The sequence below is a fragment of the Hypanus sabinus genome, chromosome 9 (assembly GCF_030144855.1).
Source record: "Hypanus sabinus isolate sHypSab1 chromosome 9, sHypSab1.hap1, whole genome shotgun sequence".
NCBI lineage: Eukaryota > Metazoa > Chordata > Chondrichthyes > Myliobatiformes > Dasyatidae > Hypanus > Hypanus sabinus.
This window is the reverse complement of record NC_082714.1, coordinates 14853465-15354222: the sequence shown is the minus strand read 5'-3', so window position 1 is coordinate 15354222 and position 500758 is coordinate 14853465. Positions and strand designations below refer to the sequence as shown.

Below are 500758 nucleotides of genomic sequence, written 5' to 3'. Positions count from 1 at the left end.
TATAAAAATCTACTGTTATGGAGGGGGGGTCAATAAAATGCACAGAACTCAACTAATTTACCAAGGTCAACATTGCAGGCACCTGGTTCACAGTGGGAGGCCACTCAAGAGATTTGCTTTGCAAACTGGCAAGGCAGTTCTTTGGGCAATTTCTGAGAACCAGTATTTTCTGTGGTTTGGCAACACCCCAAAGGTGTCTGACTGAAGAGTTACAACCTGAACCCATTTTTCAAGCTATTACATGGCTCTTGACATTCCACCTCTAAGCAACCTGTAGGAAAGGGCCAGAGAAATGAGTGAGATTAGAGTGGCTCATCACACTTTACCTCCACCTAGATGCAACAAAGATTATTCGATAAACATCTGCACAGAATAATAAAATGTGGTTGGAAAGAAAATACTTGCATTCCATTCAGGAACATTACAAGCAATGAAATACTTATAAAGAAATGCTGGAAAGGTGCCTGTCAGTACTAATATGGCCAGATCGTGCAAGTAGCAGTGAGATAAATGTGTGTTAGTTTTAATGGATGATGGGAAGGTAAATAAAGGCATAAAAATAGGAGCAGAATTAGGCTATTTGACCCATCAAGAATGCTCTACCATTCCATTGTGGCTGATTATACCGCTTAACACCATTCTTCTGCCTTCTCACCATAACCTTTGATTCCCTTGCTAATCAAGAACCTATCTACCTCCACTTTAAGTATACCAAATGACTTTGTCTCTACAGCCACCCATGGCAATGAATCTACATATTCAACATTCTGGCTAAAGAAATTCCTCTTTATCTCTATACAAAAGGGACATCCTTGTAATCTGAGGATGCACCCTCTGGTCCTTTCATCCACTCTAAATAAAGCAGAAATCAGCCAGGACATAATGTGAGCTGTGGGATTTTTTAAGTGATCACTTCATATAAAAAAAAACTTGCATTTAATTTTTCACCTGACAGAATGCTCCACACCATCAGGAGATTTCACCTACTCCAAAAAGAAACCACTATTCATATAAATAAATTCAGATCCCATATTATTACGTTCAAGGAAATAAATTAAGCCCTTAACCGGTGAAGATAACAAGTGACAATTGGCTATGATGCATGCCAGGAGGAGATTCCAGTAAGAATAGTGCTGGTTGAAATGTAAGACATAGGCTTTAATCCCTTGCAGCTGATCTATTTTTGGGTACAACATGGATCACACCAACTGGTTCTGTCCCATCTCCAATCAAAATGTGCTTTGAAAAGTCTCTCACCTCACACCACGTAGTCTTCATAAAGTATTAAACACAAGAGATTCTGTAGATGCTGGACATTCAGAGTATCACACACAAAATGCTGGAGGACTTACCAGGTCAGGCAGCATCTATGGAGAGGAATAAAGAGTTGATGTTGTAGGCCAAGATTCTTCATCAGCACTAGAAAGGAAGGGGGAAGGTGTACAGGCTAGAAGGTGATAGATGAAGCCAGGTGGGTGAGTAAGATGAAGAAGTGGGGAGGTGATAGGGGGGAAAGGTAAAGAACTGAAGAAAGAGGAATCTGATTGGAGAATGGGCCATGGCAGAAAGGGAGAGGCACCAACTTGAAGAATGATTTTGGTCCTAACGTCAAACTTTCATTCTTCGTCCTACTCACTGACGTTTTGATGACAAACTGCCATCTTCATCAAGGATGATGCCTGGGATTTATACCCCTACATCCATCCCTCCTGAGTGGTTAGTCCTCATCCAATCAGGTTTCAGCTATCCCAACTTGCTTTGTTAAAATTCTTTTCCTCTACTTTGAGGTACTGCATGATGCTGTCTCCAAACAAGAAACAGTCCAACCAAGCACATTTCAAACCATAGTCCGGAACTTCAAACAGGTTTCTTTGAAGAAAACCCTGCCCAATTACCATCAGCATATAACCCGTAGCACCAGAGATCCCAACACACTAGACCATTGTTATACTAAGATAAGGAATGCCTACTGTTCCATGCCCAGACCTCATTTTGGTAAATCTGATCACTTGGCTGTCCTCCCATGTGCACACAGGCAGAGGCTAAAGAACAAAGCTTCAGAGATTACGACAACAGAAGTGGTCACAGGAGGTGGAGGAGTGGCTATGGGATTGTTTTGAGTCGGTGGACTGGGCCGTGTTCAAGGACTCTGAATGAGTACACCATGATTATCACAGACTTCAGTTGTAGATGAGCGTGTCCCCAGAAAATCACTTTGATTGTTTGTCTGCCTCTGTTTCTGTGTAATTTTTCATTGATTTTATTGTATTTCTTCATTCTATTGTGAATGCCTGCAAGAAAAAATGATTTCATGGTAGTTTACAGTGAAATGTAAATACTGTGATAATAAATTTACTTCGAGCTTTGAGCAAGAGGGGTTTTGGTTCTGTGAGAAAGAAGTTGTTCTTAGGTCTGGTCATGCATTCTTTCAACACCTGTATTGTCTCTCAGAAAGTAGAGGAATGAAAAAGGAATGGTCAGTGCAGCGGTCATCCTTAATGATACCATTAGCTTCCACAAAAAAGCAAAGCATTGGGAAGATGGACCAGAAGGAAGGAGGTGACAAGGCAGTATATATGTACCAATCCCAAGCAGAACCTAGTTCTGAAGCCCCTGATTTATCCTGCAGCCATGGTCCTTTCCAATCATGGAACTAGCCCAGCCCCCCCCCCCCCCCAATGATGCTGCATTTCTCCATCGATTTGAAGGCCACTATAGAAATGGATCCCCACTGCAGGTTCTTGAGGAGTTGTAAGACACGTTACCTGCTATTTAAATTTGGTAAATATTTGAAAAACAGAATATGCAGTATTTCTGTTAATCAAGCTAACTGTTCTTTTGCCATCCAAAAAAAAAGCCAATTAAAGGAATATATTACACTGGGGACCTGTTGTGCATCCTGCAGCCCTGTCTCAGTTGGTAACATTTATACCTTTGTGTCATACAGTTGTGGGTTCTCTAGCCCTGTGGAAGAGAACCGAGCACCAAAATTTCAGTTCACTGTCTTGGGGAATACTGACATTGTGCCACATTGTTGGAGCTACCGCCTTTCAAATGAGGCATTAAACCAAGCTCTGCTCTTCCAGGTGAACATAAATGCCAATGGTGCAATTTCAACAATAGAACATAATGTTATTACTGCCAACTTGGCCAATATTCATCCCTCAATCAAAGCTCATTTCACATAATAATATGATTGAGCAGAGTTAAACTTGAATTTACAAAAGATTCATAAAACAGGATTCTGAAGGTGCCAGACATCGAGAGCAGCACACACAAAATGCTGAGAGAACTCAGCAGGTCAGGCAACATCTCTGGAGGGGAATAAGCAGTCAACATTTTGGGTCGAGGCCCTTCCTCATTTGCTGACAGAGTTCTTTAAAGTAAGTTTGGTTGATGAAGTGGGACTCGTGATCTATTTGGAAACAAGAGCTCATCTGCAGATGCTGGAAATTCCTGGCAACACACACAAAATTCTGGAGGAATTCAGCAGGCCAGGCAGTACTTATGGAAAAGAGTACAGTCAACGTTCTGGGCCAGGACCTTTCGGCAGGACTGGAGAAAAAAAGATGAGGAGTAGAGTTAAAAGGTTGGGGTTGAGGAAAGAGAAACACAAGGTGATAGGTGAAACCAGGAGGGGAAGGGGTGCAGTAAAGAGCTGGGAAGTTGATTGATGAAAGGGATACAGGGCTGGAGAAAGGGGAATCTGATAGGAGAGGACAGAAGGCCATGGAAGAAAGGTAAGGGAGAGCACCAGAAGGGAGGTGATGGGCAGACATGGAGATAAAGTGAGAAAAGGAAAAGGGGAGGGGGAATGGTGAAGGTGGGGGAGAGGGGGGCATTACTGGAAGTTCGAAAAATCGATGTTCATGCCATCAGGTTGGAGGCCACCCAGACGGAATATAAAGTGTTGTTCCTCCAACCTGCATAGGTGCTACACCTCCTCCCTCACTACCATTCAGGGCCCCAAACAGCCTTTCCAGGTGAGGCGACACTTCACCTGTGAATCTGTTGTGGTCATATAATGTATCCAGTGCTCCCGGTGTGGCCTCCTGTATATCGGTGAGACCCAAAGTCGATTGGGAGACCGCTTCGCCAAGCACCACTGCTACGTCTGCCAGAAAAAGCGGGATCTCCCAGAGGCCACCCATTTTAATTTCACTCCCACTCCCATTCCGATATATCAATCCATGGTGTCCTCTACTGCCGTGATGAGGCCACACTCAGGTTGAAGGAACAACACTGGGTAGCCTTCAACCTGATGGCATGAGCGTCGATTTCTCGAACTTCCGCTAATGGCACCCCCTCTTCACCATTCCCTGTCCCCTTTTCCCTCTCTCACCTTAGCTCTTTGCCTGCCCATTGCCTCCCTCTGGTGCTCCTTCCCCCCTTTTCTTTCTTCCATCACCTTCTGTCCTCTCCTGTTAGATTCCCCCTTCTCCAGCCCTGTATCTCTTTCACAAATCATCCTCCCAGCTCTTTAGTTCACTCCTCCCCCTCCGAGTTTCACCTATCACCTTGTGTTATCCCTCCCCTCCCCCCCTTTAACTCTACTCCTCATCTTTATTCTCTCCTGTCCTGCCAAAGGGTCTCAGCCTGAAACGTCAACTGTACTCTTTTTCATAGATGCTGCCTGGCCTGTTGAGTTCCTCTAGTGCTTTGTATTTGATATATTTGGATTTCCAGAATGGTTTAGGTAAAGTCCCAATTGAGGTTTGAGTGCATGGAATTGGTGTTAATGGTCTAACACAGACTGAGAGTTGGATATTAGGTCACAAACAGAGATTGGGTCTGGCACACTGTGATTACTGGGTTACCAAAGGGATCTGTGCTCATGGCCGAGTTGTACACAATCTACACCAATCTGGCCAAGGAGATTAACTAACATTTCTGCGCTTGCTGCTGATATAAAAGTAAGTGGGAAGGTGAGTGGTGACAAAGATGCAAAGACGATTTTAAAATATTCATCATATTAAGCAAGTGGACAACTGTATAGTAGATGGAGTTGAATGTGGAAAAAATGAGAGGTTTTCCACGTTGGTAGTATAAACGTAAATACTGAGCAACACAAAATGCTGGTGGAATTCAGCAGGCGTTACGAGGAAGCAGGTTCATGGGTTTGGTATGTGAGGCAGAAACCGATTACAGGTAAGCACATTAGCCACTTACTTACAAATAGTAAAACATTCAATCAAAAAATCTAAACCACCCTAGGTTATAAAAACTACAATACTAAGCACTTAGTAACACTTCAAACTCATCAGGTTATACAACCACAAAACTAAACAGATTCTTAGCTAAGAGTGTGCGTAGGCCCTCCTGTATCTGCAGCATACTTTCCCAATGGTTCTTCGGCACTGGTCAGAACCTCAGCCTGAAGAAGAGTGTCCCAAAGACAAAGGAAGGTGTCTGAAACTGGACACCAGTGCTGTGGCACACAAGACAACCAACGGAAAAGAGTTGCTGTAACCTTCAAACGGGCCAATCGATGACCGGCACGATGGAAGCAGCTTTCGACTGACAACTAAACTAGTCCTTCTCATTACAGCAGGTAAGATAGCATCTATGGAGAGGAATAAACTGCCAGCATTTCAGGTGAGATTCTTTCTCAGGACAGGAAGAGAAGGGGGAAGAAGCCAGAATAAAAAGAAGTACAAATTGGCAGAAGATAGGTGGGACCAGGTAGAGGGAAAAGGTAGTTGGGTGGGGGAGGGTCATGAACTTTGAAGATGGAATGAGATAGGTAGAAGAGGTAAAGAATGAAGAAGAAAAAAAATCATAAATACTGAGCTTCTTTCAAATGGTGAGAAGTTGGGATATGTTGATCTTCAAAGAGATTTCTACATCTCTGCACAAAAGTCATTAAGTCACACAGCAGAGAAACAAACCCTTCTTTCCATCATGACTATCCTCACCATTAAATGTTCATCTCTACTAATTCAATTTAACAGCACTTGGTTCATATCTACTATGTCTTGGCTATTCGAGTTCTCATCCAGGTATCCTTAAATGTTATATGAATATCTTCTCCAACTTCTCAGGCACTGTGTTCCAGATTGCAAACATCTTCTACCAGATCCCCTCTCTTTTAGTCCTCCCTTCAAAACCTATGTCCTTTGATCGTAGACATCTCTGACATGGAGAAAATGTTCTTGCCTTTCATAATGTTGTTTAGCTTCCACTGATTCACAGAAAACTAGCCCAGTCTATCTCCCCTCATTACTGCGACATTCTATCCTTGTCTCCTCCATATACATTTGTATCAAGTCCTCCCTGAAGTTATATTCTGAGCCCCAGCTAATAGAGACAAGCATCCCATTGCCTTCTCTGCTGCCCTATGTATCAGTACTGACACCCTCAGGTTTCTTTGGATTTGGCCAGAGTAACAGACACAGCAGGTCAGGCAGCATCTACGGGGGAGGAATGTAGAATCGCCATATCGGGCCAAGACCCTTCGTCAAGACTGGAAAGAAAGAGGGAAGAAGCCAAAATAAGAAGATGGGGGTGGGGGAGTATAAGCTAGAAGGTGGTAGGTGGAAAAGGCAAAGTGCTGAAGAAAAGGGGAGAGGAGGAGAAGGATAGGAGAGGAGGGTGAACCGTGAGAGAAAGGGAAGAAGGGAGTTACCAGAGGGAGCTGATAGGCAGGTGAGCAGCAGAGAAGAGGTGAGAGGGGTATTTGGATTTATCCATCAAGTTTCATTGTTTCTTATTGGTCACTAGTGTGCAACCAGTCAGGATATAAACTCAAAACTAATCAGTGAATTCCAAGACCTGGGCCTCAATAACCCCTTGTGCAATTGGATCCTGGACTTGTAGACCCCAGTCAGTTCGAATTGGCAAAAACATATCCTCCACAATCTCCATCAGCACAGAAGCACCAGAAGGATGTGTACTTAGCCCCTGCTCTACTCGCTTTACACCTGTGACTGTGTGGCTAAGTACAGCTCCAACACCATGTACAAGTTTGCTGATGACTCCACTGCTGTGGGCCATATCAAAGGTGGTGATGGATCAGCATACAGGAGGGAAATTGAAAACTTGGCCGAGTGGTATCATAACAACAACCTCTCACTCAATATCAATAAGACCAAAGAATTGACTGTGGATTTCAGGAGAGGGAAACCAGAGGTCTATGTGCCAGTTATCATCAGATGATCCGGGGTGGAGAGGGTCACTAAATGTAAATTCCTGGGTGTCTCTATCTCAGAGGACCTGTCCTGGACCCATCATATAAATATAATTGCAAAGAAAATATGACAAAAGCTCTACTTCCTCAGGATTCTGCAGAGATTCGACCTGCCATCAAAAACCTTGGCAAACTTCTATAGATGTGTGGTGGAAAGTGTGTTGACTGGCTGGGTATGGGAACACCAATGCCTTTGAGTGGAAAATCTTACAAAAGATAATGGATTCAGCTCAGTAAATCACGGTAAAACCCTCTCAATCATTGAGCACATCTACATGGAACGTTGCTGTAGGAAAGCAGCATCCATCATTAAAGATCCTCACCACCAAGGCCATGCTCTTTTCTCACTGCTGCCATCAGGTGGAAGATACAGGAGTCTCAGGACTCACACCACCAGGTTCAAGAACAGTTGCTACTCCTCAATCATCAAGTTCTCGAACAAGAGGGATAATTACACTCATTTAAGGACTGTTATCTTATTCCATGTTATTTATTGCTGTTTTTTAAATCTGTATTTGCACAGTTTGTTGTCCATTGATCCTGTTTACAGTTACTGTTCTGTAGATTTGTTAAGTGTGCCTGCAGAAAATGAATCTCAGGGTTGTATGTCCTCTGATAATAAATTATAATTTGACTTCGATTTTACCAGTTCTACCCTTATTTGCTTCCTTTCCTCACCAACAACACCCTTTCCATAAATGCATCAGGATTTTGATCTTCTTTTCCAAGGATATGTTTGCTATACAGGGAGAAGTTGAGTAGATTGGGTCTTGAATGATAAAGGCTTACCTCATTTGAAACAAATAAATCCTTTGAGGGCTTGACAGAACAGATGCATAGAGTGCTTCCTCTGACTAATGTTAAGGTAAGGAGAAGGCCACTTGGGACTGAAATAGGGATTCATGTCTTCATTCGGTGGAAGGTGAATCCTTGGAATTTTCTTCTCCCAGTGAGACATTTAAGGATAATTGGAGCAGGATCTGGTGCAAGTGTGGAATGGGCTACAAGCAGAAGTGGTAAATGTGGGTTCAGTGCAACAGTTAGTTAAGAGAAGTTTGAATAGTTATATGGATGAGGGAGGTAGGAAGTGCTGAGGTCCAGGTGCAGATATTTGGAACCAGGCTGACATGGGCTGAAGGGCCTGTCGCTGAACAGTAGTGTTCAATGACTCTATGAATCTATTAGGGTGGAGACTGCACTCAAAGCAGAGGTCATTAGTTCCCTGGGTATTAAAGTTATCAAGAGATCTGGAGATAAGGCAGAAAACTAATGCTGTAGCAAAAGATTAGCTATGAACTTGTTAGATGACGAAGCAGACTTGAGAAGTCAGGGGGCGCATACCGGCTTTTATTTCTTACGTTCGCAAAATATTTATATTTTGTGCAAAAATGTTTCCTACCTTGATGCAATGACTGTACTTCAAAAACTACTTGCTAAGATGTTAAGGATCATATAAAAGTACATAAATGCAAAATCTTTATTTTCTTAACTGACACACTGCACTTAAACCTTATTTGATACATCGAAAAGATTTTGAATCAACTTTTGAGAAAAGTTATTGAGTGCTGTCTGGAGGGGTGATTGGGCTTCTCCTCGCCCACCGCCTTGTAGTTAATGTAGGTGGTTGGATGAGGTGTAGGATGTGATAGACATTACATATGGGGCTTGTTCTTCAGCCAGAAGTGCAATTGACGTTTTAGTCACAGCACTGAAAAGATGGGATATGACGAGAGTGCGCAGGGTGAGTCACTTCTGTTCCACGCGCATGCCCATAGCTCAATCAATAAATATATACTCTGGGAGTTACGTCGGGCATTACTCAGTCGAAAGAAATTGAATGTTATATTTTTTTGTAGCGCAGGCGCGGTGGCCAAGTGGTAAGGCGTCGGTCTCGTAAACCGAAGATCGCGGGTTCGAACCCCGTCCGTGCCTCAGGGATTCAAAAGCAATTATTTTGAAACCCGGCGAAGCCAACCAGTTTCTCAGAACATTAATTCCCAGGCCTCAGCGTACAGACGTCCATCCATTTATTAATTGACTGTAAGATTACTTGGATCTATTGAAAGTTTGCATTAATTTCTGCGGCGTGTCCACTCTGTGGGATAAAATTGATTTTAGACATTTCATCATATCCCGAAGCAATTTATAACTTGCATCCGTTGCTAAGTTGTAATAGTCCCCCTTTTTTTATTTCCACAAGTTTATAAATCAAATCAACTATTTCTCTTTTGGCAATTAGTGTCCAAAGCCAATTAGACAGGATAAAAACTTCTATAAATTAATTCTGCCAAGAAAAAAATTTCCGAAGAATCTGAAACGTTCTAAATTTCGTAATCATATTTCAATTTAACTTTGAAATGTTTTAAATTTCCTGTTCATATTACTATTGCAAATTCAAATAATTTAAAGTAATAATTAATTATTTTAAAGAGTAGAAAATATTATTGATTGCTTCACATTGTCCGTGACCGGATAGCCACGATATATGTAAATACTTGTCAAAAAAATGAACCATCAAAATTTAGTCGCGTTCAACACCCTACTGAATCAAGTCCGATATCGTGCTGATTTAATTAGCAAGCCTTCAAGTGAACTTTTCAAATCTACACAAATATAGGTTCAGAATTTGCTGTTACTTATTACCGCTGTAGGGTACATTAATCAAAATCTCTATAACTAGGCACGATTTTTGTCTGCAGAGTCTGGTTTACCACTTCAAGAAACGTTATATTCCATAACAAATTGCAAATTTCCCTCTGCAAATCGCATATTAGGATGACACTTTATAAAGACAGATAATAGAAGAATAATCAGAAAAGATTGTGCTGATGCTGGAAATCCAAAGTAACACACTCAAAATGCAAGCACGAGGAAATTCAAGCGACACCCACAAAACGCTGGTGAAACGCAGCAGGACACTCTCAAAATGCTGGAGGTTTGAAACAGCCTCACTTCAAGCTCACTTTTCTAAACATGCTTTTTGCACTTTGTGGTATACAATCGCGCAATTCGCTTAAACATTTGATGCTGTTTTAAGTAAAATACAAATATATTAATTTTGGCCACAACGAACAGTTATATCCGCTCTTTATAAAAATGTAGCCTGTTGGCTATCATCAATAGATGTTCGGATGTGTACCAGCAGAGGGCACAAACACCGCGAACTAGCCCGAGCGAAGGGCTGGCATTGATCCGAGTCCTTCCAGTAAACGGAACTTAGAGAAACCGGGCTCCCCGAACTCCTGGAGCCTTGCAGGTTCGCTGACATACTCGATACAGAGTGTTTTGCTATCTTCTAAAAAATAAAATATGTAAGAGTAGAACTTGGTTCTTAAATTTGAAGTGCGTGGTTAAACTTGTTATAGAGAGTTTAATGAAACATTTTGCATCAGTCCTACCGTCCAGAGAAGTTGGCGTAACCTTCACTGATCTTTTATTGATTTTAGAGGATAGAAAAATCACCCCTTTTTATAGGATACAAAATCCGCCAATCCAGTTTATTAAATTAAATTCTAGACTAGCCGTCTCCGTTTTTATTTTTGTTCTCTAGTATTCGGTTTTAATGTTATCCAATGTTTACCAGTAGCATACAAGCCCATCGGCCCATCCTGTTATACTGACCATGAACCTGGACCTTTAGCATGACCTCGGTGGCTGGAAAGATGTTGGAGTCGATTGTTCAGGACGAGGTTTCGGGGTACTTGCAGGCACGTGATAAAATAGGCCTAAGTCAGCGTGGTTGCTTTTAGAGAAAATCTTGCCTGACAAATCCGCTGGAAACCTTTGAGGAAAGTGGTCAGGTCCCTGGCACCGAATCTGGCTCTATGACTCAGAAGGGAAGGGGGGTGGGGAGAGGCGAGCTGTGGTAGTAGGCGAGCATAACATACAAAATGCTGGAGGAACTCAGCAGGCCAGGCAGCATCTATGGAAAGGAGTACACTGTCTACGTTTCAGGCCGAGACCCTTCATCAGGGCTGGGAAAAAAGATTAAAAGTTAGAGCAGGAAGGCGGGGGAGGGGGGAGCTGGTATTTGTGGTGATAGGGGATTCGTAGTTAGGGAACAGACAGGAGGTTCTGTGGGCAAGAGCGAGATTCCCGGAAGGTTTGCTGCCTCCCGGGTGCCAGCGGGTCCGGGATATCTCGGATCGAGACCTCGGCGTTCTTAAGCGGGAGGGCGAACAGGTCGTGGTCCATGTAGATACCAATGACATGGGTAGGATGAGTGACGAGGTTCTGCATAGGGAGTTGGGTGCAGGGCAGGACCTCCTGTGTTGTGATCTCAGGATTGCTACCCGTGCCATACGCTAGTGAGGCCACAACTAGGGAGATTATACAGTTTTAACACGCGGCTGAGGTGTTGGTGGAGGAGCGAGGGAGGACAAGATCTTTGGATCGTGGGTTCTCTTCCTGGTAAGGTGGGACCTGTTCAGAACAGATGGTTTGCACCCGAACCGGAGGGGGGGGGGGGGAGCCTAATATCCTGTCGGGAAGGTTTGCTAATGTTGCACGGGAGGGGTGAAGTAACTAGTGTTGCGGGGGAGTGGGAACCCAAAACAGTGGTGAGCTTGAGGAGACTTGTTAAGAGCTCAGACAAAGTTAGAAATCGAAAGGCAGGGCATAGTGAGACTAGTGTCCTGAGTTGCATTTAAATGCAAGAAGTATGGTAGGAAAGGCGGGCATGGATCAGGACATGGAAATCCGATATTGTAGCCGTTAGTGAGGCTTGGTTGCGGGGGGGCAGGCAGCTCAATGTTCCAGGGCTCATTGTTTTAGAGGGAATGGAGCGGGAAGGATTAAAGGGACGGAGGGAGTCAGGGCTCAGTCAGGGCCGACAGGAGAGCTCGTTTAGTGAGGCTTTATGGGTGGAACCGAGTAATGAGCAATGTTAGTGGGGCTATGTTATAGAACACCCAACAGTCCGCCGGATTTAGAGGAACAAATTTGTAGAGAGATCGCAGACCGATGCGAGAACATTGTTGTTAGTGGTGATTTTAACCTTCCAAGTATCGATTGGGACTCCCATATTGTAAAAGGAGTGGATGGGACAGAGTTTGTCCGATGTGTTCAGGTAAGTTTCCTCAATCAGTAGGTAGAAGTCCCAACAAGAGAGCGTGTGATACTTGATCTGCTGTCAGGGAATGAGACAGAGCAGCTGACTGAAGCTTGTGTGGGGGAACCCTTTGTGCCCAGTGATAATATTGCCATTAGTTTCAAAGTAAATATGGAAAAAAAAATATAGGGTCTGGATGAGATCCTAAATTGGAAAAAAGCCCATGCTGGTGATATCCAAAATGATCTGGCAAATATGGATGGGGGCAGGCTGTTTCCTGCCAAAGTTGTACTGGGTAAGTGGGAGGCCTTCAGAGTGAGAGTACAAAGCTTACATGTGGCTGTCGGAATAGAAGGTAAAGGCAAGGGGTTTAGGGAACCATGGTTTTTGAGAGATACTGAGGTCCTGGTTAAGAAAATAAAAAGTGCATAGCAGATACAGGCAGGTGGCAACACACGAGGTACTTGGGGAGCATAAGAAAAGTGAAGAAAGGGTTAAAAGAAGACATGAGGTTGCCCTAGCAGATGAGGTGAAGGAGAATCCTAAGGGATTCTACAGATAGGCTAATAACAAAAAGATTGCAAGGGGACAAAAAATTGTCCTCTGCAAGATCAGAATGTTTATCTACGTGTGGAGCCAAAAGGGTTGGAGGAGATCCGAAATGGTTTTTTTTTCCATCTGTATTTACTCAGGAGATGGACAGAGTCTGTGGAGGTGAGGTAAAGCAGCAGTGAGGTCATGATCCCTCTGCAGATTACAGAGGAGGTGTTTGTTCTCTTGGTGCAAATTAGGGTGGCTAAATCCCTAGGACCCTGTGGAGGGGAAGTGAAGAGATTGCACGGGCCCTAGCAGAGATATTTAAATCACCTTTAGTGACAGGTGAGGTACCAGAGGATCAGAGGATAGCCAATGTTGTTCCATTGATTAAGAAATGGTTTAAAAATAAACCAGGAAATTATAGGCTGGTGAGCCTGATATCAGTAGTGATAAAGTTATTGGAAGGTCTTCTAAAGGACTTGATATGAGTATTTGCATAAACGTGGACTGATTAAGGATAGTCAGCATGACCTTGTGCATGGTAGGTTGCGCCTACCTTATAGAGCTTTTCGAGGAAGTTATTAGGAAGGTTGATGAAGGCACGGCAGTGGATATTGTCTACCTGGACTTTAGCAAGGCATTTGAGAAGGTCCTGCATGGGAGGATGGTAAAGAAGATTAAGTTGCTCGGCATTCAAAATGAAGTATTAAACAGGATTAGACATTGGCCTTGTGGGAGAAGCTGGAGAGTGGTGGTGGTAGATGGTTGCCTCTCTGACTGGAGGCCTGTGACTAGTAGAGTGCTGCAGGGTCTGTTGTTGTTTGTCGTCTACGTCATTGAACTAGATTTTAATGTGGTTAACTGGATCAGCAAATTTGTGGTGACATCAAGATTGGGGTGTAGTGGACAGTGAGGAAGACTAACAGAGCTTCCGGCAGGATCTGGACCGGCTGGAAAAATAGTAAATGGAATTTAGTGCAGACAAGTGTGAGGTGTTGCACTTTGATAGGACCAACAAGGGTCTGTTACACAGTGAACATTAGGACACTGAGGAGTGTGGTAGAACAAAGGGATCTGGGAATACAGGTCCATAATTCATTGAAAGTGACAGGACAGTTAGGTAAGTTGAAAAGAAAGTTTTTTTTGCATATTGGCCTTCGTAAATCAAAGATTTTGTACAGGAGATGAAATGTTATGCTGAAGTTGTATAAGATGTTGGTGAGGCCTAATTTGAAGTATTGTGTGCAATCTTGGTCACCTACAGTTGAAAGATTACAGAGAAAATCTACAAGGATGTTGCTGGGATTGGAGAACTTGAATTATAAGGAAAAATTGATTAGGTTAAGAATTTATTCTTGGGACATAGAAGATTGAGGGGAGATATGATAAAAGTATTCAAAATTGTGAGGGGTATAGAGTAAATGGAACTAGGCTTTCTCCATTGAGGTTGGGATGGCCTACAACTAGAGGACATGGATTAAGGGTGAAAGGTGAAAAGTTTAAGGGGAATAAGTGGGGAAACTTCTTCACTCAGACGGTCGTGAGAGTGTGGAATGAGCTGCCAGCAAGTGGTGTTCTAGAGAAAGCTAGCATTCTATTCACCTTTTTATCGCCCTATCTACTTGTGTTGCCAGGGAATTTTGGATATACACCAAACTTCAGTTCTTCAACAATCCCTGTCACTGTGTATGTCCTACCCTTATCTGACATCTCAAAATGCATCACCTTGCACTTAACAAGATTAAATCTCGTCTGCCATGGCTCTGCCCATTTCACTAGCTGATCGATATCTTTCTGCAGCCTCAGGCTCCTCACTGTCTGCAACACTGCCGGTTGTTGTGTCACCTGCAAACTTGCTCAGCATCCAAGTCCCAGTACCAATCTCTTCAGTACACCGCTTACAATTAGTCGACTTCCAACCAACTCTAACCTACCATCTCCCGTCACCTAATAACAATTTTTAAAAAAAATTTTTGGCAATACAGCACGGAGTAGGTCTTTGCCAGACCCTCGAGCCACTTTGTAACCCCACAGCCCTGATTAACCCTAACTTAATCACAGGACAACTTACAATGACCGATTAACCTACCAGGTACCAGTGTGAGAGCACACTGGGGAGAAACCCGCACATTCCACAGACAGGATATGAAGAGACCCCTTATAGGACAGTGCTGGAATTGAACTCCAAACTTCAGAACACCCTGAGCTGTAATAGTGTCATGCTAACCACTAAGCTAACATCGCTCCCCATATTTATTTAATGGTTACTTTGGACATCCTCCACGGTTCGGTTTTTGGTCTAAGGGCCTAGTATAAACATTAAAACGTACAAAGCTTTTATAGACTGTATATATAAATCAGCTTGCCTGAGTTTAAAAACAAATCAAAATAAACTCTTTGATTTATTAAAATACTCAAGAAAAATTGTAACCGATATAAATAGAGGAAATAGTATTTTGTTATCCAGTCTCCTAATGTATTTAGCTTTACTTATTTTATCTTCTTAACTTTGTAGCTCTGTGTGGTTCCTAAGGTTGTTATAACTGGGGAATATAGTGGAGGTAAGCTCCCACTATCTATTAAATGCTCCCAATGGCGTGTGTCTCAAGTAGCCTCAGACAACCAAATCCAGCTCCTGGCTTTCACATGTGGCTTAGCTAATAAGCCTGGCAGAACTGTTTCTACTGACAGGAAAAGAGGTAAAGAGGGGTTACTGCACCCCAAAGTCGCATCAGGCAGATTGGGCTCATTAGCCAAGGTTGGCAGCTCACCAGCACTTTACAGGCCCTATATAACTGCAACATTACCTCTCAGCTCCTAAAATCAATCCCACAATTGATGAAGGCCAATGCACCGTATGCCTTCTTAACCACACAGTCAACATGTGCAGCAGCTTTGAGTGTCCTATGGACTCGGACCCCAAGATCCCTCTGATCCTCCACACTGCCAAGAGCCTTACCGTTAATACTATATTCTGCCAGCATATTGGACCTACCAAAGTTAACCATCTCACACTTATCTGGGTTGAACGCCATCTGCCACTTCTCAGCCCAGTTTTAAATTTTATCAGTGTCCTGCTGTGACCTCTGACAGCCCTCCACACTATCCACAACACCCCCTAAAAAAATGCTGATCTCAAATCTCGGCTGTACTGCAGCTATACACGCTCATGGGGAAGGCATCAGGAGTAAACCCAGAGGGAAAAGTCCGGAGCGGGAGTCCCTAAGGCAGTCCTACATTGAGATCAACACTGACCGGCAACTCCTGCGATGCTGCTGGTGCCAAACTGTATCTGTCTCTGCCGTTCCTTTGGGTTCATCAGATGGGTGGAGATGGGGAACTTGCTTCAAGGGCAGCAGCTTGCTCTCCATATTGTACCAGGCTTGCATATCTCAACAGCTAGGATGTAACATCCATGGTTGAAGCTGACCATCAGAGGCTTCAATAACTCTGAGGGTGAAGGGACCTGAGCATTCCGAATTAGTTTCCTCTGTTTATATTTTGATATAGCACAGTATAACCAGTCTTTCATACTGGATTTAAAAACTCACTGAATGCAGAGGTAAGTAATGAAAATTTAGAATCATATTCAAACTTTTTGCATAGCAGATACCATTCAGTGGGCTGTATTGTTCTGACTCTTTATATATAAGAGCAGTCAAGCATTATATTCCATTGCTTTAATTGTAATCCATCTGGGAAGGGAAATGAATGGATAACTGAGGGGACAGTCACCAAATTTTCAAGGACAGTGGTATTTCGCTAAGTGAAAAAGCAATTTGGGTCATCTCCCCTCAATGATCTTTGCTAAATGGCTCATATGCCAGAGAGAATAACTTTTCAATATCAAGACTGCAGTGTAAGAGTTCTTATTTTCATTGCAAAGAGAGTAAGGAATGTAGTGAATTAAAGATTCAAAGTGCATTTATTCTCAACGAATGTATAAAGATTGAAATTTGTTTGCTTAACAGGCAGTCACAAAAAAGGAACCCCAAAGAACCCAATTTTTAAAAAAAGTCCAACCCCCAATGCCCACAGAGAAAAGAAAAAAAAACACAAATCATGCAAACAACAGAAGCGAGCAAAAACAACGGCATTCCAAACCAATCTGGGTCCTTGGATATAAATCTCGGGAGCAGCTCGGAGTAGGCCCAAAGCCTCAGTATTCAGTTCATCACATTAGTGGGGCAAATCATCACAAAGTTCGCAGACACAAAGCACAACAGTCAGGGGCAGTTTTACAGCCTTAGCCTCATGGAGAGAGGAGCCCTCAGACTATCTGGGCCAGCATTTAAATTACTAAGTGTCACATATTACTTGACTTGCTTAATCCACTCACTCCAGTTACCCTGTACATATGTCAGCCGTATGTCACACACTTACATGCACTGCACCATTTCTCCCTTTTTGTAAAGGAATTATTCATACCATTATTTACAGATTTAACCTTTTTTAAGGCTTTTAAGGTGCCAATAACTCACCTTTGCCCTTTCTCCTGTCAGTAGAGATGGTTCCACTGGGCTTAGTAGCTAAGCCACATGTGAAGACCAGGAGCTGGACTTTGTTGTCAGAGGCTATTTGAGGCGCATGCCTTTGGGAGAATTTAATAGATAATGGGAGCTCCCCCAGCTATAACAACCTTAAAGAACCATATCTAAAGCTTTATACATTTTAATGTTTATACTGAAGCCTCAGACCAAAGTCTGACCTGTGGGGGAAGTCCAAAGTAACTGTCAATTAAAAAAAAGCTTGTAGCAGGAGTTGGGGTGATAGTGGAGAGTTGATCAGAGGTGGTGTACCATAGAGACTGGTACTGGGACTTCGATGCAGATGACACAAAGATTGGTGGTTGCAGTAGTGAGGAGGGTAGCCTTAGGCCGCAGAAAGGTATCGATCAGCCAGTAAAGTGGGCAAAGGTTTGGCAGGACCATTGGGACCAGAGACGTGGGTTGGACCAGTTCGGCTCACTGCTCCGCGACATTTACTTCTTCTCTTCGCGGCAGTGAGGCTGAGGCCTGATCTGGCTGCTCCGGACTCCGTGATGTTTACACCGCTAGGCCCTGAATTCAGGCTGCGGGCCTGGTCCGGCTGCTCCAGACTCCGTGACGTTTACACCACTAGGCCCTGAATTCAGGCTGCAGACCTATGGTGAACTATGTGTCTACCTGTCTGGACATGCCCCTCTGCTGACTGCTCCTGTGGCTCCTCCCACAGACCCCGGTATAAAGGCGATTGGAGGCACTGCTCCTTCCTCAGTCTCCAAGATGTTGTGGTCACTCTTGCTGCTAAAGCCTATCGTTCACCTCCTGTCTCCGAGAGTTATTGATGGTGCATCAGGGCCTGATCCAGCTGCTTCGGACTCCGTAACGTTTACTCCACTAGGCCCTGAATTCAAGCTGCGGGCCTGCTCCAGCTGCTTTTGGGTTTCATGCCTGAGGACTCACTTTGGTTCTAAATGCTATTTGCTTACTCCTATCGTTTGCATGCTTTGGTTTTTTCCCTCCTCTACCTGCACATTCGGTTGATTGTTGGTCTTTTTTAAATGTTTTGTTTGGTTTTATGGCTGCCTGTAAGGAAACAAACCGCATGGTTGTATAAGGTAAATGATAATAAATGTTCTTTGAACTTTGAGGAGGGTTTCCATCTCCTTGACTCTCTTCAGTACAATCTTGTATTTTTGAATTTACAATCTCCTTTAGTTCAGCTATGGAATATACACGAAATCAGTTTTCAATATTGTGTATATCTCTTACAAGATTTAGTCATTTACATGCACATATTTAAATCTCTCATATTTTCTCAACATATCTCTTTATTCTGTTTCACCTTTCACTCCATTTCCAAAGGTTAATTTTTTTAGATGAAGTTAGCACATAAACTCAATCGTGTTATTTAACATGTCGCTTTCCTTGGCCTGAATTGTAATTTCAATTCTGCCTCATCTGCTTCTCTTCCACACATCCCACAAGACTTGGCTGAACTGAACTCAGTCGTGTTTTGAATCTTCGATGTGTTGGTAACTTACCTGCTGTGGAATGTGCTGCTGTTCTGCACTTGGGCAAGAGATCTTCTAATTAATGTCTCATTATTAAACTTGAGTACCCTCTCAAACCTGTTTCTTTAATGTGTCTTTAATAATCTTCCCTCATCTCTGCACTGTTTGACATTAAATGAGATCACAGAATAATCATGTACTTAATGTTACCTTGTAGCGCCTCATTTCCTAGCGTATCCGAACCGACTCACAATTAGATGGCCTACGGGGGTTTGCGAGCACAGAGCTTTGGAGCCTCTTCGCCATGGGGGGCCGGTTGACAGAGGCTTAAAAGTGAGGCTGAAGTTTTCGAATAAAGTTTTTCCTTCGACTGCAGTTACCGACTCCATGTCGTAATTTTAGCGCTGCTTGTAGCACACCGCTACAATTGGTGACCCCGACGGTCCAAACGATTTTTGGACCAGAAATGACCGACGCCGCCTCTGTTCATGCGGTTTCGTTGAAACTGCCGGGTTTCTGGACACAGCGCCCGGACCTATGGTTCCAGCAAGCCGAAGCCCAATTCCACGTTCGCCGGATCACCTCAGAAGACACCCGCTACTACTACGTGGTGGGCTCCCTCGACCAGGACACAGCTGCCCAGGTCGCGGAGTTCGTACAGTTGCCCCCGGCAGACGGCAAGTACACGGAATTCAAAGCCCTGCTCCTCAGGACTTTCGGACTCTCACGGCGCGAGCGGGCTGCCCGTTTACTGCACCTGGATGGCTTGGGCGACAGACCTCCATCGGCTTTAATGAATGAGATGTTGTCTCTGGCCGAGGGACACACAGGCCTCATGTTTGAGCAGGCATTCCTGGAGCAGCTGCCCGAGGACATACGCCTGCTGCTGTCCGACGCGGATTTCAGTGACCCCCGGAAGGTGGCAGCCCGGGCGGACTTGCTGTGGAATGCCAAAAAGGTCCATCGCACAGATCTCCCAGCAGCAAACCAGTCCAGGCCCGGCCGCAGAGCCCACTAACCCCCGGCCCAATGACCACTGGTGCTTCTACCACCAGCGGTGGGGCGCAGAAGCCCGCCGTTGCCGCCCGCCCTGCAAGTTCCCGGGAAACGCCAGGGCCAGCCGCCGCTGATGGCTACGGCGGCTGGCCATCGGGATAGCCTCCTGTATGTGTGGGATAGAAGGTCGGGACGCCGGTTTTTGGTCGATACTGGGGCTGAGATCAGCGTTTTACCTCCGACGAGTTACGACACCCGCAGCAGGGCACCGGGTCCCCCCCTGAGGGCCGTGAATGGCAGCACAGTAAGGACCTATGGCACCCGTCAGGTGCAGCTACTGTTCGGCCCCAGCCAGTTCACGTGGGACTTCACACTGGCCGCCGTAGCCCAACCGCTTCTGGGTGCGGATTTTTTGCGAGCTCACAGCCTGCTGGTTGACCTGCCCAGGAAGAGACTGGTACACGCCGAGACCTTTCAGACGTTCTCCCTGGGCGCAGCCCAGTTGCCAGCCCCTCACCTCGGCTCCATCACGCTGTCCGACAACGATTTCACCAGGGTCCTGGCGGAGTTCCCATCGGTTCTGGCACCGCAGTTCACAGCAGCCATGCCCAGGCACGGCGTACAGCACCACATCCCGACACAGGGACCACCCCTCCATGCCCGTGCTCGGCGGCTTCCCCCGGACAAGCTCCGACTGGCGAAGGAGGAGTTCCAGAGAATGGAGGAATTGGGGATCATCCGGCGGTCCGACAGCCCCTGGGCTTCCCCCCTGCACATGGTGCCCAAAGCGACGGGGGGCTAGAGACCGTGCGGCGACTACCGCAGGCTGAACGAGGCTACCACACCGGACCGCTACCCTGTGCCGCACATTCAGGACTTTGCGGCAAACCTGCACGGCGTCCGGATCTTCTCCAAGGTCGACCTTGTCCGAGGGTACCATCAAATCCCGATGCATCCTGACGACGTCCCCAAAACGGCTCTCATCACCCCGTTTGGCCTCTTCGAGTTCCTCCGCATGCCGTTCGGCCTGAAGAATGCCGCACAGACGTTCCAGCGGTTAATGGACGCGGTGGGACGGGACCTGGACTTCGCGTTCATCTATTTGGATGACATCCTCATAGCCAGCGGCAGTCGTCAGGAGCATCTGTCCCACCTCCGTCAACTCTGCGCCCGACTGAGTGAGTACGGTCTTACAATCAACCCTGCCAAATGCCAGTTCGGACTTGATACCATTGACTTCCTGGGCCACAGGATTACTAAAGACGGGGCAACCCCTCTGCCCGCTAAGGTAGATGCGGTCCGCCACTTCCCCCGACCCACCACGATCAAAGGCCTTCAGGAATTCGTAGGTATGGTCAATTTCTACCGCCGCTTCCTCCCTTCAGCTGCCCGGATCATGCGCCCCCTGTTCGCCCTGATGTCGGGTCCGAGCAAGAACATTACCTGGGACGAGGAGTCCGCCGCCGCTTTCGTTCAAACGAAGGAAGCTTTGGCTGACGCCGCAATGCTAGTACATCCCAGAATGGACACCCCTACCGCCCTCACAGTGGACGCATCAAACACGGCAGTCGGTGGGGTGCTGGAGCAGCTCATCGCAGGTCGCTGGCAACCCCTGGCGTTTTTCAGCAAACACCTGCGGCCACCCGAGCTCAAGTACAGTGCTTTTGACCGGGAACTGTTGGCGCTCTACCTGGCAATCCGGCATTTCAGGTACTTCCTAGAAGGTCGGCCCTTCACCGCGTTCGCGGACCACAAACCGCTTACCTTTGCGTTTACGAAAGCATCCGACCCCTGGTCATCCCGCCAGCAACGCCACCTGTCCTACATCTCTGAATACACAACGGATGTCCGGCACGTCTCGGGTAAGGACAATGTCGTGGCGGATGCGCTCTCTCGCCCTACCGTTCATGCCCTTTCCCAAGGGGTAGACTTTGAGGCACTGGCAGAGGCACAGCAGGTAGATGAGGAGATTCCGAGTTACAGGACTGCAGTCTCTGGTTTGCAGCTCCAGGACTTCCCCGTGGGCCCAGGTGAGAGGACCCTACTCTGTGACGTCGCCACCGGCCAGCCCCGTCCGGTCGTCCCCGCAGCCTGGCGGCGACGTGTTTTCGACTCCATTCATAACTTGGCGCATCCCTCCATCCGGACAACTGTCCGGCTGGTTTCCAGCAGGTTCGTTTGGCACGGTCTCCGCAAACAGGTCAGTGAATGGGCCAGAACGTGCATGCACTGCCAGACGGCCAAGGTTCAGCGGCACACCAAAGCCCCACCGCAGCAGTTCCATCCCGCCCACCGGCGTTTCGACCACATTCATGTGGATATCGTGGGCCCCCTGCCAGTGTCACGCGGAGCGCGTTACCTCCTGACTATCGTGGACCGGTTCACAAGATGGCCAGAGGCGGTCCCGCTCACCGACACCACCTCCGAATCTTGCGCCCGAGCCCTGCTCGCCACCTGGATATCCCGCTTTGGTGTACCAGCCCACATTACCTCCGACAGAGGCGCCCAGTTCACCTCCAGCCTGTGGTCAGCTATGGCCAGCCTTTTGGGGACTCAGCTGCACCACACCACTGCCTACCACCCACAGTCGAACGGGCTAGTGGAGCGTTTCCACCGTCACCTGAAGTCGGCCCTCATGGCCCGCCTGCGAGGAGCCAACTGGGCGGACGAGCTTCACTGGGTCCTTCTCGGCATCCGCACAGCGCCCAAGGACGACCTGCACGCCTCGTCGGCCGAGTTGGTATACGGCGCGCCCCTGGCCGTCCCCGGGGAGTTCCTACCAGCCCCAAGGGGGCAAGAGGAAGAACCCGCTGCAGTCCTGGGCAGACTTCGCGAGAAGCTCGGTAACCTGGCCCCCATACCCACTTCACAGCATGGGCGGCACCCGACCTGCGTACCCAAAGACCTACGGAACTGTAAGTTTGTGTTTGTACGAAGGGGCGGGCATCGGCCACCGCTGCAGCGGCCATACGAGGGGCCGTTTACGGTGCTCCGGAACAACGGGTCCACGTTCGTGCTGGACGTTGGGGGGAAGGAGGAGGTTTTCACGGTGGACCGCCTCAAGCCGGCCCATGTGGACCTGGCGCAACTGGCCGAGTTTCCGGCGCCTCGGCGCAGAGGCCGACCTCCCAAGCAGGTTCTGGCCCAGGCTGTGGACATTGGGGGGTGTATCGCCGGTTCTGGGGGGGGGGGTTATGTAGCGCCTCATTTCCTAGCGTATCCGAACCGACTCACAATTAGATGGCCTACGGGGGTTTGCGAGCACAGAGCTTTGGAGCCTCTTCGCCATGGGGGTCCGGTTGACAGAGGCTTAAAAGTGAGGCTGAAGTTTTCGAATAAAGTTTTTCCTTCGACTGCAGTTACCGACTCCGTGTCGTAATTTTAGCGCTGCTTGTAGCACACCGCTACAACCTCATTATTGGTTTCTGAATCCCCTTTGCCATGAGATTTCTCATGAAACTCGTGAACACCACCTCATTTTGGCTCCTGTTTGCAATATTTATTTATTTATTTACTAATTTATATTTCTTATTGTAATTTATAGTTAAAATAAGAATAGATTTCTCCCTCCCTTCCTCTTTTCCCTATTCTGCCCTTTTACTTCTTCTCACCTGCCTATAACATCCCTTGGGTCGTCTCCCCCTTCGCTTTCTCTGATGGTCCACTCTCCTTTCCTGTCAGATTCTTTCTTCTCCAGCCCATAACCTTCCCCACCCACCTGACCTATCACCTTCCCTCCCTCCAACCCCCACCTTTTTGTTCTGGCATCTTCCCCCTTCCTTCTCAGACCTGAAGAAGGGCCTCGGCTCGAAATGTCTTCTTGTTTATTCATTTCCATGGATGCTGCCTGACCTGTTGAGTTCCTCCAGCATTTTTATGTGTGTGGCTTTGTTTAAATTGACACCTCCATCATTCTCTCCAAGTAAAACAGTTAATATAGGCAATCTCACAAATCTTTGAGCATTTCCAGCAATTGACAAGCCTGCAACACCCCAGCATTTCATGTGTGTAACTTATATTCATTTTTTAATGCATTGCTCTGTAGTGCTGCCACAAACCAACAAATTTCACAACATATATCAGTGATAATGATTCTGATTCTGGGAATTTAGTAAAAGATTCTGGCATCTCTCTCATTAGGCGAACTGAACCAAATCCTCATCTCGTTTCTTAGTGGTGTAGTCACTTCGATTATCCATGAGTAGAAAGAGTTATTGACCCCTTTCTTCCAAAAATCATTGGTTTCTCAATGGAAAAATCCTCTTAGTCATTTCCAAGTGGGTAAATGTTTTCTGCCTGTTGGATGAGTTCACTTATCTACAACTTTTGAAGATCGTCATCCAGCACAGGTCAATGAGTGAGATGTCTGGTAATCACCTTCATGCTCACAAGGCCAGAACATACACTCAGAATCGCTTCTAAAATATGGTATCTCAACTCACTTGATGTGTGGCCTTTCATTGATTCTATTATGGTTATTATTTACTAAGGATTTATTGAGTACTGTATGCCCACAAGAAAATGAATCTCAGGGTTGTATATGTTGACGTATATAGTATGTACTTTGATAATAAATTTAGTTAGATCTCTGAAGGACCCCCACCACCCACGGCCATGATCTCTTCTAGCAGCTGCCGTTGGGAAGGAAGTATTGGAGCCTTGGGTTTCACAACATCAGTTCCAGGAATAGTTATTACCCTTTAAACTTCAGGCTCCTGAGCTAAGTTCATTCACCTCAACACTGTAATTCCACAACCTATGGGACTAATTTTAAGGACTCTACAAATCGTTCTCAATATTATTATCTATTTATTCATTATTATGATGATTATTTGTGATTGATTCTGCTGAATTTCTTTGTATCTACTGTGAATGCCTGCAGGAAAATAAATCTCAGGTTAGTAAATGGTGATATGCCTGTATATGCATTTGATAATAAATTTGCTTTGAACGTTGTGATCACTCCATGTCCCTATTTAATACAAACCTTGCTTGTTTGACAACTTATTTTGTCAACTATGGTACTGTCTCATCTCTTAATCCAGACATCTGCCTGCATCTGTCCATTCCTTACACGTTTTCTTATATGCTCATCCTTTTTACTTAGAGATGCAGCACAGTAACAGGCCCTTCTGCCCAATAATTACACCCACGTACTAACCCATCAGTCTTTGGAATGAGGGAGGAAATGGAGATGGAAATGTGACACTGTCACAGGGAGAATGTACAAACTCCTTACAGAAGCGGTGGGAAATGACCTGGGTTGCTAGCGCTGTGACACCATTACACTAACCGCTAGGCCATTGTGCCAGCCAATAACTCTCCATGTCTTTCCAACTACAGTAGGGAACACGGTATGGGCCCTTTGGCCTATAATGGTGTGCCTGTAGCGATAGGTCAAGGCTTCCTTGGCTTTAACAAAAGCGGCCGCGGCCTCCTCGTCCCAAGTAATGTCCTTGCCTTTACCCGACATCAGGGTGTACAAAGAGCGCATGATACGGGCTGCTGAGGGGAGGAAATGGTGGGAGAAGTTCACCATACCAACGAACTCCTGCAGGCCTTTGACCGTGTTGGGCCGGGCAAAGTGGCGGATCGCGTCTACCTTGGCGGGCAGAGGTGTTGCCCCATCTTTGGTAATCCTGTGGCCCAGGAAGTCGATGGTATCGAGACTGAACTGGCATTTGGCCGGGTTGATCGTGAGGCCGAAATCACTCAGGTGGGAGTAGAGCTGGCGGAGGTGGGACAGATGCTCCTGACGACTACTGCTGGCTATAAGGATGTCATCCAAATAGATGAACGCAAAGTCCAGGTCGCGTCCCACCACATCCATTAGACGCTGGAACGTCTGTGCGGCATTCTCCAGGTCGAATGGCACTCAGAGGAACTCGAACAGGCCGAACGGGATGAAAAGTGCTGTTTTGGGGATGTCTTCAGGGTGTACCGGAATTTGATGGTATCCCTGGACGAGGTCTACTTTGGAAAATATTCTTGCCCCGTGCAGGTTTGCTGCAAAGTCCTGTATGTGCGGCACGGGGTAGCAGTCTGGAGTTGTAGCCTCGTTCAGTCTGCGGTAGTCGCCGCATGGTCTCCAATCCCTGGCTGCTTTGGGCACCATGTGCAGGGGGGAGGCCCATGGGCTGTCGGACCTCCGTACGATCCCCAATTCCTCCATCCCCTTGAACTCCTCCTTCGCCAGGCGGAGCTTTTCCAGGGGGAGCCTTCGTGCACAGGCGTGGAGAGGTGGTCCCTGGGTTGGAATGTGGTGCTGTACCCCGTGTCCGGGCATGGCTGCCGTGAACTGCGGTGCCAGAATCGATGGAAAGTCTGCCAGGATTCTGGTGAATTTGTTGTCCAACAGCGTGATGGAGTCCAGGTGTGGGGCAGGCAACTTGGCTTCACCCAGGGAGAACGTCTGAAAAGTCTCAGCATGTACCAGTCTTTTCCCTTGCAAGTTGACCAGCAGGCTGTGAGCTCGCAAGAAGTCCGCCCCCAGGAGCGGTTGGGCCACGGCAGCCAGTGTGAAGACCCACGTGAACCGGCTGGCGCCAAACTGCACTGTGTGGGTGCCGTAGGTCCGTATCGTGCTGCCGTTTGCGGCCCTCAGGGTGGGTCCTGGCTTCCTGTTGCGGGTGTCATACCCTGTCGGGGCAAGACGCTGATCTCCGCTCCAGTGTCGACCAAGAAATGGCGTCCCGACTGTTGGTCCCAGATGTACAAGAGGCTGTCCTGGTGGCCAGCCGCCATAGTCATTAGCAGCACCTGGCCCTGGCCCTTGCAGGGCAGGCGACAGCGGCGGGCTTTTGTGCCCCACCGCTGGTGGTAGAAACACCACTGTTTACTGTCCTCCTCACTCCTGCCTCTGTGTTGTGTGCGCTCCCTTGCCAGGCCTGGTCTGGTCTGCTGGCCTGGTAATCTGACCGATGGACGCCACGCTCTCCCTCTTGGCTTTCCACAGCACGTCTGCCAGGCTGCCACCTTCCGGGGGTTGCTGAAATCTGCGTCGGCCAGCAGCAGATGTATGTCCCCGGGCAGTTGCTCCAGGAACGCTTGCTCGAACATGAGGCAGGGCTTGTGTCCATCAGCCAGGGCCAGCATCTCGTCATCAATGCTGATGGCAGTCTGTCTCCCAAACCGTCCAGGTGAAGCAGGTGGGCACCCCACTCACACCATGAGAGGTCAAAGGTCCCAATGAGCAGTGCTTTGAATGCTTCATATTTGCCTTCTTCCAGGGGTGACTGCATGAAATTCGCAACCTGGGCGGCCGTCTGCTGGTCAAGGGCGCTCACCACATGGTAGTAATGCATGGAATCAGAGGATATCTGCCGAATCTGGAACTGGGCTTCTGCTTGGCTAAACCACACGCCTGGTCGCAGCGTCCAGAAAGTCGGCAGTTTGAGCAAAACTGCGTGAACAGATGAAGAGTCGGTCATCTTTGGTCCAAATCCCGTTTGGACCGTTGGGGTCACCAATGTAGCAATGTGCTACACACAGCACTGAAATAACGACACGCAGTCAGTAAGTCGTTTCGAGACTAGTTTATTCAAACTTCGCGGTGCTGGTATTTAATCCCCTAGCACCTGCCCTCCCTGGGCGGAAATGATGTCGGAGGGGCATTACCAAAGTCTCTCCCCGCGTGCTGGCTATTTGTGAGCCGGTTCGCCTGCACAGAAAGTGGGTCGCCACATGCCATTCTTTTAAGAGTCAGATTTACTTATCGTGTGTACGTCGAACTTACGGTGCACTGCATCATTTCCATTAACAACTGACACCCAAAAGTGTGCTGAGGGGCAACTCCAAGTATCATCACACATTCCAGCACCAACATAGTACACCTGCCCATTCTTGCCTCCATTCAGGGCCCCAAACAGTCCTTCCAGCTGAAGCAACACTTCACTTGTGCATCAGCTGAGGTTGTCTACTGCATCCTCCTCTAAGTTGGTGTGACCCATCATAAATTGGGGAACTGCTTCGTTAAGCACCTCCACAAGGAACTTCCCAATGGCCAAACATTTTAATTCCCATTCCCATTTCGACATGTTGGTCCATGGCCTCCTCTTGTGCCACAATGAGGCAACCTCAGGGTTGAGGAGTAACAACTTAGATTCATAGAACATATAATAGTACAGCACAGTACAGGCCCTTTGGCCCACAATGTTGTGCCAACCCTTAGACCCTGCTTCCCATATAATCCCCACCTTAAATTCCTCCATATACCTGTCTAGTAGTCTCTTAAATTTCACTAGTGTATCTGCCTCCATCACTGACTCAGGCAGTGCACTCCACGCACCAAACACTCTCTGAGTAAAAAAACCTTCCTCTAATATCCTCCTTGAACTTCCCACCTTTTACCTTAAAGCCATGTCCTCTTGTATTGAGCAGTGGTGCCCTGGGGAAGAGGCGCAGGCTGTCCACTGTATCTATGCCTCTTAATATCTTGTATACCTCTATCATGTCTCCTCTCATCCTCCTTCTCTCCAAAGAGTGAAGCCCTAGCTCCCTTAATCTCTGATCATAATGCATACTCTCTAAACCAGGCAGCATCCTGGTAAATCTCCTCTGTGCCCTTTCCAATGCTTCCACATCCTTCCTATACTGAGGCGACCAGAACTGGACACAGTACTCCAAGTGTGGCCTAACCAGAGTTTTATAGAGCTGGATTATTACCCCGCGACTCTTAAACTCTACCCCTCGACTTATGAAAGCTAACACCCCATAAGCCTTCTTAACTACCCTATCTACCTGTAAGGCAACTTTCAGGGATCTATGGACATGTATCTCCTGGATTCCATCTGGGTAGCCTTCAACCTGCTGGCATGAATATTGATTTATCTTCCCCTCTTCTATTTCCCACCCTGGCCTTTTACCTCTTCTCACCTGCCTATCATCTCCCCCCCCGCCCCCCCCCCCCCCGGCTCCCGTCTTCCTTCCCTTTCTCCTACAGTCCATTCTCCTCTCTTATCAGATTTTTTCCTCTCCAGCCCTTTTCTTTTCCTACTAACCTGGTTCCTCCAGCAGCTTTTGCGTTCAGTCAACAGAGCGTGACTACAGTGTTCAACACAACAACACGAACAGCAGCAACAGCAGACCAGAGCAACACACACAAAGTGCAGAGGAACTCAGCAGGTCGGGTAGCATCTATGGAAATGAATCAACAGTCAACATTTCAGGCCAAGGCTCTTCTTCAGAACTGTCAAGGAAGGGGGTAGGCGTCAAAGTAAAAAGGTGAGAGGGAGGAGATGGAGGATAGCTGGAAGGTGAAAGGTGAAGCCAGGTGGGTGGGAAAGGTCAAGGGCTAGGGAGGGAGGAATCGGATAGGAGAGGAGAGGAGATCATAGGGGAAAGGGAAGGAGGAGGGGCACCAGGGGGAGGTGGTAGACAGGTGAGAAAAGATAAGAGGTCAGAGTAGGGAATACAAGAAGAGGAGAGGGAGAGGGAAATTTTTTTACCGGAAGGAGAAGTCAGTATTTATACCATCAGGTTGGAGGCTACCCAGACGGAATATAAGGTGTTGCTCCTCCACCCTGAGGCTGGCCTCATCTTGGAACAAGAGGAGACACATCGGAACGGGGATGGACATCAGATTAAAATGTCTGGCCACCGGGTAGCCCTGCTTTTGTTGGATGGAGAGGAGGTGCTCGACAAAGCGGTCCCCCGATTTACGATGGGACTCAATGAGTCAATGACTTACCAGTGGCACTTGATATTTGTCAGAGTGTGTGTCCCTGGATGGGCAGCTGGTCACCGTGTGCTGGTTTGGGCCGGATGGCTGGCATGGCATGGCATGGGACCGCAAAACTTACATTCAGTCATTTCTGCTCACATTGCTGTCCATATTTTCTGGCATCCATTGGTCCCAGCACCTGACATTAAAATTGGAAATTGGTCTAGAGTTAATCCCTTTCATTTGTTTGTTATGTGCCATATTGTATGACATGGGTGATCACAATGATCATAATTACCATGATCATAATTACCGTTGGTAAATTTTTCTACAGAAGTGGTTTGCCATTGCCTTCTTCTGGGCAGAGTCTTTACAAGACTGGGAACCCCAACCATCATCAATACTCTTTAGGAATTGTCTGCCTGGCGTCAGTGGTCACATAACCAGGATTTGTGATATACACCAGTTGCTCAGTTGGCCGTCCACCACCAGCTCCCATGGCTTCACATTACCCCAATCGAGGAGCTAATCAGGTGTTGAACCTTGCCCAAGGGTAACCTGTAGACTAGCAGAGGGAAAGAGTGCCTTACACCTCCTTTGCTAGAGACATATCTCCACCCTGCTAATCCCCAAGAAGGCTGCACACCTTTTAAAAGTGCAATTAAAGCAAGAAAAGTTTTTTTTAAATAAGTAATCTTTAAGGAGATTGTATTGAAATTAAATGTGAAATGAGAGAGGACATACTTTTAGGATTAGAGGAGAACGTTTATAGGTGATGAGAGAAGAAAGTTATTTTTTATGCAGAGAGCAATACGTGCCTAGAATGGGCTACCAGGTGTAGTAGTGGAAACAGGCAGTTTGGTAGAGTTTAAGAGACTTTTTAGCTAGATACTCGAATATGAGGGGGTTGGAGGAATATGGGTAAATAACAGGAAGATGTCATTTAGTGTACATTGGTATCAAGACTGGCACAACATCATGGGCAGGATAGCCTGTCCGATATTGTACAAGTTTGTGTCCTCTGAAATTGTAGATTGGGAGAAAAAAAAACTGTCCATAAGTTACTTAGAACTGTAATATTCTTTCAGTTCTAAGTTCTTGGTATAGATAGTGGCCAGTTCCTGATCATTATCTGTGATTATACAGAACTCCAGGGGCCTGGTACCAGCTGAAAGTTGACTTTGACTTGGCAGCTGGGATTATTTTTTTGTTTTAGATGATTTTAGCAATTTAAATACCTAGAATGGGAGTATTTCAAAAGTTACTCAAAATCTTAGAATTAGCTTCAGAAGTGTCACTTTGGCATTGTAGACAAGGATACTATGGAACTAAGTATGGATACAATAAATCTGATTAATGTTACATCGTGTTTTCAGGATTTTGCAATGTTCTGGGAGAATCATTTCTATTTCAATCCATTTTTTTTTCCAGGAGTGATTGTTAACATATGTCCTTGAATCTTTTTGCAGAAGAAACCAGTGTAAAACAGATACTGTAACACCATGGAAGTAAAGCTTCCATTTTAGGAACTTGTAACTCTACTCACTAAGGTTATTGGGGTTTGAATAGATTTCCGAGGCAAACCAAAATATGGGTAGTGCTGTGCTCTGTCCAGTGGCACCACCAACAGTGACCATCTAACACCAGTTGTGCAGTGCCCCTGCCCGAGATACCAGCTGAAATGCCTCAATTAATTCAAGGAGTAAGGATTATAAAGATTAAAGATGAGCTTTATTTGTCACATGTACATCAAAACATACAATGAAATGTGTCATTTGCGTCGATGGCTGAGATGTGCTGGAGGCAGCCCGTTATTGTCACCACGCTTCTGGAATGCCCGCAACTCACAAACCCTAACTCTAACTGTTGGAACCTGGAGGAAACTCACACCATCACAGGGAGAACGTACAAACGCCTTAGAGACAGTGGCAAGAATTGAACCCTGATCTGTGATTGCTGGCAATGTAAAGCACCAGGCTAACAACTACGCTACCGTGCTACTCCTATTTTGTAAGTCTTTTGTGAAGGGTCTCAGCACGAAACATCGACTCTCCATTTTGCTCCATAGATGCTGCCTGACCTGCTGAGTTCCTCTGGCATTTTGTGTGTGTTGCTCTGGATTTCCAGCATCTGCAGAATCTCTGGTGTCTCACAGGACCAAAGGAAATTCTCAAAGGACTCTCTCAAAGTAAACGTTAAGGAGTGTGATTTTGACACTGGCAACTGGAGGTATTAGCCAAGGCAAGACTGTCTGGCATCATAGAGGTTTAGAGCACTACAGCACAGAAACAGGCCCTTTGGCCCATCTACAGTGGCATGCAAAAGTTTGGGCACTCCTGGTTAAAATTTCTGTTACTATGAATAGTTAAGTGAGTAGAAGATGAACTGATCTCCAAAAGTCATAAAGTTAAAGATGAAACATTCTTTTCAACATTTTAAGCAAGATTAGTGTATTATTTTTGTTTTGTACAATTTTAGAATGAATATAAGGAAAGGAGCACGAAGCAAAAGTTTGGGCACCCCAAGAGATTTGAGCTCTCAGACAACTTTTTCCAAGGTCTCAGACCTTAATTGGCTTGTTAGGGTTAGGGCTATGGCTTGTTCACAGTCATCATTAGGAAAGGCCAGGTGATGCAAATTTCAAAGCTTTATAATACCCTGACTCCTCAAACCTTGTCCCAATAATCAGCAGCCATGGGCTCCTCTAAGCAGCTGCCTAGCACTCTGAAAATTAAAATAAATGATGCCCACAAAGCAGGAGAAGGCTATAAGAAGATAGCAAAGTGTTTTCAGGTAGCTGTTTCCTCAGTTTGTAATGTAATTAAGAAGTGGCAGTTAACAGGAACTGTGGAGGTCAAGTTGAGGTCTGGAAGACCAAGAAAACTTTTGGAGAGAACTGCTCATAGGATTGCTAGAAAGGCAAATCAAAACCCCCATTTGACTGCAAATGACCTTCAGGAAGATTTAGCAGACTCTGGAGTGGTGCTGCACTGTTCTACTGTGCAGCAACACCTACACAAATATGACCTTCATGGAAGAGTCATCAGAAGAAAACCTTTCCTGTGTCCTCACTACAAATTTCAGCATCAGAAGTTTGCAAAGGACCATCTAAACAAACCTGAGGCATTTTGGAAACAAGTCCTTTAGACCGATGAAGTTAAAATAGAACTTTTTGGCCGCAAAGAGCAAAGGTATGTTTGGAGAAAAAAAGGATGCAGAACTTCATGAAAAGAACACCTCTCCAACTGTTAAGCATGGGGAAGGATCGATCATGTTTTGGACTTGTGTTGCAGTCAGTGCCACAGGGTAGAGGGAAGAATGAATTCAGTTAAATACTAGCAAATTCTGGAAGCAAACATCACACCGTCTATAAAAAAGCTGAAGATGAAAAGACAATGGCTTCTACAACAGGATAATGATCCTGTGGATAGACCTCAAGAGAGCAGTACATGCAAGCCGGCCAAAGAATCTCACATAACTAGAAGCCTTTTGCAAGGAAGAATGAGTGAAAATCCCCCAAACAAACATTGAAAGACTCCTAGCTGGCTACAGGAAGTGTTTACAGGCTGTGATACTTGCCAAAGGGGGTGTTACTAAGTACTGACCATGCATGGTGCCCAAACTTTTGCTTTGGGCCCTTTTCCTTTTTTGTTTTTTTGAAACTGTAAGAGATGGAAATAAAAAAAGTAATCTTGCTTAAGATATTAAAGAAATGTGTCATCTTTAACTTTATGCCTTTTGGAAATCAGGTCATTTTTTACTCGCTTAGCTATTCACAGTAACAGAAATTTTGACCGGGGTGCCCAAACTTTTGCATGTCATTGTACATGCTGAACTGTTATTCTTTGTAGTCCCATTGACCCGCACCTGGACTATAGTCTTCCACACCCCTCCCATCCATTTACTTATCCAAACTTCTCTTGAATATTGAAATCAAACCCACATTCACCAGTTCCTCTGTTAGCTTGTTCTGCAGTCTCACCACCCTTTAAGTGAAGAGGTTCCCCTCTCAGGTTCCCATTAAATATTTCACCTTTTACCTTTAACTTATGACCTCCAGTTCCAGTTTCACACAAATTCAGTAGAAAAAGCCTGCTTGCTTTAACCCTATCTGTACCCCTGGTAATTTTGAATACATCTATCAAATCTCCCCTCATTCTCCTGTGCTCCAGGGAATAAACCTATTCAACTTTTCCCGGTTAAACTCCTTTCAACATCCCTGTAAACTTTCTGTGAATTTCTTCATCTTATTGACATTTTTCCTGTAGGCAGATTACCAGAAATGCACACAATACTCCAAATTTGGTTTCACCAATGTCTTATAAAACTTCAACATAACATCCCCTCTCCTGTACTCGGCTCTTTGTATTATGAAGTCCAATGTGGCCAAAAGCTTTCTTTAGACCCTATCTACCTGTCTATCTACCCTATCTATTTTCAAGGAATTGTGCATCTGTACTCTCAGATCATTCAGTCCCAGTGTTCTACCATTCTCTGTGTCAGTCCTCCCAAAGTGTAGCACCTCACTCTTGTTTGCGTTAAATTCCATCTGCCATTTTCAGCCCATTTTTCCAGCTGGTCCATTCTCTGCTGCAAGTGTTGATAATCTTCCTCACAGCTTACTATGCCCCCAATCTTGATATCATCCACAAATTTGCTGATCCAGTTTACCACATTGTCATCCAGATCACTGATATACAGTTGAAGTCAGAAGTTTACATACACCTTCGCCAAATACATTTAAACTCAGTTTTTCACAATTCCTGACATTTAATCCTAGAAAACATTCCATGTCGTAGGTCAGTTAGGTTCACTACTTTATTTTAGGAATGTGAAATGTCAGAATAGTAGTAGAGAGAATTATTTATTTCAGCTTTTATTTCTTTTATCACATTCTGAGTTCTAACTAACAAGTTTATACACACTTTCTTAGTATTTGGTAGCATTGCCTTTAAATTGTTTAACTTGGGTCAAATGTTTTGGGTAGCCTTCCACAAGCTTCTCACAATAAGTTGCTGGAATTCTGTTCCATTCTGGAGGAATTGGTGTAACTGAGTCAGGTTTGTAGGCCTCCGTGCTCACACACACTTTTTCAGTTCCGCCCACAGATTTTCTATCGGATTGAGGTCAAGGTTTTGTGATGGCCACTCCAGTACCTTGACTTTGTTGTCCTTAAGCATTTTTGCCACAACTTTGGAGGTATGCTTGGGGTCACTGTCCATTTGGAAGACCCATTTGCGACTGAGCTTTAACTTCCTGGCTGATGTCTTGAGATGTTGCTTCAATATATCCACATAATTTTCTTTCATCATGATGCCATCTATTTTATGAAGTGCATCAGTCCCTCCTGCAGCAAAGCACCCCCACAACATGATGCTGCCACCCCCCTGTATCACGGTTGGGATGGTGTTCTTCGGCTTGCAAGCCTCACCCTTTTTCCTCCAAACATAACGATGGTCATTATGGCCAAACAGTTCAATTTTTGTTTCATCAGACCAGAGGACATTTCTCCAAAAAGTAAGATCTTTGTCCCATTGTGCACTAGCAAACTGTAGCCTGGCTTTTTTTTATGGCAGTTTTGGAGCAGTGGCTTCTTCCTTGCTGAGCAGCCTTTCAGGTTATGTCGATATAGGACTCATTTTACTGTGGACATAGATACTTGTCTACCTGTTTCCTCCAGCATCTTCACAAGGTCCTTTGATGTTGTTCTGAGATTGATTTGCATTTTTCACGCCGAAGTACGTTCATCTCTAGGAGACAGAATGCGTCTCCTTCCGGAGCGGTATGACAGCTGCGTGGTCCCATGGTGTTTATACTTGCATTCTGTTGTTTGTACAGATGAACGTGATGCCTTCAGGTGTTTGGAAATTGCTCCCAAGGATGAACCAGACTTGTGGAGGTCCACCATTTTTTTTTTCTGAGGTCTTGGCTGATTTCTTTTGATTTTGTTTGTAAACTTCTGACCCACTGGAATTGTGATATAGTCAATTAAAAGTGAAATAATCTGTAAACAATTGTTGGAAAAATTACTCATGTCATGCACAAAGTAGATGTCCTCAATGCTTTGCCAAAACTATAGGTTGCTAATATGAAATCTGTGGAGTGGTTAAACAATGAGTTTTAATTACTTCAACCTAAGTGTATGTAAACTTCTGACTTCAACTGTATATGACACCATATACAATACTATGCAAAAATCTTAAGCACATCTATATAGCTGCGGTTCCTAAGACATTTGCACAGTGCTGTAGTAAATGTATGTTTTGCTCCGTACTGCTGCAAAAAAAAAACACAATTCATGACATATGTAGTGATGATAACCTGATTCTGATATGGGTCTCTATTGTGGACTGAGAGTGGGAAGGGGGAAGGGAGAGGGAAGCACCAGAGCGACTTTCTGTAATGATCAATAAGCCAATTGTTTTGGAATGCCTGCTTTTTCGTGGCTGCGTTTAACTGTACCCAAGCCACAGCCCCACCCATGGGACTTCTTCTCTGCTCCTGTCCCATACCCCTCCCATGGCACTCCACCTCCGCCATTCCCAACATCTTTTGCTCCCACCAGTACAGTGCAAAAGTCTTAGGCACCCTAGCTAAATATATGCCTAAGACTTTTATATGCCATGCCTAAGACTTCTAGTACTATATACATCTTCAAAAGATGATGCTTTAAAAAGACAGCATCCATCATTAAGGACCCCCATTGCCCAGGACATGCCCTCTTCTCATTGCTACCATCAAGGAGCCTAAAGACACACACTCAACTTACAGGAATAACTTTCTCCCCTCCACCATCAGACTTCTGAATGGATAATAAACCCATTAATACTACTTCAGTATTTCCCCTCTCTTTTTGCTGTCTTTTTTCATTTAATTTTTTTAATATATATTATACTTTTTATTATTATGTATCGCAATGTACTGCTGCTGCATAACAACAAACTTCATGACATAAGCCGGTGGTATTAAACCCGATTCTGATTCTGATACTACCTGAGATTCATTTTCTTGCAGGCATTCACAGCAGAATAAAGAAATACAATAGAATCATTGAAGAACTACACACAAAGACTGAGAAACTCCAACGGAGTATGCAGTGTTCATGCTGTTGGGCTGTGGAGACTCCCCTGGAGGAATATGAGGTGTGTATTTAATATTTCAGTAATGTTTGAGTAATATTGTTTGATTAAGCATTCTTTGTTGTTTACATAATTCATTATGGTTATATGTGAAAATACATATACATCATGGCACTACCACATGATATGTATGTGCCTTGCTTAAAGTAAACACTAATTAAGACTTGCATCTCTTGGCTCTCTTCCTTTGAATTAGTTTAATGTTTTGAAGTTATGAAACATACCAAGGTGCTGCTCCTCCAGGCAATATGCACAAAATGCTGGAGGAACTCAGCAGGTCAGGCAGCGTCTACGGAAAAAAGTAAACAGTTCTTCCTGTTTGGCTTTAGCCTCACCCTGGCAGTGGATGAGCCTCAGGAAAGATTATCCATGGTTTTGGTTGGTTCTTCCCGCATTTTGTTTGTTGATCCAGATTCCAGCATTTCTCATCTCTTGTTTCTGTAGAGCTGCTCACTTCCTTGGCCAGTAGCCCCTAAGTGAGAAGGGTAGGGGAGAGATGGGTCAAATGTGGGCAGATGGGACAGACTTCAATGGGCATCTTGGTTGGCCTGGACAAGTTGGGTTGGAAGGGCCTGCTTCTGTTCTGTGTTAGTCTGTGAGTCTACAGTGCGAGGAACACAGAGACGTTCCCTGTGGAGCTCGGAATGGCAGAGTCTTTCCCTGTGGAGCTAGGAATGGCAGAGTCTTTCCCTACCTGGGTACTTGGGCTGATCTGTCTAATTTATCTGTTATTTCAGAGCTGCTTTGTTCAGACAGTTTTGAAGATTGCTAGGCCATTCCAGATTGCAACAAGAAGCAATCATGAGTTATTGTGGTGTGTAAAAGGACCCTTCCTCCTATTAATATAAGGGCATGTAATGGTTCCACTAAGAAAGGAAATACAGTCCTGTGCGAAAGTCTTAGGCACCCTAGATTTCTTACTTGGTTTCAGATGGTGTGGCCTCCACAGAGCGCTGATCCCAACATCATCGAGGCTACCTGGGATTACCTGCAGAGACAGAATCAAGCAAAGCAGCAGAAGTCAGCAGAAGAGCTGTGGCAGGTTCTCCAAGATGTTTGGAACAGCCTACCAGCTGATTTTCTTATAAAACTGCACGTCAGTGTACCTACGAGAATTGATGCATTTTTAAAGTCAAGGGGTGGTCACACCAAATATCGATTTGATTTAGTTTTATACCGTTCATGCTCTTTACAGTAAATGTTTTGATATTTAGAAACTTTTTATTTCATTATTTTTGAAAGCAACTTCGCTTTTCTTATTTTTTTATATGCACCTTAAACTTTTGCACAGCACTATAAGTAACTTGAGTCATTAATAAGTCTATTCACCATATCCATTAATCTTTTCCTATCTTTAGGTTAATATCGAACTCACATGGACATGTTGAACAACTAACATATTGAAAGCTAGCAGAAGAATTATTTTCCAAACTCGGTTCAATAAAGAACTCTTGGCATTATATTAGTTTCAAAGTGATTTCCCTGCGTGTTCACAAAGGGAAAACCTGACACAAGCACTCAGTGGCCATTTTAGAAGGCACCTCCTGTACCTAACAAAGTGGCCGCTGAGTGTATGTTCATTGCCTTCTGCTGCTGTAGCCCATCCACTTCAAGGTTCGATATGTTGTGCATTCAGAGATGCTCTTCTGCACACCACTGTTGTAACACGTAGTTATTTGAGTTACTGTCACCTTCCTATCAGCTTGAACCAGTCTGGCCCTTCTCCTCTGACTTCTCTCATTAACAAAGCATTCTTGCCCATAGAACCACTGCTCACTGGATTCTTTTTGGTTTTTCACACCATTCTCTGTAAACTCTATAGCGGGGGGTTCCCAACCTGCGATCCACAGACCCCTCAGTTAATGGTATTGGTCCACGGCATAAAAGAAGTTGGGAATCCCTGTATTAGAAACCATTGTAGGTGAAAATCCCAGGAGATCAGCAGTTTCTGAGATACTCAAGCCACCCCGTCTGGCACCAAACAATCATTCCATGGTCAAAGTCACTTGGATCACATTTCCTCCCCATTCTGATGGTTTGATCTGAACAACAACTGGACCTCTTGACCATGTCTGCATGCTCTTATGCATTGCGTTGCATGGTTGGCTGATTAGATATTTGCATTAATGAGCAGGTTTACCTAATAAAGAGTGCGTAGTTCTTGGAGAAGTCGAGACCCAAGTCCTCAAGTGTGTCTTCTAATTAAACATCAGAATTTGTGCCTGTGTTTCATTTATAAACCTCTCTGTAGCCCTAAGAGTGACTGCATTTCAATAACCCACTTAAATTCTTCAAAACTGTTTTAATCCTATGTGCGTCTTCAATTTATTTATTATTTAAGTGACATGTGGAGGCAGCTTTACTTCAAGGGGCACTCAGAAGGAAGAAATGATCCACATAAGGGTATTGCCACAGGACAGCAAGATTGTATAAATAAGCATTGCTGGCACACACTGAGTGGTATTTTTGTCCAGGAAATACTCATAATCTATATTCACATTGCATCACTTCACAGAAATATGTTGTTTAATCTTAACTCAGCAGCTGCCAATAAGATCAGGAGTTAACATTAACCCTTGGCTGTTGAACCGAACGCCACACTCTCTAGTACAATAACGGCTGAAATTAGATCTTCACTAAAATGCTGCTTGTCAGTTGATAATTAATTACCTGCCTTGCAACATTGTAAGCCACTCAAAGGGTCAAATGATGTCACACATCATAAGGGCAAACTTGGAAAGTGTATACAGTCTCCTGAAAACTAAGGGATGAAATTACACGATTTGGATGCGTTGCATGTTCTGCAGATAAATTCTGAAAGCTTTAAATAAACTTGCATTGAAGAGCTTGTTTCGATGCACCGCATACTCGGCACATGATGTGGGATCATGTGGTCCTTGGTTCTGAGAAGATGACTCCTGGCTCTACAGAGCGTCTCTGAGTGAATCAGTGGCAAATTGCTCAGTAGGAGGAGATTAAAAACTGCATGGCCAGCAAATGTCAGAAGGCCAGTTATGGGTCCACTGCTGAGAGGGTGAGAGAATAGACTGTGGGGTAAAGATGCAGTTACGGGTATTGCGAACGGGCTTTTTTGCTTAGAGTAAGCAGTCCTCGATTAATTCCAGGAAAGGCCAAGCTAAAATATTCAGCTACCAAATCACTATCCCAGCCAAGGACAAGAATAGCCACATGTTGGGTTGGAATTTTTCCCCTGCCCGGACTGACATCAGCCCTGGTCGTGTTGATGAGAAGGGTTTGAACTTGCCACAAACATTAACAAATGTTCTAATAATACGATCACTCGAGTCGAGCGTGGTGTTTTCCAAAGGGGTTATTCCCTTACCGGAGAACGCCTGTGAGTGGCTGTTTAACGTGGGGAAGCTGGTGTATGGGCAGCCACTACATGGTCCTGGACAGATGGGGGTCACGGTCCAACGGCATGGAACGCAGCCGAGGACCCTTCTCTGCTGCAGTCTTCCTCCGCCTTCGCTGCCCTTGCGTCATCATCTCCTGCCAGCTCCACCGGTGAGGTCTTGGTCTGGAACCTCTTCCTTGACCTTACCACCATGGGTGACCCTATCAGGAGCTGAGCTCCAGATGGCATCGCACTGGGGATCTCAGGAACACACAAGACTCTCCAGCCCAACAAGGTGAGAATCCTCGGAGAAGATTTGTCAACAAATGTACTTGTCCATACTCACTCCAACAATCCTCTCCCCACCACCCACTCCATCAGGAATAGGATGTTACAGCCACAACCTGGGAGAAGCTGGTTTGCATCCAAGTGATGGTACTTGGACAGCCCACTTTATGTTATTTCTTCTCAGCAATAACACCAAAAGCTTGCATTCATATAACACAGCAGCATATCCCAAGACATTTCACAGGACTGTTATCTAAAACAAAGATGCTGAACCAGAAAGGCAAATGACCAAAACCTGGTCTAGAAGCAGCTAAGGAGGGAAGGCAGAGAGGAGAGGAGGCTTTAGGGATGTCCCTTTAGAACAGAGATGAAGAGGAATTTCCTTAGCCAGAGAGTGGTGAATCTGTAAAATTCATTGCCACACTTGGCTGTGGAGACCATTTCATTGAGTATATTTAAAGAGGAGGTTGTTAGGTTGATGACTAGTAAGGGTGTCAAAAGTTACAGGGAGAAGGCAGGAGAATGGGGTTGAGAGTGATAATAAATCAGCTGTGATGGAATGTTGGAGCAGAGATGAATGGCCTAATTCTCTCCTATGTCTTACAGTTTTATAGAAATCTGAACTTGTAACCTTGGCTGTGTGGTTAAGAGCATAAGACCATAAGATATAGGAGCAGAAATAGGCCATTAGCTTGCATGCTCTACCATTCAATCATTGGCTGATCCAATTCTTTCAGTCATCCCTACCCCCCTGCTTTCTCCCATTACCCTTTGATGCCCTGGCTAATCAAGAACCTATCTATCTCTGCCTCAAATACACTCAAGGATTTGGCCTCCACAGCCACTTGTGGCAACAAATTCCACAGATTTACGACCTTCTGACTAAAGTAATTTCTCTGCATCTCAGTTCTAAAAGGACATCCTTCAATCCTGAAGTCGTGCGCCCTTATCCTAGAATCCCCTACCATGAGAAATAACTTTCCCAGTTCTAATCTGTTCAGGTCTTTTAACATTCAGAATTTTCCTATGAGATCCCCCTTCATTCTCCTGAACTCCAGGGAATACAGCCCAAGAGCCGCCAGACGTTCCTCATACAGTAACCTTTTCATAACCCGGAAGAGGGGATTAAATCTGCAAATGATCGAGTGAAGGGAATTAGAGGTGTATCAATATTTGGGAAAAAAACTCAGGGAGAAAGTAGCTCTAAGCTACAACATTATTTTGACTAAAGTTATTTCTTTGAATTAAAACTCACCAAACAGGATGGGAAAGGTGAGCAGATTTTAATGTGAAAGTATGTAATGGACCCTCTGGAAGAGGGGATGAGTGCACTTGTTCAGTCTCAGCTGAACTCAATGGCCTTGACACAGCCAGAATGAGACCAGGCACATAAACAACCTTCCTCACAAATAAACTCTTCTCAGGCTTCCAGCTGGGTACAGGTATTGATTATAACTGACGTTTCAATGACATACTCTGCCATCTTCATCAGGGTTGACGCCTGGGCATGTCTAGTCCGGTGGTATTTATACCCCTGTATTCCATCCCTTCTGAGAGTTTCCTGCTCTCCCATCTTGTTTCCAATCAAATTCCAGTAAGCTCTAAGTAAGAACTGGAGTTCAATTGTTAACAAGGTGGGAGAGCAGAAACCTGATTGGATGAGGACTAACCTATCAGGAGGGATGGACTATGGGGGTATAACTACCGGCAGACTAGACATCCACAGGCTTCACCCCTGAAGAAGATGGCAGAGTTTGCCATTGTTGGTTAAAATTGATACCTGTAACAGGCTGGAAGCCCGAGAAGAGTTCATTTGTCATATACGCCGGGAAAAAACTAGATTCTCTTTTGATCTTCCTCACAGTTATGCATGGAGGCAGTGTCGTTCAACAAAGTGTATCTCTAGGAACCTGAAATAAGAATCAAAATCAGGTTTATTATCACTGACTTGTACGCACCATCAGATTTCTGAGCAGACAATGAATGAATTATTCCCACTGTAATAATTTTATGTATTGCACAGTACTGCTCCCACAAAAAAAAACAAATTTTCTGACATGTGAGTGATGACAAACCTTGCTCTGATATTCTGTTGTGGACTGAGAGTGGGAAGGGAGCAGGAAGAGGGGAATCATGGTTGGGAAAAGGGGAAGGGAGAGGGGAGGCATTGAGTAGCACCAGAGAGACATTCTGTTACGATCAATAAACCAATTGCTCGAATCAAATTACTTTGCCCGGTGCCTCAGAGCTGGGTGTGTCCGCTGCACCTGCACCACCCACTCCTGCACCTGGCACTCCTACTCTGCCACCTATCCTACAACCCCTCCCGTCACACTCCACCCTCGGCATTCCCAATACACTCTGCTCCTGCCAAACTTACAAACTCATTCTCCACTCCCCGTTGACAAATACAGTACTGTGCAAAAGTCTTTGGCACCCTGGCTATATTTATGTGCCTAAGATCTTAGTACAGTACTATACATCATGAAATTTGTCATTTTGTAGCAGCAGTACAATGCAAAACATAAAAAGAAACTATAAATGACAAAATAAATACTGTAAAAACCAAGAACTAAAGAGATACTATCCATGGATTGATCTGACATCTGATGGATGAGTGAAAGAATTGTTTTGGAATCACTGCAGATGGGTCTTCAGGCTCATATGATGGGGGTGGGGAGTAGCTGGTGGGTTAAACTAACCAAGTACTTTATTCAACAAAAAATACTTACAAGGCAAAGAGATCAATGATTTAAAAGCTACGCAAACAGTAACTCTAGACTCAAATTCTAGGTAGTGCGCGAGCATCAGGTTCACAACTTCTCATCAGAACGGGAAAGTGATTGATCTAAGTGAAGAAAAATACAGCTTTTAAAATTTGCATTTTCCTCCTAAATATATTGTGGAAAAGCAGAGCATGCTGGAGCATAGCGGTTCCTTGAGTCGAATTTAACTGGTGTGAATGGGCTGTGGGAGGGTGAGGCACACTGCTCACGTTCAGAATCCGACTGAGCACACGGGAATGCAGCTCATTAAATATGAGATTCCAAACCCTTGCTTTTGGTGGAGTCCTTCTTGCTTAATGCGTGCTATTTTATTTAGAGATTCAGCGCGGAACAGGCCCTTCTGGCCCGAAGAGGCCTCACCGCCCATCAACCCACCTATTTGCCTCTAGCCTAATCACAGGACAAATTACAATGAGCAATTAAGCTACCAACTGGCCCATCTTTGAACTGTGGGAGGAAACTGGAGCGCCCACACAGTCATGGGGAGAACGTACAAACTCTTTACAGATGGCGCTGGAATTGAACTCCGAACTCCAGAATGCTCCAAACTACAATGGCTTTACACTAATCGCTACACTACCATGGCACCCTAATACACTGGTAATTGTACAGTGAATTTGCTTCTGGGAATACTTTGAAATGCGGATATCAGTGTTATGCTAAACTCTCAGGATGTCAGAATAAACCAACAGATTCCCCATTTAGCATTCTTCTCTCTAGAGTCCAATAGATAATGAGAACAGGACATGCCTTCCTCTGAAACTGTCAAAGAATGTGTTGAAGGGAGCACATGACTGACAGAACTGTCCCAAAATGTTCCCAGAAGTGGTGGCACTCATTTCCTGAAGATGGAAATAAATAAATGCAATATCCTTGAATAGCAGAGCTTCATTTTGCTTGAAAAATGCACCATATGGGGGGAAATAAGTCATTTTTGTTAAAATACATAGTTGCCAACAGCTTTCATTCTGAAATGTAGATTTACTTTCAACAGATATAATTTTTTTTCTCTCTAGATGTAACAGCTCAAAGTTCAAAGTGGATTTATTATCAAGGTCATACACGTCACCAAATACAACTCGGAGATTCATTTTTTTGCAGGCATTCACAGTAGGACAAAGAAATCCAATAGAATCAATGAAGAACTACACACAAGGACTGACAAGCAACCAGTGTGCAAAAGACAAACTATACAAACACCAAAAAAGCAAATAAACAAAAAATGGATAAATCGATCTATATATATATATATATATATACCTACTGAGAACATGAGTTGCAGCATCCTTGAAAATAAGTGTATAGGTTGTGAGATCAGAGTTGCGGTGAGTGAAGTTATCCCCTCTGAGGGGTAATAACTGTTACTGAACTTGGTGGTCAGAGTTCTGAGCCTCCTGTACCTCCTTCCCAGTAGCAGCAGTAGTAGGGATCATGGCCTGGTTGGTGGGGGTCCTTGATGATGGATGCTGCTTTCTTGCTGTGGCACTGTGTGTGTGCGTGTGTGAAAGTAACTGTGAGTGTTTGTACGTGGTGGTGTGATGTCAGCAGCAATATCCTAGCACAATGATACAAATAGAAGTCAAGTGTATCTGAGATCCATTGAGACAGTGGAGGAGTTATGAGGATCTGTGAAAACCACTTTCCTTTCTGATGGATATTGATTTATAATTTGGACATTATGCTTGTTAGAGAAATCATATTTGATTATATGTTTTATTTTGGAAATGCAGGGGAAAGATCCTTCGTTAGGATTAAACTGGTTATTAGGCACAGGATACAGGGTGCTTAGCTCCACCAAGTCAGTTTTAGTGTTGTCCTCTATTAGACCCTGTTCCCTTCCCGCCACCTCCGGGCATAGCGCTGTGCTCTATTAGACCCTGTTCCCTTCCCGCCACCTCCGGGCATAGCGGTGTCCTCTATTAGACCCTGTTCCCTTCCCGCCACCTCCGGGCTTAGCGGTGTCCTCTATTAGACCCTGTTCCCTTCCCGCCACCTCCGGGCATAGCGGTGTCCTCTATTAGACCCTGTTCCCTTCCCGCCACCTCCGGGCATAGCGTTGTGCTCTATTAGACCCTGTTCCCTTCCCGCCACCTCCGGGCATAGCGTTGTGCTCTATTAGACCCTGTTCCCTTCCCGCCACCTCCGGGCATAGCGGTGTCCTCTATTAGACCCTGTTCCCTTCCCGCCACCTCCGGGCATAGCGGTGTCCTCTATTAGACCCTGTTCCCTTCCCGCCACCTCCGGGCTTGTCCAACCTGGTTTCATTATCTATACTCTTTGTCCAAGCATCCAGTGTGGCAGCCAGCTCCACGTTCCCACCGCTCAGTTTTCTCTGAATTCCCTGTTGAATTTATTAACAACTACTTTATATTAACATAGAATATTTTAACACAGGATGGGCCCTTTGGCCTACAGTGGTGTGCAGCCTTTTAACCTACCCTGAGATCAATCTGACCCTTCCCTCCTTCCCTTTTTGTTTTAGCCGTGTGCCTATGTAAGAGCCTCTTAAATGTCCCCAATGTATCTGCCTCTATCACTGGCAATACATTCAACATATCCACCTCTCTGTGTTAAAAAGCCACCTCTGAATTCCACCCCCCATTACCTTAAAATTACTCCCCCCTCCAGATTAGCCATATTATTATTACATTCTTGATGGTGTTAGTGACTATTGATGATATCCCTTCCCATGTGTGGAAGCATTCCTCCTACATCCATTCTGTCAACACCATTTACTACTTTAACGGTTCCGAGCACAGCCCTCGCCTGCCTTTTTTCAGGATAAAAGAGACCCTGTGTAATGAGCTCTTTGGGTCTGTGTGGGGCATTGTGTCCTGAGGTTTTTGGAGCACCTGAATTGGTTAATTGTTGTTTAACGAGTCAATAATCATTAAGAATTCCTTGTGTTTTTCTCAAGTGAGTTGAAATTTGTAATGCTTTTTGTTCCTGGTACTTTCTGCTTAAGCTTGTTAAGTTTATTTTGTTAGGCTCAGGGATTGCAGTGTTGCTTGTAATACGTAAGGGGATGTTTGATTAATGCTAATCGTGGGATCCTAGTCTTGAGAATGTTACTTCTTGCACTGTCACTCGACCGAGCCACCGATGTCCTGTTGGAATAATTATGGATAAACTCTCGTCGCCGTCTCTACATTGGAGTCTGTCTTTCCTCCGCACTTGGGTTCTGATATTGCCAATGCACACTGTGACACCCTGCCAGTTCAATCTTTCCTGATACGTGTAACCTGATTTCCTCTCGGCCTTGTAAATATTTGTTGTGCCTCTGAATCCTTTTCTAATAATGCAACAAGCAGGTCTGCACATAATGCTCTAAGTGAGACCTAACTAAGCTAAACAAACTGCTGGAGAAACTCAGTGGGTCAGGCAGCATCTGTGGAGGTAAATGGACAGTCAACATTTTGAGTTTGAGTCTCGTCACCTGGACTGTGCATACTTAGTATGTTTGTTTTTCATGTGTTTCCTAACCTACAGCACAACTCCTCGTGATTTTCAAAGTCAAGTTTATTGACATATGCACAAGTATGTGCGTAGGAGCAATGAAAAATTTGCTTGCAGCAGCTCAGCTGATTAGGGTTGGTGCTGGTTGTTTCAAGAACTGAATGGCTGAAGGGAAGTAACTGTTCTTGAACCTGCTGAGGAACTTCAGGCTTCTGGAGCCCTGGCTCAATGGTAGCTGTGAGAAAATGGCCTGGCCTGGAAGGTGGGTATCTTTGATGATGAACGCTGACTTCTTGAGGCAGCACCACCTGAAGATACTACTGACGGTTGTGAGGGACGTACCCTTGATATATTGGGCAGAGTCCACTACTCTCCTCAGTTTCTTATGCATATCGATGTAATCACAAAGAAGACACGGCAGTGGCTATATTTCATTAAGCATTTGAGGAGATTTGGTATATCACCAAATACACTTGTAAATTTCCACAGATGTACCGTGGAGAGCATTCTAACTGGTGGCATCAACGTCTGGTCTGGAGGGGCCACTGCACAGGATCAGAAACAGCTGCAGAAAGTTGTAAACTCCGCCAGCTCCATCATGAACACTCGCCTCCCCAGCATCCAGGACACCCTCAAAAGGACGATGCCTCAAAAAGGCTGCATCGATCATTAAGGACCCGCATCACCCAGGACATCCCCTCTTCTTATTGTTACCGTCAAGCAGAAGCCACATGCTCGATGTCTCAGAGACAGCCTCTTCGTCTCCACCATCGGATTGCCAACTGGGCAATGAACCCATGAACACAACCTCTCTTTTGCACTACTTACTAAATTCAACTTTCTTTTTTATATATACGTACTGTAATTTATAGCTTTCATTATTATGTATTGTAATGTACTGCCGCCACATAACAACAAATTTCATGACATCTGCCAGTGATATTAAACCTGATTCCTGTGCATTTGAACTTCCGTATCAGACTATAATTCAACTCCATCAAGAGACTCTCAACTGTATATCCGTAACAGTTTGCTGGAGTGTTCACTGACAAGCCAAATATCCTTAATCTCCTTAGAAAGTAAAGTCACTAGTTTTACTTTGTGATTCCTTGTGGTTGCATCTATCTGCATGGCCCACGGCAAGTCACCTGATACGCTAACGCCCAGGAAATTAAAGCTACTGACTTTCCACAGTTGATCCCCCGCTGTATCGTGGCACGTGTTTGCCCTCCTTCCTCCTGAAATCAACAATCAGCTCTTTGGTTTCACTGAAATTGAGCAAGAGGTTGCTGCTGAGGAACTCATTGTTTTCACAACATTTGTAACATATGCTCAATGCATTAGGAACTTAGAAACATAGAAAACCTACAGCACAATACAGGCCCTTCGGCCCATAATGCTGTGCCAATCATGTACTAACTTGAGAAGTTACGTAGGGTTACCCATAGCCCACTAGTTTTCTAAGCCCCATGTACTCCAGGAGTCTCTTAAAAGATCCTCTTGTATCCATCTCCATCACTGTCGCCAACAGCCCATTTCACGCACTCAGCACTCTCTGCATAAAAAAAACATACCCCTGACAACTCCTCTGTACCTACTCCCCAGCTCCTTAAAACTGTGCCCTCTCGTGTTAGCCATTTCGGCCCTGGGAAAAGCCTCTGACTATCCACACAGTCAATGCCTCTCATCATCTTGTACACCTCTATCAGGTCACCTCTCATCCTCCGTCGCTCCAAGGAGAAAAGGCCGAGTTCACTCAACCTACCCTCATAAAGCATGCTCCCCAATCCAGGCAACATCCCTGTCAATCTCCTCTGCACCTTTTCAATAGTTTCCACATCCTTCCTGTAGTGAGACGACCAGAACTGAGCACAGTACTCCAAGTGGGGTTTGATCAGGGTCCTGTATAGCTGCAACATTACCTCTCGGCCTTTAAACTTAATCCCATAATTGATGAAGGCCAATACACCGTATCTCTTCTTAACCACAGAGACAACCTGTGCAGCAGCTTTGAGTGTCCTATGGATTCGGACCCCAAGATCCCTCTGATCCTCCACACTGCCAAGTGTCTTATCATTAATATTATATTTTGCCATCATATTTGACCTACCAAAATGAACCACTTCACACTTATATGGGTTGAACCCCATCTGCCACTTCTCAGCCCTTTTTTTTATCCTATCAATGTCCCACTGTAACCTCTGACATCCCTCCACACTATCTACAACACCTGCAACCTTTGTGTCATCAGCAAATTTACTAACCCATCCCTCCACTTCTTCACCCAGGTCAATTATAAAAATTACGAAGAGTAGAGGTCCCAGAACAGATCTCTGAGACCGACCTCCATGCAGAATATGACCCATCTACAACCACTCTTTGCCTTCTGTGGGCAAGCCAGTTCTGGATCCACAAAGCAATGTCCCCTTGGATCTCATGCCTCCTTACTTTCTCAATAAGCCTTGTATGGGGTACCTTATCAGATGCTTTGCTGAAATCCATATACACTACATCTACTGCTCTACCTTCATCAATGTGTTTAGCCACATCCTCAAAAAATTCAATCAGGCTCGTAAAGCACGAATTAACTTTGACAAAGCCATGCTGACTATTCTTAATCACATTATGCCTCTCCAAATGTTCATAAATCCTGCCTCTTAGGATCTTCTCCATCAACTTATCAATCACTGAAGTAAGACTCACTGATCTTTAATTTCCTGGGCTATCTCTACTCCCTTTCTTGAATAAGGGAACAAAATCTGCAACCCTCCAATCCAGAATCTCTCCCATCCCCATTGATGATGCAAAGATCATCGCCAGAGGCTCAGCAATCTCCTCTCTCACGTCCCACAGTAGACCAGGGTAGATCTAGTCCAGTCCCGGTGTCTTACCCAACTTGATGCTTTCCAAAAGCTCCAGCACATCCTCTTTCTTAATGTCTATACGCTCAAGCTTCAGTCCACTGTAAGTCATCCTTACAAACACCAAGGTCCTTTTCCGTGGTGAATACTGAAGCAAAGTATTCGTTAAGTACCTCCACTACCTCCTTCACTTTTCCACTGTCGCACTTGATTGGTCCTATTCTCTCACATTTTATCCTCGTGCTCTTCACATACTTGTAGAATGCCTTGGGGTTTTCCTTAATCCTGCTCGACAAGGCCTTCTCATGGTCTCTTCTGGCTCTCCTAATTCTGATAGGAAGAACGTGAACGTGAACGTCCCATATCACTTGGAAGGTGTGAATCTAGAAGAGTGGCAGAACTAGTGGAGAGTTTGAAGAACTAATACAAAAATAGGTCACTTGGGTGAATGGGTTCAGAAGTTTGAAATACATTGTAAATTTATTATCAAACTGCATATCAAACACTTGTGTTTTTCATCAATGGTACAGTTGGCCCTCCTTATCTGCGGGGAATTGGTTCCAGGATGTGCCCCCCCCACCCCTGTGGATACCAAAAAACGCCTTATATAAAATGGCGTAGTATTTGCATATAACCTACGCACATCCTCCTGTATACTTTAAATCATCTCTGGATTATTTATAATACCTAATACAATGTAAATGCTAAGTAACTGGTTGTTATACTGTATTGTTTGGGGAATAATGACAAGAAAAAAAGTCTGTACATGTTCAGTAGACGCAACCATCGTAGCTCTTCCGGGAACACTGATGCTGCCTCGGCATCAGCCGATGCCGACTCTCCCGTGATCTTTAAGTTCTTGAGGCTGTAGCACTTTACATAGCTGGCCAGCCATCCCTTACTAGCCTTAAATTCCTTCCTCTCACTCACAACACAAGTAGCAAACGAACGAGACGCGAAGCGAACAATGCTTAAACAATGAGTGCTGGAGAGAAGACTTCCGCGCTTTCCTGATCCGTGGTTGGTTGAATCTGCGCATGTGGAACCCGCGGATAAGGAGGGCCGACTGTATTGTATTTATTTGTTCTACATTGAATGCCTGCAAGAAAATGAATCTGAAAGTAGCATATAGCGACATACAGTCTTCTGTATGCCACAGTACCCGTGACCGCCAGGCTGAGCTCTCTTCGCTTGCGGTTACTGACAGAATCCTTGTTTTTTCCCCACTTAGTAATATGCTTAAATTCAGTGGGTTATCCTGTTTGATCTGAGGTCGTAGATAGAAGAGAAGGTGGGCACTGAGGCTGGGCATGGCTGCTGGCATGCAGGTAAGAAGGGGGACCAGCCCGGTGGCACAAGCTGTATGTACTTTGATAATAAATGCACTGTCTCACATGTATCTGCACTGAACATATATTTCAAATAATTTTCATTCTGTGGTTTTATTAATGTCCACATGTAATATTTTGACATCCTCAACACTGGCTGTCCCTCTCCCCTCCTCAGGTTAGAAATTATGTCATTGATCCTAAAATCTAAACATAAATTGTGGGCAGCAGCAGTTCTAGGGCATCCTTGTCGAACATAGCAACCCGATTTCTTCACTGACGACATTTACACTTTATTAAAGGTGACACCTCAAGATGGCGGCATCTATCATGAAGGAACCTCAGCATTACGGACGTGCCCCCTACCATCATTGAGGAGGGACAGGAGCCGAAAGATGCTGTTTTATTCTTCCCTCCACCATCAGATTTCTGAATAGTCCATGATTTTATGAATATCACATCACTATTTTGCTCTCTTTTTGCACTATATTTTTAATATATTTATTATTGTAACTTATAGTTATTTTTAATGAAATGCACTGTACTGTTGATGCAAAACAATAATGTGCCGGTGATAATGTCCGACTCTAATTATGATCCATTCCCACCCTTTCCTACATTAACAGTCAATTTGATTGAAGTCCTTTGATCATTATTTGCCGATGAGTTCATTTCCAGGAATGCCAAACCTGAAAAAGTTCTCCTCCAACCTCTGGAAGGAACTCCTCACTCCTTTGCCTTGTTTACCCTCTGTGGTTTCTGCTCCTTTTTCAGCCCACCCTGCTCATGGACTGTCTACCCACTCCCACCAGGGAGGAGGCTACGTAGCATCCGCTCCAGGACCACCAGACTCAAAAACAGATACTTTCCACAAGCAGTGAGGCTGATCAACACCTCCACCCACTAACCCGTCCCTCCACACTCCCAACCATCACTACTTTATCACTTACCGTCATGTACAGACACTATTGTGCCTAGAATAACTTCATAGACATAAAATCAATCACTGTATAAGTTACCTTATGTATTTATATTTATTCTGTTTTATTATGGTTGTGTTCTTTTTGTGCCATGTCAGATCTGGAGCAACAATTATTTTGTTCTCCTTTACATTTGTGAACTGTTCTCATGGTATCCTGAGATCCATCCTTAAAGATGTGGTGAAAACGAACCACCTCCCTCCAACTTAAAACTAACTTGCTTTCTCTTTACCACTTACCACTTCTGACTATCACTAACATAAGAGATTCTGCAGATGCTGGAAGTCCAGAGGAACACACCACAAAATGCCGGAGCAAGTCAACAGATCAGGTAGCATCCTGATAAAGAGCCGGTGGTTCGGAGTGAGAGAACCTTCATCAGGAGGAGTGCTGATGAAGGGTCTCCATAGATGCTGACTGACCTGCTGAGTTCTTTGGGCATTTTGTGTGGTATTTTGACGAGAGAGGGAGAGGGAGAGAGAGAGAGAGAGGGAGAGGGAGGGGGAGCGGAGAGGAGGGGGAGGGGGAGGAGAGAGAGCGCGCACCAGCTCGCCCTTAACTCCTGGTGGAGTCGTGGGGGTGCTGTCATGACAAGATTTTTGCACTGATCATTTTGGTGATACCTCATCGTATGGTGTCTTGGGCATCCAAAGTCTGGCACTAATGCCACGACGACACCAGCCAGCCTATCATTACACTATCAAAGACAATTTGGCATTACGGGTAGATTACAGCTATTGCATTATCATTGTTGACTCTCTCTCTCTCTCTTACTTCCTGGTAAAAATGAAGATGTGGGAATGAATATTCTGCACAACATTCCATGATGGACACAATAGACCTTGAGCCAAGTAAAATAAAGTTGATTCCTCTTGCCCTAGTGATGATGCACCCAGAAATGAGGCAGAACTTTTCACTCAATCAGAATGAAGAGTGACCACTCTGATCCATTTGTCATTGGAATTCTGAGCAAGAACGCCAGGAACTGGTAATTAACCAGGAATGTCAGATATTTTCATAATGTACGCCCACAACCACAGACAGCTGCCTTGGATCTCCCCTTTCCTAATGGAAACATTTTCCCACTTTTCCCCTAAGCCCAGATCTTTAGCTTCTTTCTCCCTAGATGGTGTTTGATTTGCAGATTTTTTTTTCCTCTTTGCAACACGTTAATAGTTCGACGAGTCACCGAGTTACACAGCACAGAAATAGGGCCTTCCATAAGATGTAGGAGCAGAATTAGACCATTCAGCCCATCGAGTCTGGTCTGCTGTTCCATCAAGGCTGATTTATTTTCCCTCTCAAGCCCGCTTTCCTGCCTTCACCTTTGATGCCCTCACTAATCAAGAACCTGTCAACCTCCTGGGTGGTGAGATGGAGATACATCTGTACCAAAGGAGGCATAAGTTGCGCGTTCACTCTACTGGCCTGCAGGTCACCCTTGGGAAAGGTGTAGTACCTGCTTAGCACCCCACCCCCCAAAATCTGGGTCACATGAAGCCATGGGAGCAGGTGATGCATTTCACAAATCCTGGTTATGTGACCACTGATGCCAGACAGACAATCTCTGAGGATAGTGGCTGGGGTCACCCGTCTTGTAAAGGCACTGCCCAGAAGTCAATGGCAAACCACTTTTCCAAGAACAATCATGGTCATAGACCGTGATCGCCCACGTCATACAACACAGCACATGATAATGATGACGATGGTGATGAACCTTGTATTGAGAGTATCCTGAACTGCCGCATCACTGCCTGGTTCAGAAATTACACCATCCTGGATCGCAAGACCCTGCAGCGGATAGTGAGGTCAGATGAGAAGATCATCGAGGTCTCTCTTTCCGCCATTACGGACATTTACACTACACACTGCATCCGCAATGCAACCAGCATTATGCAGGAATCCACGCACCCCTCATACAAACTCTTCTCCCTCCTGCCGTCTGGGAAAAGGCACCGAAGCATTCGGGCTCTCACGACCAGATTATGTAACAGTTTCTTCCCCCAAGCCATCAGACTCCTCAATACCCAGAGCATGGACTGACACCTTACTGCCCTATTGTCTTATTATTTATTGTAATGCCTGCACTGTTTTGTGCACTTTATGCAGTCCTGGGTAGGTCTGTAGTCTAGTGTAGTTTTTTTTCTGTGTTGTTGTTTTTTACGTAGTTCAGTCTAGTTTTTTGTACTTGATGCACCATCAATAACTCACTCTGAGATGTAAGGTGAGATATCGGCTTTTATTGACTGGAAGAAGGAACAAGCAGTGAGTGACCACCATACTACATCCTGGAGACTGAGAGGCCGGGCTCAGGACTCAATCGCCTTTATACAGGGGTCTGTGGGAGGAGCCACAGGAGCAGTCAGCAGGGGGAGTGTCCAGACAGGTATATGTAGTTCACCAGAGTACTGTCATGTAACACCATGGTCCTGAAAAAACGTTGTCTCCTTTTTACTATGTACCGTACCAGCAGTTATGGTCAAAATGACAATAAGAAGTGACTTGACTTGAACGTCCACTGTCAGTGGAAATGAATTCCACAGATTCACCACCTTCTGGTTAAAGAAATTCCTCCTCATCTTTGTTCTAAATGGGAGTCTTACTGTGGGGCTATACACACTGGTCATAGACTCCCCCCAAACCAACCCCGTGATTGTTTTAATATAACAGGGGAGTACTGTATAGTTACACAGTACAAAACAACTCTAACAGTAAAAAAGACAGACAATGCTGGAAACACTGTGAGGGAGAAATGGAATAAACTCTTTATGTTGAGAATTTCTCATTAATTTGAGAAAAATTAAAAACTGAACTCGTTAAGATTGCAGGAAGATAGCAGGGAGAGGAACAGAGAACAAAGTTTGCACAGTGAGAGAAATCAAGAGAGAATTGGAATTAGGTTTACTATCACTGACATAACCTCAGTGGCCACTTTATAAAGCACACGTGCCCTTTAATTCAAATATCTAATCAGCCAATCATGTGGCAGCAACACAATACATAAAAGCATGCAGACATGGTCAAGAGGTTCAGTTGTTCAGACTACATTTCAAAATGAGGAAGAAATGTCATCCGAGTGGCTTTGACCATGGAATGATTGTCTGTGCCATATAAGGTGGATTGAATATCGCAGAAACTCCTAACCTCCTGGGGTTTTCACGCACAACTCATCTAAAGTTTACAAAGAATGGTGCCAAAAATTTAAAAAAAAATCCAGTGAGTGGCAGTTCTCTGGGCAAAAATACCTTGTTAATAAAAGAGGTCAGAAGGGAATGGCCAGACTGGTCCAAGCTGACAGGAAGGAGACAGTAACTCAAATAACCACACATTACAACAGTGGTGTGCAGAAGAGCATCTCTGAATGCACGACACATCGAACCTTGAAGTGGATGGGCTGAAGCAGATGTTGCTGTCTCTAATAGGTAGTGTTGAATAAAGTGGCCACTGAGTGTATGTAGATATACAAAGATCTCTCTGAACAACAATACCTTTCAGTACTTCAACACTTCAAGAATGCTCAGCAGTTCCATTCTTCAAATTGTAATTTTCTGCATGATGTTCTGCCTTCCATGTCCCGACGACAGGATAGAAGGAACAGAGCAAAGTGGACGTTCCTGGAAGTGACGGGAATCAGTCACAAATTTCAAAGGAAAACTATTTCTTTCTTTATCAATTTTTTAATTGAGTTTCAAGTAAATAAACATAACAATGATAATGATACAAAGAGATCAGGATTACTTTAATAACGGTTAACGTGCACAGAAACAGACTCCGAGTAACGCGTGTAATCTAAGCCTCCCAATCTCTTAGTAACAAAAACATGAGAAAGATTCAAAGAAAAAAGATTTTTACAAGAAAAAAGTATCCCCCTAAACTAACAAAAAAAAAACAAAATTAAAACAAAACAATAGCTGGGCTGCCATGTTTCATCGGTTAAAATCATTATTTGTCATCAACTCTGCTCTTCTATACACAAACAAAAAGTTATTGAGAAGGATTCGGAAAAGGACAGCTTACATCATATGAAAATGTTGAATAAATGGTCTCCAAGTTTCTTCAAATTTAACCGAAGGGTCGATAGTACCACTCCTAATTTTTCCCAAATTTAAATATGTTATAGTTTGGGAAAACCATTGAAATGTAGTAGGGGGGGTTAGAATCTTTCCATTTAAATAAAATGGATCTTCTGGCTATTAATGTAACAAATGGAAAACAATTTAGATGCTGTAATTTGAAATAAAAACAAGATCAAGGATCAACTTTATTCATCATAGACATTGGCATGTATTAGGAAATTGCTGTGGTGTGTTGCTGTTACATCCAATAAAAATCAATGACATTTAACAATTATGCAGAATGAAGAATTATATAAAATTAAAGTTAGAAGTACAGATATGGAATAAAATGTGCCGAAATACCAGAAGGTATTTACAATGTAAGCAGCATTATAAAAAGTGGTGCAGTGTAGTGACAGGGTTAGACAATAGACAATAGACAATAGGTGCAGAAGTAGACCATTCGGCCCCTCGAGTCTGCACCACCATTCTGAGATCATGGCTGATCATTCACTATCAATACCCAGTCCCTGCCTTGTCCCCATATCCCTTGATTCCCCTATCCATCAGATATCTATCTAGCTCCTTCTTGAAAGCATCCAGAGAATTGGCCTCCACCGTCTTCCGAAGCAGTGCATTCCACACCTCCACAACTCTCTGGGAGAAGAAGTATTTCCTCAACTCTGTTTTAAATAACTGACCTCTTATTCTCAATCCATGCCCTCTGGTACTGGACTCTACTAACATCTGGAACATATTTCCTGCCTCAATCCTATCAAATCCTTTAATTATCTTAAACGTTTCAATCAGATCCCCTCTCAATCTCCTCAATTCCAGTGTGTACAAGCCCAACCTCTCCAATCTCTCTGCGTAAGACAGCCCTGCCATCCCAGGAATCAACCTAGTGAATCTACGCTGCACTTACTCAATTGCCAGAATGTCCTTCCTTAAACCTGGAGACCAAAACTGTACACAATATTCCAGGTGTGGTCTCACCAGGGCCTTGTACAAATGCAAAAGGACATCCTTGCTCTTGTACTCAATTCCCCTTGTAATAAAGGCCAACATTCCATTTGCCCTCTTCACTGCCTGTTGCACTTGCTCATTCACCTTCATTGACTGATGAACTAGGACTCCAAGGTCTCTTTGCATTTCTGCCTTACCTAACTCTACACCGTTCAGACAATACTCTGCCCTCTTGTTCCTGCTTCCAAAGTGGATAACTTCACATTTATTCACATTGAATGACATCTGCCAAGTATCTGCCCACTCACCCAGCCTATCCAAGTCTCCCTGTATTCTCCTAACATCCTCTTCGCATGTCACACTGCCACCCAGTTTAGTATTGTCAGCAAACTTGCTGATATAGTTTTCAATGCCCTCATCTAAATCGTTGACATAAATCGTAAAGAGCTGTGGTCCCAATACAGAGCCCTGTGGTACCCCACTAGTCACCTCCAGCCAGTCCAAGAATCGCCCATTCACTGCTACCCTTTGCTTTCTATCTGCCAACCAGTTTTCTATCCATGTTGAAACCCTTCCCCCCATGCCATGAGCTCTGATTTTACTCACCAATCTCCTATGTGGCACCTTATCGAATGCCTTCTGAAAATCTAGGTACACTACACCCACTGGCTTACCCTCGTCTAACATCCTTGTTACACCCTCAAAAAACTCCAACAGATTAGTCATGCATGATTTGCCCTTGGTAAATACATGCTGGCTCGGCCTAATCCTATTACTGCCATCAAGATATGCCACTATTTCGTCCTTAATAATGGACTCAAGCATCTTCCCCACGACTGACGTTAGGCTAACAGGGCGATAGTTCTCCGTTTTCTCCTTCCCTCCCTTCTTGGAAAGTGCGATAACATTAGCCACTCTCCAATCTTCAGGAACTGATCCTGAATCTAAGGAACATTGGAAAATGATTACCAATGCATCCGCAATTTCCTGAGCCACCTCTTTTAGAACCCTCGGATGCAGACCATCTGGACCCGGGGATTTATTAGCCTTCAGTCCTATCAGTCTGCTCATCACAGTTTCTTTCCTAATGTCAATCTGTTTCAATTCCTCTGATATCTTATGACCCTGGCCCATCCATACCTCTGGGAGATTGCTTGTGTCCTCCCTGGTGAAGACAGATCTAAAGTATGCATTAAATTCTGTTGCCATTTCCCTGTTTCCCATAACAATTTCTCCCAATTCATTCTTCAAGGGGCCAACATTGTTCTTAACTATCTTCTTTCTCTTCACATAGCTAAAAAATGCTTTTGCTATCCCCTTTTATATTCCTGGCTAGACTGAGCTCATACCTGATTTTTTCTCTCCGTATTGCTTTTTTAGTTAAGGTCTGCTGTTCCTTAAAACTTTCCCAATCATTTGTATTCCCACTCATCTTAGCCCTGTCATACTTCTTTTTCTTTAATGCTATACAATCTCTGACTTCCTTTGTCAACCACTGTGGCCCCTTCCCCCTCTTTGAATCCTTCCTTCTCATTGGAATGAACTGCTTTTGCATCCTTTGTATTATCCCCAAGAATATCTGCCACTGCTGATCCACTGTCTTTCCTGCCAGGGCATCCGCCCATTTAACTTTGGCCAGCTCTTCCCTCATGGCTCCGTAGTCTCCTTTATTTAATTGCAACACTGACACCTCTGATCTGCCCTTATCCCTCTCAAATTGTAGATAAAAACTTATCATGTTATGATCACTACTTTCTAATGGCTCCTTTACTTCAAGATCACTTATCAATTCCTGTTCATTACACATCACCAAGTCCAAAATAGCCTCGTTCCTGGTTGGCTCAAGCACAAGCTGTTCCAAAAATACATCCCTTAGACACTCCACAAACTCCCTATCCTGGGGTCCAGCACCTACCTGATTCTCCCAGTTCACCTGCATGTTGAAATCTCCCATAACGACTGCATTACCTTTAGCACATGCCAATGTTAACTCCCTAATCAACTTGTACCCAATATCCACGCTACTGTTTGGGGGCCTGTACACAACACCCATTAGGGTCTTTTTACCCTTACTGTTCCTCAGCTCAATCCACACAGACTCTACTTCCCCTGTTCCTAAGTCACCCCTTGCTAAGGACTGAATCTCATTCCTCACCAACAGGGCCACTCCACCCCCTCTTCCCATATTTCTGTCTCTACAATAGCACGTATACCCTGGTACACTCAATTCCCAGGCCTGATCCCCTTGCAGCCATGTCTCCGTTATCCCAACAATATCGTTAACAGATAGAGGGGGTGGGGTAGGCTAAATAGTATGGTTGATCAGATTAACTGCCTGGGGGAAGACACTTTTAAAGCAGCATGAAACTTTTGTTTTAATAGCCCTCTCATACTTTACAGAAGGGAGTTTTTGGACAAGGCAGTTTGCTGGGTGGGTAGTGCCCACAATGTTGGCTCAAAGTAAGATGGAGCAGTCTGGGCTTTGTGGCAATATATGGAAAGCTTGGTGGTCATTTGTCCCAGTAATTCTGGGTCAGCTGAGAACAGTCTTTAGGCTTAACCAACACCACCCCACTCACTTCTTCCCATCTCTTGGTCCGTCACCTTGAAGGTCACAGGCCTTTAAGGCCACATCCAGGCTCTTCTTAAAAACAATGAGGGAAAACGATTTTTTTTCCTATAGTCTTACAAGTTAATTTTGATCTATGGGTTCACAACAGTATGATCACTTTGCACTACAATGGGCTAATTTTAGTACTAATTCAGAAAATTCAGAATCAGAATCAGAATCAAGTTAAATATCATTGGCACATGTCATGAAAATTGGAGTTCTGCGACAGCAGTATAGTACATAAAAAATACTATAAATTACAAACATAAATATACAGTGGATTCTGGTTAATTGATACATGTTGATTGGGGCAACTCCTAAAGAACAAAAACTGATCAGGAAAATAGCCAGGATTCCCTTCATTTATTTGGGACACTCTGCCGTTTAATTGGGACAGGACACTGTTGCCAAACAGTTTCTAATTAGTGTCAGTTGCGTACCCTCATGTGGCTGTGAGATCCTACACGGTGCCTAGAGCAAACAGTTTTTAAATTGTGTCACTTGCATGTATTTCTGTTCAAAAAAAACAGAGATTATTGTCACTAACTGTTGGTAAGAAGTAGACAGTAAGACAATTCAGAACTGTTTTTCTCACTACGGTTTCAAGTCGGAAACGGCTGGGAATGAAAGTGAAATAATGTCACTATTTCAACAAGTTAGGAACAACAAAGGATTTGAAGGTGTCGACAGTCATCATGAATGTTACAATGAAAATGGAGGATGCAATCATCGAAAACATTGTATGAAGGCAGTCCATTATCTGCATGAGGTGTCTGCGCTGATTTTATTCATTTACAGTCAATCAAAGGAACAGGGCAGTGTACAATGGATGAATTCAGCCATCAAAAACCATTTGGGACTAATACATAGTTTTATAGTACTATAGTAGTATTGATAGCATTCTAATTTGTTTTTTTGTGTGGAATGTTGTATATCTCATGTTTTTTGCCGGTGATGCTGCTGCAAACATTAGTTTGATGGCACCTGTGCCTACATGCATTGTGTGCATAAACAATAAACTCGACTTTGACTATCCCACAGAGAGGACTGATCTTCTCATTGAGTCAATGGCCACCATGTCCATGCCAAGGACCAAGCACCCATCAACACTGATCCCACTCATGCCCTTGCATTTTGTTATAAGTATAACCTGGAAATACTTGTCACACACTTGTCAGTGTTCTTTTCTCAGAAGGACGTGAAAGTACTGAGGTTGTCTGTTGGTCGAGGTCAACGGTGGATGTTGCATCTTCGTGATACGTGAGCCAGGGGTGTACGATATGGAGAGCAAGCTGTTACACTTGCAGCATGCGTTCCCTCTCCCTGCAGCTGATGAATCCAAAGGAATGGCAAAGACCAATATAGCAGTGTCACAGGAGTTGCCAGAGGTGTTGAACTCAACGTAGGACTGCCTTAGGGTCTCCAGCTCCAGGTTTTCCCTCTGTGTTTATTCCTGAAGCCTTCCCCATGAGTGGGTATATCCGCAAGGCAGCGGAGGTTTGGGATCACAGTTTTCCTTCTCCTAGATGAGCCGCCCTCCACGGCTGATGGGCCCCATCTGCCTGAAGCGACTGGTTTTAAGGCACCTGTAACCAGCCTTTGCCCCTTCTCCTGTCGGTAGAAATGGTCCTTGCATTCATTCATACGTCATCATACAGTAAAGGTACTGGCTGAGATTATAAACAATGGAGTGTAAATGTTAGTCGTTTAAGTTTGTATTTTAAAAATTCAGTGGTGGCCCTGGCTTGTTGCAATCAAAAGGAAAACAGGTAGTTCTGATGAAAGGTCTTTGATTTGAAACATTAACTCTATTTCTCTTCCCAGTATGGCCTGACCAGCTGAGTATTTCCAGCATTTTGGAAAAACATTGCCCACTGGCCTACAGATTATTCCTTTACACCTTTAAACATGAGACAGGTTTTTAACTTTCTGTTATTCTACAAATTCCTTCCATCCACTCCATCTTCATTAGTAAGGTTCACAATTCAAACACTCAGAGTACACTTATTATCAAAGTACGTATGCAGTATGCAATCCTGAGATTTGTCTTCCCATAAACGGCCAAGAAACAAAGAAAACCACGGAACCCATTGAAAGAAAATCATCACCCCCCACCCGCACAAAAAAAGCAAATTGCACAAACGGCAAAAAAAATGAGTGAATAAACACAGAAAGCAAAACACAAAAATGAAAGGGGCCAGGCATAGTCAGTTTAGTACAATCTAGTGCTATTGTTCATTATCTGCAGTAATGTCAAGGATGCCTGCCCCCTGGTCATTCCCTTTTCTAACTCTTCTGGGAGAAGATACAGGAAGTTGGAAACTCAGATGTCTAGACCCAAAAATTGCTTTATCCTCCACTGCTTTCAGACTGCTGAACCAGTCACCTCTTTCATGTCCCCTTCCCGGTGAAGCTGCCATGTCCCGTTTCTTATTTCTACCTCTCTTGCTTATTCTGTCATTGTCACTTTAGCATTTCAAAGTAATAGAGTCATAGAGACCACAGCAGAGAAACAGACCTTTTGACCAATCTAGTCAGAGGGCCAAAGGAAATTCTCAAAGGACTCTCTCAAAGTAAATGTTAAGGAGTGTGATGTTGACACCGGCTACTGGAGATATTAGCCAAAACAAGGCAGTAGGCAGCATAAGAGTCGTAGAGCACTACAGCACAGAAACAGGCCTTTCAGCCCATCCAGTCTGTGTTGAACTATTATTCTACCTAGTCCCATCGAACTGTACCTGGACCGTAGCCCTCCCTACCTCTCCCATCCATGTACTTATCTAAACTTCTCTTAAATGTTGAAATCATACCTGCACCCATCACTTCCACTGGCAGCTCCTCCCACACTCTCACCATCCTCAAATTCCCTTTAAATATTTTACCTTTCACCCTCAACCTATGACTCCTAGCTGTAGTCTCACCCAGTCTCAGGGGGAAAAAAGGCTTGCATTTACCCTTTCTATAGCCCTCATAATTTTTTTTTTTATTCTACAATCTTTTCACTATTCTGCTGTTTTGCACTCATTTAAATATTTGTCATTGTATTTACTATTATTACATTTAATCTGTGAGCTTCACGTGAGCAAGGAATTTTATTGCTCTCTGTGGTATATGACAATAAACTGATCTGAATCTGACACAGTTTGAATGTTTTTCTAATATTCATTTTCCTTCAGACCTCTAAATCTGCTTTATTCTAACGTTCTAATGTTTTCTGTCATTCATTGGTTTTTTTTTCCCTGTTTCGTGGATGTCTGTGAAGAGTAAGAATTTCAGGTTGTGTGCTTTATACATTCTCTGATATTAAGTTGAACCATTATTTTTAGCATTCTCTGGATGGGGTGATGGATGGAGATTTATCACTGACATAGATTATGTGAAATTTGTTGTTCTCTGGTGGCGGTAAAGTGCAAAGTCATAACTATCACTATAAATGACAAAAATTAATTTTAAAAAAGAGGAATAATAAGGTCGTATTCATGGACTGTTCATAAACCTGATGATGGAGGAGGGAAGCTTTTTCTTAAGCATTGAGTGAGGGTTTTCCAGCTTCCGTACCTCTTCCCTGATGGTAGTAAGAAGAGGTCATGCCGCCATCTTAAAGATTTGCTTGAAATTGCGGAGGGATGTGCAGGAGTTGATGGCTGAGTCTGCAGCCTGTTTGGATGTGCATTGGAGCCTCTATACCAAGCTGTGATGCAACAACTCCGAATGTTTTAAAATGGAGTTTAGAAGAATGAGGGTGTAAAATCTCACTGAAACCTATCAAATATTGAAAGGCCTGGACAGAGTGGACATTGAGAAGATGTTTCCTATAGTGGGAGAGTCTCAGACCAGAGCGAACAGCTTCAGAATGAAAAGACAATCCTTTGGAACAGAGATGAGGAGGAATTTCTTTAGCCAGAGGGTGGTGAATCTGTGAAATTCAATACCATGACAAATGTGGCTGTGGAAGTCAAGTCAATTGGTACATTTAAAGCAGAGATCGATTGGTTCTTGATTAGTAAGGGCATCAAACGTTATGGTGAGAATACTGGAGAATGGGATAATAAATCAGCTAAGATGGAATAGCAGAGTAGACTCGATGGGCTGAATGGCCCAATTCTGCTCCTGTGTTTATAGTATATACACAGTACCTCTTCAAAAATTTGTACGAGCCTTTGGTGGTATCATCTCCTCAGATCCTTCTTCATGGTTGTATCAGTGTGTTGGACCCTGGATAGATTCTGTTCGGCATTGGCGCCCAACTTGAAACTGCTCACCCTATCCACCTCTGGCCCCTCAATGAGGCCTGACTTCCCCTCCCTGAAGTCCACAACCAATTCCTGACGTTGAGTGCGAAGTGGTTATGGGGGCACCCCTCTACCGACCGATTTACCTCACGCCTCCTTACCGCCGTCCGAGATTCTTCAAACCAGAGTGGTGTCACTGGCGCGTTTAGACACAATTCGGAACTTGTTTCCTTTCAGACTTTTATATGTCTTTTTTAAGCAATCCATGAACGAGGTGATGGGCGCACTAGTTATATCTGGAGTTAATTCTGAGGGGCGGTTAGCTAGGCAGACGATAATTGGGGGGAAAGTCTGTGCGAGAGAGGCTGCTGTGGAACCGAAGATAGGGTTGGCCTGCAGAGGGCCTCGGTAGCTGCGAAGCGTACAGCCAGTTTCTACCACTGTCTGACGTCTCCTAATTTCTAGGAATGCCCCTTCCGCGTTACTATATTTGGAGGTGATTTCTAGAAAAAAAACATTCTAATACGATCCGGACTTTAAGGCACCTCCGTGTATTTTGCAAAATTTCCTCTTTTTTTGCGACAATAATGAGCCTTACGCCGCTGAGCCTCAGGAGGAGAACAGAGAGGGCTGGAGATTTGCAAAGGACGAGCCCTTCAGATCCTGGGGAATGTTATCCCAGCAACGGCTTTAAGTTTTTTTTTGTTTTTTTTTAAATTTCCACCCCCCCCCCACCCCTTCCCCTTGTTTGGCTTCAGTCATTAAAAGAGCTGGCGCAACCACGAAGAAATAACCAGGAGTTTTTAAAGCAGCGTGGTCTTATGACTCAGGACCTGCCGAACGAGAGAAACACTCGTGTGCTGCGTGCAGGGCGATAGTCCTTCGGCGCAAGGTCGCAAACTTCTCAAGTGAGTATCAAGATTTTTTTCCCAGTTTTTTTTTTGCCCCATTCTGCCTTTAATGATAACCAGACGAATCCTACAGCCCCAGGGGCGCGTGGAGTTACACCTCAGACATCTGCACCTTTAGCGACGCGGGCAGGTGTGGTGGTGTCGGCAGATTGAAGCGTTTGTTAAAACTAGACAGGCGAAAGTGGATCCATTACTGTGAGGAGGAGAAGGGGGCTTCGGGAGAGCAGACGGGAACACTGACGTGACTGTAATGCAAATCCTGTGACAATTCGAACACCACGGACCATCTCCTCGAGGTCCTTTGGCCGTGGGTCAAGGATTCTACAGGTAACGTCGTAGTATATGCGTGTGCGCATTTTAAATCGGGCTGACCCATTATTCCAGTGCGTTGCTCAATTCCTATCTTCTGGAAGTTACGAAAACAGATCTGTGGTAGAGCACCATTCTTAACCGTCTGTACAGGCATTCCGGTAAATACAGATCTATTGCCAAATCTGTTAATTATTGAGTAACTTTGATCCAAACCTTAATCGCTGGCCCAAGAAACAACGGGGAGTAAAATTGTGCCATTGGAATTTACACGTGAAATTAACATGTGCGAATCAACATGTGACATTAACATGTGAAATTACTTCGCAGCCGCACTCTTCAGTTACTGGTCTGAATCCCGTGATAATTCCAGAATCGAGATCCGGTCAGGTCCGTTGTTTTTTCTTAAATATATATTTGGGAAGGGAGGGGTTGAAATTATCGGTGCGCTGATTAAATATTTCCAGAGATCAGCGATACTTTGTCAGGTTTAAGAGTAACCCAGGGCAAATAATCGGTGCGTGCAAGCGAGTTCATGCTATCGTATTCGAAGGCTCCGGTGGCTTGATCTGTATTTCTGCTGTCTACGTGCGATATTGCAGTTGTATCCAAGCATAGCCAGAAAAAAATAATCCAATATAATCTGCATTTGTTAATAATTGCCAATAGCCCAATACGTTAGAGAAATAGAATCTCCCCGCCCCGGGCTTGAAAGGTTTGGGTGTTAACGTTTTGGCGTGCATGCGAGATTGTTTTAAAAATAATGTCGGACTCCTTTAAGTTGCGAAGGTTCTGCCGCTAACTAGAACCGCGGGCGAGGAAGATGTCAGATGCCAGATGGAGACGTGAAGGAAAAGATTGGCTGTGGGTCTAGGAGCGGGGTTTTGTGGGCGAGATGAGACTGGTGAACGTAACCAACTGGCCCGCAAAGTCCCGCTTTGAAACCTCACGCATTCGGCTGTCAGTTCGGTCTGGTGCCGGGCGTGCGAGCAGACCAGTGTGCTCCGCGGATGGCCAAGAGTTATAAAATGGCATTCGGGCCGCAAATCGTGAGTCGTAAGTTTCCAAAATCCGAAGGGAGCAATTCGTAAGCGTGAGCCTTCTAAAGTAGGGTTTAGTGTCAGCTGTGTGGCATTTTTCAGTTTTAGGGATGGCCACGCTGTTAAACGTCAATCAGATATAATTTCCGTCGCTCTGCGTTGTGTCGAAGGCCCCCTTCTCCAATTATGCTAATTGATAGATTGGGAAATGACAAATTAGATGACTTGACCATTAACTAGCTATCTGCCAAACTTGCATCAGCTTCTTCGTGCGTTGCTATAAGCTGTTAAGGTCTGAGTAAAATGTCTCTGTCCCTAATCTGTGGTCAACACAGTGTCAACGCGAGCAAGCGTTCACGCACAGTGTCAGCGGCCGTAGCCTTGGTAACAAGTGGTGGATCAATAAATCAGACTCGGGAGGTTATTAAGGAGCCCAATTCCGCAGGGAAAGTCAGGGACTTTTGGGGGCAGTTGTGTTTTCAGCCGCACAATCATAATGCCCCTAAAAATCCTTATTGTTCCTGCAGTAATCAGCTGTGCCCGAAAAGTGGACGTCACAACGCGAACTTGTCGCTTGCGTTGCGGTGTGATCCGTGAGGCTGTAAGTTTCAGAAGCTGCGACAGCCCTACACATACAGTACTGGCACTTTTAAACCGGATTCACGGCGGTGGGAATTGTATATTTCAATTGGACAGTTACTTCTACTGAAAGAGGGGGGAGGAAATGAAACCATCGTTAACACTTCTGAAATGCAAAAATGTAGTTAGCTGCAGTCATTCAAGGTAAAATGAATAGCAGATTAGTACGGTATTAATCAGAATCAGGTTTATTATTACTGAAATTTGTGTCGTGAAATTTGTTAACTTAGCAGCATCAGTTCAATGCAATACATAGTATAGAAGAAGGAAAATAACTTACAGTATGTGCATATTGAATATATTAAAAATCGTGCAAAAACAGAAATGATATATACTTAAAAAGTGAGGTAGTGTTCACAGGTTCAAAGTCCATTCGTGAATCGGATGGCAGAGGGGAAGAAGCTGTTCCTGAATCGCTGAGTGTGTGCCTTCAGGCTACTGTACCTCCTCCCTGATGGTAACAGTGAGAAAAGGGCATCCCCTGGGTGCTGGAGGTCCTTAATAATGGACGCTGCCTTTCTGAGACACCACTCCCTAAAGATGTCCTGGGTACTTTGTAGGCTAGTGCCCAAGATGGAGCTGACTAGATTTACAACCTTCTGCAGCCTCTTTTGGTCCTGTGCAGTAGACCTTCCATTCCAGACGGTGATGCAGCCTGTCAGAATGCTCTCCACAGTACAACTATAGAAGTTTTTGAGTGTTTGACGCAAAAGAGACTGCCAAAAAGTGATCATGTCTAAAATTAGTCCAGAATCAGAGGAATTCAAAAATAAAGAGCGTCTGTAAAATGAAGCCCTCCCTAATGAAAAGCCCACTATTGAAGGGGACGTCGCAGACACAAGGAAGCAGCATCCATCACATTACAGGCCATGCTCTTTGTTTTCCATCATGCAGAGATACAGGAGCCTCAGGTGGCAAATCACCAGGTCCAGGAATACTTAGTACCCCTCAACCATCAGGCTCCCGAGCCCGTGCGGATGGCTTCCCTCACCTCAATGCTGAACTGATTCCACAACCTATGGACTCACTTCAAAGGGCTCGACAGCACAAGTTTGCAGTATTATTTATTTACTTATTAATATTTTTGTTTTTGCACAGTGTGTTTTGCACAACGGCTGCTCGGTCTTTTCCCCTGTAGTTTTTTCCCACTGATTCTATTGTGTTTCTTTATTTTACTGTTAATGACTGCAAGAAAATGAATCTCAGGGTATATGTGGTGACATGTATGCACTTTGATAATAAATTTGCTTTGAACTTTGAAGTGTATTGTAAAATCCTGATTAATGAAAGTATTGTTGAGTATATACCATAGAAAATAAAGGAACGTCTTTGCTTTGAAAAGGCTTTTGCAAAGGGACTAAATTAAGTCACTGAATTTTGTTCTTTATTTGATTAGCTCTCATGTAATGTCACAGCAGAGCATACGTGATGGGCCAAACGGTCTAACTCTGCTCCTACGTCTTGTGTCTTCTGGTAATGCAAAACTAAAGCCTTGGGGTGGTTATGCTGCGTCAGGTTGTTTGTGTGGCTGCTGAAAGGGCTGGGTCACAGTTTGCTGCCACCACCCTGATAGATTATCAATAGTTGTCAGAGGAGGGCTATCGCTAAACAGAAATGAAATGTTGCTAGTAAATTCTGTGGAAAATGTGTTACTTTTGATAGCAGTTGCTGATGACTTATTCATATCAATGAAATATCACTGTCCCCAGTGCTATAATTTAAAGCTTAAAATTGCATCCCTCGCCCATAAGCTCCTGAACCAGAGTCGATAGCTTCACTCATCCCTACACTGAACTCATTCCACAGCCTGGGGACTCCACTTCCAAGCACTCTATAGCTGATGGATCAATACTATTTATTACTTATTATTTTGTTTTCTTTTATATATTTGCACAATTTGTCTTTTTGCACATCGGTTGTTCGACTTTGTGTGTAATTTTTCATTGATTCTATTGTTTCTTTGTATTTACTGTGAATGCCCACAAGAAATGAGTCCCAGTAGTATAGGGCGACATGTATGTACTTTGATATCAGATCTACTCTGAAAACTAAACAGGATCCATTAGAAACCAGACATTTAATGCTTATTAGGTTTCTGGCTTTGCTTTTAACTTTAGGCCAACGTCCCTGCCACTTTTTATAAAACTTTGTAAATAGTACGCTCAGCTTGAGATAAGTCTCGCAATGTTGTTATCCTTTTACCATTTGAGATTCTACATATTATAAATTTAAATATTTGAAACAAATTGGCAGAAAACTTGTTTGAATCAGGAAGATAATTTCTAATTCAGCTTTTTTTGGATGCTATGACTATTAAATCAGAATGTTTTTACCAGTGTACAAATGTGCTGTTACCCTGTTGTCCGTTTATAAAATTTAATTATTTTTATTTGGCGAGACGGCATGAAACAGACCCTTACGGCCCAATGAGTGGCACCTCCCGGCAACCCACCTGTTTAACTCTAGCTTAATCACAGGATAACTTGCAATGACCAATTAACCAACTAACTAGTACATCTTCGGACAGTGGGAGGAAACCAGAGAAAACCCACACGGCTCGCGTGTAGAATGTATAAACTCCTTACAGAGGGTGCCAGCATTGAACTCCAAACTCCAGACTGCCCTCAGCTGTAATAGCGTGGCCAAAAAGTGGGTTATGTCCAGGGGAGAGACTGCATTTGGGGGGGGGGGGAGAGAAGAAAAATTATGTATAAAACCTCACTGTGATCAGTCTCAGGTACAAGCTTAAACGCTGAGCACTAGAATTAATGGTATACTATTAATAACATTATTTATAATAAATATATAATACAATAGTTATAAAATTATGTAGTCATGCTTAATAGCAGAATAGCAGACATAAATATAACATTTCTATCATAGGGTTAATAAAAAAAAAGTGTTTTTTAAAAAAAAAAAGGTTCACAAATTATACCTTTTGGTAACTCTGGCAGGGTTTGAAACATGGTTGCATTTACCAAAGTAATAATTAGACCTTGTCTCTTTTTAACATCTACAAGCAGAGATGAAAGCATAATTTCCAGTCAAGAGTTCCCAGACGCTCTCTGCAAACGATGCTGGTTTAATTTGAAGTGAGTGACCTTTGCACTTGGCAATCGATTTAAATTGTCAGTAGAGAGGATTGATGGGCACAGCGAACTGATACTGGTTTCAGCTGCCCGGACTCCGACTGGGTCTGAGCAGGTTGTTGCTGGCCTCTGTCTCCTGTTGTTTTTAATCCACTGAACAATTTATTTCAAAATGTCTTCTCTGTTCGGTTGCATTGGCAGTGATTTTATTGCGTGATAAGGAGCTGTTTGCCTGACATAGAACAGTGCAACACAGGAACAGACCCTTCAGCCCACAATGTTCTGCTGAACCAGCCAAATTAATAATTAAATGGCCAACTAAACAAATCTACTCTCCCTACATGATGTCCATATCCTTCCATGTTCCTCACATTTGTGTGCCCAGCTAGACATGTCTTAAAAAGTTACTGTCTGCTTCTACCACCACCCCAGGCACTCACGACACTCTGTGTATATATTTTCTGTTTTTAAAAAAAACAAAAAAACTTGCCCCTCACATCTCCTTTGAAATTACACCCCTCGCCTTCTGGTATTAGACATTTCACCCCACAGGGTTATTGTCTGTTTATTCTATCGAGGCCTCTAGTAAACCTCTGTCAGATCTCCCCTCAGCCTCTGTCACTCCAGGGAATATAACCCCTTTGACATGCCCTCTAATCCAAGCAACGCCCTGGTTAAGCACCTTCTGCACCCTCTCCAAAGCCAGCTCACCCTGCCTATAACGGGGCGACCACAACTGTATGCAGTACCCCAGATGCAGCCTAACTGACGTTCTATTAAGCTGCAATGCAACTCCCTGACTTTTGAACTCAGTGCCTCGACTAATAAAGCGAAACCTGCTTTCTGCCGCCTTAACCACCCAATCAATCAATGAAGCCATAGGCTAGCACTGATGTAATAGGAGGGAGCGTGGACAATCACAGGCTGCAAATGGTTAACGGATTGAAAGCATGTTCATCATGCCCAGATGAAGACATCTGAGTGGCCAAGTGCAGCTGTTCTTTCTTTTACTTAATTGCAACTATATCTTTAGTTAATTGAGATTAATTGTTTTAACACATTTCTCTCAAGCCAGTAACCAGTTTAGTAGTCAGTCCAATTAGCCTCCTGCTTGAATCTGTTGAAAATTAAAACTGATCCATGCAATGTTCGTTAAGTCCTCTTCCCTTCAATCCAGTGTCAGTGTGATTAAGTACTTGCTTTTAACAGCCTCTTAAATAAAGACAACAGTTGTTCAAAGGACTCTGCAAGAGAGGTCTCTGGTTTCTGCCCTGCAGGTTGTGTTAAGCTTCTATCATTTTAATTAGAAGGGATCAATTTGGTTTTTTTTTTAACGAGCATTTTCCTTTGAGGATGAGAGTGTTGTTTCCAGGGGTCATGCTCTTCATGTTGTTCATTCATGCTGCGTTTACTACCGAGTGATATTTGCAGCTACAGAATTCAAAGTAAATTTATTATTAGAGTACTGTATTTGGAATGGGAGTAAGCAGCAAAATTCTGTGTTTAAAACCTTGTCTGTAAATCCCCAAAGCCCTCAGTTCTGGCCTCTTAACAATACTTCCAACCACCTTCAAATTTCCTTCCCTCCACCAGTTGTGGGTATTCAAAGTTTAAAGTTAATTTATTATCATAATACTTTATTTGGTTTAGGCATAATCAGCAAATTCATGTGTTCAAAACCTTGTCTGTAAATCTCTGAACCAGGAGTTCCCAACCTGCAGTCCACAGACCCCTTAATGGTGTTGGTCCATGACCTAAAAAAAAGGTTAGGGACCCATGCCTTAAAGCCTCTGGTTCTGGTCTCTTACCCTCTTTCTCCCCATTATCTCTAAGTTTTTTTTCTCTCTCCACCAGTTGTTGCTAAAGTTCAAAATGAATTGATTATCAAAATGTGTCACCATATAGTACCTTGCAATTCATTTTCTTGTGGGTATTTGCAAAGACAGAGAGACAGACATACTTTATTGATCCCAAGGGAAACTGGGTTTCATTACAGTTGCACCAACCAAGAATAGTGTAGAGATATAGTGATATAAAACCATAAATAATAATAAGTAAATTATGCCAAGTGGAAATAAGTCCAGGACCAGCCTACTGGCTCAGGGTGTCTGACACTCCGAGGGAGGAGTTGTAAAGTTTGATGGCCACAGGCAGGAATGACTTCCTATGACGCTCAATGTTGCATCTCGGTGGAATGAGTCTCTGGCTGAATGTACTCCTGTGCCTAACCAGTACATTATGGAGTGGATGAGAGACATTGTCCAAGATGGCATGCAACTTAAAATAAAATAAAACTTAAAAAGAATTAAAATAGAATCAATGGAAAAACTACACAGAAGCCGACTGACAAACAGCCAGCGTGCAAAAGAAGTTAAGCTGTGCAGATATAAAGAATACTGAGAGCATGAGTTGTAGAGTCTTTGAAAGTGAGTCCATAGGTTGTGGAATCAGTTCAGTGTTGAGGTGAGTGAAGTTGTCCATGCAGGTTCAGGAGCCTGATGGTTGAGGGGTAATAACTGCTCTTGAACCTAGTGGTGTGGTCTCCAGCTCTGTGCTACTTCCTGGTGGGAGCAGTGAGAAGAGAACATGGCGTCTCTTACCATAATCGTAAATGCTCTGACCTTTTTAAAAAAAAGAAATGAATTCCCAAGCTACTAACTGACCAGTGGTGTTCCTCTGATACTTTGAAGTTTGAATGAAGAGGATGTTTGAGAACTTCGGAGAACCCCCAAAGGAATGAGGGCAGAGACTGAGCAGATGATGTGACCTGGAGTCTCTTCCCCCCCCCCCCCCCCAGTCTGATGCAGTGGAGAATGGTGTGCCTCAGGAATGCTTCTTTCCAGCTGGTCCCTGAAATGGTTAATGAGGAAAATGCAACTCAGTAAAATATAAAAGCAACAAAATTTCTGCAGTGTTGGACCAGCCTGTATAAAAGGGGGCATCATAAAAAAATAATTTTCTTGTTAATGGGAGCAGAATATACCTCCCTCCTTTTCTTTCTCCCATGCTCTACTCACCTCTCCTATTAGACTCCTTAAGCCCTTTACCTTTTCCACCTATCACCTCCCATCTTCTCACTTAATTCCCCCCCCCCTCACCTGGATTCACCTATCGCCTGCCAGCTTTTACTTTCTGTTCTCTCTTCAACCACCCCCCCCCCCCCAAACTTATTCTGGCTCCTAACCCCTCCCTTTGCAGTCCTGATGAAGGCCCAAAAACATCGGCTGTTTATTCCCCTCCATAGATGCTTCCTGACTTGCTGAGCTCCTCCAGCAATTTGTGTTTTTGTGTTGTTCTGGATTTCCAGCACGCAGAGTCTCATTTTTTTTTTAACTCATTATTTCTATGTTGCATAGCAGAAGCACAGTACAAATATGGGATTAAAATCTTCCAAACCTGAAGTGTGAAGGAGCTCTCATGAAACTGAATACTCAAAAAACACTATAAGATAATAATTAAATTTGGAGTTGTCATAACCATTCCCAGTGCTAAAGAATGGAAGTAACAAGGTGCCTCTCTAAATCAAAGTAACCAAAAACTCTTGTGCATTTCCGTAAGTGTGTATTTGTACTTAAGCTCATCCCCCCTACTGGGGCATAGTCTACCAGAGTCCTCTGTCCTGGGGCAGTCTTTCAAGTTGTCAAGATCCTTCCTCTCCCAGGGATGAGGTCTTTAGAACATCTCTTGGTGTTTCTGTAGCTCTGAGTTTTTTTTACAGGATGGGGTTGCTAGTTCCCGTGCTCAGTCCTACTCCTTCTGCAGCCAGGCTTGGGACTGTCCGTTTGTGTGATCATGGGAGCAAAATGATACTGCATGCAGCAATAAACAGCTTCTTGTGGAAGTTGGTGAGCTAAGGTTGCTTGTACATTTTTGATGGTGCTCCATCAAATACCTAGGCATGACATCTAGGATTCTGTTATGCTCTATAATTGATCTACTGGAGAGAATGCAGAGGAGATTCACAAGGATGGCACCTGCCTTGAAGGATGTTAATTAAGACCAAATACAGTTTCCAGGTGAGACTATGGGACAATTAGACCGTGTTAGGCAAGCTTGGTTCATTTTGTATCTATGTAAAGTAAGGTCACTTATTATGACAGGATCCAGTCTGGTGACCGCTTGAATTAATTTGATACGCATAATTTAAGTGGACTGTGCTCATCTTTATTTTTCCAGAGGAGGAAAAACCTGTTTTAATCAGAAGTTGTTCTAGTTTCTGTCATTATTCTGTTTCCTCTTCTATCCAAATGGACTTGCATAGAAATTGATCTTGGATCAATATTCCTAATAAAACACTATGATGATACATCTATATATTGTACTGAGCCTGAAGTTCGATCCATTCCAACCAGAGTAGGTCTTACACGGTGAGTCAAGCACTGAGGAGTGTAGTGGAACCAAGGTCCGTAATGCATTGAAAGTGACATCACAGGTAGATAGGGCCATAATGAAAGGTTCTGGCACATTGCACTTCATAGATTACAGTGAGTACAGAATGTTATGATTTTGGTGAAGCCTAGTTTGGTGTATTATGAGCACAGTTTTGGTCACCAACCTACAGGAAAGACGTAAATAAGGTTGAAAGAGTGCAGAAAAACTTTACAAGAATGTTGCCAAGTTATCAGGAAAGATTGAATAGGTTAGAACTTTATTCCCTAGAATGTAGAAGATTGGGAGATTTGATACAGGTATGCAAAATTTTGAGGGGTATAGATAGGGTAGAGGCAAGCAGGCTTTTTCCCCACAGAGGTTGAGGGAGACTATAGCTAGAGGTTAAAGGAACATGAGGGGGAATTTCACTCAGGGTGGTGAGAGTGTGGAACGAGCTGTCAGTGTAAGTGGCGCATGTGATTTCAGTTTCAACGTTTGAGAAGTTTGGATAGGTATATGGATGGGTGGGTGGGCAATGGTCCGGGTGCAGGGTGATGGAACTAGGCTGTTTAAATGGGTTGGCATGGACTAAATGGGCCTGAAGGTCCTGTTTCTGTGCTGTCCTTTTCTATGACTTCAAGGCAATGAATACAGAGACTGGACACAAGTTTGTATGTGGGTTGAAGTAACAGCAGAAAAATCTGGGGGTAAAAATGCCAGTCAGTATCTGTGGAAAGAGGAAAAGGATTCGTTTTCCAAGATGGCCACCAGGTTTCCATGGCCTGCAGAGTTATATTGGATTTTTATATGATAGGTTTAGTATTTTGACCAGGCAATGGTTTTCTGCCTAAGTTGACCTTGGTGTACTATTAGCCTGGGCGTACATCCAACTGCAAAGGCATTTCAACTTTTAGTTATCTTGGATCCTTTAGCATGACACGATTACAGCACCAGGGACCCAGGTTCAACACCCGCCACTGTCTATGAGGAGTTTGCACATCCTCGCAGTGACGGTGTAGGTTTCCTCCAGTGTTCCAGTTTCCCACATGATAGGTTAATTGGTCACTTGGGTGTAATTGCGGAACGCTGGCTCATTGGGCTGGAAGGGCCTGTTACTATGCTAAATAAAATAAATACTTGTCTGATTCGCTGTTCTCAATAGATACTGATGCACAGCACATTTTAGGATTCTGTGGTATAACCGTATGAAGAAAGAACTGCAGACTAAGCTGGAATTGGTGAATCCAGGGTGTTATGATGTCAACTCTGGGGGAGGGTTAGAATTGTGGTGTGGTGAGTTCACAGAAGCAGATGCCGTTGGAATTTTTAAAAGAACTGGTACGTGAATTGTTCAAAGTGAGAAAGATTTGTTTGTGCATGGGAAGTACAGAGCAGCAGACTAGTTGAAAAGTATTTGCTCGTACTTCAGTCCATGTACTTAGGAATAGAAAAAACAAAATATTCCTGCTCCTCCTTCCTTTCCATCCTGATGATGGATCTCTGTCTGAAACATTAACTGTTTATTTCCCTCTAGATGCTGTCTGACTTCGTTATTTCCTCTAGCATTTACTCTTCAAATGTACCGTCTGTCATGTTGTACTCTCGCAATTACTGTCGCTATTGATCTTTAATTCCCAGTGGTGACTTTAGTATATACAGATGTTCTGATTAAGGGAGTTTTATTTGGTTTTGCTCTTGTCCACCATCTATCCGTTGGCATTGACGATAGTTGGTATACTTCTCAGAATCCGGTTTTATATCATTGACGTATGTTGCGAAATTCATCATTTTACGGCAGCAGAATTACAATAAGGAAAAAATATAGATAAGTAGTACCAATATCAGAAATAGTGAGGTAGCGTTAATGAGTTCATTATCTACTCAGAAGTCTGATTGAAACTGTTCCTGAATCACTGAGTGTGTGTCTTCAGTCTCTTGTACCACCTCCCCGATGGTAGGAATGAGAAGAGGCCATGTCCTGGGTGAGGGGAGTCCTTGCTGATGGATGCCCCCCTTTGAGGCAACAGCTTTTGAAGTGGTGTGGGTAAATGTGAGGCATGAAGGCTTTCCTGATACAAAGTTATTTTCAGAAACTTCCATAGACCACAGCGCCCGCTACCTATGGGGAAGGAAGCGTTATTATTTGACAATAAAATCGAAAGGCGCAATATGAATGCAGTGTTATTTTTAACCTGAGTAGTGCAGCAGAGTGGTTTAGTTGGTAGAGCTTCTGCCTGTCGGGCACCAGAGTCCAAACCTTGGACGCTGCCTGTGTGGAGTTTGCAAGCTTCTTCCAGGTGCTGCAGTTTCCTCCCATATCTCGAAAGACTCGGGTGGGTAGGTTGCTCAACCTCAATAAATTGCCTCTACTTTGTAGGTGAGTGGTAGAATCCAGGCGGAGTTCCCAAATTGGGATGGCAATTCCTGCTACTGTCTGTAAGAAGTTTGCACATTGTTTCCCCGTGACAATGTAGGTTTCCTCCAGTCTCTTCCTATGTCCCAAAGACTGAATAGGTTAGTAGATTATTTGCTTAAATGGGTGTAATTGATTGGCATGAAGGATCTGTTACTATATCTCTAAACAATTTAAAAATAAGGTGTCAGTGTAGAATTGGTGTAACTGGGTGGTCGAAGGACAGAGTGAATTTGTTTCTGTGATGCATCTCTGAGAGCATCCCAAAATATTTCGCTGCCTGAGAAGTAATCTCCTGTCATGCGGTCTGTGTAGTGCAAACTCCCACAAGCAGCCGTGAGATGAAGGTAATGTGCTTCAGTGGTATTGGCTGAAGGACAAACCCCAACAGCTTAACAGGGAAACTTCCCGCTCTTGTTCTGATAGAGCCATGCTATCTTTAGTGGCATCTGAGAGGACATGAGTCATCTAAATGTAATATCGCATCCAAAAGTTTGTTGTTCAGACCATGCTGCATCCCACCCCACCCCACCTTCAGTTCAGCACCAGGGGCAGCCAAGATTGTGCGCTCAGGATTTTGGAAAGAGAGTTGAAGTCACTGCTTTCTGACCCCGGGACGTTGTTCATCACACATACACAGTGAAATCCGTTGTTTGCGTTAACAACCAAGGCAGCCTAAGGATGTGCTGGGGGCAGCCTGCAAGTGTTGTCACATATTCTGGCACCGGTATACCATGCCCAAGATCTTCAGCAGAAGAACTCGAGCAACACATTACAAAATGAGCCTCTTTCCTTCCTTCCTACACACTACAGACGGGCCTCCAACACCAGGGTGCGGCCTCCAGCCTTAGGCCCCGGACTCAGGCTCACATATATCTCCATATCCAGTCTCTGGCCTAGACTCTCTGACATTTGTCTCTGGCCTCCAGATAAGCCATCCCAGGGGCTTCAACCTTTGGGCCTGTACCTCCGGAGTCGCTGAGCTCTGGACTTCAGCCTTTGGGCCTGTACCTCTGGAGTCGCTGAGCTCTGGACTTCAACCTTTGGGCCTGTACCTCCAGAGTCGCTGAGCTCTGGACTTCAACCTTTGGGCCTGTACCTCCGGAGTCGCTGAGCTCTGGACTTCAACCTTTGGCTTTGCTTCGGATGTTGACCACAGGATCAGTGGTTTGACTTGCAGGCCTTGACCTCTGGACTCGCTCAGCCCTCTGAACCCGGTGACCTGGGTGGCCACTAGCCCTCATTGGCTGCTGTCCATACGGACCAACAATCCAGGGTAAAGCAACTTGGGGATCACTCGTCTGCTCGGCACCTGCTGACTCGACCTTTGGGATCACTGACCTAAGACCATCACAGTCACAATAGTCTGTTCGAAAAGTTCAAAGCATGTCCATTATCAAAGTACATGTATGTCATCATGTACAACCTTGAGGTTCATTGCCTTGTGGGAATACTCAATAAATCTGTAGAACAGGGATTCCAACCTGAAGTCCACAGGCCTCTCAGTTGATGGTAGGGGTCCATGGTATAAAAAAGGTTGGGAATTCCTACTATAGAATAATAACCATAAAAGAATCAATGAAAGACTGCCCATCTTGGATATTAAACCAGAGTGCAGAAGACAATGAACTATGCAAATACCAAAAGAAAGAAATATTAATAATAAATATTGAGCACATGAAATGAAGAGTCTTTGAATGTGAGTCCATTGGGAACATTTAACTAATTGTTTTAAACTAATATGGCAGGGGGATGGGAGCCAGTATGATAGAGCTGAGGATGAGCCAGCAGGTTTACAAGTAGATGATGGGTGTCACATGAATGTAAGGAAGGATAAGCCAGTGATTGGGTACAAAAGCAGATAGTGCAAAGAGTTTAAATTGTACCACAGAGGCAAAATTCAAAAGGGCAAAGAATGCAGGACTGAAGGTGCTGTACTTAAATGTGCTTAGCAATTGGAATAAGGTGGACGAAATTGTGTAGTTAGAGATTGGTTAGTGTGACGTTGTGGGTGTCATGAGTTGTGGCTGAAAGAAGGCCATAGTTGGGAGTTTAACATCAAAGGATATATTTTGTATCAAAAGGACAGGCAGCAAGGCATAGGTAGTGGTGTAGCTCTCTTGGTAAGAGATGGAATTACATCTTCAGAAAGAGGTTATATAGGGTCAGAGAATGTTGAATCTTTGTGGGTGGAGCTAAGAAATTGGAAGGGTAGAAAAAAGTTATGGGAATCGTATATAGGCCTCCGTGTTGGCTCATGGCCTGGTGGATGAGGCATTGGTCTAGTGATCTGAAGGTCACTGGTTCGAGCCTCAGCTGAGGCAGCGCATTGTGTCCTTGAGCAAGACACTTAACAACACACTGCTCTGCAATGACACCGGTGCCAAGCTGCTTGGGTCCTAGTGCCCTTCCCTTGGACATCATCTGTGGCGTGGAGAGGGGAAGGCCTGCAGCTTGGGCAACTGCCGGTCTCCCATACAACCCTGCCCAGGCCTGCGCCCTGGAAAAACCTTCCAAGGCGCAAGTCCATGGTCTCACAAGACTAACAGGTGCCTGTATAGGCCTCCAAATAGTAGCCAAGATAGCGGGGTTGAGATTGCAAAGGGAGCTGGAAAAAGTATGTAATAAGGGTAATGATATGATTATAATGGGGGACTTCAATATACAAGGGGATTGGGAAAATCAGGTTGGTGTTGAGGGAATTTGTTGAAAGGCTTTTTATGAGATGGCTTTTTAGAACAACTTGTGCTTGAGCCTACTCTTGGATCGGCTATCTTAGATTGGGTGTTATTTAATAACCCAGATCTTATTAGGGAGCATAGCATTGATATCACAGTGGAATAAAGGGAATTACAGAGGCATGAGTGAGGAGCTTGCCCAGGTGGATTGGAGAAGGATGCTGGCGGAGAAGACTGCGGAGCAGAGATAATTGAAGTTTCTGTGAATAGTTCCCACAGAGGAAGACATTCTCAAATGGCAGGGGTGGGCAACCGTGGCTGACAAAGGAAGTTAAGGACCACATCAAAGCCAAGGAAAGGGCATATAAGGTAGCAAAAGTGAGTGGGGAAATTAAGTGGTTGGGAAGCTTTTAATACTCAACAAAAGGCAACTAAAAAAGCAATAAGAAGGGAAAAGATGAAATATGAGGGCAAGTTAGCCAATAATATAAAGCAGGATACCAACATTTTTTTTTTCAGTTATATAAAGAGTAAAAGGGGGGGGGGGTGAGAGTTGCTATTGGACCATTGGAAAATAATGTGGCAAGGTAGTAATTGGGATCAAAGAAATTGCAGATGAACCTAATGGATATTTTGCATCAGTCTTCACTGTGGAAGACACCAGCAGTGTGCCAGAGGTCTGTGAGTGTCAGGGAGCAGGACTGAGTGCCTTTGCTATTACAAAGGAAAAAGTGCCAGGCAAAACCAAAGGTCTTAAGGTGGATAAGTCATGTGGACCAGATGGACTACATCCCAGAGTCCTGAGAGAGGTTGCTGAAGAAATAATGATTATAAGAAATGAAGAAATAATGAAGTGATTATTTCAAGAATCACTTGATTCTGGCATGGTCCCAGAGGACTGGAAAATTGCAAATGTCACTCCACTTTTTAAGAAGGGAGGAAGGCAAAAGAAAGGAAATTAGAGGCCAATTAGCCTAATCTCAGTAGTTGGGAAAGTGTTGCAGTCTATCATTAAGAATAAGGTTTGGAGGTACTTGGAGACTAATGATAAAATGAGTCAAAATCAGTATGGTTTCTGTAAAGGGAAATATTGCCTGACAAACCTCTTAAGAGTTCTTCACAAAAGACAAAGGAGAGGCAGTGGTGGTTGTTTGCTTGGATTTTCAGAAGGCATTTGTTCGGTGCCACACGTGAGGCTGCTTAACAAGATAAAATAGAAGACAAACACGAAGAAATCTGCATATGCTGGAAATTCAAGCAACACACCGAAAGTACTGGTGGAATGCAGCAGGTGCCTTATCTGCTCTCAGAATGAGGCTTTTCATTCCAGGATGAAGGAGATGTCTTTTTTTAAAGAAAGGGGCTTACCTTCCTCCACCATAAACTCTGCTCTCAAACGCATTTCTCCCATTTCCCACACATCCATCCTCACCCCATCCGCTCACCACCCCACTCGGGATAGGGTTCCCCTTGTCCTCACCTACCACCCCCGAGCCTCCGGGTTCAATATCTAATTCACCGTAACTTACGCCACCACCAATGGGATCCCGCTACCAAGCACATCTTTCCCTCCCCTCCCTTCTGCTTTCTGCAGGGATCACTCCCTACGCGACTCCCTTGTCCATTCATTTCCCCCCTCCCCCCCATCCCTTCTCACTGATCTCCCTCCTGGCACTTATCCTTGTAAGCGGAACAAGTGCTACACCTGCCCTTACACTTCCTCCCTCACCACCATTCAGGGCCCCTGACAGTCCTTCCAGGTGAGGCGACACTTCACCTGTGAGTCGGCTGGTGTGGTATACTGCGTCCAGTGCTCCCGGTGTGGCCTTTTATATATTAGTGAGACCCAACACAGACTGGGAGACCGTTTCGCTGAACACCTACGCTCTGTCCGCCAGAGAAAGCAGGACCTCCCAGTGGCCACATATTTTAATTCCACGTTCCATTCCCATTCTGATATGTCTATCCATGGCTTCCTCTACTGTCGAGATGAATGCACACTGAGGTTGCAGGAGCAACAGCTTGTATACCGGCTGGGTAGCCTCCAACCTGCTGGCATGAACACTGATTTATCTAATTTCTGTTAATGCCCCTCCTCCCCTTCTTACCCTATCCCTTATTTATTATTCTCCCTTTTTTCTATTTTTTTCCTCTCTGCCTCTCTCATAATCACTCCTTGCCTGTTCTCCATCTCCCTCTGATGCTCCCTTCCCCCTTTCTTTCTCCCGAGGCCTCCTGTCCCATGATCCTTTCCCTTTTCCAGCTCTGTATCCCTTTTGCCAATCACCTTTCCAGCTCTTAGCTTCATCCCTCCCCTTCCTGTCTTCCTGTCTTCTCCTATCATTTTGGATTGTCCCCGCCCCCCCCCCACTTTCAAATCTCTTACTATCTTTTCTTTCAGTTAGTCCTGATGAAGGGTCTCGGCAATACTTCTTCCTATAGATGCTGCCTGGCCTGCTGCGTTCCACCAGCATTTTGTGTGTGTGGCATGGATAGCAAAATGGCTGACAGACAGGAGTCAGTGAGTGGGAATAAAGGGGCCTTTTCTGGTTGGCTGCTGGTGACTAGTGGTGTTCCTCAGGGGTCAATATTGGAGCCACTACTTTTCACATTGTTTGTCAGTGATTTAGATAATGGAATCGATGGCTTTGGCAAAATTTGTGGGTGATACGCACATGGAGTGGTAAGTAGTGCTGAAAAAACAATGTGATTGCAGCAGGACTTGGACAAATTGGAAGAATGGGCAAAAGGGTGGCAGATGGAATTCAGTGTTGGGAAATGTATGATGATGCATTTCGGTAAAAGGAACAAAAGTGTGCACCATTATCTAAATGGGGAGAAGGTTCAAACATCAGAGGTGCAGAGGGGACTTCGGAGACTCCCAGAAGGTTAATTTACAGGTTGAGCCCGTGGTGAAGAAGGCAAATGCAATGTTGCATTTATTTCAAGGGGAATAGAATATAAGAGCAAGGACGTAATGCTGAAGCTTTTTAAGACTCTAGTCAGGCTGCATTTGGAGTATTGCCAGCAGTTTTGGGCCCCATATCTCAGAATGGATGTGTTGTCATTGGAAACAGTCCAGAGAAGATTCACGGGGATGATTCAGGGAATGAAGTGGTTAACATGACAAGTGCTTGGCATCTTTGGCTCTGTACTCGCTGGAATTTAGAAGAATGTGGAGGGGGTCTCATTGAAACCTACCGGATGTTTGAAGGACTTAGATAGGGTGGATGTGGAGAAGATGTTGCCTGTGGTGGGGGTATCCAGAACTAGAGGGCACAGCCTCAAAATTGAGGCAAGGAGGAATGTTTTTAGCTAGTGTGTAGCAAACCTGTGAAATGCTCTGCCACAGACTGCGGTGAAGGCCAAGTCTGTGGGTACATTTAAGGTGGAAGTTGATAGTTTCCTGATTGGACAGGACATCAAAGGATATGGCGAGAAGGCAGGTTTATGGGGTTGAGTGAGATCTGGGATCAGCCATGATGGAATGGCAGAGCAGACTCAATCGGATGAGTGGCATAATTCTGCTCCTATGTCTTATGGTCTTGTTTCAATGATGGGGCGAGTGAAGTTATCTGTTTTTTTTTGGTTCAAGAGCTTGAGGGTTGAGGGGTAGTAACTGCTATGGAGCCTCAGACACGAATCCTAGCCTCGGTGCTCGAGTGTGATGTCTGGTAGAGAGCTCCAGTAGTTTGACACAGTGACAAGTATGCAGGAGCTGCGTTTTATTCTGCTCATGCATGCTGAGGAAAGAAAAGTGATATTGGATTGATACCAAATCTGCAGCATTTGAGCATAGAGCATAATAAAGTCCATGTGAGCAGAGTTTCTCTTCCAAAAATCAGTAATTGGTCAGAGGTGCCTCGTGTTCATTGAATGGAGAATGAGATGGAAGAGAATAAGCCCTAATTTAAAAAAAATATTTACATAACAATTAAATCAAGTACTTAATTTCAGCATCATCCTCTAATTAGTTTGGATTACATCCTTGTCAAACAGTAAAATATATAACTGTAAATATTTGCAGGGCAAATGATTGCACAAATTGGGTAATGATTGTTAGTGGATCAAAGCTGAGTAGTATTGATTGCATGTGGAATTCTGTTTTACTCCATGCCCTTGTGTATACACAAAATGGCATTTATTAAATAAACAGGCAAAGAGCTGGAGGATTTTAGGTCACACAGGGGTTGTCTCCTTCTTTTCAAAGAAGACGGGAGGGGAAAGTTTTTATTTACACTGAGTGGCAGGTGCCTGGAATGTACTGCCTGTGGTGGTGATAGAGGCAGATACATTAGGGACTTCTTATGTCCATTACCCCTACTGGGGCAGCTTGCCAGAGGTCCTGATTTGGAACATTGATCAGCCCTGGTACTTCCGCTTTGCCACACGATTTTGTTTGTCTTCTAAGCAAAGATCCTTCCTCTCCCAGGATTGAGGTCTTCAGAGCTGCTGCTGGTGTTCCTGTAGTTTCACCATATTATGGGATGGGATTGTGAACTCTGTGCCCAGCTCTCCTCCATTCATAGGGACCAATCATAGTGAGTTAGCCAGCGTCTACGGAGAGGAATATACAGTCGGCGTGAAGGCCCATGAGTGCTCTCGTTCCTACACCACTGCTGATGGTCACCATGACCAGCTTGTTCCCAACTAGCCATGTGTTACTCCGTTCTGCACCAAATTTTGCAACAGGAGACTTTTTTTTTAAAAAAAAACAAGCAAAGAAAACCTCATGAAAATAAACAAAAGCAAACACTGGAAATCATGTGAATGACTGACGTGTTAAATAAAATCTGCAGGTAGCTTTCAGAACAGTGATCTGCGCAATTAATTAATTTTTGCAGATTTGGTGTTTGTCGGTCTTTGTTATGTGTGGTCTTTCCTGGATACTTCTGTACTCTGTACACCTGTGGACACCTGCAAGAAAATGAATCTTAAGGTTGTATATGGTATAAATACTTTGAATGCACAGCTCTTGGATGAACTGGAGTTGGTTTATCAGGTCTCAACCTGAAACATCAACTTTTTATTCCTCTCCGTAGATGCTGCCTGACCTGTTGAGTTCATCCAGCACTTTGTGCATGTTCCTCAAGATTTCCAGTGACTGCAGAATCTTGTTTATTAAATAAAACCGTTTGCTCTTGTAGAAAGAACTTGCATCTGTACAGCTTCAGTAAAATGTTATGTTTTACAGTATCTGCTCAGTGAAGTATGTTCTGAAGAGTATCACTGTTGAAGGAAAGAAATGTATACTTTCAGTTTCCGGCCTGAAGCAAAGTATTGTAGCAGTATTTGAATGTGCTAGTTAAACATGCTCTGTATTGATAAGAATAATACAAGCTTGAATGCACTATGATGTAATGATCACATTTGTTATTTTGGGTGAAAAATAAAAGACTAGAAGACATAGGGACAGAATTAGGCCATTTGTCCCACTTGAGTGAGCCATTCCATCGTGGCTGATTTATTTTCCCTCTCAACCCCATTCTCCTGCCTTCTCCCCATATCCTTTGACACCCTTACTAATGAAGAACCTATCAACTTTGCTTTGGATACATACAATGAATTGGTTTCCACAGCCATCTGTGGTCATGAACTCCACAGATTCCTCATCCTCTGGCCAAAGCAGGGTTCCCCAACCTTTTGTTATATCTTGGACCCCTGCTGTAAACCGAGGGATGCATGGACCCCAGGATGGGAACCCCGAGCTAAAGGACATTTCTCCTTATCTCTGTTCCAAAGAGACCTCCTTGTATTATTCTGAGGCTGTGCCCTCTGGTCCTTGATTTCTCCCCCTCTGTTCTTCCCCCACTCATTGGGCATGGAGAAGATGTTTCCACTCTATCCAGGCCTTCCAATATATTTCAGTGACATTCCCCTTCCCCCTAAGCTCCAGGGAGTATAGACCCAAAGCCAGCAAACACTAAATTAACCCTTTCATTATTGGAGCTATTTTTGTGAACCTCCTCTGGGTCTTCTCCAATGTCTGTCATTCAGTCAGAAAGATTGGTTGCAATCAGCATTGGAGTTGCTGAGCAGATGTCATGATTAGGACCAAAATTAGAATAAATTTCAGCTAGATTAACAAATGAAACATGAACAAATTTGAATATCCCACCAGGTGTTAATGGATTTCCAGCTTTATTTCTAGACCTGTACAGTTCATCCTTAGAATTTAGTTCAGGCTTGTTGCCCTTAAGCCTGTGAGAGAATATTGTCAGGAAGTTATACTGGCTTCACTATTTACCACTGCTTTCCTTGCTGGGGTTTTAAACTCATGACTAAAAAGCAAGTTTCTTGCCCAAATTCCACTAGGAATAACATCTGCCTGGAAGCAAGGCTTTTTCCTGTAGGGAGTAATTAAAGGAATATAATTCCGTGGAGGAGAAAAAGTTAAAGGATTGAGCTGTGTTGCTAGGATAAGACTGTAACAGATGCTGATTATTCAGTTCATTGCTGGGGTTTGCAAATTGGCTGCTGGATTTCGTACAACAGGGGTACTTTAAAAGATCATTCAGACTTTTATGGTTGCTCTCGGGTGATTTTTTAAAAAAAATTATTGAAATACAGTGCAGAATAAGTACTTCTGGCCCTTGAGCCGTGACACCCAGTAAACCACCTATTTAATCATAGCCTGATCACAGGACAATTTACATGACCAATTATTCTATTGACCAGTAGGTCTTTGGACAGTGGGAGGAAACCCATGTGGTCACGGTGAAAATGAACAAACTTTTTGAGATAGCAGCAGAAATTGAAGCCAGGTTGCTGGTACTGTAGTGGGTAACACAATGCTTTACGCTAGTGTAGAAAGACGACAAAATGTGTCTAGATTTGTATGTAAGTGGCTTTAGGTGTAGAACTGTGACATGACATCCTTTTAACGGTGTTTCCTTTCCAAAATGTCACTAACTGGACAGAGATGCTCTTTTGAATGGAGCAGAATGCAGGAGAAACTCAAACAGGCACAATGTAAGATCAATTGGATCACTTCAAAAGGTCATACGACAGGTTGTTTTGTTAGGAGTTTCTTGTTTTAAATGATTTTGAGCATCCTGTAGAAGTTTGTCACTTTTGTTAAACAACAAAATTAGATCCAAGGTAAATTGAAAGTGAAGTGCATTGGACTGAAATCAAGTGAGGACTCTTCCTTACCATCGCACTGTAAGGATCACTCAGGCCCATCACCTCTCTCTGGTGCCCCTCCATCTCTTTCACCCATGGTCCTCTCGTCTTTCCTATCGGATTCCTCCTTCAGCCCCTACCTTCACCATTTGACTCATAGCTTGTACCCCTTCCATTCCCCCCCACCTTCTTATTCCGGCTTCTGCCCCCTTTCTTTCCAGTTCTGACGAGTGCTCTCAGACTGAAATGTCAGCTCTTGATTCCTTTCCCTAGAAGCTGCCTGACTTGCTGAGTTTCTCCAGCATTTTGTGTGCATTACTCAGTAGTAAAAAAAAAATCATTTTATGAGCTGTTACAAATTATGTGATTAAAATGTGATCGATCCAGGAGAATCTCATAATTATGATACATCAAGGCTGATGCATTTTGGCCCAATTAAGCAGTTGGCCCCATTAGCTGAAGCTTCAAGGATAATAGTTAAAAAGGTATTTTTTAAAAAAGAGACAAACTGTAGAAATTATATATTTAAATGAAATGTAGAATAAATTAAAGCACTACCAATACTACTACGGTGCAGTACTATAAAACTGTGTTGGTTTGTAATCAATGGAGGAATTAATCCACATGTTCTTTTGATTGTAAATGAACAAAATCGCCCTAGGCACCTAGTGTAGATAATGGTCTGCCTTCATACAATGCTTACGACAGTTGCATCCTCCAAACCTTCATTTGAATTGTAGCATTCAAGATGATCGTCAATACCTTAATTCTTTGCCGTTCCTAATCTGTTGAAGTAGTGAAATTGTTTCATTTTCACTCCGGTTGTCATCTCCAAGCCTGAATGCTTGAAACCACAGTGAGCAAAACTGTTCTGAATTGTCTTGCTGCTAACTTATCGCCAACCGTCAGTGACAAAAATCACTGCCTTTTGAACACAAACACACATAACTGACATTATTTTAAAACCATATGCTCGAAGCATGGTACAGTGTGTAATGGTCATTCGAGCGCATGCGACGGATGCTAGTTGGAAACTGGCGACAGTCTCCTGTCCCAATTAAGAGGCATAGTGTCCCAAATAAAAGAAGGGATTCCAAGCCATTTTCTCGATTTGGTTTCAGTTCTTTAGAAGTTTCCCCAAATAAGCGCCTGCCCCGATTAACTCATAGCCCAATTAACCAGGATCCTCTGTATACCTTGTTTGCGTGATAGAATAGTTTGGTAATGAGTTCCACATTGATTTTTGCTGGTTCCAGTTAGACTCTTGTTAGTAGTTTTAATGTGTGGAATTGTAGCCACATTATAGCGCAATACTCTGTTTCCTGCTCTTGTTGTAACTTTTCACCCCCTGAGGTTGTAAGCTGCTTTGCCTCTTTGAGGGAAGGAGGCATCTTGAATCATTTACAGCTGTCTCAGTTGCATTGATTATTGGCTGCTCTCCTGGTGTTTGCTTACTTTGAGGCAGAAAGTCATGAGTTCAAGTCCAATTCTCTTTATGAATGTTATCCAGCCTGATGCTCCCGAGTGTAATTGGAACCAGTAATAGTTCAAAAGTTCTTGTGGGCATTCACAGTAAATACAAATAAACACAATAGAGTCAATGAAAGACCACGCTCAACAGGACGGACAAACAGCCAATGTACAAAGGACAACAAACCGTGCTAATACAAAAAGAAAAATAATAATAATAAATAAGCAAAGAATATCAAGAGCATGAGATGGAGAGCCCTTGAAAGTGAGTTCATAGGTTGTGGGGACAGTTCAGTGATGGGGCGAGTGAAGTTATCCTTTGTGGTACAGGAGCCTGAAGGTTGATGAGTAATAACTTATTGAACCTGTCTCGCCTCCCTGCTGGCGGCAGTGAGAAGAAAGCGTGGCCTGGATGGCGGGTGTCCTTCACAATGGAAGCTGCTTTCCTGCAACAGCACTCCATGTAGATGTTCTCAATGGTCACCTCAATAGCTGGGATCAACCAGCTACACCTAACAAAAATCTGAGTCTTGTGGGGAAATGGGACTAACTCAAGTAGAGAAGTAATCTTCTGGAAGAACTGAGCGAGTTGAGTAGCAGCTGTAGGAGGAAAGGAATTGCTAACGTTTCAGGTCAAACCCCTGCATCAGCTCCTTTCCCCACAGATGCTGCTTAACCTGCTGAGTTCTTTCAGCAGATTTCAGGGCAGTTGAAACATCTGCAATCACTTCTCTTGAGTGGAGAACCTGGTCGGCATGGGCAAGTCTCCAAATATTAGAAGGCCTAGATAGAGTGGGTGTGCGGAGGAAGTATCCAGTAGTGGGGAGTCTATGATCAGAGGGCACAGCCTCAGAATAGGAAGATATCCCTTTAGAACCGATGAGGAATTTATTTAATGAAATGGTGTTGAATCTGTGGAATTTGTTTCGACAGATTGCTGTAGAGCCCAAGTCATTGGGTATATTTAAAGAAGAGGTTAATACTTATTTAGTAAAAGTGCCAAAGGTTATGGGGAGAAGGCAAGAGAGTGGGGTTGAGAAGGGAAAATAAATTGGCCACGATTGAGTAGTGGAGCAGACTCTGGGCCTAATTCAGCTCCTATGCCTTATGATCCACTGAAGCTGGACCAAGAGGCCGTTTCCATTCAAAGTGCAAGAGTTCGGTGGGGAAGGACCACAGTGGATCTTGCACCACTGGACAGGGAGGGTCTGTGTTGGGTGATGAAGTCCCTCAATTATCGTGGTAACATGTCACCCCATGGGGCAACATGAGTGGCAACAGCCCTACTGGTTTTAAAGAACACCACTCAGAGCATTGCCTGTGAGTGTAAGAATGAAAAGTTATTGCACAGTTTATTCTTGTAAATAATTTTTTTATTATGAATTAAACTTTGATATAAATAAACTCTTCAGAAACCAGAGCTGATAATCAGGTATCACCCAGCACTGATTGCTGAGCTTAACATGATATGACAGGGATTGATCTGTAAACACTACAAATGAGCCCACATTCAGTCTGACATCTACAGACAACACAAAAACCCCTCAGCCATTCCATGCTTTCCAGCCAACAAATAAAATGCCTCTTATTTAAAATAAATCAGCATGACTTGTGTTTCTACCTCCCTTACCGCATGTCCAGTTTCGCCATAAATGAATCAGTATTGTTCACCCAAATCACTTCCAACACATGAAACTTCCACAGTCACAGCATTTCTTACTGATTCTCGCTTTGACTTTTTTGATGACTGTCTTGTAACAACAGTCCCTGTTATAATTTTAAAGACTGCCATCTTTTGGAAGAAGACAACTCGGTCTCTTCATTCTTTTAGAGAAATTTTACAGCAATGTTGCCATGACTTGAGGTCCTGAGTTAGAGGGAAAGGTTGACTAGGTCAGGACTTTATTCCTTGGAGTGAATGAGAATGAGGGGAGATGTGCAAAATTATGAAGGTTATGGATAGGGTTAATGCAAGCAGGCTTTTTCCAGAGGTTAGGTGAAACCAGGACTGGAGGTCATAGGTTAAGCGTGAAAGGTGAAATATTTAAGCGAGACCTGAGGGAGAACTACTGCTTTGTGTTGTGCAAGTGTGGAATGAGCTGCCAGTAGAAGTGATGAATATGGGTTCAAAATCAGCATTTAAGAGAAGTTTGCATAAGTATATTAACAGGAAGATAATAGAGGGGTATGGTCTGCATGCGAGTTGATGGTACTTGGCAGAATGACAATTTGACATGGACTAGATGGATGGAAGGGTTTGTTTTTGTGCTGTAATGCTCTCTCTCTGACTAGGTGCTTGGTGTGTGTGATTTTACAGGTGTGTTGACCTGTGGCTCAACTTAAGGCAATTGGTATATTTGTTCTCAGAGATCTCTTTGTTCCTCTATGCCACCTAGGTCTGTGCCTTCCCAAGATACCTCCCTGCTCTTGTGGTTGAATGAGGAGCTCTGCGTGTATTTGTGTTGAATTTCCTTTGCCAATTATTCTCTAAGACCTCCTGCACTCTCAATCATAGACCATTGTACCCCTTGCTTTCCCCTCCAGGGGAAAAAAATGGGTTTTTCTTCAGCTTGGGATTAACTTCTTTAATTCCAAAGTCTGCATTGTTACTGTAGATTGTGAATGGCAGCATTCCAACAGGCATCTTTGTAGAACACCATTATCCCACCTGCCCTATCTACAGCTGCCCTTTAGTCTGTTTTCTGTGCAAAAGGAACTGGCAATGAACTTTACCTGCTCTTGACACTGCATCCTCTGACCTTGGGCATTGGCCTGTTATGGGGCCTTATTTGAAAATCTAAATAAACTACGTCTCCTACATTAATGTAGTTTGCTGACTCTTCAGAAAGTTTCAGTGAGGTTGATTAAGCAAGATTTTACCATTTGACATCCAAAAGTTGTTTCTACGTCTTGTTCTCTGATTTAGCAAGGTTCCACTACTTATCCTAGAGCATCATGGCACAGAAACAGGTCCTTTAGCCCATCCAGTCTGCACCAAACTGTTTCTTCCGCATTCCTTGCCAGTTCTAATGAATGGTCTCGGCCCAAAAAGTTAACTGTTTATTAGTTGCTTCCTGACCTGCTGAGTTCCTCCAGGATTTTGTGTGTGTGTTGCTCTGGATTTCCAGTATCTGCAAAAACTTTTGTGTTTGTTATTCTGCCTAGGTACTGGGCCATAGCCCTCCATAACCATGTATTTACCCAAACTTCTCTTAAGTGTTACGATCAATCTCTGACCCATCTCTTCAGCTGACTGACCATGTGGTACTGTTTCTGTTAAATATGAACACACTGGCCAATTTAGGTCCAGGAGTGGAACCTGGTGTGGTCTTCTGCTGCTGTAGCCTGTCCACTTCAAGGATTGATGTGTTGTGCATTCAAAGATGCTCTCATTACAACAGTGATGAGAAGAGGTTATTTGCACTGCCTTCCTGTCAGCTCGAACCAGTCTCGCCATTCTCCTCTGACCCCTCTCATTAACAAGGTGTTTCCCCCCACAGAACTACCACTCACTGGACATTTTTTGCTGTTGTTTGCACCATTTTTGCACCATTTTCTGTAAATACTAGGTCCGCACAGACTGTGGTCTTCCCCCAACCATCATCAATACTCTTCAGAGATTGTCTGCCTGGCGTCACTGGTCGCATAACCAAGATTTGTGATATGTACCAGCTGCTCATGTGACCATCCACCACCTGCTCCCATGGCTTCATGTTACTCTGATCAGTGGGGGGCTGAGAGAGTGCTACATCTTGTCCATGCAGAGTATTATACATTGGTTAAAGTAGGAAGGTAGTTGAGAAACAGAAATAAGAGTACTTAATTAACTCAGTAGTATTAAGTATTATTTGGTAACTGAAAAGATGTAATATACAGTATTGTGCAAAGGTCTTCAGTATTCGCGCTATATGTAGGAAGATGAACTCTGTAAATATAAAAAAAAGAGCAAATAAATAAATAAATAATACTGAGAAGATAAGTCCTTCAAAGTAAGTTCAAGGGTTGTGGAATCAGTTCATTGTTGGGTGAGTGAAGCTATCCACACTGGTTCAGGACCCTGATGGTTGAAAAGTAATAGCTGTTCCTGAACGTGGTGGTGTGGGACCTCGGGCTCATTCTTTTAAACTCCTGTGAGTACAGGCCAAGAGCCGTCAAATACTTTTCAGATAGTGTCAATCAGATCATTGCCGAATATGGTAAAATAGTAAAAGAAACAGAATAAAGTGTAAAAAGCTATCTGGCCTCTTTACTATCTCACGTTCCAGAGATGAGTGTAGGGACAGGGAGATGATGTCCATTAGAGAACTGCTTTGGCAGTAGGCAGACTGGAATGGCTTGAAGTTGGCTGGGAGGCTCATGTTGATGCTTGACATGGCCGGTCTCTCAAAGCCTTCATGATAGTAGATATTAGAGGTAATGGGTGATAGTCATTAGGGCATGTTATCTTGTTTTTTTTCCCCCCTACGTATTGGGATGATAGTGGTTTTAAAGTTAATTCTCTGGGGTTTTTCTTTTTTGTGGATGTCTGTGAAGAGTAAGAATTTCAGGTTGGAACCATTACACTGCTGAACTGTTAAAGCAGGAGGGAAACAGCCTAAAGCAGCGAGAAGTTAAAAATGTTTGCAAGTAACCCTGCCAATTAATCCATGCAGGATCGATGGCCATGTACACCGTCTGGGCCTGATGCTTTCCCGTAGGGGTGTGGCAGTAGCAAAGCGGTTAGCGCAATGCTATTAACAGCTCAGAGTTCCAGCATGCTCTGTAAGAAAGTTTGTTTGTTCTTTCTGTGAGTTTGTGGGGCTCCTCTGTGGTTTCCTCCCACAGTCCAAAGATGTTCCAGTCAGTGAGTTAATTGGTCATTGTAAATTGTGCTGTGATTATGTAGGGTTAAATAGGTGTGTTGCTGAGTAGTGGGTGGGAAAAGCCTGTTCCACGCAATATGTCTAAATAAATTAACCTCTGTCGACAAAAATCGATGTGAGTGTAATTACTTTTAACGTACACTTTATTCCAACCAGAAACAATTGGCCTGCCCCCCAGAACGTAATAACGTACAACATAACATGTAACGTGCATGAATGTGACCTTTAACAGTCTGGGTGAATTCTGACTAATGAAATTTAAGGAGTCCCTACACCCCTGATCACCAGTCAGGGTTCAATTCCCAACACTGTCAGGAGTTTCAACTTGCTTCCTGTGATTGTGTAGGCTTCTTCCAGGTTCTCTAGTTCCTCCCACCGCCCCCCACAACCTATATTCTGAAGAAGAATGGGTTAGGATTAGTGATTTCTGCTACGTCAGTGCTGGAAGTGTGGCGTGGCAATAACCACATAATCCTCAGACTGCGTTGGTCATTGTTGCAAAACAATGCATTCCACTGTATATTTCAATGTACGTGTGACCACAAGACGCAAGAGCTGATATCCCATCATGACAAATCATGTCAAATCGTATCTTGTGTGCAAGTATTGGGTACATATTTTAGAATGTATAACGTCATTGGTAATGGACATACAACTCCTAACTAAACCAAGAATAATGAGTTTGTCTCTGTGGTCTACTGGTTATAGATAATTAAACATGCAAATTTGTCAGTCATTTCCTTTGTTTGGAACATTTAACTTCTGTATTTAAAATTGATCAGGGTAATGGCCGTTTCCTTTTTGTCTCCCATCATTGCTGTTTCTTTTTCTTCCTCCAGCTTTTATAGTTTTCCATTGTGTCCCAGTTTTCTATTGATCCACTGAGGAAACACCGTCTCTGAGATTCAACTCTGTCCCACTCTCAAAACTTGGGTCACGTACTTCTATTTCGCGTCGATAGTGGAAAATGTGTATCAGACTCGAGTGTTAAAGGGAGGTTTCAGAGAGAGTGGGGGGTGGGTCCAGGAGAAGAGTTGATTGGCAGATGGATCCAGGTGAGGGGGAGAGGAAATAGTGAGTGAGGCTGGGAGGTGATGGGTGGATCTGGGTGAGGGAGGAATTGAAGTAGTGTGCAACTATTGCCTATTGCCACAATGGGTCAACGGCAGACGCAAACTCAGTGGCTCTCCATATGGCTTTAGACCACCTGGACAACTCAAACACCTGTGTCAGGATGCCATTCACCAATTATAGCTCAGCTTTTAATACCATCATTCCCACAATCCTGATTGAGAAGTTGTGGAACCTGGGCCTCTGTACCTCCCTCTGCAATTGGATCCTTGACTTCCTAACCGGAAGACCACAGTCTGTGCGGATTGGTGATAACATATCCTCCTCGCTGACAATCAACACTCGCGCTCCTCGGGTGTGTGCTTAGCCCACTGCTCTACTCTGTATACACATGACTGTGTGGCTAGGCATAGCTCAAATACCATCTATAAACTTGCTGACAATACAACCATTGTTGGTAGAATCTCAGGTGGTGACAAGAGGGCATACAGGAGTGAGATATGCCAACTAGTGAAGTGGTGCCACTGCAACATCCTGGCACTCAATGTCAGTAAGACAAAAGAGCTGATTGGGGACTTCAGGAAGGGTAAGATGAAGGAACACATACCAATCCTCGTAGAGGGATCAGAAGTGGAGAGAGTGAGCAGTTTCAAGTTTCTGGGTGTCAGGATCTCTGAGGAGCTAACCTGGTCCCAAAATATCAATGTAGTCATAAAGAAGGCAAAACAGTGGCTGTATTTCATTAGGAGTTTGAAGAGATTTGGCATGTTAACAAATACACTCAAAAACTTCTACAGTAGTACTGTGGAGAGCATTCTGACAGGCTGCATCACTGGTATGGAGGGGCTACTGCACACTTCTGAAAGAAGCTGCAGCGGGTCATAAATTTGGTCATCTTTGGTACCAGCCTACAAAGTACCCAGAACATCTTTAAGGAGTGGTGTCTCAGAAAGGCAGAGTCCATTATCAAGGGCTTCCAGCACCCAGGGCATGCCCTTTTCTCACTGTTACCATCAGGTAGGAGGTACAGAAGCCTGAAGGCACACACTCAGTGGTTCAAGAACAGCTTCTTCCCCTCTGCCATCTGATTCCTAAATGGACATTGAATCTTTGGACACTACCTCACCTTTTTTTTTTAACCATACAGAATTTCTGTTTTATGTGTTTTTTAATCTATTCAATGTATGTAATTGATTTACTTGTTTATTATTATTTTTAAATGTTTTTTTTCTCTTCTAGATTATGTATTGAATTGAACTGCTGCTGCTAAGTTAACAAATTTCACGTCACATGCCTCTAACAGGAACAACCCCTTCCTGTACTCTATGCAACTGATCTTGAAATATCTGCACAGGTCTAATATGGAATTGCCTGATAATAAAACTATTCCCAATTAACTCTTCTTAGTTTCTGCAAAATGTCGTAGTAATTTTCCTTGTACAATTGAAGATATTCCCACACGGATCATGCCCATCTTTATCGATAGCAATATGAAAGTTACTGAGTTTTAGTCAGTGCTATCTAACTGATGACCCTCTGAAAGGTCAAACAACTGGACCGGCTCTTTGCTCAATACCAGCCCCGGTACAACCTCTCTCATTGGGCAGTCTATATACTGGCGTAATAAACCCTCCTAGATGCACTTAACTGGATTCTGAGGCTGGGAGGTGACGGGTGGATCAAGGTGGGGAGGAGTGGGTGTAGTGAGAGGGGCTGGGAGGTGACGGGTGGATCGAGGTAGGGAGGAGTGGGTGTAGTGAGAGGGGCTGGGAGGTGACGGGTGGATCGAGGTAGGGAGGAGTGGGTGTAGTGAGAGGGGCTGGGAGGTGACGGGTGGATCGAGGTAGGGAGGAGTGGGTGTAGTGAGAGGGGCTGGGAGGTGACGGGTGGATCGAGGTAGGGAGGAGTGGGTGTAGTGAGAGGGGCTGGGAGGTGATGGGTGGATCCAGTGGGGAGGAGTGGGTGTAGTGAGAGGGGCTGGAAGGTGACTGGTGGATCGAGGTAGGGAGGAGTGGGTGTAGTGAGAGGGGCTGGGAGGTGACGGGTGGATCGAGGTAGGGAGGAGTGGGTGTAGTGAGGGGCTGGGAGGTGACGGGTGGATCGAGGTAGGGAGGAGTGGGTGTAGTGAGGGGCTGGGAGGTGACGGTGGATCGAGGTGGGGAGGAGTGGGTGTAGTGAGAGGGGCTGGGAGGTGACGGTGGATCGAGGTGGGGAGGAGTGGGTGTAGTGAGAGGGGCTGGAAGGTGACTGGTGGATTGAGATGGGAAGGAGTGGGCGTAGCGAGAGGGGCTGGGAGGTGATGGGTGGATCAAGTTGGGGAGGAGTGGGTGCAGTGAGAGGGGCTGGAAGGCGACTGGTGGATTGAGGTGGGAAGGAGTGGGCGTAGTGAGAGGGGCTGGGAGGTGACTGGTGGAGGCAACAAAATGCTGAAGATGATAGAATCTGATCGGAGAGGAAGGTGGAGCCTGGAACCAAATAAATGAGATGGTGTAGGCAGATGGAAACAGTTGGACCCAGTGGAAGGGGAATGTTGGTGACAGGCAGATTCCAGTTGTTGTTATTGAAAAGGTTTGCATTTCTATAATGACTTCACTAGCCTTTATAGGACATGATGAAACACTTAACAGCTAGTGGAATGTGAGGAGAATGACAACCTATTTGCAAACTCCCATAAACAACATTGCAAAAGTGTTCAATTTGTTCATTCTATCAAGTGGTGACATGTTTGAGTTAAACATTGTTCTTGAGACCAAAGAGCTGTGTTCGAAGTAGACTTTAAGTAGAGGCCCTGAGAGAGGATCTGGTGTGTGAGGAGACCGAGAGACCAGATTAGGGAGCTGTTTGGTTCTGAGAGTGTTAATCACCAGGAGGAAGAAGTCTTTGTGAAATCATTTGAACCAAAAGGAGTGTGTGGCAGTTTGCATAACACTATTACAGCACCAGTGACTTGGATTCAATTCCCACTGCTCTCTGTAAGCAGTTTGTACGTTCTCCCTGTGACTGTGGAGTTCCTCTGAATGCTCTGGTTTCCTCCTACATTCCGAAGACGTATGGATTAATTGGTCACATGAATGTAATTGGAAGCACAGAATTATTGGGCAGGTGCTGTATTATCATTTTTTTTAATGTAATAAATTTGCAATGGGTCCTAATCAGAGAGGGAAAACTGATGATTCACACCAACCCCGTTTCACACGGCTTCTAAAGTTCACCTCCTCTGTCTCTGAGCCAGGCTGTTTCCTCACTCTGGGTAAGGAATCCGAATCCTGTTTACCTAAGTTGGTGAGGGGCTGTCACAAATACCTGTGGGGCCCAGGACCGCCGTTGACTTCAGCCACCCAACCCTAGAGGATCGGCAGTTCCTCGTGGCCTTTACCCTCCCTAGGTCTCTCTTTTTTTTAAAGTGACTTTCAGGAGTTCCTCACTCAGACTTCCCAGAAACAGTCAGAATCAACCAAGAAAATTGGAGAAGAAGTCATTTGAAATCAAGTTTGTTAAACAGAAGCCCGGGCCTTTGCTGGAAGTTCAGGCTCTCTCCTTGGGATTGAGGATGACTCACTTATGTCAGTCTTATAGGATTTGAGAAACTCTTCCACAGGCAGGACGGTCGATGCCCAAGGAAGATCGGCTTATGAGGCAGCTTGCTCTTTCCATCATTTGCCCAGGGTCTGTGTGTGCTCCTGACACACTTCCTCCAGATTATCAATAGCTTAATGTCATAGAGCACTACAACAGCCCTTTGTGCCAGGGTGGTCTTCTGCACTGTTCCCTCTGACTCGTAGGGGTGCGCGGCTACGCAGAGCTGCAGTACTCCAGTGCATGTAGCCTTTGCTGCCACACAGCTGGAATTTTCTTTTAAGTTCAAGTTTAATTGTCATCCATGCATACGTTGAAAACCCATTAATACACTAAACGATGCTACATTCCTCTGGGGACAAGGTGTACCAACTGTCACACACAGCACAAGGTATGTATAGTCCATATAAAATATCAGTAAAATACCTTCACACAAAAAATATAGTCCAAGGCCCTGAGTCCATAATATTAATATAATTTTGAAATCTGTTAATATAATTGTGAAATGCCCTGTAATTACTTGTATTAATGAATATAATCCATACATTTTCTAAATAATAAATGTACCACAAACTTTACAATGAAACATATTGGAGCATCAAAGTCTTAGACACACATAGCTAGGGTGCCTAAGACTTTGGCACAGGACTGTAGGAATTTTGTGTATTGTGTTGTACTGTTATCACAAAAAAGGACAAATTTCATGACATATGCGAGTGATGATAAACCTGATTCTGATAGGGGTCTGTATGGTGGATTGAGAGTGGGAAGGGGGCAGGGAGAGGGGAATCACGGTTGGAAAAGGGGGAGGGAGCAGGAAGCACCAAAGGCATTCTGTAATGATCAATAAGCGAATTGTTTGGAAGCAAATGACTTTGCTGGTGTCTTAGAGCTGGGTGTGTCTGCATCTTTGCCACCCACCCCCCCCCCCCCACTTGCTCCTGGCACTCCTCTGCCACCTGTCCCACACCTCTCCTGCAGTGTTCCACCTCTGCCATTCCAAACCCCCTTTGCTGCTGCCAGATTTACAAACTCACTCTCTGCTCCATGTTTATTATATATTATTGTTAATAAACTGGTCTACTAAATGTTGGCACTGTAATATGTACATTAAAAAAATTAAAGTTTTGTGCAGTTTTCAGGTCCTGTAAAATAAATTAGAGGAGAGGCTGGTCTTCTGCCTAGTCCTATCTACCTGAAATTGGTTTAAAGCCCTCCATAGCCCTTCCATCCATGTACTTTTCAAAACTTCTGTTAAATGTTACAATCAAACCTGCATCCATCACTTCCCTTGGCAGCTCATTCCTCAATTCCATCACCCTCTGAATGAAGAAGTTCCCCCTCAAGTATTTAACCTTTCACCCTAAACCTATGACCCCCCCCCCCCAGTTCTGGTCTCACTCAATCTGAGGGGAAAAAGCCTGCATGCATTTACCCTATCTATACCCCTCAATTTTATATACCTGTAAGATCACCCCTCATTCTCCTATGCTCCAGGGAATAAAGTCCTAAACAGCCTACTTGGCAGGGTTCCAATGGCTGATACTGGAGGGCAACCTTTTAAAGTGAAGGATGGAAAGTTTAGGGCAGAAGACAAAGGTACGTTTTTTTTTACAGTGGTGGGTGACTGGAACACATTGCCAATGGTGGAGAAGTCTAAGAGAGTTTTTGACACATAGATATTATAATAACGAAGAGTTCTGAGCTATGTGGGAGGGATGGGTTAGATTGATCTTGGAGTGGGCTGAAAGGATGGTACAACATCATGTACAATGTTCTATTCAATCTTTCCCTATAACTCCGGTCCTCAAATTCCTGCAACGTCCTTGTAACAGCATCTTTAACACTATTGCCTGTACAAGCCCGATCATGGCAGATACTTTGGCCCACCCTTTTGTTTCGAAAGCTGACCTGTAAAGTTTCTTTTTCTGTTGACTTTTAACAATTGTACCACCGCTTACTCACATTGTAGGGGCCGGTTATTAACCAATGCCAAGCCAGCCGCAAAGTTTTACGCAAAACCTTCTCCAGCGAGTAGAGCACACACAAAATGCTGGTGGAACGCAGCAGGCCAGGCAGCATCTATAGGAAAAAGTACAGTGGACGTTTCGGGCCGAGACCCTTCGTCAGGACTAACTGAAAGAAGAGATAGTAAGAGATTTGAAAGTGGGAGGGGGAGATCTGAAATGATAGAAGACAGGAGGGGGAGGGATAAAGCCAAGAGCTCAAAAGTTGATTGGCAAAAGGGATGCACAGCTGGAGAAGGGAAAGGATCATGGATCATTGGAGAAATTGTCTACTTTTTATTGAGAATTGTAGTTGGTATGCTCCACTTCTCCAGGCTTTTTGAACAGCAAAGAAAATCAGTACACTGAGAAATCAGACCCTCAGCATTGAGCCCTGCATTTTGCCCTGCCTTTCATCTCCTAGTTGATGCAATCTCTGCCCCCCTGCAGGTCAGCCCAACCCCTCTCAGTGCCAAGATAGCAAGAACAAATGCCTCCCTTTTTACTTGGCGACTACATTCAACTTGTTTAATGGAGTGATGTACATTTTCCTTGCAGAAACAATCCACACTCTCTCCATCATTGGGATTTACTGCAGGTGTCCCAGCCCACTCCCCCTTTCCCAATCACAACTGGGAGTTTACCCTTTTTTCCTCAGCCCATCATCCCTACTGGGACATAGACTGCTGACAGCAACTGGCCAGAGTCCTCTGTCCTGGGCCACTCTTCCAGTCTGTCGCTGATCCTTCCTCTCCCGGGGATGAGGTTTTTGGAGCTTCTGTTGGTGTCTGTGCTGTGCTGGGTTTTTACTGGGTGGGATTGCTGGCCCCATGCCCAACCCTCCTCCTCCTTTTGTGGCCGGGCTTGAGAGCACCCATGGCAGAGTTCAAAGTTTACCCTGGCAGATCGACAGATCTACAGATCGACTATCTGAAGTTCCCAGACACATTTGAGATTTTAAAGATTTATTTGTCACATGTACATCGAAACAACAAACAGTGAAATGCGACATTTGGACGAGTGACCAGCACCAAGGATTCAAAGTTTTATTTATTATCAAATAACATTCATCTTCACAGACAGCCACAAAACAAAAACCATGGACCCATTCAAAGAAAACTGCAAACAACCGCCCCATGCACAAAAAAAAACAAATTTTGTAACCGGCAACAAAAAACGAGTGAAAAACACAATATAAAACACAAAATTAGGAAGAGTCCAGACATATTCAGTTCAGCTCAGTGTTCATTACCTGCAGGCTGCTCCAATTCAAAACCGCCTAAAATAGCAACGAAAAAGGAGCATTCAGAAATGAGATACACATCATAACATGAACTACAGAGTCCAATTCATGATCAAACCTTGTGCAAGACCCAAATTCTCTGTCAGCATTGAGGGTGAGGGAGAGAGACCAACCGGATGGAGGGACCTTCCTCCGGGAGCAGTGAGTGAAAGAGAGCCTCACGCGCAGAAACCTTTCTCTGGCAGCAGCAAGTGAGATGCTGGTAAACAGCACCGAACACCGCTCGCCTCAATGATTTCTATCTTCCTCAGCACTTGTCAAGAAATGGAGTCGACCTTGGCCTCAAGGCCGCATCCCTCACGGATCACCCTTGGAGGGGCCTCAAAAATGGTTCAATGTTTCTGGTTCTGACGTAGTACGCCCACAACTTACAAACCCTAGCCTGTACATCTTTGGAATGTGAGAAGAAACCCACACAGAGGACAAACAAACTCATTAAAGACCATAGCAGGAATTGAACTCCGTTTGGTAATCGCTGGCGCTGTGCTAACCACTACAATACCGTGGGCAACTGCCTCGGTATGTACAGTGGAGGCGACTGCTCCTCACTCACTGGATGTGCTTCAGAAGAACCTTCTTCCTGAGCTGGGTTGCCTTGGGTTACGGTCATGGAATACAGTCCCGGCCAACCGTCAAGCAGCCATTTACAGTAAGCAAAACACAAACTGCTGCAGGAAATGGGCAGTTTGTTAGGATCTGTGCACGCAAGGAGATGGCTGACATTTTGGGTCAGGACTCTATTTAATAAGTCACAATTTATATTTGTCTTGTAGAAGTTCCATTTCAAGGTGTTCAAGATTGTTTAATGTCAACCCCTGTACACAAGTGTAAAGGAGAACAAAATAATTATTACCCTAGGCCCGATGCAGCACAAAAAAACACTAAGATAAAATGCAGTAATTTTTTATAGAAACACAATAAATATAAATATCCATGGACACAAGAAAGTCTGCAGATGCAGGAAATTCAAAGCATCAGACACAAATGGTAGAGGAACTCAGCAGGCCAAGCAGCATCATTAGGAAAGAGCAAACAGTTGATGTTTTGGGCTAAAACCCTTCATCAGGACTTGGTGAAGGATTTTGGCCCAAAGCATCAACTGCTCTTTTCCATAGATGCTGCCCGGCCTGCTGAGTTTCTCCAGCATTTTGTGTGAATACCCATGGACTCATTTTCAAGGACTCTTCATCCGAAGTTCTCAATATTTATTGCTTATTTGTTATTATTATTATTTCTTTCTGTATTTGTACAGTTGTCTTTTGTAAACTGATTGAACACCCAAGTTGCTGTGGTCTTTCATTAATTCCAGTAGGATTATTATTCTATTATGGATTTATTGAACATGCCTACAAGAAAATGTATCTCTGGGCTGTATATGGTGACATATATGTACTTTGAAAATAAATTTACTTTGAATTTTGAAATACATAAGATAACTTGTATATTTTATGCACTTAACCATTTCCTGACATCTCTGTTCATTGTCACAAGATTCTACCCAGAGCATGGGACAATTTACCCGAGCTAAATAACCTACCAAAATGCACTTTATTTTAGGAAAGCAAAGCGCCAGGAGAAATCCCCACACAGAAATGTGGAGCGCACACAAACTCCACCCGAGGTTGGAATTGAACCCGGATCACCACAGTATGAGGCAAGGTCTCTACCAGCTCTATGTACAAATCCCTCTGTGGATAAACTGGTTTCTATTACAAAAATGACAACTCTTCAGAAGCCCCTGAAACACTTTTTTTCAACATTCAGGTAAAATTATAAGAGCCATGTAATTGCAAGTCATCTTCTCTTCGGCTGCATGTCCTCCAGTTAGGTAATGTGATAGTTCCTGACCTCTGTGCGTGGTTAGTCAACATTGCTATTATGTTGAGGAGCAAGCATATCTTCTGCAGTGCATTTTTCTGGATAGATATCAGAACCAGATAATTGGAGATTAGATAAAGTGAATAGAGAGGAGATCTTCAAAGTAACAGATGATTCAAGCACAACACCACCCAGCTTTAAAGCAAAAGACAAAAAAAAAATGAAAGGGACGATTCTTTTATTTATTGCAGGGAGTAGCAGTATTCTGAAACCGTTATCGCCCCTCAGCTATCAGGCTTCTGAACCAGCATGGGTAACATCACTCACCTCAGCACTGAACTGATTTCACAACGATAAACTTGCTTTCAGAGACCCTCATGGTTTCAATATTATTTATTTACTTGCATTTTTATTTTATTTTTGTATTTGCACGGCTTGTCTTTTTTTTGCACGTTGTTTGTCAAAATTTGAAGTAAATTTATTATCGAAGTACATATATGCTTGCATATACAACCCAGGGGGTCTACTCAGTAGACTGAAGAGCCTTCATTGAATCAATGAAAGACCACATCCAACAGGGCAGAGAAACAACCAATGTACAAACAAAAACTGCAAATTCAAAAGAGAAAATAATAATAAATATTGAGAACATGAGACGAAGAGTCCTTGAAAGTATGCACATAGGTTGTGGGAACAGATCAGTGATAATGAAAGTGAAGTTGAATGGTTACCCCACTAGTTTCTTCTACTGTGAATGCCTGCAAGAAAATGAATCTCGTGGTTGTATGTGAAGATATATATGTACTTTGATAATAAACACAAGCGATTCTACAGATGCTGGAAATCCAGAGTAACACACACACAATGCTGAAGTAACTCAGCAGGTCAGGCAGCATCTATGGTGAGGAATAAACAGTCGACGTTTCGTTGCTGAAGGAGGGTCTCGGCCTGAAACATTGATTGTTTATTCCTCTCCACAGATGCTGCCTGACCTGCTGAGTTCCTCCAGCATTTTGTGTGTGTGTTTCTTTGTTAATAAATTTATTTTGAACTTTGTGTGCACTGGCGTCGGAGATGCTGGGAGCTGGGTTGGTGCAGACTTTCAGAAGGGAACTGGGTGGGAATGGGGTAAATAATTTGCAGGACTTTGGGGAGTTGAGCAGTGGAATGGGGTGGACTGGATTGCTGTACGGAGCACCGACGTGGATTAGGGAAGGGCCTGTTTTGAGCGATAGTGATATTTGGGTGGTATAATGGTGCAGTTGCCTCGTGGTACCGGGGAGCCGAGTTCAATCCCGACCTCAGGCACTATCTGTATGGAATGTCTACTTCATCCCTGGGACTGCATGGGTTTGCTCCCAAATCCCAAAGAATTTCAGGTTGCTATGTTAATCTTGCACTGTAAGTTACCTTTATAGGTGAGTCTTCCAAGAGGAACACAACTTTGTCATGGTTTGGAGGCATCCATGCCTTAATGACCCGGAGAGCTCTGCTGGCTGGAGTCAGGGCTTTAAGCTTTGGCTCTTGGTAGGGTCACCGATGCCAAACAGGTCAAAAGGTAGAGGACAGACTAAGAGAGGTCCACCAGTCTTCCAGGATCGGGGGTTCAGCTCAGGGCTAACAACGCTGACTGGACTGGTCAAAGAACACTGAGGCTGTCTACAAGAAGGGTCAGAGCCGTCTCTACTTCCTGAGGAGACTGAGGTCCTTTAACATCTGCCGGACGATGCTGAGGATGTTCTATGAGTCTGTGGTGGCCAGTGCTATCATGTTTGCTGTTGTGTGCTGGGGCAGCAGGCTGAGGGTAGCAGACACCAACAGAATCAACAAACTCATTCGTAAGGCCAGTGATGTTGTGGGGGTGGAACTGGACTCTCGGACAGTGGTGTCTGAAAAGAGGATGCTGTCCAAGTTGCATGCCATCTTGGACAATGTCTCCCATCCACTCCATAATGTACTGGTTAGGCACAGGATTACATTCAGCCAGAGACTCATTCCACCGAGATGTAACACTGAGCGTCATAGGAAGTCATTCCTGCCTTTGGCCATCAAACTTTACAACTCCTCCCTCGGAGTGTCAGACACCCTGAGCCAATAGGCTGGTCCTGGACCTATTTCCACTTGGAATAATTTACTTATTATTTAATTATTTATGGTTCTATATTTCTACACTATTCTTGGTTGGTGTGACTGTAACGAAACCCTGTTTCCCTCGGGATCAATAAAGTACGTCTGTAAAATTGTTACCAAAACAGCAATGAAGAATCCTTCTGTATACAAGTGTGATGGTATTCCTGAGTCTCTACGCAGGCCTTGCACGACTGGCAGTAGTGAAAACTGAGAGGAAGCTACTGGCACGATGAAGGAAGCCTGAACACCACTAGAGATGGAGGACATTCATTGCTCCCTAAATGCCAGCAATGTAACAGGCAGCAAGTCAGTATAGGTTGAGTGGTGGAATCTGGATTACAAAAGATTGGGTTTCAATTTCACCACGATCTGTGAGCAGTTTGTACCTTCTCCCCCTTGCTCTTGTGCCTCTGGTTTCCACAGATGTGGGTGTGCTGGATATATGGTCCAGTACACGCTCTGTATGTGATCATTGACACAAATGATGCATTACACTCTGTTTTGATGTACATGTGACAAATAAAGCTAATCTAAATCTATTGAATCTCACAAATCCTCTGCATCAGCAAGTTGTGGAAACTAGATAATTGGAAGTACATAAAGTTCTTCGGCATCCACATCACTGAGGACCTCACGTGGTCTGTACACGCCAGCTATGTGGTGAAAAAGGCACAACAGCACCTCTTTCACCTCAGACGGTTGAGGAAATTTGGCATAGGCCCCCAAATCCTAAGAACTTTCTACAGGGACACAATTGAGAGCATCCTGACTGGCTGCTTCACTGCCTGGTATGGGAACTGTACCTCCCTTAATCGCAGGACTCTGCAGAGAGTGGTGCGGACAGCCCAGTGCATCTGCTGTTGTGAACTTAGCATGATTCAGGACATTTTTCACACCTGTCTTTGTAAAACGACCCAAAGGATCATTGGAGACCCGAGTCACCCAAACCACAATCTATTCCAGCTGCTACTACTTAGGAAGCAGTACCGCAGCATAAAAGCCAGGACCAACAGGCTCCGGGACAGCTGCTTCCACCAGGCCATCAGACTGATGGAACTCACACTGATCTGAGTGTATTTCTATGTTACATTGACTGCTGTGTTTATTATAAATTACTATGATTGCACATTTAGACAGATATAACTTAAAGATTTTTACTCCTCATGTATGTGAAGGATGTAAGAAATAAAGTCCATTCAATTCAAGTGGAGGTAGATACCTTTTTGAAAGATTGGGAATTTGAGGATTGTGGGCATCCTGGTTCAAGGTAACTGAACGGATGATGGAATGTCTTGGGATAGCTCAACCATGATATTATTGAAAGAGGGAATGGATTTGAGGGGCTGAATGGCCTACTATTTTGCTTGTGTTTCTATGCCCAGGCACCATTAACCTCACTTCTGCACAACTTGTAGCATCTATGCAGATGAGCACCAGTTGTCATCAGGATTTCCTCGAGGCCAATGTGATAAGCAAGTAGGGTTAGTGATTCCTTTTTGAGTTTGCATTCCCCTTTGAGCTGATGAACATGTGAGGATGACAGATATTTAAGCGAATTGTTCATCTATCACAAAACTGATAGCTTGAACCAACAAAAGAGTTTTTCCTATTGATTTTAATCTTCAGCCAAGTTACTTCATGTGGAGTGCAACTTGGACTCTCAAGAGTTAGGTATCATGATAAGCAGAATCAATCATCTGTTCTTGTGATTGTAACCCATTCAAATCCTATCTAGTATAGTTTGCACTCAGTTACCACATAAGGGTGTCTTGTCTCTTGGTCAATAGTACATCTTAGTGAAAAGAATAATGTATTTTTTTAAAAAAACTGTGCAGGGTCAGTGTTGGGACTGCTTCTTTTCAAGCTTTCTGTCAATCATTTGGATGGTGGAATTGAAGACTTCATGGCCAAGTTTGCAGATGGCGGGCAGGTAGTGTTCAGGAAGCAGGGAGTCTACAGAAGGTCTTGGACAGATTAAGAGAATGGGCAAAGTGGCAGATGGAATACAGTATAGGGAAATGAATGGCCATGTACTTTAGTAGAAGGAAATGAATCTCAATGTGGTTATATGGTGACAAAGACATACTTCAATAATAAGTTTACTTTGAACTTCAGGAGTCTATCCAACAGATTGAATGAAGGAAATGAATAGATAAATTAGTCTCCACCACCACCTTTGGCGTTCCAATGCAAAACCATCCCTATGCATCTTTGATCTCGATGGATTCAATTTTTTTTTAAATCCATTGATTTCAATGAAGGTTGATCTCCTGGAGTTTGGCAGAACCAAAACAAATTGGGAAATTTAAGACGCTGCTTGTCCAAGTGGCAGTTAGTCTGTACGTCTGATCAACAGCATCTCGATAGCTAAAATGGTTCCAGACTTCATTGTGTAATGGGCAAAATGCTGGAGGAACTCAGTAGCTCTGGCAGCATCTACGGAGAGAAATAAACGATGGCCATTTCAGGCCAAAACCCTTCATTAGGACACTCCGTGGCTTTTAGCTCTCAACGTAATGTCAAAACTTCCTCATGTTAGATATTACGAAGGCAGAGCTGCACGCTACAATTTGCAGCCAAGATGACCACGATCACCATCACCAAAAGACATCAGGCTGTTTGGCAGGTTTGACTTCACTACTTTTAAAATGTATTTTGTGTAGTAATCCCTTTTAATTCTGCAGGTGCATATTGGCTTTTAAATAATTCCTGAAAGCGAGTTCTTCATCTTAAGGCCATCACCCCTACTGGGGTATAGGCCAGCAGCTTGGGAGAGTTCTCTGCCCTGGGCCAATCTTTCAAATTGCCCCTAGGTATAGCCTATCTTCTTGGTGTATCCTTCCTCTCCCAAGAATGACGTCTTTGGAGCTGCTGTTGGTGTTTCTGTGGCACTGGATATTTACAGGATGGAAGTGCTAGTCCTGTGCGCTACCCTCCACATTCCCAGCAGCAGCCAAGCTTGGGGCCACCGATGGCAAAGTTAAAAGTGATATAATCCTGGGAAATGTTGCAGAATGTTTAAACTGTGTTTTGATTCGAATCTTAATACGTCAAAGCTCACATTCCCTCCTGGAGTAAGAAATCATTATTAAAGCTATTACTTGAAGCTCTGAAGAGACTTGATATGTTTTGTTCTTGAAGCTGCCTTCAAACAATGAAATTTGCAAAACAGCATGATTTACTGCACGGATATGAATCAGCTAATTAAAAAGCAGACTTGGCTTGTGGTACGGGAAGGTTGTTGACCTTGTCTCAGATGTAAAAACATACGGTGGCCACTTTATTAGGTACCCGCTGTACCCAAATAAAGTGGCCACTGAGCCGGTGTTTGTGGTCTTCTGCTTCTGTAGCCTAAACACTTCAAGGTACCGTGTGCTGTCCATTCAGAGATGCTGTTCCGCACACCACCATGGTAGTGTGGTTATTTGAATTACTTTCACCTCCTTGTCAGCTTGAACCAGTCTGGCCATTCTCCCCTGACCTCTCTCATTAACCACACAGCTGCCTTTCACTGGATTATTTTTTTTTTGTTATTTTGCATTATTCTCTGTAAACTTTAGGAGATCTGCAGTTTAAGTTACTCAAGTCACCGGATCTGGCACCAACAACTATCCCATGGTGAAAGTCACTTAGGTCACATTTCTTCCCCTAATTCTGATATTTGATCTGAACAATAACTGAACCTCTTGACCATGTCTGCATGCTTTGTGCATTGAGTTGCTGCCACATGATTGGCTGATTTAGATATATTTGACTTAACGAGCAGGTGTAGCTCAAGAGGCCACTGAACGTATGCGTATTTATATAAAAGACTCCATCTTCAATGGAGCAGAGATCCCCGGCAGGTTCTGCCCCTCCTCTGACTTATCAGCCTGAAACTTGACTGTTTACTCCTCTCCATGGTTGCTGACTTACTATAGGACACAAACAGAATTAAGCCATTCAGCCCATCGAGCTCTGCCATTCTTTCATAGTGGATTTATTATCTCCTGCCTTCTTCCTTAGAGGTTGATGCCCTGACTACGAAACTCCTCATTAGACATATAGATACCCAATGACTTGGCCTCTACAGCTGTCTGTGATAAAGTTTAAAGTAAATTTTATTATCAGAGTACCTATAGTATATGTCACCACATACAACCCTGAGATTCATTTTCCTGCGGGCATTTTCAGCGAGTCTATAGAACAGTAACTATAAAAGGATCAATGAAAGATCAACCAGAGTGCAGAAGACAACAAACTGTTCAAATGTAAATACAAAACAATAAATGAATGAGAACATGAAATAATAGCATAAAGTGCTTGAAGTGAGATCATCGGTTGTGGGAACATGCCAATGGATGGGCAAGTGAATGTAGTTATCCACTTTTTTGTTCAATAGTCTGATGGTTGAGGGGTAGTAACTGTTCCCTGAACCTGGTGGTGCTAGGCCTGAGGCTCTTGTATTGTCTACCTGATGGCAGCAGTGAGAAAAGAACATGGCCTGGATGGTAAGAATTCTACAGATTAAGCAACTCCTGGCTAAATAAATCCCTCCTCGACTCTGTTCTAAATGCTGAGGTTGTGTCCTCTGGGACTAGACTCTCCTACTGGAGGAAGCATTCTCTCCACGTTGATTTTTGTGCGCGCGTTTACTCACAGTATTCCATATGTGCTCTAATCAATGCCTTAACAAAGCTGCTGACTAGTTGCGCATAAGTGAAGGGTGTGGAATTTCAGCAAGGGAGAAGAAAGCCTTAATCCATTGTGCATGAGTTCGGGATGCAGTGTAGAGAGGGTGACAGACCATAATTTAAAACATGTTGTGGGAGCTGAAGCAAAGCTCGCTGTCTGTTAGTGGCCTTACAAAAATCATTTTGCAAGAGCTTGTGACATTTTCTTTATTTAAGAAGTTGAAACATTTGGCAAGAAAGCGTAAACCTCGGCAACAGTTCTTTGGATGGAGTTTCTGTCATAGTTTGCAACTTCATGTCTAATGGTTGCCTGAGTTACCGATGCACACGCACACACTTGAGCACTGTGTATTATGCATCAGTCGAGGGTTGCGGGCTTCGGCCAAGAAAATGAAACCAGAGAGCTTTTTTTTACTGCTCCTCTGATGTGTAATGATAGACGCTATTAGCCGCTGACTCACTCCGCCCGACCGCCAGCCAACATACCCGTGCTCCCTTTCGAGCGGGTGAATTCAGGACACGGCAAAGTAAATAAAGCAGCGGAGCGAGCTGCAGCAGATCGGATCTGCTTTCACCAAGAACGCTTGAGTTGCGGCTCCTGCCTCTTTGAAATGATCTAACACTTTAAAAAAGCACCTTTTTAAAGAATGTCACAATATACTGCCACCGTCTCCCATTTCCTCCCCGTGTCAAGCGTTACCTTCCCCAAGCAAGAAGGCTTTTCAATTCGTCCACCCACTAACCCGGCCTTCCGAACCCCCAACCACCACTACTTTATCCTTTCCTGTCAGAGTCACCTTATGTACAGACACCCCTGCACCTAGTCTCACTTTATGTACTGTATATGCAATCGATGTATGTATTTAAGCTACTTTATTTGCTGTTTTCAATATTGTTATTATTTATTTTATGTTGTATTGGATCCAGAATAATAATTATTTCATTCTCCTTGACACTGGTGTACTGGGAATGACTTTAAAGAATCTTGATTCTTGAATTTTTGGAACGAATGATTAGTTTTCCACTAGTTTAATGAATATTTAAATAGTGTTCCAAAGAGGAGAGGCAAGGGTGAATTGCCCAGGACCTACACTTTGAGAATAATTTCGGAGGCATTTGAAGTCTGTCCAGGAGTTTAAGATAGGAAGGCACATCCTCAGGATAGAAGGGCGACCCTTTAAAATGGGGATGAGGGTGGTGAACCTGTGGGGTTCAATGCCGCAGATGGCTGTGGAGGCCAAGTCATTGGGCATATTTAAAGCTGAGATTGATAGGTTCTCGATTGGTTAGAGTGTCAAGGGTTGTGGGGAAAATTCAGGAGAATGGGGTCATGAGGAATAATAAATCAGCTCTGGTTTCTGCTTTAAATACGCCCTGGGACTTGACCTGCAGTGCTGTGGACTCCACAGGTTTACCACTTTATGGCTAAAGAAATTCCCTCTCATCTCTTTTAGCCCTTGTATTCTGTGCCCTCTGGTCCTAGACTCCTCCACTATCTACGTCAACTCTCTCTAGGCCTTTCAGTATTCGTCCCAATGGCTGGAATTCAAGGTTCTCAGTGTCACCCAGAATGCTACTTCTCCACGTTTGGGTAATCATGGGCCAGGGATTCCAAAAATTAAAAGGGTGTTGCACTTTTTCAAGGGAACTTGGAGCACATCCCTGAATATTTTCCTCAATCTGGTGGTCATACCTATCCTGACAAATCAATGCACAACTTCCCTGTTCAACTGTGATAACAAATAAATAGGTGTTGAAAAGAAATTAATGAACAAGCAACACCCCTATGTATAGCCTATTTGCAATCCCATTAAAGATGATGGGTCTTTCAGGTGTGAAAACATTTACATTCTTTTGACACGGACGAGAAATTCTGTAGATGCTGGAAGTGCAAAGCAACACACACAAAATGCTGGAGGAACTAAGAGTCAGTGTTTCAGCCTACCTCCTTCATCAGGAGGACTTGCCGGTTGAGTTGATTGTGGTCAGATGTTATTACTGTACCTGGCCAGACCAGAAAGTGAACCAATTAGGGAACCAAGTTGAGAGAAGGTAAAAACAAATGATCTTTGCATTTTGTTGCTCAACACTTTAACAAAAACTTAAAATCTGAAGAATTAAGATTCTACACTTGCATCAACAAGGCCTGGAAAATTAAGTGATGAAAACTGAATATAATGCTTAAAGCAGCACACAAAAATGCTGGAAGAACTCAGCAGGTCAGGCAGCATCTATTACATAGAAACATAGAACATAGGTGCAGAAGTAGGCCCTTCGGCCCTTCGAGCCTGCACCACCATTCAGTATGATCACGGCTGATCATCCAACTCAAAACCCTGTACCTGCTTTCTCTCCATACCCCCGATCCCTTTGGCCACAAGGGCCATATCTAACTTCCTCTTAAATATAGCCAATCAACCAGCCTCAACTGATTCCTGTGGCAGAGAATTCCACAGATTCACCACTCTCTGTGTGAAGAAGTTTTACCTCATCTTGGTCCTAAAAGGCTTCCCCTTTATCCTTAAACTGTGACCCCTCGTCCTGGACTTCCCCAACATCGGAAACAATCTTCCTGCATCTAGCCTGTCCAATCCCTTTAGAATTTTATACGTTTCAATAAGATCCCCCCTCAATCTTCTAAATTCCAGTGAGTATAAGCCTAGTCGATCCAGTCTTTCTTCATATGAAAGTCCTGCCATCCCAGGAATCAATCTGGTGAACCTTCTCTGTACTCTCTCTATGGCAAGAGTGTCTTTTCTCAGATTAGGGGACCAAAACTGCACACAATATTCTAGGTGCGGTCTCACCAAGGCCTTGTACAACTGCAGTAGAACCTCCCTGCTCCTGTACTCATATCCTTTTGCTATGAATGCCAACATACCATTTGGCTTTTTCACCACCTGCTGTACCTACATGCCCACCTTCAATGACTGGTGTACAATGACACCCAGGTCTCGTTGCATCTCCCCTTTTCCGAATCGGCCGCTGTTCAGATAATAATCTGTTTTCCTGTTCTTGCAACCAAAGTGGATAACCTCACATTTATCCACATTAAATTGCACCTGCCATGAATTTGCCCATTCACCTAACCTATCCAAGTCACCCTGCATCCTCTTAGCATCCTCCTCACAGCTAACACCGCCGCCCAGCTTCATGTCATCCGCAAACTTGGAGATGCTGCATTTAATTCCCTGGTCTAAATCATTAATATATATTGTAAACAACTGGGGTCCCAGCACTGAGCCTTGCGGTACCCCACTAGTCACTGCCTGCCATTCTGAAAAGGTCCCGTTTACTCCCACTCTTTGCTTCCTGTCTGCCAACCAATTCTCCATCCACATCAATGCCATACCCCCAATACCATGTGCTTTCAGTTTGCACACTAATCTCCTGTGTGGGACCTTGTCAAAAGCCTTTTGAAAATCTAAATATACTACATCCACTGGCTCTCCCCTATCCACTCTACTAGTTACATCTTCAAAAAATTCTATAAGGTTCATCAGACATGATTTTCCTTTCACAAATCCATGCTGCCTTTGTCCAATGATTTCACCTCTTTCCAAATGTGCTGTTATCACATCTTTGATAACTGACTCTAGCATTTTCCCCACCACCGATGTCAGACTAACCAGTCTATAATTCCCCGGTTTCTCTCTCCTTCCTTTTTTAAAAAGTGGGGTTACATTAAGCCACCCTCCAATCCTCAGGAACTAATCCAGAATCTAAGGAGTTTTGAAAAATGATCACTAATGCATCCACTATTTCTTGGGCTATGTCCTTAAGTACTCTGGGATGCAGACCATCTGGCCCTGGGGATTTATCTGCCTTTAATCCCTTCAAATTACCTAACACCACTTCCCTACTAACATGTATTTCTCTCAGTTCCTCCATCTCACTAGACCTTCAGTCCCTTACTATTTTCAGAAGATTATTTATGTCCTCCTTCGTGAAGACAGAACCAAAGTAGTTATTTAATTGGTCTGCCATGTCTTTGTTCCCTATGATCAATTCACCTGTTTCTGACTGTAAAGGACCTACATTTGTCTTGACCAATCTTTTTCTTTTCATGTATCTATAAAAGCTTTTACAGTCAGTTTTTATGTTCCCTGCCAGCTTTCTCTCATAATCTTTTTTCCCTTTCCAAATTAAGCCCTTTGTCCTCCTCTGCTGGTCTCTGAATTTCTCCCAGTCCTCAGGTGTGCCACTTTTTTTTGCTAATTTATATGTTTCTTCTTTGGACTTGATACTTTCCCTAATTTCCCTTGTCAGCCACGGGTGCACTACCTTCCCTGGTTTATTCTTTTGCCAAACTGGGATGAACAATTGTTGTAGTTCATCCATGCGATCTTTAAATGCTTGCTATTGCATATCCACCGTCAACCCTTTAAGTATCATTTGCCAGTCCATCTTAGCTAATTCACGTCTCATACCTTCAAAGTTACCCTTCTTTAAGTTCAGAACCTTTGTTTCTGAATTAACTATGTCACTCTCCATCTTAATGAAGAATTCCACCACATTATGGTCACTCTTACGCAAGGGGCCTCGCACGACAAGATTGCTAACTAACCCTTCCTCGTTGCTCAATACCCAAACTAGAATGGCCTGCTCTCTAGTTGGTTCCTCAACATGTTGGTTCAGAAAACCATCCTGCATACATTCCAAGAAATCCTCTTCCTCAGCACCCTTACCAATTTGGTTCACCCAATCTATATGTAGATTGAAGTCACCCATTATAACTACTGTTCCTTTATTGCACGCATTTCTAATTTCCTGTGTAATGCCATCCCCAACCTCACTACTACTGTTAGGTGGCCTGTACACAACTCCCACCAGCATTTTCTGCCCCTTAGTGTAATGCAGCTCTACCCATATCAATTCCACATCCTCCAGGCTAATGTCCTTCCTTTCTATTGCATTAATCTCCTCTCTAACAGGCAATGCCACCCCACTTCCTTTTTGTTCCTGTCTATCCCTCCTGAATATTGAATATCCCTGGATGTTGAGCTCCCATCCTTGGTCACCCTGGAGCCGTGTCTCTGTGATCCCAACTATTACATACTGCTTGTTCTGCTGCTGTTGCTTAGGGCAGCAATGAAGGGTCCTCCATCTCTCTCTGTAGAAGAATTCTTCATTGCTGTTTCTGTAACAAATTTATTTTTGACCAGTCAGGGTTGTTAGCCCTGAGCTGAACCCCCGGACCCGGAGGATCAATTGATGACTCTTTGTCTGGCCTCTACCCTTTGACCTGTTTGACATGGCTGACCCTACCAAGAGTCAAAGCACAAGGCCCTGACTGCATCCAACATAGCTCTCTCTGGGTCATTGAGGCACACAAGCCTCCAAACCCTACATCAAGATTGTGCTCCTCTTGGAGGAGGCAGCATCTATGAAGAGAAATAAAGAGTCAACGTTTCATTAGGTTTGGAAAGGGAGCAGAAGCCAGACTAAAGCTGTCACACTCTATGATTCTGACTCTTTTGGGTGGGGTTGGAAGGGAAAAGAGTACTGTTTATTCCTCTCCATAGATGCTGCCCTCTTCCTTTCCAGTCCTGATGAAGGATCTCAGCCTGACTGTTTTTTCTCCACCGTAGATGCTGCCTGACAAGCTGGGTTCTTCCAGCATTTTGAATGTTTTGCTCAAGATTTCCAGCATTTGCGGAGTCCCTTGTGAACAACCTTTAAAAACTGCTGAGTTATTAATAAAGATGTAGCTTTCTGCGGTGGGTTAGTTTCTGTCTGTGGAACTACACCAATATGAGGTTGTTTAATACGCTGCAGACGCCAGAAAGACAATGAGACCTTTTTCCATGAAGCAAATGGCACAGCACTGCATCTCGAGAACAATTTGTGCAGTATCTGCACATTAGCCCCACAGCTGGCTTTGTCTTGTGGCCATAAGTTATGTTGACCATCAGTAGCTTCAGTATTTAAACAGCAAAATCTGAGGCAGCATTATGTTGAAGATAGTGAGCATCATGGAATGCAAACAGCCGGTCATGATTTTGCATAAATGTATCTACAAATAATTATTTATTCTGGAATATTTATAGATTTATTGATCGATTGTGATACAGCATGGAGTAGGCCCTCTGGCCCTTCGAGCCAAACAACACAGCAACCCACTGTTTTAACCCTGGCCTAATCACAGAACAATTTACAATGACCAATTAACCTTCCAACTGGTACATAGCACGGTGTAAAACTGGGATGAATGTAGATTGTGAAATTCTCTGCTAAGGTCTGGATCTTCCCTGGAGCTTGTGTGCTCATTCATTAGCAATCTAGTTTCTAAAAGACCCAGGCAGTGGTGTAGGTTGAACCATTACTGACCTTTTAAGCTATTAATCCAACACTCCTCAAACCGCTAAATAGGAAGTACAGCATGCTTTCTGCAGATCCTCACGAATCTAGTTATCACTTCAGGAGATATTGGGGAGGGTGGGGGGTTAGTAGGTTAGGGCATTGAGAGTCATGATTTACACAATCTCAGCATCACTCTTGACTTCCGGGAGTGAAGTTGCTTTTGTTGTCCACAGAGAGAAGAGCATTGAACTTGGAAGGCATCTCACTGACAACATAGGCCTGTTCTAACTAATTCCACTTAAGTGCGGAAACTCAGGGCAGGGGCAAAATAAAAATCTGCACTGCTGTCCCATTTGAATTTTATTTGTTAAAAGAGCACAAATTAAGTATATTCAGTGTTTCGGCAGTGTTTAATTAATCTGCAGAGGCAGCCACAACGGAGCTATCTTCTTGCATTGAAATCAAATTTCAACGTAAGTTTGTACAGTTTGGTGCTATAAATGAATTCCTCAAACCAGGGTGGTGAAATCCACTTTTGGGAATAATGTGACTGGACTGATAGACCTTTATTACCATCAAAATGGTTGCCCTGGTCTTCATAGAGGACCACTTCAGTAGCATATCATATTATTGATGGGGACCTGTTTGTATTCCTTCAGTTTCACATAATATGAATAACCTGTCCTTATCTTACTGGGAGTTCATTCCCTGGAATGTGAGAGATTGGGGGTCTGTAAGGTCAGGATCTAAAACAACCTGTTGTCATTTGAACTACTGTGCACCATCAGGCCGCAAAGAGTCTATTTGTGCTTCACACCAGAATAGCAGAATCTGGTTCATTATCACTGACTTAGATGATGAGAAATTTGCTGTTTTGCATCATTAGTACCTTACAAAGCCACAAAGTTACAATAAGTTACAGAAATAATGCAAAAGAAATCAATAATGTGGTTATGTTAATGTACAAAGCTCGGTTAGCAAATTTGCAGATGATACTAAAGTTATAGATAATGTAGAAGGTTATGGAAAAATTACAGGGGGATCTTGTCACAGGAAAGCAGGTCACCCACAACCCAGGTCTTTTTGCTGCTGCTATCAGAAAATAAGGTAGAGGAGCCTCAGGATCCACAGCACCAGGCTCAGGGACAATTATTACCCTCAACAATCAGGTTCTTGAACCAAGCACCATTCAACTTCACTTGCTCGATCATTGAAATGTTCCCACAAGCTACGGATTCACTTTCAAGGACTCTTCATTGCATGTTCTCAATATTTATTGCTTACTTATTATTTCTTTCTTTTTGTATTTGCAAACTCTGTTGTCTTTTGCACGCTGGTTGAACACCTAAGTTGGTTTTTTAAAGATTCTACATAAGAACATAAGAAATAGGAGCAGGAGTAGGCCATTCGACCCATCGAGCCTGCTCTGCCATTCAATAAGATCATGGCTGATCTGTCCATAAACTCAGCTCCATCTACCTGCCTTTTCCCCGTAACCCTTAATTCCCTTACTATGTAAAAACCTGTCTAACTGTATCTTAAATATATTTAGTGAAGAAGCCTCTGTTATGGATTTATTGAGTATGTTCTCAAGAAATTGAACCTCAGGTTGTATTTGGTGACATATATGTACATTGGTAATAAATTTACTTGTAACTTTGATCAGCTAGATGTGCAGGCTGAGGATTAGCTAATGGCTTTCAATTCAAATAACTCCGAGGTTTTGCATTTTGGAACATCGAACCGAAATAAGACATACGGTGAATGGTCGGCTCCCGGGTGGTGTTATGGAAAGAAGGGGTGTGGCAGTATAATTTCCCCAGCATAGTTGGCTGGAAGTGACGTCATGGGTAGATAGGGTGATGAGGAAAGTGTTTTATAGTGGTCTTCATCATCAGGGTGTTGCCCATAGGGGATGGGAAGATATATTACAGATATGGAAGACACTTGTGAAGCCATGCTTGGAGTATTGTGAAGAGTTTGGTTATCCTGCCTTATGAAGGATATTATTGAACTAGAAAGAGTACAGAAAAGATTTACTAGGAAGTGGACTGAACTTGAAGGCTTGAGTTACAAGGAAAGTTTGTGTAGACCGGGACTTTATTCCTTGGAACATAGGAATATAAGGTAGTGTTGTTCTATTGTTCAAGAAGGGTAGCAAGGACAGGCCAGGGAAATAAGACCAGTGAACTGGACTGAAGTTGCAGAGAAATTACTGTGGAGAATTCTGATCGACAATTAGATCCATTATTTGGATACTCAAGGCTTAATCAAGAAAAGCAAAGGTTTGATCAGAAATAGAATTCTGAGTGACAGTTGGATCTATCATTTGGATAGTCAAGGCTTGATCAAGAATAGAATTCAAGGTTTGATTGGGAATAGATCAGGAATAGTCAAGGCTTGATCAAGGATAGTCAGCTAGGTTTGTGTGTGGGAAGTCATGTCTGATGTATCTCTGGGGAGTTTTTTCGAAGAGTTAAATAAGGAGATGGATGAAAGTAGGGCAAGAGATGTTGTCTATACCTGACAAGGTTCCTTATGGCATGCTGCTCTGGAACATTAGGTTACTTGGGATTTGGGGGGAGCTAGCAAGGTGGTTCGGTAAGAGAAAATAGATGGTGATGGAATGAAAGATGACCATTTTTGTTTTTTCCCTGTTTTTGGTGGCCCTCTCACCCCTCCCTAACACTCCCTTGCCCTCATGATTTGCCACACTGGTTCTCTACCTCCTTCCCTTTACCCCACAGTCTACTGTCCTCTCCAATCAGAATCCTCCCTCTTCAACTCTTCATCACTTCCTTTTTCACATCAACCAGCTATTCCACCCCCCCCCCCCACCTGGTCCCACCTAGTTCCTTCTAGCATGTACTCCTATCCCTCCCCCCAGTTTCTTCCGCCTTCCTCTCTGGTCCTGATGAAGGGTCTCAGCCCAAAATGTCAATTATTTGTTCTCCTCCAAAGAAGCCTCCGACCAGCTGAGCCCCTCTTGCATTTTGTGTATGTGTCTGTGTTTGAACTTTCATTAAAACAGCTTTAACTGTATAATCTATTTTTGACCACAGGCAGCAAATAACCTTCAACAGAAGGAATTCGGGAACAAGAACTGGAGTGAGGTTACTTAAGGTACTGGCATCACTGGCATCAGCCAGTAATGTGAATGTCAGGTTTAAAGGATCGCCTGAGCACACTGCAGCCACTCTGGGCTGAGATTAAACAGTTACGGTTGTACCACACTAGGGCTTTCCACTGTCTTCTTAGAGAGAACAATTGTTAAAATGTATTGTTCCACTGCCAATGTAAATCAGAGGCTCCTTAAAGTTGCAAACTATAAACATAGTTAAGTAAACAGTCCTGAGGAAGGGTCTCAGCCCGAAACGTCGACAGTGCTTCTCCTTATAGATGCTGCCTGGCCTGCTGTGTTCCACCAGCATTTTGTGTGTGTTGTTTGAATTTCCAGCATCTGCAGATTTCCTGGTGTTTGCTAAGTAAACAGTGGATGAGGTTGAAGGTTAATTGCACCCAGTTCTTCTGTTCAAAAACCTGGCTTTCTTTTCAGTAATCCTGTGAGATTGGAGAGTCCTCTCAGATACTGGGGTACCTGTCCTAGTTAAAGTAATTTCAATTTGAGAAACTTTACATAAGTTTCTAACTGACAGCTTGTATCAGTTTGGGCTTTTAAAAAATACAACAGATAAGAATGCTGCTTATCATTATCACAACTTGGGGCATTGGAGTTTGGAGTTCAATTCCGACGCCCCCTCTAAGGAGTCTGGATGTTCTCCCCGTGGAGCACAATGCTTTTCCCAGCTGCTCCTGTTTCCTCTCACAGTCCAAAAACATACCGGGTAGGTTAAGCGGTCATTGTAAGCTGTCCCATGATTAGATTAGGGTTAATTTGGCATTGATGGGGTTTGAGGGGCAGTGTGGTTCAGAAGGCCAGAAGGTATCACCAAATAAAATAAAATAAAATCATGCTGACTGGGATTTATCTTTCAAGAGGAATAATTCCTTTAGCCAGAGGATGGTGCATCTGTTGGAATCATTGCCACAGACGGCTGCGGAGGCCAACTCATTGGGCATATTTAAAGTGGGGGTTGATGGGCTCTTTAATAGTCAGGGCATCAAAGGTTATTGTGAGAAGGCAGGAGAATGGGGTTGAGAGGGATAATAAATCAGAATGGAGTAGACTCGGTGGCTGAATAGCCAAGTTCTACTCCTATGTTTTATGGTCTTAACATGTTGCTTTGAAATCTTCAGTCCATTAAAAAACATGGGAACGAAGGGGAGCTACAGAACAGCCCAGCTTTTCTCTGTGTTTGAATATTTGAGAAGTGACATTGCACATAAATGATTTAACCATTGTAGCAGTGGTTACCGATGGTAATGATAACTTTTCTAGTATGGAGATATCTAAAGTATTTTGTGTCACTCTAAGTTCAACTTTATTGTCATTCAAACATGTGCATGTATTATGCCAAATGAAACATCGTTCCTCTGGACCAAGGTGCACAACACAGTATATATAACACACACATACACACACGCATGCACACACACACACAAAGTGACATGACCACAAATAACGAATAATGAAAGGTGCATTTACGACACAGGTTTAAAAAGTAAACAGTATAATACCAGGGGTAATGATGTGCAGAGGCAGCCCACAAGTGTTACTACAGTTCTGCGCAATAAAGACCTACTGTGCCTAGGAGCTTCGTTCAGTGCTGTAGTAATTTTATATTGCACTGTACTGCTGCCAGTGGAAAAGGTAATAAATTTCATGACGTATGAGAGTGATGATAAACCTGATTCTGATATGGGTCTCTGTTGTGGACTGAGAGTGGGAAGGGGACAGGGAGAGGGGAATCATGTTTGGGGAAGGGAGTGGGAAGCACCAGACAGACATTCTGTAATGATCAATAAACCAATTGTTTGGAATCAAATGACCTTGCCTGGTGTCTCAGGGCTGGGTGTGTCTGTCCCCACCCCAGTCACTCCTTCTGTACCATCGGTCCCATACCCTTCTCGTTGCGTTCCACCCCCACCACTCCCAACTTCCTTTGCTCCCGCCAGATTTACAAACTCGCCTTCCTCTCCATATTGATGACCTCCTCTCACCCACCCACACGGACAGTCCTCCAGTTTCGGCCGTTGAGCAATGCTTTCCGAACTTCCGATTGACCCTCGGCCTCCGATTTTCACTATTGACATCTGGGCTAATTGATGATCGGTTGCCGTGGCTCAAAGTCGGGGGCTGACAATGGGATATATTTTGTTCAGAGTGAATATATCCCACCCATTCATAAGATAAAAATCTGAAACTCTGCATTTTAATTCTACATCGGTTGCCATGGGGCCACAGCTATATACTGGAGTGCACTTCAGAATAATAATCAGGTTTATTATCACTGGCATATGCCATGAAAGTTGTTTTGCGACAGCAGTACAGTGCCATACACTAATGTCTGTAAGTTACAAAAAGGAAATTAAAATCAGTAGCAAAACAAAAGCACAAAGTGTTAATGATCCATTCAGAACTCTTGTGGCAGAAGGGAATAATCTATCCCTAAAATGTTGAGTGTGTGTCTTCAGGCTTCTGTACCACCTCCCTGATGGTAGAAGAGGACATGACCTGGATTGTGAGGGTCCTTAATGATGAATGTCACCTTAAGGCAATGCCTTTTGAACATGTTCTCAGGTCTAATGCCCATGATGGAGCTGGCTGATGGAACTTCCAAAAAATAGTCATGGAGAAATATAGAAACAGGCTCTTTGGCCCATCTAATTCATACTGAACTGTATATTATCCACTTTCACATCCTCAGGGCCCCCTTAAGTTCCTTCATTGTTGTCAAACTGCCGTGCAGGATTAATCAATGTGGAAAATATTCAGAGCAGGCTCTATAAATGATGTTGGTTAAAAGTAATGTTGCTTGAAGGATAACTGTTAGGTACGACACTGGAGAATTTCCTTCCCTTCAAAATCCTTCAAAATTAGTGGCAGGAGAAATAAACACAAACTTTTTAAATTAAAGAAAAGTATTTTCTGAAAATGGTCTGTATAACTGTCACTCAGGCTGTGTGTGTGTGTGTGTGTGTTTCAGCATTCAAAATTCAGCAGTCTAGGTTGTATGGTACGTTCTTATCAGTGATTAGAAATAACCAGCCATAAACTGAGTGTCAAACCTGAGCCAGTTCTGATGTTATCACAACACCACCCACAAAGAGGAATGCAATTATTAACACTAGCTTTCCAATGCAAACCAGTTACTTGAAAACAGGAATTTTTTAAGTAGCCTACTTAAGTCTGTCAGTCAGAAATGAGCTCCATGTAATAAAGTTTACTTTAAACTTTGAGTTGCGGCGAGTTGGTTCAGGAACCTAATGATAGTGCAGTAATCCATTTCCCAGCGGGATTGCTGCATTGGTCAGCAAGACAACAAGGGCAGTACTGATAGAGGCTGAGACATGCCTGAAGTTCTGGTTTGGAGAGTGGGGGCATGCGTGAGGCAGAATCCAACACACAAGATTAGACATAAGAATTGGTATCAGAATGATAGCTCTCTATAAACTGCAAAATATGATTCTTCTTTAACAAAGAATTCTGAGATTATAGAATATAGGCTGTCAACTAGTCAGCAAGGCTTTGTCAAGGCTTACAAGCCTGATTGAATTTTTTGAGGATGTGACTAAACACATTGATGAAGGAAAAGCAATAGATGTAGTGTATATGGATTTCAGCAAGGCATTTAATAAGCCCTTTTCAAAGAACATTTGGAAGATGTTCTTCCAAGTGCAAGGCTTATTGAGAAAGTAAGGAAGCATGGGATCCAAGGGGACATTGCTTTGTGGATCCAGAACTGGCTTGCTCACAGAAGGCAAAGAGTGGTTGTAGACAGGGTCATATTCTGCATGGAGGTTGGTGACCAGTGGTGTGCCTCAGGGATCTGTTCTGGGACCCTTACTCTTCGTGATTTTTATAAATGACCTGGATGAGGAAGTGGAGGGATGGGTTAGTAAATTTGCTGATGACACAAAGGTTGGGGGTGTTGTGGATAGTGTGGAGGGCTGTCAGAGGTTGCAGTGGGACACTGATAGGATGCAAAACTGGGCTGAGAAGTGGCAAATGGAGTTCAACACAGGTAAGTGTGAAGTGGTTCATTTTGGTAGGTCAAATATGATGGCAGAATATAGTATTAATGGTAAGACTTTTGGCAATGTGGAGGATCAGTGGGATCTTGGGGTCTGAGGGCTGAAATGGTTGCCACAAGAGGACACAGGTTTAAGGTGCTGGGGAGTAGGTACAGAGGAGATGTCAGGGGTAGGGTTTTTACTCAGAGAGTGGTGAGTGCGTGGAATGGGCTGCTGGCTACAGTGGTGGAGGCGGATACGATAGGGTCTTTTAAGAGACTTTTGGATAGGTACAAGGAGCTTAGAAAAATAGAGGGCTATGGGTAAGCCTAGTAATTTCTAAGGTGGGGACATGTTCGGCACAACTTTGTGGGCTGAAGGACCTGTATTGTGCTGTAGGTTGTCTATGTTTCTATGTTTAACTTTAAGTGATAGACATTTCCATGTGAGAACTCACCACATAGTTTTTTGTCCTCATCTCTCCTTGATCAAAGTTCAAAGTGAATTTATTATCAAAGGACATAAACTGAATTCACCATATACTACTCTGAGATTCATTTCCTTGTGGACAATCACAATACAACAAAGAAATATAATAGAATCAATGAAAAAACACACACAAAGATTAACAACCAATGTGAAAAAGACAAACTGTGCAAATACAAAAAAGATAAAAAAAGATTACTAATAAATAATAATCAGTAATCTGTTATATCAAGTCTGAACTTCCTATCTTCCAAATGTTCTTTGTAAAAGGGTAGTACAAAATTATGGGCAGAAGGGCTGTAAAGTTCTGTGTTAAAATGGGCATGGATTAATTGTCTCAGATTGTGATGCTCAACCTTTATCTCTGTACTTTCAACCATAGCTGAGAAAATGCTTGGTCTTCTGTGATATTTCTTTTCTAATACTCCTGTTAATGATCAGTAGAACGTTGTGGGTATGGTATGTTGATGCCGGAAAGTGTGTTGGCACTTGTGGGCTGCACCCAACACATTCTTAGGTCTGTGCAAAGTGTATGCTCGTGCACTTTGGTAAAAGAAATAAATTCATAGATTATTTCCTAAACTTGGAGAAAATTCAGATATCGGAGGTACAAAGAGACTTGGGAGTCCTAGTGCGGGATTCTTTAATGGTTAACTTGCCGCTTGAGTAAGGAAGGCAAGTGCTATGTGAGGATTCATTTTGAGAGAACCAGAGCACAAAAGCGAGGATGTAATGCTGAGGTTTTGTAAGGCATTGGTCAAGACAGCCTTCAGTGTTGTGAGCAATCTTGGGCCCCTTATCTATCAGAAGGTGTGCCTGTGCTGCAGAGGGTCTGGAGGAGGTGCACGAGAATGATTCTGGGAGTGAAAGGGTTAATGTTTGAGAAGCTTTTAATAGCTGCGGGCCTGTACTTGCTGGAAATTAGAAGAATGGGGGGTGGGGGTCTCATAGAATATAAAAGGCCTGGATAGAGTGGGTGTGGAGAGGATATTTTCAATAGTGGGAGAATCTAGGACCAGAGGGCACAGCCTCAGAGTGCAAGGACATCTCTTTACAACAGAGATGAGGAATTTCTTTAGCCAGAGGGTGATGAATCTGTGGAATTCATTGGAAGCCAAGTCACTGGATATATTTAAAGTGGAGTATTGGGACTCTTGCTGGATAAGAGCATTAAAAGTTATGGGGAGAAGGCAGGAGAATGGGACTGAGAGGGATAGAATATCAGCCCCGATTATATGGTGGAGCAGACTGGATAGGCCAAGTTCCCTAAATCTTCTCCAATGCCTTATGGTTAGTGCAAATGATGCATTTCGTTGTAAGTTTCAATGCCCATGTGATAAATAAATCTATACCTAGTGTTCTCTTGAGGTACTTAATAGTGGCCTAAGAAGTAATCATCACTTTTTGGAGGTTCTAGAATAATCCCAGATTTTAGGAAATCCCTAAATTTTAGGAGAGCTGGAGTTTTGGTTAAATTCCTGCTGGGATCATTTGAATGTAAGCAGAGATATAAATCATTTGATGTTTGTGTGCACTGGGATGCATGAAGGAAGGAATAAAAGCAAAAGTGATTTAAGAACAGCACATTTATATTGTGTGATTGCTTGACAGGAAAACCGAAGTAGCGGCTGAGTACCAAAGGTGTTGGGAATGTCAAGTGAGTGGATAAAGATTTAGCTAATAGAGTATAATGTGGGAAAATGTGAAATAATCCATTTAGATGGGGGGAGGGGATCCAAATGGCAAAAGGTTGCAGAGGTCTAAGATGCAGGGGGTCCTGGGTGACTCTGTGGCATGATTTGTAGAAGTGAGTGAGTGAGGAGGTTAAATAAGATGTATTGCCAGAGGGATAGAGTGAAAAGTGGGGGATTTGTCACATGGACTTGAAACTGAAAATGTGTCATTTGCATCAACAACCAACACAGTCTGGATGTTTGCTGGGGCCAGCCCCCAAGTGTCACTATGCTTCTGCCACTAACATAGCAAGCGCACAATTTACTAACCCTGATCTGTACACCTTTGGAATGTGGGAGGAAACCAGAGCATTGTGAGGAAACTTGCATGGTGATGGGGAGAACATACAGACTTCTTGAAGAGAGGGGCAGGAATTGAATGCCGGTTTGCTGATTGTTGGCACTCTGATAGTGTTATGCTAACTGCCATACTACTGAACTGCCATTTTACACTTCAGTTACATGGTCATTGCTGAGGTAACAGTTGGAGGACTACGTTTAGTACTAATTTCCTTATTGAAGGATCTTAATGCTTTGAAAGTAGTTCAAAGGTTTACCAGACTAATAGCTGGAAGGAGTGGATTGTCTTATAGAGAGAGAGGTTAGAAAACCGGGTTTGTAGTTACTGGTGCTCAGCAGGGTAGCAGATAATTGAAACAAGGTCTTGATAAGTTTGACGTGCAAAGGAAGTTTCTTCTTTTGGAAAACTCTAGAACCAGTTTTAAAGCCACTGTTTAAAAATAATGTCTCACCCATTTTAGATTTCAGATTTATTTATCACATTTATAGTTTTGCACAGTTTGTTGTATTTTACAAACTGGTTGAACACCCAAGTTGGTGTGGTCTTTCATGATTCTATTATGGTTATTATACTATTATGGATTTATTGGGTACGCCCGCAAGAAAATGAATCTCATGGTTGTATATGGTGACATGTGTGCACTTTGTTAATAAACTTATGTTGAACTTTGAAATTTAAACATACAATGAAATGTTTTTTTCTGTTACCAGCCAAAACCTAAGGATGTGCTGTGGGTAACCCACAAGTGCCACCACACATTTCTGAGCTGACAATAGTAGCATGCCCACAATGTTCAGCTGAACAACGCAACAACAACAGAACAAGCCAGTTTCCTCCCTCATTCCCTCCCCACCCACTCACTATCTCACACACCCACCAGCCTCAGGCTGCCTCTGGGCATCCAGCCTCCAGTCCCTGAAACACAGCTATCAGTTCCAGACACACCAACCCAGTGCCCTCGACCATCACGTCTCAAGTCTGGGCTCAGCGACTTCAGTCTTCATCCTTTGGTATCCAGGCTTCGAACTCTGGATTTGCACAGACATCCAACCCCAGGACTCACCAACATGGTGGTAGGGAGGGGGCTGTTTTTCCTCTGAGGGTCGTTTGTCTTTGGAACTTCCTTAAAAGGGCGGTGGAAGCAGGGTCTTAGAATACTTTAAAGGCATGGGGCGATAGATAGTTGATAACCAAGAGATTGAAAGGTTAGTGCAGACAGATTGGTATGAAGTTAATTATGGTCACAATCAGAACAGCCTTGATCTTATTAAATGTTGGAACTGAGGCTTTGAATCCTCTTTATAAGGATGGTTATCATACCATATGTGGACTAATCGCAAGTAAAACTAAGAGCTGCTTGACAACTAACTTTTTTCATATAATTGTTTTACTGCAGAGGAATTGGACCAATATACTTTGATAGTTAAAAAATTCACGAATAGTTGCTCAAAAAGAAGAATTCTACAACTACTGGATGAAGTATATATAATTAAAGACCAGTAAATGTGGGAAATACTCAGCAGGCCAGACCATAAGATATAGGAGCAGAATTAGGCCATTCAGCCCATTAAGTCTCTGCTTTTCCATCATTAAGTCACTTGACAGCGAAAGAGATGCAAGTTGTATGTGCTCAGTGTCTGATTATGTTAGCAGCAAAGTGATATAGAAAGGTTGGCACACAAACACAAGAAAATCTGCAGATGGTGGAAATCCAAGCAACACACACAAAATGCTGGAGGAACTCAGCAAGCCGGGCAGCATCTATGGAAAAGAGTGAACATGTGACATTTCGGACCAAGACTCCTGAAGAAGGGTCCTGGCCCAAAACGTCGACTACTTATTCTTTTCCATGGGCACTGCCTCGCCTGCTGAGTTACTCCAGCATTCCATGTGTGCTGCTTAAAAAGGTTGAAATGGACAGCTTTGCAGTGTTGGAATATCCAGCCGCTGACCCTGTTAATTGTAATCATGGTGATGTGGTCGGACCAGTTAAAGTTTTTGATCAGTGGTGAGCGTGAAGGTTGCTAATATCATTAAAAAGGTGAGAGTAATTGGCTAACCCCTCTGTTGTAGATGGCTACTGTAACACTTTATACCAAAATGGAGAGCGCCTGCATGGATCTTTGACAGATCGGGGTCAGGGTCCAGTGACATGGACTGCAAGACACTGGAGACGCTCCACCGCAGTTGTGATGTGTCATCATCTTCTGCCAGCCCCTCCATTGAGGCTTCGGTTGGATCACTCTTTGTCTGGAACCGTACTGCTGTGGGTGACCTTACCTGAAACTAAACTCTCGGGATCTCACTAACTCATAAGCCTCTCTGCCACAACAAATTGAAGATCCTTGGGAAAGGGGTCTTGCTGTGTGTAGGCATGGGCTGCTTGCTTTTGACTAGGAGTAACAAATAGAACAGCCGCAGTCGGTCCAGCACTGCCTAGGAGTTCCCCACCAATGGCCGGCATGAGTGAAAGGAATAAAAGAAAAAATGCTGGAAGCATGAAGCTTAAATAACTTTTTGAGTGATGGTTCAATGCAGGAAAAGAAACCATTAGTGGAGGTACCTTGGATCCTTTGATAATAAGTTTACTTTGAACTTTCAGTCGGTGTGAAAGCATTGCGAGGGTGCAGTGATGAAGAACCAGGTTTATTAGATCATAAGACATGGGAGCAGAATTAGAACATTTGACCCATTGAATCTGCTCCACCATTCCATCACAGCTCATTTATTATCCCACACTCAAACCCATTGTCCTGCCTTCTCCCCGAAACCTTTGACGCCCTGACTAATCAAGAACCCGTCAACCTCTGCTTTAAATATAAATTGTTAAATAATTATCAGTTTTATGACATGAAATTTGTTACATAATAAAAGAATGGGCGATAAGACATAGGAGCAGAATTAGGCCATTTGGCCCATTGAGTCTGCTCTGCCATTTCATCATGGCTGATCTATTTCCCTCTTAGCCCCAGTCTCCTGCCTTTACCCCATATCACTTCATGCCCTGACTAATCAAGATTCTATCAATCTCTGCCTTAAAGATATGTACAGATAGTGTTTACGGACCATTTCATAAATCTGATGGTGGAGGGGAAGAAGCTGTTCCCGAATAGTTTACTGCTGTTAGGGAAGAGTTATACTAATGAGAAAAGGCCATGTCCCCAATGATGAGGGTCTTCAGTGACGGATGCTGCTCTTCAACTCATGGAGTGGCAGGAGCGGTAAGGCAAAATGATGCATCGAGAGAGATTTTTTGACTAGGATCAGTTTGTGCCTGTGAGAACGCTGTACGGCAGATTAGACGGACATTAGGAAGCCTGAGATGATGTCTTGCAGGTTGGGAAAAGCGGAGCAGAAGCAGAAATTGTGAGGCTCTTGAGCCCTGACTGAGGGTGTAACAGAACAGTATTGAAATGGAGGACAAAAAGAACAGAATCGAGATAAATACTTGAGTTGTGATATCTCTGGCATGCAGTCCTGGAGCTGATGCCACTATAGGCAGTCTCGATGCAGTTGTGGAATGGCAAGTTTCAGTGAGTTAAAATGCCCTGTGTGGATGACAGAGGAAAACAGCCAATCAGCAGAGAGCATAATTGTTGCAATATTCTGCAACGCCTTTCCTTGATTTGATGTCTTTATTAACCTGTTCTTCCCCACAACTGTAATTTGTTCAAACCTAATGAAAGGTAATGAACAAAGTACTGATTTAAAATGTCAGACTATTCCAGGCTCAGAACTAGCACCTCCTTATGGTAGGTGAAACCAGAACTGTTTTAAATCTATTACCAATTCTATTTGAGGCTGCATTTCACTGCACCTAGACCACTAATTCAGCAAGCAACTTGTAGGCAACTTTGAGGGGTCAGTTTAGGTGTGACAACAGGCCAAAGCTGCAAAATCTGTGTAAAATTTAAGTAATAAACTTTGAACTCATTCCACTGCAATGGACTCATTTTTAAGAACTGAATACTGAGAATGAGTTATAATTTATCTTTTTATTGTTTGTCTTCTTTTGCACATTGGTTGTCAGTTTGTGTGTAGCTTTCCATTCATTATTTCTTTCTACTGTAAATGCCTGTAAGAAAATGAACTTCAAGTATAGGGTGACAAGTATGTACTTTGATAACAAATTTACTTTGAGCGTGATGGGCAAGATTCTTAAATGAAAACTTAAATTTCAAGTAGAAGCAGAATAAAAGCTGTAAATGTCTTGAAGGCAGGGCTTTTGAGCAGGAAGTGGGACGCTGCAGTGTTATCTGTTTCATTCCAAACCCTGTGCTTAGTCATGTGGTTTAGTAATGATTTCCTGCCACATATTACTGTTAGCCACACATCAACCATGAATGGCTCCCAACAGCCAAATTCAGAGCCTTCAGTTTGTGACAAATGTTCACAGAGTTTGTGGTACCCAGAGGCTCAAGGAATCTGCACTCAGTGGCTATTTATCAGGTACACCTGTACATTAATATAAATATCTAATCAGCCAATCATGTGGCAGCAACTCATTGCATAAAAGCATGCAGCCGTGGCCAAGAGGTTCAGTTGTTGTTCAGACCAAACATCAGAAAGAGGAAGAAATGTGATCTAAGTGACTTTTACTATGGAATGACTGTTGGTGCCAGATGGAGTGGTTTGAGTAACTGAGAAGCTGCCAATCTCCTGGTATTTTCATGCACAACAGTCCCGAGTGTATAGAGAACGGTGCAAAACAAAAACAAACAAAATCTAGTTACAAACATTTCCGTGGGCAAAGAACACCTTGTTAATGAGTGAGGTCAGAGGAGACTGCCCAGACTGGTTCAAGCTGACAATAACTCAAACAATCACACATTACATTAGTGGTATGCAGAAGAGCATCTCTGAATGCACAACATGTTGAACCTTGAAGTGAATGGGCACAGCAGCAGCAGACTATATTGGCTTCCAAGATGTAGCTACCAAAGCAGACACAGCATATATTTTAACGTGTGAAAATATCAAATGTGTCAGAAAGCTACTAATACCAAGCACTACCTGATGAATGCTGTAAGAAATGATTCTGGAGGGGATGTGACCACTGGGTTAAAGGGACCAAAAACAGTTTTAATTCTTCTGCAATTTATTATGACAAGAAGAACAATTTAAGTGTTTAAAAGCTACTTACGAACACTTGATGGAATGGGAAATTTTTTTTTCCATCTGATCAACTTCCTTAAGATGTCTTCCTCATCCAAGGTTCAATTGTTTGAAAGACAAATTTATGCAAAGACGGTTAAATTTAGAAATAATATGTAAAATGTTCTGGATAACTTACCCAGATGAAATCCCAATACTGAATATTGTGTTTTGCCAGCACTTGGGGAAAATCTACATAACCATGATAAATACTTGATTAAGAGTGGATTATCATGGCAGACCATATTTCAAAGATGTAGCTTGTGAAATACCGGACGCAAGAATGTTTAAAGATTTGCTCAAGGCACAAGTAACATAAATATTTCCACTTTATGGGGATACTTATAGTCACAGGAAGAGGCCTTTGAAAGTCTACCTTCATCAGATGCTGAATTTTATAATTCAGCTTTGCATGTAAAATGTTTTTTTCCTTCTGCAGATGTATGAGGAAAGAAAATAGATTCACACCGAATGTGTCAATGCAATTCAGTATAGATCACAACTGTTAATTAGGAGCCCATGTTTGGGATACAGTCCAATTAGCTATTTACATTCAGCAAATTCTTTCAGGATTGAATCCAGTGCATCAGGTAAAGTGGTTTTCTGGTATCTGAAAGTGATCAAAATGCTTCCTTAATTTCACTAAATATCAGGAGCATTTTAAGAGTTATTTTGACCTTTTGATTCATTCCTTAACACCAATATTATCACTTTCCCTCAAAGTCTACTGAGGTTCCTTAAGGTTGTTGTAGCGTGGGGGGGGGGGGGGGCGGCGGCTGATAATGGGGATAAGCTCCCACTACTTAATAAATGCTCCCAAGGGCATGCATCTCAAATAACCTCTGACAACCAAGTCCAACTTAGCTACAAAACCTGATGGAACTATTTCTACTTACAGAAGTGGCAAAGGTGGGGTGCATCAGTCATGGTTGGCAGCTCATCTGGGAGAAGAAAAACTCTGAACTCAAACCTCCCCTTCCTTGCGGCCGTACCCACTCAAGGGAAAGGCTTTGGGACTAAACCCCAAGGGAAAATCCAGAGCTGGAGTCCCTAAGGCAGTCCTATGTTGAGTTCAATGCTGACTGGCAACTCCTGCAACTCTACTGGTGTCAACCTGTCAGTCTCTGCCATTCCTTTGGATCTGCAAGGAGGGGGAGCCTGCTACGTGAGCAACAGCTTACTCTCCAAATCATACTACCCTAGTTTGTGTATCACGTAGAGACATCCACGGTCGTCCCTGACAAACAGGGGCTTCATAAATCTGAACTGAAGGATTCTACACATGCTGGAAATCCAGAGTAACACACTGAACTGAGGGGCTTCTCTGCACATAGACAGAACGAAATATAAATTTCAAACTGTACTTCATGTTTTCTTCATTTACAGGTGCAGCTTAAGACTGTACAAGCTGAACTTGAGGTCTACCTCCTTATATTTGGATTGTACAACAGGATAGCCTGTAGCCCCTTCCCCAGATTTCCCTTTAACTCGTCTCGTCCAGGGGTGATAGTTTCCTTCTCTGCAACAAAAATCGGCTGAGCTGAAGGCTGAATAGGCAAGGACTGGTAACCTGTGCAGCACCAAGTGACAAATTCAACACAGGTCAGATGTGTTAAGAGTGACAGTGAATGCTGGATGAAGAAAACAACAGTAAATTTTAAGGTATTTTTTTCCGATTTATGTAAACCTATAGAACAAATTAAAACAGACTACTCCACCTCCTAGTCATTTCTTTTTTATATCCAACTTCTGCAGACAGTTCCATTTTCAAACATACAGTGTACAAAAAGGTTTCTCCTGAATTTCTCTTTTAAATTATGTATACAGGCTTTGATTTTTGGCTTCTAATTTACATTGTGGCTTCAGGCAGAATGATCTGTACACAGAGATATTAAACTCGGGTTTGAAACCAGATGGACAAGAAATACAGTTGTTTTTGACTAATGAACACATTGCACATAGAGCACATGATTTATAGTAAGAAAATTGTCTTTAATTTTCCTTCATGAAATTTTAATTTTCTTCATGATACAAAAACCTTTAAATATGATACAAAACTCACAACTGGCCCCAGGAAGGTTTTCTCTTACGCGCGCACACGTATACATACACACACACATGCGTATACACACATACCGCTTACAGAAGTCTGGTGTACAGTGCAGTTTCTGACATACAAGGCTGGAAGCTCAGTGCAGTCCACACCAGTTAACACAAAGAAAAGGATCAACATAACATGGTCGCCATCCTTAATGCAAGGAAGATGACAATATTTTGAGCATCCTTTTTTAAAAAAAAGAAAAACCCAAATATGGTAGTCAGGCCATATTATTGATAAGTCATTGGATTCACTGACAATACAACTGATGTACACATATATAATAAAAATTACAGCATTGAACAGTGATTACATTGTTTTTCAAACAAACATCCCAGTGGATGGCACAAGGCAACTTCCAAGGTTGGTTGCTATTTCAAATTATCAGAAGCATATGACTGGCCTTAAATGCAGGTTGTTAAGCTAATGACTAATAGAATATTCAAAATGCAATCAAATCCTACCTGTTTCTCAAAAAAAAAGAGGAAAAAACCCTAAAATATTTAATGTAATGTCAGGTCATATTCATATAGTTAAAATTTCATTTTTATTTTAAAGACTTTTTAAAGTTGTCTTGTACCACATTTAGATTGGAGCTGACGGTTCAATAAGGTTTGCAAATCGGATGTCCTTGTATTCGCTGGGAGATATCACTTTGTAATTCCATGTGCTTCATGTCACCATGTGTCTGGGACTTCAAACAATGCCATGTGGGCATTTATACTGCTGCCTATTTAACAGGAAAAGAAAACATAATGAAGTTTGCATGCAGTCCCCAATTTACACGAGGAATCTTGCACATTACTAAAATATCATACTAAACATCATATACAAGAGCAAGGATGTACTGCTGAGGTTTTATAAGCATTGGTCAGACTGCATTTAGAATACTGTCGGCAGTTTTGGGCTCCTTATCTAAGAAAGGATGTACTGATATCAGAAAGGGTCCAGAGGAGGATCATGAGAATGATCCCAGGAATGAAAGGGATAATGCATGAGTGTTTGACGGCTCTGAACCTGTACTCACTGGAGTTTAGAAGAATGGCTGCGGATCTCCTTGAAACCTATTGAATATTGGAGGACATTTCCTATATTCCTATAGAATCTAGCACCAGAGAGCACAGCCTCTGAATTGGATGTCCCTTCGGAACAGATATGAGAGGGAATTTCTTTAGCCAGAAGTCGGTGAATCTGTAGAATTCATTGCCATGGGTGGCAGTGGAAGCCAAGTCAGTGGTTATATTTAAGGCACAGGTTGATAGGTTTTTGGTTAGTAAGGGCATCAGGGGTTATGGGGAGAAGGCAGGAGAATAGGGCTGAAACGGATAACAAATCAGTCTAGATGGAATGGTGGAGCAGACGTGATGAGCTGAATGACCTAATTCTTATGACAGGTACTGTTATTGTCTCAGATCACATCACCTTTACAATACACTTCAGTAACTTTTTAAGATTACAGCTCTTTTACAAGATAAATTTTCCAGATAATAGAATACAATTGACTAGTAACAGATTTTTGCTCCTTATTTCAGGCTGTCACAAAGCTGCATTACCACTGAAATTTCTTTTAACAGCTCACCCTCGTGTAAATTTTGCTAAATACCAAATTGTTTTCATGCAAACGAGGCAGAAAGAGTTTTCCCTTGGTTAAACTCACTCACCTATGTCTAATTCCCCCACCAAATCCCCCCTCTGATCTCCAAACCTAATTCATGGCAAAGCACCCTTCCATAAAACAAAAGCTCTCTAGCCCTGGCCAAAATGGCCATTTTGCAAACATGGGTCTATAGGCAATGTTGGTATCCTTGGAACCCTCCTTTTAGTCAACTACCAGAAAAAAAACAGGGAAATATTCAAACACGAGGAAATCTGCAGGTGCTGGAAATTCAAGCAACACACACAAAACACTGGTGGAATGCAGCAGGCCAGGCAGCATCTATAGGGAGAAGTACAGTTGACGTTTCGGGCTGAGACCCTTCGTCAGGACTAACTGAAAGAAGAGATAGTAAGAGATTTGGAAGTGGGAGGGGGAGGGGGAATCTGAAATGATAGGAGAAGACAGGAGAGGGAGGGATGAAGCTAAGAGCTGGAAAGGGATACACAGCTGGAGAAGGGAAAGGATCATGGGACAGGAAGCCTAAGGAGAAAGAAAGGGGGAGGGGAGCACCAGAGGGAGTTGGAGAACAGGCAAGGAGTGATTGTGAGAGGGACAGAGAAAAGAAAAAAAAAATCCCTTTTTTTCCCCTTTTCTCACAATCACTTATTGGCTGCTCTCCATCTCCCTCTGGTGCTCCCCTCCTCCTTTCTTTCTCCCTAGGCCTCCCATCCTATGATCCTCTCCCTTCTCCAGCTGTGTATCCCTTTCCAGCTCTTAGCTTCACCCCTCCCCCTCATGTCTTCTCCTATCATTTAAGATTCCCACCGCCCCCCCCCCCCCCAACTTTCAAATCTCCTACTACCTCTTCTTTCAGTTAGCCCTGAAGAAGGGTCTCGGCCCAAAACGTCGACTGCACTTCTTCCTATAGATGCTGCCTGGCCTGCTGTGTTCCACCAGCATTTTATGTGTTAGGGAAACATTCAAAAATGCTGGAGAAACTCAGCACATCAGTCAGCATCTACGGAAAGAGTCAGCATCTGTGACCCGAGTTCAGTACACTCACACATGAGAGAAAAGTCCTAGGTTCATGGCCATATGACCGGGGCTAATCTCCAGGGCAGTATCAAGGGAGTGTCAAACCTAAAAACATTCTCTTTAGGAGAGGGCATCAGTCTCAAAAGAGATTATAAAAAGGTACAGGCATCTGTGGAATTCTCTGCCCAATGAAGCAGTGAAAGCTACCTCAACGAATATATTTAAGATGAGGTTGGATAGATTTTTGTGTAATAGGGGAATTAAGGGTTATGTGGAAAAGGGCAGGTAGGTGGAGATGAGTCCATGGTCAGATCAGCCATGATCCTTATTGAATAGTGGAAGAGACTCAACGGGCCAGATGGCTGACTCCTGCTCTTAATTCTTATGTTCCTGTGTTCTTATAGAATTTAAATCACATGCCATTATTTTGAAGAGCAAGGGAACCTCCTGATCAGTGCCCATCTTCCAACCAAAACTGCAAACAAACTTGATACTACCTTACAGCCACTGAGATGTGATAGAACTTGCTGTCAGATTTTCTAATTACAAGTGACTACATATAAAAATACTTCATTACTTGATCATTTATAATGGGTGGACAATTGCACATCTTTTCCACCAAATGACTCAGCAGTACTAATAAAAAGATTACACAATCACTGAATCATCAAGGCAAAACTTTCTGAAGTTCTAAATCATTCAGATTGACAACAAAATTAAAAAGCTTGGGAAATAAAATTAACAAAATATTGGGAAAACTGAATATTAAAAAGAGTGAAGTATCAATAGCATTACTCATAACAGAAAAAAAGTAACTCAAAATATAATCTTCAATTATAGTAATATAATTATGAAATGTATCCATGAAGAATAAAGGTGGTCACTATCACTGAGAACTATTTAACATTAATTCAAGGCTAACAAAAAACAATTTTAGCACAATTGGCTGAAGCTTTTATTTTTTCCTCCAAAGCATCAACCCATTCACAAACCCAGTACAAGGTCACTAGATCTTAATCTGTGATGACCAACTTTACAGCTACTGCTATAGTGGCCAAAAGAAACAACTATGTCAACTCAAGTTGTGCCAATTATTTCATTCTGCATAGTAAAATGACATTTCTATAGATAGGTGCCTTTTGCACGATATCTAAAGGAGACATCCAAAGGTAGAGTAGTGCAGCTATTTATTTTACCAAGAAATGAATAACTTACAATTGTGATTATCTGCCTCTAGTGCAAACGTGAACCACAGCACTAGTGTGCACATCTGTATGCTGCATTTCAGGTGGGCACATGCACAAAGATTTCAGGACAAGATGATGTACTTTAGATTTTTATACAAAGTTCAATCTTTTTGGAGAATCCCAGGCTTAGTTACAAATGACAGCAACTCTAATGTTTTGCTCTTTTAACAATAGAATTTCAATCTGCAAAATCAGTTAAGTCTAAAACAGTTCCACGTAATGAGATGTTTTCTATACTGTGACTGCAAAGATGACAGGCAGGCTCTTAACAGGATCCCAGTCCACAGAAGTTGTTGCCTAGCTTTGGGAAAGATATCTCCCTGCTGAAAAAAAAATCCACTGGGTCTCATTGAGCCAAACAATAATTTGGGATTCAGTTGGAAGGGGGGGGGGGGGGGGTTGGGAAATGGGAATTCTCACCAGCACTGTAGCAATGAGTCAGTGGTTAAGTATACTGTTAAGAGTCTTGTCAAAAATTATCCCCCTCCAGCACATTATTTCATCAGTTTTAATCTTACCACTGGCTAAATGGTTCTCCTATTGTTATTTATAATAGTCATAACAAAATATCACATTGAGCATAATACACTTAAGGGCCTTTTCAAGGCTTATCTTTTTTCCCCAAAATAAACTCAAAATGGACTAGAAACCAAGAAAAACAAATCCCCAAGAGGATAGGCATGTCATATTTTTAGAAAGGCTATATTGGGGCTATATAGTGGTTAGTGCAATGCTATTACAGCACGGGGCATGGGAGTTTGGAGTTCAGTGATGAAATAATGTGCCGGAGGGAGAAAATCTTTGACAAGACTCCGAACAGTTTACTTAACCAACTCATTGCTACACAGTGCTGGTGAGAATTCCTGGTTCCCACCCTCTTTTCCAACCCAGCATCCCAAATTATTGTTTGCCTCGATGAGACCCAATGGATTCACCCCCCACCCCCTAGTAGGAATACAGTGTGGTAGATCCCTTTCCCAAAGCTGGGCTACGACTTCTGTGGATTTGGCTCCTGTAAGAGCCTGCCTGCCATCTTTGTAGTCACAGAATAGGAAACATTTCATTAAACAGAACTGTTTTAGACTTAACTGATTTTGTGTAAAGAGCTTGTATGATACTACCAGCGGTTTTCTCCCGGTGCTCCGGTTTCCTCCCACATTCCAAAAGACATACGGGTTAGTAGGTTAATTGGTTGTAAATTGTCCTGTGATTAGGGTTGCTGGGTAGTGCCAGAAGGGTCTGTTCCATGCTGTATCTCTAAGAATATTCATTTGAGATGAGAGGAATGAGAAGTGTATCTCACTGAAGCATACAAAATTCTGACAGTGCTTAATAAGTCGATTTAGGAATGAAGTTTACACTTAGCTCTGGTGTGAACTGGAGATTCTCAAAATAAAGCAGGACTGAGATATAAAGATGTTTCTTCAGCCTGCAAGCAATTAATCTTTGGAATTATTAACCCTGCGGGACTCTGAAAGTTTGTGGAGAGATAATCTATCCATTTTTATATAATAGGAAACAAGGTAAATGGACTTCATAAGTAAGGATCAGTTAAAACTTCATTGCATTGAAAAGCAGACACAATGGCTTCTATTTCTTATGGCATCTCCTCAGCAGATAACCTAACCACTGATTTGAATGCAGCCTGGTATTTCAGCTTCACTACAAAACCACATCTAAGCACAGAGCTTCTTTTCAACACTTTATTTAGTAGTTTTACATTGCCAGTGAGTCAGCCGTCATGGGCATTTATTAAGAGTGTTAAATAATTTCATTAAAGTGCACGCAAGAAGAACCATAGCAGTTAATTCTCAGTTCGCCAGATACACTAAATACACTGTTATGGACTTAGCGGTTAGGTTACCAAACAGGCTCTATGCTGGTGTTAAGGTGATCTACTGAAATAAGGATCAACTACACTTGCAAATTTTGGGCAAGAAGAGTTCTTTACAAACTAACATTATTACATTTGTTTTATGTAAAAGTTGAGTATAATTTATGTTTGTATTTTTCTTGTGAATGCTGGTTATCTGATGCTCTGTGCTGGTGATGCTGCTGCAAGCAAGTTTTTCACTGCAGCCACGGGAGGCTGGATAAACTTGGGCTGTTTCCTCTGGAGTGGTGGAGGAGGAGGGGAGATCAGATCGAGGATTATAAGAGACACACATAGAATAGACAGGAAGCATCTTTTCCCCAGGGTAGAAGTATCTAATACCAGAGGGCATGCATTGAAGGTGAAAGAGGGTAGGCTCAAGGCAGATGTAGGCGGTTAAGTTTTTTTTACTCGGAGAGTTGTAGATGCACTGCCTGATATGGAGGTAGAGGCAAATACATTAGAGGCTTTTAAGAGACTTTTGGATAGGCACATGGATCTAAAGAAGATAGAGGGATATGGACATAAGATTCGGGGGAGTAGCTTTAGGACAGAGATGAGGAGGAACTGCTTTTCCCACAGGGTGGTGAATCTATGGAATTTTCTGCCCAATGAAGCCATGGAGGCTACTTCAGTAAATATATTTAAGACAAGGTTGGATAGATTCTTGCATGATAGAGGATTTAAGGGTTATAGGGAAAAGGCAGGTAGGTGGAGATGAGTCCATGGCCAGATCAGCCATGATCTTATTGAACGGCAGAGCAGGCTTGATGGGCAGGATGGCCTCCTTCTGCTCCTATTTCTTATGTCCTGGTGACGTGGTGTAGGAAAGATGGATTAGTGTTTGGGTGTTTTTGATTTGCTTTTTACCTGGTTCAGCACAACACTGTGGGCCGAATGGTCTGTTCCTGTGCTGTACTGTTCCATGTTTTAAACACCTGTGTGCACATGTACTTTATGCATATGACAATAAACTCGTCTTTGACTTAACCTGGCTATGAGAATATACATTAAATAAAGTGATTACCTCTAATAAAACTGATAATGATGATCTATGAATTCAAAGCATTACATACACTAAGATAATTGATGGGTAAAGGTTACAACTGCATTGGCAAGTGATATAGTTAACTTTCACCAAATTCTCAGTTGGTAGTTGGGAAAAGAGAGGCTTGATAGAGCATTGATTTACCACCACCTCCATTTGAAAAGGATGGGGTCAGCCAAATACCCAAACTTCTTGACTAGTTGAAATTGGAGGTGTAACAAATGAGCTAAGTTGAGTCCTAATGAAGGTTCTCAGCCCATAACATCAACTGTTTATCCTCCTCCACAGGTGCTGCCTGACTTGCTGAGTTCCTCCAGAATTTTGTATTTGTATTGCTCACAATTTCCAGCAGATGCACAATCACTTGTGTTTAAAATGAACTGAGATAAGCTTTTCAAAAGCATTCAGCATAAAAGCATGCATTACATGAGTGCCATTAATAAGCATAGGCAGCCCCTAACATTTTTAAAATAGGGATCAAGAAATTATTTAAAACCATTCTGAGATCAATGCATCTTAGTGAAATTGGAGCATAGGGGTTCGAGGTAACATACAATGCAAAACCTCATAGGAGGAAAAGCTGCTTTCTGGATGAGTCCATTGGATCCTTATTAAAATAACCTCAAATGCATAAGAATATGCAAAGCAAGTTATTTTATAGTTTCATTACTGAACAAGACTGTTCCAATAGTAATTTCTATACAAAGCAATGTAGATAGGTAAACAAGGAACTGTACACAATACAAGAGATCCTGCAGATGCTGGAAATCCAGAGCAACACCCATAAAGTACTGGAGGAACTCAGCAGGTCAGGCAGCATCTATGGAGAGGCATAAAGAGTAGACATTTCAGACCGAGACCCTTCTTCAGGACTGCTGATGATCTGAACAAAAGCAGTGTTTTTCTTTCACACAAAAATACAAAGCTTGTTAAAAGAAAACCATGTATCGAGAAGAAAGACCCTACCAACAGGTAGATGATATTTCACTGTCACACAAGTGGGGCTTTTTGATTTGCTCAGAATATCTGCATCTAGGACCAACCTGCCAAAGTTCAATACCTTAGCTGAAGTATACGCCAACAGCAACACTTGTCACAAGGAGAGACACTGCTGCAAGTGACAGTCTCAAAAAGACTGCCATGGCTCTCGTCAAATTGGCAATGTCAGGAGATCCCTTACCTACAAGATAGCAACAGTGCAAGAGAAGTTTAAAAGTAGTTCAGTACGGAGTACGCCCCATATCCTGGCCAGTGGCAGTTTTCACTGAAACAAAGCTGCATCGGCTGATTCAAATGCAGTGAATGGCACTGATTAAACTCAAAAGGATAATTATCTCTGGAACATCAAACCAAGAAGCTTTGGTGGTGGAGATTGGGGGAGGGGGAGGAAGAGGCCACATAATACAGGATAGATTACTTTCCAAATATGGAATCTGGGATATCCTGTAGCCCATCTATAAAAGAAAACATAACGGAAGTGCATGTGGAATCTTTCCCTGTGGATTCTCACTGCATCAGACGTGGGCTTCCAACATCATTTCAGGCTCCCCAGCAGTCATCTAAAACAGGGACTTGGATCCTTGTGCAAGGATGTCACCCATTTCAAGCCTTCCTTAGAAAACAAGATAAGAAACTCTAAGTGCCAATAAAGTGAGAACTGTATGAAAATTAGGAAATACGAAGCCCAGGTCCAGAGGGAGATTACTACCCAGCCCCTCATCCCCATCTCCTTCCTCTGCCTAAAAGATCCTTTCCTGCACCCAGAAAACACCCACAGTTCAATTTACATTTGCAGTCCAGAATTCAGGGTAATCCAAAACAACAAATTCTTATTTCAGCAATTCAATGCAGCCCTTGATTCTTGATCGTTTCACAGTCCTCTGAAATCACTAAGTCAATAAAAGTACTCGTTTAAGGAATTTTTTTTTGAGTTCAATTTATCTCTTGGTCAATCTCCTACTAATCAAAAGTTAGTAGAAGTTATGCCAAGGCACTGGCAATTGAAGACATGGATGTCTAGCTATTCACACACCTACTTATACACTCCAATTACATTCTCCCTACCACGAACAATGAAGGTATGCCAGCCTGACATAAAGCTTCTCATAACTTAATTCCAAATTTTTTGACTAATACAATTATAATAAAATTGATACACTAGCTACATTAATGAATCCCATTTATTCTTCTCACATTCACATAAACTCCTCTGGGTTTATTGCTATCTCTCACTTATACACCGGTGGCAATTTACAGTACCCAATTGGTCTATCAATGAGCACATCATTGGGATATGGGAGGAAATTGGAACACCCGGAGGAAACCCACAAAGGTAAAAGGTAATATGCATACTCTGCATAAAACAGCACCAGAGGTCCGAGTGAACCCAGGTTGGTGAAGCTGCAAAGTGGGAGGTCTGTCTGCCGCACCATTAGGACTAGACTTTTTTTAACATGAAAAATCATACAATACAGTATGTCTTGATTTTGAGAATTTAAACTAATTACTATAGACCGGGGGGGGGGGGGGCTCTCAATTGATGGTAGGGGTAAATGGCATTAAAAAAAGGATGGGAGCCCTGCTATAGATTAATCATCACCATGAAAGTTCATTTTCTGATGGCCAATTTTACAAGAAAGGTTTGCTTCATTGGCCTCTTTTTTTTTTAGCAAAACACCAAGTTCTAGGGATGGGCAGATCCTTTGTGATTCAAGTCCCTACAAGGTGACAACCATTTTCCAACACGTGGTCCGCTGTTGCTTGGGTGCACGTTATTGCACACTGGCTTGCCCACAGAAGGCGAAGAGTAGTTGTAGACAGGTCATATTCTGCATGGAGGTCGGTCACCAGTGGTGTGCCTCAAGGATCTGTTCTGGAACCCCTACTCTTCATAATTTTAAAAAATGACCTGAACGAGGAAGTGGAGGGATGGGTTAGTAATTTGCTGGTGACACAAAAGTTGGGGTGTTGTGGATAGTGTGGAGGGCCGTCAGAGGTTACAGCAGGACACTGATAAAATGCAAAACTGGGCTGAGAAGGGGCAGATGAAGTTCAACCCAGATAAGTGTGAGGTGGTTCATTTTGATAGGTCAAATACGATGGCAGAATATAGTATCAATGGTAAGATTCTTGGCAGTGTGGAGGACCAGAGGGATCTTGGGATCCGAGTCCATAGGACACTCAAAACTGTTGTGCAAGTTAACTCTGTGGTTAAGGCAGCATATGGTGCATTGGCCTTCATCAATCGTGGGTCTGAGTTTAAGAGCTGAGAGGTAATGTTGCAGCTATATAGGACCCTGGTCAGACCCCACTTGCAGTACTGTGCTCAATTCTGGTCACCTCACTACAGGAAGGATGTGGACACCATAGAAAGGGTGCAGAGGAGATTGACAAGGATGTTGCCTGGATTGGGCAGCATGCCTTATGAGAATAGGGTGAGTGAACTTGGCCTTTTCTCCTTGGAGTGACGGAGAATGAGAGGTGACCTGATAGAGGTGTACAAGATAATGAGAGGCTTTGGTTGTGTGGATAGTCAGGGGCATTTTCCCAGGGCTGAAATGGCTAGCACGAGATGGCATAGTTTTAGGGTGCTTGGAAGTAGGTAGAGAGGAGATGTCAGGGGTAATTTTTTTTTTATGCAGAGAGTGGTGAGTGCATGGAACGGGCTGCCAGTGGCGGCTGTGGAAGCAGAAACGGAAACGATAGGGTCTTATAAGAGACTCCTGGATCGGTACATAGAGCTTAGAAAAATAGAGGGCTATGGGTAAAGCCTAGGTAGTTCTAAGGTAAGGACATGTTTGGCACAGCTTTGTGGGCCGAAGGGCCTGCATTGTGCTGTAGGTTTTCTATGTTTCTATTTGTTCATTCCTCCCTATACGCCTATAATACTGAAACCAAGCTGTTCCAACCCAGGAAGGTTTACCTCCTTGACAAATGAGTGGTTGGCAGTAAAATTATGCTCTTTGAGATGCTGTCATCAATTATATTGGACTTAATAATGGCTTTTCTGAAGTGAGACCATTAGCCGTTGGAGTCACATTCAGCACAACTTGTCAAAGCTTAATAATGTCTGAGAGTTTTCAGCCAGAATCATCAACTCAATTTCTTCTTCCACAGGTATTACCTGACTTGCTGCGTGATTTTCTCATTTTATTTCAGTTTGTACCTTCTGGCAGTTGTTTTTTTTAAATGGTCAAGTTTTCTCAGCACTTCTAGCCAATTTCACATAATCTTATACAGACCCCCAGTATTCCTAATGTCCCCAACAGTACCCAGCACATCCACTCAAGATGAACTCGTCATAAACCTAGACTAATTTTTTGGATACGGGAATTTGAGTCTTTTCAGAGAATTAGGGGAAATTGAAATTCAATTAACTAAATAAAATTGAATTAAGAGACCAATCTCAGTAACAATGACCAATAAACCACCAGTTTGTTCTAAAAATCAGTTTCGCCAATGATCTGGAAAGAACAAAATCTTGATTGCAACTCCACCAAAGCAATATGGTCAACTCTGAAATAGTCTTTCCAGAGCAGCCATGTTGCCAGTGAGGGGAGCACACAGGGGAATCGTTGCTTGCTGCCACTTACGCACAGGAGGGAGGGGAGCTGAGGGGGTACTTTGGGGCTCTAAAGTTTAATTGTCACTTATTTTTTGAGACACTCCTGTTTATGTGGATCATTGCAAAGAAAAAACATTTCAGGATGTACAATGGCATGCAAAAGTTTGGGCACCCCTGGTCAAAATTTCTGTTACTGTGAATAGCTGAGAAAAAGATTACCTGATTTCCAAAAGGCATAAAGTTAAAGATGACACATTTCTTTAATATTTTAAGCAAGATTACTTTTTTATTTTCATCTTTTACAGTTTCAAAATAACAAAAAAGGAAAAGGGCCCAAAGCAAAAGTTTGGGCACCATGCATGGTCAGTACTTAGTAACACCCCCTTTGGCAAGTATCACAGCTTGTAAATGCTTTCTGTAGCCAGCTAAGAGTCTTTCAATTCTTGTTTGGGGGATTTTTGCCCATTTTTCCTTGCAAGAGGCTTCTAGTTCTGTGAAATTCTTGGGTGGTCTTGCATGCATCGCTCTTTTGAGGTCTATCCACAGATTTTCGATGATGTTTAGGTCGGGGGACTGTGAGGGCCATGGCAAAACCTGCAGCTTGCGCCTCTTGAGGTAGTCCATTGTGGATTTTGAGGTGTGTTTAGGATCATTATCCTATTGTAGAAGCCATCCTCTTTTCATCTTCAGCTTTTTTTTTCACAGATGGTATGATGTTTGCTTCCAGAATTTGCTGGTATTGTAACTGAATTCATTCTACCCTCTACCAGTGAAATGTTCCCCGTGCCACTGGCTGCAACACAAGCCCATAGCATGATCGATCCACCCCCGTGCTTAACAGTTGGAGAGGAGTTCTTTTCATGAAATTCTGCAGCTTTTTTCTCTAAATATACCTTTGCTCATTGAGGCCAAAAAGTTCTATTTTAACTTCATCAGTCCACAGGACTTGTTTCCGAAATGCATCAGGCTTGTTTAGATGTTCCTTTGCAAACTCCTGACGCTGAATTTTGTGGTGAGGACACAGGAAAGGTTTTCTTCTGATGACTCTTCATATTTGTGCAGGTGTCACTGCACAATAGAACAGTGCACCACCACTCCAGAGTCTGCTAAATCTTCCTGAAGGTCCTTTGCAGTCAAATAGGGGTTTTGATTTGCCCTTCTAGCAATCCTATGAGCAGTTCTCTCAGGAAGTTTACTTGGTCTTCCAGACCTCAACTTGACCTCCACTGATCCGATTAACTGCCATTTCTTAATTACATTACAAACTGAGAAAACAGCTACCTGAAAACACTTTGCTATCTTCTTTGTGGGCATCATTTATTTTAATTTTCAGAGTGCTAGGCAGTTGCTTAGAGGAGCCCATGGCTGCTGATTGTTGGGACAAGGTTTGAGGAGTCAGGGTATTTATAAAGCTTTGAAATTTGCATCACCTGGCCTTTCCTAACAATGACTGTGAACAAGCCATAGCCCTAACAAGCTAATTAAGGTCTGAGACCTTGGAAAAAGTTATCTGAGAGCTCAAATCTCTTGGGGTGCCCGAGCTTTTGCATTGTGCTCCTTTCCTTTTTTCACTCTAAAACTGTACAAACCAAAAATTTTACTCTAATCTTGCTTAAAATGTTGAAAAGAATGTTTCATCTTTAATTTTATGACTTTTGGAGATCAGTTCATCTCTACTCACTTAACTATTCACAGTAACAGAAATTTTGACCAGAGGAGTCCAAACTTTTGCATGCCACTGTATATTGTATACATTTCTCTGACATTAAATATACCTTTGAAACCTGTGAATGTAGAGTCATAAAATACTGTAGCACAGAAACAGGCCCTTCGGTCCAACTAGTCCGTGCTGAAGTTTTAATCTGCCTAGTCCCACTGACCTGCACTCAGACCTTAGCCTCCATAGCCCTCTGATCCAAGTACCTGTCTAGATTACTCTTAACTGTTGAAATTGACCCTGCATCCACCACTTCCACTGGCATCTTGTTCCATTTGGAGTCTCATCTAACCTCCAGCATTTTCAGAATCTCTTGTGTTTATGACCTCTAGATGCAGTCTCATCCAACCTCAGTGCAAAAAGCCTGCTTGCATCTTCCTTATCTAAATCCTTGGTATACCTCTACTAAATCTCCCCTCTTTCTCCTACACTTTAGGGAATAAAGTCCCAGCTTAGTTAACCTTTCCCTATAACTCAGGTCCTCCAGTCCTGGCAACATCTTTGTAAATTTTCTTTGCACTCTTTCAACCTTATTTACATCTCTCCAAACTGTACACAATACTCCAAATTATGCCTCATCAACATTGTTACAATTTCAACAAAACATACCAACTTAATACATTGATTTACGAAGGCCAATGTGCTAAAAGCTTTCTTTACAACTCTATCACTTTCGAGGAATTATGTATCTCTATTCCCAGATCCCTCTGTTCTAACACACTCCTCTTTGCCCTACCACTCACTGTGCAAGACCAACCCAGGTTGCTCCTCACAAAGTGCAGCACCTCGCACTTATCGGCCTTAAATTCCATCTGCCATTTTTCCAACTGGTCCAGACCCCAATGGAATCCAGGATAGCCTTCCTTGCTGTCCGCTACACCCCCTGTCCAGGTATCATCCACAAATTTGCTGATCCAGTCAACTACATTATCATCCAGATCATTCATATAGATGACAAACAAAAGCAGACTCCTGGGGCACTCCACTAATTACAGGCATCCATTCAGAGAGGCAACCATCTACTATCTTTCTCTGGCTTCTCCCATGAAGCCAATCTCTAACCCAATTTACTACCTCATCTTGAATGCTAAGCGACTGAACCTTCTTGACCAACCTCCCAGATGGGACCCTATCTAAGGATTTGCTAAAGTCCACATAGATAACATTCACTGCCTCGCCTTCTTCAACTTTCCTGGTAACTTCCTCAAAAATCTCTATACAAGATTGGTTGACATGACCTACCATTTACAAAGCCGGTCTGACTATCCCCCGTCAGTTGCTGTCTATCTAATTTATTAAAATACTTTCCAATAACTTTCCCTCTACTGATGTCAGGCTCACCAGCTTCTAATTTGCTGGCTTATTCTCAGAGCCCTTCTTAAACAACAGAACAACTTTAGATATTTTCCAATTCTTCGACACCTCACCTGTGGCTATGGACGTTTGATATATCCTTATCAATAACATTGCCATCAACTTTGACCTGGAAAAAGAGCAACTCTGCTGCATCCAAATTCATAGCTGAAGGATCTGGAAGGAATAGTGTTTAAACTGAGAATGCTGGACTATGGACTGGCTGGATAGGGATATACTGTAAGACTAAACACCTTGCAGCCAACATCATCCATGAACACCCCTGGGTATATTCTGACCCAGCAAAGTGGTGGAGGTGCAGAAATAATCAAATTTGGACAGAGCTAAGCAACCCTGCAAACAATACCTCAGCTGAAAGATCAGCTACCTTATCACATTCAGTTGTGAATGGTGATCGTAAACTACATGAGAAAAGACTCCAAAGAAATTCTCATTTACACTGCAGTGAAACACAGTACACAAGTGCTAAAGCCTAAAGCATCTGCAATCAAACCTAGCCAGATGTGTCAGTTGTATAGGCCATATTGGCTGGCTCTTACAATGTTTGTTATTAGGGCTGCACCAAAGATGTGTTACGAAAACAGAAATGTCCCAAGTCATGTTCTTCCACTACATTTATCATGCAATGTGAAAACTTGCCCAGGTGATGTCTGTCCACAAATTGTAAGACAAATCCATACGGCGAATCACCATCTCCACCTATTTATTCTCAATCATCAAAGTGCCGGATTATGCTGGCAACAACGTTATCATGCAATCCTTATGCTCGTCAATGCTTACTTTGTGGTTTACATGACACTGTAGCCCTTGGTCTAAACACAGACAAAATAGTTACATTCCAAAGCTGTGAGTCTTCAAGCTTGATGTCAAAGCAACATGAGATGGAATGTGGAATAAAGGAGACCCACTAAACCCAATGAAGGGGATAACTGAACAATGCTAGGGTAATACCTCATATAATAGAAGGATGGCTTAATAGTTAGAGGTCAAAAATTACAGGCCCAGGAGTCACTACAGGTAGGTGTTCTAGGACTATTTTCAACTACTTCAATGATCAAATGGACAGAATGTCTGCACATTATTGAATACAATTCAACAGAAGGTAAAGCAGTACAACCTGATTACACAAACCCTAGATAACATTCAGACACAGACAGGTAAGAGCCAAGTAACATTTTTCCACACAAGTATCAAGGAAGGATATCTCTATGGAATGGAATTCATCCATTCAATGGTCTTTTCATTAACATGCTGATCCAAAGATTTTTATGGATATTAAGCAAATTTATTATCAATTAGAAAAACTTCATGATTTATGTGGCCTACATAGCAAAAACAAAAGTTATCCATTCAGTGGACAGCTTATTTAAGAAAAGTTATAGGCAGAGCATGATGTCCACCTGCTCATGGTTTAAATTTTCACTTTTTTTAAATATAGATTATGCAAGGGTTAATTGTGCAAATGTTACCTACCACATTTTGCCATTGTTTTGTAACTAGCAAGTAAAAACACCCACAGGTACCACTTATCTTACTTTTATAAGAGTAACTTGAAAAGATTTTAAATACAACAACCAGATTAATGCTTCCATTGATATATTTGACTAGACAGTATTACTGATAATTCTCTCTCCTTTCCCTAGTTTTTCCACATTTCCAGGATGTAAATCAATTTACCAGTCTCTTCTTGCTGCTGCTCCTTTCTCTGCCGTTGTTTCTTGATTTTCCTGGTTTCTGTTATTGAAGAATCTATCCAGGCACTGCCTGAATTATCACTCTCATCGTCTTTACTAGCAACCGCATTATCCTCGGTCTCCTCAGATACCGCCTCTTCCTCAATAGGACTCATACTTCGCTTGCTCACCACAGGGTTTGCTCTGAAGTGAAAAAGGAGGGGAAAAGGAGGGGAAATGTGATCAACCATGAAAAACAATAACAACTCCATCCAACACCACACACAAAACAACTACCAGGAGTGCTGTCACAGGAAAGCATCACCCACTATTACGGACCTCCACCATTCAGGCCATGTTCTCTTCTCGCTGCTGCTATCATGAAAGAGGAACAGAAGCCTTAGGTCCCACACCATCGGGTTTAGGAACATTTATTACCCCTCAACCATTTGGGCTCCTGAACCAGAGACAATAACTTCACATATCCCAACAATGAACTGATTCCACAACCTATGGATTCACTTTCAAGGACTCTACAACTCACATTCTCAGTATTAATTTATTTCTTTCTTTTTGTATTTGTACAATTTGTTGTCTTTGGCAGACTGGTTGTTTTTGTGTATAATTTTCCATTGTTTCTATTGTGTTTCTTTGTATCTACTGCGAATGCCTGCAAGAAAATGAACCCCAGGGTAGTATATAGTGACACACACACACACACACACACACACACACACACACACACACACACACACACACACACACATATAATAAATTTATATTTCAGACCATATCTGTTATAGTCAGAGCTATACAGCAGAGAAACAGGCCTTTTGGCTCAAGTTGTCCATGCTTAGCTGCCAATCCAAGTTAGTCCCATACTTAAACCATAAGACAGAGGAACAGAAATAGGTCATTCGGTCTATTGAGTATTCACCATTTGATCATGGCCAATTTGCCCATGGTTGGCCCATATCCCTCTAAAAGCTTTCTATCAATGTAGCTGCCCAAATGTCTTTTAAATGTTGTTATTGTACCTGTCTCAACTATCTCTTCTGGTAGCTCATTCTATATATATATCACCCTCTGTCAAAACGTTGCCCTTCAGGTTCCTATTAGATCTTTCCCTTCTCACTTTTAACCATCTCTTGATAGCCCCAACCATAGGAAAAAGATGAGTATATTAACCCTATCTACACTCGGGGGCCACATTATTAGGTACACCTGCTTGTTAATGCATATATCCAATCAGCCAATCATGTGGCAGCAACTCAATGCATAACAGCATGTAGACATGGTCAAGAAGGTCAGTTGTTGTTCAGACCAAACAGTACACTGGGGAAAAAAGTCATCTATGTGACTTTAACCCCGTGGTATGATTGTCAGTGCCAGACAGGGTGGTTTGACTATTTCAGAACCTGCTGATCTCCTGGGATTTTCACACAAAACTGTTTCTGGAGTTTACAGAGGTATAGGAAGTACGTAACAACAAAGTGGCCACTGAGAATACATCCTTCGTGATTTCACAAACCTCCAGAAGATCACCCTTCAGTTTCTTGAACTGCAAAGAAATGTCCTAGCCTTTTCCTGTTACCCAATCGCTGGTTTCCAGGCAACATCCTTGTAGAACTTTTCTGCACTCTTTCAAGTTGATATAATAGCTTCCATCAACAAGTTCTTGAAAGAACAATATCTGCACAATGATTTTATCTGCAATCAACTGGCTTATTGGAAAGAACGTTCACAAGTTCAGTGATCCAGCAAGGCAGTCCACCTCCACAGTTTGAAGAGCCACGGCGAATGGGAAATAATTACCACTGATGCTATCATCTCATAAAAGAACAACCTGGATTAATATATTTATCCATTAATTCATGACATAGACAAACACCAACTCTCCACAGGCTTAAGCAGAAACAAGGGCAACAGTCAAGGTCACCAGAAATCAACACTCAAAATGGACAACTGTTAAGATTTTTTTTGGCACAATATTCAATTCTTGGGTAAATGTTCGGCACTAAATAAAGATTTGATTTTGCGAGTACCTTTTTCCCACCAATTATATTTTAGATTGCTGCCACATGAAATCTGAATGAGTGGTGTGAGTAACACACACAAAATGCTGGAGGAACTCAGCAGGCCAGACAGCATCTAGGAAAAGAGGACAGTCAACATTTCAGGCAGAAACCCTTCGGCTGTGTGTGTTGCTTGGATTTCCAGCATCTGCAGATTTTCTCATGTTTGAGCTGTGTGACACACTGGTTCCAAGAAGAACGTAGTAATAAAATTAGATAGAAAGTTACACCTGAATAAGTTGTAACGGCTTACAGAAAAATAACATACCTTTGTTTTACTTAATTTTGGAAAAGGTACATACATGTCTCAGGATAGTAGGGTAATGAAAGGATTAAATCTTGTAGAATTAAAAGGTATTTTCATTAACCAAACTATTAAGACACAAGTTCCATACAAAATCACTAATATCAAAGAACCTTCATCTGGATTAAACCATTAGCACATGTTCTAAAAGCGATTATCTAACACTCAATGATACAAAAAAAAATCAAGCTTTTTGTGACTAGAAGATAAACACAAGAGATTCTGCAGATGCTGGAAATCCAGAGTAACACACACACACGCAAAATGCTGAAGGAACTTAGCAGGTCAGGCAGCATGTGTGGAGAGGAATAAACAGCTGATGTTTCAAGCTGAGACCCTTCATAAGGACATGTGACCACGTCCCGAGAAGGATCTCAACCCAAAATATCAACTGTTTATTCTGCTCCATAGATGCTGCCTGACCTGTTGAGTTCCTGCAGCAGTTTGTACACAACCAAAAGAAAAGCATTGACATAGTATCCTCTTTCTCTCCAACAATTCTGATGACAGAATTTAATTAGAAGGGAACATACACACAATGTGTTGTTCTGAATACTCTAGGGAAAATTTGGAGGCTTTTCTCAATCATTTTGTATGAAGCAATCTTCCTGACACGGAGAATCTTAATTATTTTCTTCAATCCTGCAAAATGTTTTGCCTAATTTTGAAGGCAGGGAAGTCAGTTTCCCGAACAGTTTGCAGTATGCCGCATTTTCAAACTGCTTGAATACCATATGCCTTTAAAATGGACAAGTGATGTGATGTGAAAATGGCATATCGATCTGGGAATGTCTCTGGCACTTACAAAGCATGACAGATGTATTTCAGAACTCAATACGTTCGTCTAGGAGCTGCTCTGGATACCCTAAAATGATGATTGTTTTATTGTGTAATGGTCTCATCAACATTCTTGTATCCGATGCCACAAAAACATGGTCTAAGATCAGTCACACAATTCACAAGCTGCACCAGTTGGCAGGCAAAGCTTCTGGCTGTAGATCAGCAGCCAAGTACAAAACACCATATCTTGCATTATTCCCGAGGACTGTTGGAGTCACACTTAAACTGGATGGATAATTCACATCTTTATATGGCTGTTTCATTTGAGTGGCAGGCAAAATGGCAGCACACACAGAAAAACTCAGCAGGTAGGGCAGCATCTATAGAGGGGAATAAACAGTCAACGTTTTGGACTGCGAACCTTCATCAGGACCGGAAAGGGGAAGAGGCCAGTATAAGAAAGTTGGGAGCGCTGGCAGGCGATAGGTGAAGCCAGGTGAGGTAGGTGGTGGAGGAAGGGATGAAGTGAGAAGCTCGAAAGTGATAGGTGGAAGAGGTAAAGGACGGAAGAAGGAATCTGATAGGAGAGTGGACCATGAGGGAGGAGGAAGGGTGCCAGAGGGAGATGGTAGGCAGGTGAGCAAAAGAGAAGGTGTAAGAGGGGAACAGTATGGGGAATGGAAAGAAAGGGGGAGAAATTACCAGAAGTAAGAGGAAGTGATGGTCGTGTCATCAGATTGGAGGCTATCTACATGGAATATGAGGTGTTGCTCCTCCAACCTGAGTGACCTCATCGTGGCAGTAGACGAGGCCATGGGCTGATATGTTGGAATGGGAATGGTGAATGGTAAATGTTCTCAACTCAGAGATAAACAAACTTAAAAATATGACCTGGTAAACTTTTTCCCCTTAGGATCCAAAAGTTGGTATTTGTGCCCAACTCTGTGTTAGTCCCCACTCAGCGCACAACAGCAATCTGAAAATCTCCACTGCCTTCAATAAGATTGAACTTATTCTGCAGTCCTGAACTGATCTGTTCCAACAAGAATATGAGAAAAAAACTTTAGTAAAAATGTGTATAATATAAATTCTGCAGTTAGTCTTGTGTTTACTTGCAATCTCTTGGCTGAGGTGAACCTCCCTGCAACTTGGAGGAGCTGATTCACCTATGAATTTAATTAATTCCATGGAAGACTTAAGAGGAGTGTTTGAAGCTCAACATTTGTACTCTGATGAGTTTAAAAGGATGAGGAGGGATCTCATTTGAACCTATGGAATATATCGAAAGGCCTAGATAGAGTGGAAGTGGAAAGGATGCTTCCTACAGTGGGGGAAGTGTAGGGTCAGAGGACACAGCCTCAGAGTACATGAATGTCACTTTAGAACAGAGATGAGGAGGAGCTTCTTTAGCCAGAGGGTTGTGAATATATGGAATTCATCTGTGAAGGCCTAGTCACAGTGGAGGTTGTTAGGTTCTTGAAACAGGGAGAAGGCAGAAGATTGAGGCCAAGAGAAAAATTGGAAGAATCATAATGAAATAGCAGAGCAGACTTGATGAGCCAAATGGCCTAATTCTGCTCCTATATTTTATGGTCTTATGGACTAGTATGAGTGTCAAAAGTTACAGGGACAAGGCAGGAGATTGGGGTTAAGAGGGATTACAAATCAGCCATGATGGAATGACAGAACAGACACAATGGGCCAAATGGCCTAATTCTGCTCCTTTGTCTTGTTGTCTAAAACAGTTATACACCTGTAGTATTTTGTTCAATGGGTGCCTTTGGTCACCATTCCAATGGCCATCAACACAGTTAATTTAATGTGCCATCTTAATATCAGATTATATCATTTCATTAGAATCTTAAATGGTCGCATTTAGTAATTAATTTATTAACAGGCATCCTGCAATCAATTTTGTTTTATTGCTTTAGTAAATTAGAACCTAATTGTCCGGGCACATAAGGACTTTTTTTTGAGCACTATACTTGCAATAAAATATCAAGAACACTTGTGAAATCTGTTCATTGCCATAACTGATTCAATGCTGTTAAGATAGGTAATGCTCCACAAAGCAACAACAAAATGAATAACAGATCATTCTGTTTTTAGATGATGCTTCTTGAATGAAGAATGTTGGCTAAAGCGCCAGGCCACGTCCGCCTTCCTCTTTTCAAATAGTGTCATGGGATAACGGTAGCAATCTGAACTGAGCAGCAGATGAGAACACATCTTAATATCTTACCAACAAGGGCTGCACTCTGCGAGTGCAATACTTCCTCCCTTGTGTGTTAGCCTGCTCAAGCCATGTTGGAGTGTGACCAACTACATCCTTGAACAGTTAAACAGACGTATCTACTTGACACCTACAAGGCTAAATTTAAGGCAGAAACGAGGCTATGAAGCCTTATGAATTTAATCAAAAGAAATGTGTCCCTTGCTGCTTACAGGAGACAATGTGTTAAAATATGCTGCAGTAATGTAGCAAGTCTCAATCAACAGAATGTGTTAAACCAGACACCAGGACTTTTTTTTTGAAAGATGTAGCACTCACTTAAGTTTTGCAGAAATACTTAACCCATTATTACCTCAGTTGATCATATCTGTTGTATTTTTTCTCCTCGGAATATTACACTGCTAGTCAAGAATATTTTTCAGATGACTGCTGTGGCTCAGTCAAACATGCAAATTAGGTGCAGTGATAAGGCACTTGGACCTTTAAGCATGCTGTGCCATTCAAAAATTCATGTTGATCTGTTACAACCTCATCACCACAGCCTATCCCTGAAAACCTTTATCTCCTTACTTATCAAAAATTGCCCGTGCCTTAGTACCATTGAAAGACTGTGCTGCCAATACTTTATAAGAGTTAAATGAACAATTATTTTAAACACAGCCCACCTCTCAAATTCCTCCTGCCACATCTATCTTTTCACAATCGCTTAGGAGATTATGTTTCAGTCAAGATATCTCACACTATTCAAACGTCCAACAGATACAAATCTAACATGTCCAACCTTTCAAAGTTCAAAGTAAATTTATTATCAAAGTACATACATGTCACCATATAAAACCTTGATATTCATTTTCTTGCTGGCATATTCAATAAATTGATAATGGATTCAATGAAAGACCATACCAACTTGGACGTTCAACTGGTGTGCAAATACAAAAAGAAGGAAATAATAAATAAACAAATATTGAGAACATGAGATGAAGACACCTTGAAAGTGAGTCTGTAGGTTGTGGGAACAGTTCAATGAAAGGGTAAATGAAAAATTACCCCTTTGGTTCAAGAGCCTGATGGTTGAGGGATAATAACTGTTCCTGAACCTGGTGGTGGGAGTCATGGGGCTCCTATACCACATTCTTCATGGCAGCAGCAACCTTTTCACACAAGACAACTACCAATTTCAGATATCAGCCTAGTGAACCTTTCCTGAGCTACATAATGAGCTGATGCATTAACACCCTTCCTTAAATAATGGCAACTGGAATGGACAGAACACAAGAAGCTGCTGAAAGCAGTGGCCTCAGCCTAACACTCCATGGCAGAACCATCCACACTATTGGTAGTGTCTACAGGAGGCACTGCCTCAAGGCAACACAGTCAACAATCCTTTCCATATGGGCCACACCATCTTCTCACAGCTACCATCAAGCAAGAGGAGCAGAAATCTGAAACCACAGGCTCAAGAACAGCTACTTCCCTTCAACTAATGTGACCACTTTGCATTAAACTGAATTTATTTTTGTTTGTCATTGTGTACTTTCTTCTAAAGATTGTGTATAATTTATGACTGTGAATGCCGCTTTTATGATGTTATGTTCCTGTGATGCTGCTGCAAGTTTTTCATGGGACCTGTACATGTACTTGTGCAGAAGGCAATAAACTAGACCTTGACTTAATACTGTACACAGTATTCCAGATGTCATCTCATTAGTGCTCAACAGAACTGAAGCATGAGAGGATTTTCTTTATTAATCAATTCCCCTCACTTTCACCTTTTGTATCTCACCTGTTGTATCTCTGTAGTGAGATGTCTGCAGCAAGCAAGTTTAATGAACAGTGAATGAACAATTGACTGCAGTTCCTAAACAAGTTATTGAGGGGGTTCCACATGAGTGCTGAACTTTTTAAAACAGACTGTAATTCTTAAGCAGTTTATTTTTAATTTTTTAATATATAAATACAGCACGGTTAACAGGCCCTTCTGGCCCACCCAGTCACATCCATGTCACCAATTAATTTACTACTTGTATGTCTTTGGGACATGGAGGAAACTGGAGGAAACGCATGTGGTCATGGGGAGAACATGCACACTCCTTACAGACAGCAGCAGGAATTGAACCCAGGCCACTAGCACTGTCACAGTGTGAACATAACCGCTATGGTAGTATGCCGCCCTACTCATTTGTGAAAACACACACTTTTCTTCTGGGCCTGCTATGTGACAATGTCACCAAAGTAAAAAGTCATCACATAGATAAGACAAGTCTAGTGTATCAAGCTCTGTCCTCAAAAACCATTTGTTAAATAGTCGATGAAGAAGTCTTCAGCGTCCTGCCCCAATGACTACCGTCCCATTGCACTCACATCCATCATCATGAAGTGCTTCGAGAGGCTCGTCATGAGGCATAGCAAGACCCTGCTGCCCCCCTCACTGGACTCCCTGCAGTTTGTGTACCGTCCCAACCGCTCAACAGATGACACCATTGCCATCACCCTCCACCTGGACAAAAAAGACATATGTTCGGATGCTGTTCATAGACTTCAGTTCAGCATTCAAAACAATCATCCCTCAGAAACTGTTTGGAAAGCTGAGCCAACTGGGCCTGAACACCTCTGCAACTGGATCTTAAGACTTCCTGACTGGGAGATCTCAGTCAGTCCAGATCGGGAGCAGCATCTCCAATACCATCACACTGAGCACGGGGGCCCCCAGGGCTGTGTGCTCAGTCCACTGCTGTTCACTCTGCTGACCCACGACTGTGCTGCAACACACAGCTCGAACCATATCATCAAGTTCGCTGATGGGTCTCATCAGCAAGAGCAAAGAGTCAACTTACAGTGAGGAGGTGCAGTGGCTAACGGACTGGTGCAGAGCCAACAACCTGTCTCTTAATGTGAACAAAACAAAAAAGATGGTTGTTGACTTCAGGAGGGCATGGAGCGACCACTCCCCGCTGAACATCAACGGCTCCTCTGCAGAGATCGTTAAGAGCATCAAATTTCTTGGTGTTCACCTGGCAGAGAATCTCACCTGGTCCCTCAACACCAGCTCCACAGCAAAGAAAGCCCAGCAGCGTCTCTACTTTTTGCGAAGGCTGAAGATAGTCCATCTCCCACCCCCCATTCTCATCACATTCTACAGGGGTTGTATTGAGAGCATCCTGAGCAGCTGCATCACTGCCTGGTTCAGAAATTGCACCATCTCAGATTGCAAGACCCTGCAGCAGATAGTGAGGTCAGCTGAGAAGATCATCAGGGTCTCTCTTCCTGCCATCACAGATATTTACACTACACGCTGCATCCACAAAGCAAACAGCATTATGAAGGACCCCATGCACCCCTCATACAAACTCTTCTCCCTCTTGCCCCCTGGGAAAAGACACCGAAGCATTCGGGCTCTCACGACCAGACTACGTAACAGTTTCTTCCCCCAAGCCATCAGTCTCCTCAATACCCAGAGCCTGGACTGACACCTTGCCCTATTTTCCTGTTTATTATTTATTGTAATGCCTGCACTGTTTTGTGCACTTTACGCAGTCCTGTGTAGGTCTGTAGTCCAGTGTAGTTTTATCTGTGTTGTTTTTTATGTAGTTCAGTCTAGTTTTTGTACTGTGTAATGTAACACCATGGTCCTGAAAAACATAGTCTCATTTTCACTATGTACTGTTCCAGCAGTTATGGTCGAAATGACAATAAAAGTGACTTGACTTGATTTGTTAAGAGTACACATCAGGGAAAATATTCATTGATGAGCTTTAGATTGCTAACTACAAACTTTCCACTTTCAAAGCATTTTCAGCACGCAATCATTGGGTATAAAATATTCTTGGACCAGAGGAGCAGAATGGAGATGAAACAATCAAAATGGAGGGTTGCACAAGTCAAATTGTCTCAGCCCAGTTCAGAGGTAAAGCCCTCCTCACTACTGAATACGTCTACAAAGAGTGATGTTGCAGGAAAGCAGGAAAATCCCCCAACCATCCCAGCCATGCTCTCTTCTCACCACTGCCACCGAGAAGGTGGTGCAGGAGCACTCAGTGCCAAACCACTAAGTTCAGGAACAGTCATTATCCTTCAATTATCAGGCTCCGGAACCAGTGTGGATAACTTCACTCAACACTGAACTGATTCCACAACTTATGGAGTCACTTTCAAAGACTTGGTAACTCATGTTCTCGGTATTGTTTATTCACTTATTTCTTTTTTTTGTATTTGCAATGTGTCTTTTCCAAATGTGAAACAAATGAATCTCAGGGTAGAATATGATGACATTTAGATACTTCAAAAACAAATTCACTTTGAACTTGGAAGCTGTCCAACTGCTACTCCATAAAGCTGTACAGAATGCAAAGGTCCTACTTTAGCACAAGCTCAGGAAATTATAGACCAGTGAGTCTGACTTCAGTGGTTGGTAAGTTGATGGAGAATATCCTGAGAGGCAAGATTTATGAACATTTAGTGAGGTATAATATGATTAGGAATAGTCAGCATGGCTTTGTCAAGGGCAGGTCGTGCTTTACCAGCTTGATTGAATTTTTTGAGGATGTGACTAAACACATTGATGAAGGAACAGCAATAGATGTAGTGTATATAAGACCATAAGGCAAAGGAGAAGTCGGCCATTCGGCCCATTGAGTCTGCTCTGCCATTTCATCATGAGCTGATCCAATCTCCCCTTTAGTCCCATTCCCCTGCCTTCTCACCATAACCTTTGATGCCCTGGCTACTCAGATACCTATCAATCTCTGCCTTAAATACATCCAATGACTTGGCCTCCACTGCCACCTGTGGCAACAAATTCCATAGATTCACCACCCTCTGGCTAAAAAAATGTTTTCACATCTCTGTTCTGAATGGGCGCCCTGCAATCCTCAAGTCATGTCCTCTTGTTCTAGACTCCCCCACCACCTTTGCCACATCCACTCTGTCCATGCCTTTCAACATTTGAAATGTTTCTATGAGGTTCCCCCCTCATTCTTCTAAAGAATATGGATTTCAGCAAAACATTTGATAAGGTACCCCATGCAAGGCTTATTGAGAAACTAAGGAGACATGAGATCCAAGGGGACATTGCATTGTGGATCCAGAACTGGATTGCCCACAGAAGGCAAAGAGTGGTTGTATTAACATGTACAAACAAGCTGGATGAATTCAGCAGGTCGGGCAGCATCCGTTGAAAGGAGGATCAGTCAACGTTTCGGGCTGAAACCCTTCATCAGGAACATGCTGAATGGGGTGGGAAATGGACTTTCCTTAGCCTTCGCAGAAAGTAGAGACGCTGCTGGGCTTTCTTTGCTGTGGAGCTGGTGTTGAGGGACCAGGTGAGATTCTCTGCCAGGTGAACACCAAGGAATTTGGTGCTCTTAATGATCTCTACCAAGGAACCGTCGATGTTCAGCATCTGCAGTGTACTTTGTGATTAAAGAGTGGTTGTGGACAGGTCATATTCTGCATGGAGGTTGGTGACCAGCGGTGTGCCTTAGGGATCTGTTCTGGGACCCTTACTGTTTGTGATTTTTATAAATGACCTGGATGAGGAAGTGGAGGGATGGGTTAGTAAATTTGCTGACGACATAAAGGTTGGGGGTGTTGTGGATAGTGTGGAGGGTTGTCAAAGGTTACAATGGGACATTGATAGGATGCAAAACTGGGTTGAGAAGTGGCAGATGGAGTTTAACGCAGATAAGTGTGAAGTGGTTCATTTTGGTAGGTCAAATATGATGGCAGAATATAGTATTAATAGTAAGACTCTTGGCAGTGTGGAGGATCAGAGGGATCTTGGATTCCGAGTCCATAGGACGCTCAAAGCAGCTGCGCAGGTTGACCGTGTGGTTAAGAAGGCATACGATGTATTGGCCTTCATTAATTGTGGAATTGAATTTAGAGGCTGAAAGGTATGCAGCTATATAGGACCCTGGTCAGACCCCACTTGGAGTACTTCCCTCAGTTTTGGTCACCTCACTACAGGAAGGATGTGGAAGCCATAGAAAGGGTGCAGAGGAGATCTACATGGATGTTCCTGAGTTTGGGAGCATGTCTTATGAAAACAGGTTGAGTGTACTCGGCCTTTTCTCCTCGGAGCAATGGAGGATAGAGGTGACATGATTGAGGTGTATAAGATGATGAGAGGCATTGATCGTGTGGATAGTCAGAGGCTTTTTCCCAGGGCTGAAATGGTTGCCACAAGAGTACACAGGTTTAAGGTGCTGGAGAGTAGGTACAGAGGCAATGTCAGGGGTAAGTTTTTTACTCAGAGAGTGGTGAGTGCGTGGAATGTGCTGCCGGCAATAGTGGTGGTGGTGGATACCATAGGGTCTTTTAAGTGACTTTTGAATAGGTACACGGAGCTTAGAAAAATAGAGGGCTATGGGGCAGTCTCGTAATTTCTAAGGTCGGGACATGTTCGACACAACTTTGTGGGCTGAAGGACCTGTATTGTGCTGTAGGCTATGTTTCTATCTGTAATATTTTAGACAATACTTTTGGTTATTTCCTGAAACATATTACTTCATCTTATTTGTTGCTTTTATTCATATTATTGTACTCCTTGTATTATGTTGGATTTTAATAATTTTTTTCTAAGAACTCAGAATTATGCTGCTCTGTGAGCTCCAGACTGATGATTTTTTCTTTCATCAGGAATGGTTAAGACAGAACTCACGTTTCTTGTCTCCTACCCGATTATTTTGATTTTTTTCCTAGTAACCTGCATAATAATGACAAGTTTTGCCAACATATTCATTTTTTCTGTCTTCCTCCCTTTCTGAATTACATTTTGCGGAATTACATTCTGTGTTACATTTGTTATTTACCAAGCTAATTGAAGCTTCCTCTAATCCAGAGAATTTTAGATAATTAAGCCGAAGAATGTATCTTAATAATCACAACAACCACCATGCGCTCATCATCAGTAAGACTAGTGAATTGACTGAGGACTTTAAGGAGGGGAAGTCAAGGAAATGTAAAGCAGTTCTTATAAAGGGGACAGCAATGGAGCAGGTTTAAGTTCCAAGGTGTCAATATCTCTGAAGATCCATCCTGGTCATAGCATACTACTCAAAGTACAAAGATCAACATAAATTTATTATTAAAGTAAATGTTGTCATCATATACTACCCTGAGATTCATTTCTTGCAGGTGTTCTCCATAAATACAAAAGAAACAATAGAATAAATGAAAAACTGCATACAAAAGCAGACAACCAACATGCAAAAGAACAAATGTACATTGTGCAAATACAAAACACAAAATAATAATAATAAATAATGAGAACATCAGTTATAGAGTCTTGAAAGTGAGTACACAGATGATGAAATTAGTTCAGTGTTGGGGTGAATGAAGTTATCCACTCTGGTTCAGAAGCCTGATGGTCGAGGGGTAATATCTGTTACTAAACTCGGCAGCGTGAGTTTTGAGGCTCTCACATCTTCTTCCTGTTGGCAGCAGTGAGAAGAGATAGTGGGGTTCCTTGATGACATTGCTCAACGTGTAGATATGCTCACAGGGCTTTACCTGTGATGGACTGGGCTGTACCCACTACTTTTAACAGACCTCTCCATTCATGGGCACTGATGTTCCCATACTGTGATGGAACCAGTCAATATACCCTATACCACTCATGTACAGAAGTTTGTTGAAGTTTTAGATGTCATGTTGAATCTTCACAAACCTCTGAGAAAGAATGTACTGGACCCAGGGTACATCCTTAGAAATGACAACAGAGGAACTTAAAGCTGCTGAGTCTCTCCACCTCTGTTTTCCTGATTAGGAACTAGCTCATGGACCTCTTGGTTTCCTTCTCCTGCAGTCAATAATCAGCTCCTTGTTCTTGCTGCTATTGAATGAGAGGTTCTTGTTATGACACTACTTAGCCTGATCCTCAATCTTCCTCTTATTTGCTGATTTACCACCACCTTTGATTCGGCCTATGACAGTGGTGTCATCAACAAACTTCAATATGGCATTGGAGCTGTGATCAGCCTCGCATTCAGAAGAATAAAGCAAGCAGAGCACCGGCTAAGCACACAGCCTTATGGTGCACCTATGCTGATGGAGATCATGGAGAAGTTGTTGCCAATACAAACTGACTGGGGTCTGCGAATGAGGAAGCTGAGACTCCAATTGCACAAGGAGGCATGGAGGCCAAAGTCTTGGAGCTTATTGATTAGTTTTGAGTGGATGATAATGTTGAACTGTAGTCAATGAAGAGGATCCTGATGCAACCATCTTCACTGTCCAAACGTTTCATGCTTAGTTGAAGAGCCAATGAAATGGCATCTGCTGTTGACCTGTTGTGACGATAGGGAAAATGCAGGCTGCTCTTCATGAAGAAGTTAATATATTTCATCAACAGCCTCTCAAAAGACTTCACCATAGTGAATGCAAGTGCTACTGGATGAATGACATTGAGGCAGGTTACCAGGTTCTTCTTGGGCATCAGTTAATTTAAGCCTGTAGGTTCCTCAGACTGCTGAAGCAAGAGGTTAAAAAAAATCACTGAATACTCCAGCCAGCTGATTAGCACAGGTCTTTAATACTCCGCCAGTACCCCATCTGGGCCAGATACTTCTAGTGTCTTCACCCTTCTGAAGGATGCTGTTATGTCAGCTTCAGAGACCAAAATCAAAGGGACATTGCTGGCTGTGGGAGTTCATGAAGGTTCCTCCATAATTCATTGGTCAAAGTGAGCATAGCAGGCATTGAACTCATCTGGGAGTGAAACCTTAGCAGTTGTTTGGTTTTACTGATAATATTCAAGCATTGTCAGAGCTATCAAGCATCCTTCTGTGATTTAAGTTTGGTCTGGAATTGCTATTTCACATTTGAGAAGCTTTTCTGGTGGCTGCAACTGAACTTCTTGTATTTTACTTAGTTGCCAGATCTGAACACCTGGCCCTCAGCTGATTGCGGATCCCTTGGTTCATCCAGGGCTTGTGGTTGGGAATGATTTGGAATCATTTTGTGGGGACAGACTCACTACAAGTGATTTGATACAGTCTGCGACAATCATTGTTTGTTCAGATCTTCTGATGAGTCCTTGAACATAACACATTTGATTGACTCCCACAACCACTGCTTTGTTGATGTTACTTTTGATGAAATTATGAAGAAGGTAAACTAGCAGCTACGTTTAATTAAGAGTTTGAGGAGATCTTGTGCATCACCAAAACTTGAGAAAGTTTCTACAGATGGACTGCGGACAGCATTCTAACTGGTTGCATAACTGCCTGGTATGGAGAGGCCACTGCACAGGATTGGAAAGAGCTGCAATCAATGAGTTGTAAACTGAGCCAGCTCCATCATAGAGTCTAGCCTCCTTACTATCGAGGACATCTTCACAAAATGGCAACTCAAAAAGGCAGCATCCATCATTAAGCACCGCCCAAAACCCAGGACACACCTTTCCGTTACTCCCATCAGAGAGGTGGCACTGGAATCCGAAGACACACTCAACATTTCAGAAATAGTTTCTTTCCCTCTGCTAACAGATTTCTGAACAAACAATAAACCCAGTCAAAATACCTCATTATTTTTGCCGTTTTTGCACTTACTTATATTTTGTAATAGGTTTCTTATTTATAGTACATTTTATAGTATATATAAAATTATATATTTTATGTACTGCACTGTTGCCACAAAACAAATTTCACAACATATGTCTATGATAATAATTCGGATTCTATAATCTGAGCTGGAAGATTATAGCCCAAAGTTCTAAACTTAAAAGTGGAAATGTCTCTACACAATACTGTGCAAAAGTCCTAGCCACATACTCATTCTGAGGTAGTGCCCTGTAGTTCTAGACTCCTCCACTACTGGAACATCCATTCTACGTAGGCCTCTCGGGTCCTCTCTCTACAGACCTTGATCTAAATTCAGATTCAGATTCAGTTTATTGCCATTTAGAAACCACAAATGCAATGCAGTTAAAAAATGAGACAACGTTCCTCCAGAATGATATCACAAAAACATATGACAAAACAGACTACACCAGAAAATCCACATAACGTTTGGCAATCCCCAATCCAGAGTAGAGTCCGGAGAGGCTGCTGCGTATTAATATTGAGCTACTGTCTTAGCGCATTCCCCGGAAAGGAGCTCCAAATCCACCAAACAAGACAAAAACTAAAGCTACAAGACCTGCACAAAACCACATAGTTACAACATATAGTTACAACAGTGCAAACAATAGCAGAATTGATAAAAAAAAAAGACCATGGGCACAGTAAAGATAGTCCAAAGATGTTAAAGGACCATAAGTTCAAAAGAAATCACCACACAGTTTCCACAAGTCCCCAGGGTCCCGACAGACTCGCCATCCCACGCCGGTGGCAGAAGGGAATACCCCCGCTATGGACTTACACGGCGCCGCCTGACTCAGCCTCGCAGACGCAGCACACAATGAAAGCGACCTGACCACAGCAGACTCCGAGTCCGTCGAACCTCTGAGCCGACGACCATCCCCTCCAGCACAGCTTCTCCGAGCACCATCCTCTGCCAAGCGTATTAAGACAGCCCCGCCAAAGGCCATCGGCAATGCGACCCCGAGGACTGGGGGTCTGTTCTTCCCAGCAGAGTCCTGGACCTCACAGCAGCAGCAGCAATGAAGAAGGTCTTCCTGGAGATTTCCCAATGTTCCTCCGTGCTCCCACGTCCATTATCAATCGATTATGATTGCGCACGGCACCCCACTTCACAAATAACAGATAATCAGCTCCGGAGTGGCCGTTGCAAGCTGTGTCGCGCCTAGGTTGTGCCACACCCACTCTTTACTTTGGGCTGTTTCAGGAGAAAAAAAGTTTATCTCCATTTCTTCCAAGGCCTTTAATTATATTAAACACTTATTAGACCACCGTTACACTTTTGTGTTCAAGGGACTAGAAGCTGACACAGTGCACAAACTGTCCTCGTTACTCGATGAACATGGACGAGAGTCACGATTAGTGACAAGTCACCGACCCAAGATGTAATTTTCCATCTTCTCTGCAGATGTTGCTTGACCTGCTAGAAGCTTTTGGCAGTTTATTTTTGTTTTAAAAGAGAAGGACTGTGCTGCTGGCAAGTTAATGATTTGCAGACAGTGGGGATTTCAGAGGACAAACAACCTGTTTAAAAGTTAAAGAATGGTAGAAAGAGCAATATCAGCAAAACTGAAGAGCTGATTATTGACTACAGGAGGAAGAAGCCAGGGGCGCATGAGCCAGTCCTCATTAAGGGAACGGAGATGGAGAAGGTCAGTAGTTTTAAGTTCCTTGGCATTGACACGTCAGAAGATCTGTTCTGGGCCCAGCACGCAAGTGTCATCACAAAAGGAGGCATGATAATGCCTCTACATTCTAGAAGTTGGCATACACCATCATATTACCAAAAACTTTGACATCTATAGTGAAGAGTATCCTAACTGGCAGCATCAAGGCCTGGTTTGGAAACATCAACACCAGGCATGAGAAAGGCTACAGAAAGTGGTAGACACAACCCAGTCCATCACTGGCAAAGCCTTCCCAAACTGTGCACATTTACATGGAACATTGCCGAAAGAAACCATCTATCATAAAAGACCTCATCACCCAGGCCAAGCTCTCCACTTGTTATTACCATCAGGTAGGAGGTGGAGCAGCATTAGGGCCCACACCATCAGGTTCAGGAGTAAGTATTACCCTACAATCATTAGGCTCCTGAACCGATGTGGACAACTTCAACCACCGCGAATCTGAACTGATTCTACGACAGACAGACCTTCAAGGACTCTTTAAAACTCATGTTCTCAGTATTTTTTCTATTTGCACAATTCATCTTTTACTCATTGCTTGGTTATTAGTCTTTGTTCATTTAACTTTTCATAAAATTCTATTGCATTTTTTCCTGTAAATACCTGCAAGAAAATAAATCTCAAGGTAGCATATGGTAACATATACATACATTGATTAAAGATTTATTTTGAACTTTGAGAGAGCAAAGATACTTACCAAAGTAAAAGACATAGTTTTAAGCAGTGTGGTAATAATACAGATAGTATAGTAGCATCATACTTTACAGCATCAGCGATCAGGGTTTAATTCCTGTTGCTATCTGTAAGGAGTTTGTAAGTTCACCCCATGAATGCATGGATTTCCTCCGAGTTTCATCCCACATCGCAAAGATGTAAGAGTTAGGGCTAGTAAGTTGTGGATACGCTATGTTGGTGCAGGAAGCGTGGTGACACTTGTGAGATGGGCCCCCCACCCCCCAGAACATTTTCTGACTGTGGTTGGTCTTTGGCACAAACAACTCATTTCACTGTACGCTCCAATGTACATGTGACAAATAAAGTTAAATTTAAAAGATCGTTAATCTTAAACTAGGAATCAGAAGAGTGTGCAGCATCTATGGATTGGAAGTACAAGAAGGTTAAAGAGGGAAACTTGAAAAGTGACAGAAAATAAACAAACTTGGGACAGATTCAAGAGCAAAAGCTTTGGATTCAGATGTTGCTGCTGCCATCAGGAAGGTGTTACAGGAGCCTCAGGACTCACACCACCAAGTTAAGAAACAGTTACTACCCTTCAACCATCAGGCTCTTGAATAATTTCACTCAACTTCACTTGCCCCATCATTGAAATGTTCCCGCAACCAATGGACTTATTTTTGAGGACTCTTCATCTTATGTTCTCGATATTTATTGCTTATTATTATTATTATTATTTCATTCTTTTCATATTTGCACAGTTTGTCGTCTTTTGCACTCTGGTTGATTGTCCAAGTTGGTATGTTGATTTTGAAATAATTGTTATTCTATAGATTTATTGAATAAGCCCATTAGAAAACAAATCTCAGGATGATATATTGTGACATACATGTACTTTGATAATAAATTTACTTTTACTTTCAAAAAGCAAAAATACATCTATTCAGTTCACTCGGTGTTTATTTAGTGATGCAGTGCGTAGTAGGCCCTTTGAGTCACGCTGCCCCGATTAACCCTAACCTAACCATGGGCGTGGAGGAAACCGGAGCTCCTGGGAAAAACCACGCGTTACACGCATTCCATGCAAGTTAAAATAATTTGCTTGCTGGAATGTTACTTTTATTTAGTTTACATGCTTAAATAAAGAGTGAGCAAGAATCAGCCTCTGCCTTAAACATACATAAGGACTTGGCGTCAACAGCTGCCTCCGACAAAGAATTCCACAGGTTCATCACTCTCTGGCTAAAGAAATTCTTCCTCATCTCCATTCTAAAAGGATGCCTCTCTACTCTGATTCTAGACGATCCCACCATAGGAAACATCCTCTCCACATCCACTCTATCAAGGCCTTTCATTTTTCAATAGGTTTCAATTGAGTTCACCCCTCATTCTTCTGAATTCTGGTAAATACGGGCCCACAGCCATCAAATGCTCTTTATATGACAAGCTGTTCAATCCTGGGATCATTTTTGTGAACCTCCTTTGAACCCTCTCCAGTGTCAGCACATCCTTTCTTAGACAAGGGTTCCAAAACTGCTCACAACGTTCCAAATGAGGCCTCACCAGTGTTTTATAAAGTCTTAATATTGCATCCTTGCTTTCATATTCTAATCTTCTTGAAATGAATGCTAACATTGCATTTGTGTTCTTCACCATAGACTCACACTACAAACGGACCTTTAGGAAAGCCTGCACAAGGGCTCCCAAGACTCTTTGTGCCCTGGGTTTTGAATTTTCTCTTCATTTAGAAAATAGTCTACCCTTTTATTTTTTCCATATTTCAACGTAGATGTGATAAATGAATCTAAATCTGAATCCACCGTTTAATAAGATCATCACTGACTCAGTTCCTCAAATACTCTTTCCTGCTACCTTACAGCAAATTTGGAATTTGGAAATCTGCATTAAATCTTCTTAAAAAAAAGAGAGAACCTTGATGCTCAAAACAATTCAATTTAGAATTCTGGACCCTACAACTTAGCCAACATGTCAACTTCCAATAGACAAAGGCAATGGCTTAGATAGACCACTATTTTCATACCTTACTGCTACCTGCATCATTACATCACATATACAGAAGATACTAACATGCTACTTAGTTATTTTTTAATTGCCACTTGAATGGGAGGAACTGAAGATAGAACTAGAGGTTTTTACAGACCCAGATGACTTCATAGAAACATAGAAAACCTACAGCACAATATAGACCCTTTGGCCAACAAAGCTGTGCCGAACATGTCCTTACCTTAGAAATTACCACAGGTTACCCATAGCCTTCTATTTTTCTGAGCTCCATGTACCTATCCAGGAGTCTCTTAAAAGACCCTATTGACCCTTATTGACCCTTAAAAGACCACCACCGTCGCCAGCAGCCCATTCCACACACTCACCACTCTGCGTAAAAAACTTACCCGACATAATCTCTGTACCTACTTCCAAGCAGCTTAAAACCATGCCCTCTTGTGCTAGCCATTTCAGCCCTGGGCAAAAGCCTCTAACTATCCACACGATCAATGCCTCTCATCATCTTATACACCTCTATGAGGTCACCTCTCATCCTCCATCGCCCCAAGGAGCAAAGGCCGAGTTCACCCAACCTATTCTCATAAAGCATGCTTCCTAATCCAGGCAACATCCTTGTAAATCTCCTCTGCACCCTTTCTATGGTTTCCACATTTTTCCTGTAGTGAGGCGACCAGAACTGAGCCCAGTACTCCAAGTGGGGTCTGAGCAGGGTCCTATATAGCTGCAACATTACCTCTTGGCTTCTAAACTCAATCCCACGATTGATGAAGGCCAATGCACCGTCGCTTTCTTAACCACAGAGTCACCCTGCACAGCAGCTTTGAGTGGCCTGTGGAATCCGACCCCAAGATTCCTCTGATCCTTCACACTGCTAAGAGTCTTACCATTAATACTATATTCTGCCATCATAATTGATCTACCAAATTGAACCACCTCACACTTATCTGGGTTGAAGTCCATCTGCCACTTCTCAGCCCAGTTTTGTATCCTATCAGTGTCCCACTGCAACCTCTGACAGCCCTCCACACTGTCCACAACACCTCCAACCTTTGTGTCATCAGCAAACTTATTAACCCATCCCTCCACTTCCTCATCCAGGTCATTTATAAAAATCACGAAGAGTAAGGGTCCCAGAACAGATCCCTGAGGCACACCACTGGTCACCGACCTACATGCAGAATATGACCCGGTCTACAACCATTCTTTGCCTTCTGTGGGCAAGCCAGTTCTGGATCCACAAAGCAATGTCCCCTTGGATCCCATGTCTCCTTACTTTGTCAATAAGCCTTGCATGGTGCACCTTATCAACTGCCTTGCTGAAATCCATATACACTACACCTACTGCTCTACCCTCATCAATCCTCAAAAAGTTCAAAATCAGGCTCGTAAGGCATGACCTACCTTTGACAAAATCATACTGACTATTCCTAATCATATTATGCCTCTCCAAACATTCATAAATCCTGCCTCTCTATTAATTTACCAACCACTGAGGTAAGACTCATAGGCCTATAATTTCCTGGGCTATCTCTACTCCCTTTCTTGAATAAGGGAACAACATCTGCAACCCTCCAATCCTTTGGTGCCTCTCCTGCCCCCATTGATGATACAAAGATCATCGCCAGAGGCTCAGCAATCTCCTCCCCCGCCTCCCACAGTAGCCTGTGACTTATCCAACTTAATGCTTTCCAAAAGCTCCAGCACATCTTCTTCCTTAATATCTACACGCTCAAGACTTATTCCAGTTCATCCAGGAAACAGTTTATTCTTCCTTTTCATTCTCTCTAATTTTCAAAGTGGCTGGGGTCCTGTCAGAGTCTGTGAACTTCAGCTGCCACTCAAACCACGGTTCTCCACAGGTGGCAGGTTCTCATTTCTGCACTCGCCATGCGGCCTGGCATTTTGTTATCTCCAGGTGTGGTTTGGAAGACGTGTGCCTTCGGGGTGCGGCCCGGAGTATGAAGGCTCCTCACCGATATCGGTGACTGAAGCATCATGGGAGATTGAAACACTGGGACAGCAGGTGGTGTGCGCTGTTGTTTGAAGGGCCCTGCTGTTGAGTGATCTCTGTGTCTCTCTCTCTCTCTCTCTCTCTCTCTCACACACAATGGTGAGTGAGATTCTGTTGGTCAAGTCAGGGAAGTCAGACAAGCGATGCAGCAGATTGCAACACTGAAAGAGCGAGCTGATGGTCTCCCCTCTCGTTGTGGTAGGAGCCACATCTCCTTGTCTCTCTTGTGAGTCAGAGAGAGCCTGTCTGAGATGGCGAAGTGTTGGGATGGACAGTAGTTTTTGGTTGACTCTATATTAGTGGTCGTCAACCCGTTGATCACGATCGACTGGTCAATCTTTGAGACCTTCCCAGCAGATCCCGAGAAAAAAGAAAAATAAATACACAAATACTGTTGAGATTGTTTCCGGGTTGCGGGGTTTTAGTTCCGTTCTTTCTGCCCAGTGTGCATGCATGTAGCTCCCCCACACTGCACAGTGTAATTCAGTGGTCCCCAACCACCAGGCCTCGAGGAAATGATGAGTCAGCTGCACCTTTCCTCATTCCCTGTCACGCCCACTGCTGAACTTGAATGCACGTGAGGTCATTACGATACCCTCACGCCAGCAGTCACTGGTTGGCCTCGCACGGCCCACAGGAAGTGCAGTTGCTACTGGCCCCGAGTGTGGAAGGATGGGCGCCTCCTCTAAACCTGTTTAGCACACCAAATATTAGTGGGGAACCCGGTGCTGACGACCTAATTCGGGCTGAGGGTTTCATAAGTAGCAGAGCAGCTACTGCGCTGCGATCTACTGAAACAAACTTTTGTTGGCCAATAGATCCTACAAGAGAGGCGGGTGCACGTCCTGTTGTTCTCACCGCTTGGTCAGTCGCCCTCTCCGGACTGTGACCGCCGCGGCCCTGGCACAGGGACCTCCGGCCCTTACCTTGTCCTCTTACCCCGCCCACGACCAGCCGCACCTGACCAAGGCGGCTGGTGGCGGGAAGCTTGAATTCGGGCTGGGAGGCTGTCTAATGAGGCAATGAAGCCCTCAAAACTGCTCCGGTACCTGAGTCTAAGCACCCTGCACTTAATGACAAACCCACTGAGTTTTTTCAGTGGAAAAACGTGAGCAAGCGGGACAGAAGCTAACTGCCGAGAGCTGCAAAAACTAAATTGCGGAATAGACTGGACTTAAGGAACCTGCTTTGAGTATTGCTGTACTCTGGTCATGATTAACACCTCTCCCCTGTCAGCCAGTCCGGAAAAATATTGTCAACATTAAACTGGTCCGTGGTGCAAAAAGGGGGGGGGGGGGTACCCCTGATGATCATACATTATTTCTACTTCTGGGTTGCGGGGTTTTACTTCCGTTTTTTTTCTGCCCCGGTGCGCATGCATGTAACTAATCGCTCTGGGGTCGATCTTGCCTTGTTGCCTTTCACTAAGGCCGAGGTAGGGGATCTTGGGCTTAAAAAGATTGGTGACCACTACTCTATATCATGGTCTTTTTGGGGCTTTACTATTGCTTGCATAGTGGGTGGTGGGGGGGCTGAGCTTTTTGCTGGAGCAAGTGGAGGGAGGGGAATGGAGGATTGCTTATGTGTGGGAGAGGGGAGGGGTCTGAGGGTTTTAATATTTTTTGTCATTCTTTCTTTGGGTTTTTTCCCCGCCTGTGAAGAGCAAGAATTTCAGGTTGTATATTGTATGCATTTTCCAATGTTAGATTGAATCATGGAACCATTGAATGAATGCTGGACCCTAATTATTTAAGAAACCGTGGCTTTGATGAAGCCACGGTGGAAATTGAATCCTGCAGGCAACTATACATCATTCAATCGCCAGTTACTATCTCACACTAGGTCACTCACATTATTACATTATGTGATGGCTTGTGAATTAAAACCAAAACTTATTGAAAACTACAGCTTGTACTTATAAGCAAAAGCCCCTAGTTGTACATTGCAAATATGCTAATTTTCCTCACCTAACCTGTTAAATTCATACTGACAACTTAAGGATTGTTTACAAAAGAATTCACTTGATAAAATGAGACATAAAATGTCTCATTTGCAAACTGCTGTTTCAAATTATAGCACTGGTTAACTTAGGGCATTTCTTTAAAAATCATAAGCTACTTAATCAGATTCAGCCCCTGACCATTTCAGTGAAGTCCCAATTTCTCCAATACAGCTGCTGACAAGTTAACATTTTCCAGACTGAATGTTTAATTAAAAAGCAAGAATGTGTCATAGGAGCCACGTTAATCTACATCAGATTTTCCCTTGCTCTTTTCTCTTGGTGGCTTTTCATTCTAGAATTTCGAAATACCACGACCACTAAACTACTTGCAATGCTTGGGAATGTTCAGAGAAAAGAAGTTAATTTTGAAATGTGTGTTTGAGTCTAATGATTCAAATTAGAATATTAAAACCTTTGATGTTGCAATTTTAATTTACAAATACAAGAGCTGTAATGGAAGGTGTTCATCTTAATTTACAGAAATAGAAAAATTTTTCATGATTCCAGATAATTTATTTACAAGGTGAGGGTGTTGAAAGCTTATGGCAGTTACCCACATTAAAAAGGTGTACAGCTACTTTCTTAAGCTGCTTCAGTTGGTGCACTGAAGGCCTGGAAGAATAGTAGGTAATCTCATTGGAATCTATGGACTTTTAAAAAAAAAGATTGACACAGTAGATGCAAAGGGGAATTTTCCCAAGGGTGGTATATGTTTAAAACAAAGGATCACAGATCAAAATGAGCAATTCAAAACTGAGATGACTATTTCTCTAGCCAGATGGTGGTAAATCTTTGGAATTCTCCAACTCAGCCCCTCACCAGAATCAAGTTTATTGTTACTGATGTAAGTTGTGACACTTGTTTTGTGACAGTAGTACCGTGCAACACCTAAAATAAAATTGCTACGTTATAATAAAGAGTATAAAATAATAAATAAATAGGGCAAAAAGAGCAAAATAGAAAGGCAACGTTCATGAGACCATTAAGAAATGTGATGGTAGACAGGAAGAAGCTTTTCTTAAAATGTTAAGTATGTAATATGTTGTGCTCCAATTTGCCAATCATTACAATAGGTCAGCAACTGATGGCCAGTTCATTGTCTCTTCAATGAACTCTGGATCATCTGGACAGTTATCAGGATGCTCTTCAAGTACTACAGTTCAGCATTCAATACTATCATCCCCTCAAAACTAATCAATAAGCTTCCAGACCTCCTTGTGCAGCTGGATCCTCGAATTCCTCACTTGCAGACCAAAGTTAGTTCAGATTGGCAAAAACGTCTCCTCTAATCACCATCAGCACAGGTGTAGCAACAAGTTGTATGCTTATCCCCCTACTCTACTTGATTTATACTTATAACTGTGAGGCTAAGCACAGCTCCAATGCCATCTTTAAGTCTGCAGTCATATGCCAAATCAAAGGTGGTGACACATCAACTTGTAGGGGGGAGATTGAAAAATTGGCTGAGTGTGCCTCAACAACCTCTCACTCAATGTCAGCAAGACCAAAGAGCTGATTATTGACTTCAGGAGGAGCAAAGCAGAGGACCACAAGTCAGCCCTCATCAGGGGAACAAAGGTGGAATGGATCAGCAAATTTAAATTCCTTGGCGTTATAACTTCAGAGGATCTGTCATGGGTCCCACACATAAGTCCCATTTGAAGAAACAGGCACAAAAAAAGCCCACCTAACAAGTATCAAGGCAAGAGAGTGCATGCAAAAAAGTCAACTAGCTTCAAATACTAAATTCAGGAAGGAGGCATAAGAGCTTCAAGACCCACACCACCAGGTTCAGGAACAGTTATCACCCCTGAACCATCACACTCTTGATGTCACTCAACTTCACTCACTGTTCCCTCAACCCATGGACTCACTTTCAAGCACTCTTCACCTCATGTTCTTACTGCTTATCTATTATCACTATTACTTTTTTATTTTTGGATTCACACATTGGTTGTTCATCCATCCTGTTGGACATAATCTTTCATTGATACTAATGTGCTTCTTTATACTTACTGTGAATGCCCACAAGAAAATGAATCTCTGGATTGTTTAAGGTGACATGTATGTACTTTGATAATAAATTTACTTTGAACTCCAAGCTTTCTGATTATATTCAGAGATAGCAGAGACTAAAGGATAGCAAAGGAATTCAGGGGGTTTTGGTAGATCAGCTATAATTTTATTGAATACCGGAGTGAGTTGACTGGTTCAAGTAGCCTTCTCCTGCTTCTATTTAGTCCTCATTTCTTCCCAAAGTGCTGTTGTTACATTTTAACTTAATTATCTATTGCAAAGAACAGAAGATAGAGTCTACCATTGTTTATGATGCTGTGAACTTCCTTTCAAATATAATCTGGAAACACTCACCTGTTAAAATCAAACATCTGGCTAAGGTAAGGTTGTGGAGTGTACTGGATTTTTAGCCTCTTTCTTTCCACTTCCCGCCAGCTCTCCTCTGTCCACTTCCGCTTGGTTTGCTTCTCCTCTTGTTTCTTTTCTATGTACTCTGCATATGTCTGGATTCGGTAACTCTCCGCATACCTGCTGGTGTTTACAGCTGCAATGAAGCATAGTGGGAGAATTTGAAGAAACAGGCACCAAATGACTAGCAGACAAGTGTGTGCAAAAAGTCAATTAGCTTTGACCACTGAATTCATGACAGGATGTCAGAATAATTCACAGGACCTGGTTTTACTACTTAAACACATTCTTTTTGCCAGTGCGGAAATGAGATTTGATGCCACAGAACAAACCTTCTTGATTTCTTGTACTTTTATTAATAAAAGTACAAGAAATCTGAATCTGAATCTGTATCTGAAGTTGCATGCATTTTGCATTTGCACCTATTGATATAATTTCTATCCCATTTCTATTGGTGTTGGTTGACTATTGTCACATATACCAAGATAGTGAAAAGCTTGCCTTGCGTACGGTTTATACAGATCAAATTATTACCCAGTGCGTCGAGCTAGAACAAGGTAAAACAATAACAATGCAGAACAATGTGTAAAAGCTACTGAAAAAGTGCGGTAGATTGCAAAGCCAAGAATTCACCTCATCACACCGGAGGTCCATTCAAAAATCTGATGACAGTGGGATAAAGCTGTCCTTGAGCCTGGTGGTATCTGCTTTCAGGTTTTTGTACGTTCTGCCCGATGGGAGAGGGGAGATGAGTGAATATCTGGGGTGGATGGGGTCTTGATTTTGCTGGCTGCTTTATTGAGGCAGCAAGTACAGACAATTGTCCATGGAGGGGAGGCTGGGTGTTGTGATGTGCTGAGCTGTGTCCACTACTTTGCAGTTCTCATGGGATTAGGCAGAGCAGTTCCTATTATTGAGTCCTTCTCCTTTTGCTGCTTCTCTCCCAAATACTTCACTGCCAGAAAATTTGTACGTTAACCCTCCACCATTCTCTTGCTATCATTCAAGTTTCTAATTCTTTGAGTTAACTTGTTGCTTTCCTTTGGGCCCAGCTGATCCTTTTCCTTCCAGAGAGCTCACTGGGACAACTCGGCCCAGCAAGAGAAAGCCATCAACTATCTCATTCTCTGAGCTTCACAGCTCAGCTCATCTGCTGGAGACGATCTATGGTGCTGGCAAGTTCACTTCTCCCACTGTTGACAACAGAGATACTGAAGGTGGTTCAACAATCATTACCTCTTTGGCGTCTGCTTCCAGAATATCTACGGACTTGACCCAAAGCATCAACTCCATTGAACTGCCCAGCCTGAGCAACTCTAATCATTAACCTGCTGTAAATGATTGCAGACTCACCGTAAACTTGGCCCAGTCATACATCAGGGGTGATCCCCTACTTCCCTGAAAACTTGCTGCTTTGTTTATTCCATTACCCAACTCACTGGAATTGCTGAAGTGGCCATCACTCCCTTTCAACTGACTCTCCCCCTTCCCGAACAGCTATTTTCCTTTTAGTTAGAACCTTACACCACTGACTTACTCCCCACCTTACCTCTAATTTCAAAATCTCTTTTCTCACTTCCCCCCCCCCCCCCGAAAAACCCATGTCTCATCAAGATACAACTGATGTTATGCTGAAGTTGTACGAGACATTGACCTAAATGAAGGTTTGAATAAGATTGAAAGCGAACAGAAAAAATTGCTGGGACATGAGGACCTGAGCTACAGGGAAAGGTTGAATAAGTTAGGACTTTGTTTACCAGAGTGTAGGAGAACGAGGGAAGATTTGATAGAGACATATAAAATTATGGAGGCACAGATAGGGCAAATGCAAGCAGGCTTTTCCTACCGAGGTTGGGTGGGACTGCAACTAGAGGTAATAAATGAGAGCGATTCAGAAAATCCAGAGTAACACACACACAGAATGCTGGAGGTGTTACGAAGGTGGAGCAAATCTGATGGGCAAAAGGGTCCCGAATCGCCAATGCCCGCCTCCCTCCTTTTTGAGAATCGCAATATCGCTATTATTTCGGGTCTGAGACCCAGGAAATGAGAGAGAGACACACAGAATACACAACCAGGTGGAACGTCTCCTGACATAAGCGGAACGGAACCACTGATGACTGCCATTGTCTCTTGGAAAAGGAATTGTGTATTGAGTACTGTACTATTCATTGAAGCCCCTCAGGGGACAACCAGAGTGGTCTGGTTGAGGGATTGCATCATCCCAACCTGATTGACATCTGCGACCCCCTGAGTAAGGATAAAAGAGGGGTCTGGGGAACAACCCCTTTAGACGCACCAGGAGAAATGCTAGAAATCCAGTGACAGCGTGTTATAGTGAAGCCGGTGGGAGTTCGTGTGTGTCCTCCCTTGCCTGGGTGGCGGGCTCATCACGGAAGAATGGTTTAGCTAAAGGAGAGGTCACACTTGAACGGCCACGACAATGAGACACCTGACGGATTGAAATCATAAAGGAAGGTTGGCAAAACCCGTAGCAGTAAATGTTCCCATTCTCCTATTTTTCTCTCTCTCCAACAATTGCAGCACAGTGACAAATGGCGGCAGCTTGTTTGAACTGCAGTGAACTTTATATTTCCATCGGACAATTCATTATCCCCTAGACAACAATAGAGCTTTTTTCTTATTGATTATTATTATACCCACACTTTTAGGTTTAGTATTGACGACGTATATTATCTGTATATTTGCACTGATATTATTTTTGTGTATTTTTACTAATACTGTTAAAAATAGTATCATCGGACTTCAACGGACGCCTCTACCTTTGCTGGTAAGTAACCCAGTTATGGGGTTCGTAACAGGGGAAACTCAGCAGGGCAGACAGCATCCACAGAATTACATTCTTTAGCCGGAAGGTGGTGAATTTGTGGAATTCGTTGCCACATGCAGCTGTGGGGGCCAGGTCATTGGGCCAAATGGCCCAATTCTGCTCCTACGTTTTATGGAGAGGAACAGAGTCAGCGTTTTAGGCCGAAACCCTTTATCAGGACTCAGGGTTGTGAGTTAAGGGTGAAAGGCAAAATGTCTAAGGGGAATGTGACGGGGAACTTCTTCACTCAGAGGGTGTTAAGAGTGTGAACAAGCCGCCAATGGAAGTGGTGGATAAGGGTTTAATTTCAATATTTAAGGGAAGTTTGGATAACTAAACGGATGGGAGGAGTAGGGAGGGCAATGGATCCAGGTCGGTGGAACTAGGCTGGATAATGATTTGGCATAAACCAGGTGGGCACCTGTTCCTGTGCTATCTTGCTCTATGACTATTTGCTCTCTTTTCCTTCTACAGCATCTGCAAACACAAATGCTCGGAGCTTAGGAAAGACTTTACAGTGGTGTTGTACCATTGAGGTGATTTCAGCAATCATCTCAACATAGTTTAGCCTTTCAAGTGTTAAATACCCTAGTCCAGTCTCTTCAGAGCGGATAGTAAAAGACCTCCCTCCCCGAGTCACAATGGTCTTATACTTCCGCCAAACTAAATGATAATTGCTGCAAAGACTACTATTGCCAGAAGGAACAAGTTCCAAGACATTTCTTTCCTCTTGGCATTTTCAGACAACATGATATGAGATCAGGAAATCAGCATGACTGCATTAGCACGGTTTCACCATGCAGCATCCTAGACAAGAAAATTCCAAGCATTGGTTCTTTGGACAGATGCCAAATAATGCTCACGTAAGGGAGGAGAGAAACAGAAACATAGAAGTGGACATTGCTCAAGACGCAACACAGCAACAGGTCCTTCAGCACAACTTTGTCCATGCTGACCAAATTGTCTGGCTAGTCTCAAATCTATTTGGAGCTCTGTTTTTTCCCTTAATACATAAAAGAAACTGCAGAAGAGCGATAAAAGACCCCCCTCTCAAAAATATTATACAGCCTTCAAAGATGGAATTACCTTTCAGTGTTCAGAATTCTAAATGCACAATTTTACCCATATGCTTTGACAAACCAGTAGGATTTCAAGAGGCTAACAGCTGTCAAATCACCGAGGTAAAATCAGTGGGGCACTAAAGGCTGGTGAAGATGTAAAATAAGCTCATACTGGGTCCTGGAGACATAGAGGTGGAAAGCTGTAATCAAAGCAGCTTTAGCTATAGTCTACCACTTTAAATTATAATGTCTCTATATAACTGTTGTTCACAAAATTCAAATTGATAAAATCCTGAACAAATTTCAGGATGTACAGAATTCTAAATTATACATACTTCTACCGGTTAAGACCAACTCAATTCCTACTATAGACTTGGTAAAAATTCTTTATAATGAACCTGGATCAATAGAATAATCAACGAGAGTCACTTCATGTCAAAGCTAGTTTTCAGCACATTGTCTTTGATGTATATGCCGAGACACGGTTTGATTGCCAACACTTCAGAAGATGAATAGGCTCATTAGTATATCTTGCCCCATTGTGGCTCAGATGGTTGAGAACACAATATTCCACTTTGGTAGCATTGTGGTCAGCATCACTTACAGCACCAACAATCCATGATCGGGATTCAATTCTACTGCTGTCTGTACATTCTCACGTGGGTTTCCTCTGGGTGCTCTGCTTTCCTCCCACATTCCAAAGACATACAAGTTAGGGTTAGTAAGTTGAGAGCATGCTCCCGCTGGCCCCAGAAGCATGGTGACTCTTCCAGGCTGCCCCAACGCATCCCCAGAATGGATCGGTCATTGATGCAAACAACACATTTCACTGTATGTTTCAATGTACATGTGACAAATAAAATTTATCTTTAAATGCAAGAAACATTTCTCCCTCTGCATGACAAAGCTGCTGAATTTAGACAAGAAAATTATCAAAACAAAACTTATCCGAAGTCACAAAATGTACAAAAGTGAATCTTTAACCAAAAAGCTGCACTATTTCTTAACTGTGGAGGTAATGGATCATTTGAAACTACTGCCCGAAGGAGAGAAAATATAGTATGTAGAAACAGAAGTTTGTAATAATAGGTATGTGCACCACTTACGAACAGTTTCAATGTATTATAATAGTCCAGTGTTGTACAGACGCAATATTAAGTTTTTATTAAAATTTAAAATAAAGAATTACTAATTGAGGCATTAATTCCAGTGCTGTCCCACACTACCAGGTTCAGGAACAGTTATTACACCTCAACCATCAGGCTCCTGAACCAGGTTTGATAACTTCAATCACCACAACACTGAACTGATTCCACAACCTATGTACTCACTTCCAAGGACTCGACAACTCATGTTCTCAATATTATTTATTATAATTATTATCTGTATATTTGCACAATTTGTCATCTTTTGCACATTGGCTGTTTGCCCGTCTTTGCAGTTTTCATTGATTCTATAGATTTTTTTTTGCATCTACTGTGAATGCCTGCAAGAAAATGAATCCCAGGGTTGTATATGGCAACATGTACGCACTTTGATAATTAATTTACCTTGAACTTTGACGTTAACTTTGCATTGTACAAGTTTTGGGAATAATAGCACATCTGTAGATAACTGCAAAGGCAAGGCAGAAAACGTGCTACCTCTGGACAAACTGAAATCCCACAAGCCGTTTACCACAAACCAGTTGTCAATAGTAACTCTACCAAAGCACCATATTTCTACTCGAGATGAGCAGCAAAATAATTTTGCACTTGATCAAAAGAAACATTTACTTCTCTAACTATTTCAAGTACAAACAGAATAAAAAAAATCTTACATTCCCCTAGAGCCACCAAAAATATGTAGAACAGATGTTCAATAACTTCAGGGTAGCAGTGACAATGCTATCTGGATTTGCTCCTACAGAGTTATTATTACATAACAGTTCGTCTCCAACTATGATTTCCCCCATGTTCCTGTAGCTGGTCAATGATTTGTGCATTCATACTTTACCAATTAGGAATATTTCTGGAATGACGACAAGACTGTTCTAACCACACAGAATAAGAGTAGCACATAAATCCAGCTAACCATCAGAATGCTTGTCTTTAGACCCAAAGATCCAACAGCCACATGGAGAGAACAAACGTAATATACCAAATCCAATGTGGAGACTGCCCCAAACCCTATGTAGGACAGATGGGGAGAAAACTTTGTGTGAGACTACATGAATATCAGCTGGCTGTAAGGATCCACGATCCTGTCACTCATCTCAGTACATGAAGACAAAGAAGGGTGCAAGTTCACCTGAAATACTACTAAGATCTTGGCTGAAGCACAAAACAAGAAATCGAAAGAATTCTTAGAAGTTTGGTTCTCAATGGAAGACTCTATTAACAAGCACATTGAACCAGATGCAATTTATGAACTTATGCGCCTGTGGGATTGGGGCCGAGGTGTGAGCCATGGACACCTGAGGAACCAGCGCTCACAACAGCCAATAACCAAGGACATGGGCTGGCGGAGATCACTCAGCTAGTTGTTGGCCGGGACCCAGCAGAGACTAATGGCCAGCACGACAGCCAATCAATCAGAACAATGAGCCAGACCTATATTAATGACAGCACTTGGCAGAAACAACACAATTGTGCACTGATGTCACCTCAACTAGTGATGAAATGTCTGAGACCTAACCTTCAGGCTTGGCAAGCAATCCTAGATAGATTAGCTTTATTTGACGCATGTACATTAAAATATATATAGTGAAATGTGTCATTTGTGTCAACAACTAACACAGTCTGAGGATGCACTGGGAATAGCACCCAAGTGTTGTCATGCCCACAACTTACTAAGCCTAAATCCATATCTCTTTAACGTGTGGGAGAAGACCAGAGCACCAGAGGAAACTCACATGGTCATGGGGAGAAAGTACAAATTCCCTACAGAGAATGGCAAGAATTGAAGCCTGATTGCTGGCACTTAACATTACGCAAACCGCTACACCTTAGTGAGAAATTAAGCTGACCAACTCAACTGTGAAAGGGGAGTTAAAGAGCTCCCAATTTATCTTTGTAACAAACGTGTTAAAAAAAAAGCACAAAGAGCACCAACTTCTTTGACATATTTTGCCATTCTTGCAACAGTATCTTCTCGAGAAATTAAGAAGAAATTTGCAAATGGTGAAAGATTGCTTCTTTGTGTTGGAGAATCCATGAATGATCATCAATCCAAGAATCACACTACGAGAATGCAAGGAGAAAGGCTAGAGGTTGTTCTAAGGTGGCCATTGGAAACTGGAAGATCTTGTGTTTACATATTTCTTAAGAAAAAATATAGACAAAACAATGGAAGATTAAAAAGCAACGCAACAGGAATCAGAACAAAACAGCTGGACTACTCACACAAAATGCAGCACAGACATTGTGAAATGAATAGTCACTTGCCAAGTTACAAGCCTTAAATGGTTTAATCTGCTTTTTCAAATAATAGAGGTCAGGCACCACACAGAATGGGACAGCAGCATGCTTATAGATCGTGTGGGCTACTGTGCTCTTTATACTTAAAAATGTGTACTTTTCATTTATTACCTCTACATTAGAAGTGCAGAGCAGTGCAAACTTGTGATGCCCTCCAGAGTCTCACTCTCCCGAGGTTTTCTTACAAATGTTAAAGATATCTAAAACAAAAATTTCAATTTCTGCTGGATAGGTGCATGGAGATTTTCAGTTTTGTGGAATTCACCCCACAATATATAAGTTAGGCTTTCATTGCAGAATGCCAAGGGTCACAAAGTACGGAATTATGAGGTAACTTTGTAATGGTAATGATTAACAACAATTTTTAAAACAGTGCCTGCTTAAATGAATCAAAATGGAGAAGCCAAAGGTAGGCATCAAAGATAAGAGTTAGGCTGGCACAGCTCAGGGTGGCAGAGTTGAGAGTTCAACTCTAACACTATCTGCAAGAAGTTTGTACATTCTCTCCGTGGCTATGTGAGTTTCCTTCAGATGCTCTGGTTCCCTCCTATAGTTCAAACACATAATGGTTAGTAGGCTAACTGGGCATTGTAAAATTGTCCTGTGATTAGACTAGGGTTAAATAGGTGGGTTGTTGCGTGGTGCGGTTCTTTGAGCCGGAAGGGTCTGTTCCTTGCTGCATCTCTGAAACGAATAAAAGGATGGAGAAGCAGAAGCAACAGTAATTAGGTTCCACAATCTGAAGTATGTTACTTCAAGAAGTTCAACGCCAAATTCAGTGATCACTTTTAAGCCATTATGGGAGCCTCTTCTTCAAGAATCATCACTTTGTCATCATGGAGAGGCTTGTGAGTTCCTGAGATTCTGATAACAATGCCAAATGGGGCTTACTTCCTGGTAAGGTCATCCATGGTGGCACAAGGTCAAGGAGGAGGTGCCAAACAAAGTGATCCAACCAAGACCTCAACAGTGAAGCCGGCAGAAGATGAAACATCACAGTGAAGGCAGAGGAAAGCTGTAGCAGTGAAGGGTCCCCAGCTGTCTTGCATGCCACGCCACTGGAACCTGACCCCAATCTGTCAAGGACCGTGTGGTAACCTCCCGTGCATCAGCCTCTGAAGGTTATATAATGCACAAGCATTTTTTATTAAGGGAATCCACTCTAACATCCCAGATATGTGGATCCTGGATTGGGCTCTACATCCATCTGAGTTGCCAGCAATAGACAACTCCTTAGAAGAACATCATAATCGACTCGAGTGATCGCACATCTATAATGGGTGCCAACAGAATAGTACAAGTAACCAACTTTGAAGAAATCAGACAAGGTTGGAGGGAGATTGAAAATCTGGCTGAATGGTGCCACAACAACTCACTCAATGATGTCAGCAGGACCAAGGAGATGATTACTGACTTCAGGAGGAGGAAATTGGTGGACCATAAACCAGTCCTCATTGGGGGATCAGAAGTGGAGTAGGTCAGCAACTTTAAATTTCTCGGGTGTTATTATTTTAGAGGTCCTGACTTGGGTCCAGCACAGAAGTGCCATTACAAAGAAAGCACAGAGAGCCTCTACTTTCTTAGAAGTTTGTAAAGATTTGGTATGTCATTTAAAATGTTGCCAAAGTTCTATAGATGTGTAGTGGAACATACTGATCGGTTGCATCATAGCCTTGGATGGAAACACCAATGCTCTTGACCAGAAAAGCTACAAAAAGTAGTCCAGACCATCATGGGTAAAACCCTCCCTACCACTGAGCACATCTACACAGAGCATGCTGCAGGAAAGCAGCATCCACCAACAAGGACCTCCACAATCCAAGTCATGCTCTCTTCGCATGCTGCCGTCAGGAAAGTGGTACAAAAGCCGCAGGACTTTTACCTCCAGGGTCAGGAATATGTATTACCCCTCAACCATCAGGCTTCTGAACTAGAGGGGATAACTTCACTTGCCCCTTCACTGAATTGCTCCCACAACCTACAGACTCACTTTCAAAGACTCCATCTCATGTTCTTGATATTTATTGCTTCTTGCATTTGCACATTGACTTTTGCCCAACCTTTTGGGTGTCATCTTTCATTAATTGTGTCGAGTTTCTTGTAGATCCTGTGATTGCGCATAAGAAATTGAATCTCAGGAGTGCATTTGGTGACATATGTATTTAGATAACAAATCAACTTTGAACTTTGAGATAACAGACAAAAACCCTACAAGTAATTGCACTTAAAAGCATGACTCAGTGATGTGCACATGACTCCAAGAAGCCTCAAGAATATCTTTTCAACACACCACACACCAGAACTCCTGCAAAGCAAAAAAAAACCTTTTCCCTCACTGTTACTGCTTATGAGTTAGTAGAAAGGAATGTATGAAGGACTGTTCAGTATCTGACTCAACCACACTTTCAAACACAAATACAAACTCCTGAAGGAAACACTTCTATGATCCTGTCTGAAGCATGTCACGATCACTCCCAGTCTATAAGCAAACAGATGCATTTTGACAATAATTATACTTTCTAATCTGCATTGCAATCTCCTTGATAAAAATAAAAAAGCACTGCAAACTTCTTCAACTCTGCCACGAATGGTCCCAAGCCTGGCTGGGCAGGAGGCTAAAAACCCCATCCTGTTACAATCCCATGCTATAGGAACGCCAAGCAAAGCTCCAAGGACCTCATCCCCGGGAGAGGAAGGATATGTTGAAGACAGGCTACTGCTGGGGTCAACTTGAAAGACCTGCACAGGACAGAGGGCTCTGGTTGATGGCCTATGCCCAGCAGGGGTGATGGGCTTAGTAAGTAAACTTCTTGCTTCAGTTATGACTACCCACTTAAGACTCCTGCCAAACATTTCCTGGCAGATTTAGGAAAAATGATTCCAATCAACCTCATAATGACTTCCAAATGAAAAATATAAGTCAAGCTCAGAACCAACACACCAATAAATATGCCTTAATATCATGAGAGTGAGTAAAAAACAAATTTGATGACTTAGTAAAATGAATCTGATTTCTTCATATTTTCAACCCGTTTTCAACTTCTATGTGTTTACATGTTGAAAACAGATCAATCTATAATCTGTTAATATTTATAGCCTGTTAATAAGAAAACTATCACTTATTTAAAGCTTTTAATTCTTATACCAATGTGCATGTAGTAATTGCACATTGTTAAAAATTTTTTAAGCATTTTAAGTAATTTCTTTCATATTAACACCAACAAACTGCTGGAAGAAACTAGCAGTCAGACAGTGTCAATGGAAGGAAATAAACATTTGACGTTTTGGACTGAGACCCGTTATCAGGACTGGACGGGAATGGGAAAGAAGCCAGAAAAAGGTGGTGGGGGGGGAGGGGATGGAGTACAAGCCGGAAGGTGATAGGTCAAGCTAGTGGAAGGTAGGTAGGGTGGGGGTGAGAGGATGAAGAGAGAAGCTAGGACATCACTTTGTGCCAGGTACACCATTGTATGCAGCTCAAAACAAAACTAAAGTACTGGTAGCAAATTTTCACAAATACAACAGGAACTTCAACTATTTCACAAGTTGAACCGTTTTCTTCTTTATAATCCTAATATTCAACTTACGTTTCCACTTGAATTTGTAAGTGAAGATATACATAAAACTTTTTTACAGCTCGTGATGTAAAGCTTTACAATACTTCAACTGTGAGCAAAATTATATTTAAATCAAAAGAGACAATCCACTCAGTGATTCGGCTACCTAAACACAGATTGACTGCCCAGATGAAAAGATGGCAAAACTACCATTACGGATACAAATCCAAATCACAGCAATCGTCTAATAGTCATTCTGCACTTGAATAGAACACTGTTAAAGAGGACAGATGCATGCTGTGTGGCAGATGATGACTCAGCTCTTGTGGCAAGAAACTCTCAGAACAATGTCTGCAGCCCAAGGCAGACTCCCCAATAGCTACATTATCACACCTGTCCAGCCATCTGTTTAGGCCGGAGTGATTCATTGATCCCTGGGGTATGTTCAAGTCAGAATTGAAGCCTCTCCTTGCTGATTAAACCTAGCAATTGCATACAGACATTCTGAGCTTCAGTAGCTCTCCGGCAACTCAGTTATAGGGCTCAACTGTTTTTGGAGTTGGTTCTGCACATTTGCCGTTTAACTACCAGCGAAACCACTGTTAACTCTGCCGTGGATGGTTGGAGGCCCAGTTGTGAAAAGAAGAGGATTGGGCATGGAGCTGGCAACCCCATCATGTAAAAAAAAGCACTACTTGAGAAATGCAACAGAAGCTGCCTGGGAGAGGAAGGGTCTTCAAAGATGGGCCACACCTGGGGGCAACTTGAAAGATTGTCCCAGGACAGAGGACACTGGCCAGTAGGGACAACGGGCTTAAGAAGAAATCACTGTTGATATTGAAGTATTTAAAGAGGAAAGTAAGTGGTGGATAAACAAATGGCCTCCAACCCACCAAGTTCAAGTTTGTCATTCAATCATTTACATATATACAGCTGAACACCTCTGGGGCCAAGGTGCAAAACAAACCACATACAGTCAAGCACACACGTAGTTACAAAATAACATAAACAAAAATCCCAAAGTTCTGAAGATTGACAGGTTGACAAAGTGTGAGGATCTTCTCACAACATTAAGTTCCAGAATGCTTACCAACATGGTGGCTTAACCCCCTGAACAAGTTAAAATGCACACAATTGGCCCAATCACACAGGCACTCCAAGGTCATTTAACCTTGCCGTTTAGAAACACAGAAAAACTACAGCACAATGCAGGCCCTTTGGCCCACAATGCTGTGTTGAACATGTACTTCCTTTAGAAATTACCTAAGGTTACCCATAGCCCTCTATTTTTCCAAGCTCCATGTACCTACCCAGGAGTTTCTTAAAAGACCCTATTGTATCCGCCTCCACCACTCACCGGGAGCCCATTCCACACACTCACCACTCTCTGCGTAAAAAACATACCCCTGACAACTCCTCTGTACCTACTTCCAAGCACCTTAAAACTGTGCCCTCTTGTGTTAACCACTTTAGCTCCGGGAAAAAGCCTCTGACTCTCCACAGTCAATGCCTCTCATCACCTTATACACCTCTATCAGGTCACCCCCTCATCCTCCATCTCTCCAAGAAGAAAAGGCCGAGTTCACTCAACCTATCCTCATAAGGCATGCTCCCCAATCCAGGCAACATCCTTGTAAATCTCCTCTGCACACTTTCTATAGTTTCCACATCCTTCCTGTAGTGAGGTGACCAGAACTGAGCACAGTACTCCAAGTGGTGTCTGACCAGGGTCCTACATAGCTATAACATTTTTTTTAAAGAGTACAGTGGACTCCAGTTTATTGGGCTGTCAGTTAATCAAAGCAGTTTATTTGGGCAACTCTTAAAGAACAAAAAGTAATTGGGAGAATTAGTTTACTATTACTGTTACTATTGATGGTGAGACATGGATGTGGTAAGGACCTACAAGTACCTAAGTGTGATCCTGGATAACAAACTTGAGTGGAGGACCAACACAGGGACCACGTACAAGGGCCAAAGTTGCCTCTGCTTCCGGAGGAGACTGAGGTCCTTTGGAGTATGCAGGCCTCTCTTTCACAAGTTCTACCAGTTTGTGGTCACCAGTACAATCTTCTATACGGGTGATGCCATCAGGCTCAACAAACTGATTAGAAAGACTGGCTCTGTTACGGGAGTCTACTGGACACATTGGAGGTGGTGGTAGAACAAAGGACCCTACGGAAAATCCTGACAATTCTGGACAATGTTTCTCACTCTCTGCATGCCACCTTGGCTGAACAGAGGAGCACTTTCAGTAATAGACCAAGTCAACTGCGCTGCTCCAAAGAGTGCTATATGAGGTCATTCTTACCCTAGGCCATTAGGCTCTAAAATGAGTCAACCTATAGCAATGGGAGTGATGATCCCCTCCTATTAGACTGTTTGAGGTAACTTTTTAAAACTTCTTTCTTACTTTTCTAATATTTGTGTATCTGTGAACTTGTAATTACCTTTGGGATCAATAAAGCATCAATCTATCTAATTGAGAAAATAGTTGGGAATTCCCCTTGTTTATTTGGGACACAACGCTACTTCATTGCAACAGGAGACTGTTACTAAACTGGTGTCAGTCATGTGCACTTGTGTGGCCATCAAACACTACACCAAGCCTAGAGCAAACTGTTCTTAAATAGTGTCAGTTGTGCATGTGTGTATTCAAAAAGCAAAGATTTTTGTCACTAATAGTTACTGAGAAATAAGCAGCAAGACAATTTGGAATTATTTTGCTCACCGTGGTTTTAAGCATTCAGGCTTAGAAGTGCCAGAAAAGGTCAGAAGTGAAAATGAAATGACTGCTACTTCAACTTAGGAACGGTGAAGCATTCACAATTATCCTGAATGTTACAATAAAAGTGAAGATTTGGAGGATGTGATAACTGAAAGTATTGTAGTAAGGCAGCCCATTACCTGCACTAGGTGCCTGACTGTAAATGAACAAAATCAGCAATCAAAAGGACATTGGATGAATTCCTCCGTCGATAAGTATTAGGAAATAACAGCGTTGCGATACCGTAGTAGTATTGGCAGTGTTCCATTTCATTCTGTATTTCATTTAAATACATAATTTGTCACTCAGCTTGTCTTTTTTACACATTTTTAACAATTTCCATGAAACGTCAGCTAATTGGGTTAGCTGCTTCAATTGGGCCAAAATGTACTGGTCCCAATGTGTCCCAATCCACTGTATATACACAATGATGCCACAACACTAAATTATAGACTTACTGACTTTGAAAGGTCAGTCCAGCAGTGGGTTTCCTTGGCTGCCTTTTACTTTGAGATAGCTTTTCAACTGCTGCTAATGGTAGTAGAATAAATGCAAAGTTTCTTGTAGTAAAGTGCTTTTACTTGCAGATCTTAAAAAAGGAATGAAAAGTGCACATAGTCTTTTTCTAAAATAAGTATTATAAACATGTTATTAGAAAGAAAAAGTACAGCAGATTCCACAGATTTTTAAAAAATATGTAAATCATTTGGATATTTATACTTCTCTCAACACACTATCCCAGTAGTTATGCAAACACAACAGGAGTTCAATTTCATACACAAGATTCTGGAGGTCAGGCAACATCTACAGAAAGGCATAAACAGTCAACATTGATGGGTTTTGACCAGACGTGTAGACTCTTTATTCCTCTTGGTAGATGCTGTCTGACCTGCCGAGTTCCTGCAGCATTTTGTGTGTGTTGCTTTGGATTTCCAGCATCTGTGGAAACTGTTTTATAAATCTACTGACTCCAACTGCTATCTTGACCTTACCTCTTCCTACTCTGTTTCCTGTAAGAATGCTATTCCTTTTCTCAGTGCCTTCATCTCTGCTGCGTCAGTTTCTAGGATGAGGCTTTCCTTTTCAGGTCCTCTTTTTTCAAAGATGGGGTTTCCCTTCCTCCACCATTGGTGCTGCCCTCACCCACTTCATCTCCATTTTCCAGACATCTGTGCTCAACCATTTTCCTGCCTCCTTAATAGGAGTAAAGTTGTTCTTGTTCTCTCCTACCACCCCTTAAGCCTCCACATTTAACACATCAATTACTATGGCTACCACCATCTGCAAAGGGAACCGACCACCAAGCACATCTTTACTCCCGCCACCCTCTGCTTTCTGCAGGGATCACTGCTTCTGTGGTTCTCGTCCAATCATCCCTCCCCACCAATCTCCATTACAGATTTCGGACAACGGCTGTTGTAGGAAGCGTAGGAACCAATTTGAACTCAGCAAACTCCAGCTACGGCATAATAACGAGCAAATAATATTTTTAGTGATAATGGCTGAAGAGCATATATCAGCCAGCTCAAATAATGTTTAGGCATCTACGTCGGAACATCAGTCATTGGAATGGGGCTTGAACCCATAACCCTGACTCAGAGTTGGGTGAGATTACAATGAACAGACTTGAACAAATGGTCCTTTTAACTGAGCAACATCTGACACTTAATTCCAGAGCCAGGACAATGACTCAGAGAAGAACTCAAGAACAGAATGGAATTTTGTAGTATAATTTAGAAAACCACAAGCACCATCAAACAACAATATTTAGAATCTGATGCAGAGAGTAGTACCCCACTAGCTGAGCTTCTGGAAACCTGGTCATCAGCAGAAAATAGCTGCCACTGGACAACTAGCCAGAATTTATGATGATTTATTTAATGGATAGTCTCATTACTACTATCAGAACATACACACTCAAATTTCAAAGTTCAAAGTATATTTACTTTCATTATACAACCTTGAGATTCATCTCCGAACAGGCAGTCATGAAACAAAGAAACCCAAAAGAACTAATGTTTAAAAAAAACACCTAATGCCCATAAAAAAACATTAAAAAAATAAAAGAACCCATTAAACAAAGACCAAACACCCAATGTACAGAGTGAAACTAAACAGAACATGCAGACAGTAAACCGCAAGCAAGTAGAATTCTGAACTGAAGTCCACAAAGAGAACCCCATAGTTCGGTGCAGAGCCAAGCCATGGAGCAGCAAGCTGAAGTGGCCAGTCTCTTGGCCCAGAACCCGACACTCTGACCTTCTCAATCTGGCCCGGTGCCTAAATCGACACCCAAACATTGAGTTCAGTTGTCTGGGGCCAGGACCCCACTGCCTTGGTTCAGACTGTAACTGACCTTTCCTTTATGACCCTGCGCTCAAGTCTTGGTCAATGTTTTAGGAACAGCTTTTTCCCCTCCACCAGATTTTTCTGAACGGACCATGAACACTACCTCTCATTTTGCACTACTTATTTACTTTATTGTAACTTACAGTAACATTGCCACATATTGCACTGTACTGTTGCTGCAAAACAGCAAATTTTGTGATATACATCAGTAATAATAAACCTGATTCTGATTCAACGGAAAAGACTTGTCTCGACATTCTGGTGCCTTCGGTGTAATTCATTGAACAATGAAACGCTCTTAACATCCAAGCAATGGAACACAAGTTCCAACTGAAAGACATGCAGGGTCAAACAGAGGGGACTAATGTGCTGTGACAAATTGTGATGCTTAGTAATTTCACAACCAAAGAGGAAGCACTATACTAAGCCTTCATTGTACCACGGCTTGGATCAGAACCTCACTTAACTGCTACGGAAATATTTAGAACACTACTAAATATTGCACTGTCAACCATACCACCAAATTTCCAAGCATCTAAAGACTTATTAATCCAACCATTTACTTACACTCTGGAGTCACTGAATTAAGGGTCCGAGCACCAATCCCTGTGAAACACCACGGTTCACAGGTTCCCAATCACAAAAGAAATCCTCAGTCATCACCCTTCATCTCCTTTTACCAAGCAACTTGGTACTTCAGCTCCATTTTTGTATCTGACCATAGATAAATATCACCAATACAAATGTACTACTAGAGGTTTTCTATTTGGACTTCTAAATATATGAAGATTCTTCCTGTGAAATCACTCATCTTTCCAGAAAGAATAAAGACCATGTAAGCCTCAAGGCAGAATTTAGTGGCCAATGCAGGAATTTAACTGTCAACAGAAGTGCAGAAATGGCTTGGAAGAAATGAAGATTGACTTGGGAGGTGTCGTATCAGAGGCTACAAATAATAAAAATGCCACTAGAAGATGAGTGACAGGCAAAAAACCTGACGTGAAACAGCAGTGGACTCAGCATCTGCGTAGCCAACATTTATTAAGCAACATCATTGTAAGTCAGGTAATATCGTAGCTGTCGACTAACCAAACATTTTATAATGTTGTACAATGACCTTAGTGCTTTATATTCCATCCCCCAGTTAATGAAGGCCAACATTCTTCATGCCTTCTTATTTACCTGTGCTGCCATCTTCAGTGATCTATAGACTTGTATACCATGGGCCCTCTGTTGCTTAATACTCCCTTAGGTTCTATTGGGTACACATGACGTACTAACTACCCTTAACAAACGTCCCAAAATACACCACCTTGCACTTACCAGCATGAAATTTAATCTGCTCTGCCCCATTTACCAGATGCATTAGCAAATATAATTGAGAACTTCATCGAAACATTATGAATTCTGTTGTTTATTTACTTGTATTCATTGTTTTACTATTAATAAAATTATAACAGAGACAGATTGAAATAAATAAAGCATTTCAGTAACCTTGTTAAAAATATTAATATGGAAAAATAACATTTCTAAACAGTATTGCTATTATTGCCATTATTATCAAAATACTGATGTGTACACCAGGTCTGCGAAGATTTCAAAACACATCATTCAACAGCACGTTTTCTTGCAATCATCTAATTGGCGCTAGGCTGGCGTGAGATGTTTTCTGTGTAAACGTTTTGCTACTCTCAGGTTGTAAAGAAATGCTGCTTTGGTAGTAAAGATGATAATTATCTGTCCTTGTAGTATGTTTACTGTGTGCCAATATAACTTTTGCACATGCCACCTTGGGTTCACCTCCTCTGAGGCTGACACTTCCATGGAAAGAAGTCACTGATTAAAGATTGCTCACAGGCACATTGAAACATACAGTGAAATGCTTTGGTTTGTGTCAAGGAGCAACACAAATCCAAGAACGTGTTGTGGGCAGCCTATATGTGTTGCTATGCTTCCAGTGCCAATAAAGCATGCCCATTACTTTTTGTATCAAGAGGAAAGCCATGTGGCCACAGGGAGAACATACAAACTCCAATGGCGGGAATTGAACCTCGATCACTGGCACTGTAAATTGTTATGCTACCGTGCTACCCTTGAGACTAAAATGAGGCCTCATCAATGTTTACGTGGATTTAAAGGATTCTATGAGATGACTGACAGCAGGGAAAGTGTCAAATAGTCAATGAAAACTTTAACTAAACAGCATTCTGCATTGCCAAAATACATTAAATGGCCACTTTATTATGTACACCTGCTCAATACTGCAAATATCTAATCAGCCAATCATGAAGCAGCAACTCAATGCATAAAAGCATGCAGACAAAGTCAAGAGGGTCAGTTATTGCTCAGACCAAACATCAGAATGGGGAAGAATTGAGATCTAAGTGACTTTGATCGTGGTATGATTGTTGGTGCCAGATGGGGTGGTTTGAGATCTCAGAAACTGCTGATTTCCTGGGGTTTTCACTCATGACAGTCTCTAGAGTGTACAGAGAAACCGAATAACATCCACTGATCAGCAGTTTTGTGGGCAAAAATGTCTTGTTAATGAGAGAGGTTAGAGGAGAATGGACAGACTGGTCCGGGCTGACAGGAAGATGACAGTAATCCAAGAAACCACACGTTATAACAATGGTGTCCAGAAGAACATCTCTGAATGCACAACATGTCGAGCTTTGAAATGGATGGGCTACTGCAGCAGAAGACTACGAACATACACTGAGTGGTCATTTTATTAGCATCAAGTGTAATTGTCATTCAACCATACACGAATACAGCCAAATGAAAAAGTGTTACTCTGGGCCAAGGTGCAAAACACAGCACCAACAGTCACTCACAGCACAAGGCACACGAAGGGCACAAGACAGAATAAAATAGTTACACAAAAAAAATATAGTCCAAGTCCCTGAGTCCATAAATGTTGCAGCAGTCTGCAGTCAAACACAATACATTTTGTCTTCTACAGAGTGAACGCTGGAGGGGAAGCATCGACTCTGAAGTCCCTCTCCTGGGCAGCTGCAAATAGGAAACAATCCGGTTTGAAGATAAGTCTTAGCTATGACCAAGGCCACATAACTCCCCTACCGTTCTCCAATAAAATAATGAATCCTATTTGCAGTATCCCACATTACCAATGTCCAACAGGGTCTTGTGATCACAAGAAAAGTGACTAAGACAATCACTCACGGTTAGACTGCACGTAGCCTTTGCACACTGATGGCTCTGTAATGCAGACAGCAGCAGAATCTACAGGATGCCCAGCTCCTTCAGTTTCTCTGCCAACAAGCAAACTTGCTCAAAGGGTAGATCTGCAGTACTTTAAGTTCTTAATGACCAGAATAGTCTTGCAATCATAATAAATAGGTTTAAAAAAGGCACCACCACCTTTGGTTGGCCCCGTAGAAACCACTGCACTCAGGTGCACTGCCATCTTACCGGAAGCAGAATCAATTTGCCCTCTAGCCCATTAATACTTTGGACCTGTGCGCTAATTCCCACATTTTCTATAAGGGCATCTATTTTTTCTTTAAAAAGAGTACTTCAGAAGTTGCACTTCGAAATACCCTGAAGGGGACTTTATAAATTCAAATCTTTCTGCTTTGCTTTAAAGCCTATCGTTCACAGTGCAAAAAGAGTGAATATAATTTTTTGCAGCTCAACCTTAACATTGCAATTATAGATCAAGTGCTCACGGACACAAGCTATGCATTCCTTCCAGGACAACTTTTACTCACCTGCAGATAACTCAACTGAAAGGCTACCATTCCAAAGCCAATAACATATACATAGCAGGAGGTACAGGAGCCTGAAGACACAGTCAACATTTTAGGAACAGCTTCTTCCCCCTGCCATCAGATTTCTGAATGGACAATGAACCCATGTACACTACCTCACTGTGTTTCTCTTTGTTTGCTCTCTTCTTGCACAACTTATTTATTTTCTATATTTCTTATTGTAATTTAAACTTCCTTACATTTATGTATTGCAATGTACTACTGTCACAAAACAACAAATTTCATGATATATGCCAGTGATATTAAACCTGAATCTGATATTCAGCTGTCTGATGTAACCCTGGAAATAGTTTTGTATTCTCTAGGGTCCAAACTAGGGAGACTCATCCATGAAGAACAGGATTATGCAGTATTACACAGTGGATCTTAACAGTGGCACTTGGCTTTCCATAGATAAGAAAGATTTATTTCCTGCACCATTCTTGTCTACGATTTGTTAGCACATGATTCACTCCATTTGTTCCTCAACTTCCGCGGAACAAGCAAGCGCTGTACAATTGCATTTCATTGCCAGTTGTGTGCACACTTTGTTGTCCTGCAAAACTAGCTGCATACTTTGTTTGGTCAGAGTAAACAGAAAGCAGTAATTCTCAAAACAAGTCTTTTTAAAAACAACGCAGCACTTCCCTTACTCTTATCGTGGTCATTATTTGTGACGCTGGCCACTGAAGAATGTGAGGCAGATCTGATGTTACCACAAGCTTTTGCTGATTCAGCACAGAGCTGAATCATCAGTGGTTCAGTCTGTCTTTTTTTTAAAAAAAAGTCTATACAGTCTCCGGTTAGGGCAAGTGAACTGTCAGGCAAAATAATTTAGAGTGCAGGCAGCAAACATGTTTGAAATAAAAAGAGCACTAGGTTTTGGTACATCTTCAGTATCAGTCAATGTGTATGATCAGCTGGCCATTCAGCTCATCTGAGCTGTCAGCATTTATGCTACACTTGAACCTCCTCACAAGCTCTTTTTGTTAAAAGTTGCCACACCCTGCAATAAATGACTTGATAGAGGTGTACAAGATGCACAGTTCGAGTGGATAGCCAGAGAATTGTTCCTCAGGGCAGAAACAGCTAATTCGAGGGGATATAAAAGGCAGCAGGGCAGCACAGTGGTTAGCACAACGCTTAACAGTACAGGTGACACTGGTTCAATTCCTGCCACTGTCTCTAAGGAGTTTACAGGCTCTCCCTGTGACTGCGTGGGTTTCCTCACACAGTCCAAAGACATACCGGTTGGTAGGTTAACTGATCATTGTAAGCTGCTCTGTGATTAGGCTAGGATTAAATCGGGGGATTGCTGGGTGGCTTGGCTTGATAGGCCTAAGGGGGCCTATTCTATGCTGGAGCTCAGAAATAAATAAAATATTACACACAGAATCTGGTGGCTGCTTGGAACACCCTGCCCGGCTGGGGTTGGGTTGGGGTGGGGAGGGAGAAGGAGTCAGATACATTAGGGACACTTACTGTGGAGAGCATTCTAACTGCTTGCATCAACATCCGCTATAGTTCAGAATTGGAAAAAGCTACAGAGAGTTGCAAACTCAGCCAGCTGAATCATGGGCACTAGCCCCCTCAACACTGAAGACATCTTCAAAAAGCAGCAACCATCATTAAGGACCCTCATCAGTCAGGATATGCTCTCTTATTGCTACCATCTAAGAGGTGGTACAGGAGCTTGAAGAGACACTCAACATTTGAAGAACAGCTTCTTCCCCTCCACCATTAGATTTCTGAATTCTCAATGAACCTACCCATGAACACTATCTTACTACTTTTGCTTTCTTTTCACACTAATTTATTTTTTTATATTTCCTATTGTATGTTAATAGTATTTTTATGTATTGCCTTGTACTGTGGCCACAAAGGCAATAAATTTCACGATGTATGTCAGGGTTATTAAATCTGATCCTGGTTCTAATTTTGGGTGTCTGAAATTTCCGTTCATAGAATTTTTGACCAACCACCAGCAAGTGAATATTCAGCTTCTGCTAGCTGAAACCCTAATGTTCCCATCAGAAATACGTACTGTAATTCCACAACATTGCCTGTCTACATTCAAAAAATGTTGAAGTGAATTGAAAGTAGTTAATCGTTTATTTAAGCCTTTGTGCTTAAAAAGTACAAAACATTGTGTTTGAGAGAACTAGATTCTCTTCTGACGATCTGCTGTGTTGAATAAAGATTTTATATTTCCCAGTTCCAGCTTCCACATTGCTCAGTTTTGTAGTCATAACAGTGTCCATGCACAAATAAACTTTCAATCTATTTCAGAAATACATGAGATTCTGAAGCTGCTGAAAATCCAGAGCAGCACACACAGAATGCTGGAGGAACTCTGCAATCAGGCAGCATCATTGGAGAAGAATAAACAGTTGACATTTCAGGCCAAGACCCTACATTGGGCCTATTTCAGATTCTCAGAAACTATTTCATCAGCAACCTATATTCACTCAGAGGCACTCACTTGTTCCAATGCAGTTAAGTGCTATGAAACAATTGAAGACCTTTCACAAAATTGTCTGCTGACTCATTGTAGCAATGACCTTCACAAGTACTGTAACAAGGGGAAGCTTAACAGAGTACTGTTAAGGAAGCAGAATAATTCTCAGAATGAATTATGAGCTCAAAGCCCTATATGGAAACACCAATGCCCAAGAATGAAAAAGCCTACAAAAAGTGAACTTAGCCCAGTCCATCACAGGAACAGACCTTCCCATCATCGTCTACATTGAGTGGTGGCACAAGAAAGCAGCATCCATCATCAAGGACCTTCCAAAGCCATGCTCTCTTTTGACTGCTACCATTAAGGAGATCATACAGGAGCCTTAGTTAGCACACCACCAGATTCAAGAACATTTGTTACCTTACAATCACCAGAATCCTGAACCAGCTTGGGCAACTTCACTCACCTCAACTCTGAACAGATTCCAACACTTAAGAAGTCACTTTCAAACACTCTGCAACTCATGCTCTCAATATTATTAAGTTACTTATTTATTTGTTATTTTTTGTATTTGCACAGTTTTTTGCACATTAGTTGTTTGTCATTCTGTGTAGTTGTATATGGATTCTATTGTATTTCTTTGTCCTGTGAATGCCTGCAAGGAAATGAATAGTAAGAAAATGAATAGTAACAGGGTAGTAATCAGAATCAGGTTTATTATCACTAGCATGTGACATGATATTTGTTCACGTAAGTGATGACATATCAATATTTTAATAGTAGTTATCTTGAAATTCAAATGCCAATAATTTGTGGAGGGAAGGGAACTTGGAGGCACTAGGGAGAAAGATTTTAAGAGGCCAGAACTGAAGGTTGCAGGAGTTTAGACACAAGGTTTTAAACACATGAATATCCTGCTTATTCCTAATCTGAATCACAATTGATCACAGAAGCAGCATGGTATTAAGATTATCATGAAAACCATTACAGGCTGAGCACAAAGCTAAAATAAAATGAAATAAACCAAGATAAGGGTCCAATGTAGTAGGAAAGTTAGATTCTGGTGAATGGACCCAGAGTCAATATTAAGTAGCCTACAATTCAGTTCACTGCTCAGTTTGTATTTCCCAACTAGTGCACTTTCAATGTTAACCCTATTCAACAATATTTAATGAGTCATTTGCTAATTAAGTGACACAGTGAAAAATATATATTGCTGTCTGCCAACCATATTGACGTCTTCTCCCACGGCCATTTTATTTCTGCAGCAAAGGCACATTGCCGAGCACAACAAATATTACAGAGATGTCAACTTTAGATTAAATGTATACTATGCTACAAACAGTTCAAGTTATCTAATGGCAGAATATGTTTGATCTAGACAAGCAAGGGGATAAAGGAGACAAATAAAACGCATGCATTACTCAGTGCCCTCATTCCGATATTATGGGTCATCTTTGGTCCATTTGTCCCCCTTCAATGACTTCAAGCCTACTTATGAATTCGTTAGTCCACTGTTTAACCCTCGTGGTGACTCATTCACCAATCGGAAACGGAGGCATTCTAGCCATAAGAAAATTCAGAACATATCTCTGTATACACTTCAAAAAGATTATCAAAGTGCAGTGAGAAAATCACATCAGAAAGACTCAAAGGAAGTAGTGCATGTATCCATTGGTAACTTTCACAGTGATTTGCTGACCAAATTTGAAATCTTCCAAGTAATAAAAATGTTTTGTGTGCATTTTTTTTTAAGTGGGAAGAGTTGCAGGAAGAGAAAGAGAACACATAAAAGTTACTTTGTGGAAAATGATGCTAGTATAAAGCTGGTGTAAAACGTATGGGGGAAGTGAAATGTCAGTGCCGGGATGTGATCAATTCAAATTATTCACATTTTTGAGCATGAATCTCACAGAAGATAAAAGCTTATTCTATTGCACTTTTCTTTTTAAAAAGTTGCTCAAAATAAATCACTACACTCCATTTCAATAGCAGGGATACTGGAAATGGCTGGTAATGGAGATTAGAACAGAAAAAGATCCTCATTGCTAATGAAAACCAGCAGTTCAGATTTCAAGTTGGTTGGGCAATATACAGCTTCAACTCCTTCATTCTCTGATGATTAATTTTTCGGCAAGCTGTATTATCACAAGGTTTACAGTAGAGAAGAGTCAACAGTTAGTCTCCCCTTTCGCTGTGAAATGAGTGACATCGCTCGACAGAGAGACAGAAACATGTCAAACTGTCAGGTAAACAATAGTTTTTACCGACTGCAGATCATGGTCTCTCTTCGGGGGCTTTGCTGTTATTTGGTGGGTGCTAACGCTTTTTGCTGAAATGGGTGGGGGAAGGGGCAATTGATGCTTTGCTGCTGCTTGTGCATGGGGGGGGAGAGGGTTCTAACTTTTTTGGTCGTTCATTCTTTTAGGGTTCTTCTGTGTCTCGTTTATATCTGCAAAGATAAGTATTTCAGGCTGTACATTGCATACATTCTCTGATGATAAACGGAACCATTTGCTATGTAAAAGGAATCAAATATTAAAAAGATGGCCAAATGAAGACAAAAGAAAGCACATTATTTGGATTCAGTAACTGCCTCAGTGGGAGCACACTGTATGATGGTGCACTGTCAAGTCAAGTCACTTTTATTGTCATTTCGACAATAACTGCTGGTACAGTACATAGTAAAAATGAGACAACATTTTTCAGGACCATAGTGTTACATGACACAGTGCAAAAACTAGACTGAACTACGTAAAAAACAACACAGATAAAACTACACTAGACTACAGACCTACACAGGACTGCGTAAAGTGCACAAAACAGTGCAGGCATTACAATAAATAATAAACAGGAAAATAGGACAAGGTGTCAGTCCAGGCGCTGGATATTGAGGAGTCTGATAGCTTGGGGGAAGAAACTGTTACATAGTCTGGTCGTGAGAGCCTGAATGCTTCGGTGTCTTTTCTCAGACGGCAGGAAGGAGAAGAGGGGTGCATGGGGTCCTTCATAATGTTGTTTGCTTTGCGGATGCAGCATGTAGTGTAAATGTCAGTGATGGCGGGAAGAGAAACCCCAATGATCTTCTCAGCTGACCTCACTATCCGCTGCAGGGTCTTGCAATCCAAGATGGTGCAATTTCTGAACCAGGCAGTGATGCAGCTGCTCAGGATGCTCTCAATACAACCCCTGTAGAATGTAATGAGGGTAGGGGGGGGGGGGGGTGGGAGATGGACTTTCCTCAGCCTTCGCAGAAAGTAAAGATGCTGCTGGGCTTTCTTTGCTGTGGAGCTGGTGTTGAGGGACCAGGTGAGATTCTCCGTCAGGTGAACACCAAGAAATTTGGTGCTCTTAATGATCTCTACTGAGGAGCTGCCGATGTTCAGTGGGGAGTGGTCATTCCGTGCCCTCCTGAAGTCAACAACCATCTTTTTTGTTTTCTTCACATTCAGAGACAGGTTGTTGGCTCTGCACCAGTCTGTTAGCCGCCACACCTCCTCTCTGTAAGCTGACTCATTGTTCTTGCTGATGAGACCCATCACAGTCGTGTCATCAGCGAACTTGATGATATGGTTCGAGCTGGGTGTTGCAGTACAGTCGTGGGTCAGCAGAGTGAACAGCAGTGGACTGAGCACACAGCCCTGGGGGGCCCCGTGCTCAGTGTGATGGTGTTGGAGACGCTGCTCCCAATCCAGACTGACTGAGGTCTCCCAGTCAGTAAGTCTAGGATCCAGTTGCAGAGGGTGGTGTTCAGGACCAGTCAGCTCAGCTTTCCAAACTGAAAACTTTTCAGCTTTCTGAGGGATGATTGTGTTGAATGCTGAACTGAAGTCTATGAACAGCATCCGAACATATGTGTCTTTTTTGTCCAGGTGGGTTAGGGCCAGGTGGAGGGTGATGGCAATGGTGTTGTCTGTTGAGTGGTTGGGACGGTACGCAAACTACAGGGAGTCCAGTGAGGGGGGCAGCAGGGTCTTGATATGCCTCATGAGGAGCCTCTTGAAACACTTCATGATAATGGATGTGAGTGCAACGAGATGGTGGTCATTTAGGCAGGACACTGAAGACTTTTTCAGCACGGGGACGATGGTGGTGGCCTTGAAGCACGTTGGAACGGTGGCGCTGCTCAGGGAGATGTTGAAGATGGCAGTGAGAACATCTGCTAGCTGGTCTGCACATCCTCTGAGCACTCTACCGGGAATGTTGTCTGGTCCAGCAGCCTTCTGTAGGTTCTTCTCACATCGGCCACGGTGAGACACAGCACCTGGTCATTTGTAGGAGGGGTGGACTTCCTCGCCACCACGTCATTTTCCGCCTCAAAACTGGCGTAGAAGTTATTCAGTGCATCTGGAAGGGAGGCATCACCTGCACAGTCAGATGATGTTGTCCTGTAATTGGTGATGTCCCGGATGCCCTTCCACATGTGCCACTCTCCTGGGTTGCAGATTCGCGCTAATTTGAGAGGATCAGCAACCACAAGAACATGGGACTTTCAAGGGTGATTAGATTACATTAGCTTTATTTGTCAAATGTGCACTGAAACATCCAGAAAAATGTGTCATTTGTGTCAACAACCAACATAGTCCAAGGACGGACCAGGGACTGCCCACAAGTATTCCCACGTGTCTGGAACCAACATAGCAGCTAATAATTTACTAACACCAACCCATATGTCTTTGGAATGTGGAAAGAAACTGAAACACTTGGAGAAAAATCATGCGGTCGTGGGGGAGAAGATATAAACTTTTTACAGACAGCTGAGGGAAGTGAACTGCTGGCTCCGTAAAGCATTATGCTATCTATTACGCTACCATGCCACTCATTACCTCATTGAGATAACACATGTTTGCCACGTATTTAAAACACTCATTTGCTAAATAATTCATTGGTCCACTAGATCAAACTAACAGTAACTCACAAAGTTAAATAAAGTTGCAACACTTGGGATTAAGGCAAGACTTAGAGAAAAGTGCTGAAGTACCTCCAAAAGGTGGCAATCAACCACTAACTGTGCTCAAACTTACTACTGCTTGACCCCATTCTCTCACACTCTTAGTAATTATTGTCCTTCAAATGGTTCAATTTAATATCAGAGTATACCGGAAATTCTTACTCTTTGCAGACAAAACGTTATAGAATGAATGATAGAAACATTAGAACGCTGACACCCCTGCCCCTATCAGACAGGCAGCAGCAGAATTATCGACCCTCTCCCCAATTGCACCACACCAGCAGAAGCCACACCCCACCCCCCCAACCAGCCCCTGCTCATCATGCAAGCAACAGCAAAAGCCTCTAAAGAGATCTTGATCTGGAGTCCATCAATAACTACAGTACTTCAGCATTTCAGACAGGTTTTCTCCCTCTCCCCCCAACCAGGGGAGAGACAGGCCGCTCCTACAACAAGAATGAAGACCAGCAACTCGCTGCTCTGATATTACAGTCTTATAAGCTTGAACTTCAGATAGGAATGCAGGAAAGACACAAACTTAGTACTTCTTACCAGTGTCACAGGATTGCTCAAATGCAGTGGAAAGTGGTGGCAGCGAAGGATGTATAGTGCAAAAATAATCCCAAAATGTAAGCATTGCATTATTCAGCACAACTGGACTATATAATCTATTCAAAATGTGCCCTTAGTTTACGTATCCTTTGCAAAGTTTAATATTTAATAATAAGGAATCCCAAGTTGCATAACTCCATTACAAGAGCAGAGAAAAAAACCATATCTTGTGAGATCTCTCCTGCAGTAAGAAGTGAACGTGGTACATTACTTCTTTAAAAGTTACAAAAAATACTGGTTAGGTACTGTAGATGGACAGAATGTCCTTTGGAATACAGCTTGGAAACAGAACTTGGTGTTTCTCATCCTTCTTCAGTAGCTTCAGTGTGTTTCAACATGCCTTTTCTTAAAATTCTGGCTAAACACCTGTGTGCAAAGTGTACTTACTAAAAGCTATTACCTTGCCAAATAACTAATTAGGAAGTTTGCACATCAGTTGCCCCAAAGACAAAAGAAAAATCCTCTGACAGGCCTAAACTGTCTACATTGTGAAGTATTAATGCAAAAATCCAGAAGGAACTGTAGCAAGTATGTAATGCTGATGCTTTATATGACATTGCTCAGACCACACTTGGAGTACTGTGCAACACATGCAAAATGCTGGAGGAACTCAGCAGGCCAGGCAGCATCTTTGGAAAAGATTTTCTCTTGTTTGTGCTGTTGGAGTACTGTGAGCAGTTTTGGGCCCCTGATCTAAGAAAGGATGTGCTGACATTGGAGAGGGTTCAGAGGAGATTCACAAAAAATGACTCCGGTAACTAAACGGTTAACATATGAGGAGCATCTGATGGCTCTGGGCCTGTACTCGCTGGAGTTTAAATGAATGAGGGAGGATCTCATTGAAACCTATAGAATATGAAAAGATCTAGGTACAGTGGATATGGAGAGGATGTTTCCTACAGCGGTGGGGGGGGGGGGGGGGGCGGGGGAGTCTAGGACCAGAGGGCACAGCCACAGAGTACAAGCATGTCCCTTTAGAACAGAGATGAGGAGGAATTCATTTAGCCAGAGGGCAGTGAATCAATGAAAGTCATTACCACAGACAGCTGTGGAGGCCAAGCCATTGGGTGTATTTAAAATGAAGGTTGATAGGTTCTTGATTAGTAAGGGTGTCAAAGGTTATGGGGAGAAGGCAGAGGAATGGGGTTGAGGGGAATTATAAATCAGCATTATCGAATAGCAGAACAGACTCAATGAGCTGAATGCCCTTATTCTGCTCCTGTGTTTAAGGTCCAACTTAAACCACAGCAAAGGGCACATTCACATTTCAATTTGGAATAAATGTTTAACAGAATTCTGGCATGAATTCTGGCATGGCAAATTGCTTGAGCAAAAGATGAAAGTAAAATTTCTACTGTAAAACTGAAGATTGAAGAATGAAAATACAAGAATAGTGGACAAAGAACTGCAGTGAATAAGCCAGTGCTGATGACCAATCCTTCAAGTATTTAATGCAGAATGCAGTTTTATTGTTTTTAATACTTAAGAGACTACTGAGCAACATTTCCAATCACCATGCAAAAGAATGAGTCAAAACTCAGCAGCAAATTTATTTCATACGGAATCCACTTCAAACTACTCATTCGCTCATTTAAAAGAAGGCTCAACTTATTAGCAACTGTGCTGACAATGTGGTTTTGGACTTTTCCAGTAAGTAGGCTCACAAAAGATTCTCTGACCATGGGACCACTTTCATTACACACACCTACATGGTGGGAAGTGACCTCAGCAAAAACCCCGAGAGAGGCACAACAAATGACACCAGTACGATTGCAGGGAGGTCTGAGGGTACAAATGTGAGCAAAACTGGAAAAAAAAGCAAAAGCTGACATACTGTAACTCAACTGATTTAGTTAACAATGGTCTTCTTGTTCAGTTAAGAGATTGAGCATGAAGACCACTGCAGGACTGTTGTACTAACAGAAGAAATTTCTCACAGTCCACTGTTAAAATAAGGGAATAACTATATTATATATATATATTTTATTCCCCTCAATACCTTTTGATATTGGTGAAAATCATAGATATCTATATTGTCAGATATTTATATATGACCTCTGAGATCAGCGAGGGAATTTACAAAGTGAGCAGAGGCTGAGGACGAGCTTCACTCCAGGTGAGGTAAGGCCGGGTAAGCTCCTTTAATTAATCTAATTAGCTTAGGAGTAGGTAATGGAGGCAGCAGTTAAGGCAGTTGAGTGCTCCGTTTGCAGTATGTGGGAAGTCAAGGTGAGCACAATTGTCCCTGATAACTACACCTGCAAAAGGTGCGTCCAGCTGCAGCTCCTGACAAACCATGCTAGGGAGCTGGAGCTGGAGCTGGATGAACTTCGGACCATTCGGGAGGCAGAGGCAGAAATAGACAGGAGTTTCAGGGAGATAGTCACTCCGAGGAGTCAGAAGACAAGTAGTTGAGTGACTGTCAGGAGAGGGAAAGGGAATTGACAGTAAGAGCTGAGCACCCCTGTGGCCGTTCCCATCAACAATAAGTATATGATTTTGGATACTGACCTACCAGGGACAAGTTGCAGTGGTTGCATCTCTGGCACTGAGTCTCTGGACCCTCAGCTCAGAAGGGAAGGAGGGAAAAGAGGAGAGCAGTAGTGGTAGGGGATTCGATAGTTAGGGGGACAGATAGGAGGTTCTGTGGAAGAGATTGAGAATCTCGGATGGTCTGTTGCCTCCCTGGTGCCAGCGATATCTCGGATTGAGTTCTCAGTATTCTCAAGAGGGAGGATGAGCAGCCAGATGTCGTGGTCCATGTAGGGACCAATGACATGGGTAGGAAGAGTGAGGAGGTCCTGAAAGGTGAGTTTAGGGAGCCAGGTGCCAAGTTAAAGGACAGGACCTCCAGGATAGCAATCTCAGGATTGCTACCAGTGCCACATGCAGGTGGGTTTAGAAATAGTAAGGTAGTGCAGATCAACACGTGGCTTAAGACATGGTGCAGGAGGGAGGGCTTCAGATTTATAGATAATTGTGCAGTTTTCCAGGGAAGGTGGGACCTGTTCCGGCAGGACGGTTTACATCTGAACTGGAGGGGGACAAATATTCTTGCAGATGGGTTTGCTAGAGAGGCTCCAGTGGATTTAAACTAGATACAAGGAGGGAGGGGAACCACAGGGTAGGAACAGATGTATGGGAGAAGGAAGAAAAAGAAAACAGTAAAGTTCTTTGTACTGATAAACAGAGAGGAGGAGGTGGAGAATTTCTTAAATGCATTTTAATGCTAGGAGCATTGTAAGAAAGGTGAATGAGCTTAGAGCATGGATTGATACCTGGAAATATGATGTAGCTATTAGTGAAACATGGTTGCAGGAGGGGTGTGATAGAATTGGAGGGACAAGAGGGGGAGGTGTTGCATTGCTTGACAGAGAAAATATTACAGTGGTGCTCTGGCAGGATAGATTAGAGGGCTCGTCTAGGGAGGCTATTTGGGTGGAATTGAGGAATGGTAAAGGTGTAGTAATACTTATAGGGGTGTATTATAGACCACCTAATGGGGAGCGAGAATTGGAGGAGCAAATTTGAAAGGAGATAGCAGATATTTGTAGTAAGCACAGGGTTGTGATTGTGGGAGATTTTAATTTTCCACACATAGACTGGGAAGCCCATACTGTAAAAGGGGTGGATGGTTTGGAGTTTGTAAAATGTGTGCAGGATAGTTTTTTGCAGCAATACATAGAAGTACCGACTAGAGAAGGGGCAGTGTTGGATCTCCTGTTAGGTAATGAAATAGGTCAGGTGACTGACGTATGTGTTAGGGAACAGTTCGGGTCTAGTGATCACAATACCATTAGTTTCAATATAATCATGGAGAAGGATAGGACTGGACCCAGGGTTGAGATTTTTGATTGGAGAAAGGCTAACTTTGAGGAGATGCAAAAGGATTTAGAAGGAGTGGACTGGGGCAATTTGTTTTATGGGGAGGATGTAATAGAGAAATGGAGGTCATTTAAAGGTGAAATTTTGAGGGTACAGAATCTTTATGTTCCTGTTAGGTTGAAAGGAAAGATTAAAAGTTTGAGAGAGCAAAGGTTTTCAAGGGATAATGGAAACTTGGTTCGGAAAAAGAGAGAGATCTACAATAAATATAGACAGCATGGAGTAAATAAGGTGCTCGAGGAATATAAAGAATTTAAAAAGAATCTTAAGAAAGAAATTAGAAAAGCTAAAAGATACAAGGTTGCTTTGGCAAGTAAGGTGAAAGTAAATCCAAAGGGTTTCTACAGCTGTATTGATAGGAAAAGGATAGTGAGGGATACAATTGGTCTCTTAGAGAATCAGAGTGGACAGCTATGTGTGGAGCCAAAAGAGATGGGGGAGATTTTGAACAATTTCTTTTCTTCTGTATTCACTAAGGATATTGAATTGTATAAAGTATGGGAAACAAGTAGGGTAGTTATGGAAATTATGATGATTAAAGAGGAGGAAGTGCTGGAGCTTTTAAGGAATATAAAAGTGGATAATCTCCATGTCCTGACAGGATATTCCCTAGGAACTTGAGGGAAGCTAGTGTAGAAATAGCAGGGGCTCTGACAGAAATATTTCAAACGTCATTAGAAATGGGGATGGTGCCGGAGGATTGGTGTATTGCTCATGTGGTTCCATTGTTTGAAAAGGGTTCTAAGAGTAAACCTAGCAATTATAGGCCTGTAAGTTTGATGTCAGTGGTGGGTAAATTGATGGAAAGTATTTTTAGAGATGATACATATAATTATCTGGATAGACAGAGTCTGATTAGGAACAGCCAACATGGATTTGTGTGTGGAAGGTCATGTTTGACAAACCTTATTGAATTTTTTGAAGAGGTTACTAGGAAAGTTGATGAGGGTAAAGCAGTGGATGTTGTTTATATGGACCTCAGTAAGGCCTTAGACAAGGTTCTGCATAGAAGGTTAGTTAGTTAGTTAGTTCAATCTTTAGATGTTAATATTGAAGTAGTAAAATGGATTCAACAATGGCTGGATGGGAGATGTCAGAGAGTAGTGGTGGATAACTGTTTGTCAGGTTGGAGGCCGGTGACTAGTGGTGTGCCTCAGGGATCTGTACTGGGTCCAATGTTGTTTGTCCAATGTCCAATGGGTTAGAAGAGTGCACTGAACGATGGCAGATGGAGTTTAATGCTGATAAGTGTGAGGTACTACATTTTGGTAGGAATAATCCAAGTAGGACATAAATGGTAAATGGTAGGGCATTGAAGAATGCAGTAGAACAGAGTGATCTAGGAATAATGGTGCACAGTTCCCTGAAGGTGGAATCTCATATGGATAGGGTGGTGAAGGAAGCTTTTGGTATGCTGGCCTTTATAAATCAGAGCATCGAGTATAGAAGTTGGGATGTAATCTTAAAATTGTACAAGGCACTGGTAAGGCCAAATTTGGAGTATTGTGTACATTTCTGGTCATTGAATTATAGGAAAGATGTCAACAAAATAGAAAGAGTACAGAGAAGATTTACTAGAATGTTACCTGGGTTTCAGCACCTAAGTTACAGGGAAAGGTTGAACAAGTTAGGTCTTTATTCTTTGGAGCGTAGAAGGTTGAGAGGGGACTTGATAGAGGTATTTAAAATTATGAGGAGGATAGATAGAATTGACATGGATAGGCTTTTTCCCATTGAGAGTAGGGGAGATTCAAACAAGAGGACATGAGTTGAGAGTTAGGGGGCAAAAGTTCAAGGGTAACACGAGGGGGAATTTCTTTACTCAGAGAATGGTAGCTGTGTGGAACGAGCTTCCAGTAGAAGTGGCAGAGGCAGATTCGGTATTGTCATTTAAAGTAAAATTGGGTAGGTATATGGACAGGAAAGGAATGGATGATTATGGGCTGAGTGCGGGCCAGTGGGACTAGGTGAGAGTAAGCGTTCGGCACGGACTAGAACGGCCGAGATGGCCTGTTTCCGTGCTGTAATTGGTATATGGTTATATGTGTATATATAGTGAGATTTAAAAAAATACACACCCACATACACTTTTTAAAAATTTCTCTCTATATATCTATATAGATATATGATCTTTACCAATATCAAAAGTTATGGAGGGGAATAAACAGTTTGAAATTTTGGACAGAGACCCATATTGCCTGACTTGCTGAGTTCCTCCAGCATTTTGTGGGTATTGCTCAAGATTTCTATTATCTGCAGAATCACATGCGTTTAAACATTCACATCATTACTGCTTGAGACTGCGTAGAAGATATGGTTCAAACAACCATCGCCACCTGGACTCTCAAGGAATAGCCACCGTGGTTACATGATGTTGACAACTGGATGCAAAATGGAACCATAGCTGTGAAAACAAGTGAAAAACAGAATCTGCCCACACATGCACTTCAGGCAAAGGGCACCTCCACCAAGCTACACTGTTGATTGCACTCACCTATGTCATGCTTTTCAATGGAAAAACTGCCTCCTATTTGAACTGAAAGTGTCAAACTTTGAGTCATCAGTCCAGAGCACTTGCTGCCATTGCTCAGCGCCCCAGTCCCTGGGTTTTATGCATAGGCGAGTCTCTTGGCTTTGTTTCCACTTTGAGGGAATGGCTTTTTGCCATGCTTCCTTCATGATTACACTTGTGTGCTGGACCCAGGCCAGATCCTCAGAAATGATAACACCAAGGAATTTAAATTTGCTGAGCCTCTCCACCGCTGACCCTCCGATGAGGACCCGTTCATGGAGAAGTTAATAATCTTGGTCTAGTCTTGCTGAAATTGAGTCATAGGTTGTTGCTATGGTACCACTCAACTAGATTTTGAGCCTCCCTCCTATATGCTGATCAGTCACCATCTTTGATTTGGCCAGTGAGAGTGCTGTCATCAGCAAACTTAAATATGTCACTGGGGCTGTGCTCAGCCTCACAGTCTAAGTATATAGCATGTAGAGCAGAGGGCTAAGGACAGAGCCTTGTGGTGTACCTGTGCTGATGGAGATTGGGGAGGAGATTTTGCTGCCAATCTAAATTGACTAGGGTACGCAAGTGAGGAAATAGAGGATCCAACTGCACAGAGGTATTAAGGCCAAGGTCTTGAAGCTTATTGGTTAGTTCTGAGTGGCTGACAGTGTTGAATGCTGAGCTGTAGCTTCCTGATGGATACATTTTTGCTATCCAGATGTTCTACGATTGAGTCAATGAAATGGCAGCTGTTGTGATGGTAGGCAAATTGGAACAGATCCTAGTTGTTTTGCAGACAAGAGTTGAAATATTTCATCACTAACGTCTCAAAACACTATCATTGTGGATGCAGTTTCTACTGGATGATAATCATCGAGGCAAGTTACCACATTCTTCTTGGGCACCGGTACAATTGAGGCCTGCTTGAAGCAAATTGGCCCTTCAAACTGCTGAAGCGAGCATGTTAAAGATATCGGTGAATACTCCAGTCAGCTGATTAGCATAATTCTTCTGTACTCAGCCAGGTACCCCATGTGGGCCAGGTATTTTCTGTGGGTTCACCCTCCTAAAGGATGCTCTCAGATCTCTTCATCCTTTTCCAGGGGTTCATACACATTTCAAATATTTTGACATTTTTGGCTAGAGTCTTTTTTTCTCCAGGTGGAATTGTCAAATACTAGAGACCATAAACTAAGATGAGAAGAAGATTAATATGTTTTTTTTTAAACCTAGGGAATAGTAGGTGCCTGGAATCACTGTCAGGTAAGGTGTGGAAGCAGATATGTTGGCAACATTTAAGAGGAATTTAGACAAGCACATGAGCAGGCAGGGAATAGGAGGGTGACGAGAGGCCACACTGAAGCAAGATATACCAGCTGGTTGAGTGCCGACATAGCAACAACCTTGCACAACATCACCAAAGAGCTGATTGTGGACTTCAGCAAGGACAAGATGAGGGAACACAAACTAATCCCCCATAGAGTGAAAAGAGTGAACAAATTCAGGTTGCTGGATGTCAGTATCTGAGGATCTAACTGGTCCCAAAACACCGATTCAGCTATAAAGACAACAAGACAGTGGCCATATTTTTATCAGGAGTTTGAGAAGATTTGATTTGTCACCCAAAACACTTGAAAACTACAGATGTACTGCTGAGAATTTTCTGACTGGCTGCATCACTGTCTGGTATGGGGGGGGGCAGGGGGGGAGTCTACTGCACAGGATCGAAGTAAGCTGCAGACAGTTATAAAATCAGTCAAGCTCCATCACGGATACTAACCTCCGTAGTATCCAAGACATTTTCAAGGAGCGGTGCCTCAGAAAAGCGACTGAGGACCCCCACTACTCAGGACATTTGCTCTTCTCATTGTTACCGTCAGGAAAGAGATACAGCAGCCCAACAGCACACACTCAGCAACTCAGAAACAGCTTCTTCCCCTCTGCCATCCAAGCTCTGAATGGATAATGAACCTATGAACTCTACCTTACTACGTTTTTTTCTGATTTGTTTTTGCGCTATTCATCTTAATTTAACTTACTGTAATTCAGTTTTTTCCTAATTTAACATGTATTGCATTGTAAAGTTAACAAATTTCATGACATGTTGGTGATATTAAACTTGATTCTTTTTTCATAAGACAAGGAAAATTCTTCACATAAACTACTTGAATCTGAAGAACACTAGCATAGCACATTAATGCACAGTAGCGGGAGACCACAGCAGATGGAGATCAGTAATGGACACCAATTTATTTAATAAAAACAGTCAAATATATTATAGAGTCTTTTTGCAAGACTGTTAAATACCGCACAGGAATCAATTACATGGATCACAATGCTGTTCTAAGGAGAATATTTCCAACTTCTCCAAGCTTTGAGCACCGCTATACACTCTCAACCCTGGTAACATTCTGGTAATTGAGTCCTGAAATCTGTACCTATCGTGAGATTTAATTTCAAATGAAAACCAGTTCAAACTTCGTGATCACATGCAAGCTATGAAAAAAAATCAGAGAGACGATTGAAAAATCTGTGTAAAGCAAGACATTTTTTTTAAGAAAAGCTGAACTTGAGACATTTTAAAATGAAGTGATAGGATTGAATTTCTCTTTCCATAATTATAACACATATGACAGAGCAGGGCAAGAACAGGCCCTTCAGCTTCTGTGGCTACAATGCTACCAATTAATCTAATCTCATTTACCTGCACATGGTCTATATCCCTCCATTTCCTGTCTGTCTATGTGTTTATCCGAATGGTTCTAAAACTTAGCTGCTGTGTTTGTTTCCATCACTTCCCTTCACAGCACACCCAGAGAACCATTACTCTGTAAAATAAAACCAGACTTGCAAATCTTCTTTAAACTTACTCCTTTTCACCTTAAAGCTGTGCCCTCTAGTATTTGCCACCTTGGGAAAAAGACTACGACTATCCACCTTGTTGATGTGTCACATAATTTTTATGTGCTTCTGTCAGGTCGCCCCTCAGTCTCCAGTGCGCCTGAGAAATTAGTCCAGGTTTGTCCAGCCTCTGCTTTTTGCCAAGACCTTCTCTAATTCAGATAAACCCCTTCTACACACTCTCCTAAGCCTCTGCATGCTTCCTAAAAATGCAGTAACCAGAAATGCACGCAGTTCAGGTCATTCTCAAGTTATGGTAGAGTCTATTCCTGTCAACTGTTTGCAACCTGAACAGTTGCTGTGAACCGAGTTTCTAGGTGACAGAATATGCGCGTCAGCTTTTCTCTGAACCACTTCTTCATTTTAACAGTCAGTACGCAGAACATACATCCAAGGCGGCCATAACTTTAAGACAGGAGGACACAGCGTCAGAGCAGAGAATGGAGATGAGGAGGAATTTCTTTAGCCAGAGAGTGGTGAATCTGTGGAATTTGTTGCCATAGGCAGCTGTAGAGGCCAACTTATCATGTATATTTAAGGCAGACGTTCTTGATTGGTCAGGTAATGAAGGGAGACAGGGGGAAAGACAGGCAGGAGATTGGGGCTGAGGAAAAATGAATGAGCCATGATGAAATGGCAGAACAGATTCAATGGACTAAATGGCCTAATTCTGCACCTATACCTTATGGTCTTGTCATGGCTTGGAGGCTTGCGTGCCTCAATCACTCCAGAGAGCTATCTTGGTTGGAGTCGGGGCCCTTGTGCTTTGGCTTTCAGTAGGGTCATCCATGACAAACAGGTCAAAGGGTAGAGGCCAGACTAAGAGTGGACCACCAGTCCTCCAGGCTTGAGGGTTCAGCTCAGGGCTAACACCCTGACTGCTCAAAGAGAAATTGTTATGGACACAGCAATGAAGAATCCTCTACACAGACAGAGATGGAAGATCTTCACTGCTGCCCTGAACACCAGCAGCAAAACAGGCAATAAGTAGCATAGAGCATTTCGGCACAGTGCAGGCACTTCGGCCAACAACGTTGTACTGATCTTTCAACCTAATCCAAAACCAATCTAACCCTTACTCCCACATAGTGCTCTATTTTTGTTCATCCATGTGCTCAAGTATCTGTTAAATCTCCCTAAGGTATCTCTCTCTAGAACCACCCCTGGCAGTGCATTTACCACTCTGAAAAACCCAACTCTGACATCTGCCCTGTATTCTCCTCCAAACACCTTAAAATTACACCCTCTCAAATTAGCCATTGCTGCTCCAAGAAAAAGGCACAGGCTGTCAACTTTGTCTGTCATATGGGGGGGGGGGGGGGGAAAGAGAGGAATTATTGAAAGGGATGTCGTGGAGACAAAGAAACAACTGGGAGATCAGAATTCAGGAGCAAGTTCAAAAACAAAGATGCCTTAGAGAAATTGCTCAAATCTAGTGATTTCCCAGAATTTATGACAAATTAACTCTCCTTGGGCTTCTAGCCAAGTACAGGTCTTGATTATAACCGATGTTTCGATAGCAAACTCTGCCATCTTCATCAGGCAGAGCCTGTCATCCAAACACAAGTTATAATTGATACCTGTTCCTGGCTGGAAGCCAGAAAAGAGTTTATTTGTGCTTAACTCTAGTTTGCCAGAGTAACAAGTATTTGACAATACTTGTTTTAAATAACTGGGTCAGAATTTAAGATTTTTTTGTACAAGTTACTTTGCTAGAATTACAATAGCTCATGTCAGGACTATTAACTTCATATTATTTCTAAAGTGCAATTGACTGCATATATACCATTATTATTTCCAGGCCGAGTAACATACCTTAGGAATTGTTTGAAACAGTCTACAAGGACCACTTGACCTTGTAAAGATTCTCTGAGGAATTATGCTACCTCCCACTCCGTAACCTTCACTATGTCCCACATAGTTATTCACTTCACTTGTCAAATGGGTTCAGACAACTGAAGGATGAGCAAGGACACCACTGTAATTTACTGGAGTTAGGCAAAAAGAAGTAGGACATTGTCCACTTAACAGCTTTGATAATTCATACAAGAGGAAACTCTTGCAAAACCACCAAGCCTTTCAGACTCCGACCCAAAGGGGGGAAAAAATGGGCAGACGTTTTGTCTAAGCTTTTCATTTGTAAACAATGTTCCCAAACTAGTGAATTTCAGACACTACCAACTAAAAAATGAATATTAGAGTTAAAACTACATTTAGCTCAGGGTATTAAACAGTTGTGGAACTGTTTATGGGAAAGATCTACCAGACATTGCTCAACTTCAGCTGGAATTATATTATTCTAGCAGAGCATACAAAGACCCACACATTCTTGCCACAGAGCACAATTCAACATTTCTATCACCTGGGAGCAGAGAGAGAATTAGCCAAGCACAAGGATGAGACATTTCCTTGGAGCATGCCACTCCTTTCCTCTGCAACTTCTAGTTTGGCTCTTTTCTAATTTTTCCTAGCTTTGCTGAAAGATCAACCCTAAATGCCAGAGAGGTCTCTCTCTCTCTAGAGATGCAGGCTAATCTGCACGGCATTTCCAACATTTTTGGATTTATCACCAGCAACACAGAATTGCTCAAATCAGATGATTATAACTTAGGACTTTATTGGGTGGAGCACAGCAAAATGAGTGGAGATCCTATCAAGGTATACAAACTGAGAGATATAGATAGGGCGAATGCGTGCAGGCTTTTTACCTCATGTTGGACGAAACTAGAAGCCACAGGTTAAGGGTAAAGGGTGAGATATTTAAGTGGTAGATAAAGAGAATCTTCTTCATACAAAGTGGTGTGAATGTGGAATGAGCTGTCAGCAGAAATGGCGGACGCAGGTACAATTGGATATGGAAGAGACATTTGGACTAGATGGGCTGAAGGGCCTGTTTCTCAGCTTTAATGCTCTACGACTCGAAGCAACGTACAGCATAAACCAAGAGTTCAGTTCCAGAGTAATAGCATGTTTATATGTGCTTGCATGACCCTGTAGGGTAAGCGGATGGGTATATGCTTGGTAAAGGTATCCAAGTCCAAAATACAAGAGTCAGACAAAGATGAAAACAATTTGGTGCTAATCCTGCAAATGAGTGTCTACGCAGTGCAATGGCTTGTTCTTATAAAAATTATTTTCTTTATAGAAGCACAGAGCCAAACCTCCACTTACTTGCAAACATAAATAACATCAATTAGATAAAATCAAAGTGTCAACCAAGGCAAGAAAGCAAAAACCAGTGTATGCTGGATATTCAAAAAGTGGAAAACACTGGCGATATCATCTGAGCAGGTCACATCCAAGAAAAGGAAATGAAACGGAGAATACTTCTACTGGATACAAATACTTTCTTCTGTAGAATCACATACCACAAGACAATGGAGACCATATCCTGAAGTATCAACTCTATTGGTTAAATTAGTACATCCATGAGTGTGCATTGAAGTTTAAACTGTCCTACTCCCTGATTTCAACATTCATGCAGATTTAATGTTATTAGGAGGACAATCGAGGAGCTCATGAAACAAATTTTCACTCAAATGTTGGAGGTCTGGAACTTGTTGTCAGAAATATAAAAGCCCTCCAGGTTCAGGGGTTCAGCTCAGGGGAAACATCCCAACAGCTCATGACAGGCCCTTCAGCCCACAATGTTGTGCCGACCATGTAATCTACTCTAGAAACTGCCCAGAGTTTCCCTACCGCATAGCCCTCTATTTTTCTAAGCTCTATGTACCTACCTAAGAGGCTCTTAAAAGACCCTATTGTATCCGCTTCCACTACCGCCACCGGCTGTGCATTCCACACACCCACCACTGTGTGAAAAACTTACCCCTTACATCCCCTTAGTACCCATTTCCAAACACCTTAAAAACTATGCCCTTTCGTGTTAGCTAATTCAGCCCTGGGAAAAAGTCTCTGGCTATCCACACAATCAATGTCGCTCATCATCTTACATACCTCTATCAGGTCACCTCTCACCCTCTGTCACTCCAAGGAGAAAAGGCCAAGCTCACTCAACCTATTCTCATAAGGTATGCCTTCTAATCCAGGCAACATTCGTGTAAATCTACTCTGCACTCTCTCTATAGTATCCACATCCTCCAAGTGGGATCTTACTAAGGTCTTATATAGCTGTAACATTACATCACGGCTTTTGAACTCAATCCCACGGTCGATGAATGCCAACCATATGCCTTCTTAACAACACTGTCAACCTGCACAGCAGCTTTGAGTGTCCTGATGTAACCTCTGACAACCCTCCAGACTATCCATATCACTGCCAGCCTTTGTATCATCAGCAAACCTACTAACCCACCCTTCCACTTCTTCATCCAGGTCAATATAAAATAATATAATATATATATATATATTTTTTATAAATCGCAAAGAAGAAGGGTCTCAGAACAGATCCCTACAGAACACCACTGGCCACTGACTTCCATGCAGAATATGAAGAATCTACAATCGCCCTTTGCCTTTTGTGGGCAAGTCAATTCTGGATCCACAAAGCAAGGTCTCCTTGGATCCCATTCCTCTTTACTTTCTGAAGGAGCCTGGCATGGGGAACCTTATCAAATGCCCTACTGAAATCCATATATACTACATCCACTACTCAAAAAAATGTTTCAGAAACAGCAATGAAGAATCCTTCTATTTCTCAGTGTGCGACTGTATATAGCCAAGTACAGACAGAAACGGAGGACCTTCATTTCTGCCCTAAACCCCAGTGATACAATCGGCAGTAACCATTGCAATTAAAAGTTACTTGGATGAGTACTTGATCGAAGATATCTACCATGAGGGCCATGCCACCTTTTTGCAGTTACTATCAGGGAAAAGGTACAAAAGCCTGTAAGTCCGATACCCACCAGGATCACGAACAACAGCAGGTTAGCTGCCAGGGGCTGCGTGGCTGGAGAGCTGCGTCTTTTTGGTACCGACTCTCTGGGCTCAGAGCTTGGAAAAAAGTGACGAAACAGACTTAACATCGTAAAATCAATGAGTTGTTTGTTAGGTCTGCCTCTCGCTGTGAAACAGGGACACCTCTTTTTCCCTTATTAGGGAGGGGGGAGGGGAGAGAGGGGAAGGAGGGAGGAGAGGGGGAGAGGCTGTGGTATGTCAAATTACTGGGTGAACAAGTGGTTTTTGGGGTACTGCAAGTCTGTGTCTTCATTGACGTTTTGCTGCACGCTTGAGCACTCGTGGAGGGTGCTGATGATTCTTTGCTGGTGGGGGTGGGGGGGGACTTTGCCTTACTGCTGCTTGTGCATGGGAAGTGGGAGGGGCTTTGGGGTTCTAATGTTTTAACTGTCATTCATTCTTTGGGACACTCCTCTCTTTTTGTGGACGTCTGCAAAGAAAAAGAATTTCAGGATGTATATTGCATACATTTCACTGGCATTAAATGTACCTGTTGATGATGTTGATAACTGTTATATGATGTTAAGTAGAGGAGCTTTTCTTTAGAACAGAGATGAGGAGGAATTTCATTAGCTAGAGTGTGGTGAATCTGTGGAATTCATAGCTGCAGATGGCTGTGGAGGACAAGTCTTTACGTATATTAAAGCAGTGGTTAATAGGTTCTTGATTGGTCAGGGCATGAAGGGATATGGGGAGAAGGCAGGAGACTGGGGTTGAGGGGGAAATGGATCAGCCATGATGAAATGGCAGAGCAGACTCAATGGGCAAAATGGCCTAATTTAGCTCCTATATGCCTATGATGCTGCCCCAAGAAATTTTTTCAATACACCTAAGCATACCTGTACTTGCAAATAAGGCAATAAACTCAACTTTGATGTGGTCTGTTCTAAAACAGACGGAAAACCGGAACCCTCTGAAAGGTTGAATTGCATTGGCTATTGTCAGATAATCCAAAAGGGAACTGTTGGCATAATGCTGGGAATAAACTTCTCTATTCAACACCAGCCTTACAAGCTACAAAATCAGAGACACCATTGATTTGATAAGAATTACTGACGGGGAGAAAAATATATCTTTTTAGGGTGGATGCTTAGTTCACACAAGTACAATATAAATAGTTGTATTGCATTCAGTCTCTCATACCTGCTTTGCCACTGAATAAGATCATGGCCTTGTCTTTTATCTCAGTGCCACTTTCTGGCACTAATCCCATAACCTTCTTTAAATTTAATAATTTATCCACCCTGAATATACCCAATGATTCACTACCCGAGTGAAGGATTTTTTTCTCATCTCTGTCTCCAATGGCTGACTTCTAATTTTGAGACTTTCACCCTGAATCATGACAGCAGCAACTCTGCCCCTACCATTCTACCCCAGAATTTTCTGTTTCAGTGAGATCACCTTTCATTCTTCTGAACTAAAGAAGTTAAAAGGTCCCAATGAAGGATCTTTGCCCAAAATGTCAACTGTTTACTCTTTTCCACAGATGGCGCCTGGCCTGCTGAGTTCCTCCAGCATTTTGTATATGTTACTTGGATTTCCAGCCTCTGCAGATTTCCTCATGTTTTTAAAAAGGTCCAGTCTGCTTAAGTTCATCTCACATGCTAACCCTAACATCTCAGGATTTGCATGAAACTTCACTGCTCTTTTTCTATTCAAAGCACAGTGGATTCTGGTTAATTGGGACACATCAGGACCAGTGCATTTTGGCTTAATTAAGCGGCTGTCTTAATTAGCCGAAGTTTCATTCTTATAAAGTATAAAAAAGATGAACTACTGCTTAAATGAGTAACAAATTATGTATTTAAATAAAATATAGCAATTAGAACATTATCAATACTATTACATAAGATCATAAGACATGGAGCAGAATGAGGCCATTTGGCTCAGCCAGTTTGCAACCCCATTCACTTTATAAGCTTTGATGCCCTGACAAATCAAACTATCAACCTGCACTTTAAGTATACCCAATGACCTGGCCTCCACAGCTGCCTATGGCGATGAACTCCACAGAAAGCCACAGTGCTATAAAACTGTGCATTGGCTCCTAATAGTTATTGACGGAGGAATTCAGAGTGTACACTGCGATTTTCATTTGACTGTAAATGAACAAAATCAATGCAGTCACCGAGTGTAAATAATTGACTGCCTTCATACAATGCTTTTGATAAGCACAACCTCCAATTCTTCATTTTCATTGTAACGTTCAAGGTGATTGTCAATACCTTCAAATTCTTCATTACATTTTTGTTCACGGCAGTTTCTGGCATGTCCAAACCTAAATGCTTGAAAATGCAGTGAGCAATACAGTTCTCCCTCTCTCTTCCTGCTTATTTCTCACCAACTATCAGAGACAAAAATCACTGCTTTTTGAGCACAAACACATGCAAATGATACAAATTAAAAACTGTTCACTCTAAGCACGGTGAAGTGTTTTACAACCATCCAAATGCCCGCGCCTGATGCTAGTTAGAACCTGTTCGGCAAGTCTACTGCTCCAATTAAGTGGTGCGATGTCCCAAATAAGCAGTTGGCCTGATTTACCGACTGCCCAATTAACCTGAATCCACTGCATATTGTTCCTTGGGTAGGGCAACCAGAAACAATGCACTAAATTGCAGCTGTACTCTCACTAGGACTCTACACGCCAAGCAGGAATTCTTGCTTCTTGGAGGCAAACTCTCCAGCAGTTAAAAGGAATACAGTCTGCAGTCTTGTTGTACTTTCATTCCCTCTTCCCCCCCCCCCCCCACCTACCTCCCTTCTCCCTCATTTGGCTTCACCTATCACCTTCTATATTGTAACTCCTCCCCCTCCCCACCACCCAAGTTCTTATTCTGGCCTCTTACCCCACCTCCTTTCCAGTCTTAAAGCAGGGTCTTGGCCCAAAATGTCGACTGCTCATTCCTCTCCATAGATGCCCTCTGATCTGATGAGTTCCTCTAGCATTTTGTGTCCCCAACTCTGGATTTGAAGTATCTGTGGAATCTCTTGCACTGTTGCATTTGCATGACAACTTCCTAATTGAACACCTTTGAATTTCACCATTTTGCAAAGGTAATTCTGACTTTCTACATGAACTTACATTTGTTCCACATGGTATACCATCTGCTATATCACTGCCCTTTCAGTTAAGCTAACTCTATCCCTGCAGATGTCTTCATCTTCCTCACAGCTCAGTCACATAGCTTTCTGCCAGAAGCAAAACTTGGATATACAAACACGTTTCCCTCATGCAAACAGCTGAGGTACCCATCATTAATTCTATTAATTACAAGCGTTAATTACATGGGTACCTCAAATAACAATCCAAAAATAGCATTAATTCCTACTGTCTGATAACCCAATCTTTAATCTACAACCCTTGCTCTACTGAATAACATTATACAACTGAAAAAAATAATGAAGACTTTTATGAAAGGTTTTCATATTAATTATAAAATTGGAAAAGAATCAAAATGGCAACAGTAGGCTTGAGGATGAGTTCATGGAATGTATCTTCGATGATTTCTTGGAGAAATAGATTGAGGAACCAAGCACCGAGTAGACTATTTTAGACATGGTATTGTGTAATGAAACATTTTTAATGAATAATCTTAGAGTATAGAGTCCTTTAGGAAAGAATGTTTGCAACATGATAGTTTTTCCAATTCAGTTCGAGATTTAGAAACTTGGCTGAAACTAGTGTTCAAAAATTAACTAAGGAGGATTTAGAATGTGGTGGCAAACTGGCAAATAATTTTTAAAAATTTGGCAAGAACTTCAGAAAGAGCATAAAAACTGATGTAAATATTGATCCCTTAGAGGGCAATACTGAGGAGAAGCAGGAAGAAAAGTGGCAGAGATCTTAAAAAATTATCGTATTGGGGAAGACACTATAAGCGCATCCCTACAATATTAAAAAATCAAAGGTCTTAAAAGACAGAGGATCTTTAAACATTCTTCATTGCTAGAGAAAAAAATTAGTAAGCAAACTAATACGGTGATAGGACAGAAAGTGCCTGGGCCAGATGGCCAGCATCCAAGGAACTTAAAGGAAATGACTAGACAGTGGATGAATTGGTTTCAATCTGCCAAACCTTCCTACGTTCTGGGAATGTCCTAGATAATTAGAAAGGCACAAATGTCATTAACACCATAAAAGGAAAGAAGGAACAGAAAATATAAGCAGGAAACAACTGGCTAAATAACAGAGCAATATACACAAAATGCAGAAGAACTCAGCAGATCAAGCACCATCAATCAGTCCTGATGGAGGGTCTTGGCCTGAAACATCGACTCTTTATTCTTTTTTTGTTTATGGCCAGATGATGACGCCTGTCACAAAGAAAATGCTGAAATCCATTATTGAGGTGGCAATGGAAGGACCTTTATTGTCTTACAAATTTTTCCCCAATTAAAGTGAACTTGATTTCATTTTGCATTTAAGTTTTCTAGAATTCTAAGAGGAAGTAAGAAACACAACGAAACTGGAAGTAGAAGTACTACATTTGGATTTCCAGGTGGCTTTCAAAAGGTACCATGTGAACACCACTCTCTCCTCAGATGCTGCCTGACCTGCTTAGTATTCCAGCATTTTTTTTTCTTTTAAGATCTATTATTTCACTTCCTCATTTTCTGAGTTAACATCTAGTCTTGGTCTGTTATTGTCACCTGTACCAAGATACAATGAAAAGCTTTCTTTTGCATGCCATTCTGACAGATCATTCCATACCCAAAGACATCAAGGTACTAAAAAGGAAAAGGAAAGCAGAATGCAGAATACAGTGCTGCTATTATAGAGAAAATGCAGTGCTCTCTCTACTGCCTTTATTCAATTTTTAATAGAATAAATCATTCAACTTTTAAAAGTAGACACAATGAAAAAGTGTTTTCTCACCTTTTTCATTTTGTCTATTCCTTTTAAAAGTTGAATGACTTTTAAAAAATTCAAACAATGCCTTAAACCCCATGATCAAACGGTGTGACTGAATAATTACTTGAAGCCATTTTAAATCTTTTAAAATGAATCAGATTTAATATCACCTGCACAAGCCATTAAATTTATTAACTTTGTGGCAGCCGAACAACGTAATGCGACAGCAAGAGAGTATTTTGGATAAATTAAATGAGTAGTGCAAGAAAATAGTGAGGTCCTGTCATGGGTTCAATGTCCACTCAGAAACTGATGACGGGGAAAGAAGCTGTTCATGAATCATTGTGTGCTTTCAGGCCTCTGTACCTTCTTCCTGATGGCAGCAATAAGAAGAGGGCACGGTCTCGGTGATGCAGGTCCTTAATGATGGACAACACCTTCTTAGGCACTGTTCCATGAAGATGACCTGGGTACTACAGAAGCTAGAGCCCAGGATGGAGTAGACTGACTTCACAATGTTCTGCAGCTTATTTCAATCCTGTGCAGCAGCCCCTTCCCCCCCTATACCAGACAATGATGCTACCCATTAGAATGCTCTCCACAGTATATCTGTAGAAATTTGCAAGTGTTTTTGCTGACATACCAATTTTCCTTGAACTCCTAAAGTAGTATACCTGCCATCTTGCCGTCTTTATAGTTGCATTGTTATGTGGGGTCCAGGTGAGGTCCTCAAAGAATTGACACTCAGGAACTTGAAATTGCTCAATCTTTCCACTTCCGATCCCTCTGTGAGGACTGGTGTGTTTTCCCTCGTCTTGCCCTTTCTGAAATCCACAATTAGTTTTTTTGGTCCTACTGATGTTGAGTGCAAGGTTGTTGCTGCGACACCTCTCAACTAGCTGGTATATCTTGCTCCTGTACACCCTCTCATCACCATCTGAGATTCTACCAACAATGGTTGTATTGTTAGTAAATTTACAGATGCTGTTTGAGCTGTGTCTTGCCACACAATCATGGGTGTAGAGAGAGGAGAGATGAAGGGGTGTAGAGAAATGGCTCAGATATTCAAAGAAACTTAAAAAGCCTCCCAACTTTGACAGGCAGGCGAGTGATTGAGTTTTAGCTCCTAGCAAAGGATACAAGAATGTACTGGGAAATGGCAAAGTCCTTCTTGCCAATGAGACCTTCCTAAAAGCTTGCCAGCTGATTCCTGGAAGGTGAAGAGTCAGCTCATTTGGACCTTGGCATCTGATCTAGGTAACAAAACGATGAGCACCTCATGACCTAATAGCTTTTGGCAAGCGTGGAATCCATGACTCTTTGAACAAACTGAGTGAGTCGCTTTATACTGCAGACCCTGACAAGATTAGGCATTTTCCTCTGAAAATTTGCATTTTATGGAGCCATGCAAAATGCCACTGACAGATTACTCACTTAATGCAAATCAAGAGCTCAAGGAACCCATTAACTTGGAGAATAAACAACAGCTAGCTTTGTTGCAATGACCTGCCATTCAAATCAATAAGTTATACAGGAAATAGTCAATTTAACCAACAACCACCTGGAACAGAAACAATCTGAATAAATTTTAGGAGGAAGGGCATAGGCAACAATGCAGAAAAGATGTGCTTATTCCAAAACTATATATCTATTCAAATGAATCAATTCAGAGGGAACAGAACAGATGAAAAACTTTGAATGTTGCAATGGTTCCTTAAAAAAACACAAACATTAACTTAGATATCACATTCAAAAGTAACAGTCCAAACATGGAAAAAAATTCATATTTGAAAAGTATATTAAGAGTTTTGCCTGACAAAAACCTTGTGGCCATATCTGACCACCCATCTCAGTAATACAAATCTCATCTATAAAAGAATGCAATACTGGCAAGATTCAGGAAGTTAGTTCTTTTGCAAAATATCCCAAGTTTTACAATTAGCAATGTACCTTACAAGAGTAGGTACTGTAATTAAGGTGATCAATTATTTGTAAATGAAGCTCCTAATCAATGTGATAAATCTAGATAATCCATTCTTTGATCTGATTTTGCAATCCACCTCATCATGGCCCTTGCACCTTATTGTCTACCTGCACTGAAATTCACTGAAGCCATAACATTATATACTGTGTTCTGTTATTAATTTTCCCTTTGTACTACCTCAATGTACTTACGTTTGGAATGATCTGTACCAATGGCATGCACATCAAGGTTTCTCCACTATCTTGGTGCATGTGACAATAAATAAGCTAATTTCCAAAATGTTGATCAAAGGACAAATGTGTGAAAAGACCAGAGAAAGTATCCCTGCGCTTTTTGGAAAGGTGCCATAGATTTCGTTTTGTACACACATGAGAAGGTTTAATGCTTTTTTAAATGTAGCAGTGCACACAAAATTCTAGAGGATCTCAGCAAGTCAGGCAGCATCAATGGAAGGGAATGAGCAGTCAGTGTTTCAGGCCAAAACCCTGGGCCGACATGGTACCTTCAATTCCCGCCACTGTGGCTAAGGAGTTTACATGTTCTCCGCATGGGCTTCCTCCAATATCCCAAAGATGTACAATTAGGGTGAGTGAGCGAGCTGTGACCATTCTATGCTGGCGCTGGAAGTGTGATGACACTCGCTGATTTGATTTGATGGAAACCACACATCTCACTGTTCGTTTCAATGCACAATAAAGCTAATCTTTCATCTCCCTCCGGAAGTTACTGAAACGTCATCCAAGATACTAATTATTTTTCCTTTGAAGCTAGAGCCTTTTAACTCAATGTAAGAGTACAATCAACTGAACCACAGTTAACATCATTTTGAGGATTTTCTAAAACTGCTATTGTTCTATGGACTGGCAAGAACTGACAAATGGTCCATTGAACAACAGTAGCTTTAAAAAAAATCCTCAAGAGCTAATTATTGACCTCAGGAGGAGGAGACCAGGAGTCCATGAGCCAGTGCTCATCGGACGATCAGAAGTGGAGGGGGTCAGCAACTTTAAATTCCTCAGTGTTACGATTTCAGAGTGCCTGCCCTGGGCCCAGCACGCAAGTGGAATAACAAAGAAAGCATGGCAGCGCCTCTACATCCCTTGGAGCTTGTGAAGATTTGGCATGACCTCTAAAACTTTGACAAACTTCTGTAGATGTGTGATGGAGAGTATATTAACTAGCTGCATCACAGCCTGATATGGAAACAGCAAAGCCCTTGAACAGAAAGGTCTACAAAAAGTAGTGGGTATTGCTCAGTTCATCACAGGTAAAGTACATCTGCCCAGCACTGGCTACATCTAATTGTCGCATGAAAGCAGCATTCATCATCCGGGACCCCCACCACCCAGATCATGCTCTCTTCTCACTGCTGCCATCAGGAAAAAGGTACAGGAGCCTCAGGATTCACACCACCAAATTCAGGAACAGTTATTACCGCTCAACCATTAGGGTCTTGAATGAAAAGGCTTCACTTGCCCCAGCACCGAAATGTTCTCACACCTATGAACTCACTTTCAAGAATTCTTCATCTCATCTCATGTTCTCGGTATTCATTTCTTATTTATTATTATTTCTTTCTTTCTGCATTTGCACAATTGCTGTCTTTTGCATATTGGTTAAACATCCATTTGGCGGCGTCTTGCATCGATTCTATAATGGTTATGCTGTTATGGATTTGTTGACTAAGCCTGCAAGAAGATGAATCACAGTGTTGCATATAGTGACATATATGTACTTTGATAATAAATTTACTTTGAACTTTGAACGAGGAAAGATAGAAGGAAACACTCTACTGCAGCAAACAACAATCGATCTTGGTGCAGTATCAGAGGACTGGAGGATGGTAGATGCTGTTCTGTGCAACAAAGGCAACAGTGATAATTTCGGGAGTTATAAACCAGTGAGTCTTCTGTCAGTAGTGGGAAAGCTCATGATGAGGATTCTTCCAGAGAGGATTTACATCCACCTGGAGAAGCATATTCTGATTAGGGATAGTCTATCTTTTCGGCTTTGTGAGGGGTAGATCATGCCTTGAAGGTGGAGTACAATGTTAATGGCAGGATTCTTAGCAATGTGGAGGATGAGAGGGGTCAAAATCCATAGATCCCTTAAAGCTGCCATGCAAGTTGATAGGGTGGTTAAGAAGGTAGATGCTGTGTTGACCTCCATTACTTTGGGGATTGGCATCTTTCTACCACTTCCCTCTGCTGCCACCATCAAGGCAATTTTGATCCAATTAGCCAGCTCACTCCTTGAATTGAACTTTTTTCAAGTACTGACTATATCAGTGGTTAAGTTGTGCTGCTCTTCACACTTTCACACTGAATTTGGCCCAGAGAATTAAAATGAAGAACTGCGAAGAGATAGACAGAAATACCTTAAGTCTCATAGCTTATTTAGCAGTAGCACTGGTGATCACTTGAATGCATCGTTTTCAGATGGTAAAATTGCTGATCTACCAAGACTGATATGACAAGTAATATTAAAAATATTTTTTCAAAAATTAGCCAAGTCTTGGCGCCTGCAAAGGGAAATGGAAAAACATCACCCTTGTGCTTATACTTGTGTATTTATTCTGAGTTGAGATTGCTGAATGACTGTCACAAGTGCAAGTAGCCGATGAATCAAAAGAACTGTGTGACTATCACATGTGCTCTATGGGCATTTGTCCAGATTTCTTAACAGCAAAACATTCTACTTCCCAGAGATTCTGCTTCTATTTTGTTACCCCAAGTTAAACTACACAGATGATTGACCAATATAGTCTTTAGTCACTGACTCACACATCTCAAGATGTCAAGTTCAGTGTTCCTGCTATCATCAAACCAGAAAGTGCTGGAAATATTCAACAGGTCAGGTCACATCTATGAGAATTAATGCTTTTGGGTCCAAGATCCTTCATCACAACCACAAACATTAACCGTTTCTGTTGCCATTGATGAGGTCTGACCTGCTGAGTATTTAAATCATTGTTTCTCTTTTAATTTTTAGATTCGCAACATCCAGCTTCGACCCCTTCCCCTCCCTCCCCCACTTTCATCTGTTCAAAAGTTCAAAGTAAATTTATGATCAAAGTATGTCACCATATACTACTCTGAGATTTGATTTCTTGCAGGCATTCACAGTAGAACAAAATACAACAGAATCAATGAAAAGCCACACGCAAAAAGACAATCATTGTGCAAAAGAGAAACTGTGCGAGTACAAAAATTAACAAATAAAGATAATAATGAAGTAAATAAATATTACTGAGAACAAGAGTTACACAGTCTCTTGAAAGTGAGTCCATAGGTTGTGGAATCAATTCAGTGTTGAGTGAAGTTGTCCACTGTGGTTCAAGAGCCTGATGGTTGAAGGGTAATAACCGTTCCTGAAACTGGTGTTGGGGGATCTAAGACTGCTGTACCTCCTTCCCAATGGCAACAGCGAGCTCTGCTGGTTTCTGCTGTTCAGCTGACTGTGAACAACAGAGCAAGACAGGGAGGAATAGCTGGAACAAATCAGGGTGTCACAAGAAGAAAACTGGCCATATCACCCCTTCCTAATCACTTCCTACCATTTCACGACATATGCCACTGATATTAAATCTGATTCTGATTCTGGCTCTGGGAGGTTTATGTTGAAGTTAGGCAACGGTCACACCCACCTGCGAATCTCCTGCAAAGGAGCCTGCCAAAAATCAGTCAAGACAGGAATGAATAATAGTTGGAGTACAGTCAGTAAGCACACATGGATCTTTAAACTGGGAAAAAAAATTATAACAGGGGTGGGGGAGAAAACTGACAAAGGAGGAACATGATTACACAAGCCTTTGTGCAGAAACAGTTGACTCTGCAAAAATTTGCAACTGCACTCACCGATCTGTACCTGCTCCCGTTGGCTCAGTGCAACAAATGCTGAAGTATCATCTATCCAAGACACCTGGATGTTACCTAGTATTAGAACAAAATCACAGTCACATACAAATATTTAATAAACTTGTACTTCAAAATGTCACCTGATAGGAAGAGCATGATTTGAAGCCTTTGTTAAATCAAAATAAACTGTTAGCATTTTACTAAACCCAAGTCATATTTTTTGATATCTGATTACAATGCATGCCATGCAGTCATCAAAAGCACTTTGTTACTTTCAGACATAAAGGAGATAAAACTCTTCTTTTAAAAAAGTACCATGTTCCTAATTTGGTGCAGGAATAAGCTTATTTCAGGGAAGTCCAAAGTTCATTCATTTAATTCATGAAGTCAGTTAAGCCCAAATTCTAGTTCAGTAACATCTTAAAAGTCATCTTTAAGTACTTTTTTCTCCCAGGCAGTTAATGTGATTACCCATTCTAGTCATCAGCACACCCCTCTCTCTGTTGCACCTATTTGCTGCATTGCACTTCAAACACTTAAAGCCATTTTTAAAAATATAACTGTTAACATCACATATACATGCTGGTATTTATCTATTAATGCACATTTTATTCCATATCCATACTTCAACATCTAACTTTATATTATATAATTCTTTATAATTGTTCAATGTTATTTTTTGTTGTACGTCACACCAACACACACCCAGTGACTCAGGAACAGCTTCTTCCCTTCTGCCATCCAATTCCTAAATGGACATTGAATCCTTGGACACTACCTCACTTTTTTAATATATATCATTTGTTTTCTTGCATGATTTTTGATCTATTCAATATACATATACTGCAATTGATTTAGTTTTCATTATTAGTGTTTTTTTCCCTTCTATACTATGTATTGCATTGAACTGATGCTGCTAAGTTAACAAATTTCACGACACGTGCTGGTGATAATAAACCTGATTCTGACATTGTGAATAAAGTTGATTCATCGCAACTTAATCTTTTTCACCATCTGTAGGCTTACAACACTAATTTGAGACCTCCTCTAATTAGCTGTTTTCTACTGGACAATGTAATCACATTGTTTGAACTATTCTTTGATCTATTAACGCACGGCAATAAACTACTGAGGAAGGGTAAGCAACATACACAAACTGCTGGAGGAACTCGGCAGGTCAGGCAACATCTACGGAAATGAATAAACAGTCAATGTTTCGGGCCAAGACCCTTCATCAGGACTGAAAGGAAGAGGGAAGATGCCACAATAAAAAGGTGATGGGAGGGGGAGGCAGCTAGTTGGAAGGTGACAGGTGAAGCCAGGTGGGTGGGAAAGGTAAAGGGCTGCAGAGTAAGGAATCTGATAGGAGAGCAGAGTTGACCTTAGGAGAAAGGGAAAGAGGAGCAGACGCTGGGGAAGGTGCTGGGCAGATGAGAAGAGGTAAAGGGCCAGAGTGGGGAGTGGGGACTATAAGAAGGGGGAGGGGACAGAAATTTTTTTTAAAAAACAGAAAGGAGAAATCAATATTCATACCATCATGCTGGAGGCTATCCAGGCAGAATATAAAGGTACAGCTCCTCCACCCTGAGGGTGGTCTCAAGTTGGCACAAGAGGAGGCCATGGACCGACATGTTGGAATACGAATTGGAATTAAAATGTTTTGCCACTGTGAAGTTCCATTTTTGGAGGGCGGAATGGAGGTGCTCAATGAAGCAGTCCCCCGAATTACAATGGGTCTCATCAATGTAGAGGAAGTCGCATTGGGAGCACTGGATACAAAAGATGACCCCAGCAGATTTGCAGTGAAGTGTTGCTTCACCTGGAAGGACACTTTGGGGCACTGAATGGAGGTGATGGAGGAGGTGAATGGGCAGGTGTAGAACTTTGGCCACATGCAGGGATAAGTGTGAAGAGAGAGTTTAGTGGGGAAGGATGAATGGACAAGAGAATCATGGAGTGAGTGATCCCTGCAGAAACTGCAGGAGACAGCAGCGTGGAGTTAAAGATATGTTAGATGGCACAGTCCCTTTTGAGATGGCGATAGTTGCAGAGAATGATGTGTTGGATGTTGAGGCTCAAGGGGAGGAAGAGTAACATATGGAAAAATAAAGTTACAATCCTCAACAGAAATGTATTTTGGCAATTGGCTTCCAAGTTTGATAACCCAGGCCTCTTTCAAATTCTTCTACAGAACAACTTTTGACATCTTGTCAAGTTGACAAGAGTCCATGATATTCCTTAAGTTAACTGCAATTTCTTGACAAGGAGATTATGAGAAAGTAATTTATGTCATCCAGAGATCAAATTAATGATTTAAGATCTGCAGGCATTTCTCACTTACGGTGAATTGACAAAGCTAATTCTGTATTTTTATCAAAAGTAGGTGATTCTGCTCTATTTAAGCACATGACAGTGGGATTAGTGCATCTGTAGTGATACTGGAGGAATACTCAGCTTGGCGTTTTCCTTCTGCCCTGTCAACACAGAGTTGGCCACGTAGCCATCATATTTACATTCCATAAAACTTCTAAAACAAATAATAATAAATATTGAAAATGCTCATTGGGCCAAACCACTCAATCCATTTTCACTTCAGCTCCACTAACTTTCATCAGAAAGGTTTCAACCATCCTTCAGAATGATCAGCTGCCTGTACCTTGACACTGTTCCTATCTAAAGGTGTCACCTGACCCATTGAACATTATCAAATAATTTAAAAATTTACTTTGGAACACAAGTTCTTATTGTCGGCCTGTCTGCTTTCTCAAAAATATGAGAATCTCAAATCTCACTGAAGCCTCTGTGCATCTTCTTCCCAGTTCTCACTACCACCCAGTTTTGTGCTACCTGTAAGTTTGCAGCCATTACATTTAGTTCTCTCATCTCAATCATTATATTCACCATAAGTAGCTAGGGCCCAAGCTCTGAATCTTGTTGTGCATCACTAGTCACAGCCTGCCATCACAAAAAGGATCGGTTTATTCCAAGTGCTTCCTGTATTACAAATGTTACATGTCAGTAAACCTACGTGCATTAATCTACAAATCTCATTTCCAGAAAAGTTAGGATATTTTCCAAAATGCAATAAAAACAAAAATCTGTGATATGTTAATTCACGTGAACCTTTATTTAACTGACAAAAGTACAAAGAGAAGATTTTCAATAGCTTTACTGACCAACTTAATTGTATTTTGCAAATATACACAAATTTAGAATTTGATGGCTGCAACACACTCAACAAAAGTTGGGACAGAGGCATGTTTACCATTGTGTTACATCACCTTTCCTTTTAATAACACTTTTTAATCGTTTTGGAACTGAGGATACTAATTGTAGTAGATTTGCAATTGGAAATTTTGTCCAGTCTTGCTTTACTTAAGACTTCAGCTGCTCAACAGTCCGTGGTCTCCGTTGCCTGATTCTCCTCTTCATGATGCACCATACATTTTCAATAGGAGATAGATCTGGACTGGCAGCAGGCCAGGCAAGCACACACACTCTGTGTCTACAAAGCCACGCTGTTGTAGCTTGTGTAGAATGTGGTCTGGCATTGTCCTGCTGAAATAAGCATGGACGTCCCGGGAAGAGACGTCGCCTTGATGGCAACATATGTCTCTCTAAGATCTTAATATACGCCTCAGAGTCAATGGTACCTTCACATACATGCAACTCACCCATGCCGTGGGCACTGATGCACCCCCATACCATCACAGGTACTGGCTTTTGCACCTTTCACTGATAACAATCAGGATGGTCGTTTTCATCTTTGGCACAGAGAACTGGACGCCTGTTTTTTCCGAAAACTAGCTGAAATGCGGACTCATCTGACCACAGCACACGGTTCTACAGTCTTTCGGTCCTACTGAGATGAGCTCGGGCCCAGAGAACTCGCCAGCGTTTCTGCATAGAGTTGATGTATCGCTTCCTCCTTGCGTAATACAGTTTCAAGTTGCATTTCTGGATGCAGCGACAGACTGTGTTAAGTGACAATGGCTTTCCGAAGTACTCCCGAACCCAGGTGGCTATAATTGTCACAGTAGCTTGACGGTTTCTTAGGCAGTGCCGCCTGAGGGCTTGAAGATCACGCGCATTCAGTGGTTCCGACCTTGCCCTTTACGCACTGAGATGTCTCTGAATTCTCTGAATCTTTTCACAATTATTATGTACTGTAGATGTTGAAAGACCTAAATTCTCTGCAATCTAGCGTTGGGAAATGTTCCTTTTGAACTGACTAACAATTCTCTCGTGAATTTTGGTACAAAGGGGTGAGACACGACCCATCCTTGCTTGCAAAGACTGAGCCTTTGATGGACGCTACTTTTATACCCAGTCATGATACCTCACCTGCTACCAATTAGCCTGCTTAATGTGGAGTCTTCCAAACCGGTGTTACTTGAATATTCTGTACACTTTTCAATCTTATTTTAACTCTGTCCCAACTTTTGTTGAGTGTGTTGCAGCCATCAAATTCTAAATTTGTGTATATTTACAAAATACAATTAAGTTGGTCAGTAAAACTATTGAAAATCTTTTCTTTGTACTTTTGTCTGTTAAATAAAGGTTCACGTGAATTAACATATTGTAGCGGTGTGCTACACGCAGCGCTAAAATTACGACACGGAGTTGGTAACTGCAGTCGAAGGAAAAACTTTATTCGAAATCCTCAGCCTCACTTTTAAGCCTCCCTCAACCTGCCCCCCCGTGGCGCAGAGGCTCCAAAGCTCTGTGCTCGCAAACCCCCGTAGGCTATCTAATTGTGAGCCGGTTCGGATGTGCCAGGAAATGGGTTGCCACATAACCCCCCCCAGAACCAGCGATACACCCCCCAAAGTCCACAGTCTGGGCCAGAACCTGCTTGGGAGGTCCGCCTCTGCGCCGAGGTGCCGGAAACTCGGCCGGTTGTGCCAGGTCCACATGGGCCGGTTTGAGGCGGTCCACTGTGAAAACCTCCTCTTTCCCCCCAACGTCCAGCACGAACGTGGACCCGTTGTTCCGGAGCACCATAAACGGCCCCTCGTATGGCCGCTGCAGCGGTGGCCGATGCCCGTCCCTTCGTACAAACACAAACTTACAGTTCTGCAGGTCTTTGGGTACGCAGGTCGGGTTCCGCCTGTGCTGTGAAGTGGGTATGGGGGCCAGGTTACCGAGCTTCTCGCGTAGTCTGCCCAGGACTGCTGCGGGATCTTCCTCTTGCCCCCGTGGGGCTGGTAGGAACTCCCCAGGGATGACCAGGGGCGCGCTGTACACCAACTCGGCCGACGAGGCGTGCAGATCGTCCTTGGGCGCCGTGCGGATGCCGAGTAGGACCCAGGGAAGCTCGTCAGCCCAGTTGGCTCCTCGCAGGCGGGCCATGAGGGCCAACTTCAGGTGACGGTGGAAACGCTCCACTAGCCCGTTCGACTGTGGGTGGTAGGCAGTTGTGTGGTGCAGCTGAGTCCCCAAAAGGCTGGCCATAGCTGACCACAGGCTGGAGGTGAACTGGGCACCTCTGTCGGAGGAAATGTGGGCCGGTACACCAAAGCGAGATATCCGGGTGGTGATCAGGGCTCGGGCGCAAGATTCGGAGGTGGTGTCGGTGAGCGGGATAGTCAGGAGGTGCCGCGCGGCTGACAGGGGGCTCACGATATCCACATGAATGTGGTCGAAACGCTGGTGGGCGGGATGGAACTGCTGCGGTGGGGCTTTGGTGTGCCACTGCACCTTGGCCGTCTGGCAGTGCATGCACGTTTTGGCCCATTCACTGACCTGTTTGCGGAGTCCGTGCCAAACGAACCTGCTGGAAACCATCTGGACAGTTGTCCGGATGGAGGGATGCGCCAAGTTATGAATGGAGTCGAAAACACGGCGCCGCCAGGCTGTCGGGACGATGGGATGGGGCTGGCCGGTGGCGACGTCACAGAGTAGGGTCCTCTCACCTGGGCCTACGGGGAGGTCCTGGAGCTGCAAACCGGAGACTGCGGTTCTGTAACTCGGAATCTCCTCATCCGCCTGCTGCACCTCTGCCAGTGCCTCAAAGTCTACCCCTTGGGAAAGGGCATGAACGGTAGGGCAAGAGAGCGCATCCGCCACGACATTGTCCTTACCCGAGACGTGCCGGACATCCGTCGTGTATTCAGAGATGTAGGACAGGTGGCGTTGCTGGCGGGCGACCAGGGTTCAGACGCTTTTGTAAACGCAAAGGTAAGCGGTTTGTGGTCCGTGAACGCGGTGAAGTGCTGACCTTCTAGGAAGTACCTGAAATGCCGGATTACCAGGTAGAGCGCCAACAGTTCCCGGTCGAAAGCACTGTACTTGAGCTCGGGTGGCCACAGGTGTTTGCTGAAAAACGCCAGGGGTTGCCAGAAACCTGCGATGAGTGGCTCCAGCACCCCACCGACTGCCGTGTTAGATGCGTCCACTGTGAGGGCGGTAGGGGCGTCCATTCTGGGATGTACTAGCATTGCGGCGTTCGCCAAAGCTTCCTTCGTTTGAACGAAAGCGACGGCGGACTCCTCGTCCCAGATAATGTCCTTGCTCGGACCCGACATCAGGGCGAACAGGGGGCACATGATCCGGGCAACTGAAGGGAGGAAGCGGTGGTAGAAACTGACCATACCTACGAATTCCTGAAGGCCTTTGATTGTGGTGGGTTGGGGGAAGTGGCGGACCGCATCTACCTTAGCGGGCAGAGGGGTTGCCCCGTCTTTAGTAATCCTGTGGCCCAGGAAGTCAATGGTATCGAGTCCGAACTGGCATTTGGCAGGGATGATTGTAAGACCGTACTCACTCAGTCGGGCGCAGAGTTGACGGAGGTGGGACAGATGCTCCTGACGACTGCTGCTGGCTATGAGGATGTCGTCCAAATAGATGAACGCGAAGTCCAGGTCCCGTCCCACCACGTCCATTAACCGCTGGAAAGTCTGTGCGGCATTCTTCAGGCCGAACGGCATGCGGAGGAACTCGAAAAGGCCAAACGGGGTGATGAGAGCCATTTTGGGGACGTCGTCAGGATGCATCGGGATTTGATGGTACCCTCGGACGAGGTCTACCTTGGAGAAGATCCGTGCGCCGTGCAGGTTTGCTGCAAAGTCCTGAATGTGCGGCACAGGGTAGCGGTCCGGTGTGGTAGCCTCGTTCAGCCTGCGGTAGTCGCCGCACGGTCTCCAGCCTCCCGTCGCTTTGGGCACCATGTGCAGGGGGGAGGCCCATGGGCTGTCGGACCGCCGGATGATCCCCAATTCCTCCATCCTCTGGAACTCCTCCTTCGTCAGTTGGAGCTTGTCCGGGGGAAGCCGCCGAGCACGGGCGTGGAGGGGTGGTCCCTGGGTCGGGATGTGGTGCTGTACGCCGTGTCGGGGCATGGCCGCTGTGAACTGCGGTGCCAGAACCGATGGGAAATCCGCCAGGACCCTGGTGAAGTCGTTGTCGGACAGCGTGATGGAGCCGAGGTGAGGGGCTGGCAACTGGGCTGCACCCAGGGAGAACGTCTGAAAGGTCTCAGCGTGTACCAGTCTCTTCCTGGGCAGGTCGACCAGTAGGCTGTGAGCCTGCAAAAAATCCGCACCCAGAAGCGGTTGGGCTACGACAGCCAATGTAAAGTCCCACGTGAACTGGCTGGAGCCGAACTGTAGCTGCACCTGACGGGTGCCATAGGTCCTTACTGTGCTGCCGTTCATGGTGCTCAGGGGGGGACCCGGTGCCCTGCTGCGGGTGTCGTAACTCGTCTGAGGTAAAACGCTGATCTCGGCACCAGTATCGACCAAAAGCCGGCGTCCCGACCTTCTATCCCACACATACAGGAGGCTATCCCGATGGCCAGCCGCCGTAGCCATCAGCAGCGGCTGGCCCTGGCGTTTCCCGGGAACTTGCAGGGCGGGCAACAACGGCAGGCTTCTGAGCCCCACCGCTGGTGGTAGAAGCACCAGTGTTCATTGGGCCGGGGGTTGGCGGGCTCTGTGGCCGGGCCTGGACTGGTTTGCTGCTGGGAGCGTGACTGGGAGATCTGTGCGATGGACGCCCCGCTCACCTTTATGGCATTCCACAGCAAGTCCGCCCGGGCTGCCACCTTCCGGGGGTCACTGAAATCCGCGTCGGACAGCAGCAGGCGTATATCCTCGGGCAGCTGCTCCAGGAATGCCTGCTCAAACATGAGGCAGGGTGTGTGTCCGTCAGCTAGAGACAACATCTCATTCATTAAAGCCGATGGAGGTCTGTCGCCCAAGCCATCCAGGTGCAGTAAACGGGCAGCCCGCTCGCGCCGTAAGAGTCCGAAAGTCCTGAGGAGCAGGGCTTTGAATTCCATGTACTTGCCGTCTGCCGGGGGCGACTGTACGAACTCCGCGACCTGGGCCGCTGTGTCCTGGTCGAGGGAGCTCACCACGTAGTAGTAGCGGGTGTCTTCTGAGGTGATCTGGCGAACGTGGAATTGGGCTTCGGCTTGCTGGAACCATAGGTTCGGTTGCTGTGTCCAGAAACCCGGCAGTTTCAACGAAACCGCATGAACAGAGGCGGTGTCGGTCATTTCTGGTCCAAAAATCGTTTGGACCGTCGGGGTCACCAATTGTAGCGGTGTGCTACACGCAGCGCTAAAATTACGACACGGAGTCGGTAACTGCAGTCGAAGGAAAAACTTTATTCGAAATCCTCAGCCTCACTTTTAAGTCTCCCTCAACCTGCCCCCCGTGGCGCAGAGGCTCCAAAGCTCAGTGCTCGCAAACCCCCGTAGGCTATCTAATTGTGAGCCGTTTTGGATGTGCCAGGAAATGGGTCGCCACAATATCACAGATTTTTGTTTTTTATTGCATTTTGGAAAATATCCCAACTTTTCTGGAAATGGGGTTTGTATATGGAGCCCTGTCAAACTTCATATTCATAAAACACAGAACACTACAGCTCAATCAGTGCCCTTCAGCCCATGATGTACCAACATTTCAACCCTTTTATTTCTTTTCCCAATGTGCATGACCATATACTTCCCAACACTATTCCATCTGCCACTTCCTTGCCCATTCTTCTAATCTGTCTAAGTCCTGCTGTAGCCTCTCTACTTCTTCAAAACCGCTTGCTCCCAACCTATCTTCATATCAGCCACAAACTTTACAATAAAGCAATCAATTCTGTCATCCAAGCCATTGACTATAACGTAAAAAGAAGCAGTCCCAACACAGACTCCTGGAGAATACCACTAATCACCGACAGCCAACTATGCCCATTAATTCTAGTCTTATTCACCAGCAGAAACAGATTTCCTGCCTCTATCTTATCTATTCCTTTCATAAGTTTCCATAAGATCTTTCTCTTTTTCTTTCTTTCTTCGTTTCATGGCTGTCTGTGGGAAAATGAAACTCAGGGTTGTATACTGTATACATACATACTTTGCAAATAAATGTACTTTGAATCATTAAAGATCTGCTCTCATTCTTCTGTATTTCAGTGAATATAGTCTAAAGTGACAATTGCTCCTCATAGGTTAACTCTTCATCACCACAATCAACCTGGTGAACCTCCTCTGCACCACCTCCAAAGCCAATAAATCTTTCCTCAGATTAAAAGGCCAGGACTGCACTCAGTACTCCAGGTGTGGCCTCACCAGTACCCTGTGCAGATGCAGCACAACCTCCCTGCTCATTCACTGGAAAATCCTGATTATAACCACATGACTCATCAGGGGAAACTTAATCTTGTATACTTCATTTACAAAGTTTGCTCCAAGTGACAATGGACACAGGCATCATAAATAATAAATTGAAATTGGCAAACTTTTGAAAAATCTATAAAATTAGTCATTTTTGGAAGGAGATATATCAGTAAGTATATTTTGAAGAACCTTTATAAAAGGTTGAGATGCAGCATTAAATCCTTCATTTTTAAAATGGAAACAGCGTTGACCACATTGCTAGACTTTTATGAAATGAAACTTAAAAGTACTTTGCAAGAAGACAAAGGGAAGGATCCTACCAAAGGCACTGAAAAGTTGGTAGAGGTCACTGGTCTTCCATTCCTTGGGAAAACGAACATGGAGAACATGGTCTCTTTTTGGTTGCACTGAAAGAGAAAAGCAAACACTGGTGAGGTTGATGATAAAGCTTTGGTGCTTCAGGGATTCAAAACTTGGCGGATGAAAAAAATAAGTACAATTTGTTCTCTCAACACATGAATCAGTTAAAAATAGATGCATATGCAAGTAAGTGCCTGCCAATAAACAGTCATGGTTTAATCCTTGAACAACTGATGGCCTTCATTCTTACAAAAAGCTTTTCATTACTTCCACTGAACTGTTGTATAGATTCTTCCTTTTCCCTTGAGCTGGTCTAACATTCTTTTCCAAAGGAAATGCTAACACACTTCAGAGAAACAGAAACACATGACCACCATGAATACTGAGCCTGAGTTTTCTCTTTACGAGAATTCTCCATAATTGTGTCAGTGCCTATTTAACTGTAAATTTATTTATATTTATTTACTTGGAGATACAGCATGGAACAGGCCCTTCCGGCCCAATGAACTGTGCAACCCAGCAACCAACTGATTTAACCACAGTTCAATTACAGGACAATTTACAATGACCAATTAACCTACTAACCGGTGCGTCTTGGACTATGGGAGGAAACCGGACCACCCAGAGAAAACCCACATGGACATGGGGAGAATGTACAAACTTCTTACAGACAGCCTGGAATTAAACTCCAAAGACCGAAGCCCCAGGCTTCAATAGTGTTGCACTAATCACTGTGCGACTGTGGCACCCCTTCTTGACGAAAAAATTCTTGGAGGACAGGTCTCCCTTCAAAAGTGCAAACTATCAACGTGTCTGCCCTTGTTTCTGTGGGTCTTATAGGTTTCATTTTGTAGCATTGTAGCAGTTTCAGCAAAGTTCTAACCTTATTCCTCTATTTCTATAGCATGATCATATTTATTACCATAAACCACTGACAACTAGCCTGTTTAGAGAACATAGAAATCTATAGCACATTACAGGCCCTTTGGCCCACAATGTTGTGCCGACCATGTAATCTACTCTAGAAACTGCCTAGAATTTCCCTAGCGCATAGCCCTCTGTTCAGTTTATGAAATAAGCACACTTTCCATTCCAATCACATATCAAAGTTGTCTTAAAAGTGGAAATAAAGTACAAGTTAAAATAAACAGATTATAACACACAAAATTATTTGAATTTAATTTTGGATTTTCAAAGCCCTTAAGGAAATTAACAAGTAGTACAAAGTTGCTCTATGGGACATACAAACTGCTGCACATTTATGTACAGTTAAAATAATGTACTTACAATCTGGTCCACTGAGGTTCAGGTAGGGAATATCAATAACTCTCATTAGAAACAGTCTGAAAACAAAATAGAAACAACTCTATGAAGATTGTTAATGAGAAGTAAAGCACAATTAGATAGTTCTCTGGAAATCATCACCTGTTATCATGTTGGAGAGCTGAACTGGCTAAAGAATGCAATGGTTAGAATTCTTGTTATCTGCTACAATTTACATTGTTTAAAAACTAACATAGAGATGAACGCACAATCACCCAGAGAGGTGGGAATAGGTTAACTAAAAAACAGTAGACTAACAAAAAAGAATTAACAAACATACCACTGCACATCGATAATGTGCAATCAGTTGCATAAACTGCCCCAAGTAAGCAACTTGCCCAACATATTTTGCATTGTTATTGGCGCCTATGCTTTGAGTTGGGAAGTGCTACTTGCTACTTATTCTGACCAGCTGGATGACTGTCACCAATGTTTATAAAATATAGGGGAAAAAAAGGCACACCAATAGGTTTAGATCACCCAGAAACCCAATGTCTTAATCTTCCACATATATTACTAAGTCCTCTCCATTAGAGTCATAGCAAACAGCAGAAACAGGCCCTTCAACCCATCTGGCCTCTGTCAAACCATTTAGAATGCCTAACCCCATTGACCTGCACCCGGACCATAGTCCTCCATACCCCTCCCATCCATGTACCTATCCAAACTTCTCTGAAAAGTCGACGTCTATATCGTAGGCACCACTTGCGCTGGCAGCTTGTCCCACACCCTCACCACCCTGAGTGAAGAAGTTTCCTCTCATGTTCCCCTTAAACATTTCACCTTTCACTCTTAACCCATGACCTCAGTCTCACCCAAACTTAGTGGGGAAAAGCCTGTTTGATTTATCCTGTCTATATCCCTCATTTTTTTTAAACCTCTAACAAATCACCTCTCAATCTCTTGTGTTGTAGGGAATAATGTTATAACCTATTAAATCTTTCCAAGTAACTTAGGACCACCAGCATTAGGATGAAAATAAAATCAATTGTCAAATTCAAAATTGCAATCAGACTTTCAAAGTTACTGAGTAACTGTAAAACACTTGCATGCAAAATTATTAGGATACTTTGTTCTACTGCAAACTATAGCAGATAGATGTTTACAACATAACAAAAGGCCCTTTGGCCCATGATGGCCATTATACCAAATTAAGTCAAACCTATCTGTCAGCACATGATACATATCTCTTCATTCCTGCATGTTTGTTTGCCTGTCTAAACATTTGTTAACCAAACCTGCTTTCAGCACTCCCCAGCAAAGAGCTACTGGCAAGCAATACCCTTCTGTAAAAAAAATCCTGCTCATCTTTAAAGTTTGTTCCCTCACCTTAAATGCACATTCTTTAATAGTAGTCTAGACATTTCCACCATGGGAAAAGATGAGAGATATACCTTATCTATATATCTTAATGTTATAAACCTCCATCAGCTTCTCCTAAATCTCTGACACAATGAGCAGTCTAAATCAGTCCAACTTCTACTTATAACGAATACTCTCTAATCCAGGCAGCATCCTGGTGAACTACTTCTACAAGCTCTCCAAATTCGCCACATCCTTCCTGTAACTGGACAACTAGAACTGCACATAACTGATTTCATTACCTTTGAAGGGCAAGTTCATACTGCTTTGGTAAAATATCTTAAATGCATCAAACTTATTATATAGACCTCTGGATGAACCAGGGTTCAACAGCCAATGAAGAGTAGTCATTATTATGATGGAGGGGAAAGGTTTCAGTATAGAACCTCCATCCATGGACCAAAATGAATTGAAATCTAGGTTAATGAAAGAAGCAGCCAATTATATGCAGCTTAACCTTGCCAAGAGACTATGTAAGTTTGACAAAAAACAAATAAATACAACAAGAGTAAGAGGAAAATGAGGGATGAAAGAGGCAGGCAACACAGAGTCATCACACAAACTGAATGCAGATATTCCTTAAATCACCTAATCTGTGTTCAGTTACTTCGTCATAACTGAATAGAGAAAGAGCACCATGGAATCCCCTCCTTTTGTATGGGAAAATGATGCAAAAGCAGTGGTCACCAGAGATGGAAAAGTAAAGTTGTGAATGAAATACACCCTTCAGAATGCTGAAATATAGAATAGAGGACTACATAGAATAGGGGACTATACAGAATAGGGGACTTTTGAACCTGGAAGAAATTTTTAATGATGATTTATTGAATGCGAAGTTTGAAAGGCAAGGACAAAGAAACTCTGTCAAAGGGTCTGTTTACAGATTCTGTGCTTGCTTGCTGCAATATGGAGTGAGCTCAGTAAGTGCTAGAAACACAAGTTCCAGTCAAGTGCTCTATCAACTATGGTAAGGGGAGTCATGTCCTCCTTCTTGAAACAGCTCAGTGATCAAGATGGGAAATCAAAAGCTTGGTGCAATAGATCTTGTAAAGCTTCTAGAAGAGTTAAGAGATTTAGGGAGAGGATTCCACAATATAGATCAAAACAACAGAGGACTTGGCTGTCAATGGTAAAAATATGGTCAAAGATCTCAAAAGCCTGCAGGGCTGCAGAGAATATTTGAAATAAATGGAAAACAATAAAACCAAATCCTGTAGACACTAAAAAAGCAAAAAAAAAAGTCCTAAAAATAATCAGTAAATTCGGCAGTGCTTTCTACAGAAACTATCCACTTGCACCAGTTTAACCTTCTGCATCCAAACACAGGAATCTGCTCTGAGGAGATCATGACTCTTCAAAGTACAAGAATTTAAGTCAACTTTAAATTTACATATTGTATTAATTATCTGATTAACATAATAGCCAGGAGCAAAACACCTTTCATGCCATGAGTGTTAATTGTGAAACATGTTTTTTCTTGAACAAGGTAACTTCTTCCAACACAGTCAAAAGTTGCAGGTAACGTTTCAGTTTGATTCCAAGTAGTAGTAAAACACTGCAGTGTTTGAGCTATCAAGCAGACTTGACCAAAAGTGGATTTCCATCACTCCAACCCAAGTGATTATCTGAAAATAGATAGATCCCCTTAACTAGGTGTTAAAAGCTCAACACCATCAACAGTTAAATTTTCAATTGAGTAGATAAAATTTGTAACATTAGAGGCTATCACTATATCTTGGATTTCTTGAACTCCAGTAGCTGGAATAAAATTAAAGATCAAATACTGAAATAAGCTATTAAGAATCTTTTAAAAAAAAATCTCACTTAACACTGATTCAAACAAGATTAAGATCACATGCTCTGGGATGATCCAGCTCTTGCTTAGCCTTGGGTGGCTGTTATCAATTAACAGGATCTGATTTGAGAAGCACATTTAACTGCAGAGCTTGGTGAAGTCAGCTGTCATTTCTTGGACCCTTTGAAAAGTACCAAAAAGAGAACTGCTCCCCAACCTGCTCCTCCGTTCCTCATTAATTCTAGCAGCAAGGACTGGGGATTGGACCGGAAAATTCTTCCTGACTTATTGCCATTATAAACATCAGATAATTTATTAGAATGATGTTGCTTATGGATAAATATCAGTCAGTGCCACACAAAGAATTCCAGATATTCTATGAATAATGCCTTGGGATCTGTTACATCTGTCAAAGAGCGGGCAGGATCGTGGTTTCAAAATAGTACCTCAAACACTGCAGCTTTCTTTGCAACACTCTACTAGAATTTTAACTTAAATTTTTACTGGTAGGTTTCTGTGGTAAAATCCAAACAATTTCTAACTCAAACAGCCTTGGTAAAATCTGGGTTTAGTCAACCTCGAATCACAGGCACAAACTTTCACAAGTTGACATATTAAAATACCCTACAATGGACAGATCAGCCTGTCAGAGGAATCAGGCTTTCATCTACCGGCAGGTACTGGAGAAATTTTCTCCGCCTTGGTTTCCCACCACCCTTGCCGCCTTTTTCTTCTGTGGAGAGCACTTTGACTGGTTGCATCAACACTTGGGATGGAGGAGCCACTGCACAGGATCGGAAAAAGCTGCAGGGGGCTGCAAACTCAGCTCGCTCCATCATGGGCACTAGCCTCCCCAACATGGCGGACATGACTCAGAAAGGCAGCATCGCTCATTGAGGACCCCCATCAGCCAGGACATGCTCTCTTCCCAACGCTACCATTGAGGAGTAGGTGCAGGAAGCTGAAGACACATGTGACACACTCCACCATCAGATTTCTTAATAGACAATAAACCCATGGACACTACCTCATTAAGTTTGAGTCTTATTTTGCACTACTTATTGTAATTTATAGTTTATGTATTGTATTGTACTACTGCTGCTGCAAAACAACAAAATTGATGACATTTGTCAGTAATATTAAACTTGATTCTGACATCCACAAGGCCTTGCTGTCCAGTTAAGCAGACAGGGAGGCCTTTGCTGAAAATCTCTACCTCCTCCTCGCCTTGACTGCTACTTTAGTGGTAACAAAACAACAAAAGCTGGGGTGTCTACTATTACATACACTCTTCTAAAATCAACATAGTAGAAATTATGCCTTCATTGTTGTGTCTTTATATGTCTTAGGTAACAAGCCGACTGTGAGAGAAAGAGGGGCAGACATGGAGCACACGAAGGTTTGGGGACCATACCTCAGTGATGCCCCCTTTAGGAATTAAGGATTTATTTCTGAAGAAAACTTACGATGAACAAGTTTGCCTACCTAATGGTGTAAATGAAGGATGAATATGTACTGTTAATTGCAAGAGAAAAGAAAACAACAGCCACACTTTCCTGATATTCGGGGCATATTTTTTTACACCCTGCAGCAAGGTAATATACAGTAGATTTGTGTGCATAATGTATATTAGGATTTTTCATAAGAATTTTCAGTGGTCATCTTGAGGAATTTATAGGGAGTGTGGGAGAAGGGGAACGTGATCCGAAGAAGATATTAAAATGCAAGCTACTTTAGGTTGATCACCTCCGCCATAAGCAGGACTTCCTAGTGGCCAAGCATTTTAATTCTAATTCCGCATGTCAATCCGTGGCCTCCTCTTGTGCCAAGATGAGACTATCCTCAGTGTGGTGGAGCAACAACTTATATTCCGTCTAGGTACCCTCCAACCTGGTGGCAAAACATTGTTTTCTCCTTGTGGTAAATAAATTGCCTCCCTCCAACCTCCTCCCCCACCTATTCCTCTATTCTCCACTCTGACCTTTTACTTCTTCTCACCTGCTTGTTACTTCCCCCTGGATCCCCTCCATCTCTATTTCCGATGCTCCATTCCGGTCAGATTGCTTCCTCTCCAACCCTTGACCCTTCCCCGTCTACCTGGCTTTACCCATCACCTTCCAGCCAGCCTCCTTCCCATCTTTTCATTCTGACATCCTCCCCTTTCCTCCTCAATCCTGAAGAAGTGTCTCAACCCAAAATGTCAACTGCTTACTCTTTTCCATAGATGCTGTCTTACGCAATGAGTTCCTCCAGCATTTTGAGTGTGTTGTTTTGGATTTCCAGCGTCTGCAGACTTTTTTGTGTTTTCAATATTGAATTTGAAGTTCCATTTTCTGGATTTAAAAAAGTCTTCTTCCAGATGTTTAAGGAATTTATAGATTTACTTTAGTTTCCCAAGGTGTTTTTTTCTTTGCTTTTAAAAAAATCTCTGAATCACAACATGTTGGGAAAACTAGCAAGAATTGGAATGATTAATTTACATCTCCAGAGGTATATAATTAATATCGACGCCGTGTCCTGCTGAAATTTGTACATTTTAAACCACCCGATTACAATCCTGTTACTCGGGAAGAAATAGTTTTGGCCAATACTATGCTGAAGTTTGACTTGACAAACTTTCAGCAGCTTGTTCCAATTACTGGGGAAGCTTTAATACAAAAGAAGATAATTTTGGGCTCGGAAATGAGCAGTTCTTTAGCTAGTCGACAAATAACATGACACAATGGAGGGAAATCCCCAGAAACATGAAACTGATTTCTCCCCCCATAAATGCTTTAGCTCTGATCACAATTGCAAAGAAGTTTTCGTTCTTTAAGAATTCTCCCAATTAAGTGGCTGCCCCAATAAACTAAAGGACCAATTAAGTGAAATATACTGTATTATACAAATGAACATACACAAAATGCTGGAGCAACTCAGCAGACCAGGCAGCATCTCTGGAAAAGAATAAATTGCAATGTTTTGGGCCTAGACTCAGGACTGGTCTGAAACATTGACTATTTACTCTTTTCCATATATGTTTCCTGGCCTGCTGCAATCCTCCAGCATTTTGTATGCACCGCTTTGAATTTCCAGCATCTGCAGATTTTCTCTTGTTTGTGGTATTATACAAATGTTCCATTTTTCAAAACAACATTTTTCTCATCTTCATGAACAAGTCATTCTTTATCTAAAAAGACCACAAATTACATTTTCTTCTGCGTGGTGATTCTGAACAAGCAGAATGCATTTCCCAATATGAAAATGTACACCCAATTTTTTTAAAGTGCAGAAAATATACTTTTATAGCATTTATAGTGTGCAATTTTCACAAACTATTTTTCTTTAAAAAAATAAGTAAGCAAATTAATATAATAGAGAAGCTGAGAAGGTTTGGTCCCCTTTGTCACCATCTTGACTTTAATTGAATGTAAAGCAGTTCTTATTTTGCTTTACGGATGGACATTGACACGTGATTTTTTTGAAGGGGGGGGAAGAATTCCCATTCCTGATATTTTGGATTAAACCTTGCATTTTTGATTCTTCTCCACTTATTGTATTATAATTTTTTTTTAAATTCTAAAGTGCACTGGCCACTCATTTCAGATGATTTTCCCTCTCAAATAAGCAATGATCAAACTTGTACTAAGAATGGCTGAATTTGGGAAAATACATCGCCTGGTAATGAGTTCTGTTCACATTTAACGTATGCTTCCCTAGTGCAGGCCTCTACACATTTCTAAAATAAACAAAATGAACTGAAAGACACTAATGGGTACAAGTGATAGTAGGATCCACACAATTTAGCCTGTAATGAAGATATACAATGACAACAAGAGGCCAGATTGGGATTTGGCAATGCCAAACTGAGCTGGAATTAATATTTTCCTTCTGTTTAATTTTGGAAATGGAAGAGAAACATTCACATAATTCACAACTTTAATTTACTTGATTCAGCAAAAGGTTTTAAGATAACTTACAAAGTGAAACAGATTTGCCAAAAATTTGAATACATTGAGTGTGACTGGATCAAAGGTGAATTTTGATGTAACAAATACAAACTATATCTACTTGTACTACATTCTGGCAGCTTTTTCTCATGCAGGTATTAACGGTGCTGTAGAGATAGCTGACTGTTATCATAAGAACGCACTAATCATTAATATATGAATGCCTGCTCTTAAGTGAAAGCCCAGCGAAACTAGTTGACCAGGTTTCAAGTTATTTAAAAAAAATTTCCTTCACGGGATGCTGACATTACAGGCAATTTTGACATTTATTGTTTCCAAACCAAACACACCCTACTGAATCAAATAGGTTTTTAATGACAAAACAATATTAACATATTGTAGGCATTTAGTTACTTTACCTTAATATTTCTTGACTTCCCATATTGCAATTTGAACTTGTGTCTCTTGTTTAATGGTCAAAGCCCTTTATGCTAGCCCAATTACTTTATGATTTCTATTATAACATCACTTCCATTTGCAAATTCCCTTTAATTAGATTGTTGAAAAATTACCTCAATGTTTTGATTTTTCAGAATATTACATTATTCAATATGATTACAAGTGTTCGCAAGTGTTTACGTCTTTCCTGATTTGGTTTTGTTATTTTATTTCTAATTATTAGATCTCACTGCTTACTTGTATGTTCACAGCTGTAGTTGATTACTTATTATTGTGCTGTTAAGCAATTAGCCTTCATCATCAGTTTAGCCATTTTTATGTCCTTGTACAATTCATTTATTTTCTATTAGTTAGAAGCACTTCATTAGAAGTCGAAGGAATTTTAATCAATATTTGAATACATCTTTCATGAGAAGTACTGTCTTTTTATTCAGCTCCTTGCTTACTGTAATGTGTTGGTGAACAAGAAAACTGTCTTTAGACTATAACTCCACCAGGACTAGAGTTTATCCATCCACCTAGCTTGAGAAATGGGGGATCCTTTACAGTGAGGGCAGAATAGCAAGCTTCATACTTGTGCAAGTAGTCTTTTCTCAAGTGCAGTTCAGTAACAGCCAACTGATAGAGGAAAAAAAATAACTGAGTGATAAAAACGAAGGAATAGGGAATTTAGGACTGAATAAAATGAGGAGATTAGCAGTGGTAGTTGAGAAGTCCTCACACTTCTAGGTTTTCTTATTATTCTTGCTTAATCTTCAAAGTGAATTATTGCAAGAGTACATTTTTTAAAAAAATTAAATGTATAAAGGTGCATTTCACACTCTCTGCTGTCAATAGCAGATTGTTACTTGTATCTGATGGTGTATTATTTCTACCTGCATGATAAATCAGCATTCTACTCCTGTCATATTGTTTTCCAAGACGACCATCCTCAGAGCTCCTTGAACATAATAGAAATTTTAAAATTTTTTATCTGCATCAAGATGATTTATTTCAAACTTTTCCTTTCTAATTGTGTCTCTACTAATTCTCATATTTACTGCTGAAGATGTAATATTGGTTTTTGGATACCACTTACTAAGCATTTTCTATGTGGATTGTCTCAAGATAGTGACTGCAGCCTATTTAAATAAACAAATCATGTTCCAACAAGCCTTTTACATTGGGAACTGCTAAAGAGCCACATAGAGCAGAACAGTAATTAGAGTTTAATTTTCATACCCTCTTGATCTTATTCTGGCATTTCCAGGGGAAGAAAGGCTAGTTATAACTTGGATTTAGAGTTGGTTCCTCTGGTTTGAATAATTCAGTCAATAGCCCATACATTTCCTAATTTTGAGACTGTCCAGTTTTGTGCTCCTGATGCCCATCAAATCATCTGCTGTATGGGGTCTAATCATACAAACATTAAACTGGGCCAACTGTTTGACACTGCCTTCTACGAACTTGGCCTGCAAGTTGCTTGTTTACAGCAGAGTTATAGAGTACAGATAGGGAATGTGGTGTTATCATATTAAAGCACACTGTAGGCATGACACTGTGATGAAACATTAAAAGGCCCTTTTGTAGCTTGTCAAACGAAGATAAACTTTAGCCCGACCCTAACCTAGAATTCCTTCTGTATGAATAGTCAACTGACATTATCAGTTTCTTCACTGGAACTACAGACATGTGGTTTAATGATTTCAGTGACTGCAATAGTATTAAAGCAGTTTCACCTTTTCATGCTCTCTGCTGCCATTTAAAACTAACAGCATCCCTTACTGTTATGGACTTTCTTTTTAGAAAGTATGATGCACATATAAAGTGAAGGAGCACTGTGATGTTGTTCATTCCTGTCGGTCACTCTTGGGCTTTGTGGCATCTCTCAGTTTTGAAAATGAACTGCCCCCAAAACCCAGAGTCTCCTAAAAAAACTTCTAAATTAAACACGAGTAACACACACAATATACTGGAAGAACTCAGCAGGTCAGGTAGCATTTATGGAAAGAAATAGAGTCAACATTTTGGCCCGAGAACCTTCATTTGATCAAGCATCTCGGCCCAAGTATTGCAGTGAAATGAGTGACGAGGAAATTCAAATGGTCCAGTTTGACGGATGGGTGCAGGCCCCAGGGAGAACACTTTATTCAACTGACAGGGCAGATAAGAAATTTGTTCAGTGTCTCAGTCATGTAAACAGTGGCAAACTGCTTGACCAACAGCCCACAAGTGGCTAAAGTGACTGAGAAGCAAGAAGGTTTGTAAAGTATTGTAGATTTAAAGCTCCAAGGAGATCCAGTTAATGTCTTTTCAGTAGGGTTTCCCTGCTTTTTTTGGAACCATTTTCATAGAGTTAGAGTAATACAGCACACAAAACTGGCCCTTTGGCCCAACTGGCCCATGCTGACCACAGCATCCCCCTGCTCATCTCAGTTGCCCATAACCTTCCAAACACTTATCCAAATGCCTATTAAATACTACAATGGTACATTCCTCAACCATTTCCAATAGCAGTTCATCCCAAGTGCTATTGTTTGTGTGAAGAAGTTACCTCAGTTCTCTTTTAACTTTCTCACCTCACATCTTGTATCTGTGCCCTTCTAGTTTTGGACTGACCAACCCTGGGGAAAAGACTATGACTGTCAAACTTATCCAAACCTGTGATCATTCTCCAATGCTCCAAGGAATAAAGATTCAGCTATAAAGATCCCCTCCCTATAAATGAGGCCCTCCACCATTGCTCAACCATGTTAAATTACTCCTGGTCTTATCCTTCTATTTTTGTGCATCGGAATCTAGAATGCACTGCCAGAGAGCACTGTGGAAAAAAATGTCATTGGCAACATTTAGCAAGTGTCCAGAAGTGGACACTTAAACCAAATGCTGAAAAGGGGGATAAATAAGGAAGGGGCCCACTGGTCAGCATGGACCAGTGGGCCAAATTGTGTTTCTTTGTATTGTGGCTGCCTGCAAGAAGATGAATCTCAAGTATGTGTATGGTATACATACTTTGATCATAAGTTTATTTGGAAATGGACCACTTCCATGATATATGTCAATGATTGATGCTTCAATACGCAAATCTCCAACCTCCAAAACCTTCCTCCTACCAAGAAGTATGCTGCTTAAAGAGCAAAACATCAGAAATGACACTGCAAGAAACCATTCTTCCTTCCCAGGTTCTGAAATATTATGAGCTGTGCCAATCGGGGTCAAATCCACAGGCAACAGTTATTAATGTCATCCTAACCCTTGTAATGGTGTCACCAACTGACACTAGAGCCACAGGCAACCAACCCAAGAGCAACTCCTGAACAGAGAAAGTTAGACCATGCTGCCAAAGCCTAGAAAATCTCCTGGGAATTGAAATTGGTTTATTATTGTCACGTGTACTGAGGTACAGTGAAAAGCATACTGCTCACATGGTACTAGGTAAGAATTTCAGAATGCAGAATAAAGTGCAGTGCAGGTAGACCATAAGCAGCTCCTTGCAATTTTAATCATTATTCCACTATAACTGATAGACAGCCGTATCTTTCTTGTTCTTCTTTATATATGATTACTTTGCATCCACCATGTTCCCCTAACTATACCCTCCATGGAAAAGCCAAGTTCTAATTCCACAAAATTAACAATTCCAACCATACATCTCATAATTGATAACTGCATGTTTTAAAATAGAAGACTCTGATTTACAAAGCACCTTGTGTAAGCCCTCTCCAGACATCCAACAATGCTTCACAAGGAACACAGTACTTCCATGCAGAAATTACTGTATCACTGTGCAATTTTAACCACATCATGGCTCATGCCAAATTAAAAAAAAAGTTCCTGGCTTTTATTGCTTGTAATCACCCAGCCTCATTCACTCTCAGACAAATGAAGAAACTGTTGTATACCCTCAATATCAATTTTCATCAGACTGAGAACTCAAGGGATACATGCCTGAAAAATGACCAGTGATCATCCACTGTCAACAGCCATTCTGTGTGCTATTTTGATTAAGAGCCACAGACTGAGGCAAGACCTAACTTATTAAGTATCTGCTCATTTTAGGTCACAGATTTTCCACACCAATAAATACACAAACAGGTCTTGAAACAGGTCCAGAAACCATCAATCATCAACTTGTCAGCTATTTGCAAATGAGAACTAAAAGTAACAATTGATTATGTAACTAAACAGGAGAGAAAATATGTATAAAAGGCATACAACTGCATAGTGAAAGTGATGAAACATCAGACATCAGCCATCATTTCAAATCAGGTAAGAACATTTCCTTCATTCTCATCGTGCCATGTCGTATGACGTGGTCTTAGACCATGATTGTTCTTAGCAATGCTTTCTACAGAAGTGGTTTGCCATTGCCTTCTGGGCAGTGTCTTTACAAGACAGGTGACCACAGCCATTACCAATTCCCTTCAGACATTGTCTGCATGACGTTAATGGTCACATAACCAGGACTTGTGATGTGCACCAGTTGCTCATACGACCACCCACCACCTGCTCCCATGGCTTCATGTGACCATGATTGGGGGACTAAGCAAGTGCTACACTCTGCCCAAGGTGAGCTGCAGGCCAGAGGAGGGCAGGAGTGCCTTATCCCATCACCCACTCTTTCAGTCTATCAAGACAAACTATTGAATTACATTGAATTGATTACTTACATCTTTCATATACACGAGTAAAAATATTCATGTTACGTCTCTACTTAAATGTGCAATTTATAGTAATTTATAATAAATAGTATGAAAAACAAGACAGTCAATATAACATAGAAATACAACTGTATCAGCATGAATTAATCAGTCTGATGGCCTGGTGGAAGAAGCTGTCCCGGAGACTGTCGGTCCTGGCTTTTATAGTGTATTTATTAAATGCTGGGCAAGTTCCAAGGGATGTAGTTCAACTGATCTCAAACTGACAAATAAATGAATTACAAATAAAACACAAATTTTTGGATAGGCAAAAGAACATAACTATGCTCCCCTCCATAGACGCTACCTGTTCCTCTAACATTTTTGTCTGTGTCGCTCAAGATTTCTAACAACTGCAGAATCCCTTGTAGTTAGCTCAGATTTTAAAAATATACTTATTAAAAATATTTGGACTGTCGTTTTGAAAGTTCCTCTTTCAAAGATCTAAGAACACTCAGATGAAGAGGAAGTGACAGATGCCATTTAGTAACAGGACGTTGCTTCTCATGAAGCATCCAGGTTTAAGTGGGACTGTTGACTGATGCATCAAAAGCAGTGATGATCAATATCACAGAGAAAGTGGATACTGATCATTCACCATTCACACCAAAACAAATGCAATGGGACCATGTTAATTCTCTCTCTCAGGCCCTGGTTCCTGAGCAATGTTCCCTCTAAGATGTGTGCATGCACACATCTTTTGCTACGAGAATACAAAAAAATTTAAATGGTGCAAAAAAAAAGATTGTCACCCTCTCTCTTTGTTGGCATGTTAAGTATATCTCATGATCATATACAATCACATTTCCTTTTCCGGGTTCTGATGCGGACGGTGTTGACAATGTGGAGTTTGTGATGATTTGCCTGCAGATTTTAGAACTGGCTTATTTATACTGATTTTATTGAAGAAATTGTTGATTTACTACATTGAAGTCCAAAGAAGCAAAGGGCGTGAAATGCAAAAGAACTTAGTTCATTTAAAGGGAATAGTTCATTATCCTTAGAATAGCTTCAGGTTTACTTACACTTAAAAATTCAAGTGTGCACATGTTGTTGTCACTGGGCAAAAAAAATTGCACACAGTGGTCATTACAAATTGTTCCTAAGCTACCTTCCCTCTAAGCTGTGCATGTGTGCGCGCGAACATGTTTTTCAACCAGTGCACAAAGGAAATTAATGTGCACACAAAAGGTTAGTTACCTACAATAATGTAGTAATTAATAATAATACTTATTGAAAATAATCTTTTAGCTAAATGTTTCTGTTAACTAGTTAGTCAGTTTTTCAAATACCGCAATGCACATCACTAATTTACGTCACCTCACCTTTCCTGTTCCGGTTTGTACAGCTACGTCACGGCGGTAGCCAACTTTGGCTGACAGTGCTCATATCGTAAAGTTTACAAAAATCTGTTTCAAATCCTGTTGATAGCTTACTAAGTTTTTATTGAAAAAAATATTGATTCACTATGTCAAATTCAAAAATAAGCGAAGGGTATGAAGCGCAGAAGAACTGCAACTTTTTTAAAAAGTTGAATGGTTTAACAAAATAGTAGAAACATCACAGTAGATACAAGTTCACTGTTGACTTTTATCGTCTTTCTGTTCACTTAGAAAGGTTTCCTGAAGATGAGGTACAAGAATGGTCAGTTTTGATTTCTCCGCAATTGCAGATTGTGACTTTACATTTGGCGATGAACTAGTTAATGCCTTATGTCTAAAATATCATGATTTTCTAGCTAAAAAATCTGTAATAGTTAAGACAGTTTAATGATTTCGGATTTTCCGTGCAAGAAAAAATTAAATCCAAACTGATTTCAAACATTGCTCAAATGGTGACATTTGTACTTCATAATGAACAGTTTTGCAAGCTTGCACAGTTGATGGACATTGGGGGAACCTTTCTTGCATCTGGTGCAGACTGTGAGCGAAATTTTAGCGTAATGAATCAACTCAGAAACAGGCTGAGAAACCTTGGAAGTGTTAATGAGAATCAAAAGCTATCAATTGGATGGAAGTTCTATTAGTCTAGATAGAGTTTACAAAGAACGAGTAAATGCCAAAGACAGGAGAGAGGAAAAAAAAACTGAGTGACTTAAATAAGTGTGTTATTTTGTTGTTATTCTGTGCAGTTTTAGGTCAAATATTTTGTAAACCTACATAAACCGTGCCATGTGTGCATTCAGTGTGCACATACTTTCGTCACAGGAAAAAAATTTGCACAACATAAGATTTTTGCGCACACTGACTACTAAAAATTAGAGGGAACATTGTTCCTAAGTTCATTCATGCTCTTGAATCCACCACCAATCTTTCTTATTCCAAGCCATCTAAAGTCATTCCAACAATTTGCTTACCTTCAAGATATGTTTCACTATTTTCCCACCATTGATATATCAATGACACAGGAGTTGTTTTGTGAAAGATCCAGCTGCATCCTGAATGAAGTACAGGTAGTCCCCGAGTTACGAATGTCCAACTTACGGACAACTCATACTTACGAACCAAGGAAGGAGAACACCATCCGCCATTTTAAGTCATTGCCGTTGACACTGTGTTGAGTGTTTAAATTTGTATTTGGCTTAAATTTTTCTTAGTAAGATTCACCCTGACCCCGCCCCCCCCCCCCCCCCCATTCTGTACGGCTGCTGGCGCAGTCAGATCAGCACCGGGCTAGAGAACGGAGGTTCCCCAGTTTGACTTAGTGACAGACCGCTCCCGCGTTGGATTGATGTCGAGCTCACAACTCGACATTGTAAAAAAAAAACCACTGCCAACTTCAGTTTAAGTCCAATGTGGAATATTGTGGAGGATCAAATACCCAAAGCCAGCACAGTCCCCACCTGTCCCATTTAACCTGTCTCAGGGCAGTGCAGTTTAGGACCCAGAAAATTCAGTGCGGTGGTCCTTAGGACTCAGCGGATCTCCAGACCCACCGCCCGCAGTGTTTCTGTTCCATTGATGGGAAGCGGTCACAATTGAAAATAAAGTGGAAATAATAAAATGTTTAGAAAGAGGTGAAATGCCATCAGTCATTGGAAAAGTGTTAGTCAAGATCAAGATCGTCGGTCAAGATCGGAACAATTTTAAAGGATAACAGATAAAGTAAGAATAATGGAGCATGTGAAAGGCCTTGCCCCGATGAAAGCTACAATTATTACTAAGCAACCAAGTGGTTTAATTATTGGAATACATATGTTTCTTGAGTGTTTTATATGCATAGAAAGGTAAAATATATACTATATACTAAGACAAACATTTGACTAACTGACGCTAAATAATACCAGATGTACTTGTTCCGACTTAAAGACGGACTCAGGAACTGAACTCGTACATAACCTGGGGACTGCCTGTACCAACAAAGTCCCAAACAAATTTGTTGCATGGTCCACAGGTGATTCAGATTTATTTAATCATATGTACATCGAATCATACGGTAAAACGTGTTGCTTGCTCAGACAACCCAAGGGTGTGCTGCGTGGAGGTGGGGCAACCTGCAAGTGTCAGCACACATTCTGGTGCCAACATTGCATGGCCGCCATGCTCATCAGGAGAACACAGAATACAAGAAAACAGAACAGAACAAGTGACAAAGCAACAACAGCAAAACAATTGCAATCCCCCCCCCCCCCCCACACACATACACAATCCTCTAAGCTCAGGACAGGCTCCAGCAAACTTGTGGAGCTAGCTGTTAAGTGAATACACTAAGTGCTGAAATAAGTATAGATTGATAACAAGGATACTCACTTGTTAATAAAAGGTTCAACCAGTTTAGATTTTGCCGGAACAAAAACTTTAGGAGGGCTGAGAAATGAACCTAGTGAAATGGAATAAAAATGTCTTTAAAAAGTACAACCACTGAATTGCATCACAATACTGATCCACATTAAACATATTAAATCTGCAAGTTAAGGGAACTAAAATCACCAATGTAAATAAATGGATTACTGAGTCACAGGCAGCTTCATGACTAACATTAATTTCCTCTCGGTTGAGGCTGCTCCAATGAAACAATTTAAAGTAAAATTGAAAAATTGACAATGACAAATCTGTTAATGGGCAAGTTCTGGTAACATGGTACAATTCTTCCCCATATACTCACTTCCTTTTTAAGTTTGATGAGGCTGCAGAGGTCAGAGATTGTAGGAAATTAGCTCAACTGATAACTCAACTGTTTAGGGTTCTAATACTCTCAGAAGTATTTGCATGTGTATTCTAACCAAGAATTACATCAGAGCCCAGTGCTTACTGTGTATTTGCTCTTCACACGCTTGTTTTTTAAAAAAATTTACAACTAAATTTACTTTGTACGGGTTTATATTAATTTAAAACAGAGCATACGAATAAAGATGACCATAAGAGTAGAATTAGGCCATTCAGCCTATCAAGTCTGCCCGACTGATTCATTATCTTTCTCATTTTCCTGTCTTCTTCCCATCACCTTTGACACGCTTACTAAAAAGAATCTATCAACATCCGCTTTAAATATACTCAAAAAATGGCTTCCACAACCGTCCACAATGAATTCCACAGATCAAAGAATAACATTGATTTACTGTAACAATGCCTTCTGGATGTAGTCAATTGCAACTTTACTGCAGTGGTATTTCAAGTGGAATCTGAATGTATTATCACAATTAGTCAAGGAGATTAACTGCTAAACAGCATTATTGTAAAATGGAAGTTTAAATTAGTGAGTTAACCATAGATATCACCACATCAACACTCAGCACAATAAGATTCAACTCCACTTCTTATGATGGAGAGGTTCAAAGTACAAAGTAAACGTATTATCGAAGTACAGTACTGTGCAGAAGTTTCTCACACACACACACCCACCCACCCCTCTAAGGTGCCCAAGACTTTGCACAGTACTGCGGAAATTTTATGTATTGCACTGTACTACTGTTGCAAAATGGAAACAAATGTCATGACATGATGATAAACCTGATTCTGATATGGGTCTGTACTGTGGACTGAGAGTGTGAAGGGAGCAAGGAGAGGAGAATCATGGTTGGGAAAAGGGGAAGGGAGAGGAGAAGGAGCGGAAAGCACCAGAGAGACATCCTGTAATGATCATTAAGCCAATTGTTTGGAATCAAATAACCTTGTCTGGTGCCTTCGGACTGGGTGTGCCTGCACCCGCGTCACCCCTGCCCCAGTATTCCTTCTCTGCCACCTGTCCCACAACTCTCCCGCGGTGCTCCACTCACCATTCCCAACACGCTTTGCTCCTGCCAGATTTGCAAACTTTCTCCACCTTGCTGTACCATAAAATCATTGAAGAGTTCATTTTCAAATCACTTTCACTTAACAAATCAAAAACTTGAAAAAAAAATCTGCAAAAAAAAAATGCTCTGGAACTTAAATTTTCAATAAGCTATTTTCAATAATCATGCTTAGCCTGCCCATATCCATACCTAAGTGATTGGCCATGGAGATGAAACACAAGCCAGTTATATATGCATCGTAACCTGCTTCGTGCAGTTGTTCTGAGGCCGTGTTATAGCTTGGAAATCCCTCCACGCTTTCTGCAAGGAAAAAAAGAATCAACCATGGTCAACATGATCTGGAAAACAGTTTCTGAAAATAAGACTTTGCAAATGAAATGCTAATTTGTTCTATATGTAGATTTTGAATTAGAAACTTTTACTCAACATTGCCTATGCAGACAGAACCAACTTTTTTTTTTAAATTCAGTGAAAGAATGTGCACATTACTGGTTGGACCAGTATTTGTTGCCCATCCTTAATTTTTCAAGAATGGAGTGAGTTGCCAACTTCAGGAGACAAGTTTCGAGTTAGTTAGATTGTCATGGGTCAGGAAATGAACAAAGTGAAAATGGGTAAGCATTGCACAACTCCGTCTCCCAAATGTAAGAGTCAAGCTTTGCTTTTTGAACAGCAGTGACATGATTGCACAATTCTGTCTGCACTTCTTGTTGCCTCAGTATATCAGACAGCATTAACAAAAGCTCCACCCACCCCAGGTGTTCTATCTTCTCCCCTCTCCCACTGGGCAGAAGATACAGAACCCTCAAAAAGCACGTACCACCAGGTTCAAGAACAGCTTCTATCTCAATGTTAATCAGACTTTTGAATGAACCTCTTGTTTGATAAAATTGACTTTTGACCTTACAATCTACCTCATCATAACTTATTTACTGCCCTTTACGCCACAGGAATTTTGAGCAGCAATGAAGGTCTTCCATCTCTGTCTGTCCTTGGTCAATCAGATATAGCAGGATTCTTTACTGCTGTTTCCATAACAGTTTTGTTTTACCAGTCAAGTTAGAGTTGTTATCCCTGAGCTGAACCCATGACTGGTAGACCAGCCTTAGTCTAGCCTCTGTCCTTTGACCTGTTTGGCATGGGTGACCTAACAAGAGCCAAAGCATAAAGCCCTGACTCCAGTCAACATACATCTCTGGGTCATTGAGGCCTGTGAGCCTCTAAACTACAGCAAGATTTTGGTCCTCTTGGAGGACCTCAAGAAGAAAACTACATTTTTTATCCCCCAAAACAAAGACTATATTCTGTAAGACCACAAGACACAGGAGCAAAATTTGGCCATTCCGCCTGTCGGTCTGTCCTGCTATTCCACATTGCCTGATTTTTCACTTTCTCAATTCCATTCTCCTGCATTCTCCCAGTGACCTTTAACACCCTTAGGAAGGATTGAGAGGGATGATAAATTAACAATGATGGAATGACAGGGCAGACTCGATGGACTGAAGGAAGGTTTTGGCCTGAAATATTAACTGTTTATTCCTCTCTGTAAATGTTGCCAGGTCTGTTGAGATTCTCCAGCATTTTGTGTGTTGCACTATATTCCAGTTCCTTAACGTATTAAGATCTTTTGTTTAAAGAACTGGTCTAGAATCAGAAGGGTAACTTTGTGAATACCAAAGAGAGTACACTAACCAACTTTTGGAGGTCGAAAGGGTGCGTCTTTTAACCGTTTTTCCAATTCTGCAAGAGGTGTATTCATGATCAGTTCCTACAAGAAGTAAAAATGCACCTTAATAAAGAACAAAAACCTAGAAATATAAAATAAGATACTGAGTACACTCAGCCAGTTAATGGATGTGAAGGGAAGCAGAGTCAACATCTAAAGTTGATGAAAAGTCATCAAGCTGAAACGTCGATTTCTCTCGCTACAGATCCTGCTCGAGCAGGAGAGTAATTTTATAGTTTTACTCGAAAACGTACCTTAATCTTGAAAATAAATAAGTTCTCTCAAATTATAACCACTTCCTTTTGGTTCTTTGCCTGATCTTTATCGCTACAGGAAAAATTCTTAATTTCTATTGTACTAGAGCAGGCGTTGCTAACCTTTTTTTAATGCCACGGACCCTTACTGTTAACCGCAAGGTCCATGGACCCCAGGTTAGGAGCCCCAGTACTGGAGCAAAGACAATCAAGTTCTATTCTGTTCTACTTGTTCCCTGCAGGAGGGGGCGCATGGAGAACATGCATTAGATTAACCCTCAGTACATGTGGCCTCAACCTCAGTAATGTTGATAGACCAAGTAATGGCAGAAGCAAAGACAAACACCTATAGGTTGGAGACACTTCCACTGCACCTATTTAGTCGACATATTTGGCTGATGAATTATTCAACTCTAGGTTCCTGGAATGACAAGGACTCACTTGCATCACATAAAAGCTGTGCCTGCGCACACACAACTAGGATCAGCTGTTCAAAAGACAAAGCGAATCTCAAGTGCAAGGACACAGACCAGTTCAGAGTATTGAAGAGCAAGCAGCATTCATGGAAGCGAGGCAGGTTTAACTATTGTTCACCTTTCATCTCAACTGGGAAAATTAATTCCCAAGTAAATAAATTTAGTTCAAAGTAAGTGTATTATCAAGATACATGTATGTCACAATATATTACTGAGATTCATTTCCTTGCAGGCATTCACAGTAGAAACACAACAGAATCAATGAAAACTACACACAAAGACGGAGGACCAATATACAAAAGACAACAAATCATACAAATACAAAAAGAAAAAACAAAATAGTAAGAAATAATATTGAGAATATGAGTTGTAGAGCCCTCAGTAAAGCAGCCAGCAAAACCAAAGACCTCACCCATCCCTGACATTCACTCTTCTCCCATCGGGCAAAAGTTACAAAAACTTGAAAGTATGTATCACGAGGCTCAAGAACAAATTCTATCCCACCGCTGTAAAACTGTTCCCGAGTACAATAAGAGAGACCTCACATTCTACCTCGTTAAGACCTTGCAATTTATTGTTCACCTACACCGCATTTTCTGTTTACCTGCACTGGACAGGCAGGGCAGGCTTGATGGCCGAATGCCCCAATCCTGCCCCTTTGTAGCTGATACCCTTCATCTGCATTCTGCTATTGTTTTGCCTTGTACAACCTCAATGCAATTGTCTGTAATTGTCGAACAATATGCAAGATTAGCTTTTGACTGATTCCCTAAAGGTTAATGTGCAAGTTGAATCAGTGGTCAGGAAAGCGAATGCAATGTTCATTTCGAGAGGGCTAGATACAAAAGCAAGGATGTAATGTTGAGGCTTCATAAGGCATTAGTCTGACCACACTTGGAGCACTGTGAGCAGTTTTGGGCCTCTTACCTAAGAAAAGATGTGCTGACATTGGAGAGGGTCCAGAGGAGGTTCACAGGAATGAAAGGATTAACATCTGAGGAACATTTGAGGGTTCTGGGCCTGTACTCGCCAGAGTTCAAAGGAATGAGGGTTGATCTCATTGAAACCTATCAAATATTAAACAAGCTAGATAGAGCGGACGTGAAGAGGATGTTTCCCACTGTGGGGGAGTCTACTACCAGAGGGCACAGTTTCAGGAAAAAGGGACATACACTGAGAACAGAGATGAGGAAAAAAATTCTTTTGAGAGGGTGAACCTATGGAATTCATTGCCACAGAGAGCTGAGCAGGCCAAGTCATTGGGTATTTTTATGGCAGGGATGGATAGGTTCTTGATTCATCAGAATGTCTGAGGTTATGGGGAGAAGGCAGGAAAACGGGGTTGAGAGGGATAATAGATCAGCCATGATGGAATAGCTGAGCAGACTCAAAAGGCCAAACAACCCAACTTTGCTCATATGTCTTATGGTTTTATGTATCGTGGTACATGTGATAATAATAAACTAATTCTATTTCCAAATATATTGGATAAAACGATATGTTCTGGTGATAGTCTTTGGAACCTCCAAGTGTTTCTGCTTTAAGTTACATTTGTAACAAACCTACATTTAGAAGCTTAAAACAGTGGTCACATTCTTGAGGTGATACACGATTCCTCCACCCCCAAATAGGAAATCTGTACTGCTCACTACACACAAGGCAAGATAGTGCAAAATGTTGTTGCCTTTCCCAATGTCAAAACTCCATCTAGTGACTAAACTGAGAAATAAGTATAAAAAAATGAAATTAAGTTCAGAACAGATGCAAGTGGGTGTTCAGCAAAACCATTACACCACACAACAGTGAAGCACTGGCATGATAAACTATTTTCCTAAACACATTTTGTTGTATAGTAAAACCACAAAATGCTAATTTCTGAAGCAAATTTATAAATGAAGAGGTAATTTGAAGTTCAAAGTAAATTTATTATTTAAGTAGGTACACCATCTACAACTCTGAGATTTATCTTTTTTCAGACACCCACCAAAGAAACCACAAAAAAAATACAAAGACAGATAAACATCCAATGTGCAAAAGATAATAAATTACTCAAATATGTTTAAAAAATTAAATGAATAATACATAGAACTTGAACAGCAGAGTGGGTTTACAGGCTGTGGAGTCACGTCAGCGATGAGACATTGATCTTCACATTCACATGGCGTTGAGATTACAAGATACTTGCATGCCAAATATCAAACTTCTTTGAAATTAAATTTTAAAAAGCAAACATTACTATTTCAAAGATTAAATGCAAAATGTGATTTTTTAAGTTTAGCGCATCTCTGCTGACAGTCCGAACTAAAGATAACAACGAGGACGTGATGTGACAGAATGCTTATTGCATCAATTTACTTGCTCACTTCAACGTAACCCTGGAAACACGGCCCAACTGCATATCTGGTTTGGCCCAGTTCCAGGCTGGCAGACACACAAGAGTAATTCAATAGCACTGACCACATGGGCTTACGTTAGTGGTAGGATGACTAACACCAATAAAAATGGTCTCAAAGTACTTCACCTTTGTCGTTTAAAGAATGGAAGGTATACTTAATAAAATATAACCAATTTACCTTAAAAGGATGTGTGCTTGCCATGAGTTTTGTATCCAGAAGCCTTGGTGCAAAAAGACACATTACAATGTCAAAAATCAAAGCAAGAAATATCTTACAACCAACAATTACAATGATAATTTCATTCGCAAAAAATATAACTTTTCAGCTCTGGACAATCCACATTTCCTCAAATCACCCAACTGCCTCAATATCACAATTCCCTCCACAGAAGGATGAAACGCACCTGGGAAATACACTTGTTGTTACTTCTTTAAATTCATTTAGCTCCTAAATTGGGAAAAACAGAACCATGTAAGTCAAAATAATTGCAGCTTTAGCTGTTTCTCTCATTTATATTCTGAAAAGTTCATCAATGTGTATGGCATATTGTGTGCTAGACAATACAGCTTCTTTGCAGATAAACTTGTGCTCTGTCTCTTAGATGTTTTCCATAGTGAGGGAGTTTAAGACCAGTGGGCACATCCTCAGAATAGGAAATCACTTTAGGACAGAGACCAGGTGGAATTCCTTTAGCCAGAGAGTTGGGAATCTGTGGAGTTCATTCCCATAAACAGCAGTGAAGGCCAAGTTATCAGATATAGTTAAAGCAGAGGTTCATAGGCTCTTGATTAGTAAGAGTGTCAAAAGTTACAGGAAGAAAGGAAAAGAATGAGGTTGAAAGGGATAATAAGTCAGCTATGATGGAATGGCGGAGCAGACTCAATGGGTTGAACGGCCTAATTCTGCAGCTATGTCTTATGGTCTTGCCATAAAGAGCTGCTGTAATCCTGAGAAGGTCTCTTGGTGGGGAAGGGATTGAGAGATTACCAAGGCCACAGAATTACTCTGCAAGGTTTTCTCCTTAGCAACAGTCTTGAGCAACACAGATCATCTTCCTGAAGAGACGGCAGGCAGCTGTTCACATTTATCAAAGAGAAAGAATTCATAGCACTGAACTAATTATGAATATTCTTATGACCACCACTCAAAATATTACACAAATAATAATTAAGAGCCATTACAAAATGAAAGGCCACTTTAAAAAGGATCAATACTTACATCGGGCAATGGGCAGAAGAATTGGTGAATTGTATGCATGACATCCAGTAGCATGTTATGTCCTACGACCAATTTTCCCTAGAAAAAAAATACAACTACTTTGAAACATTTTCTTACCTTCATCTTCTCCATAAACAATAGTCATAACTGCAATCCATACAATATCTCCCATCTACTAGGCGCTTCCCACAGCACATTAAGCCACCTCTGAAGAAGATAACACTTAGTCAGTTAAAGAAGAGTTTGCAGCAGCTACTAAAATTATTGTGCAAAGGGCCTCAGAGTTCACTTCTTTATTAGAAATGCTGTTTGCACAGTATAGCTGCACCAATGCTCTGAATCAAGAAGTTTCTCCTACTTTTGCCAACACACCTGCACTCTTAAAAAGACCTTTCCATCCTTACAACTGACCTTCTGCCGTCTGGAGGTATCACAGCACAAGAACCAGAACTGTCAGGGTCGATAACAGCTACTCCCCCCAGGCTGTTTGACTTAACACTCTGCTGTCACCCAGCACACATGTACACCCTGTCTGAATCCATCACCCCTTCCCCAACTCTGACACACTCTCATCCTGCACTGGTCACTTCTCATCTTTTATTGTTGCTGTTTCACACATTTATACCACTGCTTGTTTTATTACAATAGAGCCAGTGACATTATACAGTCCTACATAAACATGCACCTCCTCACTTTATTTCAACCCGTCAATCTTCAGGCCTTGTCACTCAGAGACTGGTGCTAATTTTACTTTGTGACTGTAAATGTGTTTTGCACAGTTGGCCGCAGAGAAACAATGTTTCTCTGTATGCAAGTATGGTTGACTGACTATAAACTTGAACTTGGACCTGAAAAGCTCATTGACATGAGCCTTTATGAGGTAGGGGTGAAGTCCCGCAAATGGAATTGCTGAGAACAACTGCCAACTAACTCAAAAATTACTGATCAACAGCAATGAGTAAAAACTACTTGGATCCTCAGGGATAAAACAAATAAAATTATGGAGGAACAGCACCTTATATTCCATCTGGGTAACCTCCAACCTAATGGCATGAATATTGATTTCATTCTGGTAAACGATTTCCACCCCAGCCCCCATTCCCTACTCTGACCTTTAACTTCTTCTCACCTGCCAGTTACTTCCCCTCCTCCATCACTTTCTCCTACGGTCCTCATTCCTCTATTAGATTCCTTCTTCTCCAGCCACTGACCTTTCTCACTCACCTGGCTTTATCTATCACTTTCCTCTCCTCTCCCCCCACCTTTTTATTCTGGCATCTCCCCCCTTCCTTTTCAATCCTGGAGAAGGGTATCTGCCCAAAATGCCGACTGTTTCCTCTCTACCAGAGATGCTGCCTGATCTGCTGAGTTCCTCCAGCAATTTGTGTGTTGCTTGGGATTTGGCATTTTTGTTTCAGGATTTAACACCAGTAAATGATTTACCCTTCCACAGCCTCCACCCTCTGAAATGCCCCAGAATAAAAATCGTTCATCTCATGGTTCTTCAAAGATTTTCTATTTTAGTTTTAAACCCACTACTATGAACAAATTAGTTGGCACTAGACGTGTTCATTCCTTCCTTCGCACTCTGAGAACAGCAAACAGAAGGCTAACAACTGAAAACAACTGATTAGCCCCCAATCCTTGCCTGTAGGAAAACCCAGTGGAGGTAACTGAACAAGAGATATTTCTAGAACAGGCATGGGCAAACTACGGCCTGCGGGCCATATGTGGCCCGTTAAGCTTTTTAATCCGGCCCGCAGAACTTGATGAAATTATATTAATAAACCTTGTTAACGTTTTTTCCCCGCAATTCTGGCTTTTTCCCAATAGATGACGCACTCTATATACATTGACCTTTGTTGAGGTGCAGCGTATTACTCCACATTTGCGCATTACTTTGTGACCTTGTGGCGACCCATTTCCTGGCACATCCGAACCGGCTCACAATTAGCCAGCGTTCCGGCTAAGGGAGATAGCCTGCGGGGATTTGCAAGCACAGAGCTCCACATATTGGCGCGCTCTCACTGTTCTGTCATTGTGCGGGTCGTTGTTGAGTTTTGGCACAGGGGACAATTGAATAAGAAGGAGCAGGACAAGTAGACCTGCATCTCCTACCGTTTTTGAAATAAAGACAGTCAGGAGGAGAGTGATGATGATAATATCTTGAAGGATAACAGAATTTTCAGTGCTTTAAAATAATAACTGTTACTATTAAAAAAAAGCTGTATTTTATTCATTTAATTTTCAGTATTTTAAAAGACATTTCAATAAATAGCTCAATACCATGGGACTTCAAAGACAGATATTTTGTTGTAATGCATTTGTTCATTTTCAATTGAAATTAAAGCACATGTTTTCTACATATCCCATGTTATTTTATTTTCTCTTATGAGGTGTATTACCAAAACACTCCGTCCATCTGCTCCTGGTCCGGCCCCCCGTCAAATTTTAGAACCCTTTGTGGCCCTCAAGTCAAAAAGTTTGCCCACCCCTGTATAACATCGAGTTTTATTCACTTATCCTCGATAGTTCTCCGTGCTGGCCTCCATGTTACAAAAGCAATTAAAAATCTGAGTGAGATTCAAGAATGTTTAATTATAACGTCCCAATTCCTCTATTAGGATTGATCACTACAGGCTCTACTAAACAGAATGCAAAGAGTTGAGCTTTTAAGATAAAGAGAGGAATTTAAACACAAAACAATCTTTTAAAGTCCAAGGTCCCACGTGCAAAATAGGGTAAACAGTAAAAATGCCCAAACTTCAAAACAAAGGAAAACCAGAGAGCTTTCCAATTCTAGACACCCTCTCCTCTCCCCCACCCCCAAGAATTAATGGAAAGAAGCATTAGAAATAGTCGAAAGAGCCAAGAGAAAACTCATGACAGATATCAAGCATTCAACCTGCAGGAAAGGAGTTGAGATAAATTGAAAAAAGAAAGTTATAGATCAAGTAATTACAGGCCAGTTTGACAACAGCAGCAGACAAACTATTGGGAAAAAAATTGAGGAACAGTACAAATTAGTATTGAGGAAGGCAGACTTTTCAATAGTAAAAGAAGGGACTGACCAAGTAACTCAAATTATTATTTTTGAGGAGGATACTGCATTCACTGTAGTGAGTGTGAATTTGACGAAGTCCTTCAAGGCAGATGAGCATTTGAGTGACCAAAGGTAAAATATAGCAAACTTCAATCTGGAATAGTGAAATAAAATAGCCCTCAGGAGTAACTTTGGTGGGCCAGAGCTGGCATTGTACAGAGGGAAGTTTAAATGCCAGCAAAAGGGTGCAGAGGTGGTATCAAAGGTGGTATTACATGGTGAGATTTCTTCCCCAGACCAGAGCACATAAAAAGGTAAAAAAAACAAAGGTAATCAAAATTATTAAGGCTTTTGGAGGCCCTTTCAGTAACAAAAGTTTTAGGTCTGAACTAGAAATTATTTAATATATGGCAATCTTAAACATACTACCCAGAGGCAGAGGTATATGGTATAGAAACCTGGTAGAGTGCAACAGACAGTTTGCACAGGAACTTTTAAGAGGTCACCAAGAAAGTTGCTGGTGAGAATTAATTAGCATTATTAAAATAACACAGACAAAATGCTAAGGAGCATCTATGGAAAGAAATAGAGTTGTCATTTCAGGCCAGACCTTTCCCCAGGACTGGAAAAGGAGGGGAAAGAAGCAGGATTTAGAAGGTGAGGGGAGAGGAGTATAAGGTAGAACGCCAAGTGGTTGGGGGAGGGCTTTGAAGTTAAAAGCTGGGAGATCCAACAGGAGAGGAGAGGGGACTGTGGCAGAATGAGAAGGGGTGGGGGCACCAGAGGGAGGTGATAGGCAGATGAGAAGAGAGAATAAGGGAGAGAATAAGCCAAGAAGGGAGCCAGAATAAGGAACGGAAAAAGAGAAAAGGGGGAAAGGGTGAGAAATTACCAGAAGTTAGAAAATAGATGTTCATGCAGATTAAAGCGGAAATTAGAGACTGAATGGTCATTCCATGGCCAATAACCTTTGAGATAAATGTTCTCAGGCACAAGCAAGGCCAAGAGACAAATGATGAGTACTTATCGACTTTGCCTGCACCCAAAATGGAGAATTACAAATTAGAGGAGGAAAAAAGATTGAAAAAAGCAGCTGATTTTTTCTAACAATCTGATAATCCATCCTCAAAATCCAAAATCAGAAATATTAGATGTTCTCTCTAAATTAAACTGACAATAAAACTGTGCATCAGAATGTGCAGATAGTAAACTGATATGGTATAACAGTTGGCAGCTCAAGGGACCAACATACAACGACCATTGTGGGAGAATTCACTGGCAGCAGTTGGACAGGATTTGGGTTTGAGCCACGGATGTTAAACTAAGCTCAATGCTGCTGAACAACTAATCTCAGTCCTGTACCAAATGTCTATTGGAACAAGACATTAATTAAGAACATTTTGAATCAGAAATCGCTCCGTGGCATTTTCCAACAGAAGTTAGCTTTCCATGTCAAATATGGGTCATTCGATGACTTACCTTGCTTGCCCTTCCACTATAACTAATGCAAGAACTATGCAGAAGAAACATCACTAACCACTGTAGCAATGAAACTATGAACAGGAATCTATAAATTGGATCCCAGTCAACAGTACTGACTCTGGCAAATTTCTACAGATGTACTGGGGAGAGCATTCTAACTGGATATATCACTGTCTGTTATGGGGGGGGGGGGCACTGCACAGGATAGGAAAAAGTTGAAGAGGGTTGCAAAGTCAGCCAGCTCCAACATGGGCACTAGCCTCCCTAGCATCAAAGACATCTTTAAAAGACAATGCCTCAAAAAGGTGACATCCATTATAAAGGAACCCCGTCACCCAGGACAAAGCCTCTTCTCATTAATACCAGAGAGGAGGTACTTGTGTAGCCGTTAGACACTATACCATGCTTGGAGTGAACAATTTTTAAATAGCATCATTTGCATGTGTCTAAAATGCAGTGATTTTTGTCACTGATAGCAAGAAATAAGTAATGAGACAACTTAGAACTGTTTTGCTCACCACAGTTTTAAGTATTAGGAGATACCAGAAACGGTTGGGAGTGAAAATTGAAATGATTTCACTACTTCATTAATTTTTGAACTGTGAAGAATTTGAAGGTATCAACAATAACCCCGAATGCTACAAAGAAAATGAATTGGAGGATTCAATTGTCAAAAGCATTGTATGAAGGCAGTCCATTATCTGCACAAAGTGTGTGTGCTGATATTGTTCATTTATAGTCGAACAAAAGAACACAGCAGTGTAAAACAAATTAATTTTTGCATCGTTAATTAGGAACTAATACAATTTATAATACTATAGTAACACTGATGACATTCTAATGTCTTCTGTACTTCATTTAAATACACAATTTGCTCTCAGTTTGTCTTATTTTTAGTATCTTTTTAAACTATTTTCATGAAACTACTTCATGGGGCCAAAATGTACCTGTCCCAATGATAACTGGAATCCGCTTTACTTATGTTGAAATTTATAAATTTACGTATTACACTGTACTGCTGCCTCAAAACAACAAACTTCACGACATATGCCAGAGATATTAAACCTGATTCTGAGTATTTCTTTCCGAGAGCACAAATTCTAGATGCTGCTGCTTTGCCATCTGTTTCATAGATGTCTTGTGCTCAGACTATGCTGAAAACCTGGCAAGAAACATTGCAATGCCACTTACATATACCGCAAACAAACCTCCTAAATACTCCCAATCCTGCAATAATTTTTCAGCCACTGCGTCAATAGCATCTGTCCAAAACCAGAAGTGTCCCTATTTCAACTTTTACGAAGCACATCTTGCCTAATCACTCTCAAAACTAGATATCTTGATAAAAGTGACTGCAACAATGCAGTAAGAGTGCAAAACCGAAGCATGTGCAAAAGAAAAAGAACAGCATCAAGTCAAACACCACAATGCTATTTACAAGAAAGCACATGCACATACACTCAGTAGCCACTTTGTTAGGTACGTCTGCACATTAATGCAAATATCTAATCAGTCAATCATGTAGCAGCAACTCAATGTATAAAAGCACGCCGACATGGTTAAGAGGTTCAAGTTGCTGTTCAGACTAAAGATCAGAATGGAAAAGGAATGTGATCTAAGTGACTTGGATTATGGAATAATGGTAGTTCCAGGTGGGAGGAACGAGTATCTCAGAAACTCCTGACCTCCTGGGATTTTCCACGTACAGCACTCTCTACAGTAGGGTTCTCAAGCTGGGGTGGAAATTCCTGCTCTGGAGTTTACAGAGAATGGTGCAAAAAAACAAAAAACAAAAAAATCATAGTGAATAGCAATCTCTGGGCAAAAACATCCTGTTAATGAGAGAGATCAAAGGAGAATGGTCAGAGTGGTTCAACCTAACATGAAGGCAACAGTAACTCAAATAACCACATGTTACAACAGTGGTGTGCAGAAAAGCATCTCTAAATGGACAACACAGCAAACCTTGAAGTGGAAGAGCTACAGCAGCAGAAAATCACACCGGGTTCCACTCCTGTACCTAACATAGTGACCAGTGAGTGTACACAAAACTCGAAGTGGAATACCAGCTTTCTTACAAGTGCGGAGAAAAGCACAGGAACACAGTGAAATAAAGCAGGATCTCGAGTCCAGATTGTTATTCTATTTCATATTGTAGACTTTCTTTCCCAGCTCCACTTCTGAGATCACCTCACTTCTCAACTTCACTGAATATAGGCCCACCCTACTCAATATCCTTCCACAGAATAACTACTTACCACAAGAGTTAATCCAATTACTCCGAATTGGACCTCCAAGCTGAGGAGATCCTTCCCAAGTTTCATCAAAACCTATGCAACTTCTTACCAGTGTACTCCAAAGTACTTAAAATAAAGGTGTCTTCCATACACATCTCAATATTAATATGCTTACTGTGTATCTAGAATCATCATGAATTAAAAGTACAGTAGACCCAAAGGAAAAGATAAGTTACCATTTTAAAGAAACAAATCATGGGAAAGTTTGAAAATGAGATGGATCATAAAATACTCAGTAAATTACCTTTCAATTGTTTTAGAAAAGACTCACCGATTTTGAAATGGCATATATTACTTTGGAAAATCCCACCGCATCATTCATTTCTTCCTGCAAATAAGACAACTGGTTACTATATAGCCATTCCAGTAATAATCAGCACCATTACAGCCATTTAGTTTTCAATTACACTTTCTAGAGAGCTCTGTGTAGCTTAATTTCTCTACATGTATTAGTCATCTATCTGTATTACCAGCTCACCTTATTTCTTCCCCCAAGCCCCCACCTGCTTTTCTTTCTGGGAATGGAGCAAATGCCCAGCCTGACTTGCTGGGCCAGTCCTCCTACTCTGCATTTCACATCTCCTGCATTCTTTTGTCTATAGTTTACCTTCTAACTGCCCTCGTTCACTCACTGATCAGATAGCCTTCTTTCATCTTATCTCCACCCATTAGACCTCTCCCTCCCCATAACTTTACATGTTTCTTTCGTCCCCTCCTCAGTTCTGTTGAGGGTTCTCCAACCTGAAACAACTGTTTCTTTTTCCAGAGATGCTGCCCAACCTGCTGGGTATTTCTAGTACTTTCTGTTTTAGTTGTACCTCACAAGATCTCGCATAACATGAGTGCTGTAAATGTTCCCTGGTATCATTAGTAAAACGTAAAAAGTCGAATCAACAGGCAAGCTTTGGAACAGAGAGATCCTTGAAATGTAAATTAGTTCACTAAGTTATAACCATAAAATCTGCAATTTTAGTGCTTAAAGTAATAAAACTACTCCAAAAATGTAGATCTAATAAAATGAAGCTAACTTTGCTATTGCATATATGAGATTTGAAATCCAATAGCTGAAATATTCAGCACGATTCCTGTCCCCTACAGCATTTTTGGAAACCAGAATCAGATGTTCTTTCATTCCTTCTTTTAATTAAAAAGTGACTTAAATTAAATTCGTATCCAAAGCACCAAAGACAAGCAGAACATTTTCCAATACCTGCATGACAGCCACAGCTCTTCAAACAAGTTCAGCATTTCCAAATTTAGCATCCAATTTTAAGAGAAAGTATGCCAAATCATTAGAAAGTGATGAACAAAAACACACACCTGCTCTTTTGCTCTTTTCTGTTCTTCTCTCTTTCTTCGTTCCTCCTCATCCAGCTTACTGACCACAATATATCTCTCTTTCTGCAAGTCAAGTGTTTAAAACATTAAATTTAATTGCTTATTGATGCATATTTCTCCTTAAAATTACAATGAAACACACCTACTTTCCCAGACCATCTGAACATGGGGTGGGGGGGGGGGGAAACTCCTGGATCACACTGATACCTATCAAATACTGAAAGGCCTAAACAGACTGGATGTGGAGAGGATGTCAAGTCAAGTCAAGTCACTTTTTAACTGTCACTTCAACCATAACTGCTGGTAAAAACGAGACAACGTTTTTCAGGACCATGGTGCTACATGAAACAGCACAAAAACTACACTAGATTACAGACCTACCCAGGACTGCATAAAGTGCACAAAACAGTGAAGGCATCACAATAAATAATAAACAAGACAATAGGAACAGTAGAGGGCGGTAAGGTGTCAGTACAGACTCTGGGTATTGAGGAGCCTGATAGCTTGGGGGAACAAACTGTTACATAGTCTGGTCGTGAGAGCTCGAATGCTTTGATGCCTTTTCCCAGATGGCAGGAGGGAGAAGAGTTTGTATGAGGGGTGCATGGGGTCCTTCACAATGCTGTTTCCTTTGCAGATGCAGCGTGTAGTGTAAATGTCTGTAATGGCGGGAAGAGAGACCGCAATGATCTTCTCATCTGACTTCACTATCCGCTGCAGGGTCTTGCGATCTGAGATGGTGCAATTTCCGAACCAGGCACTGATGCAGCTGCTCAGGATGCTCTCAATACAACCCCTGTAGAATGTGATGAGGATGGGGGGTGGGAGGTGGACTATCTTCAGCCTTTGCAGAAAGTAGAGGCGCTGCTGGGCTTTCTTTGCTATGGAGCTGGTGTTGAGGGACCAGGTGAGATTCTTCGCCAGATGAACACCAAGAAATTTGGTGCTCTTAACGATCTGTACTGAGGAGCAGTTGATGTTCAGCGGAGGAGAGTGGTCACTCCATGCCCTCTCTTCTGTTTTCTTCACATTCAGAGACAGGTTGTTGGCTCTGCACCAGTCCATTAGCCGCTGCACCTCCTCACTGTAAGCTGACTCGTGTGATCTTGCTGATGAGACCCACCACGGTCGTGTCATCAGCGAACTTGATGATGTGGTTCGAGCTGTGTGTTGCAACACAGTCGTGGGTCAGCAGAGTGAACAGCAGTGGACTGAGCACACAGCCCTGGGGGTGGGGGGGGGGGCGCCCATGCTCAGTGTGATGGTGTTGGAGATGCTGCCTCCGATCCGGATGTTTCCTATAATGGGAGTCTGGGACAGAAGGGCACAGCCTCAGAATAGCGACGCCCATTCAGAACAGGGATGAGTTAATAGGTTACATGTAGAAGACAGAATGGGGTGAGAGGTTTAATAAATCAACAATGATGAAATGGTAGAGCAGACTGGATGGGCTGAATATCCTAATTCTGCTATGTCTTGTGGTAGAGAAACAACATTCAGTTTTAGGGAAATGAAAAGGAGATAAGATTTTGAATGTTCTGCTGGAAATTTTGCTGGAACAGATTTAACCATATATTAACTCTACTCTCGTAGTTCTTGCTTCAAAATAAGGCACACATCGAATATTGAATATTAAAGGCCCAGACAGAGTGGATGTGGAGAGGATGTTTCCTATAGTGGGGGAGCCTAGGTCCAGAGGGCACAGCTTCAGAATAGAAGGATGTTCCTTTAGAACAGAGATGAAAAGTAATTTCTTTAGCCAGAGGGTGGTCAATCTGTGGAATTCATTGTCACAGATGGCTGTGGAGGCCAAATCATGGGATATATTTAAAGTGAAGGTTGACTAGTAAGCACGGCTAAGGTTACAGGACGAAGGTAGGAGAATGGGGTTGAGAGTAATAAAAAAACCCAGCCGTAATGGAAAGGCAGTATAGACACAATGGGCCAAATGCCCTAATTTGCTCCTATGTCTTTATGGTCTTGTGTTGTGGATGCATTATTGATCAACTCATTCGGTACCTTCAGAGACTTATAGACCCATTCTCTACATTTTCTCTATTATTTCTTAGTATTTTGTCATTTAGACATGTTCAGTTTGGTGGGAGGTCTTTTTAACAAATCTGGGAAGATTTTTCCGCTTGTACATTGAGCAGATAACTGCCTGAATGGCCTTGACACATCTTCCTGCTAACAAAGCGTTGAGTGGCCATACCTCTTCTGAAATGATATCTTAGTAAGGTGTTGTTCAAGGAGGACAAAGAGCATAAAGCTGTTGATAAATATATCTCAGTGCTTGAGAGTGTAATTCAAAACAAGGGGAAATTATTAGAAAATTTACAGTTAATAAATGTCTCCTACAGCAATGATATATCAATATTTACTATCCATTAAAATTCTAACAAAAATCTCATCATTCAGGTATTTTTCTTCAGGCAACATTAACATTCCAGCTGTTTTTACTTGAGATTTAATTCATTACCTTTTCATTCTCCAAAGTTTCAACATGAGCCCCTTTTGGAAACCTAACGCAAGAGAGAAAAGGAAAAAAAATTGTTTGAGGGGATTCCAACAAACCGCTGAAAACTTCACATTGTTGCTACTCCAAAGTGTGCTGCAAAGATTCTAAAATCTAAATAAGCTTCCTATTATCTTCCAAATAATTAAAAGATATTCTGAAATCTTACAAGTTCTGCTTAATTACTGCACCTCCATTTAGAGTGCTCTAATTCATGATCATTTATAAAGTAATTTCAAAAATATAATATTTACTCAGTGAAATGACTATAACCCAAAGTATAGTTTTCTCTTATTTCAGTCATTGAATAGGAGTGTCACATTTATTTTCATCCGGATGGAATACCTAGCCATGTGCTCAGAGTCTGTGCAGGGCAGTTGACCAGGGTCATCACAGACATTTTCAATCTGTCCCTGGCCCAGGCAGTTGTCCCCACAAGCTTCAAGATTGCCACCATCGTGCCAGTGCCAAAGCATTCCACTGCCGCGGGCCTGAATGACTTCTGCCCAGTTGCACTCACCCCCATCATTGCAAAGTGCTTTGAGAGACTGATTCAATCACATCCGAAATCCCATATGCCCACTACCCTGGACCCCCATCAATTTGCCCATCGGACCAACAGGTCAACAGAGGACGCCATCTCCACGCCACTTCACTCTGCCCTGACCTACCTGAACAGCCCCAACTCTTAAGTCAGAATGCTGTTCATTGACTTTAATTCAGCATTCAATACTGTCATCCCCTCCAAGCTGATTGCCAAACTTCACCAGCTTGGTATCAGCTCATCCCTCTGTAACTGGACCTTGGAATTTCTGACTAACAGACCCCAATCTGTTAAGTTAGACAACCTCTCCTCCTCCACTCTCGCCCTGAACACCAGTGTGCCTCAAGGCTGTGTGCTGAGCCCTCTTCTGTACTCCCTTTTCACCTATGACTGCATTCCTGTACATGGTTCTAACTCTATAATCAAGTTTGCATTCCACACCACGGTGGTTGGTCTGATCAAAGGGGATGACGAGACGGCCTACAGGGAGGAGGTCCAGCACCTGGCGGCGTGGTGTGCTGACAACATCCTGGCCCTTAACACCCAGAAGACCAAGGAGATCATTGTGGACTTCAGGCATGCTAGGTTGTAGTGGAGCTGTAGTGGAGCGTGTATCAAGCTTCAGATTCCTTGGTGTCCACATTTCCAAGGATCTCACCTGGTCCCTAAATTCCTCCATCCTGATCAAAAAGGTGCAAAAGCAACTTTATTTCCTGTGGAGCATCAAGAAAGCTCACCTCTGTCCCAGGACACTGACGGACTTTTACCACTGTACCATTGAGAGCATACACACCAACTGCATCTCACTGTGGTATGGTAATTGTCCCATATCAGACCGCAAAGCGCTCCAGGGTGTGGTGAGAACTACCCAGCAGATTATCGGCACCCAATTGCCCACCACTGAGAACGTCTACCATAAACACTGCCTAGGCAGAGTGAAAAGCATTATCAAGGATTCATCTCACCCTAACCATGGACTTTTTACTCTCCCTCCATCTGGTAGGCACTACAGGAGCCTCCACTCCTGCACCAGCAGGCACAGGAAGAGCTTCTTCCCTGTGACCCTACTGAACCTCAAATCACAGCACTAAGCAATATAGCACCCATATTGTATTGTCTCAGTACTTTTATATTTGTGTGCTGTAGCACTTACTTTTTATTCACAGTTATTTTGTAAATAACACTATTCTTTGCATTTCTGGTTCGATGCTAACTGCATTTCATTTGGCTTTGTATCTGTACTTGGCACAATGACAATAAAGTTGAATCTAATCTAATCTAATCTCAACATACTCTCAAGAAAATGCTGGTATGCTTCAGCTGAAAATGGACGTCAGGGCAGAAGAGAGGGAATTTTAGTTATAGGAAGGAAATAATGGTCCACTTGATTCCTTTAGATACAGATCACACACACTTCAGCCTTGTGTTTTGTCATTCTTGTGTGCTGGCCTCCTTGCTTGAGGATGGCGATGTTTAAAGTCCTTCACTTGCCATGAGCTGCTCAAATGCACACAGTTGTGGATTTTTTTCTTTTTATTTAGAGAAACAGTATAGAACAGGCTCAGCTAACTGTGCCGCTCAGCAACCCACCTATTTAACACTAGCCTAATCACAGGACAATTTACAATGACCAATTAACCTACTATCTAGTATACCTTTGGACTGTGGGAGAAAACTAGAGCACCTAGAGTAAATCTACATGGTCACGGGGAGAACATACAAACTCCTTACAGACTGCACTGAACCCTGATGCCCTGGGATGTAATAGCATTGCACTAACCACTACACAACCGTGGCTCAGTATTGATCTGATCCATTGGTATTGGACCACTCATCTTTGGCCAAGTGTGTTGCTTCTTATGTACACACCTACACCTGTGCTAGAACTTCAACAATTTGGCACCCAATTTTATTTTTGGTATAACTGGTGATACATCTCATTAATTCTTTTAAGCTCCTCATTCAAACAGCCTTAGTCTCCACATTGCTAACAATATTAAAGTGAGGGTTATGCCAAGACAGAGTGTTTAAATCAGAGTAACCATGAGATTTTGTGGACTATCAGAAAAATAACAGTATCCCACTATAATCTGTGACCTTGTATCCTCAATGTATCTCTACAGTATTTTTCCATCAATATGCCAAGATATTTTGAAGAATGGCAGCAATTAAAATTGGGAAATTGGTCGAACTGTGATAGGCATCTACTGGACTAAACAATGGAATATATATTCCAAATTTTCACATGTCATCGGATGTTATTAGGGATATTTTGCAAAATCAGCTGATTTACAAGTCTTTACAATGCCTGAGTTGCATGTCTAGGTTGGCTATGTAATCTATTGCAACTAAATGGTAAAAAAAATTTAATGCAGGCAAGTGCTACACCAGGCAATTTCAGACAGATGCTGAGAGTCAATCACATTGTACAGGCCAGGTTTTATGCACATGCCAAGTTTGATAAGGCCATTTGATTTCCTTCTATAAATGACATCAGTGAACCACATGGGCTTCACAACAGTATGATCATTGTTTGATTATCATTTTTATAATTTTTATTTCTGATATTCTTAATTAAATTTACATTTCCAGCTATCAGTTTTACCATAGGTTACTCATTTTATCAGGTACACCTGTACACCTGCTTGTTAATGCAAATATCTAAATTGCCAATCTTGCAGCAGCAGCTCAGTGCATAAAAACATGCAGACATGGTCAAGAGGTTTAGTTGCTGTTCAGACCAAACATCAGAATGGGGAAGAAATGTGATCCAAGTAACTTTGACCATGAAATGATTTTTGTGGTAGATGGGGTGGTTTGAGCATCTCAAAAACTGCTGATCTTTGGGATTTTCACATACAACAGTCTCCAAGGTTTATAGAAAATGATGCAAAAAACAAAAAAAAACTCTGGTTAGAGGCTGCTCTGTGGGTGAAAAGGCCCTATTAATGAATGGGCTGGAGGAGAATAATTAGATTGGTTCCAACTGACAGGAAGACAACAGACAAATAACAATGTGTTACAACACTGGTGTGCAGAAGAGCATCTCTAAAAGCACAACACATTGAACCTTGAAGAGGATGGGTTATAGCAGAAGGCAGCCACACTGGGCTCCATTCCTGTAACTGATAAAGTGACTATTGTTGAGTGTATATTGTTGTAACTAAAAAATTCTTAGTACAACCATTACAGGACAAATTGGTGAAGAATCTTTACCAAGCAAGATTTATTAAACAAAAGATTTAAACTCTATGAATGCCTTAAGCAACTTTTAATAATTCTGAATAAAAACTTGTTCACTTATTATTTCACTATTCAGTCAAGATAATGGGAAAATAAATCAGATTTTATTACTTCCACATTTCAACATTATATATTCAATAAGTCCTATTAAAAAAAAACAAAAATTCAGGCACAACAGTTCTGTACCCTGTACCTTGATACCAGGACTTACTTCCAGTTCAAAGTCTGATAAATGAGCTTTCTCTGGAACCTTTGAAAAGAAAATACCTTTTTTTTAAAATTTAACAGTAAACTAAAGTTCAAAGTAGTATTTATTATCAGAGCACATACATGTCACCACATACAACCCTGAGATTCTTTTTCAGCAGGTAGACTTTGCCAATCTATAGAACAGTAACTGTAAATACCAAGAACTATAAATGGCAAACAAATGCTGCAAACGTAGATCTAAATAAATAGCAATAAACAATGAGCATGAAATAACAATATAACAGAGTCCTTAAATGAGTGTAGTTATCCATTTTTGTTCAAGACCATGATGCTTATGGGGTAGTAACGGTATTTGAATCTAGTGGTGCAAGTCCTAAGGCACTTGTATCTGCTACCTGATGCCAACAGCAAGAAGAATACACACTTAACACAGATACAGATGGCAAAACAAACTGTTTTGTTGTAAAGCACAGTTAGAACATGATATCTTATGGAAGTAAGGATTAAATCTACAGCGGAATCACACAAGTAACAAACGAAAGTACATTAATATTAAATATTGTAAGGTACGTAACAGGTTAACCAGTGACACTTTGAATACAATGTGGCAGGGAGTTTAGAAGCCTAATGGCCTGGGGGAAGAAACTGTTTCCCATACTAACCATTTTTTTTTTATGCATCACAGTCACCTTGACGATGGTAGAAAGTCAAAGAGGATACTGGATAGATGGGTGGCATCCTTAATAATAATACTAATAATCCTGAGTATGCAGCGCTCCTGATAAATATCCCCAACAGATGGTAGGGAGAAAAAGTGCATTAAGCAAAATCTCTGACCCAGGCATAGTTATACAGTCCATGCCTCTGCCTGTTCTTTGAAAGGATTATCCAAATAATTCTATTTTTCTCTTTGCCCATTATTACCCTTAGATTTTAGCCAATTCCCCTTTGAAATTGACCACTGAAATTCCCTTCTTTCATTGGCCTGCCTTCTAGATCTCCGTCTCACTGCTGCCAACAGAAGGTGTAGGAGTTGTGGGTCCCATCACGTCGGCAACTCGTGGCTGTGGTTTAATGTTTAAAGCCCTCAGAGCTGAACGTGCTTTATTACTTGCGTGACTTGATCAAGGTATTTCAACATGGAACTGGATCTGCGGCTGTGGCCCGCAGGCAATGACACGGTGCTGAACTGACTGACTCAGTGGTTGTAGCCACAACCACCAGCTCCTGGACTGGCTTCACTCGCCTTAGTGGCCTGCAGCTGTGGAGTCATTTTTGGATATTCCATGGTTTGATTATTAATGTTTTGTATTATTCATTCACTTTTTATTGTTTGCAGACCTTTTGTCGTGCATTTGACAGTCTTGTTTTCTGGGCTTTCTCTTCTTTCAACTGGTTCTTTGTTTTGAGGCTGCCTTCAAAAAGAATCTCAAGGTTGAATATTGTATACTTAACATACTTTGAATTTAGATCATAACAGCCCTGTAATCAAAAACATTATGAGCTATGGTAGTTTAGACAGTTTTTTAAAAAAAAACTGTGGATTAGAGACCAGATTTTAATCTGGACCAAAATGGATGTACGACACATGGTCTCCAAGCCATTTCAGAAAAATTGGGTGAGGGAAATGTTTGCAAATCCGTGAACCTACTGGGGAAATCGGAGGTCCATGTCTGAGTCCCTGAGTCCACTGGAGACTGGAGTCCCAGGGGCAGCCTGGCCTGGGGTTGGAGGACTGTTGGTGTGTGAGTGGGAGGGAAGAAAGGGTTTACATTTCTGTTATTATTTTGTCGCTGCTGTTGCCCGTTGATCAATTACATACAACCAATGTATATAAACTATATATTTACAATATATTGTTTTTACTATTGTGTTCTTTATCATATTGTGCTATTTTTTGTGCTGCAGCGGATCCAGAGTAACAATTATTTAATTCTCCTTTACTCATGTAGACTGGAAATTACATTAAACAAACTTGAATCATGTGTTATTCTGCTGAAATTGTGGGTATGCCGTTTTGGCAGCAGAAAGTATGTCCACACTTACAGGCTGCTCCAGCACATCCCTTGTGTGTGCTGGTTGTGAATGCAAACAGCATATGTTTCAATGCACATATACATGATAAATAAACGAATCAGATCCCTACAACAACAGAGTTACCCATTCGGACATGCATTTAAATGTATAGATGAGGGTGAGCTCTGATTCCTCCTCACATACACAGGCTTATGGATGACTGCATATCAGTAAACACCATGGTGAATTAAACCACAACTCTTAACAATAAATGTAAATGATATAAAGCTTTATACCAGACTCCAAAAGCCCATTTTTGTAAACAGTTAAATGTATTTCTACTTACCCAGTGCACGGTTCCAACTCTATACTACCTTTGTCATCTTTCAATAGGTCTTCAACTTTCTCCCTGAAAACAATGACATTGCTCAGTTTTGCTAAGTTTCGATTCAGCAGAGCAAAGTGCTTGACTAAGTGTCTCAATGTCAAATAAACATACCACATTGTTGCAAAGAAACATTTTCCAACACATTTTCAAATGTTTTTCAAAAACAAACTTTTTCCTTAGCAAGAGGACAACATAGAAACAAATTATGCTCTGTGATTGGCAACTTGGATAGGAGAAAATTTAATATTCTAACACATAAGCTGCTTGAACATTTTCAGCTTTTGGTTTCTTTTTTTAAAATTGCCAACATCACCACTGTCTTATTTTATCACTAAAAATCTGTAAGTTGGGTTCCAAACTGTCACACAATTTGACCAAAATTTTCCCTAAACGAAAATTCAAACCTCAAATTGGCAATAGGAACATTTTCAGTTTCTTTCACATCTAGGATTTATATTCCAATTCTGTTTGCCTAAGGTGCATTGAAGATTGCACAGTACTGGTACACCACAAGATGCTAATATTGATTAATGATTCCCAAATTTCCAACGAACATTTTGGTGCTGGAATTTTACCCAACTTTTACTTTAAGAAAATCCTAATCAGGAACTATTTAGGGAAGAAAACATCCATTGTTCAATATTAACAGCACTCTAAATCCCCACTAGGAATACTACAGAAGGTCATAGAGAATTACATTAAAGTCAGGTGGAAACATGAAACATCTGTGTAATTCAAATAAAATTAAAGATGTATGTTAGACATACAAAATGTAAAGAACATTAATTTCTTCCAAGGAATCTGCAAATCATTAAATGATTACTAAACTAAACCTGGATTCTTAACCAGAATTTTAACTCTGAATAATAATTAATTTAAAAGACAAACTTTTAATACAAGTCAGATCTTGGCTTCAGTGACGAACAAATAGCTCATTCCTTGCCCGTGCCCACAGATGTCATAAAACAGTGAATCCTCTCCTGGGATTAACGAATATACAAACTCCTCAAAAATCATTAGTAGAGCATTTTCCAACATTGCATCTTCAATAAAAATACATCACTAAGTATAATCATACCACTTAGATACATAGAAAACCATCTTCCTTGATTCAAATTTTGTTGGAATGCTCAGATCACTGATAAAGTGTCAATATTGAAGAGCCCCAGGGAACGATGTACTCCTCCCACATGTAAAAAGGGGATTGTGTTACATTACAGCTCTGGTCTCCCCTGGAGCAGAAAGTGACTATTCAGGGGCTGTGCCTGCATTGGCAGCCCAGGCTCAGTAACATTACTTTATGCTGTGGACTACACTTCAGGCATACATTATTACAAAGGCAATGAATAATAGACATATACCTGACCCAAACTAGGAGTTAAAGTCCTCAGAGAAGAATGAAATGGATGAAAACTGCTGGCTGATCTTAAAATATGTATAATTATTTTATGCTCCCTAGAAGGCTTATAAGTTTTGATTAAAATTCAATTGCTCATTTACCTTTTCTGTTGTCTGGCCTATGCTTCAACTGTCTCTCTCTTACAAAAAATACTCTGCACAACCCAACTCCAATAGATTTACTTGAAACCTCCTGGCCAAGTTTTGACCCTGGAAGGTACTTCCAACATTGGTACCTCAAAAAGGATTTAAACATGAACATCCTTTATCAGGATCTTCCACCTCATACCACAGAAATTCGTCATTCTACGATTGACATTTTTCCAGAATGGCGTATGGCAGATGCCAGGCACTGACTTTTTGTTCATAGACAACAACTCAGAGGTAAAGCCAGATTCAGTAGATAATTGGACAGGCTGCAGTTTAGTCAGGTGGAGAATCTCATGTCATATTAAAACTCACTTACACAATTTTCTCAATAAAACTTCGATGTTCTTCTGGAACGACAACTGGCCCTTTAGTGGAGTTTGGCGACATGAACGACGGTGTCCCTGTGCCATTAGATTGATGGTGTTTTTCTTCCAACTGCTCTCGAAGCTGCCTTTCCTCTTCTCGGTTTAAGTATGGGATCCCTGCAAATTTGAATTCCAGCAGACAACTGCTAAGAAAGATCAAAATTTTACCATGCCCTGCACAAATTCTCCAAGTAATTGACCAGTATTAAAACACGTAAACTCAGTGCTTCTGAAGCCAACACATGAAAATATACTGGGATATATATAAAACAGGATAATAGAGAAAAATTCTAAACACAAAAGTCTAACTTAAAATATAAACTTACTAACTATAGCAACCTGAAGTAACACTACTAGCAGAAAAATCCCTGCCTCTCTAATCTCCCAGATGGGAGGAAATTCCTCTCATTTACCACATAATGCAAGCTTTGTGATTTTCTTCAAAAATGATCACTCACCATCTCGGAACACTTTATTGAAGTCAAATCCTTGATTTGCTAGAAAATCAATGCTTGAACTCTAAAAGATAAAAAAAAAAGCACAAGGGCTGTGGTTTGCTGACACAGAACAGTTGATGCAAGATCTGATAAAGTATTATTCATTTTGTTTCAATCACTATCTACTCCACAACCAAGATCCTCAAAAAAAAGCTGTTCATTATCTTATTGCAGGTTAAGAGACCTACACGTGCAAACTGGTTTCCATGGTTCCTACACTACAGTCATGACTACGTTCCAAGTCAAGTTTATTGTCATTTAACTGCATACTTGTATACTATCAAACGAAACAACATTTCACCAAAACAGGGTGTAAAGCATAGTAGTACACAATACACACTATAATTTATGAAAGTAAGGATAAAATCTACAGATAAATAAACCAAAGTGTATATATTAACTATTGTAAAGGTGCAGAATAGATTAACCAGTGACACTTCGAAGGCGATGAGGCAGGAAGTTCAAAATCCTAATGGCCTGAGGGAACAAACTGTTTCCCACCATGACCATTCTTGTTTTTAATGCATTGGTGTCTCCTGTCTGATGGCAGAAAGATGCTGGATGGATGGGTGGGATCTTTAATGATACTAAGGGCCCTGCATACTGATAAATGTCCCCTGAAGTTCTTCATACATTTTAAAGCCATTTGGAACATTCAGAGGAGGCAAAAATATTAAAAGTTTTCAAGCACTTTTAGTAAGTATACACATTCCACAAAGATAATGAAATAATAAAACCAGATACCAGAAGCCTTTTTCCTATTAAACAAATAATTGGAAGATTGATGACCATGGAAAGAAAGAGGAAAAGTGAAGTGAAATGGGATGAGGACAAGGTTAACTTCATTGCAACATACAAAGTGACAAGTGAAAATACGGTTAGGGAGTCCAAGTGTTATACTCAGGATTAAAGACAGATACACAGAAACATGTTAATTTAAAAGGCATTGAATGCTTTGTTCCAGAAGATTGGACTTAATAGCCACATATTAATAAGTACAAACTGGACTTGAATGGAGTACAGCTTGAATTTACCAAAATGATACCAAGTTCCCAACAATTCAATCATGAGGGTTTAAACAAGCTCTTCTGGTGCCCTTAGAATGTTAGGAGTTTAATGCTACTTCCACACTACACCGGATAAGTCTGTAACCAAAGCTTTTTCTCTCTGTTTGTACCCTCCGTCCACACTAAAACGGCGTTTTCATCCCTCGAAACTGGAGATTTTCAGAAATGCTCTCCAGGTTGTGTAATTTTGAAAACTCTAGATTGGCCAGAGCAGTGTGAATGGGGTAGCTGGAGAAATCTAAAAACGCTGTCATGACTTGCTGGAACAGATTGCGACAGCAGCGCGCCATTTCATAGTTTTCTTGAACCCAACCTAACAACTTCAGAACAGACGGCAACGAGACTGAAGCCAGAAGAGTTAGAAACGTACTCACCAAATACTTTGACCCATAACTTACTGAATAAATAAGTATACTCACTTTGCTCACTTTTCTGTCCTTGCTCAATTGAAGGTGGTTTACCTATTTATGCAAGTACTTCTCTGACAATAGATGTGTAACAGCCTAATGTAACTTTATATGGAAATACAAGATTACACTGACGCAGACATGTTTTATACATTTAACAAGGGGCTTTACTAATGCAACAGAGTTTGTCAGTTTTTCGATGTTTGTCATCAGCCAGGTCATACTGTCCATGAACTCCCTGTCGGTTGCCTCAATACACTCCAGTATTTGTTTTTTTTACTTTTAAGTCGTCCTGCACGACAGCAGCTGTCCGTCATTAAGTTTTTCTAGTCTGTAACTGAACAAATGTGCAGCAAGTCTTTCACGGCGAGATTCGACACCAAACATGTCGCTTATTTTCAGTAGATGTGTCCTGCGCATGCACATTAGGAGCAGATTCGCTGAAATATCCACTTTAATGTAGACGGAGAAATTTTTTAAAACACATAGTGCGGACGCCTATCGTTCTTACATGAAACTAGCATTTTCAATATTATCTGGTCTAGTGTGGACGTAGCCTAACTTCCAGTAAGATGGCAGCGTGCTCAGTCGCAGCAGCCTCTCTGGGTCCAAACAAAGTTCCAGGTAAATTTATTATCAAAGTACACAGATGTCATGATAAACAGCCCTGAATTCATTTTCTTGCAGGCATACTCAATACATCCAATAACCAATTAAAGACTGCACCAACGGGGTGGACAACCAGCATGCAAAAGCCAAAACAAACAAACAAGGAAGGAAGGAAGGAAGGAAAGAAAGAAAGAAAGAAAGAAATGAGCAATGAATCATGAGATGAAGAGTCCTTGAAAGCGAGTCAAGGAACAGCGCAGGTGAAGTTAAAGTGAAGTTATCCCCTCTGGTTCAAGAGCCCAAAGATCAAGGGGTAATAACTGTTCCTGAATCTAGTGGAATGAGTCCTGAGGCTCCTGTACCATCTTCCTGATGACAGGAGAAAGCATGATCTGAGAGGTGGGGGGGGGGGGGTGGGGGGGGGGGCTCCTAATGATGGATGCAGCTTTCCTGCAACAAAGCTCCACGTAGATGTGTTCAATGGTGGGGAGGTCTTTACCCACGAAAGACTGGTCCATATCCACTACTTATAGCAGGATTTTATGCTCAAGATGTTAATTGTTTGACCTTTACACTTCATTTTGAAAAAAATCACAAGACGCTGCTGGGTATTAAGAACATCAAGTACCGCAGGTCTTCCCCACTATGGAGTTGCTCAATAGCAGTGCAGCTGGACTTAATACTTATTGTGTTGCCAATTGCTACAGACGCCCAAAGAGAAAGCACCAAATGCAGTGCACTGTCCAACTATTGGTGCAAATGATTGTCTTGAAAGTGTTTCTTGTGATCGCTAGACCCTGGAGCTCATTGGTAACGTAGAATACTGCAAGCCTGGTTCACCGGTTCACTGGCAAGACTGATGGAGGGTGAGCTGCGTGGCCTTGGTCATTGCGCGAACCAAGACTACCCGCCGTGGGGCTGCCTATCGTAGCTGCCCAGTGGAGGAGACACGGGAGACAGTGTAGCAGAGAGCAGAGGTTCAACGTGTGCGCTGGAAGTCTGTGCTGGCCCTGCCCATTGGTGCTGCCCTCTAGTGCTCACTTGCTGGAAGACAAGCTGGACTGCGTTCTTCTGCAGCTGATGAGGACCGCAGAGCGCTTGTTCTTGCAGAAACGTAGCTCCAGGATGACATCCTATTAATCTCAGGAACTTAAGGTATATTAGCTTTTTTGTGATTGTATGTTTTTCTGCTATCTTAATTATATGCACTCTATGTGCCTTGTACTGAGTGTGACTGTTGGTACTGTAGTTTTATACCACAACCCCAGAGGAACGCTGTTTCATTTGGCCATATTCATATGCATAGCTGAATGGCAGTTCAACTTGAGCTTGACCAAAGTTTCCAAATTATAGTTCAGGCATGATATTCCCTATAACGTATTATATATGCATGACAGAGATCAACAGATATGTTGGGTATTAAAGGACAAGATCAGTAGTAGAGGCAAAGCTGGAATCAATGAAGGAAGTGGTAAGAGAGCATTTGGAAATAAAATGTAGGACTGGGCAAGGTCAACATGGAATTAGTGCTCTGTGACTGCATGTACTGTGTTTTACACCTTAACCCCGGAGGAATGATATTTCATTTAGCTATATACATGCGTACGGTTGAATGACAACAAACTTAAACTGAACTATATAACAAAATATATAAAAGGTTTATCAGGGAAATCAAGGAAAAATAATTATTCTACCCACAGAGCAGTAGGCCACAGAATTCAGTGCCTGAAAGGGTGTTTGAAGCAGCTGTCTTTAAAAAGTACTGGGAAGAACATTTATGGGTCTCAGTCTACACTGCCACGAACTGAGAGCTGGAACACTAAATTCTTTCACAAACAAGAAAAAAAATCTGCAAATGCTGGAAATCCAAAATGCTGGAGGAACTCAGCAGCCCAGGAATCTATGAAGAAGAGTGAACAGTCAATGTCTTGGGTCAGCTCTGATGAAAAAGAGGACATCTCTCTCAGTCTGGAATGGAAAGCCTCATCCTGAGAGCAATTGCAGTGGAAACGGAGGAACCGAGAGAAAGGGGATGGCGTTTTCACAAATAACAGGGTGGGAAGAAGTATTGTCCAAGGAGCTGCAAGAGTCTGTGGGTTTGTAATAGATATCAGTAGATAAGCTGAATCCAGAGATAGAGGCAGAGAGATTGAGAAAGGCGATCCTGCCACACCCACATTGGAGGAACAACGCCTTGCATTCCGTCTGGGTAGCCTTCCAACCTGATGGCATGAACACTGACTTCTCCATCTTCTAGTAATGCCCCCCTCTTCTTTGCTCCTTTTCTGTCTCTCATCTCATCTCCTTGCCTGCCCATCACCTCCCTCTGCTGCTCCTTCTCCCTTTTCTTTCTTCCATGACCTTCTGTCCTCTACAATTAGGTTCCCCCTTCTCCAGCCCTGTATCGTTCACCAATCAACTTCACAGCTCTTTACTTCACTCCTCCCTCCTCCTGGTTTCACCCATCACCTTGTGTTTCTCCCTTCCCATCCCTCACCTGTTGAATCTACTCATCTTTTTTCTCCGGTCCTGCCCAAGGGTTTCAGCCCGAAACATCAACTGTACTCCTTTCCACAGATGCTGCCTGGCCTGCTGAGTTCCTCCAGCATTTGCTGTGTATCACTTATCCTGTTCATAACCCTTTTCAGTTAGCAGAGATGCAGTGGGCTGAGTTGTTACAAATAATGTGAAACTTTATAACTCCACAACACTGCACTGCTGCTGCCACGATAATTTCACGAATAATGTCAGTGGTCCTCCCAGAAGACCATGACCAGGTCGTGGTTGGGAGGCTTGAGTGCCTCAATGACACACAAGCTGTTGACTGGAGTCAAGGCATTGGTAGGGTCCCCATGCCAGACAAGCCAAAGGGTAAAGGCCAAACCAAGAGTGGTCCACCAGTTCTCCAGTTTCAGCTCAGGGCTAACAATCCTGTCTAGTAAAACAGAACTGTTATGAAAACAGCAATGAAGGATCTTTCTACACGAGTGCAATGGTATTCCTGAGTTCCCATCAAGAAATTGCATTACTGACAGTGAAAATTGCAAGGAAGCTACTGGTATGATGAAGGAAGCCTTGAACACCACCAGAGATGTGGGACCTTTGCTGCCCTAAACTCCAGCAGCGTAACAAGCAGTAACACTCAGCGTCAATGATAATAAACCCGCTGCTGATTCTGATATAAGTGCAGTACCTTTAAATTAACAAATATGAGTGCAGGTAATTGCAACTTAAATACCAGCTCAGATTACTGATGTTGAATATTCTGCTTCACATTGGATCCAGGTGAGACATTCTAAAACCAATGAATTAAATCTACACATACACCTATCCTATAAAATCCACTCAACCATGAAGTGGACAGGAAAGATGGCAGCTCACTTGGTCGCAGTGGTTTCTCTGGGTTCAAATAATGGTGCAATTGTTCGTCCTTTACATCTTCCTTATGATCACACAACAGTGCTGGTTATTAAGAAGACTGAGTACTGCAGGTCTACCTCACTAGCGAGTTCCACAGCACGGGATTGTTGCAAACCATGTCATTACCCGCGACAGCCATCCAGGGAAGAATGTGTTGAAATGATGCGTAGAAACGGTGTATACTGCAGTCCATGCTTCCTTGGGGGCTGGCCCCTCCTCTTGGTGCTGCTCTCCAGTGTTCACTTGGTGGAAAACGTTTTTTAGTTGAGCTGGATTGCCTTTGTCTGTGGCTGCAGTACTGTGTGGAGGAACTACTGCATACTTGTTCTTGCAGAAACATGGCTCCAAGACAAAATCCCATGCACCATCCATCTTCAAGCCAAGCCAATCAGGAACTTGTGCTAATATCTCTTGTGACTGCATGTGGCGTTGTAACCCTATGTGCTCTGTGTGACTGTATTTATTGTGCTTTGCACCTTGACCCCAGAGGAACAGTTTTGCTTAACACACACAATGCGCTGCTGGAGCTCAGCAGGTCAGACTACATCTATGGATGGGAATAAACAGTTGACACTTCGATCCAAGACTTTTCATTAGGACTAGGAGATCCTTCATCATCACCCAGTCCTGATGAAAGGTCTTGACCCAAAATGTCCACTGTTTATTTCCATCCATAGATGTGGCCTGACCTGCTGAGCTCCTTCAGCACACTGTGCATATTGCTCTAGATTTCCAGCATCTGCAGAACCTCGTGTCTCCTGTTTCACTTAATCTGTACACATGTGTATGTCTGAATGACTGTTACCACCCAGAAACTGCCATTTCCCAAAGCTCCCTTCTGGAAAGCACTATTAATACAAAAGTTCATGCCCTTTTAAAAATTTCTTCCCCCAGGCAATTAATCTGTTCAACCATTTAGTTAGCCACCCCACCCCACTTAGTCACTGCACTAGTAACATTTTAAATCACTTTTTAAGAATGATGTTTACATTGTAAATATATGCTGGTATTACTGTATTTATGCACATTTTATTCCATATCTATACTTCTAGCTTTATTTTTATATAGCTCTTTACTCTGTATAATTGTTGCTTTTTTGTTGCATGTCACACCAACACACCACAGTAATTTCTGAGTACATGTAAAGGTATATGGTGAATAAAGTCGATCTTTGATCATTCACAGTACATTGCTGTTATTAGCATGCTACTTTATCCAATCGTCAAGCACCTACGCTCCGTCCGTCACAATAGACAGGACTTCCTGGTTGCCACCCACTTCAACTCTGCCTCTCATTCCCATCTAGATATGTCCATACATGGCCTCCTCTACTGCCATGATAAGGCCAAACTCAGGGTGGAGGAGCAACACCCCACCTACCATCTGGGTAGCCTCCAGCCTGGTGGTATGAACAGTGAATTCTCCAATTTCTGGTAATTCTCTCCCCCTCCCCCTATCTCTGGTCCCTCTCTGCCTCTCTCCCCTTTCAACTATCTGCTTCTTTATCTCTACAGTTCTTTCATGCTTATCCCCTCCCCTCCCCCCTTTATCTTTCCTCTGATTGGTTTTCCACCTGGCGCCTCTAGGCCCTACCCCCTCCCCATCTCTATTACTGGGCTTCGGCCCTCTCTTCCCCCCCATTCCTGATGAAGGGTCTCGGCCCGAAACCAATCTTTTCTCACGGATGCTGCCTGACCTGCTGCGTTCTTCCAGCGTTGTGTACGTATTCTTTGATCAAGACAGCATCTGCAGTTGTATTTTTTGTGTTTTACTTTATCCAATGTCAATTCCATTCAAGATAAACAGTAGCAATTTTATTTCTTTGGAATAGTCTCAAATTTCTATTAAAAGGATTTGATAATGACTTTTTTTCTAAAAAGATGCTTGTTCCATTGAATATTTAGAGATGAAGGGTAGAACTGTTAATGAATAAAGAAGAAAACCAAAACATCCCATCACTCATAGCTTGATACATTTAAGTTACGGATAGTTTGGCCCACAATCACCCAAAGCTTTGGCAAGTAAACCACCTCAACGAGCCTTCAAGTACAACAAACTTCATCTTAGTAACATTAACATTTCATGAAATGATTTTGTTTTACCTGGCAAACAAACTTAACATCAGGTGAATTTCTAGAAAGTGGCTTTGGAAACACGTAGAAATTAAATGTCTTCATTATATGCCTGTCAATCAAAAAAGATAGGAATAAAAATATTATGTTTAGAACTTCAAAAATTAACCTTAAAGGTTAAAATTACTGGTACTACTGAATTCTTATTACAGCCCTGTGGCAATTTGAAGGAATGCAAAAGAATATAAGTAAGCTTAACATGACCGGCCCTCATAATTCAACTTCTTAGGCCTCCAGCAATCTTCAAATGAACCTGCACTGTGCAACCATTCTTTCTTTTGATGAGAAGTCTTCAAGTGAATTCAAAACTCCATACATTGCCTGATAAAGACACAAAACCCAGCCCATAAAACCATAAGAAGCAGAATTAGGCCATTTGGACCATCAGGTATTCTCCACAATTCTATTATGGCTTATTTATTTTCCTTCACAACCCCATTCCCTTGCCTTCTCGCTGTAACCTTCAATGCACTTACTAATTATGAACGTATCAATCTGCACTTTAAATACACTCAATGACTTGACCTTCACAGTTGTTTGGGGTAATGATTCACTACCATCTGGCTACAGAAGTCTCACACTTGTTTCCCCAAATTACAATTCACAGAGCAATTTTGTAACCCTTCAAACTGTGCCCCTATTTAAATATTCAAATGTCCTTCCTGCAATCTTTCGGTCACTTTGTTATTTGTACTATCAGAATGAAGAATAATTTGTTTTTACACCTGTTCCTTTTAATCCACTAATCACTTAAACTCCAGTGACAATGAATTCATGCACTCACTTAAATGGTGGTGGCATCCGTCGGTCTCCTGGGCAGGGTCGTATGGGGGACCGGCAGTTGCCCAAGCTGCAGGCCTTCCCCTCTCCACGCCACCGATGTTGTCCAAGGGAAGGGCACTAGGACCCAAGCAGCTTGGCACCGGTGACGTCGCAGAGCAATGTGTTGTTAAGTGCCTTGCTCAAGGATACAAACACGCTGCCTCAGCTGAGTCTCGAACCAGTGACTACTAGTCTGATGCCTTGCCCACTAGGCCACGTGCCAACACTCTACTCACTTAAAACAGTAAAAGATATCCCAAAAGCTCAGAAGCGGAAATTAATTTCAACCACTCTCAGTTAAAAATATGAACATTAGGACCCTTTAATGTGCAGAAAAAAAAATCTAATAGCATATCATGTCAAACTCTGACAACAACAAATAAATGGCAGAGTAGAAAAAAAATTACTGCTTACAACAGCGAAAGAATTATGAACTTCTTCAGCCAGAGGACTTGGGTTTGATGAATAGTTTAAGGCCAAGCAAGCAGGAGATCGACTGGCATAGGAATCACACCTGAAACACCAACCAGTCCTGTTCAGAACTCCTGTGGCTATTCCCCTCAGCAACAAATATACTCCTTTGAATACTCCTGGTATAGCAGCAGGGGCCAGGCTGGTAGTGCCAAAACCAACTCTGAGGCTGAGCAGGTAAGGAAGAAGTCAGGCACTGCTGTAGGAGCCTCAATAGTTAGGGGTCAAACATGAGATTCTGCGACCGCAAAAGTGACAAGGTGGTGTGTTGCTTCCCGATTACAAGGACGTCTTGTAGGGGCTGCAGAACATTCTCAAGGGTGAGGGCAAGCAGCCAAAGATCAGAGTGGATGTTGGTACCAATGACATTGGTATAATGGAGGAGGATGTCTTGTGTAGTGAATTTAGGGAGTCAGGACAGAATCTAAACAGTCAGACCTCATTGGTAGTAATCTCCAGATTATTCCCAGTGTCACATGCCAGTGAGGATAGAAATAAAATGGCTCTGGTGAACATGCAGCTAAGGAACGGAAGCAGGGATTGAAGTGCTTCGGTCACCGGGAACTCTTTGGGGGTAGGGTTGACCTGTACAAGAGACAGGCTACACCTGAACTGGAGGAGAACAAATAATTTGGCCAGAGATACTCAGGAGGGTTTAGAGCAGCTGGATATGGGTGAGGCGGAGATTTAGTTATCATGAGAGACAGAAGCACAGTAGAGTAAAGACTATTGTTTCATCTCAATGTAAAAGACGTAACAGGCCAGGCAGTTGAACTCAGGGCATTGATTGGCTCTGAGGACTAGGATATCATAACCTTATCAGCAAGGTGGCTGAGCGAAGGGCAGGACTGGCAGCTCAATGCTTCAGGACACAGAAGCTACAAGTGCAACACAGAGAGGAAGGGGAGTGGCCTACTTGATGAAAGGCAACAGGAGGATATTCTTGGGAGATTCCCAGTACTCAGCAGGAATTGGAGGAGCAAAAATAAGTGGTATTGTGTTGAACCTTCTACACAAAAGCCATCCCCCACCAAATCAAAGTGGTCATTTCAACAGTACCTGCTAAATTAACTTTTATGATGTGCCTACAAATATGAAAACTCAAATCTACCCAGCTTCTCCCTATGACTTAATCTTTGGCTTACTACTTTTGTTGACCTCCTTTGTCGGAGCTTCCATGAATGTTGTGGACTAGATGTCAAAGTCAATACGCAAGCCAGGGCAGTATGATATGGAGAGGAAGCTGTTGCCCATGCAGCAGGCTCCCCCTCTTCATGCAGCTGATGAATCCAAAGGAATGGCAGAGACAAAGACTGTTTGGCATTAGCAGCGCCACAGGAACCACTGAACTCAACGCAAGACTGCCTTAAGGACTCCTGCCCCAGATTTTTCCCTTTACCTCAGTCTCCTCCATGAAAGGGTACAGTCGCAAGGCAGCAGAGGTTTGGAATCAGGAGTTTTCCTTCTCCTTGATGAGCCCTGTCTGCCCGGACTGTCTTACTTGCAATACTGGCATCTTTTTGCTCATTTAGTAACTGCCTGTTATAATCTCACACGAACCTTAAGTTGTTGCACATTTCCCTCGGCTGCTTTCCATATACTTATATAATTGTCTTTGAATTTTAGCAGCCATTGTGCATTTTCCTCCTCCATATGGCTTTCTTGAACTTCTTATTTTGTATCCCCTGGCCTCCTATGGTTTTCCTTATCGAATGAGCTGCCATTTCCTTTTTAGCCTGACACACTTATTCAACATTTTCTGACAATGGCTTTTAAGCACAAGCAGGCATTGGCACAGTAGGTGTTTATGCTGTAATTGTAATTATCAGGTGTAGAAAAAGAATTCATGAGACACATCCTCCATGTCAAAATATCATTGTTAGAATCACACGAAAAACATACAAATGAATAATTATCCTTGTTAGAGATCTTGAGAACTTAAGAAGCCCATAAGCTGTACGCCAACATTACAATGCAATTCGAGATGGGCAAGATTATTGACAGAAAGTTAATTTTCATTAGAATTGAAGATGTATGTGAAATAAACAAACCTGCTCTCTGCAGAGTCATACTTAAATGTGCAAAGGCCAAACTGAAACAGCAGGAAGTCCATGGAATGCTGTAGAAAGATAAGCAGAGAAAAGTAGCAGTGCATGTTATAGGGACAATTTTTAGGATAACAAATTGAAGTTTGCCAATTTAGGTATTAGGGTTAATACCCTAATTTCTTCCACACCACCCCCTACATTTACATCTTCCACTCAGATCCTCAACAACCTGCTATCAACAGAGTCCTCTGTTTCATTCTCCAAGGCCCATCTCAATAAAGTCCTCAGCAAACATAACTCTGAGCTCTTCTTCAGCAACACACATTTTAAAAATGACTTGTGTGTTCACTTATGCACTGTAGCGTTGTAATTAGAACAACACTTTACAGTACCAGCAGCCCTGGTATAATTACCGCCACTGCCTGCAAGGAGTTTGCATGTTCTCTCTGTGATCGTGTGGGCTTCCTCCAGGTGCTCCGGTTTCCCCTCACAGTCCAAAACGTAGTAGTTGGTCAACTAATTGGTCATTATAAATTGTTCTATGATTGGGCTAGGATTCATTCTGTGGATTGCAGGGTGGCATGACTCAAAGAGCAGCACTGTATGTCAATAAATAAACAAATAGCTTGTAGAATTTGCAGTTTAGGTTCCAAAGCAAAATTAGAGTGACACACAAAAGCCTGGAGGACCTCAGCAAGCCACACGGCATCAGACAAACAGACAGACAGATAGACATCACCGGGTGGAATGAACAGTCAACATTTTGGACTCAGACCCTTCAACAGAATTTGTTGAAAGATCAGGTCTGGTGAAGGCCTGGGCCCAGAACATTGACTGCCTTGCAGAGTTTCTCTGGCGTTTTGTGTTCGTTGCTCAGGTTTCCAGCATCAGTAGAATCACTTGAGTTTATCATGCGAATTAGGCTACGCAGACATATACAAGTGTCAAAGAGCCTCCTTCAGTATAATTTATAGACATTACGAATCATCTCAGTGTCCTGACCAATAACTTAATCAACAGTACCAGAAATAGTTTAGTACTTCATTATCACGTTGCTGAATGTGGGAAGTTTTAAATGCAAATTGACCATCACATTTCCTACAAATTGGCTATGCTTTAGGAGCTCATAATGTACTTCTGAAGTTATCTGCCAAGATTAGATGAGGCAGTGGATGCATCTTGAATGTAAAGTTTGACTCAAACAACTCTTAATAGGTGAACTGCAAAAAGGGGAGGAAGACGAGAGGGAGCAAGATGGTTCCCTATTCACCTTTTTCAGCTTTTGGTATCTTTCTTCGGGTGTATCCAAGCCATTTGTTAGGGTGCTGACTGAAGGTCCGTCACTTATCCCTACACACAAAAGACACAGCAGTTTTCAATAACTACTACAATAGCCATCATTGTACATGCATGTACGTGTACTTTAAAAAATCCCATGATCTTTCCACTTCATAAAGTCATGTTCTACATTGGGATACATGCTAAAATACAGCAATGATTTGTACAAAAACTAAACCAGAATTCGACACATGATCCTGAGCAGACAACTGAAACCTTTTTGTGATTGTTCACAACCCAGTTTACTGGCCCTTGACTGCAGATATTACCAAAGTGTCCAGAATTTCTTCTCGGCATTTACATTTAACGCAGTTCTACCCCTATCCCACTCCTCTGACCCGTGACCCAGATGAATCCCAGATTCATTTTCTAAGCTTAAGCATGTAACAGCGGTGTATTGCGTAGCCGGTGCACACTGTAACCAGGGAGAACCAGTGGTGGAAGTAACGTACGAGTAGCAAGTCAGATGTAGGGCTAAGTCAAGAAAACAAAGCAAGAGCTCTACGACAAGGTCTTACCTAGACAACTGAGTGGGTGACTGAGGAAACACAGGATGATGAGTTAAGTTTGTCTTCAAATACAGTGGGGAAACAGGCTACACAGATCTCACAACAGTCAAATCAAAGAGTTACAAAAGGCATGGGTGACCATATCAGCAAATGAAATGAGGGGCAGCAAAAGTAGTCTTGTTTGTGTGAAGAGTCTAGTTTTTCCATGATTCTAATGTATTTCTTTGTCTGCTACTGTCTGTATGGAGTTTGTACATTCTTCCTGTGACCGTGGGGGTTTCCTCCCACTGTCCAAAGGCGTACTAGGTTTCTAGGTTAATTGGTCATTGTAAATTTTCTGGTGGCTATGGTCAAATTGAGGGTTGTTGGGCAGCAAAACTCAAAGAGCCAGAAGGACCTGTATCACAACAAATACAATAAAATAAACACTGCAAATGGGTTCAGGAAAATTAACCTCAGGGAAGTGTATAGTGTCATATTCATACTTTGATATAAATTTACTTTGGACTTTGAATGCTTCTGAGGTGAAAAAAGCAAGAGGGAATATATAGTCAGCAGCTGATTCAGAGTCAGATGTGACAGCAAAGTTGTCAGATGAGTTTGTGGCAGGAGTTGAAATAAATGGTTTTGGTCTTCCAGTTTCATCTGGAAGAAATGTTTTGCTCATCCTGTACTCGCTGTCAAATAAGGATAAAGATGGTGAAGGGTAAGAGGCGATGGTGAAGTGGAGCTGGATATCACTTGGGTACATTTGGAAAATTACATTAGGTTTTCAAATGATGACAAATGACAGACGAAATGGGGGCTCGGGCAAGGTTAAACCTTGGTGAACAAAGCAATGGTGTAACATTGGGAAGAAAGTAGGAAGAGTGCTCCATACCTTTCCTCCAATCTTTACCCCCTTGTAAGCGGCTGTTGGCTACAAGTACATAACGAGGAATGATAGTTTCCTGATGACTCAGCGGCAATGGAATGAAATGGCAAGAAGGCAGGTTTATGGGATTGAGTGGGATCCAGGATCATCCACGATGAAATAGCAGGGCAAACTCGATGGGCTGAATGGCCTAATTCTGCTCCGATGTCTTATGGTCTTAGAACAGAAATTGGACTTTTTGTTACAGGCACCCAAAGTGCCCATCTACCCAATAATCCTATTTTCCAACCTTAAGCCCGTAGCCCTCAATGCCTTTCCTGTTCAAGCATATTGACGGCTTCAATTTGACATCAGAAAAATGATGTGAACAAGTACCTGAAAATTCCCCGTCAATTGCCAGGAAATCCGCTTCTTCAATGGCTTCATATATTAGGCTTAGGCTCTCTTTAAAATCTAGCAAAAATATTGACAAATGAATAGCATTACATTGTACTTGCAGGATAGAAGCCAGATAACCTATCTAGTCAGACACCTTTTCATTACAACTTCAGTGTCAACTACCCTCAATTCCTTTTCCAGATGCAAAACCACTTTAAAAACTATCTACTCAGATACATTTTCACATTTAGAGTTAACAGATCCTCAATTTATTTTTCAGATGCAATGCACTATTCTGTAATAATCAAGATGACAGAACACCCAAGAAGAGTTTTTATAAATTCTATCCCATATTTTACTTGAACATATGAAGAGTGAAAAACGATCCAAAAGCCATTGTTTTTATTCTTCAAAGTACAATTAACAACACTGCTGGTACTATTTTCAAAGTCATCAGTATTTATTATGTTAGAATTATGTACAAATCTTAATAGCTTAATCAGAATTTAGACCATAAGATATAGGAGCAGAAGTAGGCCATTTGGCCCATCAAGTCTGCTTCACTATATCATGGGTGATTCATTACACTTTCAGCCCGTCTCCTGTTTTCTCTCCATATCCCTTCATGCCCTGACTGATCAAGAATGTATTAACGCCTACCATAAATATACCCAATGACTTGGCCTCCAAAGCCACCTGTGGCCACACTGTGGCTAAAAAAAAAAAATTCCTCATCTCTATTCTAAATGTTCATCCCTCTATTCTGAGGCTATGTTCTCTGGTCTCATACTCCCTCATCACAGGAACTATCCTCTCCACATCCACTATCAAGGCCTTTCAACATTCCAATGTTTCAATGAGATCCCCCCTCATCCTTCTGAATTCCAGTGAGAACAGGTCTAGAGCTTCATACGATAACTTTTTCATTCCCGGAAACATTCTTGAGACCTTCCTCTGAACCCTCTCCAATGTCAACATGTTCTTTCTTAGACAAGGGGCACAAAACCACTTACATATTCCAAGCAAGGCCTTACCAGTGCCTTAAAAAGCCTCAATATTACATCCTTTCTTTTATATTCTAGTCCTCTTGAAATGAACATCAACATCGCATTTGCCCTCCTCATTGTTGACTCAATCTGCAAATTAACTTTTAGGAAATCCTGCATGAGGATTCTCAAGTCCTTCTGCATTTAAGATTTTGAATGTTTCACCATTTAGAAAACAGTCAATGCTTTTATTCCTTCTACCAATGTGCATGACCATTCACTTCACAACACTGTATTCCATCTGCCCACTCTCCGAAGACTCTCCTGCCCTTCTGCCCATCTTCATACCATTCGCAAACTTGGCTACAAGGTCATCAATTCCTTAATCCAAATCATTGGTCTATAACCTAAAAAAACTAGTCCCAACACAGACCCCTGTGGAACATCACTAGTCACTGGCAGCCAACCAGAAAGGGCTCCCTTTGACATATGCGCCTGATGCACTACCTTGAACTGTATCAAGGAATGACAGGCACAAATAGATGAAGTATTTACCAAACGAAAAATTTTACTCTACTGATCATCTGAAAGTAACTCTTGAAATTCCAATTCCCAAGCACTTTTAATTTTATCGTTAGATATCATTCATAAATTCAATAACCATTTATAAATTGTAGCTATCAGTCCTTTTTGAAGTGGTTTAACCTGAAAAAGGGTATCTATCCTATTAGGTGGATAAGCAGAGGGGTAATTTGGAAGCAAAATATGTAAAAAATTCTTAATTTGTACATATCCAAAAAAGTGTGCATTAGATAAATCATATTTATCCAATAACTGAGTGAAAGACATATGTCACATATGTCAAAGGATAAATTAGCCCGCATTTTTCCCCAATGTCAATCCTATTTACAATAGATGTAATATTGAGGAGGCCACTTTAACTCACATGTTTCGGTGTGCGTAAAGATGGACAATTTTTGGAAAGATGTCTTTAAAACTTTTTCAAAAGTCTTGGATCTGGACTTACAACCAAATTTACTCACAGCAATTTTTGTCATTATTCCATCGGAAGCAGGGTATATTCTCGTTTCTGCTCAGTGGATGATAGCCTTTTCAGCTTTATTGGCTAGGAGAGCCATTTTACTTAAATGGAAGGACTCTAACCCACCTACTGTATTTTACTGGCTTTCCTCCATCATGTCCTGTTTAAGCTTAGAAAAAATAAGAAGTCAGACATTTGATACATCCTTTAAATTTGAAGAAATCTGGCGACCTTTTATTCAATATTTTCATATGGTTTGATTTATTGATTTTTGTACTGACTCTCTTCCAGTTATTTTTTCGAAGTTTTGGATTTGATCAGAAAGTCTTTCTTTTCTTGGTTTTACTCTCAGGCTGGACTGCCCGGTCCTTTTTTCCTCTTTTTGTTTGTAGAGAATAGTGGGGGGTTCATATAAAAAATTCAGAAAGTCTTTTTTTCTTTTTATGAATTGATAAGAGGAGAATTAATTATCTTTTTCCTTATTATACAATCTATATCACATTAATACTATGTATGATTTTGATAACGTTTATTTCACCTTCTGTATGTATTGTTATTTATATATATGAGATAATTCTCCTCTTGCTTGAATATATGCTTTTTAAATCAATAAAAAGATTAATAAAGAAAGAAAAGGCTCTCTTTATTTCCACTCTTTGCCTTCAGCCGATTAGCTTTATCCATGCTAGTATCTTTCCTGGAATGCCATCGAGTCTTAACTTGTTAAGCAGCACCTACAGTTAATTTAAATCAGAAAGAACAAGAAAACTACTAAAGCAGGGCAGAAAGAATATTATAAGTATGGATGATAATAAATGCCAAATTAATTTTCTGTCATCTTGATTTTAACAATTTAAATAAAGCAGAGCCCTGAAAACTAATTTATTTTTATTAAATGGCAAGAATTAGATATTGCTGTTTTTTAAGACATGCTGAGGATAACTAACCTTGAAACATCCATGTATATCCCACTTGCCCATTTTTACCATAATGTTATCTTTCAGGAAGTTAGGACATTAGGAAGTTTTTGACAAGAACAGACCATTCAGCCCAAAAAAGCTTGCCAAATTCCTATTCACATAGTGTGTTGAAATAACTATTGAGCTTAGATTTGAAAGTCTGAAAGGTACTACTCTCAACTACACAACTAGGTAGTTTGTTCCATGTGTCCACAACTCACTGAGCATCCTGCCTGTTCTCTCATGCAGGGCCTGATGCTATTTACTTCTATCTTGCACCTAGTTTTATTTCTTCTTGCTTAAAAGTTTCTTTGCAAATATGAATCTGAACATAGGATAACCACAGTGAAGGAGAAACAAAATCTATTCATAAAACCTAGCTGCACCAGCTTAGGCTGTAATAAAACAAAAACAATCCTGTTAAATCACCCAAAATATTTTAGTTATGATTACTGAATGAATAAAACTCACTTCAGTAAGATTAAGATTTCAGGGAAGCACAATTCCAGTGAAATTCTGGGTAAGAGTGCTAGCCAAAAGCTCAGTTAATTATCACATGCACAATTATACTTAAATATCGATGCAATAAAAAATGTAGCGACGTCACAGGTACACAATATTCACACTACATAAACAGCACACAAGAAAGAGCACAATTAAAACAAAAATGTCCACTGCAGTGCAATGTGTACAGTATTGCTTTACTTAGGCAACAGTATATTACACTTTAATATTTCAAAAAGCAATGACTGAAACAGCTCATTGGTGAAGCACATTATGAAGGGAGGGGACGGTTGACCAGATCACCAGTTAGAGGGAGGAAGCTTTAAATCTGGAATAACAAACTAACTGCAGGAGGAACGCAGTGGGTCGAGCAGCATCGGTGGGGTGGGGTGGGGTGGGGAGAGAAGAAAACTGTGGACAGATCGGGCCGAACCCCCGCATCAGGAGTCGTGCTGAGACACGATGGAGACCTCATAAAGTGGAAATGTGAATAGCGGCTGAGTTCGTTCAGCATTTTGTGTTGTGTTACTCGGAACTCGTGCTTGAAACCTGCTTTAAGACAGCGGGAGTCTCGTGTATCGGGAAAGCTTCAGTGCAACCTGAAGGGACCCATGATGGTGGTGACATTTAACGAAGGAATGCCATGCTCTTGCACAACGTGGTGCCAAGAAGGTTTGCCCGGGGAACAAGAGGGGTGTGTTACTGGTGCCCGAGGAGAGGGGACGACCAGTACCAGGAGGGTTTGACCAGTGCACTGGAAGGGGGAGATAACTGGGTCCTCTGAGGGTTTTACTGGTACCCGAGGACGGGGGAGGGGAGCGACCGATGCCATGAAGGTTTTACAGGTGCCCGAGGAATGGGGTGAGGGGGCAAGACCGGTACCCCAGGAGAAGGAAGAGGGAAGGTGGGAGTGACCGGTGCCCGAGGATAGAGAGGGTCCAATGGCCGGGGTACCGCAGGGTTTCGGTTCCCCTGGGCGCCGAGGCCTGCGGATGGGTTCCGTGATCTTCTCCATTCCCACCGCCGGTCTCGCCGTCACCCCAGGGCCTCAGCGCCGGCACTCTCTCGCACTTACTCTGCCGGGTGATCTCCATGGCCGCGGTAGAAAATAAAACCGCCCCGGTAGCCCAAGCACAGGAACAGCGCCAGCCACCTTCGCACCTTGCCCTTTCACCTTCCTCTGTCGTCGCTTCCGGCGAACACAACAACCACGTGGTCGCTGTCACTTTGATGAAACCACTCTGGTTCTTTGCACCCCTTCAAATGCTGTTGGTCTGCTAAACGTTTGCAGCAATTTTAAACTTATAAACTTTTGTGTCAGAGCTGATAATACCGACAGCTGGATCAAGTTCAAGTTTAATTGTCATTCAACCATACTCAGGAATACAGCTAGACAAAACAGTGTCTCCTTGGGGCCAAGGTTCAGTGCACAGTACAATAGCACATAAAATTCAGAAAACATACATACACATTTTCAGAAGGCCTTTGACAAGGTGCCACACATGAGGCTGCTAAACAAGGTAAGAGCCTATGGAATTACGGGAAAGTTACATATGTGAAGCATTGGTTGATTGGCAGGAAACAGAGAGTGGGAATAAAGAGATCCCATTCTGGTTGGCTGCCGGTTATCAGCGGTGTTCCACAGGGGTCTGTGTTGGGGCCGCTTCTTTTTACGTTGTATATCAATGATTGGGATTATGGAATAGTTGGCTTTGTGGCTAAGTTTGCTGATGATACGAAGTTAAGTGGAGGGGCCGGTAGTGTTGAGAAAACAGAGTCTGCAGAGAGACTTGGATAGATTGGGGGAATGGGCAAAGAAGTGGCAAATGAATTACAATGTAGGAAAGTGTATGGTCATGCACTTTGGTAGAAGAAATAAATGGGCAGCCTATTATTTAAATGGGGAGAGAATTCAAAGTTCTGAGATGCAACAGGACTTGGCAGTCCTTGTGCAGGATACCTTGAAGGTTAACTTCCAGGTTGAGTCGTGGTGAAGAAGGCAAATGCAATGTTGGCATTCATTTCTAGAGGAATAGAGTATAGGAGCAGGGATGTGACGTTGAGGCTCTATAAGGCACTGGTAAGACCTCACTTGGAATACTGTGTGCAGTTTTGGGCTCCTTATTTAAGAAAGGATGTACTGACATTGGAGAGGGTTCAGAGAAGGTTCACTGGAATGATTCTGGGAATGAGAGGGTTAACATATGAGGAACGTTTGACCGTTCTTGGACTGTACTCCTTGGAGTTTAGAAGAATGAGGGGGGAACCACATAGAAACATTTCGAATGTTGAAAGGCATGGACAGAGTGGATGTGCCAAAGTTGTTTCCCATGGTGAGGGAGTCTAGTATGAGAGGACATGACTAGAGGATTGCAGGGCGCCCATTCAGAACAGAGATGAGAAAATTTTTTTTAGCCAGAGGGTGGTGAATCTGTGGAATTTGTTGCCATGGGTGGCAGTGGAGGCTAAGTTATTGGGTGTACTTTAGGCAGATATTGATAGGTATCTGAGTAGTCAGGGCATCAAAGGTTATGGTGAAAAGGCGGGGGAATGGGACTATAGGGGAGATTAGATCAGCTCATGATGAAACGGCGGAGCAGAATCGATGGGCCAAATGGCCGGCTTCTGCTCCTTTGTCTTATGGTCTTATATACAAAAATATTTTTTTTAAATATTTAGCACAAGTCCCTAAGTGTCATGACCTACAGATCTATGGTGCATGGACTTTATACATTGCATTGTGCTGCTGCCCCAAAACAACAAATTTCATGATACATGCCAGTGATATTAAACTTGATTCTGATTCCGCTTCCCTCTAACCACTTCTCTTCTGGCTCAGCCTCCCAAGTCCAGGCAACATTCTGTTAAATCTTTTTACTAACCTCTCTAAATTAATGAGATCTTTCCTATAACAGGGTCACCAAACTGTACACAACATATTCTGAAAATATGTTGGAGATTTCTCAGCAACTTGATGCAGCCAAATGATGTCCTTGATGAATGTGGCCTTGACTTGATTCTATAGTCGCCTTTTAGCCCAGCCTTGCTGTCATTTCTGACTGACAAGACATAGTTCTTAAACAAGATAAAATATGCTGGAAAGACATAGTTCTTACTGTGTGTCAACTTCAAGAGCAATGAACAAAATACACTCGGTGGCCACTGTATTAGGTGCATCTGTATACGTACTTGCTCTTTAATGTAAATATCTAATCAGCCAATCATGTGACAGCAACTCAATGCATAAAAGCATGCAGACATGGTCAAGAGATTCAGTTGTTGTTCAGACCAAACATCAGAATGGGGAAGAAATATGATCTAAGTGACTTTGACCATGGAATGATTGTTGGTGACAGATGGGGTGCTTTCAGTATCTCAGAAAATGTTGATCTCCTGGGATTTTCATGCACAGTGGTCTCTAGAATAGTGCAAAGTAATAAAAGAAAACAGTGGCAGTTTTGTGGGCAAGAGATATCAGAGGAGAATGGCTAGCCTGACACAAGCTGACTGGAAGGCAACAGTAACTCAAATAGCCATGTGGTACTACAGTGGTGTGCAGAAGAACATCTCTGAACACACAAGATATCAAACCTCGAAGTGGATGGGCTACAACAGCGGAAGGCCATACACATGCATCTAGTGGCCATTTTATTAGGTACAGGAGGTAACTAATAAAGTGACCACTGAATGTATACATAAATATCCTTTTACAACTTTGCTAAAGCTCTTGACTCTGTTAACTGGAACACACTCCTCAAATTCAGCTAACTACAGAAGTAAACATCCATCCTCGGATTATTCATGATAGCATGCAAGACATGGACCAGGACCATAACAGAGTCAATCTCAGTGTAGCTGAGGGTTTAACATTTTCAATCCATTTCCCCACAATGCTGCACTTCACATCTGACTCCCTCAGCATGCAATTTCATATTTAAGTCTTTGGAAGGGCATCTTCGGAAAGAGCTGCAGAAAGTTGGAAATTACCAGTTCCATCATGGGCCCCAGCCTCCCCAGCATCCAGGACATCTTCAAAAGGTGGCATCCGTTATTAATGACCTCTATCATGCCCTCTTCTCATTACTGCCATCAAAGAGTAGGTACAGGAGCCTGAAGACACACACTCAACATCCAAGAGTCTCCTAAATGCCTCTATTGCAGTGATTACCAATGGAAGTGGTTACCTGTGCTAAGGGGGGTACTCAAGATTCTTTGGGGGTGCAGTAAACAGCATCCTAACGAGGCACGAGACCTGACCAACCATTAGTAGAGCAGACACTTACAAAAATAAGGATAAGGCACTGGAACACAGGAAGAACCACAGCTCTGCAAGCGGTGAGCACTTGTCGTCACAACGCATCTGAAACTCGGCAATCTCATCCGACTTTACCAACCAAACAGACATTATTGAGGATGCATAAATTAGCAACCAGGGTGTCCAACAGTTTCCCTTGACTCGCGGCACAGAATGAGTTCATGTAAGTCAAATACACCCTCTCAATTTTCTCTACAGATATACGGGAAACTGGTTACGCCATAATACAGCACTGACCAGAACCAAATGGTGAAATGGATCCAATTAGTGAGCCCGCTGACCCCAATGATTCCTCTTGAGGTGTTCAAAGTGACCTCGGCTTCATATGTGCGGTCAAGAATTGGTCAATGATGCTAACTGGAATAGTGTAAAGGTTAACACAAAGTACACTGCAGATGATGTGGTCAAATCAAGACGTACAACCAAGCTGGATGAACTCAGCAGGTCCTGTCAGGACGCATTCCTGATGAAGGGTCTCGGCCCGAAACGTTGACTGCTCATTTCAACGGATGCAGCCCGACCTGCTGAGTTCATCCAGCTTGTTTGTACGTCTTGATAGTGTAAAGGTTGCTTGCTGAACACCAGCTCTATCCCGACTAACATTCAGATTCCAATCTGAATCCTTGTTAATGTAATTTTCGCTGTTGTGATCATCTTCATCTTCGCCTTGCCGTTCCTTTGCATGCTGCTACCAACATTCCATCCGTGTCAATTCGACTCGCTGCCGTCGTCAACATCCGATAGGCATTCCCAGTTTGTGTCAATTTTTTATTTTAATTTAGCCCCGTTAATGATGGATAAATAAATACTGCATGATCTCTTTGTGCCTGATGGTGGTGAACCCTTGAATTCTAATCCTGCGAAGAAACAGATTCTACAGAAAATGCGTCAATACAATGTTACATACCTGCAGTTTTATTCTGTTTCCATCAGATCAGTGACACCCCATGTGTCTTATTTGTAATATTGTACTGTATAATGAAACCATCAAGATTACAGGAACACTTCCATAAAAGGCACCCTGAAAAGGTTGCTTATGGTATTACTCAATTCCAAAAGATGAAAGAAACATTTGAAAAATTTTGCACACTGGAGTCATTTACCAAGAAAGCTAAAAAATCTCATTGCTTCTAATACAATTTCCAAAATGATAGCAAAGTGTGGAAAATCTCATACAATTGGTGAAAGATTAATAATCCTTGCTGTATCAGAAGTGCTCACCATTGTTCTCGAAATGGAGACCAGTATTTTAAAATCAATTCCTCTATGTAATAACTATAGCTGGTCATATTGACGAAATGAGTGAAGACACTGAGTATCAACTATTCACAGAGCTACAAAAAACAGAATTTGGGATACAACTGGATGAGTCAATTGTACAAGACAATGAGGCATTGTTAATGGCTTGTGTATGATTGATCAAAAATGGAAAAGTTTACGAAGGGATTCTCTTTTGTAAGAAGTTAAAAACAAATATCAACAGAGAATCAATCTACAATGAGCTCAAAATATATATTGAGGATAAAAATATTCCAATTAGGGACATGATTTCTTGTGCAACAGATGGAGCACCATATATGACAGGTCACCATGCTGATTTAGTGGCATTTATGAAAAAGAAATACCAAATCAACTTGCAATCCATTGTGTAATTCATCATCACAGCCAAATAATCCTCAGCCAGCAACTTTTTTCAGGCATGACTCTTGTGATATCCACTATCAATAAAATTAAAGCTCATCCATTAAAAAGCAAAATATTTCACCAGTTATGCCATCATGTCAAAAGATGCTGCTTAAAGTGTTTCTTTGATTTTTTTTTGACTGTGGTTGAATTTTTCCTCAAAATCTAATTAAGGTCCAATGTATCTCTCTCTATAACCACATCTGGTAGCACGTTCCATGCAGCCACCACTCAGTGGGTGTGCCTTTTATATATATATACACACACACACACTAATCTTTCTTATGCCATGGACCAATACCTTTAAGCAAGGGTCCATTATAAACCTCGTATTAGCCATTTCCACCCTGGGAAAAAAATTTCTGCATGTCCACTCGATTTATGCCTCTTAACATTTGCAATTGCACCAACTGATCAGTAGCACAGTCGGGACTAGATTTAAACATTTGAATGTGTGACAGTATCGAGGAGGGGTAAATGCTTGGGATTCCGTCATTGTAGGAAGCCCACGCCTCTGGCGGAGATAAGCTGTAGTTTATCATTTGATGAAGGCGGGCCTTGATGTCGACGTGAGCACGGATTGGCCACTGAGCGAGACAACCCGCCAATGGGCTGAGTAGTTGACCTGGGAATGACGCGGCACTTTGTTGTCAGGAGACTTCTTTCGACCAAATAGTAATGGCGTCCGGGCTCACGTATTGGGAACTTTGAAGTGGGGCGAGCAGTGAGGTGACGAAGGGAATTTATCTGGAAAGGTATTTATGCATTAAAGTGTAAGAGATTGCCGGTGGCAGGGGAAAGCTTGTGCCAACCCTCGGGGGGGCGGGATTGGTCTCTGTCGTCCACATTATCTCAGGACCACCTCCTTAAAAATTCCAATGCAGAGAGTAGTTCCGGTCTGATATTCAAAGGGAAATATTTAATACTTTCCTAAACTCCTTAAATCTTGCTTCGCGTACTTAACATCCTCAATCTGTTAGTATATTACTGGATGTACTGGTTGTTTAAGGTTATGATAAAATGTTTATACAGAAAACCAGGAACACTTCTACTTAGGAGTAATTAGTGAAGATTTATGGCTTGGATTTAGGTACAAAGACTTGTTGCTGCAATTATATGGGGTACTAGAGAGACAGGACTTGGAATATTGTGTATTGATAAAAAATGCATTTACTTATTGGCACAGAGCATTGAAAAGGACTCTGGCCCAATTAATAATGCCGACCACAATTTCCATTTAAGTTCTATTTCTCTTCCCTTTCATCCATATCCATCTAAACCCATTTGTTTATTGTCCAAGTCCCTTTTTACAGCATTTCTCCTTCGAACGAAGGAGGATGAGAGGTGATTTGATATATGTGTACTGTACAGGATGATAAGAGGCATAGATCAAGTGACTTCCCCCCCCCCCCAATAGATCAAGCAGCCAGAGACTTCCCCCCCCCCCCCCACCTCCCAGGGTGTAAATGGCTAATATGAGGTGGCTTAGGTGTTTTAAAGAAAATATAGGGGGGATGTGAGAGGTATGTTCTTCACACAGAGACTGGTGGGTGCGTGTAACACGCTGCCAGGTGGTGGCAAGGCAGATACATAAGGCCATTTAAGAAAGTCTTGGATGGAACGTGGATGATAGAAAAATGGATGTGTTATGTAGGAGGGAAGAGTTAAATTAGAGGTTTCCAATCTTCTTTATGCCATGGATCAATACCATTAAACAATGGTCTGTGGGGCCCAGGTTGGGAACCCCTGGGTTATATTGATTTTGGAGTAGGTTAAAAAGCTGGCACAACATTGTGGGCCAAGGTGTCTTTATTGTTCTGTATTCTAGATGTTGTTAACGTACCTGCCTCAGCTACTTCCTCTGGTCACTCTTTACCTAAAATTATTTTATTTGACAGAGGCAATGACACAAAGATTCACTAGCTGGATTTCCAGGGGTGGGCTGTTTGCCCATGTTGAACTTGTCAACTTCTTCAACTTTGCCTCCATCTTCCACCCTACCCTCAAATTGCCTGGTCCATTTCAGACAACTCCCTCCCCTTTCTCAATCTCTCTGCCTCTATCCCTGGAGACAGCTCATCTACTGATGTCTATTATAAACCCATGGACTCTCACAACTACCTGGACTGTACCTCTTCCCATCCTATTACTTGTAAAAATGCCATCCCCTTCTCACAATTCCTCCGTCTCCATCACATCTGCTCTCAGATTGAGGTTCTTCATTCCAGAGTGAAGAGATGCCCTCCTTTTTCAAAGAACGGGGCTTCCCTTCCTCTACCACCAATGCTGCCCTCAACCGCATCTCTTCCATTTTGCTCAAGTCTGCCCTCGCCCCACTCTCCTGCCACCCCTCTAGGGATTCTTACTGTTCCCCATCATCCTCCATGTCCAGATAATTCTCTGTAATTTCCATCATCTCCAGTGGGATCCCACCACCAAGCACATCTCCCCTCACCCCTCCCCCCACTTTCTGTTCTCCGCAGGGATCGCTTCCTACGCAACTCCCCTGTCCATTTGTCCCTCCCTACTGATCTCCCTCCTGGCACTTATCCTTGCAAGTGGAACAACTGCTACACCTGCCCCTTCACCATGTTCCTCACTACCATTTAGGGCCCTAAACAGTCCTTCCAAGTGAGGCAACATATATTGGTAAGACCCAACGTAGATTGGGAGACCACTTCGCCAAGCACTTACACACTGTCTGCCAGAAGAAGTGGGATCTCCCAGAGGCCACCTATTTTAATTCCACTTCCCATTCCTATTCCGATCTGACAATCCATGGCCTCCTCTACTGTTATGATGAGGCCACACTCAAGTTAGAGGAACAACACCTTACATTCTGTCTGGGTAGCCTCCAACCTGACGGCATGGACATCGATTTCCCGAATTTCCGGAAATGTATTCCTCTCCCCCCCCACCCCCCACCCCATTCCCTATGTGCTTTCCTTCTCTCGCTTTATTTCCTTGCCTGTCCATCGGCTCCCTCTGGTGCTCCTCCCTGCTTTTCTTTCTTCCGTGGCCTTCTGTCCTCTCTTATTGGACTCCCCCTTCTCTAGTCCTGTATCTCTTTCACCAATCAACTTCCCAGCTCTTTACTTCACCCCTCCCCATCTCAGTTTCACCTGTCACCGTGTGTTTCTCCCTCTCCTTCACCCACCTTTTAAATCTATTCCTCATATTTTTTCCTCCAGTCCTGCTGAAGTATCTCAGCCCGAAACGTAGACTGTACTCTTCTGTATAGATGCTGCCTGGCCTGCTGAGCTTGTCCAGCATTTTACATCTGTTGCTATGTGTTGCTTCTGAATGTTGGTTATTTCACTAATGTTTTGTGCCTTTGATATTGCTTTTCAATGAACTTTAAATATGCGTAGGGGAATAAATGCAACTTGATTTAGAACCAAAGGTCATGGTCTCAAAATAAAGAATCAACCATTCAGAGAGAAGAAGTTTGTTCACCTAATGGATAATAAGTCTTTGAAATTCTCTACCTAAGAGAGCTTTGGAGGCTCATACACTGAGTATATTTGATATAGAGGCCGAGATATTGAGGGAATTGATTGCAAAGAAGTGATACTGAGGTAAAAGGTCTGCTGTGATCTTATTGAATGGCAAAGCAGTGATGGTAAGGTGGAAGTTGACTGGCTTCGATTTCTATTCTACTCCTGTGAGCCAAACAAGAGCTACTTTTTCCAACACTTGTAGGTTATAGGTCTGCAGGTTAAGGCACCCCAAGGAGACAAGTCAGGTTTTTATTAAATGTGGTGAGAGTCTTTACTTCTCCCATCATTTTGTGCAGTGATTTCTAGACCTCAGCCACCCATTGGTTAAAAATAATTTTCTCATTTTTTTTCCCTTCCACCCTTCTTTTATCTACTTATGACGGTAATGATATGTAACTTGCTGCCTGTAGGGCAATTGGAAATGGTTGAAGCTCATTTTTACCAGGCTTCTCTAGAGATGGGGCTCATTAAACCCTCGCTAACAGGCACCAGACTCAGACTCCATCTATCTAGTGTAGATAGGACTTGGGTCCTGCCAAACCTGTGAGTTTGGAATGTCTCCCCGATTTGTGTGAATACTGTGCAACATACTGCTCCCATGTAATCACCCGGTGGCAAGAAATAACAAACCATACACAACATAAGGTTGGAACTCAAATTTTCCAAAAGCTGTCATGTCCAATGTACTAACGGCGCCAACTCCTATTCACTGATCTTTGTAGAATTCCCCTTCCTGAGCTCCATCGAATTCCACATTCCCACCGGATTGAATCCTACAGTTGGTTCTCTCAAGCTTCTTCACTCTCCATCTCCCGCTGAAAAGGAAGCCAACCCACCTCAGTGTCCAACACAAAACCTCTCCCCCAGCATTCTCCAGAACCTTCTCCCAGTTCCACCATCCTGATTAGATGACACAGCATTACTAAGCATCCTGTATCTTTAGCAGTAACCCAAGCACTACCAGCGGAACACACTGCTGCTATAGAAAACCATTGCATGAAATGCCCTACAACATTAGTAAAATATTTACCAGGGCATTACAGTTGATCAACACATTTAGCTGTTTGAGGGAAAATAACTTTCAGGATTATTGCGGAAAGTGCATGTAAGGACTGATTACTAAAAACTAACATTTTCTCCAAGTTGAATGTCCTTCTATATTTCACAGCCTGTCGCTTGGTATGTTATGGTTTTCATGCTGAGGATGTCTATAATTTTATAATACATTGTATAGTATCAATAATTTACACAAATTAAAATATGCAAACAATGTTTTTGAGTTGCGATTGTATAATAATTTATCCATTTAAAAGACTACACTTTAGGTGGTTATTAAAAAATAATATGGGATTGTACCACCACACCATTTAATGGCATACCTTTTAAGTTAGTCAAGATTTGGGATGAGTTACATGGTGGTATCATGTGAAATTGCTCGAAGGAAACTTGGACGTGAATGATTATTTAACAAAAGATAAGTTTGTTGGAAATGGACCTTTTGGTATTTACTTCTCGTTTACAGTTGACCTTGAAAATAATGGTGATATAAAATTTATTAAATGTGTATTTAACCTATCTCAAAGGACTTGTCCACAAACTATGACTACAATTTTATTAATAAGCATAATAGATCTGAATTAAGTTGCATCTAGTGCAGAGGTTTGCAACCTGATGTCCATGGACCCCTTGCTTAATGGTATTGGTCCAGGGCAAAAGAAGGGTTGGGAACCCTTGATCGAGTGCAAAAAAAATGATACTTAACAAAGATAAAAGTCACAATGTATTCTTCGAAATCCCAGAGACCTATCTTCTGAGTAACTGTGGTGCAGATCTCTCCTCCTTACTGTACTGTATTTGTTGGCTGAGGCTTATCTTCCTACTTGTACTTGTGTGTTCTTGCTCTCTCCCACCCCTCCCCCTTTGCTTTCACCATTTGACCTTATATTTTAAGGACCAATTTCCTGAGCGCGCTGTCAGAAACAGGTTTATTATCACTGGCATGTGTTGTGACATTTGTTAACTTAGCAGCAGCAGCAGTTGAATACAATACATAATATAGAAGAAGAGGGAAAAATATAGTAATAAGTAATCAGTTTACAGTATACGCATATTGAATAGATTAAAATCATGCAAAAAACAGAAATAATGTATATTGGCAGTGTTCACAGATTCGGTGTCCATTTAGGAAACGGTCAGCAAAGGGGAAGAAGCTATTCTTGAATCGCTGAGTGTGTGCCTTCAGACTTCTGTACCTCCTACCTGATGGTAACAGTGAGAACAGGGCAAGCACTGGGTGCTGGAGGTCCTTCATAATAGACGCTGCCTTTCTGAGACGCCACTCCTTGAAGATGTCCTGGGTACTTTGTAGGCTAGTACCAAAGATGGAGCCGACTAAATTCACAACCCTCTGTAGCTTCTTTTGGTCTTTGCAATAGTCACTACATGCCAGACAGTAATGCAGCCTGTCAGAATGCAGAATATAGAAGTTTTTGAGTGTATTTATTAGCATACTAAATCTCTTCAAGCTCCTAATGAAGTATTGCCACTGTCTTGCCTTCCTTATAACTGTATCAGTATGTTTTGACCAGGTTAGGTCCTCAGTGATCTTGACACCCAGGAACTTAAAACTGCTCACTCTCTATACTTCTGATCCCATTCCTTTTACAAGTTCATTTCATACTAGCCCTAACTAAGGGATTAGGCAAGATAGAGGCAGGAAATATGTTCCAGATGCTGGGAGAGTCTAGTACCAGAGGGCATGGTTTGAGAATAAGGGGTAGGTCATTTAGGACAGAGTTAAGGAAAAACTTCTTCTCCCAGAGAGTTGTGGGGGTCTGGAATGCACTGCCTCAGAAGGCAGTGGAGGCCAATTCTCTGGCTGCTTTCAAGAAGTTGCTAGATAGGTATCTTATGGATAGGGGAATCAAGGGATATGGGGACAAGGCAGGAACCGGGTATTGATAGTAGATGATCAGCCATGATCTCAAAATGGCGGTGCAGGCTCGAAGGGCCAAATGGTCTACTTCTGCACCTATTGTCTATTGTCTATAACTCGTACAGGTGGAGCCATTCCTTATCATGTTTCTCTATTCTCTTGAAGACTGGCCTACTCCTTGAATGGTTTTGTTATGCCAACAGGCTAGAATTTTATCAGAAATGTTGCTTGCTTTGGCACTGTGTCCCTTCGAATGTTTCAACCCATGCATCCTTTGTTCTTTCTATTTCTTAATCTTTGTCCTGACCCAGTTTGTTTCAAGTAGCAGTATGTCTGTTGTACCTTCGTAGTGAACTTCAATTACTTATTCTCTCCCAGGATATTTGTCTACTTCCAATATAACACCACAGGTCTAGTCAAACTAGACTTTCATGTTCTCAAATTTTAAACGTAGTGCTGTTTCAGGTCAGTCTTTGCCTTTAGTGTTATCTTTGACTTGTATGCCTATCATGCTTTTCATCTGAACCTCGTATCATTTTAGTAGTTCATGCAATCTTCCCTCTAATTTTTTTTTACAGCTGCGCGAACCAACCATTACTCGAACAGGAAAACTGCGCAGCGCTGTAAATGTTAAGAAAATTCCAGCTGCACAGCAAACAAGGGCTAAGTGCTCGGAAGCATTTCAGTTAATGTGTGGCCACACAGCTTCGAGGGATCAGTGGTTGTATGTTATTTACTTTATAGCCTTTTAATTATAACCTTTTAAAACTTTATAGTCTTTCCATTGCAGCAAAAATCAGACAAATCACAAACACTAAAAATGGTATGTTCATCTTAACACTTGACTAGTTGTTTCAGCTACTTCTGGCATTGAGCTGATATCTTGAGCTCTTGTAGATAGCACTGCCAAGTAAAGAATGGCAAGTTTCTGATACTGACCATGAGGTAATAGAAGTATGTTCCTAAATCAGGATGAAGTGTGATTTAGATGGTGTGTAAGAATTTCTCCTGAGTGCCTTTGAAGCTTGTTCTTTTAATTAGTAAAGCTTTGGCTTTGTGTGTTTGTTTAGCAGCCTTGGGGGCTACAGTTCATTTTGTAAAGTATACACTGCAACTATGGTCCACTGCACCAAGGAATATTTGTTCAAGTTCAGATGAGCAAAAAAATGTATCCTGGGTGGTGTCAATCTTCTTGAGTCTTTGGAACAATACCAAACCAGGTTTTGGATGCTCCTGATACTCCTGACTTGTGTCTTTGGTGATAGTGGAAATGCTCTGTCTAGGCTTCAGTGGCTGAATCACCTGCCATAGCCCATCTGCTTTTAATGACAGTGTTGTGCAGAAGGTCCAATACATTTGTTGGTTATCTGTGATTAACAGAATTTTGGGAATAGTAATTACTGCTAATTGTCAAGATAAGAGTTTTGCAGATGGACAGTATGTAGTGTAACTGTTAGCAAATAGTTTGTCATCCTACTTCCAGCCAATATCACATTGAGGTCTAAACTGGAAAGGTCCTAATGGACTAAATCAGGTCATAGTAAAGCAGGTTGTTGAAGTGTGAGTGCTGTTAAATGGCACATTTCCTCTTTAAATGCTGTCCATAGGCAGGCCTTCGGTCATCTGCTTCAATAACTACAGTTGTCCCTCCTTACCAGCGAGGGATTGGTTCCAGGACCCCTCACAGATACCAAAAAACGGCGGATGCTCAACTCCCTTATTTCACCTGTCTCAGAGCAGTGGTCTTTAGGACCCGCGGAGCTCTGAATCTGCAGTGTTTCTGTTCACGAAAGTAATCACAATCATAATTGAAGATAAAGTGGAAATAATAGAGCGATCAGAAAGAGGTGAAATGCAATCGGTCATTGGAAAAACAGGCTACAGTCGGTCAACGATCAGAAAAATTTTAAAGGATGAGGTGAGAAAGGCCCTGCCCTGATGAAAGCTACAATTATTACTAAGCAATGCAGTGGTTTAATAATTGAAATATATACATTTCTTAAGTGTTTTATGTGCATAAAAAGGTAAAATATATGCTATTTTCTAAGACAAATGTTTGACTAACTGACGCTAAATAATATTGGATGTAGCTGTTCCGATTTAGTAAGAGAACTTCTGATTTTTTTTTCGATCCCAATCCATGATAACCTATGCACATACTCCTGATAACTTTAAATCGTCTCCATATTACTTATAATACCTAATACAATATAAATGCTATGTAAATAGTTGTTATACTGCATTGGTTAGGGAATAATGACAAGGAAAAAAGTCTGTACATGCTGGAACAACAAATGCTGGAAGAGCACTTCCGTGTTTTCTCGATTCATGGTTTGTTGAATACGCTCATGCAGAACTCGCGAACAAGGAGGGCTGACTGTAATTTGATTCTGTTTTGTTTGATAACACCGCTGTGAAGTTGCTTTGGACATTTTGACACATTAGAGATGCTATATTAATCCCAAAATCTCTGACTCCCATCAAGGAGTTATTTCAGCAATTCTGTTTCAACAGCAACAGAGAGTATCAAATAGCCACAAACAGATTGGCATATTCCTTGCCCTGTAGAATGAGATGATCTGTGTTTTCACAGTAATCCAGTAGCATTTGTATTTACAATTGGCAGCCTGGGTATTATTAGATTCATTGAGTCTTTCACAGTACACTTGCATTTGCCTACTTTCAGAATCACTCTGCAATTATCTAGAAGGGATAGTGTAGGAATTTGAAGTGTCAATTTGCACTATTATCAAATACAATTTTGCCAGTAGGGATAGTGTGGGTGCTCTTAATGAGCTTCAATCATAATTTTTTACCCTTACTGAAACAATTTTTAATTCTCTGATCATGGTACTGCTGTATCCAGGTGTTGTAAGGCAGCAACTCTTGGCTTCATTCATTTCAGGGTGTTCTTTATCCAGATGTAATCTTCATGAATGCTTGGGCACAGTGATTGAAAGTGAATCTTCAAAGATGCAACCTGTCACAAACTCTGAATGAAGCACTTAACCTTAGTTGACAATACAGTTAATATATATTCTAAAACACTTCTTCTTACAGATTAATGCTGAAAGAAGAAAATCAAGTTTCCAAAGCCTCAGTTGTAATCAAATGGAGGGTGATGTAGGATTATGTTATGAGCAAAAATACAAGGAACAGAATGAGGACTTGGAGGTCAGCATGTTATCAGAACCATCCTGTCATCTCTCTGCCAATGAATTTTCATGTCACTGTTGCTATGAAGTATTGGTAAACCCAACTACTTTGAACTGTGGACACAGTTTCTGCAGACACTGCCTGGCACTGTGGTGGGAAGCTTCCAGGAAAACAGAATGCCCGGAATGCAGAGAAAAATGGGAGGGATTTCCTAAAGTCAACATTGTCTTAAGGTACAGTTATATTTCGAGTGAAGCTAGCCCGCATGTCTTTCAGAAGCTGAATTTAAGTTAAATGAACTAATGTTAAAAGGCAAGAAAGCATTGCAATTTTGGAAATGTTTCTGTTACCTATTATTTGTCTGGTACAATGGAACTGGCAATATCCAATTCAATTGTTTCACCATTTTTTCCATGAGCCAGCTTTTGCCTGCAAATTTAATACTGTTTAACAAATTTCATTTTGCTTTGTGTTTCTTAAGTTATCATTGATTTGGTTTAACCACCCCATAATAATAACATTAGGTTGCCTCCTTTATTTTTGTTTTTGTGACATCGCACGACTGTCCAATTATTAAAACATACTTTGCTGAAATAAGTTGAATCTATAGTACTATGCCAAAGTCTTAGGCACTTGTAAAAAGAATTTTGTAAAGCAAAGATGCTTTCCGAAAAATAAAATGAAAAGTTTCCAAGTATTAAAAAAATTACTAAAAAAAAGTAGTAAACAGGAAAAAAACTAAATCAAATAAATTATTTGCTTTGACCAGTCTTTGCCTTTAAAACTGCATCAGTTTTGCGAGTTTTCTCAGGTACACTGTCATGCAGTTTTATAAGAAAATTGGCAGGTGGGTTACTTTAAGATGTTGGAGAACTTGCCGCTGTTATTCTGTTGACTTTGGCTGTCTCGCCTGCTTCTGTCTCTCCAGGTAATCCCAGACAGCCTCAATGTTGAGATCAGAGCTCTGGAGATCATACCATCTGTTATTCCTTATTCTTTTCACTGAAGATAGTTCTTTATGATGTTGGCCATGTGTTTGGTGTCATTGTTCTACTGCAGAATGAAGTTGGGACTTACCAGATGCCTCCCTGATGGTATTGTGTGATGGATGAGAATCTGCTTGTACTTCTCAGCATTGAGGATTCCAGTAATTTTGACCAGATCGCCATCTCCATTTACAGAAATGTAGCCCTAAACTCGCAGGGAACCTCCACTGTGCTTCACTATTGGCTGTAGACATTCATCCACGTCGTGCTCTCCAACTCATCTACAGACAAGCCGCCTCCTGTTTGAGCCAAAAATTTAAAATATTGGCTCAGCCTGAGCACTTTCTGCCATTGTTCAGCACCCCAGTCCTTGTGTTTTTGTGCATAGGTGAGTCTGTTGGCTTTGATCCTACTTCAGAGGAATGTTTTTTTTTGTCAGCAACTCTCAATTCTGACAAGTCTTCTCCAGCCTGTCAGGTGGTGTACCTGAATTTCTGTGGTTTATGTGAGTTCCGAGTTAATAGCAGTGCTGGACGACCTCTGACTTCGGTTTGATGTATCTCTTGTCTGCTACACTCAGTTTCTGTGGCCAACCACTGCATTTCTGGCCCTCAACCTCGCACTTTGCTTTGTGCTTCTTTAGAAGAGCTAGGATCACACATCTTGAGATCCCTGTCTGCCGCAAAAGTTATACTTGGGAGAAACTTTGCTGATGCAGGATGACCACCTTACGTCTTGTTGCTCTGCTCACTCTTGACATGGCGTAAGAATAGATGATTTGAAGATCAAACTGTCTCATCTGCCATACCCTCATCTTTTTAGTTTTGTTGTCTTTCACCCAGTTTGATTCTTTCACCTGTTTCAGTTTCAGTTTCAGTTAATCAGTTTAGTTCATTCAACTCAAAATTATTGATCATTAACATCATGTTTGTTATCTTTGTTTATATAACTGGGTTATATACCTACAAAGTTATTGTTTTTTTATATTTGAAAAGTGTTCTATTACTTGATGTTACCTTTAACGAAATACAAATTTTTTTTCTGGAACATTTAATTTTTTAAAAAATGAATGTTTGGAAATCTAAAATTTGCTCTTTTCTATCGACACAATAATGCAGAAGGTTAAAATAAATGTCTAAAACAGAACTTATTTAAAGATCTAAGTTGTCTAAGACTTGCACAGTACTATCCATCACAACACAGATATCATTACGTGTTATTGTAGTACCTGTCCGATGCCATCAAAAATAATGGACACGACTTAGTGCTGTTGTTCTATGGAAAAATGCACTTTTCAAAACTTAATACTTGGTACCAACCATCAGTGTGTCAGTTCTGATGATTCTAACTTTAATCAATTTTATTATCTACCCATAAATCTGGAGATGTATGTCTGGAAGGTATTCATTTTAATCAACATACATTGAAAATCTTGAAGATTTGGCAGTTGTTAAAAACTGACTAACCAATGTTTTTTTTTATATTTGAGTACAAGCATATTTATGCTTCATCTGGGTAATAAAATAAGTGAGGTAGTGTTCATGGGTTCAAAGTCCATTCAGAAATCAGATGGCAGAGGGGAAGAAGCTACTCCTGGACCGTTGAATGTGTCCTGTAACACCTTTCTGATGGTAGCAATGAGAACAGAGCATGTTCTGTGTGATGGGGGTCCTTAATGATAGGTACTGCCCTTTTGAGGCATCGTTTCTTGAAGATGTCCTGGATACTATGGAGGCTAGTGTCCTTCATGGGGCTAGCTAAGTTTACAAGTCCCTTCAGCTTATTTTGATCCTGTGCAGTAGCTGCTCCCACCCCCGCCCTCAATACCAGATGGTGGTGCAGCCAGTTAGAAAGCTCTCCACGGTACATCTGTGTAACTTTGTAAATGTCTTGGAGATACCAAATCTCCTCAAACTCCTATTGAAGTATGGTCACTGCCTTCTTGGTAGCTGCATTGATACGTTGGGCCTAGGATAGATCCTCAGAGATCCTCAGACAGCTAGGAACTTGAAATTGCTCATCTTTTCCACTTCTGATCCCTCTGAGACTGATGTGTGTTCCCTTGTCTTACCATTTCTGAAGTCACCAGTCAGTTCCTTGTTCTTATTGATGTTCAGTGCAAGGTTATTGCTGCAACACCACTCAACTAGCTTTTGTTTCTTTATATATTATTATAAGATGTCAGCATGTTCAGTAATGTGAGGTGAAACACTGTGATCTGGTCTGCCTAATTGCATTATTAGTCCGTTGGTTGTTTAAGTTATTGATATTGAGACTTTTGGGAGCTGAAATATATTTTCTTATTGGTACTTCTATTTGACAAAAGCTATTAACAACACTGGAACTAATAGATTTCTCCTTTCAAAGTTTGGAATCATAATTTTGTCTTTCAACCTTCATTATAAGGTTGACCAGAGAAGTGTGGAAATTAAGTGCTCCCACAAGCTGGTTCGATTAAGTCTGTTTTTGGAATAAGTGCCTGTTCTTATCTGGCTGAGTTTTAATTTGCTTTTTAAATATCAGATACAGCTCAGTTAAGTCAGTTTCATCTGAGTCAAAAGATTGCTGATTCCAGTCAGACATTGGAGATTTAGTGTGCAAGTTAGACCTATAATTTAAAGTTCAACTGAAGAAATAGTACAGTCTATTTTTGTCTAAAGTCTAAAACGCCATTTTAAGAATGAATCACTAACAGAAACTTGTCTGCCTTTTGAGTTAGAAATATTTTGACAAACAAGTAACTTGTCTCTCATTTGTAATTGTATTTAGCAGGGAGTGCCAGATAGAAGATCTATTTGGATTCTTCCTGACATCCACCATGCGAGCATAGTGATTAGCGCAATGCAATTACAGCTATAATAGCTCGGCGTTGGAGTTTGGAGTTCAGTTCTGCGCCATCTGTAAGGAGTTTGTCCATTTCCCCATGACCGTGTGGGTTTCCTCTCTCAGTCCAAAGTTGTATAAGTTAGTAGGTTAATTGGTCATTGTAAATTGCCCAATGATTAGGCTAGTGTTAAATAGGTGGGCCGGAAAAGCCTATTCTGTGCTGTATTTCTAAAGAATTAAAAGAATTGGAAGTGGAATCAGACTCTTTGGGAAATACAGATGAAGAGGAAAAGAAGAAAGAGATTAAAGGAGACATAAGAGATATCCTGATATATATGATGAATGAATTAAAAGCTATAAGAACAGATATAAGAAGGATGCAGAATACACTTGATAATGTGGTGGAAAATCAAAAGAAGATGGATAATAAAGTTAAAGAGATGGAAGTAAAAGTGGAAGAAAACACTGAAAGAATAGATAAGATAGAAGACAATTATCTTGCCTGGGCAATAGAAAGAAAACGGATGTTGGAAAAAATAGATGCGCTTGAAAACTCTAGTAGAAGAAATAATATTAAAATTGTTGGTCTTATGGAAGTTACAGAGGGAGAAAATCCAATAAAATTCTTTCAAGAATGGTTCCGAAAATTGTGGAAATAAAAGAAGGAAGCCAAGTAATTGAAATTGAAAGAGCACACAGAGCTTTAAGACCAAGACCTCAACAAGATCAAAATCCAAGATCAATTTTGATAAAATGCTTAAGGTATCAAGATAAGGAAATGATCTTGAAGGCAGTTACTCAAGGTGCTAAAAAGACAAATGGGCCATTGATAATAGAAGGGAAAAGAGTTTTTTTTTATCCAGACGTAAGTTATGATCTTCTGAAGAAGTGGAAGGAATTTAATCCAGTGAAAAAATCTTTATGGGAAAAGGGCTTTAAATTTTTATTGAGCTACCCAGCAAAATTGATCATTTTCCTGGTTAACGAAGAAAGAAGATCTTTCGTTGATTACCGGAAAGCGGAGAAATTTGTACAAGAATTATTTGATGTCCACGAAGAGGACTAAAGAATTATAGAAATGAAGTGGACTAATGATGAAGACTGAAATAAAGTTGGACTTGATGGACATTTATAAGGAAAACAAAAATAGTTGGAGTATTAATTGGGAGTAGAGACATTAACTATTTTCTTTTTTTTTCTTCACTAATATATTTTCTTTCTTTTTTCTTTGTGGGGGAGCTGGAGGAGCTCCTGATCGATGGCTGCGAGTTTCACGTGTACAATCATGGCGATTGCCATGACCAGTAAAATGGGGGGGGGGGGGGGGTAATGTTGCGTTCTTTTTATTCGCAACATTAGTTGGGGGGGGTATTTTGTTTTTTTCTTATATATTAGTTACCTTTTTTCTATTTTCTTTTTTGCCTGGATGGTTGGGGAGAGACTCATAGCATCATGGAGAATTTCAAAGAGTTCCCAAGGTATTATGAATGATTAATTTACTTAATTTTTTAAGTTTTAATGTTAATGAACTTAATGGACCTGTGAAAAGAAAAAGAGTTTTAACATACATTAAGAAAATGAAAGGAGATATAGCTTTTTTACAAGAAACACATTTAACAGAAACAGAACATAAGAAATTAAAGAGAGATTGGGTTGGAAATGTCATTGCAGCTTCATTTAATTCAAAATCGAGAGGAGTTGCAATTTTGGTTAATAAAACTTTACCAATTAAAATACAAAATGTAGTAATTGATTTTGTGGAGAGATATGTGATCATACATTGTCAAATTTTTTCAGAATTATGGACCTTTATGAACATTTATGCACCAAATGAAAATGATGCAAAATTCATACAAGAAGTTTTTTTGAATTTGGCTGATGCACATGATAAAATATTAATAGGTGGAGATTTTAATTTTTGTTTAGATCCAGTTTTAGATAGGTCAACTAAAGTTGCTACGAAATCAAAATAAAACTAACTTTATCATTAATGGAAGATTTAAACCTGATTGATATATGGAGAAAAATTAATCCGAGAAAGATTATTCATTTTATTCAAATAGACATAAAACTTACTCAAGAATTGATTTTTTTATTATCAAAAAATATTCAGAATAGAGTGAAAAGTGTGGAATATAAAGCAAGAATACTGTCAGATCATTCCCCCTTGATAATGACGATGATAATGATGGATAAGGAGGAATTGATCTATAGTTGGAGATTTAATTCAATTTTATTAAAACATCAAGATTTTTGTGATTTTATGAAAAAATGGATTCAGTTTTTTTTGGATACAAATTTACATTCAGTTGAAGATAAAATTGTATTATGGGAAGCAATGAAAGCATATTTAAGGGGTCAGATTATAAGTTATACATCTAAAATTAAGAAGGAATACATGGCAGAAATAGATTAATTGGAAAAAGGTATCATAAAGTTAGAAAAAGAATCTCAAAGATATATGACAGAAGAAAAAAGAAGACAACTTGTTAATAAAAAATTACAATATAATACACTCCAGACATATCATACAGAAAAAGTAATTATGAGAACTAAATAGAAATATTATGAATTAGGTGAAAGATCACACAAGATTCTTGCTTGACAGTTGAAAACAGAACAGGCTTCTAAAACAATAAATGCAATTAGAACAAATAAGGTTACTTATAAACCTTTAGAAATTAATGAAACTTTTAAAAAATTTTATACTGAGCTATATCAATCAGAATCACAAAATAAGATTGCTGAGATAGATAAATTTTTATCACAAATAACCCTTCCAAAATTAAATTTGGAAGAACAGAAAAGATTAGATATGCCCTTTACATTAAAAGAGGTTGAAGAAGCTTTAGGATCACTTCAGAGTAATAAATCCCCAGGAGAAGATGGTTTTCGTCCTGAATTTTATAAAAAATTTAAAGATTTATTAATTCCTCCTTTTATGGAATTAATATATCAAGTGGAAAGAATGCATAAACTCCCACAATCTTTTTTAACAGCGATCATAACTGTCTTGCCAAAAAAAGATAGAGATCCTTTAAAACCAACATCATATAGACCTATTTCTTTGTTGAATACAGATTATAAAATAATAGTAAAAATTTTATCTAATAGAATATCTAAATATTTACCAAAATTAATACATATGGATCAAACAGGTTTCATTAAAAACAATCAATGGATAATATAACCCGGTTACTTAGTATAATTCATTTGACACAAAAAAGAGAGGAAATGAGTGTGGCAGTTGCTTTGGATGCAGAAAAAGCATTTGATAGATTGGAATGGGATTTTTTATTTAAGGTATTGGAAAAATATGAGTTAGGAAAATCTTTTATACAATGGATTAAAACTTAAAATACTAATCCTCAAGCTAAAGTAGTTACAAATGGTCAGATTTCAACACCATTTTGCTTAACGAGGTCAACTAGACAAGGCTGTCCATTATCACCTGCTTTATTGGCAATAGAACCATTAGCTGAATTAATTAGAACAGATTCAGACATTGGGGGCTTTAGAGTTAATCAAGAAGAATATAAGATTAATTTATTTGCTGATGATGTTTTGATTTATTTAACAAACCCATTGCAATCTTTGCAAAGATTATCTTTTAGATTGGAAGAATATGGGAAAGTATCAGGGTATAAAGTAAATTGGGATAAAAGTGAAATTTTACCCCTTACTAAAGGAAATTATAATCAATGTCAATTAGTAACTCAATTTCGATGGTCAATAAACGGGATAAAATATTTAGGTATTAGAGTTGATAATGATGTAAAAAATTTATATAAACAAAATTATTTGCCATTATTAAAAAAAATAAAAGAGGATCTTGATAAATGGATGATGTTACCAATAATATTAATAGGTAGAGTTAATGCTGTAAAAATGAATATATTTCCTAGATTGCAATATTTATTCCAAACTTTACCAATACAATTACCTCAGAAGTTTTTTCAAGAACTGAATAAATATGTAAGGAAATTTCTTTGGAAAGGAAAAATGTCAAGAATATCATTGGAAGAATTGTCATGTAAATTTGATTTAGGAGGGTTACAACTTCCAAATTTTAAGAATTATTATAAAGCAAATCTACTTAGATTTATTGCGTCTTTTTTTAATGAAAAAAAAACCGGCATGGATTAGAATAGAATTAGATAAGATAGGAGAAAACATACCAGGATTTTATATATAAATGGGAATCCAAATGGATAAGGGGAAAAAAAGAATCTCCTATATTAAGACATTTGATTGATTTATGGAATAAGGTAAATACGGATGATGAGATAAAGAAATCTATTAGCAAAAAGAACTTTAATTCAAAATAGGCTTATTCCTTTTGCAATGGATAATAAACTTTTACATAATTGGTTCCAAAAGGGCATTAAATATACAGGTGATTGTTTTGAAGGAGGTATATTGATGTCGCTGATCAATTAAAAAATAAATATAAAATATCAAACAACACTCTTTTCTGTTATTTTCAATTAAAGGCTTATTTATGTGAAAAGCTGGGTCAAACAATGTTGATGCCAAAACCTAGTGAAATAGAAATATTAATTCAAAAAGGAAAAATTAAAAAATTTACATCTTGTATGTACAATTTGATTCAAAAACAGACAATTGAATCTGGAATTCATAAATCAAGACAAAAATAGGAATCTGATTTGAATGTTAAAATTGTTGGAAAAAGTTGGTCAAGATTATGTTCTGATAGTGTGATAATTACAATAAATGTTCGACTTAGATTAATACAATATAACTTTTTTACATCAGTTATATATAACACCACAGAAAATAAATAGATTAAGTTCAAGAATGTCTGACCAATGTTTTCAATGTAATCAAGAAATTGGTACTTTTTTTTATTCTACTTGGTCTTGTTTTAAAATTCAACCATTTTGGATAAATTTAAGACTTTTATTGGAACAAATTACTGGAGTACATCTCCCACATAACATAAAAAATGTTATTTTTATTAGGAGATATTGAAGGGAAAATACCGAAACTTAAATTGAATAAGTATCAGAAAAAATTTATAAAAATTGCATTGGCAGTAGCTAAAAAAGTTGTCACAGTTACTTGGAAATCTGATTTATATTTAACTATGGATCGTTGGAATAATGAAATATATAGTTGTATTCCACTTGAAAAAATTACATATAATCTAAGAAATGAATATGATATATTTTTGAAAATTTGGCTCCCGTACATACAAAAGATGGGATTAAATATATAGGTCCTTTGAAGATAAAATTATAAAGTAATTGGGGAAAGTAAAAATAAATATTAAAATTATTTTGAACTCCATGGAGCATGTGGGGATCCTCCGATATCCAGGCAATCTTTTTTCTTTTTTCTTTCTTTTTTTTCTTTCTTTAGATAAGGGTTAAGGGGGGACGGTTAAAGGGAGGGGGAGGATCAATATTATTTTTTTTTCATTACATTTATTCTTTGCAATTTTCTAAAAATTTAATCAATTAAAAAAAAAGATTCATGAGTATGTTACTGGGTTGAAGTGCTTGAGTTATAAGGAGAGACTGGCGCACAGGAGGCTGAGGTGTAGCCTGGAAAGACCTCTAGATCTGCTTGGACAAGTTGGGCCGAACAGCCTGTTTCTGTGTTGCATTATTCCTTGATTCTTACTTGTTACCAAAGAAATAATATGTGGTGACATATTAAAAAACAATGGTGACATGTGGCACTTACCAATCATCTCACTGATAATTCATTTTAGATATGACCATCTACTCCAGACAGGACAAAATAGATGAATTCCAGAAGTAAAGGAAGAGTAACAATTCTTGATACCGAGGTAGCTTTCTGGAGCAAGCTATTGAACATTCAGGTTGAAAAATAGTCAGTGGAATTCAAGGAGAAAATTTTCTACAGGCTCATACAAAAGAGGATGATTGTAACGTTTGGAGGTCAATCATCTCAGCAGTTCCTCCTGACTGTAATCTCAGCCCAGCCTGTGTCAGCTGCATCGTCAGTGATTGCTTTGTACCGAGGTCAAAAATAATGATGTCCACTGATGTTCTAAAAATAATAACTTCCATTTACCATTCCTCAGAAAATGAAGCAGTCCATTGGTACATGCAGGCAAGTGAAGCCATAAACCTGTGAAAATTGATTTAAAGGCAAAGCTTCAGAGAATTCCCAGAATGTTAGAGAATGCCTGGCCAGGAAGAAGTTGAGCTATCAGGATTTGGAAGAACTTGTATCTAGAAGAAGAACATTAAGGCATGAACTGATTGGCAAATAATATCTTCAAGTAGACAATATATTCATTTGCATTTGAAATTCAGTGGCATTACCGTCATTGTGTCTCCTATTTTCAACGTCTTCGGAATCCCCATTGATCAGAAAATTAGCAGGGCCAGCTTCCGAAAATAGCATGCCCACAGGATCAGGTCAGAATCTGGAAACTGCATGTGTTTCTTCCGGGTGCTCTGGTTTCCTCCCACTGTCCAAAGATGATCTGGTTAACTGGGAATGGGACTAAAGGGGAGATTGGATCAGCTCATGATGAAATGGCGGAGCAGACTCGATGGGCCAAATGGCCGACTTCTGCTTCTTTGTCTAATGGTCTTATGGTCTTAATTGATCCTTGTAAATTGTCCTGTGATTAGGCTAGTGTTAAATAGATAGATTGCTAGGTGACACAGCTTATTGGCCCAGAAAGGCCTGCTCTGCACTGTAGGACCAAATACGTAAGTAAATAAATATCCTATGGTTAATGCCTTGATGAAAGATTTGGGCAGTGAGGAAGTGAATCGCCAGGAGTATGTGAAGTAGCCTCCACCTGCCTGCGTGGGTGCAGCTCTTAAAGGCATTCAACACGAGCCAAAAGGAAACAGCTCTCTTGATTGCCACTCTTCAATTCACTTCCTTCATCAAGCTCCATGTAGTAGCAGCAGTAACTACACTACAGTAGACAGGGAGGGTCTACAATGACTCATCAAAACTGCCCAACACATCAGACTCCAGCCTACCCTCCATCAAGGACATGTATACAGAAAGGTGCCAGAAAATGGCCTGTAACATCATGAAGGAACCCACCTACCCTGCTAGGGACTGTTTGTCCCACACCCATCAGGGAGGAGGTTACAGAGCATCCATGCCAGGACTACCAGATGAAAAAAGTTACTTTTCCCAACTCCACCCACTAACCCACCTGAAGGGTGTGAGGAAAGAGTGCAGTTACTATAAGAAGGGAGAAGGTGCTCAAAAAGACCTAAAGGTACAGAGTCACCTGGACCAGATAAACTGCACCCCAGGATTCTGAAAGAGGTAGCTGTAGAGATTGTGGAGGCATTAGTAATGATCTTTCAAAAATCATTGGAATCTGACATGGTGCTAGGGGACTGGAAAATTGCAGATGTCACTCCACTCTTTAAGAAAGGAGGAAGACAACAGAAAGGAAACTATAGACCAATTAGCCTGACCTCAGTGGTTGGGAGATGTTGGAGTCAATTGTTAAGGATGAGGTTATGGAGTCCTTGGTGACACAGGACAAGATAGGACAAACATGGTTTCCTTAAGGGAAAATCTTTCCTGACGAACCTGTTGGAATTCTTTGAGGATATTACAAATAGGAAAGATAAAGGGGATGCAGTGGATGTTGTATATTTGGACTTTCAGAATGCCTTTGGCAAGGTGCCATGCATGAAGCTGCTTACCAAGTTATGAGCCCAAGCTATTACAGGAAAGTTGCTAGCATGGTTAGAGCAACACACACCAAATGCTGGTGGAACGCAGCAGGCCAGGCAGCATCTATACGAAGAAGTACAGTCAACGTTTTGGGCCGGGGCCCTTCATCAGGACTAACTGAAAGAAGAGATAGTAAGAGATTTGGAAGTGGAAGTGGGAAGGGGAGGGGGAAATCCGAAATGATAAGAGAAGACAGGAGGGGGAGGGATGAAGCTAAGAGCTAGAAAGTTGATTGGTAATAGGGATACCTAGCTGGAGAAGGGAAAGGATCGTGGGATGGGAGGCCTAAGGAGAAAAACGGGGAGGGGTGCACCAGAGGGAGATGGAGAGCAGGCAAGGATTGTGACAGGGACAGAAAGACAAAAAAGAGAAAGAAAAGAAAATAAAAAAGGGGGGAATAAATAAATAAATCAAGGATGGGGTAAGAAGGGGAGGAGGGCATTAATGTAAGTTATAATGTTCGTGCCATCAGGTTGGAGCCTACCCAGACGGTGTTGTTCCTCCAACCTGAGAGTGGCTTCATCTTGACAGTAGAGGAGGCCATGGATAGACATATCAGAATGGGAATGGGACATGGAATTAAAATGTGTTTCCACTGGGAGATCCTGCTTTCTCTGGCAGACAGAGTGTAGGTGTTCAGCGAAATAGTCTCCCAGTCTGCGTCGGGTCTCACCATTATATAGAAGGCCACACCAGGAGCACCGGACGCTGTATACCACACCAGCCAACTCACAGGTGAAGTGTCACCTCACCTGGAAGGACTGTCTGGGGCCCTGAATGGTGATGAGGGAGGAAGTGTAAGGGCAGGGGTAGCACTTGTTCCGCTTACAAGGATGTGCCGGGAGGGAGATCGGTGGGAAGGGATGGGGGGAACAAATGGACAAGGGAGCGTAGGAGCAATCCCTGCGGAAAGTAGAAAGTGGGGGGAGGGAAAGATGTGATTGCTGGTGGGATTCTGTTGGATGATCCCCTGCTCCCGTCTTCAATCCTCCTGTTCATGAACAACCCGCTCGTCTTCTGCCTGCTCCGGATCTCTTTATTGCTAACTGCTGACGGGACATCAACAGTCTCAACTTCACCACACCTTGTTCCAATTCCAACCTCATTGCTTCCGAACGCTCCGCTCTCGGTTCCCTCCGCACCAATCCCAACCTTACTATAAAACCCGCTGGTAAGGGAGGGCGCTGTTGTAGTCTGGCGTACTGACCTCTACCTTGCTGAGGCACAGCGACAACTCGCTGATACCTCCTCTTATTTACCCCTTGATGATGACCCTACCAAGGAGCACCAGGCTATGGTCTCCCACATCATCACCAACCTTATCAGCTCTGCCACCACTGCCACCAACTTCATAGTTCCCATACCCCACACTTCCAGTTTCTACCTCCTACCCAAGATCCACAAACCTGCCTGTCCAGGTAGATCCATTGTCTCAGCTTGCTCCTGCCCCGCTGAACTCATTTCTGTATACCTCGACACTGTTTTATCCCCCCTTGTTCAACCCCTTCCCACCTATGTTCGTGGCACTTCTCACACTTACAATTTTTACAATGATTTTAAGTTCCCTGGCCCCCACCGCCTTATTTTCACCATGGCTGTCCAGTCCCTATATACCTCTATCCCCCACCAGGAAGGTCTCAAAGCTCTGCTTCTTTTTGGATTCCAGACCTAACCAGTTCCCCTCTACCACCACTCTCCTCCGTCTAGTGAAATTAGTCCTTACTCTTAATAATTTCTCCTTTGGCTCCTCCCACTTCCTCCAAACCAAAGGTGTAGCCATGGGCACCCGTATGGGTCCCAGCTATGCCTGCCTTTTTGTTGGCTTTGTGGAACAGTCCATGTTCCAAGCCTATACAGGTATCCATCCCCCTCTTTTCCTTCGCTACATCGACGACTGCATTGACACTGCTTCCTGCATGCATGCTGAGCAGTTGACTTAATTAACTTTTCCTCCAACTTTCACCTTCCCCTCAAATTTAACTGCTCCATTTCCAACAACTCCCTCCCCTTTCTTGATCTTTCTGTCACTATCTCTGGGGACGGCTTATTTACTGATGTCTACTATAAGCCTACGGATTCTCACAGCTACCTAGACTATTCCTCTTCCCACCCTGTCTCTTGCAAAAATGCCATCCCATTCTCCCAATTCCTCCATCTGCTCTTAGGATGAGGCTTTTCATTCCAGGACGAAAGAGATGTCTTCCTTTTCTAAAGAAAGGGGCTTCCCTTCCTCCACCATCAACTCTGCTCTCAAACGCATCTCTCCAATTTCATGCAATCTGCTCTTGCCCCATCCTCCTGCCATCCTACTAGGGATAGGGTTCCCCTGGTCCTTACCTACCAGCCTCCGGGTACAACATATAATTCTTCGTAACTTCCGCCACTTCCAACAGGATCCCACCACCAAGCACATCTTCCCCCCCCCGCCCCCACCGCTTTTTGCTTTCCACAGGGATCGCTCCCTATATGACTCCCTTGTCTATTCGTTCACCCCCATCCCTTCCCACCGATCTCCCTCCTGCCACCTATACTTGTAAGCGGAACAAGTGCTACTCCTGCCCTTACACTTCCTCCGTCACCACCATTCAGGGCCCCAGACAGTCCTTCCAGGTGAGGCGTCACTTTGCCTGTGAATTGGCTGGTGTAATATACTGCCTCTGGTGCAGCCTTCTATATACTGGTGAGACCCGGCGCAGACTAGGAGAACGTTTCGCTCAACACCTACGCTCTGTCCGCCAGAGAAAGCAGGATCTCCCTGTGGCCACACTTTTTAATTCCATGTCCCATTCCCATTCTGATATGTCTATCCATGGCCTCCTCTACTGTCAAGATGAAGCTACACTCATGTTTGAGGAACAATACCTTATGTACCGGCTGGGTAGCCTCCAACCTGGTAGCATGAAAATTGACTTCTCTAACTTCCGTTAATGCCTCTCCCTTTCTTACCCCATCCCTGATTTAATTATTTACCCCCCCTCTTTTTTTCTCTCTCTGCCCATCACTCTTTGCCTGTTCTCCATCTCCCTTTGGTGCTCCCCTTCCCCCATTCTTTCTCCCTAGGCCTCCCTTCCCATGATCCTTTCCCTTCTCTAGCTGTGTATCCCTTTTACCAATCAACTCTCCAGCTCTTAGCTTCACCCCACCCCCACCTGTCTTCTCCTGTCATTTTGGATCTCTCCCTTCCTCTCCCACTTTCAAATCTCTTACTATCTCTTCTTTCAGTTAGTCCTGACAAAGGGTCTCGACCTGAAATGTCGACAGTGCTTCTTCCTATAGATGCTACCTGGCCTGCCGCGTTCCACCAGCATTTGGTGTGTGTTGCTTGAATTTCCAGCATGGTTAGAGTATTGGCTGTTTGGTAGGAGGCAGTGAGTGGGAATAAAAGGATCCTTATCTGATTGGCTGCCAGTGACTAGTGGTGTTCCACAGGGATTGGTGTTGGGACTGCTTCTCTTTATGCTGTATATCAATGATTTAGATGATGGAATAGATGGCTTTGTTGCTAAGTTTGCAGATGATACAAAGATTGGTGTTGAGGAAACAGGTAGGCTACAGAAGGACTTAGATTATGAGACTAGGCAAGAGAGTGGCAAATGAAACACAATGTTGGAGAATGCAATGCTATGCACTTTGGTAGAAGAAATAAATGTGCAGACTATTTTCTTTACAGGAAGAAAATACAAAAATCTGAGATGCAAGGAGACTTGGCTGCCCTTGTGCAGAGCACCCTAAAGGTTAACTTGCAGGTAGAGTCGGTGGTGAAGAAGCCAAATGCAATGTTAACATGCATTTCAAGCAGTTTAGAATACAAGAGCAGGGATGTGATGCTGAGGTTTATAAGGCACTGGTGAGACCTCACTTTGAGTATTATGAACTGTTTTGGGTTCCTCAAATAAGATGATGTGCTGGCATTGGAAGGATTCAGAGGAGTTCACAAGGATGATTCCAGGAATGAAAGGGTTATCATACGAAGAACATTTGATAGCTCTGCGTCTGAACTCACTGGAATTTAGAAGGATGAGAAGAGATCCCATTTAAACCTTCTGAATGCTGAAAACTCTAGACAGAGTAGATGTGTAAAAGATGTTCCCCATGGTGGGGAATTCTTGGACAAGAGGGCACAGCCTCAGGATAGAGGGGCGTCCATTTAAAACAGAGATGCGGAGAAATTTCTTTAGCCAGAGAGTGGTGAATTTGTGAAATTTGTTACCACAGGCAGCTGAGAAGGCCAGGTTGTTGAGTGTATTTAAGGTGGAGATTGATGGTTCTTGATTGGACACAGCATCAAAGGTTACTGGGAGAAGGCCGGGGAGAGGTCTGAGGAGGAGAGAAAAAGGATCAGCCGTGCAGACTCGATGGGCCAAGTGGCCTGATTCTGCTCCTATGTCTTATGGTCTTTTGCTCTCTCCACACTCCCCCCACCGTTACTTTATCATTTCCTGTTAGTCACCTTGTTTATCGACAAGCTGCCTGGTATCACTTTATGTATATACAATCAATCAATGGATATATGCTATCTTGTATGTTTGTTGTGTTTTATGAATGTTCTGTTCTGGTATTGTGTTCTGGTCCCCAATTTCCCCTGGGATCAATAAAGTATGTCTGTCTGTGTTGTTTTTTGTGCTGGATCAGATCTGGAGTAATAATTGTTTGGTTCTCTTACACTTGTGTACTGGAAATGACAATAAATAATCTTGAATGATCTAAATGAATTGCAGCCATTCAGCAAGAATACTCCAATGCATCTTTCCAAGCTCATAACCTCTGCTCTCCAAAAGTGTTTCACAGACGTGTGAATTAAAGTTGCAGTTTTACAAATGTTATGCTTTATTGTTAATTTAACATTTTGTGACCTCATTGGCTGTCCTTTGGATACATTGAAATAAAACAACCAGTCCTTCGAGATGTTTTGGCTGGACTTTCTTTTGTCTCATTTCAGGGATGCTGTTGAAAAGCTGTTCCCTGATGATGTCAAGAGACGTCGGGAGGAGACGCAGAACAACATAAAAATCTCAAAGAGCTTTTTGGCTTTTGAGAAATTTGGCAGTGAGCAATCAAGAGCTGTCAACCAGTCTGTGCAATGGAGACGAGGAGGTGGCTTTTTCTCAGGAGTACTAACTTCTTTAACCTGTGTGGCAGTGAGTGTGTGTTTTGTAATACATAAGAACACAAGAAAATGACTGGGGTTGATTATTTGGCCCCTCAAGGTGTACACTCTAGTGAAGCTTTGTACTCCAGATAAATTAATGGATACTCATGGAATTGGAGCCACATTTTCTAAATTAACAGCCTAGATTCATGCTTTCACAAGCTATTTGTCTGATTACCAAAATTATTACTGCATGAGAGAAATAACCTATTTTGACTAGACTATGTATGGAACGTTTCTCTTGCACTCAGTGGCACGGAGTGTGGTTATTTCTGCTACTGTCGCCTTCTGGTCAGCTTGAGCCATTCTGTACATTCCCCTCTGACCTCTCTCATCCTCTCAGATGTTTTCTCCCCCCCCCCCCGCACAACCACTGCTCACTGGATGTTTTTTTTATTTTCACACCATTCTCTGTAAAGATTGTTGTTTGTGAAAATCCCCGGAGATCAGCAGTATCTGAAATACTCATACCACTCTGTCACCAATAATCTTTCCATAGTCAAAGTCACTTTTCTTCCCAATTCTGATGTTTGGTCTGAGCAACAGCTGAACTTCTTGACCATGTCTGTATGCTTTTATGCATTGAGTTGCTGTCACATGATTGGCTAATTAGATATTTGAACTGTTGTAGCATGCGGTTATTTGAGTTTCTGTTGCCTTCATATCAGATTGAATCACTCTGACCATTTTCCTCTGACCTCTCTCATTAAGATGTTTTTACCCAGAGAATTGCCACTTAGTGGATTTTTTTTTACATCATTCTGTGTAAACTCTAGAGACTGTTATGCGTGAAAATCCCAGGAAATCAGCAGTTTCTGAGATACTCAAACCACCCTGTCTTTCCAACAATCATTCCATGGTCAAAGTCACTGAGATCAGATTTCTTCCCCATTCTGATGTTTGGTCTTGACAATGTCTGCATACTTTCATGCATTGAGTTGCTATCACATTATTAGCTGGCTGATTGGATATTTGCATTAACGAGGTATACAGGTGTACCTAATAAATTGGCCACTGAGTATGCATGCAACATTTCTTTTATATGAGCTGAATTTTCTACAAATCTTTTGCCAATCCTTTTATTACTTGACAATATTTTCATCTGTTTTATTTGTTTTTATCTTAGAGCATTACAGCCGTTAATGCTGTAAAACTGGACATAATTGCATATATTTTTGGGTAAAATGCTTTTGAAAAGACATTGTGGCAAATAATTCTGAGTCCGGCACTGGAAGAAGTGAATAAGACTCAAACAGTCCATTGAATTTTTTTTTATCAGGGCATTTCTTTTGGATAAAAGCTCTTGTTAAAAGAACTTAACATGTGAATTGGCAAAGAAAAGATGCAAGGCTTTGTTGACCTTTGTTCAGCTTTCAGTTCCAGTGAAGTATTTTTCTCTCTCCCTGAGTGGCTGGCATTTCTGTATTTTGGATTTCCAGCATCCATGCTCTTTTGCTTTTAAAATTAATTGTTTGTTCACTCAACAACCTCTGGCAAAAAATGAATAAAGGATTACTGCATGAAGATTTTATTCCCTTTAATAGCTTTCAAGCTTTCACTTGAGTAGACTTGACTGTGATTATCTTTATTCGTAATCTTTTTGAAAACTGTATAGTTTGATTTTGGTTTTGACTGATTCTAATAAACAGATTTGAAAATGACTACATTCTTTTATGAGAATAGATATGTTACATAATCAGTTGTATATGTGGGAGGGGGTAATGGGACTGCCTATGCTCATGTAAAATGATAGGTTTTATTGCATGGCTTTAAATTCCTTGGATGATATCACAAGTTTAATATTTGCTGTGCCCATGTAGAAAGTAAGAGTTGTCACTTACCTAAAGCCTCTTCTTTTTGTTGTTGTTATTTCTAGCATATGTGCATTTCTTAAAAAATCTTAATAACTGTGACTAATTTTCTTTTATACTGTTTTTTTTCTACTGTAGGTAGTATTTTTAGTTTATCTCTGGAGTAGAGAAACCGAACAAGATCTTCTTGTGCACAAGCCTGTGACTAAATGGACTGCTAAAGAAGTGACTCTTTGGTTAGAGCAATTGGGTCAATGGGCTACTGTTTACAAAGACAGGTTTCTGGAGGAGGAAGTGAACGGAAGGTGAGGTTCGGTTCAGTTCACCTGAAAGAGGCCATGTTCTTTAGTATAATTGAGGACTTGGCTCCTAAATGCTTCTGAAAACTTAACATTTAGACTGTTTCAGAGAATTCTTCTGACTAATCCTTCCTACCATATCATACTGTCTCTCTTCCCTTTATTGTTCACATCATAGAATTTGAAGTGCTGCTTCTTCCCAGTCCAAATAGTGAATTCTTCTAACACTAGTTAATGGTCTTTTCATCCCTTGCTCTTGGTGGGGCTCACAGGGGAAAACGGCTGTGTTACAGTGTACATTAGCAAGGCTACAATCAGAAGAATTTGTACAAAGTTTTATTAATCAAGTCCTGTTTTGTTGGTTTTCAATTCTATTTATAGCGTTGCCAATTTTCAGAAGATACACCGTCACCCAAAAGTTTTGAACTTTAATACAATTCATTAGTTGAAGGAAATCATCATTACAAATTTAAATGATTATTAAATGGATTTAATTCTATTCTAATGAAAACAATTTAATAAATAAATTTTATGTCAGCCTGTTGTACTATTGCAAAATAACAGGTTATACATTTAAATGGCAGTGAAATTGATTTGGCTGAAGATTTATTCCTATTATGATTGCAAAATGCCTTGGATTTCCTAAAACAGATGTTAAAAAGCATTACATAAATGCATATTTTTCTTTCAATTTATATTAGAGTGAAATCTCTAGTCCAGATTTTTATTATCGAAAATTTTTATTTTCTTTCATTAAATGTGTCTTTAGGCTATTGTTGAATCTAGGTGAAGAAGAGTTTTCAAAGCCTCCTTTCAACATTGAGAGAGAACTTCATAGGAAAGCTATTCTAATGGAACTGGACAATATAAAAGCACTTGGAGTTAAACCCCCACAGAATCTCTGGGAATATAAGGTAAATACTTACTGAAATGAAACGCCATGTATTGTCGTTTCTTTCCCTCCCCACCCCCCCCCAATGATGCAATGAATTGTTTGGTTTTATCTTGTGCCTTAATAGTGAAAGATTCAATTTTGTTCATCTAAAACAGTGTTACATGTTTTTTTTTCTCTCTGAGATGTATAACTGTGCTCCTCAATGCCATTCAGTTGATATTCTTAAGATGCATATTGTGACTGATTTTATTTATAATAGTTCTAATTGTTTAAAATTAGGTCAATAATTTTTTTCTTCTCTGCCTGCTTGGGATACAAATATTTTTTTCAGGCAATGCACGTAGGCAAGTCGCTGTTCCTGCTGTATGCACTGAAGAGCTCCCCACGGTTGACCATGCTGTATCTCTACCTGTTTGATTACTCGGAAATCTTTCTGCCCCTTATCCACACCATTTCTCCTAAGAAGACCGAGATGACAGAGGATGCAGATATTTTTCGCAAGCACTGGGTAAACATTTTGTTACTTGAGTGAAATAATTAGTTGAAATGTATTAATTTAGTGAATATACTAGGTGTGCAATTCATTACCATGGCCGTTTGTGAAGGCCAAGTCATTGGATATACTTGAAGTGGAGGATGATAGGTGTTTGATTAGTAAGGGCATTAAAGGTCACAAGGAAAAGACAAGAGAATGGGGTTGAGAGGGATGGACAAATCAGCCATGATGGAATGTTAGAGACTTAGTGGGCCAAATGGCCTAATTTTGCTCCGATGTCTGATAGTGTTATTAGTGAGAATAACTGAGAACATTGTACATGTACTAATGCTGTTACTCCTGTCTGAGAAGCAACTTGTATCTACTTCATTTTGCTTACTGGCACGACAGGTACACAGCAGAAGCCATCTCATTAACTCCTCAATTATGTCTGGAACATCTGGACAGCAAAGACACATACATCAGGATGCTCTTTGTCGATAATAGCTCTGCATTCTATATTACTATCTCCTCAAACTAATCAATAAGCTTCACAACCTTAGCCTCAGTACCTTCTTGTGCAATTGGATCCTCTATTTTCTCACTTGCAGACCAGAGTCAGTATGAATTGGCAGCAATGTCCTCTCCATAATTCTATCAGCATAAGTGCACCACAAGGCTGTGTGCTTAGCACTATGTTCTACCTGCTTTACACTTCTGACTGTGTGGCTAAATACGGCTCCAATACTATATTTGAGTTTGTTGATGATGACACTGTCGTTGGCTTACGAAACAGTGTACAGGAGGGAAGTTGAAAATCTGGGGCAGCACAACTTTAACCTCTTACTCAATTATTGTCTATTAATTGTGACTTGTATGAAGATCAGAACACATTTTCAAGTCAAGTCAACTTTTATTGTCATTTCGACCATAACTGCTGGTACAGTACATAGTAAAAATGAGACAACGTTTTTCAGGACCATGGTGTTACGTGACACAGTACAAAAAACTAGACTGAACTACGTAAAAAAAAAACAACACAGAGAAAGCTACACTAGACTACAGACCTACACTGGACTGTATAAAGTGCACAAAAACAAAAACAAAAAATTTTTTTTGAGTAATTAGTGCAGAAAACCAGGTAATTGCAAAGGATTCACAAACTTTTTCTTGTAACTGTATGTCACCATATAGATTCAGGATTGTTTAATGTCATTTCCAGTACACAAGTGTAAGGAGAACAAAATAATTGTTATTCTGGACTTGATACAGCACAAAAAGAAACAAAAGATAAAGGATGTAATAATAATAATAAAAGCACAAATATAAGTACATAAGATAGTTCATATGCATTGATTGTATGTCCATAAAGTGATGCCTGTCTGTACATAAGATGACTGAGAGGAAATAATAAAGTAGTGATGGAGTTGGTGGATAGAGCCCAGCTGCTTGGGGAAGGTAACTGTTTTTGAGTCAGTGGTCCTGGTGTGGGTTACATGTAGCCTCCTCCCTGATGGGTGTAGGACCGACAGTCCATGAGCAGGGTGCGTGGGATTTTTCATGATTTTATTGGCCTTTTTCCGTCATCCTTCTGTATGTATGCCCTTGGTGGGTAGGATGGTGCGTTGGGTAGTTTGACTACCCATTGAATAGAACCTTCCTATCTACCACAGTGCAGTTTCCATACCAAGCAATGATGCAGTTCCTTAGGGTGCTCTCTACTACACATCTGTAGCATGATATGAGTATGGATGTGCAAAGTCCAGCTACCCTGAGATTTATTTTCTTGTGGGCATTCACTGCAGATACAAAGTAACACAATAAAATCAATGAAAAGCTACATACAAAGACAGCCCAAACAACCAAAGTGCAAAAATCAACAAATTGTGCAAGTAAAAAAAATACTAAAAACAGTGATAATATATAAATAAGTAATGAACAATGTTGAGGACATGAGTTGTAGAGTCCTTAAAAGTGAGTCCATAGTGGAATTAGTTTAGTTTTGGTTTGAGCAAGGTTATCCACTCTGGTTCAGGAGCCTGATGGTGTGGAACCTGAGGCTCCTGTACCTCCTTCCTAAGGACAGCAGCAGGAAGAGAGCACAGCCTGTTTGGTGGGAGTAACTTGTACTGGCATGTACATTCTGGTCCCAGGGCAGATCCTCTGAAATGATAAAGAAGTGGTAGTTAAAACCCCTATAAATTCCTACATTCTTTGAATTCATAACTTAATTAAGAAAAATTAGAACAACCCTGTATCTGCTCTGAAATAATCTATCCTCTGATTTTTTTTTTCCTGAGTCATACTGTCAATCTACAATCAGTGTTGATTGTCCCTTGGCATTCTTTTTTCTGGGTTAGAGCACTAAAGGTTTGCTGCACTGTAGAGATTTTGATACAGAAATAAACCAATTGTTTGGCATTAAATGACCTAATGTCTCAAGGCTGGGTGTGTCTGTACTTGCGCCACACCTCCCCTCCCCGATGCTGCTTCTCTGCCCCGTCCCACACCCCTACCACAGTGTCCACACTCGCCTTTCCCAACATCCTTTGCTCCTGCCAGATTTATAAACTCACTCTCTGCTTCACATTGACAGATACAGTACTGTGCAAATGATTAAGGTACCCTAGCTGCAAATATCACATATGTGTGGACTATTTTCTAAACGGGGAGAAAATCCAAAAATCTGAGATGGGAGTCCTTGTGCAGAGCACCCTAAAGGTTAACTTGCAGGTTGAGTCAGTGGTGAGGAAGGCAAATGCCATGTTAGCATTCATTTCAAGAGGTCTAGAATACAAGAGCAGGGAAGTGATGCTGAGGCTTTATAAGGCACTGGTGAGGCCTCGCCTTGAGTATTGTAAACAGTTTTGGGTCCCTTATCTGAGAAAAGGTGTGCTGGCTTTGGAGAGGATCTTGAGGAGGTTCACAAGGATGATTCCAGGAATGAAAGGGTTTTCATACGAGGAATATTTGACGGCTCTTTGCCTGTACTAGCTGGAATTCTCAAGGATGGTGGGCGGGGGGGGGGGGGGGGTATAGAATCTCATTGAAACCTTTTGAAAGACCTGCGGAAAGGATGGAGAATCCTTTCTCCCGTGGTTGGGGAATCTAGGACAAGAGGGCACAGCCTCAGGATAGAGGGTGCCCTTTCAAAACAGATGCGGTGAAATTCCTTTATCCAAAGGGTGGTGAATTTGTGTAATTTGTTGCCAGATTCAACTGTGGAGGCCAGGTTGTTGGGTGTATTTAAGGCAGAAATTGATAGGTTCTTGATTGGACATGGTATCAAAGGTTATGGGGAGAAGGCCGGGAACTGGGATTAAGGAGGGGGAAAAAGATCAGCCATGATTGAATGGCGGAGCAAACTTGTTGGGCCAGATGGGCTAATTGTGCTCCTATGTCTTATGGTCTTAATATGATTGTTATGTCCCTTTGAATAATTATCCCAGTAAATTCTGTGACATTGTAATGAATTTCACCAACAAGGATCTGATTGGGACACAGAAGTTGTGGTATATTTTCATCTTCATTTATGTTAACAAAAAGAACTTAGAAATAATCAAATCCAGCTTTAGATTTATCACCCAGTAGTGTCTTGTACACTGCTTGCACACTGATTTTAAACCATCCCCTTAATGAAATAGAGGACAGCAATATTTCTGTCCATATTCAGCTTCAACTTTTAATGCTCTTCTAAACTGGTAAGCCCCAACCAGCAAGCCGCAAAAAGCTTCCATCTTCCATCTGCTTGTTCTGTCACTTGCCACAGTCCCATACTTCTGCCCTATACCACTTTGGCTTCCAGTAGAAGTACTATCTGCCCTCAGCCTAAGTTAACTAATGAGATTAGCAGTGGGGAGATGCAACCAGATTCATATTTTGGTTATTTATTGTAATTTGATTGTTAAACTTGTTATTTTGTTTAAAAGTATAAGTGGTTGACCAAGTGTTTCTAAGCTGAGTTAATCTCTTGTGAAATGTATTTTGAACTTAAACTTGTTATGTACAATCTTTTTCTCCTGAATATGTGCATTTACTTTGTCAATATTTCTCTTCAAAGTCTGATGACATCAGCTGGAAGCAGTGGGCTGAATTCCTTGTGAAATACTCCTTGATACCATATCAGTTAATTGCAGAATTTGCTTGGGATTGGCTGGACGTGCACTACTGGACATCACGCTTTATAATTGTCAATGCAATGCTCCTTTCTGTTCTGGAAGGCTTTGCATTCTGGAAGCTTTGGTCAAGAGGAGGACTCAGGTAACTATGAGGTTAACCTTGTTACTGATTTCTTTCTCTGTACCTCGAACATGTAACCAGAATTTATGTGAAATTTGAGGCTAAAGTAACTTTAGTTCTTTATCAAAGCAACACACAAAATGCTGGAGTAACTCAGGAGATCAGGCAGGAACTATGGAAAAGAGTAAACTGTCAATGTTACGGGCTGAGACACTTCTTCAGGACTGAGAAGGAAGACTCCCTTGGGGTGGAGGAGCAACACCTTATATTCCACCTGGGTACCTCCAACCTGATGGCATGAATATAGATTTCTCCTTCCGATGAACAAGTTTCCCCTCCCACTCCCTTCCTCTATTCCCCACTCTAACCTTTAATTTCTTTTCACCTGCCTATTACTTCCCCTGGTTACCCCCTCCTTCCCTTTTTCCTATGGTCCACTCTCCTGTCCTATCAGATTCCTTCTTCTCTGGCCCTTGACCTTTCTTACCCACCTGGCTTCACCTACCAGCTTCCTCTCCCTCTCCCCCCACCTTTTTATTCTGGCATCTTCCTCCTTCTCAGTCCTGAAGAAAGGTCTTGGCCTGAACGATCGAATGTTTACTCTGTTCCATGGATGCTGTCTGACTTGAGTTCCTCCAGCATTTTGTGTGTGTTGCTTTGGATCTCCAGCATCTGCAGACTTGTGTTTATGATTTAGTCCTATGTATTCTCTAAATCTAAACTAAGAATTGAATGGATTTCTGCAAATAATTTATCTCATCTATGTACATTGGGGTCTGACTTACTTTGTGGTCTTTGTATTGTGGGAGAGGAAAGAATCATCTCCCTTAGACAGCAAGTGACTGGAACAATTTAGGATTTATTTTTTAATACTCCAGATTTTGTAATGACTTGGTCTAAATATTTGCCATTAGGGAATATTTTTACCCCAAATTTCCAAACATATTTACTATTCTGCTTAAAACTATTTGTCAGTCTGGCTCCCCTTGCCAAAATTACCCTGGCCATTAGCATGATTGAAAACATTTTTGAACTTTGTTCTATGTACTTCTGAATGCTGAAGGAATAAAGAATGTGTTACTACAGAAAAGTGAGACCCATGTGAGAAGTCAGTGATGATTGGCAGAGCAGGAACAAGAGGCTATTCGGCTTACCACTATTTCTTATCTGATACCTATGCAACTTTATTCTTGAATAAATGGCATTCAGCACTTAATTTTTTAAAAACTGTTTGCAACGTCCAAGCTTTACTCCCAACTCTTCAAATTTAAGAAAGTGTGGAGCAGCTAGTCGTCTTCCTCCTCCCATGTGAATGTCTTCTGATGAGTTATCAGCTCATCGATGGCCATGCCAATTTGTGCATTTATGGTATCTTCTATAATCCCAGTATGGTTTTCACTTTGCATTCAGTAGTCACTTCATTAGGTACAGGATGTGGTCCTCTACTGCAGTTAGCTCATCCATTTCAAGGTTCGAGTTGGGCATTCAGAAATGCTCTTAGGCACACCACTGTGGTTATTTGAGTTACTGTCACCTTCATGTCAGTTTGAACAAGTCTGTCCATTTCCATCTGACCTCTCATTCACAAGGTATTTTTGCTCACAGAACTTCCGCTCACTGGATGTTTTTTTTATTTGATTTTCGCACCATTCTCCGTAAACTCTAGAGACTGTTGTGCATGAAAATCCCAGGAAAGCAGCAGTTTCTGAGAAGCTCAAACCGCACCAACAATCATTGCATACTCAGTCACTTGGGTCACATTTATTTCTCCATTCTGATGTTTGGCCTGAACAACAGCTGAACCTCTTCACCATGTCTGCATGCTTTCATGCATTGAGTTGCTGTCACATGATTGGCTAATTGGATATTTGATTAATGGCAGGTGTACATAATAAAGTGGCCACTGAGTATATATGTTAATAGTCTGTTTTGAACCCTTGATTAGTTGTGTTGTAGATAAGATCAAGATTTAAATGTTTTGTAATTTCAAAAGCTATCAGCTTTTTATCTTGATCATATCTTGATCAGATGTTTCTTCTCTGGACTGAACCAAATAATAGTCGACCCTCCTTATCTGCGGGTTCCGCATGCGCGGATTCAGCCAACCGTGGATCAGGAAAACCCAGAAATTCTCTCTCCAGCACTCGTTGTTTGAGCATGTAGAGACTTTTTTCTTGTCATTATTCCCTAAACAATACAGTATAACAACTACTTAAATAGCATTTACATTGTATTAGGTATTATAAGTAATCTAAAGATGATTTAAAGTATACAGGAGGATGTGCATAGGTTACCACGGATCGGGAATCAAAAAAAACAGAAGTTCTCTAAGTCGGAACAGGTACATCTGGTATTATTTAGCGTCAGTCAAACGTTTCTCTTAGTATATAGTATATATTTTACCTTTCTATGCATATAAAACACTTAAGAAATGTATGTATTCCAATAATTAAACCACTGCGTTGCTTAGTAATAATTGTAGCTTTCCTGGGGGCAGGGCCTTCACATGCTCCATTATTCTCACTTTATCCTTTAAAGTTTTTCCAATCATTGACTGACAGTAGTCTAACGCTTTTCCAATGATTGATGGTCAGTTGAACTGAATTTCATAATCATCAATTTTGCAACACATTTTAAACAAAATATCCTAACAATTTTATTTAAGCACATAAAATGTGAGAATAATTGAAATTTTCTCTTTTAGGACCATCCCACAGAAAATGTGGAGTCATTTCTGGAAAGTATCAAGCCAAGGGATCCTTGTTGCTATTTTGTGGCCAATAATTCCTCAGTTTGTTTGTGACTGTCTATTTTACTGGGCTTTATACTTCAATCCCATCATAAGTATCGACCTGGTGGTCAAAGAAGTGCGCCGTTTGGAAACCGAACATTTGTGACAGAAAAGTTGCTATCACATAACAGGCTAAAGGCAACCAATTACAGTTCTAATATTAATAATGTCCATATTTGCAAGTATACTTTTTTCACAGCTTGCAACCAGATACTGAAGTGAAATGTTCAGAAATGATTAAATTGAAGTTTTAAGAATTAAGTCAATCAATATAAAGAGACAAAACCATTTGCTCCATTTAACTGTGAATAGATTAGTATTTGGTAAATATATTTTTCAGTTCTCATTACTGCAATTATCACATTGGCACTAAGTACCAATTTGCATGCATTCTTAACCTACACTTCTCAAACTTTTCCCTGCAAGTTTTGGTCAGAAAAGTGATTGTTTGATCAGTTGTAACTCAATAATACTTGTGATTCTACAAAACCACGTGTGCTAGGTCACATGAATTTTTTAGTCCCTCAAGGGCTAAGTACATCATGTATCACTATCTTAAGTGTGGATAAGGGGAAAATATTGCAACTGATATTTTAACGCCTGTCTTCATAATTTATTTACTGTTGATTCAAATTCTTGAAGTTGTATAAGAAACCTGTGAAATTTTGTAATCATTTTTGCTGAATAAACTCTATTTTTGCATTTATTTTATTGTTAGTCATACTGGAATAGCATATTGTCAAAGTGGGATATGAAATGTGAATGGTGATCCACAATCCTGTTTATACCGGTGAATCCATCAGCTTCCAAAAGAGATTAAATTGAGTTTTTTATTAATACGTTTGTGTTTTATGAATGATCAAATTTAAGATTTAAATTCATCTCCTCACATGATTTTAAGAAAATGGGAGTCTCCAGCTTGCTGAAAGAAGTATTCGATTGGTCTGTCTGACAGAAAGTTAACTTTTATCATGATTTTACAGATTTAGCTAGAAAGCTGAAACTGATGAGCAGAACATTGTTTACATTGTGTTGATTCATAAAAGCTGTAAAATCTTTCCACATCTGACTCCATCTCCCTCTGCCACCCACCTACCTCTCCCCTCACCTGGCTTCAGCGACTACCTCCCAGCTCGTACTCACTCCCCTCTCCCCCTCCCCCCCCCCCCACCCCACCTTCTGGCTTCTCCTCCTCCTTTTCCAGGCCCAATGAAGTGTCTTGGCCCAAACACAGAAGCTCTAGTGTTTAAAATCTCTGCCAAGTCAGTGCAAGATGTGAGGGTGTGGGATGTATTGTCACATTGTGTTCACAATGATGCTCTGAAACAAACTTTTGCCCTATTAGTCCCAGAAGTTACTTGTATATACAGTACTGTGCAAAAGTCTTGGGCACATGTTTAAAAAAAAAATCTGTAAAGTGAAGATGCTTTCAAAATAATGAGAAGTTTTTAAATATTTTTTAAAAAAAACTGTAAGAGCTTGTAAGTTATTCCAAGCACCTTGGAGAACTTGCCACAGTTTTTCTGCAGACTGTGGTTGTCTCACTTGCTTCTGTCTCTCCAAGTAATCCCAAACAGCCTCTGATGTGGAGATCAGGGTTCTATGGAAGCCATATCATCTGAAACCATATTAAAAAATTGTAGAGATGTTTTTTGAGGTGGTACAATATACTCGACAAACATATATAAAACCATAAGAGGAATAGACAGGGTGAAAGCACTTAGCAATTTCTCCTGGGTGGGAGTGCTCAATACAAGAAGGCATAGGTTAAATATTAGATGCCAGCGATTTAAAGGAGATGCCAGGTGTGTAAACAGAACCTTTGGTCCTGCTTTTCCAGTGTTGTCCAAGTTGATTCCATCTGTTGAGCTCATTGCCTTCTGAACCTCTCCAATTCCTGTTATTGTTGCTGACTCAGCCACTATTTCTGACAGCTCACTCCAAATATGTACCACTTAACTGTGTGAAGAAACTGCTCCTGATGTTTCTTTCACCTTGTCTATTCCTCTTGATTTTGTACCTCCTGGCAACACCCTGGTTGATCTTTTCTGCACTCTTTCTAGATTAATGACACCTTTCCCATAACTGACCAACACTACACAATACTCCAAGTGCAGCCTCGCCAATGTTTTATAAAACTACATAACCTCTCAACTCCCTTACTCAATGCTCTAATTGATGAAGGCTGGCATACCAAATCAACACACACAATAGTTCTGAAGGAATACAACAGGGCAAGCAGCATTTATGGAAATGAATTAACAGTTGATGTTTCAGGCCAAGACCATTCTTCAGGACTGCATCATTGTAAGTTGACTTACAGGGAATCCCGCACATGCACTCCCAAGTCCCTTTACACCTCTGAGTTTTGAATTTTCTCCCCATTTAAAAAAATAGTCCATACCTTTATTCCTTCTACCAAAGTGAATGACCATGTATTTCCCTACACTTTATTCCATCTGCCATTTCTTTGCCCGTTCTCCCAATCTGTCTAAGTCCTTCTGTAGACACTCTGCTTCCTTGACACTACCTACCTCTCCAATAGATCTGAATGAAGAGTATGTTGACCAGTTGTATCATAGCCTGGTATAGCAACATCAATGTCTTTGAATAGAAAAGCCTTCAAAAAGTAGAAAATACAGCCCTCCCCACAATTAAGGACATCTACATGGAAAGCTGCATCTCTCACCACCCAGCACATGCTCTCTTCTCACTGCTGCCATCAGAAAGGTCAGGAGCCTCGTGATCCACACCACCAGGTTCAAGTACAGTTATTACTCAACCATTAGGTTCTTGAAATAGAGTGGATAACTTCACTCACCCCATCAGTGAACTGTTCCTACAACCTGTTGATTCACTTATCAAGTACTCTTCATCTCATGTTCTTGATATTTTTTGCTTATATATTTTTTCCTCTTTTTGTATTTGCAATTTCTTGTCTTTTGCACATTGGTTGATTGTCTGTTGTGTTGAATGTGATCTTTCATTGATTCTATTGTGTTTCTTGTAATTACTGCGAATGCCTGCAAGCAAATGAATAGAGCCATAGAACTCTACAGAACAGAAAACAGGCCACTCGGCCCTTCTATTGTGTGCTGAAACTTTATTTCACTAGTCCCATTGACCTGCACCCAGTCCATAACCATCCAGACCTCTCCCATCCATGTATCTATCCAATTTATTCTTAAAACTTAAAAGTGAGCCCACATTTACCATGACAGATGGCAGCTCATTCCACACTCCCACCACTCTCTGAGTGAAGAAGTTCCCCCTCCTAAACCTTTCCCTTTTCACCCTAAAGCTGTGTCCTCTCGTATTTATCTCTCCTAAACTAAGTGGAAAGGACCTACACGCATTTAGTCTGTCTATACCCCTCATAATTTTGTAAACTTCTATCAAATTTCCCCCATATTCTTCTACACTGCAAGGAATAAAGTCCTAACCTGTTCAATCTTTCCCTGTAACTCAACTCCTGAAGACCCGGCAACATCCTAGTAAATCTTCTCTGCACTCTTTCACTATAGTTAGGTGACCAGAACTGCACACAATACTCCAAATTTGGCCTTACCAATGTCTTATACAACCTCGCCATAACATCCCAACTCCTATACTTGATTTATGGATGCCAGGATGCCGAAAGCCTTCTTTACAACCCTGTCTACCTGTGATGCCACTTTAAGGGAATTATGTATCGGAACTCCCAGATCTCTTTGTTCCTCCACACTCCTCAGTGCCCTACCATTTACTGTATATGTCCTACCTTGATTTGTTCTTCCAAAATGCAACACCTCACACTTGTCTGCATGAAATTCCATCTGCCATTTTCTGGCCCATTTTTCCAGTTCATCTAGTTCCCTCTGCAAGCTTTGAAAGCCTTCCTTACTGTCCACAAAGCCTCCAATCTTAGTGTCATCAGCAAACTTGCTGATCCAATTTACCACATTATCATCTAGATCATTGATATAGACAACAAACAATAATGGTCCCAGCGCAGATCCCTGAGGCACACCACTAGTCTTGGGCCTCCAGTCTGAGAAGCAATGATCCACTACCACACGTAGTGTCCCACTTGGCCAATTTTGAATCCAGTTTACAACCTCTCCATGGATACCTAGTGACTAAACCTGAACTAACCTCCCATGTGGGACCTCGTCAAATGCCTTACTAAAGTCCATGTATACAACATCCACAGCCTTTTCTTCATCTACTTTCTCGGTAACCTCCTCGAAAAACTCTACAAGATTCATTAAACACCATCTACCACACACAAAGTCATGCTGACTATCCTTAATCAGCCCTTGGCTGTCCAAATACTTGTATATCCGATCTCTCAGAATACCTTACAATAATTTACCTACTGCTAATGTCAGGTCACCAGCCTGTAATTGCCTGGTTTACTTTTGAAGCCTTTTTTAAACAATGGAACAACATGAACCACCCTCCAATCCTCCGGTACCGCACCTGCGGCTAAGGACATTTTAAATATTTCTGCCAGGGCCCCTGCAATTTCTATATGAGTCTCTCTCAAGGTCCAAGGAGATATCATGTCAGGCCTGGGGGATTTATCTACCTTTATTCACTGTATGGCAGCAAGCACCTCCTCCTCTTTAATCTCTATATGTTCCATGACACTACTGCTTGTTTCCCTTCCATATACACTATACCAGTTTTCTGAGTAAATACTGATGCAAAAAAACTATTTAGGATCTCCGCCATCTCATGAGACTCTACACATAGTTGACCACTCTGATCTTCTAGGGGACCAATTTTGTCCCTTACTATCCTTTTACTCTTAATGAACTTGTAGAAACCCTTCGGGTTTACCTTCACATTATCAGCCAAAGCAACCTCATGTCTTCTTTTTGTCTTCCTGATTTCCTTTAATATTTTCTTACATTTTCTATATTCTTCAAGTACCTCATTTGTTCCTTGTTGCCTATACCTACTATACACCTCTCTCTTTTTCTTAACTAGATTGCCAATATCCCTTGAAAACCAACATTCCTTATGCCTGTTAATTTTGCCTTTAATCTTGGCAGGAACATGCAAACTCTGCACTCTCAAAATTTTGCCTTTGAATGCCTTCCACGTACTGAGCACATCCTGGTCAGAAAACAACTTATCCCAATCCACTCTTCCTAGATCCTTTCTCATTTCCACAGAATTGGCCCTTCTCCAATTTAGAACCTCAACTCGAGGACCAGACCTATCCTTATCTATAATTAACTTGAAACTAATGATATTATGGTCACTGGGTATATCTCAGGGTATATGGTGCCATATATGTTCTTTGATAATAAATTTACTTTGAACTTCAAACTTTGAATTCAGCTTAAACATTTGTAAAAATGGAAACTGTTTATTACCTGGGTACAGCCTGCATTTTGGTACAGTAATTAAGCATAGTCTAATTGTCATTTAAATATGAGCTGGAAAATGTTGCAGTAAATCAACAGTACTTCAATTTCAGGTATAAGTGTTGGTAAAATTTAATTCCATGACTTGTACCTTCAGTTGGGTAATGTCACATTATCCTTTGTGTATTCCTTCCTCTGAAAGTACTGGGATATTATTCTGCCCAGTACCTGTGTTCTCACTTAAAATTGCAGATGCTAATCATGTTTCCCGCCACTTTTTCTCACCCGAGCTATTGGAGATGAAGATTACGGGCAGAAATTTGATTAATGCTCTTATATTCCTTATTTATCTGAGAGGCACCAAGCCAGAAAGAACAATTGTACTTCCAGTCAAGATGATGCCTGCGTAAAACTTTCTTTCTGTTGACATCTTCTGGATAGATCATGAAACCATATATTACACTCCTTCTGTCTTTTATGTTTGGTTTTTCATCTTAAATGTAATTCTAGAATTGTTGAAGCTTGTGATTTGCAGTTGGGAGATCATTTGGGTGTTTCAGCGCTCTGTCTCCGAGAGGATTCTGTAAGACTGGAGCAGAATTAGGCCATTTGGCTTATCGAGGCTGTTCCACCATTTCATTATGGCTAATCCAAATTTCCCTCTCAGCTTCAGTCTCCCACTTTCTGCCCGTATCCCTTCATGTCCTGACCAATCAAGAATCTATCAAATTCTTCCTCAAATGAAGATAAAGATTTGGCCTCCATCATTACCTGTGGCAAACAATTCAGAGACTGAGGCAGCGTGAGGGAATCTTATGGTGAGCAGGCTGCAAGACGGGTTCAACTCCATTTCGTGGATTAAAGCAATGAGGGGGATAGAAACATCGTGATGAATATGGAAGGTGAGCACCGGCTGCTTGCCTTTTTAGTACGAGGGGATTGCTCTGCTATGGAGAGGGAGAGGGAAAGGCCTGCCGCTGTACCTGGAGAATGTTACCCAGTTTTTCTGTGTTTTGGATAAGGACTTAGACTATAGATTTTTTTTCAGTCTTACAGGTTTTTTATATATTCTGCGTTTTTCACTTGATCTTCCATGTTATTTTTGTGTGTGTCGGGGGATTTGGGGGGGGGGAGGTTGATGTGCCTGTTCTGCTTGAGTTTGTTTTTTTGAGCAGGGAGGAGTGATTTGGAGGGGGGATATTGATGATTGTGCTGCCATTGTTTTCTTTCTTACTTTTGTAGCTATCTGGAGAAGAATAATTTCAGTTGTATACTTAGATAATAAATGAACCTTTTGAGCCTTCTGTGAAATTGTTTCTCATCATACAGTCTTGCCATTTTTCTACTTTTCATGTATTTCTAGATTACGATGTTTGGGTGGGGTAAAAATCAAGTGTATTTTCTTTCCTCTACAGCCCTTTTAATGCTTTTACCTTTGCAGTCACAAGACTCCTTGCTCCCTGATATAACAGTAATCACCGGAAATGTACAGTAAGCATGGCAGCCTCTATGGGCAGTGGAACAGTTAGTTTCAGTTAATGACCTTGTACCAAAATCGGAGAAATTTCAGGATAAGAATCAGAGATTGCTTTTTCTATTCTGTTATGCTATTGACTGGAGGTGTTAACCCTGTTCTGCTTTCCATGCACATGGTATCTGACCCACTGTTTCAGCATTCTGTACACATTTCAGTTTTACAGTGGTAAAAAATTATTTTGCACAGCACATGGGCAGCACCTGAAATGCATTTCCAAGAGCAGTCGTTGAAGTAGATTGAATTATGGTATACAAAGCGGAGTAAATAAGTATCTGAAAGGAAGGATTTGCAAGGTGAGGGCACAGAAAGTGAAATAGCTGTATTGTTTTACATAAGGTCAGTTGCCACTTTATTCGGTATCTCCTGTACCTAATAAAGTGACCACTGAGTGTATGTTCGTGGTCTTCTGCTGCTGTGGAGCATCCACTTCAGAGTTTGACATCTTTCGGATACCACTGTTGTAACACTGAGCTACTGTTGCCTTCCTGTCAAGCTTGAACCAGTCTGACCACTCTCCTCTGACCTCTCTCATTAACAATGTGTTTTCATCCACAGAACTGCTGCTCACTTGGATGTTTTTATTTGCACCATTCTCTGTAAACTCTAGAGACTGCTGTGACCTCAGATCAGTAGTTTCTGAGATACTCAAACCACCCTGTCTGGCACCAACAATTGTTCCACGGTCAAAATCACTGAGATCACATTTCTCCCCCATTCAGATGTTTGGTCTGAAAAATGACTGAACCTCTTGACCATATCTGCATGCTTTTACACATTGAGATGCTGCCACATGATTGGCTGATCAGATAGTTACATTAATGAACAGGTGTACTCAATAAAGTAGCCACTAAGTGTAGTGCTTTTATTAATCATGTGTGAAATGCTCCTATTTTATGCCATAATCATTCTTTGATTTTACATCTAGCATTTTGCTTTTATCTTTCTTTTGATGTTTTTAAACATAAAAGACGTTGGCACTAATTTAGAAAAGTTAGAAAAAAGTTGTTTAGGCAGGTGTCAATGAGTTCTGGTCCAGTTACAATATGGAAACAAATACAGAGGTGAACGATAGTGGATTAAATAGATGCACTAATGTGCAATTTATTAACAGTTCGCAGTGCTGAGAATGTATCTTACACATTTTATTTATGCACTTGAAAGAAGTCAAAGTGTACAATTGTTGCTTGTGAGACCTCAGCGGCTGTATTCCATTAGGAGTTTGAAAAGAATTGGCATGTCACCATGGACACCCACAAATTTCTACAGATATACAATGGAGAACAGTCTAACTGGTTGCATCACTATCAGGTATGGAAGGGACCACCACCACATGCCCTCATCTCTTTATTACCATCAGAAAGGAGGGCAAGAGACTGAAGACACTCAACATTTTAGGAACAACTTCTGCTCCACCATCAGATTTTTGAACAATGAACCCATGAACATGACCTCACTATGTTAGCTCTTTGCACAACTTATTTTATATTTCTTTATCAATCAATGCTACTGTAACAACAAGCAACCCCCAATTTAACCCTAGCCTAATCACAGGATAATTTACAATGACCAATTAACCTATCAACTGTTCACATCCTTGAACTGTGGGAGGAAACCATAGCACCTGGAGAAAATATATGCATTCCTCAGGGTGGACATGCAGTCTCCTTGCAGATGATGTTGAACTCCGAGCTGTTCTCTGAGCTTGCGTATGGTTTGGCAAATGCCACACGTTTGAGGTAATAGTAGTCCACCAAGGTCTTCACAATCAAATTCAATGGGTGCTTGAGGGTACAATAACAAGCAGGGCTATAAAGAGGCCACCAGCATCCCACCATGCAGGCCATGCTCTCTTCTCGCTGGAGCGTTGGGTCTCATGCCACTAGGTTCAGGAACAGTTATTACCTTTCAACCATCAGAGCCCTGAACAAGCATGCATAATGACACTCACGTCAACATTGAACTGATCCCACAACCCATGGACTTACTTTCAAGGTTTCTACAACTTAGGTTCTCAGTTTTATTTTTGGGTTTGCACAGATTGTCTTCTTTTGCACATTGGTTGTTTGTCAATCCTGGTATGTAGTTTTTCATTAATTCTATTGTATTTCTTTGTTCTGTTGTGAATGCCTGCAAAAAGAAAACTCACAAGGTAGAAAATGGTATTGTATGCCAACATTGGTAATAAATTTACTTTGAATTTTCAAGAAACCATGGAGAATAGGTCTACAAATTTGATGAGCTACTGTCTTCTATAATGTGATTACTCTTTGAGATGGCAAATCAACATAGAGTCATAGAAAATTACAGAAGTTGTCTCTTTGGCCCATCTAAAACATGCCAAAACCATTTAAACTACCTAATCCCATTGACCCACACCTAGACCATAGCCCTCCATACACCTGCCATCCATATACCTATCCAAACTTCTCTTAAACGTTGAAATTGAGCTCACATGTATCACTAGCACTGGCAGCTCGTTCCACACTATCACAGCCCTCTGAGCGAAGCAACTTCCCCTCATGTTCCTCTTTCATGTCCACCTTTCATCCTTAACCAATGATCTCCATTTGTAGTCCCACTTGACCTCAGTGGAAAAAGCCTGCTTTCATTTGCCTTATCTATACCCCTCCTAATTTTGTATACCTCTATCAAATCTTACTTCGATCTTCTATATTCTAGGGAATAAAGTCCTAACCTATTCAATCTTTCCCATAACTCAGGACCTCCAGTCCCAACTATCATGTCTATTCTTGTGTAGATGCCAAAGGTAATCATGACACAATTTCAACAAGGAACCAATGTTTCCTGACTAATATTTATTACTCTATTAAGTATACTAATACAGATTAATTGATTATTTACATATTGTAAGTCGGTAGTTTGTTAATTCTTGCTAAATTTACTGTTCCATATTATTCACTGGATCTTTCTCTACTTAATAAACTGTACGATACCTGGGGTGGAAGGAAAAGCTATTTGAAAGCATGTCTTTTATCTTGAGTAATGCAGAGGCATCCATGCCACATTGTGTGTTGCAAACTTAGTTTTGTTACAGGACATGGCGTGCAAAGTGTGGCAGCTTTTTACCTTCAGGCTCTTTCCAAGAGGTGGGAAAACCAGATGGTAAATCAAGCTATCTTGTGTACTTCATCTGCCACCAATAAGCTATCAAATCCTTACGGGTGTTTGTTCAAAAAAAAACTGAACGAGGAAAGTGGGAAGGCAAGAGTACAATGATCAGGACTTTACAAATGTTATAATAATGATACTATAAATGTTTGTTCACAGAGAAACACAGTGATTTTCATTGTGTAGTTTATCGTGGAAATGAATTGCTACCTTGATGCTCCTGTACAGAGTACTCACGTGTAATCAGTATGAAGCAATGAAGACTGATTATTTTCAAATTAGTTTTTAATAAACTACATAGAAAATATTATGTTTGCAGCATTTGATACAAATGTGTTCTTGGTGCAAGTAAACCCTATTTACTCTTTGGCAAGTCCTGTCAAGCTAAAAACTAATCAATCAGGTTTACTATCACTGTGTTATGGCATGAATTTTGTTGATTTATGGCAGCAAACCAGTGCAGAGACATAAAAATTACTATAAACAACATAAATAGTCCAGAAGGGAATAATGAAGGAAGGTTCACGGAACTGTTTGGTAATCTGATGGCAGAGGGGAAGAAACTGTTTCTAAAATGCAACTCATTCTTCAGGCACCTGTTCCTACTGGTAATGAGAACAGGGCATGTCCTAGATGGTGAGGGTGTTAATGATGGATGCTGCCTTCCTGAGGCACCAACTCCTGAAGATATTCTTCATGGTAGGGAGGGTTGTACTTATGATGGAGCTGGCTGACTTTCCAATCCTTTGCAGCCTCTTGCGAGCCTACGCATTGGAGCTTCTATACCATGCTGTGATGCAACCATATAGAATAATTTTATTTTACTTGCACTGTATGTGATTTGTAATGCCAAATATTTTATATTTCCTTAAACATAGGAATGAATTTGGCACATTTTTTTGTTGGCTTAGAGTGGAATCCTATTCCCCACCTAGTTTTCCCTTTTAATCTTCTCCTCTCACAACATTTATCTTTCCTACTTGGGTTAAAATGACGGGTTTTTAAATATATTTATTAAACGTTAAGATTCAGGTTTCATCTTAATGAGTATCTTCTGACCTTTGTGTGTGGAACATTTTCTTGCTAGGTTGATGTCTATCACTTCTTAAATGTAATCTACTGCTCAAGTATTCATATTTTTAGTATGTCATAGATTCTCCCAGAACTGACAGCAGCTACTGCAGACAGAAAATTGAAAGTCAATACCATCTTTAAAGTTCAAAGTAAATTTATTACCAAAGTGCATTTATGGTTTACTTTTGCTATTACAGACTGAGAGACAGAACAAGCAATGATGTTATGCTGACCCATTTACCCAGGGCTTCCCATCCTTTTTTTATGCCATAGACTAGTACCATTAAGCAAGGGGTGGTCTGTGGACCCCAGGTTGGGAACCCCTGCATAACCTATACCAAGATCAATCTAACCTTCCCCCTTAACATTGTTCTCCATATTTCTTACAACCATATGTCCATCAGAGTCGCTTAAGTATTCCTAATGTATCTGCCTCCCACCCCTGGCTGTGCATTTCACACACTTGCCTCTCTCTCTATGTAAAGAAAAAGTAGTACAACAGGAAAAAAAGTAATGTTAAGTTCATGGGTTTACTGTCTATTCGGAAATCAGATGGCAGAGGGGAAGAAGCTGTTCCTGAATCACTGAGTGTGTGCCTTCAGGCTCATGTACTTCATCCCTGAAGGTAGCAATGAGAAGAGGGTATGCCTTGGGTGATGGGGGTCCTTAATAATGGATGCCGCCTTTTTTTGAAGCATCACTTCTTGAAGATGTTCTGGATGCTGGGGAGGCTAGTGTCCATGATGGAGTTGACTGAGTTTACAATGTTGTGCAGCCTATTTCGATCCAGTGTTGCACCCCCTGCCCCCAGCAGACAGTGATAGAGACAGTCAGAATGCTCTCCACGGTACATCTGTAGTAATTTGCAAGTGTCTTTGTTGACATACCATATCTCCTCAAACTCCTAATGAAATATAGGCACTGTCGCGGCTTTTTTGTAACCGCATCAATATGTTAGGCTCAGGATAGATCTTCAGAGGTATTGACACCCAGGAGCTTGAAACTGGTTACCCTTTCCATTTCTGATCCCTCGACTTCTCCTTCCTGAAGTCCACAATTAATTCAGGCTAGTGGTTTAACTGGTCTGTGGCTCCCCTGTAGTATATACGGGTTGCTATGGAAAGCTTAATAAGATTTGTCTTTGTTCAAAAATGCTTGAGTGCAGTTTGTTCTGCAGTACTAATGCAACCCTCTCATCCAACTTACAAAATTGGATATTATGAGCAACAGAACATTCCCTAAACCTCTAGAGGCAATTGTAGTTAAGAGATTTATAGTTATGTAAAGCATAAAATCAAAACCAATTTTATATGCAGTTATAAACACTTAGTATTTAATAGAACAATTTGCATTGTTACTTTTGCAATCATCACTGTAAACCTAGTGACTTGTATATTTGATCTTTACTAACATTTTACCAATTATTAAGCCAGGAGTTTCACCATTTATGGCAAGACAAGGAAAGCATGGAATTTACTGCTGAGTACCGCTTACGTTATCCTGAACACTAGCAGTATCGTCATAAAAGAACATTGGAATAATTGCAATCTGCATCTATGACAATGATGTGAGTTACAATGCCACCATTAAGAGAGCAATATAAAATAAAAATATTTAAAATACATAACATTTTAAACAACCTTCTTGTAGATTTAAATACACCTGTATGTTAGCTGCCATGTTAGCTAAATATTTCAGGTCTAAAGTAGTTTCTATTTTCTTTGCACATCTATTGCTAATATCTGTTAAGCCCAAAGGAAATATGAGTTGACAAATCAAATGATGAATTATACCAGGTTTAAAAGTAAACATTAATCCAAATTGTTCAGTTCTTTGGAATCTGCAAGAGCTCTGGGCACTTAAAACAGTCAGTTGCAGAATTAGTGAGAAGGTCCACTTGTTCAGAGGTAATTCACTGAAGGAGTCTGTTAGAAGTTAATGCCACTTTATATCGAAAATTTAGGTTAACATCAGGCTAACCCTAAAACATGGTATAAAATCTTGTCCTGGATGCAAATATTGCCCTGGATCACTGAATCAGGAATTTTAGTTACCACAGTCTGGACAGCAAGAGATTAAAATTTAGCATGTGTAGCACCAGCATTGTCAAAGGTAAATGTAATCCATAATAAAAGAGCTGTTGTATTACCAGACACAGCAAATCTAGAAACAATGCTTCATGACTTCTATTTCTCTCCAATGATGTCAGTTTTCACTGTGAAACAATGCAGTGACACCAGAAATATTTCTGTCCAACAGTGGACAGCAGCAGGCAGGTCCAACAAAACGAACACATCTGTGCATTGCCAATTCTACATTATTCATTTTCTGTCAAATATTATTACTGGGACTTTAACAATTATTCATCTGCAATTTGTCATGTATCACGGTGACTACTTTAGATTCCCTTTCCTGAAACAGCAAGAACAATAATGGAGTGCATATTATTAATACAAGATTCTGCAGATTAACACACTAAATGCTGGAATAACTCAGCAGGTCAGGCAGCATCTATGGAAAGGAATAAACGGGCAATGTTTCAGGACGAGACTCTTCTCCAGTCTTGATGGAGGGTTTGGGCCTGAAATGTCGACCATTTATTCCTCTCCACAGATGCTGCCCGACCTGCTGAGTTCCTCTAGCATCTTGTGTGTTATGTTTCTCTTGGATTTCCACTATCTGCAGAATCTCTTGTGTTCAGATCCTGCAAATGGAAATCCAGGGTAACACACACAAAATGCTGGCGGCTTAAGCCATCACCTGCACTTTTCCCTCCTCCTTATTCTGGCTTCTTCCCCCTTCCATTCCAGTCCCAATGAAGGGTCTCAGCTGGAATGTCAACTGTTAACTCCTCTCTATAGATGCTGCCTCACCTGCTAAGTTGCTCCCGCATTTGTGTGTGTTATAGAATGCAGGACTACCTAAGGATACAACGGAAGCAATTTCTAGTGTGTCATTGGGTCCCAATCCAATCCACATCATCGCCTGTTTAATGTTTCTTTCACAGAAAAGCACCCCCAAAAATACCTGAAAACTACAGGAGCTAGAACTTCGTAACGTGTTTGCAGTCCAAGTTGATAACTGATCATCACATGCCATTTGCATGGTTTGAATTCTGCATTACACTGTCAAGTTTCACTGCTCCACAACAACTGAAACATCCAAGGCCACACGCAGACCATTACTGCCGCTTGCTGTCCAGGAGCAGTTTCCAGTTATCGGCCCAAGAGTGCAGCCGCCTTCTGGGTGCTCTCAGTTGTACGTGCATATTGTGGCAGGCAGAGAAGAGTATATGCTCCCACTCAGGATGGGGTTCCACTCCTACAAAACACAAGGGGAAATACTATTAACGGACAGGACTTGGATGTCGCCATGGAAACAGGACATGTTCCAACAATCTCAGAATCAGAATCATGGTTGTTATCGGGGGGGGGGGGGGGGGGGAGGGGCAGTGAGGGGACGAGAAGATGGGGGTGGGGAGACTGACAGGGGGGCAAGAGAGGATTGGAGAGGAGTCCATTGCCATCCACAGATGCTGCCTGATCCACTGAGTTCCTCCAGCTGTTTGCTCTTTGCTGCAGATTCCATCATCAGTAGTCTCTCATGTCTCCATTCTTCTGTGTAAACTGGCAGCTCCATGTCTTGCAACTCTGTTCATGTAGACCTGAAGATTTAATTTCACAGTAGGAACATCCCTGACCTCAAGTACCAGGAATATTCATCAATAATATAAGACCATAAGATAGAGGAGAAGTAGACCATTTGGCCCAATGAGTCTTCTCCACCATTCAATCATGGACTGATCCAATTCTTCCAGTCATCCTTCTCCCCATACCCTTTGATGCCCTGGCTAATCAAGAACCCATCTATCTCTGTCTTAAATACACCCAATGACTTGACCTCCACAGCTGCCATGGCAACATATTCCACAGATTTGCCACCCTCTGACTCAAGTAATTTCTCCGCATCTCAGTTCTAAAAGGACATCCTTCAATCCTGAAGTCGTGCCCTCTTATCCTAGAATCCCCTACCATAGTTAATAACTTTGCCATATCTAATCTGTTTAGGCCTTTCAACATTCGGAATGTTTCTGAGATTCCCCCCCCCCCCCCCACCCTCATTCTCCTGAACAGGGAATACAGCCTAAGAGCTATCAGACGTTCCTCATATGGTAACCCTTTCATTCCTGGAATTATTCTTGTGAATCTTCTCTGAACCCTCTCCAATGCCAGTACAGTATATCCTTTCTAAAACAAGGAGCCCAAAACTGCACACAATACTCTGTGTGGTCTCACAAGTGCCTTATAGAGCCTCAACATCACATCCCTGCTCTTATATTCTATACCTCTAGAAATGAATGCCAACATTGCATTTGCCTTCTTCACAACTGACTCAACCTGGAGGTTAACCTTTAGGGTATCTTGGACAAGAATTCCCAAGACCCTTTGCAACTCTGCATTTTGAAGTCTCTCCCCATCTGAATAATAGTCTGCCCGTTTATTTCTTCCACCAAAGTGCATGACCATACACTTTCCCACTTTGTATTTCCTTTGCCGCTTCTTTGCCCATTCCCCTAAACTATCTTAGTCTCTCTGCAGGCTCTCTGTTTCTTCAACACTACCCGCTCCTCCACCTACCTTTGTATCATTGGCAAATTTAGCCACGAATCCATTAATCCCATAGTCCAAATCATTGACATACATCGTAAAAAGCAGCAGTCCCAACACCGACCCCTGTGGAACTCCACTGGTAACCTGCAGCCAGCCAGAATAGGATCCCTTTATTTCCACACTCTGCTTTCTGCTGACCAGCCAATGCTCTACCATTGTTGGTAACTTCCCTGTAATTCCATGGGTTCTCATCTTACTAAACAGCCTCATGTTTGGCACCTTGTCAAAGGCCTTCTGAAAATCCAAGCACACCACGTCTACTGCATCTCCTTTGTCTACCCTGCTTGTAATTTCCTCAAAGAATTGCAGTAGGTTTGTCAGGCCAGAGTTTTCTTTTCAGGAAATCATGCTGGCTTTGGCCTATCTTGTCATGTGCCTCCAGGTACACTGTTATCTCATCCCTAACAATAAATTTCAACAACTTCCCAACCACTGATGTCAGGCTAACAGATCTACAGTTTCCTTTCTGCTGCCTCCCACCATTCTTGTAAATATAAAAGAAATCTTGTGAGCTGCTATTAATGTCCATAGTATGCTCGGGCAAATGTCCTGCAGTTCTTCAGAACCAGACTATCACTTTCACTTAGTGTTTCAGTCCATGTGTTTGTTGAGTCATTAATTCTATTTGAACTATAAACAAACCATGCCCCAATGTTCTCACCAAAATGACAATGAATGTCAGCACAATCAACTACTTATTTATGAGACACCTTGTGTACGAAGTTAATTCAATCCCATTTAACTGATCATCTCTTTTTAGCTGTTTACTGTACTGTTTACCTGCACTACATGCATTTTGAATGATATTTTATTCACTTGTTTAGAGTATAATATTTTGGTTTATGTTCTATGTGTGATATATGTTGTTAAGGATTAATGGTCTGGAGGAACATTGTTTCATTTGGTTGTAAAGCATATAAAGAGTCAGATGACAATAAACTTAACTTTTTTTTAAACGCAGAAACTGGCCATCTGTCCCAAGCCAATCATAAACAGAAAGGGTTCAGCAGATGCAGGAAACTCAGTAACAATTTTACTGACAGGTTTAAGGATCTTGGGTAGGAAGTAGAGACCAGCAGTGCAAGGTACGGGAACCATGATGTTGCTGGCAGCAAATGGGAGATCTCCAGAATCAATAAAGTTGGTGACAGAGTGGGAAACAACTGCCTGATATTCTTGAGTAGGGAGGGTCCTTTTCAAGTAGTAAGCAAGAGGTGTCTGAGAATTGCTGCCTGACCATAAGACATAGAAGCAGAATTAGGCCATTCAGTCCATCAAGTCTGTTCTGCCATTTCATCATGGCTGATCCTGGATCCCATTCAACCCCACATAACTGCCCTCTCACTATATCCCTTGATGGCCTGGCAAATCAAGAATCTATCAACTTCTGCTTTAAGTATACTCACAGGCTTGACTTCCACTGCAGTCTATGGCACAGCATTCCACAAATTCTCTACTCTATGGCTAAAAAAATTCCTCCTTACTTCTGTTCTAAAAGGTTGCCCTTCATTTTGAGGCTGTGCCCTCTAGGTCTGGATACCCCTTCGCCCCACAGGAAACATCCTCTCCACATCCACCTTATCTAGTTCTTTCAACATTCAATAGGTTTCAGTGAGATCCCCAGGCATTCTTCTAAATTCCAGTGAGTACAGGCCCAAAGCTGCCAAAGTAGCAGTCTCCAATACTGAGGAACACCCCTAGTTACTGGCAGCCAACCAGAAAAGGTTCCCTTTATTCCTGCTCGCTGCCTTCTGCCTGTCAGCCATTCCTCTATCCATGCCAGTACCTTTCCTGTAACATCTGAGGCACTTTATCAAATGCCTTCTGAAAATCTAGGAAATGACATCCACTGCCTCTACTTTTTCCACCCATGCCAATGTCATAGTGTCATGACACCAGCCTTTCCCTCAATGTCAACAAAACAGCCGGTCATTGACTTCAGAAAGTGAAGGTATTGACCATGCTCCTCTACAACAATGGTTTTGAGGTTGAGAGAGTTCAGAGCTTCATGCTTCTAGGTGTGAACATCCCAATTACCTGTTCTGGTCAAACCATGATGATGTTCACATCCATGAAAACTCACCAGTGCCTTTGCTTCCTCAGGAGGCTAACTAAATTTGGCCTCATGATCTCAGAATTACTTTTTATTTTTATAATTTTAGAATTATTTGTTTTTCTTTATTATTATTATTTTCACTATTTCTCCTCTTTCACACATTGGATGTGAGTCAGTCTTTGTTATGTGTGTGGCTTTTCATGGCTGCTATTATATTTCTTTGTTTTCCTGTGGGTGCCTGCAAAAAAAAATCTCAAGGTTGGACATACTTTGATCATAAATTTACTTTGGCATCTGCAGTCTCTTGTAAACCAGGATCCGAAGCTGCTGAATAAAAATGCTGGTTCCCTGCACATGGACAGCTTGATAATTAGACACCTATCATCAGTTTATTTAGAAGGGTTACTGACTCGCTCCAGGCAACAATATTTCCAATCCAGAGCTCCCTGGGGTGTCCAAATCACAACAGAAGATATTTTAATTGGTGATTTCGTGAAAGCAACAGACTGTGTAAAGTATTGTTAATCCATTATTTTTCTTTTCTGACAAGAGATATTTCAAACCTTGGTGTTATTGATCAAGTTCTCAAGTCCTCAGAACTGGAACAATAAACTGAGCCTCCTGCAATGAATTTTCTTTGTCCTTCAACAGACTTTACCTCAGGGAATTAAACCCCTGCTCCAGAACAAAGAAGGCATTGAAATACCATCCATCAAACCAAAGACCAATCAGAAAAAACCTTGTGTTTGAAACAATAGCAATGAAATACTTGTTGTGCTCACAGATTGAACGTTCCCTCTTCACGGCAGCTCACAGCTTGTCTCTGTTCACTCGTTGAGATGTGTGTGAACAGGGCTGGTATAGCCAGGTACAATAGTTGGGCTGGATATGATTAACTGAGGCTACATCCACACTAGACCAGATAATTTTAAAAACGCTGGTTTTGCATAAAAACGATAGGCCTCCATTCCAAGTATTTTTGAAAATACCTCCGTCCACATTAAAATGGGTATTTGGGCGAATCTCCTCCTACTGGGCATGGACAGGACACATCTACAGAAAACAAGCGACAAGTTTGGTGTCAAATCTCGCTGTGAAAGTCCATGTTTGTACAGTTACAAACTAGAAAAACTTAAAAGGAAATTGCCAAATGACGGACAGCAGTTGGCTCTCATGCAGGAGGACTTAATACTGGAGTGTATGGAGGCAACCGACAGGGAGTTCATGGACAGTATGACCCGGCTGACAACGAACACTGAAAAACTGACCAACTCTGTTGCATTAATAAAGCACCTTGTTAAATGTATAAAACATGTCTGCATCAGTGTTATCTTGTATTTCCATACAATGTCACATTAGGCTGTTACACATCTACTGTCAGAGAAGTACTTGCATAAATAGGTAAACCACCTTCATACAAGCAAGGACAGAAAACAGGGCAAAGTGAGGATACAAAAGTATTTGCTGAGTACATTTCTAACTCTTCTGGCTTCAGTCTCGTTGCCGTCTGTTCTGAAATTGTTAGGTTGTTCCAGCAAGACATGATAGTGTTTCTAGAAATCTCTAGTTACCCTGTCCACACTGCTCTGTCTAAGCGGTGTTTTCAAATTTACACACTCTGGAAGGCATTTTAGAAAAGCTCCGTTTTCAGCGGAGGAGAATGCCATTTCAGTGTGGACAGAGGGTCAAAACGAAGAGAAAGAGCTTCGGTTATGGATTTGTCCGGTCTAGTGTGGATGCAGCCTGCGAGGCCTCTTAGCTTACATAGCTCTGGGCATTGTTGCCAAGGTGAGTTTATTGCCCAGCCCTAAATGCACACAAGGAGGTGTCCATGAACACAGAACAGTAAGAGGCCCTTCAGCCCACACTGTGTTGGCCAAATAAAACTAATCCCACATCCTGCATGTAATCCATATCCCTCCATTTCCTTCATAGGCTGCCCAACAATGTAGTGGTTAGCGGAACATTATTACAGCTTGGGGCACTGGAGTTCGAAGGTTATTTCCGGCATCCTCTGTAAAGAAAGTTTGTACGTTCTTTCCATGTTCATATGGGTTTCCTCTGGGTGCTCTGGTTTTCTCCCATAGTCTAAAGACGTACTAATTAGTAGGTTAATTGGTCATTCTAAATTGTTCTCCCACAGTCTAAGTATGTCCACACTACACTGGATAAATCCATAACCAAAACTTTTTCTCTTCGTTTTTACCCTCCATCCACACTGAAATGGCATTCTCCTCTGCTAAAATCCCCCAAAAACGGAGATTTCCAGAAATGCTCTCCAGCGTGTGTAATTTTGAAAATGCTGCTTCAGCAGGGCAGTGTGGATGGGGTAACCGGCGAAATCTCAAAATGCTGTCACGACATGCCAGAACACTTGGTGGCAGCAGTGCAAAATTTCATTGTTTTCTTGAATGCAATAGAACAACGACACAGTGGAAATGGAAATAGTAAAATGCTTCTTCTTCAGCTGTCTTCTGTAGATGTGTCCTGCGCATGCCCAGGAGTTGGAGATTTGCCTAAATATCCATTTTAATGTGGACAGAGATATTTTTAAAAATGCCTAGTGCAGACGCCTATCGTTTTACGCGAAACCGGCATTTTCAAAATTATCTGGTCTAGTGTGGACGTAGCCTAAGGACCTACTGATGAGTAGAATTGGTCATTCTAGATTGTCCTGTAATTATGTTATGATTAAATAGGTAGGTTGCTAGGCAGCTTGTTGGGCTGGAAGGGCCTGTTCCATGCTGTATCTCTAACTTAAAAAAAGGTTCAAGTGTCTCTCTTAAGGCCTTTTAAACATCACAACAATGGCTGCTTCCACCATCAGCCCTGACAGTGAGTTCCAGGCAACTATCATGGGCATAAAAGTTTCTACAGATACTGGAATATTGGTCTAGCCACCTATCACTCTCTATGTATAAAACTTGCTCCATACTGCTCCCTTAAACTTTGCTCCTTCCCACCTAAGGCTCTGAGATGCCTTCTTGAACCAGTGCATTCCTCCTGGTGAGGTGCTGTGGGGAGGAGTTCCATGGTTTAGATAAAGGGCTGTTGATATTCTCATGCCAGAATGTTGAGTAACTCAGAGGGGAATCTGTAAGGCAAGTTGGTGAACCCGTGTGTCTGCTGGCAGGGACCAGGAATTTGGGAAGCACTGCTGATACCCACTATCCGAGTATCTGCATCATGTTCTGTACACACGACGGGAGGTGTAGCTGGTATAGACTGCCCAAGTATTGGCGTCGTGTTCTGTACACACAGCCAATGCACCTCAGTACCTCAGTGATGAAGGGAATTAATGTTCCATTTTCCCTGTAGCCTTTCAATTTATTCCCCTGGACACAACCCCATCAGACCCTGTTTAATGTTTTTGCTACTCACCTACACCAGGGGGTAACTTATAGCCAACCATCTCACTTACCAATATGTCCTTGAGATGGTGGGAACTAATTATGAGTACCTGGTACAATGGTCACAGGGAGAACATGCCAACTCCACACAGACAGCAGCTAAGGTTAGGGATGTTGGAGATGTGAGGCAGCACATCTGAGGGAGTGTTGGGGTTTGTCAGGTCGGTTCAAGAACCTGATGGTACTGGGGAAGAAGCAGTTGTTGAAACTTGAGGTTTGGGACTTCAGGCTCCTGTGCCGCCTGACTGATGGCCGCATTGAGAAGAAGGCATGTCCCAGACGGTGGGAGCCATTAATGATGAATGTTGCCTTCCTGAGACGACAACTCTTGCAGACGTCCTTTTGTCCTCAAGCTCTCAAGAATGTTTTCCCTTTATTACAAAATCTACTCGATTAATAAAACCAGAATTAACTGAACAAAGCTTTCCAATGAAAGGTCACTGACCTGAACCATTAACTCTGTTTCTCTCTTCACAGATGCTACCTAGCCTGCTGAGTGTTTCCTGTTTTTATTTCAGAATTCCAGCATCTGCAGCTGTTTTCAGGATATTGTGAGAGGACACATTGTAGCTTGTGTCTCCACTGGAATAATAATTCACCTGCTCACAAAGTTCAAAGTAAATTTATTATCGACGTAAGTATATGTCACCATATACTACCTTGAGATTCATTTTCTTGCAGGCATTCACAGTAGAACATAGAAATACAATAGAATCAATTAAAAATTACACACAAAGACAGACAAACAACCATCCTCTAAACAATGCCCTGTCCAGCTTGGTTTAAGATCTCGCCCAATGGAAAAACCGCTGGCAGTGAAGCATTCCCCTAGTACCACACACTAGTATCAGCTCAGACCTGTTTTGGTCAAATCTCTACAGAGGGACTTAAATCCACAACTTCCTGTCTGGGGGAAAGAGTTAAAACTAAATTTATAGCTGTCTCTCCCTTTTCTAATTTGGGTTTCACCTGCAAAATAGGCACTCCAGCTAGTTAGCGACAACACACCCACTGTGTTTTCAGCATTGTGAAATAGCATTGTGGAGCCACGCAGTGTTATACAAGTAGGTAAAGTCTCCAGCACAATAACAATAAACCACAATATCTGATATGGCACTGATAACGTAGAAAAATAAAATTTACAGAGTCTGAATCAGACACTACAAAACGCCAGCCATACAGTGTCAACCTGTAAATCTGTGCACTCAAAAGGTAGTGGATAAAGCCCAGCCCATCACAGTTAAAGCTCTCCCCACCACTGAGCTCATCTACAGTGAGCGCCATAGCAGGAAAGCAGCACCCATCATGAAAGACCCCACCACCCAGGATGTGCTCTCTTCTCGCTGCTGCAATCAGATAGTAAGTACAGGAGCCTCAGCACCCACACCACCAGGTTCAAGAGCAGTTACTACCCTGCAACCATCAGGCTCTTGAACCACAGTGGATAACTTCACTCAACTCAACAGTGAGCAGAATCCACAATCCTTGAGCACACTGTCAAGCATTCTAGAACTCATATTCTCAACAGTTATTATTCAGCTGTCTTTTATTTACTATTTTTCACAATTTGTAGTCTGTCTTTGCTGTGTGCAGTTTTGCTCTGCTTCTGTTGTGTTTCCATGTTTACCGTCAATGCCTGCATGAAAATGAATCTCAGGGTAGCATAAGGTAACAAACGTACTTCAATGATAAGTTTACTTTGAACTTCTGAACTTACTGTCCTATGTTTAAAGTTTGAAGTAAATTTATTATCAAAATACATTTATGTCACCATATACAACCCTGAGATTAATTTTCTTGTGGGCATACTCAATACATCCATAATAGAATAATAACAATAACAATAACAGAATCAATGAAAGACCGTACCTCTTGGACAGGCACATGGATGAAAGAAAAATAGAGGGTACGGGGTAATGTGGTTTTAGTACTTTTTTTAAGGAATATATGGGTCGGCACAACATCGAGGGCTGAAGGGCCTGTACTGTGCTGTAGTATTCTAGTGTCTAGTACCAACTTGGGCAGACAACCAGTGTGCTAAAGTCAACAAACTGTGCAAACACAAAAAGGAAGAAAGAATAATAATTAATAAATAAGCAATAAATATTGAGAACATGAGATAAATCCTTGAAAGTGAGTCCATAGTTTGTGGGAACATTTCAGTGACGGGGCAAGTGAAGTTATAACTCTTTAGTTCAAGAGCCTTTTGGTTGAGGGATAATTAACTGTTCCTGAACCCGGTGGTGTGAGTCCTGTGGCTCCTGTACCTTCTTCCTGATGGCAGCAGTGAGAAGAGAGCATGACCCGGATGGCTGCGGTCTCTGATGACGGGATGCCACTTTCCTGCAACAACACTTCATGAAGATGAGTTCAATGGTGGGGACGGCTTTACCCATTATGGACTAGGCGTGTCCACAAAGTTTTTATAGGATTTTTCATTCTAGGGCACTGGTGTTTCATTGTTTCTGTTATTATCATCATTCAATTATGGGTTTACTGAGTATGACTGCAAGAAAGGCAATATACTCTCCTATACACATCTATAGAAATTTGTCAAAGTTTTAGATGTCATGTCAAATCTTTGCGAACTCCAAAGGAAGTAGAGGTGCTGTTGTGCTTTCCTCATAATTGCACTTACATGTTGGGCCCAGGACTGGTCCTCCGAAATGGTAACACTGAGGAATTTAAAGTTGCTAATCCTCTCCACCTCTGATCCTCCAATGAGGACTGGCTCATGGACCTCTGGTTTCCTCCTCCGGAAGTCAATAATCAGATCCTTGTTCTTGCTGACACTGAGTGAGAGGTTGTTATGGCACCTCTCAGCCAGATTTTCAATGTCACTCCCATATGTTGATTCGTCACCACTTTCGATTCGGCCAATAACAGTGGTACCATCAGCAAACTTGAACATGGCATTAGAGCTGTGCCTCGTAACACAGTAATAAATGTAAAGCAAGTACAGCTGGGAGCTAAGCACACAGCCTCGTGGTGCACCTGTGCTGATGGAAGTTGTGAAGGAGATGTTGTTGCCGATCCAAACTGCCTCTGGTCTGCAAGTGAGGAAATCGAGGTTCCAATTGTAGAAGGAGGTATAGAGGCACAGGTCTTGAAGCTTATTGATTAGTTTTCATAGGATGATGGTACTGAATGCCGAGCTGTAGTCAATGAAGAGCATCCTGACGTATGCATCTTCACTGTATAGATGTTCAGGATTCAATGAAGAGTCAATGAGATGTCATCTGCAGTGGAACTGTTGCTCTGGTAGGCATCTAAGTCGCTTCTCGGGCAGGAGCTGATATCTTTCATCACCACGCTTCATCTCGGTGGATGTAAGTGCTACTGGACAATACTCATTGAGGAAGTTTACCGTGTTCCTCTCAGGCACCGATATAGTGAGGTCCGCTTGAATCAGGTGGGCACCTCAGACTACCAAAGCACGAGGTGAAAGATCTCAGTGAGCATACCAGTTAGGTGATCAGCACAGGTCTTTAACAGTTGGCCAGGAACCATGTCCAGGTGGTGGGTTCACCCACCTCAAGGCTTGCTCGCATGTTGGCAGAGACTGCAATCACAGGATCATCAGGGTTATGGGTGTTTGTGATAGTTCCTCCTCGCCAAAACGAGTATAGAAGGCATTAATCTCATCTGGAAGTGAAGCTCTGTTGTCACCCATGTTGCTGGATTTTACTTCCAAAGAGGTGATGGCATTCACGCCCTGCGCAACTGTCGAGCAACCTCATATATTTACCTTCTCTATGTCCGACGGAAGTAACTTGTGAATGAACCACGTGATCAGATGAGCCGAACATCTTAAGATTCTAATAAATTCCAGCAACCAAACCCAGTTTGTAACTGATAATTGTGTCAGAGCACTGCCAGGAAAGGCTTCAAGACTTTCATCACAGTAAGTCCTAATGATATTTCCTGGTTCTACTGAAGGTCCCCCGAATTCTGAATTACATGGATCTTGTAACCGAGCATATTACCTGATATATCTGGCTTGTCGTCTATCAGCAAGCTGCCGGATATCAATGTTTTATCCTGCGTTAGCAACGTCAGCTCCAGAAACTCCTTCCCAAGATGTTTCTCTACCCATGCGTACTGTGAAAACAGAGTCAACATAGCACTTCATTCTTATCGCACTATTAGGAAATCATCAGATTGATGCAAGAAGCCGTGAATTTTTGTACATTCTTTTTATCAGTGCTATCATTCCCCCCCCCCCCCTTTTAACTATGCATATTGTCAGTAAAGGAACATACCTTTAGCCTGTGAAGGCTATAGGAGTGTTTATGCCCCTTCCAATCCTTTCCCTCTTCTACCCCCCCAATAAGTTCTTATTTCTTTTTCTCTCATGTTTCTCCAGCATTCCCTTAAATGTGTTTATGTTCAGACGATACAGGAGCAGAATTAGGCCATTCAGCCCATTGAGTGTATGCCCTCTGTTGCTAGACCCCCTACATCCTTTCCTCTTCGCGTATTCACCTATCAATATTCAATGGGTTTCACTCATTTTTTTGAACTCAAGCGAGTACAGGCTCAGAGCCATCAAGCACTCCTCCTTTCACTCCTGGGATCAATCTTGTGAATCTCCTCTGGACCCTCTCCAATGTCAGCTCATCCTTCCTTAGATAAGGGGGCCAAAGCTGCTCACAATAGTCCTAGTGAGGCCTCACCAGTGCTTTTCTATTCTAGTCCTCTCAAAATGAATGCTAACATCACATTTACCTTCCTCACCACCGACTCATTAGGAAATGCTTATTTAGTTCGTCCTCCATATCCTTGTTCCCCATTACCACCTCTCCAGCACTCCAGCATCATTTTACAGTGGTTCAATATCTTACTCTTACTTCTCTTTCACCCTTTATATCTCTGAAGAAACTTACTGTATCCTCTTAATTATTGGCTAGCTTAGCTTTGTATCCCACCTTTTCATTCTTTATGACTTTTTAGTTGCCTCTGGTGGTTTTTAAAAGTTTCCCAATCCTCTAACTTCTCACAAATCTTAGCTCTATTATACGCCCTCTCGTTGGCTTTTATGTTGGCTTTGACTTCTCTTGTCAGCCACAGTTGTGTCCTGCCCTGAGAATACTTCTTCCTCTTTGGCGTGTACCTATCCTGCACCTTCTGAATTGCTCCCAGAAATTCCTGCCATTGCTGCTCTGCCATTATCCCTGTTAGTTTTCCTTTCCAAAGAATTTCGGCCTGCTCCTCTCGCATGCCTCTGTAATTCCCTTTACTCTATTGTAATACTGATACATCTGAATTTAGTTTCTCCTGCTCAAATTGCAGGATGAATTCTATCATATTATGATTACTGGCCCCCTTTACCTTAAGCTCTCTAATCAATTCCAGTTCATTGCAAAACAGCTGATCCCCTAGTGGGCTCAACCACAAACTGCTCTAAAAAGCCATTGCATAGGCGCTACAGAAACTCCCCCTCCTGGAATCCAGCACCTACCTGCATATTGAAATTCCTCATGACTATCGTAAGTCTTCTGACTTGCATTTTCTATCTCTCCCATTGTAATTTGTAGACCACAATCTTACTACTATTTGTGGGTCTGTATACAGCTCCCATTAGTGTCTTTTACCCTTGCAGTTCCTTAGCTCTATCCACAACAATTTAAGACTTTCCGATGTCATCTCTTTCCAATGATTTGACTTTATTTTATTTAACAACAGAGCCACACCACACCCTCTACTTGCCTGTCCTTTTGATACAATTAAACTCCTGACTATAATCCTCTTTCAGCCACGATTCAGTGATGCCCACAACATCATACATGCCCATCTGTAACTGTGGTAGAAGTACACCTTGTTCCATACACCGTGTGTATTCAAATATGACACCTTCAGTCCTGCATTCATCTTTTCAATTTTGTCCGCCTTTTACATTGCAGCTCATCCTGTTGACTACAATTTTGCCCTATCATCAGCCTCTCTTGCTAATGGTCTGACTACACACTGCCTCTCTTTGTAAGCAAACTACCTCACTCTCAGCACTGTCACTCCAGTTCCCATCCCCTGGCCAAACATCTCTAGCAAACCTGCCCGCAAGGATATTGGTTTCCCCATGGGTTCAGGTGTAACCCGTACCTTCTGTACAGGTTCTACCTTCCCCAGAAGAGATCCAAATGATCGATAAATCTGAACCCCCGCCTCCTACACCAGTGCCTCAGCTACACATTCACCTGCCAACTCATTCTATTCTTAAACTCACTGGCACATGGCACAAGCAGCAATCCAGAGATTACTGTGCTGGAGGTCCTGATTTTCCAGCTTTCTATCAAGCTCCCCAAAATTTCTTTTCAGGACCTTCTTACTTTTCCTACCTCTGTCATTGGTGCCAATTGGTACCAAGACTTCGGGCTGCTCACTCTTCCCCTTTAGAATGCCGTAGACTCAATCAGAGACATCTCTGACCCCAGCGCCTGGAAGCAACATACCATCCGGGTGTCTTTATCGTGCCCACAGAAACTCATTTCTCTTCCTCTGACGATGGAATTTCCTATCACCACTGCAGTACTCTTCACCTCTCTTCTCTTCTGAGTCACAGCATAGTCTCAGTGCCAGAGACCTGGTCACTGCAACACCCCGCTGTAGGTCATCCATCTCATTAGTATCCAAAATGGTATACTTATTATTGAGGGGAACGGCCACAAGGGTACACTGTAGTGGCTACCTATTTTCCTTCCTTCTCTTGAGACACCCAATTATCTGCCTCCTGCAACCTAGGGGTGACTACCTCCCTGTAGCTCCTATCTATCACCTTTTCATTCTCCCGTAGGAGCTGAAGGTCATCAAACTGCAGCTTCAGTTCTTTAATATATTCTCTGCGAAGATGCAGCTTGGTACACCTAGTGGAGATCTGGTTATCGGGGAGGCTGAAGGTCTCCCAGAATTCCCACATTTTATACATAGAACAAAACAGCCCCGGATCCATTCTCACTACACTACAGTGCCCTAACAGATGAAGAAAGAAGAATAAAGAAAAAAAGAAACTTACCAGATACCTACCTTTCCCAGCCTGATCTCACTCAAGCCTGATGAGCCAAAGCCACTCTGGAAGTGGTTCACTCAAAGCAACGGCCATTCCAAGAATGGCCGCTCCGCACGCACCTGCCTTATTTTTATTCGCTCTTTCTAATGAATCCTGCTCAGTGATTGGTTGCAGTCCAACTCCAAAAAATTGCCGTGCAGCACTGCCTTTTTAAACCTTGTTCCACTTGAAAAAGTCCTCCCCTACTTCGATCAAACATTTGCCAGAAACACTGAGTTGAGGTGAGGATGGTCCATGCCTATCCTTTCAATCACCTACAGAATTTTAAAGCCCTCCCAACCCCTCTTAACCCACCGTTTGTTTTCTCTTATCAAGAGAAAAATCCAATCTTTACCAACAGACAAGTTGGCTACTTATTACCATTCTGTCAAATCTTTCGGTATCTTTTCCTTTTATCACTGTATAATGTGGCGACAAGAACTGTGAACATGTGGTCTAACCAATATTCTAAACATCTTACGGAACTTGCCTGCTCTGCATTTACCTCTCTAGAGATGAACATCAGTACGTACTTTGCTTTTCAATGACCTTGATTAATTATGCTGCTACATTTAGTGTTGTGTGTCTGCAAAAAGCTCAGTTCCTCTACCGGATTTTGACATCTACTCGCCTTTGAATAGTTGGCTTACTTATTATTATCAAAATATACCACCTCACATTTGTCCACAGTGAATTTTACTTCTCATAAACTATGGCCAAAACAAAAAGGACATTTGCATTCTAGTTTCATTCTCTAGCACGAGTTCCTGCACATCATTCTTACAAAATTACTTATTTAAGCTCCAAATGGTTATCCAGGGAAAATATATCCACAACGCATCCAGAACATCTGTATTTCTGTTCTTTCTCAATGTGTTCAGGATTTAAGTACTTTTATTTACAATTGAATTTCTTTTTGCAAACAGCATTTTCTTCCAAGCATTCTAACGTGCTTGGTGCCAGTCTATTTTTTAATTGCTAGATGCATGTGTGGGACAATGTTCATATTTCCATGAGACCATAAGACACAGGAGCAGAATTTGCCATTCAGCCCATCAAGTCTGCTCCTCCATTCAATCATGACTGATTTATTATCCCTCTCAACTCCATTCTCCTGTCTTCTCCCTATGACCTGTAATGCCCTTACTAATCAAGAACCTATCAACCTCTGCTTTAAATATATGCGATGAGTCTGAATTCCACAGATTCACCACCCTCTGGCTAAAGAAATTCCTCTTTATCGCTTTTCTAAAGAGACATCTTTCTATTCTGGTCCTAGACTCCCCCACTATAGGAAGCATCCTCTCCACATTCACTCTATGTAGGCCTTTTATTACATTATAGCTTTCAATGAGATTACCCTCCAATCATTTTTATAAACTCCAGCGAAAATACCACCATTTCAGTATATACCTTGGTAAATATTTAATCTGTTTTCTTGGTTGACATTTTTGCATAACTCACTTTTTCAAAAGGACAGTGATCATACTTCTTTATAGGGCTGGTGCAAATGAACACGTCAGTGCTGTGAAAAAGAAAAGCAGACACATATCACTACAGAAATCTGGTGGAGTTCAGCAAGAAGTGAAATTGTTTTGGAGACTTGACTTACTTTTTCATGTTGGCCATCTCTTTCACTGCCTCCACTGCTCCTGGAAGGGGATCAAGTTCAATGAAGAAGTTCTTCGACTCCCATATGCTTATTGCTTTCTCCTGTGTGATTTTAATTTAAAAATACAAGAATATTTTAATTAGAAGTCAAGTTCAATTGATGTCATTTATATAACTAATATCCCCTACATTGTCACTAAATAAATGAATTCAACGTGGGGTGCAGGATATGAAATATTCTTCTCCTCACTGCTGCCAACAGGACGATGGTACAGGAGCCTCAGGACCCACACCACCAGGATCTTGAACCAGGAGGAAGAACTTCACTCACTCCATCACTGAAATATTCCCACAACCTGTGGCCTCACTTTTAAGGATTCTTTATCTCATGTTCTCAATTTTTATTGCTTGTTTATTTATTATTGTTTTTCTTCTTCTTTTTGTACACATATTTGCACAGTCTGTTTCCTCTTGTACGTTGGTCGTTTGACCATCGTGTTCATGTGCCGTTTTTCATTGATTCTATTGGGTCTCTTTTTACTGATTGCCCGCAAGAAAATAACTTTCAGGATAATATATGGTGACATATGTACTTTGATAGTAAACTTACTTTGAACTTTAATCTACTTGCAGTGGATGTGACCTAGAAATTATGCATACTATTTCCAGCCAAACTGTGCCACCACGCTCAACGATAGCTTCTATCCTGCTGTCACCAGAGCATTGAACAGTTTCCTACTACAATAGGAAGAACTCTTGACCTGATGATCTACACCATTGTGATTTTGCATCTTATCTTCCGCCTGCAACACCCTTTCTGAATCAGAATTAAGTTTATTATCACTGACTCAGTGGTCTAGTGGTTAGCAGAAAGCTTTACGATACCAGTGACACAGGTTCAGTTCCTGCTGCTGCCTCTAAGGAGTTTGTATGTTCTCCCCATGACTGCCTGGGTTTCCTCCAGGTGCTCCGGTCTCCTCCTACAGTCCAAAGATGTACTGGTTGGTAGGCTAATTGGCCATTGTAAATTGTCCCATGATTAGGCTAGTGTTAAATTGGGGGTTGCTGGGTGGCAAGGCTCAAAGAGCCAGAAGGGCCTAGCCCACTCTGTATCTCAATAAATAAAGAAAATTGTTGCTTTGTGGTAGCAGTATAAGGCAAAGACATAACTTACTATAAATTACAAAATTAACAGTGCAAATAAAATGAATAATGCTCTTGGATCATTCAGAAATCTTAACAGCAGAGGGGAAGAAACCGTTTTTGAATTGTTAAGTGTACGTTTTCAGGTTCCTGTACCCTTCCTGATGGTAGTAGCGAGAAGAGGGCCGGTCCCAGATGAAGAGTTTTCCTTTGTAACACCTCAATGCACTACGGTAATGAAAAGATCTGTGTGGACGGTGTCCAAAACAAATTTTCTCACAGTACAATACCTTGGTACATGTGACAATAATAAGCCTATTTACCTTGCCACAAATACAATGAGTGGCCACTTTATTAGGTATAGGTGTGGAAGCCAGTGTGGTCTTCTGCTTTTGTAGCTTGTCCACTTCACTGTCAAGCATGTTGTGCATTCAGAGATGCTCCTCTGCACACCAGTGTTGTAAAGCCTGGTTATCTGAGTTACTGTTCCTGTCCGTCAGCTTGAACCAGTCTGACATTCTCCTGACCTCTCATTAACAAGGCACTTTTGCCCACAGAAATGCTGCTCACTGGATTTGTTTAACACACCATTCTCCGGAAACTCTAGAGACTGCTGTGTGTGAAAATCCCAGATCAGCAGTTTCTGCGAATCTCAAACCACTCTGTCTGGCACTGGCAACCATTTCAAGGACAGAGTCACTTAGATCACATTTCTTCCCCATTCTGACGTTTGGTCTGAACAACAACTGAACCTCTTGACCATGTCCGCATGCTTTTATGCATTGAGTTCCTGCCACATGATTGGCTGAGTAGATATTTGCATTAACGAGGTGCTCAACTGTACTGTACCTAATAGAGTACTAAGTGAAAGCAAAATCAGCAGATGCTGTAAATCTGAAATAAAAACATAATGCTGGAAGCACTGAGCATCAGCAGAAAGAAAAGCAGAGTTAAATGTTTCACATCGGAGGCACCTCATTCTGAACAATTCTCTCAAAGGGTCTTTGACCCTAAACATTAACCATGTTTTTTGTTCCACTGTTGCTACTAGGCCTGCTGTGTTGCTGAATTCTGTGCTTTTATAAAACAATATTTGAATACAACATATAATGTAATGAACACAAATGAAGTTCTTTTTGATACAGGATGAATTATGTGAGTCAGAAGGCAAAACTCTACAAGAAAAATACAACTGCAGATGCTGTGGATCAAACAATACGTACACAATGCTGGAAGAACTCAGCAGGTCAGGCAGCATCCGTGAGAAAAGAGTAGCCAACGTTTCTCGGCCCGAAAACCTGCTGAGTTCTTCCAGCGTTGTGTACGTAAAACTCAACAAGATCTTTCTTTTTACTTTTGCTTGTCAATGCTGGCTAGGATTCAGAATATGAAGCAATTGGTATCTGCATGACTTGGTTCATTGCATTCCTGGGAGTGAGCCAATAGGTTGTGGGTTCATCCCATAAGACATAGAGCAGAATTAGGCCATTTGGCCCATCGAGTCTGATCTGCCATTCCATCATGGCTGATTTATTTTCCCATTCTCTCTGGAACTTTCGATGCCCTTAATAATTAAGAACATCCCAACTTCCACTTTAAATATACCCTTTGACTTGGCCTCCATAGTCACCTGTGGCATGTATTTATGACACCATTACAAATCAAAAACATATCGACCTCACCTTTAAGTATACCTAACGACCAGGCCTCCACTATCTATGGCAATGAATTCCATAGATTCACCACCTCTGGCTAAAGCATTTTAATAGACCAAATGTTCATTAAGGGGTCTGTAGACCCCTTACTGATGGGGTAAAGAACTTGCTCCATAGCTCTGTTCTGAACAGAGCTCCTTTTATTGTGAGGTTTTCTTGTCCTACACTCTTCCCACTATTGAAAACATCTTCTCCATTTCCACTCAATCTAGGCCTTTCAATATTTGACAGGTTTCAATGAGATTCCCCCTCATTCTTCTAAGCTCCAGTGAGTACAGGCCCAGAGCCATCAAACGGTCATATGTCAACACTTTTATTCCCTCTGTCATTGGAAACACTATCCATTCCAACATGAGCTAGCTGTGCATGGAGGGGGTTGGCTGTAGTGCAAAAGAATGACATACAGGTACTTTAAAGATTAGCTTTATTTGTCACTTGTACATCAAACAGAGTGAAATGAGTCATATGCGTCAGAGGTGCAGTATTTACTTTGGGATAACAAAGAAATTGGAATTAGATGACTTCGTTACAAGGTAGGATTAGGTAACAGGTAAGGGGAAATCAGCAAGGATTGTGCTGGACAGCCCAGCAAGTGTTGCTGTACTTCTGGTGCCAACACAGCATGCTCACAACTCACTAACCGTAACCATTGCCTTTGGAATGTGGGAGGAAACCAGAGCACCCGGAGGAAACCCACACGGTCTCAGAGAGCCCCTTAGTGACGGTGGCAGGATTCACCCCTCGACTGGTGGTAGCTGGCGCTGTAAAGTGACAGCACTAACTGCTACACAGCCGGGCTGCTCTACACTTTTCAGTAAGGCAGAAACTCTGCTTTCAAATTGCTTTGAGCTCGTTTTTCCTTACCTCTATTATCTAATCCCACCTAGGAACTAAGACACCTAATTCCAACTTTTCGTTTATCCCAAAGTAAATATTGCACCTCTGATGACCACATCTTCAACTACTGAATGGCTGAATTCTGGAATTTACTCTCTCCACTTCTCTTGCCCTGACTGCTCAGACCCAAAATCGCATTGTGTGGATCAAAATCAATTTTCATTGGATAAAGCACCTGAATGGAGACTGAGCTAAAGGGAACAAACAAAATAGGATTTACTACTATTAACTTAAGAGTGAACTGTGGGCTAGACATGGAGAATTTTCCAATCAAAGTCAGATTTATTACTTAAGTATGTAGATGACATCATATACTACCTTGTGATTCATTTTCTTGTAGGCATTTACAGGAAAATGCTCAAACAAACTCCTCTCCCTCCTGCCATCTGGCAAGAGGAACCGAAGCATTCGGGCTCTCACGACCAGACTGGGTAACATTTTCTTCCCTCAAGCCATTAGACTCCTCAATACCCAGAGTTTAGTCTGACACACACACACACACACACACTCCACTCCCTTTGCAATTTTTGCTCATTTCTTTCTCAATTCCTGCTAAAATATTGTTTACATCATTTATTATTATATCGTAATTTTCCCTTACTGTGTCTATTGTCTTGTTTCGTAATTATTGTACTGTCTTGCACTGTTCTGAGCACTTTATATAGTCCCATGTAGGTCTGATGTAGTTTTGTGTTGTTTCATGTAGCACCAGGGTCCTGGAGAAATATTGTTTTGTTTTTACTGTGTACTGTATCAGCAGTTATGGTTGAAATGACAATAAAAGTGACTTGACTTGAAAATAAATACAATAGAATTTATGAAAAAACATACAATGACTAATAATCAGCCAATGGGCAAAAGAAACATTGTGCAAATAAAGTAATACTGAGATCACAAGTTGTAAAGTTCTTGAAAGTGAGCCAGCAGTTTGTGGAATCAGTTCAGAGCTGAGGTGAGAGAAGTTACCCATGCTGGTTCAGGAGTCCGTTGGTTGTAGAGTAATAATTCTTCTTGAACCTGCTGGTGTGAGATGCAAATTTCCCCTACCTCCTGCTCGACGATAGTAACAAGGAGTGAGTTTGGCCTGGATGGGGCAGAGAGGGGGTGCTTGATGATGAATGCTCTTTCTTGTGGCAGTGCTCCATGTAAACATGCTCAACGGTGGGGAGGGTCTTGCTTATTATTTATTTATATAGAGATAACAGGTGAAACAGGCCCTTCCAGCCCAACAAGCCATGCCACCCGGCAACCCACCTATTTTTACTGACACACCGAGCTGTAATAGCGTTGTGCTATCTGCTACACTGCCTGTGATGGACTGGACTGAAACCAACCCTTTCTGTAGACTCTTCCCTACTATACCCAGCCGTGATACAGCCAATAACGATACTCTGCACTGCGCATCTTTAGTGATTTTTAGTGTCGTGCTGAACCTACGCTTAGTCCTTAGCAGAGGTACAGTACTGTGAGGATCTGTAGACTAGATAGGAGAAGCAGCAAAAATCCTTCACTTTCAAAGCTCCATATAAACTATAGCAGTTCATCTTTAAAAGATCAAAACAAAACACCCATCGTTATTTTGTTAATGTTGCATCCTTACGAAGAAGATGTGTTCAAAATAGTTTTTAGTTTGCAATGTTTCCATCTTCATGAGGTCCCACTTTCAGTGGTTATTGGAGTTGTATTGAACACACACACAAAAGTCTATGACTTTTACACATTACTGTATTTGTCAATGTGGAGCAGAAAGCGAGTTAGTAAATCTGGCAAGCACAAAGGACATTAGGAATGGTGAGGGTGGAGTGTCGTGGGAGGGATGTGGGACGGGAGCAAAGGAGGAGTGCCGGGGTGGGAGGTGGGAGTCCTGACAAGGTCAGGCAAGGTCATTTGATTCCAAACGATTGGTTTATTAATCACTACAGAATGCTTATCTGGTGCTTCCTGCTCCCTTCCCCTTTTCCCAGCTGTGATTCCCCTCTCCTTGCCCCCTTCCCACTCTCAGTCCATAATAGAGACCCATATCAGAATCAGGTTTATCCTCACTCACATATATCACAATTTGTTTCTTCCCCCCAGCAGTAGTACAGTGCAAAATATAAAATTACTGAAGTACTGTGCTTGTGAAGCTGCTGAAAGTAAGGGTTTCATTGCACATGAGACTTTCACAACTTTGGTCTCTCAAAAGATTTTACAGCTAAGAAAGTACCTTTGAGCCACGGTAACTTTTGCAACATGGAAAATAGCAAGTAATTTACACCAGTAATTACTGCAATAATTACCCAACAGGGTAGACAAGAGCTTCAGCTCTTAAACAGACCAAGTGGCTTAGAAATGTCACCAGGATTCTGCACAGTGGAGCTTGAACTCTAAAACCTTTGACTCAGCACTGAAGGTACTAGCAGTGGACAAAGCCTGATATGAGGAGTGAGGAGCCGCCAGAGGTTTGGACCATTTAAGCACTGGGCCAGATTGAAGAGGTCAGCGTGTCGGGGCCAGAGGTGAGGAACAGGCCAGTTTAGCTCGCTGTTCTACATGGAACCAAGGCTAAGGCCCGTAACTAATGGGCTCCTGAATTGGCTACAATTGAGCTTCGTGGCTGTGGACTCACTTTAGTTGTTTGCATGATTTGTTTTTTTCCCTGCACGTGTGTCTGACCATCTTTTAAAAAAAAATGGGTTCTATTGAGTTTCTTTGTTTTGTGGCTGTCTGTAAGGAAACGAGTTTCAGGGTTGTTATGCATACTTTGATAATAAATGTACTTGGAACTTGACATTCAAAATCTCACAACGGCACGTGATTGGCCACCCAGCTTCCATACTTTTCAAATACTAACTAATCCTGAATCCCGAACATTTCTTCAACCACTCTTCCCACAACACTGTTCATTCCTTATAACATCAATTTACACTCCATCAACATTTATTAGTGCAGAAGGTTGTCAGCATTTGCAAGGGGCCATTGGCAGAATGAATAGCTGGGCTGAGAAATGGCAGATGGAGTTTAAAGCATCTGCCATTTCTCATCTCAACTCTGTGAAGTGACTTACTTTGGAAGGATGAATTTGCACGCTGAATGCGGGGTTAATGGCAGGATTTTTGGGGTCGACGTCTGCTGATCTCTCAAAGTTTCTGCGCAAATTGATGGTGGTGTTAAGAAAGTGCGTTGGCCTTTGTTAGTTGGGAGTTTGAGTTCAAGAGTCGTAAGGTAATGTCGTAGCTCTATAAAACCTTGGTTAGACCACACTTGGAATTGTGTTCAGATCTGGTTTCCTCACTATAGGAAGGATATGGAAGCTTTACAGAGAGCACAGAAGAGATTTGGCAGGATGGTGCCTAGATCAGAGAGCGTGCCTTATGATGATAGGTTGAGCAACCTAAGACTTTTCTCTCTGGAGCACAGGAGGATGAGAAGTGACTTGATAGAGGTGTAAAAGCTGGAAAGAGGCACAAATCAAGTGGGTAGCCAGAGAACATTTCTCAAGGCAGAAATGGGTGATTTGAGGTGACATAATTTTAAGGTGATTAGAGTATAGTATGGAGGATTTTTTTTTCTTTACACAGAGAGTGGTGGGTGTGTGGAATGTGCTGCCAAGGATGGTGACAGAGGCAAATACATTAGGGATATTTAACAGACCCTTCAATGGATGGAAGAAAAATTAAGGACTACGCAGGAGATAAGTGTTAGATTGATCTCGGAGTAGGTTAAAAGGTTGGCACAACATCGTGAGCCACAGGGCCTGTACTGTGCTCTGTGATTTAATGGTAGGTTCTATCATTGTTCAAGGATGTGCTGGGGGAGGTACAGCCCACAAGTATCACTATGTTTCCAGTCTCGACGTAGCGTACCCACAACTTACTAACTCTAACCCGTACGTCTTTGGAATGTGAGAACCCATGTGGAGAGAATGTACAAACTCCTTACAGACAGTGCCGGGAAATGAACACTGATCGTTGTAAAGCTGCCATGCCACCCTAATAATGCTTTCTACTTCTTGTATTTATCCAGCACTTTTTCCCGACTGCTTTGTAGTGAAGTTTCTTCTTGTTTGGAACTGTGGTCACTATTGTAGCAACATTACCTCGCAAAAAAAAGACTAGATAATCTGTTTTACCTCCCAGAAGTGATGGCTGGGAGATTAAGAATGACTGGGTGATTCTTTAACCCTTCTTCAAAATAACACTGTATAATATTTTGCAATCATTTAGTTAGTTTGAGTGGTCAGGCAGTAATGAGCTCTCTCTCTCTCTCTCTCTCTCATTACCACCATCTCTTATTAGATAAAACAGTATTGTACAGCAATCTGTTAAAATTCCAGACAGAAAAATGGACCAAATTAGACAACTATCCCCAAAAATTAAAGAATTGCTTAATGAAATAAAAAAACAAGAGAGAGCATGCTGGCATTGCGTTTAGTGTAACACTTCACAGTGCCAGTCACACTGATTCAATTCTCTCTGCTGTCTCTAACAAGTCTGGACATCCCCGTGTAATCGTGCAGCTTTCCTCCCGGTGCTCCGGTTTCCTCCCACATTCCAAAGACGTACGGGTTAGTCGGTTAATTGGTCACATGGGTGTAACTGGGCGTCTCGGGGCCCGTTATCATGCGGTATCTGCAAGTATGATTAAATAAAACACGCTGTGAAAATCTGCAGGCCAGCGATAAGATTTCTCAGTGCCTCTTTCCTCACACGTGCTGCCAGACTGTGGGGGAAGACGATTTTCAGGGTTGTGTACTTCATACATACTTTGATGATAAATGTACTTTGAACTTGAACCGACCTGATACAATTTCAGAGTTCCAGCACCTGCGTTATTTTTAAACCGCTGAATTTTATTAATTGCTCCTTTTTATTTATTCTATCAACATGAACCAATCAATTTGATCAAAGATATTGCTGACGGGAGATCTGGACACCGTTCAATTTGCAAACTGGCCAGCTTGATGCAATACTCTATATCTTTAATTTCGTGTAACATTTCACTTACGCGCAGATCGGGCTGCAGCTGTCCGTATTGGTTGGAAACCCAGAAACCTCTGCGATCCGCCAGCTCAATGAACGGCTCCTCGGGATACGCCACCTTGTACTTTCGCAGGAATCCGCCCTCAAAATCGGCCAGCACCCCGTCCATGTCCACCAGCACCCGCAGCCTTGGGCTCCCTCCGGCGTAATGCGGCACGGCGCTGAACGACCTGGCCGTTGCGCAAAGCAGCTTGCTCCCCGAACTCCGGAGAGTTGCAAACCCGCTCCCGAAAATCATGCTGTATCAAAGGAGGACGACGTGCCCGAAATAGCCTTCTGCAGGGGGGGGGGGGGGAAGAGAAAAGAGAGAGAAAAATAAATATATTATTTAGCCACGTGCAAGTAATGCAAACAACCGGATAGATACCCCCATGCTTGTGTGCACTTTGGCCAGTGGGTTCAATGGTTACTGGCGAGGACAGCGCAGGAGCTCGCTTTGCAGTGGGCGCAATGGTGGGAGTTCACTCCTCCGTTATGTAATGCGAAGCAAACCCGGTCTGACCCACCCCACAACAATACTGAAAGACCCTGCCAGATTACTGAGAAAACTCTGACTGTTCTGCACCCCCACCGGCTCTCCGGAAATCACGCCCCAGAACAAGCACTCAGCGTTTGCTGTAGGACCAATGAAGGCAGCCCAATCGGTAGGCGGGATCAATTTGTTTTGTTTCCTCAACGAACAGAAATTTCCATGTGAGGGTGTTGAAAAAAACATGGGACGAAATGCTGGATGTTTAATCGCTAACAGAAAATAAACACGAAAGTACCCTTCTCCGGCAATGCACTGACTTTCCACGGACAGATTTTGCATTGTCAAACTGTGTAGGAGAGTATATTGCATCAATGCCCCTGAATGGGAAACATCACAGGTGGTGGATACAGTCCAGTCCCTCACGGGTAAAACCCTCCCCACCACTGAGCGAGCACATTTGGGAGGAGCATCCATCATCAGGGACCCCATCACCCAGGTAATGCTCTCTTTTCACAGGAGCCTCGGGACTCGCTGCTGAGTTCGGAAACAGTTAATACGCTCAGCCATTAGGCTCCTGAACCAAAGGGGATAACTTCACTTGTCACAGCACTGAATTGTTCCCACAATCTATGGCTCACTTTCAATGACTCTTCATCTCATGTTTTCTTTATTTATTGTTTGTTTGGTTATTTATTATTTTTCCCGTTTATGAATTTGCAAAACATTGTCTTTTGCACACCGGTTGTCTGCCCTATTGGTGCAGTCTTTCATTGGTTCTGTTATGGTTATTGGATTTATTGAGTATGCCTGCAAGAAAACAAATCTGTGTTGTATATGGTTACATATATATACAGTTTATTACAAAATAATATTTACTTTGAACCTTTGGATATATTGTCAAATAATGACAGACAACTTGTAAAGAGACGTTATGCAAATTTCATGTGGCAGATAATATTTTGTATGTTATTTAAACATACAATTTTTAATGTTTAAAAATTAACATAGATTTGTTAATTATACAAATTTGTTAATTTAACATAGATTTGTTTAACGTTAATTCCTATGTGTATGTATATACAGTATACATATCTCATATATACACACATGCAAACCTCTTACAGTGGAATAATTACTAATTGTTTTCCAAGACAGTGGCCAGTCTTGTCCTTTGCTTTACTCGTTCTCCTCTTTACTTGATCACTCAGAAACATTGAAGCACGTGAAGGCCTTCCCTATCATTCAAAGATGCAATATAATGGCTGATTCTGTATCTTAATGTGATATCCACACTCTCTCCACATATTCGTTCACTTACATCTACCTACCTACTAAAATGTTATTTAAACATACAATTTTTAATGTTTAAAAATTAACATAGATTTGTTTAACGTTTAACGATTCAGAGACTTGATGTGGTACAGAGTAACCAGGGTTCATCACCATTTGGCGACGATTATTTTTCCTCACTTAAATCCTAGTTGGAATTGGAATTGAGATTGGTTTAGTATTGTCACGTACTGAGACAGAGTGAAAAGCTTGTCTTGCATTCTATTCATATACAGTGCATTGAGGTACAATGAGGTAAAATGATAAAAACACAATGAAGTGAAACGGCTATAGAGAAACTGCAGTTCAGGTAAATAATAAGGTGCAAGGTTATAATGAGCAGATTGTGAGGTGAATAACAGGGAACAATTTGCTACGCTTATGACAGCAGGATGGAAGCTGTCCTTGAGCCTGACGGTAGGTACTTCCACAATTTTCTATTTTCAGGATCAGAATCTGGTTTAGTATCACTGACATATGTCATAAACTTGTTTTTGCAGCAGCAGTACATTGTACTACATAATAATAAAAACTGGAATAATTCAGAAAATATACATACATGCATATATATACACACACACAAATATATATATATGTTTATGTGTGTGTGTATGTCTATATATATAAAAGTTATATTAATTAAATAGTGCAAAAAATTTGTGAGGTAGTGTTCATGGGTTCAATGTCCATTCTGAAATCTGATGGCAGAGGGGAAGAAGCTATCCCTGAATCATTGTGTGTTCCTACAAGCTCCTGTACCTCCCTCTAATGATAGCAATGAGAAAAGGGCATGTCCTGGGTGATGGGGGGGGGGGGGGGGGTCCTTAATGCTGGAGAGGCTAGTGCCCATGGTGGAGCTAAATGAATTCACAACTTTCAATAGCTTACTTCGATCCTGCACAGTAGCACCCAATCCCCATACCAGACGGTGATGGAGTCAGTTCAAAGCATCTTGCCTGCATCCAACAGAATGTTGTATGGTCCTAATCATCACAATTCTGCTCCCTTCTTCATCTTAAGATCACATCTTGAAAATCATGAAAGCGCTATTACTTACTGGCAAAGGGATAAACATTGGCCAAAACCTTGGAAAAACCTCCCATGCTTTTCTGCAAAACAATGTGGCTGGGAACTTTTACATCTGCCTGAGAACTGGTAGGGTTTACGTATCTCATCCAAAAGGCTACAGCAAGCATCAGCCCAAAAGGCTGAGCTCAAGTCCCTGGCATAGGAGAGGATTTTTCAACGTCCCAATTCTGAAATTAAACTTGAAAGAATCAGTAACTATATTTCTGCACTGCAGGTCATTCATCTGAAACTTCCTCTATCCCCAGAGACCATCCAGTTCGCAGTTTCCAACATTAAACAATCAAGCAGTACACAAGACCACAAGTCAAAGGTGCAGAATTAGGCCATTTGGCCCATCACCTGCGCTGCCATTCCATCATGGCTGATTTATTATCCCTCTCAACCTCATTCTCCTGCCTTTTCTCTGCAACCTTTGACATGCTTAGTAATTAAGAACCTATCAACCTCCGGTTTAGGTAACTTTGCCTCCACAGTCATCTGTGGCAATGAATTCCACAAATTCACCACCTTCTGGCCAAATTCCTTCTCATCTCTGTTATAAAAGGGAATCCTTGTTTTGTGAGGCTGTGCTCTCTGGTCCTTGACTCCCCCACTATTAGAAACATCCTCTCCACATCCACTATATCTAGGCCAGGGGTTGGCAACCTTTTTGCCTCTGTGGGCCGGATCACGTATTAATGAGCAGATGATGGGCCAGATAAATGCCATAAGAAACTTGAAAATGGGAATTAAATACATCTAGTTATGTTTTGCCTCAAATTAATGAATAACGCATGCTAGAAAATCATTTGTGCTTAAGGTTGCCTACCCCTGATCTAGGCCTTTCAGTATGGTGAGGAATGGGTCTTTTAGCCCACAGTGTCTGCACCGAAGGTGATGTTGAATTAGGCAGAAATTTATAGATGGTATTTGAGTTATGCCTAGCCACACAGTCATGTGTACACAGAGTAGAGCAGTGGGTAAGCACACACCCCTGAGGTGCACCAGTGTTTGCCAAACTATTCATCTATTTGCATGCAGAATTAGGATTAATCTTTGGCAGAAGAAATCTTCCTTTTCCATTTAATCATGTGACATGAATGTAGAAATAATCCTAAATTTAAAAGTGCGGCAGATGCTAGAAATTTCAAAATAAGCAATTTTGTCTGCAATTCTGGTTGCACCATTACAAGAAAAATGTTGAAATGGAACATAAATGGAAATGGTACAGAAGAGGTTTACCAGGATGCTGCCTGGTTTAGACCGAAAGAAGCTGCAGAAGATTGTAAATCTAGTCGGCTCCATCTTGGACACCAGCCTACAAAGTACCCAGGACATCTTCAGGGAGCGGTGTTTCAGAAAGGCAGCGTCCATTACTAAGGACGTCCATCACCCAGGGCATGTCCTCTTCTCACTGTTACCATCAGGTAGGAGATACAGAAGCCTGAAGGCACACACTCAGTGATTCAGGAACAGCTTCTTCCCCTCTGCCATCCGATTCCTAAATGGACATTGAAGCTTTGGACACTACCTCACTTTTTTAAATATACAGTATTTCTGTTTTTGCACAATTTAAAATAATCTATTCAATATATGTAATTGATTCACTTATTTATTGTTATGTTTTTTATTTATTATTTTTTTCTCTCTCTCTGCTAGATTATGTATTGCATTGAACTGCTGCTGCTAAGCTAACAAATTTCACGTCACATGCCGGGAAAATAAACCTGATTCTGATTCTAGTCCTGATGAAGGGTCTCGGCCCGAAACGTTGACATTGCTTCTCCCTACAGATGCTGCCTGTCCTGTTGTGTTCCACCAGCATTTTGTGTGTGTTGTCTGAATTTCCAGCATCGTGTTTGCTGATTCTGATAACCATCATTAGAAAAATACTGGTCTTTCAGAATTTTTATAGATATATATAGCTACTATGAAGATGTGCATGGTGGTGATTTGAGTGCTCTACCCTCCCAGCTAATGAGGACATATTCTCTCCCTCTCACTTGCTGCTCCTGAGGGAAAGTCCTTGCATCTGAGTGATCTCTCTCTCCCTTGATGCTGTCAGAGGTTGGTGCTGGAGCAAGGTTTAATCAACGTGATTTGTAGGTTGGACTCAATTCACGCTTATGATGTGTTCTAGTTTCTAATTGCTCCTTTTTTTTGCTTTTTCTTGGGTGAGTTTTAAATCAGGGTACTGCAGATAGTGAAGACTGGGCTGAACTGAAATATGTCTTTTGATTTTGTGTTTTATATTCTGTGTTTTCGCTTGTTAGGAGTACAAAGAAAATTTACAAGGATGTTGTCAGGACAGGAGGACCTGAATTAGAAGGCAAGATCGAGTAGGTTAGAACTTCATTCCCTAGAACATAGAGATTGAGGGGAGATTTGATAGAGGAATACAAAATTATGTTGGGAAGACTACAACTGAAGGTTAAGGGTGAAAGGTGAAACATTTAAAGGGAACATGAGGAGAAACTTCACTCAGAGTGTAGAACAAGCTGGCAGCCCAAGTGGTGGATGTGTTTTCAACATTTAAGATAAGTTTGTATAGCTACATGGATAGTAGGAGGATGGAGAGTTATGCTCGGGTGCAGATCGATGGGACGAGGCAGCTCAAATGGTTCGATATGGACTAGATGGGCTGAAAGGCGTTGCTGTGCTGCAGTTTTCCATGATTCTAAGTTTGCTACAGCCATTAGTGCCATACTAAATCTCCTCTTTGCACTCTTTATTTTGTAATTTGCAGTAAAATTGCACTACTGCTGCGGAGTAACACGACATACAGTGATAATGAACCTGATCTGAATGGAAAGTTGTTCCAGCCTGGGCTCCCTCCGCCTCCAGCCGCTTGGCGTCGCCCGCGAGCAGGCAGCGAGATCTCGCGAGAGCCATCTGGAAGAGCCGGTTTGAATGAGGCGACAGGGAGGCGGCTTGGCGAAATGGCGTCCGCCTTGGAGCAGTTCGTCAACAGCGTGCGGCAGCTCTCCTCGCAGGGTAAGAGACGGCGAGTCTGCGGCGCTCAGGTCCCTCGTGTTCCTCTCACTCCAATTGGGGCAAAAGCGCACGGCGATGTGGTTACCGCCCCTTCGTTGCCTACCATCACTGTCCCAAGAAGGTGGTCAGTGCACCGGCAGCGCCGGGCCACCTGCTGAACCTTTGCTTCGTCTCACTAATGGGGTTCTGAAGAATGATAAAGGCGGCGAAAGCAGCCCTCTGGTCCCCCGCCACCCGCCTCCTTCAAGGTGGAAGTCGGGTGAGAGGGGGGGTGACGGTGGTTGTCTTCGCGGCCTGTTTACCTCAGAGCCCAACACAGGAAAACCCCGCCTCTGTCCGCCGATTGGCTGCTCCTGAAAGATTGACTTTCGCATTTGTGGGCGGAACTCTTCCCATTGGTTTTGGCGGTTGTCAGTCCTCAGCCCCACTTCCGGTTCATGATCTTAATTTACTGATGTTGGGCCTAGCTATGTACCAGTTGCCCTCCAGGTATTTTTGGAAAGCATATTAGATTATATTTAACTTTATTGTCATTGTGCTGAGTACAGATATCAACGCCAATGAAATGCAATTAGCATCTAAGCAGAAGTGCAAAAGAGTAGTGTTATTTACAAAATAACTGCGAATAAAAAGTTAGTGCTACAGCATACAAATATAAAAGTACTGAGACAGTACAATATGGGTGCAATACTGCTTAGCGCTGTGAATATCAGTATAATTCCTCATGTAAGTGATTATTGCAATGCCAGTCTCCTGCTACAATAGGTTGCTTGCCAAGGATGATACCAACTTACAATGATCAGTTTACATAAACACATGTGTCACCTGGTTGTACACTCATTCAATTTCAATTAAGGGTAGCAAACAAAGCGATGGAGGTACTTAGCTGTTCAGACAGCATCCGTGGAGGGAAATAGACAGTTGATGTTCCAGGTCAAGAACCATCATCAGGATATCATTGACTCTCCACTTCCTTCCACAAATGCTGCCTGACCACTGAGTTTCTCCAGCACGCTGTGTGTTGTTCCAGATTCCAGCATCTGCATTCTCTTTGGTCTTTGTTTCAATTGGGATAGCCAACAATATGAACAGTGTAACGTAATCAGAAAATAATAAGAATTCAATAAAGAGATGGTGATGAATCTTGTATTTGTTTTAAACCTCTCATGTCCATATCAGAACATTTTAAATGCATAACATTTTTTGAAATGTAGCTATTTTTCAAATGAAAGCAATACAGAATATAACAGTTTTGGATGGTGGTGATAAATCTTGGCCAAGGCAAGGGAGAATAATACTGGTGTACAAAATTACTCTATAATGAAAGAGGATTTCATTGAAACCTATTGAACATTGAAAGGCCGAGAGAGAGTGGATGTGGAAAGGATATTTTCTGTATTGGGGAAGTGTAAGACCAGAGGGCACTGCCTAAAAATAAAGGGACATTCATTTAGAATGGAGATGAGGTGAAATTCCTTTAGCCAGAGAGTGGTGAATCTGTGGAATTTGTTGCCTCAGGGCCAATTCATTGGGAGAAGTTGATAGGTTCTTGATTAGTTGGAGTGTGAAAGGTTGTGTGGAGAAGGCTGGAGAATGGGGTTGACAGGAAAATGGATCAGCCATGATGAGCTGACAGATTAGATTTAGGCCAATTGGCCTAATTCTGCTCCATTATCTTGTGATCTTATGATAAGAAGCATAGATGAGTGGATAGACAGAGACTTTTTCCCAGGTCCGAAATGGCTAATACAAGGGGACATAAGGAGAAAAGTGTAGGGCAGTGTCAGATAATTTTTTACATAGAGAGTGGTAGGTACATGGAATGTACTACCAGGAGTGGTGGTAGTGGCAGATACAGTAAGGTTACTTAAGAAACTCTTAGATAGGCACATGGATGATAGAAAAATGGAGGACTATATAGGAGGAAGGGGTTAGGATGATAGTGAAGTTTAAAAGGTTGGCGTAACATGTGAGCTGAAGGGCCTATACTGTGCTGTAGTGTTTTATGAATGATAGAGTAGATGCTCCTAAGTAATTTCCTCAGGCTGGGTATTGTGAAGGAAGTGCTTGAGTTTCAGGAAAAAAGCATTGGTATTTAGGATTGAGATGTGAGAAAATCTTTGTAATTCTCTAATCAAGATGGTTATGGATATATATTTTGAAGAGCAGGACATTTATTCCCAATATCTTAGCCAATGTTTATTAAAGTAGTTAGACATGGACATACTGTAATATGGATTAAAACAACTAGATTCTTAATTATGCTGATTGTAAATTTTTCTGGTGTGCAAATGTAAATTAGATACACCATTTCCTACATCACTATGGCAGCTGCACTTCATCTTACATTGCCTAGAATGTAAATTGTTCTGAAAGACACTGTATTGGCATCTGACTTGTACTCACTTGTGCTTGCAATGACCAGCTGTTTTGTTGACATTGAGGGAAAGCCTGGTGCCATGATACTGCGACATTCGTATGGCGCGCGTGTATACACACACACACTCACACTCACTCACCATCAAAGCTGTCAAGAAGGGTGATACTATTATGGTCTGGTGAACACATCTCTATCCTGCTAAGGTCAAATGTCAGGTTTTAGAGATATCATCTTACATTCCTCTGGATCAAGGACTCCCAGATAGTTGTGCAAGTGTTTTGAGATGCTGGTGCTGAAACATCAATTCCTGCCTGAGAAGCGACTTGGACCTGCTTCAATTTGCCTACAGGAGGAACAGGTCCACAGCAGATGCCATCTCATTGGCTCTTCACTCAACCCTGGAATATCTGGAGAGCAAAGATGTATAGATCAGGTTGCCCTTTATCAACTGCAGCTTGTCATTCAATACTATGATGCTCTCAAAACTAATAACAAGCTCCAAGACTTTGGCCACAATACCTCCTTGAGCAATTAGATCCTGTATTTCCTCATTTGTAGACCCCAGTCAGTTTGGATTGGCAATGACATCTCCTCCACAATCTCCATCAGCACAGGTACACCTCAGGGCTGTGTGCTTAGCCCCTGCTATACTTGCTTTACACTTATGACTGTGTTGCTAAGAACAGCCCCAGTGCCACAGTGAAGCTTGCTGAAAACAACATATAGGAAGGAGATTGAAAATCTGGCTGAGTGGTGTCGTAACAGCAACCTCTTACTCAGGTGTCAGCAAGACTGAAGAGCTGATTATTGACTTCAGGAGAAGGAAACCAGAGGTCCATGAGCTAGTCCACATTGGAGGATCAGAGGTTGAGAGGGTCAGTAACTTTAAATTCCTCAGTGTTACTAGTTCCAAGGACCCATCCTGGGGCCCAGCACAGCAGTGCCTCTACTTTAGGAGTTGCGGTGATTCAGCATGACATCTAAAACCTTGACAAGCTTCTGTAGATTTATAGTGGAGACTATATTGACTGGCTGCATCACGGTCTAGTATGGAAACTAATACCCTTGAATGGAAAATCCTACAAAAAATAGTTGATACAGTCCAGTCCATTATGGGTAAAACCCACCCCACCATTGAGCAGCATCTGTCATCAGAAGCCCCAAGCACCCAGGTCATGCACTTTTCTCACTGCTGCCATCAAAAAAAAGGTACACGAGCCTCAGGACTCGCACCACAAGGATCAGGAACAGTTATCCCTCAATATCAGGCCCTTGAACCAAAGGGGATAATTTTACTAAACTTCACTTGCCTCATCATTGAAAGATTTCACAACCTACGGACTCACTTTCAAGGACTCTGCGCCTCATGTTTTCAAAATGTATTGATTATTTATTATTATCATTTCTTTTTTTGTATTTGAACAGTGAGTTGTCTTTTGCATACTGATTGAATGGCCAATTTAATGTGATCTTTCATTGACACACACAAAATGCTGGTGGAACACAGCAGGCCAGGCAGCATCTATAGGAAGAAGCACTGTCAACGTTTCGGGCCGAGACCCTTCGTCAGGACTAACTGAAGGAAAACATGGATCGTGTTTGATCCTTCATTGATTCTGTTATGGTTATTATCCTATAGATTCATTGAGTATGCCTGTAAGAAAATGAATCTCAGGGTGACATATGTGTACTTTGAACATCTTCCAACTTTACAGTGCCTCAGCTATGCACAGATCATTTCTATCTTCCCCCCAAGGTCCACAAGGATTGCCTGGTAAGACCCATTGTTTCAACCTGCTTTTGCTTTACTGAAGATTTTTCATACTAACTTGACTTCAATCTTCTTGCCTGTCTCATTTTCCCCTACTTGCATCTGTGGCACTTTATGCATCCTCCTCCAGCTGGCTCATCTTTACTATGGGCATACTATCCTTCTGCAACTCCATCCCATCATCAAGAGGGTTGGAGTGCCCACCGCTTCTCCCTTGAACAGTGGCCCAATCAGTTACTGTCCAATTTTGGCCCAATCTTTTGCCTTGCTGAACTTATCCTCACATTGAACAATTCCCCTCACTTTCTCCAGGTCAGAGGTGAGGGTATGGTAAGTTGCAAAGGTGTCAAGCTGGGATATATGAAACATTGTTTCAATCCTATTGCTTCCTCTCTTAATTCCTTTCTGTTGCATAGGTGCTGCTTTCTGCGTTTTTATAGATTACACAAAAATCATTTTCTTTACTGCCATCTAGTTCTCAGAAATGAAGTGGGCCTGTTTGGAAATGTAAGAGATGTGGATGACAATTTTAAAAGCACAATAAACAAAAGATATGGGCAGCTGATTAATTGGTATTTTGAAGACTTAAAATCAAGAGGTATTGGCTAAAATAAATTAGTCTAAAAGTTGATTAGGAAAGGAAGTGGGCAAAATACTGCAAAAGCCAATGGAAAATTCAAATAAGGGCCAAATGCAGTACAGATTGGATGTTACTGCACAGGAACTGAAGCATAAAAATTTGAAGAAGCATAGAAATGATAATTAAAAGACTTAAAAAACAGCCATAATGAAAATCTGAATTACAGCAGGCTGAAACGATATGGAAAAAATATAATAGCATACAGAACAATTGTTAAGGCTTTTATTGGTATATGTAAAAAAAAATCAAGAATGAGTAAAGTAGGTTTAAGATGAATATAATTTTTTGCGGGAGGCAGATATTTTGCTTTGATTAACTGAAGTGAGTGGGGAAAAAAGTGTTAAAGTTGAGCTTATTGTTAATTACTAGTACATGTAAGCACAGGTGCATTAAGAAACTTACCTGTGACAGTATCACAAGCATATACATCTTAAAAGTAACATTCACAAACAAAACATAGAGGAAATTATACATAGGTTTTATAAGAACAAATACAATTAGAAGAAAAATAACAATAAAAAGTATCTTTTTTACAAAGTAGGGAGTGATCTTTTGTTTTACAACATATTGACTTGTGAGAATAAAATCAGAGCTATGAGGTGTTACGTAGTTAAGCCATTTTTCCCAGTATGAATCAAATTGTTCCAACTTATGATTAACAGATGCTGTTATTTTCTCCATTTTGTAAATGTCCATTGTAATTTCCATCCATACATTTAAAGTTGGTCTCTCCTGTGATAACTATTTCCTAGTAAGAGTCTTTTTACCAGCCACCAGCAGTATATTCATTAAATATTTATCTCTTTTCAACCTTTCTTGAGGTATATACCCAAAATATATGGTCTTACTCTCTAAGGGTATTCTCTTATTTCGTTGTTCTTTCTCTCTTCTCCTTTCTAGAAGAGTATACCTCAGATAATTATTATGTGGAGATTTGTGATAAATATGACTATGTGGCGACCCATTTCCTGGCACATCCGAACCGGCTCACAATTAGATAGCCTGCGGGGGTTTGTGAGCACAGAGCTTTGGAGCCTCTGCGCCACGGGGGGCAGGTTGAGGGAGGCTTAAAAGTGAGGCTGAAGATTTCGAATAAAGTTTTTCCTTCGACTGCAGTTAGCGACTCCATGTCGTAATTTTAGCGCTGCATGTAGCACACCGCTACAATTGGTGACCCCGATGGTCCAAACGATTTTTGGACCAGAAATGACCGACGCCGCCTCTGTTCATGCGGTTTCGTTGAAACTGCCAGGTTTCTGGACACAGCGACCGAACCTATGGTTCCAGCAAGCCGAAGCCCAATTCCACGTTCGCCAGATCACCTCAGAAGACACCCGCTACTACTACGTGGTGAGCTCCCTCGACCAGGACAGAGCGGCCCAGGTCGCGGAGTTCGTACAGTCGCCCCCGGTAGACGGCAAGTACACGGAATTCAAAGCCCTGCTCCTCAGGACTTTCGGACTCTCACGGCGCGAGCGGGCTGCCCGTTTACTGCACCTGGATGGCTTGGGAGACAGACCTCCATCGGCTTTAATGAATGAGATGTTGTCTCTGGCCGGAGGACACAAGCCCTCCCTCATGTTTGAGCAGGCATTCCTGGAGCAGCTACCCGAGGACATACGCCTGCTGCTGTCCGACGCGGATTTCAGTGACCCCCGGAAGGTGGCAGCCCGGGCGGACTTGCTGTGGAACGCCAAACAGGTGAGCGGGGCGTCCATCGCACGGATCTCCCAGCCATGCTCCCAGCAGCAAACCAGTCCAGGCCCGGCCGCAGAGCCTGCCAACCCCCAGCCCAATGAACACTGGTGCTTCTACCACCAGCGGTGGGGCGCAGAAGCCTGCCATTGTTGCCCGCCCTGCACGTTCCCGGGAAACGCCAGGGCCAGCCGCCGCTGATGGCTACGGCGGCTGGCCATCAGGATAGCCTGTATGTGTGGGATAGAAGGTCGGGACGCCGGTTTTTGGTCGATACTGGTGCCGAGATCAGCGTTTTACCTCCGACGAGTTACAACACCCGCAGCAGGGTACCGGGTCCCCCCCCCGAGGGCCGTGAACGTCAGCACAGTAAGGACCTATGGCACACGTCAGGTGCAGCTACAGTTTGGCTCCAGCCAGTTCACGTGGGACTTTACACTGGCCGCCGTAGCCCAACCGCTTCTGGGTGCGGATTTTTTGCGGGCTCACAGCCTACTGGTCGACCTGCCCAGGAAGAGACTGGTACACGCCGAGACCTTTCAGACGTTCTCCCTGGGTGCAGCCCAGTTGCCAGCCCCTCACCTCGGCTCTATCACGCTGTCCGACAACGACTTCACCAGGGTCCTGGCGGATTTCCCATCGGTTCTGGCACCGCAGTTCACAGCGGCCATGCCCCGACACGGCGTACAGCACCACATCCCGACCCAGGGACCACCCCTCCATGCCCGCACTCGGCGGCTTCCCCCGGACAAGCTCCGACTGGCGAAGGAGGAGTTCCAGAGGATGGAGGAATTGGGGATCATCCGGCGGTCCGACAGCCCATGGGCCTCCCCCCTGCACATGGTGCCCAAAGCGACGGGAGGCTGGAGACCGTGCGGCGACTACCGCAGGCTGAACGAGGTTACCACACCGGACCGCTACCCTGAGCCGCACATTCAGGACTTTGCAGCAAACCTGCACGGCGCACGGATCTTCTCCAAGGTAGACCTCGTCCAAGGGTACCATCAAATCCCGATGCATCCTGACGACGTCCCCAAAACGGCTCTCATCACCCAGTTTGGCCTTTTCGAGTTCCTCCGCATGCCGTTTGGCCTGAAGAATGCCGCACAGACGTTCCAGCGGCTAATGGACGCGATGGGACAGGACCTGGACTTCGCGTTCATTTATTTGGATGACATCCTCATAGCCAGCAGCAGTTGTCAGGAGCATCTGTCCCACCTCCGTCAACTCTGCGCCCGACTGAGTGAGTACGGTCTTACAATCAACCCCGCCAAATGCCAGTTCAGACTCGATACCATTGACTTCCTGGGCCACAGGATTACTAAAGACGGAGCAACCCCTCTGCCCGCTAAGGTAGATGCGGTCCGCCACTTCCCCCAACCCACCACGATCAAAGGCTTTCAGGAATTCGTAGGTATGGTCAATTTCTACCACCGCTTCCTCCCTTCAGCTGCCCGGATCATGTGCCCCCTGTTCGCCCTGATGTCGGGTCCGAGCAAGGACATTACCTGGGACGAGGAGTCCGCCGCCGCTTTCGTTCAAACGAAGGAAGCTTTGGCGAACGCCGCAATGCTAGTACATCCCAGAATGGACGCCCCTACCGCCCTCACAGTGGACGCATCTAACACGGCAGTCGGTGGGGTGCTGGAGCAACTCATCGCAGGTCGCTGGCAACCCCTGGCGTTTTTCAGCAAACACCTGCGGCCACCCGAGCTCAAGTACAGTGCTTTCGACCGGGAACTGTTGGCGCTCTACCTGGCAATCCGGCATTTCAGGTACTTCCTAGAAGGTCAGCACTTCACCGCGTTCACGGACCACAAACCGCTTACCTTTGCGTTTACAAAAGTGTCCGAACCCTGGTCGTCCCGCCAGCAACGCCACCTGTCCTACATCTCTGAATACACAACAGATGTCCGGCACGTCTCGGGTAAGGACAATGTCGTGGCTGATGCGCTCTCTCGCCCTACCGTTCATGCCCTTTCCCAAGGGGTAGACTTTGAGGCACTGGCAGAGGCACAGCAGGCAGATGAGGACATTCCGAGTTACAGAACCGCAGTCTCCGGTTTGCAGCTCCAGGACCTCCCCGTAGGCCCGGGTGAGAGGACCCTACTCTGTAACGTCGCCACCGGCCAGCCCCGTCCCGTCGTCCCGACAGCCTGGCGGCGCCGTGTTTTCGACTCCATTCATAACTTGGCGCATCCCTCCATCCGGACGACTGTCTGGATGGTTTCCAGCCGGTTCGTTTGGCACGGACTCCGCAAACAGGTCAGTGAATGGGCCAAAACGTGCATGCACTGCCAGACGGCCAAGGTGCAGCGGCACACCAAAGCCCCAACGCAGCAGTTCCATCCCACCCACCGGCATTTTGACCACATTCATGTGGATATCGTGAGTCCCCTGTCAGCCGCGCGGCACCTCCTGACTATCGTGGACCGGTTCACAAGATGGCCAGAGGCGGTCCCGCTCACCGACACCACCTCCGAATCTTGCGCCCGAGCCCTGATCACCACCTGGATATCTCGCTTTGGTGTACCGGCCCACATTACCTCCGACAGAGGCGCCCAGTTCACCTCCAGCCTGTGGTCAGCTATGGCCAGCCTTTTGGGGACTCAGCTGCACCACACAACTGCCTACCATCCACAGTTGAACGGGCTAGTGGAGCGTTTCCACCGTCACCTGGTCGGCCCTCATGGCCCGCCTGCGAGGAGCCAATTGGGCGGACGAGCTTCCCTGGGTCCTACTCGGCATCCGCACAGCGCCCAAGGACGACCTGCACGCCTCGTCGGCCGAGTTGGTATACGGCATGCCCCTGGTCGTCCCCGGGGAGTTCCTACCAGCCCCACGGGGGCAAGAGGAAGATCCCGCAGCAGTCCTGGGCAGATTACGCGAGAAGCTCGGTAACCTGACCCCCATACCCACTTCACAGCACGGGCGGAACCCGACCTGCATACCCAAAGACCTGCAGAACTGTAAGTTTGTGTTTGTACGAAGGGGCGGGCATCAGCCACCGCTGCAGCGGCCATAAGAGGGGCCGTTTATGGTGCTCCGGAACAATGGGTCCACGTTCGTGCTGGACGTTGGGGGGAAAGAGGAGGTTTTCACAGTGGACTGCCTCAAACCGGCCCATGTGGACCTGGCACAACCGGCCAAGTTTCCGGCACCTCGGCGCAGAGGCCGACCTCCCAAGCAGGTTCCGGCCCAGACTGTGGACATTGGGGGGTGTATCGCCGGTTCTGGGGGGGGTTATGTGGCGACCCATTTCCTGGCACATCCGAACCGGCTCACAATTAGATAGCCTACGGGGGTTTGCGAGCACAGAGCTTTGGAGCCTCTGCGCCACGGGGGGCAGGTTGAGGGAGGCTTAAAAGTGAGGCTGAAGATTTCGAATAAAGTTTTTCCTTCGACTGCAGTTACCGACTCCGTGTCGTAATTTTAGAGCTGCATGTAGCACACCGCTACAACTATATGATATATATGTACAGTATCTGAAATACATCTTATGGAAAAGTTTGATGATAAACTTGAATAAAAAAATAAATTACAAAAAAAAGAAAAAAACTTTTTTGTTTTCGTAAAGAGATCAAAATGCCAGTTGTCAAATTGTTGCTAAATTGTCATGATTATGGTTTTCCAGTTGGTTCAAGGACTGAAGGAAAGTAGATGTTTTTAATCTTCGTGGTGTGGGACTTATGCCTTCTGTACCAGCTGTCTGATGGTAGCAGTGAGAGGACAATATAGATTAAATAGTGGGTATCTTTAATGATGTTGTTTTCTTAAGGCAGCACCTCCTGTAGGTGCTACTGACAGTGGAAGATATGCCCATGATGTAATGAGCAGTCTTGTTCTTGCTTGTTATGTTGCTGCACATTCGAATTGCCACATTGTACCATGATGCAACCAGTCAGTAGTCCATCTGTAGAAGTTTGACAGAATGTTCAGTGACAGGCCAATCTTCCTTAATCTACTAAGAAAGTAAAATACAATATAGCAACTAATAACTAATACACCCTATCCTTGTTATGTGTGGGGGATACGTTCCTCACAGTCGACTCATAATGTGAATAATAATTCAAATGGAGAAAATAGGGATGCGTTCCAGAGGGCCTCCTAAATATGTTTTATCAGTAATTTATTCACATTTTCATACCAATGTTCATGTTATATTTCATCAATTTAAGGTAATATTCAATGTAATGAACCATAGAAAGTTAACATACTATGGTGTACAGTACTCACCAACAGTGGCAGGTGTGTTCGCTCCGGGTCATGAGTGGTGGTTGTGGTCATCGGGATCATATCAAGCACAGCACGGGGTGAAGGAAGACTCACAGAACTCTTAGAACTGCTGGCAGCAGGAGATGACACCGGTTTGAAGAAAGTGGTGAGGGTTGTTTGTTTGGCAGCATTTTGTTTTTCAGCAAAAATTTGCTTGTAGGGAAGAAGGGTTGACGGCAGGAAATGACTGAAATGCTGACTCCATGCTAAACTTGGGTCCATGTCCATCGCCATTTGTGCCAAATGTTCCGACTTTCACCATTCCCCTGCTGGTAAACTCCCGGGATTTTCAAAATCGTCTGTTGCTTGCAGCATCTGAGACATAGTTGGCCATAAATAAAAACGCCTTGAATGTGGATCACACCTTGGTCGAGTGGTTGAATCAGTGATGTTGTGTTAGGCGGCAGGAAACGCACTGTTATGTTAGGATGAATGCTGTCCAAATGTTTAGGATGGGCTGGCACATTGTCAAGCAACAAAAGAACTTCAAAGCCAAGATTCTGTTCCTGGCATTAGCGTCTCAGAGCTGTGTTACCTTCACCTGATGCTGTGCTGTTTATAATTTCCGACTTTTTTTCAAGTGGTAAAGTGGTTCTCTACCGCTCGGCTGATGGCCCAGGACATGAAATCAGATGCTTAGGAGGCATAGTTAAATATTACAAGCACAAAATCACTGCACCGTAGATAAAACCCAACAAAAGTTTAAGAGCGCAAGATCACACATCCACACCTTGCCAAAACCAATGTGAGACTGGCAGGAGTGAGACTGTGAGGCGTGTGCATGTGACTTGTATTAGCGGGAAAGCAGTTCTTGCGTAACTGAGTTTTGGATGCATATAAGGAGACGTTGGTAGAAATGGGTTTCTCGCACAACTGTGAATCCGCATTGTCTGAAGACAAATATAACGAGGATGTGGTGTAACTAGTTTGTTGGACAAATAGTACTGAAAATAAATTCAAGATAAAAGGAACAAGAAGAGTTAACCCCTCAAGCCCATTCTGCATTTCTTTGTTTTGTCTGTCATTCCATTTGCCCACCTCTGTTCCTTTTCCATTCATTTCTTTCAATGTCACATTTTAAAATAATAGTTGACTAGAATAAAGAGTCCTCTGTCAGGATAAACTTCTAACTTTCTTTGTAATTAATTAATTCCTTTACAGGGCCATTGTTGGGTCATTGGCAAACCTAGACGATGCGATAAAAGACCTACTTATTCAGGTTTATTAATACAAGAAATAGTTGCATCTGTAGTTCCTGTAGGAAAGGGTTAGTTTCAGCCTTCCAACTTTGAGTAGTTATCCATTACTTCTCCTTTCTGTTCCCTGCTGCTCTATTGGCTTTTGAAGTAAATATAAATGCAACATATCTGTCATTTCCTTGTTTTCATTTAACATTTCACAGGACTTACTTTTCTCCAGAATTAACCTCATTTCCAAAGAGTTGCAAACTTCATTTTTTAGTATCTGTTACAAGTTTCCTTTCAAACTATCTGGTGTTCACTGTCTGCTTTATAATCTGTTATTGTTCGTTGTATTTCTCAGTCACCAGGAACAGCACTGGTTTTTGTCTTGCCTTTAAAGTTGCCCTTATTGCCATACTATTTCATGGGTGTTGCTTAGTGTCAGAGCCTTGCTACTCAGTTTCTCTTTCACTTTGTTTAATTTTCTGAATTCTTTTACCTGATGTTCTGTAATTTGATCAGCTCCTATTTGCTTGCCAAAGCAACAGGTACTATCCCGCTGGCTCTTCACGCAACCCTGGAACACCTGGACAGCAAAAATGCATATATCAGGATGCTCTTTATCACGTATAGCTCAGCACTTAACATCATAATTCCCTTAAAACCAATCAGTAAACTCCAAGACCTGGGCCTTATACAATTGGATCCTGGACTTCCTCACTTGCAGACCCCAGCCAGTTTGGATTGGCAAAAAAATCTCCACAATCTCCATCAGCACAGTAGCACCGCTGGGATATGACCTAGCCCTCTGGTCAACTCGCTTTACACCTATGACTGTGTGGCATAAGTACAGCTCCAACACCATATAGAAGTTTGCTGGTGACACCACTGTTGTGGGCTGTATCAAACCTGGTGATGAGTCATCATACAGGAAGAAGATTGAAAACTTGGCTGAGTGGTGTAATAACAACAACCTTTGATTCAATGTCAGTAAAACCAAGGAACTGATAATAGACTTCAGGAGAGGGAAACTAGAACTCCATGAGCCAATAATCATCGGAGGATCAGAGGTGGAGAGGTTCAGTCACTTTAAATTCCTGGGTGTCACTATCTCAGAAGGTCTGACCTGGACCTATATATTATTGCAAAGAAAGCACAACAGAGCCTCTACTTCCTCAAGAATCTGTGGAGGTTCAGCATGTCATCAAAAACCATAGCAAATTTCTGTAGATGTGTGGTGGAAAGTGTGCTGTCTGGTTGCCTTATGGCCTGGAATAGGAACACCAATGTCTTCGTCACCAATGAAATTCCTACAAAAGGTGGTGGATATGGCCCAGTACATCACGGGTAAAACCCTCTCAACTATTGAGCACATCCACATGAAACATTGCCGAAGAAAAGCAGCATCCATTATCAGACATCTTCACTACCCAGTCCATGCCCTTTTTTCGCTGCTGCCATCAGGTAGAAGGCACAGGAGCCTCAGGACTTGTACCACCAAGATCAAGAACAGTTATTACCCCTCAACCATTAATCAGGCTGTTGAACAAAAGGGAATAGCTACGCTCATTTAATGACTCTTTTATATGTTATGCTTGTTATTTACTGCTATTTATTTATATCTGTGTATGCCTAGTTTGTTTACAGTTAATAATGCTTGCAGTTTAAGGTTGCTATTCTACAGATATGCCCACAGAAAAAGAATCTCAGCGTTGTATGTGGTGACATGTATGTCCTCTGATAAAAAATTTTACTTTGAACTTTGAACGTAACTGTTTCGCCCAGTTTATGGTCAACAGGCTGTGTGTCATTGCATGGAAGTTAACCTTCCATAAATTGTGAATTTTAGTCACTGTTGTTTATTTTGTTTAGAAAATTGCAGTGAACTCAATTTTACTGTTAAATATTCATGCAATTCCATTCTGTTTAAGTGTAGATCAAATTGGAGAAAGCATAGCCTTTTTGAATTGCGGATATCAATAGGAGAGAAAATAATATGCTAATCTTTAAAAGTTCTCCAAGGCACAGCAGTGTAACTAGGCTGTTATAAATTAAGCTATAGACAGCATAGTGTTGAAGTGCAAAAGCTTACTGAGATTTTCATATTAATTGCATTTTATACTCATTAGAAAATGTATAAACTAATTAGCCAGTGCTGTTTCAAAGATGTCATTAAGGAATAATATAGTGCATAGATAAAAAAATGAATTGAAATGGATAGCTTCTACAGGCTTTTTAATAATATTTAAGGCACAGTGTATTGAGGGGCATTGTGGTGGCTTAATTAGGCAATAAATTGCTTTGTGTTGAAATCATTTCTTTTCATACAACAGTGTTCATAGTTATCATAGCTTTAGTATAATTTAGACAATTTAAGTACCAGGGAGGATAAATGGTTAGGCAGAATACCAGCCTTCTTTTGAAGTGCGTAGGCTTGAAAGTTGTGATGCTACAAGGATGCAAGTAAGATTTGACCTATTAGATGTAATGTGTGAATTAAATTTGTTTCCATTTAGGACAGATGACTCAGCTCTGTGACCTCATCAACAAGAGTGGAGAGCTGCTGGCTAAAAATCTCTCTCACTTGGATACAGTGCTAGGTGCATTGGATGTACAGGAACATTCTCTGGGAGTTTTGGCAGTATTGTAAGTTTCAAATGACTTTTTGTATAAATTGAGCATAATTGTTTTTATGTAATTAAACTTCGATCCTTGTTCTGGCACCAAAGTGAATTGTTAAGTCTTGGAGGCATTTCTTTACATAAAGGTTGCTAGACACAGTCATTCTGCTTGTCCATTCAAGTAAGTAATATCTTCATAGTGGCTTCTTAGCTGTGTAGTAGGGAATTAGCAGAAGAGGAGATAGTGGCGCAGAGGATAATTCTGATGCTGCATAACTCCAGCAACCCAGGTTTAACTCTAACCTCGGGTTGGAGAATTGTGATATGGTGTTGGATGGGGGTTTTATGTGCAGGTGAGAAAGAATGGGCAAGTTAAAGGAAATAAGACCATAAGATATAGGAGCAGAATTAATCCATTTGGCTCATCAAGTGTGCTCCGCCATTTCGTCATGGCTAATCCAATTTTTCTCTCGGCCTCCCTGTATCCCTTCATGCCCGGACCAAGCCTCTGCCTCAAATTTACATAAAGACTTGGCCCCCACAGCTGCCTGTGACAAAGAATTCCACAGATCCACCACTCTCCAGCTAAAAAAATTCCTCCTCACCTCCGTTCTAAAAGGATGCCCCTTTTGTAAATGTTCATATTTCATCATTCTAAGTAAAATTTGATTGATTTGACATGCCTCCAATGAAAGTCAAATGATGCTTCTTACCATTTTTAATTTTTTTGTTCCACAGGTATGTAAAATTTTCTATGCCCAGTATCCCAGATTTTGAAACATTATTCTCCCAAGTTCAGCTTTTCATTAGCACTTGTAATGGTGAACATATCAGATATGCAACAGACACCTGTAAGTATCTCTATATTCGCATCTATAGTGAATGTTTGCAAAGTAAACGGATGCAACTTTTAACACAGCTCATGCATTTTATTTTTTCTTTTCTAGTTGCGGGTCTTTGTCATCAGTTGACAAATGCTTTGGTAGAAAGAAAACAGGTATTTTTCTAATATTTCATTTTTCAAATTTGTCTCTGGCCTCAAATCAAATTAGGTAGAAATGCTAGAAATATTTTCCTTAGATACTTAGTCTGCTTCATGTTTGACTTTTATGTCTGTATGGTTGGAGATTTGCAAATATTTGTTGCATTTTTGAAGTTGGTTGAAAAGAGCATTGAAAGAGTTATGGTATATGCTACGTTTCATAATAGAACTTGATGGCAATGGGGTGAACTGAGAATTGGCAGAAAAAGTTTAAAAATAATTTCCAGCCAATTCGGGTATTTTGGGCCAAACTATTTTTTTTAAATGTGCTCTGAAGAAAGAGTGGAAAATGGAAATAATTACGTTGGATCCCTCTTTTAGAGTTTGGAGCAAAAGATAAACTGTTGGAAAAATCTCAGCAGGTCAAGCAGCATCTGCAGAGGCACAGAAATGATCAACTAAGAATCTGTGCAGGCTGACTTCTCTACTCTGTGATTCTATTATATAAAGCTTTAGTTTATTTCCCAAGATTTGATGGGTTTGACTGTAGTGGATAAATTATGTTAAGCTTTTTTCAAAATGTTTTTGAAAAAACTATGTACTTATTTTACCTCAGTTCCAGAATTGAGTAGAAGATTTTTTTTAATAGACGCAGATGATTTTTCTGCTTGATGAATTTCAGTGATTTGAGCCATGGGGAATGACTTCTGCCATGTCCATAAATCAGAATGTACAATCTCCATGCACATTAATGTGCCTTCCCTCCCCCAAAGGGATATCATGTAAATGAACTATTCGTAATGCATCCTTCTCATGGAGATTTTCCATGGGAAAATTACATCATTATTCTATTTTTGGATTCTTCTACTTGGATGCCAAGAGTCTAAGTGAAATGAAATATGCATTTATTTGTATTGTATAAAAACAGATAATTTTGGAGTACAGAATGAATAAATACAGCTTATTTGGCTGAACCCCAATTCCCCTGGCATTCAATTGTGATGTAAAGGGCTTATTGTTTTAAATTGTCAAATTTTCTCCAACATTGATTTTGTTTCTCAATGGTTTACATGGTGAATAAAGTGGGTTATTCATACAAAATGTCACATGAAATTCAAATCTGTATTGTATAGTATGTAGTAGCTGAAATAACATTTTGTAGGTTTAAAAATGTTGATTGTTGGCCAGTTTTTCACTCTTCTCCTTGTTGAATGTAGTTCCATTGATACTTTTTCTCTTGCTATCTTCAAAGTTTAAAGTACCGTAAATTCCGGTGTACAAGCTGACCACCCCCCCCCCCCCCCCTCCACTTTCAAGGTTAAAAAAAGTGACTTTTTCATGTTACCTTTATATAAGTCGACCCCTTTTGTAGAGGATTTTAATTTAACCAGAAAGGATCACAAGACCTCACATGCCAGTACTCAACTTTCCCGGATCCAAAACCTGGAAATTTTGTGAACCAGTACCTGCTAAGAAAATAGGCCTATGCGTTGTAGAGCGTTATAAGTGAATTCTTAATCAATAAATCAGGGAGAGAAGTTCTGGATTAGGTTCCCAATGGTAAAGAATCCTCTGAAATGTAACCCCCGTGAAACCATTTAGCACCCATCGTAATCTCGTTAAAACATAACACGGGGTGGCAGGATCAGTACATGTACTCAGTATTGAGTTTGCAACCACCATGTACGAAAGATTAAAACGAATGCAATATGATGCTGGCTTCAAGCTGAAGGTTGTTGATTTTGCTAAAGGGATGAATAATTCTGCAGCTGCTAAAAAGTTTAGTGTAAATGAGAAACGAGTGAGAGAGTGGAGAAAGGCAGAGGACAGACTGAGGGAAATGCTAAAGACAAAATGTGCAAACCGCGGGAAAACATGCCAGTGGCCAGAACTGGAAGAAAAAGTTGTTGAGTGGGTGAATCACCAGCGATCGTCTGGATACATTGTTACCAGAGAAATTATTTGGGTTCAAGCATTGAAATGGGCTAAGAAACACCGTGAGGTCAGCGAAAATTTCAAAGTTACGCGAAGTTGGTGCACCCAATTTATGAATATACGTGATCTTGTGTTGAGACAAAAAACAAAGATTGCTCCGAAGTTGCCGAGCAACCTTGAGAATAAGATTATAGCCTTCCAATCATTTGTGATCAAGCATCGAAAGGCACATTCTTACCCGCTGTCATTGATTGGTAACATGGACGAGACACCAATGTTCTTTGATTTTGCTGGCAACTGCACTGTCAAACAGAAGGAGGAGAAAACAGTCCTTGTCAAAACAACTGGACACGAGAAGCACCATTTTACTGTTGTGTTAACATGTATGGCTGATGGGATCAAACTACCACCAATGGTGATTTTTAAGAGGAAAACATTCCCAAAGAAAGAAAAATACTCGTGGGGTGTTTACGTTCAAGAACACGGCTGGATGGGTTGAAGTGGGTTAAAGAGGTGTGACATCGACATCCCGAAGGCTTCAGGAAGGAAAAGTTGCTACTTGTCTGGGACATGTTCAAAGTGCAGTTGTCAGGTGCGACAAAAACAGCATTGAAAGCTGAAAATACGGATGTTGCAGTCATCCCCGTCTGACGTCTGTGCTCCACCCACTAGATGTAAGTTTAAACAAACCATACAAAGAATTTGTGCATCGACAGTGGAACGAATGGATGATGTCTGGAAATCAGTCATTCACTCCAGTGGGAGATATGAGGGCCGCATCTCTAGCTACAGTTTGCGAGTGGGTAGTGCAATCATGGGAGGAAATGAAGGCCGAGTGCATTGTGAAGGCCTTCAAGAAGTGCAGCATCAGCAATGCTTTGGACGGCACTGAAGATCATTTGCTTTGGGAAGAAGATGATGGAGATTTGGCAGCCAGTAAAGCTGCAAATGATGATGTTGAAGCAGAAATTGACAATCCTTACGATGATATGGTGACTGCCGAAGAATGGGACATGATCTTCAGAGAGTCAGACAATGAAGAGTGTGAGAATTTCAAGCTCTGAACGTTTGATGACATAGTGTGTACAAGTAAGTTGAGAAGCAGAATGTGTTTTGTAGGTCTTTTCTTTTGTGTAGATTTCATAAGCATTTGTATTTTCTTTGGTATTTGAGTCAAAAAAGCCAATAAATATGACCTGTCTTCCATGTATTCATTTTTCCAAAGTTGGCACCCTCTGTATAAGCCGACCCCCTAATTTCAGGACCAAAATTTAGGGCCAAATTTTCGGCTTACACACCAGAATTTACAATACATTTATTGTCATTGGACGCATATGTCACCATATACAACACTGAGATTCACTTTTTTGTGAGCGTACTCAATAAATCTATAGAATAATAACCATAACAGAATCAATGAAGGACTGCATCAACTTAGGCATTCAACCAGTATTCAAAAGGCAACACAGTGTGTCAGTACAAATACAAAAAGAAATAAGCAAAAAATACCTAGAACATGAATCCAGTTTGGTTCTATGTGTCAGTGGGTTGGTGTCCTTGAGCATTTTTGCCAAGGCAAGCACATCGAGGCAAATGTCCGCATGCAAATTGGGTTGAGCTATCAATCTAAGTCGCATAACTGATGGTATCAGTGAGAAGTTATGTCTTTAAGTAATGACATGGGTTAAGTGGATACTCGGTAACAAATAATGTTTTTTTTTATAGCCATTGCGGGGCATTAGCATTCTGAAACAGGCCATAGACAAGATGCAAATGAATACTAACCAGCTTACCTCAGTTCATGCTGATCTCTGTCAGGTAAGGTGACTACTTTGTTCATTTTCTCATGTCAAATATTCTTTGTTTTAGGTTAAAAAATGTGCTAGGAAATTCAATTATATCGCATGTAATTTTAGTGTTATAAAATTGAAGTGAAGATTCTTTAGACAACACCTTCCAAACCCACCATCACCTTGAAACCCAAGGGCAGCAAAAGCACTGGAACAGGATCGTGTGGAAGTTGCCCTCCAAACCATACACCATATCACCTTTCCTTCACTATTGCTGGAATTCCCTTCTCAGAAGAATCAGAATAAGATTTATTATCACTGGCATGTGTTGTGAAATTTGTTAACTTAGCAGTAGCAGTTCAATGCAATACATAATATAGAGTGAAAAATAAATTACTATTTATCTATGTTGAATTGATTAAAAATGATGCAAAAACAGAAATAGTGGATGTTAATAAAGTGAAGTAGTGCTCACAGGTTCAATGACCATTTAGGAATTGGATAGCAGAGGGGAAGAAGCTGTTCCTGAATTGCTGGGTGTGTGTCTTCAGGCTTCTGTACCTCCTACGTGATGGTAACAAAAGAGAAAAAGGCATGCCCTGGGTGCTGGGGGCCCTTAATAATGGACACTGTCTTTCTGAGACACCACTCCTTGAAGGTGTCTTGGTACTTTGTAGGCTAGTACCCAAGATGGAGCCATCTAAATTTATGACCCTCTGCAGCTTCTTTCAGTCCTGTGCAGTAGACCCCCCCCCATACCAGACAGTGATGCAGCCTGTCAGAATGCTCTCCACGGTACATCTAAAGAAGTTTTTGAGTGTATTTTTTGACATACCAAATCCCTTCAAACTCCTAATGAAGTATAGTTGCCTTCTTTATAGCTGCATGGATATGTTGGGACCAGGTTAGGTCCTCAGAGATCTTGGCAACCAGGAACTTGAAACTGCTCAATCTCTCCATTTATGATCCCTCTGTGAGGATTGGTATGTGTTCCTTTATCTTATCCTTCCTGAAGTCCACAATCAACTCTTTTGTCTTAACTGACGTTGAGTGCCAGGTTGTTGCTATGACACCACTCCACTAGTTGGCATATCTCGCTTCTGTACACCTTTTCGTCTCCATCTGAGATTCTACCAACAATGATTGTATCATCAGCAAATTTATAGATGTATTTGAGCTATGCCTAGTCATACATTCATGGGTATAGAGAGAGTAGAGCAGTGGGTTAAGCACACACCCCGAGGTGCACCAGCGTTGATTGTCAGCGAGGAGGAGATATTATCACCAATCCATACAGATTGTGATCTTCTGGTTGAGGATCCAAATGCAGAGGGAGGTACAAAGGCCCAGGTTCTGTAACTTATCAATCAGGATTGTAGGAATGATGGTGTTAAATGCTGAGCTATAGTTGATGAACAGTGTCCTGACACAGTTGTTTGTATTGTCCAGGTGTTCTAAGGCCGTGCGAAGAGCTATTGAGATTGTGTCTGCCGTTGACCTATTGTGACGATAGGCAAATTGCAGTGGGTCCAGGTCCTTGCTGAGGCAGGAGTTCAATCTGGTCATGACCATCCTCTCAAAGCATTTCATCACTGTAGATGTGAGTGCTACTGGGCAATAGTCATTAAGGCAGCTCACATCCTTCTTAGCAGTATTTTGGGTATACCCACACCTCAAGGACTGCAGTGGTTCAAGAAGGCAGTTCACCCGCACCTTTTCAAGGGCAACTAATGATCAGCAATTAAGTTTTTACTCAGTCTGTGAAGCCCACATCCCTTGAATGAATTTTAATAAACCATGATAATGACAACTTGGGAGCCATTTTGTATCGCACAACCGAGCTCTTCCTGTTGTGTGTCACTCTTGTGACCCCAAAGTGATTCTTGCTTTTAGTCTGCATGAGATGATGTCACAAGTATTTGACTGACCTTAATCAATCATTTATTTCTGAATACATTCTTTACAATTGCAATTAATACGTAATGCAACCAAACAAGTCTATAGGGTTTTATAAAAGGTTTTATGTGGAGTATTTAATGACTATAGGGATAGAGGGGAATCTGTAGATATAATGTATTTGGATTTCCAGGAAACATTTAGCATGGTACTGCAATAAACGCTCCAGTATTAGATTAAAGCTGGCAGTATTGGGGGGAATGATGATGTTGACTGAAGACTCATTATCACATAGAAGACAAAATTGGAATAAATACTTTCTTTACAGAGTAGAAGGATGTAAGTAATGAAATGATCTGATAATTTTAACCTTCAGTTATTTCCCATCTATATTAATGATTTGGAAGAAGTGCAGAGTGTACGCTATCCATTTTTGCTAATGTTAGGGAGGGGATCTGGCTGCATTGGGGATGTTTGCGGCAAGGTGTAGCAGGGTTGAGTGAGTGGGGAATAAAGTTGGTAAATGAAACTAAATGTAGTCAGGAGAGGTTGCGAATGAGCGAAGTACAGAGAGGTCAGTGTAGTTCAGGTGCAAGAATCATGATGTTAGCAGGGAAATTCAGTAAGTAGATGGTAAAGCATATGGAATAGTGATCTGTATTGGAGTTTAGAAAATTAGAGTACTGTTACAAATGTACTAGGTGTTGGTCACAGCTGCAGTACTATTTACAGATGTGATGGCATTCTGCAAGAAAACATACAATGGATTCCAGTTAATTGGGCCAGCTGCTTATATGCGACAACTCTTAAAGAACAAAAACTAATTGAGAAAATAGCTGGGATTCCCTTTGTTTATGCCACTTAATTGGAACAGGAAATGCTGCTAAACAGTTTCTAACTAGCATCAACCACATGCACATGTGTGGCCATTAGACACTACATAGTGCTTAAAGTGAAGAGTTCTTAAATAGCGTCAGTTGTGTGTGCTTGTGTTATGTTTTCCATTTGGGCTGACGGATGTCAATTCAAATGCAGTGATTTTTGATAATTTTGTTTGTTATTTTGAGTTTAAAAAAAATTTCAGACTCTTGCCAAGATGCCTGGAAAAGATTTGACACTAGCCGTAAAAAAAAAAAATACCCCACATGCAGTGTACATTGGATGAATTCCTCCGTCAATAAGTATTAGGAACTAATACACAGTTTTATAGCAATGTAGTAGTATTCGTAGTTTTCTAATTTGTTCTGTTTTTCAGATAAATACATAATTTGTTCCTCAGTTGAATGATGTTTTTTATATACCATTTTCCTTCACCCCAGCTGTTCCCTACCTGGAAGGGGCTATGACTGATATTTGTAAAGAAAATGGAGCTTATGATGCAAACTATTTCCATGATCTAGCTATTTGGGACAGCCGCTTAATTGAGGCTAAATGTGCTGGTCCCAATGAATCACAATTAACTGGAATCCACTGTACTAGCATCAGTAACATTTCAAAAGATATTGATTAATTCCTAGTTTGAGACTATTTTCATTTAGGGATGATTAAAGTATTTAGAATGAAAGGGTAATCTTTTAAGGTTCTAAGTGGGTATAGCAAAATAAATGTTGATATTCTAACTAGTGGGATGGTTATAGGGTTGGAGAGCATTGAAACAGGCTTCCTATTGTCAATTATGCCTATCTACTAATCCCACTTGCCTATATTGATCCATATCCCTATATCCTTTCTTTCTTTCTTTTTCAATCTTTTTATTATTGTTATTAATAACAAATAAAATTGATACATAGGTAATGGGATTACAAACATACACATTTCAACTGAACATGAAAGAATACATAAGCAATGATTACAGTATAAATGAGTATTCCCAAATCATAAACGATACAATATACAAATAAACAAGGCAAACCTAGGTATATCATAATATATATTAAAAAACAGAAAAAAAGAAAAAGAAAAAAAATTATGCAAAAAAAAACTAATCTAATAACTAATAAAGAAAAAAAAACAAAGAACGAAGAGAAAAAGAAAAAATGGGGAAAAAAGGCTGTTTATAATATCTCACAAAAATACAAAATCATCAGTGTCGTCAACTCCGATCCTCTCAACATATATAAAATCGAAACTGGAAAAACAAATAGACTTGCAACAGGGTCATATTACATCATATGAAAATATTGAATAAATGGTCTCCATATCTTTTCCAATTTAATAGAAGTATCAAATACAACACTTCTAATTTTTTCTAAATTTAAACATAACATAGTTTGAGAAAACCAATGAAATACGGCAGGAGGATTAATTTCTTTCCAATTCAACAAAATAGATCTTCTAGCTATTAATGTAAGAAATGCAATCATTTGACAAGCGGAAGAGGATAAATGGAGTGAGTCGATCATTGGTAAACCAAAAATTGCAGTAATAGGATGAGGTTGTAAATCAATGTTCAATACCGCAGAAATAATATCAAAAATATCTTTCCAATATTTTTTCAAAAGCGGACACGACCAAAACATATGAGTTAAAGATGCTATTTCAGAATGACATCTGTCACAAATAGGATTTATATAGGAATAAAAATGAGCCAATTTATCCTTGGACATATGAGCCCTGTGCACAAATTTAAACTGTATTAATGAATGTTTAGCACATATAGATGATGTATTAACTAATTGAAGAATTTTATCCCAATTCTCAATAGGGATAGTGAGGTTAAGTTCTCTTTCCCAATCATTTTTAGTCTTATAAAAGGGCTCTGAACATATCTTCATAATTATATTGTAAAGTTTTGATATTAGCCCTTTCTGAAAAGGATTTAGTTCAAACAAATTCTCCAAAATACCTGAAGACACAAAATTTGGAAAAGTAGGAAGTACAGTATTTAAGAAATTCCTAATCTGTAAATATCTAAAAAAAATGAAATCTAGGCAAATTATATTTATTAGATAATTGCTCAAAAGACATAAAACAATTATCCAAAAATAAATCGGAAAATCGTAATAATCCTTTAGTCTTCCAACCTGAATAAGCTTGGTCTATAATAGAAGGATAAAAAAAAGCAATTGGATACAATAGGAATACTTAAAACAAACTGAGTCAACCCAAAAAAAATTTCCGAAATTGAAACCATATACGTAAAGTATGTTTAACTATCGGGTTGTCAATTCGTTTTGGCAATTTAGAAAGAGCAAAGGGAAGAGAAGTCCCTAAAATAGAACCCAATGCAAATCCTTGTACAGATTTAATTTCCAAGTTCACCCAATGAGGGCTAAAAGATATTAATCAATATTAACCAATCCTTTAACCAACATATCAAATATCGGATATTAACTGCCCAATAATAAAATCTAAAATTAGGCAATGCCAATCCACCTTCCTTCTTTGCCTTCTGTAAATATATTTTACCTAACCTAGGATTTTTATTCTGCCATATATATGAGGAAATTTTTGAATCAACATTAGCAAAAAAAGATTTCGGAATAAAAATTGGTACCGCTTGAAATATATATTAAAAACTTGGGTAAAATAACCATCTTAATAGCATTAATCCGACCTATCAGAGATAAAGATCGTGGTGACCATTTAGTAAACAAACATTTAATTTGATCAATTAAGGGTAAAAAATTAACCTTAAATAAGTCTTTATAGTTTTTGTGATTTTAATCCCTAAGTAAATAAAAGAGTCATTAACTAATTTAAAAGGTAAATTTCCATAAATTGGAACTATTTTAAGGAAACAATTCATTCTTATTAAGATTTAATTTATACCAGGAAAAATCACTAAATTGAATCAACAATGATAAAACTGCAGGAATGGATTTCTCAGGATCAGAAGTAAATAATAATAAATCATCTGCATATAATGATAACTTGATAATGATATAATGATCAGATAATGATATAATGTATATCTGTCTCACGATTAATGCCAAAAATGTTCTGTGATTCTCTGATAGCAATTGCCAAGGGTTCTAAAGCAATATCAAATAATAATGGACTAAGAGGACAGCCTTGTCTAGTACCCCGAAATAAATGAAAAAAGGGAGATCTTAGATTGTCAGTAAGCACCGAGGCTACTGGAGTATGATATATCAGTTTAATCCAGGAAATGAATATCAGACTAAAATTAAACTTCTCAAGCACATAAAATAAGTATGGCCATTCAACTCTATCAAATGCTTTCTCTGCATCTAATAAAATAACACATTCTGAAGTGCTATGTGAAGGAGTATAAACAATATTCAATAATCTCCTAACATTGAAAAAAGAATAGTGATTTTTAATAAAACCGGTTTGATCTTCCGAAATAATTTGGGGTAATACCTTCTCCAGCCTCGATGCCAGTAACTTGGAAAAGATCTTGGAATCTACATTCAATGAAGATATTGGTCTATAGGATGCACAGTCAGTAGGGTCTTTATCTTTCTTCAGTATTAAAGAAATGGAAGCTCTATAAAAAGATTGTGGCAGATTGCCCAATCTAATTGCTTCTTCAAAAACCCTGCATCACCAAGGAGAAGGAGTAGCGGAAAAATATTTTAAAAATTCTACTGTATACCCATCTGGACCTGGTGCTTTCCCAGAATTCATAGAGGAAATAACCTCTTTAATTTCTGCATCCGTAATAGGAGTTTCTAATATTGAAAGATCATCTGATGATAATTTTGGAAAATACAATTTCCCAAGAAAATCACACATGGTATTACGATCATGAGGGAATTCGGAATGATACAGGGAGGTATAAAAATCTTGAAATGATTTATTTATCTCATCATGGTTAACTGTCAGATCCCCATTCTGCTGACGGATCTTAGTAATTTGACGTTTAACCAAAGCATTCTTCAATTGACTAGCTAACAGTTTACCCGATTTATCACTATGTATATAAAAATCAGATCTGGTTTTCATTAATTGATTTTCAATCGAAGATGTAAGTAATAAACTATGTTCTGTTTGAAGTTCAACCCTTTGTTTGTAAAGCTCCTTGCTAGGAGTAATCGAATATTTCTTGTCAATCTCTTTTAATCTTATCAACCAATAAAAGAGTTTCCTTCTTAATGCGTTTTCTCAGACCAACAGAGTAGGAGATAATCTGTCCACGTATATATGCTTTAAAAGTGTCCCAAAGTGTTCCGCAAGAAATATCATCAGTGGAATTAGTTGAAAAGAAGAAATCGATCTGTTCCTTCATAAATTTAATAAAATCCGGATCTTGCAGTAAGGTAGAATCAAATCGCCATTGTCTAGCACTAGAAGCTGTATCCGTAAATTTAATAGAAAATTTTAATGGAGCATGGTCAGAGGTGGCTATAATATCATAATTACAACCAATTATCGATGGAATAAAACAAGAGTCAATAAATAATCAATTCTCGAGTAGGAATGATAAACGTGAGAAAAATGAAAACTCTTTGTCCTTAGAATGCCGAAATCTCCAAATATCAAAAATTCCATTATCAGTCAAAAAAGAGGTAATACAAGTGGCCGACTTATTAGGTAAAGTCTGAGTAAATATAGATTTGTCCAACAAAGAATTTAAACAACAATTAAAATCACCTCCCATTATTAACTTATATTCATTTAGATTAGGTAGAGAAGTAAATAAGGACTTAAAAAAATCGGGACAATCCACATTTGGAGCATAAACATTAACAATAGCAACCTTTTTGTTAAAAAGTAAGCCAGTAATTAACAAAAATCTACCATTCGGATCCGAAAAGATATCATGTTGGACAAATGCAATAGAGGAGTCAATAAAAATTGAAACTCTCTTTACTTTGGCATTCGAATTCGAATGATAATGATACTGTTGACCCCTCCAAAACCTAAAAAAGCGATAATTGTCCTCTTTCCTCACATGAGTTTCTTGTACAAAAATAATATGAGCATTAAGCCTTTGGAATACTTTGAAAATCTTTTTCCGTTTAATCGGATGATTTAAGCCATTAGTATTCCAAGAGACAAAATTAATGGTCTGAGCCATATTTCTGAAATCAACCCTTTGTTATATAAAGGGTTAACCAAATTATGAACTCATGCACCCGGAAGAGGAACAAAAATAAGGGGCGGACCCGGAAGTGATGACATAGCGGACATTTTTGTAGTTCAAAATCAGCCCAAATGAAAAAAACTAAAAAAAAACTGGTATAAGAAACATAAGATTTAGAAAAAGACCTCCCACCCCCCACCCAAGAGGAGAAAAAAAAACCCACCCCAGCCAGGGATAGGCTGGGAAAAAGGAAAGATGAAACTAAATCTACCCCCATATCAGCAGAAGACAACTCCATATATAAAAGATAACAAAAAAAGATCCACCCAAACTCTAAAGAAATAATAATCACTATACTAAAACCAAACTTCTTAATATAATTAGTCGTAAAAAAAACAAAAAGAATATAATCACTAGTAACTTATAAATCGGGTTAAAAACCCAAACCAACCAAAATAAATTTTAAACTGTGATAAGAGATGCATTATAGGAAGAAGATGAGAGAAAAAAAATGGCGAAATCAAAAAAAAACCAAAAATATTTTAGAGAAGAAACCGCCATCTTAGTAAAAAAAAAATTCACCTTCGAAGGATTAATAATAATAACCAAAGATAAAGTACAGTGGTTGAAGTAAGTAAAATAACAAGATTAGTATGTCAAAACAAAACTTTAACTAGAGTATAAAATATAGAGTAAACCTACACCAATAGCCAGAAACAAAATCTGGTTTTGGAAATAAAAACCATCTTGCAAAATCAAAATCACTCATTTATTAGGGATGAGAATCCGTAGCAGTAGGGAAGTTCTCATTCAGGAAGCTTCTCGCTTCAGATGTAGAAAGGAAAACCCGCCGTGGTGCATTCGGAGGCGATATTCTGAGCTGCACAGGTTTTAGATTTTTCTCATAACATTCAGACATCAGAGGTTTAAAAAGAAGCCTTGCCTTCATTACTTCTGGACTAAAATCTTCTGCTAAATGAAAATTGTGATCTTGAAATTTGACCATCCCTACACGCCTAGCCACACGAATAAGTTGCTCTTTAACATGCACATAGTGAAATCAGACAATTACAACCGGTGGTTTAGCTGAAGCACTTGGTGATAGACGCATAATTCTGTGAGCGCGGTCAAGTAACGGAGGACTGTCTGGAAATACAGAAGGGAATGCATCCTTTAAAAGTTGAGCAAAGTACTTCGAAGGGTCCCCTTGTTCAATACCTTCCGGGAGACCAAGTAAACGTAGGTTCTGTCTTCTGGACCGATTCTCAAAGTCGACACTCTTGGCTTTAAGTGTTTCCACTTGTTTAATCATCGAAAGTAAGTTCTGCTCCAGTTTTTCAATTATCAAATCTCGCTTCTGAGCATCCTCTTGCAGAGTTGTGATTAGAACTTGCTGCTGGTTAACTACTAAATCCGTCTTATCCGCATAATCTTGAAAAGCCTTTATATCTTGTTTAAAAGTTTGTCGTTCTTCAAATTTTTCATTTAAAACCTCCAATAACATTTCATAAGTCAATTCAGTGCGCTTAGGATCAGTCTGCTTCTTCCCGTTCCCGTTAGGATTCTTCCCAGGTTCTCGCCCTTTAGATCTAAGAGCCATTTCTTCAAAAATTCCCAATAAAGATAAGTCCAAAAAAGTAGCAAGAATCTTTTGGTGTAGGTAAAAATAAGTTAAATAAGGGTGATCATAGGTTAAAAAAAGTAAAGGTTATTGAGCGAATCTGAAACAGTGCTCACTCCATGAGCGTCACCCGCTGACCCCCCCCATATCCTGTCCAAATGCCTCTTAAATGTTGTTACTATCCCTGTCTCCACCATCTCCTCTGGCAGCAACTACACTTTATGCAGAAACTTACACTATAGGTTCCCCTTTAAATCACCCCCTTGCTCCTTAAGCCTACTCCCCTTGTTTTAAATGATTTCTTATCAATTTCTGTATCTTGTTTCATTTAACAATGGTGAAATTTTTACTTACTATCACAGCGTTCCTCTTCCATGTAAATAGTAAACTTCATGGATATAAACATACGATACTTGATCAGTAGAGAATTTCATACAATCTTGTTACTTCTTTCCAAATAAGCAATCTTAATTTACCTGATGAAACAGTCTACTTTTCAGAATTCTTTTTATGCTTTCAAGTTTAATTAATTTATATAGCCTTTTAGTTCAACAAACAAAATCAGCTCTGTAATTTCTATCTATAATTTAATAAACGAGATTTGGCTTTTGCATTGAAGTTGCTTACGTAGATGAGGTTCTTGGCTCTAAAGTTGAGTAAAAGTTTTTAAAAAATGAAGTTTTTTCTCTTCCTATATATAGCTTTGCCTCCTAGCGAAATGCTTCAACCCTGCTGTTCCCTACCTGGAAGTGGATATGACTGATATTTGTAAAGAAAATGGAGCTTACGATGCAAAGCACTTTTTATGCTATTACTATTACGGTGGTATGATCTATACAGGACTCAAGAATTTCGAGCGGGCTCTATATTTCTATGAACAGGTAAAAATTGATTTAAAATTGATTGCTTCAGAGAAGATATTTTAAAAATAAAGCTGAAAAATTACTGATAGGAATCATCATATTACAATTATTGTAAAATTGCTATGCAACATTTCTGTTACAGTTACAATGGTTGATGGCTAGATAGTGGGTAGATAGTCTTTCTGCTGGTTAAGAGGAGCTTTTTTCTCCAAGCAAATAGACTTGCGGTTCTCAGTGCCTCTCTGACCACTGCTGCTCCACTTGGGGGAGAAGGCATGGGCCAATATTCCTGTGAGTTTACTAGGAATGTTCTCTTAAAAAGAAAAAGAGAATTGGAGTGCCATGGTAGCGTAGTGGTTAGCACGGCACTATTACAGCATGGCATTGGAGTTTGAAGTTCAATTTCAGCATCACCTGTAAGGGATTTGTACGTCCTCCCCGTGGCTGTCAGTGTTTCCTCCCACAGTCCAAAGACTTACTGATTTGTCATTGTAAATTGTCCTGTGATTAGGCTAGTGTTAAATAAGTGGATGTTCTGTGCTGTGTCTCTAAGTAAATAAAGTAAAATATCCATGAAATACTATTTTTGTCCTCTCAGCGATTGCTTATTCCTTTCTATTGATCTTGCCTGACCTGCTGAGTTCCTCCAGCATTTTGTATGTATTACTCTGGATTTCCAGCGTCTTTCATGTCTGTAATGTGGGGTCTATTCTCTCATGCCCTCTGGTGAGGATAGCTAGGATTGTTTGCTGCTCGACCTCTAAGTGAGGGCATTCACAAGTACTGTCTTTTTACTGTAATTTGATAACTGTGCTTGGGCTAATCTTGGTTCTGGCATGGTTATAGTTGAACAGTTTCCCATTCGTCATGTACTGTAGGTAAGTTTTACCCCTGCTGGAAGCAAATTGAAGGTGAGGTGAAACATGTCAAGGAAGATTGAAAAGAAAACTACTGTTGTGGTTTGTCCTTACTCAAGACTGGGACTGGCATTGAAGACAGCGGGGGAAGGCTGTCTTTGACTATATTAATCTGCTTCATTGTTAATTCCAGTTCATGGCTTGACCTACATGTAAATGCTGAAATTAAATTGTTGAAGTACTCTTTAACAAATGGAAGCTTTTTCTCCCCTTCAGGCTATAACAACTCCTGCCATGGCAGTCAGTCACATTATGTTGGAATCTTATAAAAAGTATATACTTGTCTCCTTGATTCTGCATGGAAAGGTTCAGCAATTGCCTAAGTACACATCACAGATAGTGGGAAGATTCATTAAGGTGAGAGCACATTTTTTGGAGGAACCTAACTTTGACTAATGGTTACTGGGAGAATATTTGTTTTAGTAGCAGGGATCTCTTGACAATACATCACATATTTTAGATATCACTTGCTAACTTTCATCCTGGGTGTTTGCAGGTAAATATTGAATACTACAATTCATTTAAGTTGTTTGTTTAAAGTGAAAAATGAAGATTTGTTTGATGTTTACTATTTAGTTTCGGTTGTTTTTTTGAAATCCAACAAAACCAATTCATGATCTAAGTCATAACCTTTCAAATGTTTTATAAAATATTAAGGTTAGGAAGTTAGGAATAAAATTCAGAGTGATTTGATGTAGATGCTGATCTACATGGTACATGGGAGCTGAATCAAACTCTGCATTTTTTTTAATGCAGTTAATTGTCTTTACTGTTCCTCTACCACTTAACCAAACAGTCAGGATGGTTAAATCCACAGCTGCCTTCTCTCTTTTCATTGTTGTACTTTGAGGAGCCTTTTGAAACACTCATCACCTCCACCTGAATAGGGGTTAATCCCAAAACGACTTGCGTTTCCTTTATGCACTTTGCTCATAATACCCGTCTTCCAAGCTAGTTGCTGGGCACTTCAGATGCCCCACCTAATCCACCTTTAATATCAGGTCAAGTCACTTTTTATTGTCATTTCGACCATAACTACTGGCATAGTACAAACAAGATGACGTTTTTCAGGACCATGATGTTACATGAAACAATACAAAAACTACACTGACACTACGTAAAACAGCACAGAAACTATACTAGACTACAAACCTACACAGGACTGCATAAAGTGCACAAAACAGTGCAGGCAGTACAATAAAAACAATCGGCACAGCAGAGGGCAGTAGGTTGGTGTCAGTCTAAGCTCTGGGTATTGAGGAGTTTGGTGGCCTGGGGGAAGAAACTGTTACACAGTCTGGTCATGAGAGCCTGAATGCTTCAGTGCCTTTTGCCAGATGGCAGGAGAGAGAAGGGTTTATATGAGGAGTGCGTGGGGTCCTTCACAATGCAGTTTGCTTTGCATATCGAGAGCAGTATCAGGAATTCAACCTTAATCAGTCTTGCCAAAGTCAAGAAATTGTAAAGTATAGGTGTTGAACTGTACTTACAAAATTATTTGGAATCCCAATTTCTAAATTTTGAGATAACTTCCAAGATGTTGACCATTATGTTGCACATTGAATACAGGTGGCCATGGAATTTTAACAGCTTCTCCAATTAATTAGCTTTATTAAATCACTCACAACAGCCTACTGCCTAATTCTTTATGTTAAGAGTACTTCAAGAATTAGTTTAGTGGATTAGGAAACCAGAGATATACCAATGATTCAGATTCATTGAAATATACAGTGAAATTTGTCTTTTGCATTAACAACAAATACACCTAAGGGTATACTGGGGGCAGCCTACAAACATCGCCACACATTCTGGCACCAACATAGCAAACCCATGGTGCTTGGCAGAACAACACAATACAACAAGGAACAAAACATCTGCAAAACAAGTCCCATTCCTCCACCCCCGCTCACCCACCCCATAGCCAAATCAGTAGTTACATTTAAATCCAGGTTCTTGACTAGCAAGGGTGTCAAAAGTCACAGACAGAAAGCAGAAGAATGAGGTTGAGTGGGATACTAAATGATGAAATGGCGGAGCAGACTGGATGGGCCAAATGACCAAATTTGATCCTGTGTCTTATAGTCACACACAGTGCTGAAACAATATGGAGATATTCACGCAGGCATGCTCATCACCTTTGTAAGATGAGACTAAAGTTCAAATATGACTACAGAAGCAGAATTTAAATTCAATTACTTAAATGATTGGAACATATAATTAGCAGCAGTATTAGTGATTATTAAACTCCAGGTTATCATCGTAGTCCATCTGCTGATACTTACAGTGCAGATAATCTGCTGTCATTTCCTGTTTTGCTTGTCATTCCAATTCTGTATGTACCATTATAGTTAAATGCATTTGAACTAGTCTAGCTATTTACTTAATTCCAGGATATTTGGAGATGTAGAATAAATGCTGGTCTTGTCAGCAATGTCTACATCCTGTAAATAAACTAAATGTAAATTTAGAGCAGTAAGTTAAACTAATTTAAGATAATGATTGAAAATGAAACATGGTGTAAATTCTCAGAAGGTTAGGCAGCATCTGTGGCAGAGAAATAGAGTTCAGGGTTTGCATTGAAGGTTCTTAGTAGCATTATCATTTGAAGTACATAAGCTTTGAACTGGAGCATGTTTCCCTTTCCACAGATGCTGCCTGATCTCCAGAATGTTTTGTTTCAGATTTCCAGCATCAGCACTTCTTTATAAAATTTTTATTCAAAATTATGCTGTTTGTTTATACTTCAGTCTTTTTTTTAATTTAAAAAGAATGGCTGTACATCAAATTAACTAAGCGTGTCCATTACTTGGTTAATTTTGACTATTTATTTTAATATTTGTGCTCTTTCCCCTGCTGCCCTTTGGTTTGATTTAATTCAGATGTGGACTGGCATATGATGTAAACTGTTGAACACCTTGTGAGCAGCACGACTGACATGATGATAGTAGTGCTGAGGAAAAAGTGACTGGGAGATGGTGCCTACAATGGTAAAGTCTAAAAGTTACCATTTGAACATTCTACAAATGTCTTGCTACTTGAAGGTTACTTTCCTTTCTGGTTCTGTTGCATCTCTTAGTATCATCCCCATTCATTTTCATGTTTATATAATAAACAATAGGAAACTATCAGTGTCCATTTTATGCACACCAACACAAACTGGGCCTGGTCTGTATAGAATATACAGCACAGAACAGACTAAAGAAGTCTGTAGTTTTACAGACTCAGTGGACAATTTAATTGTCATATCAAGGAATGTTTTTATTTTGGACTTATAATTCAACTTTGGGTTGATTTGATGAAGGAAATTAATTTATTCCAAATACAAAATTAATAGAAAAAAGATTGGAAAGGGCAAAAGCATTTTCAAAAAAATAGGAAAAGTACTTAAGCTGGTTAGTTAATGCAGTGGAAACTTCCATGCCAGTTTTCTCCCTTTTTTGTCCTGACCTTAAGGTACAGATTCCTCATGGGGAACTGTCCAAAGGGGAAAGAGAGGAGTTTATTTTTAAAGTCATTCATTTGGAGTCGCAGGAGTGTGCTAGGGAAGAGAACTTAGCCACTTCCCTCTGCATTTGGTCATTGAAATTCGTTGTTTAATCACTCATTTTTGCAAATGTTAAAAAGATTCAAAGTGATTCATATTTATAATTCTTTATAAATGCAGAAAAAATGACAATTGGAAGCATCCTTCCCAGTAGCTGATAATTGAGTGTGGAATGCACCAAAGGCAGAAATAGTGGTTTTAAAGAATAATAATTGGGAGCGTTTACACACATTGAAGAAATTTGAAAGTAACTTGTTCAAAAGGTATCAAACTCTTTTCAGTGTGAAAGTTCCTATTGTTCTTCTACCTTTTAACATCTTGACCACTCACTTTCTATTTTTATATTTGAATTGGAGAGGGAGGAGAAATTCAGGTTCAGCAGTTTTCGGATGGTGTGGTAGCATCAAAATTGGGAGATGGGGGTTGATTTTCGCAGTCTCAGGAGAATCTCAGGGTGATGGAATTCATGCAGAGTGTGAATGCGAAACGTATTTTGTTAGTCATGAGGAGCTGCAATTTTTGAGGTTTTGTTGAAAATTAGTAATTAGTGTAGCTCCGTAGAAATTGAAATTTAATATAAATGATAATACATATGTGCTGTTATCAAAGGTGGTCTTTGTGCCTTTGACCTAGATTCTTAAATAGAAGAATTGAAAGAGATTTGGAGACATTGTACAGAAAGACAAAACTGTCTAAATGTGTCTTACACATGAGAAAGCGTGCACACTTTCTTTTGTATTAAAAGAATAATCATTAATGGGAAAAATCTTAACATTCACTGTGTTTATATGTCACTATTCTCAGAATTGCTCAAAGTTTATCAGAGATTATAATCAGTACAATAAAATGTAGCAGAAAATATAGAGCTAGTAGTTTTCAATTGCTAAAACAAACACGGGAAGTGAGGTTTGAGGAGATTTCCCCATGTTAGGGAAACTAAGAACAGGAGGAGGTAAATGACTATAATCTTAATTGTACATTAACATTAAAACATTTCAGTCTTTGGTTTTTTTATCGTAGGACACTTGCTCAACAAGACACTTTTTTTGATGTTCCACCAGAATCTCATGACCTCAGACATTATTGCTTTGGTCCAAATATGAACTGAATTCCAAATACACAGCCATTTTCATGTAGCTGTTGTTAAGTTACAATGGGGAAGATGTTGGACTAGAAAGAGTATAGACAAGTAACATCTATGTGGAAAACCCAAGTTTAGGGAAAAGTTGTTTCTTTTCTTCCTCTGAATTAGCAAGGTTATTATTAATTTAACAAATTGTCTTTTAGAATAACGATTTCAATATTCTGTTGACCAATATAATTTCATAAATTACTGATGTCACCTTTGACAGTGCTCCTTTTTACTGTGTTTCCAGATTGTATAACTCCAGTTTTATTCTCTAGAGTTCAATGCTCGTCAGATTCATGCTATGATTTAGGTGGTGGGTGATTATTGTTAGCTGTGCTGCTCACAAAAGCATCTTCAACTGGTGCCCGTATAATGGAGAAGTTCAAATGACAGCAGAGGAAATACTTAAATGTTAAAATATGTATGGTTATTAAGGGAACCATCTTAATTTGATGTAAGAATGTATTTTTTTGTTAAACCATTCATGTTTACAGTCTGTAGTTTTATATTTATGTTTCTGCATCAAGATAACTGAAATCTTATGTTGTCCATCCTTCAACAGCCTCTTAGTAATGCCTACCATGAATTAGCACAAGTGTATGCAACGAATAATCCAGCAGAACTTCGAAATGTTGTAAACAAGCACAATGAAACGTTCACAAGGGATAATAATATGGGACTGGTCAAACAGTGCTTGTCTTCTCTTTATAAAAAGAACATTCAAAGATTAACAAAGGTAAGGCATATGTGCACAAATTGCACTATACATCAAAATAGACAATAAAATAAAACAGAATATTGTTTTCTTTCAATGTACTTAAAAGTGCAAATTATTACAGTGGAAGCATAATACTGCAATTCTTATGAAATAGCCCCATTCCCCCCATTCAAAGTCTTAATCTACTAGAAATATTTTACCTTGATCATGGGTAGACTTTGTAACTTGTTCTCAATTAACTCAGATACTGGACTCAGAAATGCAACCGGTATAAAGTAATTAACGGGTATAAGAGATCACCATAAGGTTGTGTCAACCTGTTTATGCATTAATGACTAAGACCAGCTTCCTTTCAGTGAGAAAGGTGTTCAAGAAAATAGAATAAAATTATCACTCAGCAAACAGCCCAAAAAAAAACTGGGAGGCTCGCAATGAATGGAATTTTTGCAATGTTTCACTTCTGAAGGGTGTATCCTCCTTGCAACTTCATCTGCATTGCAGCACTAGAATTGGTGGATGACCTCTCCTGATTCTTAATTGGAAGTTGGACATAGGTTATTTGCATAGAAATTGAGGCTTTAACCTCCATTATTAGGATTGTTATCTGCAAGGAAATGTGCAAACTTGAGGAATAACTTTAAGAAAAAGAGATAAGTGGAAGAAGAAAGTAATATGAAAAGTGTGTTTGCATGGTTGACAAGCTAGAGAAAGGGAGAGCTGGTAGTTGTACTAGTGATTTCTCTGTAATTTGTAAATAGTTAATAAAGAGTTGACTGTAATTTGTAAATAGTAAATAAAGAGTTATACATTAAAGCAAAAGGGCTTTTCAACTATACTGGACTCCAAATTGGCATTTGCACTTGTTGTCAATGAAAATATACTTTTGTTAGTTTTGAGATCTTCTCATGTTCAAGTACGTATCCAGTGAGTGGCCTTTTCAATGCAATGATGTTCTGCATCTCATCATTAGAGGTAGCACAGTGGTACGGTAGTCACTGTGGCTAACTTGCCAGTCTTGAGACCCAGGTTGAATCCTAACCTTGGTGCGGTCTGTGAGTGTTTTGCATGTTTTCTCTGACTTTTCTTCCACATCCTAGTGCATCAAATGGTTACCCATTATTATTATGTATTATTATTATTGTATTATCTTTATTGTATTATTGTATTATCTTTAGTGTAGGTTACTGAAAATATAATAAAAGGAAATTTGTTGAGTATTTGTGAGAGAATTAAGTTGCAGGGGGTGAGGAAATAAATGGGTGAATGAAGTGAATGTCATTACACCTCAAGAGCCATCATGAATCTGATGGGCTGAATGGCAAACTCCTATGTTGTTGTTCATATACGGGCATTGATATCTGTTTGGCAAGGCTGTCAAAGGATGGGGAGCAAAGCAGAGTAAGAACATGGCTGACTCATTTGATGTGAAATTTGTTTTGCAAATGCAGTACAGTGCAGACATAAAATTATTGTTGTCCCATACTTTGAGGATCCTTAGTGATGGATGCTACCTCCTTGAGGCACTGCCTCTTGAAGGTGCCCTCGGTGTTGGGGAGGCTTTGCCTGTGATGCTTTTCCTATGTTTATGCTGTTTTTCAGGTAAAATTGGCTAGTGCAAGTGCTTATGATTATTAGAAGAAATTGTCATTAGAACTCTATGTATTGCCAGATAAAGGCATCTGCTGCATTGGTTCTGCTGGGTAAAGTGTTTGTCAATAAAGAAACTAAAGTTTTGGAAGAGAAAATAGGTGGAAAAGCGTTACAAAACCATGTGTATTGAAAAAAAATCAGCAGTTGATACCTGTGTTAAGGAGACTGCTCCACAAAAAATAAAATTTTTGTACCATTCAATGTGATAGCACACGTGATATAAAACTATAGGGCGTATACATGTGCCATTGCTGTTCCCTAATTTAATGGATATTTTCACTCTAATAAATGGACTTAAGAGAGGAGAAAATGACTTCTGAAATTTGCAGAGGACAAGGAAATTAAGACTACTTGTATTATCTATTGCCTAATCCAACACAAAGAATTTAAATGAAACTAAGACCTTTGTGATACGTGTTTCTCACTGATTAACCACATTAAGTATTGGTGAATAGACTCATTGAAAGCTCAGAATCATCCATAGGAATTGATTTGGTTGTCAAACTTTTAGATCTGATATCTGAATAGCTCCTGAAATTTTTGGGTTAATTTCTGAAAGAACTTTATTTTTACAGGAAGCACTGATCTTTATATCAAGTATCTAATCTTATTTATGTCTTTTTTTCTTACAGGAAGGTAGTTCTAATGCTGTAGATCAGGGTTTGCCAACCTTTTTTATGCTATGGACCCCTATTATTAACCGAGGGGTCTGTGAACCCCAGGTTGGGAACCACTGCTGTACATTATATTGAGTTTAGTGGAGAGCATACACATATGCAATTTAACTGTTGAGACAACTGGTCTATAATGCATTACTGATGCTTTCCGATGTTACATTAAGTGTTACCTTGTTTTTAATGCAGACATTTTTGACGTTGTCCTTGCAAGACATGGCTAGTAGAGTACAATTATCTGGTGCCCAGGAAGCGGAGAAGTACGTACTTCACATGGTAAGGCTTTTTGTGTAGAAAACGGTTTAAAAGATTATAGGTTAACAGAGACTTGAAGAATCAACTGTATAATTTGTTAAAAATGAGGAGCAAGAGTCAATAAAATATTGCATTTTGTAAATAGAGCAAAAAGTTAAAAAATAAAATACACTCAGTGACCACTTTATAAGGTACACCTGTACACCTGCTCGTTAATGTAAATATCTAATCAGCCTGTCATGTGGCAACAATTCAATGCATAAAAGCATGCAAACATGGTCAAAAGGTTCAGTTGTTCAGACCAAATATCAAATAGGAAAGAAATCTGATCTAAGTGACTTTGACCATGGAATGATTGTTATGGCCAGATGGGTGGTTTGAATATCTCAGATCTCTTGGGATTTTCATACACGGCAGTCTCTACAGTTTACAGAGAATATTGCGGTAAAATAAAAATCCAGTGAGCGGCAGTTCTGTGAGTGGAAACATTTGTTAATGAGAGGTCAGAAGAAAATGGCCAGACTGATTCAAGCTGACAGGAAGGTGACAGTAACTCAAATAACCACACATTACACAGTGGTGTGCAGAAGAACATTTCTGAATGTAGAACATGTTGAACCTTGAAGTGAATGGACTACAGCAGCAGAAGACCATTCTGAGTTCCATTCCTGCACCTAACAAAGTGGCCACTGAGTGTAAATGCTTAGGCTAAGCACATGAAAGCACATGCAGGTGTGACTATTCCATTGAAGAAAGAACTTTGTTAAAGGAAATGCAGCATGTTCATTCAAGTTGTTTCTAATGATGCGAATTATAGTGGGGATTTGAACTATTGGGACTATCTAAGAAGATTTAATTAAGTTATTTTCTGAAACCTGAAGGGATTTTGAAAGATATGATCAAGATAAACAAATCAGTGTGATGACATCATTATAAAATTGTTACCAAGGGATTTGAAATTTCCTTGCCCATTGAGGTTAGGATATTTTGACAGAATTGCTTATTGAAGCAGATTATTTAATCTTTTAATAGAATACTAAATTGATCCTTAGAGGAAAGGGAAATGCATGGTTATTGGAAAAAGGCAGTGCAAAGGAAATAGATCAGAAATCCTGCGTTAGGGACCCAGCTGTAAAGTGACAGGCCCACTGAATACCCCTGCCAGTTCCTAATAGATTCCATGGGAGTTAAAACAGCATTTAACAGACTCTCCAAATACGTTTGTTCATCTCAAAACTTAGAAGGTGTTGCCTGACGTTAATGATGAGGCTAGCTTTTCTCCTGTTCCATCTGACCTTTGGTGCTTCCAACCAGGAGGTGATAGAAAATTGAATCTTGACACCACTTCTGCAGGCTACTTGTCATTGCTAGGATTTTCTGAAATTGAGGTCTGAATACATATGCTCAAATATTGCGGACGTAGAGTGACAGTGTGATGACTATTCTAGCCGTTGCATATAACTGGCTAATCAATTATTGAAGCAGTATATAGGAAAAGACTGAAAGATTTCCTTCCTTAAAACAGTAATGTAAATCATTTTGATAGATTGGATCTAAATTTTATACTATCCAGCAGATAGCTGTTGCAGTGTCATTGCTGGAGGGGTTGAGTCCTTTAGCATCCATTTTCCTTTCCCTGGTGTTGTGGAATTGGCAGTTCAATTTTCTGGGGTTAGTGGGTTCATTTGCAAATGTAAAGTGGTGTATCAAAAAGTGGTGTTCTTGCTAACTGGATAACCTTTACTGGTAATGCTATTATTACTGTACTATTTAGTGTGTCTATATCCAATCTAGATTATATTATTAAAATTATAATCTATATTGGATATAGATGTAGTAAATGTTCTTTTGTGGGTTATAAGTGCATGATAATAGAAGAATCAAACTCCTTTGGATTGTTTTTCAAAGTAGAATTGAGGATAATCTTAGGACATGGACGTTAATTAGTTGGGAGATGAAGATGACGTCAGTGCAGTTTTGTGACGGGGGGTGGGGTACAGTAACGTAATGGTTAGTGTAACGCTATTATAATGCCAGTAGCCTGGGTTCAATTCCCGCCTCTGTAAGGAGTTTGTACGTTCTCCCCGACCACATGGGTTTTCTGTGGTGCTCCAGTTTCCTCCCAAGGACATATGGGTTAGTAGGTTAATTGTTCATATGGGTGTAATTGAGCGGTAGGGGCCTGTTGGATTGCAAGGGCCTGTTTCTGTGCTGTATTTTGAAAATGAACAAATTTTATTCACCGGATGTTTATACTGAGGATTTAACTTCTCACAAAATAGAATGCTGCCAATTTATACAATGTAATTTGTCTGCACTTCAGGGAAAATTATTTGTACTTTTTATCTAGCTGACCTAGTCTAGTACAATGATATAATTACATTTGCTGATGAGAATCATTGATCTTTGATTTCATGAAACAAATTTTCTTTCAGATAGATGATGGGGAAATTTATGCTAGTATTAATCAGAAGGATGGCATGGTTAGTTTCCATGACAACCCAGAGAAGTACAATAACCCAGCTATGCTTCTCAACATTGACCATGAGGTAACAACTAATTTATTATAGTTGCTGAATTTGATGTTGACATTCTGCTTCAATTATTATGGGATTTGGATGTTCCTGGCAAGACTTGCATTTATTAGCCATTGTCTTTGATGAAATAATGGTAGGTTCTCTTCTTGAACAGTTACAGTCCTTCTGGTGAAGTACTCCCTCGGTGGTATTAGTAGGGTTTACATATAATGATGAACAAAAGGTGATGTATAATCCAATTTGGGACATGTCACTTGAAGGGAAATTTCTCTCTACATGTTACTACTGTCTTTGCTTTTCTGACTGTTGGAATTTCACGGTTTAATGACCCAGTCCTCATGGGGATGTTGTGAACCTCTCTGTTGCCCCTACACTTCCTGAAGCTGTATTTATGCGAACCATTCGGTATGAAAGCAGATGGCTATATGATACATTCATTGTAACAAGATAGAGTTAAGTAATAGATGGAGACAAAAGAGCATTTTAACTTTCTGGAGAGATTTATTCTCCTGAAAATAAATGTAACAAAATACAGGAACGTGCAGCTAAATGGTGCCTATATACAAAAGAGTTTCAATAAACTCTTGTGTCTGCATATCCAAACTAACACACACAAAATGCTGGAGGAACTCAGGTCAGGCAGCATATGGAAATGAATAAAGTCAACATTTTGGGTTGAGACACTTCTATAGGATTGGGAAGGAAGGGAGAAGGGGAGATGAAGTAAGAAGCTGGGAGGTGATAGGTGACAGAAGTAAAAGGCTGAAGAAGAAGGAAACTGATAGAAGAGAGTGGACCAAGGAAGAAAGGAAATTAGGAAGGGCATCAGAAGGAGGTGGTAGGCAGGTGAGATGATAAGGGGTAAGTGGGGAGTGTTAAAGAGCTTTAATATTTTTGATAGATTTTTTCATCAGTAAACATAATCCTGAGAATAATGATATACAGTTGTCATGATGATATTTAACTAATTTTGTTGTCATTTTAATTTCCAGATGCAAAAATGTATAGAGTTAGATGAAAAGCTTAAAGCAATGGATCAGGAAATTACTGTTAATCCACAGTTTGTACAGAAGGTAAGAAATGATTCGAGAGATTGTGCAACTTAATGCATTGTTTCTCTTGTTGCTTAGCCCCAAATATTCTTGGAAGATGGAACTGAATCCTTCCTTGAACTATTGTAGTCCTTGGGCCACATTAAAACCCAATATGGGATGTAGAGTCACAGAGTCATAGAATACTACAGCACATAAACAGGCCCTTCAGCCCATCTAGTCCATGCTGAACCATTAATCTGCCTGGTCCCAACAACCTATACACAGACCATAGCCCTCCATAAGCCTCCCATCCATGTACCTATCTAAATTTCTCTTAAATGTTGAAATTGAACCACCACTTCTGCTGGCATCTCGCTCAACATTTTCACCAACCTCTTAGTGAAGGAGTCCCCCCTCAAGTTCCCCTTAAATATTTCTCCTTTGACTCTTAGCCCATGCCCTCTACTTCCAGTCTGTTTGGTAGAGAAATACAGGACCTTGATCTAGTGATTATGGAATAATGAAGATCATGTATTCAAGTCAGTCTTAATCAGAATTATCTCATGTAATTGTTTATGTAAGCCCATGATACTTTTGATGGAAGAATCCTTAAATTACAGCATCCACTCAGCATAACAGTATTTGTTTTTAATAAAATGAGAATGCCCAGTATGATTGACATTCCTTGAAGTTAAGTGCCATACTGCAGTAGATCCATGGACCGGAGTAGAAAATCCTTTAAATTGCCTTTTCTTACAGAGCATGGGAACGCAGGAAGATGATGTAGGAAGCAAGGCTTCAAGTTATTCATAAAAGAAATTGTGAAGACAGTGGGAAAGAGCAATAGTAACAAAAGGATGCAAGTGAAGAAGGTGGATCAGCAGGATTAAAACAAGGAAGCTGGGGGGAATGGATTTAGTTGCATGAACATCAGGAGAACAAATCAACCGTTTTGATGAGTGATTCCTCTGTTGTTAATGCTTTCAGAACTGTTTATCTTGGCAAAAGAATCTTATCGGTAGGAATAAATCTATCGTTGCTTTATATATCATTGATTCATGGTTAGCACCAAAACTGTGTTAAATAAAACCGATCTTTGGTTCTCCATTTTGTTTCTTTGCTTATTTTTCTTTCAATTTCCAGTGGAAAGTATTTTTTTAAAAGGTCAACTCAATTCATGAAGTGAGATTCTGTATACATTAAAATAACACAAAGACAAGCAGATTTTCTGGATCATTTGATATTATTCCCCATCACATTTTTAATTCACTTTTTAAGATCTGTAGATGTGAACTTCCCACTATTCAGGACATTTACAAAGGCAAGTGCGTTTAAGAAAAGCCCGAAGGATCATTGGGGACCTGAGTAACCCCAACCACGATCACCTGCTACCATCCGGGAAACAGTACCGCAGCTTAAGAGCCAGGACCAAAAGGTTCTGGGACAGCTTCTTCCATCGGACTATCAGATTGATTAAATCACACTGATACAATTGTATTTCTATGTTATATTGACTGTCCTGTTGTACGTACTATTTATTACAAATTACTATAAATTGCACATTTAGACAGAGATGTAACGTAAAGATTTTTACTCATGTATGTGAAGGATGTAAGTAATGAATTCAATTCAATTCAAATTAGATGTTACACAGTACAATAATTAATTTTCTGCAGAACTCAACAAGTGGAAAATGAGTGCAGGGGTTGGGGGAGGAGCCCTATGAATGCAGCAAACACGTATGTGGTGAGTGAGGGACGGCAGATTATTGGAGCTTTGCTGCACTATTCAGTTGAATGGTAACTAAACAAAATAGACAGCTACAAAATGGATATTGGGTTTCTCTTAGAGTACATTTGCTTATTTTGGGATGATGCCTTGAGGAATACCTGGGTGAACAAATTAAGACAGAAGCACAGGAACAAGCCCTTGGCCTAATCCTACCTGCCTGCATGTGATCCATATGCCTCCATTCCCTGCATGTTCACACATCTTTCTCTTAAGCAATACTATTGTTCCTGCTTCTCCTGCTACCACCTCTGGCATTGCGTTCCAGGACCATCCTGCTCATTGTGTTTTATAAAACGACGTTTAAGCTTTCTCCCTTTCACTCCATCAATGCGGCAGTGCCTCACGAAGGTGGGATCCTAAGAAGCCTAAGGACCCTTGCCCAAAGTTTTAGGAACATCATCTTTCCCTCTGCCATCAGATTTCTAAATGGTCCATGAACCAATGTCCTTTGTCATTCGTCCTCTTTTGCACTATTTGTAACTTACAGAAAATTTAATGTCTTGCACTGTACTGCTACCATAAAGCAACAACCCTCACAACATGTTAGTGAGAATAAACTTTATTCTGATTCTGAAGATTTTAGAACAATTTTCCATAGTTTCTATCCAAGCCACAAAGTGGAGATCTCCCTGAAAAAGATAATAGTGCAGAAAATGAATTTAAATTGCTCTGCTATAGGCAGCTGGCTAAAGCCAGAACAATCTTGTCAACATGTAATAACCTAGGCAGAAGGAATCAATAGCTGATTAGATAGATATGCTGAATTAATGTTTACAGTCTTAATTTTGGGAGACTATCTATTCAGTAAATATGTACTTCCAGTCTTAAGAGTGGCAGTTATTTCTGGTTATGCCTCAAGTTTGGCCAACCTTTAATCAGCCAAAATATTTTAAGACCATAGGACAGAATTAGGCTATTTGGTCCATCTTATGGTCTTATGGAGTCTGCCCTGCCATTCAATCATGGCTAATCCTTTTTTTCCCTCTTCAACTCCGTTTCTTGGCCTTCTCCCCATAACCTTTGATGCCATGTCCAATCATGAACCTATCAATCTTTGCCTTAAATACACCCAACAACCTTGCCTCCACAGCTGCATGTGACAACAAGGTCCACAAATTCGCCCTCTGGCTAAAAAAATTTCTACACATCTGTTTTAAATGGACGCCCTTCTATCCTGAAGCTGTGCCCTCTTGTCTTAGACTCCCCCCCCCCCCCCCCCATCATGGGAAACATCCTTTCCACATTACTCTGTCTAGGCATTTCAATGTCTAGGTTTCAATGAGATCCCCCCCTCATCCTTCCAAATTACAGCGAGCACAGAGCAATCAAACATTGCTCATATGATAACCCTTTCATTCCTGGAGTCATCCTTGTGAACCTCCTCTGGACCTTCTCCAATGCCAGCACATCTCTTCTAAGATGAGGAGCCCAAAACTGTAACCAAGGTGAGGTCTCACCAGTGCCTTATAAAGCCTCAGCATCATATCCCTGCTCTTGTATTCTAGACCCCTTGATATGAATGCTAACATTGCATTTGCCTTCCTCACCACCGACTCAACCTGCAAGTTAACCTTTAGGGTATTCTGCACAAGGACTCCTAGGTCCCTTTGCATCTCAGATTTTTGGATTTTCTCCCCATTTAGAAAATAGTCCGCACATTTATTTCTACTAGCTTAAGTTGGTTGGTAGGTATATAGTTTATATTTCCATTGATTTAACAATTGTTTTCTGTAGTAACATTTATTTACAACACCTTACCCATGTTAGTTTTATTGATGCTTTAGCCAGTTTAGTTCCTTTGAAAGCATTTAAGTAGTTTACTTTCATAACCTATAATATACTGCTAGCCTGTACCTTATATTTTACTAATAATTGCCCATCCTTCAATTTTAACTCTTAAATTTAGAGATGTAACATAGTATCAGGTCCTTTCAGCCCAGCAAGCCTGTGTTGCCTGCTTACTCACCTGTATGTCTTTGGAATGTGGGGAGGTAACTGGAGCACCTGGAGGAAACCAAGTGAGAATGTGCACACTTCTTGCAGACAGTGGTGGGAAATAAAACATGAACCAGGGTTGCTGGCACTGTGTTAGCGTTACACTGACCATTATACTACCACACCGCCCCCAAGATTAATTCCTTTCTGAAACTGTCTGAGGTTCTCTGTACCTTCCCCCCCCCACCTCAATAATCAAGTATTCTTTTTAAAATAAGCAGACCAAACCATTTTTCTAGTTTGTTTATTTCACTAGTTAATTACATGCCTATTTGCTTACTCATCTACCTTCTTCGAGATTCAGCGTGGTTTACAAGCCCAAAGAGCCCGTGCCGCACCATTACAGCCATGTGACCAATTAAACTATTAATTCGTACATCTTTGGAATGTGGGAGAAAACTGATGTACCCAGAGGAAACGCACACTGTCAAAGAGAGAACGTACAAACTTAGTTCAGACAGCACTGGAACTGAACCCACATCGCCAGCATTGTAACAGCGTTACACTAACAGCTATGCTACCATGTACATTGCATTTCAGTTGTGGACAATTTAAGTTTTTAAATGATCTCTGCAGATTTAGCTATTCATCTCAAGCCTCTGTGATTTTTGTTTGTAACCTGCTAAGCAAGGTTCCACGTTTAGCATGGACTCCACAGCAAGTTTCTATTTTCTAGGTACTAGATGAATTCCAGATCATTTGGGGAAACTGGGAGGTTGACAGACAGGACACAAAGGGAGATAGTGACACCCAAGGTGCAGGACATACAGTACTGTCCAAAAGTCTTGGGCACCTATATATAGCTAGGGTGCCTGAGACTTTTCCACTGTACTTTATTTGTCAACATGGAGTGGGGAGTGAGATTGTAAATTTGGAGGGAGCAAGCGATGTAGGGAATGGCATGAGTGGAGTTCTGTGGGTGGGGTATGGGAAAGGTGGCAGAGGAGTGTCAGGGGCGAGGGATGGTGTGGGTACAAACACACCTGCTCTAAGACACCAGGCAAGCTCAGTTGATTACAAACAATTGAATTATTGATCATTACAGAATGGCTCTGTGCTGCTTCCTCCCCCTCTTCCCATTTCCCAACCATGCTTCCCCTCTCCCTGCTCCCTTCCCATTTTCAGTCCACAATAAAGGCCCTTATCAGAATCAGCTTTATCATCACTAATGTGTCATAAAATTAGTTTTTTTGCAGCAGCAGTACAGAGCAATACATAAAATTACTGCAGTACTGTGCAAAAGCCTCAAGCACGCTAGAATATATATATATATATACATACATACACATACACTAGGTAACTGGATGATTGTCAGAAGGGGAAAAGGGGATAATGAAAATCTGCAGATGCTGGAAATCCAATCAACATGCACAAAATGCTGGAAGAATTCAGCAAGCCAGGCAGCATCTACGGAAAAGAGTGAACAGTCGATGTCTTGGGCCAAGACCCTTCGTCAAAACTGGAAAAAAAGGTGAGAAATGAGAGTAAGAAGTTGTGGGGGGAGGGGAGGAAGAAATACAAGGTCAAGGGTATGAGTGGGACGGGGTGAAGTAAAGAGCTGGGAATTTGATTGGTGAAAAAGATTAAAGGCTGAAGATGGGTGAATCTGTTAGGAGAGGAGAGAAGGCCATGGAAGAAAGAGAAGAGGAGGGGCACCAGAAGGAGGTGACGGGCTGATAAGGAGATGAAGTAAGAGATGGGAATGGTGAAGGGGGGTGCAATTATTGGACGTTTGCAAAATAGATACCGAAGTGGCAGTAAGGGAAGCCATGGACTGACATGTCGGAATGGGAATGAGAAGTAGAAGTAAAATGAGTGGCCACTAGAAGAAACAAAACTTTGTGGCGGATGGAGCATAGGTGCTTGGCGAAGTGTTCTCCCAATATACGTTGGGTATCACCGATACACGGGAGGCCACTCCAAGAGCACTGGATACAGTAGATGACTCCGACAGACTCACAAGTGAAATGTCGCCTCACCTGGAAGGACTATTTAGGGTCCTGATTGGTAGTGAGGGAGGAGGTGTAGGGACAGGTGTGGCACTTGTTCCATTTGCAAGGATAAGTGCCAGGAGGGAGATCAGTAGGGAGGGATGAATGGGCAAAGGAGTCGCATGGGGAGCGATCCCTGCCAAAAGTAGAAAGTTGGTGGGAGGGAAAGATGTGCTTGGTGGTGGGATCCTGTTGGAGATGGCAGAAATTAGGAAGAATTAGCTGTTGGACACGGAGGTTGGTGGGGTGGTAGGGAAAGACAAGTGGAATCCTATTCCTAGTGGGGTGGTGGGTGGATGGGGTGAGGGCAGATGTGTGCAAAAAGGAAGAGATGTGGCTAAGGGCTGCATTGATGGTAGAAGAAGGAAAGCCCTTTTTTTTTAAAGAAGGAGGATGCCACATTATTCCTGGAATGAAAAACCTTATTCTGAGAACAGATGTGGTGGAGATGGAGGAGTTGAGAGAAGCACCTGACATATTTACAAGTGACAGGGCGGGAAAAGGTATAGTCTAGGTAGCTGTGAGAATTAATGGGTTTATAAAAGATATCAATAGAGAAGCTGTCACCAGAGAGGTCGAAAAGGGGAAGGGAGGTGTCAGAAATGGACCAGGTAAATTTGAGGGCAGGGTGGATGATGGAGGCAAAGTTGATGAAGTTGACAAGCTCAGCATGGGTGTAGTAAGCAGCACCAATACAGTTGTCGATGTTGCATAGGAAAAGTTGGGAAGTGATAGTGATGTAGGCTTGGAACATAGATTCTTCCTTGTAGCCAACAAAAAGGCAGGCATAGCTGGGACCCATGCAAGTGCCCATGGCTACACCTTGTGTTTGAAGGAAAATGAGCCTGTCGACTTCATCAACTTTTCTTCCAACTTCCACCCTGCCCTCAAATTTACTTGGTCCACTTCTGACATCTCTCTTCCCTTTCTTCATTTCTCTGGAGACAGCTTTTCAACCGATATCTTTTTATAAATCCACTGATTCTCATAGCTAACTGAATTCTACCTCTTCTCACCCTGTCACCTTTGAAAATGCCATCTCCTTCTCTCAATTCTTCTGTCTCCAATGCATCTGCTCTCAGGAAGAGGCTTTACATTCCAGAACTAATTAGGTGTCCTCCTTCTTCAAAGAAAGGGTCTTTCCTTCCTCCAGCAACAACACAGCCCTCACCTGCATCTCTTCCATTTCATATACACCTGTCCTGATAGGGATAGGGTTCCTCTTGTCTTCACCTACTACCCTACCAGTCTCCATGTCCAGTACATAATTCTCAGCCACTTCCGCCATCTCCAACTGGATCCCCCTACCAAGCACATCTTTCCTCTCCACTTTCCACAGGGATTATTCCCTGGGTGACTCCCTTATCCATTCATCCCTCCCCACTGATCTCCCTCTTGGCACTTACTCTTACAAGTGGAACAAGTGCTACACTTGCCCCTACACCTCCTCCTCCTCCTCCCTCAATACCATTCAGGAGCCCCAAGCAGTCCTTCCAGGTGAGGCAACCTGTGAGTCTGTTGGGTCATCTACCGTATCCAGTGCTCCTGGTGGTGCTTCCTGTATTTTGGTGAGACCTGATGTAGATTGAGCGACTGCTTTGCCGAGCACCTATGGCCCGCCTGCCGCAATGAGGCAAGACTCAGGTTGGAGGAACAAAATATTATATTCCGATTGGGTAGCCTCCAACCTGATAGCATGAACCTTGTAACTGTGTTCCCCCCCCCCCACCATTACCCATCTCCCTCTCTCACCTCATCTCCTTACATGCCCATCACCTCCCTCTGGTTCTCCTCTCCCATCCCCTTCTGCCCTCTGCTATCAGATTTCCCCTTCTCCAGCTCTTTATCACTTTCACCAATTGACTTCCCAGCTCTTTACTGGACCCCTCCCCCTCTCCCAGTTTCGCATATCACCTCGTACTTCTTCCTCCCTTCCCACCACTTTCTTACTCTGACCTCATCTTTTTGTCACCAGTCCTGATGAAGTGCCTCGGCCTAAAATGTTGACGCTTTTCCATAGACGCTGCATGGCCCTCTGAGTTCCTCCAGCATTTTGTGGGAAAAGGGGATAGACAGCCAGTGCAGGTTACCGCTGTGGCCGTTTCCCTCAGCAACAGGTACTGATACTGTTTGGGGACTGTCCTAGCAGAGGAAAGCCACAGTGGTCAGGTCTCTATTCATTGGAGCGTAGAAGGTTGAGGGGGGATTTGATCGAGGTATTTAAAATTTTGGGAGGGATAGAGTTGACGTGAATAGGCTGTTTCCATTGAGAGTAGGGGAGATTCAAACAAGAGGACATGATTTGAGAGTTAGTGGGCAGAAGTTTAAGGGAAACACGAGGGGGTATTTCTTTACTCAGAGAGTGATAGCTGTGTGGAATGAGCTTCCTGTAGAAGTAGTAGAGGCCAGTTCAGTTGTGTCATTTAAGGTAAAATTGGATAGGTATATGGACAGGAAAGGAGTGGAGGGTTTTGGGCTGAGTGCGGGTAGGTGGGACTAGGTGAGATTAAGAGTTCGGCACGGACTAGGAGGGCCGAGATGGCCTGTTTCCGTGCTGTGATTGTTATATGGTTATATGTTCTTTGGCACTGAATCTGGCTCTAAGACCTCTGTTACTGGAGTGGGGGAGAAGAGGCGAGTTGCAATGGTAGGGGATTTGTTGGTTAGGGGAACAGAAAGTAGGTTCTGTGGATGACAATGGTGTGTTGCCTCCCAGTTGCCAGAGTCATGGACACCTCGGACTGAGCACACTACATTCTTAAGTGGGGAGGGTGAGCCGCAAGAGGTCGTAATCCATGTTGGTATCAATGATGTGGGCAAGAGGGGTGACGAGTTCTTGAAAAGTGAATGTAGGGAGTTAGATGCTAGGTTAAAAGATTAGGGCTGTGATCTCAGGATTTCTACCCATGCCAAATGCTAGTAAGGCCAGAAATAGGAAGATCATACAGTTTAACATGTGGATAAGGAGATGGTGCAGGAGTGAGGGCTTCAGATTTTTTGGATCTTTGGGCTCTACAGGGAAAGTGGGACCTGTACAGCAGATGGTTTGCTCCTGAACTTGGTGGGGGGGGGGGGGGGGTTGGGGTGAAATATACTGTTGGGAAGGTTTGCTTGTCCGGCACAGGCAGGGGGTGTAAGGGAATGGGAACCAGATAGTGGAGTTAATGAGGAGAAAGATGTTGCTAAGCCTATATACAAAGTTAGGAATCAAAAGGTTGAGCTTGGTGGAACTAATGTTTTGAGCTGCGTATCTTACAATACAAGGAGCACTGTAAGAAAGGCAGATGAGCTCAAGGTATGGATCAGCACGTAGGATTATGACGTTGTAGTCATTGGTGAGACTTGGTTGCAGGAGGGTTAGGACTGGCAGCTCATTGGTCCATTGTGATAGAGTGGAGGGATTACAGAGGAGAGTTGGCATTACTAGTCAGGGTAAATTCATGGCTGTACTCAGACCAGACAGACTGGAGAGGTTGTCCAGTGAGACTTCATAGGTAGAACTGAGGAATAAGAAAGCTGTAACTACATTAATGGGATTATACTATAGACCGCCCAACAGTCAATGGGATTTAGAGGAGCAAATTTGTAGAGAGATCACAGACATTGCTAAAAAAAACATAAAGTTGTGATAGTAAGTGATTTTAACTTTCCACATATCAACTGGGGCTCCCATACTGTAAAAGGGTGGAATGGAAAACAGTTTGTCTAATGTGTTCAGGAAAATTTCCTAAATCAATACATAGAAGTTCCAACGAGAGAGAGTGGCTATTATATATCTGCTATTAGGGAATGAGACAGAGCAGGTGACAGAAGTTTGTGAAGGGAACACTTTGCACCTAGTGATATTGATGCCAGTAGTTTCAAGGTAATTATGGAAATGAATATGTCTGTTCCTCTAAATTGGAGAAAATCCAATTTTGTTGATGTCAGAAATGAATAGACAGGGATTGATAGATAGGGGTAGTCAACATGGCTTTGTGTATGGCAGGTCATGTCTAACCATTCTTATAGATATTTTTGAGGACTTTACCAGGAAAGTTGATGAAGGCAAGGCAGTGGATGTTGTCTACAATGAGGTAGTAAGTTGGCTTTGGGGAGAAGCCGGAAAGTGGTAATGGATGCTTGTTCTCTGACTGGAGACCTGTGACTAGTGGTGTGCCACAGGGTTCAGTGCTGGGTCTGTTTGTCATCTGTCTCAGCGATCTGGATGATTATGTGGTATGAGTGGATGACACCAAGCTTGGGGGTGTAGTGGACAGCAAGGAAGACTCTCAAAGGGATCAGTAGGATCTGGATCAGCTGGAGAAATGGGCTGAAAAATGGCAGATGGAACTTAATGCAGACAAGTGTGAGGTGTTGCATTTTGGAGGACCAACCAGGGCAGGTCTTACACAGTGAGCAGTAGGAGTGTGGTAGAGCAGAGGGATCTAGGAATACAAGTCCATAATTCATTGAAAGTGGTGTCACAGGTAGATAGGATCGTAGAGAAAGCTTTTGGCTCATCAGCCTTCATAAATCAATGTATTGAGTACAGGAGTAGAGATATTATGTTGAAATCGTATAAGACATTGGTGAGGTATAATTTAAAGTATTGTGTGCTGTTTTGGTCACCTACCCAAGGAAGTATGTAAATAAAATTGAAAAAGTATGGAGAAAACTCATAAGGATGTTGCCGAGACTTGAAGACCTGAGTTATAGGGAAAGGTTGAATAGTTTTGGACTTTATTCCCTAGAGCATAGAAGATTGAGGGGAGATTTGATAGAGGTATACAAAATGATGTAGAGTATAGATAAGGTAAATGGCTTTTTTTCACTGAGCTTAGGAAAGACTGGAACTAGAGATCATGGGTTAAGGGTGAAAGATGGAATGTTTAAGGGGAACATGTTGGGGAGCTTCTTCACTCAGAGGGTGGTGAGGGTGTGGAATGAGCTGCCAGCGCAAGTGGTGTATGTGGGTTTGTTTTCAACATTTAAGAGAAAATAGGAAAGGAACATGTATGGAGAGCTATGGTCTTGGTGCAGGTCGGTGGGACTGGGCAGATGAATGGTTCAGCATGCACTAGATGGGCCAAAGGGCCTATTTCTGTGCCGTAGTGTTCTATGGTGAAAAAGTAGGTGTATGGAGCTTAGTGTGATTTGGGATTAGCCATGATGGAATAGTTGAGCACTTAATGGGCTGAATGGCCTAATTCTGCTCCTACGTCTTATGGTTTTATGATTCTAAGCACCTGCTATATTTTCTTTTTTTTGTAATTTATTTTTTATTGAAGTTCATCAAACAAACATTTCCATAAGATGTATTTCAGACATTTCATATAATCATATATATCTCAAATCTCCACAAAGTATTTATCTGGGGTATACACTTGTAGAAAAGAGTGGAAAGAAAAAACAAGCAAAAGGAAAGAACTATGTACAAGTAGGGAGTGATCTTTTTTTTTACAACAGATTCGTTGATTTGTGAGAATAAAATCAGGCCTATGAGGCATTATGTAGTTAAACCATTTTTCCCAGTATGAATCAAATTGTTCCAGCTTATGATTAACAGATGCTCCATTTTGTAAATGTCCATTGTAATTTCCATCCATGTATTTAAAGTTGGGCTCTCCTGTGATAACCATTTCCTAGTAAGAGTCTTTTTACCAGCCACCAACAATATATTCATTAAATATTTATCTCTTTTCAACCATTCTTGAGGTATATATCCAAAATATATGGTCTTACTCTCCAAGGGTATTTCACATTTAAAGATGTCTTGTAGGGCATTGTGTATCCCCCTCCAATAGTTTTTGATAACAGGGCAGTCCTGTTACACTTACCTGCTATATTTTCATGAGAAGGAATTACTAGAGATCTCAAGGTCCCGGAAAATGTATTGAAGAAAAACCCATTACAACAAACACCTATCAAACACTCTTTATCTTCAGCCCTGATGTTGTCCATTTATGTGGTCAAACTCTTGAGTTTAAATACTGTCTGGGAATACTGGCTTGGATAAGGGCTGCAAAATTATCTCGGGATATTCAGAAGACTCCTGAACATTTCAAAGGCTAAGCACGAAGTTACTTGTTTCTTCTAACAAATTACCTAGCCTCTCATTCCAAAGACCCTTTCCTTCATTAATGTCCTTCATATTGGTATACTGAATGCTATGCTTTGTAAATGAAATACTTTGTGCATTGCACCGTACTTGTCTAGGATCCTGAGGTGATCTGTTAATGTTGTGTTGATCTTCCTCCCTGGACTTATCAATGTAACAATTGTTAATACCGGGATTTTAAAGGATAAGGAAAGACCACTTTAGGACTGAGGTAAATGAAGTATATCGTGTTGGTGCGGAGCCTAGTGGATAAGGCATTGGTTTAGTGATCTGAAGGTCACTGGTTCAAGCCTCAGCTGAGGCGGCATGCTGTGTCCTTGAGCAAGGCACTTAACAACACATTGCTCTGCGACGACATTGGTGCCAAGCTGCATGGGTCCTAGTGCCCTTCCCTTGGACAACATCGGTGGCATGGAGAGGGGAAGGCCTGTAGCTTGGGCAACTGCCGGTCTCCCATACAACCCTGCCCAGGCCTGCGCCTTGGAAACCTTCCAAGGGGCAAATCCATGGTCTCACGAGACTAACGGATGCCTATAAAATTAAGTATAACCAGAAGTTATTTTAGGAATCTCCAGGTCATCTGTGGGCACTATGGATATGACTACCAAAGCCTTCATTTGGTCAATGTTAGGTGAGAAAGAAATATATTGTTAAAATTTTCATTTAAATAGCAGTTATACACCCAGTAACCACTTTATTAGGTAGATCTTTACACCTGCTCGTTAATGTAAATATCTAATCAGCCAATCATGTGGCAGCAACTCAATGCATAAAACATGTAGACGTGGTCAAGAGGTTCTGTTGTTTTTCAGACCAAGCATTAGAATGGGGGGAAAATATGATCTACATGACTTTGGCCGTGGAATGATTGTTGGTGCCAGATGTGGTGGTTTGAGTATCTCGGAAAATGCTGATCTTCTGGGGCTTCCACTCACACAGTCCCAGAGTTTACAGAGGATGGTGCAGAAAAACAAAAACATCCAGAGTGAGCGGCAGGTCAATGCCTTGTTAATGAGGGAGGTCAGAGGTTGAATGGCCAAACTGGTCCAAGCTGGCAGGAAGATGTCAGTAACTCAAATAACCACATATTACAACAGTGGTGTGCTGAAGAGCATCTCTGTATGCACAACACATTGAACCTTGAAGCAGATGGGCTATAGCAGCAGAAGACCATGAACACACACAGTAGCCACTTTATTAGGTACAGGAGGTATCTTTCCATTTCAAAATACATTTGCCTTTATCTATAGAAGCACAATCTGTAATAAGCTTTGGCATGAGGTGTTATTATGTCATTTTCAGTGACATAGTCTACCCAAGAAGAATGTTTCTGCTTTTGAAAACATCTTTGAAATACTTCATACTGATTAAGCTAAAATGTTCTCTACTATGTTCAAAGTAAATTTATTATCAACATATGTACATTACCAGAAACTATCTTGATATTTAGTTTCTTGCAGGGAAAAACAAAATTCTATAGATTTTATAAAAAACTATACATAAACAAAGACTGCATTCAGAATATTAGAGAATTACAAAGATTTATTACCTCACGCAAGAGGAAGTTTATCTGCATCACTGTTTTTGTGTTGTGTCTCCTCATTTACGTATCCTTTGGAAATGTCTTTCTTTTAGCCTGTCATATGCCAAAGGATCTTGTATGGTTCAATAACATCAGCCCTTATTCTCCTAAACTCAGAGGCCTGGGTGTTCAAATTATGTTACCATTGTGGCAGGGACTCACATACGCCAGAATAATGCAGGTTTAAAGGTGAAACTTGCAGATAATGCAACAAAATAGGACACATATGAAGAGCATGTCGGGCAGACAGAAGAAAATGGACTGCACGGAGAAAAGGAAAAGATGAAAAGTGAAGTTGCAGTTTCTGAAAGGGCACTAATCTGCATGCTGTTGGTGAAAGGTCTGATGATGAGAGTGACACAAACTGAGTAGCCTTGAGATTTACAATGTGAAAACTAACAATAGGCAAGAAGTGAATGGTAAGTAACTTAAAATGGTAACTGGACACTAGCTTGGCTGTTTCAGTCTTTCCACAGAATGAGCTTGAATGCCATTTCAAATATATGCAAGTGAAGCCTGCAGATATCCAGCTAAGAAGTTATACTGGAGAAAAGATTATTCTTGTGAAAATGACATTCATAACAGTGAAATACAACAACCAGCAAGATACATTGGGCTTGTACGTGGTAGAAACAGGACGGCCAGCATTATGGGGCTGTGAGTGGCCGATTCAACTACAACTCGATTGGAGATCCACCCGCCATTTGCATGCCACCTCCCCTGCAGCAGAGTCAACTGAAAGCGAATTAAGAAAGATCCTGGGCAATTGCACGGCAGTGTTCAAAGATGGCGTTGGACAACTCAAACAGATCAAGTGTAAAATAGTGTTAAATGAAAATGTCACACCCAAGATTTTGGACGGTTCCTTACAACATCCATGATAAAGTAGCCAGTGAGCTAGACTGCGTGAAGGCTGAAGGAATTCTTTCCCAGAGTGGAAACCATGGCCAATGCAGTGGTCCTTATGGCCAAGAAGAATGGATCTGTCAGGATCTGTGGTGATGTTAAGGTCACCAACAACCCAGCACTAAAAGTAGATCACTACCCTCCGGCCAGGATAGAGGATCTCTTTGCAAACCTTTCCGGAGGAAAACACTTCAGCAAAGCGGACTTAGTTGACAACGAGTCCAAAATGCTTCTCACCATAAATGCTCACAAAGGGCTTTATTGCTAGAATAGACTTATTTTTTGAATAGCATCTGCACCTGCACTTTGGCAGAAAACTATGGACCAGGTGCTGCTCAAGCACTCAGTGTTACCTGGATGACATCATGGTTACTGGTGAGAACAACAAGGAATATCTCCAAAATCTCAATCCAGTGTTAAAAGGATTAGAAGATTATGGGTTTAGAGCACAACACAAGAAGTGTGAATTCTTTAAATTAAGCATCACTTACTGTGGACTGGAAAAAATCAAGCAGTGATGGATGCCCCAAGGCCAAAGGACATGTCACAGTTGTGGTCCATTTTAGGGTTTGTCAATTACTATAACAGGCTCCTGTCAAACCTGGCTACTCTGCTCCACTCCTTGAACTCATTACTAGAGATCGGGAAGAAATGGCAATAGATGAAGCAGTGTGAGGTGGCTTTCCAAAAGGTAAACAAAGTGAGGACATCAGACACTGTACTCACACATTGTCCAGTGAAGCTTGCCTATGACAACTTGCCTTATGGTGTATGTGCAGTCACGTCACACGTTATGAGCGATGGAAGTGAAAGCCCCGTGGTTTTTGCATCACATCCCCTTACCAGTGGAGAGACAAAATACATACATATTGACAGAGGGGCCTTGAGTTTGGTTTGGGGTGTAAAACATTTCAACCAGCATTTGTATGGGAGTGAGTTTACCCTCATTACTGATCATCAACCATCAGTGTCCATTGTCAATCCACAGGAGGGTGTTTCACTAATAGCAGATGCTTGAAGGCAGAAGCGGGCGCTGTTTCTTAGAGGCCACTATTACAGGATCGAATTTAAGAAGGTAACTAATATTGCAAATGTTGATGAATTGTCCTATTTACCCTTGGATAAGGAAATATCTGAAAATTTTACAAAAGAGGACACTCCACTCGATGTGTTTCCCCTAATGCATTTGAAAGTTTCCCACCCCCATCAAGAAAGACATTACCCAAGAAAAGTCAGAAATCCTCCGCAGCAATTAAATCTTTAGGTCTGAATGGGACAATTTAAAATTTACAATGCTGTAGATGTCTATATAGTAGTTGCATTATATAATATACTGTGTATACAGTATATATGTACATAAGTTTAGATGCATTCTATATTGAGTCAGAGTTTATAGCTAAGCAGGGAGGTGTGCTGTGCATTTAATATATCAGTAATATTTGAGTAATATTGTAAATATATTGTTTGATTAAGCATTCTATGTTGTTTTAATAATTCATTATCGATTATATGTAAAAGTATGTGAATGGCTTACATCATCATGCCACCACGTCATTCATCTGTGCCTTGCTTAAAGTAAAAATGGAACTAAACACACGCATCTCCTGGTTCTGTGTTTTTTTTCAATCAGTTTCATGTTTTGGAGTTACAAAGCATAACACCAGATCTCTCCGTTCTACTGCAGTCCTCGGTGCTCTGCTGTTCACTGTGCAAGTCCTGTCCTGGTTCTTATCTGACCCCTTCCTTTCCAGTTCCGATGAAGGGTCTCAGCCCAAAACGTCAGTGGTTTCTTCCTCTTCATGGGTGCTGCCTGACCTGATGAGTTCCACCAGCACTTTGTGCTGCTCAAGATTTGCAGCATCTCTTGTGTTTGTGATTGCAACGTGGGAGGAAGTCAGCACAACTGAAGAAAGCCCAAGAGGTCAGAGGGAGCACACGCAAACTAACACAACAGCCAAGGTCAGGATTGAACCTAGCTCTCTGGAGATGTGAGGCAGCTGTACCACCTTATCCGAGCTGTAGTCTACTTGCATCAACCTGGTGTTGGGAATGGAAGTGGCATTTTTGTCAACATCCTATCTTTGCACTGTTGACACGAGCTCTTTGACTATTGCTTCCAAAAGCTGACACACTGTTTGATATTTATACTGCAATGTGGATAATATAAAAGAATAACGCTTTGATTCTGCCAGGCTAAATTTATAAAGACGACACAGACAGTTGCTGTACACATACCGTCTCTGTCTCTGAGCTTGTTGCTCATTCAAATGATGATTTAGTCATGAGTCATGAGTTGGGAATGAAATCTTCCACAGGGACAGCCGTGCACAGCAAGAAGGAACGTGCACAAGATAATTTACGAGCACAGCTCTTTCGGATGAAATCTCTGTGCAATTGATGCTGCGTCTTACAGAGCTGTCAAGTATATTAATTGGAGTGTTGAGGCCTGATTGGGCTCACTAATCATTTTCCGGTACACAGCTCCACTTGGTTGCAGTTCCCTCCATTACCATTCCCCTCAGGCCAGTTATTCTTTGCTTGTTTGTGGGATCTTGCAGAGCAGGAGTGTCTCCTGGATCTGCCAGAGCTTTCAAGTGGACCAGAGTATTATCTAGTTGCCTGACCTAGTCCCGGCAAGAGCCGGCTGTGGCCTGGGTCGGGGAACTGGCACGGGGACCATTCCGATCCTGTTGTGCCGCGCGGTGAGGGTGCTAGGCTGTGTGTACGTGTATGAGTGAGAGTGCATGTGCTTCTAAGTGTGCATGTGTGTGTTTGCACGGATGCAAGTGGACATGTGCATGTAAGATGTATGTGTGCATGTGTGTGTAAGTGTGAATGAGTGTAAATGAATGTGTGTGTAGTGAAGCACAAGTGAGTGGGTCTGAATGTGAGTGTGTGTATTTGAGAGGATGTGTGTATGTATGTGTGTGGGTAAGAATGTGTGAGTGTGTGTATTTGAATCTGTGAAAGAATGTATGTGAGAGTATGAGTGTGCACATACAGTATGCGTGTGTGTAAGAAGGTCAGGAGATCGGAGCCTGAGGCAAGGGATGGGCTGACTCACTTTGCTGCTCCACGACATTTACTCGGCTCTGCGCTGAGCTGAGGCCGCGGCCTTGTGTCTGCAAACAGACTCTCTTTCGTAAGCTTCAGTCGCTTTTTTATTCTCTGCACATTGGGCATTTAACGGTCTTTCATTTAATGGGTTCTTTTTATAATGTACACATACTTTGATAATAAATGTACTTTGAACTTTGAGAGTGTGAGTATACACGTCCCAGATCTTTACATCTGAGTATTTCAAAGGTCACTTCTTGAGTTTGATTCCTTCCTTCAGATCTGTGTCATTCAATATCTATCCTTTCTATCTATTCTCCATTAATGCAGTTTTGGGTTAGATGTTTGTTGATTTCAGACTGAGAATAAGCTGAGGAAGTAGGCTAACAGCAGAGTCACATTATTCCATAATCTCATTATTACTCTTGTGTATACAGAGATGTCAACTAGTCTGCATTTCAGTGGAACGAAAGACCAAGTTTCGAGGAGACTGCTCCAGCTGTCCCAGTGGAAAGCATAATTGTGAAAAAAAATTGAGAGCTTCATTATCGAGAGCATATCAGGCAAGGGATAAGAGGTTGTTGTCTGACGGCGAAGACTGCTGCTCCTTCTTCTTCTTTTGACCGTAACGCCGCTGGCGTTTGGGGCAGCAACGAAGGTCCTCCATCTTTGGTGACATTCATGGCTTCCTTCATCGTGTCAGTGGCTTCAGTCAGCCAGGCAAATCCCAGGTGGAGACTCAGGAATACCGTCACACACAGATGCCGAAGGATTCTTCATTGCTGCTTCTGTAACAGTTTTGTTTGAGCAGTCAGGGTTGTTAGCTCTGAGTTGAATGCCCGAATCTGTCGATTCATCAGGAGTTTAATGAGATTCCAATTGACCTGTCCTTTAGCAGAAGGTAGTGCATTCCCAGAATTCTTTACTCTGCAACATTGTAGAGGCTAAACCAAAGGGGACATTTAAAGCAGAATTCGGTACAGTTGTGTGTGAAAGACTGAGGAGATGGACAGATTGTCTACGATGTTATTTAATGATGGGGCAGACTCGAGGGATCAAGTAGTCTATTCCTAATCTTGTTAGAGTCATAGAGCACTACAGCGCTGAAACAGGCCCTTCAGCCCATCTAGTCTATGCAACCAGGACCCACCTACCTGGACATGGATGATAGCCCTGCATTCGTCCATGTCCCTATCCAAACTTCTCTTAAATGTAAAAACTGAACCTGCATCTACCACTTCCATTGGCAGCTCGTTCCACAATCGCATCACCCCTGAGCGAAGAAGTTTCTCCTCAGATTCTCCTTAAATGTTTCACCTTTCACACTAAAACTGTGATCTCTCATTCCAGTGTCACCCAACCTGAGGGGAAAACGGCTGCACGTTCTTCATGAACCATGGAGATGGAGGGATTGGTGAATGGGCAGCAGCTGGTCGTGTGATGACCTTTTCACTATTAGCATCTGAAGTGGGGCTGCTTCCTGTCTTTCCCAACGACAAAACATGGGTTTTTGCTTGTCTCTACAAGGGCCTCTGAGCAGGAGGAGTAGCAGGAGGGTTGGGAAAAGCTGCAGAGGGTTGTGGCGCAGTATCCATGCTGGGTGGGGCCTGCCCCCTCCCGTTGAAGCTCTTCTCCAGTGTTCACTCAGCGGAAGACAATCTGGACTGCCCTTGGTGGAGCTTGCGGAGTTTGCAACTTTCTGGAGCTTTTTCCAATCCTGTGCAGTGGCCCCTACTTTCCAGACCGCCGGGCAACCAGGCAGGCTGCATCTGTAGAAATTTGCTGGTGTCTTTGGTGACATACTAAATCTCCTTATACTCTGAATGAAATGGAGCCGCTGGAAGGAAGGTGTTTGATGAAGCTGAAACCAAAGGGGCAAAACATTTCCATAAGGAACATCAATGGCAAAAGCTCTTTTATTTGGGAAATTAATCTTCGGTTATTATGGCAATACAGCAAGATGAGGAAGCGATGTTCCCGTGCGGCCACTAGGGGGCAATGAAGGACTTTATTCAAAAATCCTCTCGTATTTCTGATGTTAATTCGAAACTGAGCTTTCCAAAAAGCTAAGAGGAATCCCCAGACTTCAGAGCTCATCATTCATTATTGAAGCACTCTGCGCTTCTGTAAGGTTTTGCATTCAGAAGGTGCTATTAAAACAGAAGTCAGTAGGCTGAGCTCTGAATCCCCGTGAGCTTCAGGAGAGATAATGTGTTGAACAATAATGCTTTGTATTGTGGAATTGTGTCGTCTAGATAACAGCCAGCATGTATTTTCCATCAAATACACCCACAGGTTATCAGTATTAACCATTGTTCATATTTCTCTCACCGCATTCAGGCTAGATAATAAAAATTGTTCAATTTTCTTTTAAAATGCTCAGATTTACCCCCTGAGGTTGGCACTGTATTGCTGGCGTTTTGTAGTGTCTGATTCAGACTCTGTAAATTTTATTTTTCTACGTTATCAGTGCCATATCAGATATTGTGGTTTATTGTTATTGTGCTGGAGACTTTACCTACTTGTATAACACTGCGTGGCTCCGCAATGCTATTTCACAATGCTGAAAACACAGTGGGTGTGTTGTCGCTAACTAGCTGGAGTGCCTATTTTGCAGGTGAAACCCAAATTAGAAAAGGCAGAGACAGCTATAAATTTAGTTTTAACTCTTTCCCCCAGACAGGAAGTTGTGGATTCAAGTCCCTCTGTAGAGATCTGACCAAAACAGGTCTGAGCTGATACTAGTGTGTGGTACTAGGGGAGTGCTTCACTGCCAGCGGTTTTTCCATTGGGCGAGATCTTAATCCAAGCTGGACAGGGCAATGTTTAGAGGATGGTTGTTTGTCTGTCTTTGTGTGTAATTTTTAATTGATTCTATTCTATTTCTATGTTCTACTGTGAATGCCTGCAAGAAAATGAATCTCAAGGTAGTATATGGTGACATATACTTACGTCGATAATAAATTTACTTTGAACTTTGTGAGCAAGTGAATTATTATTCCAGTGGAGACACAAGCGTTATCCCAGTCTAAGCTACAATGTGTCCTCTCACGATATCCTGAAAGCAGCTGCAGATGCTGGAATTCTAAAATAAAAACAGGAAACACTCAGCAGGTTAGGTAGCATCTGTGAAGAGAGAAACAGAGTTAATGGTTCAGGTCAGTGACCTTTCATTGGAAAGCTTTGTTCAGTTAATTCTGGTTTTATTAATCGAGTAGATTTTGTAATAAAGGGAAAACATTCTTGAGAGCTTGAGGACACGAGGACGTCTGCAAGAGTTGTTGTCTCAGGAAGGCAACATTCATCATTAATGGCTCCCACCGTCTGGGACATGCCTTCTTCTCAATGCGGCCATCAGTCAGGCGGCACAGGAGCCTGAAGTCCCAAGTTTCAACAACTGCTTCTTCCCCAGTACCATCAGGTTCTTGAACCGACCTGACAAACCCCAACACTCCCTCAGATGTGCTGCCTCACATCTCCAACATCCCTAACCTTAGCTGCTGTCTGTGTGGAGTTGGCATGTTCTCCCTGTGACCATTGTACCAGGTACTCGTAATTAGTTCCCACGTCTCAAGGACATATTGGTAAGTGAGATGGTTGGCTATAAGTTACCCCTTGGTGTAGGTGAGTAGCAAATACATCAAACAGGACCTGATGGGTTTGTGTCCAGGGGAATGAATTGAAAGGCTACAGGGAAAATGGAACATTAATTCCCTTCATCACTGAGGTACTGAGGTGCATTGGCTGTGTGTACAGAACACGATGCCAATACTTGGGCAGTCTATACCAGCAACACCTCCCGTCGTGTGTACAGAACATGATGCAGATACTCGGAGAGTCGGTATCAGCAGTGCTTCCCAAATCCCTGGTCCCTGCTAGCATGCACAACATGCCCTACAGATTCAGAGTTAACATTCTGGCATGAGTATATTAATAGCTCTCTATCTAAATCAGCGGAACTCCCAGCAGCACCTGGGGACAATTCACCAGAAGGCATTGTGACAGAGAGCACTCCTTACACATGCACAAACATTGCCTTGTCATTCTGCTGTTGTAGCGTTGAGTGGACGCACATCAATGCCTTCCCCCCAGTATATATTTACTAAGCGTCCTAAGCGCTGGGGTTGGCTTTATGCGTCTTTTTTGCCGTACTTTTCCCGCCTTTCCATCCGTTAGTAATAGTTAATGTGTAAATGCATATATGTTGTTTGCATACTGTATTTAAGGTATTTAGTTTGTAATATAATTGTAACTACTTTGTGGGGTGCATCATATTCTAATTCATGTGCAGTCCTAAATTAATTTTGTTGGTAATTAATTAAAGATGGTATGTCCTGCTACTGGAAAATGGTCACCACTCCCAGTGACGGAGGGATAGGGGATGCCAGGATTTCACAATGGACAAAGTACAGAGCTATTATTCTTCTTTTCTGTAAATATTGGTAGTTTTCTTTTCACTGTTTCCGCTAATATTAGTTTGATTTAAACGCACCTAATAAACACCCTTGCGCTAAAGTGCTAAGCGACTCCAACCATTTTGTCATTTGGTCATAACCCACGATCTTACAGGAAAGCACTGGTTCAGGGAGGTATCCTAGAACTTTAAGGTAAGAAGGGGCAAAGTTTAAGGAACCGATATAGGACAAGTTTTATACACAGAGAGTTACAGGTGACTGGACCTTGCATGGAAGTGACATTTGAAAGCCATGTAGAGGGACATCTGAGCATTTTATTTTGGTTAGGGGTACAGCGTGGAAAGGCCCTTCTGGCCCAGTGAGCCACGCTGTGTACCAACCCACCTATTTAACCCTAGCCTTACCACAGGGCAACTTAACAATGACTGTCTTTAGACTGTGGGAGGAAGCCCATGCACCCAGGGGCAGAAAGTACAAACCTCCTTACAGAGGACGCCGGAATTGAACTCCAAACTCCAGTGCCCCAAGCTGTAATAATGTCCCGCTAACCACTACGCTGTTGGGCAGCCTATGAAGGAAATGGTGGGACACAGATGCAGGATGTGGGATTAGTTTTATTTGGCCAACACAGACAGTGTGGGCTGAAGGGCCTCTTACTGTTCTAGGTTCGTAGACACCTCCTTCTGTGCATTTAAGGCTGGGCAATAAACTCTCACCTTGCCAACAATGCCCAGAGCTATATAGATAGATAGCGGCCCCTCAATTAACCATATCCAGCCCAACTATTGTACTTGGCTATACCAGCCCTGTTCACACACATCTCAACGAGTGAACAGAGACAAGCTGTGAGCTGCCGTGAAGAGGGAACGTTCAATCTGTGCAGACAACAAGTATTTCATTGCTATTGTTTCAAACACAAGGTTTTTTCTGATTGGTCTTTGGTTTGATGGATGGTATTTCAATGCCTTCTTTGTTCTGGAGCAGGGGTTTAATTCCCTGAGGTAAAGTCTGTTGAAGGACAAAGAAAATTCATTGCAGGAGGCTCAGCTTATTGTTCCAGTTCTGAGGACTTGAGAACTTGATCAATAACACCAAGGTTTGAAATATCTCTTGTCAGAAAAGAAAAATAATGGATTAACAATACTTTACACAGTCTGTTGCTTTCACGAAATCACCAATTAAAATATCTTCTGTTGTGATCTGGACATCCCAGGGAGCTCTGGAATGGAAATATTGTTGCTCAGAGCGAGTCGGTAACCCTTCTAAATAAACTGATGTTTTGTAGGTGTCTAATTATCGAGTTGTCCATGTGCAGGGAACAATCATTTTTATTCAGCAACTTCAGGTCCTGATTTACAAGAGACTGCAGATGTCAAAGTAAATTTATGATCGAAGTATGTCCAACCTTGAGATTTTTTTTTGCAGGCACCCACAGGAAAACAAAGAAATATAATAGCAGCCATGAAAAACCACACACGTAACAAAGATTGACTCACATCCAATGTGTGAAAGAGGAGAAATAGTGAAAATAATAATAATAAAGAAAAACAAATAGTTCTGAGATTGTGAGTTGCAGAACACTCAGCAATGGACTCTATTCAGTAGTGAGGTAAATGAAGCCAGTTCAGGAGCCTTGATGACTTTAGGGCACTAACTGTTCCTGAACCAGACAGCATGGGGCCTAAGACCCTCGCACCTCCTGCCCAATGGTAATAGTGAGAAGTGAGGGAGATGGGCCAATGATGTGATGTGCTCACTGGGGGTATGTTGGATGGGACGGAGTAGTGGGTCTGAATGCCGACAAGAGAAGGTCTGGAGATGCTGGAAATTGGAGCAACACACACAAAACGCCGGGGGAACTCAGCAGGCCAGGCAGCATCTATGGGAAAAGAGTAGAGTTGATGTTTTGGGCCGAGACTGGAGAACAAAAGATGAGGAGTAGATTTAAATGGTGGGGGAAGGTGATAGGTGAAACCTGAAGAGTGCAGTAAAGAGCTGGGAAATTGATTGACGAGAGAGATGCAGGGCTGGAGGAGTGGGAGTCGGATAGAAGGCCATGGAAGAAAGAAGAGGGAGGAGGTCCACCAGAGGGTGGTGATGAGTGGGCAAGGAGATAAGGTGAGAGAGGACAAAGGGGCTGGGGAATGGTGAAGTAGGGAGGGGGGAGAAGATTACCGGAAGTTTGAGAAATGGATGTTCATGCCATCAGGTTGGAGGCTACCCAGGCAGTATATAAGGTGCTGCCCCTCCATCGTAAGTGTGACCTCTTTATGACAGTGGAGGAGGCCATGGAATTGGAGGTGGAATTATAATGGCTGGCCACAGGGAGATCCCACTTTTCTGGTGGGTGTTTGGCAAAGCAGGCTCCCAAACTTGGGTGTTGGGTGACACCGGTTCATTTTCCGCTCTCAGGCCTTGAAGCTTTAATTTGGCCTGAAGTCTGGCCTGGTGTAATGTCTTCCAGTGATGTCCGGCATTGTTCTGCTTCAAGGTACTTGACCTGGATGCCTGAGGGTAATCTGAGAGAGGCAATCTGGGGCAACAGTTGATCTGCTGGAAAATCTCAGCAAGCCAAGCAGAACCTGAGGATAATCAAAAGGTGAGGAAGATCGAGGTGAACGGGGACGGGGGGGGGGGTCAGTGATGGCTCCCAATGGAGATGGAGAACAGCTGGATCGGCATATTTGACCCTGGGTTGGCGGCGTTCGGACCCAGATGGGTGCATTGAGCCCCGGATTGGAGGCGTTAGGACCTGGGTCAGCAGTCTCTCTTCGCAGAAGGACTGAGTTCATGCAGCTGCTCACCTTGTTCGCAGACGAAGAGATGTTTCCATTATTCTGTGATTCATGTGATTATTGGACTGTACTATATATCGGTTTCCTTCTATTTTTCGGTGTTTTCTTTCTTGTATTTCATGGCTGTCTGGAAAAGGGAAATATTGGAGGTATATTGTACATACATACTTTGACAATAAAATGAACTTTGAAGGGGTGTTTGATTGAAAAGCCCGCTGAGTTCCCCCAACATTGTGTGTGTGTTATGTTTGGTTTCTATGTTCTGAGGTCCTTGCCTTCCCAGATGAAGTGGTCGAGGCATCGGCATTGTAATATTAGTCAAGAAATTGGGAAATGAAATCAAGGCTGTGTAGATAGGGTGAGATAAAGTCACATGCAGCAAGATATAATGAAAAACTTGTCTTGCGTATCAAATCATTACGTAGTGCATTGAACAGGAATAAGTTAAAACAATAGCAATGCAGTATAGGTAAATGATAAAGTGCAAGAGGTAGATCATAAGGTCAAGAGTCCATCTTACCATATAAGATATCCGCTTAAGAGTCTGATGGAAGCTGTCCTTGAGCTCGGTGGTGTGAGCGTTCAGCTTTTCGTGTCTTCTGCCTGGTGAGGGGGTAGAAGAGGAGACTATCCTGGATGCCTGGAGACTTTTATTATGCTGGCTGCTGGGTAGAGGTTGTTGTGATGTGCTGAGCTGTATCCACATCTCGCTGCAGTTTCTTGCCATACAAAACCGTGATGTGTCCAGGCGGAATGATTTCCATAGAGCGTCAATCAAAATTGGAAAAAGTTGATGGGAACATGCCAAATTTCTTTAGCATCCTGAGGAAGCAGAGGCACTGGTGAGTTTGCTTGGCTGTGGCATCAACATGGTTTGACCATAAGACGTCATTGGTGATGTTTACATCTAGAAACTTGAAGCTCTGGACCTTCTCAACCTCAGAGTTGTTTCATGAACACTCTGAAGTCAATGACCAGCGGTTCTGTTGACCTTGAGGGAAAGCCTGGTGCTATGAAACTACTCACATGAGGAGCGCTCTCTCTCTCTCCCCCCCCCCCCCCCCACCCCCCAAGCAGGCCAGGCAGCATCTATGGAGGGGAATAAACAGTCAACATTTCTGGCCAAGATTTGTCATCAGGACTCTGGCGGACTGACTCTACCTTGCTGAGGCCAGGCGGCAATTCTCAGGCATCTCCTCTTGCATACCCATTGAAAATGACCCCACTCCTTCACCAATTTCATTGGCTCTGGAGATCTCCTGTCCACTACCACCATCCTCATGGTTCCCTTACCCCGCATTGCTTGTTTCTACATCCTACCCAAGATCCATAAGCCTTTCAGTAAAATCGTTACTCTGAATTTCCTGCATCTGCAGCAGAGTCTCTTCTGTTTATGACTGGCTTCTGTGTGAAACATTCAATGTAATTCAAAAAGTTCAGCTCCAAGTTTGTTGTCATCTGACTGTTCACACATGATCTACAACCAAATGAAACCACCAGATCACAGTGCATCCATACAACACATCAACCAAAATATTATACTCTAAATAAGTGAATAAAATATCATTCAAAATGCATGCAGTGCAGGTAAACAGCAAGCAGCTGAAAAGAGATGATCAGTTAGATGGGATTGAATTAACTTTTTACGCTAGGTGTCTCATACATAATTAGTTCATTGTGCTGACAATTACTGTCATTCTGGTGAGAACATTGGGGTCTGGTTTGTTTACAGTTCAAACAGAATTAATGACTCAACAAACACGTGGACTGAAACACTAAGTGAAAGTGATAGTCTGGTTCTGAAGAACTGCAGGACATTTGCCCGAGCATACTATGGACATTAATAGCAGCTCACAAGATTTCTTTCATACTGTCGATGAATGTTCCTGGTCCTTGAGGTCAGGACGTTCCTAGTGTGAAATAAAGTCTTCAGGTCTACATCAACAGAGTTGCAGGACATGGAGCTGCCAGTTTACACAGAGGAATGGAGGCATGTTGGAATCTGCAGCACAAAGCAAACAGCTGGAGGAACTCAGCGGATCAGGCAGCATCTGTGGATGGCAATGGACTGTCAATGCTTTGCTTTGAGACCCTTCCCCAATCCATATAACCATATAACAATTACAGCACGGAAACAGGCCATCTCGGCCCTTCTAGTCCGTGCTGAACGCTTAATCTCACCTAGTCCCACTGGCCCGCACTCAGCCCATATCCATCCATTCCTTTCCTGTCCATATACCTATCCAATTTTACTTTAAATGGCAATATCGAACCTGCCTCTACCACTTCTACTGGAAGCTCGTTCCACACAGCTACCACTCTCTGAGTAAAGAAATCACCCCTCGCGTTACCCTTAAACTTTTGCCCCCTAACTCTCAAATCATGTCCTCTTGTTTGAATCTCCCCTATTCTCAATGTAAAAAGCCTATCCAGGTCAACTCGATCTATCCCCCTCATTATTTTAAATCCAGGTGCTTCCTGATCTGTTGTTCTGTCAGAGGTCCACACAATTCTGGAATTAGAGACCTGAGGCACTCCCTGGTGGAAGATCAACAATCCCAGAGGTCAGTAGGTTGAGGCCCAGAGGTCAAACCCATGGCTGGCAAGCCCTGGATTCAACACCAAGAGGTCAGCGAAGTCCGTGTGTAGATAGCCTGAAATGCTGAAGACCGAAGTTGCCGTGTCCGGAGGTAGAAGGTTAACCTGAGTGAAATTATAGTTTAGAGGCCTGACGTCTGGGGGTCTCCAAGTACTCTCAGACTCCCAGGGCCAGAGATGACTTATTCTGACATTAGAAGCAAGCGAGAGAAACTGAGGAAGGAAAGAAGATGGATACTTTCTGAATTAGATTGCTTGGCTTATGAGGGTAGGTTGAGCAAACTAGGGCTTTTTTCTTTAGAGCAAAGGGGGACAAGAGGTGACTCAAGAGAGATGTCCAAGATGATGAGAGGCATAAATCGAGTGGATAGCCCAAATCTCTTTTTTTTTCTGACATTCTCCTCTTGCTTACCCCATTCCGCCAGGGTGAAAATAATTCATATGGGAAGGCATAATTTTCGGTGATTGGAGGAAAATATAGGGGCAGGTATCAGAGGTAAGATTTTACAGTGGGTCACACTGCCAGGGTGGTGGTGGAGGCAGGTCCATTAGGGACATTTAAGAGACTCTTAGATAGGCACGTGAATGATAGGAAAAGTAAGGGGTATGTGAGAGGGAAGAGTTCGGTTGTTCTTGGAGCAGGTTAAAAGGTTGGCACAAAACCGTAGGCTGTACTGTACTGTAATGTTCTGTTCTCTCTATTTAATGATTATTAATGCATGTTAATGCATTTTGTGGAGCATAGTTATGCCTGTCTGGGGTTTTATTGCAGACAAAGGGGTTTTACTGTAATAGTATTTGTGATGTTCATTATCTGCAGGGCGTCCTCTGAGGATAACAAGGACTGAGTGTGTTTTGAAGAAAGAGTAAATAGCAATAATAATGAGCAATATCGTTGCTGACATTTCAGATTGAGTCCTGAAAATCGCGGTAGTTCCTTATCTCCCTCAGATGCTGGTTGATGTGCTCCAGTTTCTGCTTGGCTCTGGATTTCAGCATCTGCAGTCTCCTGTGTCTCCCTGTGACCAGCGTTGCCGTTGAGCAGAGTGAGGTGTTCTTGCATCCCTTTTTCACCTCGGTTAACGTAGAACTCAGTTAGTTCAAAGTAAATTTATTACCGAGGTACAGATTTGTCACCATATACAACCCTAAGGGTAATTTTTTTACGGGAATTCACAGTAAAACAAATACAACAGAACCAATGAAAAACTGCACGCAACAAAGACTGACAGCCAACGTGGAAAATACAACAAAATATAACGAAGAAAATAATAATAAAAAATAAATAATAAACACTGAGAAAGAGTTGTAGAGTCCTTCAAAGTGAGTCCATTGGTTGCGGAATCAGTTCAGTATTGGGATGAGTGAAATTATCCACTCTGGTTCAAGAACCTGATGGTTGAAGGCTAATCACTGTTCCTTAACCTGGTGCTGTGGGATCTAAGGCTCCTGTATCTCCTTTCCAACGTTCCCTCTGATTTTTTTTTACAGATGCATGGACCAACCATTGCTCTGAACAGAAAATATTTACACGGTCTGAAGATTGCGCGGCATATTAAATGTTTATCTTTGTAATGTTCCACTATGAATATTTAGAATGAAAATGAAAAATCACATACTTTGCATTTATTTATTAATTGAAGGGTATAATGAACTACAGCACAACAAAGAAAATCTTTCCCGTTTCATAATTCTTTTCTCACCTGTCTTTAGTACAAACCCATTGTTCATAAAAGCTGCCCAGATTAATTTTACACCCAGATGAAAAATAAGTCTTAATCCTCATTACATCATCCAAATTGTCCACTTCTAGTCTGTTTCTAGACTTACGTTTGATTGATTTCATAAGACTGAATCCACGTTCGCAGCCAGCACTACAAGCTTGAAATATTGCAATGATGTCAACAAGAGTTCTTCAAATTCTTCACTTCTTAGCACATGGTTCAACATATCAGTGAATGTCTTAATTGAACCAATCTTCACTTTCTCAGAAATGACAAATTTGAAATCACAGTATTGCTGCAATATTTTTGAGGCAACAATTTTGTCGTAGCTCATAACAGTAGCAGAGTACTTTTCTGTCAGTCATACAACATTCTCTTTTCAAAGTTCAAAACTGGTTGCATTTGCAATAGTCACAGGGTCAAGAGCCTGCCCTTCTCTTAACTCGTCATTACGAAATCCATTATCCAAATGATTACACACACAGCATTCAGCAGGCCAACAGTTTATTAACAACGGGCTACCAACATCCGTTCTATGTTTATTGTTAAAATTTGTAACAGTATTGTAATTTGAAAGACTGACAATGTAAATGCGTTTAAACTTTGAAATATTTTAAAGTAAAGGCTGTGGTTCATTTATTGTTTAGAAAATTTATGGATTATATTCATTGACACAATTAATTACAGGGTATTTTACAGGTATGTTAAAGTAGCTTTCAGAACTATATTAGCATAATTTCAAAATTATATTAACATTATATAAAAGAAATTTCCAGCTGCATAGCAACAAAGGTTATGTATGTGGGAGCACTTGAGTTGCCGTGTGATGTGCATCTGCACAGCTTAGAGGGAATTGTGCTCCTTCCTGATGGTGGAAGTGAGAAGTGAGCATGTCTCGGATGGTAGGGCCCTTAATGTTGGATGCTGCTGTCTTGTGATAGCACTCCTTGTAGATGAGATCAATGGTGGTGGGAGGGGGGGGGGGTCTTTACCTGTGATGGACTGGACTGTATCCACTATTTTGTAGACTTTCATTTTCAAGGGCATTGGTGTTTCCACACCAGGCTGTGATGCAGCCAGTCAATATACTCCCCACTGCACATCTATGGGAATTTGTCAACGTTTTAGATGACATGCCGAGTCTTCGCAAACTTCTACGAAAGCAGAAGCACTACTGTGTCTTCCTTGTAATGGCTCTTATATGCAGGATCCAGGACAGAGCCTCTGAAATGATAACGCTGAGGAATTTAAAGTTGCTGACCCTCTCCACCTCTGATCCCCCGATGAAGACTGGCTCATAGACCTCCAGTTTCCTCCCTCTGAAGTCAAATACCAGCACCTTGGTTTTGCTGATGTTGAGCGAGAGGTTGTTGTCGTGGCACTATGCAGCCAGATTTTCAATCTCCTTCCTATTACTGATTCGTCACCTCCTTTGATTCGGCCTACAGCAGTGGTGTTATCGGCAAACTTGAATATGGCGTTGGAGCTGTGCTGACACTTACACTCATAAGTGTAAAGCAAGTAGAGCAAGGGACACACAGCCTTGTTGTGCTCCTGCTCTGATGAGGACTGTGGAGATGTTGTTGTCAATCCAAACTGACTGGGGTCTCCCAGTGAGGAAATCGAGGATCCACTTGCACAAGGAAGTATTGAGACCAAGGTCTTGGAGCTTATTGATTAGTTTTGAGGGGATGTTTGGTAACCTATGTATACCTGTCTGGACATGCCCCGTTGCTGACTGCTCCTGTGGCTCCTCCCACAGACCCCTGTATAAAGGCGATTGGGGCACTGCTCCCCCCTCAGTCTCTGAGATGTCGAGCTCCCTTTTTGCTGTTAATAAAAGCCTATCGTTCACTTCCAGTCTCCGAGAGTTATTGATGGTGCATCAGGATGATAGTGTTAAATGCAGAGCTGTACTCAAAGAAGAGCATTCTGATGTTTGCATCTTCACTGCCCAGATGTACCAGCATTGAGTGAAGAGCAAATGAGATGGCATCTGTTGCTGACCTGTTGTGCCGGTGGGCAAATTGGAGCAGATCCAAGTTGCTCCTCAGGAAGCAGTTGATATGCTTTATCACCAACATCTTAAAGCACTTCATCACAGTAGATGTAAATGCTACTGGATGATAATCATTGAGGCAGGTTACCACATTCTTCTTGGGCATCAGTATAATTGAAGTCTTCTTGAAGCAGGTTGGTACCTGAGTCTGCAGAAGTGAGAGTTTAAAGATCTCAGCGAACACTCCAGTTGGTTGAATAGCACAGATCTTCAGTACTCAGCCAGTTACACCATCAGAGCCAGGTGCTGTTCATGGGGTTACCCACCCAAAGTATTCTCTCATGTTGGCCTCAGAGATTGAAATCACTGGGCCATCAGTGACTCCATGTTTTGTCAGTCAAAGCGACTTAGTTACAGTCCTTGGAATATCACAGATTTTCTCTTTAAATGTGAACAATATTAACCAACTGCAGGAAATCCTCAGAAAGTAGACAAGAGGGGGACGTCACGTGATGACGTAGGATCGAGACGTGGAAATCCAGCTCTCCCGTAAAGAAAAACAGTAAAATAATGTTTAAGTGAAGAAAAGTTGGTAAATACTTTTTAAAAATTACTTATAAACTACTCAGCACTGTCTTAAGGTATGTCTCCTAAACAGAAGCAGAAGAAAACTTCTACTTTGAAGACAACACAAGTTGGAAAAGAATCAAGGCCGGCCACCATGAAAGAGCCTCGGGCTCAAGTGCATTTTACCTCCGGTGATACAGAACAGGAATCCGTGGCAACATCAACCATTTCCAAAAAAAAAAAGAGCAACAGAAATTGCGCATGCGTGAAGGAAGGGGCATGCGCAAACACGAGCAACCCAAACTACAAATCCCAGCTATGATCGGAACTGAAAGTGAAAGTGAATATGAGGTGGAATCAGATTCTCTGGATAAATCAGACTAAGATGAGGAGACAAACAAAGAAGAGCAACAGGAAGAGGTTGGAGGTGATATTAGAGACATAAAAAATCTTTGGTGCAAATAATGCATGAATTAAAAGCATTAAAATTAATAAAAAAGATATTAAAATATGAAGATTATGTTTGATAAAATGATGAAAAGACAGGACAAAATGGACAAGAAAATTAAAAACTTGGAAGAAACAATGGGAGACACCATTGATAGAGTGAATAAAATGGAAGATAATATTTCTGCCTGGACATCAGAAAGAAAACAGTTGTTGGAAAAAGTGGATGTACTTGAAAATTTTAGCAGACGAAATAATATTAAGATTGTTGGACTTAAAGAAGGTATAGAGGGAGAGGATCCAATAATTTTTTTTCAAAAATGGATTCTGGAAATTTTGGAAATGGAAGAAGGAACCCAGTTAATTGAAATTGAAAGGGCTCACGGAGCCTTAAGATCAAGACCTCAAGTTGATCAAAACCCACGATCAATCTTGATAAAATGCTTAAGATATCAAGATAAAGAAAAGATCCTGAAGGCGGCTGCCCAACGTGCCAGAAACAGAAACGGGCCATTGATGATAGAAGGGAAAACAGTTCTTTTCTATCCTGATATAAGTTATGACCTTCTGAAGAGAAAGAAGGAATTTAACCCAGCGAAAAAGGTTTTATGGGAAAAGGGTTATAAATTTATATTGCGCCACCAGGCAACCCTGATAATGTTTTTGGATGACGGAAAAAGAAGATTTTTTTTTACTGATTATCGGGATGCGAAAGAATTTGCACAAGAACTCCCAAATATTTGCTAACTACAGCCAAAGATTTTAAAGTGAAACAGATTAAAGATGAAGACAGGGACAGTGAATGGAGTTGATGGATGTTTAAGGACAGAAGAATATTTAAATATATTCTTAATTATATGATACAGGGGAAGAAAGGTAAAAATTTGAGAAATATTAATCGAGAGTAGTGATATTATTTTTTCTTCTCTTATATATACTTTTTTATGTTACGGGGGAGCTGGGGGAGCTTCGGATCGATTGCTACGGGATTCACGTGTGTAATCATGGCGATTGCCATGACCCGCACAGCGGAGGGGGGTAATGTTGTGTTTTTTTTATTCACAACATTAGTAGGGAGTATTTTGTTATTTTTTTTCTTTATAATCTATTTTTCTTTAATCTTTCTTTCTTTGCCTGGACAATTGGAGGGGGGCGGGGAGACACATATCAACACGGAGAATTTTTAAAACATTCCCCAAGGTACTACGGAAGTTGAAAAGTTAGGTATTACTATAGACTGGAGTAACCCTGTTAAAAATAATGACTAATTTACTGAATTTTTAAAGTTTTAATGTTAGTGGGCTTAATGGACCGGTGAAAAGAAAAAGAATTTTAACATACATTAAGAAAATGAAATTAGATATAGCTTTTTTACAAGAAACACACTTAACATCAGAAATTAAAGAGAGATTGGGTCGGAAATGTTATTGCAGCTTCATTTAACTCAAAGGCAAGGGGAGTTGCAGTTTTGGTTAATAAAACTTTACCAATTAAAATACAAAATGTATTAATTGATTCTGCGGGGAGATATGTAATTATACATTGTCAAATTTTTTCAGAACTATGGACTCTTATGAGTATTTATGCACCAAATTAAAATGATGTAAAATTTATACAAGAGGCCTTTTTGAATTTAATAGGTGGAGATTTTATTAATAGGTGGAGATTTTAATTTTTGTCTAGACCCAGTTTTAGATAGATCAACAAAAGTTGTTACAAAATCAAAAGTAGCAAAATTAATTTTATCATTGATGAGAGATTTAAATTTGATTGATATATGGGAGAAGAATTAATCCAAAGGAAAGAGATTACTCACTTTATTCAAATAGACATAAAATCTATTCAAGGATAGATTTTTTCCTGTTAACAACGAATATTCAAGACAGAGTGAAAAATATGGAATATAAAGCAAGAATATTGTCAGATCATTCCCCCTTGACAATGACAGTGATAATGATGGATAAAGAGGAATCAATTTACAGATGGAGATTTAATTCAATATTATTAAAACGTCAAGATTTTTGTGATTTCGTGAAAAAGCAGATTCAGTCTTTTTTAGATACAAATTTACATTGATGATAAATTTATAGTATGGGAAGCAATGAAGGCATATTTGAGAGGCCTGATAATAAGTTATACTTCTAAAATTAAGAAGGAATATATAGTAGAAATAGATCAATTGGAAAAAGAAATTACAAAATTAGAAAAAGAATCTCAAAGATATATGACAGAAGAAAAACGAAGACAACTTGTTAACAAGAAGTTACAATATAATACACTTCAGACATACCGAACAGAAAAAAGCAATTATGAGAACTAAACAGAGATATTATGAACTAGGTGAAAGATCACACAAGATTCTTTCTTGGCAGTTAAAAACAAACCAGATTTCCAAAACGATAAATGCAATTAGAACAAGTGTAAATAAAATTACTTATAAACCTTTAGAAATTATTGAAACTTTTAAGAATTTTTATTCTGAACTGTATCAATCAGAATCACAAAATGACAATGTCAAGATAGAAAGGTTTTTTATCACAAATAACTCTTCCAAAATTGAATTCGGAAGAACAGAAGGGATTAGATGTGCCTTTTACTTTAAAAGAGGTCGAAGAAGCTCTAGGATCACTTCAGAGTAATAAATCCCCAGAAGATGGTTTTCCACCCGAATTGTATAAAAAGTTTGAAGATTTACTAATTCCTCCTCTTATGGAGTTAATATACCAAGCGGAAAGAACTCATAAACTTCCAGAATCTTTTTTGACAGCTATTTTAATAGTATTGCCAAAAAAAGATAGAGATCTTTTAAACCCAACATCATATAGACCTATTTTTTTGTTGAATACCAACTATAAAATAACAGCAAAAATTTTATCTAATAGATTATTTAAATTCTTACCAAAATTAATACATATTAATTAATTAAAATTAATACATATTTATCAAAAATAGACAATTGGCAGATAATGTAACTCGGTTACTTAGCATAATTCTTTTGGCACAAAAGAGGGAGGAAATGAGTGTGGCAGTTGCCTTAGATGCAGAAAAAGCATTTGATAGATTGGAATGGGATTTTTTATTTAAGGTATTGGAAAAATATGGATTAGGGGTATCTTTTATAAAATGGATTAAAACCTTAAATACTAATCCCAAAGCTAAAGTAGTGACAAATGGTCAAATTTCAACATCATTTCGGTTAACAAGGTCAACTAGACAAGGTTGTCCATTATCACCTGCTTTATTTGTGTTGGCGATAGAACCATTAGCTGAATTAATTAGAATGGACCCAGGTATTATGGGTTTCAGAGTTAACCAGGAGGAATATAAGATTAATTTATTTGCTGATGATGATTTGCTTTATATAACAAACCCATTGTATTCGCTGCGTAAATTATCTTCTAGATTGGATGAATATGGGAAAATATCAGGCTACAAAATAAATTGGGATAAAAGTGAAATTCTATCCCTTAATAAAGGAGATTATAGTCAATGTCGACTAATAACGCAATTTAGATGGCTGATAAATGGTATAAAATATTTAGGTATAAGAGTTGATAATGATATAAAGAATTTATATAAATTAAATTATTTACCATTATTAAAAAAATTCAAGAAGATCTTGATAAATGGATTACATTACCAATAACATTAGTAGGCAGAGTAAATGCTGTAAAAATGAATATATTCCCTAGATTACAATATTTATTCTAAACACTACCAATAAAATTACCGCAGAAGTTTTTTCAAGAGTTAAATAAATGTGTGAGGAAGTTCCTTTGGAAAGGCAAGATATCAAGAATATCGTTGGAAAAATTGACATGGAAATTTGACCTAGGAGGGTTACAACTTCCAAACTTTAAGAATTATTATAAAGCGAATCAGCTTAGATTTATTGCATCTTTTTTTGATGAAGACAAACCGGCATGGATTAGAATAGAATTAGATAAAATAGGAGAAAATATACCAGAAGATTTTATATATAAGTGGGAAACTAAATGGATACGGGAAAAGAAAGAATCTCCTATATTAAAGCATTTGATTGATTTATGGGATAAGATAAATGTTGATGATGAGATAAAGAAACCTTTACTAGCAAAGAGACCTTTAATTCAAAATAAAATTATTCTTTTTACAATGGATAACCAACTTTTATACAATTGGTTTCAAAAAGGGATTAGATATATAGGAGATTGTTTAGAAGGAGGTATATTAATGTCATTTGATCAATGAAAGAATAAATACAAAATATCAAACAACACTCTTTTTTGTTATTTCCAATTAAGGGGTTATTTAAGAGATAAATTGGGTCAAACAATGTTATTGGCAAAACCTAATGAAATAGAAACTTTAATTCAAAAAGGAAAAATTAAAAAATTTATTTCTTGTATGTACAGTTTGATTCAAAAACAGGTAATTAAACAAGGAATTCGTAAGTCAAGACAAAAATGGGAAACTGATTTGAATATTAAAATTGAAGAAACAAGTTGGTCAAGACTATGTCTTGATAGTATGACAAATACAACAAATGTCCGGTTAAGATTAGTGCAATATAATTTTTTACATCAATTATATATTACACCACAAAAAATAAATAAATTAAACCCAAATTTATCTGATCGTTGTTTCCGATGTAATCAATAAATTGGTACTTTTTTACACTCTACTTGGTCTTGTTTTAAAATTCAACCTTTTTGGACAAATTTAAGAATTTTATTGGAACAAATTATTGGAACACAACTTCCACGTAATCCAACATTATTTTTACTAGGCGATATTGAAGGGATAAAACCGAAATCCAAACTGAATAAATATCAGAAAGAATTCATAAAAATTGCATTGGCAGTAGCCAAAAAGGCTATTGCAGTTACTTGGAAATTGGATTCATACTTAAGTATAGATCGTTGGAAGAATGAAATTTTTAGCTGCATTCCACTTGAAAAAAATTACATAATTTAAGAGATAAATATGAAATATTTCTGAAAATTTGGTGCCTTTATTTACAAAAGATAGGATTAAATATATAGGTGCTCCGAAGATAAAATTATTGGTATTTGGGGAAAGAAATAAATATATATACTAAAGCTATTATGAACTCCATGGAACATGTGGGGATCTTCCGATATCCAGGCACTCTTTCTTTCATTCTTTTTACTTCTTTCTTTTCTTCCTCTTTCTACAGTGATATGTTGGGGGGGGGGGGGGGTTAAGGGGAGGGGGGAAGGGTTGATAATTTTTTTCCTTCTGTAACCATTTGAAAATTCAATTAAAAACATTTATAAAAAAGAAAGTAGACATGAGAGATTCTGCAGATGCTTGAGGGATTGAGCAACACAGACAAAATGCTGGAGGAACTCAGCAGGTCAGGCAGAACCTGTGGAGGGGAATAAACTGTCAACAATTTGGGCCAGTCTTGATAAAAGGTCTCAGCTGGAGGCATCAACCCTTTATTTCCCTGTACAGGTGCTGCCTGACTTGTTGAGTTTTCCAGCATTTTGAGTGTGTTATTTGAGACTCAGAAAGTACTGCCTTCTCAGTACCACCATGATATATCCACTTACTACAACAACCATCACTGCAGATTTTTAAAAATCAAGTCTATGAGGCATTTGCCGTCAAACTGAGGCAAGTTTATTTACTTATTGATCTACAGTGTGGAATAGACCCTTACAGCACTTTGAACCATGCTGCATAGCAATCACTGATTTTTTAATCCGAGCATAATCATGGGAATTATTACAATGACCAATTAACCTACCAACTGGTACATATTTGGACTGTGGGAGGAAACCGGAGCACCCAGAGGAAACCCATGCGGTCATGGGGAGAATGTACAAACTCCTTACAGACAGCGGTGGGAATTGTACCTGTACTGAACAGAACAGGTCACCTGTACTGTGTAGCATTTTGCTAACCTCTATGCTACTGTGCTTTGGATACAAACAAAATCCTGCATTAAGTGTTTGTGTCCAAAGAGCAGAGAGTTGTGCGCTGGCCAATTCCCTTTCAGATGCTGAAGACTGAAGATTTATTCCATCTGAATTCAAGAACAGTATGCCAGAAAAGTGTTCAAAAGATTCCATGTGATGAGCACTTTCTATCAATTATCCAGTTATTGGGATATGACTACGAGGTAGAATTTAAAATAGTTGTTCATTTCTACCTTAAATTAAACAGTTTGCTTCTTAACACTCCAGTCTAGAATATACACTCAGAGACTACTTTATTAGGTACACCTGTACACCTATTAGTTAATACAAATATCTAACCAGCCAATCATGTGGCAGCAACTCAATGCATAAAAGCACGTAGACATGGTCAAGAGGTTCAGACCAAACATCAGAAAGGGGAAGAAATGTGATCAAAGTGACTTTCACCATTGGTGCCAGACAGGGTGGTTTGAGTATCTCAGAAAATGCTGATCTCCTGGGATTTTCACGCACAACAGTCTCTAGAGTTTACAGAGAATATTGTGAAAAACAAGAAGCATCCAGCGTGCAGCAGTTCTGTGGGCGAAAATGCCTTGTTAATGAGAGAGGTCAGAGGGGAAAGGTCAGACTGGTACAAGCTGACAGGAAGGTGACAGCAACTCAAATAGCCATGCATTGTAACAGCAGTGTGCAGAGGAGCATCCCTGAATGTGCAGGATGTCAGACCTTGAAGCAGAAGCAGCAGAAGACCCAAAAACATACCCTCAGTGGCCACTTTATTAGGCACAGGAGGTACCTAATAAAGTGGCCGCTCCATGTAGACAGATGGTATTGTGTTTGCTGGAACTAAATGAGCTGGGATTGAATTATTAGATCATCTGTGCAAGGACACACCACAGCAACTTTATTAACAGCCAACAATAGCTGAGGGATGTCACTCAGTAAGAAATTGGCTGTCATATAAAATTAACGTTATACTTGCTCCGTGAGAAATGAATGTCAGGAAAGGTAAATGTCTGGCTCTGATCTTTTACTTGGCTCATCACACCTTGCGATTGAATGGACTATCTAAGTATTAGAAGCCATGACCAAATCACTGCTGAAGGTCAGCGAGAATGCTCAGGCAGAAATAATCTCTTAATATATATGTTGCAACTGACATAAGTGTTAGACATTTATATTCCGACCAGGGTTTTTTTGTGCTAACACAGGTGTTTGCGTTTTGATTCTATGAATTTTAGGAGGGTCAAATTGTACATTTGACATGATATAGAATGTAATCATCTTTAGTTCTGTTTCTCGGTAATTACTCATCTTAAAGGGTTTATGCACTGTAAATTCATGTGGCTATTAGATTAACTTGGGTTTAGATTGTGAAGTATTCACTATGCTTCTGATGTCAAGGGATTGCATTTTATTTTATTCCATGCTACATAGAGCAGTTGACTACAGTGCAGGCAGTTTGCCCCACAATGTTGTTCCGATCTTTTAATCTACTCTAAGATTAATTTAACCCTTCCCTTCCACATAGCTCTCTATTTTTCTCTCATCCATGTGCCTATTCGGGCGGCGGGGTGGAGGTACGTCTCCACCAAAGGAGGTGTAATGCCTTCCTTCTCTCTGTTAGCCTGCAGATCACCCTTGGGCAAGGTGTAGCACATGCTTAGCCCCCTCCCACCCCCGATCAGGGTCATGTGAAGCCATGACAAAAGGTGATGGATGGTCGTATGAGCAACTGGTGCAGATCACAAGTCCTGGTTATGCGACCACTGACGCCAGGCAGACAATCTCTGAAGAGAATTGGTAATGGCTGGGGTCACCCATCTTGTTAAGACACTGCGCAGTAGAAGGCAATGGCACACCATGGTTGCCACACATCATATGACGTGGCATGTAATGATGGTGATGAAACTAACATACAGATGCAGATTATGACAAAACCCAAAAGAAAAGCAGAAAATGTTGGAAGCACTCAGCAAGTCAGGCAGCAACTGTGGAAAGAGAAACTGAGTTAATATTTATGGCTGATGACCTGAGGGCAATTAATCAATTATTGGAGAGAGAGGTTAAGATGGAGGGGGGGGGGGAGGGAGAAAGAGATGATAGGAGAGACAGAGAGACACACAGAGAAAGAGAGGGAGAGAGAGAAAGAGGGAGAGAGAGAGAGAGAGAGAGAGAGAGAGAGCGAGACAGACAGAGAGAGAGACAGAGAGAGACAGAGAGAGAGAGACAGAGAGAGAGAGGAGAGGGAGGGTGGGTGGGGGGGGGAGAGAGAGAGAGAGAGACAGAGAGAGAGAGACAGAGAGAGGAGAGGGGGGGGAGAGAGAGAGAGAGAGAGAGAGAGAGAGAGAGAGAGAGAGAGAGAGGTGACCCTACCAAGAGCCAGAGCATATTGTCCTGACTCCAGCCAGCAGAGCTCTCTGGGTCTTTGAGGCACACAAGCCTCCAAGCCACAACAAAGTTGTGCCTCTCTTGGAGAAGGGAGAGAAAGAAAATTGGAAGAATCAGCTTTAAAATGTTAAACAAGGTTAGTTCAGAGTGAGTAGAGTGCTGTGAATTCTGATATGAGTAGGGTAGTGTGAATTAGGGGAGTCAGAATTTTATCTACTTAAAGCCAACTTTTTTCTCCTTTACTGCAGTTAATAAAGCACATTTTATGTGTGTGTGTGTGTGTGCATATATACAATATTAGCAAAAGTGTTAGACACTCTAGTTACACACACACACACACACACACACACTTACATATATATATATCAGGAGGGGTGATTGATAACTTTGTGGCCTAAGGTAGAAGGAGATGAGTTATTAACTTCAAACTTTCCGCAAAATCACTCAAAGAGTTGACCTGTGTGTGCATGTAACAAGAGCTGTATAACTCATCTCCTTCTACCTTAGGCCATGAACTTATCAATCACCCATCTGTGGACACTTTCTGGAGGTCCAAGATCTGTACGCTCCACGACCGCTGGACTAAGTGTGTAAACGTAGGAGGGGACTATGTTGAAAAATAAATGTGCTAGGTTTTCTAAAACCGACTTCTTCTACTTTAGGCCACAAACTTATCAATCACGGGGTGGGTGGGTGTGTGTGTGTGTGTGTGTGTGTGTGTGTGTGTGTGTGTGTGTGTGTGTGTGTGTGTAAGACTTTTGCACAGTACTGTATGTATTGTTTGTGCTCTTGTTGAAGTAATCCTATCTGAGCTCACCACAGATACACAGACAGTGTAGAAAACCCCAAGTATAGAGTGGTGCATGGTTGCCTTACTGTGATTGGTCAGTTCAGCACAGACTGCGGATTGGTGGGATCTTCCTATTCTCTCAGGCTGCATATTGTACAGGTGGCCCACCTTTCAAGAAAATAAAACAACTCCTCTCATAACTCAGGCTTTGAGAAAAATTGTTCCTGAGTGTCTCGACCCCCCCCCCCCACCAACCCTGAATTAACATAGCTTACTTAAAAATATCCCTGTCTTTGGGGTAGAATTTGATGAGGTACAGTTCACATCCATAAAAGGCAGCAGGATATAAAGGCAGCGTGGAAACTTTGGATCAGAACCATCCCGAAAAAGACACTCACTTGCTCGTATGTTGGAATGAATAATACAAGATCGCCCAAAGAAATTGGAAGCTTAATAAGAAGCAACGTGTGACCTGGACTCCATCCAGTTTTAGCAGGAAGATCATGTAAATGATTTAGACTGTCAGAAGCAATCTCCTAATTCTATATCGAGTGCCATATGCAGCCTATCTTGTATCCAATTAATTTCTGCTCCGAACATGTTTGGGAGAAGTTGTACTGAAAACTTCTATTTTAATCCTGTTTGCTTTACAGACTTTGCAACGGAATCTAAGGTTTTATTCCAACAATCACGGAGTAAATATCTGCTTTCACCCTCACTGGCTCATCAAGAGGAGAAAATGACCGCCTTAATTGCGACAAAAAAATTAAAAATTAATTACTGTCAGTTGGCATGCGTCTAATACATGCTCTGAAGTAAGCAGCTGTTTCTGTATACACTCAGTGGCCACTTTATTAGGTACCCCTGCTCGTTAATGCAAATATCTAATCAGCCAATCATGTGGCAGCAACTCAATGCCTGGAATCATGCAGACGTGTTTAAAAGATTCAGTTATTGTTCAGACCACACATCAAATAGGGAAGAAATGTGATCTAAGTGACTTTGACCATGGAATGATTGTTGGTGCCAGATGGGGTGGCTTGAATATCTCAGAAACTGCTGATCTCCTGGGATTTTCACACACCAATGTTTGGAGAGAATGGTGTGAAAAATAAAAAAAAAACATTCAGTGAGTGGCAGTTCAGTGAACGAAAATGGCTTGTTAATGGGAGAGGTCAGAGGAGAATGGCCAGACTGGTTCAAGCTGACAGGAAGGCAACAGTAACTCAAATAACCTCACGTTACAGCAGTGGTGTGCGGAAAAGCATCTCTGAATGCACAAGATGTTGAATCTTGAAGTGGACGGGCTCCAGCAGCAGAAGGCCACACCAGATTCTACTCCTGTACCTAATAATGTGGCCACTGAGTGTAGTTAATAGATGTACAGGGTCTAAAATGGGACAGAGAACATATTTTAAAAAAAACTTCATTCACGAACAACTTCCCTGGATAATTTTTTCATTTCTTCACTAATACCAGTTGTTTCCTTATTCATCAGCTAAGCTGTCATTCGACTGTCTACTGTCTACATATCACAGGCAATTTCCTTTACAGAGTGCCGTGTTTTGTTTCAGCGACGAGTTCCAGAAGGCTGGATTGCCTAGCTAAAAGATGAGGCGGTCTTCCTTAAGTTTACATTGTGCTTCACTGGAACAAAGGAGTAAGGCCAGAGAGCGGTGAATCTGTGGAATTCATTGCTACAGTCGGCCATGGAGGCCAAAACATTGAGTATATTTAAAGCAAAGGTTGATAGATTCTTGATTAGTAAGAGCATCAAAGGTTCCAGGGAGAGGACAAGAGAATGGGGTTGGGATGGATTATAAATCCACCACCGTTTCCTCCAATTTTGTTCTACAACTGCACAGAACAACCATTGCTCTGGGCAGGAATTTTTTACATGGCCTGAAAACTGTGCGGTACTTTAATAAAACATCATGTAAAAGAGAATTCCAGCTGTGTGCGTTACACAGGCTATGTGCGTAGGAGCGTTTCAGTTACCGTGCGGCCATGTATCTGCACAGCTTAGAGGGACAATGGCCATGATGGAATGGCGGGGCAGACTTGATGGGTTGAATAGCTCCAATGTCTTATGGAAAGAGTCAGAGTCTAATGGGGGAAGAGGGTCCCCTTTCTTCAATGATTCTGCAGCTTAAAACTTCTTTATCTGAGACTTTTCCAAAACTGGGTGAAAATTCACTGACCTGGGGCGTTAACCCTGATCCTCTCCCCATAGCCGCTGTTATTCCTGTCGGGTGATTTCTGCATTCACTGCCTTGGGCACCACTGTAGCACAGTGGTTAGCACCTCACTATTGCAGCTGAGAACTCGGAGTTCAGAGTTCAATTCTGGTGCTGCTGTAAGGAGCTTGTATGTTCTTCCCATGGACGCGTTGGTTTCCTCTGGGTGCTCTGGTTTCCTCCCACAGTCCAAAGGCGGACCAGTAGATAAGTTAATAGGTCCTTGTAAATAGTCCCATGATTAGTCTAGGGTTAAATAGATGGGTTTCTGCAGCGTGCAGCTAAATGGGCCAGAAGGGTCTGTTCTATACTGTCTCTCTAAATAGAATAAAATAAATAAAATTATTCCTAGGGAGATCTTACTGACTTTGTGCCAAAGCAATATTCATTCAGCCATCCCTTCTAAATCATAGTGATTTTCATTTCTAGTTATGAAAACCAGATTCCTCCAAACTTGCACTGATTTGGCCAAGAACTTCAAAACTTTTTTTAAAGCCAGAACTATTTATACAAGTTCAGCACAGCACTTCCTGAGGTTTATCCTAACATTCCAATTGGTTCCCTCGTTTATTTATATCAGTAGACCCACTTTTATCCTTTTATTCTGTTAATCTTTTCATAGAGTTATTGAACAGTACAGCACAGACACCTGCCCTTTGGCCCATCTTGTCCATACTAGCCGCAGTCCCTATCTAGCTTCCTTTGCTTGTGTTTGGCCTGTCTTCCTGTAAACCTTTCCTATACATGCCGGAGAACAAGGGATGACCCGAGGTTTGGCTGATTGAAAAGGTCAGGGTGTCGGGTCCAGAGGAAAGGGTTGGGCTGACGTTCGGCTTGCTGCTCCGTGAGGTTTTCTCGTCACTGCGCTAAACTGAGGCTGTGGTCTGCAACTAACAAGTTCCTGGATCGGCTCTGACTGGCTTCGTGGCTGTGGACTCACTTTCATGAACTTCAGTTCTGAATGTTATTTACTTAATCTTATTGTTTGCACTGTTTGTTTTTTTTTACTGCACATTGGGTGTTTTACAGTTTCATTAATGGGTTCTATTGGGTTTCCTTGTTTTGTGGCTGCCTGTAAGGAGACGAACCTCAAGGTTGTATAATTATACATACTTCGGAAATTAATGTTCTTTGAACTTTGAACTATCCCTTAAGTGTTGGTGTTGTTCCCTTTCTCTGGCACTTCCTCTGACAACTTGTCCATATACTCATCACCCTCTGCCCACACGACCTCTGACCCAAGGACTCTCCAATATCAGGGGTCACCGGCCTTCACCCTTGGGACCTGCCGACCTCTGTCTTTGACCACAGGGAATGCTGGGTTACATCCTCAGCACCTGCTGACATGACCTCCGCCCTCAGGGGTCGCTGGCCAGTGCGCCAACCTGGACTCCAAATCTGTTCTCTCGCCTCCGAAACAGTAGCGTAGTGGTTACCACGACACCATTACAGCTCAGGGTGTCGGAGTTCAGAGTTCATTTCCGATGCCATCTATAAGGAGTTTCTATGTCTCCCCTGTGATTGTGTGGGTTTTCTCCAGGTGCTCAGTGATTAGTTGTCTAGGTAGTAGTGACTGCCTGCTATGCTGGCATTGAGGGCAGTGGAGGTCCTCCATCCCTATCTGTCCTTTGGCCATCTTCTCTGTTGTGCTTGCTCCGAGTGTGGTTCAGGCTCCTCACCTCTGCCTCTCCTAAAAGGTGCCAGGTGGTCTTTAGTCTCCCACGTTTCCTCTGCCCTTCAGGGGTCCGATGAAGTGCTGACTTGATGGAGTTGGCGTCTCTTCTCACTATGTGCCAAGTCCATCTCCGTTGTTGCCTCATGATGATTGTGGACTTGATGACACTGAAGTTGCAGGGCATGTTTGGAGATCTTTCTTGGCCGGAAAATACGGAGGCTCATTGTGGTGAACTACATTTACCTGTCTGGACACGCCCCCCCCCCCCCCCCCCCGCTGACTGACTGTGGCTCCTCCCACTGACCCCGGTATAAAGGTGATCGGAGGCACAGCCCCTTCCTCAGTCTCCAGGATGTTGTGTGGTGGTCACTTGCTGCTTGTACTTTCTTCCAGCCAATAAAAGCCTACCTTAACCCACGTCTCAGAGTTATTGATGGTGCATCACTCATAGTGTTGAATGAGGTCAGCCTGGCAAGGTCACTCTTTGTCCTGTGCCACCATTCTGAACCATACAAGAGTGTGAGGCTACCGTTAAATAGATGGGCTGGTGGGTGGCGCAGTTTGTAGGGCTGGAAGGGCTTGTTCCATGCTGTATCTCTAAATAAATAAACAAACATGCAAACAAATAAATAAACTGATAAATAATACCTGACCTGCTGAGTGTTTATAACATGTCCTGTTTTTATTTCAGATTTCCAGCATGTGCGTTTAAAAAATGTCCTCACTCAGGGCTACAGTTTCCATCCATTAACACTCTCGCTGCAGCTCAATCTCAGGAACTGAGGCAAGTCGACGTGTGGGACACACAGCAGTCGCCACAGCTTGCAGCAAGCCTTTTTATTGTTCTCTTGTGTCTTTATCTAATTGACGAGATGGACCAGGTTCGGCACAAGCAGTAACCCAACACCACGTTGTCACTAATGTACCTATCGCTCAATGTCATTCCTTCAGAATCAGAAACAGATCAGGATCTAGTTTATCGTCGCTGACTTAAGTTGCGGAAGCAGTAGAATGCAGGCATACCGAGGTCCAGCCAGTTAAAAATAAAGAAATAAACATGCAAATGAGAAACAGCGAGTTCATTCAAAATCTGACAGCGGATGGGAAGAAGCTGTTCCTCAAATGAGGGAGACACAGTAGTGTAGTGGTTAGCACAATGCTTTACAGTACCAGTGACCGGGGTTCAATTCCCACTGTAAGGAGTTTGTATGTTCTCTCTGTGACCGTGCGGGTTTCCTCCTGGTGCTCCTGTTTCCTCCCACAAAGACCAGTAGGGGATTGTTGGGTGGCACGAATTGATGGGCTAGATGGGCCAATTCCACACTGTATCGCAAAAAAAAAATTTGAGTGTGGATCATTAGGCTCCTGTACCTCTTCCCTAAAGATGGTAATGAGAAGGGGGCATGTCCTGGATGGTGAGGGTCTCAGGGTTGTGTGGTACAAGAGATCAGTTCAAGTCTAATCAGTGTGGTTGAAGCTGTCCTTGAGCCTGGTGGTACATGCTTTACTTTAGTATCTTTTGCTGCCGGCTGAAGAGAGAATGTTCAGGTGGGTGGGGTCTTTGATTATGCTGGCTGCTTTACTGAGGCAGTGGGAAGATTCCAAGGAGGGGAGGCTGGTTGCCATGATGTGCTGAACTGTCTCCACAACTCTGCAGTTCCTTGAGGTCATGGGCAGAGTAGTTGCCGTACCAAGCTGTTATGTACCCAAATCAGAAGCTTTCTGTGACGCTGACATCCTGATGTTTGGTCTGAACAACAGCTGAACCTCTCGACCATGCCTGCATGCTTTTATGCATTGAGTTTCTGCCACATGATTGGCCAAATTGATACTTGCGTGAATGAACAGGGGTACAGGTGTACTTAAAAAAGTGGCCACTGAGTGTAGGTTTAAGTCGAGGAGGGGGAAAGTAATATTTAAAGGAAATGTGTGAGGCAAGTTTTATATACACAGACTGGTGACTGGAGAGTGCTGCCAGGGGTGCTGGGAGCTGCATGATTGTGGCATTTAAGATGAGGGCACATGAACATGAAGGGAATGGAGGGATTTTGTGCAGGCAGATGGGATTAGTTTAACTTAAAAACAAAACACACCAAGTGAGCAACACATACAAAATGCTGGAGGGATTTTGAAATGAATAAACTGTCAATGTTCTGGGCTGAGACCTTTTCGACAGGATTGGAAAAGAAGGGGGAGAAACCAGAATAAGAAGGTGGGGGGGGGGATGAAGTAAAAGCTGGTGGGGGGATGATAGGTAGGAAAGGTAAAGGGCTGGAGAAGACGGAATCTGATGGGATAGGGGGGTGGACTGTTGGAGAAAGGGAAGGTGGGGGGCAGGTAGGAGAAGTGGTGGGGGCGGGGGGTGCAGAATGGATAATTGAAGAAGAGGGAAAGGGGGAGGGGGATAAATCTTACCACAAGTTGGAGAAACCAATGTTCATGCCATCAGGTGGGAGCCTACCTGGACAGAATAGGTTGTTCCTTCAATCCAGGAGTGGCTGCTTGATGAAAGACAAAGTCACCATGGACTGTCGTGTAGGAATGGCAATAGGGATTGGAACTGAAATAGTTGGCCACTGGGAAATCCTGCTCTTTGTGGATTGGAAGACGATGCTTGACAAACCCGGTCTCATTGATGTAGAGGGGACTGGTTTGGATGCACTCGATTTACTTGAGAACCCAAAAAGATTTACGAGTGAAAAATCGCCTCATCTGGGACTGTTTGAGGCCCTGAAAGGATGTCAGGGGGGAGGTGAAGTTCCTCAACTTCTGCCATCTTCAATGGGTCCACAGCTTCTACCAACTTCAAAGGGACCTTACCACCAAATACATCCTTACCTCCCCATCACTCTTCTCTTTTTTCAGGGATCACTCCCCCTGTGATTCCCTTGTCTATTCATCCCTCCCCACCAATCACCCTCCTGACACTTATCCCTGCAAATGACGGAAGTGCTACATCTGCCTATTCACCCCCTCCCTCACCTCTATTCAGGGCCCCAATTACTCCTATGTAGACTAATAGCATGAATATTGATCTCTCCAACTTGTGGTCATTTTCTCCCATCCCTATTCTGCCTTCTTCTTTTCTCCACTCTTCCTCCCCTCTTACCTCTTCTCCTAACCTGCCTATCACCTCCCCCTGATTCCGTCCCACTTCCCCTTTCTCCCATGGTCCACTCCCCTCTCCTATCAGATTTCTTCTTCTCCAACCTTTACATTTTCTACCTATCACCTCTCAGTTTCTTAGTTCATAACCCTCCTTCACCTGTCTGGTTTATAACCATATAACAATCACAGCACGGAAACAGGCCATCTCGGCCCTCCTAATCCGTGCCAAACTCTTAATCTCACCTAGTCCCACCTACCCGCACTCAGCCCATAACCCTCCACTCCTTTCCTGTCCATATACCTATCCAATTTTACCTTAAATGACACAACTGAACTGGCCACTACTACTTCTACAGGAAGCTCATTCCACACAGTTATCACTCTCTGAGTAAAGAAATACCCCCTCGTGTTTCCCTTAAACTTCTGCCCCCTAACTCTCAAATCATGTCCTCTCGTTTGAATCTCCCCTACTCTCAATGGAAACAGCCTATTCACGTCAACTCTATCTATCCCTCTCAAAATTTTAAATACCTCGATCAAATCTCCCGTCAACCTTCTACGCTCCAATGAATAGAGACCTAACTTGTTCAACCTTTCTCTGTAACTTAAGTGCTGAAACCCAGGTAACATCCTAGTAAATTGTCTCTGCACTCTCTCTAATTTATTGATATCTTTCCTATAATTCGGTGACCAGAACTGCACACAATATTCTAAATTTGGCCTTACCAATGCCTTGTACAATTTTAACATTACATTCCAACTTCTGTACTCAATGCTTTGATTTATAAAGGCCAGCGTTCCAAAAGCCTTCTTCACCACCCTATCTACATGAGACTCCACCTTCAGGGAACTATGCTCTGTTATTCCTAGATCTCTCTGTTCCTCTGCATTCCTCAATGCCCTACCATTTACCCTGTATGTTCTATTTGGATTATTCCTGCCAAAATGTAGAACCTCACACTTCTCAGCATTAAACTCCATCTGCCAACGTTCAGCCCATTCTTCTAACCGGCATAAATCTCCCTGCAAGCTTTGAAAACCCACCTCATTATCCACAACACCTCCTACCTTAGTATCATGGGCATACTTACTAATCCAATTTACCATCCCATCATCCAGATAATTTATGTATATTACAAACAACATTGGGCCCAAAACAGATCCCTGAGGCACCCCGCTAGTCACCGGCCTCCATCCCGATAAACAATTATCCACCACTACTCTCTGGCATCTCCCATCTAGCCACTGTTGAATCTATTTTATTACTCCAGCATTAATACCTAACGACTGAACCTTCTTAACTAACCTTCCATGTGGAACTTTGTCAAAGGCTTTGCTGAAGTCCATATAGACTACATCCACTGCCTTACCCTCGTCAACATTCCTCGTAACTTCTTCAAAAAATTCAATAAGGTTTGTCAAACATGACCTTCCACGCACAAATCCATGCTGGCTACTCCTAATCAGATCCCGTCTATCCAGATAATTATTAATACTATCTCTAAGAATACTTTCCATTAATTTACCCACCACTGATGTCAAACTGACAGGTCTATAATTGCTAGGCTTACTTCTAGAACCCTTTTTAACCAATGGAACCACATGAGCAATACACCAATCCTCCGGCACAATTCCCGTTTCTATGACATCTTCAAGATCTCCGTCAGAGCTCCTGCTATTTCTACACAAACTTCCCTCAAGGTCCTGGGGAATATCCTGTCAGGACCTGGAGATTTATCCACTTTTAAATTTCTTAAAAGCGCCAGTACTTCCACCTCTTTACCTCTCACTTTCTAACTTGTCCCGATTCCCTTCCTCCCACCTTCTTATTCTGTCATCTTCCCCCCTCCTTTCCAATCCTGATGAAGAGCCTCAGCCCAAAATGTTGACTGTTTATTCATTTCCGTTGATGCTGCCTGACCTGCTGAGTTCCTCCAGCATTTTGTGTGTGTCGCTCTGGATTTCCAGCATCTACAGAACCTCCCGTGTTTAACATCCAGAGAGAGGCAGTTCTGTGGGCAAAAATGCCTTGCGATTGAGAGAGGTCGGAGGAGAATGGCTGGACTGGTTTAAGCTGACAAGAAGGTGACATTAACTCAAATAACCACACTTTACAATGGTGGTGTGCAGAAGAGCATCTCAGAAGTGGATGGACTACAACAGCAGAAGACCATGAACATGCACTCAGTGGCCACTTTGTTAGATATAGGAGGTGTCCAATAAAGTGACCACTAAGGGTGCAAGCACCACGGGAGTCACGTGATGGAAGAGACATTTCCAACATCAAAACTGTTCTGATATTCCAATTAGTGTTTACAAGAAAGGTCACAGTCAGATGGAGAATTCATGAAAATGAGTTGATTCTTTGTTTTGAGGTAAATGGACTGACCCGAACTGGAGGCAGGTGGAGAACAGTTAGACAACTTGATCTTAACCTACACACATATTGTACATTTATGTAGTTTGATAATAAAGTCATGTTGACTTTGCTAGCAGTGGGGTACAGATGGTTAGAGATCAAATCTTGTTCCATTCTGGAAGTGATTGTTTTTAACTTGTCAAAGTATCTCTTAGCAAAACCGAGAAGATCAGCAGATGCTGGAAATCCAAAGCCACACACGCAAAATGCTGGAGGAACTCAGGAGGTCAGGCAGTATCAAACAAGTAAAGAATCAACATTTTGGGCTGAGACCCTTTGAGCACGGGAAAGGATTCAGACTGAGAAGATGGGTGGAGGGGAAGAGCAAGTACAAGGTGGCGGGTGATAGGTGAAACCGGGAGAGGAGATTGGTAAAGTAAAGAGCTGGGAAGTTGATTGTTGAAAGTGATAAAGGGCTGGAGAAGGGGTAATCTGATAGGAGAGGACACCATGGAAGAAAGGGAAGGGAAAGGAGTTTGTGACAGCAAAGTTATGTCAGGCTACAAGGGTACATCGTGTTCGGTTAACTTAAAGTTTCTGAAGTTTATCTTATGGAAGCAAATTGTGCATATTTAATCACCAGCACAGGATTTAAACCTTTGTAGCTTTCATCTTCATGCAATTCAGTTCTTATTCTTTTCCACCTAGTCATTCAGATCATTGGTAATATCCATTCTTGGGAACCACTGACACTCAAGCTCTCAAAATGCTCTGAAAGGTGAAAAACTTACTTTTCAGGGCAGTAGAATATGCCAAAGCACTTTGCAATCCACGAGCTTCTGAATTGATGTTCCATTTGTATCATGAGTAGATTCACGGGTTGGCACGACATTGTGGGCCGAAGGGCCTGTTCTGTGCTGTACGGTTCTATGCTCTATGTCCAATGAACATTCAAACCCGCACAGCAGCTTTCGACAAAGGACACATAATTGCTCGCTGTGTTATCATGGGGCGGGGGCGATGTAGACACTTGGTTAAGGGATGAGTCAGGACATCAAAGGAATGTTTTTCTTTGAAATAGACCAAAAAGATTTATTTATATTTTGCTGAGACTGCAATCAAGGCCTCAGTGTAGCATTTTATCTAAAAGGCAGAAACTGTCGGAACTTGACGGGAGTGTCAGCCTTGTTTAGATGCTCAAGCATCTGAAGAGGTCTTGAACCTACCATCTTCTGAAGTAGAGGCTATTCAGTGAGCTGCATCAATGCTTGTAATTTGGTTTGAGTTCCTAATAAGGTCACGTTACTTTGCAGCCCTGGCCAGAACTGGCAAAGCCCTTTCCACCTTTCAGCAGATTTATATGGTGTGCTGCCACAAGAAAGCAGCATCCATCATCAAGGACCCAACGCCCAGGACATACCCTCTTCTCCCTACTGCCTTCGGGCAGGAGGTATGGAAGCCTTCAATCTCACACCACCAGGTTCGGGAAGTTATTATGCTGCATCCATCAGGTTCCTGAACTGGCATGGATAACTTCTCTCACCACTAGTCCGAACTGATTCCACAAACTACTGACTCACTTCCAAAGACTCTTTAAGACTCATGTTCTCAGTATTATTTTTATTTGCGCAGTTTGTCTTGGAGTCATTGAGCACCGCAGCTCAGAAACAGGCCCTTCAGCCCATCTAGTCCATGCTGAGCTATTGTTCTTCCAAATCCCATAGAACCATACCCGGACCATAGCCTTATATATCCCTCCCATAAATGTATTTATCCAAACTTCTCTTAAACATTGAAATCAAAGTCACTTCTACCACTTCTGCTGCAGCTCCACCACCCTCTGAGTGAAGAAGAAGCCCCTATGTTCCCCTTAAACATTTCAAAGCTTCAAAGGTCCAAATTAATGTTAGCGAAATGCATACAATATACATCCTGAAATACTTTTTCCTCACAAGCATCCACGAAAACAGAGAAGTGCCCCAAAGAATGAACAACAATTAAATGTAAGGACCCCAAAGCGTCCCCCAGCTCCCCTCCCTCCCGTGCGTAAGTGGTACTGAGTAACAACCCCCCTCCCCCACCGGCAAACAGAAGGCAAGTGTGGACAAGGTCACTGAGCACTCAAGCGTGAGCAAAGCAATAGCAAGGACATAGACCTCCAGTTACCCCAAAGATCCCAAAGAGTTTGTGTTTTACACGGCATTCGACGTACCACAGGTTCTCTCTCTCCCTAATAAGGGAGAAAGAGGTGCCTCCATTTTCCCAGCGAGTGGGGAGACATAACAAACAACTCGCTGGTTTACGATGTCAAAAGTCTGTTTCGTCGCTTTTTCCGAGCTCTGTGCCTGAAGATCGCAAAGATCCTGGGTCTTCGGGCCCACAGCAGTAGAGTTTCCGATTCCCCCGACGGCACACGGGTCTCCTGCCGTGACACTGACCCTCGATTCACCCGTCTCCAGAGCCCCGAGATCTTAGGCTTCCAAATCCAAGCCGGACTCTCAGGCCGAGCCCTTGGCATGCCGAACAACGGCCAGTCCTGACACCCCGAGAATGGGTCCTATTCCCGCAGAGAACCGAAGTCAGCGTGTAACTCCAGGTCAGGGTCTTCAAAAGAACCCTGAAAGGGAAAAATAGAGATATTGAAGATAGAAATAGAGCTGTTTCCAAAGATGCAAGCAAAGGAGTCGCCATTTCACACCATCTTAACTTCACTCCTCCTCCTCTGCCTCACCTTTCACTCTTAAACTATGACCTTCTTTTGTACATTGGTCGTTTGCCACACTTTGTATGATTATGTATAAATTTTCATAAATTCTATTGCATTTCTTGTTTTTCCTGTAGATTTATTTATGTACTCATTTAGAGATACCATGTGGAATAAGCCCTACTTCGAGCCACACCTCCCAGTACCCCCCAATTTAACTTTAACCTAATCTCAGGGTGATTTACAATGACCAGTTAACCAACACAGAACGGTGCAGCACCGGAACAGGCCACTCGGCCCTCAGTTTGGTGCCAGCCCAGGTACATCCTTGATCGGTGGGAGGAGGCTGGAGCACCCAGACAGATCCCATGCATTCCGTAGTGACAGCGCACCAGTTCCAGAACAGAACGGCAAGCTCCGACCCCACAAGCTACAACAGCATCGCGCTAACTTCTGTGCTGCAAAGCCTGATAGGAAATGAACCTCCAGGTAGCATATTTAACACAAACGCATACACAAATAATGTTTGCTTTGATCTTTAAATTTGAACCTTGAAACTGCATCATCCTTCCTCCCCTGAAACATGAAAGACCGATGATGGCTAAAATTGGTTTTGGAAACAATCCACAGCAGAACAAGTCATGAAAAAGGGCTTCAGCTATGTTTATATTGGCACAGGTTGGTGTTGGGGAGATGGCTTCCTGATGCTTGCAGTTCGTTCCCCTTATTGCGGCAGAGAAGTCAGAGGCACGTGTAATAAATTGGGAGTGCCATTTGTTTTCAGTACGGGATGATCAAACATCAGGATATTCAAAGTACGTTTATTATCAAAGTACGTATATAGAATCCAACTCGGAGATTCGTCCTCCTGCAATCTGCCAGGAAACAAAGAATCACCATGGAACCTGTTCAAGAAACCAGCAACACCTAATGTGCAAAAAAAAAAAGAACAGATTGGGCAAACAGCAAAAAGTGAGCGAACAACAAATGGAATATCAGTAATAGGATGCAGTTGCAATTTGAAATTCAGAACTGTTGAAATAGTACCGAAAATAGCTTTCCAATAATTTTGCAAACAAGTGCAAGACCAAAACATTTGGGTCAATGAAGCAACTTCAGAATGACATCTGTCACAAGTTGGATTAACATGAGAGTAAAATCGAGCCAGTTTATCCTTAGACATATGAGCTCTATGTACAACCTTAAATTGTATTAGGGCATGTTTAGCACAAATGGAAGAGGAATTGACTAATCGTAAAATTTTCTCCCACTGCTCAGTGGGTATAAGACAACGAATTTCTTTTTCCTATTCCTTCTTAATTTTTTCTGATACTTCTGGCTGTATTTTCATGATCATATTATAAATGGTGGCTACTAACCCCTTCTGGCCAGGATTCAGAGCTAAAAATTTTTCTGGTTTACCAATGGTGGATAATATTTGTTTATTCCCCTCAGCTCGACGGATGATTGCATTTGCTACATTAATGGCCAGAAGATCTATCCTACTGAATTGGAAAGAATTTAATCCTCTCACTATATTTCAGTGGTTTTCTCCAACTATCTCTTGTTTGAGTTTAGAAAAAATTAGAAGGGTTGTCTTTGATTCTCCAGTTAAATTTGAAGAAATTTGGAGACCATTTATCCAACATTTTCATATCAGTTAAACTGACTTTTCCTAAACCCTGCTTCTATTATCCTTAATTATTTGGATGGAGGTACGGAGTTATTGACGCTACTGTGTATATTTGCAATGGCCCATGTTGGTTAGGGTTTTTTTTCTTTTCTTGTTTGGGGATTTTTTTTCTCTTATTTACTCCCCTTTTCACAATTACTATGAGTTTGGGAGGTTATTATATATGGATTATCATCATGAATGTATACTTAATCTATTAATTACATACTTTCAAACTCTCTGTATTCATGTTTCATTTATGTTTGTTTAAAATCAATAAAAAGATTTAAAAAGAACAAATGGAATATCAAACTGGGAGTCCAGTAGTATTCAGATTAGTTCAGTTCAGCTCTACACCATTAGCACGCTTCAGGACAGAGAGCCATTTTTCGTGAAAGCACCCCAGTCTTCATCAACTGCCCCGAAACAGCAAAGGAACAAGAGTGAACAATCGATGTTACGGGCCGAGACCCTTCTTCAGCTCTGTCCCGATGAAGGGTCTCGGCCTGAATCGTCGACTGTTTACTCTTTTTCATAGAAGCTGCCTGACCTGCTGAGTTCCTCCAGCATTGTGTGAGGGTTGCTTGCATTTCCAACACCTGCAGGCTTCCTTGTGCTTGAAGGAAAAAGAGTTAGAAGAATCTAGAGCACAGGCAGCATGAACCTCAAAGTCCTCCAAAACGAGCCCACAGATCTTGCTAATCAACCTTTGCAATGTTGATCCCAAGACTCCCTCATGTTCCTCTGAAAGCAGCTAGTGAGCGGGAGGGGAAGACAGGCGAGATAGCACCGAACATCCACCTGTCCTCCGCTCATTCGATGATTGATAACACCAAATTTCTTGGTGTTCACCTGGTGGAGAATCTCACCTGGTCCCTCAACACCAGCTCCACAGCAAAGAAAGCCTAGCAGCGTCTCTACTTGCTGCGAAGGCTGAGGATCATCCATCTCCCACCCCCCCCTACCCTCATCACATTCTACAGGGGTTGTATTGAGAGCATCCTGAGCAGCTGCATCACTGCCTGGTTCGGAAATTGCACCATCTCGGATCGCAAGTCCCTGCAGCGGATAGTGAGGTCAGCTGAGAAGATCATCGGGGTCTCTCTTCCCGCCATCATGGACATTTACACTACACGCTGTATCCGCAAAAAAAACAGCATTATGAAGGACCCCACACACCCCTCATACAATCTCTTCTCCCTCCTGCCTTTAGGGAAAAGGCTCCGAAGCATTCGGGCTCTCACGACCAGACTATGTAACGGTTTCTTCCCCCAAGCTATCAGACTCTTCAATAGCCAGAGTCTGGACTGACACCTTGCCCTACTGTCCTGTTTATTATTTATTGTAATGCCTGCACTGTTTTGTGCACTTTATGCAGTCCTGGGTAGGTCTGTAGTCTAGTGTAGTTTTATCTGTGTTGTCTTTTATATAGTTCAGTCTAGTTTTTGTACTGTGTCATGTAACACCATGGTCCTGAAAAACGTTGTCTCATTTTTACTATGCACTGTACCAGCAGTTATGGTCGAAATGACAATAAAAGTGACCTGACTTGACTTGAGTGATGCTGACATCCTGTAAATGAATAAATAAAAAAAAATTAAACACGAGGAAATCTGCAGGTGCTGGAAATCCAAGCAACACACACAAAATGCTGGTGTAAAAAAAATCACGGGTTCTGGTTTCATAATCCATATTATTGAAGAATTTAATCCAGAAACAGAGGGTAATTTGGATGACTTCAACCTTTCATTGTTTTACAGATTGAAGGCACTCCCTCATTCTGTGAGCTATTTGCCCCCTCCACACTCCTTTCCTGATGATAACATACCGGGTAGTATGATGACCAATAGCGATTACCCTGGTTGTCCATGTTGCTCATGGAGCTGCAGCCTGTTCCTGAGCCAGAGACATCAACATTTGAACAGGTTGGCACAGTGGCACAGTCAGTAGATCTGCTGACTCACAGACCTGGGTTCAATCCTGACCTCGGGCGCTGTCCGTGTGGAGCTGGGCTCATTCTCCCTATCTCCCATATCGCAAAGCCGTGCAGATTGGTGGGTTAATTGACTGCTGTAAGTGGTCACTGGTGAGCAGGTGGGTGGTAGAATTGGGTGATAATTATTAATAATCGACTGGATCATTTCTGGAATCGGAGAGCTGAGAACAAGAGAGTGCCAGTCCCAATCTTATTGAATAGGGGAGCATGCTAAGGGGGCCAAACGGCTTCTGTTTCTAAGCCAAAGAGTGGTAGTAGATGGTTGTCCCTCTGAATGGAGGCCTGAGACTAGTGGTGTGATGCAGGGATCGGTGCTGGGTCCATTGTTGTTTGTCATCTACAATCTGGATGATAATGTGGTAATCTGGATCAGCAGCTCTGCGGATGACACCAGGACAGGGGGCATAGTGGACAGTGAGGAAGCCTATCAAAGCCTGCAAAGTGATCTGGACCAGCTAGAAAAATGGGCTAAAAATAGTAGATGCAATTTAATGCAAACAAGCGTGAGGTAGTCACTTTGGCGGGACCTACCAGAGCAGGTCTTACACAGTGAACGGTAGGGGAATGAGGAGTGTGGCAAAACAGAGGCATCTGGGAATACAGATTCGTAATTTCTTGAAACTGGCATCAAAAGGTAGATAGGGTCAGAGAGAGAGAGAGAGCGAGCTTTTGGCACATTGACCTTCATCAATCAGGGCAGTGAGTATAGGAGTTGAGATGTTTTGTTAAAGTTGTATAAGATGTCAGTGAGGCTGAATTTGAAGTATTGCTAAAAGATTACAGAGAAAAATTACAAGACCTGAGTCATAGAGAGCTGAATAGGTTAGGGCTTTACTCACTGGAGAGCAGGAGAAGAAAGGGAGATCTTATAGAGGTAAACAGAATTATGAAGGGTATAGATAGGATGAACACTTGCAGACTTTTGTCATTTCAGTTTGGGTGAGACTAAGACTACAGGTCATAGGTTTAGGGTGAAAGGTGAAATGTTTAAGGGAAATTTCACGGGGAACTTCTTCACTTCGAGGGTGGTGGAGTGTCAGCAGAAGTGGTGGATACGCACATTCCTCCAACAAAGGGACTAGTCAGAAGACCAGGCTGATACAGACTAGATGGGCCGAGAGCCTGTTTCTGTGCTATGGTGCTCTATATCTCTAATGATTAAACTGAGGATTGCCATTGGATTTGAAGCCCATGACTCTGGATTAACAGTCGATTATACTCCATATCATTTCTTTACAGTTCAGGTTCAAAATTGATATCAAAACAGATAAATAAATGCTAGAAATTTGTACCCAGTTGGTTGTGACAGTTGTCAGCATTGAAGTAGATTTCAGAGCGGCACGGAATTTAAGAGCCATTTACACACACAGTGCTGGAGGAACTCAGCAGGTCAGACAGCATCTATGGAGGGAAATGAACAGTCAATATATCAGGCCGAGACTGAAAAAGAAAGAAGCAAAATGTTTGGGGTGGGTGGGGGGTGGGGAAGATTAAAAGCTTGGAGGTGATAGATGTGACTAGGTGAGGAGATAGGTGGGTAGGTGGAGGAGGGAGGATGATGTAAGGAACTGGGAGGTGATAGTTGGAAGTGGTTAAACGGCTGAAGAAAATGAGGATAGTGGACCATGCAATAAAGTGAGGGACTTGAGGAACCAAAGGGAGGTGATGAGTAAGTCATGAGGGTTGGGGCATGAGAAGAGAAGGGGTGAAAGGAGAATGGAGAAAAAGTGAGCTGGGGAAGAGGGGAAATGGGGGGGGGGGGTGTCCAGGGAATAATTACCAGAAGTCAGAGAAATCGATGTTTATGCCTTCAGGTTTGGAGGCTACCCAGACGAAATGTGAAGTGTTTCTCTTCCATCCTGAGGGCATTTCACTGACTGGGCGTACATTTCTAGGCAACAGGTTCATCAAAGTGGCCCTGTATCTAAGAAAAGTTGTGCTGGCATTGTAAAGGGTCCAGAAGAGGTTCACAAAAATGATTCCAGGATTGAAAGGGTTAACCCTTTGATGGCTTTCAGCCTGAACTGGAATTCAGAAGAATAAGGGGGATCTCACTGAAGCCTATCAAATATTGAAAGGCCTAGATAGAGTGGACATTGGAAGGGATTCCTCCTATGGGGTTGTCTTGGACCAGAGGGCACAGCCTCAGAATAGAGGGACGTCTCTTGAGCACAGAGATGAGGAAGAACTTCTTTGGCTGGAGGTTGGTGAACCTGGAATTCATTACTATAGGTGACAGTGGAGGCCAAGTCATTTAAAGTGGAGGTTGATAGGTTCTAAGGGCATCAAAAGTTATTTGGAGAATGGGGTTGAGAGGGACAATAAATCAGCCATGATGGGATGGCGGAGCAGTCTCAATGTGCTGATGGTGTAATCCTGCTGCTACAGTGTGTTTTATGGCCCAGCCCCAGCTCCTTGCCATTTATATCCACTGCAGAGACAAGGAAGCAATAAAAGTTGTACGCGTTCAGTGAAGATAAAAAAAATGGAACCGAGGTTGACAGACTGATGTGTTTGATCATATTTCCAACAACGTTTTTGCTTGTCACTCTATCATGTCTGATTGAACTTGGCTTATTTTGCCAGAGGCTGATTTAAGTCGGTGGTTGCGAGGAGTGCGAAGCTCAATGGCCAGTGAGTGGATCAGCAGCTAATGTCTACAAGAAACTGGCAGGTATAAAGGTAGACATAAATAATGCCATGCTGTTAATGCCTAAAATTGGCGATTATGTAACTGTAAAATCTCTAATTAGTATTTAACGCCACTGGCGATAATTTCATAAATATACACTCAGAGGCCACTTTATTATGTACACCTATACACCTTGTTAATGCATATAGCTAATCAGCCAATCACATGACACCAACTCAGAATCAGGTTTAACATCACCAGCATATGTCACGAAATTTGTTAACTTTGTGGGCAGTTGTACAATGTAATACATAATAATAGAGGAAAAAGCTGAATTACAGCAAGTATATATAAAATAGTTAGATCGAAGAAGAAAAAGAATGCCCTTAACTCCTAATGGAGTCATCGGGGCATCGTCATGACAAGCTTTTTGCACCGATCTTTTTGGTGATTGCTGATCCTGTGGCGTTTCTGTAGCATTCTCCAGTTCTGTTTTATGAGGTCGAGTTGCCAGCTCGACACTCAACCCAGCACGGATGGAAAGTGTGCAAGGGTGCCGGCTGGATTCGAACTCGGGACTATTTGATCTGGAGTCCAGCGCTAATGCCACTATGCCACCAGCCGGCCAAAATAGATAAGTAGTGCAAAAAATAGAAATAAAAAAGTAGTGAGGCAGTGTTCATGGGTTCAACGTCCATTCAGAAATCAGATGGCAGAGGGGAAGAAGCTGTTCCTGAATCACTGAGTGTCTGCCTTCAGGCTTCTGTACCCCCTGCCTGATGATAACAATAAGAAGAGGGCACGTCCTGGGTGATGAGGGTCCTTAATGATGGATGCTGCCTTTTTGAAATTTGCAAGTGTTTTTGGTACATACCAAATCTCCTCAAACTGCTGATGAAATATACCCACTGTCTTGCCTTCCTTGTAGCTGTATCGATATGTTAGGTCCAGGTTAGATTCGCAGAGATATTAATACCCAGGAACTCTCTCCACTTCTGATCCCACTGTGAGTACTGGTGCATGTTTCCCTTGTCTAACTCTTTCTGAATGCCACATCAGTCTAAACAGCTAAAATTCAGGATTATGTAACTCTCTTCAAACTAGAACTGTAAAATCTCTTATTAGTATCTAACGCCACTGGCGATAATTTCAAAAATTCACTCAGAGGCCACTTTATTAGATACACCTATACACCTGCTAATACATTTATCAAATCAGCCAATCAGCTGGCACCAACTCAATCCATTAAAATGTGCAGACATGCTCTAAAGCCATGATATTCTTTAGTGTGTATTATATTGTCATTCACTTTGACATTTAAGTTCTTTCTTCCACTGAGAGTTGGAAGTCATGCAGGCTAAATAAACTAATAGAATAATGCGCAACACTATTCTCTGAGAACACCGCTGAATGACATTCAGCATTTAATCATGTCAAACCAAGATACCACCTCGATTGCTCCGGGAGCTGTGCTGGGTTCAGACAAATGCTAATCAGGCCTGGGGAGATCCTAATCAAGTTAGTTAGCATTTATCAAATAAATCAGTGCACAAATCTCAGATTTGCAGTGGTCGTGTTGCTTGGAGTATTTTTCTCTTGTTCGGTGATGGCGGCAGCATTGTTCAATGGGATTATCACAGGAAGAACAGGAAGCAGACTTGCCATGGGCAAGCAGAAGGGATTTGCTCTCGTCAGGGACTTGCACTCTGCGATTCTTTCATTTGGTGATTGAACAACTTTAGAATGCAGCTTGACGCATGGCCTTGTAATAGTCTCCCCGGTCGCGGGCAAATCTTAGGCCTCCTTCAGCCTTTTTATTGATTTGTATGGGATCCAGGCAGCAAAATACTGGCTGTCATGTTTCTTTTTTAAAGTTTTTTGTCAAGTCTTTGTTATTTATTTATTATTATTTGTTTCTTTTATTTGGAATTTACACTGTCTGTCTTCTTTTGCGCACTGGCTGTTTGTATTTGTGTGTAGTTTTTAATCGATTCCATCAGATTTCTTTGTATCGACTGTGAATGCCTGCAAGGACATAAACCTAAGGCTAGTATAGGGTGGCATATACGTAGATTAGGGTACCCTAATGCCCCCACCTTCTTATTCTGGCACCTTCCTCCTTCCATTTCAGTCCTGAAGAAGGGTCTCTGCCGAAACATTGCCTGTTCATTTCCGTAGATGCTGCCTGACCTGCTGAGTTCCTCCAGCATTTTTATGCATTTTGTTTTGGATTTCAAGCATCTGCAGACTTTCTCGTGTTTATGATATACATACATTGACAATAAATTTGAACTTCGAAGCCTTGAAATTTATTATATCAGAGTGTCCGACAAATACTTTGAGCCCAAGAAATTAAGTTCATGAACAGAAGCCTACTCCTGGGGCTTGTATTAGGCCCGTTCTTCTGGACAAAATCTGTACAGCACAGGTACAGCCTCTTCAGTCCACTATGTTGTGCCAAAGAAATTAAACTCCTATCTAATCTAATCCCTTCTGTCTACATAATGTCCAGATTACAGGAACATCCATTTCTCAAAGTTCCAGTAAACACACTCCTCTGCTCCCCTCCCTCCCTTCTCCCCCTATCCCCATTATACCTTCTCTATCCCCTCCCCCACCCTCTCCATGTGTCCAGCAGCCACATTACCTTCTGGTTCTTTCTGTTATTCCATGGTCCACTGTTCTCTCTGATCAGATTCCATCCTCTTCAGCCCTTTGTCACTTAGACCATAAGACTATATAAGACACAGGAATAAAGCCATTCAGCCCATCGAGTCTGGTCTGCCATTCCATCATGGCTGATCCCTGATCCTACTCAACTTGCCTTCTTGCTATAACTGTTGATGCCCTGACCAATCAGGAATCTATTAATTTTCACTTTAAATATACCCATGGTCTTGGCCTCCATAGCTGTCTGTGGCACAGTATTCTACAGATACACTACTCTCTGCTAAAAAATTTTCTCCTTACCTCTGTTCTAAAGGGTCGCCCCTCAATTTTGAGGCTGTGCCCTCTGGACACCCCTACCATAGTGATACACCATCAATAACTCTCTCTGAGACGTGAAGGCGAGATATCGGCTTTTATTGACTGGAAGAAGGAACAAGCAGTGGTTGACCACCATACTACATCCTGGAGACTGAGAGGCCGGGCTCAGGCCTCAATCGCCTTTATACCGGGGTCTGTGGGAGGAGCCACGGTTAGTGGGAGGGGCCACAGGAGCAGTCAGCAGGGGGGAGGGGCGTGTCCAGACAGGTATATGTAGTTCACCACACATAGGAAACATCCTCTCCACATCCACCTTATCTAGTCCTTTCAACGTTCAGTAGGTTTCAATGAGATCCCCCCGCATTCTTCTAAATTCCAGTGAGCACAAGCCCAAAGCTGCCAAACCTCCTGCATATGTTAACCTCTTCATTCCCGGTATCATCCTTGTGAACCTTCTCTGGACTTTTTCCAAAAACAAAACCTCTTTCTGCGATATGGGGCCCAAAACTGTTGACAATACTCCAAGTGTGGCCTGACCCGTGTCTTATAAAGCTTCAGTATTATCTCCTTGTTTTTATATTCCACTTCTCTTGAACTAAATGTCAACATTGCATTTGCCTTCTTTATCACAGACTCAGCCTGTAAATTAACCTTCTGGGAGTCTCCCAAGTCCCCTCTGCACCTCTGATGTTTGAACCTTCTCCCCATTTAGATAATAGTGCACACTTCTGTTCCTTTTACCAAAATGCATCATCATACATTTCCCAACACTGAATTCCATCTGCCACTTTTTTGCCCACTCGTCCAAGTTGTCTAAGTCATTCAGCAATCGCATTGCTTCCTCAGCACTACCTACCCCTCCACCTATCTTCACATCATGTGCACAAAGCCGTCAATTCCATTATCTAAATCTTTGACAAACAATGTGAAAAGTAGCGGCAATATACTGACCTCTGAGGAATACCAGTAGTCACTGGCAGCCAAGCAGAAAAGGCCCCTTTATTCCCACTTGCTGCCTCCTGTCTGTCAGCCATTCCTCTATCCACGCCAGTATCTTTGCTGTAATGCCATGGATTTTACCTTGTTAAGCAGCCTCATCCATGGCACCTTATCAAATGCCTTCTGAAAATCCAAGTAAATGACATCCACTGCCTCTCCTTTGTCCACCCTGCTTGTTACTTCTTCAAAGAACTCTAACAGATTTGTCAGGCAACGTTTCCCTTGACAGAAACCATGCTGACTTTGGCTCATTTTATCAATAGTCTCCAAGTACCTCGAAACCTCATCCTCAATAATGGACTCCAACACTTTCCCAATGACTGAGGTCAGGCTAACGGCTTGTAATTTCCTTTCTTTGCCTTCCTCCCTTCTTTAAGAGTGGAATGACATTTGCAATTTTCCAGTCCTCTGGAACCATGCCAGAATCAAGTAATTCTTGAAAGATCATAACTAATGTATCTGCTATCTCTTCAGCAACCTCTTTCAGAACTCTGGGATGTAGTGCATCTGGTCCAGGTGACTTCAGACCTTTCAATTTGCCTGGCACTTTTCGCTTTGTAATAGCAAAGGCACTCACTCCTGCTCCCTGACACTCACGGACCTCTGGCACACTGCTAATGTCTACAAAATGAAGACTGATACAAAGTACTTATTAAATTCACCCACCATTTCTTTGTCCCCCATTACTACCTCACCAGCATCATTTTCCAGTGGTCCAATATCAACTCTCACCTCCCTTTTACTCTTTATATAACTGAATTTTATAAATATCCTGCTTTATATTATTGACTAGTTTGCCCTCATATTTCATCTTTTCCCTTCTTAAGGCTTTTTTAGTTGCCTTTTGTTGGGTTTTTAGAAACTTCCCAACCATCCAACTTCCCACTCACTTTTACTATCTTTTATGCCCGAGCTCTTTCTTCTCTTATCTGGATCCACCTATCACTCACTAGTTCTTGCTCCACTCTTGCTCCCCCATCCTTTAATACTGGCTATCTCCCCACTTCCTTTCTCATCATGATGAAGAGTCTGAAACATCAACTGTTCATTTCCCTCCATAGATGCTGCCTGACCTCGAGTGACTCCAGCATTTTGTGTGTTGTTCCCGATTTCCAACATCTGCAGTTATTGTGTCTCCATTGTCCATGCCCCTCCACATTCTGCACGTCCATGTGCTTATCTCAGAGCCTCTCAAACACCTCTGTCACTAACCATGAAGATCAAAAGGGGCACAAATTCAACGAGGCATCAGTGAAAGTTATGGTGCACGCAAGAGAATTCCTAGAGGCATGATTTTCCACAAACAATTCTGTAAACAGACGTGTAGACTTCAGTCCTATGTATGGGCCACTGTGGGCAAAATTCCAGACCAAAATGCACAAAGTTCACCACGCAGCCAATCAGCAACGAGACTTCCTGCCTACATCACAATGAAGTTTCATAATGCTGACCAATCAGCTGACTGATATTTTTATAAAAGCCAGGCATTCGGAGGACACCACAATTAACAACATACTGATGACGCCGCCTCTTATGGTGACAAAATATTTGCAAGCAAATTGCCAAGATTGGAGAGCAACTCCGCCTAACTTCAATCACATTTTGCTCCTCCTCCATCCCTGGCAGCGCACCCCAGGTACCACTTCTTTGCAAAAGAAACTCGAACCACGTGTCTACTTTGCAGTTACCCACTCTCATCTTAAACGCATACCCTTCAGTAGAGGTGTTCCCAACCTTTTATATGCTATAGAGCAAGGAGTCTGTGGACCCCAGGTTGGGAGCACCTGCCTTAGTATTATATCTTTCAACCTTGGGAGAAAGATTCTGACTATCTGCCTGAACTATGCCTCTCATAATTGTACAAGCCTCTATCAGGTCTGGAGGGGAATGCTGCAGACTGGCACATTTGAGTACGTTCTGAGGGATACATTGAGGCTTGGTACAGGGGCTCGGTGGGGAAGAACCACAACGTAGAGCTCTTCTGCTACTGGAGAGGGAGGGGCTGGGTTGGGGGAGGAAGCCCTCCATTATTGCAGTGGTGTATCTCCTGAGGGAGCACATAGCTGACAACAGCCCTATTGGCTTTAAGAAACACGTAGAATGATATAGAAAGCAATAACTATGTAATGTAAGGATGAAATAGATTGTATGGCTTATTCTTGTGTTTTTCAATTCTGAATAAAGTTTATTTTGATATATTTAAAAACATATATTAAATAAATATATTAAAAATAGGCTGGTGGGGTGGAGGCATGTCTCCAGCAAAGGAGCTGTAAGATGCTCCTTCCCTCTGCTAGATCAGCCTTGCAGTGTAGCAACACCCCCCCACCACCCTGATCAGGTTAAAATGCAGGTGGGAGCAGGTGGTGGATGGTCGTACGAGCAGCCGGTGCAGATAGCAAGCCCTAGTTATGCGCCCACCGACACTAGGCAGACGATCTCTGAGGAGTATTGATAATGGCTGGGGTCACCCATCTGGAAAGGCACACTGCCCAGAAGAAGGCAACGGCGAACCGCTTCTGTAGAAAAATTTGCCAAGAGCAATCATGGTCATGGAAAGGAAATGATCGCCCACATCACACAACACGACATATAATAAACTAACAATATTAAAAAATAAACCCCGATCATTCTTCTCCACTCCAGAGAAAACTGCCCAAGTTTACTCAACCTCTTATAACAGCACATGCCCTCTAATCCAGGCAGCATCCTGGTAAAGCTCTTCTGTACCCTCCTCAAAGCCTCAACATCCTCCCCATAACGGGGTGACCAGAATTACATGGAATGCTCCAGCTGGGGCCTAACCAGAGTTTTATAACTCTGACTCTTGATATATGCTTCAAAACTTCTGGCTATCAGCAAATCATGTTTCAGTCAGCCTCCTTGCCTGCTCCGTGGCTGAATTCAGTGTCTGGCCAGCGACTGCCTAATGTACTCTGCATTCTGGCTCCGGATGTTGTGTTGGTATAGTTGAATACGATTGTAACTCTTGCAGGAAAAGACCTTTGCATTGGCCAGTTGCATTTACCATTTAGGGCAAACTACGGCCCGCGGGCCATATGCGGCCCGTTAAGCTTTTTAATCCGGCCCGCAGAACTTGATGAAATTATATTAATAACCCTTGTTAACGTTTTTTCCCCGCAATTCTGGCGTTTTCCCAATAGATGACGCACTCTATATACATTTGTGGCGACCCATTTCCTGGCACATCCGAGTCGGCTCACAATTAGCCAGCGTTCCGGCTAAGGGAGATAGCCTGCTGGGATTTGCGAGCACAGAGCTTTGGAGCCTCTGCGCCACGTGGGGGTGGGGGGGGCAGGTTGAGGGAGGCTTAAAAGTGAGGCTGAGGATTTCGAATAAAGTTTTTTTCTTCGACTGCAGTTACCGACTCCGTGTTGTAATTTTAGCGCTGCATGTAGCACACCGCTACACATTGACCTTTGTTGAGGTGCAGCGTATTACTCCACATTTGTGCTTTACTCTTTGTTCGGCTCGACATATTTGTGTGAACAGGCGTTCAGCGTCATGAACATCAACAAAGCCAGCCACAGATCCAAGTTAACTGACCAACACCTCAGATCCATCCTGAGAATCACCACAACAAAACTAAATCCAGACTTTGATGCGCTGGCTAAAAAGGGAGACCAACAACACTGTTCCCACTGAAATTAAAAATAAGTTTCTTCGTTGTGTTATGTAAAAAATGCATTTGAAAATATTTTTTTCAATAAGCCTTACATGTTACATGTCATTTCTGTTAAGTGATGGACATGAGTAGTGCGCAGGTGCACGTATGTTCTCAAAATAACAAATGCGCTCCAGATCAAATAACGCGCTCCGCATACTGGCGTGCTGTCACTGTTCTGTCTTTGTGCTGGTCGTTGTTGAGTTTTGGCACAGGGGACAATTGAATAAGAAGGAGCAGGACAAGTAGACCTGCATCACCTACCGTTTTTGAAATAAAGACAGTCAGGAGGAGAGTGATGATGGATAACATCACTTGAAGGATAACAGAATTTTCAGTGCTTTAAAATAATAACTGTTACTATTAAAAAAAGCTGTATTTTATTCATTTAATTTTCAGTGTTTTAAAAGTCATTTCAATAAATAGCTAAATACCATGGGACTTCAAAGACAGATATTTTGTTGTAATGCATTTGTTCATTTTCAATTGAAATTAAAGCACATGTTTTCTACATATCCCATGATATTTTATTTTCTCTTATGAGGTGTATTACCAAAACACTCCATCCATCTGCTCCTGGTCCGGCCCCTCTGTCAAATTTTAGAACCCTTTGTGGCCCACAAGTCAAAAAGTTTGCCCACCCCTGATTTAGAGTGTGGAAACAACAGCTGTGATTGGCAAGTGACAAATCCTATGAATTTACATTAGAACTGAAATGACTTTGATAGTCATATTTTTAATTGTGTGTCTTTAAATTAAAGTTACATATTTTGTTTCAAACATTACAAAAGCTTTAAAATCACTGTAATAGCTTCTGAAGACCTCACCTTGCTGGACTATTAAGAAGTTATACAGGCACGGTGAGTCCATGAGGTCACTATAGAGTCATCCTATCCGGACACATAATCATTTGGTCTGGCAACGGCTCTGCATGTGACTGCAAGAAACTCCAGAGAGCTGCACACACAGCTCAGCGCATCACATGAAAACATTTCCCCTCTATAGACTCTGTCTCTGACTCTTGCTGCCTCAGTAAAGCAGCCGGCAAGATCAAAGGCCCCCCTACCCTGTACTTCCTCTCTTTGCCCCTCGCCTGTTTCAAACGCCTGTTGAAGCAGAGTGCTGGGGTGTGGGCACCGTCACATGCAAGCAACTACTGGAGCTGCAGGTGAGTCCTGAGTTTCTGGTGGGTCCCAAAGGTGAGTGAGTTGCCCTAGAATGGACAAGGCAAGCTCCTTCACCAGAGGAGTTACCCCTCCCTGGACACCCAAACAAGTATTACTATAATTTCACAAATAGTCATAGCTCTGGCTGCATTGAAAATATTGGCAATTATTTTGCATGTATCTAGATTGAATTTGTTACCCAAACTTTTAGCTTGCTGACTACAAAAGCTATTGCCACTCTAAATCTTGATGACTTGGGTAGCAACATGAAGGGGAACTTCTTTAGCCAGAGGGTGGTGAATCTTTGTAATTCATTGCCACAGGGAGCTGTGGAGACCAAGTCTTTGCATATATTTAAAGTGGAGGTTTATAGGTTCTTGTTCAGTCAGGGCTTCAAATGTTAGAGGGAGAAGGCAGGAGAATGGGGTTGACAAGGATAATAAATCAGACATGATGGAATGGCAGAACAGGCTCATTGGGCTGAAGGGCCAATGTCTTATGTCTTATGCTCTATATGTCTATGTCCTATGTCTGATGCTCTATATCTTCTAATCTTTTACTTCTGAGATTACCTTTTGTATTTCATTTTATTGAGATACTTTGCAGAATAGGCCCTCTGCCCCTTCAAGACACACCACCCACAAATCCTAACCTAATCCTGGGACTATTTACAATGACCAATTAACCTACCAACCGGTAGGTCTTTGGACTGTGGGAGGAAACCGGAGCATCCGGGGAAACCCACATGGTCACGGGGGGAATGCATAAACTCCTTACAGACAGGGGTGGGAATTGAACCTGGGTCACCTGTACTGCAAAGTGTTGTGCTAACAATGTACAATGTTTTCAGCCGCTCACCTGCTGAGAAGGGAGGTGAGTTGATTCAGTGTAAGGTAAAAGCACTGTAGTCTGTAAGAGTTTATACATTCACCCTACGACCGTGTGGGTTTCCTCCAGGTGCTCTGGTTTCCTCCCGCATTCCAAAGGTTTTAGGGCTAGTAGTTATTTGGCCATAGGTGGCAAAGGTTTGTTGGGCCGGAAGGCCCTGTTACCATGCTGTACCTCTGATCTAAACTAAACTCGATGCTTTGACTGCCACAAAAAGCGGGATCTCCTGGTAGTCAACCATTTCAATTCTACTTCCCATTCCCATTCCAACATGTCAATCCACGGCCTTCTCTACAGTCGCAATGAGGTCACACTCAGATTGGAGGAGCAACACATTAAATTCCGTCTGGATTGCCTCCAACCTGATGGCAAGAATATCAATTTCTCTAACTTCTGGTAATTCCCCGCCCCCCCCCCCCACTTCACCATTCCCCACTTCTGTTTCCTTTTTTCACCTTATCTTCTTACCTGCCCAACAATTCCCTCCAGTGCGCCTCCCCCTCCCTTTCTTCCGCGGTCTTCTGTTCTCTCCTATTGGATTCCCCCTTCTCCCCCTTCTCTTTCACCAATTGACTCTCCAGCTCTCTAATTCACCCCTGCCCCTTCCAGTTTCGCCAATCATCTACCACCTTGTACTTCTTCCTCCCCTCCCCCACCTTCTTACTCCGACTTCTCTTCTTTCTTCCCGGTCCTGACAGAGGATCTCAGCCCAAAATGTCGACTGTTTATTCATTTCCATAGATGCTACCTGGCCTGCTGAGCTCCTCCAGCATTTTGCATGCGTTGCTAAATGCACTGAGATATATTTGCTTTGCTTCTTCCCCTTCTGCACAATTTCAGTGCAAAACAAATTCAATGCGCTTCATGTGCATTGGTGAAGTGAAACAATGGCACTTCAGGCTAATAAAAGAAGAGGAGAAGATTTTAAGCATTGAAATTTAGCACAATAAATTCCAACTGAATAGTTTACCCTTGCATTATGTCTCTTAATTGAGGTCAATTTGGTTGAGGGTTCCAATATTTGATAAAAAAAAGGAAATAGTGCAGTCCTGATCTCAATTGAATTTCATTAATAATAAAGTCAGGAATGAATGTAATCTTTATATTTTAATGGTGAATTCAATTATAATTCTGCAAACGTCTTGCATGGCCAGAAGAAGCAACTCGCTACAGGAAGGACTGATATGTGAAAGAGATGCATTTAAAATTTAGCTTATTGGATTAAAAGATTAAATTTATTTGTCACATATACCCTGAAAGGCCCGCAAGAAAATAGATCTCAGAGTTGTATATGGTGACATATATGTCCTTTGATAATAAATTTATTTGAACTTTTGAAATATAAAGTGAAATGCATTGTTTTTGTGTCAGCAACCAATACAGTCCAAGGATGCAGCGGAGAGAGCCGGCAAGTCTGCACATGTGTCCGGTGCCCACGGTTTACTAACCCTGATCCACACATCTTTGGGAGGTGGGAGGAAACCAGTGCATGTGGAGGAAACCCACGTGGTCATGGGGAGAATGTACAAACTCCTTACAGGTAGTGGTCCAGAATTGAACCCAAGACAATGGCGCTGTAAAACTTTACGCTACTGTGCTGCCCTGATAGGAGGTTGGTTATACAGATGAGGGAGAAGGGAGTAGAAGGTTATGTTGAAAGACTTACAGTCCTGTGCAAAAGTCTTCGGCACATATATATAGCTAGGGTGCCTAAGACTTTTGCACAGGACTGTAGTAATTTTATGTATTGCACTGTACTGCTGCCACAAAAACAAGTTTCATGACATGTGATTGATGATAAAGCTGATTCTGATATGGGTCTCTGTTGTGGACTGAAAGTGGGAAGGGGGCAGGGAGAGGGGAATCATGGTTGGGAAAAGGGGAAGGGAGTGGGAAGCACCGGAGAGACATTCTGTAATGATCAATAAACCAATTGTTTGGAATCAAATGACTTTGCCTGGTGTGTCAGGGCTGGGTGTGTCTGCTCCTGTACCACCCCTCAGCCCCTGGCACTCCTCTGCCACCTGTTCCAAATGCCTCCTATGGACCCTTCAACAAAATATAAGAGACAGGAGGAAGTCTGTGTCGATCAATAGTGGCAGAAAGCTTCACCTCAGTAAAAGAAGGGAATAATTTAGATAACCACCTGGATCCTGTTGTTTACTGACTGCATCCACTTACTCTCGCCAAATTTGGACAGATTTGGGCTCACTATTCCCCTCAGCTCTGGGATGCCTCTGACAGGACAACAGCGAGTAAGACTCAGGCAACACACCACTGAAACCACATACCGCAAAATGCTGGCGGGCTGTCCCCAGCACACTCGTAGGCTGTGTTGGCTGTCCGAGCAAAAATACTGAGGTCGTCTTCATGGGTTCACGGACCGTTCGAAAATCTGTTGTGGAGGGGGCAAAGCTGTTCCTAAAGCAGTGAGTGTGTGAGTTCAAGTTCCCGTATCTCCCCTTTGATGGTAGTAATGATGGCGCCACAGTAGAGTCGTCGTTAGCGCAACACCGTTACAGCCCAGGGTGCTGAAGTTCGGAGTTCAGTCCCAGCGCCATCTGGAAGGAGCCTGTGCTTTCTCCCTGTGTTCCTTTCGAGTGTTCTGTTTTCCTCCCACAATCCAAATAAATTGTACTGTGATCAGGCTGGGGGTTAAATCGGGGGTGGGGGGGGGCAGCTGGTGGCACAGCTTGAAGGGTCTGTTCACCGTTCTATCTATAAATAAAAATTGAAAAATAAGTAAAAATTATTGGTGGGTGCTGCCTTTTTGTGGCATTGCCTTCTGGTAGGATAGCCACTGCAAGTCCAATTAAAGGAGTATTTGTTTACCTTGTATGTCTATTTTTATGATCACAAGCCACTGCTGGATACTAAGGACATTAAGTACTGCAGATCCACCCCAGCAGCGAGCTGCTCGATAGAGATGGAGCTGGAATTATTGCGTACTATTGTTGCATTGTTGCCTGGGATTGTCATGCACCATTGTGCTGAGATGGTGCGCGATCCAACAAATGGAGTAGGTAATCATCTTGAACGTTTTTATTGGGATTTCAAGGCATTAGATGGAAGGGGAGCTGCATTACTCTGGATATGGTGAAGACTAGGCCTCAGCTGTGGGGTCGCCTTGGATGCAGTGGCCTGCTGTAGCCACCAAAAAGAGCGAGCAGGGTCCTCTGCTGGGCTCACTGCAATTGTGCTGGGCTGGGGATTGGCCCCCCCCCCCCCAGTGCTGCTCTGCTCCAGTGTTCACTCGATGCTGTCCTCTGGTGTTCACTCAGCACTGTCCTCTGGTGTTCACTCAGCGCTGTCCTCTGGTGTTCACTCAGCGCTGCCCTCTGGTGTTCACTCAGCGCTGTCCTGTGGTGTTCACTCAACACTGCCCTCTGGTGTTCGCTTGGCACTGCCCTCTGGTGTTCGCTCAGCGCTGCTCTCTGGTGTTCGCTTGGCGCTGCCCTCTGGTGTTCGCT

The 500758-nt window shown here is 41.8% G+C and overlaps 4 protein-coding genes, 1 long non-coding RNA gene and 1 other non-coding gene across 16 annotated transcripts; 3 read left to right on the top strand and 3 right to left on the bottom strand.

Annotated features, from left to right (window-relative positions):
- The first annotated feature begins 9046 nt into the window (after positions 1-9046).
- On the top strand, positions 9047-9118 carry trnat-cgu (transfer RNA threonine (anticodon CGU)). Its single transcript has one exon. It is a non-coding gene; the product is annotated as a tRNA-Thr (tRNA).
- A 19629-nt stretch (positions 9119-28747) lies between these two features.
- Positions 28748-84155, bottom strand: LOC132399114 (uncharacterized). The gene is made up of 6 exons (XR_009513874.1): positions 69317-84155; positions 68967-69053; positions 55107-55232; positions 37486-37552; positions 36900-37036; positions 28748-29624 (listed from the first exon to the last, which is right to left on the bottom strand). It is a non-coding gene; the product is annotated as an uncharacterized LOC132399114 (long non-coding RNA).
- A 47893-nt stretch (positions 84156-132048) lies between these two features.
- parn (poly(A)-specific ribonuclease (deadenylation nuclease)) lies at positions 132049-299896 on the bottom strand. Of its 3 annotated transcripts, XM_059979084.1 has the most exons (25): positions 299782-299896; positions 295213-295290; positions 293387-293466; positions 292120-292187; positions 288746-288827; positions 281102-281162; positions 280595-280760; positions 278689-278751; positions 276328-276366; positions 272294-272336; positions 269797-269877; positions 268748-268804; positions 261655-261732; positions 260840-260883; positions 260614-260656; positions 257277-257352; positions 255774-255884; positions 254101-254170; positions 238092-238147; positions 236765-236851; positions 226829-226903; positions 174045-174234; positions 148308-148507; positions 140036-140155; positions 132049-132905 (listed from the first exon to the last, which is right to left on the bottom strand). In XM_059979084.1, exons 1-24 carry the CDS (start codon positions 299798-299800, stop codon positions 140037-140039), a joined length of 1986 nt encoding a protein of 661 aa, XP_059835067.1. In that variant the 5' UTR covers positions 299801-299896; the 3' UTR covers positions 132049-132905; position 140036. The 3 variants fall into 3 exon arrangements, with proteins under 3 accessions (XP_059835067.1, XP_059835068.1, XP_059835069.1); XM_059979085.1 differs by lacking the exon at positions 140036-140155; XM_059979086.1 differs by lacking the exons at positions 140036-140155; positions 148308-148507.
- On the top strand, positions 299110-342185 carry LOC132399113 (bifunctional apoptosis regulator-like). 5 transcript variants are annotated; one of them, XM_059979088.1, is made up of 9 exons: positions 299110-299378; positions 311718-311863; positions 314200-314528; positions 330760-330958; positions 332919-333085; positions 333849-333993; positions 334306-334482; positions 338510-338709; positions 341393-342185. In XM_059979088.1, exons 3-9 carry the CDS (start codon positions 314251-314253, stop codon positions 341583-341585), a joined length of 1359 nt encoding a protein of 452 aa, XP_059835071.1. In that variant the 5' UTR covers positions 299110-299378; positions 311718-311863; positions 314200-314250; the 3' UTR covers positions 341586-342185. The 5 variants fall into 5 exon arrangements, with proteins under 5 accessions (XP_059835071.1, XP_059835072.1, XP_059835070.1 ...); XM_059979089.1 differs by lacking the exon at positions 299110-299378 and adding an exon at positions 300082-300226; XM_059979087.1 differs by lacking the exon at positions 299110-299378 and adding an exon at positions 305300-305459.
- Positions 342186-349454: 7269 nt separating this feature from the next.
- Positions 349455-385944, bottom strand: LOC132399110 (5'(3')-deoxyribonucleotidase, mitochondrial-like). Of its 5 annotated transcripts, none has more exons than XR_009513873.1 (7): positions 380509-380649; positions 380107-380417; positions 371367-371467; positions 371219-371279; positions 366699-366813; positions 365351-366274; positions 355760-355897 (listed from the first exon to the last, which is right to left on the bottom strand). XR_009513873.1 is itself a non-coding variant. In XM_059979083.1 (7 exons), exons 2-6 carry the CDS (start codon positions 380377-380379, stop codon positions 360303-360305), a joined length of 603 nt encoding a protein of 200 aa, XP_059835066.1. In that variant the 5' UTR covers positions 380380-380417; positions 380509-380649; the 3' UTR covers positions 355763-355897; positions 360292-360302. The 5 variants fall into 5 exon arrangements, 4 of the variants coding, with proteins under 4 accessions (XP_059835065.1, XP_059835064.1, XP_059835063.1 ...); XM_059979083.1 differs by lacking the exon at positions 365351-366274 and adding an exon at positions 360292-360355 and having other exon boundaries at positions 355763-355897; XM_059979082.1 differs by lacking the exons at positions 365351-366274; positions 380509-380649 and adding an exon at positions 385807-385944 and having other exon boundaries at positions 349455-355897.
- On the top strand, positions 380847-429211 carry cops3 (COP9 signalosome subunit 3). Its single transcript, XM_059979079.1, has 13 exons — positions 380847-381109; positions 385757-386004; positions 400463-400592; positions 401306-401418; positions 401515-401564; positions 405210-405302; positions 415485-415664; positions 416780-416920; positions 421799-421972; positions 424468-424554; positions 426969-427082; positions 428063-428143; positions 428864-429211. The coding sequence occupies exons 1-13, from the start codon at positions 380985-380987 to the stop codon at positions 428915-428917; spliced, it is 1590 nt and encodes a 529-aa protein (XP_059835062.1). The 5' UTR covers positions 380847-380984; the 3' UTR covers positions 428918-429211.
- Positions 429212-500758: the final 71547 nt, after the last annotated feature.

Bases quoted from the DNA above. Each gene is read 5' to 3' on its own strand.
- LOC132399110 (XM_059979082.1), bottom strand. From the start codon at position 380,379: ATGATTTTCGGGAGCGGGTTTGCAACTCTCCGGAGTTCGGGGAGCAAG. The intron at 371,468-380,106 runs GTAAGTGAAATG...AAAATCACACAG, and splicing joins AGCTGCAGCCCGATCTGCGC to GAGAAAGCAATAAGCATATG. The intron at 366,814-371,218 runs GTGAGTTATGCA...CTGTTTTCACAG, and splicing joins ATCACTGTCCTTTTGAAAAA to TACGCATGGGTAGAGAAACA.
- LOC132399113 (XM_059979088.1), top strand. From the start codon at position 314,251: ATGGAGGGTGATGTAGGATTATGTTATGAGCAAAAATACAAGGAACAG. The intron at 333,994-334,305 runs GTAAATACTTAC...TATTTTTTTCAG, and splicing joins AGAATCTCTGGGAATATAAG to GCAATGCACGTAGGCAAGTC. The intron at 338,710-341,392 runs GTAACTATGAGG...TTTCTCTTTTAG, and splicing joins TGGTCAAGAGGAGGACTCAG to GACCATCCCACAGAAAATGT.
- parn (XM_059979084.1), bottom strand. The intron at 268,805-269,796 runs GTGTGTGTTTTT...TCTTATTTGCAG, and splicing joins AGAAAAGAGCAAAAGAGCAG to GAAGAAATGAATGATGCGGT. The intron at 148,508-174,044 runs GTGAGTGTTTCC...TTTTCACTTCAG, and splicing joins CAGATGTTTGATTTTAACAG to AGCAAACCCTGTGGTGAGCA.
- cops3 (XM_059979079.1), top strand. From the start codon at position 380,985: ATGCCCCTGAATGGGAAACATCACAGGTGGTGGATACAGTCCAGTCCC. The intron at 416,921-421,798 runs GTGAGAGCACAT...ATCCTTCAACAG, and splicing joins TAGTGGGAAGATTCATTAAG to CCTCTTAGTAATGCCTACCA. The intron at 421,973-424,467 runs GTAAGGCATATG...TTTTTAATGCAG, and splicing joins ACATTCAAAGATTAACAAAG to ACATTTTTGACGTTGTCCTT.